The following is a 492,091-nucleotide window of genomic DNA, read 5'->3' on the forward strand; positions in this document are numbered from 1 at the left end:
TTCCACAATTTCTCCGTTTGCAGCTAATCCTTCTTGCTGTGGTTCACTGGAGTCCCAAAACCTGAGAAATGCCCTGAAAACTTTTTCCAGACTTTTAGACACAGACTTTGCTTCTCATCTTCCATTAGATGGTGAATTATGTGTTGGCTTTTGAGATAATCTAGCCTGCTTCATGGCATCAGAGATTTTCTACTGAACTGATTTCTTGATTCTGTAGATCAGGCATAAATCAGGTCTGAGTGTGGCTAGGAAACTACAAGAGGTGGTTTATTACAGTAAATCCTTGATAAAAAAAAGAAAAAGTGACCCTTTAATTTTTAACCAGGATAGTTTGGAATTGTGGTTTTCCTTAAGAAACAGGAAGAACTTAATTTTGTATTTACATGGGTTATATTTGTCTTATACTAACATGTGTTTGATGACTTCAGTGGTTTCTGGTCATCAAATACTGACATAAGAAGCAGAAAGAGGAAAAATATGCGAGGAAGCAAATACTTTAGCTCTAAACAATGATAGAAGTTTCCCTACCGTTTGATCAGACCTATTAAAATGTTTCCAAATCAGGTTCGACCATTTCACACATGCTCTTGTTTGCCAGAGACGAAAACATGACATCCAGAAGGCTTTTGCTCCCAGATCTCTGGAAGACGTCACAGCTCTTTCTCTTAAAGGTTAACACAACTTTGAGCTGTGTGACAACCAGCTCAATCTCGCTCCTCTGCTGACTCACTGCTGGCCCTGTCAGGTGCGAATAAGACAACTGTGTGTCTCGACGCACGTACTCCCACAAGCGAGCGCACACACACACAAATGCAAATACAATTAAATGTGCAGACACATGCTCTGTCCAAATAGATGCTTGCAAAGAAATGGGTCTGCGCTTCCTCTGACCTGCGTACAGATGTGTGTGTGTGTTTGCGTGTGCGTGCGTGTGTATTGTGTTTACTCCTACATTTCCCACTTGACTTTGCAACCATGCCACACTATTGTCTTCCTCTCACTCGCTCTGCTGATTGACTTCCTTTTCCTCTGAGCTGTCGCTAATGTCACCTTCCCTGCAAGCGCCCACACACTCATGTTATCAACAGCTTCTCATCCATGTTACGAAAATACAGGAAATTCCCCAGGGGTCTCCTACATGGAAAAAAAATGTCCCATCCATCCCTGTCACACACTTGCATGCATTCTATGATACATGCAGAAGCGAAATGCGTGATGAAGGGTGCCAGGAACAAGCTCGGGGACAGATCACTCAGTTGTTCGAAGATAATACTGGTAGCCTCAGGAAATGGAGATAAGATCTGCTCCGGGATTGTTACACCGCCGTATTCAATGTTAGTGTGGGCCGGAGCTTGAGTGATGAGCTTAATCCAGAAAATATATGTGATCTCGCACACTTAGATCCATTACTGGATGTTTTATTCGTTCAACAAAACTTAGAAAGTCTATGCCGAAGATGGTTTGTTTATGCACAAAAAAAACCCCGAAAACACACACACACACACACACCCACACACGCACCCCCCCCCCCACACACACACACACCCACACACGCACGCACACACACACGCACGCACACACACACACACACACACACACACACACCTACACACACACCCACACACACACACACACACACACACACACCCTCCACACACACACACACACGCACACACACACACAAACACACGCACGTGTTCCTTTTTGACTCTAATTACTGAAAATTGAGTGAGAATGATTCAATTATTGTCTAATCGCAACCGTTCCACTTCCTCTCAGTCCGTATCCAGACTTGTCTTATTGAAGACCTTGGCTGCTCTATTGTCAGCAGACTCTCTGATACAGGATGGAGGCTCAATCAGGAGCGAGAGAAGGTCAGGTGCAGCTGTCCTGCAAAGGGACATCACCAACAGTGATGTTAGCTTACTAAAATACCAAAAAACTTTGGTTGTCTCAAATCATGTGTTTGATAGACTCAATTTTCCAGCATCTCCTTTACATTTGCTTACCTCTCCACTCGCCTGACTGACTTGGCCAGAAACTCTTCTTTTCATATTTTTTTGTGAATATGACTAGGTGTGGATGAATTGCGAAATGAATTTATAAATTTTCTGCCAGGCCTGTTAGTCTGAGAATTTTAGAAAGTGCTCATCAACTGGGAATTTCAAGTACAGCCATTGTTTCAGGTTTCACAGAACGTGATGTGGAAAAGAGAAATGGTCTGGTGAGCAGCAGTTCTGTGGAGAACACAGCTTTACTGATGTCAGGTGTCAGGGAAGAATAGATTATATGTTTCAAGATGACAGAAAGGAAACTGCAGCTCAAGTTACCGTTCGTTACAACCAGTGTATGTTGCAAAGAGCACACTGAGGTTTTGTCATGTAATAATACATTTCCTGCACAAAATTATAGAAATCAAACAAATTTGTTGATAAGAAACAACAAAAATGAAAAAAACAAAACAAAATAAACAAAAAACAAACGTGAGATGATGAAATTGCATCAATGTGCCTTTATTAAAATGATTTTTTGTAGAAAAATCTCTGTTCATCTATCAGTTTTCTGGGAGGCAATTGAGGGTATTTGGCTAAAACTGAAAGGCATTTCATATTGTTTTTATTTTCGTGCCCTTTGACAAAAACAAACCAAGAAAGAAAGCAAAAAAAAAAACAACAAAAAAACCCTTCTATTTGAAGAAATGTAAGTTCAGGCCATGATGCTGACACTTCTGTGTTGTTGGATTTGTTTTTTCAGTTACCTTTTGGAAATGTTGCCCAAAGTTCAGGTTTGGTTTTATCAGACCATAAGACATTGTGTCAAAAAAAAAAAAAAGAAAGCTATAAAATAATTTTAGCTAGGTCTGGATGTTTTCTGTGTTGCAGCTCTACTCCTGTCGTCTCGTGTAAAACACAAGCAGTGATTGGTAGAAATTCTTACAGCTCCCTCAGTGCTGCTTTCGGTGTCTGGAAAGCAAGTCTGACAAGCTTATAACTTGTGTGCATGTTTGAGTTTTTTCTGAACACAAACATGCAAAACATAATGTAAAGATTTTACATAGCAAAAAGTAAAAACAGAAGTTGCATTTATTTTCACAATCCTTTTTGCATTTTCCTTCATGCTTTTATGTGTCATCACCAACCATGTTGCAAACAAAATGGGGAGTGAAGTATTGGATTTTCATTTTGAAAAGTTTGTAATCCTAGATGTGACACCGTTTAACCCTCTGTCAGTGGGACTAAAGCCTAGAGTCCTTGGTATGTGTGACCTCTATGTACTAAAACGAACAATTGAAAACAACTGAATAGGCAGAGATTGCCTCTTTGTGTGCATTTAACTCATTCCGGGAATCAGAGCTCAAGTTGCAGTTACACCCAAATCGATGTTTTGCAATATAAACTTTACTGTTCGTTTAGCTGTTGCTGGGGTGAATCTTTGGCAGGCAAAATTTGAAGCTGTCTAGCATAAAATAAACATTATTATGTTGCTAATGTAAGGAAACAAAATAAAGTTGCTGTGTATAGTTACTATTTTGGGAATCAGCGATGAAAACTAGACCAATAAACTGTAAACGGGTTCTATAAATCAGTCATAAACAACACAATTTAGGCTATTTTCACCAACAAAAAAGAAAGTACTAATGAAATACATCAAGGTTTGTACTTGTAATGTAACAAAATGTGAAAAAGCTGAAAGAGTGTAAATAATTTAGCAAGAAATTGTTCACATATTTCATTTGCAGGTCAGAATACCTCTACAATGCGTTGTCTTGTGAATGGGTTTTATCCCCCTGCCACTTGTTACTTTGGACAACTTTGTTGAATATAATATTGTTACTTTAAGGTCTAATCTTTCTCTGTAATTTAACTTTTGGATATTAGTTATGACTATCCAGGCTTATTGGTTTGCATCTGCAAAGCTGAACTTGAGCAATGTCCTTGTATGAAAATAGTACTTTTTTGATACAAAGCATATCATGTAATACTTTGGAAAAGCAAAAAATACTGTCCTTTGAAATGTTATCTGCTTATTGCACTAAGATCCCATCAAAAACAACAGATACTCTGGCCGATTCGTTCTGCTGACGATATAGAAGCGGTCTTTTGGAGAGAAAAGATTTACACTGGTTGACAGTTCCAAACAAAACCACCTTCAGACTTTTTGTCCTTTTCTTCCTAAGCTCAGCCTTTCTCTGCCCACACAGAGCGAGCCTGAGCTCATTTTGCTCGTCTCTGTTCCCAAGGCATCATGTCCTGAAAGAAAAAAAAAAAGTATTCATAAAACAAACTAATACAATTTGTTCTGCCAAAAGCAAGTTCACCTGTGCCAGAAACAACCACATTTAAATTTAAGACCTTGTACTTTCTGCCATATAATTTGCGAAATTAGGGAAGCCAATATTGTTTGAAGGCTTAATGCAAAACATACAAGAAAGATGTCTGCCAAAGGTAATTTTTCAGTATAATTTTTATGGATTGGATAGATTTTTTTTAGACTTAATTTTCTTATTGCGAAAATTGGGAAACTCAAGCAATATCGCTTTCATGCATGAATTATGATCATTTCAGTCAATATTTATTTTCCAAGGGCTTTTTGATTTTCTTAAGATACAAAAATAAATTGTGGGGGAAAAAAAAAAAAAAAAATTGTTTATTCAAGAATTTTTCCATGTGTCCATTTAGGTGGACAGCAGACATGTAATATTTCTTACCAACGAAATACTAAATGTGAAATGTGAACATATTTGAACGTTGCATGAAACACAAAACTTTGCATACAACTCTCATCGTATTCTAACATTCATTACTCTCTCCTCCCTTTCTTCACTCCCTGACTCAGTTTGGTTGAATCTTTTTGTTCCTCTTCATCTACATATTATTGTGGAAACATTTCATTTTGCAAAACTAGCAACACTGAAAATGACGCTTCATTTGGGACCAGTGTTCAATGCTGATCTCACCCGGTGCCTCTGACACTCGACTGCGTTTCAACAGTTGTGGGATGGCACCGCTGTGCCTGTGGTTCTGACTCTTGTTGGTGCTCATGTGCCAAGCAGGAGTTCAGATTACCCGCCCTATTTGGAGTCCTTGAAGAAGCTGCTGGAGAGAGCTCCTCCTGGGGACTCCCTCGTTCTGCTGGAGGACTTCAGCGCTCACAAGGTCCAAATAAAAAATAACATTAGTCACCTTCGATTCATGTCTGAACAAGGAGGTAATTACTTTTGCATATAGCAAATAGCATATAGCATATAAAGCAGAAAGGTTGGAAATGAGGGACAGAAACAAACTGGCAAACAGGGTGAAACATAAACAGACAAACAGAGGAAGACAGTGAGACACTGTCAGGTAGACAACATTAGGGTGTGGCAAAGGCTAATTACAGGCGGGAAACTCAGGATGTGAAGCTGTCTGAAACAGTACAAGAGATTATCTCACAAAATAAAAGAAAAAGTTTAAAAATTGCATCTTTGCTTGATACTAGGATTAACTTAATGATCTGAAGCATCAAGAAAAATCTCAAAAGCGGAAGAAATCTGTGAGCGGCAAACTCTTTTTTTTCACAGCTCTGTATCTGTAAATTGGACAAAAAAAAATCCACCTTATATCCTCGTTGAATAAATCCAGCTCCAAACACTATTTCCCCCTAATCGTCTGTTTTTAAGAGAGAAAATCAATTCATGCGCAGAGAAACGTTTATCCCTTGGCAAAAATTAATTTGTCAAGAGAAATTAAACATAAAAATCAGTAGCAGAACACTGTGTTCCTAAAGTAGCAGAACACAACATTATGAGAGGCAGATGTTCTATTATTGAACTGATTACCTTTGTGATGGATGGAGGGGTGCCCGCGCTTTATTTCCACTAAAGAGCATCAACATTAAGGCAGTGTGCTGATTTTAGTCAGGGGCTTACGGCTCGGTACATGATGGACCAGCACAACCGAATTGGTCATTTTAATCTGCCTGATTAAGACTGACGTAGAAAAAGTGAAGGTTTAATAACGGAACTGTGTTGTTTCAAAAGACAAATAACCTGCGTTTTCACTCACAAGTTTCTCAGAATTATCATGCAGCTCCAGAGAAATCACTTAAGCAAAGGAAAAAAATAAATAAATGAAACGTTTATGTTTCTTGATGAGAAGGAAGTGAAACATGTACTGTGTTTTTATAGCTGTGTGTGTGTGTGTGTGTGTGAGGAGTTCTGGGAGCTGACCAAAAAGTTGCACAGAGAGAAACACTCTTGCTGTGTAATGAAAATGTGGTTGTGGAGTCCTCGCCTTCTGGCCCGGCCCCAAGTAGACCCAGAGGAAATTTTCACTTATCAGCTTTAATAAAATGATCTTATCCTTAGAAGATTGTTTCATAAACGCAGACGCCAATCGTGCTTCGCTGTGCCAGAGGGTTGAATGATAACTCGGTTTACATCATGAATCACAGGAGGTTTAATAGTAGATCAGGACTTTGGGCCCAGGTGTCTCAAACCCCACACGTCAGCCGCCAACCACTAGTTAGTAAGCTGTTAAATACAGGAGGACTATATGCGCCGGACACTCTGGAGGAAGAAAAGCAGTTTTGTTCGTCCAAACATACCCAGGTCGTTTTGATGTCTCAGTTACAAAAAGCAGCTGAAGCGGCTATAAATAAAAGTATTAAACTGAACTTTTATTTCATTTACAGATTATCTAGAGTGCAGCCCGGAGGTCACACGTGGTCACAGTTGAAGATGATGCAAATTTGACCCGTCAGCACAGATGACTGAGGCGCATAAACCTTTTTGATGCTAAACGTTTCAAAATAACATCCTGTCAAAATCTTCTTAAAATGAAATATGTTTGGTACAACACAAAACTGTGCATGTTATGGACCGTGTAGTCTTGGCTTCATTTTAATTTCATTGCAAGCAGGACCATGAACATCCTGTGACTTATTTAAAAGCAGACATGGGTGCATTAAACTTGACCACATAAAGCAAGTGTTTTTGAAGAAAGGCTGATCACAATTCCTGTCCTGTTATTGAGAATGTGAGGGCAACAAAAGTCCCAGATCAAGAAAAATCACTTTTTGAAATGGGGAATTTCTTTTTTAATAACTTTGGTTGTTTCATTAAAATTTTGCCTGTTTAGTTTAATACTGAGCAGATAAAAATGTAGAAGAAATTATGATGAAATAATTTTCAAAAAACTTTGAGCACCACTGGTCTGGACAGATTCCAAGGTTTTTAGTTGTGGTATTTATTTGCTTCCTCAAGCTGACATTATTTGCCACTTCTTCTTGACTTTGAACTTTTGTGTCCACGTCAGTAGCAAATCTGTACAAATCAGTAACAAAATCTATACGGCCTAGTTAAAACACAACGGAGCCTGAGTGAAAAGTGGGCATCCCCCTGTTTGGTTCTCATATTATGGGTAATGTTCACCAAACTGTTTCTTCCGTCTGCTGTGAGCCGTGTGAACGTCAGACCGAAACACTGTCTGAGATAAAAACCCAGACCAGAAGGAGCCGGTCCAGGTAAGCGCAGCTCAAACAAGTGCCAGCATGAGCAACCGAAGGAAGTCTGGGTGGTGAGAAAGCTCCTGATGTGATGATCATCGTGCGTTCAGTAACTTCATGTGAAATTGCTTCCTGTCAGCTACGATCCTTCACGGAAATATATTTGCGTCTGCAAAAAGTGAGATGTCAGAGATAATTGGCCTAACAGGAAAAAAAGACGGACCTCTAGTTTTTCACTACCATACTCAGTGTGTGTGTGACAAGGTTATCGTGCTCATGCCTGAAGAGTACGTTCTTGCAATTCTCCGAATATACTTTACCGTATTATTAAAAAAACAAAATGACTCACTGACTCTCAAAGCTAACATCAAAAGTAAGATAGAAGGCCATTAGATCTCTCAAGGGAAAATAATGCAAATAAAGAGTCTGCAACACCGAGAGAGAGCTGATAGCATTTTTTTTCCTGTGGATAGGAAAATGGAGCAGGCTCTGTCCTACACCGCTGGTGGGAACGTCTGTCAGCACGCCGCAGCCGGGTCACATTAACAACCAGTTTTCCCACAATCTGGCCTTTATTAGAACAGCTAATAGCAAGTCTAGAGTCAGGTAGATCTAAACTGCCCCACAGAGAGAATGCTGAACACTGCCTAATTCATACAGCACGGGCTAAAAATATCCCTCACATGATGCCAAGGAAAGCAGTCGGTTCCTCGGCTATTACAAAGGATGTTGTTCATGTCGAGCGTGCTGCAAAACCAACAAACTAAGAGTTCGTTTTGGACATTTTATTAAAAAAGCTTGCTAAGTTCCCATGTCTTATTCTTTAAAACAATATTCCCAATTTCTACAAACGTCAAAAGGGAAACAAAGTCGCGAAGGTTTCAGGGATGCAGTCTGATCTCGGTCCAGTTTGGTTTAGAAAAGTATCTGTGACTCAGCAAGATTTCACTCCAAACCTCAGCACACATGGCCCAGAGGAAAGCCCCGTCCCATGCTGCCTTGCAGTGTTTTCACCTTATTCATGTTGAGTCACAGAGCAACAAGGAGAAGGATGTGTCCTACTATACAAATAACTCATTCAGATTTTCTTGATAACGAATCAGAGCGTTTCCATGTTTTCTTTGCAGCAAGTACAAGCCAGTGGGAACTTACCACTGCTTTAAAGCTTCACAATAAGAAACAGCTTTTTTCCTCCCCCCTTCACATTGAACATGTTAAAAAACGGCATTGCTGTGTGATGTAGCAGAAAATACAATGAATGGAGGAGCGAGGAAGATGTAAAGTAGCTGGAATGGTTATAATTATTGGATTTTTACAGTCAAATGACAATTCTAACTCTAATTCGAAATGTTCTTCAGCCAATAACATCTCTGCAGTTTCCTGCACAGTTTCCATTGTCGCCAGGAGGGCCGGCCCAAGTTAAGGCAAACTCTGCGGTTGCTTAAGCCTCCAGCTGGCCTCAGGCCCCTTGGGGAACTGGATGTCAAACACGACGCGCAGCTGTTGTACATACACAGATGAAAAACTTGACAGATTGAAAGCTTTGTTGATCAATTAAATATAATGTAATGATTCACTTTCTGAGGTTAATGTCTGAGCTGGGAATTGTAACTAAAACTATGTTTTCACCTTCAAAGAGTCTAGTTTGGTGTAGCTTCTTTAACCGAAAAGCTCAACAAATGCAACTTGCACCATTGATACGTACAATGAAAGACCAAATCGAGTGAAATTGTAACAATATTTGATCATGTCTAGCAAATCTACAGTTTCCAAACATTTTATTAGGTGCAGCTTGGTTCGTACCAAGTTGAACCCTCGTTTGCTTTCACGATTGCCTTAATTTGTCGAGGCATCGATTTAGCAACAGGCTGCAGCATTCCCTGTTTAGATTACACACAAAATATTTTTGGAAATATAGTGTAGCTCCAAACAGCTCTCTCCTCTTTACCATAAGTTTTTTCATCTCTCAGTGATCTTTCTGTAATAACATAACAAAAAAATAGCCTGGGACGGCTAAGTTTCATCACCTGCTCATGTTTGTCTATTTTTTTCCCTCCATCTTTGAGAGCATCCTATGCCCTTTACTCTGTCTGTGACTCTGAGCCACTAGGGACACCGACTGCTCCATATACAATGGCTCACTTTTCAGCAGTGGGTAAACAGGGGATGTAGCTAATATTATCTGCACAAAGATAGACTTTCCAGGCAGTGGAGCAGAGAGAAGCAGCTGTACATCCTGGGGAGGCCGGGGAGAGTCTCTGTGATGCCGATGAGCCTCGGTATGAGCAAGTGAGGATTGAACTGCAGTCCAGACACATGGGAACCAGAGCGAGTCTGAAAGTGAAGGAGGAAGGCCAAGCCTTTTGAAGTGTTTATGATGGAAAGCCTCTATCCTGGAAAGCCGCCTCGGATGCTTGTATGCATCTACGTGTGAACAAAATGCGTAGCGGAAGAAACACAGGACAAACAGTACAATAACAGCAACGGGAGGAAATGAAGTCAAGTGAACAGGAAGCCGCCGGGCTTCCCGTTCAAGATGTAGATAATTGGTGTTAATGATTGTGAGTGAGAGGGCAGTTGTTCACAGCTCCTTGGTATTTGAAGACATTTATCAAAAACGCTTGCCAATACAACAATGTGATACTTTATCATAGAAGTGACATGAGAAAGTTTGCACTTTTCTCAAAACAAAAATACTCTGTCGTGTACTGCAATATCCCTTCTTCTGTCAATAAGCTTTAGGGATAATCTATATGCAGTGAAATGTGACACAGTAATCTTGAGAGGATGCAAAACAGTATGATTGGGCTGATGGGACTTACAGCCAGCTTCCTGTTTAAGAATGCACTAAACACTTTCACAGTGATGGAAGACAGAAATCCAAAAAACTACTTAAACTTTCTCGTAGGAAGAAATGCTGATACAATGGTAAATAATGCCTTAGAGTATTTATTTTTTGCAAGAGCAAATGCCTCATGCAAATGAACAAGTACTTAACCAATCTGAAATAACTGCTGGATAAAATCAGCTCCCCACCTATCCGTGTGGTACACCTGCAAGATGTTTCAATTAGGTCCAATGTCTGACTCACAAAGAAGAAAGAACAAGTGATACACCAGAGCAAACATGCCCATCATATTCAGGAAGTGTGATCAGTTTGCTCTCCGTTTGCATTGCAGCCCAGTGGATTTCACTTTACCATTGAAAAGACCTTTGATCAATAACAGAGGCAGCAGACGGGCTGACCAAAATAAAAACATTTCTGCCAAGAAGAGATGTGGTTGTTATGGAGATGGAAAATGATGGAGTAATTCATCCATTTAGCTAAAATACTCAATGTCAAAAAGCATTAAACATTGCATTTATGGATATTACATTCCCTTTGCTGCACAAATTCGTGGTATTCTTTAAGAAAGAGAAATATGACTGAACTATCCCTGGGAAGCTTTATGCGAGCAATTTGAGCTGCAAACCTTTGATTTCCATTGGCTGATAATCATAAAATGTAAAAAAAAAAAAAAAAAAAATGTGTTCAAAGGCTGGAAGCCCAGGGCAATCCTTCAGGAAATAAGGCCTGCCTTTGTTTTCTACCTGAATCAACTTTTGACGACTTTATATTTCAGATTAAATGCTGAAAACGCAAACGGACGACAGGTCATGTGAAGATGAAAGAAGATTTAAGTACACCCACAGCATCAGTCAGAAAAAAAAAGCATTATCACCTCCCAGAGATCAAGACACACAGTAAATGCAGATCCGAAGCAGAATGATGTGATTCAGCCCACTCGCCGGCACAATGGTTGCTTTATGACTGCTCATAGGTGGCCATTTAACGCTTACAAAGCTTCTCTATGAAGCTGCTAGGTAATTTCAAATTGACTCATGTGCACCAGCACATGACTCTATGTGCACCTGCGGACCCCTATGCAGGCCGATCACTTCTGCTGGGGCAGGAAAAAAAAAAAAAAGAAGAAGAAGAAGAAGAAAGGAAAAGAAGGAAAAACTGTGAGTGTTGGTGAAAACAAAATGAGTGGTTACGATCACAGATGACCTGAGCTGTTTACAAGCTCAGGAATTTCTTCATGGAAAATATTTCCTCCAACACCAGTCAACACCAGTCTCGGTGGATGTGTTACTGGGTGCATGTCTCCCATTTTCCACATAAAACCGTTGACCATAAACCATGAATTCTTTGGTTAAAGTTCCTGAGCATCATAATGTGCTACTTAAAATCACTGCGTGTGGGCAACTAGATGAAAGAGAAATCGGTGATGTAAAACAAAAATAAAATCACGAATTAAAGACCTTTTTCTTTTTTTTTTTTCATTAAGAAGCACTGGAACAGGTCTACTTGAAGAGCTTTACTTCTTACCACTTGTGTTACACACAATCATAAACTAAACGGTAGTTCATTTAGATATCTTTCTGGATTGAATTTGCACCCAATGAAGAGCTGGCACTGCACCATAAGAGGCTGTATGGTGTTAAAAAAATAAATGAAAATAGTTACTGCATTCACAACCAACATAAAAACACAAATATATTTAGCTTGCAAATTTTGCTTCACATAAACTTACTTTCTAAAAATATAAAATTTATTGCCAAGTAGTGAGGTCACGACAAACAAATAACCTGTCAGATCAAAAGTACCTTTTTAAAGTAATGATCTTGAAGCAGATATTGAACATACTTTTCAGCTGCGTACTTTTAAGTCTGTCATTATGTATTAAAAAGGTTTTTATTGGTCTGATGTATTCTACTCTTAAAGCAGAAAATTACCATAATTAATAAGAAACAGTAGCTTGGAACGTGTGTGTTTAATCAATCAATATAATGTGTTTGACCTGAGTCAATAAGTTAAATGAGATTTTCAATAATATTTTAAGACTTTGAATGTGACTGTGTGCCACATTAAAGCTGGAAAAAGTCTGGAAATGATTTTTCATCCATCCATCCATTTCTTTACACCCTTGTCCCTTAGTGGGGTCGGGAGGGTTGCTGGTGCCCATCTCCAGCTAACGTTCCGGGCGAGAGGCGGGGTCACCTGGACACTTCGCCAGGGCGAAATGATTTTTCATGGCCTCAAATTTTTTTAAACTCTTAAAGATCTGAAATTGTAACAGGGGATGTGTTCACTTTTAGATACACTCTGGAAGGTTCATTTAGTGGATTCTCAATATTCTTGGCTGCCATTTCAGCATGAAGACAAAAGAACGCTCCCAGTAAATCAGAGGAAAGCTTACTGAAAAGTAAAGGTCAGGGGATGGATACAATAAATCTCAGAGGCGGTGAACGTCCCTCGGAGTTTGGTTAAATCCATTATCAAAAAAAAGAAAGAAAAAAAGCAAGGAAGGAAGGAATACGATATGCATGTAAATGACGTTTTGTATCCTTCTCCAAGAGAACTCTGGCTTCAAGGAACGTTTATTTCCCAGCAAGACAACAACCCGAAGCATCAAGCCGAACCTACAGAGAAATGGTTTGAAAACAACAAGATTCCCGTCCTGGAGTCAAAGCCCAGACCTCGATCCCACGGAGAATTTATGGGTGGACTTGAAAAGCCACTCAACCTGTCAGAGCTTGAACAGCATCGAGAGGAAGTATGAAGTAACATCGCTCCAGATGTGCAAGTCTGATTGGGGCCTGTCCACACAAACTTTATGCAACAACACAGCCAAACGTGCATCTAATAAATACTGACTGGAAGGGCTGGATATATGTGCAATTACTTATTTTGAATTAAATACTTTTATCTAATTGTCATTTTGTAGAAATTAGCTTTCATTGTGACATAAATGGGGTGTTTGTTTTTATTTTTTTAGTGAGAAAAATTGTTCATCTCGAATGCTGCAAAAGTTCTCTATTTGTAGCATCAATTCAGATGTGTCTGTCTGCTGCAAGCTACGTAAGGTTCTATTAACTATACTACTTGTTAAATCTTGTTCATCCTTCAGAAATTTGTGTTAGACGATTGCATAAAACTAGAACTTCAGCACAGCAAAGGAAAAAATACTTGCTGCCCATCAGATGTTACTGTGATTCACGGCTCACTGTGCTGCCAGCTGTGTGTGTAAACCGTGACATCTTGAAGCTGCAGGGGCTCTGAAGACCTCACTGAGGTCCAGGGAGGACATTTGCAGACACTGCAGTTTACAAAATCCCCACTGTGCACACGGCCAGCCTTCAATTTTGTTTTCTACGCAGGCGAACATTAGATTTGACTAATAAAATAATCACTCTAAAATTTCTAAATGCACAACTCTTATGACTCCATTTTATGAAGATTTAAAAATAAATTATCAGATTAAAAAAACTGCAAAGTATGAACATGAATATTTGCATCAAATATGAAATCAAATTCTTTTTTTTAAATTTTATTTTGCAACTTTGGTTTAGTGTGGTTCATAAACCCTACAAGTGCAGAAGAAAAGTAGCCATGAAACAACTCTAACTTACTTACTTCTCATTGACTCACATCCTAGCAGTGCAGGAAAATATCTCCAACAAAATTTTTTTATGTCTCCTTTCATCTTCATCTAACGATTGCGGACAATAAGAAGTAAACTTGTCTGAAAGTTTCCAAAACAGGTCACTGAAAAGACACAAGATGTTGGGCATGTGTTGCAAGGCTATTGGGTTCAGGGTTCACCCACGCCACTGCTCCAACTATTGTATATTCAAGTGGAAAAATCTCTAAACAATGGACAAAACTGCTTGTGCTTTACACTTTTTTTCCACAGCCTTGCGGAAAAAGTAACTCCAAAAATATACAGATCAAAAAACTTTTACAGAAGTAGAAAAAAGCCATTGTGTGCCAACGTATCCAATCTCCCTTACTCAAATATTCCTAAGTCAAGTGCAACCAACTCCCTTCAAAATCCAATTAACATACGATTGCGTGTAATCGGACACATGCTGGACACAGCCAGAGAGAGCTACGATGGAGAGATTTTGATCAAAAACACAAGTGTTTGAATGGACCAGTCAAAGTCCAGACATGCCTCATATCGAGCATGTCTGGAAGCAGATTGTGAAAAAAATAAAAATAAAAAAAACTAAAAAAACTGTCTGTTTCTAAATGTTAAAAGTTGAGAGATAAACCACCCAACAACTCGCAGCTTTAATTGAAGTGAAATACAGTTAAAACAATTAGAAATGTGGCTCATAAGTTTCAGATTTTCACTGGTAAGCCATTCGAAAACGCTAAATAATTTTCCTCTCATTTCACAACCCTGCACCACTTTGTGTTGGTCTGTCACATCAAATCCAACTAAAGCATAATGAGACCTGAGGTAATAAAAAATAAGCACTTTTGTAAAAACATCTCCATATACAACTGCTATTATTTTTGTTTAGAGCCGTGGACTTAAAATGACTATGACTAAACTCCAAGGGTGAACATGTAATTAAATCAAATTCACCATGAAAGCATTATCATTACGAGCATGTTAGCATATCAGTTGTGCATAATTGCAGCCCCATAAAACCACGGCTGTAAACCATCTACGTAATGGGAAAAAAATCATTTGTAATGACAAATCCAAGAACATATAATTAGGACCCACCACTGCAGTTTGCTTTATGGTAATACCACAACTTTACCATGTTTTGCTCCCTTGCTAATCTTAGCTATTGCAGACAGCTGTGTGTGTATGCATGTGTGTGCGTGTGTCTTTTAGATTTAGAGGTATATTCTATTTGTGTGTTAATATCCGTCCTGCTGGAAACACAAAGAGAAGAGCCTGGGACACAGTCCTTGCCTTGTTTGCACTTCTCTGTCTGTCAGAGATTCATTCAGTTCCTGACGGACTGATGGAAAATGCATGGCAGCTTAACCATTTTTAGCCCTTTGCACATAGAGGTGAGCTGATATATTTGGAAACTGTAAAAGGCCTTTCTGTCAGTAGAGTTTTCACCGAACAGACTGAAAGAGAAAAATGTGTCATGATGTCCACAGCCAGCACAATTTAGGGGCTGATTTGGCTTCTCCAGAGCGAAGTAGTGAGAAGTGCCACCTGACTGTAATGGGAGGTTTGAAACGACACTCGACTGTTGCAGAGATTCAACCAGAGCCTTTTAACAACTACAATTATATCACCAAAAGTATTCGGTCGCCCTCCATTGGACACATAAACCTGAGTTACATCCCAGCCTTAAACCCTAAGGTTACTCTATATATAGCTATAACTTGCAAGCTAAAGCTTTCCAAAACATTTTGCAATGGGTTGAAGAGTCTGTGCAGATCATGCAACGTCTTCCACAACAAATATACTTGTTAATATAATTATAGACCTTGGTTTCTTCACAAGTGCACAGCGACGATGGAACAGGAAAGAGCCACTTGCAAACTGTTCCAGTAAAGTCAGAAGCATAAAATTGACCAAAAATATCTTGGTCTGGTGACCTTTCACTGGAACCTAGGGGCAAACCCCAGCTACTGAAAGGCAGTCCCCACTTTGGCTTGACACAGTGCTGTCAGGCGAGAGCTGATCACCTGGCAACTACCGAATTCAGATTCATCTATTGGATTATCAGACAGAGGCATATTTCATCATTTCAGGGATTTCCATGACAGTGTGCTTTATATCATTCCCCCATATGCTTGTTTTGCATCTGGTGATTTAAAGGCTAAATGCAGCTGCTCAGCCTTGGAAGTCCATGACATTATTTATTGTTGTACTGATAAGTCTGTATAAACTTTTCCTTTGTTTGTCGGTATGACAATGTTAGCAATAAGACCAGCAATTCAATTTCTAACATGTTTTGTAATATGTGGTATCTGCTGGAGAGTGTTTTGGCAAACACTTTTCTGTTTGCAGAAAGTGTGCCGCTCTCTTTCTGACCCATTCGTAAAAGCAAACAAGAGGATGGAAGGGAGGGAGTGTGAACCTCCGCAGGTAGGAGTGTGACTTACACTGAAGCGGGAGTGATGTGCCCGGGTGGCCTGCGTTGTTTAAGAAAGATGTGTGCAAACAAGAACATCTTGAAAGCATGTGACCGTGAAGTATGTGGGAGCCTGAAGATGTTTCTTAAGAAGCAATTTGGCTTGCTCATGTGAGCAGCTGTAGCTTTTATTCAAATTTGAAGGTATCTGGAGAAAACACTTCTTTCTGGAGCCCTCTCAGTCCAGAGTCCTTCAGTTTATAGTAAGCCCGAGTTTTAGTGGTTCTTGCTTGTTTCAACAGGAGACTCAGATGCTCCGATTTTCTCAAAATGCTCAGGTTCCATTAACCCTGAGTATCTTAACCTTGACTTAGGCTGGTTCACCAAAGCAACTGTGGGGGGAAAAAAAGGTCTTACAGGAAGTAATTTTAAAGAATGTGCATCTTTATATCGTATAAAGGGACAGAATAGCAGAGAGAGAGAGAGAGAGAGAGAGAGAGAGAGACTGTTTAGAAGTAAGCAACATTCTGACTGAATCCAAAACTTTTGCATGTCTGCATTACACAGTGTGTGTATGGTTTAGTCAGTAAAATAATTTCTCCGGCTTGCCTTCCATCCAGGATATCTGTAGGGAGGATATGATGGTCACTGATTTGTATGGCAGGATGCTGTTTTTTTTTTTGTTGTTGTTTTGTTTTTTTGCTCCGCAGCAGAATTTTTAAGGAGAACAACACACACGTCACAATGATACTGCATACCTTCTGTGTGGTGACCGAGCTTCTGCTGGTGCTTCCACTAAAACTGGAACAGAGATCTGAGCCTGAACTCCGTTCAGAATCAGGAAAAGACATCTGTAGAGAGAGGTATTATGTTTTGTGAGTACATCTCACTTTGTTGAGCAGGAAAATCTTCTATAAATCTTCTCAACCTATTCTCATTAGTTATGATGTGCCCATGTACTGCCATTGATGAGTTTATAAGCATGAGGAATATCTCTCTATGCTTTCCTTACATCCTATTGTATCTGAAAGTTGTGAGGTGAGCAGCTATTGTTTAATCTCGTTGTGAAGCTGCAACTGAAAATAACTTTACATTTCTATTTGCAAAAATTGAGAAGATGATGCTGAGAAAGCAGCGCGGTATAATAAGAACTCACACTGTGCCACTTTAGGGACTGCTGATGGGCCTTGCCTGTTAAAGATTTGCTTTTTATACAAACATTGATTAGACCGTTTATTAAACTACTAATAAACATTAAATTGATCCAGCTAATCTGCCTTCAGTATAACTCGCATTGCAACCAGCATTGCCAAAAACCGTTTAACTCTGTTGCTTCTCTTTGATCACACATGTGGTTAGCCGCTGCTAAAACAGGAAGGTTTAACTTTCCCTGTGTTAAATCAAGAGTGCCCTACATAGCTCATGACTAAATTATTCAGAACACCTTTTTTTAAAAAAAGAACCGTATTAGCGTCAATACTGGCAACAACAATATAATAACATCGAGTTTGTTTACACAAACAATTATTATTATTATCAGATGAAGCTGAGATGCTACTTTAATACAATGCAGCCTCACTAATGCATTGTCTGGGACGCTGGGGAATCCAGTCAGATTTATCGTGAATTGCTGTGTCTCAGGAGTATAGTCTCTTTGTCCCCCAGAGCCTATGCAGATTAGACGATGGCTGTGAGTGAACACAGATGGGAGAGATGCTCAGCAGTGGAAAACAGGGAGTGAACCAGTTTAATGAAAGCATCATGGCACAGTGAAAAGCCAGTCTAAACCATTGCAGTATTTCCTGGGGGTAGGAAGATGGGATGGTATGCATGCTGGGAGCTGGAGGCCTGCCTAGTTTCAGGAGTTCTGTCGGCCCCCTGTGGGCTTGCGGTGGCCCACTCCCTCATCACACAGGCCCTCCAGGGAACAGCCAGAACATTTTTTACTGGTTCCATCTCTGAATAGCACAGTGGATATATTGGGTTGAAACTGACACTTCTTTTTTTTCTAAACTCAATGTGTATTAATGCTATCCATCCCTCCAATGCATTGATTCATCAATTCATACATTCGACCAACTCAATCCTTGAAGGGTCTTCGGAGTTGTATGCATATTTTTGGACAATGTCAGTATCTGGACAAATATGGCAGCATATATACAATTATCAGCCAATCATCTCCTGGACCCATTTTTGTCTTTTTGGCTATGTTAATTTCTTGCATGGCTTCAACATGGAAACATTCCTTAGACATCTTTTAGTGTGATGAATTTATTTACAACGCAATGCACTGAAGACTACAGAAAAACAACAACAACAAAAAAACATTTCTTATCAATAACAATCTGTAAACAAAACAACCATATTGACTTTTAAGGTTTGTGTTAATCTTTCTACCTTTAGACTTCATTTAAACTTTTTAGGTAAACCTCGAACTCATAAATGAGCAGCACTTTATAACCAGTCACTTAGTGCAATTTTTTTTTTTTCGTTTTGTAAAATGTTGAGCTAAAAGACTGCAAGTCTGTAAAGTTTGGAAAACTTAGCATTAATTTAGGTTTAAGAATCTTGACACCAATGTCTAAGATGAAAAGCTCAATCAAACATAGGTCTTCTAAAGTCAGTAGTTTTTCTGACAGATTACTTTCGCAAGAGACTTTTGTGGTCACTTTCTGATTGGGGGCAGAGAAATTGAATCTTCAGATCCAGGATTAGATATGACTTTTAGTCAAGAGACAAATTTGGAGGGTACAAAGGTGAAATTTCACTGTCACACCTACTGACCTCAACTTTTGCTGTGTTTGACCCCTTTTATTTGGATGTATGGCATTACCACTAACACTAGGTGATAAATGCTTGTTACCTTCATGCAAATGATCCCAAATTGTTTAATAGATTGCACCGAGGGCTGCACAGTGGCGCAGTTGGTAGAGCTGTTGCCTTGCAGCAAGAAGGTTCTGGGTTCGATTCCCAGCCCAGCGTCTTTCTGCATGTTCTCCCTGTGCATGTTGGGTTTTCTCTGGGTACTCCGGTTTCCTCCCACAGTCCAAAAACATGACTGTCAGGTTAATTGGCCTCTCCAAATTGCCCCTAGGTGTGAGTGTGTGTGCATGGTTGTTTGTCCTGTGTGTCTCTGTGTTGCCCTGCGACAGACTGGCGACCTGTCCAGGGTGACCCAGCCTCTCGCCCGGAACGTTAGCTGGAGATAGGCACCAGCACCCCTCCCGACCCCACAAGGGTGTCAAGAAAATGGATGGATGGAGATTGCACCGAACTTCATAAAGGAAATTCAGCAATGATTCTGTATTATACTCTTCATGTACACACAAGCACACAAATGCAGCACAATGGAAATCTGTTTATTAACCATCCACAGACAGACTGTAGTTGAGAGAAGTATTAGTGTTGGAGTATAAAAATATGTCTCAATATACAGGTGATATGGAAGAGCTCTGACACTAAAATCCTGAAGTATTTTGACTAATCTATGCCGCTGACATTTTGTTTAGAACCTCAGGAAATGTTCCAACTTTTTGAGTTGGCAACTCACATGCTTTAGAAAACGCAGAGACGAAATCCGAATGAGACCTTGTGACCTTGAAGACCGAACAGAATTCCATGCAGCAAGATGGGGGAAAAAAAGCAGTCAGTTGCATATTATTGGAGGCATATTTCATTCGGTGACACAATGCACATGCTACATATAATTACACAACGGATCCCAATGTGTTTGACCATAAAGATGTGTCGGGCACAGAAAAATGTGGCAGCTGTGGAAGACAGTGATTGTGTACTCATCTCCCCACAAAGCAATAGCGACATAAACATTGTGGCATCTCGCTGATGTCCCCAACATGAGCTATCGTCATATTCAATTACCAAGTCAACATTCTCTCAGCTGTGTTGAGGAGCTCTTGATGGAGTGCTATGTACATAACCCTGATAGGGAATTATGCATGGTTGTAATGAATACCGCAAGACCATGGAGAAATACTCAGCATCATTAATCAAACCCGTAACCACCCTCCAAATTTGAAGCCTTGTGCCGCTGTCTAAAATGTGTTCAGCAACATGGTGAAAATCAGGAATATTTATGAGTATTTTAGCACTTTGAGGCTTTTTATTTGATTGAAGACCTTATAAATTTGAAAGAAATACCCCAGAAACACAAGATGACAGGAGGAGCTCCACAAAGTCTTTATGACTTTAAAAGTTACGCTTTGATTGTGAATTTCTTGTGTACTGCAACATTTTTGCATATAACAGAAGAAGTTCTCGGTGTAACCAGGGGAGACGTAAATCAGCTAAATTTTGAGACACAATTTCTAATAAGTACCTTGATTTGTATTCACTCACATAGCAACTAGAACTTGAAATTGAACTGAATGAAAAAGATTTTTTAGCTGATGCAGTTCAAGAGAAAAAATTTCTGGCCAGTATCTGAGTCTAAAGTTTATACTTTTTAAAGTGTGAATAAGCTCGGCTGTTTGGGCCTGCAGATGGCAGCGACAGATATAGAAACCCCCTGATGACGAATGCAGTTTGGTTTGTGTTATCAGAGTATAATTGAAAGCTAAAGACTTTTATTCATGACGAAAAAAATGTAATGTTTTATTATTCAGTTCAGCTTAGTTTAGCTACATTTGTTCAAATCTGAAAAAAAAACAACTTTTATGACTAACACATACTGGAACTATTTGAATTAAATGTAGACTTGAACTTTTGTTTGCTCTTTTTCTTTTACTTGATTTCAGTATGTGTTTTCCTTGCCTTAGTTTAAAATATTTTCTCTGCACTTTCTTCCATATTTATCTTTATTTTTGCTTTTTAGTTCCTTCTCTTTTGTGTTTTCTTGCTTCATTGCCTTATCCGAAGAAAAGCACTGTGTGTTCTCCTGCTGTATACAAAAAGTGATTTTGTAAGCAAACTGCTATGAGAAACTCCAAAATAATTTGGAGTTTCTCAAACAATGAAAATCTAAAAAGTGACTCAATGCCTTATAGACCCAGCTGTGGTTTTTTGATGGAAGGAGAACCTCCAAGCCACTCTCAAATCTTTAGCAGCCTCTAACAGGCATGTTTTTTCATTAGACTCCATCTCTTAACTCTGACCAGCATCTCTCAGTCTGCTGATGGAAATCATCCACCGGCATGATGCTGCCACCACCATTGAGCTGTAGGGGAATCGATTTCTTTCTTCATATAAAGCATTTTGCTTGTCCGCTAAAAAGTGTAATTTTGGCGACACCGCTTCACAATGATGCACTTATTTTTTAGACCTATTAAGTAAAATACAAATAAAATCCTGTGTCCTGTGTCTTGTGTCCTGTGTTGCCCTGTGACAGACTGGCGACCTGACCAGGGTGTACCCCGCCTCTCGCCCGGCACGCCAGCTGGAGATAGGCACCAGCAACCCTTCCGACCCCACTGAGGGACAAGGGTGAAAGAAAATGGATGGATGGATGGATGGATGGATGGATGGATGGATGGATGGATGGATGGATGGATGGATGGATGGATGGATGGATGGATGGACAAATAACATCTATTGAGTTTTTTTTGTTCTTGTTATATGACAAAATGTGCAAACATTCGAGATGTATTAATTCTCACAAACATTGTGGCATGTTTAAGAATGCTGAATATGAATTCTATATATTTTTATTCAACTCCAGCATGTTTCACATTCAAATGACAAAGGGGGGCTGTGGAGATATTAATGCATCAAACACCATAAGGATAAAAATGCAGCGTTGACATGGCGCAGTAAAACCTGAGGGCAAACAGCCATCTGTACATATTGAACAATATGGTTGCTGACTGCACAAACATCCTTCCTAACAGGAACTAGTGTGTGTGGCCTCTTCCTGCCCCCAAGATGGGAACATAGAGCAGTCGGACCGCATCTAAAGCCACCAGGCTCAAGTATTGAATGCTCCTTATTCTTATTAATTAAACAACAAATAAAAATCAAGAACTTACTAAGTATTCATGTTTAAAATATTTTTGTTCTAAATTTGTAAAACATTTTTTCCATAAATGTGAGTGAAGCGACCTGCCTGATGGGGACCTTAAAGGGTACGGATGGTAACCCGGGGTTACCATGCAAACAAAAAAATGGTCTAGTATTTTGTGTGAACTCACTGCCGCCGCTTAATTGGACAGCATATATTCCATATTTTGGAATACATTACAGCTTACAATAAAGATATTTAAAATACTGTGGCTATACAAGCCTTGGAGCAAGGTAAGGTAACATAAATGCTTTTTTTATTTTACTAGTGATTATAAATGCAGCTGCTTGGATCACACAGGCAATTCTCTTCAAATGTTGATTTTGCTTCTTGGTTTTTCAGCAAGTTGAATAGAAGAATCTTTATTTTGCTTCTAATTAGCATTTATGCAGGACAAAAAGAGGAGTAAAATTGCTGCGTCACTTATTTGAGAAATTAAAAACTGATTCTTTGGCAATAACCAGGGGCATTAAATCAAGAAGGCCAAATACTTCCAAACTTTAAAATGTTCTCCTAATAGTTTGAAGCAGTTTGAAACATATGAAGCTAATTTATTATTTTGCTTTGGCAGTGAGGGGATCCTTCATGTCGGTTTTAACTTAAAATGATCTCTCTGCTTGGATCTCTGCTCTGTGCTTCAGCGCACAGAGCAGAGCCTTGTCAAACTCCAGGACGGGAGTCATCAAGATCCAACTCAAAAAAGAAAAAAACCCTCCTACGTTTATTTATTAAAGCAAGTTACTTTGATTCATCTAATTCCAAATGTGATGTTTGTCACCATCACCGGCCTAAACTCTGCTCATTCTTTGGTTTTAGAGACATTTAAAAATCACTTAATTGAAAACACTTGTCTGTGTGAACGGATGTGGGCACCACTCCAAAATGTATTCTTGAGATGCCTGTGCTGGAGTCAATTCCAGATGGATCTGAACTGAAACCAGATGGCCGGTTGCAGGGAACGTAGTCTAGGTACCACTGCACGCTGCACAGAGACATGTCCCTTTTGAGGGGACAGGCACTGTGGTTTTGGTCATTAAAGTTAATAATTAAATGTTTGTATGGGTGTCAGAACACATAAAAAGGGATAAACACAAAAAATATTTTCCATCACAAAGAGGCAAGATGTTATATGGTTCACAACGATGTGCATTGTAATCTATAATGGTGTGAATTAGCATTTATCCCCTTTGCATGCTTGCCACATTTCAGTATTTCAGAACAGCAAAGCAATTGAAATATTAGTCAAAGACACACAAGTAAACACACAATGCAGTTTTGAATTAAGGCGTATGTCATTAAGGGGAACAAAACTCCGTTATAGCCTTGTATGAAAAAGTGATTGCCTTTCAAACCCAGGTTGGGTCATGCAATCAAGCTGCTGCGACAACTTGATATGAGTCTTTTACAGCACAGTGGAGGAATTTCCAATCAACTTTTAAAAATTGCTGTAATTCAGTCACATTCAAGGGTTTTCAGGCATGATCAAGCTTTTTAAAGTAATGTGCCTCATCGGGATTCAAGTCAGAACTTTGACTAGACCACTCGAAAAGTTTTTAATTTTGTTTCGGTGGTGTGCTTTGGACCGTTGTCAGCTTGAGGTCACAAACAGATGACGTTCTCCGTCAGTTTTTGCTGGTAGACGGTAGGACTACTCACGATTCCAGCGTGAAGCTTTAAAAGTGTATTTGTAACCATGTCCAGGTTGACAGATGTCAATAATTTTGTTGATGTGTTGGGTTTTTTTTGCCAACTCAATGTTGTTAGACTGGGTTTATTTAAGTGAAAACTTGATTTTACTGGGCTGGCAGCAGTTAGGCCTGGTTTTGGCATATGAAATTAAACACAGCTTTCCAAATAACATGGGTAATCACAGGTAATTTCTGATTTTACAATGGGGAAAATTACTTTTAACACAGAGTTGTTTTAGAGAGCTTTTCCCAATAAGTTATCTTTGTCTTATTTAAAAAAGGAGTGCGTTCCAGCTACATGGGATCACACTCCTACGCTTCCCTGGTTTTGGAAAGGACAGACTGATGGATAAATAAACCTTGGATTCAGGATGAGCAGGGTGGATTTTGTCCTGGCTGTGGAACACAGGACCAGCTCTACATCTGCAGCAGCGTCATGTTCGCCCAATCAGTTGACATGTGTTTGTGGATTTGTAGAAGGCGTTCGAACGCATTCCTCTGAGAATCCTGCGGGGGGCACTGCAGGAGTATGGGGTGCCAAGCCTTTTGGTTCGGCCGTTAGGGTGTCAGAACTTGGCCTGCAGTATTGCTCGTTTCTGTTAAGAGTTAGACTCTACCAAGGTTTCCCTTTGTCACCAATTTTGTTCATAACTTTGATGAACAGAATTTTTTGGTTCAGTCAAGGAGTTGAGGAGATCCAGTTTGGTGGCCTGAGGGTTGAGTGTCTGCTTTTTGCAGATGATATGGACATATTGGCTTCATCAGATCATAATCACCGGTTTTTGCTGGAGCAGTTTGCAGCAGAATGAGAAGCGGACAGGTTCAGGATCGGTGCCTCCAAATCCAAGGCCACAGACTTGACACAGAAAAAAGTAGAGTGGTTTCTTGATCGGGGAGGAGGTCATGTCCAGGTGGACGAGTTTAAGTATCTCAGGGTCTTGTTCACGACTGTGGAAAAATTGGAGTGGGAGATCGATAGGGGGATTGGTACGAAGTCTGGAGTGAAACAGGTGCTGATAAATCAGTCAAAAGATGACGTTCTCAATTTAAAGGTTGATCAACATTCCTACCTTCTCCTACGCTCACAAACTTTGGGTCACGACCAGAAGAACAACATCGGAGACACAAGTGACTGATTTTTATTTTTTTTTCACAAGGTGTCCACAGGTTCTCTTATAGAGATAGAGTAAGATGCTTGGTCTTCCAAGAGCATCTAGTAGTAGAGCTACTACTTCTCTGCTTCGAGAGGAGCCAGTTGTGCCTCCAGGATGTGTCCCTGGTGAGCCGTTCTGGGCACGTGGCTCTAGGAGGAGATCCAGGACCCAAGGGCCTATGTTTCTCATTTGGATGGATGGATGGATCTTTTGTTGAGATTTATTGACCAAAAAAAATGTCTGAGTGACAAAATGCAAACAGATGAAATATGGGAGATGGAAATACTTTCTTAGTACTGTATGTCCTCCTCAGGACAGACATGGGCGCAATACTTAGAACCTAATATTTCTTGTTACTCAACAACTGTGTTTTTATTTAACCAGATGCATTGTTGTAAAGCTTGTACTGGATGTACTTTCAGGAATGTAGAACCTCTGAGTTTTTCCATCAAGTCAAATTTGCATCAGCCTCAGGGAAAACAGACGGCTGTCTGAAAGTAAAAAGGAATATACATCTTTCATAAAACAAGTCAAACGTTCCTTTCTGCTGATGCAATAATGAGATGTTTTAGGTTTAAAAATTGTAAGTTTTCTAATTATTGGGCTTCTTGCAATCAAACCTTAAACTGAGATTTGTTTAAAGTAGATGCTTTTTGAGACATGAATAACACAAATGAGCTTTTCTTTCTGTGTTAGCAGAAACTTTGTTTCAATGTTTTACTTGGACATGTTTGACCTAAAACACAAAGAGTAAAGGTTGTGATGGAAGCAATATTGGTCAGAATAATCTGACTCACACAAGCAGTTTACAATTTTTTTAAAACATTTTCATAATCTTGTTCACTTATTTGTATTAGGAGAGAATGACAAAATAGTAAGATGATTAAATGTGATACATTTCCTGCTTTTAGGGTTGCTAAAGTGATGGATACTGTAGCTAGCTGAAGGATTATTTATACATTCATTCTGCCCAAAGCCCACCTCTCACTAAAATATTTCCCTCAAAATTAAGTGTTCTTCTTATGTGAACACCGCAAGCATCTGCAGTTGGAGAGAAAAACACATTATCCCCCTGGCCAAACTTCACACATCAAAACACAGGCGCACACTCACAATTGCAAAGGCAGGGCCAATAAACTGAGCTGAGTAGGTTTACAATGTTTGTATCTGTAATCCTGCAGGTGGACTTTCCTTTCCTTTAATAATCATAAAGTCTACTTTTCAACTCTACCACATACTAGAGCATTTGAATATGTTGCACTGTGGGAGTTGACTTATAGTCAGTAAAACCTGATCACACTCCCTCTAGTGGACACAAGTTGACAGCGTCCTTGACATTTAAAGTATTTAGCTGAAAAAAAGGAAATAATTTGTTTTTGATTTAGAAACTTTTTTTAATTGATATTGATTGATAGAAAAATAAAAATGAAATTATTCTGCTACTTCAGTGTTAAATCTAAAAATACCTAAAATATGCAGTCTCATTGTAAAATAGTTATAAGTGAAGCAGTATTTTTAATGCAAACAGCAATGAGCTTAGGGCAAAATTCAACTAAGATGCAAAGTGGCTTCCAATCAGTGAATCAGTTCATGTACCTCAATGGAAATGAATGCAAAACCCTCGGCTGTTTCAGCGGCCTCAATGTTTATCCTCTAACAGATTTGTCCTCTCCCTGAACTCTGCCCTCAATCTCCTGTGCCATGCCACCGTTCCCTGTCATATCTCTGAAAACAAAGTATAACACCTTCTCCTACCTGACAAAGGAATTCATTATGCTTTTCCCCTGAGGAAACCACAAAGGGCCGTCTCAAATGTACTTGTGGTATGGCAGAGCTCCAGGAGGTAAGAGAGCACACTGAAGTGCTCACAAGAAGAAGACGTTGGTCTTCTGAACCTGTGAATACGGCCAACCAAACCTCTCCTGCAAAAGAGGCAAACCGGAAAACTAACACATACGACGACATGCTTACAATCGTACAGCACACAAATCTGAGTGCTGCAATAACCAGTGAACTGGAAGGCTGGTCAGAATTTAAAGTCGGGAAAAGTCTAGTTGCATTTATAGTGTGAGAAGCAGAAAAGTTAGAGGGGAAGAGGGTTTTGTTGGGACAAGAAAGATGAATTAATTTAATTTGAACAAAGTGTGAAATTGCTTACCTGATAAATTGCAATAACGTCAGGGAGTTAAAATCATCAAGAAGAACATCATCGAGGAGTTATTATTTCAGCATCATCAGGTTGAAAACCGGGAAAAGACAATGAGGAACCCTCCATATGCTACTACTGGCTGGGTGCCATCGAGGTAAAATCCTCATTAAGTTCTTGTCTTACTTTTGTAAAAACAAGTGAATCTATTCATCCAAATTGTAAGCTACTACTGTTTGTGTTTAGATTATTGAGAAAGATTTAGTGAGACAGTTGGTAGCGGCTTATTCATTAGACTGACTAAAGTATCTTATTTTTTCATTAAAAGGGCACTGGTGCAGCTGGCAAGGGCCCATTGTTGGCTTTCTCGCCAGGCATCAGGTTCCAACAGTTTGACAAGATGCTAAACTCCTTCTATTAATAAGACGGCGCAATGATTTTGAATTACTAACTGTTTCTGACTCGGGAGGGATAAGAAGAAAATAAATCAAGGTTATTTAGCATTTGGAGTTCATGTCTGCTTGGCTCAGAGACACTAGCTGATCCCCAACATGTGTGATAAGAGAAATAGCATTGCTACATGACTGTCAGGGGACCTGTAGCAGTAAATCTCCATCTGAATCTTTCCCTCCTTTGATTATCGGAATATTTCAGCCTCCATCCTGTCTGAAACGGCTGAGCATTGCACGATGTGAGGAGGCGTGAGGCCTCCATGATAAATGATAGCTTACAGTCCCACACATAATCCTCTGTATGTCGGGCACGTGCAGCTGGACTCCAAGCCAGCACTTTTTCGCAGTTCCAGAGAGGGCGACGATTATCCGCAGTTTGTGTGAGTAGCTCATTTCCATGTCAAGTTGATTTCCTAAAGCCAAAGAAACAATGGCGTCATCACGGAGCACGGTTCAGGAAAATGTCAGAGCGATAAAGGAAATATGTCATTTGAATGTTTTGGGTTGACATTCAGCTAGGGCTGTTGACGTCTGGTGAAGTACCTGCTAAATTTGACTACAACACTAGTTGATTAAAAATGTTATTAATGTGTTAAAGAGCTGGGGAGGTTGTGTAACTTGGCCAGTTACGCAAAATCTGAGCTGTTCAGAAGAGACATGGACGTTACACAGATGTTTGTTGAAAGCAAGCTTAGTGATGAGTTTTGTTTTGTTGTGACATATAACATATGACAACAGGGTGCCACTGTACTATAATATTCTTAAACAGCTCTGGCAGAAGTAATTTAAAGTTTTCAGCATGAACAATCCATGGATGCACCCACAATGAAGAAAAGTTTTTATTATAGATGGACCTCAAGTACAAAATGTCATTATATTTTACAAATTGATACATGAAAAACAGAACATGTACTCACAAAAGTCATTTTTATCCAAAATGAGATTGCGTTTGTGATTTGACAGAATAGTTCAGATGTTTTAAAGTGAGATTCTGTGAAGTCATTAATGATAGCAGTTCCCTTACCATTATAGTACAAGGCTCTCCAATTGAGGCAGCCATTACTGATAATAACTTCACATAACCTCGCTTTAAAAACTCTAACCTTGCTCTTTAGTTCTTTCAAGTTTTATAGTTTCAAGCTAAGTCTGCAGTCCACATTTTCTGGGAAATGTAATGGTCCTGTTTTCGTAACGAGAAATTCAACAAATGGTAAATGGATTGAACTTCTATAGTGCTTTTTTTGTCATGCTGAGCACTTGGACCCGCTTTACACTTCTGTCATATTCACCAGCCGAACTCATAAATGCACACATTTATACATCAATAGGCAGGTTGGTAGGCAACTTCAGGGGCACACCGGCATGTGGCAGCAGTGGAAGCTGCAGTCAAAGCCATCACTTTTAGATTGCAGGGAACATGCTCTTTGATAAAGGATCCAAATGCATATCTGACTCAAGTAAAAATGACTATTGTGTAAGGAAGAGTAATATGGAGAACTTACAGGAGAAAACTGCAGCAAATGCAGGTCCAGAAACATTGTCCAGAAAAATTCAGCAGGAAACAGAAAGGCTTAGATACTGGTTGTGTGAGTGATTGTTAACAAGATACAAGTGGTTAATTACAAAATAGATGCACCTGTGAGTGAAGGCCAGCAGGTACACTGATGGAGATGGAAACACAGGAGATGAAAACCTACTCGACGAAAAAGGGACATCGTTTTGAATCTACAGAACAGAACACAAAAACGAACTAAGAAAGTAAACAGAAAGACGCGAACTGATATGACGTTAATGAACACAGGGAACTGAAAAGAATATGGCTGAAAATTAAACAGATATGAACACTAGAGAAATTATCCAAATAACCCGAGGATCATGATACTCTTCTCAATCAGTCACAATCATCTGAGCAAAATTTAGCTAAAAACAAATATATTATATATAAATAGATTATTTATATATAATCTATTATATAATAATAGATTATATATATATATATATATATATATATATATATATATATATATATATATATATATATATATATATATATATATATATATATATATATATATATAGTCAGCCCCGTCACTAACATCATGTTCATGAGAAGAACTGCAATCTTCTGTTATTAAGGTTAAGTAAAACGTAACTCAAGTTGAAAATTCTTATTCTTTTTAATGCTAAAACAAGACTTTTCGGGCGCTCCCTCTTCTTTAAAAGTCATCATTAGAATCAGAACAGAAAAGAAAACATGTTGCATCGTACAGTAAATCAGGCGCTAAAGCCCAGATGTCAATCTGTATGACCCGGTAGCGTTGACCGCTGTTAGATTATTCCATCAATTGATGATAGCAGGGAGAGCAGCGCCACGCTGCTGCTGGATTGTGATTGGTCCGAGCGCTGAACTCGTAACATAAAGCGCTCCCATATAAACCCGTGCAGACCTGACATCGGTGCAATCTGTCATTCAAGTCAAAAGGATAGAGAGGAGTGCACAGTAGGAGGAAATTACTTGTTCCAGCCTAGATTTGCTCAGCCGAGGCTCCAGGAGCGTTCATTCTTATGAACTGCACACAAAGCAGGAAGCGTCTCTGTGCATTTAGTTGTGCGATCTCTTGCGCTGAGAGGACAATGCCTTTGAGGACCGGACTTTTTCTCCTGATGGTGCTGAATGCATCTGCATATGAACTGGAGCAAAACGAGTCCTATTCACCCAGGAGAGTACGCTTTTCTGTCAACAGCCCTTGTAAGTAGCAAGATGCCTCCATCTGCATACATTTCAGAGAGCACTGCTTTATCATTATATATATAAATATATATATATATTTTTTACACATCATTTACACAAATGCACTGGCTTACCTACGAGGAGATTATAATTTTTTCTTCTCATTTTTTTTCTTTCTTTCTTTTTTTTTTTTTTTTGGCCTATGCAGGCTTTTTCTGCGCGATCGAGCGAGTAGCTTCACGGGTGCGGGATTAACGCTGTGGTTTTTGCCGGTGTCCTGCCGGCAACAGATGAGCATGGAGCTTGGTGCTGACACCTGAGCGCACAGGCTGTGTCATGCTGTTAGTCTCTGTCTCCGCTGCATATATGAGCATAGTGGAAGACTTTTAATGTAGCGTTTTAATGTCAGCTTTGAAGTTAGACATAGAAGTAGGTTACATTGGTGTAAATTTTTTTTTTCCAGCTTGCCTCAGAAAAAAAAAAAAAAAAAGAAAAAAAAACCCTGCCTGCCACTGGGGGGTGGGGAGGTTAGATGCAATCATTTAACCCTATTAGTTGGAATTTCTTATCTGTTAGTGGTGAATCAAAATCCTGATTCTGCAGGAAAACGCACTGCAAAACGTAAATCTCGTATTGTTTTGTTTTTTTGTTGTTATTGTTTTTTAGCTCAGCGATACAAAGCAAATGGGAACAGGAATGCTCATTCACTCCTGCAGAAACTGCTTCATCATCATAAGATTTTTTGAAATTCTCTGAATTTTCAGAGTAATTTCTGGGCCCCTTATTCCAGGCACACTTTATCTGACTCGGGTCAAACACTGAGGGTCCCTGATTCAGATGACTGCAAAGAGAGCGGAGGCTCTTCAGTTGTGTAGAATTTGAGTCCCTCTTCCTCCATGGATTCTTGAATCAAAAATTAAGAAGAAAACATTGTGATCTTCAGCAATGTGCCATATTGCTTTGTTCTGATGTGTAAGTAATGTGACATATATGCTGTGGACCAAGCTCAGGTTTTTTTCGAAGGGGTGGGGGGGGTTGGCACAAATATCTAATGAGTGAACATTGCTGAGGGTCTTGCCATTTCAGAGAATGTGAAGATTGGGGTTATTGTTTGCCTCATCAGCCTAATAACTATTCTAGTCATGCAACATTCCTGCAATGAGTAATGCAAAAATATTTTTTTAAATATATGTAATCGTTTCTACATGTATAAAATCCATTCCACCTATCAAAGCAGAGCTAATTGTTGATGACAGGTTCTGAAGGGCTCAGTTTTGCTTGACATTTAAAACAAATTTTCAAACATTCAGGATATGTCTTCATTTGCTATACAGAGATATATCTACAGTCTTGCTACTCCTTGTCCTCGTCATTTAAATGCTACTTAAAAGAGCCGAACGGTAGTCCCTGCAAAGAGACAGAGCCTGAGATTCTTGGAGCTTTAAGGTGTCCAAACCCCAGTCAAGGCACTTTCAGCCTTGAGTGACTGTACGTCTTTTGTGAACCACCAAAGTATGAAACATTCCCCTTTGTTGGCTGCATTCTTTTAGCCAAATCCTTGGCAACTCTTGTGTAATGAGCTCAGTGATTCCCAGTGAACCCGCTGTCGGTTCCCATGCTGACAGATCATTCTCTGTGCACACAGCAGATGTGGCACGCTGCCTCAACAGTGCCCTCCAAGTTGGCTGCGGAGCGTTCGCTTGCCTGGAAAACTCGACGTGCGACACAGATGGCTTACATGACATCTGCAAGTCCTTCCTGTACAGTGCTGCTAAATTTGACACTCAGGTACACACTTTAAGTCTCTCTTTCTCTCCTGCTTTCTCTCTCTGATTGCTGCTCGCCGGGTCAGATTACATGGGTGTAACTGTGCAGGACATGAGAACGTGTGAAGCCCTGCTCTTTTCTTTCCAGGGTAAAGCGTTTGTAAAGGAGAGCCTTAAGTGCATCGCCAACGGCATCATCTCCAAGGCATTCCCCACCATCCGCCGCTGCTCCACCTTCCAAAGAATGATAACCGAAGTCCAGGAGGAGTGCTACAGCAGGCTGGGCATCTGCAATGTTGCCCGAGTCAACCCAGATGCTATTGGTGAAGTTGCACAGCTGCCAAGTCATTTCCCCAATAGGTGAGCTTTTCCCTTCGCCTTTTCCCCCTTGGTCTAACAAGCTTAACACTAAATTTATTATTTATTTCTAAACCTTCCTGTGATTTTTTTTTGGTGTTTTGTTTTCTTTAAGTAATTTTCCATACCGTACGACAGAATCAAACAAGACTATCAAGTTTGGATGTTTTCGTTCCTTTTGTTGCTGTAATACATGCTGGATTGCAGTTTAGGAGTGGACACAAAAGAATCAGAGGGTGGAGTGCGAGACTCAGTCAGGGCTAGAACTGCAGTTTTGTTACTCCCATACGCATGACAACAGATAACACAGCATGAACATGAATATTTGCTTGCAAAATTAGAAATCGATAATATTTCATGTCAGTTTTATGTGATAGATCAACCGAAAGTTGAAAATATGTGGAATCTGTAAGCAACTGATGCTTTTTTTTTTTTTTTTTTACATTTTAGATAAATTTAATTTCCCTGGGTCAAAACTTTGTAGAGCCAGCATTTCCTGCATTTACAGGAGTAAGAAAAGAACAATTTGGAATATGCTTCTACCAGCTTTTTATATCTAGGAAGTAGAGGTCTTCTTTGCAAAATATCTCAAGATCCATGCTGAAGACTTGTGACGTTTTAATTGTCTGTGAACAGAGGTCTTACCCCATTCAAGAGTTACCACACATTCTTAATTGGACTTCAGAATTTTTTTAGGCCATTTGTTATATCTGAATACACATTGATCCAAACTGTGGATGAGATTATTGCTTCCATATCCCTGCTAGAGATAAGTATTTCCATCGTATGATGATGCGACCTGCTGCCTCACCTTCAGGATGCTGGTCCAAGTTTTTGCTTCCAAGATACCAGAAAGTCCAACTTTGGTCAAATTTGGCCAGAACACATTCCTTTGGGTGTTTACTGTCCTCTGTATGTTCTGTGGAAAATTGCAAAATACACTTTATGTGGCTTTTTTTTAACAGTAACTTTCTTGTTGCCAGATTTCCATGAAGGGCCAAATTTGTAGAGTTCTCAACTAGCTAGGCCTGTCGCAGTAAACAACAAATCTATTAATTATAGACTAAAATAAACTCAATAATTTCCAGTTGTATGATATATAGTGCTTAAAAATGGTCTCAAAACAACAATATTATCGTTTATCGCAATAACTTCTGGGACAACTTATCGTCCAGCAGAATTTGTTATCATGACACGCCTACAAGGAGTGGTGGTCCACCTGCACTGTTGATCTCTGCAGCTCCCCCAGAGGTTAGACCTCATGCTGTTTGAGAGATTTGTCAGTTCAGGGAGGGACGTGTCTTGGTCAAGGTGCAGCTGTCCTTCACTCTTTCCCTTTTTTGTTTTTAGATTGAACAATCCTCTGTCAGATGTTTAATTTTATTGATCTTCATGATTCAGTTTTTCCCACTTCTGTGCTCTAACTTTCTTTGACTGTAGATGCATTACTTTTCATAGAAAAGATAATAATGAGATTTTGATTTACTATGTAAGTGACTTCCAAAGTCAATTGGTTGCATTCAATTGTATTTAAAGGTGTCCAATTAAAGGAGCTGATTAGAACTGTAATTTACCATTATGCACTACGTTGTGCTGATCTAATAAAATCCCACTAAAATACATCAATTTTAGAGGTTTAACGTGACAAAAAAAATACAAATGTTTAATTAGCTTGATTGTGTTAGCTAGGCATAACATCCGTACACACAAAAGTGCTCTGTATTTTTTCTCCAATCATGTTGCAAATCTCTGAAGAAAAATCCTCTGTTTCTTTGTTGTCCTAGGTTTTATGGTAAGCTTCTACAGAGCCTGATGGACTGTGATGAGGACACGGTTGACCGTATCAGGACCAGCATGGTGCCACGGCTGGGCCCGGAGATGACCATGCTCATTCAACTGCTGCAGAACAAGCCCTGCCCGTCCACCGCCGGGGCAGCGGCCTCAGTCGTCCCGACTGGCGCGGAGACCCGCTGGCGCTGGTCCATGGGTCCCAACATGTACAAGATCCAGCCTAATCTGCGAAACAGAGACTCTGCTAGTCATTTAGGCAAAAAGCGCCCTGGCAGCGACGGGTCCTAACTTCGGCTCAGATTAAGAAATAGCCACCCAGTAAGTTCGGTCATTCCCCAGCGGTGATGAAATCTGTGTCTCTGCTAGTTTGGAAGTTGTTGAAACATGCACCTCTTAGGAATACCGGACCACCCATACAGTTGATATCAGTTTGATTGTTGTTATATTGTATATCCTACATGTTAGGCTTGAGTGAACCCGTCTTTCATTGACTGATTTCAAATACGTCTGCTCACAGTCTGTGTTGAACATGTGGCCGACAAAAACAAGGTGTCGTTATTCAAAATTCGCTCATGAATATAAGTCAGTGGTTTGACTATCATTGGTTGAAATTTTTTGGTAGATGTATGTTATGAGCATGAGATATGAGTGTCATAGCACTTAACATAACACTTAAATGTACTGTATACTAACTTATATGAGACAGCCATAATCTGCCCTCTAAAAGAGCGCTCATATGGACTAGGTCTGTAGAGGTTTCTGGAGAACCTTCGAGAGGTTACCTTAAAGTGACCAAAAAACACATAAAAACTGCCCTGAATGCTATCCACAAAAAAATGCCAAAATTACGTTTAGCTATATATCACATAGAGTTTAGGATTTATTTTCTGATGGCAGGAAAAAAAAAAAAAAAAGATTGTCCAGGTCGCGGCCAAGTCTATCGAATATCTTATATCCAGACACTTGCAATGCATAAGACTGTTGAGCTACATGCGGGACCAGTTTAGTTCTTAACTGAGCGCGGAGCAGCAATGTTTCGCGCAGTAGCTGAATGACATGTTCACTGATGAGAGTGAGAACAGCCATCTCTTTGGACTGCGGTGATCATCGTTCTCGGAAGTGAATCATGTAACACTGACTTCCTGTATCAAGATAGAGACTGATTATTTAAAAAAAAACAAACAAACAAACAAAAAAAAGCCTTGATGATATTTATTTTCCTACTATATTATTTAATGTTTTTATTATGTTATGCATTATTGTAGTTTTACATAGTTTACAGGTTACTAGCAGTTTAGACATGACTCCTATTTGAACATGAGCTCTATGCCAAAAAAAAAAAAAGAGAGCAAAAGGTGAGATGACACTCTGGTGACTGGGACCCATGTCATGACTCTGTGCTGGCCATAGGGGAACAAGGTTGGTCATTCAGGTCAGGTGATTTAATTTATGGGTGTTTCAAGAGACTGCTTTGGTTTTAAAACAAAAGTTGCTGTTGTCGTTTGCTGGAAGTCCACTTTTAGAGAACATTGTGCATTTTAGGGATGAATAACCAAGTCAGTAAAACAAACACCAGTGTAAAGTACTCTTTTTTAATGAAGTGTTCCCTAATATATCTACACTACATCTATAATCTGGTTTTCATAGAAAGTGATGCGCTGCTATGTCTGGCTACTCTGCACATAGTGACGTAGCATTAGTTTTGAACAAGTCAGCAAGTAAATCAGAATATTCATATAAATGTCTTTATTCTGAATAGCGCGGTTAAACAGCAGAGCATAAAGAGAAATAACACACTTAAAACATACTTTCCACTTTTCCTTGTTTGTGTGTAAGTTAAACTTACCACTGCAGGACAGCTAACTCGAACAGGAAGTTAGAAAAGTTGCAGTTTAGCGTCCGTTGCCTTTAAAGTTGTGGGATTTAGATCTGGTGGCCATGTTTGTTAGCTTTTAGACACTGCTGCTGTAGCCATTAGTTAAACGTTTCTGTTTAATATACATTAAAAGTCCCTCTGGCAATCAGCCACAGCTGCTAATATTCCTTGGGTTGTGAGAAAAATCAAAATCTGCAGTGGCCTTCACAAAGCCTAAGGAGCATTTGTTAGTGTGTTTTACTTGCTCTATATTTGTCTGCATCCCCCTTTGGAGCAATTGTTTGTGCATGTGCTTTTTTGGAATCATAAAAGTATATATATATTTTTTAAAGGTATGAATCATTTCAGGGATATTCTGCACTATTCGTTATTCTGTCACTGATTTTGACGAATGGTCCTTGGACTGCAAACACCAATTTTAGCAGATTCTGGTAGTTTCTCTTAAAACCTATAAAGTAAGAAGACATCCAAAAAAAATTTATAATAATTTCTAACTGTCTTGTTGGGGGAAGACATTTGTTCTTTACGTTAAGAAGAAATCAAGCTGCTCTAAGACATATACGTACATTAGCATACTTGGCTAGCATAACCAATGCATCGTTTTCGCTGCATTCAATTGATCAAACTTCACATATTTATCTGAACTCATTTCAAAGGTAGTTTGTTTTGTAACAACGTCGTTAGCTTCTTCTGATATTATTATGACGCATCTCTCATTTTCACCACAACATGAAATCTTCTAGTCAATCTTAACAAGTAACTGTATTTTAAACTCAGCTCATTTACAGCAACACAATAATTCAGATTGAATAGGTTTAACCTTGAGCCACTCAGAAGGGTCTTCATGCTGGTGTTTGTTTTAAATTGAACCCGGTTGATGGATTATGGTTTGGCACTGTGGACTCCTAGTAGATGGCTTCTGTTGGCTTAGAGTGGAGTAAGTTCAGCTCAATTAAACCAACTTATTAAAAAACGTGCACCTCAAAGAAGGCAGTATAGAAGCGAACTTCTACCTAAATTTAAGTTTGATTTAGAATATCAATTATTTCAAATATTAAACACCACAAATTGTTTTGATTACTATAGTTTTTATTTTTAAAAGTGATTCTTTTATTATTATTTTTTCTTTTTTTTTTACTTTGGCTTCATTAAAGGAACTGATGGCTGTCTCTTTTCAATGAGAACAATTTTGTCTTGGATTGTTTAGAGTGAAGCACAGATCTTGGAAAGAAAAAGTTTTATTTTTCAGTCTCACTTTATGAGCTACGCTAAGAATTCCAAACTATGCAATAATCACTCGCAAAGGATTCACTGCAACACGGAAATTGATCTTTAGCTCATGCATGGCCAGCTGACGCTGCGTGAGTAAAGCTGCACCATGCGTGTGCTCTCGTGCTGCACTCACGGTGTGAAGGCATCGCACCTCTATGATGCTTTCTTTTTCCGTGCTTTGTCTAGACCAGTTCTTCTTTTGTTCTGTGAACAGGAACGCTTCTTTCATGTCATGCTGTGCAAAATGGGAAAGGGGGCGGGGAGGGGGGAGACGTTCCGAAAGAAATACTGGGTAGTTAAGAACTATAGTGACACTGTAGTATATACTAGCTTGTATTTTATTTTGAATTTGCACTTTGCATCTTAACCACTATAAAGGGCATTGAAAACATTCAGCATGTGTGCAACTGAGGCATATTTTACTTACCCAGTGAATGGAGATGAGTTTGAATACCGCGTATCCTGAGGGGGTCAGGGCTTCTTCATGTCCTCTTGATCCATTTGTGTGTATCTTTGTTGACCATGGGTAAATCCAAAACCCAACAGCTGCTGCTAAAACTACCCTGTATGATGCTGGAACCTGTCAGCACACAACGAGCTCGGCATCAGTCATTTCAGACGTCTCACTGTTGATCCGTGTCTTCATATTTATTTTTTTTTTTCTGTCATGTCGGACTCATTTGGCAAGGGCAAATCGACTGTTTCCTCACCAAGTAAAAATGTAACAGTAATTTTAGAGAATGTACCTGAATACTGAATGTCTCCAGACAAGGACAGGCCTAAGTCGGCCGATGAAAGCCTTCGAGAAAGCTCAAAGTCGCAGAAGTTTTGTCTTGGTTTTATTTGAATTCCTTCTTTTCTCCATTTTAATCCAGGTATTGGGAGTTTAAGATGAAACTGGAGCACTGTTAAATTGTCCCGTGGTGAGCTTTGTCAGACTGTTCCTGTTACTATTCAAAATTAAAACCCTCTTCTCACTTCTGGAGCTTCATGGTACTCGTTCCCCTCGAAAACTTGAACTAAGATTTTTGTGCTTTAATTTGAAAAGCTTCAGTGATTAGTAAAAGTCTGTTTTCATTTCCATACAACAGTGACGCTTACTTTTACAGATTCAAATATATCAGATCCAAAAGCGTGTCTCTATTATGGATCACTGAAGTTCCTCAAAACAGATTCTATGTAACGCATGATAAACCCTTGTGAATCACTTGCACTTTAAAATATACCCATACACATATATGCCCACACTGTGTATATGTTTGGGTTTTTCCTCTGTACTGAAAAGTCATAAAAGATACAATTGCATCAACTGTGTGTCTTTTGCTGATAAGAAATAAAATATTTCTCAAATCTAGCACGCTGTGTGGAATGTGTGGTTCTGCTCGTGTTAAACTCATATGAACTCATCTTAAGGCACCTTTTGCACAAAACATCTACTATTTCAAAGTCCTTCAGGCCTTAATTCTTCCCTTTGAGCTGCTCTCACGCTCTCTCAAACATCTATAATTTGACTTTTTGTATATCTATCAAACTGCTGGGTAGGAAAGGGTATATTTTCCCATGTATCATTGGAAAACCACAAACAATCCTGAAGAAGCAAAGCGATTTAACCCTCAGTGTTTCACTGACTTAGTGGGTGGGATCTTTGTATACGGCTCATTTCAGAGGTATTTATTTATCCTGACCTTTTCAGATTTGTTTTTATGTTACATCTGCAAACTTTATTGCATTTTATAATACACTTTATGGAAAAAAGGCCTTTTGCTTTGGCCCTCTTTACTGTAACACTCCTAAATAAAATCTAGGACAAACAATTGCTTAACGGTGTCAAGAGAAGCAGTCGAGTCTCTCTGGAGGAGCTGCAGAGATTCACAATTAAGAGAGGAGAAGCTGTTCACTGTTAGTGGAGCACAAAGAAAGACAATGTTGGGAAAACTCTGGTTTGCGGTTTTTCCACATGTTGCGAAGGAGACACCTTCAAAATATGTGGGGAGGAAAAGTTACAATCAGACGTGGAAAATGCGAACTTTTTGAGCTGCATGCCAAACACCTTTTGTGTGATAAAACTAGCACACCTCTGGACACACCACCACCTCTCAAGTGAAACATGGTGGTTTCAGCATCATCCAGGGGGGATGCTTTAGCTGGTAATATAGTCAGAGTTTAAGGGAAGATGGATGGGACTAAATACAGGGCAACTCTGAAAGACAATCTGCCAATTGGGGATAACATTTCTTATAAGACATAATTATTTGTTGGCAAGCACAGTTAATCCACTTCATTTACTTTTGCTGCTTCTCTTTAAATCTCTGTCTTTTCGTAAGATCGGAAATCTGGGCTGAGGGAGACATCGGAGTCAGACACATGTTCTTTTCCCAATATAATGAAAGGAAGAGATGGTTTGAGCCTTCTCCTCTTTCTCTGCTTCCGTCCTGCTCTACATCGACGAAGCTTAGTTTTCAACTCCTCTGAGGTTTGGGGACATAGTCCGGGTTGGAGCAAACAATACCTTGTTGCTAATTTTATGCATCATAACAATTCTGCCGAGGTAAAAGGAAAATCCCTTCCATCTGCGAAGCAGCAAAACCAGAAAATGGCTTTTCACAATGGTTCTCCATCTAAAATGGACTGGGCTTGAGCCATTTTGCAAATAATGGGCAGAAATTTCAGTCCATCGATGTGTAAAGTCAGTGAAGACATATCTCAAAAGATTTAGAGCCATAATTGGATTGAAATGTGGTTTTACACATTTCTGACTGAGGTGGTGCTGGATATAAATTTGCAAATTCAGTTTTTTGTTATTAACTTTGCCATTCTTTGTGTTGGTCACAGAAAATTTCAATTACCACTTGAATGAAGTCTGAGGTCATAACATAACAAATATGGAAACATGGGGGGCAGGGGGGAGACACAGATACCATAGAGTTCATTTTGTCCGTATTTTACCGATATTAACAACTCTTTGTCGTCTATTGCAACAAATGATTGATTCTGCAGTAAATGTGTCAGGCATTAAACAGCAATAAAATTTAGAATTATTATAAACCCACACTTTCCTTAGCAGCAGGAAGAAAGAAAATACACCGTTCCAGCTTCCTGAATTGACTCCATATCCAGTTCAGCTACAAATCTACCATTCGTAAATATCTAATATAAGGTTGGAAAGTGAGTTCAAATTACTCTAAAAAATCAAAACTAAAAGTTTCAGTCACTCACTGCATCATCATCATCACCATCATCATCATCATCATCATCATCATCATCATCATCATCATCATCATCATCATCATCACCATCGTCATCTAACTTTAGCCTTATGTAATCGCTGACCTGTTAAAACTCTAACACAAAGACAGACTCAACAAAGCAGAAAAGGATTATGGAAGCATGATAAATTTCCTCTTTGAGAATGTGGAAACATTAAGGGGAAACTGGAGAGAAGGCAAGACTGGAAACAATACGCGAGATGCAAAATGAACAACGACAGCAGCAGAAAAAAGCAAATGACAGAAGCACAACCTCCAGAAGAAAAATGAAGCACACCAGTAACAGACTGATGATCGAAACAGTTTCCTCACATCCTCATGGATTTTTTTGTGAGCATGATGTGTGTGAGTTAATGTAAATTCTGCAGTTTTTGTCCTGGATCAGTCAGTCAGTCAGTTCTTTCATTCCAGGATTGATTCACTTCTCTTTACTGGAAAGAGGATAAGAGAGTAAATAACTCAAGGAGTGTGTATGTGTGACTACATCAGTCATCTTTCTGTCTTTACTTCTTTTTTGGCATCATTAAGCATGTTCTCACATTGCTGAAATAATATATGAGGTGTATCGTACGCTAGGAAAATGTTCATACCTGGTGAACTTTCTCGCATTTCACTGTTTAACATCTACAAACATTAATGAAATGAAAGAAAAGGAATTCACAGTTTTCCTTTTTTCCTTTCCTCAATTTTTTTTCTTTTACAAAAAAGAATAAGAAAGGTCTGCGAGGAACCTTTGCACCAACGAGTCTTTTGAGGCACATCTACTAGCTTTTCACTGGTTGGTTGAACGTTTTGGGTCACTGTCTTGCTGGAAAATGAAACACTTCTTCATTGGCTTCGTACTCTTTCCGCCTCTTTGTCTCATTCCTGTTCTAAAAACATTTAACTTCGAACTGATGTGAATATAATTGCCCTTCCTCTATGTAGTTTGAGCTCCTGTAGGCATTAGTCGCCAGGCTTAATTACCCTGCAGAGGGGCCCTCTGTTTCCACAACAAGTCAAGATCTCAAACAGATCACGGATATGTCGAGCCTGCCATGGAGGGTCCTTATCTCATAGCTCTCAGCTCAACACCAAATTTGGATAAGAAGGAAAACACAATAAAACTAACGTTTTTGCACGTTTGATTGCGATCCGCAACTTGCAGATACACTTTGTTGTATATCTTCATAATTCCCCCCCCCCAACCCCCTTCCCAAAGACTATTTGAAAAGCTTAACTTTGTGGCAGCGAGCTCCGTGCAGCATGCCCTGAAACTAACAAAGTCTTACATTCTTTGTGGTGAATGCTACAACAGCTACACAATCAAGCATCAATAATTAGAACAAAAATAAATCACTCTGGTTTACCGCAAGCCATGAGCATGTGTTATAAATCCTGCAATACTCCATGAAAGAAGCCGAGGGGACACAGACAGTGGCTCCAGCTGAAAATGAACTTAGTTAAACTTAGCACAAAAGCAGCTGAAACTGCAGAGCGACTGTTTGGTTTGAGAGCCTGAGGAAAAAAGAGGGGGCAGAACGCGAGAGGCTCCGTGAACACTAATCTCAGTCAGAGGGAGATATAATTTCATGCCTATTTAGAGAAGAGTCCTGAAGGGCTTTCTCATCAGCCGTTCTCCCGTCTCACGGATAGGTGATGCAGCAGCTCTCCGCGCTGATCCTATCATGTCCTTGTTTAAAGAGACATCCGCTTTCAATCCGCAGATAGACGGCTAACAAGAGGAACGGACACAACACAACATCTTCTCATTTCACCATGTGGTCTCTTTAAAAGTCTGTCTCTCTGTGATGTTTTTTTTTTCTATCTTTCTCTCTCTCTTTGTTTTTTTTCTTTCTTTTCTTTTTGAGCCCAGTAACATAGCTGTAGTTGTGTAGTGGGCAACTTTTAAAAGCAATTACAGCTTTCATCGCAGAGAAACATCTCGTTGCCAGGAAACATTTGAGCAGAATTTTGACCCTGCCTATTCATTTCGCTGCTTGGACCACTGCCGAGTGTATCACCACGCTGACAATCACAAGCAGAGCAATAATGAATAATGACAAAATTACAATGTCATTATGCAGATGCAATTCATACCATCTGCTGGCGTGTGCACGTGCGATGAGTGCATGTGTGTATGTGTGTATATGGATGTATTTGTTTGATGTCACAGCTTTTCCAAATCAATGCCGGGCTATATTTGAGCCATCAAACACAATTTATAGGCCTCTTTGCTATGGAATGATAACCCTTCTGCAAGCATGCATGTGCCTGAAATCGATGTGCATGCAGAGCTTGCATTTAATGCGTTGCAGGTCACAAAGGCACGCTCGTTTTGTGCAGCGTTATGGGGGTGCAGCCTTCCCCTCTTTGGGCAAACACAGCAGTCCTGAAGTCAGCGATCTTAACCGATCGTAGTGCTTCTGCTTCTGCCATGCAGGGCGAGCAACAGAACCCGCATTGTTTGCAATTGTTTTAACCTCTTGATCAAATTCTGGGGGAGGAAAGAAATGTCCTCATAGTGCAAGCACAGTGTCAGCAATCTGATGGAGAAAATGAACAATGTGCTGTGGTTACTGCGGTGCAGCAATTGCTTCTTCCCTCTCCCAGTGTGTTTTATATTCATTATGTCCTTCTCTTTCCCATGAAACTTGTGGCATATTCATCAGCACTGTGACAAATTAGATGTGCAGTGAAATGGAGTATGACTGAGAGCAGTGGAAGATTAGATCCACTCCAATCCTACCCGGCAATCACTATCCCTTCATTTCTGTGGGGAAATACCCAAGGACGGGAAAGAAAATTAGATCAAATTTTACTGAAGAGAGCGCTGGAGTGGCAGGGGGAAAGAGATGAAACGGAGCACGTTCCATCTCTGCCAAAGCATCTGCGTCGAGAAAAAAAAAAAAAGCATTTGTCTTGGATTCAAATCTAATGCAGCTTTCGACTCGGAACCTGCCAAACATATAACTCAAAGGGATTCAGTCCTGCAGACAAATGAGGTGTCTGCAGAAAAGCATTCACAACGAGAGGAACTTTTCTAATTTATCGCATTGCTACCACCGATTTCAGCAAAGTTTATTTGGATTTTATGTCACAGAGGAGTATGAAGTGAATAAATGTGAAGAGGAAGGAAAATGATAAAGATAATGATAAAGATCTGAATAGGAAGTAATGTCAATGTAGAATCACCGCTTGCTGCAATCACAATTGCACGTCCAATGTACTTCTTTGCCAAGTCAGATTAGACAGAGTGTCAGTGAACATTCATTCCCGAGTATTTCCTCAGGTTCTTTAGGTCTGAACTTTGACTGGACCATTTGGACACAAGCGTTTATCTAAACCATTCAAGCTGTGGTTGTAACCTTAGAGTTGTCATCCAGCTGGCAGACTTTTTGGCATGGCTTGAGTTCCATACATATTCACATCAACTCTGCTGCTTTGATGTCCCCCCATATGCCCAAAGCATGATGCTACCACCGCCATGTTTCACAATACGCATGGTGTTTTCAGGGTCACATTCAGTGTTAGTGTTTTTATCACACATGTTGTGGCCAAAAATGAGTCCATTACAATTGTTTTTCAGATGTTTGATGTGTCCCAAATATAAGTTTTGACAACTTAAGACAAGAATTCAACTCTTTTTTTTTCTAACAATGGCTTTCTTTTTGATAGTCTTCTATAAAGGCTGAATTATTAATTGCCTTGTTGACAGATTCTCCTATTTACAGAGTTGTGGCTCTCTTGGCCGCCTCTACCTTGGCAACTACGTTTTAGACTCCTGTTCTTCCAATCCAGAAATGGGGTTAGACCAGAGGATACTTAGCAACTCTGAACAGGAGTACCTAGCTTTCAAACTTTAGATCAACATTAGATTACTTTTCTTCTTTTGCTCTTTCCTTGGGTTTGTTATTTTGTTTGTATTTCCTTTTAATTCCCGTAAAGCACTTTGTATTGCCTTGTTGCTGAGAATGTGCCATATAAATAAAATTACCTTTACCTTTACCTCTCTAGTAAATACTCTTGCCAACGATAATTTAAAAACAATAATAAAACTACGCATCCTTTTTCCTTTCAATCATGTGCTAAATTGAGTTGTTCTTTTACATAAAATCTCAATAAATATAGTAGAGTTTGTTGTTGCCGATGTGAGATAGTTCGAGGGGGGTGAATACCTTTGCAAAGTGCTTTAGGCTCCCCTGTTCTTTCATGATTCATTTTCACAAAGCTGTGCTGTGCCTGCAGTGAAACTCTGCCTTCACCACAGCGGCTGGTGGAACCAAATGAACAAGACCATGTGGCATGACGCGGTGCAGCAGCGACATCTAGTGGCCATAACGGGGTTTCGCAGATTCTGCTCAGGTCAAGTTCAGATCTTTCTGTAAAACATGTCAAATGAACCACAAATATGGAGGTATCAGCACTTACATGGTATGATTTACTACAGGTCCATGTAATTTTTTATATGAGAAAATTCAGTTTTATTCAGTAACTTTTTTTGATTTTTGTTTTTAAACAGAATTTATTTGTTGCAGTCTGTTGCCGTCTTATATGAGTAGACTGCATTGTTTGATAACTAAGATCAATTTGTGATTACAGTTCATATTTGGCATGGAATCTGTCTGAAGGATTTGATTGAAGTTTTCTGTAAAGTGTGTTGAGACATCATGTTTTGGGAATTGGCACAAAAGAATTAAAATGAAATAATTGGTAAGGATGACTAAGCTTTCATCCTTTCTCTTTAAAAAGAGCAAATCTCAAAATTATTCGTCATCTTATTTTTTTCTAGTTCACAACGTTAAAAATGGATCCACATACATCCAGATGTTTTAAGGGCTCTCTACTTCCTACACCTTAGGTAGCATCAAAGCATAGCATGACAATATTTTCTTATTTTGGAATTTAGGTTGTACCAATACATGGTAAACATGCCATCCATCAATCCATCCATTTTCTTTCACCCTTGTCTCTCAGTGGGGTTGGGAGGGTTGGTGCCTATCTCCAGCTAGTGTATGGTAAACATGCATTTTACAATATTTGAATTAAATTCTTAGTAGAATTCACAATAAATGCCATCTTGAGGTATTTTATTTAAAAAAAGTTATTTCAACTCAGTCACATCCATAGTTCACTAAGTTCAATTCATTATTCAAATGAGTTTAAAAGGTTTTCTATTTAAGGAAATCTAGCAGATTGCATGGAGACATTTCTGCTGTTGAATATCACAATAGAAAGTCAATTACAATTATTATTCTATAACATATTGCATCCAAGATGATGATGATTGCAATTTGATATGTTGTTCAGGGGGTATTGAAAATGAGCACTAAATCCTGAGTGTAGAGCACTGACCAATCGCCTTCCACTTCAGTGACTTTCCAAAATTAAAAATCACACTTTTGATGCTCACTCTGGTATTCCACGTGAGCATCATGCAGCTCATTTCTAGCCTCTGGCTCGCTCTGTCTAAAATAACATCTCTCATGTTTGCTACACATCTGTACAAACCAAAGGGTAGGTAGGAAGGTAAGAAATGTAAACCACAGAACTTGTCACACTACAGGTGAGACATTTACTACTATGCTGACACATTTTAGCAAGAACTTTTAGCCTGTAGGGAGTGTGGGTTCATTTACCCCCCCCCCCCCCCCTCCTGTAAGTTGACCCTATCAACTGTTTCAGCTGCCGTCAGTCTCCTATTTTGTGCATGATGAATTACTGGTATTGGTGGTAAACTGTACCTCTTATGTTACAGTGAGGGAAAAATCAACAGGAAAGGTTCTGATTATTTTAAGCAACAGTACTCACAAAGAGAGCACCGCTGCGAGGCTTCAGAGATCACTGTTGCAGCGATTAAGTAATTAACCCATCAAACCGGACACGCAGCAATGGCCTGGGTGTCAGGCAGAAAGTCTTCTTTTTCATCTGTGCTTTTGAAGTTCAGGTTTGTAGGTGTCTACAAAGAAAGTGGCTTTTAGAAGCTAGGGTGTTGTTTAAATTCTTAGATTCCTTATTAAAGAAACAAAACCCCATCCATTCTCATGACAATGAAGGCAGAATAATCAAATGCCATTTACCAAAGTGAACTAAAATAAGATAAACGCTGAACTGCATAAACTGGGCCCAGAAATTAAAATGAATAATAATTAAAGCAAACACTGGCAAAAAGTGTAAAATGCCTGCAGCAGCTATTAGCATTAAATTAAATGATGCTGCTGCATACCTAATTAACTGGTTGATCTCGCACATTAATTCATAAATCAACCGGTGTATTAATTTGATCTGAATCCATTTAGCTTCCCGGAGAACAACAACTCTCTGGAAAGATCATTTAGAAAGAACGGGAATTTGATCTGTTATCCATTGCTATGATTCGTTATCATAACAAGACATGAAGAGATATCCTCTGAATATTATTTAAAAAATGACAATGAACTTTAAATTAGTGTGTAAATCTATTTTTGATGTTGGAGACTTAGGGTTAAATACCTTGGCTAAGGGTACATTAACATGTGGAGGGTGTGTTGGAAGTAATGCTGAATCATTCACCTCAGTATTAAACTAGTAAAGCTCTGATGCTTACTCAGATTTCATCAGACTTTCATGAAACCTGGAAAAGTGTTGTACCGAGACAAAACTGACTGAGTCAGAGAAATAATCCAGCTGCAGCTAATTTAAAGCTCCAGTCAAGAATACACAAATTCGCAAAATCTAGAAAACATGTCATCAAATCCTGTGGTGATGAAAACATCATTTAATGTTCCAACAGCAAAGCAACTTGATTTATATATCATGTCATTGGATTTAGACAGTACAAATAGCTGGGCCACTCAGGGAATAATATTCCGCATTATCTCAGAATTCTGTGCTCGGCATAACTATTGTGGGTATGAAACTGTGAAATTACTGAAAAAATGCTAAATGATAGAAAATGCTTCTGAAGATCCTTCTGCACAGAGCTGCTGAAGAATATAAAGTAAGCTCTAAATTTAAAAACTATGTTGGTTTTAGTAATTTGTTAAATGAAACAAACACAGTTGTAATAGAAATTTTCATTTTAACTATTTCATTTTAATTTGATCTAAATAAGGGTTGATAGTGTTTTGTGTATATGAATGTTTTTCTTTTCTTTGTCACTGTGTAAGTGCAAGAGAGTCTGCAACTATGAGTGACTGATACAAATGAACTGGAAGTTTCTGTTTGAATCCTTGTCAGCTCTCAATCATGCAGGGTGTGGGTCACCAACAAAAAGTCTTAACTAAAAATCGTTCCCTCCAATGAGGTGAGGGGCAGTTGCATGACGGTGGATAAAGGTGTGGCTCTGTTGTCCACCTGGTTAATGGAGATGAGTTCAGACTTGGGGTGTTCTCTTTTTAGCTGTGACTTTATAATCATGTGATCTGTGTTGTTCGGGGCTCTTCTACTGCCTGTGTTCGGTGAGACGGGTCTTCGAACGTTTTTGCCTTCAAATAAAGATAAAGACAAAGATTAATCTTTGTCTTTAAAGATTCTCATTCTTTGATAAAAAAAATTTCCACAACACAGTCTAAGACAGAGGTTCCCAAACTATGGGGCGCGCCCCCTAGGGGGGCGCCGTGCCATTGCAGGGGGGCGTGGGAAGCTGTCTGGATGAAACAAAAAAACAACAAAAAAACATGAACGCTGTATGTGCTGGGTTTTTACCTTAGAATGGCCAACTCTTTGTTTTTCCTATGTCAATTTGATACAGTAGGGGCTTCTGCACTTCCCATATCTGTGTCCTCTGTCACTTTTATCAGCAGTTAAAACTGTTTAATCCGTTAACATGTCGTAACCTGTTTTTCCGAGCCGCCTTTAAACACAACATGAGCGCTGGGTTTACACCTGTGCGGCAGTGAAGGAGACCTGCTGCTGCTGTGCAGAGCTACGCAGGTGTGCGTTAGAATCATGGCAGCAAACTAGCAAAAACGCAAAGAAATTTTCTCCCAAACTAACCGACTGAGTTGAGTAATGGATGCAGGTAATGCTAGCTAAAAGATGACTAGCTAATATCAATACATCACCTTAAGCCTAACAAGTAGCCTGTAGGCTACTGATGTTGTTGTCTATGTTCATCTTCGTACATTCATTTTGTCCCCAAAAAAGTCAATCCTTCCCCTTCTTAGAGACACGGAGTCTCTAAGAATCCCCCCCCTCCTCACACGCCTCATTCAACCAGAGAGCCATTTGTAATCCATAGGGGGGCCCAGAAAATGTTTGGAAACCACGGGTGTTGGAGAAAAAGTTTGGGAACCACTGGTCTAAGAAAACCTGTTTTATTACAGAAAGACTTGTAATGTTGGTGTTAATTGTGGAAAAGCTAGATCAGGCTTTAAAAAACATAAACATATGAGCCATTGTAAAATCAATTGCAACATCTGAAATAAAAAAAAATACTGAGACACAAATGGAAATAATGACATACAAAATAAACTTAAACAGATCAATTCAAAGATGCATTAGACACAGAAAAGATGCTGCAGATCTGTATCCACTAAACATTTCATACATAACTACCCAGCAGAATATCCACCACTAATAACAAAGTTCTTTAGGTATTGATGTAATCATATTTTGGCCCTTACTTGTCTTGTCCACATCTCCGATTTTTGTAAACTATAAAATACAGGTTGCTCACTGACTGAGTGTATAAAAAGTCGCAACACAAGATGGAAACAATGTGTTCACCCACGCTGATTAGTATGAGTAGTCACAGTTCAAATCCACTTGTTTGATGAAAGTAAACAGTCAGGAAACATCTATTTATCATAAAGCAAAACCTTGATCTTCAGTACCGCAAGGTTACATTACAGCTGTGTCTAAGTGTTTGTTTCTCATCTGTGGCTGTCAAATCTCTGCACGGATTCCTCCAGCCCACACACACACACCCACACACACACACACACACACACACACGCGCACACACCCACACACACACACACACACACACACACACACACACACCCACAGATAAAAGCCGATAGTTTGCTGTGGAAGACCTTTGGGTCATTCACTTAAAAAACTGTTTCATAATTAATCTCAAAGCAGATGTTCCAAATGGACAGAAATATCCTGGATGTTTTTTTTTTCTCATACTATCAGTATGTGAGGGGATTTCAAGCAAATTTATTAGATATCTTTATAATAAATGGCTGCTTAAAATGAATTCTGGAGTTTTAATAACTCCATCTGAGACAACAAAATTGTACTTTAATAAATTCTCAGGTCCCACTGTGATCTTAAAAAACATATACCACTAATTACTTTTTTCCAACAGGCTGGAAGTTAAGCCTGCTTTCTTCGACGTTGCCCCTAAGTGAATTGAAACTTTTATCCTGAAGTCTTATTTGTGCTAATGCTAATATGTCGCCATACTACTTATGTCGCCATACTACTTATGGCGACATATTAGCATGGGGGGAAAAAGCACAAACACAAAGCAAGACATTTTCTTTCCAGGTTTAAACCAAAATGTGACAATAAAAAAAAATAGTCCCAGTAATACTTTAAGGGCTAAGAAAAGTATATCAAGTGATTTACTGTAAAGCAGCCAATCATCACCACAAACCCAGAATAAATTCCAACTGTTAGATCTACTGATACTTGATATGGAAGGGTTTTGTTTATCGTTATGATTAATGAGATGTCTTCTGTTTCTCACGCTTCCTCAATAAGTTCATGAGATGCACGTGTGTTTAGATTAGTTCTCAGGTGCATCAAATTTTTAAGGGTACTTTTTAAAATTACTTATGCCATGCTCTCTCTTACAAAGTCAGCTCTTTATGAAGTAATTAGCTACTCCAGACATCTCGTTTTAAGTTGCCTTTATTTGTAAAACACAATGCTTAAAGTACTTATTAGACCACACCAGTGGTGGGAAGTAACGAAGTACAAATACGTCATTACTGTACTTAAGTACATTTTTCGTGTATCTGTACTTTACTTAAGTAGATTTAATAATGAATACTTTCTACTTTTACTCCACTACATTTTACAGTAAGTGTCTCTACTTTCTACTTCACTACATTTCTATAAAACTGTCGTGTTACTCGTTACATCCAAGTCGCATTGCACTTTTTTCCGTTAAAATGTGAAAATGTGAAGTTCAGGGACTTAAGGTGGCGCCGTAAAATCCAAGTAAACACGTGACTTACGTGGTGGCAGACATTGCAGCAGGAGGGAGAATGAAAACAGTCACGTGCTCCTTCTGCTTGGTTATTTCTTGCTTATTGCGCATAGTTGCTTACCGTTAATTGTCATGTTTTATTGTGCAGTTTAATGGTGCAGATAGTTGTGGTTTCTGACATTGGCAATATGGGCAACCGCCCAGGGTGTTACTTCTTTTAAGGGATGGCACTAGACCTCTGCGATGTTTCCATCCCTGAAATTCTAATGCGTAGAATCACATATCTAAGTCTAAAGTTACAGAGAGTAAACACAATGCTTTATTTGTGGCATTGTTCATTAAAATGGCACATTTCTAATGTATTAAAATTAAATACGATCGGTACACGTAATGATATTAGCGATTAAGTAATGCATTCAGCAAGTACTTTTACTTTTAATACTTAAGTATTTTTAAAAGCCAGTACTATTTTACTTTTACTTAAGTAAAATGTTAATGTGGTACTTTGACTTGAGCACATTTTTGTCTGTGTTGCACTTTTACTTTTCTGAGTACTTTCTAAACCACTGGACCACACTGTTTTAAACACAGGCGTTCATTCTTAAACTTCTCCGTAGCAACTTTTGAAAACGTTGCGCCTTTGGTGTTGTTATTCATTTTCCTTCATCTGCTTGTCCCTTTGAAGAAAACATCCGCGCCTATGCAGGGGCTCTGCGGCTCTCCTGCAGCGGGACGGTGCCAGCCGTGTCTGTTGTCTCTGTGGACGCGCGTCTCTCAGCCTCAGTCAAGCATTGCTGGCTGGCGCCGCTGTCTCCCCACTTCCACAACATCAGGTGTAATGTTACTGTTTGTTGTGGCCTGAGAACGCTAATAACATGGCTGGAAAACAATGTCGGCGGTAAAGCTGTGCGACATCACCCGGGGATCACTCAACCCCCTTTGGACCTGCAGCGGTGGCTGAGTGGTCGAAGTAACGCACCGAGAAGCGACGTTTCAGACAGAATCAGCAATCACGTCGTGTGTTTAATTCTGTTTCATTTAATTTTGTTTTATTTTACATAACTTTCTTCTTTTTTGTCATTTTCTTACACTTGTATTTTCTTCTATTGTTAACTAGCTGGTTTTGTTGTTTGAAATTAATAATTAATAAAAAAAATGCCTTGTTAAGTAAATCAAAATCTGTTAATCTTTCTGAGAAATAAAGACAATTTTGATATAACCTTTATTCTTGTAGATGGCCACACATTACTTCAGCACCTCCTGCATCTTAATTGGGCTTCTTGATTACGCCACCGCATTGACAGAAGGGCGGATATGATGATAGGTGTTCCTGTAAGGTGAGAAGATGGGGGAGCCGCAGAAGTGTGCGCGCCGTCTCCCCGGGTGTTGGTCCCTGTGTCTGAGCCGAACTGATACCCATCTCACTTGTTCATTAGCAGGACCCTTGGACGGTTTAAATCCTCCGAGGCCCCTCACTTATCAGTTAGTGAAGAGTTACGCCCGGCAGCGCCTTGAGGAGAGGCTCCAGCACACCGTGCGTAAAAAATAATAATAATCTTTTTTTTTTAATTAATAAAGTTTCAAACACCCGCAGCAAATGATGAGGATGCATCACAGTTCATCGACCACCACCCCGTTCTCTGTTAAGGACATTTTGAAGTTGGACTACCACCAGAACGAGTATGAAAATGATCTTCAGATGATGGACCAAGTTGTTCCGATGCATCAACATCAGCTTATGCGCGCTGCCTCCAAAAGCGACGGGTTTTATGACGCTCAGACTGAGCGCTGCGTTTATGGGATGCAGGAGAAGATCGACGTTCACAGATCAGCAGCAGAGGAGGAGATGGTTGAAAAAGGTGAATTCATCGTGATTGTTACTCATAATATTGATTTTTTTTATGTGCTTCTGGTTTGTTTGCTTCCATATACCGGTATATCCACACTGTTTCATATTGTATTATATTATTTTATTTTAATACAAATACATTTTTAATTTTATCCAAAAGTCTAAAGTAGATTAGTTGCCTATCAGCCTTAACAACAAATTGTGACCAAAAACAGGAATAAACAGATCTGTTAATGTTTCTTTTTATACAAAAGTAACAATTTAGGAACTAATTTAACTTAAGCTTTAGTTTTGAACTGTCATTTGTTCATTTTTTCTCTTTTTGCTTGTACAAGTCCAGATTTAAACGTGTGAACTTATTTAACAAACTATGAAAATGTAATCACTGAATCTTAAAATGAAGTTTTCTGTTGTATTTGAGCAACCTGATCTGAGTATAAATGACAAAATTTTAACTTGATATTGACATTAGCCACAAAGAGCAATAAAAGTCCGCTTAAATTGCATAATCTAAACAAAACAGAAACAATCAAATAAAACAATACATGCAATCAACAGGTCATTACAAACGTGACGATGGCTGGATTTAAAATTTCTGAATCAAGGATCATTTTTCTTTCTGTTTTTAATACCAATCTCAGAATGATTAATGCAAAATACAGGTATTCATCAAGAATACAGTTTCACAACTGTATTCTTTAGTGGACACACAGTTTGTGGATGCAGAGGATCAACTTTGTGGGGTGGGCTCCATCTTATCACGACAGTCCACACCTTCAGGTTTTGTTTTATGAAATTATCTACCTTATTCTCCAATGTTAAAAAGGAAAAAAATGGTTTGTGGTTGAGGCAGTAAACTGTACTGCAATAATTCAAGCTATACCATATCAGGGTGGCTGGTAAAGCTGTTTCCATACAGCTAAAACATGCTACACACAGGGAACTAGCTGCAAGTTTAAAAAGCCCAGGTTGTTTAAAAGTATTTGAAATACCTCTTAAGGTATTGGTTTTGAGTCCTAGTCCTCAGGACCCACACTATTCTGCAAGTTTTATGTGATTAAAATTAGAAAAGATTCCTTAGATCTGGCACACTCGCCCAGATTCCACCAAATCTGTATTGAAAGTGATGATGATGATGATGATGATGATGATGATGATGATGATGATGATGATGATGATGATGATGATGATGATGATGATGATGATTCTAACAAGAAGATTCTGCTTGAGGTCCCATACAAACTTTGTCTGTTTTATGTCTAAGGCATAAAATGCAATTGAGACAATAATAAATTTAACACGATGGCCGGTAAATTTTGATTTCTGACAACTAAATAAATAGTGTGTAGTTCATCATCAACAACTGCCTCGAACATGAAACTTAGCATATAAATATATATACATGCAGAGCAGGAATTAAAGTTTGCGTCCAAAAGATAAAATTAATGATAGAATTAATGATGAAGTTAAACTAATGCTAAGTCTATTATACTATATATATATATATATATATATATATATATATATATATATATATATATATATATATATATATATATATATATATATATATATATATATATACACACATGTTTTCCTTAATAACCCAAGGAAACAATTATCCTTGTTTTCTTGGATTATTATAATTATGTACAAAGTGATTTAAATTTTGCTGCCTTTTTTCCTCTCTGCAGAAAAGTGCGGCCTCGGCTCTTCACCCGACTGTGACAGTGGCGCTAAGAGCAGAAGCAGGCTGCGCCGGAAGCCCCGGGTCCTCTTCTCTCAGCCCCAGGTGTCGGAGCTGGAGAGGCGCTTCAGGCAGCAGCGCTACCTGTCCGCCCCGGAGAGAGAGCACCTGGCCGAGACGCTCAAACTCACCTCCACCCAGGTCAAAATCTGGTTTCAGAACCGGCGGTACAAGTGCAAGCGTCAGACGCAGGACAGGTCCCTTGAGCTGGCCGGGTTCCCACCTGCACCGAGGCGGATAGCGGTGCCGGTGCTGGTGCGGGACGGGAAGCTGTGCGGTGCAGGTCCCTACCTTTCGGGGCCTTACAACGTAACTCTGGGACACTACAGCCCGGCGTTTGGCAGCGGAAACAGCGACCTGTACGGCTGCAGGTACCACAGCGTGTCCAGCTGCAGCAGCCAGCTGTCGGTTTCAGCTGACTCTGCTCCACCAGCTTCAGGCTTCTTTACAGGGTGTTAGAGGCTGGTGGTGACATACAGTACACATGCTCACTATTATCACTGTTTTCCTCAAGTTCATAATTATTTTATTTCTATTTTATTGTTTATTCTATCGTTTAAATGGCATTTTTAATAAATGGAAAAATAAAAATGGAATACGTTTGTTTATTTTGTTGTTCCCTCCACCTTTAGTCGTACTCCCGGGATGTGACCCTGCATGGATAAGTGGGTAAATAGTCCATGGATTTAATTTGCATTTAACTCATCACGCATGCGCCAAACAAACTTACCGCTTGGGGTATCAGAAGGCGTTTTTGACGAGCTTCACAGTTTTATCAAAGGCAACCATCGAGGAGCTAATGGACGAAGACGAAGTGACATCCGACCTGACAGAGCTGCTTTATCAAACCGAGCTCATTATTGTCCCATTCACAAACCCACAGAGTGCAGAGTCGCTGATAAGGCCAGAGAGCCTGTCTTGTCTCGCGGCTCTGCTTGGTAAACAATGCCTCAGACTGAGTGGCTCTTAAACTTGTTCAAACTTTCAAGAAGAGAGACTGAGAATCGGATCTGTCACTCAAATCATGAGCCGTCGATTCGTGGGGGAGATGCGCCACAGTAGTTGTAGCCTTCGTGTTTCTTTTCAGGTTATTTGAACGGGTGGAAATAGTTTAGGTTTCTCAGTAAAAAAAAAAAAGAAAAGAAAAGAAAAGAAAAGAAAAGAAAAGGGTGTTTTGATGTAACTTTGAATGGCTGAGATTTAAAGAAAGGTAGCACTTCCGCATAAGCTGAAGCTGCATCTCAGCTGCAGAGATAAGAATGAAGCTGTAGACAGAGAGGAGACGGACTGATCATCAGATAATAATGTCTGTGTGGGTGGGGTGTGTGGGTGCTGGCTGGATGGGTAGATTTGGGGTGTGTGATAGTTCTCGTTTTGCCAAATGAGAGATTTTTTTTTAATTATTTGAAACAGTTATTTTCTGTTAGGTCAGAATAAAAGACAGAACAAGGAAATGAACAACAAATAAAACACTCAACTGAATCGCATAAACAAAAGGGTTTTGTAGAATAAAATAGAATAGAATTAACTTTTATAGTCTTTCAGTGAGGAAATTCAGGCGTATCCGCAGCAAATTGACAGACATTTTTGCAGAATCATGCAAAAATAAAAAATGAACAAAAGTGATAATGTGTACAGAAAGAGCAAATTTTAGAAAACACTGTACAGTCATTAAAATAGCACTGGCTACTCTATGCAAGTTACATGTCAGAGCATTTGAGGTCAGCTATGGCAGTAACACCAGAGAACTTCTGAAGGTGGAAGCCTGGAGGGTTAATGGAGAAGGTAGCTTTTAAAAAGTATAGTCCTGTGTATTCACTTACTGTGAGCAACCAGGCAACCATCGAGGAGGACATGTGGTGGTCCACTGGTGACATTACCTGTGGACCCTCACCGTCTAGAGTGTCTCTAACACTCTAGACGGTGTTAGAGACACTGGAGGACTGAAAGAACAAGGTCATCCATTGATTTTCACTTTAATATAAAAGATTATCTTTAAAAAATATTAGCTTCGGCTGACATGTTTTATGTGAGTCTAAGGTAAGATTTTTTTTTATTTATTTCTCTATTTTTGGTCATTTGGGCACTGATCAAGTCTCACACAATACTTCTGCAGTCAACTGGACATGGTCACATAGCATTAGTGTGCAATGCGGTGGCAGGCATTAACAATGAATAACAAGCCCTGATTAAAGCAAGGCATCATTGAAGTTGTGTCTGTTTCATCAAGTGACATGCTGCATTTCAAAGGTTGACGTTTCAGTCAAGTAGAAGTTTCATGTCTTTAAATGCCGTTGTTATAACCCACATAAAAACAGATGGAATAATAATATAATAAAATCACTCAGTAAATAAATCAGCATGATTGAAAAGTCTAACACCAAGCTAATGTGCAATCATATGAGAACAACTGGGACCAGCTCCTCTTCTACTTTGAAAGTCTGACTGTAGCAGGTATTAAACATTTTTAGCAGCTGAGCAGTTTTTCTTTTGATACTTCATGTATTCCACATCATTACATTGTGAAAGGACCTGTGATTGTCCCTGTTGCTAAGGGCATATTTTGAATAACTTAATAGAAAAAAAAAATACAGTCACAAACTGATCAGATTACAATTTGTCACAGACGACGAACAGAACAGCTGTAACAGCCGGAAAACTTTCCAACTTTTCAACTTCCCAAAGTTGGTATCTGTGGAACAAAAAACAAAACAAAAAAGCGTTATCTTTTATTGTAGTTAGAAAGCTGGATATGTAAACACGCCCGAACGGCTTTTTAAGACAAAAATGGAAGGGGCTTGATTACATTGTGGAGATGAGGGTCCATTTAAGCGAGGGATGACGCGAGTTTGGACATCAGTGAAAGACCTATTGTGGTTTGGAGAACTAGAATTAAGTCATGCTGTTCCATCAGCTTCATGCTGTGTTGCTCTGTATTTATATCAGTATTCATGCTGGTCAGATAAGCTGTTGTCTATGATTGCATCTGAGAGGATTTACAAATCAAATAGCTGTGCTGCATCTAGATCATTTAACCAAAGAAATGCTAGATTTCTTACGAGCTGAATGAGAAGTAACACGCTGTTAATTGTCTCTAACGTCCATTTGAAAACGACATGTTGATATATTGTGGCGCTTTAGATTACTGCTGGAGATTTGAGGCTCCCTCTAGTGGGAGACCTTTCTTTCTTTAAATCTTCTCTTCCATCCCTTCATACTAGTGGGACTTTTAAGTCCATGCAGACTTCAGGGTGAAGCTGGCATTTGTTCATATCTGGTTTAATGTTAAACCTTCAAAGAAAAAAAAGAAAGAAAGAAATAAAGAAAGAAAGAAATTCCAAAAATTATTAAGATTGCGCTTGGGCTTGTGTCCAATTCCATCCCTAATTTATAACCCGAGGGTGTTAAATAGCGTGTAAATGTCATGGCGTTGTTCTTTTTCAACAAATGCAAATGTTTGTAGCTGTCAGAATTAAAGATTCTGTCAAACACCAGTACATTTAGCAAATTAAACATCTCGTCATCTCCAAATAGCTGAAGATGAGTAAAACATGAAATCTGTGAAGAAAGAATTGTCTGTAACATCTTGCTCAGAATGTATGATAGATTGAATAAATAGGCTTTCAAAATCAATTCACTTAAACGGAACAAAATAATGCATTTAAATAAAATGTTTAAAAAAAAATTTGAATCTTACCTACATAGGTAAAAAAAAAATCACATTTATGACCTGGGAGACTCTGAAGCAGAAACATAAACCGTTCACAACCTGTACCTCTTTAAAAGTTCTTGTGCTGAAGTACAGAGCTTTAAATGGTCAGGTCTGATTATCTTTGTCAGATTTTAACTTAACACTCTGCTGCCCTTCGTTCTCAAACACCGACTCACTTTGGTTATTCCACATACGTGACCAAAAACCCAAGGAGCATTTTATTCAGTGGCACCAAGGCTGTGGGACAGTTGGCAGCTCTTTTTTGCTGACTGTGGAGGTTTTTAAAATAGCAACTAAAAGCACTTTTATTTCCCCAGGCTTCCCCAGGCTTCCCCATGTCATGATTTTATTGTGTTTCTTGTGTTTGATTCATGCTTTGCATAGTTTAAGGTTACTTTTAATTGTACTGCGCTTTGTGATTTTATGTCTGTGAAAAGCACCCTATGAATAAACTCTACTTACTTATTACTTACTTACTTACTATTGACCATGTACCACATACTGGCCTTTCATAAATCTGATGACACATCTGCTATGTCACAAAACTCATTTAAAGAGACTGTACTAGTTTTGCATGAAGTTGCAAGACACATGACGAAAACTGTTGTCGAGCCGTCAACAGCGCAGGAGTCTGACAAATGTACTGTTAAGTCACAACAATCTCTGCCTGTCATCACAGACCGTGAAATAACAGGGGAAATGGCAGAAGACTGATGGCACAGCGACATGCAGCAGCTCAAAGAAAACATTGTCACCACAAAGCTTAAACTGTGGAAGACAAATGCCTTCCTGGGCTAAAAGGTCGGAAGCTCTGCGATGTCACGTCTGATGTGCAGCTACATCTACGAGGTGAATGCTTAAAACACAAAAGGTTGCTAGCTTAAAAAGACAGCAATCATGGGGATTGTTATAGAATCAGAGTAAGGATCATCTTCCTCCCGTATTGTCGCAGAATAAGGGCAGATGACTGCATCGGTGTGCTCTCTCAAAAGAGCTGCCCCAAATGTAATCCCCCTCCAGAATGACACGTGCGCTGCCTCTATGCTTGTGTCATCATGCAGAGTGCATGAGGTTTCCTCTTCAGACAAGCGAAGAAAGTTCAGAGAAAAACCAACCAAGTCTGGGATGTTGTCATGAAGTCACCTCGTGTTTATATACATTTAAGCAAAATTTACGCTTCTGAAAAAGTGAAAAAGTTTGGGTTTTTTTGGGGGTTTTTTTGTGTTTTTTTTTTTACAGAAAATACCACCCCGAAATAAACCCGAAGGATTGAAGAAAACAAAACAGATATGGTGTCTAGACAATAGGACAAAGGATCTCTTTACCGTTCAACATACCTGAGACAGCCGTAGACAAGGTCAGGGTAAAGAGTATCACACAGAGGATCTTAACACTGTGTTGACAAGACAATAGGTTAAAGAGGAAGCTGAGCAGATATGCTTTACCTGCGAATCCCAGCAGCATTTAAATATGGGTGACTGCCAGCAACATGTAAGCTACATGACTAACGATGACGTTTTCATTTTAGCGAAGCAGGGACATTCAGGGCCTCGTCAGTCAGACTACGGCTGACGGCGTGAACAGAGTCAGCAGGACCATGAGGTGGCAACGGGGTCATGTTTATCATACCCGAAATCACGGATCGACTAATGAAGCATTAAATCCCAGAGCAACACGGACACCTCCAGTAAACACCTCAGCCGCCGCAGAGAGGTCACTCTGCACCGCAGAGAACAACAAATAAACATCTAGGAACAATGAGCGCATCCATTCAGGAGCCGGCCTCAATGTGTCCAACTCATTAGTGCTCCGGGAGGCTTGACCACCCACTCTGACCCCGACCCTTCCCACTCTGCCCGTGTGCTGCAGACAGTGGTGTCTCCCTGAGGCCACTGGGCTCCTCGTGCTGAGCTGACGGGTTTGTGGGGATTAAGACGTAAATCCATTTAACTGCTGTGGCACCAAATACTTAAGCGAGCATGTGTGTCTGGAGCAGAATGTTTTATCTTTCATGGTTTCACCCCAGGAAAGCTACAAACCTGGAAAAGTTTGTCCAATTTTCTTTTAAGTATGTAGCTGTGCAACACCTCGCAAAAAATATTCATGCTCCTTGAGATTTTTCATTCATTCCCACAAAACAAGAAAAAAACATATCAATGTTTTATTGACAGACCCACACAAAAAAGCTCATGTTGTGTAGTTTCTTGTAATTTAATCTCAATGTAAATTCAACGGTGGAAGCCGTCAGAGGGTTGTTAGGGAACATCAGGGAAGAAACAGCATCATGAAGACTGACGAACCTCTGGTTATTATGAAAGAGATGCAGGAGGAAAACAGGCGTAGTGATGCTACATTGAGGGAAATGCTTTTCTTCAGCAGGAACAGGTTGAATGCAGAAAAGTCCCTTGATAAAAATTGTGTTGCAGAAGACTTGAGACTGGGGCAGAGGTTCAGCTTCCTACAGCACAAAAGCCTAAATGTGAGAATCAGGGGATCGGAAAACAATGTTCACAGACTCTTTCCATGCAAATTGACTGAGCGTGAGCTACATTGAAAAGGAGACTGGACTAAATTTGGGTTTCTAAAGCTGGTAGAGACAAGTTCTATACAGTTGGGTTAATTGGCCCGCCACACTTTTCAGATTTTTACTTGTAAAATATTTTTGACAGGAACAGATCTTTCTGCCTCCCAATTACACACAGCGTGGGTTAGTATATCACAGAAAATCTTAATAAAATACATTAAATTTTGTTGTTAATATCAAACAGTTTCAGTAGATACACTTAAACAGGACAACAATATTTTTGTTTGACCACAGATTACAAATAAAAGCAGGTTGAAACAGTTTTTTCAAATTATGACATAACTGTTAAATATGCACTTTGCCTCATCTTGTTAATAATGTTTCAGAAAACCAGGACCAAGAAATGGTCTTACGTGTTTTTCTTGCAAGTTCCTTATAAGAAAATCACAGAAAATCTTTACAAACAGTATTTTCAGTGTTTTGCTTTCTATTTATTTATTTTTATTTTATTTTTATTTTTAGATGTAGTTCAGAGTAAAAAACAGAAATATACTATTTTAAAAGTGCATGTCCATGTGTACATTCATGCATGTATCCAATATATCCAAGCTGAAAGTTTCTAAAAAGAAATATTTATTTGGTCTATCTGATTTTGTCTCTTTAAAAATGTAAAAACGCTGCAACAGCAAGAAATTTACTTGACAATATTTTTGTTAATACATTTTATCCCCAAAATCAAATGTGTGGTGTGTTTGTGTGTTGTGGGGGATCTGTTGCCTGATTGTTTTTTTTTTCTTCTATCTTTACAAAGTCATGCCAAGTAAACACTCCAAAAATTCCAACAAAATACGAAAAAAAGTTTCTACTTTCAGTGTTTCACACTAGAAATTAATGCTAAATCATCAAAACATTAGAACTAAACAATTGCAACACTGACTTTGAGGAATGATAATAGTTTTAATCTCTGAAATTCCAGCAAGGTTTGTCCACAGAAGTTGACAAAATAATCGTCAGCTTGACCCCACCCTTCTTTCACTTCAGTCTGGCTGAATCCGCCTCTTCCCTGCGTATAAATTTAAACCTCCTGAGAGTGTGAGGACACACACGCTGCTTTAGCAAAGCCTCTGTCTTCTGGTGCTGACAGGTCTCCCATTTCTGGAGATTACTGGATGGAAATGTCTGGTACGATCAAACCTGTGACGTCGTTCCTCATTGAGGACATCCTGTCCAGTAAGGACTACAAGAGAGTGGACGGCAAATGCAGCTCGCCAAGGAGGGAAAAATGTTCCGACTGGAGAGAGGAGTCTGAAAAGTTGTCAACACACCTTTATCCCGAGGAATCCGCCTTTGGAATGCACACAGGTGAGCACCGGCATGCTTGACATAACTGGAAGGTTAAGGATAGGGAATCTGTCAACGGTTTTGCACGGGATGTTGACGAGCTTATTCAACATCTTTTTTTTGGATTTAGGGGGATGGTAGCAATATTGAGTTAAAAAATAGATTGCTTCAATTTGTGCAGTCTGCGTAATTCATAGTGCTCACGAACCTAACAAACTTACTAGAAAACTAAACAGCAGACCTATTCATATGTCTGCTCTGTCCTCCGCAGAGTCTCCGGACACGTCCCATCCCAGCTCCTCAGAGTCGAGCTTCTCCTCCGCAGGAAAACAGAAGCGGTCCAGAGCGGCCTTCACGCACCTTCAAGTGCTTGAACTGGAGAAAAAATTCAGCCACCAGAAATACCTATCAGCCCCAGAGAGGGCCCACCTGGCCAGCACCTTAAGACTGACCGAGACCCAGGTCAAGATCTGGTTTCAGAACAGGCGGTACAAAACCAAGCGAAAGCAGCAGACTGCAGAGCTCTGCAAGGATGCATACAAAGCGGATGGACTGGGTTTCAGAGAGGATTTGGTCAGAGCATCACTATTAACCTCCTTCTGCAAAGCCTACCAGTACAGACCCTACCTGTGGGACTACAGTGGAGCCTGGGGGCCCATGTTGTGGTAGAAAAGTCACGACGGATGATAATTAGCCAATGCTAAGGGACTCAAAGTTTCTTCTCTTTTAAGTAATACACTTTGAACTGTCTGGATGTTTCTCTTTTCATATAATAATGTTGTCCAAAGAATCAAGCTGTGTGTTGCATGGACCTGAATCAAACTGTTTGGCATTGGTGATTATTTCATTATAATAAATTATTTTTTTTGCTGAAGCTCATTTTTCTTGAAAGCTCTTTGCAAAAAAAATGTTCTCAGCAAGAACCTTGTGTAATTCACAAACCTTATTGATAACATCATATTCTATTCTATTTTCTAAAACACTTGTATTAGATACTTAATAATAATTAAGCTGCAAATTGTGAATTTCTCTCAAAGGAACCAGTGAAAATACTACGGTTAGATAAAAAAAAAAAGAAATAGCTCTTGTGTGACAACTCTTGAGGAATTTTGCTGATTCGTTCAAATCATCTACGTGAAGTTAAACTTTGTGCAGTGTGAGATGTTATCTGTTGAAATTGAGGATTGAGAGCTGATTCTGGAAAACCCTGATCAGAGTACCATGTTTCCTGCAGATGACATTGTGCCAGTTGAGAAAAACCACTGGAAAAAAAAAAAGAAACGTACACAAGATCGCTGAGGCAGTCGGAAGAGACATCAACGCGACTTCTAGAAACAAAAACATGAACTGACAGAAAACATGCGGTGAGCTGAAGTATGAAGATTAGTCTCAGAAATTAAGGTTGTGTTCGGTTTAAACTGATGCCACACCCTGTTGTCACACACACCCAGCTGATAATGTCGTACTGTGGCAGCACGGTATGAAGCATGTCAGTCATTCTGTGTGTCAGTACTCTGATGGGCATGGTATTCTGCAAAAGATAGGAAAGTGCACAGATAAAATAATAACAGAACTTTTTTTTTTAATGATACCTTCTGTGTGCGATATAGAGAGTGAAAACAAGTTAATTGTTTGTGTTAAGAAAACTTAGGTTGCACATCTACTGTTTGGTTTTGGGAGGGGGAAATGCTCCTCATGGGAATATATATATATATATATATATATATATATATATATATATATATATATATATATATATATATATATATATATATATATATATATATATATATAGGGAACACTCAAACACTTAAGTGTTCCATTTATTTTTTTGAGTAGTATATTTACGGAGGACCAAAACTAGCATAATTAAAGATCTATATATCTATATATTTTTTGTTTTTTCTTATCCTTACACAAGCATTTTAAGGAAAAACAAGCAATATAGATTTCTGCTTTTATTTTAAATTATGCCAGTTTTGGTCCTCCATAGAGCTACACAGTGCACAGAGCTGTTGCCTTGCAGCAAGAAGGTCCTGGGTTTGATTCCCGGCCTGCGGTCTTTCTCCACGGACTTTGCATGTTCTCCCTCTGTCTCTCCCTCCCATGTGTCTCCCTCTCTAAAGTCTCCCAAGGTGTGAGTGTGTGTGTATATGTGTGTGGGGGGGTGCATGCGTGCGTGTGTGTGCGTGTGTGTGTGTGTGTGTGTGTGCATGGTTGTGTTGCCCTGTGACAGACTGGCAACCATTCCAGGGTGTACCCCGCCTCTTGCCTGAAACATTAGCTGGAGATAGGCACCATCAACCCTCCAGACCCGGCTAGGGACAAGGGTGTTAGAAAATGGATGGTCCTCCATATTTGTGCCACTCTTCCAGAATGATGGAGTTTGCACTGTATTTTCAGTCTGTTCATAGATCACCCCACCTATGAACTGGAATCTCTTGAACTCTTCCAGAGTTATCATGGGCCTCTGGATTTATATTAGGATAAAAATTCTCCTGATATCCTCCATCTGCATTTTGTTGAAATCTTTTAAACAACATATTATATATTTTTGAGGCACACAAAATCACAATAAGTTGTTACTTTAAATTACACACTTTGGTTACTAATTAGGTGACTGACCACTTTAATTTATAAAAAATAAATAAAACGCCTGTGTAAATCTATCTGAAAAATTAAATACTATGTACAGTTTTTTAACTTAAAATGTATGCAGTGTGTGCAGTAGATGCCTTATGTAAAATTACCAGTGAAATACAATGATTTCTGTTTGCAAAAGAAAATCAAGGGGCTCATATACTTTTACTAACGTAAAGTGTATGCCATGGTGGAGTGTTTTTCCGAAGATTTTTGCAGCATGTATGTAGCACGAAATGTGAAGAAAATGGGAAAAAGTTTATTGTAGTCTCAGTTAATAACACCATCAAAACAAGCCATTTGGAAAGAGTTTTTTTTTTTTTTAATGGAGTGACTGATGTTTCAGCCACTCTGAGAAGTTGTGTTATTGTTGTTTGAGTAAAATGCATTAAAGACAGACTGACGTTTTCTTGATTCAAAGCATCAAAAAATAAGGAGAAACATAGAAAAGAAAAGAAATAACCATCAAAACTGCGTGGCAGAGTGCAACAGATTGGATCCAAACCTTTCACCGCTTAACAAATATGCAAACACAGAATATCTCTAAAATCTTTAAGATCACAACAGCAGTTTTATCAAATGTGAGGAAGTGTTTCATTTTTATCTGTTACTGCTATTTGCATCCCATGAAGAAATCCACTTGTTTACTTAAAACACTGATGAATTATTTGTAAAAAAAAAAAAAACATAAAATAAAATAAAAATAAAGCTGAAAATCTGTAGGTTTTGAAAATGAATTTTTAGTGGGAAACAAATGACTTAGTTCTGCCGTTAAAAGATGGCATGCAAGATTGTTAAGCTTTAAATATTTAGGAAGGGCAAGTTGGCGATAACTATAGGGTGAGCATAGGGTAGATGGAGCTGATAAAGAGTGAGCCGTCATTGTCACAAATCTGACTATGGTGTCTAACTCAAAAGTATTTGCTTTAGAACTAAACGTAAGAGGCTCATATGTGATTTGGTTCAGTATGCAGGGTTAACATACAATAAAATAACATTTATGCAGAGAAAGTACATCCATGAAGTTATGAAACCTTCAGGACATTAAGAAAACTGAGACACCCTGCTAACATTAACATGACTTCTATTAATTTTCTCTAACTGAAGTGAGCTGGTATCAAGAGTGGCTGTGGATGAGCTCTTCCCTAAGCCCTCAGAGTAAACAGGTAATTTGACATGAAGAGGGCAGATTGCATCTGTTTTGACGACACTGAAAATCCGGCTGCATCTCAGCGTCTCTGGGGCTCTATAGGAGCTGGCTCATCTGATAAAGGAGCTCATGGAAGGTTGAAGTTGGCGGTGAGCAGCAAGGCTATTATTGCACTCACTGTTTTGTAATACCTGTATTTCCTCAAAAGGGAGACGGTACATTGAATCCCAAACAGAGCATACCTGCAAAAACAGCAGGTTGTCTTTATCGTTCATTTTCAATCTTCTGGGTGGGGGGGGGTGACTCTGAAGCTGTCTGTGGGCCGTCTGGATTTACAGGATTTGCTGAGCGAGCAAATGAGAGTAAGTGGGTAAATGTAGGTTAAAGTCAATCATATTGGAGTTTCGCAGATCAAATTTGGAAGGTATTTCCAAAAGAGAGTGTCAAAATTGACAATGACGATAAAAATTGATTGAAGGATACAAGAAGACATACATTAATTATTTGTAAAAAGTTAAAAATATATGTATATACAATTATTCGACCACAACTGTGCAACAAGTTTCCGGTGTTATTACCTTGAATGAGTCTTGACTCATTTAAAAAGCAGCTGAAGATATTCTCCAAACATGTAAGAGCTCTCTAACAGTATGTATAAAAAACTATGGTAAATATATGTTTCATATATACATGTTATTTAAAAAGTATTGCGTATATAATTTGAGTAGATTTTGGTTCGGGTACCAAAAGGTTCTAGTTGTTGTATGAGGTTTCAATAATTCATTAATAGAGCAAGGGGGTTGATTATGCAGGAACCAGAAAGTGAATGTCAGGGATGGTTTTGTGTTGATACACATAAAAAATGGGGTCAAAATAGTCTGGATGAAGTCAAGAAGGGAAATACTAGTACAAATAATCTCAAGTTACTGATTCAAAATCAGGAACTTGATTTTAAATCGGGAAAACTTTCTATCATTTTTAGAAAGTTTGAAGATCCTTCTAAAATGATATAGAAAGTTTTGAACAAGTTATTTTCAGAGACTTTGATGTCACTGGTGGTTGGAAGCAGCAGCAGCGACATTCTTTGAATTTGGCTCTACAGCAAAATTTAATTCCAGAATTTTAGCCGCTCAGATATTTCAGACAGTTGGGAGAAGTCGGGAATCTTGAAAAACCAGTAAAGTCAAATGTTGTCTGCAGAAATGTGACTGGAGATCTAATTAAATAAACAAACAAACAAACAAACAAACAATTAAATAAATAAATAAACAAACAAACAAACAAATGACATAATTTATTTGCATGAACCACAAAGTAAAGAACCCAAGCATACCTTTGGGGTTTCTCTCTGATTAGATCAGCAGAATATGAAACAGCAGTTCTGAAAATCCCCACCAAATTATAAAGCCTGTTCATGCAGATGTGAGTCACGTCTGCTGAACAGCCTAGCAGGACCAGAACTTCGTGATGTCACTGAACTCTTTAAGCAAAGCAGTTTTAGTTAAAAAAAGAAAAAAAAAAAGATACATACCTATCAAAAATGTAACAAACTTCTGCGGTACGAGAAAAGAAATCAGTAGCTGGAATGAATGTTCAATGTTTGTGGTTTGAAGGAATGATGTGATGTAACTTCTGGAAGTATTTCTGAAGAGGATCAATCTTCATCTTAAAAGTGAGTCATGCCTTGCTCACTGTTGCTATTTTGGTGGTCTGATGTGCTCTGGGCACACACTGCACTGAAGTTCACTTCAAGGTGGTCAATGATGCTTTAACAAACAAGCAGATCTCTCCTGCAGATGAGCAGAAAAGTAACCCTGACCACAAAGACAGTCTTTGTCTGTGCTCCAATATGCCGTGACTGTCTCGCAAATTTGTTGGGGACGATAAGGAGGTTTAACGCGGCCTCCATCTCCCCAAGGGAGCTCTCAACAAAACTTCCTCGGATATTGTAACTGGATCCCTCATGTTGCTCACCCAGCAGAGCAGCTGCCTTTCTTCTCCCATCAGCAGATACACCACGGCGCATCTAGCTCTCCTGATGGCTGATGCCGATTGCGCTGTTGCAGGCATTGAGAGAAACATGCTCTAAGACATGCAGGCCACGAGAGAAAAGTCATTTTTCTTCTTATCTTTCAGATAATGTTATAAAGTGGTAGGAAAGTTTACTGCAGATTAAAAAGATTAGAGAAAAGCATCGCAAGATGGAGGATGTGGATGAGAGGGGCATTTATTGTGCGCTTCAGATAAACAACCGACTCCTGGACGAGGGCGAAAGCTAAACACTTCAGGTTTATAGAATCGGCGTACGTGTCCATAGACATGTGGCTGTGGAATAAAGCTCCACACTGTCGTCATCTCTTTGAAAGTATAAAGTCTTAGCTTTTTCTTTTTTTATCATGACATAACACTTTGAAAAGAACACAATGTAATGAAATGGTAAAAAAAAAATGTTTTAAAAAAGTCATAAAGTCATAACCCTGGCAACAGGACTCATGTATCCTTTTTGAGGTTAATACGTTTTAGTCATTGAACGTCAAACAAAAATAACAGCGCGGGAAACTTGGTGGCCAACAAATGGCTGACAGTGACACTGAAGGAAATGCAGGTATTTCTGGTTAGTACTTATCGTTTCTATTTGACAGCTGCCTCCACATTCTGCAGGTCAAGGTTTAGAAGGGTTTTAAGATAAGATTGATTTCCTTATTAACAAAAAAACACAAGCATATCCTATGAGGCATCAGAGTTTGGGGACCAGTTCCCAACCAGCAATTTGAAAGGAGTCTATAGAAAGCCATAATTTAATTCCCTATATGGGTGGGATGACCACTTGTAAAAATAAATAAATAAATAAATAAATAAAATTCAGTTAAAATCCAGCTAGTACTGGGAATTGTAGTTTCTGATCTGATTCGTGTCAGTATACAACTCTGACCATCACTAAGGCCGGTGTCAGCATTCCCCTTTATCTATAACTAACATCTTTATCAGAACATTTCAGCCAGAAGTAAAGCAGTTCTGTAACAAACGGTGAACGGAAGCAGCTGAAAGTCTCATTTTCCTACACATAGTCAGTGATTTATACGTGAGAGCTTCAATGCACCGTGGTGATGTAGATGTTAAACATTATTGTGAGGACATGTGACTCGTGTTCTACGTCTGCTTTTCTCGTAACACGTTGTGTGGCCTCACAAAGTTCTTCCAAGCTAATCGTACACCTGTGGTGGATGGGAGAGAGAACTGCTGACTAAGATGTCATAGCAGCTACAGTTAAACGTACAGTGTATTTTTTTTATATTTGTTAAAACTGTCGCCATGTCGTGACAGTGTGTTATGAGATAGATAATCTGTGAAAAGATTGAAGTCCTACACATGCAGGCATGATTGGCAGCGCTAAAACCCTTTCAGATAGTGATAATGAAACTCGTGAAACTATGTTATGAAAATGTCATGACATAGTGGCTGTTTCAACAAATATGTAGAGAAATGGTTTTTTTTTATAAAAGTCACATACTGCAACTTTAAACTGGCTCATTCTCAAAAGCAGTCACTGGTAGAGCTGTGAGCAAAAGCAGTGCCGTGTCTGTTTTGCCACACGAGATTCTCTTTTTCTTCTAGAACCATCAGTATTCCTTACTTAATTCTCTCTGAGGAATTTTTTAGAATAACAACTAAGCAGCATTCTAAAGTGCGCTCAAATTCAAAAAATATTTAAATGAACTCTTTAGTCAGAAATGGCAATATGTAAGAAAATAAAAAATTATGTTATGATTAAAATGTTATGCGTCATAGTATTAAAGGGGAGTAAAACTGATTTTTTTGAGCGTTATGTAATGTTATGATGTTATTCCCTCATCCAAACCATTTGGAGTGTTGCTTTGGTTCTTTCATGCATGTTTGAGGAAACCTTGAATCTTCCATGACAGTAACTTAAGGGGTGCCTAAATGCTTGCTCTCCAAAAGCCCTGGCAATCCACCCCCAACCTTGAAGAAGATAATCCTAAAAGGGGCAGGGCACAGCAGGTCTGCATTTCTTGCCTTTTAAGTGTTGCACAGGAAGCTCCGCATGGCGCTATACTGCCCTCTACTGGAGCTGTGCTGTTATTGCTGGACAGTTAAGGGTAACTGAAATTTCCTTTCTTCTCCTAATATTACTTATGTTTAGCTATACAGCTATAATTGACAGTACAACAGGTGCTCCAAATAACAAGATCAATCACCATTTTAGTGTGAATTACATATCTACATGGCAAATGATTTACATGGAAGTGCAGAAAAGTAACAGAAACCCAATCAAGTCAAGTGACTCCAGGATTATTTATTATATATATATAAAATGAGCAAAAGGAGTTGGAAGCCAATTTGCCTTAAGGCAAATGGTGCAACAGACTGACAAAGGTATAAGCAATCCTCAAACACTGAATTGAAACCAGAGTGCAATGTAAAGCATAAAGCTACACTTGAATACATGTGCAAATGAAACCACTACTGACATCAAATACATGTTTCTGAAATTTAAGGCAGTAATTTATCAAAACAAGATTGGAATGAAAACACAGACAGCCAGCATTCCTCATCTCCGTGTTTATTTCAGCTCCAGTGTTACAAACTGTAGCAGCATTTTCACAATCATGTTTTGTTTGCATTGTCAAAACTCCAAGCCTTCCAGATCCGGAGATGGAACTCGGCAAAAGTCAGACCATCTCCCACTTTACTCAGCTCTACATAAATACTATACACATACTTACATCGTGAAACTCTTCCCTCCAAAGAATACAAACGTTTCCTCTTAATTTAGCAGTGATCATAGTCTCAAAGCCTTTCTTGTCACTCTGAACGATGAGTGCATGCATTTCAAATGCAAATGTATTTTGATATAAGAGAAGAAATGTTTCGTCGGTGATCTGAGATATGGTCTGATTTTACTACAATAAAACAAATATAATCAAAAACAAAGTTGCATTTATGCTGTAGGTAACAAAATCTATTGCGTTTCTGTGAAGTCATATTGCACTGAAAGCAACACAAGAAGGTTACATACTCTAGACCACCTCAACCAGGTTAAGACAAGTAGCTAAAAAACTTGGTTTGAAATCTGATCGTCTGAGGCAAACTAAAAACTAAGTAAAAACATTAAAAAACACTGAGAAAAGTGAAACTTGTAGAAAATCTCAATCTATAAAACAGAAGCTGTAAAAAAACAAAAATGTAAGTTTTCCTTACTAACTTAACACTAGAGATGGAATTAGTGTTCACAGCAGATTAAAAGCAGAATGCAAAGCGACACATCTTTGGTTTGGTTATGTCTGCCTGAACACACAAGCCAGAGCGATTCGTGGAGTTTGGGGGAACACTGTAATCTGACAAACGTCTTCAGAACAAAAAAAAAAAAAAAAAAAAAAAAAAAACCCTCTCGGTAATCATAAACAAATAAATCACAGCGCTCTGTGATTTACATCAATCTGGCTAAATATCCTAAAAGTTGAATCAAAAACTAGAAAATAGGCTGGGGAAAAAAAAGCATAGAGCACACAGGAAATGAGTAACTTCAACAGGATGGGAGAAAATAAAACGATTTGATCGGATCAGTTTTTTGTTGTTGTTTTTTACTGACCCCACGAGGATCAGCCAGTGCAGCAATATTGCTTAGTTTAAAAAACTTCATTTACAAGCTTACATTTTAATCACATAATCTGCATAAGGAGAACACAAGAAATATTTTTGGATGATTCAGAAAATCTAAAGCCTTTAAGGTTGCTACGACGAAACAAGTCTCACAAAAGCTGCTGTCTTCCAAGGCAACAGTCGGATCTGATCCACAGAGGTTTCTCAGGAATAGACAATTTCTCTATATAAATATATCCTCTGAATTCATACAAACAAGCTGCCGATGTTCTGCAACGGCTAAGATTCTGTTGTGCGTGACTCAGGAGTGTTGTGGCATTAAGCTTTTTACAGGGCAAATACATGTAGATATCAGCTAATTTGATCGTCAAATATGACTCTTTTCCTTTTGTTATTTTACACAAAGCAGTTTTAAAAAACCTAACTTGATTAATTTAAGTGATTTAGGCTTGTAGCTAAGGAAAACTCAACATTCAGCAAATCAGAAAGTTAGACTATTCCATAACAGTAAAAAAATCAAATGACTTTAATGCAAAACTGTTATAGTGTGACAAAGCTACAGCCCACAAAACCATGGAGAGACCGCTGAGTTCACAGTTGTCCTGAAACCGGCACAAGGAGGGGAATCCATAAAAAAATTGCCAAAGACATTGGCTACTCACAGAGCGCTTTATCCTAGCACGTTAACGGAAAGATAAGTAGAAGGAAAAAATGTGGGAGTGCCCAAGCACCAGAGATAGTGCAGTCTTAATAGGATTGTGAAGCAAAATCCATTCATACATGTTAAGAGGCGATTGACTAGTTGTGGACCTGGAGCCGATAAATCCAGCACATCTTGGCATCTGCCCACACCTGGCCTCACAGACCCAACAATGCAGATGAGCTGAAGGCAGGAATGTAACCCGGGCTACTTCAACACTTCAGCAGACCACCTTCATGCTACGTTGCACCGAAGCAGTAAGGAGCTCCTATCGAGCGCTGTCTGCATGCACTGTACACTACATGGATATACTTCTCTTAGACTGACATTGCTGTATTAGTAATGCTTTTTATTGGTCTTATGTAAAATTTGAATTTCCTGCAAAATTTTGTTTTGGGTTTTCCGTTAGCTGCATGCCGTAAAGCATCAAAATGAGCAAATTAAATCAGTCCGACATATCACTTTGCTTGTAAATAATCTATAAAACATGAGATTTAAATTTTGAACTGCATTCCTGCAATAAAATCCATTTCTGTTACAATATTCTGCTTTACTGAGATTCACCTGTAATCGGTTTGCTATGGCCCACATGCCTTGAAACAGAGGAAGACGTGTGCGTGTTTAAATGCATCTTGGGCCTAGAACAAATCAAGTATTCCTATATGTTAGTACAAGAAAAAAAATGGGTGGAGCAGTGTTTGATATTAGTTAGGCACTTGTATAACGTCGCTGTCTCTCCCGCAGAGTGCTGGGATTAAAGAATGTCGAAAAAAAAAAAGGTTTTCATGAACACATAACAAAACAAACAGCACTGCGCTTTCCTCCGCAGCTATAAACTACGAGCTAGAGGAAGCTAACCAAATAAATAAAAAGTTCCAATATTTCAGACAAATAAACTTAGTTTCAGACAACTTCATCATGTGCTCACCACATGGAGACGCCAGGGAACTGAGCTGCGACTGACTTGGTAGTGGAGCGAAACAGTGCAAGTTAAATATGACACTATTTGTCTATTTGAGATAAATGTTCTTTTTTGCATAGAGTGGTTGTGCAGCCATCGCTGTAGCTAAAAAAAAAACAAAAAAAAACACAAACCCAGGTAATGAGATGACAATGACGAGCGGAATCAAAATGCCACACTGCCACCTGGTGGCTTGGTGCCATTTTCCTCCTCGCCGACTCTCACGTCCTTTGGTCTTGGGAGTGTTTCATGAGTCACGGAGAGGCGGACATCACAGCTGCCCGGATGCCGCCTCTTGTTCTAGCTTCTGCTTCGTCAGGAAGTACTTGAAGAACTCGTACACCGACCAGGCGATGGCAGTAGAGGGCATCTGGTATATGACCCGAGCTTGGATGCCCTTGAAGAAGGCTGCCAGACCTCCCAGTCTGTACACCGTCCTGAAAGCGTTGGCCATTCCTGACAGGTGGCCGCTGATGTTCACCGAGCTCAGCGCCACGTTCTCCTGCGTGTTGAGCAGCGTTTTGCAAACGTCCAGCGGAGTGGTCACGGCGGCCGAAACCGCCCCCGCCGCCGCCCCCGACACTATGTGGCTGCTCGGGTTGTAATGCCTGTGAGGGTTCAGCTGCTCCTGCATCAGTTCGTAGGTGATGAAGTGAACCGCCTGGAAGGGGATGTTCATGGTCAGCTGGGTGCTGTAGCTGCGGTAGAAGGCTCCGACGCCTTCGGCGTGCGTCACTGTCCGAACACAGTCCCAAAGTCCTCGGTAGGGAGAGTTGTACATTTGCATCCTCTGCTTTACCACTGGTGGAAGGCAGCAAAGTTATGTTAGTGTTACAGTTTATGTTAGGCAGTAAAACGGGAGAGTAACCAATCGATGTAACCAATTTAACTGCAGGAGGAGTGAAAGCTGCAAGGAGCAAAAAAATAGAAACAATGCAATATACTGGGTTTCCTTAGGCATAAACTTTTTAATCTACTTTGAATAATTAATTTATTCAAAGACTGGGATCAATTGAAACGTATCTGTGATTGAACTGATTAATTTGAAACGTATCTGTGATTGAACTGATTAATTTTTTTTAAGTGCCTTGAGACTACATTTATCAAATTAATCAAATTGAATTTAAAGGAAATTCCTTCCTTCCTCTAAATATAGTTAAATTTCACACATTTTTGCCTATAATTGTTAAACTTTCCATACACAAGTCAAAAAGAAAAACGATACTGAAAAAAAGAAAAGAAAAAGAAAACTCCCAAGAGGTAATCCCATGTGTGCTTCCCACTAAAATGCTGGACAGATCTTTCTTCTAAAAGTGTATTCCTCATATTCATCATCATTATATTTTCAATGTTATTTTTTTACAAAGTAAAATTTTAGGGGGAAGTAAAAAGTAGAATTATAAATGGTCTATGCCTTCCTCTAGGCTGCTCTTTCATAAACTCCACATTTGTGGCGTGATTGACTAATATATCCTGTTAACAGATTTCCCCACCGGAGCTGTTTAGTGTTTGCAGCTCTTCCAGAGTCACCATGCCCCTTATGGCATGCATATAACTAATTAACTAATGCTCTGTGGTTGGAGCGTTATTGATCCTCCCCGTGCTTCACTGAGTTAAGCGTGTTCCTTCTTAACCCTTGTTTATCGCCATCTCCCTGTACTGTATGCGACATTGAAGCGTTGACGTTTCCTTACCTTCAGCTGGGTTCATGACGGCGTCGTGCAGAACAGTGGCCACACTCCCTGCCACGCCTGTTGAGACATCAGCAAACCTCGTTGACTCTGAAGCTGTGACTCTGCTCGAGTTATTTCAGTGACAAAAAAATGAATTCCTAAAAACACGAGGCAGAAATTTACACAACCTCCAGATAACATAACAGCCTGTTCCCCTCTGATCAACAAAACAGATTTCAAATGACAGATCCGCCACGGGATTTCTCACGGCTGAGTCGCACGTTTGACCCCGGCTATTGTAAACTGTGTATTGATGAGAAGAACTGCCCTCTTCCTGGATGGTTTGCTTTGTCTACGGCGTGCAGCAGCTGGTATGACGTTGGGGAAAAGAGAGAGTGTGTGTGTGGGGACACGGACGCTCGTACCGTTGGCTATGTGGCTGTTGCCTCCTCTCTGAATGATGTGGCTCAGAGAGTGCTTGACGCGCTCGTAGCAGGCAAAGTAGAGCGCATGCGCGGGCCCCGCTCCCATCATGGTGATGTTGAGGCCCCTCAGGGGTCTGAAGATCCCCTCCGTCTTGATGATCCGTTTCAGGGCTTCATACACGCTCTTGTATTGTGCGTTGGGGTCCGGCTGCAGGCTCTGCATCCGTGTCTGTGAAAATAAAATCATTTAATATAAATTCTTCTAGCATTATAACATTTTCACTTCCTTAGGTTAGATTTTGCTACAGTATTTAGTTGATTGCCTTGTTTTATTGCATGACTGAATGTATATGGTTTTTAAGATGTTAAAGAACCTGAATAATGATTTTTTTCATTTTTTTTTTTAAATCAAGTGTAGCGCACTCAAGTTGCTCTGACTGGACGCACTCTTGGCGTTAGCGAGGTTCTGGATCGGGAGGCTGTGGTAGCTCTTTGTTTAACTCAACCACGCCGAGTTATCAGGACAGCACAAAGCATGTTTTTATTTGCAGGGAGATTCGGGGCCGGCTCAGGAGATTGGCCAAGTTTGTCTTTGTCAGCATGTTCTACTGAGCTTCCTTCCTTTTGGGTCGACAATAAAATATCAATTACATTTCCTCCGAATGAAGACTTTTGGAAACTTGGCCACACATCACCTGGCAATCTGAGTCATTGGTTGAGGTTTTGGGACTTCAAATGAGGCATGTCCCTAACAAGGCACACGCTTGTCTGGACTCTCATCTCATAATGTGAGGAGAAATAAGGCCAGAGGGAGATAAGACTAGCTGAAATGTGTGTTTGATGTAGATATTCTGTTTAGCATTCATTAATGCCAGCCTTAAAGGCACCACAACAAAAGCACAACACTTAGAGACAAATTCCAAATGTTTTTTTTATATGGGTACAAATTTTAATGTGGAGAAACACCAAAACAACAGAATTGTACGCTTTTCAAGCTTAAGTTTTTATTATAGTCTGTGCATTTAAGAACCTTTTCTTTTCGATCTGGTGTTGTTTTTTGTTTTTTTTAATGTTCCAAAATTCACCAAACTGCACAGCTGGTCCCTATTCATCAGTAAAGGGATGTTTCACTATTTCTCTGTAGCATTGGACTCATCTCTAATTAGCTCTTTTAAAAACAACAACATTTGTTGTTGAACTTCATTATTCTGCATTAAATACACATAACTAAAGGCAAAGCTTTTGATCCGTCATATCTTTATTTTGTTAGCCACAAAATAATAAGTCAAACCCAGAACCGCAGCTTGACATCCTTATCCACTCACTTCAAACCCAAAATGTTTTATAAACTGGACAACAACTCAAGCTGTGAAATAGCATATATAGGAGTCTCATTGTGAAAAAAAATAATAATCATGTTGTTTTTATATTTTAAAAAAAAGAAGAAGAAAAAAGAAAAAACATGATCTTATTTCTTTTATTTAAACACAATTATTCCAAGCACAGCTACAAGAATGTAACATATTGATTGTTACAATGTTATGTATATGTTTTGTTAGTTTCGGTAAAGGTAAAACAGCCTTAGGCAGAAAAACAGAATAAAAAATCTGCCAAATATAGTAGTTGTTTCAGTGCTTACACCTTTCTGCTGCTGCATTTTTTCCAGAGTAAAGAGTAAGAATGTTGTAATTAGTTTGAACAGGTAGCCAGGGTGGGTCAGCTGACTGACAGAGATGTGGCTTGGAGCTTGCCAACTGTAGTTTTAAATTAGCTTCACCTTAACAATAGTGATGGGAGGAAATCCTTTGGTTTCCACAGCTCGACTCTCAATGTTTTGCACGACCGTAAATATTCTTAAGCCTAAAACTGGTCTTTTCTGCAAGTATGAGGAAAAACTTTCAGTCAGCTTGATGGCAGTGCGCAGCAGCCATTGTGTGTCTCTACGCTCTGCAGAGCTCCGTGTTTAAGGAACTCACAATTTCAACTGAAATTCAGATTTGATTTTTGATTATTATGTATAGAATAATAAAGTCGGAAACCCTGTAGCACAAGATCTGAATAAATCTTTGAGAATGCATCAGGAACTAGTTGAGAAAGGGCTGATTTAGGAATAAAACCTAATGGGGAGTAAACTTCTGGAGTAATTCTTAAAAAAAAAAAAAAAGATCACAGTGTACTTTTTAGCAAAAAGTACACTAAACAAAACAATTAGTTCTGTTTAATTAAAACAAAACTAATTACTAATTCAACTTTTAGCCGTTTTATTTTCAGGCGACATTCAACACTGCCTACATTATTTCGACATCTCTGTTACAATCAGTTGAAGCAACTAAACAAGAAGCACCAGTGTTGACATTTAACCATAAAAGGGAAACGGTCCCAACTAATCCGACTGATTGTGTGTTATCCTTTCAGCTTTGTCAGTTCTGGTAATATGGCTGTTTACTAATCAATAGCACAAAGAAGCAATTAGAGATACCCACCCTTTCCTGCATGAGGCTGATTCCTAACTTGCACGAGACTGATAAGATGCCCCTCCTAACATTAATACAAGCTACTCCCTGACTCCTCGAGCTGCTTGAGTTTGACTAGGAAACTCGTTAGGACTGAGAGGAACTAACAAATAAAAGCACCAGAGAGGCATCATGTTTAACCTATTGACATAAAGTCAATACTTCCTCTAAATGTAATTCTTTAAAAGAAAAAGTACTTCAATTTCTTAGAAGTAACTTACCAAGACAGGATGGAAATGACTCTTTTTGTCATGAGTTCAGATTAGATGAAACTTGGAAAAACTTGGGTAACTCCAAAAACCTTCCAGATTTAACTGAGTGAGCAGCTGCGTCTTTAAGGTGCTTGTGAAAACTTGGAAACCTCAAGAGGAAATGACACCAGAGCATTGGGCAACGAAGGCTTCTCATCGGACTACTTACACATATGCCAGTGGGATACAAGTTAAGTGGATGTGTTCTAGTTAAAGTAGACATAACCAAACTTTTCAGAAACAACGCCACATTGTTGGAAAACAAAGGCTCAGCAGAAGGAAAGTGGGGATTGCAGGAGCAAAGTTCACAGAAACAGTTTGCAATTTACCTTTCTTTAGCCAATTTTTAAACAAGCTTCAAACAACATAGTCATTTCATTCCACTTTTAAATGTGCGCCGAACTTGGCTTCATTCAGGCACTTAATAAATATTTGTACTACTGGTTATACATTTACCAGTTTGGATTTACACAACTAGTAAGTTATACAACTGTTTCATAAAAATGTAGAAAAAGTAATATTCCTCTACATGATTTAAATCATAAACTATTTGTTCATGAAATAAAAGGATATACTTTTTAATGCCATTTTGTGACATTTTATTGGTCTTATTACATTATTTAATAATTCTCTTACTATTAACTACAATGACTCGCGCTTTTAGCCCTCTTTCTTTTTTTATTTTATCTAAAATAAAATATCACTTCTAATATGGTTAGAGGAATAAAGAGTACTTGAATTTTTCTATAGCAAGTAAATGTTTAAAAAAGCCAGTAAACTCTATGAGAATATAGCTTTATCAAGGACAATTAAATGACGCACCGACCATCATTCCCCTGGCCTACGCTGGTTTTCAATTATTTTTTTTTAGGCCCAACATCTTTGATAAGAGTTGCAATTTTGAAGCCAACAGAGAATGAACAAAGCCATGCTAATTTATGCATGCAAGTTTTACTAAATACAAAAATATGAAATGCTGGTTTACTCCCTATTAGGTTTTATTCCTAAATCAGCCCTTTCTCAACAACTGATTTTGAATTTATTTAACCTGCTGATCACCAGTTTAGAGTCGATCAATGAAAAGCTGGCTGATTTCAGTCTGGGGCCGATTAATTGGTGCTTGGCTTTTTTGTCTTTTAAGCAATAAAAACAGAAGTATTGATGTATTCAAATGTCTTCTTGTGCTTGATTAACAACTTTTTTTTTTAAACGTCTAAAGACCTACATTTACGGAAGAGTTACATATGATTGACATGACTGTAGATAATTTATACATTTCTAAGAAATTAACATATTATGGAATGGATAAATAAATATACCAAGTTTTAGTAAAAAGAATATAAACGTACAGCACATTCTTGTTTAATGTCAACATCAAGTAATCCCTCATCACTGCTTACACTTATTCATTATTGTTCACAGATTTTCTCCAGCTTTGCTCATGTTTGGAGAGTGTTTTAATACTATGCTGAATCTGGTTTGTAGAGTTACTTACTGTGTCTGTGAGCTACGATAATAAGGATGAACCTAATTCTCTAAGTGAAGTGATCACAAGAAGATTTAGATGGTTTGGTCCTCTAATCCTGCACTCTTTAAGTAAAGCTCACAGCCTAATTGAGATAAGATTAAAGTTTGAATATCATTCGATGAATCTAGTGGCTACAAGCGTGCAATTTATTAAAGTGCACAGTCAAAGATGCAAGGTAATAAGGTACTAATTACGCTTTAATAATGGGAGTAACAGAGTTATATAGAGTCTTTCATTCAAAGGACAGTTTGACATCTATCCTAACCGAACAAAACCTTGACCTTCACCTAGCCTGAATAATGTCAAAGAAAAATATGGTTAACATTATTTATTTGAGTAGATTAACAATCATATGACTATTATTACATCTCATTTTAATACTATAGTTGAATTGCGAGATAGCTTAGATATAAACTTGGTGAATGTCCTCTTTTTAATGTTAAAGTGGGCTTTGAGTAAGCTTCTTTGGTTAGCAAAGTTATTAAGTAGCAAATCAAAAAAAAAAAAAAAAAGAGCAAAACTTCTTCAGTTTAAGGGAAACATTTTGTTTTTACTTTGATTTACTTTGCTGACTAGTTTAACTTGTTCGGTCAGTCTATTTGAAGCGACAAGGCTGCCGTAATTGGATGAGCTAACACCGAGGCTACCTAAGGATGGGCAGTCCGAAGACTTCACAGCTAACGCCTGTTAGCACATCCTCCCCGCACTTGGCGTCTCCTTTCCGGCTGGTTAGTGTTTGAGCAGCCGGGGAGAGAACAGAAGCAACCGAGCAGCCTCTGAGACGGCGTTACCTTGACAGAGTCCACGGGGTACATCACCGTGTGCTCCAGTATGCCTGCCACGGCTCCGGCTGTCATGTGGGTCGTCACGGAGACATGAGGCGGCAAGCTCTCGTAGTCCCGGTCGCTGTTTTCATTAAAAGGCTCCCCGTCTTCGTTCTGGATCTGCGACATCTCCAGCCTTGCCACCGCACGGTCCGAGCTTAACTCCATGCGTGGGGAGCTGTCGCAACAGGTGGCCTTCCGTACAAGAGAACGATCGGAGAATGTGTCGGCGGCATGGATAACCACAACATCACCACTACTTGCCGGAGTTCCAACTGCGCCCGTAGGACGTCGCTAGTGAGAGAGGCGTGGCTGACGGTAATGTGAACCAATCAAATCCCACATAGTGAGATAATAGGCGGGCTCTTTTTCTGAGCGACCAATGACAAGTTTCTGTGTTGAATTCCTGTTCCACTTCAAAGCTCAGCCGGTGAAACAATTTGTGCCTCCCAAGTTTTGAATGAGTTTGACAAAACCGCGAACATTGCTCAGTTCTGGTCCAGTAGATAAGCAGGTGTGGTCTCACTGCCGGATAACACTTGTTCAATAATATGGAGAATTTTTTTCTTCAAAATGCCCTATCTGAAAGGGGAGGTTACTTCTGACAAACCATGGCTAACTGAAATCTACAGATAGACTTTTTAGGACGCTGTGTAAAACTGACAACAAAACTAAAAAGTAAGAATAACAGTAACATTAAGACAAGATGTTTATAAGTCAAGATATATAGTACAGAACATGTATTATCTCCAAAACTAGAACGGTCTCATTACCTAAAAATCACTCTGGGAAAATTAAGGAGGCTTTGTGTTTGTATAGACTACAGAGAGTACTTTGAAAAAGTATTTGCCTCCTTTTAGATTTCTTTTTTTTTTTTGGCGGGCGGCTTTTTTCAGATTATGAAACATTTTTTGTATCACATAAAGATAATTAAATATAAAGTGATTTAAATTATAAAGAGACAAAAATGCTCTTCAAACCAACATAGACCCATATAAGTAGCAACCAAGTTTTTTTTTTTGGGACAACTCACAATGTATCATTCAAGGATATGATACATTCATAAATTTTTGTCTGTTTCTTTTTTTCTAGAAACAGACAAAAATGCAAAACAGTACAGAAGAAATCTGCAGAGCACAAATAGTTTCACACATGCAACAATCTGGAAAGTGAGGAAAATTAAGACTTTTTATGTTTGGGCTGCTAGGATGGTTTAAATGGGGACTTCATTATATTAAATTATATTATATTATATTATAAAATGCAAGCTTTTGGAAGGAAACAATAAAAATGAGTGAAACTTTTCCAAACCCCCTCACCTGAAAGCCTCCTCAGTCCAAACAAACAGATCTGCAAACATCACTCCTGTGGTAAATCATGTGTACAGTCACATGAAACAGCCTGAAGTGGAAAACAAAGTCTTATCAAAAAAGAAACGGCACATTTATCCTTTAGTTCCAGCTTTTGAATGAGAAGTATAACGCTTTTGTTAATATTTTATGTTTTACCTGCATATGTTGTCCTGGGAAATAAAGCCTTCCTGTTTGTTTTGAGAAGATTGAAGATCCACTGGGCATCAGCACACATGTGCTACTTCAAGTGTGTAAGTTGTCGATTGTCCAAAATACTTTGCTTTAGAATTGATTCGATCAGAAATTCAGAAATACTTTATTAATCCCCACGGAGAAATTCTCAACATCTCAAACCGGACATCTGAATAAAGGTTAGGGAATTAAAGGCAATAAGAAAAAGACAAAAAGAACCTTAGTGTAAGAAAGTTCTATCAAAGGTCACATTTATATAATTTACAGTGACGGATAGGAAAGATTTTTCAATTCTAATGAAGCAATTAAGAAGTTTTAAAAAAGCAATAGCTGAAGCTCTTACCACAAAACACGCTGAGTCACAAGGGGTGTTGTTGATAAAGCTTATTTGCATATGTTTATCTGCATGCCTGAAAGAGAAGCTTCAGTGTAGTTTCACATAGCGCATTTATTCTCACAAACTCTCAAATCACACATCTTATGCTGCTTGACACTCTTGAGTCTAGTAAGTTTAGTTTTTCAGTTTTTTTCTGTAGATGTAATTAGTCTCATATTTATTTATTTTTCAATGTCATCATTGAACCCCTCCTTCAAAACACAATGTCTGAAATTCTGAAGAAAATACTTACTTACCCTGTTGTTTTAGTCACTAGTCACGTGAGCAGTGATAGAGACTCAGTATGACCTTAATTTAAAAAATAAAAAAAATTAAAAACAAAATATAACTTTTAAACTAAAAATTAAAGTGTAATTATTTAAACTGCTGAAAAAATAACGTTAATTTCAGTTGTAATGTGAAGAGTCCAGGAGAAACAAGCAGTGAGCAGCAGTATGTGGGGGAGGGGCAGAGCAGTGCTTCTATACTTGAAACAGCCACTGGATACTTTAGCCATTCTTGGATTTTGCCTGGCATCTCAGTGAAAAAACTAAACTTTATGAACAGTATGAGGAAAAAAAGCTAACAAATTGTTGGATTTCTAATACTGTACCTGTTTAAAACCAAGATATATTCTAACACTAAGTGCATGTGTCACTACATAGTTTCAAAGGAAATATGTAGACTTCAGAATGTGAAGAAAGTTTTTTTTAATTCTCAAAAAGTTAATTATTCCTGTATTTAGCAAGGAAAAATAATTATGATACTGACCTGAAACCTTAAATGACAGCTTCAATGTCAGCCAGCGAGACATAAATGTTAGGAGTTAAAATACTGCATGCAAATGTCTGGTTTCCACTGTACAGATACACAAATCATTCCGTTTTCCCTTCTCATGAGATCAGCAGGCAGGTATCTCATAAAACTTTTATTATTCCTGTATTGCAATGTCACAACAGTTATTTCACATTCGCCTGTGAAAACGCTCAAGTAGACCATTTTTATTTAAATAACACACGCTCTGATTTACAGATTTCCTCACAGCAGTGATGTACCTGGCTTCTGAAAATGAAGCCCCGATTAAAGTAACAACACCCACCAAAGAGCCGAGCAACAGTTCCAGCAGGGGGACTGATTCTCTCGTTAGGCTGGCAGACGGGTTTGCAAAGCTTACCCCAGCAGTGACGAGACATGTATTGCACTATTACAGCTGTGAAAGGCTTCATATATTCTGACATAAATATGCAGAAAAGTTTAGGGACAAATACACCCAAAGAGTTGCTTCATCTAGGCCATGCAGATTCACTGCAGCGCAAAGTGCTTCCAATGCAATGGAGAAATCATATTGCATTTAAGGTTTCTGTAGAGAGTGCTTTTTCTATTTGACAACAATGAGAAATGGGGGGGTAAAAAGTAAGATAAAACAAAATGAAATTAAATAAAAGTACAAAAAAAAATGCACATGAAAAAGGCAAAAAACATTAAAAAAAACTTAAACGTCTAATATATTCATCTAGTGTGGTGAAAACCTGAAAGTACAGTCTATCCATTAGGGTGTGAATCAACTACAAAGCAAAGTACCATTTTGTGTTATTTACTTAAAAAATAAAAACACCTGAAGGCAGCTGCAGGTGAAATAATATTAAAAGCAATATAGTCCCTCTCATCCGAAGACATGTGAAAAATGTTCCTCATTTGTCCAAATTTCTAATTCCAGCTCAACAGCTTGGCAGATACGCGAGCAGATCAATGGAAAAAAATAATAATAAAAAAAAATCGGACAGTCCGACAGGAGTGGAGTACAACTTCGGAAAGTTCTAAACCTGTTCGTGCTGCCCAAGGTTCAGAGGTTGATTGGGAGAGAGGGCGAGCCGAGGCCCTCTTCCAACCACGGCACAGAGGAGGGAGTGCAGCGCTGCGCCACTCGGCGATGGATCCGGCGGAGCCTCAGCAAGTACAGTATAATGGAGAGCAGCACGATAAAGAAACAAGCCGGGAACAAGTAGTGGTTGTTGACGAAGGAGAAGCTGTGTCGCCAGTGAGAGTGTGCTCCTTTCAGACTCTCCTGTGGGATATCCCTGAAGGAAAAGAAAACAAGAGCGGCACTGCCAGGTGAGTTTGCAACGCGATAATAAAACAAGTCTTTACAGGCCGCTCATTCTGTCACATTAGCTCTTTAATTCGTCATTATTCAAGCAACATGTCGCACCTTTCTGAAAATCAAGTCTTATTTCCAAGCTTCGGACATTCATATTTCTCTTTATATCTTTTTAAATATATCCCAGTTAGCAGCCATTTCCAAAGAATAATGGTTCCTCTTCTCACATGTGTAAAGCAGGAATCGTTCTTGTGAGTCTAGATTGAGTGAAAAACTGGCTGAACCAGACTGAACTTCAGGAGATCAAATTACATCAGAGCGATAAGAATCCAAACTAAGAGAAGCACAATTGTGAAAGACATTCTATCTTACCTCAAAGGCAGAAACCGTGTTCTATAAAGAATAGCTCCAAGAGTCCACTGGACCTCCTTGTCGTAGACCAGCAGGGCTGTCTTCAGGTTTTTGTAATTGGTTGGGAAGGAGAAACCCGTGTGCAAAACTTCATACATCCACGCTGATTTAAAACACTGGTACCTGCAGACATTTGAATAAAAACAACAGTCATATGTTTTTATCACCAACAGGCTACCTCGACCTGATAAATCTGTGTGCGACTAACTTGAGCCGGTGAAAATCTGCATGTGACGCATAAAGACCAGAATCGAAGCGTTCCTTCAGTGTCTTCCACTGGGTGGCGCAGTAGCCCTGTGAATGGAAAACAAACAAAAAAAAAGCACAATAGAGGGAGAAGAGCATTGCAACACTATTTAAATACACAAATTATTGATTAGTTTAACTATAAACTATTCTATAAAAGACATGAAGACCTTCTCCGACATAAAATGTAATTTTAATCTTTCTTGACCCATTTCTGTTTCAGGATTAAAGCAATACAATTTATAAGCATGTGCAAAAAAAGATACAAGCTTTTAGAGACTACAGATAAGTTTTCCTACAGCGTTTACCTTGGCGGCTCGGGCATATTTAGAAGCATTATAATCTCCGCCCATACGCAGCACGTCCTCCATGCAGTAGTAGAACTCTGAAAAGCCATAAAACTGGCTGTTGCTGTAATCAATCGCTGGCTGATAGATGCCGCTCAGGGACGTTTGGGTGTCATTGGTTCTGTTGAGGAACGGCTGGAGAATCTGCCTGCACTCGTCGAAGTCTCCTGTCCCCCGAAGGTGGAGCCTCTGTGTAGTCGGTCCGATCTCATCCAGCAGGTTGGTGGGGAGGCAAGGGTCCAGCAGGGGCGACTCTGCTGTTTCGCCAACGTGCTCACCCAAGAGTCTGGAAAGGTCAATAAACCAAGGCGTTAACGCTCGTAGCTCTGGGCAACGAATACTCAAAAACAATTCAGGGAGGTTGACAGCAGAAACTGTGCGTCTCACTTGTTTCGAGCTGCAGCATTTCTGATTAGATATTCCTCGTATCTTTGGCGTGCGGCGTTTCCTCCAAAACCCAGAAAGGTGGACACGTAAACACGATAAACGTGATCGGTGACGTGAGCGTCACATCCCAGGTTGAATTCTGCAAGTAAGTTTTTGGCCACTTCCTCCTGTGGAAGACGAACAAGTGAGCATGAGATATAACGTCTCTTTAACTTTTCTATATTTTGGCGTCTTGCAACCAAGAATTTCAGGATTTTATGTGATAGATTAACACAGAGTTGTGCATAATTACAAAGCGAAAGCAAAATGATACATGATTTTCAAAATATCATCTGAAACGTGAGGTTGGCATTTGTATTCAACCCCCTCGACTCTGTTTCACCTAAATAAAATCCAAGGCAACCAAGTTGGCTTTAAAAGTCAATTACAAATGAATAAATATTCAACCTGTGTGAAAATGAATCTTCTTTAGAAAAAGTACAGATGAGGTTTGTAAGAACATCAACAATCAGTACACAACACCCAATAATAAAAAAACTAAAATCTTTAAAAACAACAAACCGACTAATGATTTTATACAAAGATGTATAAAAAAAAACTGCTCAAACCTTGTCGTTTTATATGTGCAATATTATAAAAATCATGCATCATTTTCCTTCCACTTCAGTAACAAAATATGAAAAAAAAATCGGAGTAAAATGAATACTTTAAAGATAAAGCCACTGTAAAGATAAAGTTCTATGCAGTTTTTAATCTAACACTTATAAATCAAATGTATCCAAACATAAGTTAATATTCTCAATATTGCAGCCACGTGGGGAGGGTCATGCAACAACCTTACAGTATGCTTTCAACAGTGATGGATGGAGAGCGGATCAGCTCCACAGGACAAAATGGTTCAGAGAGGTGTTAACCAAGGAGTAACAGAGATTGGAAAGGGAGCGGGGGAGAAAAACAAAGCATAAGCCACAAAACACCAAAGACGGAACGAGAACAGAATTGGTTGGAGATAATAACCTGTTGTGGAGAAGCAAAGCTTACAGTTTTGGGCACTTCGTATGCAATCTGTGTGGAGACACCACCCATGTCCAGGACACCCGCTGTCCTTTTCCTAATCAGCGCTTCCTGATGATCGGTGCCGGGAACATTTACCTCCACCACAGCTTCTCCGTCTGGGAAAATTGACAGGCAGAGAGAAGGGATGTCACACGCTAAAGGTGTGTCACGCAATTAAAAGGCTTAATCAAATTAGGTCACTCTGAAGTGGTACACCTGAGTAACTTCTCACCATTGTCCACGTGGTTAAACCTCCCAAGGACAAAGTTTATTCCAATCCATGCATAGACACCTGAAGCACAAATCATATTAAATATTAGGTTATTGTGTAAATGTTTGAGTAGATTTAAAGTCACAATGATGTTGAAATGAAATATGACTCTACAGTTTCTAAATTCACCTTCTTGTTTTCCAGAAATCACCTCCACGTGGGAATCAGAGAAGAGGAAGTTGAAGTGAACTGGGATATCTGTGCGTAGATCTTCCAGAATGGCTTCTTGTTGACTGAGGAAAAAAAACAAACGCACACACAAAAAAAAATGTAATGTAAAAAAAATATTTTTTTTTTCTATCACACTAACATTTCCAACAGTCCCATTTTTACCTCTCTGGTAGGATTCTCATTCCCGCTGTGCACAGGATGTACAGAGGAGTTTCCTGGTGCTTATGCTTGGGGATGTGTTGAGCTGCAAAGCTTAGAAGTGGATCTATGTAGTCACTGGCCTTCTCAGGTGTTTTAGCCAATTCAGCTATGCCTTCACGAAAAGTACATGAAGAAGAACATTTTTACTTTAGGCATACAAAAACATAATATTCACTTGTATTATGCAATAAAAACGTATTCTGTACAGTACTTTTACAATACATTAGTAAAGTAAGTTGCAAAATACGCTTGCATTTTCTTCTTTAAGTTGATCAATAAGCTTCTTACCAGGCTTGATCTTCATGACTACTGGCTTGCGGTGTTGATCTCGCATTTGCCGTATGTCCAGCAGTTCGCGGGGATTACCGTTGTGCCGGGGCCAGCAGTACACAAACACCCTGGAGCCACTGCTGCCACAGTCCACCACCAGGCCGTAGTTCAGGTTGGGATTGCTTGTATCCGTCGCATCCAAGTCAGTAACTCTCGCCAGGTGCCTTTTATGAGTGACAAATATCTAAGATTAACTTGATACCAGCTCTAGGAGACCCACACCAGAGTACCAGCTCCTAGTTTAGAGTACCGGTGGAAAGGGTTTTCTTCTCCGGTCCAGCTGGTGTGTGTATTCACAGCAACGAGCAGCAGGTAGAGCAGTCCTATGAGGCAGAGCACCAGGCCAATGAAGAGAAGTTGTCGGAAGGAAGGAGTCAGAAGCCGAGGAAGAACCTGGGATGACAGGCTGAAGTGCCATGACGCTGGGAAAAGGCACGAAAAGCCGATCCTGTTCACAGATAAAAATATCAGAGCCTCAATGCTGCATGTCTCGATATTGCAGAGACTGTATTGAAAATTGAATCGTGCTCATTTTCCCACTTGACAACCAAAATCCCAATCAAAATCGGATTGGGATTTTAAGTAGCTTATAGTAGAGATGCACAGGGAAAATGGGAACATGTTTTCAATATGTTTTACAAATAAAATCTGAAAAGCAAAGTCCATTTCTATTAAGGTCCTAGAAATCAATACTTTGTAGAACCACCGATTGCTGCAACTATACAGCTCAGTCTCTTTTGGGAACTCTGCATATCCAATCTCTGAATATTCATCCTCGCAATAGAACTGCTCACACAGATTGGACTATAATAAATGGATCTGTGACTCATTAAAAAATATATTTACGGCCCTTTAAGATTTACATTTGAGCACCTTTGATCTAATCATTTTCAATATAGCTTTGACTGTATATATATATATATTGATTAAAAAACCTCTGAAAGCAAGTGGTTGTACTGGATTTTAACTTGGGGTATCATAGTAACACATGTATTTAATGTAATTGTAACATGACAAAATGTGAGAAAAACCAAGGGATATGAATAGTATGTAGCTCTTTAGTTCCAGATAAACAGAGGCCAGTTATTCAATTACCTTCCCATGGTGCAGATAGTCGTTTGGATTGATTATTCATCAGTCTTCTCTGGGAAGCAGATTTGTCCGACTCCACTGCTCCATAATCTCTGGTTCATCCATCATTGTGGCCTTCAAGAAAGAGCAGAAGTAAAAACTTTAAAGCCTTCACCAACAAATGTACAGGACTTCCACTTGGTGAAGGGCCCATAAACACATGAAACTGATCAGCATTTTCTGAATTTAAAGGGATAAATAGGCGTAATTGTATAGTTTTCAGCTATTGGAGGAAAACTAAAAGTTCGTAATGGGAAGGAGAAGAAAAGAAACACATTTAAATCTCAAGTAAGTAGTTAATGTTAGACAACGCAGGCGTTTTTTATATACAGTCTCGTAGGTTACAGTATGACAGGGGGAAAGTACAAGGAGAAGCGCCGAAAATTAACAATTTAACTGACCGTACCGTTAATGGCAATGATGTTATATGTCAATGGATTGTATTAGAGCCATAGACACTCACAAAGACAACCCCATTTTCCAGGAAACATGATCCAGATGCTCCCCACTGGCTAACTTACATTAAACGAGCGGCACCTCTTTGCTAAGTGACGTGTAACGTGTAAAGGGTGTGCTTGGTTTTTATGTCCGCGTACACCGTCGTTCGGTTGAGGTCAGTTTAGATATAAGCTGTTTCGATTTTTAAAAAACAGCAAATAGGGAGATTTTAGCTTACCTCAAATGCTGTATATACTCTATTTCATTACTCTACAATCAGTATCTTTTCTTTTCTTTCACGGTCTCTAGTTGAGACGTGTTTTGCAAATTGAGGTCCGCTAAATTTGAGAAGAAAAACAAGCGCACATTTCCGGCTGTGAACTGCGCTTGTGTCGAACAAGAAATACGGAAACTTTGCAGGTACAAACTGTTCCGAGTTTTATAATCACATTTTCAGAACTTAATCATGTGAGAAAATTCCTACTATTGTTCAGTTGTATGTCTTTGGACACGTAAACCTGCGTTTTTTCAATATATTTCATAATTAAACGTATTTATTAAAATTATGGCAGATAAAGTTAAAAAGTACAAACTCTTTTGACTACCATGTTGGTTGTGCTGCATTGCATTTTTTAAAATTATTATTATTATTATTATTATTATTATTATTATACTATTTTGTGTAAAAGACACAGATTAGCATATCTAACATTACATTTTGATTCAAAATGGGCTGGCGGAATCATCTAACATACAAAGTTGGAAAGCCAAAACACTATTAAAAATAAAGTATAAAAAGGCAGTTATATAGAGAAGCACGTTGTGGCTAAATGTAAAACATTTAATAAGAACATACATGCATATTTACTATTCGATGTCAGAAAAGATGCTACAAACAATTGTGAACTTCCCATTCAGGAGAACAAATGTGCCTTAATTTCATCCTGGTGGTGGAATACCAGAACACGATGGAGGAACTCTATCCCTTCTTGCCTAGAAGTGGCTTTAGATCCCTCAGAGAAGAGCACTGGGAAGAGTATTTGCAGCCTGATCTCAGATACGCGGGTGACAGTGGGTGGATGGAGAGATATTCAGCCCTTGTCAGTTTTTGCCATGTGATCTGCTTTGCCTGTTTCATTCAGAGAGATGTGAATGTAAGGAAACTGCATAGAAATCAGTTGAAACACTAGTCATTACATTTCACGACGCTTAAAGTTAGCACTAAGTTTACAAATCAAGTATTTTACTTGCTCCACATCTCGTTTTCATTAAACCTGTAATTGGATTAGTGCAACAGAAATATAGAGCGCTGTACCTCATTAGGGTTTCATTTATGTCCATTTGAGCTTCTGGGTTTCTGCCTCTAAATAAGTCTTAGTGTCATAGTTGTTTGTTACTGCAATGTACTGCAACCGGTGATGCCTGGAATGTTGTTTTTATTGATAAAAACTAAAATACAACTAAAAATATACATGAAACACAAAAAAGGAATTATTGTTGCATTCACTTCAATGTGAATTTATTGTCATAGTTTCATAAAAAGACAAACATATGGTGATTTCCACATGATTTCTCAAACACTTTTCTCAAAAACATGTTTGTTTTTCAGTCGCGTCACAATTACATTCAGACCGTAAAGTTAATATAAAGTGGTTATTAAAATACAGCTTTCCATAATGGTGAATTAAAAAGATCAGTCTGTTACAAAAAAACAAACATACATTTTCCAAAGAGACTATGATAAATATACAATTTGACATAAAAATGGGTATTTTGATTTAAATTTAAAAAAAAAAAATACTGCACATCCCACCTTCAAGACGCGCCTTAGTGTTAGAATCCTCCACTCTTTTTATTACACCCAGACAACTTCGACCTGTCTGAACTTCTTGCAGTCTATCCACTCGCGCTGACTGATCCGCCAGCAGTAACTTACATCCACGTACTTGAGCCTCTTGCTCAGCTGCATCAAGCTCTTCACAGTGCTCATCTGCACATCTGTTCGCAGCAGGTCAATATGCTCGATCCTTCCAAGTGGCAGTGACGGCAAGCCAGAGGAATCTGCATCGGGATTCAAGTCCGGATTCACACTATGCAGGGTGTCCTGTATGATACAGTTCAAAGGGCACGGCAAGGAGATCAAAGAGAGATTCTCGAGTAAAGGAGAGCCAATCAGGAGACACCTGATCACTTCCTTTAGGGACATCCAGGATATCAGGGGCTTCATTTGGTTGTGCTCATAGGAGAAACTTCAGAGATTTGAGAGACAAGAGCAGCAGAAGAAAATAATTAGTATTACTGGTTGCCTTGGTAGTTCTAATCAATTTTTCAATCCGTTAGTATGAGCCTGAAATTGTACTGCTGCGTACAATCAAGATATCTGAACCAAAGTACTGCAATGACTTCATCAATATTTCCTCATGGGTGCTTTTGTCGTTGTACAATAGCCACAAGGAGTCCTGCTAGCTACTGTGTTGCAAAGATACACAAGGTACTCTTAAAAGATAAACTAGAAGCCACACAAAAAAGGTTTGCCTTCCATTAGGACACTGACCTTAAACATTCAGTCAGAACGAAAGCGTAATTTGTAGATGAAACCACAGTTAAAATGGCCCAGTCACACGCCAGACCCATATCCAAAATACAATTTGTTGAAACCCTTGAGAAACAACTATTTACAGACACTTTACTTTCAATCTGAGTTCCAAAGAAAAAAAAAACTTTGCTCTTTATATGTGCAAGGCTTTTAGCAAAAATGTTCTAAAACATTTGCAGCTTTAATAAAAGTGAAACATGTTCACTTTGTGGATTCAGGAGGTCTGAATAATGGCAACAACTTTCACATGTTCTCTTATTTAAAGCCTTGTTTATCTTTGTACTCACACAACTTTGTGTTAATCCATCACATAAAATCCCAATACAGTTGATGTTTATGGTTCTAACATGACAATAGATGAAAAATACAAGGGGTATAATTTGTTTTGCAAAATATACTGGGGGAGTTAATTATTACTTTAACTTCCTTGGTTGTGATGTCACATATCACAACCAAAATTTGCTAAATTTGCTCTAAGAAAAAAAAAATCAAGGATAAGACAATAACTGAAAACAAAATATTGCACTTCCTTTTAAGTTCCTGTTATTAATTTAAGCCACATCTAAATGCTTTTGTTTTTTTTTGTTTGTTTTGCTTGAACAATGTTTAAGAACAGCATTACACTTGGTGACCACTCCAAGAAAACAAAAAAATATATATAGCTAAGATATTTCTATCTTGCTATGTCTTCCATTATGTCATCAACACATAGTTTCTGTGTCTGGCTGCAAGGTGTATTGTAGCGTTGTCATGACTGTATTTGGTGTGGTTAGAAACAGGCACAAATTGAGAGCAGGGATTCAATGTTGGAATTACCTGAGCTTGAGAGAGCGGAGATTTGGCAGCTTTGGGAGATCTTGATCATCCAGATGATTGTCGTGGGTTTCGTACTGGGGTGCAGCAGGAGGCTCGGCAGAGACAAGGAGCTCTCTGAGTCTGGGACAGACTCTGATGAGCTCCAGTAGTGGGGTGTTGGCGCTGGTTTTCACCCCCTCCAACGTCAGCGAGATCAGTGAGCAACCTGCAACTTGCAAGGCAGGAAGAAGATCTGCCACTGGGCCGGAGTAGATAAATGAAAGACTCCGCAGTTGGCCTGACCACGTCTGGAAATCAGCAGTTAATAAGGGCCCCTGTTTGCCTATGTTCATGGATAAAGAGTTTAAAGCCGGACACAAATTTCCTAAACTCCGCAGAGACTCACAGGTTACGCCTTTAACGTCTTTGAGCTGCAGGATCAGGCCTGACTGGGACGAATTCTTCATCCTATCCTCTGTTTGGATTTGTAAGCAAAAAGGCCACAAGTCTTTGATTAAATCTTCTTCAGCGTCACACCCATCCTCCTCCAATAACGAGTTCTCCACCTCTCCATTATCAGTAGATTCTTCCCCTCTCATCGTCATCCAACGTTCCGAGCTCTGCCCGAGCATCCTTTCCCTCCACACCAGGTGCAGGCTGGAAACACCTTCCCTGTCAGCAAATTCATCTGCCTGTCTGAACTCCCTCTGCTCGATGAGACGGCAGGCCGGTCCGAGGCCCTCCAAGGCCACTCTTTTCAAGCAAGGCAGAGAGAGAAGGAGATAGGCTGCTGCCACGGTAGAGTCTCCTTCCTGTTCCCCAAACCCAATATCCAGAGCCAACAGGCTGCTGAGCGGGAGAGGAGACGAGGCTGAAGAAGAGGAGGATGAGGACGGACTGGAAACCACACCGCCGAGAGCAAGCAGAGCAGCCGGGGAGAGGAGGTGACAGCGGGACACGTCAAGGTGCTGCAGCAAACGGCAGTGGCGGGCAACTGTTTGGATCACACTCCTGTCACAAGGCATGCCGGCCAAGGACAGCGACCGCACAGCAGGCAGACTGGACATGGTCTCACAGAGGGCCTTTGGAGGGAGCTGCTGTGCTCCAGATAGGTCCAGGCTCCTGAGACACTGAGAGAAAATCAAAACCCATTTCTTTTAAAGGCATATTTAATATTATTATACTATTATAATATTATAATAGTATGCATTCATACAATCCCGTTTCCTTTTCAAATTAAGCCAGACAAAGGCCACGCAGAAGAATCTGACAGTTAAGAGTTTGATCAGAAAGTCATTATAGATGCTGATGACAGAATCTCCCGTGTTACAGTGTTGTTCTATGTCATATCTTAGTGAAGCTTAATTACCTTAAATTTAAACCTAATTAAAACTTAATTACCTTTTCAAACAACATATAGCTTATGAGTATGGAAAATATACTTGATGTTTATCATTGAAATAAACCAAGTCCACATCTTTAGGTGTAAAGATTAATATGTTATGTAAAAAGAAGAGGATAGAATTTGGATAAAATAAAATGATCGGATCTTACCTGGCAACGGGCAGCAATGTGGGCGCACAATGCCGGGTTCACCAAGCCAGGACACCTCTCTAGAGACAGACCCTGGAGGTGGGGGACCAGCAGAAGGTGGAGCGCTGCCCGAGACAGCTGCTTTCTACTGGACAGCAGCCACGTCAACTCCTCCACCAGCTCACCAGCTGTGATTACAGACATAATAGGTCCATGCTGTTATAGTAAATTACTTTCAATCAGAGACATAGAAAATATCTGCAGTACTTCTTTGGTGCCATTTCTCTGACCATTTGTTTACAATAGGAAAGACAAGAGAACATCCCAGTGATATGAGATATGTGTTTGTTGATAAGTCAAGAAAAAACCTACTAGCATAAACTAGCTTACATATAAGATTGTTAAGCTTATTAATGCAGTTGTGATAAGGCAAAGAATAATGTTTTTCTTGTTACCTTATGTAGTAAGGATGGAGGTAAAGGATGTTAAACTTTCTGCAGCACATTTTTCAGTTGGTTTGTGATTCTGCTTTGCTTTGAAAAATTAATATTGGTGATAAGGTAATGCACTGCATAGCATTCCACCTTACTGTGGTATGCTGTGCTAGAACAACAGAAGCATTACACATTTTTATTTTGCATTAATTGCTCTGTAACCAATTAACACTGACACACACACACACAAACTCACGTAGCAGGTTGAAAGGCCCCATGATGTATCTGAATGAGTAATGATCAAGATAGTTGTCAGCATAGTCTTTCACCCACAGGTCCTTCATGTTGTCAGCGAGGCTCAACAGGCAGAGGCGCGTCAGAGAAAGGACCGGATCGTCGTCACGCGTCCTCCAGCAGCTTCCAGTGCCCTTGGTGTTCCTCAGACCCCTCCGCCTGGGCCGAGCCTTTGCCTCTGCCTGCTCATCCAAAGCCCGAAACAGAGGCATGATGGGCTTTCAGCTAGCGTCCGAGCTGCAGGGGACGCTGAATGCTTCTGCACACGAACAAAGTTTTTTAGCATGAGAAAACACGATAAACATGGAATAGTGTTTAGTTTTTCTAAACAGATTTTTTTTTTATACAAATTGCTTCATTATTGTAACTAACTAGTTTTAAAGCCACCAGTTGGACTTCTCTCTAAACCAATCTGTTTCTTTGTAAAAAATATTGGGTCACCTACTAAATAAAATGTCATACACAGTTTTTCTATTTGATTTGTTGTTTTGCTGTAAGTAGTTATTCAATCAAGATAAAAATCTACATTTCCACTCACATCTAACATCACATAAGACAGCTGATGAGAGTTCTTTTGAGCATACTGATTTCCATTTTACCCATTTCGTCTTAAGTTTGCATGTTTCGAACCTCTGGAGATAATGACACAAAGAAGTATTTTTCATAAAATCAAGAAAATGATGGACAACTGTTGTGTCCATCCTCTTCATGACACTGACTTGGGAAAATAGAGTGACTTCAGCCAGAGGCTTCTTCAAATTCACTGTAATACAGACTGCTACAAGAGATCTTTCCCATCGCTATCTAGAATAACTTTTTGAGGGATTTGAATTAATGAGCTACAACAACATTTAATTTCCCTCATCGCTACCATACCTGTCAACAACAGAGGGAAGTAATATAAGTTCAGACTGTATGGAGAGCTACAGTGCTTGGAAATCATGTATTTGTGTTTCTTAATTCTGTTCCTCAGGAACCACTGTTTTAGGCGATTCTCTCCTGCCACACCCCTGACCTGAATAAGTGGGTTATGAACAGGCTTCTGCAGCACTTGATGGCACTGTAACAGGTCGTTGTCACAGCCACACTTGATTTAGAGTCTTAGACTTTAGAGTCAATTTTTGGGGTAAGTACCTACATAAGACTGAACCTTAATTCATCATTATCTGCCATTATAATTTCGAATCAGCAGCTGATCATTTTGATTCTTTTGCCTCTTGGGACGTCACTGACCCAAATGCACACAAATCGGAGCAGTTTCCATCTTCAGAGCGATTTTTAACAACTTTTGTGAAATCCTTATGCATAAAAACATACTTAATTTACAAATATTAGTTAGTATTTTCAGTGTGTTAAAAAAATAATTCATTTAAAAAACACACCACGGATAAAATGGAACCAAATCTAAAATATGCAAAAGTATTATTCTGCCTTAAACACTAAAGAAACAAAAAAAAGCAAATAAGGTTATCAAAACAAAACCATAACTAAATACAAACATAAACATTAATAATCAATGATCGCATTTAATAATGTTTTAGCCCGGGTTATGAGGGGCGGGGAGAAAAAGGTCAAAAGATGTGTCGAAGTTAAAGGACACATACCTTCCAGATCTAACAGTGCTTGAAATCTGGAAAAGTGAAGAATGGAGGCGAGAACGGAGATCATACAAGCATTTTTAAAGTCACTTCCTGATTACCGGTATGGCATTTGAGCAACATTTACCTGAGTTTAGTCTCGCGGGAACTCTCCCTCCAGGTGGATGCAAATAAAACAATGCAGTCTCTCAAACACTATTTATGGTGTTAGTTCTACATTCCACATAAACATTAAATCTGTTAAAACTTTCGCCGAGGATCAGTCTATGACTCACAGTAGCCTAATTCAAGCCTGTAAGACATTACGCCGGGTTTAAAGTCCCCACTGTAGTATCTGATACGTTCAAAGGTCGCAGGTATTTCCAACGACATTCAAAATAAGTCATTAAATTTATGGCACTTCGCCTTCTAAATTGTGAATAACATCGATTTAAGCATTGTAAACATGAGAGAAAGCACAAACAACAGAGGAAAAACATCACTGCTACTCGAGACCTGCTAATTATAGAAGAACTGCGACCACTGAATATACATAAAGCAGGCGTTTACTTCTTGTACCTCTTTTACTGAGTGAAATTAAAAATAGAGAAAAACACAAAAAGCTATAAATAAAGATTTATCATAATATCATGTATCTAAAGGAAAACATTGTAGTTGCTGGAAATGAACACACAAAATTAGAACAACTCACAAATTAAAACTTGCTAGCTCTGCTGTTCAGTGCATTGTGAAATAAAAAATTTTTATCCATCCACAGGGTGTTTGTTTGACTTGGTGGCTGCTAACTGATTTCACATCATTAATTATATCTTTCAGGCAGGGCGAGGAATAGGACTCATGGATATGAAAATTATTTTTCTAGTGGCCTTTGACAAGCTAGAAAAAGTCACACTTCCTGAAAAAGACCTCCTAAAACTTTCTGTTCCTCATTGACAACATAAAAGTATTGTGCAAACAAGACTGCTCTTTCTTGAAGACATAAACGACTAAATAAATAACAGTAATATATTTTTATGAGCGGCATTTGACTGTAACTGCTTACCTGTAACTGCAAAACACAGCTCCTTAAAGCAGCTAAAACTAGGTCTCAGTCTGTGTCTCATGATTAGCTATGTGTAAATGTCATTAAGTCATTGAGATGATGAAAAAAACTGATTGAAAAGAGAAACTGAGAGATGAGAATATGCAACATACGCAAAAAACAGACTATTTTTAGAAATAAGCCACAAAAGTCATTCATCCGCTTTGTATGATTTTTTTGGACAACGATATAAATAGAAACATAGGCCAATTTTATTTAGAAGACAGGAACAAGCGCCACAATAGGCTATTCACATGGGAACAATTATATATCGACGTGGAAGGGACACACCTTTAACTAGACGCCAGAATGATTTATTGCTCATTTAGGCAAATATTTAATTCAGCCTAACTAAATATTTATAGTTTTTTTCAAATGCACTATTCTCTCATGGATTAGCTGTCCCCACTGAGTCCAGGAAAATGAACTTCTTGTAAATTATTTTATTTTCTCAGAAAAAAATAATGAGGAAGTCCAATCTATCCATTTGAAGTTACAAAGGGAATGACTGAAGTATAAGTGCAACCTGCTCCAAACATTCTCATACTATTCAAGTGGGAAAGAAGATTACCATTAGCTACCAAAGCACTGGCTCACACCATCATGACATTTCTAAGTTTGACTGTGACTGAAAATTACTTAGTTTAGTAAAGCTAACCTTCCTCTAATAAGATAAATCTTCTGGGGTTTTTTTCTTTGATAAAACATCTGTCTTCTGCAAGTAAGGTAATGACTACAGCTACCTATCTCACAGGACACCAATTCAAACAATCTGAACTATAGGTTTAAACCACTGTGGGGCAGTATTGAACCGGACAACATTTGTTGCCCTCTTGTAGCTGGGCTTGTATTATATCTTTCCCCCCCTTTTTCTCTTTTTTTGCAATATTATTATTATTATTGAATACATTGTGGATTAGATTTTAATTATTAGTAAAACCAACGTCAGGTTCAGTCCTCTGGTTCCTTCATAATAGAGTCCTGTCCATGTGTATCAGACAGCACAGAACAGCAAATCAGAACAGCAAAGCTTCTGTTCTGATTGTAATCGACCACAACAGCCAGTCAACATAAAAGTACAACCAAAACAGCCTCTGTGACTTCCTTTATTTATATTTTATCTTGTGTAACAGATCAAAAAGTGTGACCTTCTCATGTAAAATGGTTCAGACTGTGTCTTGCGTGAAAATTCAATTAGCAACTTCTTCAGTAAAAAGCAAACTTGACTTAAATATTGTTAAAAAGAAAAGTGCACATAGTCTAATTCCCTAATAATTAAAAAAGTGCGTGTAAAAATATTACAAAATACAAAACAAAAAAAAGAATCCTTTATCAATACATTCCCTTGAATCAAACATCTGCACACCAAACATTGTTTTACATTTTTGATTAGATTTAGGATTAAAAAAAAAATCACAAACAGTTATGTGATAAGGCCATGAGGACGATTTGAATTCTTGAACATGTTAGAAAAGAGTGCTTGAAAACATTTCTATTTTCACTTTAACACTATGAAATCAAAAGAGAAGTATCAAGGACACATTAAAACACAATCCCTGCACCTCTGCAGCTTTAAATGCTTGAATGATTGAATTAGTTGGAGTGTCCATTAGAGCACAATTTAGCCTTCGCCTCACAAAGACTTTTTCTACAGGAAGTCCATGAAAATGGCATCATCAAACTACCGCAGTTCTTGCACCATAAAAAGCACCAAGTCTTATGTTATCACTTCCTCTGATATAGTATGGCAAAATAAATTAAGCTGTAAAGCAATAAGGTCGGCTTTTTTTTTTTCCCCCGGTGAGAGTTATTTACTACATGGCGAAGGTGCAAAAGTGCCAAACATAGAAAACACACTTGCAAATTATTAGCCAGTTATCTGTACAAACTTCCTGCTGGTTAATATATCCCTTGCTTCCCAATCAAAAGTCCAGCATGCAGGCTAAAGAATGATGAAGTAAATCACATACTCTGCCCTAAAATATATATATTAAAAATATCCCTTTACTCTCATTAATCTACTTTTGTGCAAAAACATAGCTGAAGCAGCCACAGTGTGTGTTTGTTTCTTTCACACCGATGTGAGGAAGGAAGAAGTCCTGTCTGTTCATGGCTCACTGAAAGGCACCACCTTCTTCCCAGCTACAAACACCTCCACAATGTTTCGATCATCACCTGCCAAAGGACATGTTAGGGAAGAGAGACGCATATGAGAACTGAGAGACTGAAATAAAGAGAAGTGACAAGATACATAAAGAACCGGAAGCTCACCCAAATTCAAGAACTTCTCCAAAAGAATCTGAAAGCCAACGATTACAGATTGTTGTTATACTTCAGACGGAGTTTTTGCTTTTGAGCACTTTATGTGTCAACATACGTGGACATCTCCCACATTACCTGTGGTTTCTCGCTTTGGATTAGGTCGATGGGTCCACCTGGGGCAGCCACGTTAACTCTCAAGGCATCGAAGTCCTTTCCCACCTTAAAGTTTCCTGTTCGCTCATCCAGGGACAACGCTGCAAACAGAAAAAAACAACAGTTTGATTGTCACCATACAAGTTTTGTAGGTCAATGTAGAGAGTCTATATATCTACAACTGTTGCCAAATATCTACGGTATTTGTATTTGGATCTCACCTTGACTCCCTCCCAGTGTGGCCAGTCTGAAGACCTCTTCAAAGCTGAGTGTTTTGTGTTCTGGGTCCTGGATGGTGAGGACTTTGGACGAGTCCAGGGCTCTTCGCACAGCATCGAGGATGGAAGGTGAATAGCCTCCTGCCACATCTGATGGAGGACAAACAGAGGAGGTTGAAAGACATTCACTGACATATATCTTGGACAAAGGCAACTTCATTTAACTGTTGATGGACATCAAAGAAACTCTAAAATGTTCCCTCTTTTAACACTAAGTTGACCTGCTATACCTGCTCAGACTTTATAATGTTGTCGAGCATTTTCACTCACCTGTGCCCAGCCCCAGCTTCACCTTGTGATTCAGGACGTTGCGCACGTTTAGCACTCCGCTGCACAAGCTGGTTAAACAGAGAGATCACCAACTGTAATAATGACTTATTTTTTGTGTGGACCGTCTCATTGGCCTTTTTACCACCGTCTGTCTATTTTCTGGAAAGCATTGGAATCAGTTTATTCAGCTTCAATGATTAAACAATAATATTGAATGTCTTACTGTCCTAATTTTAAGATAAAATCTGTACAAATGTCTGACCTTATCTCGGTTCTGAGTAAAAACTTACGAGATGTTTGAATTGGGACAGTGGGACAAAGCAGCTCCTGTTTTCCTGAACAGAACCAACTCTTCGTCACTGAGGTGGCAGCCATGGGCCATAATAGTCTGCAAGGCATCAGGAACAGTTTGTCTGATTTTATGCAAGCATTCACATTTTACCAGAGGTTTGGTAAAACGTAAACGGGACTGGGCTCTTACCTTGTCTGTGAGAAGGTTGCATTTGTGATAGATGTCTGTGTAAGACTCCGAATTGGGGAACAGCTCCTTCACCCACTCCACCTCCTTAAGATTTTCACTGATGTGACTCTTAAATAAATAAATAAATAAATAAATAAATAAATAAATAAATAAATAAATAAATAAATAAATAATCCCTTTAGGTTCTGCAGTAGAAATCGTCTGTGATCAGGTTGCCGCTGTTAACTCACTTGAATATGCAGCTTGTTATTCTTAGCCATTTCTCCCAGCTTAGCAAGCAAGGTCTCTGTGCAGGATGGTGCAAAACGTGGAGTGACCACTGGCTTCACCAGGGGGTACTGTTAGGACCAGCAGCCAACCCGAGCACAAAAACAGTAAAGTTAGACAACAGCGCTGACCGGTTTCTTTACGACTCTTTCACAGGATCCTACCTTTTTGTTCAGTAGCTCTTTGATGAACCTTTTGAGAGAAAAGGAAAAAAAAATCATGCATCATCAAATAAATAGGTGCAACACATCTTGTTTACAGTTCATTGTGTAGCTTACGTTGAGATAAGTGTGAGACAAACACTGTTTGGCTAACATAGTTGTTATGACAAATACAATCTGCCTCTGAATCAGAAGAGGATGCATTTCTTTGTAAAATAAAGTGTTATCGACATTAAACAGTAAAGAAAGGTGTAGAAGTTAATGCCCACTTCTGTAAGAAGTGCCTCATTGTTGTAAAGACAGTCTGGAGCATCAAGGCTTAAAATGTTCCACATTAGGAGAGGAGCAACTTATTAAAGACTATAAACTGCTTTGTTCAATTAATCTGCTATAACTAAAATGGCTCCCTCGGGGAATTTCTCCACTTTAGAGATCTTGATTCTGTCTGCTTCCATCGCAGGACAAAACAGAGACACAATACAAAAACAACTAAGCAAACACGCACAATCAGTACTGAATAAAAAACACATGCAGGTACATAGAAACTGTGAGCAGTGATTTGAGGCCAGCATGCCAACATGGATTCAGGAAAAAAGCTGATTTCCAATAAATAATAGTAATTTGGTGTTTTCGATAGAAAGTGTTGCTTCCTTCCTAAATAATTTCATGTTGTTTCAGACAGTATATATTAAGAGGTTCTTGTTTGGTTATGATGCAAATACGGTGGTGGTTCTTGAAAATCCACTGTATGAGCACCTCCTTCTGTTTCCCCCAAACCTCAGCCCTAATGCTGCCCTGGGCAACTGCCCACATGGCTCATATCAAAATCTGCCAGTGTTTCGATAAGTAACACAGATAAATTTTGGATACAGGTACTTGAGAGATAACAAATTAAAGCTTGACTCTGTGTCCCGATAGACACATTGACCTGGTGAAAGGCATTTTCAGGATAAAAATCCTAAACCAGTTTGTAAAGCTGGATGTTTAATGGTTTGGGGGTTTTTTTCCCTCTCAAACTATCCAGCTCTTTGTTTCTCAGTTGCGTCATGTATCGCATCAAAAAAAGTGGTAGCCTAAAGATAAAGCATTTCTCACTGAAACATATCTGTGGTGTGTTTGAAACTGTTTACCTGCACAAAATAAATCTAAACAAATTAAAATAAAGTTTGAAAAGTGTACATGGTGTTTCCCAGGTCCAGATCAGCACACTCACCGATAGGTCTCTTCTTGAGATTCTTCAGAGGTTTCTCTGTAATACTTCACACCGTCGTTTCTGTCCATACACACTTTCCCTACTAAGGCACGCTGGCCAAAGTCATCTGCAAATGCAATAGGAACAATACATTACATTGCAATAAACAGCAGTGATTGTAGTCCTTTGTGATCAAAATTTTTCATACTCCTCCAAAATTTAGATGGTAAGTTACTCTCATTCAACCAATATATTTATTTCTGATAGGAAAAGAGGTTAAAGATTATTTACATAAATAAATAAAAAACTTTTATGTCCTTGCAGCAGTTAAATTCTTTTAATATTCACTTTTATATTATATTTTGTATTTTGATGAGCTTCAAGTCTTTAAGATTAAAAGGCCTCCTGCCATAACCCTAATATTTAGATCCCTCCACAGGTTCTCTATGGGCCACACCAAGTAATATTACAACCAATATTATTAAAGTCAATGAATTAAAATACTGTTGAAAGTTCATGCATTTCAGCAACTCAGTTTACAAAGTGAAACATGTTACAGTATATGGATTACTTATACACAGACTGATGTACTAACGCTTGTATTTCTGTTGAGGATTTTTTTTATGTGCCTACAACTTATGAAAAAATATTATTATTATTATGCTGCAAGATTAAGCTTAAAGTGGATATTTCGAATGTCTATTTCTCCAATAATCAGAACTAGTTTATTCCCTGCTGGTCATTTTATTTATGAGATGTGGAGATGTACATGAGTAAGCTAACTGCAGAACAAGATGAACTGGGAAAGAGTCATTTTAAGTAATACCAGTGTTTACGTGTTAAAAGCAAGTATTACTTAAGCACTTAAGACTGTTTCTTGGCAACTGTGTTTCAAATAACAACAATCCTCTAATGGATTGATGATCCAACTGTCCAAACTTGTTCAACATGTTCATCCATACGTCATCGAGGAGGGATCACAACAAATTAATTATAATCAAAACAAGCCACACTCCTCAAGATACTACTTACTATTGTAGTATAGGCTACTACTATCACAACCTTGCAACTGGGTAAATAAAGTCTATCTATCTGTAGCTGGTTAGAAGTCACTGTTTTCTGGACTACAGAAAAAAAAATGTAAACAGAGGGAGGGCAATAATTTTTGACCTCGTACCAAGGGTGAAAACAAAATCCTGGATCTGGGACGCAGAGTGGAGCTTAATCGAGCCTGTCTATTACATCTGTTTGTCTCTTATTATGAAACGGTGGGATAGACACATGCAAAAATATGGAATGGTTTATGTTTAAACATCTATGAAAACTTAATCTGTAACCAGAAACTTAATATCTTACTAGAAACTTAATGTCTTACCAGAATAGAACAGACACATACAGACACATATATATTACGGTATACTTTCAAGATGGTGTCGTTTTAATTCAACACTGAGGCAATCTAATTAAACGGAAACTGAATTTAACTGATTGCCCAGCCACAGACACGTGCTGACGTCTGACAGTTTTTCACATACAGTTGGACCCGAAAAGTACAAAGTTGAAGGTTCAATGACTCCGCTTACATAAAACGACGGCTTAAGGCTGCCTGACCTGTGCTTGATTCCGTAAATTTGCAGAATTGCACGTGTGTTGCAGAATACGCCCACCGTTGTGCAATGCAGTGAGATGAGATGATAAGAACATGGCATAAAGGTGAAAGACTTTTCTGCTGTCGAAGACACCTCAGATGGAGAATAAATACGTAAAATGAAAGTAAAAATGCGATGTGACCTTTACAACCAAAGAGGCATGTGATGATCACGTTTCTTTCATTTCATGTCATTTTATTTTTTTATTTCATTCACTCAATAATAAATATGAATAGTGCACGTAGCAGAAAGAAGCATAAACTTGTAGTATTTTTTTTTTAAATTGCTCTGCATAAGACAATGACACAAGTTAGCTGAGACGTGTTACGTAGCGAGAGACGGATCTCTGAGACACATCAGATGTCTAATAAGACAGTTCAGAGGACAAATGATATTTTTGTGGCTTGCCCCTCCCTCAACATTTTAAGTAAAAATGTTATCAGACCTTAAAAAGCTTCAGGTTCACATTAAAACGAACGTCAAGTGTGTGCAGTTTAACAGCTATATTTTATTCTTGTTTTTCGTACTATCTGCTGCTCTTGTTCATGAGAGCAACATACCACCGGTTGGATAAAAAAAACACTAAAAAAGATGAGTTCTATTTAAAACATAGCTTTACATTAAAGTGTTTTGTGTGTGTGTGTGTGTGTGTGTGCGTGTGTGTGTGTGTGTGCGCGCGTGTGTGTGTGTGTGTGTGTGTGTGTGTGTGTGTGTGTGTGTGTGTGTGTGTGTGTGTGTGTGTGTGTGTGTGTGTGTGTGTGTGTGTGTGTTACACCTTACTTGCAATCTGACCAAGCAGAAGAGACGCATCAGTGTGTATGGTGGCGAAGTAACACGCAGTGGTTGTTCCGTTTCTTAAAGTCCTTTTCTAAGAAGAAAATCCAAGTATTATATAACAACATTATTACTGTGCAGTTTACATTTTTCTGTTATGAAAACTGCTAACCTGTCCTCACAAACAAAAACAAAAACAGTTTGCAACCTATGCAACTGACTCAGTGGTGGTTCTTGCATGGGTGAGCTCCTGTCTTGTTTTCATGCATAGAGTAAAGGTTTCGCATTTGTAAACAATGAATATGAATATGTCAAATTACATTTAGGAAACTTTTATGTATTAATTATTACATATAGTTTTAGCTAAGGAGCTTCAAGGACCAAAAATAATTAGAATTTTTTTGTACTTTTTTGTTTAGTCATAGGCAGAAGTGATTCTAATGTGCACCTCATCTCTGTACAGTATAGTATGATCCAGTTAATGTCGGTCCAGTCTAAACAGCTCAAATTTTGAACTAAATTCCACTCCAAATTTCTTTAAAACTCTCAATCAGCACTTTGACGAAAGTGCCGTATAAGAATCAACAAATCAGCTGTAGCACATGTTTAGGTGTGTAAGCCAGATATACTAACTGGTTTTTGCCACCATCCAGCAGAATGATGCCCTGGGTGGTGAGTCACATAACCCACCTCGTAAACCACCTCAAGTTTGGACATGTGAAATATGTTGTTAAATTGCCACAAATGTCATTGCTCGTCTTTTATTTACGAAGCAGGTTCTGGAAAAATGCCTAAATGTGCATGCCGACTCACCACTACTTGAGTGTAGACCTTCTTCGCAAACTCTATGTCCTGAAAGCGTGACTCCACAGGAAAGGTGTACGTGTTGAGCCACTGCAGGAGAGGCATATCCAGGGCTGTGCCTGCGTAGCTGTACTGGGGTGCATGGATGTGTGTGTCTATCATTCCAGGCATAAAGAACTCACTGCAAGATATGCAAAATATGAGCAAGCTGTAAAAATGTGTCCCTTATGCGGAAAAGAAACATCTGGTGCCTAGGCAAAATTAATAATTTCTCTTATTGCTACATTTATTTAAATTTTCATCTATGGAGCAACTGCCCTGAATAGTTCTGCATCATGAGTGAGTCACACTTTTACTCACTGTTGTCTCAGCTGTGTCACTGCAGATGAGCAAAATCCAAAGCTCTCAGACAGTTTCTGTAAGTCTTTACCTTCCCCAATGAACGCAATCTGATGGAAAAATATGAATCAGGCGAGAGTTAAGACAATGACACAATCTTTTTAAAGCAGTTTATGCAACTTCAGTAAAGTTAATGCAAATATATATATAAAAATATATTTCGAAGCCTTGAACATGTCCATCAAGGCAAACAAAAACCTGAAAGCTAATAGGCAGAGTTGTCCATTTAAAGAGATTTGTACACATACATGGACATACACAAACACTCAGCCACGAGAACTGGTTGTGACGGAATGTACTGATAAAACTACCCATTAACAAACTGTTAAAATATTAAGAAAAAGCTGTCCCTGCATTCAATGAGTACTTCTAAAAATTAAATAATATTGAACATCTTTTCATGTTGGTGTAATTTGTCAATATACAGATAAAAAACTGCTTTACTTTGGTTTTAATTAATAATCAAAATTACAGTGGAAGTAATCACTTCTGGCAGAACAGCAGCAGGCTGTCTGTATCAGGAGATCTCACTTACAGTTCAGTCGTCTCTCTTATTTTTACTTTCTGTTGTCAAACTTAAATCCCCGTCTGAATCTTCATGCTCCAACTTGTTTGTGCACTTTGCTTCTGGTACACCTAAATTCCATATTAGTCTATTCTATTCTATTCTATTCTATTCTATTCTATTTTTGCGTTAGTGGAAGATTTATTATAAAACTTTTCAACAATTAATAAATCCCTGTTTGGAGCAGATCTTGAAAATTAGCCAGTAACAAACCAGTAACAACACATATTATTTATATATTTTAGAGCTCTCTTTGTATCTGGTATATTGAGAGGACATGTCAGGAGTTCATTTTGGCGATTTTTACATGACAAGATTATTTCACCTGAAGAGCAAGGCTATTTTTCTTTAACGGTGAGTATTTTACATTTTTCTCAAGCTTTAAATCAAATACATTTTTAACAGTGAACATAACAAATATGATTCCAAGACGTATTAAAAGTTACAAAACCTTTCCCTTTGAGTCCACTCCAAGAAGCGCATCCTCCAGGATCTGCAGCGCCTCCTCAGCGGTCGAGTGGACAAATGTTCCCCTGCAAACGAACCGAATGTCGGTGTCAGACTTCTCAGAAGTTTGCATGTTTCCACCAGAGCAAAGTAAATGTGCAAACAGAGCGGCGACGAAGGCTACCTGCCGCAAAAAAAAATAAAAAAATCGAGTTTTATAGCCTGCCCCACAATCCAACCCTGAGGAGGTGCTCCTATTCACCTGACCGCAGAGACTTTCCGCAGCCAATCAGAAGCAGCGTGGAAGCCTGTGTGGGTGTGGGTGCGTGTGTGCGTGCGTGCGTGGGAGCATGAATTCGTTGTTCATCATAAGTTACAGTGATCAGCGAGTGTCATAAGTGTGGATGTGCCAATTTCCGTTTTTTGCAAGTTGGGGGGAAAAGTAACTTGCATAGTTCAGCACCAAATTATGACAGATTTAGGTGTAAAGTAATATTTTAGTTTGATCAACATGCAATGCCAAATATTCAGTGGATATGCTACACAGCACATACTTTTCAATACTCTCTACAAACAATCATTGTCTATTAGTATGTAATACTATTTTTCTGAGAAACAGAATATTTGGGTTTCATGTATATATGAACCATATTTATCAACAAATAACTAAACTAAATGCTTGAAATGTAACCATCTGTCAGGAATGAATCAATACAACAAATACATTTCATGCTTTAAACTAAAAAACAGAAATGGTGTAACTTTTCTGTGACATCCTTATTGACAGATATTCTGGTAAAGTTACCAACAGAAGTGGCAATCAGCAGTAATCTAAAAATGAAGCAACAGGAAGATAAACCGGATGACACATTACTTCATTTTAAAGAACAACTTGCTGTCGGTAGACAGTCAATGAAAAAAATAAATAAAAATAGCTTTATCAAAGTCTCAATTTAAAATCTTGATCTAGCATTAATTAAACATCATTAAATATTAATCATTGTACTACAAAATTAAAGTGCATTGTTAAATTTGTCTGGCATTTTTCACATTTTATGGGACTTCAGTGATATTACAAAAACTGCATGTTTTCTCCAAAATTAGAGAAAAGGCAACCTTAAAAACTGCTGAGGGAAATTTAAGTTTTGAAATGGCTTAAACCACAATCCAGACTCCAGAACCATATTCAACATAAAATCTACAGAGTCACCCGAAGATGGACGAGATCTTCACGGTCTGACTGATAACTTTCGCAATTCATAGAGATGGAAACCTTTTCTAGAAGACCGAATGCTGAAATTTAAACAAAGGCTGTGTTGACTTAATAGTGCGCACACTTACACAGGTAAGTGGGTGCTGCTTTTTTTTAATCAAACTTTTCCTTCAAACGTATTTGTTTTTTAGTTTATTTGTTGATGAACAATGTCAAATTACACGAAAGAGACTTGAAATTATTTATCATGTTATTTTTTACATCACAAATCAAGTGTGCACTTTTGATTTACATTATATGTTTAGCCTATCGCCAAAAGAGGACATTCCTTACTATAATTCTGCACTTGTAGATATTTTGTTGTATGTCACTAGTAGACTATATGTTCCTCTTTTTTATGCGGTGTTATTTAACCATATTTGGTGAAGTTTCATGACAAAGAAGCTTAAACTGTTAAGCTGCACTAGAGCACAATGTCTCTGAGAATGATATCTTAGCTTAAGTCATAGACTAAAAATGATCAGTACTGGATCTTGTTCTCTTAACTTAGGGCTTAAAGTTGGCGTAGTATTTGTCACATGGAAGTTCCCCAGTAAACTTTTCTTTTTCAGTCGTCTTCAGTAAGATCAAGATTTCAGTCACGAGTGTGTCAGAGGACCATGTGAGGACATCAGGCTGTAAGTAAAAGTGCGTCCCATGAGATCCATGACTAATGCTGATGTTCGTCTCAGTGATGTGCCCTGGTGAGGAAATAACTTTTTGATTTACCAAGCCCACATGATGAATGAGAACATGTGTTTATTTTTGGTAATGGAAGCATCCATGAAAGATGTCTAAGGGTACTGTGTGTCAAAATATGATAGAGTATAAGAACAATTACAATTAATGTTATTCCATGAATTCCAGTAAGTGTGTTCAGTCTGTTCCAAGTGTACTTTGTGTGCCTGGATGAGACACAAAAAACAAGAAGAAACAGAGATGGGATGTTGATAAAGAGCTCCATGACAACAGTTGGTGAATCATGCAACAAAAAAAGATATTTGAATTGGACTACCTCAACTGTTAACACAAACTACAGAGCCTTGCTATTCATATTAGTTTTTGTGTATTTTGTCACATTACAATCACAAACAGATTATGCTGTGGTTTCATCAGCATAATCCGATGAAACCACATGTGTCTCACTGGCGCAAAGTCGCACATAATTTGTGAGGTTCAAAAAAATTTGACACATCGCCAAAAGAGGACATTCATCACTATAATTCTGCACTTGTAGATATTTTGTTGCATGTCACTAGTAGACTATATGTTCCTCTTTTTTATGCAGTGTTCTTTAACTATATTTGGTGAAGTTTCATGACAAAGAAGCTTAAACTGTTAAGCTGCACTAGAGCACAATGTCTCATAAAAAAAGACGATTTTCCATTTGTAATCAGGCCTCCAGCGCAAATCCTTTCAATGCATCGCTGCAATTACAGATCCAGATCCGGCAGAGTATGTTTCCGTCAGAGCCCCACATCCAGACATTGACATTTTTGCCCATTTTTCTTTACAAAATAGCTCAAGCTCAGTCAGATTTAGAGCATCTCTGAACATCCTGTTTGACATTTCGCCACAGATTCTCAATTGAATTTGGATCTGTGCTTTGACTGGTCCCATTCTCACTCATGAATATGGATATGATCAAAACCGTTCCATTGTTAGGGTTTTTTGGAAAGTTAACCTTTTCCCAAATGTCAGGTCCTTTGCAGCCTACAACAGCTTTTCTTTCAGCCATTTAACTCTGACCAGCTGTCTTGTCCCTGATGAAACTGCTACGCAGACCATCATCAGGCAAGATGTACTTTTAAGAATTAATTTCATGACTGAACAAATGCAATGCTCCAACTCAGTCCAAAAATGTCAATAAAACAGAGAGATGCAAACTTTTTCTTGTACACCTTGCACTTCTGGGCTCCATGTAAGATTCCAGGTCTTAAACATGGTGGCATATATTTCTTGTAGTTTCTGATTTGTTTCGTATCAAAGCTTTGGGAGTCAATCCTTGTTTCTCAACACATTTCTTGTGACCCTGTTGTTTATTTGCAACAAAATAGTTGATAGTTCCGTGACCATACCTAAATATCGTGGTAATTTACTCCATTAAAAACAGCTGGTTGAACTTGATTTGATTTTGGGTGTCCTCATAAAGGGAAATGACAACACACCACACTTTTCATTTCAAAAAGATGCTGGAGACTATGTACCACATTCTTTAACTTCACCATTGTGCATTCATTTCTTTTGTCCTATAACATAAAATCACAGGAAAGTGATATGGCAGTAGACAGATTATATGGTATGATGGTACTGTTTGATAAATGTAGGAAAGATTTGCTGAAAAAAAAAAAAGTTTTAGCTTTGGATTATAAAGTTTGGAACATTATAATCCAAAAGGTTTTAGCTTTATAATTTTTTTTTTCATAGTTTTATAAAAAAGTTTTATAAAACTATAAATGAATGAAAACCAAAATATTGGTTTTCAATGAAAACATGAAAACCAATGTTTTTATTGAAACAATGAAAACCAATGTTTTCATTGAAAACACTGAAAACTGGTTGCTAAAAAAAATCCCGTGGCCAGAAAGTTGAAAAAGATATAATTATAAATTGGAAATTTTTTTTTTACATTTTCAAACTACAAAACAAAACAGGGTGTTTCAACGTATAGGATTTTGCCATTTCATTGGTATTTGAAAATTTAAGAAGAACTAAATAATGTTTTGATAAAAAAAAAGAAACGCCGAGAAGATGAATGTAGATTTCAGGCTGTTTTCCTGCAACAACCAGCTTCTTTCTTTCATGTGTTGCTCAGCTTGTTAGAGGCCATGACAAAAACCTCATTCAGTCTAAATTTTGAAGAAAAAAAAAAAAAAAAAAAAAAAAAAACAACAACAAAACAAAACAAAAAAACATTAATCTTTAACATTTAGCAGAGACACATTTGGAAAAATTTCTGATTTTTTTGGTGAACTTTTCTGTTTCGAGTCTCTGTCCAAATCATCTTGTTCTTCCTCAAGGTTGTCAAATTCATCATCGTCGTCATCAGAGTCAAAATCTTCCTCTTCTTCTTTCCCTCGCCTTTGTCCCTTCTTTTTCTCTCCGTCTTCTTCTTCCTTCTTGTCCAAGTGTGAGTTCACTCTAAACAGAGGCAGAAACACAATTAATCTCTTTGTTTTGCTCATTTGTAGCAGAAAATGAGGCCTGGGATTTTTTTGATTTTTTTTTAATCTGGAAAATACTGGAAAAAAAACAACGAAAAAAAAAAACAATTCCTAAATTTTAGAACAAAAAATATTTTTGTAGGAATTGAAATGAAGCTGAAGATATATACAATTATGAGCCACTTTGATTCAGTCATTTTCTCACAATTAGCATTAATGTGTCTTATTGTCCAGAAGATGGCAGCCTTACGGTGAAATTATTACACGTTACCATGCTTCTCTGCTGTGAGGGCAAAGGGTAAAATAAAAGGACTTTTCTGTCTTCAGACCAGACTGTTTTGTTTTTTTTTGTTGTTTTTTTTAAAGAGAATTTAGGTCAGATCAAAACACAGAAAGATTTTATCCACTCACGGAATAATGATGTCTTCTTTCTTCCCACACTTGCAGCAGACCTCAAGCTGAAGCGAACAGGGCTTACAGACAATGTGATACGCATCCCTTACTGTCCTTTGAGAGCACTTGACGCTGTAAAAGAAAAAAAAAAAAAAAAAAACACAGATTGTTATCAATTAATTTCAGAAAAGATTTTCTGCACATACATGACAATGAAACGTGCAAACGGTGTATTAAATGTGCCTGTTGGGTCCCTGAAGGCTTGTGTTGCTCTTTTTGTGACAGGCCAAATTTAGACAGCAACCTTTTGTTAACAACGTGGAATCAGCGCGCTTAAAAAAAGAAAAGTCCCACTTTAGAAATTGAATATATGAATAGAAAAGGCAAATGTTATTGATCATTGACATCCATGCTTATTGATCCTCCCAGCAGATAATGGGCTTCAACATTTTACTTCAGAAAAGGCAGATCAGCTCAACATTTCAACAGTCCGCACCGCTATCACATCTAAATTTTATGTGAAATAATAATTTTTTACCATATCTTTACTAACTGTGGGCGAGTCCAGATTTCTACTATTATAATTGTCAGACAAAACAATCCTTTCAATCATTTGAACCATTTTGAGAAATCAATGAGGGGCCTAAACATACATACTCACCACTTTTTGGGTTGCGTTAGTGGCTTGTATTTGTTGTACTTGACTTTCCACTCAAGGACACCCTTACAGTGTTGACAGAGTCCATCATGGATCTTTGAATTCGCCTTCTGTAGTTAAAAATCATTAAGTAGACAATGTGGGGATATTAGAATGAGACACAGTGATGCACAGTGCTAATCTAAATAGATGTATTCTAACAACTCCTTCTGTTTTGGGGTGAAATTACAGCACAATTACTGTGGTCCTTTGTTGGTTTCTGATAGTCTTGGTCTTCTGTGTTTCTGTATCCCTTCCAAAACTAGTAGTGCTCTGTGTTTATTTTCCTGTTGGAACACCAGACTGTGTGCAAGTACCATCTAATCCAAACTGACACACTTAGAGGAAATACAATTGGTTCAAATAATCAAGAACCACATGAGTCTATGCCTATCATAAACCAGAAGCCAATGAAGAACCAGTGTTTGTTGGAGTTATTAGATTTAAAAGATTGGACCAACTGCCAAGCATGGTGATGGTAGCAGAATGCTAAGGGTTAGGTTCTAGATAGAGGAGCTTACTTTACATTCAAATGGATCTTTACCAATAAGAGCCACTTTTCCCACTCTTTCTTCAATCAAATAAATAAGGTAACTGAATTGCAATTTCGGAAGTCATAATATGGTTTCTTTATTTTCAAGATATTAAGCAATCAAAGTAATCAAATGTTAAAAGAAGGCTACTGACGTACCTTCACTTGCGCAGTCGCTCCGTACTTGTCGTTTTTGAAGGCAGTGCTGTTTTTATGCTTCTGAGCTCGTGAGCGAGATACGTTTCCTTTCTGAGAGCTCATTTTATTTTCTCTTTAGCTAAACTATGTTGGTTTTGGTTGAAAAATCCAACAAGCATGCCAGCGAAGGAGAGGCTTAACCCGGAAGCAGTAAGGAGTACGTCACAAAACGTTTTTGGGGTCAAAACACTGACCATTTTAATTAAAGCTATTAAGATAAACAGTGTAGCCTATGGTTTTGCTGCACTAGTAAATAATGTCACCTTTATTTATGATTTAAACTTTGGTGTAATATGAAGCGTTTTCGATGACGTCACCTGTTAGGTTGCAACATAGTTGCATAGTGAACGCCCCGGTGGATGCAGATTGAGCTTTTTGTTTCAATAGTAATTTCTGATTGGCTGAACAAAACGTCAATAACATTGTCACGATGTCGCACATAGATGTAGAAGAGTAGACACGGGCACTGTGTCCCACAGCCTAGAGAAATAAAAATACGTCAGAGCGGGCGCCATGTTGTAAGTGGCAAGTTTTTTTTTTGGGATAGTTTTTTTTTTTATTTCGCTTGTTATGGTGACACATTTTTTCATACGCTAATTAATATTAGCGTATGAATATTAATTCATTCATACCAATAACTAATATGGTATTTATTGAAACAATGTGAAAAAAGAACAAACAAAAAATATATATATTAAGCAATATAAAACAGTGTACTTAATGTACTTAAGTTAACTAACTCACCACTAAAAACTTACATTAACTTAAAAAAAAAGAATCTGATATGTTATTTTCAATAACTATTAGTGGCTTCAAAGTGTAAATCATCTCTTGGTCGCCAGTTGTTTATAAGAACAGCTCAGTTGAAAGCACCTGGGTGCAATTAAAACTGAATAAAGATCAACATCAAATGTGCTTCTTAAATAAAATAAACAATTTCAAATTTTCCCTTTAGGATAGTTTACTTTCTGCTTACATATTTTTATGTTTGTATTAACCTACTTGCATCATCTTTTCCATCACTTCGCTGCTCTCTGAATTACCCCACTGGGGGATTATAAAGAACAACCGAACGTTGCAACAATCTACCACCTGAAATTAGGGGTGCACTAATAAATTGGACCCAATTTTATTCATTTAAGATTATTCATGAAGATCGGTGATCGGTCAATACTTAGACGTATTGAACATGACTGTTAACTGTACTAGACTGGCAACCTGTGCAGAGTGTACCCCGCCTCTCGCCCGGAACTTTAGCTGGAGATAGGCACCAGCTCCCCTCCCGACCCCACTAAGGGACAAGGGTGTATAGAAAATGGATGGATGGATGGATGGATGGATGGATGGATGGATGGATGGATGGATGGATGGATGGATGGATGGATGGATGGATGGATGGATGGATGTTAACTGTACTTCAGTGACATCACAGTCACCAGATCTCAATCCAATAGAGTGGCTTGGTCATATGAAGGGATTGAAGGGTTGCGACATGGATGCACATCAACTGCATTATGTTGTCATATCAATATGGAGCAACAATCTCTAACGAATGTTTCTGAAACCTCTTTGACATACATAGTTAAGGCGGTTCTGAAGGTTTAACCCACTTGGTGTGTGCCTAGTAAATTGGCCAATGCAATTCATCATTGGCCAGTTTGTACTGACATTTACCATTTTTTATTAGTCATACAAGTCTTGTTGGGTGTGTGTACTATTCGTAATGTTATGTATAACATGCCCTGTTTTCAGTTCTGAAAACAGACGCATTTGTTTTCAGAAAAACTGCAACAAAGCTGCTGCAGGTGTTTTGAAACACATAAAACACCTTCTCAAAAGTATCTCACCCCTACTGAAGAAGCATCTTTTGAGCAAAAGATGCTTTTTGAGAATCGTTTGCCGGTGCCACTCACAATATGGCGGCGGTGTTAAAGCTAGCCTTCGTCTACCTCCTCTCTGTCTATGTTGCCACTCTGCGGCGTCATGTAGGACCTGCCCAACATTTCCTCAAACAGTCCACAAATGGTGGCCTGGCTTTATCAAACTCCTCGCCATTGGTCCTCGCAGCTGTCGTCCCGACGCCTCGCCCTCCTCACAAGCGAAGTGATAACCAGAACGAAAGCAGAGATGTTTCGGAGCCAAGTGATACAGCTGTGAAACTGTGTCGCGAATCGTTTCCGATTTGTTTTCCGGATTTTCAGACCCTTTGTGTTTTGTTTTGTTGTTTTGTATTTTTTTTTTCCTTTTCTTTTTTTTTTACCAATGTCCTCGCTGAGGTTTGTCTACTTGGACAGCGTGAATGAAGCAACCTTGTTATAATTCTAGACCGTATGCTGAGAGAAAAGCGAGGTGGAAGAAAGAAAGAAACAACAGTAGAAAAAAGAAAAAGGCTGTTTGGACCCGGAGGACGAAGCGCCTTGCTTCCGGACCTGTGAGGGATATCTACACTCAACGTGACATTGATAACTGATAGGAGATAAAACCGAGGATAATCTGCGGCCGGGTATAGCCCCGACAATCTGCTGGCGTCGAAAAGAAGATAAATTAGTTTCCGTGGTGTGAATAAAACACTACACAGTGGCGACGCTGTCTCCTGGAAGGAAAAGGGAAGAAAAACAAAGAAAACACCACGGTTCAGGTAACGTTGGCACAATCTAGCCCTTCGTTTTAAAGAAAAAAACAAAACAAAAAACAATACTCCTACTGTGGTTTAGCAAACAACATATTCCTACAAATTTGACCAGATGCAACCCGGATGGAGAAAAGGTCTGTGGGAAGCGGACAGGCTTTTCCTGGGTTTGGGCTCCTTTGGGGAAACCACTTAAGCAAGATGCTGAAGAACCATCGTGCAGTTTTAATGGGGGACATTTATAATCACAAGTGGCTTCAAAGAGTCTAAATCATCTCTTGCGCTGCCAGTTGTTTATAAAACGGCTTCAGCAGACTAGCTATTAAGAGTTGAAAGCACATGGGTGCAATTAAAACTGAATTAGCTTCAACATCAGATGTGCTTTTCAAATCAGCAATGTTAACATTTAAACATTAAAACTGACACGTGGAGGAATGAAAGAATCATAAATTCTGATTCAAGCGCCACATACATACTAATGTCTACATCTGGGCAGAAAATCTAAGCATTTCCTGTTTTTTTTTTTTTTTTTTTGTTTAATGGTTTAGCTAAATGGATAACATCGCTGCCAGGCATTTTTAGAGTGCATTCATTCATTTATTTATTTATTTATTTATTTATTTTTACCAGAGTAAAAGTCACATGTCTTTCATTCTTTCCAGCAGGGCCACCAAAGCGTGTAAAATAAGGAGAAAGATCTGGGGAACATACTAGATTCACCTTACTGAAAATAAACTTATTATGTTGTGTGTCTGTGTTTGGCTGAAATTATATATATATATTTCCAACTTAGCGATGGTTCTTAACTTTATGGCACATCTTACTTTATTCCAACCAAGAATCTGCTGCAGCAGCAGCAAAAACTCGATTAGACTCACCTGTGGTCATGATGTTACTAAAAGTTAAGTTGGCAGTGCAAAATATCAGGGAAATATGTAACTGCAACGCTATTGCTAAATATATCAAATGTACTTATTGACATCGATAACCCAGTCAAGGTTTCCCCCAGAAAACTTGCTAAGTTGGGTGGCAGGGCAGTCATTCATCCAGAGGCCCGTCGTCTTTTTGAGTTAAAAATGTTTAAAGTGGACAGAAAATTTGAAAATATCACTTGATTATTATGCGTTATTAAAAGATTGGAAGATTAATAACTGAGCACCAACTACAATGTCTTAAAATTGCAAACATTTAAAAAAAACTTGCATAAATAAGCAATGCTTAGCCTGGTGGGGGCACAAGTAAAGCCTGGTAGCCCGCCAGGCTTGTAATACACTGGGGGGAAACCCTGCTAGTTTTTCTGGATCTCTATTTTTTATTTTTTTCATTATTGCAATTTCCTCATAACTTGTTTGTATTAGAGTCTTCTTAGCCACTAAAAATATACATCACATTGGTTCAGCACAGGTAGTTAAAGACAATGTGTTATTAGGATGCAGAATCTGAAAGCGTAGCAATTAAAATGTGATATTTTCAAAGACATTGCATCCATACCGTTTTTTGTAGTTGGGACCTTGTAGACACTGATAATGCAGTGATGATTGCGTCCCAATCTTGAGCTCCTACTATGTTTAGTCCATAGTCCATTGGCGTATAATGACAGGCACAGCAGTTGCTATTTCAACCATTCAGATTTGTCAACGTTCGTCCATTTCAGGACAATGACTACAAAATCTATCATATATTACTATTATTTCATGATTGAACTTTTGTACATGAAGGCTAAGTACTTCTACTTGCATTAAGCTTAAAACACCATTCAAACCTTAAATGCAACAAGACTTGCATTTAATTGTAATTTTTATTTAAATGCGACTTTTCTTGCTTAAAGATGATTAAATCACTCGCTCGACTGCTAAACTCAGATTCTATATAACAATTTTGGAAGCTGTTTCTTCCTTATGCCACTCCTTTAACAATAAATCAACCATTCAAGCATCCAAACTTGGAGAAGTTGGTCCTCTTTCAGATACAATGACTTTCAAATAACTGTTTTTGTTTTGTTGTTTTTTTTTAAAGCTCTTAAGCCACATTAATTGATAGCAAAAGAATGTAATCTGCTTTTAGCTTATTCCACATATGGTTAAAGTAGTTCATAGTCCTTGACTTTTTAACTGACAATTTAAAGATAACTATTTCTGCATGTGTGTGTGTGTGTTCCTGAAGTATGCAGTGAATGTAAACAGCTGAATCTGTTTTAGTCATTGTTTCTCTCGCTGTCCCGTTTTGAAGGATGAACCATCTAACCTTCAGTGAGCTATGTTGCCTGTTCTGCTGTCCACCGTGCCCCAGCAAGATCGCCTCCAAGCTGGCCTTCCTCCCTCCAGAGCCCACCTACAGCCTCATGTGCGACGAAAGCGGCGGCAGATGGACGCTGCACCTCTCGGAGCGGGCCGACTGGCAGTACTCGGCGCGAGAGAAGGACGCCATCGAGTGTTTCATGACGCGCACCTCCAGAGGGAACCGCATTGCCTGCATGTTTGTGCGCTGCTCACCCAACGCCCGCTACACTCTGTTGTTCTCCCACGGGAATGCGGTGGACCTGGGCCAAATGAGCAGTTTCTACATCGGTCTGGGCTCCAGGATCAACTGTAACGTCTTCTCCTACGACTACTCGGGCTACGGAGCCAGCTCTGGGAAACCTTCGGAGAAAAACCTGTATGCAGATGTGGATGCCGCATGGCATGCGCTGCGATCACGGTAAGGAGGAGAATGAGTGAATGAAAGAGGGGGAAGAAATCCTAAAACAAGATATATATATATATATATATATATATATTTTTTTATTTTTTTATTTTTTTTTTAAAGATATTAACATGCTGTTAATTTGTCGCTAAAGCAGAACACCGACAACATATCTCTAGTTTTATAAATGGATGTACATATTAAGTTGTAACTTTTTTTTTTAAGTAAATATGCATTGCAACTAAATTAACACTGTGAGTGGAAAGGGAAGTGTCAGATGCAGCTGAAACCAGATATTTGCCAACAGCGTAGAGACAGAGACTTTTTCTTGTTTTTTAAAATTCAACAATAATGAGGAACGGACTTCAGAGCCAGAGGTGTGTTCATGCATTATGTCTGTATTTGGTAAGAGTTATCCTGTATGTCTTTTGATCAAACATTTTGCGTATCCAAATTTCTCTCAATATTTTTCTGCAATTCTGGCCCATTCATACTTAAACCAGTTTGTACCCAATTTGACAGCAAGTTGTTTTTTTTTTGTTTTGTTTGGGGTTTTTTTTTTGTTCAATTGGAAGGTCCATTTTTGCATAAGCTGGAACTTTCTGGTTGATGTCTATGGATATTGCTTCAGTATTTCCACATATGGTTCTGTCCTCATGATGCCATTGATTTTTTTTTTTTTTTTTTTTAAATTCACCAGTCTCTTGCAAAACAAAACCAACAGATATCACAATGCAGTCAACCATGTTGGAATGGAATGATGTTCTCAGGCTTTGGAGCATCACTCCTTTTGTTCTTCTAAATGCAATCATGGCAAATACACTTCCATATTAGGCTCATCAGACTGCAGCACATGTCCCCCGAAAGGCCTTAACTCATAAGTGCATTTGCCATCTTAGAATCAGAATTTTATGTTGTTTTTGAGGAAATGGCTTCTTCCTTTCTGGGTGACCTTTCAGTCCATGTTGGTACAGAACTCGTTTCAATGTGGACAATGACCATTTTACCAGCTTTAGCACCCAAACACATTCATCTCTGCCACACAGAACCCGTCTCCTTCCTGAACAGAATGATGGCTGCACTTTTCCATGGCCTGTATTACTTGACTATATTTGTTTGAACGCATTAACAAAGGACTTTCAGGCTTCTGGAAATTGTACATAAGGATGAATCAGACGCTTGTACTGTTCCACAATTCTCTTCCTGATATCTTTGCTTATTATTATTTTATGTATACATGTAATAGGCATGATGCCACAAAATGAAGCAGTATATTTGAGCCGTATGAAAGCCTTTTGTCACTGACTAAGCTTTCAAGAATACATGCTATATAAACGGATATATTAATTGTAGCTGTTTGTCAATGTTGCCTTTGACAGGTTTGCATTGGAAGGATGCAAATACCGGGACGTTTTGGATGGAGTTAAAATGAAGTTATAAGGAGGGGGGAGCTAATGTGACACAAGCTAAGTAGGAAGTTGTAGGAGACATCTTCCCCTGAAAAATATGTCTTTAAAAAAACAAACGGAGGAGGAGCAGGATGTGTGCCGAAGGAGCTGAGTGGAGGAAGGATTACACAGACCGTGCTGACGAATCCTGTTGTGGAAACTACAACAAATGGTTTGGTAGTGATGGCAAGATGTGGGCGATTAATGAGGAGTGTGGTTTCTGTGATGTTGCGTTGCTCCGCTGCATGTGGGTGTTCTGCCGAGGCTTCGTCTCTGTAGGCTTGCGAGTTATTTTACCCCAAATGATTAAAAATGTCTTTGCTCATTGTGAGCTTCTTAGTGATGATGATGATGCATAGTTTATCATTTTTGTCATCTTTTTGTTGGTGTACAGTACTGAGACTTTGGTTCTCACCAGACCGCTTGTTTTTTCCTGATTCATAGTTCATACAACCGTAACCCTACATAACGTATTTTAGATGTATAGCACACTTCTTTACCTCCTCCTTCAGTATTTTTGGATATCCTTGCCGTTTTAGTTTGAATCTGACAGGAACCTAGCCCGTCTTGGATGAAAATGCCAGATTTTGAATGTTTCCAAAGCTTTGTGATAAACAGGAAGCCGGATGTATATAAACAGTGAGAAAGGTCACAGTCTGCTATACGGTGCTGTGGAAGTGTTCAAAACCGCCCCACGTTTTGTCACATCTACAAACTTCATTGTGTTAAATTATGTGATACTTATGCCAATACTTTGTAAAATTGCCTTTGCTGCTGGTGCAGCTTCAAAAGTGTTTTGAATTATGTTTGTAGCAGCTTCCACTGAACATTTTGCCTAAGTTTAATCCGTCAAATTTACTCATCTGTACTGAAGAACAGCATCCCCACAGAATGATGCGGGCGCCACCATGTATCATAGGGAGAGTTGTGTGCTCGGGGTGACGTGAAGCGCTCACTTGCTGCTGCACAGTGTTTTTTTTTTTGTTTTTTTTTTGAAGACACAAAAGATACTACTGACACTGCAAATGTCTGTTCGGGTTCAGTCAGCCTCAAGTGGTTTATCGCCAGTGAGGGCAGATCTGGCTGCATCACTCAGTTGCAGTTCCTTCTCTCAGATAAGGCTTTTCTTCACGTAAGCTTGTATTCATCTGTTTGTTTAACCTGAGGTCGCTCACTTCCTTCCATCCGTGTTTGAGGATGTCTGCTTTTTGTCTTAAATCCTCTCGTCATCTCCTGCTTTTGTGCTTTGTAAGAGCAATTGTGACCACGCTTTATGTTTAAGGGACCGATCCATGATGAGGGTCTTTGTATTACAGTAACACGGGTGTTATGAAGATGGGTTGGGCTCTGAAATCTAGTTGATCCTGGAAATCTGCTAATTTATTGTTCTGGTAGTAAGTAAATTAGAAGGTATAATGATGATTATTTTTGAACGGGTAAATATATTTGTGTTGATTCCTAAGATCTGTGATGGATACATTTTTTTGGTGTTGAGTTATGGAGGCAAGGGCAGAGACGCGTTTGCTAAATTGGAAGGTAAAACTTCTACTCACCTGACGGAACAGGATGCAGAGCAGAGGATTCTGGGTGAGAGAGTTGTGTGTGTGTGTGTTCTTGTTTTTGTAGTCCCAAAGGGGCCTTGTCTGATGTAATCATCAACCTTTTAAGTACTAGCAGTCCTTCTGGGGAGCCCAACCCAGTCCAGGGCATTATGGTTGGGGTAAGGCGGTGATTAATGTATGAGACGGATTATTGTTGGTCATCTAACTATATAATACCAGACTTAGTTTAGTCTGGAGGTCAGTGCAGCGGCACGAAAATATCAACTCTACAATTTTACATCAAAGTGTTTAAGCATCATTTGTTTCTCTGTAGAACTCCTGCTTATGTCGACTTCCTTTTGCAAGGTAAGAATAAGAGCTGATTCACTAAAACATCATCCACAGGTGTTTCTCCTGGAGTATGTAAAGATATTGACACTATAGAGATGCAAATGTCTCAACAGTAGTGTCTGAGCTTGGAGCAAAAAAAAACTGCCGCTTGTTTTTTCTGGCTGCTTGCCTTTTGCCTCAGGTTTCCCAAAGCGTTTTTTCTCAGGATCAGATGACTGTTCTTCGGCAAATAAAGAGCTGTGCATAAAGAAGCAAGCAAGTTAAACCTGAAACATGATCACAAATGGGCTGAAGAAGAACCAGCTTTTCTGGTGATCAAACCCTCTGTCTCCATGGATGTTGAGTCATTTGGATTCTCGTGCTTAAACGTCGACTCCCATTTGGGAGTTATGGGAGTTTTAAAGCTTTGTTGTTATGAACAACAAAGCTACTTGAAAGAGAAGTGAAAGTTAGGTTTGGTTCTGTGGCCCTTTCCCCCCCCTCAGCCCACCTTTTTGCTGACTCAAAAGATGGCCTTCTTCTCTCTTAAATGATTTTCACAAATGGGCCTTGGAAATCTGTCGGATCTGAGTAAATGCGGTCCAAACTTCCGTGATCCACACAAATGAATAAATCTATTACGCAAAAAAAAAACAATCTTATTGTGAACCGTTCAGTGCTTCAGTCAAGGTTGGATAATTAATTAATTAAAACTCGCCAGATCTGATTCTCTACATCTGCTTTGTTACTGTTATTACCATCATCAAGCAACACTTCCTTCCTTTAATCAATTGTTGCTTATTCCAGAGAGAAATATCTTTTAAGATCAGATAAGCCCCATGGAGCAGGGATATAGGCTGTTGGCGAAGAAGCTACAGCCGGAGTGTATTGTTCATGCCCCATTGTAGTCCCATGGTTGGTTTTTGCAGTGGAATGCAATGCCCTAGGCTTCTTGTGGTAAGGGTGACCTAAATAGGGTTACATGACAAGAGTGCATAGCTCTACTACAAGAGAAATAATTCACATTTTAGCGTTCAGGAGTTGCTTCTCATCTTTGTGCTGAGCTGATGCAGAACCTTTTCATCTGCATCACTCTTTCAAAGCAGCCTACTTTTTTTTCCCTCACTAGAACCACTTCATTTTTTGTGTTTTTCTCTTTGTCACACTATATTCAGCATTTACAGTTTTAGTGAAAAGGTTATCACGTTTCCAGTCTGACATTATGTAAATTATTTATACTTGGTCTGCTCATGTTCAGACCACTTCGCATTAACACTGCATCTTTTTTTTTTTTTTTTTTTTCCCCAAACGTAACCAAATGATGTCTATGTAAACTTTGTGGCCTCTGTCACTCAGCAACTATCTTTCTCTGTTTTACTGCTTTGTCTGGGTCATTATTTCTCTCTTTGGTTGTTAGCTGCTGTCTCTCTCTCTATATATATTGAAATTTATATGTCCCACAATTGTGCGTACTCTGTTATTTATTTAGGGATTTTCCATTGCGGTGCTTCCTTGACCTGGGCTGGTGGTCGCTGCCACCACTTCACGATAAACAGCTTGTCCAGTAAATTCATCCATCCCACCTTCCCTGTAAACGGATGTTTGTGAGAATTTCTCAATCCCAACTAGTTGATCTCTGGCCAGCAACGGCAGCGCTGGCAGAAATGGGTAAACAGCAGAAGCAAAAGATCAATATTGTTTAAGCTCTATTCGCTCATTTAAACCTTATAATGGGCCAGGTCTCAAAATAACTGGGTAGATCAAAAGCAATGCCAACTCAGGGATTTCAAGTGCTCACATTTTTCTTTTTCTATTTTTTTTTTTTTTTTGTCTTCTTGAGCCCATCGTTGGCTAGTGATGAAAGCATCGCCTCTTCTAGCCCCCCTGGCACTTGTGGCCGGGTATTGAAAACAGAACTATGTAAGCACCAGTTTGGCAATCGAACCGGTCTGGTGGAAACACCCGTTTGTGTTATAAGCATCAAAGAACAGCTGGTGTTCTCTCAGTTGTAGAGGAACTTTTGAGTCTTAAACGACTGAATCCTGATAAGTTTCATAGCAACTGGAAAACATGCGGTAATACGGATCTTTTTCTATTGTATTTTTGCTGTGTCAGCTTATTTTATTTATGTTTAATAAAGAAGTTCAGTGTTGCTGTACTTCATCACTCGGCCACGATGCACTGACACGTATGCATATGGTTACACTGGCTGGTTCCATGCCATGTTTCTGTTGGTTTTATGTTGTTCCTGTTTAGCAAATCAGCAGTAACCTCAGCTTTCAGTGCTGCGATCCAGCTCTGACATTAGTCTAGACAAAAAGGTATGAGGAGAAATCTTCACAAGAATTTTCACTGGCTGTTTGAAATGAACAATGATTCTTCAGTAACATATTTTTTTTCCTTGCTAATAACAGAATGGAAAGTATGTGAATAGCTATTTATGAACCTTTTGCACACAGTACTTCTGCTTTTGTAATGGGGTGGTGTTTCTATGTACTGCCCATCTTCTAACTTTAATAGAAGGTAAAGCAGACCTTATTTAATTAGTTATTTTTCTGTCTTGCTTTATTTGTTTGAAAAGGTTTCTAAAGTGATTTCCTCTGCAGTAGAAAAAGGATCCAAGCCATCCATTTAACTGCGAGTCAACAAGATTCAGGGCGCTTAAATACTCGTGAAGTCTGGACAAGTTTGGAATTTAAGTTTTCGTATTTTTCATGTCTGAAAAAAGTATGAAAAATGTGACTTGCCAAATGTGTTTCCTTCTTCCATTATTTGAAAGACATAAACCAAAATTTCTGGAATGTAAACATTACACAACGTTGACTTATTTTTAGTTGAGATCCTCCAAGTTAGGGACGTGACGGATAAAAAAAATAAATCAGAAACTGGATTTGTAGTTCTTAATCAGCTTAGACTTGGACACTAAAAAAAAGCGTGTACACTTGTTATTTCTTGGACCCTTTCCACCAAAATTAAGTCATCACAGATAACACAGAAAAAAGATAACTAATCTGTACATTTTGGTCCAGAAGCTGAGAATGCAGAGAAATGGTCCACATTGATAACTTCATTGTTGTCTTTTATCATGCCAAGTTGTGGAACGTATTTATAATAAAATTTGCAGAGGGAAATGTTTTTTACTGAGCTGACCAGAATGTCGCAAAAAAACCTTTTAGACTATGTCCATTCCATCAAAGCTCTTCCCGCCTGGCCGCACATCTTGCCTGTATCCCTCACGGATGTCGAGCGAAATGAAAGCAGCCTATTCAAGCATGTCAAAACTCTTGTCACATGACAGAAACAACCACCTGTCACTTTGATGACGCCTTCATCAGTTTAGCAGAGCCGGAGGCGACGCTACCCACTCCTGCTGTAGTTCCACCGCAGAGGATCAGGCACTCCCTTCACCTGAGCAGGAGATGTCCTCACTGTGTGAGTCAGCAGGTCGGCTTTGTCATACTGACAGGCCAAGGGGAAAAATGAGGTTGGCAAAACTTTGTTCTTACTTGCATTGTTCAACCCAGGGCTTGGTTTTAGTCTTTTTTTGAAGAGCATTTGGAAACTTCAGATGGCTTTCCCACTATTTTCGATTCTCTGAGCGTGTCCTTTCCAAACTCTAAATGGCTCTGTGTAACATTTTCTTCTCCCTCTGTGGAGGAGGCAGAGCAGCAGTCAGTCCTGCTTGTCTTGATATCGAGCAGTAGCCTGGCAACAGATTTGCAATGAGCTTTCAGACCGAGCCTTCCCTCTCTACCGAGGTTTGTGAAAGCAAACGAGGAAAACCGGCGTCCTGGTCAATAGGTCTATTGATCCTAATGGAAACACTATCCATCTTTTCAGCCCTTCCAAAAAACACTGTGGAGGAATTTTCAGGCCTTGCATTTTCAGGGTGGCAACCTAATATTTACAGGAGTGTTTCTGACCCGAAAGAATGCAGTCATGAGTGAGATGACGCCTGCACCAATTTCTTGGGTGGAGTTCAACGTCTCACCTGACCGGACGCAACACGGTGTAATAAAGCGCTATTGGCTCATCGTTTTGTACTTTGAGTCTTAACTTGTTGTTCACCTGATGGCCACTTAGAAGTATAAATGGCCACAAACAAGAAAAAAAACCAAGCCTCTCGTGTTGAAAGGTTTTTGGTTCATCAAGCATTTCCACGGAGAATCCCCCCGCTGCATCACAGATGGTGTTGTAACGTGTTAAAAAAAATGTGCTGCATATGTTCAAGACTCTTGCAGTGTGTGTTAGTCATGTAGTGCTGCTTGGGAATTAAAAGGAGCTTTGCTCTTGAGTGGCGCACGAGGTGGGCAGTCGAGAGGCAGCGCGATCTAGAGAGGAGAGTGGGATGAGGGGAGGACGGGATGCATAAAAGATTGGATTTGAGTCTGGAGACTGAATCGATGACGGATCAGGGAGGAGGCTTGTAACCAGGAAGCGTGACTGACTTCGGCCTGCGGAGATCTATTTCAGCTGAAGTGCAACAGAGTAAATTGCGGACTACGCACAAGCACGTCTGTTATTATGGTCCTCATGTGGAGCTCCCCGACCGTTTGAACACAAAACACAACGGCAGATTGCTTAAAAGGGAGGTTCAATATTCGGGGGTTTGTGTTGCTGTCGTCGAGTGAGACACTCTGACTTGCTCCAGATAATGACATCGGTCGTTTAAAGATGGTGTCAACAAAAAGCACCCGGGAACAGCCGTCCCTTGTCCTCTGTCCTCTTTTACACAATGACTGGCGGTTCCAATTGAGCCACTTTATTGATATTGCGTAAATGTCACATTGTTGTGAGATTTGTGTTGTACTGACTTGTTTATAGTTTTAATATGTGAAGATCTAGGCTGCCTTGTAAGGTTATACTTCAAACCTGCGCTAATAAAGAGGCCTACTGTCCATCTATAAAGAGGCATGAATGTTATTAATTTAGGGATTTTAATGATTCGTTTGCACTGCTCTCTTTCTACGGTGGATTGATCATTTAATAACAAGTTATTAACCGTAAAGAACAGCGTAATTTATATATAGTCTAATAAATATTTTATCAGCTATGAAACAACATTTAGAGTGACGTGAGCTAACCCAGCCTTCACTCCTCAGTCACTCTTCCCAATGCCGTGCCAGTATTCTCACCACTATTTATACCCCAATAAGCACCTGAGACGAACTGTAAACAGTTCATATATTCACGCTAATGATTGTCTGCTGTCCACACTGACTCTGTGCGTTGCCATACTTTTATCTTAATTGAGAGTCTGAACTTCAGCTGTTTACACTCGCCAGTGGCAGACAAAGGTTATTGCTGTTTGTTTCTTTTTAAGGCAAAGACGATAATCCGTTACAGTAGCTCAACATGTCGTCTGTCCTCGCCGTTCCATGTTATCCAACATTATGAATTACGGTCGCGTGTCCGGACAGGCTGTAGTGTGGAGCCTGTAATGTTAGAGGTCCGGTGTTTAATAACAGAGCGGAGCTGAGGTTTGTCCTGGCTGTGTTTAACTGTTTACTTTGCGTTATTCAGCCCCGCAGCAATAGAGACAGTGATGCAGTGTTCCCAAAGTAGGTTCCAGCCCGTCAGCTGACTGCTTGCTACAGTGGGTCACGTTAGCCATAATCAGCTGTGGAATGTCTTCTCTCTCTCTCCATTTTCCTTTTTTACATTTTTCCACCCTCCCAATTTATCCCTTGACCTCAAACTAGGATCAATGTCTTTCCTCTTTTCTATTTCTCTCTCTTTCTTTTTTTTATTCTTTGTGCTTAGTCACAAGACTGCAGGGTGGTGTAGAAGCAGCGCTGCATCACACAACTGTGTCTTGGTTTTAAAAGAATGTCCATTCAGATTTTTCTGAAATGCAAGCCAGTTGTAATGGGTCTTGACCAGAGTACTCCAAGGACCAAAAACATTAATAATAATAATAATAATAATAAAGCAATACATAAAAAAATAAACCTTTGGGGGGGGAGAATAAGATCAAATCAATTAAAACACTCATAAGGGATGAAAAACAATAAACAAAATTATCAGAAGAAAGTGGAGGCAATCAAGCGGAAAAAAATAATTAAAATGCGGTAAATCATGGCAGTGAAATACTGGCAGTCGCAAAAAGATTCCACACAAGTGTTTGTTTATCAGCTTTTTCTTTATTTTTTATAATTGACTAATGAACTCACCAGAGGCATACCAATGTCTTCAAATATTATCCGCTTATGTTGGTAAACTTGTACTGTACATATTCCCGTTGTGTTGAACACACAGGATGGTTTACATTCAGTTGTGTTGTGTTTAAAGGTACGGCGTCCGTCCCGAGAACGTGATCATCTACGGGCAGAGCATTGGCACGGTGCCCTCGGTGGACCTCGCCTCTCGCTACGAGAGTGCCGCAGTCATCCTCCACTCCCCGCTCACTTCTGGCATGAGAGTGGCTTTCCCTGACACCAAGAAGACCTACTGTTTTGACGCCTTTCCAAAGTGAGTGCAGTCCGACGACAGATGGCATGCGTGTGTGAACAAGGCTGATTGTGGCATTTTTATCGTTGACGCATGCCATCTGTCCTTTTAACGGATAAAAATGCCTATAAAGACAATGGACCGAAATAATTTTCATCTGATTAGCTCAAGAGTGGGTAGAAAATATTGCCAACTGCGCCATCTGCTGGGTAGTTGGTGAAGTGCAGAGGAAATGTATTCGTATCCCTTTTCGAATTGCAAACACAAACTTTAGGATTGCGTTACATAAAATCCCAATACAACTGTAGTGCTAACGTCGTTCCCTTTTTCTGTCTTAATGTGCAGCAGATGAATCAATTTTTAATCGTCATGTTCTGTAATTTGTTGACATTTGTTTCTCTTTGGGTTTTTGTCTCGCAGCATCGACAAGATTTCCAAGGTGACGTCGCCAGTCCTCTTGATCCACGGTACAGAGGACGAGGTCATCGACTTCTCCCACGGGCTGGCGCTGTACGAACGCTGCCAGCACCCAGTGGAGCCCCTCTGGGTGGAGGGCGCCGGACACAATGACATAGAGCTCTACGGACAGTACCTGGAGAGGCTCAAACAGTTTGTTGCACACGAGCTGGTCAACTTATAGAGCCGCTTGAAATAAGAGAAGCAGGAAAGAAACCTGCAGTTTTACAGACGGCCTGAGTTATCGTTTCTGAATTATTAAACGGGGAATCGGTGTCTGTCTGTCTTCAACTGACTTGGTGGCGACTCTCTTCACTTAGTCGAGACGCTCTCCCCCCCTCATTCCCCTCGTTTGGCTTTCCACAGGATTACCCTGATCCTTTTTTCCCCACTAGAAACCTCACCTCCACATAAATCCTTATTTTTTGCTTTTAGATCTGCTTATGTTGGACACTGCAGTTTGCGACTGTGATAGAAGGGCGAAGAAGACATGTGCAAGGACAATATTGGAGTTAATACAGTAATTACAAAGTAATTAAGTGTCATATTCTGTTCCTGCCTTATAAGAGAAGGTTTGTGGTTCTTAATGGACACTTGCATTCCAGGAAATGGCCTTTCTACAGACTAATTAGTCTAAATCGACTGAACTCCATATTATCCTACTCACTGCGTCTGATTATTGGTTCCATCTCCTCCGAGGACTCCCGTTTGTGTTTTATTTTTCTTTTTTTTTCTTTTTACAGAACATGTCAGTTTTGCACATATTGTCACTTAAGAGTTGAACTAGACAAACTTTAACACTTCACCCATCTGTGCCAGTTTTGCCAAATGTTTTAATACGTTTCAGAACCCTGTGTAAATAACAAAGAGTGCAACTTGCCGTCATCTCCGTGTCTCTGTAAAATGTAAATGGTACAGCTTGATTATAAATCCTTTAAGTTAAGACAGTGATCAGCAGTGAAAGGGTTTGGTTAAATGCTTGAGAGTTGGTTCTTTCCAGCCACTTGAAAGGTTGTAACTTTTTAGTTTGATTTGAAGTATTGTTGATTTAAGACACCCATCCTCACACTGCTGGACATAATAGTTGTCAGATCATGCTGGGCACATCTGTGGACAAAAATCTGACCTTTTGGTAATAATGATTCACCAGTATATAGAAAAAACAATTATGAATCCCAGTTTTGTGCAATTTCTGCCTCTGGGTTGTAATGTATCGAAAACAACAAATAATAATGATATGTCTACTTTATGTAACTGGGTTAGATTAGTGTATCTTTTTTTTCCTAATACACACAGAAACGAAACTACTGTGACAGCTGCTGTCAGTTCTAGTCGACCACTATTGCTGTTCAGGATGAATTAGGATCACTGCTAGTCTTTGTATGTTTTTCAGTTTCAGGAAGTGGCTAAAAATATTACAATGGGTTATTTGGGGTCGAAGTATTATCATCTTCCTCCAGCATATTTACACTGGACAATTTTTACTCCACGCATGGTTCTCGAGTCTCCACTGTACTGAAACAATGAGCTATTTCAAAGTGATTAGCTCTGCATCCAGGGACTCAGTCATGGCCAAAATGTTTGTGTCAATTTAATCTTTCTTCACCATAACGTTTTCTGAAATCATTGTTTTCCTTTTGCTCTTTTGCGAGAGCCAAAATAGAGCTCCCGTCTTGCCGTCAAACCCTTAAAATGAAAATGTCAAAGTGCTGCTGTGTGCCATGGACAGCGTTTACTTTTTTTTTTGTACTTTTTCGTTTTGTCTTTTTTGGCATGCAAGCATTCAATTGCAAAATACTTTTTTCCCCTTCTGGTTATTTTAAGTCTTTGGACACTTGAATTGTTTGTTTGTTTGTTTGTTTTTTTGTTGCAGTTAACAATAAGCCAATCGGTGCTACTGTAAAACCTTCAGGTCTGACCGGCTGCCTGCTAAAAGAGCAGAAGCAACTAGCCTTTTGTCAGATTGACCAAGATCCTTGCCAGGATTGGGGAACCTCCTCTTTTTACGCGCTCATGTGTTTTTTTTTTTTTATTGTATTTTTATTTTTGATCTATAAACAATTTTTTTGCTTATTTTTTTCACTGTAATATGCTCAGAGCGTATATTTACAGTTTTTCTTTTTTTTTTTTTTTTCCACAAAATTGTTTTACTGGATTTTGTCTTTCTTTTAAAACCCTTGATATGCCAAGGCCGTCACTCTGGCAGCCTTTTGTACTCGCCACTGATGGGTGTAATCTGATTTGATTTAGTTTGTATAGGATATTTCAATGCAAAGAAACTATGTATTAACATTAATATAGTAATTCTGATAATGGATAGAGCAAATAAAATCGTATGTGGAATAATGATCTTATTTGTCACTTATTATATCAGAATCAGTTGACTGTTTTTTCTTCCTTAATTATAAAGGGCCACAAATCAAACGCTGTTCATTTGGTATGAAGTGAGTTTGGTTTTGATCCAGTTCCTTTAGGAACAAAAATATTTCAAAATGTTAATTTGATGTGTGAAAGTTTTAAAAGTTACTCTACAGTTTCACTGTAGAGTACCTTTTGTCTGTCCTGAGAACCAGCAGGTGGCGATGTTGCACTAATCTCACTCACTGGACACAAATTCTTTAAATAACTCCTTGGAAACCCATGTTTTCTTTGGAAGTCAAGGAAGGGGAAATCAACATTCTTAAGGTAGGAAGCAGGAAAGAAATCTCTGCACAAGATAACATTATTAAAAGCTTTATTGTGTAAATATATATTTTTTGCTTTGGAACAAAGTAGGTTCCTGATCCCTCTGGCTAAAAATAGTGGTTTTGTTGACATCGACTCAAGTGAAGGGCATTCACTGTTTTGCATATCGCTAACTTATAACTGTAATGCAGAGCAAATCACAGCGAATATGTATTTTTGTGGTGATTTTATGTATGAAATAACAGGTAGTGCTTTGACTGTGAAGTAGAAGGAAAATGAAAGATGGTTTAGAAAATCATTTCCAGATAGAAATCAGAAAAGTATGCAGTTCATCTCTGTTCAGACCCTGAGGGAATACTTTGCTGGACTTCCTTTCACTCAGATTAAGGCTGTTAGTATTTTGGGAGGCGTTTCTATGAGGTTTGCACATCTAGGACTTAAAATTGTACCTGCTTATCCTTACAAAAATACTCCAGTTAGATTGGATAGAAAGCATCTGTACAGTCTCTGATTTTCTGTCCTTATCGACCCATTGACTTGCATGCAAGTATTTTTTGGGTAACAGTTTTAAACTGTAGATGACAGTACTGTAATATAATTATTTTATGGGAAATAATAGCTTTTCTATATTTTATGCACAATGCTGCCTTCAGTCGACTGCCTACAGAAGACAAGGTTCAGGTTTAAACTTGAGCTAGGCCATTTTGCATGTTCTCCCTCAGCATGTAACTCATGAGGGGACTTTGGTTTTTAAAACTATCGCCACTTTAGTTTTGTGAGCTCAGCAGTGCAGGCTTATCTCTGTGTGACTGTGTGAGCTGGTCCTGTGATGGAATGGGAAACCATCCAAACATCCACACTGACCTCTCATCCAGTGTCAGCCAGGGCATTCTCCAGTCTACCCGTTCATTAAGAACTGTAGGGTTAAAGCATATATATATATATAAAAATACAATGGACGGAAGAAAGAGACGTTTGAAAATATCTGACAGGAGTAACCTTAAAATTGGCGTTGTAGTACAGCATTTAAGTCCATAAACCACGTTCTTCCTATTGTGTGTAGTTTTTTCCGATAGCCCTTAAACGCACCACAACTTCCTTTCTCTCCAAGCCGCGCCTGCTCTCTCTTGGTGGTGGTGGAGGCTGACTGACGGACGAAAGACAGCCTATCAGCAGAAGAAGAAAAAAACATGTGGAAAATGCACATATATAGAGGGAAGTAAACCCAGTAAACTTCCTTGGCAGATAAGTTTTTCACTCTTCTTATCAGGACGGGGTGTTTTGCTTCTTATATCGGTTCGCCTGAGAGCGAATGGACAGAGCGGTGAAGGAGCAGGACAGCCTCACCACCAGCGGTAGACCTCCACCGTCCACACGGCCGTCTACATTGTGTCTGTGTCCGTCCGTCAACCATTGGGGGTGGAAGAGGATTCACCAGGTGAGCCTTTCAGTTCACGGTTGTTTTTGTTTATTATTTTTTCTCAGGGGAGTGGTACTTCATAACAGCCCTTAAACTCCACCAAGAGGTGACAACTAAACACCGTGTTGCTACGTGTCCCTCACTCGATGCTGCTAGTAATTTTTGGCAATAAAAAAAACCCCATTTGCCTCATACAACGTTTTTTTTGTGTGTGTTTTTTAAAACAGTTCCTCTTTTGTGATGCTTCAGTTAGCAAAACTCTCGGTTTTGCCACTATATAACCCAGCTGCCTATTTTATTGCGGGAAGTGTCACGTTAGCCAAAAACAATCATATAAGTTGTGAGACCTTCCCCATTTATAAAAGCATCTAACCCCATCAATAAAACACATCTTATGTCTCAACGTGGACCAGAGCCGCTCTGAAGATATTAAAGAGCGGTGACAGCGCAGACCCAGTTACAGTGAGGAAACACATGGTTCTAGGTATGTCACCAGTAGACATCCAGAGAGAGACTTTTACAGCTGAGGAATGCTTTTGTCCGTCCGTTTTTGATTCTCAGTGACCCCCACCCTCACATCTTCTTGATTTTCAGTAGCTTTTAAATCAGATAAATATTAGCGGTTAGCTGATTTCGCCCGGAGCTGTGCAAACCTCTGAATAGTGTATTTATGGTGAGATCACAAGAGGCAGCTGATCTGATATATTAAACAAGAATTCTAGGGTATTTTTAATGCTGATTTTCATTTTTATTCACATTATTATTATCTAGTGTTGTTGCTTGTCGTCTGGTTGGAGCAAAAACGAGGTGCATGTGAAAACTGTGCATAGATTTCAGAAATGTTTAACAATGAATGGCTGCTGTTCAGTTCACCCTGCTCCAATGCTTTGAAAACTGACAATTTAATGTTGTTTTTTTTTTTAAAGATGCACAGTTCGAATCAAGAACACCATACCCATAAGGTGGTGGCAGCATTATGCTATGGCAATGTTTTTCAGCAGCAGGGACTGAACTGGTCTGACAGGGAGGTTTGTGAGCAAAACCTGTTTCATTTGGTCAGTGCTTTGAAACTGGGACGAAGGTTCACCTTCCAACGGGACGATTATCCAAAGCATGCTGGGTGTGTTGTGTGCTTCACAAATGAAACGTTAAAAGTTGTAGGCATGTTCTGTTAATGAAATGATTCAACCCCTAAATTTAACGCATCTTAATTCCATGCTGTGAGGTAGCAAAACACAAAAAAATTCCAAAGGTGTGAATACTTTCACAAGGCACTGTCAATGCATGAAACTAGTTGACTACACACCTAACTAAAATGATTTGCAATAGTTAAAGTACATGGGTATTAAATGACTTGTTGGAAGTGGAAAAGGATTAAATGAAATCAAAATGTACGAACACCAATTACTGGTAGATTGGGAAAAATTCGAACAATAGTATTTGAAGCAATTAAAGTTTTAAAGACAATTGTAACTCTAGAAGTTGAACTCTGGGTTAAACACAATGCTTAAAACCTCAAAATCCCAAATGTTTCGCAATCTACGTAGAAATCTGCTGTACAAGATATCAAGTCATATAATGCCAAGGTGAGCAAATTTCACAACTGCAAATGACTGCATGGATGCAGTATCTGGTAGTATATTATCTTTCATCTGCTATGGCCTCCTGATTTTGTGCAGCCCTAGTTTTCACCAATGCCAGATGATCAAATTGACTTTTGTACCTCATCTGATGCCATCCTACCAAGTACATAAAAGGAAAGTTTGTATTTTGTATGTATTCATTTGTTTTTTACTTTAATTTTTACAAAGTGTTGCAGTGATTATCCATATTTCCTTACCCAGATGTGTTTTACAGTCCATGTAAATTCGTTAGTGGGAAGAAAATACACATTATAATGGGATCATCCAAAACAGTGCCATCATTGTACCTCTGCCTCTGACAGCTCCGCTGTACGTAAGATGGATGGTTCTTGATATGTACAATAAATGTTTTATACGTGTTGCAAGGGGAATGTTGACGTAGATAAGCCAGAGTGTTGCGCCTGGTTTATTTCGTGGCTTGCATCACAGGGCTATTGTCTTACTTGCCCTTTATTGTGAACTGCTTTGTTGAGGACTTGAAGAGGTTTGTTTGTTGCTCTTGAGCAAAACGATGAGTAATTTGCTCATCAAGACAATGGCTTTTTTTTTGTTGTTGTTGATTGTTTGTGTGTGCTAATCGGTCAGCATGATGCAGCCTTTCTGGATTTCATTGAGGCAGTTTTCGGTTGCCAGTAGAGAGAACTTTCCTGCTCTCTTTCAGGACTCTGATATTAGAAAATCTTGCAATGCCGGCTGTGTTGATAAATATTGTGATTATGATATCAGTTGTGATAGATGCCTATTTTCTTCTTTCCTCTCTCTCTCGTCTGTGCTTCTATCACTCTGTGACTTTTAGCATTTTGGACAAGATCATTGTTTTCTAGTGTGAGCGTCTGCGCCTGTGAATGTGTAATAAGTCAAATCGCCCTCATATATTCACATCTACATTCATCTTTGACTGTCCTACTCATCAAGTTGTAAGATACAAACTTCTTTACCATGGATTTGTATGTATCAGCTTTGATAAAGAGGTTGTCCAACAGGAAAAAACAATTTTTTTTGTCTTCTTTCAAAGGTAAACTGCAACTAGTCACCGAACATAGTTGATAACATTACTTCTGATTTTCCTTCACGAGAAAATTTTATCTGTTGTATACTTAACACATACTAATTAGAAGCTTCTTGACGCACAGACGACTTTGTTTATTCACAGTTAGGCTGGGCTTTAGATTGCTAGTCTTGGTGTAAGTGTATATAGGAAAAAGGGAAAGTGATTGTAGTGTTTAGTGAAAGAGTGCATATTTTTGCACTCCGAGTAGAGCGGAAAAGTAACATCTTACCAATATTAAACTGCTGTTTTTTTAATGTAAAAATAAAAGTGAGCTAAGAGCATAGATTCCAAAAGGAACTTGACAACTTTCATCCACTTTTCTTTAAAAAAAAAAATAATAATAATAAAACCACTTTAACTGTGATTTTGCCAGGGCATCTTCTTTGCACAGCCTTCTTCAGGTCACACCAATGATTTTTTTTCATTCTGATTCTGGTTTGGAGTCTGGTTTAAGTTTTTCTGACTGAAACCATAACCTTTTACTTGCAAAGCCGCTCTTTTGTTGATTTGGTGTTGGGCCTTTTAGTCATTGTGAAAGATGCATTTCAGCCTCAACTTTGAAGCAGAAGTCTGACGGTTCTGTTGCAACATCAACTGGGCATGCGTCTTGACTAAGTACCCTAGTTACCTCTGTATAAAAAGGTTTCCAAAGCATGAAGTTGATATGCTTTTTGTTTAGTTCTGCTTCTTAGACCACATATTACCTTTTGAAATATCCCAGAGATGTTCAGTTTGGTGTTTCTCATCGTAAGATGTGCATTTGGAAGACTTTATATGAAATTTTGTAACCCTTGTACATTATTCTTCATAATGGGATTTCTTTTCGCTACCTTACCCCAAGCAGACATTCCCAGAACAGGAGATTCTTATCACATGTAGTACAAGACCGTTACTTGCATACGTTCCTTGCAGTTCGGTTACTATAACTTGCAGGCCTCTTGGTGCACTCACTGACCAGTTTTTTGTCTGGACCTTTAATTAATCTTAGAGGGATGTCCAGTTCTTTGTAATGTCATGATTGCGCTAAGTTTTCTTTATTTGATTGTAAATCATTTTACTGTTTTCTATCTCATGCCTTTAAAATGCATTTGCATGTTTAAATCTTTTAGAATCTCTGAGGGATCATGATTTTTGACTAAGAAAATGTCAGGTTAAGCCCAGAAGAACAGCTAAAGTTTATTCAAGATTAATGAGACACTTTAAATGATAGCATATGTGTATTGATTGCTGCTTAACATGGGTTTGAATGTGATGATTATTTCTGAACACATCCACATCTCCTTGAGATGCACAGTTATGGGACCAGTATATTTTAGGCTTTTTGTTTCTTCTTTTTCCTCTTGAAAGATCTCAGATTGTTTTTCATTTGAGGTTTATAGATGACCTTAAAGGTGGAGAAAGTTCAGCAAAATATGTATCTTCTTTTTCCTTTCGAACCGCAAGATCTTGACATTTTAATTGGGGGTGTGTGTACATATTTTTATATCCAGTGTATATTAAGTGTTTGCTTCTGCCCATTTGACCTCTTTATGTATGCATGTCTCATAATCTGGCAAAAGTCCATTTGCACACTAATAAGGCTGTCCCGCCTCGTCTCTGGGAACGAATGGTGGGCTCTCCCATTCTTCAAAAAATATTTGCGCAAAGTTTTGGAATAGGAGTTAGACTATTTTCGAGGAAATACATTCCTTAGGACTTTATTTTAAGATGATGATGATAAAGATGTGTACCTATCCGTGGCCTCAGTTTCTTGGCGTTGCGTTCTCCATTTATGCTAAACAGTCGAGCTCCAGCTGAAGTGCTCTCCCTCTTCCCCGCAGTAATTGGTGCCATCTGTTTGGCTGTGTTTTGGTGTTTGGAATGCTCTGTTATGTTGTGATCCATTAATGCTGACAAGAGCAGCCAGTGTCATCCCGATCTAGACAAATCATCCAAGAAGAAGTTTGCAGCTGATGTGACAAATTACCTTGCGTTTTAAAAATCAAGTCCAAGGATATTAACCTTTAGCCCTCAAACTTAGTGGTTAGTGGGGGATTCTCTGATTTTCCTAGCCCTTAACTTACACCCCCCAGGGTCCTTTACCTCCTACTGTTTTCCTACTCATTTCTAATGTCTGTTCTTCCTGTGTCTACCTCTACTTTGACCTTTTCTTTTTGAACTCTGTTTATTCCTCCATTTTATTGTCTGATTTTTTTTAACATCCTTTTATCTCTAGCCTGTCTGAGTGTAAGAATTATGAATTGTCTATATGACTAACAACACTTGTTTTTTCAAAAATAATTCCTTTCAAAAGATCTCAGTTCACTTGATTGTTTATGCTTTTTCTATCAGTTTAAAGTTGAATGTCATAAGTAGACCTGAAATCAGGAAATACATTTTTCCTCACACTATTCATCTCTCTTGTTCTTTTTTGTTTCCGTCCTCAGATAAGCGGACAGGAATACCATGCCGACGAGTGATTGCCCAGGCCGCATCCCCACATTTGTGGCTCCATCTCACAGCAACCATCAGAGGTGTCCAGGTTACATTCCCGGTCGGGTGGCTCCAGTCCGCTCGCCTCCACCTGCCAAAGCTCCACCACCTCCGCCATTGAAGCCACATGGCCTGCGACTGGAGCAACGAACTACGCCCAGCCTGTCGGTGGAAAGTCAGCGCAGGGGTCCTTCTCTGAACGTATGGCAAAGGAAAAACACTCTTATCTTCTGTGGACTCTCGCTGGGGGCTTTCGTTTTTACACTTATACTTGCCCTCAGTCTCGCGAGTGGAGACAAATTAGATGGTTAGTATTGCATGTTTTCTTTTTCGGGGTTTTCTCAAAATTTGTCAAATTCCTACTGTTTGGGTTTCTAATGTTTGTGATCGATTGTACTCACAGAAAACTGTCCAGACCACCACTTATCCTTGAGCAAGTGGAATCCAGGTCACCAACCAAACAAGGATATTCTTATCCGTAGGGGGGATTTGTATAGACTGGAATCTTCCGTCACCTGTCGTTCACTTACCATCCAATCAGGAGGTGAGACTGTGATGTTTGCATAATGTTTTGCATTCTTCAGCAAGCAATTTTATTTATAAGACACATTTCATTTGATTTCTCACAGGTCGTGTAGTGTTTGCTGACAATGTAGATGGAACCAGAAACATAACATTGAGAACACATTACATCCTCATAGAAGATGGCGGTGCCCTTTATATCGGTTCACCCAAATGCCGCTACCAGTCCCGTGCCACCATCGCCCTCTTGGGTCGTTCGGACAACAAAGCTGTCCCCGAAGTCCCTGTCATGGGACGCAAGTTCATCGGTGTCATGGGCGGCGGAACTCTAGAGCTGCATGGCACAGAACGTGTTTCCTGGTCTCTGCTGACCCGAAGCATCCCCGCGTCCGGGCTTTCCACCGGAGGCTATGCCTTCCAGAAAAACTTCAGCCGAGGGATCAACTTCCGGGTGTTCGACCAGGACACATCTGCTTTGATCTACGCCGAGCGCTTTGACACCCACAACTCCCGGAACGACAGTCGGAAACTCACTCAGCTGCTCCGCTCCCTGCCGGCAGGTCGCATAGTCGCGCTGGCTGTTGGGGACTCTGCGGTCAAGGGGTTGCTGGAAGAAACCAAGAAAGCCTTTAAAGAGGTGCTTGGCAGCCAATTTGCCGACGATCTTAAATACAGGTAACAACACATTACCAGCACGGTTCTTGTCGGATTCCTCCTGTGGGAGCCATATTGGCTTTTAAGCTTTTTGAAATTATGTTTTGGCAAGTGTCTCACAAAGACCTCTGCTTCCCCAATGAGTGTGGAGTGGAAATGTCTTTAGGAGTGTCTTGTTTACTCTCAGTCTCCTGGGCCTGATAAAGAAAGTGATTGTTGTTTTTTTGACAGCCAAAGTAAACACTTCCACTTTTGAACCCTCTCTACATAGAGGACCAACATTTTGTTCCACGCATATCCTCAGTGGAAAAAATGATGCCCCCCTTTCATGTGCCATTGCATTTATAACATGTTCGCTTGAATCTTTCCCAGTTACTTGTCTTCCTGTTTCCTGTGCCTTCCCGCTGTATCGCACTGCGTCAGAAAAAGGAAGCGCACACAGGATAAGAGGGTTCAGGCCAGAGGTTAGAGCATTTGCACAAAATCTGGCAATTCAGGGGATTCTGTGTTCCATATGGTTATTATCTCAGAAGAACAGAAAGAGAAATGTGCATTGTCTGTAGTTCTGTCAGCAGGAGTTGATGGGTTTTAAATTAGCTTTCAGTGGCAGATATCTTGTTACTATCACTCAGGTCCAAGTATGTACAAGGTCACTGTTTCCCATAACTCTGTGATTTGCTTTTGGACGCGCTGAAGTCCTCGGATGCCTTCAGTGTCACATTTCCCATTTGGAGGTGAGTGCCAGAGCATTGCGGTTTCTGACCATATTCCCCTTAAACCCACTCCCACTTTAGAGTAGTTTACATGAGTCACATAATTCATGTTTATTCTTAGAGGTGCTTATTTACTAGCAGTAGTTTAGTTTTTCCATATAGAGCTCTGACAACGTATATACTCCCTAACACGTTTCTTCAGTTTTCTTTTTTTTTTTCTACATCTACATTTTTAAGATTATTAGAAACAAACATGTTCTATCAATAAATATAAAACGCTGTTTATGAAGTGGGAAAAAAAACTACCCACACCAACCCGGCCCTATGTGAAATAAGCGATTACTCCCTAAACCTAATCACTGGCTGAATCAACCATGGTAACAATGTTTTTGATAACTATTGTAATATTACCAAGTCTTTTTCATCATGGTGAAGGAATTTCAATCCTCTCTTCTCAGGGTTGATCGAAATGACTCCATTATGTTTTGGAGTTTCTCTACTTAGAGAGACTCCAAAATTGAATTAAAGACAATTCTGAAATTGTCTTTCATTCAGATACAATGGAGACATTTTGATGATTAGCAACCTATTTAAGGTTATGTCACAGCATCTCAATGAGATTCAATTCCAGACTTTGTTGGTTTTAAGGAGAATGTAACACAATTCACACATTCACTACATGTCTGTGTTATTTCTACTTGAGGATAAATTTTGTCAGACTTTCAATACTGACAGATCGAAGCAACTTTTTCTTTTTATTTCTTTGGCTCAACGGCATTATGAGATCTTTTAGCTTACTTCATGTTGACAGGTTCTATTAAAGAAATCTCTTGATTCTACAGATAAACAGTACACCTGTGTTTTTTCAGTTTGTTGTATGAAGTTTCTTGTTTTAATCTTAAACTGAGACGTGTGTGTGTGTGTGTGTTCCTTTTTTCAATTGCATATCAAAGGTTCAGTTTATGTGTTTGTTGGGAAAACTGCAGAGATTGTTGTTGGAAGAACCAAATGAGGTGAAGCTTTCTGTAAACCTTTAAACTCTTTAGTGCCACAGCATTTAATAGCTTGAACACCTTATCGCCTCATACATTTGTGTACACACAAACGCATTCATTTTGAAAGGGCAGGGTGTATCCAGACTCCTGACTTGGACATCATGTTCATGACGAAAGCATAACAAATAGTCGCCTTTCCCAAATCCATTAGAATTCTCCCTGGTTGTTTTAATGTGCGTCAGCTGGCCTTCCTATCTCAATTGACCTCTGTGTTCAGTCTTTGTCTTGGAGTAGCACACTCACACATGGATAGAGGTGTTTATGTTGGTCTGTTGTGAATTCACCTCTGCCTCTGCACATTATATGATCCATGCAAACAATGCAGTTGTTGACATCAAGCTAGTGTTGGGAATAAGGGTGTGATGATGAAAAAAAACACAGGGGATCCTATTTACTGTCTGGAAGTTCTTAATTTGGTAGTGAATCTCTCAATTTCTTACAAAAATGTAGATTCATTTAAAAATATATATTTTCCCTTTTAAAGAGGCTTTTTAATTTGACCTACAGTTTGTATCTGGTGAATCTGGGGTTCATCAGGTTGCATTTGGAGAATAAAATGTTGAGCCTACCGTAAAATGTAAGAATGTTCACTGCAACCAGTCTGCTGATATCACCTGTCTTTTTATCCTAATGAATGATTTGAAAGGTTTTATGACATAGACTTGGCAGGCAATGTTTACGTTGGGTTTGGTCAATGTGTGTTAATGATGATGAAGCTCTAAAGTGTTCAGGTCTTTAATCGGCAGCTGAACTTTGATTTAGATCATATGCTTTCAGAAGTACACCCAGTACTCGTTAATATTCACAGCCTAAGTCTCATCCACTCAAATGCTTTGAGTTTCATTTTCAACTTGTAAGATTCATTGTTGTGACCTAACTTGAGCAGAATCATCTAATTATCATTGATTTATATGTGAAGCGTGAAACTAATCTTTTTGAAGTATCAGGGGATTTTTATGTCTCAATGGAAGAAATTTACATCATTCTGTGACTCATCATCATTCAGATTCCTTTTTGCAATTGACATAGTCAGACACGTAATAATTTCTCTGAATTTGAGTCTGTCTTCTCATTCTGGTGCTTCTTAGTATTGCTTCAGCTGTTAATATTTTTTAATCGCATTTATATAATATACATAATTCACAAAATCTAGGGGTAGACTGTTGACTCCACAGCTCTCCAGCAGACAATCAATAACACATGATTGTCTGCTTGACAATAAGTCATGAGATCATTACTCATTCTTGCTCAAGAAGATTCATGTTTTGAGTGCTGTATCCAAACATATTAAAGAAAAACTGAGTGGAAAGAAAAATATGGTAGAACAATTCTCACAAGCAACAGAGATTGCCACAGGAAGCACACACAAAAGCATGATTTTATTTTGAAATCAATTCTGTTGGAGAAGTAAAGGGGTGTAGCATCCATGTTGCTCGAGGTTAAGTGTGAAATTTCCACAGGAGGTGATTTAGTGAGGCAGTCCGGCTGCTGGTTTTGCTCCTGTGTTTTGTATTCGCTGGGTTTGCTTATGCAGTAGCTTTTCAGTTTGGGGATTTAAACAAAGTGCCGCATCATCATTATTGTTTTTCAGTGGAAATATGAAACTCGTCATTCTCTGGTACGTGTTCTTTTTTCAGGCAGGCGTGGGCCTTGGTTTCTGTGGTCGGAGGTGGCAACGAGTCATGCTCAGAGGATGTGAAGGAACACGAAAACCTCAACACAGGTGGAAGAGCTCTTGCAACGCTCAATTTCACCACTGTAGAAGGAGTGGATTTCTCTGTGTCGGCCTACAGCGAGTGGAAGAATGGTGAGAGCCAACTTTTGCCAGTGCAAAAGTCACATCAACGTATTTGGTAAAAAATATAATAGGCCTATTTTCAAGTGTCTCTCTTTCTGCAGATGTATCCGATTGTGGAAACTATTTCTATATAGATTGCTCCACAATATCTCAGTGAATGCTGAATAATTCACATGCCAAGATTTGAGTAATGGTAATTTAACCACAGTTGTTATGGAAACTCTAGTCTCTGGAATGTGATTTTTTTTTTCCCCTCTGAGCTTATTTTCGCTTCCTTTTACTGTATCGTATGTCAGAGAAAAATTCCTAATACAGATGAGGGTATTTAGATTGTCCAGATCCTCTCAGCTTTGATTTTTAAACAAATTTTTTTAAACTATATGTTCTAAAGTCTTGTTGAGCTATGAAGGTAAAAAAACTTAAAAAGTAGTGAAAATGATTTGATGAGAACCTTGATTCATGTATTTTCCAGCATCCTCCCAGGGTTTCTGTCTGAGAAAACTGCTTTGTGAACTAATACTCTTTGAATCAAAGATCCTTTGGGCTCAACTGAAAAATACCTTTCGCAACATTAAAACTATCTCAGCTGTCTGTGTTAGATTTTGGATTATGTTTCCAAATATATTCCAGATATATTTGGAATATGTCTCAAGCTAGAGTTTTTGTGTGCCACATATTGAAAGTCAAGACAATAGTCTTACTAATCATTTTTCAGGAGAATTAGACTGTGAATGTGTAACATTACGAAAAAAATTTTTTTGCAACACTAGCACAACTTTCAAGAGACTAAAACATCTTAAAACTGTGGTTTGGTTTCTTTCTTAACGCTTTACTAACTGAACACAGAACAACTCCACTCAGCATCAAGGAACAAGTCTGATAGGAACACGTCTGATTGGTTCCAATTTTACAAATCGAATAGCCAATCAGTTCATGTCCTGTTTTCTGTTTTCTTTTTGACTTTTTTTTGGAATTAATTTTATAGTGGACATTTTTAAATTTATAGTATACTATTATAATCTTAATCACAGTTAAAACACATTGAATGTATCCTTTTTTTCAAGCTGTTAACCTTTTCTTTTTAGGCAAAATATCTTAAACTCAGTGAGATTGGATGGAAACCTCTTATCTGATCTCAAGTCTAAATAGACTTTTACATTTAAATTGTTTAAATAGTGTTTTCTCATGTGAAATGACTCCTATAGTCCACACAATGACTGTGTTTTTTTAATATATATTTAATCGCAGTGATATTTTTAAAACTTGTGATAACTTCCCCTCTGCTTCTTATTATGCGAGTTTTACCATCTAAAATCTACATAAGAAAATTTGTTTTTACAGGGCAATGCAAGACCAAACTAAATGCATTGATGGCATAAAAGTGTGAATAGTTGCCATTTTTTACACATTGATATGACTATTACAATTTTGCATATTTTTGCAGCTCTAATAATGACTCGTGTTTTCTGTCTCACACCCAACAGGCTACCCGATTATGGGGTTCCTGGTAGACTCTGCAGACCAGGTGGTCTTAAACCTCCAAGATGAAGTCCAGCCAACCTGGAAACCAGGCGACAACATAGTGGTTGCCAGTACAGACTACTCCATGCACCAAGCTGAAGAGTTCACCCTGTTACCCTGCCCTCAGTGTACCAGAAGGCAGGTCAGGATACAAGGTGAGATGACAGCCAGCACTATTTTCTGCAAACATAAGTGAAACTTTATTTGCAGTTTAGCGTTTTTTGCTAAACATGTATATTTTATGATAAAATAGTAGAAGAAAAGCTCAGATATAGCTTCTAAATATTGAAGATGCAATGAATAGTTTAGAGTCAAAATAGGTGCCATTGAGAAGCTTGTGCTCTTCAGTAAATTCTTTTAAATGAGATTATTACATGTCACTCTGGTAATCACCAGGTACAATAGGATCTAATTTCTTTTCCAGCTGTTGAGTTGATGTAAGGTTTTTAGAAGTTAAAAAGAGATTATCAGATTACGTTCTACTGGAAACCTTTATCTCATGATGACTGCAGGGATTCTGGAAATCTGGACACATTTCCTTTCAGTTCATGCATTCCTACATTCTCTGCTGTTCATCAGAGCTAAGCCCTCTATCAGCCATGCCCCCTTATGTCATTCCTCTCTGGTCAATAAACATCCACGCCATTTCTGGAGAGGAAGGGTGTATATTATATGTCTAGGGTTATATGGTTCCTTGGAGGACAGGCTGAGCAAGTGTTACACCTGCTAAGCATGATGATCTACAGCTGTTTTTTTAAGTTATATACACGTTCTGCTTTTTAAAAAGCTGTCGTTTCATGTTTATTTTATTACTTAGGAATTTTGGTTTGAGGGCACGTAGTAAGATTAGCAAATCAAACTTCCTGTCGCTGACGGAATGAGGCGTAGAAGCTGTTGCCTTTTTATTACCCTGTCATTTTTGGGGATTTTGACAAGCATTAGGTGCCAAATTGTGATTTGCGAATACAATTGTGACTTTTTTTTTAGGGAAGCCTCGGTTCAACCATGTGGGTGAGATCATCGATGGAGTTGACATGCGGGCTGAAGTGGCTCTGCTCTCTAGAAACATTCTCATCTATGGAGAAATGGAAAACTCTTGCTATGGGGACAACCTGTGCGAGTTCTTTAACCGTGACACCTTTGGTGGCCACATCAAGGTCTGTGTTTGTAATTTCATAGCAGAATCCTGTGTTTGTATTGTCGTAAACATTTATTGTTGTGACAGAACTTTGCCTCCTCTGAAAGAGTCTGTGTTTATGCCGAGACGTTAAATGGTGTTTAGATTCTGCCACTGTAAATCTTCAAAATGAATAGAGATGTTTACATCTTTGGTTTAGCTAGTACATATCGGATTCTTTGTTTTCATATTATTCTACATTTTATAATATATCTGATCTGCCATATGTCACCTTCTGAAAACTGAGTATTTAAAATCTAAACACTGCAGAAAGTACGGTAGTAACTTGCATATGACATCGGTGTAGTTTAGGTTAAGAAACCTTTCATGAACACATTGTGGCATTTCTCAGACTTTGTATTGAACTTTTTTTTTAACTTGAAAATGCCTCTCAACAATGAAGAAATTGTTCCTACATAACTAGGCCAAAATCGGTATGCAGTTAGTCCAAAAGTAAAAGTTCATCAGACTTGTAAATGGAGCATTACGTTTAGTAGACGTCTAAATATAGATGTGTTTTAGCCAAAATTGCTAAGTACAACAAAACCAGTGGGTTGGGATTGATTACAAGACCTCTCCATTACAACCATAGAATCACAATAAAATTAGCCAGTCAGCTTTAAAGGAACCAGGTTAAAAATGATGTACAAACCTCTGTTCCTCATTTGCTTCAAAGACATCCTGTCAGTGCTGCAGTTCTGAGTTAACTTCAAAGTCAGAGAGGTGGTGCTTCTGAATAGGAGGAGAACCAGTCTAGAAAATTCTATCTGATGCTAAACCTAGTTTCTTTTGTGAAAATGAATGCAGAACTGTCATGATAACCAGAAAGCATCTCCAAGCCTTCAGTTTGAATGGTCAATGGAATAAAATACAGCGTTTACAACAACAAAACAGCTGTTCCAACACAATCATTAGCACAAAAATCCCAGCTGAAAACAAAAGTAAAAATGGGTCAATCAAATTAAGCAAACAACAAAACTTAATAAGCTCTCAGGAAACTTGGTTGCGTAAACTGATGTGGCTTAATATGGCCATGTGTTGTAAGAGATGTTATCAGTCCTGCAGCACACATTATTATATTTAAGGAAGTCCAAACAAATGTAATGCCACATTTGTATTTAATTTCTTGAATTACAAAATGTATCTATGCGTTCCTAATAGATTCTTAAGAGATTTACATTCCCCATTGTTGCAACACCTAGATGCAAAGTTATTCTCTGTGGTATTCTTTATGGTCTGGTATGCTTGCCATGTCTGTGTATGTTGTATGTATTGGTCTTGCCCTGGCTTGAAATATCTGCTGAAGATGACTAAATAATCAATGCAAAATTTCACAATTATGTCTTTGTTGCTTGACCTTCTCTTCACCCTGTCTTGTGCTTTCCTTTTCCACCAACCCAGATCCTCCGTAACTTCTCATCAGTGCATCTGTCCCATGTGGAGTTAAAGAACATGGGCCAACAAGCAGTAATGGGTAGCTACCCGCTTCACTTTCACATGTGTGGGGACGTGGACCAAAGGGGGGGCTACAAGGAGCCAACATACGTGGATGGACTTTCCATCCACCACTCCTTCTCCCGCTGCCTCACCATCCATAGTACCAATGGGCTGCTGGTTAGTAAAATAATTGTTTAACGCAATACGTTTGTGGTTGTATGAATACATCAAAATGAGATGCAGAAATACAAGTAATTAGTTAATAAGTAAGGATACTCAACAAATACCATATTCATTTAAAGGTTTGTTGGTAACTGAAGAGATGCCCGTTGAAACTTTCTACATTACCCCCTTACAGCCACAAAGTCAATGCATTTTTGGGGGGGGGCTGTATGTGATGGACCAAAACAAAGTAGCCCATAATTGTGAAGCAGAAGGAAAATACTAAACAATTTAATTCATTTGTACCCATTTTACTCTGGTATTACCACATAGAATTCAGTGCAACCACCCAATAAGTCACTTCACAAGTAAATAGGGTTCGCTGGTGTGTAATTTAGTCTTGAGCATCCCGACTATGAAGCATGTTGATGGCAGTATCATGCTGTGGTGTTGCTTTTCTTCATGGGTGACAGGGAAGCTGGTCAAAGTTCATGAAAAAATGGTGGAATCTAAATTCAGGTCAAGCCTGGATGAAAATCTTTTTAAGGTGTTGCAGACTGGGGCTCATGATCTAGCAGAACATCAGACCTTGGCATATCAGCGGAACTATAAGTTAATAGTTTATGTCAAAGCTTATCCACATGTTTGAAGGGATCAAAGCCCAAACCTAAATGAGAATCTTTGGTAAGACTGAGCCTGAGCCATTTTTCACGGAAGAAAGAGCAAAAATATTGATTTCTAGATGTGAAAAGCTAGTAGCAACACAGCCAGAAGACTTGAATAAGAGTAAACAGTGACTCCAAAAGTGTCTGCATCAATGGGTGAATTAAAACGTATGCCATATATTTCAGCCTTTTGCTATTCTGAGAAAAACACGTAACATATAATCCCAGTTAAATACACTGATGTTTGTGGTTGTAATAAAATGTAAAAACGGGGTGTTAGGGTTGTTGCTCCAAAGGCCAACTCATGTTTAAACCAGCACATTTGTGCATTTTAAAATTGTTATTGTCTGCTGGCTTGTATTGTTTTCTGTATTTTTCTCCCTGATTAGTTTTCTTGAGGAGGCACAATTGAAGCATTCTGACTTAAAAGAAGAAATTAGTTTTGAATCTTGGATCGAATTTTGTGGATATTTTTTTTCCCCCCGTTTCCCTTCCATGAAAATCTTTAAATAGCTTTCTGTGTAGCAATTTTCTTTCCAATTTGCTTCAACTGCAGTAACAGTTTGTTCAGAAATTTGGGAAATGTATGCCCACAGGCACAGCTTAGCACTTGTCCACCTCTCTGTACTTTCTTATGGGGGTGCTAACAGCAGACGAACAGATGTTGCCCTTGCCTTTCTGTTTATCAAGCGTGGTTCCATGTTTTAGTGAAAAGCAGCTTTGTAATTGAGTCCTTGACCTTTATTTACGTCCTTCCTCTGATGAGCACTCTGCTGCAGTTGTTTTGTGATCTTTGGGCTACTAATTAATTTTGTTCTTGTTGTCTGGCCTAGGTGAAGGACACTGTAGGGTATGACACGCTGGGCCACTGTTTTTTCCTGGAGGATGGGATTGAACAGCGAAACACTTTATACCACAACCTTGGCCTCTTGACTCAGCCTGGGACTCTGCTGCCAACAGACCGCAACGACACTCTGTGCACCAGCATGAGGGACAGAGTTTACAAGGGCTACACTCCCTCACCAAGTACAGAGTGCAAGTAAGAGATTGTAATTTTGTGTGCTACTCTTTAAAGATGTAGACTGAAACATTGAGGTTCTGAACAAAGATTACTTTGTTGTTTCGTTGCATTTCATATCTTCCCTGATCTGTCAACGTATTTGACTAAAGTGTGGAAATTTAATCAACATTATTGCTCTGTAAATGTTAAAGATGATTTATAGAAGGGAAAGGGCTGTCATTTAGTGCAATAATGAGAATGAGTCCATTACTGCTGTGCCTTGCAACATATCCATACGTTTTGAACTTTGCCATATTTTGTGACATTACAACCAGGAACTTGGATGTATAAATTTTACATGATAGATCAACACAAAGCTAAAGCCTAAGAAGTTTATGTTAAAAAGAACAGAGAGTGTGAAACATCTTAGTCCAGTGGTTCCCAAAGTGTGGGGCGCCCCCTCTAGGGGTGTGCAGTGCCATTGCAGGGGGACCAGAAGAAAATCTTTGGGAACCATTGTTTTAGTCTGTGCCTTTGAGGCCAAGTTTTCAGTGGACCTACAGCTGCACATCTTTTGGGTTTCTTCCCTGTATTCCTTTTCCTGTTCCTTTTTGCAAGTGGGTTTAACCGTATTAAACTGGTTGGCTGTATGATTAGGGTTTTAAGGCTCTGTCTCATACTGGGAGTTAAATGTCTGCCACAGTCTCAAGGTGTTCCCATCCCAGTTTTGGTTTCTTCTGACCAATGCCTGGTTGTTGTCTCCCCTAATTGGCCAAGTTACAACTTTTAGTAGTGTTTATATTTTACTGCTTTTCCTTTTGCCAATTTGTTTCGTCCTGCCACTCTTCAGCCACAACAAATTGTTTTTCTGTCAAAAGATGGATATCTGCAGCACATGTCCTGTGCTGCAGATATCCACTTGTACTGTGGATATCTGCAGATCCTTCCAAAGTTACAAAGGGCCTTTTGACTGCCGCACATTGACTATATTCACAAATTGTGTAAATTCTGAACACAAATAGTCTGACTCTTATTGGAGTTAAAAACAAATTTATACTAACATTAAGATTTTTTCTTCTCCACTTCACAACAATTGACTATTTTGTGTTGGCTTACATAAGCTCCCTATAAAACATAGCAAAGTTTGTGGCAGCATAGTGAGACTTGAATACTTTTAAGAAGTATTTTTATTATAAATAGTTGTTTTAGTCAAGTCATGCTTGTTATTAAAACCAGGAACTATAATTTTAGGGAGGTGTAGTCCTTTTAGAGAGAAAGTAGAAAGGGCTATATTTAGTGCTAGCTGGGAAAGACGGATACTAGTAAGATGGTTTTATGAAAGCAACAATAACCTCCTGTCTTTGTGGGGAGTTTTATGTCGTAACGGGAACCTGAAAAGTCCTTCTGTGCGGAAATGGAAAAGCCTGCCTCCAAGAATCTGTGCCTGGGTGTTGTGAGTCTTGGCAGAGTCGGACTATTCATGGTTGATATTGGATTATTGAGAGAATTAGAGAAGACTGCAGGATTCTTTGTAACTCATAAGCTTACGTACAGAGATTAGAGTCTGTGCTGTCTTTTTAATATTGCCATGTGTGTATAACTGTGCTGCTGTGTGTGTGTGCATTGTTTGCTTTTCAGGGCAGTCTCAACATTCTGGATCGCCAACCCCAACAACAACCTCATCAGCAATGCAGCTGCTGGCTCTCAGGTAGCAACAAGAGATTTATCTTGAGAAGGAAGCTTTAAACGAATCTCAGAAATAATTAAAAAGCTCCGGGAAAAGGAGAACATGAGACACCAAAATGTGGACCCCTTTAAAGATCCATTAAATTATGTTCATTACAAGCCAGTCCATTGGCTTTGTTGTTCCTGAACTTTAATACGACGTAAAATGAAAGATTTTGTTGCTCATAACTGGGTTATCCGTCAATAAAACAGGACTTAAGCACTTATAGAGGAAAGAAATAACTTTGTAAGACATGTCATATGTGAAAGTATAAAAAGGGGATCATAAATTTTGTTTCAGCATTTGGTTGACGGTTTATTTGAAATGCAAACTTTAACCCTTTAATCACGGATACAAGCTGCCGAAATGGGTTTTCTCCGTGGGGTGGCTGGGCTCTCCCTTAGAGATAGGGTGAGAAGCTTAGTCATTCAGGAGGGACTCAAAGTAGAGCCGCTGCTCCTTCACGTTGAGAGGAGCCAGTTGAGGTGGCTCGGGCATCTGGTTCAGGACGCCTCCTGGACGCCTCCCTGTTGAGGTGTTCCTTGCACGTCCTACCAGGAGGAGGCCCCAGGGAAGACCCAGGACACGCTGGAAGGACTATGTTTCTCAGCTGACCTGGGAACGCCTCGGGATTCCCCCGGAGGAGCTGGAACAAGTGGCTGCTGAGAGGGAAGTCTGAGCCTCCCTTCTTAGGCTGCTGACCCTGCGACCCAACCCCGGATGAAGCGGAAGAAAATGGATGGATGGACTTCAACCCTTAAATGTAGCTTTTCTTGCTAGGGCTAACAAGAAACTAGGGTATCATGTCCTGTACTGCTCCAAGTATCTCATAGTCTGTATATTTTCCTATAGAACAATTTCTCTGTTGTAGTGTAAACGTGTTTATTGTCGCCTATTTCTCTGTTCTTCCTTCCTGTCCCAGGACGCTGGAATATGGTATGTGTTCCACAGCTCTTCCACCGGAGACTCTCATGGGCTGGTACCAGAGACCAAGGCAGAGCTTACTCCTCTTGGAATCTTTTACAACAACCGTGTGCACTCCAACTTTAAGGTATCCTTGCTATTCCTTATTCTACTAACTCTTAAGTCTCCAGATCCTTTCATTTCTGCTTCTGTGTTTCATAGAGAAAAGAAAAAAGAAATCCATCTTTATATTGAACAAACACAATTCCTTGCATGACTACTTGATTCTTGGCAAAATGTATGCATGGAAACACACATGGACACAGACAGGCATGTGAGGGGTGCTACAATGGTGCTCTGTTGTGTGATTAGAGAAGTCGGGCAGGTGAACTGTGAGCTCTTTATCCAGTCTGACCGCAGCAGCCTCCAACAGAGGAAGGAGCCCTGCGGTTAAAGACCAAACCTCACTTATTTCAGCTCACAGCACAAGTTTCCATATGCACAAGACACCCAGTGATACATTACATTTGCCATACATTACATATTTACCTTTTAAATCACATTTTAAACATGTAAACCTTTCTAAATGCTTTTCATGGAGATAATGAATTATTTTAATTAGAAATTTTTTCTTCATTTTCATTTTCTGTCAGATTCTGTTTGTCTAGTTCTTTTTTCTCCCCATTTTTCACCTCTTTTACTAATGCACTATATTCAGACTGTTCAAGGTAATTCTTCATATATAACCTTAGTTTTGGGGGGGAAAAATCATACTATGATCTTCTTAGGCAGGATTGTTCATTGATAAAGGAGTGAAGACTACCAACGCCAGCGCTGCTGATCCCCGGGAATACCTCTGTTTAGACAACAACGCAAGGTGCGTATGCGTTGGCGGCAAGCTGTGTAGTCTTTGCGTTTGCTATCTAGAATTCATTCATTGCGATGTTTTTTTTAAATGTACACAGATTAAGAATTAAGTGTGAGATTTTAGATCTCTGGTTTTGGTGAAGCTTTGACCTGCCAATACCAGTTGTATGCAATTCCAATAAGAGAATAAATAAATGATCAGCAATAGATTTTGCTTAAATCAAGAGCATAGATGATGTTGCGCTCTGTGTGTATTTAGATGTTGATGTTAAACAGAAAACATATATATTTCAGTCTGATGCTTAGCCCTGTTACTGTGGCCAGCATTACAAAGATAATGGTCTCATTGTGTATATCCCATGTGGAAAAGGTAGATCCATCCCTTAAACCTGAGATTTCTGAAAGGCTAACATCTCCGCATTCAGCATGACGCATGGGGAGTTCAGTGTTGTACCCTGTTCAGCCTTCCTGTTACTTGCTGAAAGTCTAACTCCAATTTGTGCCCTGAATAAATCTCAAATGTGTTGCAACATGTCGAAAATGCATTGCCCCCCTTTTTTTTTTTTTTTTTTTTGAAAGACTGCATGCCTGTTTCCTGTGATCTCATTTTTAAACACTGATGCTAAAATGGCATGAGTAACAACCACAGAAAGTGAAGCCTATTTTTGGTGATGCTGTTAGATGTTGCGCTCACTGATGAGAAAATTGTGGTAATTTTAAGTTTCTGACCGGCCTCTCACCAGTTGAGTCCGAAGTAACTAATTCAGATTCTGATCACCGAGAGAGTTTTCATTACATCTCTACTTTTCTTTTATATATATATATATATATATATATATATATATATATATATATATATACTTATTACTAATGGTACCAACATGGCAACATTGATTTTTTTTTATTTTTTAATTCTTGATTAATTAGTCAAATTTTCAAAGTATTCTATGTATAAACAAACTCGTAGCCGCACACTGTTGAATGGTGAGCGGTTTATCACATACATTGTGATATATAATAACACTGTGTAAACATGAAGGAATTTGAGGTTTACTAATATATTTGTTTTGCGCCACAGCTAATTAATGCTTATGAAAAAAGTTATTGATAGTTTCCCGGCGGAGATGTACTTGCAGACGGCCGTTGACTGAGAAAGATGGTGTTCGACTTTATAGTGTGTTGATGCATTTTAGTGGGATGCCTGTCAAGTTTGTGTTGACAGAGAAAACAAGGCTTTACAGACCGAGTTTCCACTCTGCTGCCTATCCAAATACGGCCCCCAGCTCGACAGGAGAAAAATCTTATGTGTCCACTGAGACTGCTGGCTGCTCCACACACACACACATACACAGCCGAAGTATGCAGAGGAGGGTTTAAAATGTTGAGATCAGTTTTCAACAAAAAACATGTTTTTTTGTTTTTTTTTATTGTTAAATAATGAAAATCTGTCAGGATTTGAAAAGGTAATTGGTAGGAAAAAAAAGAGGTGCAATAACAGTAGTTATTTATTTTTTCTTTTCTCTCTGTCAGATTCCGACCCCACCACAATGCTGACCCCAGTCAACCTCGTGTGGCAGCGATCATCGATACTCTCATTTCCTTCAAGAACAATGACTTGGGAGCGTGGATACGAGGCGGAGACATCATCATCCAGAACTCTGGGTGAGACAATCTGATTGTTTTAGCCAGACAAGCATGCACATCAGATAAACTAAGGGCCGGAGGTTTCCTACAAAGAGCAAAAGAATAGTGTTACATGTGGAATTATATTTGTCTATTTAGATTATTTAATTTGGTTATAATTTTTAAGACTATACATGTTCTTAACGTCGGATTTTGTGCAAATTTCTGTTAGAGACGCACAGGTCCACTTTTTTCCGGCTTCCTTTAAAATCTGACCCGCCGATGACACCAGCAGGTGCTAGCTCGTTTTTTGTAAACTTTATTTCAGTTCAACGATTAAAATACAAGAAAAAATAAACACGCGCCATAAAATGTAGAAATGTGCTGCTGGTTCCTTTTTTTTAAGTCCAGTGGAAAATGAAAGAATCAGTGTATGCATCAAAGCATTTGTCCCTAACTTTTATCTGATTTTCTCTAAACTCAAAACAAGCTGCATCAAAGAACATGCTGTTTGTTGAGCCTTTCAAAGTGGAAAAAGTGGTGATTTTTCCATTTGACCCGTTCTGTGAAGAGGAATAAAACTCAGATTTTTTACTGACTGAACTGCTGGGAGGTTTTTTGGGGATAACTGGCCTTTTTTTTTCCCTTGCAATGTTATTAATGAAAAATCAAGAGTTCTTCATATTGCTGTTTTCACTTATTTTACATTGTCACATCATCAAACTGCCTCAGGATTTTAAAATAACTATGATTTTTCAACATTGTGTCTTACAGCTTTGCAGACAACGGAGTGGGTCTGTCTTTTGCCAGGTGTGTTCTGTGCATCGTTCCTTGTTTTCTTAGCTATACACATCATTTCACTCATTTTACCCCTTTTCTCCTGGTGTTACATCAACTTTCCAAACACCACTTTTTTCTTGTTTAAGTTTTCTTGTGCTTAAAACATGAAGTATCAAGCGTTTTTAGATGCATCACATAATAATGCATAATCTCTGCAGTGATGGCAGCTACCCTAAGGACGAAGGCTCCAGCCAGGAGGTGACACAGTCTCTGTTTGTTGGAGAGAGCCGGAACAGAGGAACCAATGGAGGGCAGAATAAATACTGGGGGATAGGAGGGATTGACGGAGAGTCGCGGACACTGCCAAGAAACAAGTAAGGTCAAGAAAATGGTGATTAAATGAATTACGGAGGAGGAGAGAACTCATTCATAGCCAGCGGGCAGGCAGGAGCTGGTGAGATTGACTCAAGAGGGTTTCCACAGCCACGTTTCCCTGTGGATGAACCTGTGAAAGAAAGTTCTGTTTGACTCTTTTCCCTCATGGTATTTTTGGCAGTTTATGAAAAAATGTGGTGGTGACATTTAGATCTTAGGAACAGTAATACAGAATCTTTAAGGCATTATTTTGTTGGTGATCAGATCATATTCGGAGATGCTTTATAGATCAGTGGAGTTTATGCAACACGGTTTGTTTATAAGCACAGATTGTTTTGCATTGCAAAAACCTGCTGTTGCACACTTATTTGAAAACCCTTGAGCCTTATTTTGTCTTTTGAGAACATAATGTCATTGTTTTCTGTTTCTATTATTCGCAGTCTTTACAAAGAAGGAACATCATAAACAAGGTCTATGGAATTAAATCACTTTTTCTTTTTCTTTTTTCCAAAAACACTGTTAGTTTGTAATCAGCGGAAACAACTGGAGCAGTTTTCTAAGCATCCAGAATACCCTGGAAATCTTTTTCCGGTGTGCTCATTTGTGAGAGATGTCACTAAGAGAGAGAATAATAATTAATTATTGTCAGTGTATGCCATTTATTCTGCACTTCAATTTAAGTAAATTTCAGTAAGTAATTTTGACTTACTGAAACTTGCTGAAACCCTGTAAGACTACTTCTATTCTTCTCATTGGTTTGTGTTTTTTTTTTTTCCATCTCTATGTCAACTTTAGGACGTTCCCAATCCGAGGTTTCCAGATATACGACGGTCCAGTGCGTCTCACACAGAGCACGTTTCGGGCGTTCATCCCCACACCGGAGCGTTACACCAGTGCGGTGGGCTTCAACTTGAAGAACACGTGGCAACTGACCCCACGAAACAACCTGTCCCAGCTCAGCTTCCACCCCTCTGTGAGCAAATATCTTTTAAATTAGTTTTGTGTGAGACAACCTTTCAACTTGGTTTACAAGCGGAACGTGGTTCATGTTCTTTTATTATTATTTTCTGACATGAACTGCCAAAAGATGCGTTGCAAATATTCCTCTAAACATTTACAAATTTTGTCATGTGGCAACCACAGACCTGGAATTTTTATTGGGTTTTTGTGTGATAGATCCACACAAAGACGTTCGTAATTGTGAGGTTTACAAATTGGCGCATCTTTACATGCATTGCCCGTATGAAGACTGGAATTTGTGCTATACTGGAATTCATTTAGGGGTGTCAGAGTAGAGAGGCTTGAATACATGGTATACTTTTCACCCTTTTTATGGAAAACATTATAAAAATCATGCATCTATTTTTATTCAACTTAAAAAAATTTTAAATATTCAGGTCTGACTGCAAGTTGAAGGTAACTGGTATCATGCAGTCATGCTGCTATTCAGGACTTTAATTATGAGAGAATGGATTCTTGTGACTCTGCTGGAAGAACTCCTTTTGAGTTCTTCCTTGTATTATTATTGTTTTTTGTGTTTGTTTCTACATTTTGTTTTACCCAAAATGAAAATAACACGAAAGGAAGGAAGTTTTTAAGATAAATAGGTTTATTCTACTTCATAATAGATCAGAATGAGATTTTGTCCTTGTTGTTCTTGCCCGTCCCTTCATTCCCCTGAAGCATCCTAATTTGAAAACATTAGTGTTATTGTAGAAATGGATTGGGATCTACCTTGTCCATCTGTTCTCTTAATTTGTCTGAGGGGAAAACAAGTATTTGTAAAAGACTGATGCCCTCTTCTGGTTGCATTGTATAGTGCAGTAGTAAATCTTTGAGCATCCTTGTCGGATTTCACTTTATCTCTTGGAAAACTTTACCAATACACAAATTAGATATTATTTCGTCCTCAAAGACATTGGCATTCAGTTCTTGTTTTGCTGAAGTCTGTGAGATATTTTCCGTGTGATAAGAAATGGCATGAAATAGAGCAATTAAACCGAGATTTATATCTATTTAAAAATGATGTGAAATGAAATCGGGAATAAAACTCTGGGATGTTCTTTATAAGGATGGAGAGCTGATTTGAAGTGAAAATGTGTGCAGTAATTTAGTTATTTCATAGCATTTACATCACTCCTCACTAATTGTACCCTCAGGTAGCTCTTCGAGCCTTCTTTGGCCGTCCTGGACAGTGGTTTGAGGAAAACGACAACGATGGGGACAAAAACTCAATCTTTCATGACGTGGACGGGTCAGTCACGGGTTATAAAGACGCCTACGTCGGCCGAGCAGATAATTACCTAATCCAGCATCCCAACTGTGTGAAAATATCCCGTTGGAATGGAGTGATCTGCAGCGGACGCTACTCTCAGGTACTGCAGAGCAGAGTCTAGGTGGGTCTGTCCTTCCCTTTGTTTCTTCCTGGTTATAACCTTTTCTTCCTTTAGGTGTACATTCAAACATCGGGAGCCTCTAGCTTGAGTTTGTCCATCAACAGAGATGAATACCCTGACGCACCTCTGGTACTGAGGGGGATTAACAACCAGGGGGCGTCGTCTCAGCAGTATCAGCCAATCCTGATGATGGGCAAGAGCTACACTCTGCACTGGAACGGACCTGCGCCCAGAGAGGTTGTCCTCTCACTCATCAATTTTGATAAGTAAGTAGATGCAACTAGCTGATTTTGATAGTCGTTGCATATCTATAATGTCACATGCAAATACAGCAGATGGCAAAAGTGTTCACACGCTTGAACTTTTTCACATTTTGGCACATTGCAACCTAAAATGTCAATGTAGTTCTGGGTAGGATTTTTTTTTTTTGTGATAGAACAAAACCAAAAAGCACAGAACTAGGAAGTGGAGGGAAAATAATACATAGTGTTTTTTTTTTTTACTTTTGTAAAATAAAAATGACCAAAACGCCGTCCTGCATTTGTGGTAGCTTTACACCTGAACTACATGCACAAGACAAGCAGCAAAGAATCAACAGCACAATAATGGAGCCAAAAACTAGAGGAAAACCTGCTGGAGGCTGCAAAAGATTTGAGTGTTGGGTGACGCTTCACCTTCCGCGACAATACAGAAACTTGCAGCCAAGGAAATGTTTAGATCCAAGCATATTCATGTTATCCTGTGCTGCATCTCTATCACTGTCACATGACCAAACAAATGCCAAATGACCCATCTCCTCCACCCCACCTCTGGAATCAGATAAATTGGAAATAAATACTGGTTTTTAATATTGGCCAATATTGATGTTAGTGATGACATATTATGCATTTCTCCATTGTACAATTGGTAAAGTACAACAGTAAAATTAAATGATCTATTATCTCTGTTTTTTGTTTGGTTTTTTTTATTCAGAGAAGACCGGATTCTGGTTGGTCTCTGTTACCCATCAGACACCACGTTTCAGATCATGAGCGACATCAACGACAGACAAAAACTTACATTTGTAGACATGACTGATTACGGCCCCGTGTCTTCGCTGGCCCAGCTGGAGGCGAAGCCAACAGAAAGGAAGTACTTCTTTGACCAACCTGCTGGGTGAGGAACTCCAAATATGACATTTATGATATTGCAATATTATAAACTGATGAAGAGGTCAGGAGATTTGTTGACGTTGGGTTAATACTGACAGATGTTCACCTATAAAGGTCAACTTTCTGACAGTCCGCCACATCAGTTTTCATTGTACCCGTCTCTGAGGCTCCACGTTCCTAAAAGCTTATTGAACTGCTTCTTTCCTGCTGCGCTTGTGCAATCATTCCCAGCTTGCTGTGGCTCTACCTCCAAGCCCGACATGGACGGGACGGCCACAGCTACTGTTCAACAAAAGGCTGTGAAAGAGTAAAAGTCACAGCCACTACATCGTCCAAACAGACCTGCAACTGTACATCTAAGGCCTACCCCAAGTACTCAAAGGCGCCATCGGCGGTGGTGCCTCTGCCTGCTCCAAGCACGACGCCTTGCAAAGACTGCGGCGCAAAGGAGGTTTGTTGCATTTTATTTCAACATTAAGACATTAACATTAAGCTCAAGCAAAACTGTTGATCCTGAGCTGCGTTGTTGTTTCAGATTGTGTTTTCCAGTGAGCCATGGATGCCTTACCTTCACACACAAGTGAAGTCTTTAAGCGGCAAAGAAGAAAAAAAGGGAGATAACGCCACCTTTATCACTGTGAGCTTCCAGCGCTACTAAAGCATATTAAAACCTTTCTATTTATATATTACAAATTTAAAGTTTTGCCCATTCACCTTTTGCCCTTCAGGTGAATGAGGTCATCATACCTTTTACTCAGTCTGGATTTTTCCTGGTCTCGGTGGATGGCTGTTCTGGAAAAGTTACCAAGAAAGCCTCATTCATAAAGGTGGACAGCAAGATGAAACAGTATCTAAACACAGGAATCCCAAAGCGGTGAGTTTGTATAAAAAAATTTAAAAAGAGTTGACAATTTGCTCCTCTTTTTTTTATTTTTTAAAACTGCAGAATGTTGCCTAATACACATACCTGTTTGTCTCCAGATCAGTAGTACTGATGGCAACAAGAGGTCAGCCTGAAGGTCTGGTTGATCTGGCTCCACATTTGGTCTCTTTTGGCTTTGCCAAAGCTGCTGACCTGCATAGTAAAGGTAAAAATACAAGCAGTGCTTTCTAGAGACGTGTGATGTCTGGTTTTACTAAAGTTAAAGCCACGTAGTTGGTGTCTTAAATGATCCATGGCATCTTGTTTTAGCAATTAGCGATGTTAGCATAGTGAGCAATACAAAAGCAGCAGTCTCTATGGGTTTACCCTAAAGCCAACCAGGGTAAGGTGACCAGATTTGTGAACTAAATCTAGAACACTTCCAGCTCAGAGATAAAGTAAAATAAGATTGAGCAAAAGGAAATGAAGAAACTGGGACAGTTACAATTGTGACATATTTAAATATTTAAACAATAAAAATCAAGTGAGACAGCAGAATTTATCTCCACACCGTTTCCCAAGATTAAGAAAATGAAAATGGTTGTAGAGCACTAAGACTGGAGAGAAGGCAAAGGTGTATACTATGTAAATGAGCATGTACTTGATTAGTATCAGTGAGTGTTGATTTTAAACACACACTGATACAGTGTCTACTTCGAAGAATGTTATTTTTAGCATGACATTAAAGTTGAGATTTTGAGCTTACGACCGTCTGTTGAGGGAATACAGTCTGATTCTGGTCACCAGCTAATCTTTTATTGTTGCCTCTCACAACAGAAAGTTTAGCAATGTGGGGATTTCTGGGAGCTTCGTCGCCTCCTCCATGGATTTCACTACAAACTGGGCAGGACGGCAGCGTGTTGGGGCTTCTGGAGCGCTACTTACCCTTGGGTTTGGAGACTTATGGGTGTGTGCCGCCTGCAACTCAAAAACGCAAAGACCTGGAGCTTCTCAAAAAAGCTACAGGGCAGCAATAACCAATGTGAACTGTACAACTTACCAAGCCCAAAAGAAAAAAAACTAATTCTTGCACACAAACACACAGCCAGTTGCTGAATGTGAACTGCTGAACTCTTAATTTATTAACAGTGGCAAGTATGTTTACCTATATGGAGTGGGAATAAGGAGTGATAATATGAATGGGGTAAATATTTTTTTAGTGATGTATACTTGGATGTGTGTTTGTGTTGGCCTCCCTTAGGGCCTTTTTAAAAGTCAATGCACTTTTGCTTTATAAATCTATCAGTCAGAGCTTTAATTAAGTAACTCTCTTGGTTATCTTGTACCACAGTAAACATAGAAATGAGTCAATTGTTGCCAATAATTATATTGAAAGCGATATTGGCAGGAAGTAAATGAAAACGGAATACAAACAACATAGTGGATTAGGTACACAGGCCGAAAGCAAAATCTGAAAATAAATTGGGTTGTACCGGAAATTTGACTTTAATTAAAACTGGAAATGTCTGAGAGTTACAATGTTAGGCCAGGTTAGAACCTATAGTGTAGGAAATCAGAGTCAGTGGGTTAGTGATCCTAGCGTATAGAAAACCATGGAAAATAATGATACTATTCGCATTTGTTATTAGTTCAAAGCAACTCAATAATGTGCAGCAAGAATGAATCAGGCTGTGTTTCTACCTGAACCTTAACTGGAAAACCTCTTCTGATCGTTGTGCAGCTGGAAGACTTTAGATTTTGAGCACCTTTGTTTGGATTCCTACGTGGATTTACTGGAGCGTCTTTCATTTTTTATTTATCTTTTCTCAATTATGGTCTCTGAAGGACTTTGCCTTATTTGCAGCACAAAAAGAGATTACTTTTCTTCATTGTTTTCTGAACATAACTGAATGTGTTACCTGTTGTCTGCCTCATTCATTACCTTTTGTTGTGCATTATTACCAGGATGGTGACATTTCATTAAAATGTGTGCCATACTGAGCAGTTGTAGTGAGCAGAAAATGCATACAAATCTTGTACCTGCTGAGAGTTATATACAGTTGTACTTTTGGACGACGTATTCTTTATCGTGTGTATGGATGTGAGCAGGGCTCCCCCACTGAGCGTCGAGAAGTATTTGTTCATGACTGATTGTGAGACAGTCGTAGTACAACAATAACCTTGTTGCCTTTTAACCACTGTACTGTTAAAGAGCAGAAAAATGGGAGATATTTCTATTACTCAGCTTTTGTTCAGCTGATACTTTTAAGGTGCACAAACCAGATATTTTCATTCTTTCTAAGTAAAGAAACTGTAAATATGATTATGTACTTTTACTGTAGAATTTATAGTCAGTATTGTATTGGCTGTCCTTTTGCTTTTTTGTCTCTTGATGAGTTATTGTAAGTTTAAAAAAAATATTTTGACATAAAAAACATCTGCTTTTGTTATAAAATTCAGTCAGTTGAATAAACATTTGCAATTTTTAGTAATGTGTGTTTTGGTTACCATTATCTGCTAAGGGAGTTGCTGGTTACTTTCCTCTGCCATTCCACACTGTAATAGTTTTTGTATTTTTACAGTCGAAAGAAGTCATGCTCCTGCGTTTTGATGCCCTGCAAAACTTGAGTCATACCTGTTGAGCTCAATGCTTCATAACTCAAATATCAGAGCAACAATTTTAAAAAAACTCAACTGAATTTATATCCAAACTAAAAGAAGGAATCAGGCCCATGACTAGAGTTTTAATCACTTGAGGCTCAAACTGGACAGCCTTGATGCAGGAGAGTCTTCTCCAGACTTTACACTGGAAGATCCTTCGACTAGACAAGCCTCCATTAACAGGAGTTCAATCACCATGGCAAAATTACAAACAATCTAATCCAAATCTATTGCTGCAACTGTGATGTAATTAAATTGTTTGGATTGCCTTCTGCTATTTATTTAAAATGGTGTGGCAAACTTAACACCCCAAGGCAGCGGATTTCAAATGGAACATCCCGTAATCAGCCTGTCTTTATAAGGTTTTGAGGGACATTCAGCCTTGGAAAAAAACCTGATGGTAAAAACAAACAACACATAATACCTGGTAATCCTTCATATTAACATGAAGTAACTAACAAGCCATCAGAATCCTTGCACTCACAGAAGACAACGATGCAAATAGAGCTAACGTTTCTGTCAGCTAGTCAGATTTTACAAAATAAAATAATTGTGCAATCATTTGTTTTTGTCTGTATTGTGTGCAAGATACAAGACATATCTAGGGTTTAGCCAATGATGGTGCACCTCAATTTTGTACATCTGCAGGCTGAAATGTTTGTGAAATAGTTCAATGTCGGTCAGAGGAGAAGATGAAAGTAGTGCGAACAACTCCAATGTAAAAAAAATAAAAATTGGGGGCAAAAACTGAATGGGTGCCTGGTTCTGAAGAACTGCAGAAAATATAAGTCACCAGCACTCAAAAAAAAAAAAAAGTTAAAAAGTTGAGGTTTTAATGTGAGCGGGGAAAAAAAACACGTTTCAGCTACATGCTGTTGTCAAGCTACACAGAAATATCTGGGTAGGTTTGCAGCTGTGTCATAGATATCTTTATACAATTTAACTCTACTTTAGATTTCAAAATATGAGATTTTTCTAATTTTACAATCATCTATGTACATTATTCATCAAAATACTTGAATACAAAGAGAATCTTGTACTTTACATGGTTGCTAAATGATTTATTTACAGGGAAGAAAATTGGTGTTTTATATGTTTTTTTTCGCTTAGTTTCACAATGACATCAGAATCCATTTAGTTTCTCAGTCTATTTTCTATAACTGCTTCAACCTGTTTAGCATCTCCAGGAGTTTTTTTGTTTTTTTTTTCCAGAGTGGGAGGAAGACAGAGTGCCTGCTCAAAACCAACTCGTGCATAGAATCCCCAGTCCTCATAAAATCTTTTGCATCCCCTTTTTTCTAGTCTTATTGCTTTTTTTGTTTTTGATTTGCTTGGACAATTGCTTTTCCCCCCTGATGCTCAATGACAACATTTTTATTTAGGTCTTCAAATGCCAGGCACGTCTTAAAACCTTCACAAAGTGTTACTATTGCTGTCCTTTGATGCTCTTGTCTTCATGCCACATAGAGGGACGGAATATACTTGTTACAGCTCAGTTTTAATTATGCAATACTAGGAGTTTTGAACCATGCAAAATACACTTAGAGAAATGCCAAGGCTAAAAATATGACGCTGGGGACCTGTGTGGGTGGAAGCCTTTAGCGTTACACAGTATTAGTTATCATGCAAAGACTATATCTATGGCAACACGTTCTTCTTTGCAAAATAGTAGATTTTTTTTGTGTATTTTATCTTTTATCTTCACATAATTAGTCAATACTAGGGTTTCTGTTTCTCCTGTTTATGAAACAAGAAGAATCAACGATGTCTCAAAGTGTAACTTTCTTTAGCAGTCTGACAGGATAAATGTATCCATTCTAACTTTATATGAAATGTTATAAGAAAATTATTCATATATCTGTTTTCATCCAGTAGGTTTGAAGAAACCTTAGTACAATGGGAAAACCCTCACATGCACAAGAGGAGAACGCCAACCCCTCATGGAAAAACCCATTGTTAAGTTTCCAACTAAGAACCCTGGAACTGTTGAGTTGAGCAGCAGGGCCTCACTAAAATATATACCGCCTGAATTTTTCACATTTTTGTCACATTACAACCAGGAATGTAAATGGGTTTCATTTGGAGTCGATTTGGAGTTTTTAATCCTGCACCGTGAACACACCATTCCCACTGTGAAACATGGTGGTGCCAATAGCATGCCGTGTGGGTGCATTTCTTTTGTATTTTTACGGAAGCTCATGATGGGAAGATGGATGAAGCCAAATACAGAGAAATCCTACGATTGACCTATTTTGCCAAGAAGAATAATCTCATCTCCGTACAAGGACTTCGACAAATCATTGACTGTAGCTTGAGCAAAAAGTTGGTCACACCTATTGGCGTGCGCTAACAAGGTTAGCATAGCTTAAATTGTAGACACTGCAGTTGTCTTTCAGCCTTTTTAGTGGATGCAGTTGATGCCCCGCTGATGCTCAGTGACGGTGGTCCTGAATAATTAAGCAGGTCTGACAGCCGTGTAGGGGTTCGTCTCCATGACTACTGCTCTCCCTGTGTCCCTACAGCCCGGAGGAGTAATGTAAAACTTCAGTGTGCTCAATGTCAGTTTAACTCTGCCACGCACAGACATTTGTGTCAGAGTTAGTTGGAGCCTTTGATTTACATGGCCCTCCTTGGTCTCGTCTCTGCTCGGCGTCCTCACTCTCGCAAAGTGTTCTGGACAGCTCAGGTGTCAGATGAGATGTGAACAACAACAACAAAAAACACCTACAAGGTTTCTTGAGATGATCAGATGGAGACAGGAATGCTTGGGGAAGCCTCTTATGCTGTGCTGCTGCGGAGGGCTAAGGGAGTGGTGTAGGTCACCTTTTAATGATGTCCATAACTTCAGCCATAACTTCTGTGATTCTGAGATTGGTACTTCTTCCACTGCCCACAACAACTTGTAGTTACCACACACACACACACACACACACACATCCACCACACCACTTAGACTTAAGCAATTACCCTTTAACATCAAATGGATCATCAGTCCCCCGGCCCATTAGACAGTGAATTAACCTTATCTACCTGTAGATGAAGAGGTATGGCTATGGCACATAACAGCCTTGTCCCAGTCACCGCTATTACAGAAAATGTGCTCTGCACTTTCCACACAGCATGACACGGGCTAATCACACCCTGAGAGATTCAATAAAAAGAGGATTATGACACAGTTTCGTTTTACCAGAAATACTTACTCTGTGTCTTAATCGTGCACTAATTTAATATCCCGCAACATGTTGGGCATTCGATTTTGGGTCCGTTTGATTTTCAGTAGCTAGAGCTCAGCATGGAATGTCTAAAGCCGAACTTCATCTCAGTGGGTCTTACATGATTCGCGCTACATTCATGTATGCAGGAAAAGATTAAAAGGTGCTTTAATTAACTTTAGCTTTGTCACAAAGCACGTTTTGTAAGCTTTTACTAACGCTCAAATGTGGTGCTCTCGACATTGTTACTGTTTTGGATTACTTTGGAGGATCCTTTCAAAAGCTTTCCACTCTGCTGTCCATTGGCTAAATCTGTTGTCATGGGAGCGATGCAATGTTCATCTGAGCATAAAGCCATCAGTGTGTGAGGATCATCACAATGATCACTATGAAAATGATGATTATCATGGTTGCAATCATGTAAGCTTCAGTCTCCAACGAAGCTAATCCCTCCAGCGAAACAGAATGGCCTGTTAAAAGAAATCAAGCCGAGGCACACAGTGTGATTACAAAGTCAAGATAATCAGTGCTCTCCAGAAAGAGCACCTATAGAGTCTGGCCACTGGCTATCACTTCATAGCTGAAATAAATCAGGACAATGCTTTCCCCAGTCGCCAAGGCAGGTAAATGAATTAAAAATAAAATAACCCGAACCTAGGATAAGCAAAAGAAGCATCCATCTTTCCAAATATTAAGAACAGAAGCCATTTAAAGATTTTATATCTTCTTTGAAGCCAGAGAATATGCAGAGTTAACCTACCGATATTGTGTTAATCAACTCAAAATTTGAGTTGCAAATCGAGCTGATCAAACAGAGTCAGTGACGGTTTTCAGATAAGTATTTTAAAAAAAGTAATTTTGACTGCCATCAAATTATTCACATTATGTGGGTGGAAGCATAAAACAAGCAGTGACCATGATGGGGTCTTGCACAGTACCCATTTTCCGTTTTCAAAATATTCATTTTTTGGAGCTGAAACTTTATAACATTATCTAGAAACTATTACTTTAAATGGCCAAAAATATTCTCTCATTGCCAAATGTGATGCTGTTGCAATGATTCCTCAGTCTTTTGAGAAAACATTCTTTGTACTAAAGAGAAATAAGATGAACTTTTCAAAGGCATGTTTACCGTTACATTTGGCTTTAAAACTAACACGTTACATAAAGGGAATGTCAAAAAGACAACGAAACATGGCAAGAATATTTTATTTTACTTAAATGGAATCAGTCGAAAGTCGCTTTTTGTATCAGATCTTATTGTTCGATCTGAAACATTTAGATGTGACAATAAAGCTAAAACACACACGGTCTTTAGGGCAGAAAATATGAGCGCGTGCCAGGCTGCATGATGCCGTGGCGAAGAATCACCAGAACCAGATTTCACCTGATGTGACTGCCTACGATTGGATTCACACACTCACAGCGGCATCAATGTAGGCCAGACACAATGAAAGGTGAGACAAAGATTAAGAGAACAAAAGATGCAGGGGAATAGAAATGATTAAAAAAAAATGAAAGAAAAGTTGCAAGGAAAACTGAGAATATAAAAAGAAAAAAAATAAATTGCCGTATATTTATTCGGAATGGATACCAATGAGCTAAATGAGATGTAAAGTCATGCTTATGTTTCCAGGCAGCAAAGAAGCAACTCGGGGCCCTAAAGTAATCTGATGCTTAACAGGGCCCCTCTCAATGTTGTCTCACAAGACAATTCCTCCCCTCTGTTGCTTTGGCGTCAAAGTGATCTCTTAATTAATTCATAACGCTGCACAGATCTAAATTTGCTCTCGTTAGCCACCCGCTGTTTACTTTTCTTTATTTGCTATCATTAACCCCTCTTCCCTTCAAACTGTGCACTGTGAGTGTGCAAGCACGGGGGGAATTGGGGTGGGCGTCGTGACATCCTCACCTAGCAACCTGGTACAGTGAGATGCTCAAAGGCTCTGGATCACTGTGGCGGCACACCCACACGCACACACTAACACCCCGCCACACACACACACACGCGCGCACACTGAGTTTCCCACACTTCAGCCCCTCAGAGTAAATGTGACTCAGGTGCTTCTGCTGGTGACGCTCCATCAACCAGACGGCTCATCGGGACTGGATAGAAACTGGTTCTGCATCAACAGGTCTTTCCTGAGAAGATGACTGATAAATTAAGAGGAAAGATTAAAGGAGAAGTGCCTCATTATTGGAGAAAAAGGGATATGATTGCTTGAGCTTATTTTTTTTTATCTCTCAATAAACAGAAAAATATCTTTTTTTCATACAGGAGATAAACAAAAACTTGGACTTTGTTCTTTAATCATCTTTTTTCTAATAATTTTTTAGGCCTAGTTGTATATGTAACTTCACATAATTTATTTAAACAAGTGAAAAAAGTCAATTAGACAAAGCTATATGCTAATGTAGATATGAAAGAGTAACTAAATGGACAATCTCTATCCTCATCCAAGTTTTCCTCATGGACCTACAGATGCCTTGTAATAAAGACTGACAGTGTCTCACACACACACACATGCACACATCCATGGGCTGCGTCATGCCCTGTCCTCCAACACGCCTCCAGCAGCAGAGGGATGCCTTGCCCACCTGTGGCTTCTGACTCCTGGAGCCAACCATCCCATCACACCTGCCATTCCTCTCTCCATTCATTCATCTGGCTCTTCTGCTCATTCCGGTTGCATTCAGAAAAAGGAAGGAACTTTGGTCAGAAGATACTTTAGAGGTTTAGGACTCCAGTGAAGTAGGAGGAGGAGGACAGCATCCCCCCAAAAAGGATCTGGTGGCACTTTCAGAGTGGTAAGACATCAGCCATTTTGAATTTTAAACCTCTCGGAGACAGATTAGATAAGTATAAGGACGGGAGTAATGGCAATTTTAAGATAGACTGACACATGAAAGCAGTAGTATGTTATTAATGCTGAGAACTGTTTGACTTCTACTATGCTAAATAAATCATTATTCATCTTCCTTCTACTTTTTTTTTGCAATGCCAGTCCATCTGTTGGTCGTTGGACACAGAAGTAACCATATGCTCTTTATGTATAAATCATCCGCCACAGCTCGTTCCATTTCAGTTCTCTTTGGTAAAACATGAATTTAGCACATTTTTCCTCCAACAGCCCTCTAAGGTATTTCCTGTCCCCTAAAAAAATTAACCCCATAGTTTTTTCGTTTTTTTTTCCCCACTTTCATAAATCTAGTTATTGCTATCTTCAGTCCCTTTAATATTTTGATAGACCCCCAAACAAGTCTATTATAACTTGATTAGTTCTTGCTGGAGTTGGGATGGTCATTGCAGTCAGAGTAATTTTGAGCATTTATTTAGTGATTAGATCATTTGTTTCTTCGCTGATATGTCCTCTTACGCAGACGAACCGTCTCTCATTAGAGTGCCTTTTAGATGGGAAACCAGAGTGGGGAAAAAAAACGCACACATGCACGTACAAATGCTCGACAGTCGCAAATCAAATACACTAAGCATATTGACAGTGCCACGGGTTTTGCTGACTGTCATTTAAACTGTTATCAAACAGCCAGGGAGATGTGTGGGAGTTTCAGCTGTAATTTGACAGTTTTGGTGGCACTTCCTAACAGGAGAGCTGTGTCTGCTGTTGGCTCATCTGCTGCTACAGCCTGACAGCTTGTTGAGTTTCCAAGCAGGAAGCAGCAATAAAAAAAAAAGGCTAAAACATTGCAGATTATGTGCATTTGCTGCTCTGTTTGTAGACTCTTGTTACACCCGTATTACAGGATTGTCCTGCTTAATTTCCTCATGTGACAAATTGTGACCCAGCCCCGCTCCTCTTCCCTTCGCCAAATATCTGTGAACCTGGACCTGACAACGTGAAGCAAACATACTTTTAACAAACTGACAAAATCTGGCAAAGACTACCACACATATTGTCTGTGAATGCTGCATGTGAATAATTGATGGTATCAGCCTGCTTAAAAATGCATCGCCAACCTTTCTGTCGCACAGAGAGAGGAAACAGTAATTAGCGTTCACATATGAGAGGAGACCCTGGCTAATGATCAGTTGGGTAAACACAGCCAGCTGCTAAAGGCTTTTGAAATAAATGTGCTGTTTGTTTATGACTCAATTTGGATTACAAATATATGAAAACACCATACTGATAAGTTTAGCATCCAATTTTCTTCGCATGCTACATCTGGTTTGGTTTTCAAGGAGAAAAAGTACAAGGCTTGTGAGTTTGATATACGAATTTCCCATCTGGGTTTGTAGTTTTGTAAATGTATTTTTTTTTCTGGTAGAGGTGGCCTTTATTTAACAATAGCTGGGGATAAAGGTGACAAAAGTGAAAGAAAACAAGACAATGAGTGAAGTTGCAGCAAAGAGGCCTGAACTCTAACCTCAGTCTGCTGCTAAAAACCTCAACCTTTAATTCAAAAGGCCTCCTATCAACCAGCAGCTATAGCTTTTGCTTATTTAAGTTTAATGTCATTTAAGCAACTCAAGATTAGATAAGAGAAAACGTGACAATAAATAGGGTGAAGTATTACGCAGTCCATTTAAGTCTTAAAAGAAACCCTGCATAACATGTGAGATTAAGTGCTGCCTTGCCAAAAAATAGAAAATAAAAATTGACACATAAATTTCACTAATATTTGTGAGCTTCCTATTGGATAGTTCATGGAAGTTACTTAACCCCAGCTGATGCAATGAGCAGCTTCTCACTACTTTAACATCCATATGGACAACCTGTGGTCATTGGAAAGATGATCTGCTTAAGAAGAGTGAAATTATTAGCATACATGAAGCAGAGAAAATATTAGTGAAATCTGGAAGAATAGTAGGAAATAGAGCAGTGGTCTCAAACTGCATTCCTCAAGGCTGAGTGTCCGGCAACTGTTAGATGTCTCTTTGCTTCAGCACACCTGGCTCCATTAGCAGCTCATTAGCATAGCTCAGAGCTTCACTGCATGCTAGTGAGGCAGTTTCACCAATTAGTTAAAGTGTGAGGGACATCGGGCTCATCAAAAGGTTGCAAGACTCTGGACCTCGATCAATGCAGTTTGAGCCCAGTGCTTTAGAGGAAGAAACGTGGTCAGAAGAAGACCCTGAATGACCGTAAATGTTTGGCGACAAATGACTGCTGAACTCAAGGATGTGTTTAATAGTGAAAGTAAGAGCTGTGTAAGCATAAGAGACCACTAATCAAAACAGCTAACCGGGGAGAAAAAAAAAGTACATTTTGCAAAGGAGCATAAACACTAGCCTCTGGAGCAATAGAGTCCATCACATAAGGACATGTGATATTATGAGTCCAGATTTCCTCTGTTCCAGAGGGCTGGGTGCATTAGAGTAAGAAGGGAGATAGATGAAGCAATGTACAGATGATGACTAGTGTCTACTGCAGCAGTCTGTGGGGACAGCATGACCTGGGGTTGCTGCAATTGGTCGGGTTCATATGATGATGTCAGCTGACTGAATCACTAGGTTCTTCCATCAATAGATTGTTTCTTGACTATTGACATGGGGATATCCCCAGATGACAATGCAAACTTCGTTAGTTGAAATTGTGAATGAGTGGTTCAGGGAGTGTGACATTATTTTCACACATGGCTCGGCCACCAGAGTTCAGACCTTAACACCACTGAGAATATTTGCAATTTTCTGAGGAAAGAATTGAACATTGGTCAGACTTCTTCCATCAATACAAGATCTTGGTGAAAAATTGATCCCATATGGAAATAAATCGTGTGACATAGCAGAAGTTATGTGTGCTTAATCAAAGCAAATGTGTGCTTTAATCAAAGTTACAACTGACATATTTGTTAAAACTGTCACTATGTCTACTATGAGACAGATAATCACGAAAAAAGTCAAGTTACAGTTATTGTGTTTTTAACATTGTTTTTAGCAGTAAAAATTAAATGTTACCACTCCCAAACTAAAAAGCACAAATCCATATTTGCACTGAACTCCCCTCTGGATCTGCATGAAATGGTTCGTTCCTGCTTAGCGCACTTGACTGTGACGGTGAACAGCAGCAGTCAGTCGAAGACAAGAACGACTTTGGCTGTTACTATGCTGCCTAGAAAAATAATAAAGTTAGGTTTTCTAAAAAAATAGAGATAAAACAGAGAAAAAGACAAGAGTGTCAACTTGTAACAGTTTTTCTCTAAGAGAAATGGGTAGACTGTGTGAGATTATCAACCATTTAGCATTGTTAGCTTAGGTACAGACTTCTGTTTGCCTCCATTTCACTAGCATTTAATGAACGAAGGAAGAGGGACAGATTAACTTGTCCCTGTACCTTTTACCACACTTGACAACAGGTGAGTCAGTCAGCAGCAGCTCTAACCCTCGATACCAGCATAACCCTTCACCCCCGCCCCAGTGAAAAAGGTGAGCAACACTGTGTTCAATGACAAGCTAGTTAGCATCATTCCTGTGAGTCAATAGGGATTTATCTGTGTCTTTGCTCTTTTTACAATTACACAACATAAACAATATATTCATTATTGACAGAAATTCAAACAATCTTTATAAAATAATAAAGTAAAGGCTTCCTTCTGGACTGCAGCCAGTCCACACAGGTGTACCTTAGCTTGCGTTTAAATTACATATATCTGTTGCCACGTCCCTCCTGACCCGTCCTCTCCTAAGTGAAATTAAAGCTGCAGAATGTAACTTTTAGAGAAAAAAAAATATATATATATTTACATATTTGTTAATTTTGTTGTGAAAGTATGGCATGAGAGATAATGTGTGAAAAATTTATTTCCTCTGCCTTCTGCCATTGCTATCTAGAAACAACTAGAGGCAGGAGTTGGGTTTTTAGTTTTGTCAAAATCTTATGTGGCTGCTCATCTTCCCTGCCCCTCGCTCCGTGCTATGCTGCAAATGTTGTGAATGCTTAGATTAGTTAGCATAGCTACCAATGATAGCAAATAAACAGTTTTCTTGCTTGATAAGTTGTTTCTCCGCCATTAGCACATTTATCAGAGATTGATCAGCGATGAGATGGATTGACAGCATTAAGACCCTCCTGATTGGTTCTGATTGGTTGTTTTTGGTCGGAACGTAGCATTACTTTAGCTGGGAATAGTAGTTCAGAGCGGACGTGGAGGAGATTGATTTTTTTTTTTCACAGATTATCTGTTTCATAGCAAATTGTCACAACATGGTGACAACTAACAAATATGGAAAAAACATATATTTTTTTAAATTAAAGTTATATACTGCAGCTTCAATAAGATGCAACTAGATAGCATTTTATTGTCTGGTTTGCTTCATGTATATTTTGCACGTTGTCTGTGACTGTTGCAAGTGGGGAGAGACCTTTGAGTAATCTAAAACTAATAAAAAAATTTAAGCAACCTAATTGATGTATTGTATGCGGACTGTTGCATTTAAAATTCACTAGCAGAAAATATTGTACTAGTATCAGTATTGGACCAAAGAAAGCAAGGCAGTTGCATGCCTTTAAAATTGTGACGCTTTATATAGGTCAGTTAGACTCAAGAAATTGTAACAGTAGTTGTGAAGGGGGGGTCCAATAAAATTTTTTGTCATGGGGCCCAAGATTCCTGGCGGCTCCCTGATGGGAGTTGACCCTGAAGTCCTGAATTACTTAAGCCTTGGAGAGAGAAGGAGCTCCCCTGTGTCTCCCAACAAAGTCCTGAGGTTCAACTGGAAAGGTTAACACTGGCATGAATGCTCAGGCTGGTTAGCATGGCCACCAATGATGGCAGATAAACAATTTCCCTACAATGGTGAGTTTTTTCTCCATTAGCACATTTAGGAGCGTGTACACTATTCAACTGACAATGCTAAGACCTTCCTCCAGGCTCTGACTGGTTGTTTGGGACTAGGAGCTGTAGGATGGGAGGAGGTAGAGGAGCTTGAATTTTGAGTAACTGTCACATGTCTCTTTTCTGTGTCATTAAAAAAAAACATTAAAGATACTCAATGAGATAGTCTCTCAATACCATGACGTCCATCCATCCATCCATTTTCTCTACACCCTTGTCCCTTGGGAGGGTTGCTGGTGCCTATCTCCAGCTAACGTTCCGGGCGAGAGGCGGGGTACACCCTGGACAGGTCGCCAGTCTGTCGCATGATACCATGACGTATAAAACATATTTTAAAAAATATAAAAAAATATATACCCTACTAAGACTAAAGACTTCACATTAAACTGAATCACAAACAATGAAATTAAAGGTCAAAAAGACTAATCAAGAGTTAAATTCCCTCATTTATGCTTTTTTGTTATTTCTCCTCTGCAGTTGCACGTAGTATAGTTTTTCCACATTTAATCACATTCCAACCACAAATATCAAATTACTTTGTAGTGATTTGAGAAAACAAAATCCTGTTTCATGTTTACCGAATGCGGCACACAACGATCATCTGGAGGAATCTGCTTTGGTCAGATGAGATCAAAACTCTTTGGTCTCTTCTTGCAAAACAGTATGCGCCGTGGATGACTAAACTGCACATTGTCGTGAACACAGCATTCCCACTGTGAATCATGGTGGTGGCAGCATTGAGCTGCACTTTTAGCGAGAATATTCAGACTTCTAGCAGCAGTACGCAGGTAATGAGCACAACAGCCGTTTTAAATTAGTAACTAATTAATTCAGCAGGTTAGAAAAAAAGACATTTATCTTCAGTGTGCAGCTCTCTTGTGCTTTGATTTGAACATGGTACTCCGGCTTCCTCCCATAGTCCAAAAACATGACTGTCAGGTTAATTGGCTTCTCAAAATTGCCCCTAGGTGTGAGTGTGTGTGTGTGGTTGTTTGTCCTGTGTGTCTCTGTGTTGCCCTGTGACAGACTGGCGACCTGTCCAGGGTGTACCCCACCTCTCGCCCGGTACGCTAGCTGGAGATAGGCACCAGCAGCCCTCCTGACCCCACTAAGGGACAAGGGTGCAAGAAAATGGATGGATGGATGGCAACAATTATTCATAATTTTAAAGAAAGTAAATTAGTTATTCTTTGCTGCTGTCTTGAACTTCTTTGAACCTTGAATCTCACACATTGTTAGCGCTCTTGTTATGTTTCCCTTTAATTGGAATTATAAGTTTGGCATGTCTTAAAGCACTCTGAATTAGGCATTAGAGCACCAATGCTGAGAAATTCTTAACAGAACAGATCATTTTAGGAAGTCTTGACTTTAACTCTGAACATCTCATTTGTTAAGATACTACAACAAGTAGACGACTGAAGCAGTAGATAAAAAAAAAAAGATCAAACATATAAATAATTTTTTTAAACTGAATTTAATTTTATTTAGATTGAGGGATTCTGGAATGTATTGCATGTCTTGTTCATATTACAAGGGCAGTAAAGATTTTCATTTAGTTTTTGTCTTTCCCTCTAGAGTAAAATGACAAGAAAATCCCACACTAGAAGAGCCCTGACCCCGCTGTGCACAGAGATTAAGGTAGGTCACAGCACACCATCTGTCAAAGGAAGACATTTGTGGCATGTTGGATATATATTTTACCTGCGGATTTAAAGATGAAATTGACTTCAAATATTTTAAAATTTGTTACGATAAAAATATAAAAAATAATCTGATGGTAAGCCAAAACCTATGATTCAAGTTGAACTCCTCTGACTGCATCTTGGTTTTTAAAAGTTCTTCCCTTGAGTCTTGCCTAGTTTTTGTTTCCCGACTGCGTCTTCTGTGGGCCTTTAATTTTCCCTGATATCTTCCATCTGTTTGTTGTTAGGGCATTTAGTTTTTTGTTTCTCCCTCCACCTGTCAGTCAGTCTCTCAGTGTCCTTTGCTTAATACACCTGCTGTTACGTTTTAGCTCTCTGAATCCATGTTTACTCCCCTGCTAGCTCCTTTCTGTTGTGTAAGATATTTTGTTCCACTTTGCAACTTTTGTATCTTTTTATGCGTGGCTCTCTCTGTTCAGCAAACCAAAGACATTTGTTTCCATTCAAAATAGGAAATTTTCTATAAACCATTGCTGCCTCCGGTGTATTCCTGACGGCTTCTTTAGGAGCTAAAGCCTGAAGGTTTAAAAAGCATGGACCCGATAGATGTCAATCTTTTCTAATATTTTAGTCGAACAGCCACCACGGCCACTTGCCTCCAGCCATTAACCGGTTGACAGCTTGATCCAGCCATGGAGCTATCTTTCTGTAGGATCCCTCTGCCTCCTGTAATGCTTGACTTGAGGAAAGTCAGGCTTGCAGCAGTAATCCTGCTCAGTGTCTTCCAGCTCCCTGGCCTCATTTCTCACGGACCTGCTTCTATGCACAGCCAGCTAGTTGCCCATAACAAAATTATCCAGTTAGCTCTCAATCTGATCCTGCCGTGGAGCCATATGAAACACGCTTGCCACAGATGTCCAGCCTCAGAGCTGGCACGCATTGTGGACATTTTGCAGTCCGGCACTCTGGCACTGATTGTTGATAGGTCTGAATCCAGAGCCGGCCTGAGGCAAAAGCAAAGTAAGTCACTTCTTTGAGGCTTCAGGCCGACATAAAGCTTCCATGAGGCCTTAGTTTCCCATATTGTGTAAATCTCAAGCCTTTCAATATTATGTTGATAACTAAACATAATGATACAGTGATTTTTTTTCTTCTCCTGTTTAGATTTACATAAGAAAATACCTGACACAGATTGAATTTTTGGATCATGTCCTTACTGCTGAAGAGAGGAAATGATGGCGTGTAGCAACATTTTCATCATTGTCATATTGACGGTATTACTTGGATGTAGTGTCAGTCTGCTACTGCTGCGTGTTGAATTCTTGTTTTTCTGACAGTTTAGCATCAGAATAGTTTTAGGGAACATCGGACTACAAAGAATAATGCATCATTGATGTCCTGCTGCCGCTGGACTGGATTTGAGTCAATGTAATTTAAATAGGTTAAAATAAAAAAATAAGTTGAAGATAATAATAGGTCAGCTTACTAAGATGTGTTTTATAGGTCTGATTTCATATTCCAGAAAAAAGATGACCCCCTCAAATTGTCATGGTAGTGTCATCCAGCCCCTGCCAGTACCATATTTCTGTAGCTTTCTTCTAACCAAACAACCCAGCGGCTGGAAAATTAAAATTTCAAAATCCTAACAAACCCGAATGGACTCAATATGCAGGCCGACATATTGGCCTATTTTTTTCACCACCAATGAAAAAAATAGGGGAAATAAGTAACTGAATTATGTGAATACCATTAACTCTGTCAGTGAAGAGCATCCAAGCAGACATTCCTTATGTGTGATGTTATTCAAATGGATAAGCACAATATTTCTGTTTTTGCCCAATATTCAGTGGGGAAAAATGGAAGATTTCAACAACGCTGCTATCGTTGTTTCATACAATTATGAAGGGAAAAAGTATCAAAATAAAAAGTCACCCTGATAAGTTTGACCTCAGATCACTCATATCAAGTTCTCAGACCATAATTGGTCAGTGTAGTGCTTAGGCTTGTTCATTGTCATCATCAGGAAAGGTTGATTACTGCTTTTGGCCCTGTGTAAAATAATTTTTTACATTTTCTTGGGAGAGTGAATACTGGGTGTGCTGACAAATTTATTTGTGCAAACATTACACCATGTGGTAAAAAAAAAAAAAGCTGGCTTCTACAGTTATATTTTCTTTTAGAAAAAAAATCCCTGAAAAAAGATTTATGTATGAGGAATTGAAGTACCCAGATAAAGAAAAGAGCCTGAGGCGTGTGTGCATGAAAAATGCACTTAAAGCAGGGGAATAATTTCTTCACCATTTTGCCGTGTTTTTAAAGATGGCTGGAATAACAATAACACTACCTAGTCCATCTGGTGTGGCATTGTTTTTAAATCTTCTTTGATATTTTAGATGTGCAAATGTCTTTGTGTACATAACCTCTTTTGGTTTGAAAACTTCATCACAACAAAACAGTTCTTGGATATTGTTTGGGCAACAATTCAAATGGTAGATTTTATATGTTGTTGTTTCTTCAGGCTTAGCATTCTTTCACAGCTTCTATACTGTTTTTTCAACTGAATACATTTATGAAGTTGTCAAGTTATTGTTGCTTTAACATTTCCATTTTTCCTGGTCTATTAAAATCTACCACACATTACATTTAACAATAACTTTGCAGGTATTGTGGCAGATTGAAAGTAGTACAAAAAAAATGATTGCAAGTAATTTGGAGAGGAGTGTTTTTATAGCACATAAATTGTTAGAAATGTAATATGGGTGCATAAAATGCTTTGTACATTAAAGAGCTGTAATGAAGAGCGTGTAATGCAATATGTTAGTTTTCAGGTTAGTAACCACGGCAACCACATGACACTACATAGGTAGGACTTTGATTAAATAAGCGGATGAGCTGGTCTTTGCTTCAAATGCAGATCATGCACAGTCTGAACTTTAAATACAGTAAGATTTTCTCTGAGGCCTTCAGGTGGACATTTTTATTCTCTAGTTAATACACATAGACACATAGACCATCTTCATCAGTTCATTTTAAATCCTGCATCGTATTCAAAAACAATCAAATTATTATTAATAATAATGTCATCAAAAGCTGCCAATGCTGCTCATCTGATGGAGACATAAGAGAGAAGCTACTATTCTTTTAAAAACAGATATAAACATTTGTTTACCAGTTGGTTTAATAGTTAAAATACAAGAAAATTGAAAAACCAACAGACTCATAACCAGTTTACAGGAAAGCATAGAAATGGACTCATTTATCTCCTTCCCGGCTATCAGCAATGTGGGCTGCTGACGCTGTGCTGCTGTTGGTGTCGAGCTCTCAGTTACACAGAAAAAGCTGGAAGACATTACGTTCTGTCTATTGTTCACGTTTCCGCACCGTACAGAACAAATGAGTTCGAGTGGGTCGTTTACAACCCATCAAATATGGAGCGGCAGCACCATTTCTTTGGGATCAATCAATCAATCAAATTTTATTTGGATAGCACCTTTCAGCGGCAAGGCATTTCAAAGTGCTTTAGATAATTAAAATAAAAACAGGAATAAACAGTGAGAAAGAGAAAAAGATTTTGAAAAAGATTAAAACAAATAAAAAAAACGAATAAAAATAATAATAATAATCAAAAAAGATAAAAACATTAAACCCTCAGAGTTTTAGTTAGAACGCCATCTAACAAGGGTACTCACACCTTAAAACCTTCATTAAAACATAAACAGTGAGAATAAGGAAATAAAAAGTAAAGATAACAACATTAAAAACATCAAAGACATCAAAACCGGCACTCTAATCCTAATTTAGTCATAAGCAACTCTAAACAGGTGGGTTTTAAGTTGATTTTTAAAGGCACCCAGTGTTTCAGCTGTTTTACAGTTTTCTGGAAGTTTGTTCCAGATTTGTGGTGCATAGAAGCTGAATGCTGCTTCTCCTCGTTTGGTTCTGGGGATGCAGAGCAGACCCGAAACAGAAGATCTGAGCGGTCTAGATGGTTGGTACAGTAATAACAGATCTTTAAGGTATTGTGGTCCTAAACCGTTCAGTGATTTATAAACTAACATCAGTATTTTAAAGTCTATTCTTTGAGCTACAGGGAGCCAGTGGAGGGACTTTAAAACTGGTGTTATGTGCTCTATCTTCCTGGTTTTAGTGAGAACGCGAGCAGCAGCATTTTATATCAGCTGCATGATTGATTTATTAGTCAGACCTGTGAAGACGCTGCTGCAGTAATGAATGCGGCTAAAGATAAACGCATGGACGAGTTTCTCTAGATCGTGCTGAGACATAAGTCCTCTAATCCTGGAGATGTTCTTCAGGTGATAGAAGGCCGACTTTGTGACTTTTGTGTCCTTAGGACACAAGAATCCTTAGGACACAAGGACACCCTTGTGTCCTAAAGTCACAAGGGTCCTTAGGACACAAGGGTGTACACAAGGGTCTTAACACCCTTGTTCTGAAGGACAAGGGTGTTAAGAAAATGGATGGATGGATGGATGGATGGATAACCAAAATTCATTGATGGTTTTAAGTAGTTGAGGGATTGAGCACTTCAGATTAGACAACATTAAAATAATGTCATCTGCAAATAGTCCAATTTCAGATTAAATACTTTTTATTCTGACACCCTGCATGTTTTGATTGTTCCTTATGGCAAAAGCCAATGGTTCAATTGCCAGAATAAAGAGGAGAGGTGAGAGGGGACACCCTTGACGTGTTCCCCAAGCTAGATTAAATGAATCAGATATAATATTATTAGTTATAACTGAGGCTGTGGGTTTATTATAAATTATTTTAATCCAGGTTATGAAATAACTACCCAAGCCAAATTGAGAAAAAACATTGTATAGATAATTATGTTCCACTCTATCGAATGCTTTTTCTGCATCAAGTGAAAGTAAAGCTGTATCGGGATGTTCATATTTAGCTTGCCGCCCCTTTATGAATCCGTTCTGATCAGGTTCAGAAAGAGATGGTAAACATTTCTCAAGCCCAAGTGCTAGTAGTACCTTAGATATTATGTTGGCGTCAGAATTTATAAGAGAGATTGGTTGAAAAGATTCGCATCTGGTGGGAGGTTTTCCAGGTTTAGGTAGTACTGTTATGATTGCATTTTGTAGAGAAGGAGGTAATTCTTTAAGGGTATAACTTTCTGCAAGCATATTATAGAGGGACTGTAGTAGTCTGTTTTTAAATATTTTATAAAGGTCCAAAGGGATCCCATCCAGACCAGGTGTTTTCCCTGATTTAAATTTATCTATTGCATTTGAAAGTTCATCTGTAGATATCGGGATATTCAGCTCTGATTTAACCGTTTCAATAAGTGTGGGAATATTTATAGAGTTAAAAAATGAATCAAGTAATATTTGTGATATGTGTCCTTTAGATGTATATAATTTTGAGTAATAATCTAAATTTAAAGAGATCGTTAATTTTTAGAGACTCAGAAGTATTTTCATTTTCAGTTGTTATTTCATTTATTTCCCTTTCATTCTGCAGAGCTTTAATGCGCCAGGCTAGAAGCTTTCCTGCCTTTTCTCCTTGATTGTAATAGGATTGTTTCAGCTTGAATATCTCTGATGAAGCTTTGTTAGTAGATAGTTTGTTATATTTTGCCCTTAATATTAGGTTTTGTTGCTTTTCTTTAGAATCCTTTACATTTATCTCAAGGTCAGTCTCTTTAATTTGTTCTTCAAGTTTTACCATCTCCAGGAAGTTTCTATTTGTCTTATTTCGTGTGTAACTTATCATTTGACCTCATATAAAAGCCTTGAAGGCTTCCCATATAATAGATGCTGTAGTCTCAGATTTATTAAGGTTGAAATGATCATCAGTATTTTCCTCAATATATTTCAGAAAGTTGGGCATTTGCAGCCAATGGGGTTTCAATCGCCACATAGGATTACATTTAAAGGCAATTAGGGGTAAAAATTTAAGCAAGCATAGAGAGTGGTCGGAGATTAATATGCTTTCATAGGTACAACCTTTAATTCTGGCAACCAAAGGATTTGAGATTAGGAAGTAATCTATATGGCTATAGCTATTATAGGTAGTTGAGTGACAAGAATATGCTTTCTTTGTTGCCTTCTGAATTCTCCAAATATCTTTTAAATTTAGTTCAGACATAAAATGTTGTATAACCCGTCTACTTTTAGAGTGGGATAAATCTAATCCTGATGATCGGTCAAGATTAGGATCTAAAGTACAGTTAAAGTCTCCACCAAAGATGACATCACCATGGAACGCTGTAATGGAATGAAACAAATTATTGTAAAATTCAGGGTCGTCTATATTAGGACCGTACAGGTTATCCAAAATAAAGTTTTGGTTCATCAGTGAGGTATAGATTATTATGAATCTTCCAACAGGATCAGTATTAATTATTTTTATACAGATAGGCAAAGATTAATGAATCTAAATTGCCACCACAGCATGTGGAGAAAATGAGCTTGAAAATACTTGACCTGGCCATCTTTTTCTTAGTCTTGTAATTTCGTTTGTAAGCAGATGTGTTTCTTGAATAAAAACCACTTTTGGCTGGTATTGTTTAAGTCTATTCATTACTTTCATGAGTTTGATCAATTTTCTAAAACCTCTTACATTCCAGAAGATCACATCAATGATGGACTCGGTACTCATTCGCTCCATATCTTTAGTTTTTTGTCTCAGTTGTAGGAACTTGCATTTTGCACCTTGAGAACACTAAACATTTACAAACATAAAAAACTTTGAGATTCCCCACCAGTGGAAATCTCCGACTCCACTTCCCCTCTATTCTGTGACTTGGTTATGCTACTGATCCTAGAAAAATAAAAGGAGCAGAAAAAACGTCCACTTAGTCAACTCACACCACAATTTTAAACTATGAACCCCATCATGCTATTAAGAAATTACGCCCCACCGCTGTGATAGGGAAACTTAGTCGAGATGTTCATTATCCAGAAACCCAGATCAAATGTAATGTTAATTATTATCAAACCTTACTAACGCCATTTAGCGTGTTAGTGTGGTTACCCGTCAGTTTGTTGTCCTATTTTCCGTATAAATTCCTCCACCTCCATCGGAGTGTGAAAGAGGAAACGATTCCCACGGTGGGAGATCCTCATCTTTGCTGGGAATATAAGTCCAAAGTTTATATTCAGCTTACGGTTTCACTATTGTTTCCGTTGTTTTACCACCTCCGCGGACAGGTCAGGGAAGAACATCACATGGCAACCATTGTACATCGCCTTTCCTTTCAGACGAGCTGCTGTCATCATAGACATTAATGTCTGGCTGATTAATGTCTTCGCTCCTTCACCCTGAATAATGTGTAGTTGCGCCACTGGCGGGGTGCCTGGAGCGCTCTGCCCCTGCAGCCTGTGAGCCCGTGCGATAATGGGGGGAAATGGAAATGTGGAAATGCATCCCGCCCCAGATCCTCCATCAACCACTTCTGGAGAAAAGTTGCGATGTCCCCTTGCTCTGTTTTCTCGGGTAATCCCACAAGTCTTAGACTAGGTCTCCAGTAGTCATTTCGAGTACATCCACCTTCAAAATGAGCTCTTGGGTTTTCTTCTTTAAGGACGCTTCTTTGTTTGTTAGCGAGGCAATGCCATCCTCCAGGTCACCAATACGAGTTTCTGCAGAGGTAAGCCTCTCGAGGAACACTCCAATTGTGTCTTTAATTTCTTGGCTTGAATTTATAATCTCACATAGCTGCGTAGAGAAATGAGATTTTAAGGCTTGAATTGCTTCCATGAGGTTAGTTTCAGAAACCTGGGAGCTAGCGCTAGTCCCCATCATGTGCTCGGTTTCCACTTCGCTGCTAGGGTCATCTTCGGCTCCCTCTTTGGTGGCTGTTTTCACTTTTAACTTGTTTTTAATCGGCATCTTGGAATATTGAATTGAGTCTTTTATTCTTACAAAAAATAACTTGGCAGTGGTGTAAATATCCAAAGAAAGGATGTGTTGGTCGGAGCTCAGATCCCAGCAACCGCTCAGCAAGACGCCATAACTGGAAGTCGCTCCCCCTGATTTTTAGTAAACTTTTGCACAATACTCCATTTAAGATATCAAAAAAGTACATGAGTCATTCATTTGAGATGAAAGAAAATGTGTAAGATATTAACCTTGCGAGTGCATTGGTACTCAAGAAGACTAATAACGTGTGTAAGAACTTACAAGTATTGCTCAAGGCTAAGCTTTATATAATGAACTGTTGTGGATGTGATGTCTAGCTAACATGGAAAACAAATAACTGCTGTCTTCAAACCATTCATTAAATTAGGTGGTTTTTTCTATGCTGCTTTGTGGGATTAGTGGCCTTTATTCACAGTTTTTAGGCAGGAAAGCAGACAGAGAGAGCAAGATGGTGGAAGATCTGTAGCCAAGTATCCTGAAATTGTCGATCTCTGGACTCATAAAACATGAACCATTATTCAGCATGCTGGCCACCCTGGACAAACATTTGTTCACAGCTGTCTAGTAATTTCTGCATTCATCTTTTTATCCATCTAGATTAGTCTTCCAGACCAGAAAAGCTTACCGGTAAAACCAGATTACCCTAACGGTGTGTGACGACGACATTAATGGGGTGATCTGGCTTTCCTTCCAAAGGTTTGTGTTAAGATTGGAGACAGTTGGATCAGTGGTTGGATCAGTTTTGCTATGATTGAAAGACATCCAAGAGCCAAGTTGGAGACCAAGAAAATCTGTCACAGACTTCACTGTTGAAATGAAGTCAACAGGCTTTTGTACTTTGACCACTGTTTAAAATGGGGGTGGGGGGGAGTTATTTATTAACTGATTAAGTTATGTTTTGGATTGTTCTTGAAAAACTAATCAGTCACGGCTGATTAGTGGGTAAACTCATGGCTGCACAGTGAACCCAATGATTTTTTTTAACAGCAGACAGCCACTCCCCTCTCTTGCAGGTACTGCGTACTCCCACTAAATCTTTTAGGGATACGCAGTACCCTGCTGTACCCCCTACTTTTACCCCTGCTTTTGGAGGAATCACAGCTGCAAGTCACTCTGGATAGGTCTCTATATGATTATGTCACATCTTGCCAGGAGTATTTTTGCCCAATCCTCAAGACAAAACTGCTCCAGCTCCTTCAAATTAGATGGTTTCTACTGGTGAACAGAAATTTTGTATCTTCCTGTATTTAGCATCCATCTTCCCTTTGACTCAGACCAATTCCACGATCTCTGCCGCTGCTGGAAAAACATCCCCACAGCACGCTGCTGAAACCACCAAGTTTCATTGTCAGTATGATCTTCTTGGAGTGACGAGATGTGGCGATACATTTGAAGTTTTCCACATGGAGTTTAGGTGTTTTGATGGAAAGCCCTCTCTTGGCAGGTGTGTTGTGGTAACATCTTCTTTGCATTTGATTATATTAGATTATCAGAGATTTTTTATATTTTTTTATAACCCAACCCTGATTTCTACTTCTGAACAACTTTGTCCCTGACTTGTTAGAAGATCTCCTTGGTTTTCATGGTGGTGTTTGGTTAGTGGTGGTGGTGCAGCCTCCAGGGCTTTACTTCAATAACACATTTAAATACAGGTTCTAATATAACAAAACACAAAAAAAATGCCATGGGAAAGAAGATGGATTAATACTTTCACAAGACTCTGCACATATTTAAGATGAGTTTGTTGGATTTCTACATACCTGTGTCTGTAGGGATGGAGTATATGAAATAAAACTGCTGTCTAATTGTGTCAAATATCAAACACTCAACATCTAATGGCAAAAGTGAGTCACAACTTTGGATGATGGAATTACATTTTACTGACAGAAATTTTTTGTTTCTATTTTAAGACGCAAAAGTAAAACAAAGTAGATGTGTGCTTTATTTCTTGCACGAAAGAAAAGAAAAACAGCTAAATTTGTTCATGAATATATGATTAGATGCTATGAAGATAGAATTGTATGAGGTAGCTGTAGGACGTATAACATCATTTTCAAATGCAGATAAATAACATGAGGAAAAGTTGCTGAAGCAGGGAAATGCCTGAAACATGCAGGGTGGTGTGGATTGAGGACCAGGATTGAAAAACAATGTTCTGGAAGGTTGATACGACAATAACATAATCTATAACATATTTATAATGCATTTTGGTGCTAAGCCATTCAGTGATTTTATGAACTAAAAAAAGTATTTTAAAGTTCATTGTCTGGGCTACAGAGAGCTGGTGTAAGGACTTTAGCAATGGCTCCATTTTCCTAGTTTTAGTGAAAATACAAGCAGCTGGACCAACTCCAGCTGATGATCAGCACTAAGAGGAAAATTACAAGTTTAGGGACGGCACAAAACTGGTGAAGCAGACCAGTGAAGCTTCTGTTATGTGTTGCAAAGGAAAATGTTATTAATTCATTTTAAAAGATTAATGCTGTAAGTGGTTGCCAAAAGCTTTTTGCCACTGCTCATTTAGTAGCAAACGTCCATAACCTTTGGAGCTGCTAACGTGTTTCTTTGATTTTACTGTTTTGTGTTTATTTTTCCAATCTTCATTTGTTCAACTTTGCATCTTTTTGCTATGGCAAAGGCAAACCTTTTAGTATGCAGAAGAAAATCAAAGCGTCTTTTTTCTATCTCGTGAGCCAGTTGTTAGCAGCTATCATATCTATTTAATATGATGTGATATTATTGCTCCTTATAGATCTACCACAAGCCTTATGTTTCCTAGCTAAAATATTTACTGGCCTCAGGACTCTAACGTCTTCATTTTACCATAAAATCAACTGCTAAAATTAAACTCCAAATTCAGTTAGCTGCGTTTCTTATTTAGGGGCCCAGAGTTAAAGGCCAAGAAAGGCACATAATTAAACAATTACAAGTTAAATAATTTTTTGTTAGTCAGAAAATATTTAATTGGTTGTGTCAATTCTCTTTTGGTTTTTACATTTTAGTTAAGTTGTAAGGCTGAATTATTAGATCAAAGAGTTGTTGAGCTGAATGTCAGCCTGACTTCTGACGGTGCAGCATTCTGAATATGAAAACTCCACGTTTAATGTTAGAGCAGGTAGCATTGGTAGGTGTTGAGCATTTCTAAAGATGTACAGTGACTTTTCACAGTTTAAAGTTTTGTCTTTGACAGTTTATGCATAGCTGTAAGTCACAACAATTGAAATACTACACGTTTAATGTTTGCTGTAAACTGATGAAGTAATTTTTACACAAATGGTCCCATATTTATTATCACATTTATTGAAACGCCACAAACTTTAGTGTTTTTGTTGAGATACCATGTGATAGATCAATTATGCCTAATGTATAATTGTAAAATTGTTGGGAAAGGATACATGTTTTTCAAAATTGTTACAGAAATGAAACATGTGATGCGCATTTGTATTTGTTCTTTATTCTTATTTCCCTACATAAAATGCAGCGCAGCCAGTTCCTTTCAGAACTCTGCTAATTAGTCCACCTGTGTGTCCTTTAATTTGACTATAAATGGAGCTGTTCTGTAAAACCCTGAGTCATTTGTTCGGAACAATAGTGAACAAACAGCATTGTGAAGCCAAGGGAACAGTCCAGATCCATCAGGGATCGAGTTTTGGATAACCTTAAAGCAAATGGCTAAATGCAGGTTAACATTTAAACTGCACAATTGTTACAGCAACATCAGTAAGAGGACTTTCCAGTGCTGAATTTGATCAAAGTCCTGAAGCCACACAATGGTAAAAAGGTCAGGAAAAATATACTGCAGACAGATGGAATAATAAGCAAGAATAGCTGCCACGAAGAACAGAGATTCAAGTTGACTTGTGTTATGCTGGATGAGCAACGTTGGACAGATTCTGTTGTGGATTCTGAAGTGTTTTTTATCAAGTCTGACTTTCTTTTCCCATCATCCAAATCCAGAGGTGATAGAAGGAGGTAAAAATAAGCAGTATTTACTTAACAAGATAAAAAAAATAAACCTAACTAGAATTTAGGAAAAAATCCAAAACAGGAACTTATGAAAACACTGGGGTGTCTTGCATCAATTGTTTGAATTCTAGACAGGTGAGTTGATGAGCATATGAATGAACAATGGAAACAAAACCGGAAAGTTGTTGGTTGATTGAAATCGTCAACGATTGTTTCAGAAGCAAACTTTAATTTATCTCAAAGTTGTTCTATTAGGTCAAGAGCCTTGCTTTGTGCACTGGAGTGCAGTCATGTGGAAACAGGAAGCAGACCATTACTAAATTATTTCAATGCAAAGCTGGAAACTATAAGTTGTGTAAAATATCTTGCCATGCTGAAGCATTAAGAGTTTCGTTTACTGAACCGAAGGTGTCGAGTCCAGCTCCTGAGCAACTGACCCACGTCATATTCTCCCTCTGCACCCAACTTCTCAGTTGACACAATGTATTCAGGCCTGTGCAGTTGTCCTGGCAACTGCCTGGAGAACTAAGCTCGCCAGACAAAGAAGCATTATCCGTCACTCCAAAGAACATGTCTTCAGTGCTTTGCACTTTACCTGGTTGATGTAAGGTTTGGATGCAGCTGCTCAGCCATGAAAATCCATTCCACAAAGCTCTCTGTAAGCAGTTCTTGAGCTAATCTGTAGGCCATCTGGAGGTTGGGGAGTCTGTACCTACTGACTGCTGAAATTTGGCAACCTCCAGGCTTGGTGAGTGAGTGAATTGTTTTGGTAATAAGTGTATATGTTATATAAGTTTGAGTTATAATTATTGTGTGGGCAGACTGTTTAAAACAAAGCTAGGCTAATGACGATAACCCAAGCTTTGAACATCCCACAGAGAATTGTTTAATCAAAGCTGAAAAATAACCAAGGGTGGGTGGAGGTTCATTTTAAGCCACTTTATGTCTAAATTATTTTCTATCAGATCTTTCTGATTCTATTTAGCCATGATTCTCAAATATCTCTGACATTTTCTTGGTGTTGTCTCTGAACCTTTCAAGATCAAATGTGTAATGGTGACTGAACTAATGATTACTTGACTTCTAGTTGTTCGAAACAATAGTCAATAACACCTGGAGCCTCTCTTTGCTTGATTAGATCGGCTGTTTTTGTGCTTCAGCTCCCGCTGGCTGTTTCTACGTGTCTCTCCTTCATCTGCTCTCCAACTGTCATTTGTTCCCTCGTCCCACTCTCCCAGCTCTCATTCTTCTGGGGATCTCTGTCTTGCTTTTTCACTGTCTCTCACATTCCCAGTCAAGCCAAACTCACAAACACAAATACACACAGTGCCGTGTACTCCCAGGTGGTGAGTGGTTGCTTTGAGCAACGGCAACAATGTCCCTAGTGTTCAGGCACTGTCACCTCTCCTTACGCCGTCTCCCATTCCATTATCTTACTTGTTGCCGCTATGTCCAGCTTTCATCGGATCTCTTTCATCTTGTCCTGATGTTTCTTCTATTTCCATCTTGTCTGTAGTTGCATTTCAGTGTCTTGTGGTATTATCCTGGCGGATTCGTGTGACGACATTACTGAAATTCTCACCCTTTCTCTGACAACTCCACAATCCCTCAGCATGACATAGTTTTTGACACATCTGAAGACTCTGAGTGAGAGGTAGAAGAGAAGAGGAGGAAGGAGAAGAGATCACAACTGTCATTTTATATTTGCGATCAGTCCCTGATCTGGTGGTGGGAGAGAAATTGAGGGTTTGGTGGGTTAGCTGATGAACTGTAACGCATGAAAAAGAGGAATCCTTGGTGGGAGAAGGAGGAGGGGGAAGAGAGTGACATGGTGAATGAAAGCTCAGAGAGCAGGAGAAGCAGGAGAGAGAGGAGATGGAGATTCAGAGGCAGTGGGTATTCAGAGCACAGTGTTCACACACAGAGAGTGACTTGCTGATTGAGGTGTTTCTGTATCTCGGTCATCTTAGACCATCTCTACATGAAATTCAACAGGAGCTCGGCATTCACTTTTGCACCTCTCTTTGTTCTCTTTTTTTATGCTCTCTGCACCTGCAGTCGGCTCTTTTTTTTTTTTTTACCTATGATTCGATTCCTCACCTTTTCTTTCTTGAAGCCCCTCTTCACCCGGATTTAAATATCGCACCCCTGCTCCTGTCTCTCTCCCTCCCTCTGTGCTTTGCCATGTTTCCCTATTTTTCTCTCTCTCCTTCTCTGCGAGGAGAGAAAACATCAACGGCTGAGCCACAGTAAGAGCACATGCAACAGGGAGCAGGGAGGACCTTCTGCTTTCCCACCTTGCGCTCTGACTCCTGTTCCCCTCGGAGGACGATTACAACGAGGAAGACAAGAAGATTGCAGGAATGGATTTGAGCTGGTGAAGATCTGTGGAAAAAAAACGGGATAAAGAAGGGACTAAGACTGGACTTTCACGTTGCTTTTTTTTAAGTGAAAACAAGGACTGAACAAAGGGGTGACACACAGAGTGCTGACAAGTACTTGAGACTTCAGTAGAGATGCCACCTGTGGCACCAGTGTGATTCAAGAACAGCCTGCTCTTCTTTCCACATACCTCGGCTGAATTTTAACAACGATGGCATCCAAGAAGAAGTGGTCCGAGCGCAGAGAGTTGAGGAGGGAGCGGGCATTCTCCACCCGGGATGATTTATCTGTTGCGTCAGGAGCATCTGGGCCGGGGCGTCCCACCGCCAGGGGGCGTTTCTCAGAGTCCTGGAAGAGGCTGAGCTCCAGAGGGGGCTCCACCAAGAGGGGGGCGCTCAACTCTCAGCAGCCACCGGTAAGATAGTTCAGATGCAGAGACCCCCTTGACTTGTTCCCAAAGATCAATCAATGACCCGGGGTGCTGGGAGGGAAATGGGACAGGAAACACTTCACCTCACGTAGGAGGGTGTAAAGGCTTTGGGAAGGATTAGGAGGTATGCTGAGTTGAAGAGTTTAAAATAATCATTTATGTCACTTTGTCAGTTTGTTTATAGGGTCTCTGATGTCCTCATTTGTATCAATTCATCCAACCTAATTAGCCATTTGACCTCTTTTTGACTTTTAAACAGGCTTTCTGGGTTGACTTCTTGATTTGTTATTTATTTTTATTTTCCCAACTTTTCTTCATTTTTAATCATCTGTTGCCTTGGAAGTTAATCAAAATCACCAGAGCCGGGTTTAAGTTTGGTGTTACTTTCCAAGAGAGGTTTGAAGTTTTGTAGGAATGATTGTGAACTGGTGAGACACCCCCCCCCCTGCTCTCAGAGCATCAAACCTGTTATTTGTCTAAGGCTGATGAAAATTATAGTTCCTGTTCTTGCTGTCATAACTAAAATGACCCCTGGATCTTTAATAGTATGGTAGAAAGGGTAGTATGTTACTGAGCAATCATACAATCCAAGACATTACTTGATTGATTTCTTAGCAGATTTTTAGTTGCAGTTGCTGATTTTATGGTTTTATTGTGCAGAATCTAATCATATTAGTTTTTCTCTGAAGTATTTGTGGTTATGTAAAACTGATAAAATTACTGACCCAGTGAAGTCATTCAGGCTTCTTAAATATGGATGTTGTTTATATAATTGTTAAATTCAGTGATCTACATGTTCATTGATATTCCTAGCAGTTTGACAATCCCTTCACATTACAGAATGAATATTGCTTTGGTTAAACACTAGAATTATCTGAACTTTGTGGACAGTTATAAAATTACACTTACAACTTGAAAAAATTGTTGTGAAATATGTTCTCATGCAGTTTTAGTTATTGACGGCATTGCCGTATTTTTAGCTCCTGATTGGGTTTCTTTTTCTTTCGTCTCTGCACCATGTGGAAAACAACTCTTCATGGTAGGTGGAGGAACAACCAAACTTCTCTGTAAATGTAAAATGTGATGGCTCCAGGATTCCATCGGCGCTATTTTTGAAATGTGGAACTTCACTGATGTTTATGGATCAAGGTCAGCATAACTGAAGCTGGTTAATATTTGGCAGCAACATCTGAGCTGCGAGATGAGTGGGTTGAGAGAGATGTGCTTGGATGGAGAGTTGAGATCCATTTCTGCTTTTTGGTTGGTGCTCCAGTAACTGGTACTATTTTGGACTGCTTGCATGTACTGATATTTTAGCGGCAATGACTATAGGGCATTACTGCAGTTTTTTGTTTCAGATGTGCATAAACAGATTTTTAAAAATGAAAGTCAGGTACCTTAAAAATAGTGCATGTTTTGTCTGTGTCTCCTGGATTTATGTACTGTATCTGTGTGATGGAGGATAGGCTGAGAGAGGTCTGCTGGGGTTTGTGTTGCTTAGATATGAAGCCAAGATACTGAAATACCAAGCTAGTCTCTAATCATTACTTTGAAATCATTACAATGTCTGTGTGCTTGAGTGTACTCGCTCACTTGTGTGGTTCTGTGCAATCTTGTGTGTGACTGAATCAATAAGGCAGAAGGTGGTGCAAAGAAATTGGAAAAACTGGAAAATTGCAGGCATTTTAAAAAATCCAATACTCAGAGATCACACTGGATGGGAAATAGAGTCAAATGCAGGTATGGAGAGTGGGATTCAAAAGCTCCAGGGAGAGAAACTCCCTTTGGGCTTCTACAAAATCTGACATTTAGGTGCAAATGTATGTTTCTTTTTTTCCACCTTTTAGATATTTGTACCAAAGAAACAGCAGCATACTAAAATTATTTTGACAATGATTGCAATGGTTAAGATTTTTCGTTTTGATTTAATTGTGAACTAAAAGATCTATATGAATCATGTAGCTTTATCTAAAATCAAGAATTTGATTTGGGTCTATTTTTATTTTTAGCCTGTCTTGGTTTTTTTCCATATTAGGAATAGTAGTGACTTATCATATATGAGCAGCTGCTGCAAAATCTTAAATCAAAATGATTACAGAATTGACATTTTAAACTACCTTTATCATTTTATGTTGCCACATAAAATGCAGAGCAGCTAGTCTAGCACAAGAGCTCTGTGTGTTTTCATATGACATTTTCTTTAGAATGACAATATTTCTAATTACAGCAAGTTCCTTGACAGACAGAGGTTGAAAGGTCAAAAGGCTAAGGCAGCAACTTTACAGGACTCTGTTCAGCCTTCCTGTTTTCTGCTAAAAGTCTTAGCTTCTCTCAGAGCCTAAAGGGTTCCACATGCTTCAACCGAAATGCAGAGATCGGCTCTCACTGACGTAGATCTGTTGCGAAAATTGCATCATTTTGTTTGCAGAGATGCATTCGCCTCCCCTTCTCGACACCGGGTCTGGGTCGTACTATTTCAGCAGAGCTTTGTGCGAAATGCTGTGGTCAGATGTTTGTCGCAGTGTTGTATACAGAAAACATTATTGACCTTTCACTTAAACTAGTTGGTTTTTGTATCTTCAGGAGACATGAATACTTTTAAGGAATCATGCATCAGCTATTAAACTTTGAATGAATTATATAGGAACCTTTGGTGAGTTGCAAACATGTCTCAACATATTGCAGAAAAAATAACTTTTATTCTTTTAAACAGCGTCTTACATCTTTGTTCCTCTTTTCATTTTAATCTAAGACACATTACCTGAAGTGACAATACTTAACTTTGAATCTTTTTCACTCAGTGGCGTTGAAGACTGTTAGTGACATGGTAGTGGTTATGTCATGTTTACTACTCATAAGAAATATAATTTTACTTGTCAGGACCAATCGAGGTGAAATTGTCTGATTCCAGTTACTCTAGTAGTGGGCTGCATGTTGCTCTCACCCTGTTGGCGGTTTTACTTTTACCAGGTTTTACACGATTTTTGTTGTAATCTAAATCTTTTTTTATACCGCCTGCAAGTAGGTGTTATCTCAATGTCTCTTCACTTCGTTGTTTATAAAAATCTGTAGAGATTAAATGCTCATCTTTGTTTGCCTCCTTCCATGTGAAAGCCCTGCAGTTCACCGAGCCATCTGTGCTTTACAGAGACCTTTAAAGAAACCCACCGTCGTTAAAATAAACAAGTAAAATGTTGTTTTGGTTTAAGTGTCTGTGCTTTGCCTAGTGTGTTCTGCATGGATTCTTGAGATGGTAATGTTAAAGGCTTTCACAGCTTCACAGTTCAGTTTTATAGTAATGAGCTTCATCAGTGGGACCTTTTAGGCCAGAAGACAGACAGCTTTTCCTCCCTTGTGTTCTCTCCCAGCATGAAAACAGGACAGCAAAGGCTCCCAAGGCTTGTTTGGTTCCTCTTGCTCATTGGTTGTTATCTGCTCTGATTAGACTCACTGCTGCTAATTATGTGTCTCTTTTAATTTCCTTCATGTTGGTAAAGTAAAATAATGAATTCAAAATTACTCCAGTATACATACGACCTTTAAATCGAGGCCCAACTGTGATCTCAACAGAAAAAAAAGTTTCCATTAGACACAAAAACTTACTGTAATTTTGTTTTGTCTCTGATTACAGTTCTCACCTCATCATTAAATGTTTATGAAGAAAAAACATCCACAATTACTGCATTAAATTTGATTAAATTCAAACACAACTTAAGCCAAAGTGAATCGAATTGAATTAATCTTAACTTTCTCATTTTTTGGAGTTTGTAAAAGGTCTGATGACTTTGAAAGGTCAAGTCTTATTAAATCTTTACTGTTTTTTTGTTTTAATTCTAGTAATTAAAATCCCAACTGAAAAGCATAGACTGCTTATGCATCTGGGAAAAACTACATGGTCATTTCCAAGCAATTTGATATCCACCATTCTACAGGAAGAAAGCTTATTGGGAAGTGAAAAATGTTTAAGACAACTATTACTGTCATTGTTGTGCGAGATACTTTTGTTTCCCCTTGAAAAATAGAGCTGTTGCTGGGTGGTTATTTTAGTTAGAATCTCATTATAATGAACAACAGAAAGTGATTTTACTTAATGAAACAGAAAGCACAAAAGATCAAAAAGTCGCATTGGTTACTCTGGAAACAAAGGACAGGCCTTTCTATCCTTTCTACTTTTCTTTTTTCTGCCAAATTGCTTTCACACATACAATTATTAAGTGTTCTAAAGTTTTACTAGAAAATTTACTTTTTTGGTGGCTCCTTAATAGCAAGAGCAGGCATGCTCAAAGTATTTAAATAATACTTTGATTCTCTAAAGCCTAATTGTAGAGATGTAAAATATGGGTTGTTTTCTGTTAAAATTATTAAACTGACATGCAGTTGGCATGTATGTAATACTGTACAACCTCCAGTGTTTGTCGTCATTGTTGAGTCTAATGAAGCTTGTAGGAAAACTTGACCTTTGTGTCTAAAGCCTGAAGTGACTCTTGCCTGGCAAGGCAATGATTCAAGGACAAGTGAAGACAGACGGCTTTCAACATGATCCAGGCAGCTGCAGCAAATACTGCTTTAACTAGTTTTCATTCTTATTCCTGGATTTTAAGAACCAGGATGTGTCTGTAAAGATGAGGGGTGGTCTGGCGTCATCCTTTTGGACAAACTTTTTTTTCCAAGACTCTCAGGTGGAGTTATAATGGGTGTTCATTTAGTTTTCATCACTGAAACCGCCCCATAAAGTTTTATTGATTTTTTTGAGGGATCTGTCTGTATATAATGGTGCATTATTTACCCCGATTTCTTAGAAGATCTGAAACTCAGCTATCTACAATATAGAGAAAATTCCCAAAGCAGTGCAATCTCTTTCATATTTTGCAGCTGTTTTGCTCTTACTGTGTGCATTTTTTTTCTAAAGTGATTCATAAAGCAGACTGCTTGCATAAGCCAGTGTACCCAGAAAGTCAAGTATTTGGAGGAGATTTGCACCTTATTTTGAATCAGGTTACACTGTTCCTCTTAATCCATAAACACAACAGACTCCAAAGTGATCAGAGATTAATTAAAAAATATCAACATTTGACTAAAACTTAAATTACAAAAACTCAATATTTAATAATCTCAACATTGTTATAATTAAATGCAATGATACATCCTTTATTGATTTGTTCAGAGACAATGAGCAAAAAGTCAAGATAAATGCATCAAGTTGTAAATATGCTACATTTGTAAATATGTAAATATGCTATATGCTTTTAATTAAGAAATGAAAAAGTGTCTGCTATTTTTTGAGTGACTGCTTACTCACCTAATCCTGCTTGTTTGTCTCCATTGCTCCCACACAAGCCCACCAACTATCAGTACCTTATCTCACCCTCAGCAAAACCGAAAACAGGGCCAGAGATTCTTTAGTGTGTCTTACCGAAGCTGCTATTTTGCATTTATTTTCTTTTAAATGATTTGTTATTTTTGCATTGTTCTTGCTAAACAATACATCCAAGCAATCTGCATAATGCATACAGCTCTGGAATGTGAAGCTATTTGCCCTGGTTTTAAGTTTCATAAATGTACGGTACGTAAATATTAGCAGACTCTTTCCTAAATGCACACAGTGCATGGTTTTAGCGTGTGCAAATGGCATCAGCACTCAAAGGTGCTGTTTTAGGATCAGATCTGCCTCTGTGTCTCGTCTTAGAATTAGAAGGACAAGCAAACTCAAGTTGACACTGATTCAGATCATGGGCACTGATTTATGTTCCTGCTGATGGGTGATCACCATGCTTGCAGGATTCGCGGTTGTGGTCATTAGCAAATCAATAAAGATGTAAGCTGCCTGGCACACGTGGGTTTCTGGGAATCTCTGTGGGTGCTCCAACCCCAAAGCACCCACAGAATCAGTACCTATGATTCACATCATGCAAATGGCTTCATCAGTTTGCCCGTATGTGTGAGAAACAAAGAATGTTGTGGTTTTAAATTGCATAAATATTCAAAACACTGAGCATAGATCCCTACAGAAACAGAAGGATTCAGCTGTCAAAAAACTAAGTGACAGCAATTGTGAAGTCTTAGCTAACTAGCTAATTCCGACCTGCGAAGTAATACATTACATCTGCTTGATCACAGCAGACTTTAGAAGTGAAGAAACGTCATGGAGACCAAGAACATAGGTCAGAGATAAAACTGAGCTAAAGATTGAAGCCTAGTTGAGTTGTAAAACAATATCCCAACTTTTGAACAGCTCACAGAGGACTGTTTATTCCTTCATCTGAAAGTGAAAAGAGCATGACACAAACTAAATGAAGAGGCCAGGCCAGTGGTTCTTAACCTTTTTTGAGGTACTGAACCCAACAGGTTTCATATGAGCATTCACTGAACCCTTCTGTAGTGATAAATAAAATATGATTTTTCTCCCCCCAAATTCAAGACATAGGTGTGACCCAACTAGAGTCTAGTTGGGTCATCCCAAGATCACTAAATCTTCTTAAAAGGTAGAGTCTCTGAGAACAGTTCTTCAAAATATAGTCAGTGTTTTCAGCAAAGTTTAGCTGACTGTCCAGGAACGACCCAAGGTATTTAAAATTTGCCACAGTTTCAACAGGTTGGCCATCGAGAGAAACTGGAACCACTTTAAGGTCTTGTTTTAGATCATTTAATTAGCTCTACATTCTTAAGAGAATGAAAAATTAATAATAAATAACAAAGACTTTGCGGTATTTTGATTTAGTAATGTAATTATATTAGTTGTGTTACCACCCCCACGCCACTAGAGGCAGTAGCAACCCCGAAAAGATGCGACTAAGGAGCAGATTTAGAAGTACAACGAAAGCTACAGAATTTGGGAAAAATGGTGAGCTTTGCTGAAGTAATTAAGAACACAAGTTCAAATCCATACTGGGAGGAACTCCTTCAATCAGTGCTCCTCCGCAGCAATATAACGTGATCCTCTGCAGCAAGTGATGGCAAAGCGGGGCGTCATCACGACTTTACACAAGTGTGTCTTTACCTCCGCGGCAGATGCTCCGCCGAACCCCTGAGACCGACTCATCGAACACCTGGGGTTCGATCGAACCCAGGTTAAGAACCACTGGGTCAGGCAAAGAGCATCACTAGATACTCTGCCAAGAGGTCCATGGTAACTCTGGAAGAGCTGCAGAGATCCACACCTCAGGTGGGAGAATCTGTTGATTCTGTCTTGTTACTCTCTAGTGAAAGATTGGCAACAAACATGTAAAAGTGTGTTCTTACCCTAAACTGGCAGCTCCTCCATGGAACATGATGATTTTCCTTGAAAGGTACAAGGAATACAGCTAAACAGAGCGAAACCATCATCCTGTCAAAGTTCAGGCCTAAATATAATTGAATCAAAACTGTATAAAAAAAGACATGGCTCTTCACAGAATTTACCTATCCTCCTTAACTCTTTTACTAAGGAGTATGTGCAAACCTAATCAGTTTGTGCAAAGCAGACTTCGACTCACCTCAAATGATTTGTATCTGCAATTTCAGTGGGAAGTGGCTTAACATTGTATTGACTTAGGAAGGCTGAATAGAGAGGCATAACACACTTCAGATTTTACTTTATTGGGGGAAAAAATCTGATAATCATGTATGATTTTCCTTATGCTTTGTAGATATGCACTACTTTTTGTCAGTCTATCCCATAAAATTCCTATAAAACACATTAAAAGCAGTGGATATTATAGTTTGCGATGTGATAAAAATGCTCAGTTGGTGTGAATGCAAGGCACTAAGAGAATATGAAAACTGTTGAATTTTGTCTAGGATTTATTCTAATTATTCCTGTAAAAAAGAGTCAACAAGACTGAGCAACTGCTGGCTTGTAAATTATTGACGTATTGAGTAGAGCTCATTATGATTAAAGTAAATTAAGGAGCCGGTGCTAAAGGGAAATGTAAGAGCCATCTGGAGAAAGGCCAGTGGGTGGCAGATGGACAAAGACAGATGTGATCTCTGGGCACATCTTTCCCTTTGCTACGTTCAACCTCAGCACTAAAAAGCAAAACAGCAGCATAACACCTCCAGAAACAAATCATGATGGAATGCCGTAAGATTTTATTTCTCGTCATTTCCTTTGTGGCCGCTATGAATCTCATTTAAACACTATAATTGACGTCTCTTTGTAACCATCATGCGCGCACCTGAGACTTTCATTTCACTTTCACTTAGCACTCCAGAGAAGCGGAGTTATAACAAATCTGAGACCATAGGCTGGCGGCATGCCTGCACAGCTAAGTCCTCAACATTTTAATCGGCTTAATCCACCTTTTGGCGGCAGACCGGGGGTGAAAGTAAGCAGGTTATTTGATGGTGGTGATGGTTTGAGCATGTGCGTTGAAGTAGGAGTTGACTGACATATGTGGCAACAGTAGCTTTGGAAACAATTCGAAGTATCATGCAGGGTTTGTTTAAACGGGGAACACGGTGGGAGGTGTTGGGTAGCGGGAGAAATTGCTGAGGAGGCAAAGCCTCTTTCAGCACTTGTTTCTATGGGATTGTTTTTGTGTGTATGGGAGACGGAGGAGGAGATTGAGAACTGAGTAGCCATAAGTACTTTTGATATCTGAAGGTGTTGCAAATTAAAGTGTGTTGCCTATTTTTTCCTTACATAGAGAAGTAGGGCAATACCTCTGCTTTTATTGTAGCTTAGCTAAGAAGACCTTATCCAGCATTTGGAGAATTGATGTGAACGGTGAACTTTTCCAGCTGGCACATTGAAAGGCCACGTTGAACTCTGACCATTAAAAGTCAACAAAAGCAAGGCTGCATGCTTTACTTTTGTTGCCGTCTTCAATGCTCTGTGAACTCGCCTCACTGACAAATGACCGCCGATGACCTAAGAGCCATTATTTGCGGAAGCGGTATGAATATGTGGGATGGATGGGAAGGTGCTTTCTGACCTTAAAAAACACCCGTCAGTGCTGCTGCTGTTTGACTCCAGTTGACTTGTTTTGTTGCAGCTCGCCAACTTGTTCTGAATTGTTTGAGTTTGCCTGCTCTCGCTGCCGTTGTCTGGTTAAACAGCTAAAAATAGAATAAAAAGAAAGAAAAAAAAAAGAGGCTGGCAGATTTTTTGTTGTGTATAGATGAAATACCGCATCCTACACAACTTTATTTGTCTCATTTTGAAAATGCCAGACAATAATGCATACACTTGGATAGCTTTTTTTGTTCTTTTCCATTCCTCCTTCTTTCTCACAGATACAATTTTTCAGTGTGATTGTCTCCAGACACATTTATCTCTCTTTTTTTCTCTCCAGGTAATTTTATGAGAGGTTGAAGTAATATTGCATCCTTGTAATTGCCTGTTTCCCTTGAAGAGTTCTGGATCATTTGGTGAAATGGAAATGTAAAAGTACACAGTTTGTGCTAATGAGTAAGAAGTTAGTCTTTTTCATTATGTCAAAGCGATGGAACTGAGTTGTTGAGTTGAGGGAACTTTTTTGAGTTTACTGGAGAAGTTAAAAAAAAAAAAACAATAACAGACACTTTCATGTAATTTATTAGGCTTTCATAAAAAGAAAATGATACATGGATTTCATTTTTTTCCAATAAAAGTATGCAAAGAGGGGGGATGTTTTGCATTGCTAAGCTTTAGCGCAGGGTGGAGCAATTCACACACATGACATGGTGACATGACGAAGCCAAATATAGCCTCTCACAAACAGACATTATTTCAGTTGCTCCCCTTATGGATCTGTCAGATTACCGGCATGGGTTCCTGATCAAAGCTCCTCTAAAACCTTTTTCTAAGCGGCCTTGCTCTGAATTTCCTCTGCTAATTCATCCCAGAGAGGAATAGAGGTGGAGAGACGGCGCAGACAAAAATGCACTGAGCGATGCTCAGTCATGCCTCACTCCAAAACAGCCTCCACCAGACAGCCCACATTAAATTACTGTTATTTTTGTGTGTGCTCCATCAAATAAGTTTTTTGTTTTACTTTTATCTATGTTGGATTCCTTGAAAACCACATTGTCATTCTGTACAGACCGCAGAGCTTTTGCCTTTTAGTCTCAAACATCAGAAATGAGGCATTGTCTTGCTGAGTGGTGAATTTAACATTAAGCATACAAGGGATACATTTCGGAATAAAGACAAAAAATCAGGTGTTCAACCTAAACTTCAATTCAGTGTAGATACTATGAGGTAAAATACCTCCTTATGGTTAGCAAGCGAGCTTCAGGGTAATTTATCCAGGTTTTAAACTCAGCAGAAAACAACCCCTTTCAACCCCTCCACACACTCACACACACACGCATGCACACACACGCATGCGCACCCCCCCACACACACACACACACACACACACACACACCCGCACTCACGCATTCACCAACCCTGAAAGTGTTCCCTGGATTAATGACTACCTTCTAACTCAGTTAATCTGTCACCATCCCCTGCTGAGCTCACCGTCTCATCCTGTAATCAAAGTAGAAACCAGCAAAACATAATTGGCTTTTGCTCAGTGATTGAGTTTAGTTCAAGCTCAAATTATGCTTCATAGAAATGTAATTTTTTTCTGACAGCAGCAGAGCTGGCATATCTCCCCATTGGTTTTGTGCAGGATCCACTAAGATTGTCCTTTTTTACAGAGATCGTATTAAGTACAAACTGAACATTCAGCTGTCATTAAATATAGAATGATCTTTTTTATGTAAAAGTAAATATTTTCTGTCCGTGTAAATGTGTTTGAATGGAGAGCTGATCTAAAAATCTGTGCAGCATGCTACCTTTGAACCGTGGCTTTGAAGCGCCGCTGTCTGATGCCACGAGCCCGGGGCTTTGAGGATGAGCAGATCCTGATATGTGTTACCCGGTGTAGACTGTTAGGCTGTAATGATCGCCATTAAATTTATGCCCAGGGCTGTGGAGCTAGGTTTGCTACGCTGACCCACAGTATGGTAACTTGGATAGTTTAGGACTTGAATGTTTGAATTTCTCTGATTTCAACTGTTTTGAAAGTGGCTGGACCATCTTGAAGAAAGCCAGCAAATTTGAATTAAAATTTTGGCAAGAACAGTATTCAGAGATCCTTCTAGAATTATCTCACTGAAAAAAAATCAAATGCGGTTATATGCTGCTTTAAACCTGAAAAGAAGTTTACAATATTTCTGTAAATCCTAAATGAGTATGTCAGATAGTAAGCAGACAGTTGGTGCTGCGGCGTCTTTGAAAGAAAAATGACAAAATGACATAAGTTAGGCCAAATGTTTAGTTCAAGTAGAGATCGTTGTCTAATACAATTTCCGTCATAGATGATTTAAGATTTTTAATAGCTCTAGTCAGATTTCTTGTGTTAAAATTATTTAATGAAGCCTCATGTTTTTGTGATTTTACTAGAAACAGAATATAATTTTGTTACAATTTTCAACATCTATCTAAAACACTTTCTGTTTGAAGTTTTTACTTCAGGTTTCTATGCTTGATCTCTTAGAGTCACACAGAGAGCTGAAGAAAGAGGGATTTTGCTTTGAAAAAAAGGCAAGTCAGAAGTCTAGGCTGTTGCACCAGGTTGAAATGAGTGACTGTTCATTATGTTGGTTTCTGACACTGAGCCATGTCTGCATTGCTCTGTTGACTCAGAAGATTAGATCGGCAAGCACTAAAGCTAATCTGGAATTTATAGATTTCTGTGTGCTTGGTGTGTGTGTGCGTGTGTGTGCGCGTGCTTGTGTGTGCGTGTGTGCGTGCGTACGTGTGTGTGTGGGTGTGTGTGCGTGTTTGTGTGTGTACACTTCTTTGAGCTCTGGGCTGACATGGACTTGTGGGTCGGCAGTATTACCAGGTGGGTCTTGCACTAATCTGCCAGTCTACAGAGAGAAAAAGTGTCAATCGAAAGAAAAAGGCCCAATCACGTCACTTTTCTCAGGAGGCGACTTCACTGATGGATTCCTCTTATCACTGACATGCAAGATATTGTTGCAAACAGATGACCTTCCACTTTTTTCTGCGGTTCCCAATATAAAACGCAGGCTGAATACGGTCAGATTAAACGGATGTTCATTCAAGGGAGCATAAGCAACTCAAATGTGTAAAAAAAAAAAAAAAGTGGCACAATGACAGCTAAAATATTCAGGATATAATTTTTTACATAGAAATGAAACTGAAGAAGTAGCTCCTTATTCCCTGCCTCCTCATGCCATCACTCTACATAATATGTTCCTGAAAGTCTTGAGGATCTTCTGTTTTTTTTTTGTTTGGGTTTTTGCAGCTGTGATTTGGTCTTACATAATAACACACTCATGAACACTGAGCTTACCTGAAGAAAGTGAGGCCTGCAGGTCTTTTGATGCTCCTTTGACTTCTTTTAGTTGATTAGTGGTTGGACTGGTTTTGGTAGGTCAGCCACAAATGTTAGTGTTTTTCTCATCTTCCTTCAAATCAAGGCATGTCTTTTAGTCTATTTGTTGTTGATAGACCTGATCTGTCAAAATACTGTTTTTATTCTGCATGTGTAGTAATCAGGCTTCCTGTTGATGGTATCCACTATTTAACAATAGGATAATTCAATTTCCACGAAGTACAATCATTGAACGAAACAATCTTTTAAAAACTCCCTTTTGAATTTACTGTTATCTTTGTTTGATGCTAAGCTGTTAAAATAAAATAAACGTCAAATGTTTTTTGTTTGTTTGTTTTACAGTGCTGTATATAAGGAAAACTATTACATGTGTTTTCCGGACAGTTTCAAAGAACAGACAGAATTGGATCCAGAACAAAAGATTTCATAAAATGCAATTTTGAAAACGTAAAAAGCCAGCGATTATGTGTTCTCATCTTAAGTGACTTGAAGCACCGTTTAAGTGATTCCCACCTTTAAGAGCCTGTTTCCCTACAGAGCAAATTGTTATTCAGAGGTGGTCCAGCAGGGGTTGGCATATTTGACTCAGCTTTACAGGGGTTGTCTTTCATCTTGGTGACAATTTCTTCTCCACGCACACAGCTGCTCTGCCACAGCCCAGATAACCTCTACAGTGCAGCATGCTGCAGCATTTAAGGCAGCCTTAAACCCAACCCGAGGCACGTCACACTCTGATACCGCACAGTCCTCTGTGAATGTGGTACATAGCACTTCCCTTCATTCTCAAACCCATACATTAGTACAGATTTTACCAGAGATATTGTAGAACCTTAAAAAAAGCAAACTTGGGTTGATTCTTGCAAGGCATTAATGATGCAGTATTGTTGGTGCTCTGATTTATACTTAATTATGTCATAAAATACTTTAACAGTTAATGTCAGACAGAAAACAATAAACACATGCCTTTTTATTGAGGTGTTTAGAAGGTTAGCCATTTTAAAATATGCAATATTGTGATATATTACAAGATCAAATGCAATCTTGTAATTACATTTGATTTGTCTCAGCTGTTTACCTTTTATAGTGTCCATGTTAGTGACTATGCTTCTCTTCGTTGCAGAAACCTTTTCTCTTTTTCTTATTGGCTATTCTTGTTCTCACTCTTTCCTCTTTTACCTCACACAATTCTCTCTAATCCTTTCCTCAGTCGATAGTAGACGAGTGTGTCTCACAGGGACAGTAGAGATTTTCTTAGTCACACTTATCTCCTTTCATGAACAAAGAATTGAAACACAGGAACCCCCTTTTCCTCCACCACCTTACACACACTTTAGCACATGTTTTATTTTTAAAGAAGCTTGACATTTAAGCTTGTTGTGGATCAGTCATCCTTCAACTGGAAGAAAAGTGAGTTGATTTTTAACGTCTAAGTGTTGTCGGGCTTATCACTGATCCACAGGATATACTCATTTATTGTTTGTCTGTTAAACATGACATGGCATTAATATTAAATGCTAATTTGAAACTCAAAACATCGTATTAGTATGCTTGTTTTGCTTTGTAAAGCATTCTATTAAGCTAAATGAGGGTGAAAAGCTTTTCACTTTTTTATATCTGCATTAGTATATGAGACATAAGTACAAAAGTGCTACAATTCAATAAGTAATTTATTAAATGATGACCTACAATGTAATTGGTTATTAGAAAAAAAAATTACAAGTATAAATATTTATATTTTTTCTACAAAAAGTCATTTGTAATTGTATCATAGTTATAAAAAACTTGCATTAGATACTCTGCCTATAAACTTGTCTTAATGTTATATGCATTGCGAAGAAAACCCATAAAATAGGCGTTCCCCAAAGTGCCGTCAGTCAGAATCACAAACTGTATAATTCAAGCTAATGTATTATAATCAAATGATTTATTTGGATCTATGTGGGGTTGGGGGCACTTGGTACTAGAAAATGATTGTCTTTTCAAAGACCACCAGTGGCTCTTGTACATTATTCATCTACAATAACAAAGAGAGAGAGTGCCCATAATTGTGCCACACCGAGTGTTGCAACTGCTGGTGCATGAATGCCCTTTTGTAATTTCCATACACCTACACACGAACAGAGCGTGCTGCAGGCTTTACTGTAACTGACTACTCTTGTGATCTCTCTTTTAACCTTAAGGCATTTGAAATAGTTAAAATATTACAATAATTCTTTATAGTTGGCTTCTAAATGTAGTGTGATGTGCTTTTAAGTACTCTGCACGACTTCATGTTGAATGAGATCAAATTTTACTCACCACTGCATTATCAGGTCTAGAAAGGTATAGAAAAGAGCAGCCCATTATGCAGCTCCAGGTCCCATATTTAAAACCGGACCACTTTTTAAAATGAGCCATGCATTTGTAGTAGAGCTTTCCATTTATTCTTTAAAAATAGGATAAAATGAATCAGTCTTTGGAAGCTAAATTTGAAATTCACAGGAATGTTGAGGCAGATTCTTCAGTCTAAATGACAAGCCATACACGAATAGCTGTAGAGATATAAAATGGTTAGTACAATAACTTCTTCAATTTTACAGTAAACATATGAGAGTCATTGTCATAGTTTCCTCCATCCTTTGGCTCTAAAGGGGCGGTGAGGTATTGCGTGAAATATTTTTATTTATTTCCTCACCAAAAGCTAATCTAGCGTGTTGCTTTGCTTCTTCCATGCATGTTTGAGAAATTTTTTATTCTTCTGTGGCAACCATTCACTGGTGCTTTAACGCTTGGTCTCTCAGTGCCTCAGCTTCAGTAATAGCATTATTACTAAACACCTGGAAGAACTTTGCATCACACAAACTACTCTGTGCGACCCTGGTAGGAACGTTGTTAAACCAGGTTTAACAACGTTCCTACTGTTGTTAAACCAGGTTTAACAACGGTAAACTCCTGCAGGAGCTTCTTAAAGAGACTCGGATGTGGATCCCTCCAGCTCCTGCACGGTTTACGTGGACCTCTTGGCTGCTTCTATGATTGATGTTCTCCTTTTTCAGCAAGTTTGGGTCACTTCAAGTGAACTATCATTTTCTCTGAAAGTTGGTTTTTGTTCAGTTCAATTTTCATTTTTAAATGAAGTGTTAAACAGTGCTTGATTAGATGATCTAAGCATGGGATATTAACCTGTGATTACTTTAAGCCCTCTTCACAACGTTAGCACTGATATTGCCGAGATGCTTTGTCATGCTACTGCATCAAAATACTGTTGTAACTGAATCTTACAACCAAGGCATTATGGTAGTCAGTACAAATGAACAGCTCAGGTGTTTGGGATGTAAATGTTGCCCGTAGGTCATTATTTTTAATTAGCACCATCTTCTGACTCTGTTTCTTCTGACTCATCTGATAATGCATGGTGCTTGTCATCAGTCATCGGCATGCTGGGAACATTGCACAGAGCTGCTTGAGGCCGAGTATCAAAGATGAAAAATGAACAACTGATTTCAGGTATGCGAGTTCATTTTTCAGCTCTGTTTGGAATCGCAAAGATCTGTTGCAAACAGATTGTGAAAGTGTTGCCCCTTATCAGAGAAAACAAGTGTCTTTGTGATGCTGCTGCTCTGTGTTGGTATTTCTCGCAGAACAATCGGAGGCAGTTCACCAGCGTGTGGGCGTGTGCTTACACACAGTGTGCTAGGAATCAGATAGGTGATAACTGTGTTGTTGTTTAGAGCGATGTGCAACATACACTGTTCCCCACTTCACACATGCATGCCAATTAGATTCTGTACCTCAAGCGCAAACTCAGACTCTTATCAGCTTTGCATTAACTTTCTGCCTCTTTCAACTATAACTTTATTGTTAAACAATGTTTTATTGGGCCTAGCTTGATTTAAGATGGGTAAGAAATGGCTTTGCAACCATATTAACACGGCTGTTACTGTAGTATACAGGAAAATAGTGACTGATAGGGAGTTGTAAGAACTGCTGGAGTAAAAACACACTTTGAAAGGAGCTGTGTGCAAGCCTGAGCATGTGTACCTGCAGTTCCATCCCACAGCCTGATAATAATTACTTCTCTCCAGATGGAGGAGTGTACCCTACACAGCAGAAGTCTTCCTGCCTCTTCGGGGCAAAGGAAGCAGGGGGTCCGTGGGTGTGTGTGTGCATAGATGTGTTTGAGTGCATATGAAGGGAGGTATTGAACTGTCACTTACTGAGCATCCTCCAGGGAGGAGAGGCGGAGGAAGCCAAAGAAGATAAAGGCTTTTGAGGGATCGTGAATCCAGCACACACGGCTTTGTTAACAACCACCTTTTTGCCAAAGAGCTGACAGTGTCATTTTGTATGTGTCCACTTGATGGATGTAGCACATTATAGAAAATTACAGCCCTGTACCACGACTGCTTTTAGTGACACAATTTTTTCCTTTGCTGCACAAATGTGAGTTTCTCTCCCAGCAAAACTTCATGCAAGTGGGAAAAGATGTGTAATCTTGACATGGAGATTAATTTGGATCCTGTAAATTTTATTTAGTAAATTTGGTGACAACATTCAGAGTTAGATGGGTGGAGAGGATGCTAATCTTTTCTTCTGCAGGGACCACAAGGCTGGTCAGATTTTGCAGGGATATGGATGGAGCTAAAGATAGGGCAATCCTTCAGCAGAAAGCTGTGCTGGTTCCAAGTAGCTAATGAAACAGGGAGACCTTGATGGGTTGGCACCAAATTGACTAGTGGCTGTCTAGACTGACAGCCTCTAGTCAATCTAGGCTAGGTGCTACTCTAGATTGCTTCTCGTCTAGCTTGATTAGACTAGGGTGTACTGTGGTATACTAGATTGAAGTGGGTGATAGCTGACCAATGATGGTCCCTTGCATCATCAAGAGTAACCCATAATGTCCTTGCTAACACCAAGCAGTTTGGACTTAGCACTCGTTTCCACAGAGACATACTCCAAAATACTGTACCTCCATAGAAATGCAAGTACAGTACCCTGGGGTACTCTGGTATACCTCGGTATAAATTGTTTTCCTTTTATTTCACCATTTTTATTGCCTTTTTGGTATGTAAACCTTCTCAAGGCAGTGTATAGGTAAAAACAAAACACTTGTTTCCAGTTTTAAATAATTTTGTTCTTTTTCACAACCTAAACTAGCAGCCTGTTTCATAATCGCAACTTCAGACAAAACTCTCATTAAATATCTATAAAATACCATCCTAGGTGTGTCCCCAATAGTATGGTGTATAAAAAGAAATAATAGATGTAATTCTACCACACTCTGATTTTGACACTGCATGTTTAACGCGAGGCAAGCCAAGGGATTCACATGTTCAATGAGCGACCAGCTTCACAACAAATTCTTTCTCGATTGACAGGTGGAAATGGGCTTCCTTCACACTTCTGTCATGGTACAGATGGGTGGTGTCACACGGTTTATCTGCAAAGATGTCTAAGAGAGTAAATGAGCTGCAGAACACCCACATGCTGTTGGTGGATAGAAAATATGCTCCCACTCTGCCAGTAACAACTACAGCAGATTATGACTAGTCATGTGTCGTGAGTAAATTATTCTGGCATCCACTGACGAACACACATCTACAATTTCTTTTCCTTCACAATAAGCCACATAAATCTGCTCTTACGGTCCCAAATTACCGCGATTTTAGTTGCCACATTAATCAGACTGTGTGTAAAGGTTATCCGTTTTGATGAGCTCTGCAGTATAGGGTGAAAGTAAAAAGTCATCTCTTATTTTACTTATATTTTCCTTTTAAAAAAGACTGTATGATATCCAAAGATCTGTCATTGTTTTTCAGTTCAGTGCTTTTACATTGCCATTGTTACAAAGGTATTTTCTATTAAAGCACCTAGTTTTGGCCTGCAAGCCATTCAACCATGTAAAGTTACCTAATTAAGGGAATCATACACGCCTGCAAAGGATAGCTTAGGAAACCATCAGACCTAAATTGGACCTTTAGATGCCCTGCAGAAGCAGCAGCCTCTCACTTAGACACATTATTCCCATCTGTTTTCCCACTTCTAGTAAATTGCCATATGCTTTCCAGTTTGACTGACGTAAAATATTTCTGCACCAAGGTGATTCTCTATAAACCATTAGGTAAAAACTTGACATATCTTGTCACGAAGTGCAGTGTATTTCAGATTTATTCAGGCAAAACTGCACATGAGGAGGAGAAAAGGAAGTGTTTTTGAAAAGTAAGTGGCTTAAAAAAACTGACAGGCGACAGGCAGTCTCTGAAACTGATGCCTTTAAGAAACAGGGGAAAACAAATCCACAGAAGAGCTACCACAAAGCTGAGAGACTCATCGTCTCTCAGTTGAACATTCGTATGCCAGGCTTTCAGGTAATAGTTTCTCAGGAATTGCATTGTTGGTGCTTAAGTACAACTTTGTTTATTCGTTAAACATAATAAAGATGTTGAAATTAGTGGAACAGTGCTGGTCAAATGCTCACAATTAAATATCTAATAAGGTCGTGGGGCTAGAAAAAATAAAAACAGATTGTGAAGGATTAGAGTATGGTGACGATGTGGCACAAAGGAAATCTATCTGGGAGTATCGTTCTCTCCATTATCAATGCTCTTCCTGCGGCACATCAGTTTTGATTACCTCATTCTTCTGTAGTTTTAGAGACCAGCTTTTATGTAATGCTGATAAAACCATCACTAGTTTCAATTATCATAACAAATCTGTTCTTAATATTTAGTTTAACTGGGGAATATTTAAAGCACCAAAAAAACCAACAAAATGTGCTTTTACCCAGGCTGTATTTGGCTTGTTTTTTTTTTCCACAGTTCATATTCCAAACAATAGGTGTCACTATTAAGCAAATAATGCCAGTCTACAGAGCGACAACAGAAGAAAGGTCTTCTCTTATCAGTTACTTTTCAGACAAACAAAACATTGAACCTTAACATAATCAGATTGTACTTGTACCATTTTCCTTCTGTCTTTCTATCCGAGTCCTTTTCTTCCATCCCTCCTCATGTGTCAATAGAAAGCTATTTGTTGCTAGAAGCAGATGATAGTTTGTGTTCTTTGCATTTACGGGCAAAAGCATCTTTAAAAGCTTTCCATGCGCCATTGTAAAGTGCAACGCAGGCAAACATGGTAAATACAGGTTGCTGTTTAAGCTAGTAGTTGCAACAAGATTTGTTGTGTACAAAAATGTAAACTAGTTCTTTTGTTATTGGACTTAATATTTTTTAAGAAGAAAGAGACACTCAAGAACTACTTTTTTGAAGAAAAGAACAATACTTTTGTTCAAATATTAGGTAAAACATAATGTGTTATGTCTTTAGAATTATACACTGAAAGTGTGCAAAAAACACATCAAGTCTATTTTTATATAAAAAAGCTCATGTTGACTATGTGAAAACAAACTTTATAACTTTTTTTTAAATCTACTCTTTCAATGTTCAGACTACTTTTTTCCGTTGAGATATATTCTTCCAGTGAAAGGCTGATGATTTTATTAAATCACAGTTTGGCGGCTTAATGGTCTTTTTCTAAGGTTTCTTTGTTTTTTCCAAGTATTTTAATTCTTTAGATTACTGCATTCCTCTCATAACACTGTGGCTTTCATGAGCTGATTCAACTCGTCTTATTAATTTGTGTCCTCAGCAGTCTGACATAACCAACCTCTGCTTCTTTTCTTCCATTCATTGTAACAAGAAAAAGGTATCCATCCTCATGTCTCTGCTTTTCTTTTCATCTTTCTCTGTTCTTTTGTCTTTTGTTTAGTTTACAATCTTTACACACAGTGAAAAGGCCCCAAACTGTCTCAGATAGACGCTGAACCTGACGTAAGGCAAAACCTTTTCATGTCAGAGAACTTCTCCCACGCTATTCCTACCGAGTCGGCCCAGGGTCGGCTAGTGGAGATGCTCCAGATACAGCCAGGTCTCTTACCTTGTCACGCTTTGCCCTGCCAACACGGAAATGTTGATTTATTGAATTTGTCATGGATATAGAACTCTGGGTCACATCAATGAAAGACTTCAGTTTTGTTAAAAAAAAAAAAAAAACTCCCATCAGAAATAAGGAATACATATCAAGAAGTGTCACCAATGACACCATGCCCCCTATGTTTTTTTTTATTTTTATAAAATCAATCTTTCTTTATTTAAAACCTTCTGACTTACATTTCAACTGTAGCCTTTTTTGAGAGGCTAATATCAATAATAATAATCTCCATGGATCAAACCATACATGCAAGTCAATCAAGAAAAAGTGCAGAAAGAAATTCTTTGTCACTCTGATTTACTCTGATGCACACTGATCCAAGCCTTAATTTGAGCATTCTTATCCTACTGATGTGACTAATATTACACAGAGTCACAAATAATATCACCAGTGAGGGCGGTTTGTGAAGCTGCTTGCACCATTGTAGGTTTTATAGTATTAGCTTTGCCTCTGCTGCCTGGCAGACCAGTTCTAGTTCACATTGGAATTTTCTTGTGAGCCCAAATTTTCCTGTTGTGCTTTCAGTGGACTGAGATTTGAAATCTTTTCCAAATCACCGGGTCAAGTTCAGTAGGACATGTAGAACAGATGAATCATGTGTGGTTAAATACTTCTACACATCTGCAGCTTGTTTTTGGAAAAACGGTCCATTTCTGTCTCAGCTGGTTTCATCATGAGCATTTTTTTTAGACCTGCTCAATCCCCTTTGGTTGTGATAACAAACCGTTTTTAGTTTATTGTAAAGTTTAGAATTTTATACGTTACACATGCTCTGTCCGACAGCTCTACAGTAAAATGACTGTAAATCAATTTCTTCATCTTCCACTTTGCAGTACCCAGTGGGAGACATGAATGTGTGAAAATCAAACCTCATCTTGTCAATTCTTGTTCTGTGCCAAGACACGAGTAGCTTTTAACATTGTGATAATTGGTGCAGCCATGAAAAGCAAGAGGAGAGAAGAAATGAGAAACCATCTGTGTTGTGTGCTTGTGTTAAACAGATGCCCTCTTTTGTTGATGACTTATACTGAGCTTTTTATCAGAGAGATGACGCTGACCCGACTTACTGTGTTAAATATTTTCATATCTTTGAAAAAAAAAAAAAAAGGCAGAATCCTCCGGTTCATTTTGATCAAGAACAGTTTCTAGTTCATTAGTGTTTCAGTTTTGTTCATGCTTTTTTTTTTTCTGTTGAATTCTGTTGCTGGGAAATGGATGAGAATAATGTGCATTTGAAGGCTGCCATCTAGGGTCAAAATGTGGGCAGTGCAGGGTGATTCACTGAGATGCGTTTGCGCAACCACTTAATATAGTAAAATGGGCGGGTGTGAGTTGGAGTGTTAGGGGCAGGGAAATTGGACTGGCATTACTGTTTTTTCTTCTTCTTCATGTCCACAAATTCACTCCATGTCTGCTCTGACGGACAGCTGAGAGAGACTTGGGATGACTGCCTGGTCGGTGATGTGGATGCTGTTAATGTCAGTGATTAACTGTTGGTTCAAAACAACGATTAAACACAGGATGGTGACTCAAAGGAGGAATTGGAGCATACACTAATAGATTGGGATGTTGTTCACCTTAAAAATCGTGAAAAGAAAAGGCCTTCATTAAAATTCTCAATACCCTGAAGTACATATAGTATCGCATATGCATACTTTAGAAGAAAAAATCCTACGTATTTTGAATCCAGTTATACTGCGATACTGCTCAAGAGAGAAGTAATGAATAAGTTTAATTTTGCAGACAATTTCCAGTAACAGTGCTAACATTTGTCCTTACAGATTTCATGTCTTGATTGAGTTTTGGTGTGTGTTACAGCAGTTTAAGATGCTATTGTCATCAACCCACTGTGAAATTTCAGAGCTTTTATAATTCACTGGTTTAACAAGACAGTAGTTAATGCTTTCTCAGATGCTCAAAACATGTCAAATATGTCACGAAGATCACACTTCTCTTGAAACGAGTCTGGATAACTCAAACAAGAAATGCAGCTGAGATAAAATAGCTTGTCTATTTTCTTTGTTTGCAGTCAAAAATTGCATTGCAGTCAAATATTAACATCCTCAGATTTGATTCACTTAGCAAAGGAGGCCATGTCTGACAGAATGATAGCATGGTTAAATGCTCAAAAATGTCAAAGTGAAAACTGTGAATTTTCTGCCAAATAATTAAGGAGTAAACACATTTTATTATCAGTGTCATGAAGCTGAATGTTGTATCACAAATCACTTGGTACAAATACAGACACTTTCTATAACAGCCTTCTTAAAAAAAAAAACAAAAAAAAAAACAAACAAAATCAGTTGAATTAATTCAAATGTTGTTGTTTAAGACAAATCAGTCTTTGGTTTTGATCACTGAGTTAGTTAAATCTTCACATAATTAAATGAAAATAAAATAATAAAATTTTTCTGTGGCTGCCCCTTTTGGGAACAATAACTGCTAGCAAGTAATTTCTGTACTTGTTAGCAGTACAGAACACTATTTCTGAGCAAACTGCCTGTCATTTTAAAGGCGGCATCTCTACTGTAATTTTCAGATCTTTTCACAGATGTCCAATATGATTGGGATCTGGACTCGCAGAGAGCATGTGAATTGCCAGGTTTTATTCTCAGTTCATTCTTGAGTGGTTTCAGTTTATTTTCCTCTTCTACCCGTGACCTGCAGCACAGGCTGAGCTCTGTGACAGTGAGTAGTGTGTTTCTCTCCAGGATGCCCTGGTGGCTTTGAAACTTCACTGTTCTCTGCAATTTCGAGGTTTTCTGTACCAGATGCAGCAAAGCAGCCCCAAGACAAACCCAATCCCACTCAGCCCACAGTAGGTGTCATGGTCTTTTAATTGAAAACTTCATTTTTCCTTCCGTAAACATAAAGCTTATGTCAAAGGTCTCAAAGTGAAATGTCCAGTTTTGTCTCACTTGTCCAATTTTAATAACATGGCTGATTGCCCACTCTCCTCTTAGCAAATTACAGTCCTACTTTTTTGTGTTTTCTGTCAACTGTGAAACCCTAAAAGATGTTCTTAAGTAGAGCCTCTTGAGGTTCAAAATGAAACGGATCTTGTAATCAGAAAATGATGCATCTTGACCTTGGAGACCATCTTGAATAGTTTATTTAGCTCGTTTTCTACCGCTTGTCTATCTGATCAACTTGAGTTTGCATTTTCTCTCACGTTGTTCACCTTGAAGGTTGTTAACAAACCTTATTCTTTTATTTACAATTAGCAACTTTCATCACAGGAAAGTGGTCTTGTAATAGAGATGCAATGAGTAGGATATTGTGGCTGATTTCTGTTATCTTATTTTTGTAAAGCTTAGATCTGCTGATATAGACCTGGGCCTTTCTAATATCTTTCATAATACCTTGGAAGTTGCAGTATGTGACGTTGATAAACAATACGTTTGCTACATACATATTTGTTGAAACCGTCACTATGTAGTAAAAAAAAGTCCAGGTCCTCTGTCTTCTCTCCATGGTCCTACAGCCATCTACAGAAATACATCGCTGACGTCTAATCAGAGCCAGCAGGAGGGTCTTGGCGCTATCAATCACTCTCGTGTACACGCTGCTCTCTCCCTTCCCCTTGCTAGCTGCTTGGCTACAGCTGGTTCTCCGTCCCAGAGCCTGCAGTAAATGTGCAGGCTAGTTAGATTGGCCACCGATGATGGCGAATAAACAGTTTTCGTACACTGCATTTCTGCAGATGGCAGTAGAACCACAAGGAGGAGGCAGAGGAGCTCATTTTTATGTTACAGATACAATGTCTTATGTTATACTATCATGACATGGTGACAGTTTTAACAAATATGTAAAAACATATATTTATAAAATTACAAACTGGAGTTTGAAAAGGGTTCAAGAAAAGCATTCACAATGTTTTTTTTCAAGCCATTAGTTTTTTTATATTATCAGAGATGTCATGAAGCCACATTTGTGAAAGATTAGTTGCTGTAAAAATGTGCTTTACAGGTTTAAAAAAAAATTTTTTTAAAAAGATGACATGTCTATGGAGTTGCCATAGGCATAAAGCTCAAAGTGAGAAGCCGTGCTCTATTCAGCCTTTCTGTGATCTGCAGGAAAATCTCAGTCTCTCTCTCTGTTTCTCACCTTGAATCGTCTTGACATGTCGTAGAAAACACAGTCTCCTTTCAAAGAGCTACTCGCGTTTCTGTTTTTTTCATCTTATTCCGTTTAAACACAAGATTTCTAGGAGCATCTTTACCTTGTAGCCTTTACCTTCAACGTGGATATGCCTAGACATCTCTCCCTGAAGTCTCTTTGGTCTCTTATCAGTGTGTTGCATTGAACAGAACCAATCTTCCTTGCAATACTTCCTGTATATTCCCTTTAAATAAGTTGAATGGCGGATGAAAAGGTTGAAGATACTGATCACTTGGTTTGAAACATAACGGTAGCTTTTTTCTTTTCATTTAACCAAGGATTCCCACAAATGCGACTGTACTATTTTAGTGTGTCTTTGTAAGATAAACAAATGATTTTTGTTTTTTCTACAAGTTTTTCTTTTTTACACATAAAATAGAAATAAATATGCATCTGGCTGTTTGATAGAAGTAGTAGTTTTGAATACAACCAAAAAATGTAGGAGTTTTAAAAACTAACCCCAATTATGCACCAAATCATATTTCCTTCAACTTCATGTGGTACTTCCAAACTTGGTAGACGTGTTTACTGAGTGAAAATGGTTGGACCTCTTAGTTTAATGCATCATGATTTGATTTCCTGATTTCCAGCAGATGAAATGAAAAACAGCTGCAACTGATTGCTGCATGTCACGTCCTTATAGACACAGACAATTAGGGAAAGTAAAAGGCCATACAATGGCAGGAGATGCCTGGAATAGTTACCATTACCATCATTTTTTTAATTTATTTTTTTATTTGTCTTTTACAGTAGATGAGATCAGCTTAAGCTATTTCTTAAAGACAAATTTTGCTGGAGAAATTGTTTTTTCTTTTGGTTATTTCATCTGAAAAAAAAAGTCTGCTATTTTTCACCCCACTTTTGTCAAAAGAGACTGAAAAACAAGTGTCAACTGGTGCACAGAAACAAAAGCACGAGTCAGTTGGTGCAATAAATTTCAGCAAATGAGCGAAGGCGAAAGAGAGATGCTTGAGGGCAACGAAGAAGATTTTATCCACAGTGACAGTCGCAGCATCAGTCCCGTCAGAGGTTTCTAAACCACTTTGGAGAATTTTCTGCATAATTATGATGTCTCACGTGTGGATTTCTAAGTAGGTCGCACTCCTCTCTGTTGCTGCCGCACCAACTTGTTTCATTTGCTTCCATCTTCAGCCTCCATCTGAAGGCACTCTTTAAGACAGAGCTTCGGCTCTGCTGCAACCCATTTCCACATGGTGCCTCATCACATCTCTTCCTTCTCTTCCCATTCTCTCCATCTGCCCTCCTACCACTGTATCTCTCCATCACTCCTCCTTTTTCCATGTGCAGAAACAGTCGTTCTCTCCTCTCTCCATATTTTCAGCTGGTTCATCAGTATTGCTTGATATCATTATTCCATCTCTTTTTTTCTTCCTTCTCTCTCTCTTCCATTCTCTCTGTTTTCATCTTGGAGACAGGAGTGTGCATGCAGTCTCAAATTTAAGTCTCCTCTCTGCTTATGCGCTCTGCGCTACGATCCTTCTTCCTCTCCCCTCCGTGCTTTACCGCACTGCTCACATCTCCTCTCTCCACATCTCCTTCTCTTCCTCACTTCCTCCTTCTCTACCTGCATCTCTGTCACACCACAGGCTTGCATCTCTGCTGGGCATTGCTGCGCTCTGCTTTGCCGTTTGGAGAAAGGCTGTACGCTCTGGGGATCTTTTCGCGCCAGGGTTGAGCACATTCCAGCTTCTTGCAGAGGAGGATTTAGCTGCTCTTGGTGCACCAGGTTTGACTTGCCTTGGATTCCTTGGATCTGTGGGAGCTGGAGAACAGGGGAGGACAGGAAGAGGAGGAGGAGAAGGGTGAGAGGTTTACTGGCTTGGAGGAGTCGAGGCTTCAAGGTGGTGGAAGTGGCGGCTGATGGTTGCCTGTCGAGGGTCATGCCCTGGGACTTGCACGTTATTCGGCAGTTGGAGTTGGAGACCGTCTCCCATTTTTGCCCCCCTCGTGGGGCAGAACTAATCCTGGTGCCGGGGAAAGCTGCCGGGCACCAGTGGCTACAGCGTGAAGAGTGGACACCATGAACCAGCTGGACGCACCAAGACCACTTAACTGGACCATCAGGAAACTGTGCCATGCAGCCTTCCTGCCATCTGTGCGCCTGCTAAAGGTAAAAAAAAAAAAAGACATAAAAATCACAAGAGAGCCGGAGAGAGTGGAAATGAGCTAAAAAATAGATGCCCAGGGAGATGTGAAAAAATATGTCAGGCAGCTCTCCTGCTTTTCTGCTCCTCTCCTAAGGAAGACAGCTGTTAACATTCTTTAGTGTGAACACTGAAGAATTTTCTTACAGAAGAAAATTATTTATTGTGCTTTTAATCGGTGAATGCATGGCTTTCATTAAAGGACGGACAGTGGGTATTTTTCAGTTGAAAATAAGAAAAAGTGGGGCAAAGCTGCCAGCGTAACGCTCTCAGAGGGGAGCTTAAAGGGCTGGAGGAGTGGGGATGTGCAAAGAGTGGCGGATAAAAATGGAGACAGGGAAAAGCGGGAGCACAATGTTAGAGAGGTTCAGAGAGAATGGGACAAATATGAGAGAGAAGGGTGAGGAAAGTGTGTTAAGGAAGAAAAAAATGACACAAAGGGAGTGGGGGGGGGTGCAAGGACATCACAGGGTCAATTTTAAAAGTTTTATTTACAAAACTAACAAAAGTGCAGACTGTGAACTGCTGGTTTGTGATTAGAGTAATTGAAGACATGGTAGCTTAAAAAGAGGAATTTGCAGGAATGTTTTGGAAGAAAATGCTCCAGAGGAGAACGGAAAGACGTGGACGTTTTGCACCCAATTCCAGCAGAGATCTGATATGATGAATTACTCATCACATAATAATGCTAATAGGATAATGACAGCTTTGTCTGCTTATTTTGAGTTGCAAAGGTTTAGTCGGGCGACTGTTTTTACATCACCTGAGTAGACATGCATCATGGGAACTAGAGCATCTTGTGATATTTGAATATGTTTTGTCACTTCTATGAATCCACAGTCCTTTTATACAGCTCACTTACAGACGTTTGTATCCTAAAACCTCATCTTTGTGCGCTCTTGTGATTTTATAAGCCAGTTACAGGCGCTCTGTTCAGGGGGCTATTGTTGGGGGTTCTGAATACCTCTTCTTCACTCTCCTTTGATCTGGCTCCATCAAAGTACCTCACAGAGCAGTTTTGCTGTGATGTTGAACCACACAACCAGAGTGCCTCGACTCATGTGTCGTGCATTTGCATTTGTATGCCGTGGTTAAATGAATGTCGCTGTAAAACCTTGATTGAATCTGCACAGTCTGTGAGGAGGGGGGAGTGTGGATGGCAACACATGCTGCAGAGCTTAACATGAGGTTCATGTTCTTAACACATTTGACTTCATCGTCATCTAATTTTGGTCAATTTACACTGAGAAGAGTGATGTCTACTATAGCCATAGAGAAAAAGTGATACTAGAGGAAAAATTTATCAATTTATTTTATTTCTTTTCTCATCATATAATTGTTTTTTTCTCTGTCTTTGACATTAATTCAAACTAAACATTTTCTGTTTTACCTCATTTACGATTACCAAAGCATTTTCCATTATTACTTCCTTGAGAGCTTTAAATACACTAACGATGCTGTGCCTTCAGGAAAGCCCAGATGATTATGTCATAGTTTTGGAGGCATTTGATGGCTTAAATATCAACAATTTGTTTCCATTTGACTTCTGCAAACCTGTGGATGTATTTTAATGCAACTCATTAAACACAGTGCTTCCCTGTGTGACATCACTGAAAAACAAACAAAAAAAAATATTGATCAAGATATTGAGGGGAGAATTGTAGACCTCCATAAGTCTGTCTGACTCTTGAGTGCAATTTTCAGATCCCGGAAGCTGCCATGTTCACCTGGTTAATCAGTATACACTCGAGTATAAACACAGAGGGAATTCCCAGCCATCACATTATTAGAGAAGGAAGCTTATTCTAGGTCTCAGACATGACGGTGAAAGCAAAACTCTTTGTGAGGATTCTGGCAGAAGCTGGTAAGAGAGGACCAATGCTCTTGAGTGGCTAAAATGAAGAAGCAGTCACTTCAAGAGCAACATAAAAAGTCAGTTTGCAAATTTGCACAAGTCAAATACATTAATTTGTTTGGGAACATCTCCTGTGATCTGCTGAAACTAAACGTGAAGTTTGTGGAAGTTTGTGGCTAAAGGGAGAAAGCTAGAGAAACTGATCTGCCTGGGAAGTACAGGGATGGTAGTATCAATGTTGTGGAGCATTTTGTTCCAGGAGGGACTGGTGTACTTCAAAAAGTAGATAAGAAAAAACAGAACATTATGTACAAAACATTGAGGCAACAGATGAGGAAGTTAACGCCGGGGCACAGTGGGTTAAGAAAGAAAAGAAAATGGGTTGATATTAATTTTCTAACAAAATTCATTTTTGTTATCTTTTTACTGCTTTCATGCATCTTGTCTTTCTCATTGCTGTTTGGTTTTGGTGATCACCTAGTTGCTACTAAGTGCAATGATTTTGCTGGTCTTGGAGTTCTATAGATATTGCAGTGGAATGTTGTTTGTACATTTTGAGATTTTTTTTAGCTCTATGATATTGCTTATAAGACGGGTTATTAGGAGATTTCTTCCTAAACTGTTCCATGAACTAGTTCTAAAATATTTGACAACATGCATGCATTTATAATTATAGAATATTGCTGATATAGTTAAGGTTTGCCTGAGTTTGTCTGTTGAATAAGAAGGAATGTTGGTCTTCACTCTGTACGATGTTGGGATTTTCCCAGAGATGTATTAGACTGTCAGACAGAAATTAACCTAAGACCGTGCCGTTATTGTTGGAAATTTCTGCCTGGCACATATTTTTTCCCCCATACTCCTCTGACCTCTTACCTCCCACCTGCTGCCAAATGCAGACTTAGACTAGTGTGTGGCTCTGTGTTTCTTTTTTTTTTTTTTCCTGTCATCTCCACACAGGAAAAAATGTCTTGCACATTGTCTATGCTTGCATCAGTGCACATGCCTGACAATGAGTGTGTGCGTCTGTGATGTGGTCCTGCAGAGCCAGTTGACATGACAGCTCATGGTGGTTTTGTGTACAGTATGATTGGCCCCTGTGGTCTACTCACTGTTGTACAAATATTGTAACCTCAAATGTAAGCGGGGTCCAAATTGCCTCTGTGGATTAGGGGGAGGGCAATGTTAAAACATTGGCTAAATACAGTAACCACTGTAATGCATAGCTTTAAGTGTTCCATTGTATTACAAATAAAATACATTTAATATCCCAGCTATCTGTTAATAAGCAAAGATATAGAAAAAATAAATATTATACAACTATACAAGCCAAACCCATTGTTTGGCCTTAATGACCATTATTACATTTGGGTGAGAAATCTCCCAAGATTAAAAACACAATCCCAAGTGTGAGGTTGCAGTGTGGCAATATCATGTTGTACACGAGTCCTAGCAATGCAGAATAGCTTAATGCAGACTGCCTAATTAGTCGCAAATTTCTTGAGGTACGACAAAGTCAGTGTTTTAGAGTGGCCGTAACAAAGTCGTGATCTCAGCCTTATGGAAAATTTGTGGGCAGAGCTGAAAAGGTGTGTGGGAGAAAGGCGGCCTACAAACCCGACTCCGTTACATCAGTACTTTCACAAGGAAAGGGGGAAAATCCCATCAAGCTACTGTGAGAAGCTTGGAAAAAGGTGAACAATTCTTAAAAGAGGAAAAGTATCTTTCTGATACTGTCAGGGTCTGTGTTTTTTCCCCTTTTGTGTCCTGGTTTATTTCCTTTAGTTGTTGTTGTTTTTTTTTTTTTTTTTTTTTTACCACTGGTCTCTGAGCCGCTATCCCTCGGACATCCACGAGATGTCACCCATGTGCCACCCCTGGAAAGCGGCGGGGTTCTACCTGTGCGCACACCGGCAGCTTGTTTACAGGGAATGAGCCCTGGATATAAGCAGCAGCGTCACTCCTTCTCACCGCCTGAGTGTTTGCTCACCTCGGTACTGAACGCTCCAGAGATAGGCCCTCTGTGATTCCTCGCTGTTCGCTAACTCTTTGTTGTCTTCCTCGTCAGATATCCAGTTGTCTCCCCGTCGTTCCCAGAGACCAGTTTCCCCGGGTTGTGTGAGTCTGTCTCCCCGCTGTGGATCACCTACCTCCTGTGTCTCTCCCCGACGCTACCGGTGTTACCGGTTAGACGCCACCCCTCGTGTGTTCATCTTTCCCTCTTCGTGGATCCTTCTCCGGTGGAATCCCCTTCGGAGCGTTCCGGGTCAGGAGACCCACGTCCGAACCTCACCGGAGAAAAGAAAGTACAGGAACCAGAAACCTACGCCGCCATCACTGTCCGCTCTCCAACGAGCTCTAAACTAACACTGACCAGCCGATAACCCATCTTCCTCAAGTAAGCCCTCTCTCTGTTGAATTCCGGACACCATCTTCCACGCAGTGCCTAACGTTGTGTCTCTCATCGGCAGTAGAAGACCTGGTCCTTCATCCCAGTATTCTCCACCCTTCCCCTGACTTCAATAAATAATTATTGTTTTATTTTCGTCTCTTCTGGTCGTGTTCTTGCATGTGGGTTCGTAAGATCAACTCCAATATGACAGAACACTCAGGCCAGTTCACGACCTCCGCAGACGCGATCAGAAGAGCGATCTCAGATCAACATGCCCTCATTCAATCCCACGACGCAGCTCTGAGGGAGCTGAGTACCCGCCAAGCGGAAACAAACCTTCGATTAACTGAATTGTCCAATTTCTTACAGAACTCTGCTCCACAAGGCGCTAACCACTCTTCCGCTTCCCCGTCTGCTCCGTCAGTGGCTCCGGATCCACCGGTCCGTCCCGGGATTTTCGAAATCCGCCCGGCAACTCCAGATAAGTTTGCTGGCGACATCATGAAAGTAAAGGGTTTCATACTCCAATGCACCATAGTTTTCAACCACTCACCACAGAGTTTTCCCCATGATAACAGTAAGATCTCCTATGTGTTATCCCTATTGACGGGTCGAGCCCTAGAGTGGGCCGAATCCCGGTTTGTTACGGCTTCAGAATATGGATGTTCATACCCTGAGTTCCTAGATGAACTAAAACAGGTTTTTTGCCAAGAAGCTGAAGGAACATCATCCTCTAGAGACTTGCATGGGTTAAAACAGGGCCAGAAAAGCGTTTCTGATTTCGCTATTGAGTTCAGAATTAAGGCGGCCGCCTCGGGCTGGAACGCTGTGGCTCTCAAAAGCGCGTTTTTTCACGGCTTGAATGAACACCTCAAGGACGAACTAGCCACGTTAGACGAACCCGAATCATTAAGTGAATTTATCAACCTTACCATAAAACTGGATAACCGGATCCGGGCTCGGGCTAGGGAACGTAACCACCGAGTCACCTCACCACGTACCTCTCTGACCAATAACCAGTCGTCCGCTCAGCCATATTCCCCCTCTTCTCGGACTCCGGATTCTGAACCCATGCAGCTGGGAAACGCGAGGCTCACGCCCGAGGAACGCCAACGAAGGCTCCGATCTCGGCTTTGCATTTACTGCGGGGAGCCGAATCACGTGATCGCAAAATGTCCGTCCCGTTTAAACCCGTTGGTCCGGCAGTAGAAACGGGGACACTGCCGGCACCTTCCACCACCAGACCCCGTCTCACCATGCCTGTCACCCTGTTTACCCAAGACGACTCTCTGTCCCTGTCAGTTCTCATAGACTCCGGTTGCGAACAGAACCTCATCAGCTCCGACCTAGTTTCTCAGCTCTCCGTGCCCACTGAACTCCTACCTGTTCCCCTCCGTGTCGCCGCCTTAGATGGCAAAGGACTTCCGCAGATCACCCACTGGACTAAACCTCTGCGTCTGTTAATTTCTGGCAATCACACTGAAGAGATTAACTTCTTTGTTTTTCCCACAGCCAGCTCACCCATAGTTTTAGGGTTTAACTGGTTGTTCTCTCACAACCCTCAAATAGATTGGGTCGAGGGAAGGATCAATTCATGGTCTCCCAGATGTCATTCCGCATGTCTCCGTTCCGCAGCTCCTCTGCTGTCCAGGTCGTCCAACATGGCGGAGGCTGAATTGCCTGACGTCAAGTCCGTTCCGAGTGAGTACCATGATCTCATCGGTGTATTCAGTAAGGACAAGGCCCTCTCTCTCCCACCTCATAGGCCGTATGACTGCGCCATCGACCTCTTGCCTGGGGCTCCTCTACCTGGTAGCAGGCTGTACAACATCTCCAGGGCCGAACGCCAGTCCATGGAAGAATACATAAATAAATCACTCTCTGCAGGAATCATCCGAACCTCTTCTTCCCCTTTGGGTGCTGGGTTTTTCTTCGTTGGAAAGAAGGATGGTTCGCTGAGGCCCTGCATTGACTATAGAGGCCTTAACCAGATCACCATAAAGAATAAGTATCCGCTACCTCTACTCTCCTCAGCCTTCGAGCCCGTTCAGGGGGCAACCATCTTTTCTAAACTGGACCTAAGAAACGCATACCATTTACTCCGCATTAGGGAGGGAGACGAATGGAAGACTGCCTTCAAGACCCCTCTGGGGCACTATGAGTACCTGGTCATGCCTTTCGGTTTGTCTAACGCCCCCTCTTTCTTCCAGGCTCTCGTGAATGATGTCCTCCGAGATTTTATTAATGTGTTTGTTTTCGTCTATCTAGACGACATCCTCATCTACTCCAAATCCCTCGTCGAACACCAAAAGCACGTCCGTCTCGTTCTCCAAAGACTGTTGGAGAACAAGCTCTATGTGAAGGCCGAAAAATGTGAGTTCCATCGTCAGTCAGTAACTTTCCTGGGATATGTCTTAGAGAGCGGACAGGTGAGAGCGGCTGATGACAAGATCAAGGCAGTTCTGGATTGGCCCCGGCCCGAGACACGCAAGCAACTTCAACGGTTCCTAGGCTTCGCCAATTTCTATCGGCGGTTCATCCGGAACTATAGCCAGACCGCATCTCCCCTCACAGCTCTTACCTCCATAAAGAAAGCATTCACCTGGACTCCACAAGCCGAAGCAGCCTTCACCGAACTTAAGTCCCGGTTCTCCAAGGCCCCCGTCCTCGTACAACCCGACCCAAGCAAACAATTCGTGGTGGAGGTTGATGCCTCGGATACAGGGGTCGGGGCTGTATTGTCCCAGATCACTGAACCTGACCTGAAATTACATCCATGTGCCTTTTTTTCCCGCAGGCTCTCGCCGGCTGAGAGAAATTATAACGTAGGAGACAGAGAACTGCTGGCCATAAAACTGGCCTTGGAGGAGTGGCGTCACTGGCTGGAGGGGGCGGAACACCCCGTCCTAGTATGGACGGATCACAAGAACTTGTCGTACCTTCAGTCAGCGAAAAGATCCAACCCTCGCCAGTCACGTTGGTCACTGTTTTTCGCACGTTTTAACCTGTCCATCTCCTATCGTCCAGGTTCCAAGAACGTAAAGCCTGACGCTCTCTCCAGGATCTACTCCCCAGATGATTCAGAGGAGAATCTGGCCCCCATCCTTCCACCAAGCTGCACTGTCGGAGGATTGACCTGGGAGATGGAAGACATCATCCGCCAAGCCCAAGTAGCCGAACCCCCCCCTGAATCTTGTCCCCCAGGTAAAATTTACGTTCCCTCAGCAGTCCGTGCCCGTTTCCTGCATTGGATTCATGCCTCAAAGTTCTCCGCTCACCCTGGAGTCAGCCGTACCATAGGGATGGTGAACCGCAGGTTTTGGTGGGGGTCGGTACATAAGGATGTTAAGGAGTATGTCTCCGCCTGCACCGTCTGTGCACGCAACAAGTCGTCCAACCGACCCCCTGCGGGCCTCTTGCAGCCTCTACCCATCCCCAAACGACCATGGTCCCACATCGCTGTCGACTTTGTTACCGGACTCCCAGTGTCAAAAGGTATGACCACCATCCTCACCACCATTGACCGCTTTTCTAAGGCCTGTCATCTCATTCCCTTGCGCAAACTACCCACCGCTGCTCAGACAGCGATGTTACTAATAAAACATGTCTTCAAGTTACATGGAATCCCCCAGGAGATCCTCTCCGACCGTGGACCCCAGTTCATCTCGCAGGTCTGGCGCCAGTTCTGCTCCGCCTTGGGTGCCAAGGTGGCTCTCAGCTCCGGGTACCACCCCCAAACCAACGGGCAAACGGAGCGTATGAACCAGGAGCTGGAGGCCACACTGCGATGCCTCACTTCCACCAACCCCGATGACTGGGCCCAACAACTACCATGGGTAGAGTACGCACACAACAGTCACATTTCAGCTGCAACAGGTCTTTCCCCTTTTGAGGTTGTCCTGGGCTATCAACCTCCGCTCCTCCCGTCAGACGAGGATAACATTTCGGTCACGTCGGTGCAGCACCATATCCGTAGGTGCCACCGGATCTGGAGTGACACCATCTCTGCCCTGAGTAACTCGTCTGCTACCAACAAGAGGCTGGCCGACCGACGAAGAGTCCCGGCGCCTATTTACTCCGTCGGACAGAAGGTATGGCTGTCCACACGGGACGTTCCCCTAAAGTCCATGTCCAAGAAGTTGTCCCCTAGGTTCATCGGGCCGTTCGAGATACTGGCACTCGCTGGCCCCGCAGCAGTGCGTCTACGACTCCCTCCGTCCTTACGCATCCACCCTACCTTCCACGTGTCCCAGATAAAACCTGTACACTCCAGTGAACTCTGCCCTCCGGCCGAACCCCCTCCACCCTCCCTGGACAGAGATGGCCAACCCATCTTTGCCGTCCGCCGACTCATTGCCTCCCGTCGACGGGGTCGGGGCTACCAGTACCTCGTCGACTGGGAGGGCTACGGCCCCGAGGAACGGTCCTGGGTCCCTGGGTCGTTTATTGTGGATAACACCCTCATTAGGGATTATTGGGACTCTCAACCCTCATCCTCTGCTCGGCCGCCAGGTGGCGTCCGTTGAGGGGGGGGTACTGTCAGGGTCTGTGTTTTTTCCCCTTTTGTGTCCTGGTTTATTTCCTTTAGTTGTTGTTGTTTTTTTTTTTTTTTTTTTTACCACTGGTCTCTGAGCCGCTATCCCTCGGACATCCACGAGATGTCACCCATGTGCCACCCCTGGAAAGCGGCGGGGTTCTACCTGTGCGCACACCGGCAGCTTGTTTACAGGGAATGAGCCCTGGATATAAGCAGCAGCGTCACTCCTTCTCACCGCCTGAGTGTTTGCTCACCTCGGTACTGAACGCTCCAGAGATAGGCCCTCTGTGATTCCTCGCTGTTCGCTAACTCTTTGTTGTCTTCCTCGTCAGATATCCAGTTGTCTCCCCGTCGTTCCCAGAGACCAGTTTCCCCGGGTTGTGTGAGTCTGTCTCCCCGCTGTGGATCACCTACCTCCTGTGTCTCTCCCCGACGCTACCGGTGTTACCGGTTAGACGCCACCCCTCGTGTGTTCATCTTTCCCTCTTCGTGGATCCTTCTCCGGTGGAATCCCCTTCGGAGCGTTCCGGGTCAGGAGACCCACGTCCGAACCTCACCGGAGAAAAGAAAGTACAGGAACCAGAAACCTACGCCGCCATCACTGTCCGCTCTCCAACGAGCTCTAAACTAACACTGACCAGCCGATAACCCATCTTCCTCAAGTAAGCCCTCTCTCTGTTGAATTCCGGACACCATCTTCCACGCAGTGCCTAACGTTGTGTCTCTCATCGGCAGTAGAAGACCTGGTCCTTCATCCCAGTATTCTCCACCCTTCCCCTGACTTCAATAAATAATTATTGTTTTATTTTCGTCTCTTCTGGTCGTGTTCTTGCATGTGGGTTCGTAAGATCAACTCCAATATGACAGATACATTGCCAGACTGAGAAAAAATTTACATTTTCACCCAGTGTACATTTTTGGTTTCTGATGTATTTGAAAATTTAATATACTTTAGTATGCTGACAGCCAGAGTAATGAAACCTAGAATAGAAATTAGCTCAAATAATGCTAGACCCATCAATGTAGCGTATGTTCCTTTTTATTCAGATATTAATAACTAACTTAACAATGTTGAACAACTTTAGTCTCTATGCATTTGGCTTCTTCCTGAAATTTGTGCTGGTCTAAACCCAGCACAAAGTTAAGCTTTGAATTTTGTGTAAACCAACTTTAGACTGAGAAATAAGCCTGGAAAATCTAGTTTCATCCTCCCACCTAAAACCCTCCTTTGCTTCACCTCGGTCAAGTTTTTGTAGTTTCAGAATAACATCATCTGAATTTATTGTGCTTTTTTTGTTTTTTGTTCAAAGGTTCAATCAGTGCCTTTCTACCCTGCAATTCTAGAGACACAAAAAATGAAGCTTAGAATTGAAATATCTGCTTTTGTTCTCTTTGTAAACTATTTTAAGCTCTTTTTTTCCCTCTCTTGCATCTTTGCTTTGTGATGTCTGTCTCATTGTGTCTTTCATCATCCTTCTGGCATCTTACTTATTTTAGTACCTTGTATCTCTTTGCCTGCTGTCTATTAACATAACGCATAAATAACTTTCTGTCATGTTCAAGACACACAGGGGGTGGAATCTGTTGAATATATTTTCATCACTGCTAAAAATAATTTCATCATCATCATCATGTTTTGTTTTATTTATTTTTATCTACTTTTACTTGTTACATTTTATTTGTTTCTGTCACAGTTTTTTTTTACTATTGTACGGTGTCCTTGAGTGCCAGAAAGGCGCCTTTGAAATAAAATGTATTATTATTATTATTATCATATTAAAAGGTTCTCCGTTGCAGATCTTTGCTTTATTTTGTGCAGTTTAACTTTCATGAGAACACTTAAACTCCTCATATAAAATAGATTATCTTTACAGTATATCCAAAATTAAATACGTTAAGAAGGAACATACATGTTTTCGCCCATAGATGGCACTAAACATGTTTGTATTTACAGTAGCAGTACAGTAAGGCACCTAGATACAGCAACATGCAGGTCATTCGTTTAGCCCTTTCACATGCATTCTCTTACAGCAGTAAGTGCAACGGCACAGAGTGACACTAACACATTTTAAAAATCACTTATTTCCTTTGGGCGTCCATCTCAAACAGCTTCCAGAGTGCCAGCATGGCATCAAAACTGTTGCTTTCTCTAAGGTGTCTTGTCCCCAATAAAATCATCATTTGTGATTTAATGGAGTGGTTTAGATGGATGTCAGGCTGTTTTTCGAGACTCTGAATTAGATTTTGTTTGATTAAAAAAAAAAAAGAAAGAAAAAAAGTCAACTCATGCAAATTAGGACAGCTGGGATTCTTCTAATTTCCAAGCTTTGATTAACTGATTGCATTTTCTGCTGGTGCTCAAAAGGAGAAAAAAAAAAGCCCTTTCTTACATCTTGTGTGTTTAATCAGGTGCATTTCAGTAGACTGCAGCACTATGTGGAAAGTTGACTTCTTTCAGAAATTCATTTTAAAAAGTGAAAGAGTCATATATTGCAAGTATTTGTGTATGTTAATTTCAATTATATCATAAGTTTATATTCCCGAAAGGAAATTAATGTTGCTGGAACTCAAATCATCCATGAGTTTTACTTGGTACCGGATAAATGCAGCCTGTTTTCTACATAGTTGGAATCCTTTTCCATGTCTGGCTAAAGTTGAAGCGCTCCGGCAGAATTCCAAATAGCTGGTCCGTACTGCTCTCCGGGATGCCGTGTAGCTTTTTCCTGTTGAATCTCTCTTGCGGCCCGGCTTCTTCTTCTCCTGACTTCTAAAATCGCACGGAAGAGGGGGAGATGAAGTTAGCACTAGCATCCTTGATGTGGTTCAAGAGCAAGATGAAGAAAGTGACTGAGGTGCAAGATAAAATATTTTAGGTTTGACAGAAAAGATGTGGGTCAAGCGAGAATTAGAGGTTTGATTGGTTCATGGGCTGTAGAGCAGGAATCGAACTTGTTGCTGAGTTCAACCAATTTAAAAATGTGTTCGATTATTTGGTTCTGTCCAGACTCCCAGTGATCTGATGCATCTATTTTATTGTTTTGTTGGAGATTGCTCTTCGGTTTTATTTTGACTTGCTTTTGCATAGAGCTCAATACAAAAAAGTTTTCCTCGTTGGAGGCTTTTTTCTTTTGTTAAGCTGTTTGTCTAGCTCATTATTGCTTAAGGTTTTTATTGCGGAAGAATATTACTGTTCTGATGGGGACGGTGTTGTTCATGGATACATTTGTGTAGCTGGTCTGAAACTCCATGGTGCATCCCTGTGTGTATTCTAAAATTATGCTTTCTCACCATCCTTTGATTAACTTCTGTCAGTTTTCTTTTTCATTACAAGTTGCCTCTAAACAAAAGGTTAGTACATCATGCAGAGAATGACAAGGTAATGACCTCATTTGCCCTGCGCTTTCTGCTCATGGTACCCATATGTGCTTTCATGACCTTCGTGTCAGTGTGCAAACAAGTCTGACAAAAACACCATAGGGAAATTATGAAATTTTGTTAATAGGAAGACAAGAGAAACCAGACCACACAATGGAGATGAGCTGAAGGCCACAAATAAACCAATATGACTTTTCTCGTCTCCTCAATATACAATAATGTAGTAATTTTGCAAAAGGAAACAATCAACTACCAAGTGCATGTACAGTCATATTAAATAAGTTAGAAGTTCTGAAAATGACCTTTAAACAGGTACTAAACATACCGTACTTGCATTGAGTCCACATTTCTGAATTTAAAACTTAATACTTACCTTAAAACTAAAATGTATGTTAAAAAAATCTATACAAAATAGGTCTCACTTTCTAAATTGAGTGAAATAAATTCGTTTTAGAAATCAGTCCTCCTTATATGTTGTCTAATAACAATTTATTACTTACAAAATCTTTAGATAGAAACTGTTCACAAAACATTGATTAAATATTCACTATCTAGCTCTGTTCTGCCACACATACTTTATGTTTAAGTGAGCGATCTCCCCTTCCTCTTTTTCTCTCCACAGGAAACGTCCTCATTATTCCAGGCTATGTCTGAGTGTATTGTGTATGTCTAAATTATAAAGCAAATGCGCCATTTGTGCGATTTCAATTAAAACATTATCTCTCTAATGAGCCAAAACGAGAACATAAGCTGCCAATTAAAATGTAATTTCTTTATTCATGCTCACAATGACTGTATTTCCTGTTTTGCACAGTTCAACATAACATCAGAAGTGCATCAAGCTGTTTTATGACTGTGTTTTGTGCGGATGTCTTTCAAAAGATTTTTAGATTTTCTTTAGCTGGAAACAAAAGGTCAGCATGTCTTTATGTATATTTTGTACTAGTATATTTGTTCTTAATTGAAGAAACTGACTGCTCTGCATCAGTTGTTAATGAAAACTGATGCTAAAAGACACAACAGGTTTAAGCGATTTTGCTGTCAAGATTTCTAAAATCTATATAGGTGGACAAATGTTGCATAAGCACACACCACATCCATCTGCAAACAACTCCCACTTGCAGGTGGGCTTTCCTCACAGCAGTGAAGTTATCAACTCTGAACACTGACCTTTGGCTTATTAGTTGTGATGAGAAGAAAACATATTGCAAGTGATTGGAAATTGTTTAATTATGTATGCGCACCATATGCCATGAATCCTCCTGAAATGCTTCAAGTTCTGCTCAGAAAAGGAGTGCAGATGATGTTCAGATAACTTCTACTGTAAATTTATGCGTGCACGTGCCACCGGGAGGCAACCAGGGGAAGACCCAGGAAAATCTGCAGGGGCCATGTTTCATGCTGACCTGGGTAGCTTTGGGATTTCCCCCAGAGAAGCTAGACCAATTGGCTGGGGAGAAGGAAGGCTGGCCTCTCTGCTGCCTCTGCGACTCGATCTGTGATTAAGCTGAAAATGGATGAATGGATGATTCGGTTGGATGTGCATGAAAATAGCTGCGCTTGCAGTTTGTCTCCTTTTGAGCATTTGTGCCGCTTTTTGCCACTTCATGTTTCTCTCAGGCTCGGACGCAACAAGAGAGAGAAACTAACCTTTGAAGTAATTCACCACCAACATTTCACATAATTTATTCACAACACTGTAAACACAGCAGTATTTCTACTGGCAACAATTTGCATTTATTCCTTCTAGTGTGAACATTAAAGTGCAAATATATGGAAAAGAAAAATGCTCTACCATTTTTTTTCCTATAGAGTCAGATGAAAGGACTGGTACTAAACTCAGCTGTGTTCAAAATATATACATAAAAAAAATACCACTATTATATTTACTGCTATTTAAGATGGCCAGTTACAAAAGTAATGTATTTTTTATTATTTTGTTTAGTGATAACACATTTAGATTTATCTCTACCAGTTATGATGCAGTGGTCATTCACTTCATAAAGATCTTTTAGGTGTCCTCACACTCTCCATATTTCTCCGGGGTGCTTTTGGTGCACCAGAAATTGTTTTTACTTTAACAGGTGCAATATCATCGAAATATTTTGCTCTGGAGAAATTATATCCATTTACCAGGAATTCACATGGGGATGAAAAATGATTTGGAAACAAAAGAAGAAACAAACTAGGGTAAACCAAGAGTTAGAATATCTTGCTGTGAATCAGACCCTTGACACAAAACAAAATGTAAACATAAGTAACCTGACAAAGAGGGAGATGCTCCTTTAAAAAAAAACACATCACAAACTGCTTTGTTTGCAATAAAGGCATGGTCTAATGTTCTCCACTATTTCGTTCAGAACATCATTATCCTTTTGTGTTGACACTAAGAACATCAAATTTATTTAATTATGTAATTAAAGGGCTAATCGTTTTCAATCAGATACAGTGTTTCCACTTTTTTCAAGAAGCATATACTTTTGTTTAAGCAATACCTAACATTTTTCTGTAAACATATGCACAAAGATGCCTTATAATGTACTTTTTTCTTTCCTTTTTTGTTTTGCACATTTTAAGAGTGTTGTCACTGCAATATTATTTGCTCAAACAATTCAACAAAAAGCAGGAGATAATGGCAGACATTTCTATGATACTTTAAAGTTGAAATAATGGTAATAAAAAAATATTTGGCTGTGTGGGCAAGGAGCGGATTCAAACTACAAACAATAATGGACTTCATATGGAGTGAAAACATATATTTTAATAAAAGTCAAACAGATCTGTCAGGAGCTATAGAGTATATGTTAACTTTAGCTTCTGACAACAACAATAAAACCAACCTGGTAACATTATTAAGCTTAATCACAATTTAAGGAACATGTTAGAAATGATAGGTTAACATTTTTTTTATTATTATTAAATGTTTTTTTGGGCTGAGTCAAATAAAAATTCAGCAATGGAAGGGTTTTCCTACCGTACCAAAAAAAATCTTATTTTAAATATATAAAATGTAGGGGTGGAACTATGGGGTAGAAATAATAAAGGTGAAAAAGGAATTCCCCTTTAAAGTCGAGGCTTAGTTTCATATGCCCATATTTCATATTCTCAATGTCTGTTTTCTTCCTATTTCATTTCCTTTTTAACATATACTTTTATTACACCTGATCCTCATTTCAATCTGGAGAAACTCACGGAGAAAAAACATCAGTTACATGGATTTATTAGACTGCATTCTTTTTTTCGGCGCTCGGACCCGGCTGAAGACGTTTGTGCTCAGCATCATCAAGCGATTTGATGATCGGCTCAGGTCGGGGCTCAGGGTAGTCTTCTCCCCCGGGCCCGGACACTGGTGGTGGAGAAAAGCCTAGGAAGGAGGGAACACAGACGTGCTCGTCTGGATGAAGGTGGAGATGGGGAGGAGGTGGGTCGAAGCGCGGCTGAAAGCTGAAGAGCCCGGCTTTGTTGGTGCTTTTGAAGGAACTCTTGCGAGGTGATTGGCTGGAGTGGCTGCGCGCCGGTGCTTGTTGGAAGAGGCTGGCAAGTTGATTTTAGTCTTCCCAGCTTGAATTTATGCTTTTAAGCTTCCATTTCTCATGATTTTGCTTAAAAAAATTGTGATGTTCAAGAAAGTTGTCTTTTTTCTTTTTCTTTTTCTTTTTTGACATGAAAACATTGTTACTGTTCAGTAGTCCACTGACAGTGTCTTATTGTGAGATTCATCAGTGTCAAAGTGCATGCTTCTGTTGCGTTAATCTCGGATGTAGAATCTGTATTACATGGATTTTCATACAAGTACTGGATTCCCGTGGAGGTAATTAGCAGTGATTAGAAAGCTTATAAATAGATTAATAATAATACAAAAAAGCTATGTAGACCCATTAGCTCATCATTACAAGTCATTGTTGAAGCTGTTAAGATAACGAAAAGAAAAGTAGAGGTGTAAGAGAGGGATGTGGGAATAATTGAAATCTTGAGCACAATAGACTAAAATTAGAGGTTCTCCAATCTTTTCAAGCAGTGGTCACATTGTTACTCATAATTCACACCCACAAAGCCACAACATTTGGACCAGCGACACTGGAGGAAATTGCAGCCAAATTAGCCCATGTTAAAAAAATCAGTACCATGGAGAGCGGTAGAATCAAAAGTTACGGAAGCCTGCTTGTCAAATTATATTTTGTTTCTAATTTTTACACCCAAAGATAGTCTCACATCTTTAGGTGTGAGACAAATTATTATGTTTTACAACCGATTTTTCTTTTTTGCTAAAATATAGCATATATAAATGAACCCGCTCCTCGTTCCCCTGAGCAGGCTTCGTCTCAAGCTCGGGTCCTCTGCCAGAGGCCAGACGTGGGATGGTAATTATAAATTTACTATAAATTAGAAAGAAAACTTGTGTTGATGTGGAAAATTCCTTTGGGGATAAAGAAAAAATAAAAATGTGTGTTTTGGTTGAATTGAAAACCTGCTTCATATGACAGCCTGAGTGAGTTTATTATGTACAGTAAATGGTGAACATTTAAAAATTAATACTGTTTCGCCTCTCAAACTTTATTTCAGAGAAAAAAAATATCCATTCTTGTCTAAAAGTTGGCAGGTTTCTTCTGTGTTTCAGAGACATGAAACTACAAACTGTTCTCAAGTTGTGCACCTATCGTTCCCCAATACTTCTACTCAAAACTCAGGCAAACTTGTTGGCTTGGAGGGGGCAAACATAGCAGCATCTGAATGACTGAGCATGCGGTTATCTGTGAATAATTGATGCGGTCTTGGTTATTGTGGTGTGGATCTCTTTCAATGTTTATGAAGGCTGAGTGATGACCTCTTGTGATTTCAGCCATTTTAAATGCAGTGCCAGTTGCGGATTTAATGCGGAGCCATTAACACAAACCTCTTCATCCAGTTTTACTCAACAGAATAATCCTTCCCACTCACTCTGCCTGACGGAGATGCCATTTATCAAGTAGAGGGAAAACAAACCGAAAGAATTGACCATTGTTTCTACTCTGTGCTGTTTGTTGTTTTCTTCTTAGTGCTGGGTGATCTAAAATGCTTGGAGCTGCTTGATATGCTGCATAATCAGCTGCAGTAGTTTGGCCTTTTGTAAAATGGAAAGCATTCAATAAACTCAAAACAGACTTTTCATATTTGTATTTTATTGCAACCTGCACGTGGGGTTAGATTCTTTTAGAGTCAATGCATGTTAGTTTTGAGATTTGTGAAAAAAAAAACAAAAAAAAAACAATTGATCAAAACATAAAGTTAATGAAGATGCAACCTGTTTTTAATGAAATGATATTGACTCTGTCCTCCTGTCTGTCATGTCGAATCCTTGTAACAGCTCTGGGACAGCCAAATGAAGAAGGAATAAAGGGGGGTTTTAGTGTAGGAAGAGTGTTGAAAGAGAATGTAATACTTTTTGACATGGGGAGGCTTTCATCATTGCTCTTTGATCAGAGATAGCAGTGGGACATGGTTTTTCTTTCTCACTGTCTGTCTTGAGTTCATTCTGGGGTATCACTTTCTTGATCTGTCTGTGTTTCCTCCTTATTTCTCCATCCAACACCATAAGTGTCATGCAGGAGACAGGCTCTGGCTGAGGCTGCAGCGAGGTGCTGGGCCACCTAACCTTATGTCTTGTCACTATTTTCTCAGGTACCTTATAAAAAGCTTGGTAGGCCCTCTGTAGCATTGTTGAAATGCTGAGGGTTGATAATAACAAAATAAGCCTCTTTAAAAAAATATGGATATTTCTTAAACTTTTTAGCACCTTTTTTCATAATACAACTCCAGAGTTCATTTGGTTATATCTGGATTTTAAGTGATGGGCCACAGCCGAATAGTTTATAATTAAGTGGAATAATGAATAGAAATATGAAAATTGTGACTCTAATTTTTTCTTTATATTGGAATTTTATGTTTTTTTTATGTCACTTTATTTTGTGCTCCCTTTCTATGTTTTAATGCAATTAAAATAATAATGCTTCAGTTAAATTTATAGCATTGCAGTGTTTGATTTAATAAAGTTAGCTGAGCAGACTCAATTATTTAGCATCATTCTGTATAGGATTAGTTAGAACGCTTAGATACATACTTTTTTTTATCAATTTTTGTTCATACTGAGAACCGAATCTGAATCATGACATTGATTTTATGTATAAAGGTTCAAAACTAAAAGACAAATGTAGCCTTTGGATATATATATATATATATATATATATATATATATATATATATATATATATATATATATATATATATATATATATATAAAGGTTTCTATCTCAACTTCACAGTGGCTACAAGACTCCAGGATGTCTGTGCTTCTAGCTTCTTGCCAAAAAATTATTCTGGTTGGTGAATTAATGTAAAACATTCTTACATTTTATGTTCACGGTAAGCGAATGTATGGAATAAGGTGTTTCCTGCTGCTTCCAGCCTGTAGGCTAAGATAAGCTAATCCGACTGCTGGCATGTGAGCATTGTTCTGGTTCTTCCACATGATTCAAAATATTCAACTATTTCTTTCACATATGTCTAGTTCCACATATTCAGCAGAAACAGTGTGTGATCTCACTCAAAGCGTCAGCAGTGAGTCGTAGGTTTTTAAATCACATGGAGGCGGCTTTAGTTTCCTTTGAACGGCTTCTCCAGCGTGTTTCCTTGTGCTGTCATTTGTGGATCAGCTCAGTACGCATTGGAAACCTGAAGCAAAAAAATGTATGTGCTGCCACACACATACACACCAATTCAAGTGCATTCAGAGCGGATTTTATGGCGCATGTACATGACCGGTTTGCTGGTTTGGCAATGAAACCTTTAACAGAAGTCTGCAAATTTACCTGCAGCAAGAAATAATTACCTCCACAAAGAACGACTGAGATGTTAAACTACTTCCTTTGCAAAAACACACTTGCAGACACATTTATGTGTGACTGTGAATCCCTACAGTCATGTAGGGTCTTAATACTTCTGTAAGACTAGAGTGGGGTTTACCAAGTAATACAATTTCCTTTTTATTCTCCCTGCACTGTATTCACAAAATAAATGGAACTAAGTCCGGTTGATGGTAGTAATATGTACCTTTTAATGCGTCAAGTTTCAGCGGTCTACTTATTAGCCACAAAGATGAAATGAAGGGATTTTTTAGTATTTTTTACCTCAGAAGTGAGCTCTAAGACTGACTTGGATGAGTTGTACTGAAACGAATTTTGCTGTGCTTCTGCACAATAACAGTAAAAAGCAACCTGATTCTGACTAAATGAATCCCTTCAGAATGGCAGAATGGCATTTCTACACTAAGTTATGTTATTTTAATTAAAAAAAAAGAAACTTATGTGGTGTTTACAGTGCCTCGTTTTTTCTTCTCCAAGTTGAACAGAGATTAGCCAATGCACCGCAAACATGCAATGAAGCCTAGGCAAAAATTCAGCCTGGAAGACTATTATATTCATCCCACCTGCCTAACCAAGACGTCGTCATGTGCCTCGATTCCAACCTATCGGTGACGGCCTCCTCCTCCAATCATCAAGCGTTGCTCCTTTGATAAGGTCCAGCTGTTCATCGGCATCCGCTCGTTGGCTGAGCTTCAACCTTCCTCCACCATCAGCCCAAGTCTTCTTTAATGTCCATTCAGTCTCCACCTCCACCACCAGTGTCTGGGCCCAGGGGGGGAAGACGTCTCTAATTTTCATACACACAGCGGCTCATTCTCTCTGACAGCGGTTTTCAACGTGACGTCTTCCTCCTGGGTCTGAGTGCCAAAGACTTTCATTTGTCAATTAAACTTTCTAATACTACTCTCTCTTTCTCTCTTTCTCTCTGTGCGTGAGTCTCTCCAGGTTGAAATACACGAGCCTTCTCGACAGAGCTAATTCATTTGCATTAGATTGATTAATATTTGCATGTGAAACATCTTTTGAAAAGTTCTACAATCATAAGTTTTGTATTTTGTATTTAAAAAGAGGAAATAATTTAAAAATAATTTAAGTAACAGAAATTATTTGCAAAAAGGATGATTTCCCTGACCAGTTTTTGTTTTAAATCCAGAATCATCAATTCACTTTTTTTCTGCTTTCGGCAGACGTACCTGTACAACCACATAGAACCTTTTTCTTCAAGATTGACAAGCAATTTTCTCTGGCTGTGATATGCATAGTGAATGTCAAGTGAAGGAAAATGGTCTTTGTTTCATTCAGATAGCAATGCTTAGTATCTTGCCCCTCCCACCTTTTGCTTCCTTGCTTTCCGCCTTTATTTCTGTGTTTTTCTCTTTTTCTCCCCATGCCTCCCCCCAACCTTTAACCATTTATCACTTTAACTTTTATCCCCTTTAAATGGGAAGAGCATCTCTAAATCTCATAGTGTAGCTATTGGACATCTCCCAGTGGAGATCTAGCTGCTGCAGTTTGTGAACGTGTGTTTCTGTGTGCACACTTATAAAATGCAGTGTACCATATAATCAAAGAGTACCTCTGTGCTAGTATGGAATTGTTCCCAAAGCAAAGGCTTGGAAGGTCCTACCATCTGTTGGAAAACACACAGGAAGTGAAGGGATCTGAGAGGGAGGATGATTGTGGAGGTGTTGAGAAAAACACATCAGTTTTAGTATAAAATAAAAGAGATGATGTGTGCATGTCCATGTGCAAATTGGATGCAAGTGGTAACGTGAGAGTAAATAATTTCAGACAAATTTGTGTGTGTGACAGGGAAGGAAATTAGTGAAATGTGTGAATATGTGTGTGTGTGACTGTAAATTGGAAAGAAACCTGGACAATGAAAGTGAACAGCATGGCCACAGGGGCTATTTTTGTCCTGCCATACACCCATCCGTCCGTCCGTCTCTGTCTGCCTCAAGCCGACTCGGTTCTGAATTCCTCTAACCCCCTCCGTTGCTCCGTTCACTCCTGCCTCCTTTGCTCTTGCTGTCAATTCTGTTCTCTCTCGTCCTGTCTGATTTCCTGACGTACAGTTGACCACATCACCCCCGTCAAACCAGTTCACACTCTGTGTCCCACATTTTGAAGACCAGTCACACTTCCATCTTGAGCTGCTGCTGCCCTAAAGGGACGACTGTCACTTGACATCTTAAAAGCTGTTATATAAATAATGGACTTTCACTGTTTTTGCAAAATGAAGTCTAAAATTATCTCAGAGATCTTCAGAAGTGTTTTTTTTTTATTACTTGCAAAATCAAGCATCCGTGAAAGGATTTTCTTAGATCTTAAGAGTTTCATATAGTTCTGTTTTTCAGTACTATCTAGAAGAACTGATTTATCTACACTTTCTTTTGTCATAAGACCAGATAAGAATATTGTCAGGAGGTGATTTGTGTGAACAATATATCTTCGTGGCTTGTTTACTGAATATTTTCAGCGGGTCTTGTCTGGTTCACACATAGCTTAACTTCAAAAAAGAAAACATGAACTGTAGTTTCTGGAGGCATTTTTTTGCAGCTGCACTGAAGGGTGCTCCAAGAATGTTTCCCTGTAGAAAGAATACAGTCTATCTTATTACTATATAAGGTAAAAAGTGAACATTTGTCTTAAAGTTTAAGAAGAAATTGTGATTATGGATCAGACCTATTGTCATGTTGCAGTTTGTTAAAAGAAGGAACAGAAGTGAACTAGGCTGCATAACTGATGCAGGTATGCAGCCTAGTCTAGGCTGTATAGACATTTGTAAACAAGCACCAATCTGAACATGTAGCATACCGAGATGATCGGAGAAAACTTGAGCTATAAAAAATGAGCTATAATTCAAACTCCAAGCAGTTTCGTGATGGACGTATACCTGCTAACTTCACCACTTTAATCAAGTCATGGAAACAAGGCGTCCTCAGAAAGCTGAGGCGCTTAATGTGGCATATTTAGTGGTTCTGTTCTGATATAGACATCTGCAAAGCTGCTCAACCTCATTTTTTTTAACATCTAAAGTAAAACTAATCAGTTATTACTCAACTAATTCTTAAAGGAATACTGTTAGAATCCTATAATTGAAAAACTTTCACTTTGACTAAAGTTTTTTTTTTAAATGACATAAAATGTTTCCTTCTATGTAGTAGTCCTAGCTTTCTTTAGAGGCCAAGAAGATATATACTGTACAGCATTTATAGCTCTAGATGTACATATACAGCAGTTGGCGTTCTTCTTTACAGAAAGCAGAAACAGAGATAGCCTGGTTTGATGAACCACAACTTTGTATTATAACCCAAGGATGGCTGGGTACTTGTGTATTACAATAAAAATATGGGAGTAAAGACATTTTGATGCTTCGGACAATGTTGTTCTATGAAACCTATGAAACCGTACATGTAGATCCGACATTAATATTTAGCACCAATTTAAGCATTGTTGCAGGCCATATAGACTCTTATTCAAAAGATATTGCTGGATGGCTCCTTTCAGCAGTTATGAAACAAGAAATATTCTGGAACCAATCGTACCTTTTATTCAGGAAATGGGGGATGTGCTGGACAACCAGTTCTGATCCACATCTCACAACCCAAAAGGATCTGTTGCTAATGTAGGTGACAGGGAACATTGTGTGCCTTCAGCGGTCTTGTGGAGTGCGTTCCTTAACGATTTGGGGTGGCAAGGAGGGGTGTTGGCAGTGAAAGGGCGGACCAACACACTATTATCATAATTCTATGATAATAGAATATTATATTTACATAAGACCGTTCAAAAATAATGATGGAAAAGAAGGTAAATAGCAATGTGAAGAACACAGACTGACCACGCAGAGAAAGTGGGGAGAGCAGGCTGTGTAATGATGTGTGCGCCGCATGTTGTTTTCGATTGTCAGCAGGTGGTGTACCACAGAGCATGAGCCTCCGTCTCACCGCCATATGCAACCTGATGCACTGAAGCTTCAAACTGGCTTCTCCACAACAGTGAGAAGCACACTGGCAGAGGGCCATCAAGACATATTGAGAGGCAGATCACTGAAGGGCAAACATGAATGGGAATTACTTGCTCTGCTTCTCCTTTTTGGCTCCTAGTAGATTACATCTCTAACAGAGACTCTCTCAGTTGTGTTAGGATGGGTTCACTTTAGAGGAATGCATTCAAATGTGAATAGTTGCACATGGATTGACTATAATTGTAATCTGTACTGATTGCGAAACAATTAATATGCTAATTGATGTCAGGTGAGTGGCTGCAGATATTTAATGTATTCTAGTTTCAGCTGCTGTTTTTTTTTGTTGGTACAATTCAATTGTAGTTGGAGAATTGATACAAAGGGTAAACTGTTCAAGTCAAACATTAATGCTGCAGTATGTAGCTTATTAAAAAAAAAGTTTTTTACATATTGGTTAGAACTATCACTATGCCGTAGCACTTTGGTATAAGATGGATAATCTGGTAAAGTTGAACTCCTCTAGCTCTTCCCTTTGGCCCTATGTCATCTGCAGAAATATGCGGCTTCATCAGAAACAACCAATCAAAGACAGGAGGAGAGGTTTGTTGTCAATCATGCCTGTGCATGCGCTCCTCACAAACTTTTTTTATTATTATCTCAACTTAATAAAAAATGAAAAAAGTCTATGCTCCAATTGGGGAACTTTTTTCCCCAATAGGAGCATAATATTTTTTTGACCAGTTGTGCTTTTCCATTAAGTCTGACTATAAAGAACATTTGGATTTCATTTCTACAGCAAACAACCAGCAAAACCTTTTTTTTTTTTTATTCGTTCTTTTATTCTGGTATTTCCCAAACTGTTTGCATCTTTTATTTTTCTTGAGGGTACATCTGTAGTGTTTGTTCTCAACAAACTTCTTACTTGAGCTTTAATCCAAAATCTTGTTTGCCTGTAATTCAGAACTATCCTTCTTTTCTAAAATGAGAATGGATTACAGATGTATGCAGGTGTGTGAGAGACAGCATGCTCAAGTGTCAGGTGATTCACTGTAGTGGCTACCAAGACAGCCAGACAAAGAAAGCCTCAATCACAGAGAGGCTATAAATGGGAATAGCTCTTTGGAAAAAAAAAAACAAGAAAAACCTCACACTCCATAAATTTTGGAGCAGAGACCCAGAGAGAAATACATGTGGATCATTTCACGGTCTGGTATCGGATCATAAGTGCTAAAAGGGATGTAGAAAAATCATCAGCTGAGATTTTTTCTTGGGAAAAAAAGTAAATGTGTTAAGCTAAAAATGTGTGCAAGCATCTACAAGCTCAGATGTTCTCCCGGTATTTCAAATTCAATCTGACATTTGCATGTTTGTATGGAGGCATTTCCCTCCTGAATAGATTGATGGAATGGGGCAGGATAGTGAGGTGGGAATTGAGGAAAGAAAAGCAATTAAAGAGGTAGTCAAATGGTGGCGGTGCAACCAGCATGTCATGCAACAAGTCCCTGGTTTAATTACGTTTAGCTCTGAATGTGCCATTATGACATAGCAAATGAATCTGGAACATGTGGAGATGTTTCTGTGGGATAAAATGGGTAGATACAGCAGGCACCTTTTAGATAAAAAAAAAAAAATAGAATATTTAGCTGAAATGTTTCATTTTAACATTGATCTTTACATAACCAGAGCAGTTAATGCTGTTTCTAAAGCTGAGTTCATGTGGATTCAATCAGGTAATACAAAAAATAGCATTTTAGCTCTTTGTCACACTTCCTGTAGTGCAAACATGGCTTCCCTTGCGGAAAACCAGAATACAAGATGGCTTTTAACATTTTATATCCAATTGAAATTGTACTTCATGTCCATGTAATCAAGTCCAACATTTGACCAAGTAGGTGGTCCAAGTTATTTAAACTTCTCCTTAAATCTTTTGCTTTTGGATGCACAGTGATTTAGTCTTAAATTATACCTTGAAACTGCTTAACTCATTTTTTATTCTGCCATAACGTATTGGGATAAGAAGTACAAAAAAAATCAGTGTTAGGGACACTTTGTAAGCATAGAGTAAGTGATGCATCCCTCTATTTAAGCTGAATAGATTCACTTTTCTGGTCAACATTCAAAGACTTTATTGACATTTTTTTGTTTTGTTTTTGCCATTTTCTGCTGTGTGCTGATGCCTGCGTAGAAACGTTTCTACTTAAATGTAACTTCTGGAATGCGGTCTTCTCTCTACAGCTGGGTATTCCAACTCAACGATAATCTCAAAAACAGATCAAAATGGTTTTGTAATGAATTTGAAAAGAAAGTTAGTAATCTGTTCTTAAAGGTCGAGTTCAGGCCATGAAGCCAAGCAAGTTAAATGAACACTTTTAATGAGAACAGTGATCAAATATTGAGGTAGTTATGCAAGGAGCTTGCTGGTCGCAACAGAATCTTTGTAGTTTATTGTCAATATACTAGGTGAAATTTATTTAACTATAAGTGAGGGTGTATGTATATTTTTGTCTCTGTCTCTGAACTTGTCATTAAAGTTTAATGGCGTGTTCAAAATGATGACGTTCTTGCCAGTATAATAGCCCCTGTTTGACCTCTTTGTTTTGTTACACAGCTGCAGTCCTCTTCCCTTCTTTTATATCCCAGCATTTGTCTTCGAGCTACTTGCCTGCTGCCCGACAGCAATAGTAAAGAAAGCAAAGAGAAGGAAAACCAAAAACAGAAAGGGATGCCTGCAGAAAGAGCAAATGGGTTGCTGCAGCAAATGAAAAAGAATGGGGGAATCGTATTATCTGAGTTACTGAGAAACAGACATGGAAAGCTCCAGGTTGTAATGAGCAACTTGAAAAATGAGATAAGTCAAGTAAGTTAGCAGTTCCAGAGTAAAGAAGAGAAAATCAGAATGTGAACAAAAACAACGTGATTTGTATCAGAACATAAAAGCATGGTAAGTAAAAGACCTGAAAATATGGTAAGGAATGAGCGTGAAAGAGACAGGCTGCTAAAAGAGAGAGAGGGAGAGAGAGGGAGACAGTTTCTCTCACCCTGGTCTTTAGCCAGTTTTTTTTTCCTTATCGGTCCGGTCCAGACGTGGTAAAAAAAAACAACAAAAAAAAACCATGCATGCTATGTGCCTAGAAAGAGCCTCTAACCCTGTCCTATGTGTTCAGAGGTCGACTCACGGTGCCAATGGTTCCTCATCTCTGAAACCAGGAAGATTTGTTCACAAAGCTCTCACAGATGGATGCCTTAGGCTCAGCCGTCGTAATTTAAAAGTTCAGTTCTGTTCACATTAATTTTGCGCATCAAAGTTTGCAGATGAAACGTGACATTTACAAATCTAAAAATATGCAGTTTTAGAGTTTGATCTCTGATGCAGGGGGACGTTTCTATGTATTCCGACATGAACTGAAGTGGAGAAACTGAATATTTGTTCTCATTCTAACACAAATTATCAAGCCTAAAAAAAAAAACGAGTATGTTTATATGCACCAGTCTGTCCTGACACAGAACCCATCTGCACTAACTTACAGCCCCTGGTAATATTAAAGGGAAGCTGTTGAGTGTGCTGTCTAAATGCACACATCACTTAGTGCCACTACATTTATCACAGAGCTTGTTTAGTGACATGTAATCTGCAGTGAAATAACCCAGCCTACCTTATGTGCATTTATAGACATGTCAGATGTGTTTTTTTGATATAGATCACTTCTGAGAGCTACTCAATGTGTGTGTGTGTGTGTAGGGGTCTGTGTGTGTGTGCATGTGCGTGCGCGCGCGTGTGTGTGTGCGCGTGTGTGTGTGTAGGTGTGCGTGTGTGTGTGTAGGGGTGTGTTTGTGTGTGTCAGAGCATTTTCTCTCAAACGCGCAGCACCTTTTTGAAGAACATGAAGGACTTTCTCAAAGTGTGCCTTTCACTGATGGCTGATAATCTAGTTGATTAGTTTTCTGAAGCCATTTGCTTAGAAACAAGCGTGAAATTGAGCCTAAAGGCTTTTCAAAACCATTATCTATGAAAAATTTAATACTGTGTGAGGTAAAAGAAGGCACAGTAGCACTTATGCAGCTACATGCCTTGGATTTGCGCGTGCAGTATCTTTGAACTCTCAAGGGAAATTAAGTTGACATTAGACTGAGATTAAATTCTCTATTTTGCAACTTGCAAAAGAATGAAATTCCAAAGTGATAACTCTCACATGAGCAAGCATCAGCATTTTTATTGTCCATCAATTAAAATATAGTTTGTTTTAGCCATTATGAAAATGGAAGTAGTTGTAGATATCACTGTGCAGCATTGGAGCCATTTTTAAACCTGACATTGTGTTGGTTTAGCCCCGTTGTTGTAGCTCGACCTGCCTGTGTTATTTGTTTTCCAGCCATCCCACTGCTTCTTCTCAACAAGCTGAATGAAGAATGCTTCCTTTCAAAGCAGGAAGGTTAATTTAGAATTATCGTCTTTGAAAAAAAATGCTTCATGTCCAAGTGTGTGAGAAGTTTTTATTGTAAATGCTCACACACATAAATCAGAATAATCTGCGTGCGATCATTGTTTTGAAATTGTGACGGTCAAGTCAAGTAAAACTCCACACAGAGGATAATATGTGCAACTTTAACTTAATCCAAAATATCGCAAGAAGTCAAGCAAACACTAGTTATTTCTGCAGAAGACAACAATATGCATCAAAAAACTTAATAGATGCTACTTATTTACAACAGTTCTTTCAAGATGATCAAAATTATGAAATTCTTAATGTAAATTAGCATTTTTTTCACTGCATTGGGGGATTTGTAGAAACTAGGGTAGTTTTCTGGGATATTTTTCTCCTCTTTGCGTCTTCACTGAGATAACCAGGGCCAAATAAGACAAAAATGGATGGAAGTCCATCCTGTTTACGCTTGTTTCTAGTTTCTAATTCCTGTTAACTTGAAATTACTGGAGATTACCTGGAGGTCTTTGTTTTTCCAGCAAAGAATGGGTGCTGGTCTCCCCCATGGTGTAGAGCTAAAGCTGGATAGCAGGAATGGAAATGTGTCACATGCTTCATCTTTTGAAGCAGAAAATAGAAGAATCTCTGGCTTTTTTTCTAAGGAGTTTCAAGCCTGTGAAGAAAATGGCTCCAAAAATACACATTAAAAAGTCATATTTACCTCTAGCAGATGATAGGTTCATGAGGAGACCTTTGCTTTGAATTGTTAGATGCATGCACTTTTGTTACGAAAATATATTTTATTCCCGTTTAGCTAAATTCGCAAAGTTTTCATTGTATAATCTAAATAAGTTTTGTTCTGACTGTTCCAGGAAAAACTGTTCCTTGATTTTTGTAGTCTGATTTTTCAAATTACACCGACAAAAATAGAAACCACTGATAATTATCATTAGAATGCAAGTAGCCTCTTTAGCTCAGATACTTTCTCAATATATTCTTCTCTTAACAGCAGTCTGCTTTACCTTCCCATAAAAACTTTCAGTTTTCTGCAAAATCTTGCTTTTATTGTTACAAGTAGAATACTGACCGCTCCTATCTATTCCACATAGCACACTTAAAAACATCCATACAATACAACATGAGGTTAAATCTTTAATAGGACTTTGACGGAACAAGCGATCCTTAACTATCTTAACTTCCACCGAGTGAATTAGTCAAATATGACTTGCTTAATTCTAGTTAACTTGGAAGTGTTCTTGGTAAGAGCAAAGAATAGATGGGAAAAGGGATTGAAACAAGCAGAGGAAATGTTGCCAGGCCAAGACAATCTGAAAAAGCCGCTGACCAGAGGCTGTTGCTGTAAGATAGTTTCATGACTGTCGTGACATGAAAACAGCTCAATTTACAGACAGCAGAGATGACACTCCACAGCCACAGCCGCTGGTAAACACCGTCAGTCCACCTCACCTGCCCCTGCTGCTCCTCTTTAAGGAAGCTGGGCAAACAGAACTCGAACCCAGGGACTCTATTCCTACCCGTGATGGTTCCTGGAAGAGACGGTTTGAACTTCCTCCAGCTCCCTTTGGTTATGCTCTGCGTCCATGAAGTCTCTGCTTCAAATTACTCTAAGGTTTTGAGTTCAGGTACTATTTGAGCTGAGATGCTAATCAGATGTTTCTAGTTGTAAAAAACAGTGCCTTCACTCCACAGTCACACATCATAACATCTCTCTGAAACCAAAAAAGTAAGAGTAACAATCCTGTACAGCATCCAAAACCAGAAGTAACCATTGTCCTGACATGCAATGCCTCGACCCCAAAAATGTTGAATAGAAGTCTACAAAATTAACAAATAAGATCTAATAAAACAGAGCTACTCAAAAAATGCTTCCACCTTGAGCGGCGCAATTCTAAGACTTTCTTCTAAACTTTTAAATTCAACCTGTCAATCTGCATATTTAGTCATTTAAGTTCAAGTTTAAGTTATTGCTGCCTATTACTGAGACAAAGCAGATCAACAGTTGCTATTATTCTACCATTACTCACAAAGAAACTTATGTAAACATGTAACATCACTTTTGTCCACTAAAGTTCTAAACATCAAATGAATACAGTTAATAAATATATTTAATATGCATTTAGGAAATTCCTTAGTTATTGGCTAAGCTTTTACTTGATCCTTCTTATTTTTATCTCTGGATTTCATTCCTTTTATGTCCAAATTGCAACTCGATACTGCCTGCACCCTTCTGTGGATCTCGCAAATAAATCCATAACGCATCCTTTTTAATTCCCTGGGACAATGCTGCTGCAAATATTTTTAATCGACATTTCTTTCACTAGATAACACAAACATTTATATGAGTTAAGTAGATAATGTTAATCCTAAACAAGACGTTGAATATCAGTCCCACAAATAATCAAGCTAGAAATATTTCCATGATCCCCGGTGAAAACAAGTGTGAATCCCCGTTTCTTCCTTTCTGGGTCTCGATTAGGCAAGAATTGACATGCATTTAAACTTATCTCCTTACCTCATGCTATTTTTCTGCCTCGCTAATTATTAAGCATCTGTGAGTTTTCACTACAGGGTATTTTTCTATCTGGTGTAAGGATTTATTAACGGTGACCATTTGCTGTATCACCTAGTTCGTCTGCGTCCATTTAGTATATGAACAGGGACAAATGACACACCGACTTTTAATTATCCTGAAAAACAAAAAGAGTCAAAATTAACATTATTCTTATTCCTGTTGAAACATGATGTACACACGTAAACTTCAACAAACGGAGTTATGTTTAGTGTTTATTCACATTTATTTTTTCTCTTACGCTCTCCCTCATCATCATCCTGAACTTTACCATAAGTCTATTATTGCCCACCATGTGACCTTGATGGTTATAGCAACGTAAATGTTTTTGTTTTTATTTCCACACTATTTTACCTCTGCTTCCCTCATCTCACTCTTTCACCAACTATTGAGGCTCAAAGCTTCTCGGAAACAAAGTACATTAAGAACATGTGCTGACAAGATTTAAGTCATTTTAAAATATTCTCAGGATGTTGTAAATACTAATTATACCACATTTCTCAGATGTTTGGCTTTCGGTTTTTGTTTGCATGTGATCATTCTCCTTGTGGGTAATTTATGTTCCACCTCTCATTCTTCCTGTTTACATTATTGTGTAGAAGGCTTTGCCATATTACTTTATTTCTTTATGTTTAGTTTCTTAGCTTAGCTTGGTCAGTTAACCAAGAAACATTGCACGTTTATGAAGCTAGTGTTTGTCGTCATTGCTCAGAGACGAGTATCTCAATTAAATTCTGAAATGCTTGTCTGACTCTCCTCCAGTACAACTGCGTTGACCTGCATTATTCTTCTTATTAATAAGAAAGCATCACTGCCAATCTTTGCAAAAACCTATGTCCCTATTGTAACTCAAAAACAGAGATAGTGCTTACGTGAAGAACACATGAGACGTTTATGCTCTTATGTGGTCCAGTTGCCAACCAGTGGCCAGTTAGTAAACCAGTTTGGAAATCTGATGTACAAGGTCGCAGAGCTCCTGAAAGTGGAATTTGATGAAGGTCAGTAATTATTGGCATGTATAAGACTGGATTTTCACTGGTGGGAATGAGGCATCAGCAAACACTATACAACACCTTAGACCAGGGGTGTCAAACTCCAGTCCTCGAGGGCCGGTGTCCTGCAACTTTTAGATGTGCCTCTGCTGCACCACACCTGAATAGAATAATTAGGTCATTAGCAAGGTTCTGGAGAACGTATCTCCACACAGAGGATGTAATTAAGTCATTTCATTCAAGTGTTTTGTACCTGTGGCACATCTAAACACTACAGGACAGCGGCCCTTGAGGACTGGAGTTTGACACCCCTGCCTTAGACATCTTTACTGTAGCCATTTTAACTTGGACAGTCACAGCCTTTATTTGACCCATAAGAAATGTTGAAGATGTGACTTTTGTAAACCATCTGTCTTGTCCAAGTGTAGCCTGAACAAATTAGTTAAAAATCAGACTTTGTAAACCCATTTGATCAACTGCAACCACTTTTCAACCACCTTTAGACATCAGTGGATGTTTTCAACCAAGATTTTTTACATTTATTTAGCAAATACTGACTCATGGCGTAATGCTCGTTTTGTAGTAAGAAGACTAAAGGGAAAGGAGAATAACTGTTAACAACACATTCAGGCAAGTGCATGTCAGGTATTGTAGACAAAGCTGTTATTTGGTGAGGCTTTTTTGTCTTCATTATGCCCTCATGTCTGTGGTTAAACCAAACATTGCCCCTGCTTGTCCAATTAGACTTTGAGCCCACAGCACATCACCAGTGACACAGGAACAGACAGTCCATTAACAGTGATAGAGATGGATAGCAAGAGATAAGAGTCAAGAGAAGAAATGTACATTTCTGCAGTTTGTCTCTTCAGAAATCTGCTTTTTCAGGCATCATTAGCAGACACAGAGTTGCTCGGGCCACAAATCCTCAGAGAGATATGCATATTGCCACGAGAACTTGTCCCTGCTTACAATTTGCATAATGTCGGGCGTCTCACTTCATTAGTTTAATGCTTGCTTAAGGTAACTAGCCTAAACAAGATAAACAAAGAAGGGGAGAATAATAATTCATAGCACTACTAATGACTTCTATTAGCAGTGCAGACACAGCTGATCCATGTGTGTACATGTGACTTACAATGTACTTGACATGGTTTCATGGATCAGCTAGGAGAACTCCTAGATGGGATGCTCACTTGATGATTTTTAAACACTTTACTTGTTAAAATGTGTTCAGTTAAAATGATGCAAACCCATTATATTGAGTGTACCTGCAGTCATGAATAATTGCAGATGAATAATTTTATTCAATAGGTGAATCTGAGGAGTTCTTTTTTTATTTGTTTTTTTTTTTTCTTACAGAAAAGTTGGAGTCATTTGCAGGACCGTTTAAAGCAGGTTTTCTGTAAAATCAAGGTTATGTGTGAATGAGACAATCTGCTGGTTTCAGAGTAAACAATTCGCAGTGCAGTATCACAGACTTTGTGCTTTATGTGCTTTGAGCAAACATTTACTACAGCACCAGCAGGAAAGGCTTGCTCGATTATAAAAAAAATCTTTCCACTATTTGCTATGGATGATTAAATATTAGAAAATGCTGTCAGCCTGTTAGAAGTTTCAGTGTGGGATTCCTTATCCATGAAATACACAGGCAGCCATTACAGAGAGATCCTAATGGTACTTATTGTTAATAGAAGTTTAATTCAAAAACATGCAGACAAAAAATGTTCTCTTCTTGACATGTGAAAATGAAAATGTATTTTGGTTTCAATCCTAAAACATATTTTGAATTAGTCAAACTTTTGTCTCAACTCAGGTACAAACCCATTACATCTTATCGTCCCTAATTTATTTATTTATTTTTTTCTCTTTCTTGTGTAGGTGGGGTAAATCATTTTAATGAGTCTTGCTGCTCTCCTGCCTCCTATGGAGTGTCTTTATGGCCAAAGTTCATCTTGACTTATCCGACAGTCATCATATAAATCAGCACATTTTTCTGAAAATACGTGAAAAGGTCCTTCGACATCTAGAGAGTGATGGTTCACAGAGAAAAGACTTTACCTAGACAAAAGCGAGCGTACTGCATTCAACTTTAGGCACCTGCTCGCCTTGAATAGCCTTTCATCAAATGTTCAGTGGTGCTTGAAAGTTTGTGACTGAATCCGAATATTTTACCTAACTTTAAAGAGCACTGTGAGAGCCACAGTAACTTTTGCTGGTCTGAACTGGTGACCTTTTTAACTCGATTAAAAGAACAATCTGCGTACATATATTTCTGACACTTTTATCTAATTTGTCTGAACAGTTTTGTACTTAAGTCGTCACAGAGAATAAGAAACCTGAATGCTTTTCTTCAGGTCGGAGGCCTTTGGTACAGATTTATTGATTGTTCGCCAAGCAGTTTTGTTTACCTCCTCAAACTGCTCAGATAACAGCCTGAAGTTGAGTAAAAGATGTTATCTGGGAGATGATAAAAAGGTTTTTGTGCTGTCAGCAGTGAAAGACCTGAATCAGTTCTCTCAGAGCTTAGCTGCTGATCTTCTGCAGTAAATACTGACCTTCCTCAAAGAAATTTCAATCGCTCTTCTGGAAGTGGCAATTGTTTCAAAGTGTTTACCGTCACCTGCAGATTTAACGAACACATAGCTGAAGAAGAATAATTATTTTCACCTTTTTCCTGCATGACAGCGAGGAGAACAGATCCTTCAATTCAGACAATTTAGCATTAGTTTCTCAGGCACATCCTTCCTATCTCAGTCACCTCTTTGAACTCAGGTACGACCTCCGTCAATCAAAGCCGCGGCTCGGCCGCTCAGTTAGGCTTTTAGTCTCCCAGCTTCTCCCTCATTAAACACAGCAGTGGTGACAGAGGGGAGAGTTTAGACTAAAATTGGCCAGCTCAAAAAGCCTCTTCCTGCATCCTGTGACGGTGTTATTCAGAGGCAAGGTTACGCAAGATTATAAAAGTAACGGTGAGGTCGGAACAACAGGCGATTTCAGCCAGCAGTTAAAAGTGTTGAGAGAGTGGAGTCAAACTCAGTGTCCCTGTCAGACTGTTTGATTTTCTTGATCTCACTAAGTCTCCCCAACGTTTCCGAGCCTAAAGCAGCGATTCTCAAGCTCTGCAGTCTGATGTGGATCAGAACTGAGTGGCAAGTAACCCCAGGCTCAGCCCACGCCTTATGTTTCAGGCAATATCATTTCCACGTTTTGGGAATAAAAAACCCACAAAAAAACCCCGATAGAATAGCAAAATTTTACATATAGAACTTTATGTATCATTAAACTTTGAATATCATCAAATTTTGTGGTTAATGGATTTAATCCTAATAATTTGTGCGAGTCAGTGTTCACTTGGCTAAGTTTTTTTGTACTTTTAGTCAGTTTAGAAAAAGAACTTTCTGCCTTATAACAATAAATTCAATCAAGATGAAGTAAGGATTGTTTTAAATTATGTATGGATTTAGATTTAGTGTAAGAAACATAGCAAAGACTAGGGTCACAAATAAACATTTGTAGCTATAAAGTATAATTTCCTTTTACTAAAATCATATGTAGCTCTAAAGCAATGAACTTGCTCTAAAGTTCATTGTGACAAACATCAGTTTTACTGGGTTACTTTTTATGGTAGATATGCTTGCAGAAAAAGTGCCTGTGACCTCAAAACCTGAAGAGTTTCTTCAAACTTTTTAGGATCATTGCAGCTGTAAGCCATGCATCACAATTTGCTCTAAATATCTCACCCTGGCACTCTTTTATACTGTACGTGTGCAGTGGAGCCTTCACAATAGATCATTGTCTTATTTCTGAGCCTTGTACCTAAAAGGACAACATATTCTGACATTTACATAAATCTCTTTCTCCTTTGTTTGTCTTTTTTCTGTCTCAGCTATAACTCTGCTGTGGCTTTGCTTTTACTATGTCAGTCACATTTTTATTTGTCATTTTCTATATTTAACTTAGTCTACCAACAGTCATCATGTGATCTTGTTTTAGCTGAGCCAGTCTCTTTCCATGTCTTTTTGCACGATGTATATTTTGTAAATCTGCATTGAAGTGACTGTTTGTCAAGGTTTTTTCGTTCAGAGAAGATTACATCCAAAGATTTCTTCACAATATAGACTGTTCATGCTTGTGTAAATTTCACTTTCTTTACTCTGCTCAGGTTTGACTACTTGAGGGCATGTAGATAAACAGAAGGGCAGATCTTCTTTAAAGAAGACTTATCAAATCTCTTTCCTTTTTCTTACACATTTTTGTAGTTCCATATGGGCCTTTACTGCTTCTAGAAGCCAGTCCAAGTGTTTTAAAAATACATCCAGTAATTTTTTTTGGCAAATAAGTGAAGTTAGTGTCTCAAATACGAGTCGTTTCAAAAACTTTACAATTATTAAGTCACAATTTATGGGCACTTTCCCGTTACCTAGCAACCCCAGCTGAGTCCAGTCCCTCGCCAGCCCAGTTTGCTCACTTCATTATTAGGATACGAGCTTGTTAGGTCAGCTGGTTTTACCACTGCATGCGCTGCACAGTGGCTACTGGAAAAGCAACATGCTTTGTTGCTAAAAAGAACAACATGTGTCCATGCACATTTTCCCAGTCTCTGGGTGACAGAGCTGCGTGCCTTCATTTTATTTTTAAAACATGTTATCATTAATGTTTTTATGCACATAATAAATTATTGCATTGGAAAAGACTGAGTGGAGGAGTTTAAGTAACTGGGGATCTTGTTCACGAATGAGGGAAGAATGGAGTGGGAGATCGACAGGCGGATTGGCGCAGCGTCTGCCATGAAGCGGGCGCTGTACCGGTCCGTCGTGGTGAAGAGAGAGCTGAGTCAAAAAGTGAAGCTCTCGATTTACCGGTCGATCTACGTTCCCACCCTCATCTATGGTCATGAGCTTTGGGTCATGACCAAAAGAACGAGATCCCGGATACAAGCGGCCGAAATGGGTTTCCTCTGCAGGGTGGCTGGGCTCTCCCTTAGAGATAGGGTGAGAAGCTCGGCCATCCGGGAGGGACTCAGAGTAGAGAAGCTGCTCCTCCACATTAAGAGGAGCCAGTTGAGGTGGCTCGAGCATCTGGTCAGGATGCCTCCTGGAGTTGAAAATAACAATTAATTTTGCAAAAAAAAAGAAAAAAAGAAAAGAACAAGCTCACTTGAGGGATTTTTTATTTTTTTGAAAAAGTGCTTAAGGGAAGATAGAAACACGTTTGCCGATAAAGTTCTGATGTATGGATTGCCCCCATCAACTCGTGGGTTTGTGCCTTACTAAAGGCTCAAAACTTGGAAAATTTCAAAGTCAAAACATGTAGCACAGACTGGAGGACTTTCAGCTAGGAGTGGCCGGCAGGTTATACTCCCGGCTGGAATGGGAGTGGTGGAATGGACCTTGACAGAAGGAAAGTTCTGTTCCTTTGGTTCGCTGAAATGCTGCAAAGTAAACATGACTTACCATTCAGAAACCAATGCTGCCTGCATCCTTGACGGTTGTGCAGGATGCTCCACATATTGTGCTTCTGTGTCTGACACTGGGTCAAAGATGTACTGTTGTACAACTGTGCGTGTGTTTTCAGCCATTTCCACATTTATGAATGTTGAGTGTGTCGGGAGGCCAGCAGAAGCTTATTTGCATAATACTGACGGAGCCAAGAAACAGCTCATTTTGAAAGAAGCAGAACTGACCAGGTGAAATCTCATTATCGGAGAATGATTTTGTGCATAAAATGTTATGAACATGTTTTGTGACAGCCCATAGACCTACCCTAACTTGTTCAGGGGAGCATATTAGATCCCCTTGTAAGTGAGTCTTATGGGACTAACCCCGCCTCTCAAGAAGGAATGACCTTGTTGACAAAACTAGACTTTCCCACATTTACTATTCATTTGGAAAAGAACAACAATAACGGTTCTCTTAACCTGTCTACTGCCCAAACATCAAAACATCCTCCTCCGCACTACACAAACAAAACCTCTGCAGAGACCACATCTGTTGTCACCATGACTAAGAGGTTATTCTGACCCATCAGGTCACAAGCACAACAAACTGAGACACACATAAACACAAAAAGTCATCTATTTTTTGCAGGTTTTTGTGAAGAAGGCGACCAATTTTAGAACCACAGCTTTCATAACTACATTTTTCTGTTATTTTCTGATTGTCTACATGGGTCTAGACAACTATCCATCCATTATTCAGCATGCTTAACCCAAGTGTGGTCAGCAGGGGTGCTGGTGCCTCTCTCCAGCGGTCAATGGGCGAAAGGCAGGGCATCTGGACAACTACTTTATCCCAGTTTTTGTTCTGCAGCAAAGCCCCTTTTCATTCTGAATTGATTTTATTACAGTACATTATGTTACTCCCTCTCATTGTTAACCTTTCAAACTTTAATGCTCTGGCCTCTGTTTGTGCCCCTCTGCACAAACAAATGTTATGTTAGCCAAAGGGTAATGTACACTCAGAGAGACAGACGTGGATGAAGAGAGAGACAGTTGGACAAAGACTCGGGTTTTTGTTAAGAGGTTTGTACTGCTTTGGGTTTGCATTATAGAGTATGTGTGGAAACACAAAGTAAATCTGATTCAATCAGATGACTTTCTATCTGCAGCCCCTCTGCAGGGAAATAAGATATTTTAGTGTCACTCGTAAGCAACTCAAATAGCAGATATTACAGTACAGTAGTCACACTAAATCACATTACAACAGTAATCTTTACTTGATAAATAACATAATGCTCAGAGAGAAGTTCAAAGTGTGGGACCTAATTTTATTCCCCAGCTTAAAGCTTCTTCACAACTTTATTCCTGACTTGTCCATATTGTTCCTTGATTTTCATGATGCTGTTTTTTTAAATTAATATTCTCTAATAAAGTTATGAAGCACTGACAGAATCAGGTATTTATACTGAGATTAAAGTTTGCAAAGGAGTTACTTTTGAAAGCAAATCATTGCCCTAGATTTTATTTAGGGGTATCACAGTAAAGTTGCTGGCTTTTGTTTAAAAGTAATTAAACCATGAATATTTTTTCTTCTATTTAGTTATGTGCTACTTTATATTACTCTAAGAAACAAAACGACCCATTGAAACTACAATGTGTCATTTCACACATTCATACCCTCCATTCATGCGAGTGGAGGGTGTGAAAACGTCAGCAAGATGGGGGGGGGGAAAAAACCCAATATAAACTATTTTGAATGTTAATCAATTTCTGTTGCTTATACATTTCAAAATTCTATAAAAAAAAAAATTAACATATTTTTAATATTCTGTCAAAAATACTGTAAAATGAGGAAAAAGGCTTAGTTGTGGCAGGCAGTCTGTACATCACTGACACAGAGATGCTTACTCAGATCAGCCAGACAGCTCCATTACAGCTCTGACAGCTCAATCCTCTAGATAACAAATCACCTACCTAGGCGTCTTCCATGGAAAAGAGCATGTGTCAGAAATGTCAACATGCAATAATTTGTTAAACTGTGCAATCTATATATGTGCATATGTAGCTTCTTAAGGTCAAGTGCAGCTCAGGATTTCCGTATAAAACTTTCTATAGAATGAAGCAAACAAAGCTACAAGAAAATCCACTTTTTTTCTACATTACATTTTTACAGTGCCTTGCACCACAAACCTCAATATATTTTGTTGGTGTTCTGGTGCGTAACTGTGAAATGGAAGGACAAGCGTACATGTTTTTCCAATTTTCTTTTTGCAAATATGCCTGGATAGTGTGGCCTGGTTTTATGTATTGCTCACTGTACCCGTGTGCTAAATACAATCTACCTGCATGCTAATGTAAAGAGGGAAACATAATTTCCCATTCACACAGAAAAGCATGGTGGCTGCAGGGATACTTGTAGCTGAGGTTCATGGGAGGTGGTTTGGGGTGAGGGCTTGTTTTATAAATGCAAGCAATATTTTTTAAATTTTTGCCTGGATTTGTGTTGATCTACCACATTAAGTCTTCTTAACTGTGGTTTTAATATGAACACAGGTGAAAAAGTTCAAGTGGTATGACCACTTTCGCACCTGGGGAGTCAGTATTTGTGTTCTTCTTAAATGATGCGTGTGCGTGTGTGTGTGTGTGCTGTTGTATGAATGCGCCAATACACACCAGCATCCTTCAGAGATCACTATTCCTGTTCCCAACTATGCCTGAAGGGGAGCGGGGAGAGAGGTGTGTGTGTGGGTGGGGGGGGGTGGGGGGTCACAGGAAGACAGGATGGGGTGGAGGTGTGGGGGGATAGGTCCGCCCCGGTTCTAGTATCCATGGTAACCCTGTCCTACCCTTCCAGGATTCATGTAAGAGGTGAGGGAGATGATGGGATGTGGAGAGGTGGCAAAGGGACTGTACGGAGGAAGGGAGACAAAACAAATACAAACGTTTGAGAAATTTCTGTCAATCCCAGGAACATAAAGTAGATTAGAGAGGCTAAAACAACATATTAAAATAAGAAACGAAAGGCAATACGAGAAAAACACAAAAAGTGTGTGCTTAGCAGATAAATGGGGAAATAAACACAAACAGGAATTGCTGACGGTATTCACTCTTTGTCCTACAAGTAAATAAAAATCGTGGAAGTCAATGGAAACATAATGAGATTACTCGACACTTTATAATATTCAGTGTTTGCGTAGAATTAGATCTGTTGTTGTTGTTGTTAAAGGCTTTACTTTGAGTTCTTTTTTTTTTTGAGGAATACTTATTCTGTGCCAGAAGAGGAAACTCATCAGCTGTTCCCGCTGAGCTGAAAGCAACAGGAAGACAGACAGAGAAAGCAAAAAAGTGCAAAACAGATATTATGTGTTTGTGTGTCTTCAGAATATTAATGTGAACTCATTGTGTTTGCGACTGTGAAAAATGACTAGCTGCTGTTTCCCGCTTCAGCTCAGCAACCATAAAAAAAAGCAAATGTACTATCATGAATAATGACATTACATCATTATGTATAGTAAGGATGAGAAATGAGATGTTAAGTAGGGGAAATAGTGTTTGTTTTTTTGCATATTTGCATTGTTCATATATTTCTTTTTTTTTTCTTACTCATCTTAACCGTTAAACAAATCCGCTGGTAAAATTCCTAAAACATAAACAATTAGAAAACAAAATACTGCACATCTACCAGTTTTTTATTTATTTATTTATTTTGTAGAAAGATTTTTTTCAAACATTCAACTGCTTCCTAATGAACGCCAGGATTCCTCAGTCAGTGTGACTCTCTCTAATGAAAGCTCATCTAAATCACAGTGTGACAGTAGGGCCGGTTTGGGATATTAAAAATTAATCACAGGCTGTGTAAACGTGATTGGAAGGATACATCCATCACATATTGAAGCAAGAGACAAAAGGGATTGAGAGGGAAGAGTGAGATTTGACGGAGGAGAAAAAGAGACAAGGTCAAGGCCGATCAATATGGGCTGTAACGGCACAGGTGAGATGATTGGTTTATTTCAGAGTCTGTCGTGTGACCCCTTTGCTTCCTCTCAGCCTCCTTTTGTCCCATGTGCGCACATGTATCGTCATCCTCACTGTGGGTCAGAATATAGTGGTTACTGAGAGGCAATTTCACAGCTGTTGGTCTGACCACCTCCGGACCAGGAACTTCATTACAGCACTCTGGCACAGCCCGCAGTGCACAGACAGACAGGCACATGACACGGTGCGGTGCAGACGGAAGCTCGTGTCGAGCCGTCAATGTGCCACTTTATCATAATGGTGTTGACATGTAGAAAGGCCAATTCCTATTGTAAGTGGCCTGGTGAAGGACAAGTCATATTATGCATCATCGACAGGAGAATTAGGATTAGAAAAAGAGGTTCATTTGGAATCAAAGAAAACTGCAGAGAAATTACTGAACCAGTACAACTGCTGGCTAAACATATTTGCTTACAGGATTTAAAATTTATGAGGAATCCAACTTCATTATGCTGCTCCAAAATTACCCCTCATGTCCCTGGTGTTTGTGTTTTTGTCCTTTGGATACAAGATGGAGTATAATCTGAGTCTTTCAGACTCAGCGCTTTTGCACCACATCAGATCGATGCATCGACATGCATCACCACAGATTCTGTCACAATCAACCTATCAGTCTCCCACTACTTGTTACCTCCACTTGCCAACAAGATTACAAGACACTGGAAGTCTTTCACACGATGAAGAAAGATGTTTTCCTTACCCCCTCAAGCTCATCGCTCTACCCTGTGGTAAGGTTAAATGGCTAGAAGAGCAAAAGCTGCAGGGGCTGAACTCACTGACAGAGTGAGTTGCCTGCTTTTCTCAGGAGAAAACAGGCACAAGAAGCAGAGATTTCAAGACAAGTGGATAATGACTGTGTTTTATGTGTAAGGTTGCAATGCTATCAGCCATGATGCATTTGGATCAAACCAGCAATAGAACTAAATTTGCTACTGAGGAAGTGTGGAAGTGAAACAGCAAACAAGAGAAAATAGTCAAACCTTTTTACATTGGTCCACTACTTTCTGCATGATTTGGAGCAGTTTGATACACATCATGTGTCTCAAAGGGCATGCACTGGGCACCAGTTCCATTTTCAGCATAAAGGCAGCTTTACTAGAATTAAGACTTATAACCAGTAATGCAAACTGGCTCTTACAGCAGTAAAAGGAGCTGCCTGATACTGTACAGCTGTTTCCCTATTGCACTCCAACACTGGTCTCTTCTGTATTGTTTAACCTGGAATGCAAAATGTATTTCCTATTTGGAATATATGAGTCCAAAATGTTGGATTGGGGCCAGCTTCAAGTTTAAAACTGCGTGACATTTTTGTAAGGTCAAAATACTAACTTTTGTATGTGCAATAAATCCTTGAGTAAGTTGTATTTTATTCTGTGTTGTACTGTGATAAGATGGTAACCTGTCCAAGTTTTAACTCAAGTTAAAGTGTTTGGTTAGGGTTAGAGGTTCTGACTGTTGTCAGCTGGGATAAACTTCAGACCTTGTGGGCGTCCACAGAGTGAAGCAGGTGTAGTTCATGGATGAATAAATCTGCAACACCACAACAAACCCACATGGCTCAGGATAAAAAAATATATATAAAAAACACTGTTGCAAAGCAACAAATCCCACTTTCATACAGGATGACAACCCAATTACATGACAATGCTGCTCCAAAATTGCCCCTCATGTCTTACTGCCAACCCTCGTTACAACGCCTACCCTAACGAGATAAACACAAACTCTCTTTGTTGTCGCCTGTAAATTATTTCAAGTTGCCTCACACATGTCAGTCAAGGTGTGCTTAAAAAGAAACAGAGGTGATGATTACAGTGGCTATAGTTACCTGGTCTTGTCACTACCTGTGGGTTGCTGCCTCTCACGCTGTCTTTTATCACTTTTCCTTTCTCCTCTTTCTCACTTTCTGACCTGCTTTTGCCACAAACAAAATACACACAGTAAAAATCATAACTTATTGTCAGGTCAGTCAGTTTATTGTTCCCCCTGTCCTCCCTCCAGTTCGCGCTGTACCTCACATGATGCACCTCAAAGGAGGTGATTTTTATTCTTATGCCAAACCCATCCTCTTTACTACTCTCTCTGGTTCTATCCTATTTGTAGTTTCCCTTTACACTTCAGTGTCACATAACTCAAACTCTCTCCTCACTCCTAATTTTTCCCACCATCTACCTTTGTTTCTGTCTTTATCCCGTTTTACCTCACCTCTCCAATACTTCTTGCCTGCTCCCATATGCGCCCCCTCTGCCCCTTCAAGCTTTTCCGGACTGTGAACCTGTCCCCCCTCTGTCACAGACAGAATGACCATGCCAGTGTTGATTAGTGCCTGCATGACCAGATGCTCTGCTAGGCTTAGCTGAAGCCTGTGGGAAAGAGAGCTGCTTATTTTAGCCTCAGGAGATGGATTGAAAATGATGGGGGGTAAAACAAGCACAGATTCTCTTGCGCTCAAGGAAGTCGGTGACATACTAAACAGCCCATTTTAACATTAAAATTGATGAATGAACAAGCTCATTGTATAGATGCAAAGGTTCTTTTTTTACTCAATTTATCTTGATCGCGTGGTTTGAATGAACACTGATATAGTTAGCCTTTTTCAGATGGCAATATTGCAAAGCTCTTGGCATGTTACTTGACCTTGTGAAGTAAGTACACCCTTTTATTATGAACTCTGGATATGAGGCTGAGCGGTTTATATTTCCATTTACATTCACCAGTCACTGAATTATGTACACTAGTTTGTGCTTAACACAAATAACGAATCAGCCAATCCAGTGCTGTTAATTTATTAAATTCAGGTATCTATACATAGTGAAGACTTCTCCTGAAGGCAGGATTGTTGGTGTATGTTGGGATTTTCTGCACAAACTATTTCTAGATTATCAAAAGAAAAGAAAATCTCCAGTGAGGAACAATAATGTGAACAAAAGTGCCTGTTTATGAGTTGATAGAAAGGCAAAATTACCGTCAGCTTTGAACAGAAAACTGAGGCTGCATTTAACACTGGCTTCTCAAGACGTTAAATTGTGGAACATTTTGGGTTTTATCTGTAAAAACAATAATGTGAAACACCCCACAATTCTGTTCCAAAAAAAAAAACAAATATCTGCAATTATTTTATCCTACCTCCATCTCACACAAAGGAATACCTATACTGATTATGTAAAATACCAACTGAAACCAAGAAGCAAATGTGCATTTTTAACTGTTTACCTTCAGAGACTTTTTAAAATGAAACGTGGCACTTGAGGCAAAACTTATTGGCTAAAAGTTTGAAACTTAACAAAAATAAACTGAACCTGGCTGAGGCTGGTTTCGTCTTATCTAAGGAGGATTGAGTCATAAAATAATTGCAACTATTCCCTAGCTTTTTTTTATTATTCTGCTCAAATATGAGAGTCAAAGTGAAGAGAAATATGCCTTTTCCCAATTGTCATACAGTGAGAAGCCCGGCTCAGTCCGAACAGATCAAAACTGCTGGTTAAACAACAAATTACACACAGCTGTAAAAATAACTGCACTTGATAAAATAGGAAACTATTTTTGACGTGTTCCATTTTCAGCAGATGCGTGACAAAAAGCCAGGCTTATTATTGTGTGTAATTAACAGACGTCCCCCACTGGTACATGACAAATTACTGGATTTAAATAATTGTTCAGTGTTTGCCTTTGGTGCTCACAAATGTTTGGGATTTTATTAATATTTTCTTTGTTTTGTTTTTTTTTTCTTTTCATTGTACTAATTGGAGAACAACAAGCATGATGAAACTGCAAGCAATTGCCTCATGAGGCACAACTCAATTTCACAAGGTCTGTTATTCTCTTTGTCATCAATACACGAGGAAAAGTTCAAAAGTTGAATATTTTATTTAAAGGTACAGGTGCAAGAAGGAAAAAAAAGAAAAAAAGAAGATTTGCACTGGATTTTCTCATATGTTGACCAGAAAGAAAAGTCTTAAGAAGTGCTGGAGGAGGCAGCATTGGATTAAGGCTTTATCTTGATTGAACAAGAGTATCCACTGGAGAAAAGAATTGAAGGATCAGAGGTGTGAACTGTGGGTGTGTGCACTGAGGTTCTACTTTTGGTGTTTTACGGTACACGGGCATAAAGACATGGTGTGGACATTTGTGTGCAGACATAAATCCGTCCGTTCATGTTGACCGAGTTAAACACACACACATACACACGGATCATATGTTCTGCTGTGCTCTTGTTTTTTTTTTTTTATTTGTTTCTAAATGTATACTCTGTACAAAGCTGAAACAGATGGACAACTTATTCTGTGTGTGTGTTTTCAGAGAAAGAGCATGCATGTGTGTTTTTGGCCCATTTACTGGCTACTTTTCAGGAAACTTAACCTTGTGTAAATAAGTGAGCGCAGGTCAGAAGGTGTTACCATTTCAGCTGCATAAATGATTCCTCCCCCGCCCCACACTACGCTTACTCTCAGTGACGGTGTTTCAAACAGTTCGCAGCTGGCACCAATGAGTTTGCAGTCTATTCCAGTGCTCAGTTGCAGTTCATTGCTGCCTCCTAATGTATTTGATCTTCTCAAGCCTATTAAATACAACTATATCAGCGTGGTTTCAGATCGTGTGCCTACTGTCCTTTGTACGCTTGAAGTGGCTGCCGTAAGTGAGCTTCAGTCATCAATACTGAAGTGCTTAAAACAAGTCATTTTATGCCTTTCCAATTTTTTTTTTCTTTTTAAGTAAATAAATCACGCATTTTCAATACCTTTTAGCATGCTCTGTGGTCAGAAGACAGAGAGGAAATTACTTCCTCTGTTTTAACAATTTAGCAAATGAGAAATCTTAAGCCAATGTGCCCAAGTCCATTAGAACAGTGATGTTCAATGGCGGTCCTTCAGGAGCAGCGTCCTGCCTGGTTAAAACATGTCTCTCCTTCAACACAGCTGGTGTCGACGGCTGAATTACCTCCGTGGCATTCCAATAAGTTTTGCACGTGGTTGATAATGAGCGATTCATTTCTTTTAGGTGTGCTGAGCCGGATATGCATCAGAACATGCAGGACGTCGTCCCCCGACGACTGGAATCGAACAGCTGCAGACACCATGTCTGATGTCCAGTTTTAGACCTGACCTCACCAAACCGATACGACATAATTTATAACAGCTCCTTGACAGATCATTGGTCAATAGCCGATTTCATCTAGTTTTTATGTTCAGTTTTACAAACTATTATTTTTGGTGCCATTTGCCTGACGTTATTCACATCCCTGACAGATTTCGGTTCAACTTAATCTTCTAATCTTACCGTCATGTTTCTTGTGATTGGGAGAATTATAAATTACGTGAGTCCAAACTTTAACCTGACAGAAGATCTGTTGACTTAAATCAACCCGGCCCCATACATAGAAGGTCAAAATACCAGTGTTTTACCAGGGTTTTACTGATTTAATGCTAATTAAAATGTCTATGTTGATTATTTTGAGGGATATGATAATATGTATTTTGAATAAAAAAATATTTTAGCATTGTTTCATCAATGCTAAAATAGCATTGTTTCATCAATGCTATTTGATGAAATAGCATTTCATCAAGATGAAACAATGGTCCCAAAGGGACCAACATATATCTTTATTCAGGGAGTTTGTTTCCAAACTCCCTGAATAAAATTAATTTAAAATTGACAAATGTCTTCCGATGGATGAATAATTTGCAGCTTTACTGCACAACCTGTCAGCATTTTCCCATCAACAGGCTATATATTGCTTAATTTTGTTTTGTCTTTGCTCTGGAGTGACACAGAAAGTGAATGAAGCAGAAATATATCTCTTGCTTTTCTCATTTGCTTGCAGAACACTACATTGGGTTGTTTATGTGCATTCTCTGAAAGATGTGAATAGGGAGCAAAATGTAATTTGGTGTCTCTTCCAATGTGCAAAGAAAGAAGTAACGTTTTTTATTTTAAGCCATTTGACCTTTAAACAAATCTGCAGTGGTAGCATTAGAATAAACAGCTTTGGTTTATCTATGTGTGACAATTGTTTTTTAGCACTTTTATTTGAAAACAACTTTTTTTACCTTGTTTCTTTGTCTTAGGCATCAAAGGTTCTTTGGGATTGCGCAAAAAGGGGGGTGTTTAGATTTGGTGTGAGTTTGGGTTTATTTTCACATTTGTGCATATTATGGCATTTGCAGAGACAAGGTGTTATTTCCATGTCCTCAAGCACTGCATTTTGCTTGACTTAATTTGGCTCAGGTTACAGTCTTCCTGTTCGGCTTCTTTGTAATTAAAACTGGTCAGATCTGTTAAACAGCTTGCAAATCACACTTTTAAGCAATAAAACTGCCAGTACAGGAATAACTCTCGTGAAGTAAGGTGTGGGTTTTGTATGTGCGTGTGTGAAAGTGATTCAGGGCAAAATAAGGGCAGTGAGCAGGCTAGACAAATGTCATGTTGCTCCTCCTAATGGGCTCTCTTGCCATTCAGAATCCCTCTTCTGGCGGTGATCTCTGACAGAAATGCGGTAAATCGAGATGATTCTCTCTCTGACCAGTTTTAATTTGAAGCCTAAACAGGTGAGGCGCTGAAGAGAAACGAAGGGAACTCCTAATTCCCTTCACATACGGTTTCTGGAAATAGCCGCAGACTATTTAGCAGGGCTAGTTAACTACATGTGGTTAAATATGCAGATGTGGAAGGCATTTCGGTTACTTAATTGCAAACAGAACATCTTAGGAAAATATAATTTTTAACATGAGAACATTTATTCAACTATGTTTTGAGTGTAAATTAAGCTTCTTTAAAGGTGTACTTCACCTTCCTAGGGTTCTAGAGACATTTTGACAATAACCCGTGAGTTTGAGTTTCTTTTAAGCCACTACACCGAATATGATCACACCAAATTAAAGTCTCAGCAAAAGCCAATAGTTCTCTCTAGATGTCAATTGTTTGTTTGGCAGTGATGCCAAAAGAAAAAAAGAAAACATTTACCGTTTCATTACAAATTTGAGTTTGCTTAACTCTTAACTATTGTGTGCTATTCAGATGGGACTAACGTAAAGCCATCCATCTATGAACATAATTAATTTGGGATAAAATAAAGAAATGTGTAAAATGACTTTTTGCAAGTTTCTCCAAAATGTGAGTACTGCAGTGAAAGATTTGAGGGGTTTTTTTGTTACTGTTTTTTTATTTTTGTGTATTTTTACACATTTTTCCCAAAGGGACCAACATATATCTTTGTTTGAATATAATGAGCAAGCTGAAATACAGCAGAAAAAAATGTTTATCGAAAAACCTAACATTACTTTTGTGAATTAGATTTTCCTTTTAATTCTTTCAACTGTTTGTGCATTAAAGTAAAAAATAAAGGAGAACGGGCAGAGATAGTTATACACTCAATGCACAGATAGAACACAATGAAGACATGAGACCGCACACACACACCCACCCACGCACGCACACACACACACACACACACACACACACCCACACACGCACACACACACGCACACACACACCCACACACACACACACACACACACACACACCACACACACACGCACACACACAAATGCATATCCATTTTTTTCTAACAGAGCTTACACCCGCAGTAGATTAGTTGCCTATAGACAGAGAGGTGTTGTGATCCAGTTTCCTCTGATAAAGTTTTCTCTTGTGTGTTGCTCACAGAATCTTTCAGTTTATACTTTAGTCGACAATGGATGTACAAAGAAAATTGCAGCAGTGCAGTCCTTAATTAGACAGAGGTGAGTCAAGATAATTAACCACACAAGTTTCATACTCTTGCTGTATTTTCTTGTGGTACATTTCACTATCTTTGTTTTATTTCCTAAACCTTATTTTGTATTTCATGTTTTCTTCAGCTTTAACTGAATTAAATATATATTAAATGTATAATACTTGTTTTTTCAGCTTTAAAGTCACTGTCTAATGTGTGATTCTTCATATAGCATAGTAGTAAGATGGTATTAAAACACTACCTTTTTGAATTATGCAGACGGCTCTTTCAGTAATGTGTTAGATCATAAAGGTTAATGGATTTAAATTTTGTTCTAGAAAAAAAAATGACAGATGAAAATGTAAATCTTTTGCTAGCCAGCTGTGCTTTATGACTGTGTCAGATATTTAATTAAAGGAAGTTCAACGCTGCTTCGAGCGACTGTGAATTCCTAACAGATTTTATTTAAAAACAGCTTGGGTGTCAGATTGGGTGTCTCTTTTGATATTTGTAAAATCAAACATCAAAATGCACAGGAAAAATAAAACGGGAAACAATGTTTCCTCATTCCCTGATTTTACTTATCATTTTTGTATTTTGTCGGGAATCGGGTAAGAAAGTTTATATGTTTTATGATGTGCCTTTATACAAGCCTGGTAATTCCAGGACCACATCACACCCAATCCATTCAAACAGAAATTTTATTTATTTATTTTTTAAAAAGGGAGAAGACGCCAAAGGAGAGAGTGAAGACATTAGGATGTTGATTGGATTTTGTTCTCAATTCAGCTCCCTGCCAGTGCCAATAACAAAGAGAGGATACAATACGAGGGGAGGGTGTGGAGAGCGAGCATGGAGGGTGGAGGTGGCGGATCTCGACTGTAATGGAGTCGAGACCCCTAACAGGCTGTCAGATGCTGGTTATTTGCTGCCGCAGTCACGCCTCACACTCAAGCACCCTGCACACATTTCCAAGAGTCAATCCAACGTTTGGCCCGACAGCTGGCGTGTTTGTGTGTGTCTGAGTGTGACCCAGTAATAAATATTAATTACACAATTGAGTGCAGGCCATGTGCCATTTCGCCGTTCTTTATCAAAGCTCATGAACAACATTGAGGAGTGTAAGAGAAGGAGTCATAAAATAACACAGCTGACGGTATTCCACCTCTAAAATTGACTTTGGTTGTTTATTGTTTTAGGGGTTTTCCATGGAAACAGGAGTTTATCCTACACCAGTTTTTTTTGTTTTGTTTGTTTTTTGTTTTCGCTGTTGGCTCTACCGTCAGGCTAATCAGCGCTGATTATTTCAGAAACGTTGTTGAGAGGATCTATTTCATGCCAGGAGATGCTGGCGGATGAATACGCCGTTATGGCATAGCAGAGAAAGAATTGGGCTTGGGGGGTGGGGGGGTTGTAACAGTGGCCTGCTGAGTCATCTGTGCCAGGCTAATCTGTAAAAGCAACCCCCTCGGCCCCACAGAGTAATGGTTAATCGTTGGAAGTCTGGTGTTAGGGTAAGTGTGTAGGCCTGGCGTGGTTGTGGACAGTTGCGGTAGGTTTTGGGGTGCCTTAGCGTGACAGGTCAGTCAGGCGGATGAGGCGGGTGTTGTTGTAGTTGTGACAGTGAAGAAAGCCCAGAAAAAGCAGCTCCCAGCTTTGCTGACTGGGAGAAGAGCTGGGGCTGCTCTCCCACAGCAAACAGCAGAGAAACGACTTGTTAGTTTTTTAATCTTTGCTGTGTTTGGGTTTGTTCTACTTGCCATCTGTTTGTTCGCTTGACAACCTGGCTAAATATTAAATTGTTACATTTGATTTCTTTTTTTTCTGCACCCCCAACTCTTATTTTTTAGATCATTTCTAGCCAGAAGACATTTATTTTCTCTCCAGAGTGGCCAACTTGAATCAATTACAGCTAATGAAGGGTCAAACACCCAAATGAAATCAGGTCCAGTGTATTCTACGGGCGTCTGTCGTACATAAAATCATATCTGTTAAATACAGTCAGAGAAGATCCTGCTTTGTTCCACTTGGTTGGCAACCTATTTGTTGATGGTTGACTCCTTTTTGAGAAATACTGTTTTAGCAGTTTTGTTGGAAGACATCTTCTGGCTTTTTCCCCCTTCCTTTGCAGCTACAACAAGTTTGTAACATAGTCAGTATGTTTGGTCAAGACACAATAGCATTCTCTTGACTTGTCGAAGATAAACACCTCTGAACTCACTCTGATATATTTTGTCAGTTTCTAGTAAAAAAAAAAGAAAAACTTTTTATGTGTGTGTGTTTTTCTTTTTTGCGTCTTTCCTAAACATTTCATTTGAGGGTTAGTTTTGTTCATGCCCCAACAATGTTTAAAATTTAAAGGCAGATTGTGTTGACGAATGGATCAAAATCACCCCTAAGTGAATAGCTCCTGCATTCTGGAGAAGTCTTCAAGTTGTCATTATAAAAATAGTTTCTACATAGCACTTTTAGTAGGTGTTTAATAGTTTTTCCACTTTATGAAATATAGCATAATTTGTAGATTCTGTTGCACTTAAAAGTATGTTAGAATATCTGGTGTGAACTTATTGTCAATAGTATCATTAGAAATGTATTTACTGAGAAAAATGACATGCGTAGTACGTATTTTCTCAGCTGCATGGGTAAAATATAGATTTTTTAAATTATTTTGGTTTAATGTTAATTGCATTTAAGGACATACTGTAACTGCCCAGTTGAGGCCTAGTGTATGGCTAGTGTATGTTGGTAATGTGTGCTTTTTTCTCCCTAAGGACTGTGCAGTGAACACTTGTATCACTACAGTTTCAACACACTGAAATCACAGGATAAACATTGTAGTATATGAAGAAACTGATGTCAAAGGGCTCATGTTCTGAGAACAGTGGGGTTTGTTACATATAAAATGGTTCGACAAATTTTTTATTTGGATCTTCTTTAATTGATGGAATTACTAATGCATGCACTGCATCCATTTCAACAACACAGTTATACGTTGGAGTTTTACTGTGTGCAGCTCTGGCTCTTCAGTGTCGTTCCAATCATGTTGGCAACAGGATAATTGGTTTCTCACCTGCCTGCACTAGAAGCAGCTGCTGGGTATCACAGTTTCACAAATGAACAATTTGTCTGTCTGAAACTACAGTTTCTACATCTACCTGTTATTTATGAAGAAGTTGTGCAGACATGCAGGACGCGCTGCAACGTGCTCGGCTGGCATGCAGGTTTCTAAGGAAGGAGAACTCTGACGCTGAATGCCTTATTTCCCTCAGATTTTTGAAGCACTACATCTTTCCCAGTCTGAGCTATCTGAGTAGCTGTGAAAAAATTCTGAGACTTCATTTTCAATTCGGTGTAAGACTGTGATTCTCTTGTACGGTAAAATGCCGACTACAAAATTCTTTGATGTCCGCACATTCTTTTTTCTTGCCTCATTTCGTCATATAATATTCTAGAAACAACTTTATTTCCCATTGCTCAGATCTGGAGTGATGCTAACATAAGGTGTAGCAGTTTCAGCTGTCTTTTCTCCGTGCACAGGAAGCAGTTCTGCTTTTTTAACCGACTCAATGTTTTGTCTTTCCTCATGCAGGCACAGAAATCGTGGATAGAAAGGGCATTCAGCAAGAGAGAATGTGTTCATATCATAGTGAGCGCCAAAGACCCCCATAGGTGAGTGGACATGTTTTAAAGATTAAAAAAGTGTCCAATGTGATTTTTCTTCAGTTGTTAAGTACGCTGTAATTATCAATAACTCCTAACTTATTTGCTAAACTCAAACAACAAAAACTCAGTTTGGTTAAATCTTTGTTGAAGATTAAAATTGTGATCAATATTAATCACTGTTCTTGAAGAATAGCTCAGCGTTATGCAGCTTTAGCACTTCAGAGCATTTTTTTTATCGCGAAGGATGTTGTTTAAAATTCAGCTTTACTTGTAATGTAGACGTTTTACATTTTGCTTGGTCCAACAAATGTCTAAGATAAAAACAAAAACAACTTTTGAATTCACTTTGCATGATTGTGAGACTGCAGAAAGCAACACGGTTAAGTCAGCACTTCATGAGGATGTATCTTTATTTTTGCAAAAACAAACTCTGAAGGTTTAGCTGATTTCATTTAAGCACCATACAAACTCAAACATATGCAAGAAAAAAACTCCCGGCTTCTTGATAAAACAACATTAGCATAGCTATACAAAATTGAGTGGATGCCGAGATCAGGAGGAAGCTGGAGAAGCTGGGAAAAGATGTTTCTCATTACAAAATCAACTTTTTTTTTTTTTGTCAAAAGCATTTATAGTTCATTTACACTTTTGACAGAGGGCGGAAAAGAAGCTTTAGTAAGAGATGATGTTAGAAATGAATTGAAAATCAAAACCTCCTGACTCTTCCTCCGAGGACTCTCTTTCTACCTTAATCACAATATCTTGAAGGCTGCATTTAGCAGCTTCTGAATAAGTATTTGCTCATTTAGGAGTAGCACAATTCATGACTGTCATTCTGCCACGTCTCTAGTTCCTGAAATGGAGAAGGAGACCAGAGAGACAGGAAAGCAGACGGGTGTTTTAAGAACAGGAAACAAAAAACAAAAAGGGACGGAGTCGGTGAGATGCTGCACAGGCCTGCAAATCCTTCATCGCTACTCCATAAGAAGATGAAAGCGAGACGACAAGCTGCCACTTCAGCCTTGCCCACCTCTTACACACGCTTATGGAGGCATTTCACACTCTTCTTCTCCATCACTTTCTCCCACAGTCTCCCTTCTCATTCTTACAGTTAGAGCCACTTTGCTTAGGGCTCACGAGTCGCAACGTTTCAATTATGTCAGGAAAAGGCCCCGTGTAAGACAGCTGTCTCGACTTGGCTCTGACCTTTTCCTCCCCGTCCAGGTGCTGCTGCGGTCGTCTCATCGGTCAGCATGTGGGTTTGCCGCCAGGTATCTCATCCAGTCAAAATGACAAGGCAGAGCGTTTGGCCAAGAATGACAGCCTGTCAGAGAAGTGGTCAATCAGCAAGCACACACAGCTCAGCCCCACCGATGCCTTCGGCACCATCGAGTTCCAGGGAGGAGGACACTCCAACAAAGCCATGGTGAGTCGCGTCAGTGTTGACAGTTGTGTTTTGTTGGTGTGGCTGGATGACGTGTAACAAAACCTCCAGTATTAAAATCTCATTATATAGTCTTTCTCAAGCAGCGTGATTTTAACTGGCTAAATAAGCTATGGAAAGCACGGTTTTCTGCTCAGGGCAACACACTGCATGGGGGCTACACAGAAATAATTGAATACATAAATAAAACATTTGCCTATTGGTTTAAAATGGCTTATTTGTATGTCCAGTCAATGAGAATGGGTCACCCCGCGTTGTGTACACTGCAAACGCCGTAAGTAAATATTGCTATCGCTGGATTCTGTTCAAACTTAAAGAACTACTTTGGTGTCTTGGAGAAACCACAACTACACTGCACTGTCTCTTGTTTAAAATCATTCATTTACATATGCAACTGGATTATTCTCCACTGAACAGTAATAAATAAGTAAACTACAGGAAGCCATTCCTGTAGTTTAACCTGATTACGAGCTATGCTAGGCTGAGTGCTGGAAACAGACAATAGTCTTTAAAAGTGCCAGCTGTTCTGTATTGTTAGTTGAGGCGGTGATGGAATAAACGGAATATAAAAAGAAAAGAATCTATTTCTATTCTGTATAAAAACAGAATATAAATAGACGCTCAGTTGGCAGCACAGGCAAAGAGAAGAAAATGTTAGAAGTGTGGGTATGTGAAATAAATTTTCTTGGAAAGGAGTCACATAAAGGCTTAGATAAATATAGAAAAACATTGTTCAGATTGCTTTGCCAATTAATTGTTTTTTTTCTCCGTATTGGTTAAAATGCAAAACAAAACAAATTGTCAGAACACAAAAGGAGTTCTCACATATAAATTCCTCTGAAACGTTGTGGGAATTAGGCACACTGCGTTTTCATAAACGTTTAGATTATCCCCCCCACATGTTAAATGTTTCAATGTTTAAGTTGCACTTCTGACAATACATTTTATGGATGAACAGATTCCCCTCGACTCACGTGCAGATACTTTCCTGCAGACACAGAAAGTATCTGTTCAAATGTTTTGGAGCTTGAAAGCTTGAATCCGTTTCCTGGACCGTTCTGAAACCTTCAAGAAATGTTTTAACGTCATGACTTCATCTTTATCTTTGCAATGTCTTTTATATATCATCTCTATAACAATGACGTGTTTTCTGAGTAAAAGCATCTGCACCTCTTGAAACTTGTCAAAATTTGTCATGTTGCAGCTGCAAGCCTTAACGTTGTGCCCAAACAGCCCAAACTCATACAGACTGATTTAGAGAAATCTATGAAGAGCAATTTGTAGGTCCTGCCACAGCTTCTCAGTTACATTTAGGTCCAAAACTTTGACTAGGTCATTATAACACATGAATATGGTTTGGTATTAAGAATTTCAAGCCACCGTTGGCTTTAATGTTCAGTATAATATAACCGTGCTGGACGGTGAACCTCCACCTAGTATCTTGTCTTTTCCAGACTCTACAGGTTGTATTTAGCTCCAGCTACTCTAAACACTTTCTCTCACCCTAAGGAATAATTGCTTGCCCACATCACGATACTACCACCACCGTGTTTCAGAGTGGGGACACTTTGTCTAGGAGGTTGATGTGTGATGTAAATTTTCCATTTTGATCCGTTGAACAGAACGCCTTTTTCAACACGCTTTCCTCAATGTCAGCTGGGGTGTCGATACTCACACAAAGCACTTTGTCTGCTTACACCATGTTCTTCTTGCTGTGTTTGCAGTATGTGCGAGTGTCTTATGACACTAAGCCTGACCTGCTGCTCCACCTGATGACCAAGGAGTGGCAGCTGGAGCTTCCTAAGCTGCTCATCTCAGTCCATGGAGGCCTACAGAACTTCGAGTTACAGCCTAAGCTCAAGCAGGTCTTTGGCAAAGGGCTCATCAAGGCAGCCATGACGACAGGGGCCTGGATATTTACAGGAGGAGTTAACACAGGTAAAAAAATAAACAAAAAACAAAGGAGGGAAATAGAAATATAAATATTGAACATTTTTACGGTCAAGTGAAATTCCTTTTTGTGTTCACGACACATCTAGAGTTTAACTCGATAAATTAAATAATGAACTCTTCATATTGAATTTCGCTTGCTCTGTGCAGCCAAATTCTCATTTTACAAATGAAGTGGGCACTTCCAGCAGGAGTATGATGAGTGTATGGAACTGTTTCACATGAATGATTAGCTATTAAAGAGCTCTTTGTCAAGCCCGCATGGGCTCTCAGGATGATGAACCACTGGATCCCTGTCACAGCGCTCGGTGGGTGGCTGGCAGATTGTGCTCACTCAACTTAAATTACGCACACTTAAAGTAGCACCAGACATATGAAGTAAGGCCAATGACTTATTAGAGGACACTGAATTAAATTAACATCAGGCAACCTGAAAGGCCTCATTTTTAGGCATTAAACTCATAAATCCATGTGTCATGGAAAACAAACAGCGTGCCATGTGGTTTCAGGGAAAATGCCCAGTGTACAGCAAGGATAAGTTGCTGAATTCCTCTGGAGAACAAAAACATGTTTCTGTCCTTTCAATTATGTTGGTATCTTAGTTTCTAACCAGAAGTTGTATTTCATGTAACTAATAAATTAGATTGCAGCTGAAAATGTTTGTCCATTTATGTTTCAAAGAAAATCACCTTTTTTACAATTGAACTTTTGAAATTTGAGGTAGTATTGTCATTGTATTTGAGAAATGTTTCGATTCACCCTTACCTCATTTAGTCTCCGACTTAACCCCGGCTTCTGTTCTTTTTTGTGCTTTTAAAGCAGAAGAATGTTTATTTTTAGTACATAAAGATTTATTTTAGTGGAGTCAAAGGAAGAAAAAAAACAGCAGGGGTTCTAATCTTTAATAGCGCAGATGAAAACAGGCAAACAGAAAATAGAACAATATCGAGTGATGGAGGATGCCCACACTTGAATACAAAAAGGAAAAGAAAGTGAGATTTAGTGACAGAATGGGTACAGAAGCAAGAGAGAGGCTTGAATAATGGATGGATGGCTGGATTGGATGGACAGTGGGTGGAGGTAGAGAAAGAATGAATGTCAGCTGGAGAAATGTGATAAGATGGCCTCCAGGTCTGAAAGCTTCTCCCCTGAGGACAACACCTACATGCTTGAAGAAGTGTGTGTGTGCGTGCGTGTGTGCGTGCGTGTGGCCCCGCGTGGTTGTCTATTCGCATGTTTCCTTGACTCCTAATAGACGCTGTCGAAATATCACAACAGAGTGCATGACTGTGGAATTGAGCCGTTAATTGATTGTGACAAAACATGTCTTTTTTTTTGTCTCTCTTGAATCTTTCAAACGCAGGGGTGATCCGCCATGTGGGGGATGCACTGAAAGACCACGCCTCCAAATCAAGGGGCAAAATCTGCACCATTGGAATAGCTCCATGGGGCATCGTAGAAAATCAGGAGGACCTTGTTGGCAAAGATGTGAGTCTCAGCCTGACTTAACATTCAGTAGTAAGGTGCATTTTCTTTGCATTTGTGTAGCCAGATACATGTAACAAAACCCTTTTTTAAATTTTTTTTTGTGATTAGCTCCTATTAGATGCTGTGCCTATCAGACCTTTGCCCCAGAGTTCAGCTCATTAACCAAGCTGCAGAGTCAGGCAGTCTGGTCTCCATTAAACGCTCCTTCACGGGGAGCCGCAGAGCTGGCAGATCCTAATAAGACAGTGGAGCTCATGCTGACTTGTTGAAATTTTCTGGGATTCGTGGTTTGGGGTTTGGCTAAGATTTCATCAGAATGTGCCACACTGTCCTGCCGAACAAGTCGAGCAGAGCCAATTAATGTCAGTGGCTGAAATGGGATGATCGAATGCCGAGGGACTTATTTTCTCACTTGATTAGTCTTAACTGGGCGCCTAATGATGAGATGAGATTACCTCATATTGTTAGGCACGCTCCAGTTCTCAGTTCTCCAGCTTCTGAGAAACTCTGGTCATTTATAAATATCACGCCAGTTTTCTGCGCTGTTCGTTCTTGTTTTGGTTGCATTCAATAAATACGTGGTGTAAAATAATTGATAGTCTGAACGCATCAGGCTCTGCTTTGGATTTTTAGTCTCACACGTGTAAAAAGGAGTCGGGTTTTAGGAGATAATATGAAAAGCTAGCAGAAGATTGAAAGGAGTCACTTGAAGTGGTTCAGGTATCTTGATCAGGTTACTTCCTGGTTTCTTCCTTTAGGAGATTTTACAAACACATCTGGGGCAGACCCAGAGCTCAGTGGAGGGACTCTGGAATGAGTTGTCGAGAGTTCAAAGGAGAGGGATGTTATAGCTCTGCAATCTGATCAGGAAAAATAGGCAACGGGTGGATCTATCCAGCTATCCAGCCACCCGGCTGGCTAGCTTCAGAAATATCTGTCATGAGTTCACAGTAAACATTTGTATTTAGTATGTAGTTTTTAAAACTGGAATTTTGAATCAAACTAAAGTACTCAATTTTGGCATTAAAAATATGTAGGAACCCTGACGAATGTCTGTAAGGCTTTGGAGTGCAGAGCTCAAACAATGCTACTGAATGTTAAAGTAAAACTATTTTAGAGAAAAAAATTTTTTGGGAGATTATTGCTGTTTTCACTCATATTTATATTGGTAAATCTCAGTGAGACATGAAGTCTGTTTAGATGTCATATAGGAAGTCAAAAACACTGATTAATAAATAATAGCAAAGCAATGTAACACTCTGTGTAGATAATAAATGCCAGTTAACCAAAGAGTTAAATGTGCAACAGTGATCTGCAAGAGTTCTTAAGCTCAGGAGGATGAGGAAGAACAGGGTTTGGATGGGGCAGCACAGGGAAAAAAAAAAAGCAAACAGGTCCAGTTGGTATTTATCAAGAAAGAGCAAAAGGAGAGTGTTTGAAGTGTGGATCTTTCTATGCATCTAAGCCCCAACATGGAGGTTGATGGCCACATCATGTTCTTCTTCTCTGCTGCCACTTGCAATACTAATAACATAAAAAAAGAGTGGACCCATTTGCAGTGCATCTTTCATCAAAATCCTTCAAAATAACTCCTTTGGATGTGTTGAAAGCGTGTCTCGTTAAACCTTACATGTCGTGCCTCATTACCCATGCCCCGTGGGACATTTTGTCTCGCGAGATTTGTTTGATCGTGAATCCACCTTTCTCTCCTCTTAGCTTTAAGTTGGTAACACGGCAAGGATGTTTAGGTGCAATCAAAAAGCAGATACTTAAAGTTTAAAAACACTTGCAAAACACTTGAAGTGATTGCTTGTGTAGATGTCAGAAAGATTCATACAGGATAAGTCGAGCAAAATTAAAGTGTTCCTTAAAACAAGACTAGCGTACAATGCGATTTCTTCAACATTAAATCGTCTTTCGTTTCTTTTTTAAATTTCGGCTATAGTGTTAACTGGAATCGGTTACTTCATCTTATTTTGTTGACAATAATAAAAAAAAAAGTGCATCACCATTCCCAGTTCCTCTTGCTGCAAATGTTTTAACGGCAACTTGCTCGATTTTTCCACATAAACAGACCTCTTTGCCAGGTTAACACTTTTCATTTTGCTTGTTTATTCTTCTCTCTCGCTCTCACCGCCTTCCCTCTGTGGCAAGGTGGTGCGTCCGTACCAAACTATGTCCAACCCCATGAGCAAGCTGACAGTTCTCAACAGTCTCCACTCCCACTTCATCCTGGCAGACAATGGCACAACAGGAAAGTACGGAGCTGAAGTCAAACTGCGACGCCAGCTGGAGAAACACATCTCCCTGCAGAAGATCAACACACGTGAGTGGCCTTTAACGTGCCTGAAAGGGCTTCCACAGACTATGTGTACGCTCAACTACGGGGGCCATGTTTTCAAAATGACTACATCATAATGAAGCTTTAATTCTTAGGTTATGATTAATAATACTTGTCATATAACTGGGTTGTCTTTTTTTATAGCAACAGTCTAAAATTACCCTCACCCATTTTCTCCAGAACTCCTGCTGTCAGTTTATATTTAAACACCAGAAAAGAGAAAAAAACACTTTATTAACCTTTGAAACCTTAAGCTCTCCCTGCCATCTGGGGGATTTTTTTTAATTTTATTTTTTACTTTCTGGAAGATCAGATGGATTTAATCTTTAAATAAATACACGCTATAACTATTATAAGTGCCTGCAAGGAAGATGTGAAGGCAAAAACAGCAAACACAGATCCTGCTCATGCCCATGCAAATATACAAAATGAAGGCAAAACGTACATAATATTAAGCACACATAAATATGAACATTTTAAATCTATAATTGGAACTTGAATGTACATATCACTTAGGGCGGAAATAGTTTAAACGGTTTGATTTGATTGAATTGTATTTTATTTTATTCAATTCAGTTTTGTTTTCAGCTGAAACAAATTAAACATATAATATGTAAAAGACATGCAGCCTTTTTCACATGAAGAGCTGCTGCATGTCCATTCAGCAGCTCTTGCTGCAAAATTGCCTGATTTTTTATTTTTATTTTTTATCAGATAAAGCTCCAGTTTTAGGTTCGACAGGCATACCAAATTAGCAGTTGTGCATTTGCTAAATATAAGAATAGCGAGCAAGATATTTCTCTTCGAATTTAAAAGTTTACATTCTTTAGTATGTGGTACTGTCATCTTTAAACCGTGTGATTTGGGTCAAGCATGTTGGGTGCCTAAAACCTCCTGACAGAACTGGTGTAACTGATTCAGGTTTATGGGCCATCTTGCTCACACTCACCCACTTTTTCAGTTTTGCTAACAAATTTTCTAAGGGACTGAGATGCAGAGTTTGTGATGGCCATCCCAAAACATTGACTTTGTTGTCCTGAAGCCACTTTCTAACTGTTTTGGTGGTATTGTTGGTGTCATCGTCCATTCGAAAGACCCTTTTGTGCCTAACTTTAAGTGTCACATCAACATTTCCACTTAATCTTCTTTTCTGCTGATGCCTTTTATGTTGTGAAGTACATCAGATGTTCCATCAGTGAAAAAGAACCCACAGTGAAGCAGCAACTAAGCAGGATTCTTGGCGTGAACCAAACGATAACTAAATAAACACCTTCACAGTCATGTTTTATTTGTTATAGTAGCTTTTCTCTGAACGCTGGCAGCTCATGCCAGTTCCCTTTGGGTGTGGTGAAGAAACGAAAGGCACTTTCACTTGACGTCACTGCTTATTTAAGAGCTGCTGAGAGCTCCCAGAATGTCAAGATGCAAGTTCAAGTGAAATGCCATTATCAAAATTGTCAGAACCATTTTTTGTTCACTGTCAGAATATTTGCTGATGTTTGGTGATACTGACATTGTAAGGCTATGCTGAATCAAGCTGCACTTAAGCTCTCAGGACTCAGTAAAGCGGTCTGGTTTGGTCTGCATATGTACTTTTTGTTTTTGCTTTTTTTTTCTGCCTATCATGTGGCCTGTGGACTTCCCTTTGTCATCCTATGCCTGGAGTCATGTCAATGGGGCTGGGAAGGCAAAGGGATGCCCAGATGTCATGGAAGCATCAGAGTTTTGCCTCCTGTTTTATCTTCAGCCTTGCCTTAAAACTAGTGTAAATAATGGTGGAATTCTACAAAGAAGTAGGACAATAAATCTTGCTGTTTCTTCGTATGTACATGTCACAGAGGAATCCCTCTCAACCTTCAAGAGTAACTAAACAGTGTGAAAATATAATGCATGATCAATTTAGGTGATTTTCTTCTCTTCAGTTGGAGTGTTAACAGTTGATATAGGTCCAGCACTATATTTTAAGTACTCTTATTTTCTGATTGTTACTTTTGGAAAAGTAAAAATCTCTTGTTTACTACTTACTGCTTAACAAGAATTGTGCAATTGGTGAATTTTTCAGAAAAGTGACAATGTGTTGGTTCTTTTTTTGTCATTGGTGGTGAATGTATTATAAAACACACATTCAACACAAAAGTAAAAATCTGATTTATACTTTGTGGCAGTTCGTTACCAGAAGAAAAAAAAAACGCTCATCTCTTAATACCAAATTAATTATTGTTTAGAAAATATAAATGCTTTTAAAATACTGCTTATCTGCTTAGACACAAGGAATTTACAGTTGGTAATTTTTGCAAAAGTGAAAATCAGATGTTTACTTTGTGGCACTTGGTTACCAGTAAACACACTCATCTCTTAGCAACAGATTATTGTTATAGCAATATAGAATATTGTTATTGTTCAAAAAACATAAGATTTATTCTGCTCTTTTGAAATACTACATATTTTACACTACTAACTACTTAACAAGAATTGTTCAGTTGGAGAATTTTCAGAAAAGTGAAAATATTTTTTTGTCACTGGTGAAAAATATATTACAAAACACACATTCAACACAAAAGTAAAAATCTGATTTATACTTTGTGGCAGTTCGTTACCAGAAAAACAAACAAACAAACAAACAAACAAAAAAACGCTCATCTCTTAGCACCAAATGAATAACAAGTAATATTGTTTATACATCATAAGCTCTTTTGAAATCCTGCTCATCTACTTAGACACAAGAAATTTACATCTAATAAATTTTGCAAAAGTAAAAATCAGGTGTTTACTTTTAGCAACTGGTTACCAGAAAGTGCTATCATCTCTTAGCAACAGATTAACAACAAATATTGTTATTTTTCAAAAAACATGAGATTTTTTCTGTTCCTTTGAAATACTACTTTTTTTACACTACTTACTATTTAACAAGTATTGTGCAATTGGTGAATTTTTCAGAAAAGTGAAAATGTTTTTTATTTTTTGTCATTGGTGGTGACAAAAAATAAAAACAGACATTCAGCACAAAAGTAAAAATCTGATTTATACTTCGTGGCAGTTCTTACATCTTACATTGTGCAGTTGGTGAATTTTCCAGAAAAGTGAAATTATTATTATTTTCTTTTTTGTCATTGGTGGTAAATGCTGTATATTAAAAGATACAAAATAATTAGTTTTAATTTGGCTCATTTTTTAACTAATTACGTCGCCACGGTTACTCAAAATGCCAACAGAAGTAATAGCTGCATGTTTTGATATATATATTGTAGGGGTGCACGCAGCGGTACAGTGCCTTGCTTTGCAAATGCAATGTTCTCCTATGCTTTGCTATGGCCGATCCAATGAGAGTAAATGGCACACCATTGTAAATGACACACCTGGATAAAATGTGGTTTTCTCAGACGTTTGCACTAATATCAGTGATTGGGTGACTTCTAAAGGCAGTTTGATACAGATTATTTTATTTTAGGTACTATAGTGAAAGGGAGATTAATAAATTCACAAACACTTTTTAGGTTTTATTAGTAAAATAAGTAAAATAAAAATCAGGTGTAATCTTAATTCTTTTTCAAAATTAACATTATACCTACCGGTAATCTTATCAAAATTATGTGGAATTTTGTTTTGGACAAATAAAATCCCACTAAAATAAACTGAGGTTTGTGTTTGAAGTAATCAGGACAACTATTAAGGATTTGCAATGCAATGTGTAGAAGATATTAAGATATGAAAATGCAATTTTGAATTACTTTACATGTTTAAAAAAACAAAACAAAAAAACACATACCAATTCAGTATTTCTTCAAGCTTTGGGGACTAAATTTCAGAAAAATTGAGTTTCTGATTATGTGTCATACTACAAATTACTGTGTGCATGTTATTTTCTCCTGACTGCTGCGCCTTGTGCAGACAAGGGTCATTTCTTGATTTGATTACCTGTGCATGGCTAGCTGTTGACTGCATGAATTTTCCTCACACCGATTCCTCCTGCCGGATCCAAGTTTTGGCCTGAGGTGCTGTCACAAAAAGAGGCACAAAGAAAAGTGAGGAGGGTTAAAGGTGCCTCAGTTAGTCGAGCATGGATTTTTGCAGATCACATGAACTACAAGCTCTTTTTTTCTGATCTTAACCGGCACACAGACATGAGATGAAATGAGCGAGGTGCGCTTTATCTTTTCCTGCGGTGTTTTGTTTCTTGCCAGTCCTGCTTCTAATCCTTCTGCAGCTGTGTGTGATTTTCCATGAAATAGCCATCAACATAAATGGGGCTCTCAGCACAACAACCTTTAAATACAGTATAAAAATCAGCCATCTGGAACAAACATGAGTGTTTTTGTCTGTTGATTAGCAGAAATTAAAAAAACAACTGCAAATGTTACTTCAGTTACTTCAGGTCATGATCATTTTATTGACTTGGACACTTAGTCTTTATGGGATATTTTAAAAGATAATGAACGTTGCTCAATTCCCAGTAAAGGTTTAAAAGCGTAGGTGGCACATGTCCAATCTCACTGGAGCCCAGCTTTGAAGCTCCTGAACATTTCAGTACCACATTTGGAAACTGAGTTTGTTTTTGTTTCTGCACACTTTCCATACATATACCTTTCAAACCGGAAAGTGTAAATAAATAGGCGTCTTACGACAGAAAATTTTGACGGATTGGTGAATGGAACCAGTAAATGAGTTATGTAGCTTGATAAAACTTGTATAGACAAGTGAGCCTACATGCAGCTTTGTTGCTTTTATGAGTGTTGTGTAAACAGTAGACACTACTTTGGACATTTATCAAGTCATACAAATATTTGCTCAAAATGCAAATAGTCAAGTTCAGTTGCCAGAATGATCAGTAGACAGACAGACAGATTTATTACAGACTCAAAGTCCAAATTACATTAAAAAAAAAAGACAAAATCAGAATCAACAGATCAGTGTTTTTGGTTTGGTATAAATTATACTGTCTGAGACAGACTGGCGACCTGTCCAGGGTGACCCCGCCTCTCGCCCAAAACGGGTGACAAGGGTGTATAGAAAATGGATGGAAATGGATGGATAAATTATACTAATACATTGGCAAATATTTATCAGTAGCTATTCTAGAAGTGGAAAAGCAACAGACCAGTCGGTCATGTGATGCATTCAGCTGACTCTGTGTAATTGAGTCATTAATTTAAAGGGGTGTGTTCCAAATAATAGCAGTGTGGACTTTTATCACTGAGGTCATTCATTCTGAGAAACATGCAGTGTTAAATTGTCGACCTTAAGTTAGGGACCAAGGCAGCAAATGTTCTACATTCTGCTTATGGTGCATCGGAGTAAAACAGTTTTGAAGAAGTGTTTTTAGAGTAAACAGCTGATTAGAGGGGACAAATTATGAAGAATTGAAAAACATGTTGGCTAAATTGATTTCAGATGTCTTAGAAAGGAGACCAAAAACATAAAGAAGAGGAAAAAAAAAAAAGAAAAACTAAGGTCAGTTATGGAAGAATGGTTATATTGCATATACAATAATCAGCTTACATGTGAAGGCTGTAACAAGGATGTGAAGCCAAACTATTGTCATAAAGTTGGTAAGTTAGTGAAAGTTTGTGACTTGTTCTCACAGACGGATGTCACAAACTATTGAACAAAAAGGGCAACTCGACAAAATCCGCAACAATGTACGTTACAAAACATAATGATTTCATTTTATAAAATCTCAAGTGTAACTCTAAACCTCTTGGAAGCTGCTCGTTAATGGTATCCACGGAGTCCAAACTCTGTCGGGCGATAGGTGATGTAGAGATGGAATGAGATGAAGAGGTTGCAATTAGCCAAACAAGACTTTGACAGGCCTTAACAGACATTGAGCAACATTTTGTAAACTAACTGATAAAAGTTTGTTCTGTTTGGGTGTGTGGGCTTCAGGCAGCCTGTCAGACAACCTCCAAACACTAAAACAAGCTCAGTGATTCAGTGCTACAAAAGCTGGAAATATATGAAGCAAGCAGACTTTTTGAATACTTGTTTTTTCTTTGTGCAGATTGATCACAAATTGAAACATTTTTATTGATATTTTGATTTGTAATGGAATGCTTCATGTGAAAATGTTCATTTTTAAAAGCATTTGAGTGCTTTATCCACTGTTTTTAAGCACAAAAGTATTATTTAGAACAGAACTGTATCATCTGTTTTGTCAGATTATGCAAAAATTATGAGGTACTTCATGTACGAAACGTAGGAAAGCATAAAATCCCTTCTATCTTCAGTTCTCTCAACAGCACAGATTTTATGATAAGTTATGGCCACTGCAGTCTAATCAAATACATGTTCCACAGAAACAAGGGGGAAAAAACAGTTAGAAGCTGTCCAAGAAGATTTATAAAGTAAGGGCTGAGAATTTAATGTCCAAAGTAATAGCAGAAGACAGTCGGTGAAATAATTTATTACCTTGGGATGTTGCTACTTAAAATATAAAAAATAAAAATGAGAAGGAGCAGAGATGCAATAAAACAAATTTCATGCATGAATGGTTTCTTATTATTGCTGTTAGGTGAACAAAAAATATTTAATTTTTCTTTTATTTTGTGTTATTGTTTTTACATGCTTTCACAAGCTAAAACTTCTTGATTTGTAGCCGTTACACAAAGGCCTTTGAGAAACAACAGTTCACTGCGAGGAAATCATCTCCATGCAATTTTACCAAAATTATGCTAAATAGTGAAACCATGGCACATTAATGTCTGATTGTGTGCATACCTGCGGGCATTTGCATGCGTGAACAGCAGTGTAACCTTCCCTGCTCCTCCTTCCTGTAGCTGGACTTTCATTAATCACAGGGTAGGTAAAAAGAAGTAAATAAAGTAATTGAATCTAGAAGCCATAAGGCCTTGTGTTGTAGATTAGCCATGATATGTTGACCTTCGCTCCAGGACAGCTTTTGTACAAGGTAAGCTTTTCTACATGGGAAGTCAACATGGTTGTAACACTCTTACGTTCAAGCACAATACATGCCTGGATAAAATGTGGTTTTCTCAGACGTTTGCACTAATATCTGCTCTTTGTTGTGAGGTATGTCCCTTCAATGTTCAGATTAGGCCAGAATTTTGAAATGGAAAAGGAAGGATGTGGTTTTTAAAATATTACAAACTAAGAAGTGCAGCTTGTATTTGTATTCAGGCCAAATTAATTAATATTTTGAAGGACCACATTTCACTGCTACTCCAGCTGCAGAGGTTTTGGAAGATTTTTCTTCCAGCTTCAAACATGTAAGGGAATGAAAATTGCACAATACCTCAAGCTCAGAAAGGTTGGATGATGAGTGTCTAAAAAACTCATTTCAAAAAATCTTCCCGCACTCAATTGAAAAAAGGTCTGAATTTTAACTGGGACATTTTTACAAGTGAATGTTTTTTTCTCAGGAAAAAAAAATTGCAACATTAAAAATATTAGTTAATTAGTTAAGATTGACTCACATTTTCCTGACACTTTCCTTTCTTTACCACGTCCCCATTTGTCTCCGGAAGTTATAATATTTCAGCCACGACACGATGAACCTTCCTAGCTGTGTCTTTGATTGATGGTTTCTTTGCCTGGCTCTAGTGTGTGGTTTGACAGTCGTGTCTTGGTATCTGCACAGAAAATCTGTAATGTTTACTTGTTAGAAAACTTTGGAAGGTGGCTGGAATGGATTTTATTTGAGTTTTAGAGTAAAGATCAACATTATAATGAATGAAATCAATTAAACACATTTTTTTCTTCCAGTTATGCACCACTGTGTGCCTTTTTACAAGGTTATCATTCAAATGTTTAAACGTTAACTAAAATTTAGCTCAGGTTTTTTTTTTTTTTTTGTGATATTTTATATCACAGTAACAGTGCAGCGCCCTTTAAGTGTGTTATTTATCTGACTGCTTGGTGCAGATCAGCATATAAAACATTAGAAAATTTTTGAGTGCAACTACTGAGGTAGGAGAGGCGGGGGGTAAGATATGTTCGTGCAGGGGAAAAAAAACAACAAAAAAACCCCCGTCAAAATGATTAACCTGAACGGCCTGAGTGTTCAACCCTGTGGCAGAGAGATAACGGAGTCAGGAGTTGGTTGAATGCAAGACTTGCTCCAGGTATGGTTCCAGGTTGAGGATGTGCATCAGTGACAACATTTCATGAAGCGTGGAGAGAATTTCAGTTCAAGGCCAGTGGTGTTGAAAGTGGTTTCAAAAAATTAACCTTTTTTTCTTTGATTAAAGATGCTTAGCATGTACTGAACTTCTTTTATATCGTAAAGACCAGTTTTATTTGCACCTCTATTATTTACACCTCTGTTGTGTAGGAAGACAGTAGACAAAAAAAAAAAGTAAAATTATGAAATTGATGCTTATAAAAATAGTAGTGCTTTTAGACCTTAATTTTGATTTTTAATATTACAACCACATGTTTGTTAGGATCATATGTGAAGAAGGTTGTGCATATTTGTGAACTGGAAGGAAATTTACTCATAGTGTTTTCATATGATTTACAAAGCAATTGTGCCAGAGAGTTTTATTGAATCTTCTTTGATCTGATACACCTAATTAAAATCTCGATTCAATTTATTTTATTGAATTTTGCATGTAGTTTTTAAGTAACTCTGGAAAAGCTGCACAGATCCACAGCTCAGGAAGGAGAGTGTATATACATAAAAACGTTTTGTAGAGCAGTTTAAATCTTGAGTAACAAAAAAGTCACTGTTGAGAAGTAGCCGTTAAAAGTCTCATTTGCACTTGTAGTCAACTCGTCAAACATTTAATATAATTTTACCCAGTTTACACAGACAGCTTGGGAGAGAACATCACTACAAATATCCATGCGACGTCGTCACAGTGAGCAGAATTTGCAAGAAGGTTCTTCCAGAAGCAGCTGACCCAAACACAACTGAAATGGATCAAACCTGACAGCATGTTCATGTCTCAAGAACACTAATGCATTTTACACCTTCTCTGTTTTTTCCTTTTTGTGGGTAAATATTCATTCATAAAGGTCAGGGAGCGTTTGCGCTTTGGCTGGTGCATTTGCACCCACATTAAGTTCTTTTCATGTGTGAAAACTATCGGATTGATCCAAAATGCGTAAAGTGAATGAGGGCAAACATCTTGATTCACTAGAAGCTTTTTACTGGTTTTGGAGCCCTTTACCTTCTGTGAACTGTGTGTGAGTGTGGGTTTTTCTAACCACACTTTAAATACACACGTATGGCTAAGAGGTTGAGTTGAAATGGATCGTAGGTGGAAATCCAAGCAGTCACTGTTAGGTGCTTTTATCTTATTGTCCAGAACACTGCACAACATAAACCAAGTTAAGAGATTAAATAGGTTATTCATTACCTACATTAGATGGAAAGAACTTGTCAGAAATTTATAATATGTAGAATGGACATTGTGTTCTCCAGAATTATGAAAACAGAATAAACTCAAACATCAAAAATCAAGTTAATAAAACATTCTATTGCAGTGACTACGCAAGTTTATTATATTAGCAGATTTAAAAATATGTTGTACTCCTGTGTGAACATGAAATAATTAACTGTGTGTGTGTGCGTGCGTGTGTGTGTGTGTGTGTTGCCTTTGCTGTGGTCTTGTTTTCTATAATGTGAGCATGCTGAGATGAAGGGTGTAAAACTGACAGTGTCCTCCACCATCAAGAGGGAGCATGTTTACTTTTCCGTCATGCCACCATCTTGTTTCATTTCTTTCTGCTCTCAAAGATTCTCTGGCCATCTGGGGATGAAACTATAAAGTGCTTTAAAAAATATATGAGCACCCTAAGTGGGGCGGCTGTGGGAAGAGTAGTCATCTTGCGATCAGAAAGTTTATGGCTCGGTTCCAGAGGTTTTTGGGTTTTGGTGATTCCAGAGGTTTAGGTACCACCTCTGTACCTACATGTGGTAAAATATGGAGTCTCTGAAATGTGATGTTCATTCCGGAGAGTTTTTTTTTTTTGACAAATAACTGACAAAAAGTGGTAGCCTGGCTCAGTCCAAAATAAAATTACACGTTTTGAACTATCTCATGTGGAAGAAGGTAATGTTGTGGAAGCCTTTCTTCCTATGTTATTTGTAACAGAGGGAAATTTGCAGTATGATGACTGGATGTTGGATTATGGTGCCACTCTGTTGATAGTGGAAAACAACTATTTGGTTTAAATAACAGGCCAGGTTGGAGAATAATTTGAATATTAGAAAAAAAAGTGAGAAAAGGTTTTAGAGAAGATATGCACTTATGTAATAATTTTATTAATGTTATTTTATTTTTTCAGCACTTTCTCATTTGTTGTTGAGTTATAAAGCACCTTCATTATCCAGTACTCCTCCTCCAAACACTGATACTAATTTCCCATGTACAAGGGCAAACCCCCACACAACTAAAACATGGTTCTACACTCAAACAGGGAAGATGAGTCATTGCTGGTGTCTTTAATTGGGACCATTTAAGCACGTTATGTGTGTCTCGTGTTCTGCCTACTTTTTGTTTCTACAAAATTTCCTGCTGTTTCTCATTACTTTCTCATCTGCAAGGATGGATAAATTAAGACATTTATAAGCTTGAACTACTTTGAACCTTTTCTTAAGTGCATCCACCTTTTTACACATTTAGCATATAAAGAAATCTTAATACATGGTGTGGAGTAGAATAAGTTACATATTGCTGTTACAATTCTCAACAGCGAGAATTAAAGAAATTATATTTGCTGGGGGGTTTTTTTCTATGAGAAATGGAAAGTAAGAGATTAAGAAATGTAGTTTATCATGAGTCTCAGCAGTTTTAGGTTTGGAATAAACAAAATTCACACTTTTGCTCATTTTAGAGACTCAAAAGATCCAGAAAATGTTTCTGTACAGAGTTGAGCATCATAAAATTAATTACTGTTTCCTGGACATCATATTCTGGAAGAATATATACATCACTTACAGTTGGAACTAGGTATTTATTTAAAAACACCACCGTTTATCTCATTGTCGGACAATAAACCTGTAAAAAGCTTTTTTCTTTTATATTGCTTAGGATTACTAAACTTATTTCTTTTTGTTAAATAAATAGAGTACAGTGTATTTTGCTTTCTTCAGATTTGGAAATTTGCAAACATCTCTTTAGTATTTGGTAGAACTACCATTTTGAAAGACAGATTTACACCCAAACTTTAATTTCCTGGCTGATGTCTTGAGTTACTGCATCAAAGAACTTTTTTTTAATTGAATAATCTTTATGATATAATTCACATTAAATCAATACAAATGTTGACCATTTGAGTCTCTGTCAAAACATTTTTCCACTGTTGAACAATAACGTTTATCTCAATCCAAAATTACAGATCATTAAATACAAAGTAGCTGCATGTGTGTCCATTTTTCACAATCGACTCACTTTTGGTTATATGCAGGACATTTCTTACAGAACAAGAAACTCTCCCTGAGTGTATTATTTCATGAATTTCTTTAGACAATTTTAGACTCAGCTTTCTGGGCTGAGTGGAAAAGAAAAGGGGACAGCTGGAACATCTCTGGTCAGACATTGGCCAAGAGGCAGTTTTCTTTCTGGACAGATCCAGTCCATCACAGGGAGAGTGAGTATTCATGGAAACACTTTCACTTAAGGGGAATTCAGAGCTAGAAAATCTCCTCATGGAAACTAGCCAGAGTACCTGCAGAAAACCCGTGGATCCATGTGGAGAGCGTGGCAACTCCACACAGAAAGCCTCCAGCCAAGGCCTAAAAAACCAGGACTTCTTGACCTCAATATTATGAGACGACAGCGCTAACCCCTGCTCTGCCATGCTGCTCAGAAATTACGAACACAACCAAAACAGTCTATTTCCAACAAACAAAAAAACCCCAAAAGCTACAACAATGTCTTCAAACTGCATCCAGGATTGTTTTTACATAATCATTTTTTACACAAAACAAGGTACTGTTAGACAAAATGTGCACTTGGGAAAAAGATATATATAGTTTTTTAGGTTACACACACACTTCATCAGGCATTCAAATGGCGAAAACATCTCGACTCACGCCAATATCTCTGTTTTGTCAGATTTCTTTGGTAAAAATCCTCATCGGCATCACAGCGTACAGTCTGTTAGGCTGTTAATACATTTGGGAAATAATATTTCTGAATGCTAAATTTATTGTTGGCAGTCGTGGACTGCTGTGTTTAGGCAATCTGTATTCATTGCCACCATGGGAGATGCTAATCATCCACAGCAGCACTTGGCCATAAATTCTCAACACTTTACACAGAAGCCTTATATGTCTGGGGATTGCTTTTGAGAGAGACATAAAGAAAGATGAGGGGGCCTTCTGTTAGCAGATGTAGAACAATAACACCTTGAACAATAATGAGTCAACACGACAAAAAGCTCTCGGTAGCTTCGTACCGTAACTGGATTAGTTGTTTAACAATTTCTTTCTCCGTTCTAATTACGCACTAGAGGAAATAGGGACTAATATAAGTCTAGATGGTGGCTATCTGAAATGTTTTATCTGCCTTTAGGCCATTCATTTGCTGCTTATCTTCTGCTTGAAAACGCACTGGGATTTAGTTTCAGGGAGATCTCAGGCCAACAAAACAAATAAAAGACCCCAAAGTAAACTCAATTTTTTTTTTATCTTGACAAGCCTAACAAAATAAATGAAAAAAAAAAACACATCTCAACCCTCTTAATAATCACCTAAACAAGAAATATTGTTGAAATAAACAAATTGGCAGCTCTTCCCTACAAACCAATGTGACCAAATATTCAGTTCACAATAACTTTACAATAGATGCCCATCCCTTTACAACAAACAATTGTTGCTATGGGGCCAAATGGTTCAGCAGTGCACTCCTTTGTCTCTGCTGCTGATTGATGATTGGCTTGAATATCTTTGTGTCTCAACCAATTACTAAGTAGGAGGATCCTAGTGCAGAACACCACATATGTTACTTCACTCAAAAACATCCTTATCCGGGAAGTAACACTTCATTATTGTATATTTAATAGTCTGTAAATGTGGGAGAGTTACTGTCAAAAGCAAATAATTAATTCAGTGTGAAAGGGTTTTTCTCACAAGGAAAATTTGAATCTTGGGAGGGACCAAGGTAGAATATCAAACCAAATCTTTTCTACAAAGCAAATCTGACAACTGGTATCAGTTTCTCACTGTTGTGAGTGAAATCCAACAGATAAGTGAAGATTTATGGGCAGGGAAGATCAGTGCATGATCTAGCTAACAGTAACTTGTATCTGCCCATGTAAGGCAAGAATTGAACTCGAAGGAAATTTAGTTTCACAATCCATGACCCTTTCAGAAATCAGTCATTTACAAGCGAACCAGAAGAAAAAGTCTCACTGGACTCTTTGTGCTTTCCACATCTGAGAACAAGTGTAATTGGTTTGTTTTTCTTTGAATCAATCAAACTTGCTTTTGACTGTAATACCCACTGGACTCTAGAGTGTCTTTGAAAATATTACTAAGCACAAACAGTTTTGAGCAGGCTAGACTTTGAACAAGATTTAATTCGTAACCAGTTTGTTTTTCTGTGTGAATTAAGGCTTTCCTGAGGATGTTAAGTTATGAAGCAGATGAGATTTGGAAAGCACTTTCATGCTTTTTTTTAGAGCAGAACAATGCTTGAGAGATGAGCAGCTGGCACGCAGTGAATCAGGTTCAGTCAAGTTTGAGAAGTGTGGCAATATGGCTCACAAAAAAACAATCATTCGCTTTTCTGTGTTTTTCTGATATCATTTAATGAAAATGTCTAATGTTCTACAAAGATAATTAAATTATGAAGCTAGTGGTTATTAATTATAAGGTGGCTTCAACTGAAAGTATTGTAGAAGCTTAAAATTTAGTGTTTTTCCGTATTTGTATGACTGTAAATTTGTTCATCTCTGCATGTGTGTGTGTGTGTGCGCGTGTGTGCGTGTGTGTGTGTGTGTGTGTGTGTGTGTGTGTGTGTGTGTGTGTGTGTGTGTGTGTGTGTGTGTGTGTGTGTGTGTGTGTGTGTGTGTGCGTGTGCGTGTGTGCGCGTGTGTGTGTGCGTGCGTGTGTGTGTGTGCGTGCGCGTGCGTGTGGGTGTGTTTGCGTGCACACAGGCAGAGTTTCCTTTTCCCAATTAGCCATGACACAGCTGTGCTTTCTCCTCCTCATCTGCTCCTCAGTGGGTTTCAGTTGAACAAAAATCCACTTTAGCTACTACAACATTGCCTCCAAAGCTCCAAAGTCATCAATATCAATATCAATGTTTGATCTCGCGCAGCTGCAACCTCACATGCAAACACGTATGCAGGAAAGAACAGGAAAAGCCGGCATCCAAAGGAAATGGGAAATTGATTTTTTGGAAAACGCAAGTCACCACTTTGCCGCTTTTTTGCATTCTGCCCCGCTGATGTACGGCTGTGTGATGTGGCATGGCACAGTGACGCGGTATCTCTTTGAAGTAGGAAAGACCCCTAAAATATTCTCCTTATGTAACTGTCCCTGTTGCAAGGCCACACAAGGCTGCGCGAGACGCTGCACATTCGTGGGTGCAATCCCGAAAAGGAGCGCTCGCATGCCCCAGTGTGTGCATACAGTAGGCATGGATTTGTGCACTGGTGCTGCCTCTCTTCTGTGAATTATGCAGACAAGGACGAGAGTGCATGAGGGGAAGATGAGGCAGTTACATGGCTTTTGAATTAGAAGAGACAAACCAGCAGCATAAAACACAAGCACCATGTGAAGCAGAAAGGGGTAGGAGTGGAGTCAAACGTGGATGGATGTGGAGGGAAAAATTGATCAGAAAATGGAAGGAGCAAGACGTCGAGGATATGGCTTAAAGAAGTGAACCCACTGAGTCCCTTGAAGGGAGTGACAGAAATAAACATAATTGTTTGACTTTCACTGGGGTAATGACAATTCAACTACAGACAGGAAGTTAAAGTTAGGAACAGCTTTCGGCAAAACCCTTCATATCAAAATTTTACATGTTTTTAAGGCACTAAGTTTTAATTTAACTCATGAATTATTATTTTCTTGAAAACATTATTTTCAGCTATGTAATTCTTTGACATGTATGTATGGATTCAAGCCAGTTTTGATTTCTCTTAAAAAGGTATTATTTGAGGTGTTCTAACAAAACATTTCTAGCCTTCTGTCCTTGAGCGGATATTATATCTTACATTCAGAGGTGGTTAAACAGAGATCAGCAAAGTTATGATTTGCTTTATACAGTATATGCGTGTTTGGGGAGGTATTTGCTTCAAAACACCTGATGAGTTTTAATGTTGTAGTTTAGGTATTCAGATAATAAGAGGAAAGTGAAGGAGAATAAATAATGAGTGAGCTCACACAGCTCAGGGAGTTCTCACACACGCACACACACACACACACACACACACACACACACGCACACATACGCACGCACGCACACGCACGCACGCACACGCACACACACACACACCTTGTGAAGATTAAAACACACAGCATAGAAAGATCCTACTGCTGCCTGGACCTGTCAGCTTTCAGCACACCTTTATGACACCGCACCACCTCATTAAGTAAGTAAGCATGTAAACCACGTTACAGCTCATGTTCTGGTTATGTGCTGGAAATTACAAAAAAAACAAAAAAAAACAAGGTTTATAGAATGCTTTTAGCTGGGAGACATTCAGGTAACAACTCTGCTGCTTGAGGGCAGTCGTGTTATTTCAGTGGATGGCCCTTCACTGTCTCAGGGTGGAATGTGTTCAGACTGCTAAACTAATGCAGAAGAAAAAAAAAATGATTCCAAAGGGGATCCGAGTTCCCTCAGTTCACGGCTGTGTTTAGTGCCATCCCAACATGATCCGACTGCTCTTGGACATTAGTGTCTGTGAGTATTTTCTATTAAAAATATTGCTAATACAACAAAAATGTGTATTATTGTTGTTACACATATGTCTCCTTATGGACGAGTACAACAAAGTGTTTCTGAAAAACGTTCTACTGTAATGAGAAAGTGTTTTGATAGAATAAATGAGTGTTTGTTTTTAATCGTGTTGCTCATGAATTATTAGGTTTTTCTAAAAACTGGTTCAGTCTGGCAGAAGTAGTGACGCCTTTCTATTTTCTTCTTCGTATTCCCCCCCTATGCGTTTCTGTCTGTTCTTCCTTTTCTAAAAATTACTCCTCACCTCTCGCCTCTCCTGTGCAGGGATCGGCCAGGGCGTACCAGTCGTGGCTCTTATCGTGGAGGGAGGCCCTAATGTGATCTCCATTGTGCTGGAGTACCTCAGGGACACTCCCCCGGTCCCTGTGGTGGTGTGTGATGGCAGCGGGAGAGCCTCAGACATCTTGGCCTTTGGACACAAATACTCAGAGGAGGGAGGGTATGCACTCACATCTGCACGTGTTACAGTAATATAGTTATAAATTCACCTACCACAGCTACAACAGCGTCCTATATTTAGTTTGTTTAACATATCGCCTTGAACTCGAGAGTCCCAGTCAACCTTGGTTTTGTTTAGCAATAATTAGATTTAATATTCTTGTTTTCCTCAAGCTATCGATCTGACTTTGTTCTTTCACGTTTTCCCTTCTTCTCCCGCTCCTTCCTCTCTTTACAGCATAATTAATGAGTCTCTTAGAGACCAGCTGCTGGTGACCATCCAGAAGACCTTCACATACAGCCGCACACAGGCCCAACATCTGTTCATCATCCTCATGGAGTGCATGAAGAAGAAGGAACTGGTTAGTCATTTTTCCTTTCCACTTGGGCTCTTTATATGTGGCTACATGCAAAACCCAGCTCATCACAGACACAATTACAGCACCTCAGCTCATACATATTCATGCCTGCAGATGCAGTAAAAACCAGTTAAATGGGCTGTGCTTAGATGGAACAATAAAACACAAAGTCTGACACACATCAGGCCGTCGCGCACATCATTAACCTGCAAACGGCATTGTCCCTAAACACTTTAGTGTTTAGGGATAAATGTAGCAACATGTAGCAAAGTAAGCTGCACAAATGAAGCTTTCTTATCGTAAAACTTGGATTATAACAGATATTATTACTTTGTCCTTTATGTATGTTAAGCAGATGCAAATGTATTCAGATGACATTTGAGACAAGCTGCCCTGTACCTTGTATCCCTTTGGCAGTGTTTACCTCAAAACACCGGTCATGTTACACGCCGACTGTGATCATGTCGCTCATCTACTTAGGATATGTATTATACCAGGTGCGGGCAACTCAGATCCGAACAGGGCTGGTGTCTGGCATGATTTAGATTGTACTGTGGTCAACTTTTGATTTAATTCAAAGAGAAAAAGAAAAAAACACAACAAAACCTCATCAACTTTAAATGAATACTTCTAAAAATCTTATACTTAGAAGCTGCAAACTTTTAAGTTTGTAAAATAAATCGACATTTATGTTGTTGATTCATAAGATATTTGATGTGATTTACTTTTGTTGTTGGGGTTCCATTATGTGGATCACAAGAAATCGTAAGAAGAAGCATGTTTGGCCTTCCTGTGATATGGATGAAGTTCTTCATTTCTTCCACTGCTCACTTGAACAACCTTCCACCAAAAAAAAAAGAAAAAAAAAAGAGCAGAATCAACGTTATCTCCTGTAAAGCACCTGAAACATGATTGTGTTTTGTGTTTGGGTGCTACTGCTGAACCAGCACACTGCGGTACTGTATATTTTTCTAACACACCCACATGCACCATTGTTCTTGCACAGATAATAACGTGATGTTTTTTTTATGGTACATAAAATGCCTGCAGCATTTACTGCGTCTTCACTCTGCAGCAATATTAGCGTATTTGCTGCTTTTTTTCTTTTTTTTTTTGCTTTCGCACAAGCTTGATTTAAGCCAAGTGTTTGGAAATAGAGGAAATATCTGCCAGATCGGGGACTTCCCGACTGATTTTGTCATTTACCTGTTAATAAACTGCAAATACACATATCGCAGCATTTTCTTAAAATCTAACGTTTTGCAAAATTGCAAAGGAGGAGTCCTGCAGAGCCACTAAAACCACAAGACACGCATTTAAAGAGGCATAATAGCCTTCACTGTTATTCATTTTAAGTCATCACTTCCCTTTTGTGCTTCTGCTTTTATAATAGCACTATCCTACAAGGTCAGAAACAAAGCATACGAAATAGGCACACATGCATTTTCACAGACAGTCTTTTCTGTGTTGCCCTGAATTGGTCATAGCTGTGCAGCATGTAAATGGACTGATTTCACCCTCTGTGGGATTCCAACAAGTGACTGATGCTCACACTGACAGAGCCTCTGAACGACAAGAGCAGCGGAACAGCAGAGCGTGAATCATTCGCCAGTCGCAGCTATGAAGTTCAGATGATCCGATACTGCCTGTCTCTGAACTAACAAGAGTGTTACCACTGTCATATCGAAAATGAGCACTAAATGCCAGATATCGACAAAAATAGCCACAGTGCAAACTGATATTGTAAAAGAAAATGCACGTGTGTGTGTTTTATTGGGGTGCGAGAAGTCAGCAGACGGTATTGAAAGGAGTTGGATACTTTATCTTGTGAAAACCACTTATCTGAGGTTGGGTCATGGAGACAAAGGGTCAAGCTAACCCTAGACATCCCTCTCTCCAGCAACAGCTTCCAGTTCGGTTGGAGGATCCCAAGGTGCTCCGAGGGAAGATGGGGTGTATTTTCCTCTCCAGCGAATTTGCTTCAAATTGCTCTTTGCAGCTCCAGATATTCATTATTACCTGCGCAACCAATAAGGTTTTCATTTGGCAGACTTCCAGTAGCAAATAAATACATTTTTGCATTGTTTAAGAAGTGACATGGGAAAATAACTATACATCCTCTCAGTGGTGAGAAAAACCACCACAGGAAATGTAATTGTGAAGCACTTGCCTTTTTTGTGCTATTTTGCTGATTGTTAAGGAAAAATTATTGTTTCTGCACAGGCACATTTCATTTCCATCCTCATTGCATAAGGTAGCACAAACAGGACTGCAAGACTGGGCTCCCTTTGGCATTACCAGTCAACTGCTGCTGCCAAAAATGTAGGAAGCCAATTTTTTTTTGTCCAATTATTGGACTATTGACGCCTCTCTTCACCCGCTCCCCTGCCTTATGAGTGGTGGGGGGTGGAGAGCACAAGATGGCCATGTTGGCATCTCAGAGTGCGCTATAAATAATTTAACATAGAATCATCCTTATATGTTTAATTTGGATTAAATATTGAAGAGAACTCTCCAGCCCACGGTGTTCCTCAACCTTCTTGACAAGAGAAACTAGGAAGGAGTTCGAGGAACATTAAGGAAAGTAGGAGTGACTTAAATGGACTGCAAGCTGGAGGAGGGAGGAAAAGTGGAAAAAAAAAAAAAAACGAGCTACAGGGCAGAGATAAAGACACAAACAGAGATGCAAGGAGAGAACAAGTTCATTATTGGCAGGGGAGCATCCCTCTGTTTACTGTGCAGTAGAAAAAAATCTCGACGATTTAGCATTTTCCCCATGACAAATAGACAAGTAGTTTTTAATGTTTTACACTTATGTTCTCAACATGAATGCAGTGCCAGAGATTTGTGGGAGTTGACCTTCTTCAAGTATTGTCCACGAAAGGATTTGGAGAGCTCAGTGTACTGGAAAAGTGTTTTTGCTCGTGTAGCGTTGGCCATTAGTTGTCTATGAATGTGTGGCAAGATCAGTAGGCTCTTTGACTATCAAATTAAGATAAATGTTTTCTAACGAGCTCGACCCACTGAAGTGTGAAGTTCAATCTGTGCTGCATGTTTAAAGTTTGTACATTACCAACGCTGAAGATGCAGAAATTTTCCCAACAAAGCTGCGCCATAATGAGAAGGACTGCACCGTTTTTTCCAGTCCAAAGTCAAAGCTTCATCCTTCTTTTATCTATTCTGCTTCCAACAAACCTCCTCTTTTCTCCTTCTCACTTCATTGTCCACATCTTATTGATAATTTACCGTATCTTTATCTCTCCACGTTTGTTTTTAACTGAAATTATAGCGTGGACATGAAAAGCATGCGAGTTCAACACAGAAGCAACCTTTTCTTGTCCACCACATTTGTAAATTTGCTCGTTTTGCAATAACTGCTACCCAACACCCGTGTCTCGGACGAAACGGAGAACAACAAAAAGAAAACCTGTCTGTTTACATTTTGCTCGCCTTCATTGGCGAGTCTCTGGGGGACTGTCGAGATTAAAGCAGCTCAATTGCAATGTCACAGAGGATATGCTGCACATCCCCTGTGATAACAGGTAGACCGTACCCGAAGGGTCACCTTCAGGGTGTAATTGGATAAACTGAACAGTGACGACGAAGACAGAAAAAAGCCAAAGGACTGGACGGTCCAATAGTAAGGTTGCGTGGGAGGAGCTGTGAGATGAGTGTCTGCAACAGATGGTCGGAGGAATAAAAGGGAATAGAGGTGTCTGTTTAGAGGCATATATGGGAGCTGAAAATAGACCCAAATGTGAACATCTTCTGTAATTATTGTTCTTCTGCTGCACAATATTCCCTCCTGGTCCTGAAGGCAACCAATAATACCCTGCCAGTGTGTGTGTGCGTGTGGGGGGGTGTGCGTGTGTGTGTGTGTTTTAGAAAACTTGTGTAGGGAAACTCCCTGATATGCTAACATAAAAACAACAGGGAACAACGGGCAAATAGCCGGAACAGAAATCTTTATTAATGAAAACTTATTGAAGAACAAAAATCCCCTTAAAAATTAAGCATAAGCTAGCAACCATGTCCCTCTGAAACTGTCTTCATTTTTTGTTCCCTTGATCTCAGAAGAATATTACAAAGATATATGCACATGGTTTAACCTTTAAAAGTCGCTATGTGTCAGGATAGATAAAACAGACGCAAAGTGGCATTCTAATGAGGATTTTATGCTCATCCTTGTTGACCTCACGACGTCAAACACCAAAAACAAGGATGCCGCCTCTGTCGGGGGGTTTGAGGTGTTCTGTTATTTCAGCCTGTTGTGCAAATCCTAGGTTTTAAAACATCCAATTTATATTGAGTTTTTTTTTTAACTCTGAAAGAAAGTCTGGTGACAAAACCACAATACAGACGGCCGGCCGATAGAGAGTGGGTGGACTCTGTCACTTTGCTTGATCCTGCACATCCCTATTTTTAAAATTTTTTGCATTCAGTTAAAGTGATGTAATGAAGCAGAAGGGTTTAGTCACAGAGGCTATTTCTTTTGCAGTGGTGACTCTACATCAGTACACCTGAATATTCCCTAAAAGCACCATTCACTGCAAAATGTTAACCATACACTTCAAAGAAACGCCTAACAGTAACACCTATGACTGGTGTCTGTCCTACATGTTTTAGTTCTCTCCCTAGAGGTAGTAACAACCTCCTCAGCATTTCAGTGTTTTTGCTAACGAGCCATCATTTGATACAGATGGGTTGACCCACGGAGAGAAGTAAAACACGCAGGACACTGACTTTTCAAACCCCTGACCTATGAGTTCAACACGTGTTGTTACAGTTGTATATTTTTTTCTGAAGTGGCATCTACTGTTTCAAATGAGAACTGCACTGAGCGTGGTGCATCTGAATCATCCCACAGGGGGCAAATACTTTTTCACCCCCTGCATATGTGCTGCAAAAGTTACATAAACATTCCTAAAAAAAATACTTAGGCTTATTGCCTACAGGTCAAACCACACATGCTTCCTCTGTACTCTTCTCACTTGTTCATAGCAGGAAGATTTCTTTTTCTGTATCAGTGTCTACAGTGTAAAAAGAGAACTGCAGTGTGCTGTGAAACTAAAGCATCAGCGTAGAAGGCAACACCATTCACATGAACACTGAAACTGACTGGGAAGACCTACGCTTACATATATCCACTGTAATCGGACTAATCTCTGTTGAATTTCAAGCAAAGAGATGCTGTATGTGTGTGTGTGTAGACACACACACACACATACACACACACTTATGAAAACTCACTCATATTCTACCTCCTGGGTTTTATGGTGCCAAAGTGTCACTATTCCTTCAGAAAACAAAGCGACGTCCCATCAGCATACAAACTGCGTACAAATGATGAATGAGACGACCGACAGACTTAACCCACAACACTGCAGCATCTCCCAAAGGGAAGCTACCATCGCAGACGCAGAGCCTGCAGATTCCTGAAGCTCCACAAAATGAAGCTATTCAGGAAAGGGGGCGGGGCCAGGGGGCTGCAGGCATGGAGGTGGGAGGAGATGGATGGATGTAGGGATTAGAGGAATAGCTCATTAGGTATTCAGAACACACATATTCTTCCATACAAAGCTCCCCCAAGGTGCCTTTCACACATTCATACATAAGATCATGTGCCCACACATGCATGCATGCGTGCGTGCGTGTGTCTGTGCCCCTGCATCCGTGTTGCAGCTCAGCATGTAACAAACAAATGTGACTTCAAAAGCCCTGAGAAACTGGGGTATTCCTCAGCTTCCCCCCTCAGGTGACTTCACGGCATCAGTGGATCATCCAGTTAAATGTAGCTGTGGAGTACATGATGAGGATTTTTTTTTTTTTTCCAGAAATCGCTCAAACAGCACACACACACACACACGCACACACACGCACACACACACACGCACACACACGCACACACACACACACACACACACACACACACACACACACACACACACACACACCAAATAAGAAACAATGGTTTATGGTGCCGGATAGAAGCAGGAGTTCCCATTCATTTGATCCCCCAATTTTTTTCACGCTTTTCTTTCAGCTTCTCAGATTCCTTCCTCTCAAATCCCCTCATGCCCTCCTCTCATTGAATCGACTGGGTTTCAGCTTTGTGATGTCTTTTTGCCGTGGAGACTGGCGACAGTGCAAGAGTCCGGTGTTTTGTGCAGTACACCCAATCAATTCTCCTCTTCTCTCCATCAGAAGCAGTGTTTTTAGTGAAAGAGTTTAATACAGCAAAGGAAGGCACTCCACTGGCTTCCTTATTGTGATTGAATTTTCTTTGTGCTGTAAGCCTTCATGCACTTGCCGAAGCGACAAAAGGACGGTTCAAGAGGAAAGACACTTATTGGCACTTCTGAAAACAGACACTTACTCGTGTTTATTCCTGCCTCTTTCTCGTTTTCTCTCAGATAACGGTTTTCCGGATGGGCTCTGAGGGTCACCAGGACATTGACCTTGCCATCCTCACTGCATTGCTCAAAGGTAGGTCGGGTCATATAAGTGTGTGTGCTGGAGCTTGAGTGGCTTCAATTACATTATGTCCCCCCAATCACTGTAGAAATTGAGAGGTTTTTGAGCAATAAAGATTTTTTTCTTTTTCTTTTTCAGAAGCGTTCTAATTGAACTCCAGATTTATGAAGAGGCATTTGCTCAAAAGCCTTTTATTCCCAAGGTGGAGTTTATTTGGAAAGAAAGCTGCTGTCCTTCTCAGCATGTAGCTAAAGTCAACAATTCATTTGATATAAAAGCTTAAACACCCCTGGTAAAATGCCAAGATTTTGAGATGTCAAAATGAAACCAACATGAACTGCGGAACAAGCAAATTTGTTATTGGAAGAGATATCAAAACATTTAAAAATGCATCTTTTTAGTGCAGGTAATGGGATTTGTGTTGATAATGATGTCATGCAACCCAAGGTGGTGTGACCACATGGCATGCTGTTTACTTTTGTGGAATTGGATATACTAAAACTGTAAATTTAAAGTACAAAAAAACACTTTCTGACATACTATCAGGATATGACTTCCTGTAACTGTGACCTGTTTCAGGCTAAGATAAAAAAAAACTGTTTCGAAAAAAAGGACTGTAATTGGAAATTGGTTGTGGTATATTTGTAAAAATAACTAAAAAACTTTTGAACAAGAATCAAACCTACAGCTAACGAGAAGCAATCACAAAATTGGACGAAAGAGAGGGTGAGGTTAAAAAACTGAAAATATCCAGAGAGAGCGATAAAATAGAGACCAGATGTGATCACTGACTAAAAATAAGTCCTGGTTTAAGGTGGAAAACAAAGGACAATATAAAAAAAACATAACTCACTGACTGAAACACCTCAGGTGCTTGGAATAAAAGTACACGTCTTATGATGTATCTACTGATGGGCATCTTCTTCAGCTTTAGGAGTCTCTCAGCAATCAGGATGGAGGGAAGCTTGTAGTGAATTAAACTTTCTACGGTTTTGGTGTGAGCTTAAAAAACAAATGAACTCCTGTAAAATCATCAGTTATTGTTATATCAGCTGGTCATTGAGATAAATGGTTATGGGAAGACGTGGCCGCAAGTAACTTTGGAAAAGTCTCTTCTGAAGAATGCACTCGTTTTCTGTTTTGGTTTGAAAATTACATTTTTATGAGGTCTGGAGGTACTTTGGAAAAGATCCAAAAAGGATCACCTGAGAGCAAGATCACTATAACTGATGGGCTCACCGTTTACACCATTACTTTACACCATTATCTTCTGCAGCAGGACACACGCATAATGCCCCCGTCTCCGTATGCCACAGTTGGGATAGTGTTCTTGAAGCTCCACTGTTTCCTCCAAGTGCAATGATGAGCAAACACTTTAATTTTAGTTGAGTCAGACCACAGCGTGTGCAACAAAGACTTTTCTGTTATCTAGCTTTTTATGTTTTCTTTCAAGGCATCTGGGAATTGTATGTAAGAGTTAACCAGACTTGTGAAGGTCCACATTTCTCTTCTTGACTGATCTTTTTATTTTCCCACAATGCCACTCAGGAAAGCATATTTTGCTTTAAAATGTATTTGCATGTTTGCCTTTAGTTATCTTCACTTTTGTAAATTAATCTATCAGAAGTCTTTATAGAAGCCATGATGTTTTCATTTGAGCTTTTTTTTTTTTACTTGTTGAGAGACACAGTAATATATCTCTATTGGAAGGAAACAATGAAAATATCTCTGAAATTATTCTGACATTTTGAAAACAAAAACACTGTTGGTAATCCTAATTTACCACAAACAGGAATAATCAGAATGACTCTTCAAGTCCACTCACAGTAGATAATAATCTTGAACTGGTTGCATAGAAATGTTTGAGAAAAAACAACAACTAATTTCTACTGAACAGGATCTAGCCAAGATCGTCTTCTCCAGTCATTTTACTCAAACAAGGCAGAACGCATATTCCAGTTTGAGCACTCGGCCTTTTCTTCTGCGTCCAGAGATGTTCAGGGGGATAAAACTTTGACTGGCAGTCTAAATAAATTCTATACACTTTAACAAATTGTTTACTTGCTAGTTAGAGAAACTGCTGGAGATAAAGTTGATCAAAGTGTGCACAGTTCAGCTAAACCTGTATTGCTCTGTGTTCTCACACATCTCCCAGGGATACACACACACACACGCACACACACACACACCACTGAGGAATCCATATTTCTGATTGTTGTTCAGTAGCTCGTATTGACCATGGTTTCTCTGGTTTCCTCGGGGACAGCGGCTCATTCCTTTTCACGCTCACATTTGTGCACATAAATACAGACCGAACCGACGTATGCATGGGTACGAAGGAGCAGCAGGTCCTGTGAGGCTGCTTAGCAATTCAGAGCAAATGATTGATTATCTCAGGAACTGCGTTTCATGAAAGCACTTCAGCCCGCAGAGGAGGAAAAGACACAAACTACAGTTTGTAGAGGAAAAGTGTGAAAGAGGAATGCGTTTTAAATAATTTATGTGCAGCATTGATGGCGCGTGATTTCTCAGCCCGTTTTTCGCTCCCCGTTTTTGAGCTTATCCCAGATTTGTCCACTCTTGTTCCTTTAGTTTGCACATGCTTTAATTCCACTCACATTCTTTTCATATTATCTGTTGATCTAGCCATGATTTTTGTTCTCCTTCTCATCCCTTTTTTATTTTCTCTCGCGCGAATTGTGACAGGAATGGACTTCAGACGAACAAGCAAAGGAGGATCAAAGACGGAGAAAAGAGGAAAATTATATGAAATAAATTGGGAAACTTAAAGATAAGAGAAGAGCCTAAAAAAACACACACACTTAATGGTCAACACTGTGACAGACGGCAAATTAACATGCAAGCCTTGTTCTGCTGCACTGGAGTCAATTGGAGGTGTAAAATAAAATCCCTCACATCTTGCATGAGCGCTTTCTAAAACACTGGATTAGGTCTGTTTGCTGGGGAAGTAAGCTGCTGCCTGCAGCTCAGCTAAACAGAACAGAGTCAGACACATGACTTGAGGAGAGAACAGACCAAAAAGTACGATAAGTTATTTGAGTGAGTGAGCATGTGTGTGAGAGATTGAGTGACTAAGGGAAGTGGGAAAAGAGAAGAGTTGGAAGGACTCTCTGTGTAACTTAAAGGTGTGATTGATGGCTGACTGTTTGGCTCGCATCCCGAGGACCGAGTACGTAAAGTTAATTCACTGAGGCTCAGAACCCTGAGGGAGACACAATGAGAGCGGTGGCCTCCGATAAAGCAGCACAGTCACACTGGTTTTTAACATAGACATATCTCCGCTAAAGCGCTTATTAGTAGGTGTTGCGTCTTATTAGCGGGACTCTGTCTGAACTCGTACCGGTAAGCTCCAGTAATTCTGCTCAGACGTTTAAGCCACAGGGAAGGCGTTGTGTGAAGCGATAATGTTGGCGTGCTCATTAAAAATCACCCATTGTTGCATTACAGTGGCTTTCTTAGATTTCCTTGCAGTGAGGTCGTAAGTTTTAACAAGGACACCAAATTTTGGTTTTGCTTAATGAGAACTTAAGTGAGCCAGAAACGCGGTGAAGCAGCGACGTTTTCAACCGTGGTATTCTGAGCCCTTGTTCCCCCAAAACCTTGCAAAAGCATTCCCATGGTTTTGTTTTGTTTTTTTCAACTTCTATGTATTTATTTACATATTTTTTATTTCAATTTACAATTGTGAGATGCCAGGAAAATATTACAAGATTTTGATGTAAAAAAAAAAAAAAAAGATTTATGAATGAACATATGAAAAGTTAAGAGTGTACTGTTATTCAGCCTCCTTTACTCTCAATCCAGTGCAGCCATCTGTCTTTAGAAGTCATCTAATTAATACACTGTATCCATTTGTATGTTATCTGACCTCAGCAAAGATGCCTCTGAAATCTGCTAGCGAACAAACATCGTATTCACAAGAGACGTCAATAGGTGATGAGGTTTAGGAGAAGTTTAAAGTAGGATTATAATACAAAGCAATGTCCTAAGCTTTTAAAAGTTTTTTAAAAACTTAGCAAGCCATCATTTGAAAATATAGAGCATGACTGCAAGCCATTTAAACAGACAGGCCAGATGAGAAGACATTGATCAAAGAAGCTGCCAAATAGATTCATAGTATCTCTGGATGAGATGCTATGTCAAAAACAGACATTAGTGACCTTTGACATCTACCTAAATCAGACGATTTTCCACCCGGTTTATTGTTAATATGGGAAAAATTTGGATATGACTACAGACGTACAGTATATCAATATAACCTACAAAATATGCTTCTTTCCTCAATCTGTTTCCTTATCAGGAGAAATGCTTATGACCATGCTGTTGTTTCCTACACCAGGTGCCAACGCTTCAGCCCCAGACCAGCTGAGTTTGGCTCTTGCGTGGAACAGAGTGGACATTGCACGAAGTCAGATCTTCATTTACGGACAGCAGTGGCCTGTAAGAAGCAATAAATGCATGAAAATCTTCAGCTACGCCAAGTGCTTCCAGATAATCCATATTGACTTTAAAGTTTTTAAGTCAGTGTTCATTATTATTTAATTGAAAACTTTTCTCCGCTTTTATTTTTTTTAATTCTTTACCTGAATCACAAAACAAAAACAAAAAAAGATCACTATGACTCACTTGAAGGATAAAAAACAAGCCACTTTATGCAGTTATCATGTCATACCAGATGAGGTTTTTTTTTTTTGAATTTTTTTTTGTGTTTGTTTTTGTTCTCCTCTCTCTGTGTAGGTGGGTTCCCTGGAACAGGCGATGCTGGATGCCCTGGTTTTGGACAGAGTGGACTTTGTCAAGCTGCTAATTGAAAATGGTGTCAGCATGCACCGCTTCCTCACGCTTTCCAGACTGGAGGAGCTGTATAATACGGTATAATAATAGGAATAAATGAAATAGTGTCACTACAGTTGTTGTTGTTGTTGTTTTTGTTTTTTTTTTTACAAATTCTTGCCACGTCATCTATTTCCTCTGTTTTCTAACAGCGACACGGACCATCAAACACCCTTTACCACCTTGTCAGAGATGTCAAAAAGGTACGCCTGTCACTGCCGTTTCAGTAGCTCTGTAGCTGCTCAGGCTCACTGGATGCTAATATTGTTCACTGGACATGTTTGACGACAGAGGTTCAGCTGCTTTTTTGTGGTGTGTGTGTATATATGTGGTATACGTCTATGTTTGTGTGTGAATACATTTGGTAGATCTAGTTGCTGTTACCATCAAATAGAGGCCAGCTTTTCTCTCTCAGCTGGTTTTGTGCACTGCCTTGGCTGCGTAGAGCTTTGCACGTTTTCCAACCCTCATGACTCAGAATGTTTGCTGTTTTTCAAGGCACAAGCCACTGCGGTAAATAAACGGCACAAGCATCACATATTGCTAAATCCACAGGAGCCAAGGTGGACGTAGAGGGAAGATACGCTTTACACACACTCTGCATACAAAAGACACATCTTTATTTTATCACTGATATTACTTCAGACTCAATATTTTCTATTATAGGTCAGTCGGATTTGTGTTAAATATATGCTAAATGCTGGGATGAGACAGATTTTTTTTTTTTCATTTATTTCTTCAAAGTTTGAAGATTACATACTTTAAAAGTGTGTCTTCAAACTATTTGGTATGCAGAGGCGTTTCATTCAAAAATAATGAAATGAACAAAAGAATAAAAAAATTACAATTAATCATTAGTAAGTAAATAAATAGTGATATTAATAAATCAGTTATCAATACTCTATCAAATGAATAAATGTCCTCATGAGATAAAACAAAACAAATATATATATTTTTTTCTCCCAACATTTCAGTTGTATTTATTTATTTGTTTATTTCAGTATGGTGTATTATTTATACTTTAAAATAATTGTATATATTAAATGAAATTATTTTAAAAAAGAAGCTACTTTACATGATTTCAGGCCGTAAAAAAAATAATAACTAGCTGCAAAAAAAATTGAAAATGTAATTGAAAAAGGAAATGCTTGCTATTTTGTTCGTTAACATTTTCACAAGATTTCAGATTTTTATGAATATATTGAAATGATTTAAAATGTCTGATAACAAAAGCATCCAAGACTATTTGGGAGAAATCTGTAACAATAAGCTTCCTGTCAAAGTAATCATTGTCTGAATATCTCTTCTTTTTTGATTTCATGAGTGCATATATTAATTTGATCAAATATTTTTTTTATTTTAGAGTATTTAATTTATTTATTTTTGAATGAAACAGCTCTCTATAATTTGGGAAGGTCCTGATGATTATTTAATAGCTCTGTGGACTTAAGACCAACTAATTGTAGGCACATCTGGACAGTCTGAACTGAACAGCATGTCTATGTTCAGCCATGATGCCGCTCAGAGAAGTCTGTCTCACACCAAAACAAGAACAACTGCAAAAAGAGGCTTTCAAATGCATTTTAATACTTAAAAGATTTTACCAGCATGAGCTGAAAGGCCTCAGTAAGAAACAAGCCATTAATCCTAATGTAACATAGAAAAGCCAGATTTTGGTTTGTAAATGCTCTCAGAGAGAAAGACTCACATTTTTGGAGAAATACCCTGTGGACTGATGGTACAAAAATTTTGGTGTTTAGTCATAATGGCCACAGTTACCTTTGGGGAAAATGGGAAGCTTCGAAGTCTGAAAACACTATTCCAACTGTGATGTTTGATGTGGCAGCATCATGATGGTTAACTGTTTTACTGCTGGAGGGTCTGGCAGCCTTTACATGATACATAAAGAAATATCATGTGGAAATATTGAAGCAACATCTCAAAATGGCTATTTTAAGATGTTGTAAAAAGCTTGTGGAAAGACACCTAAAACATACGACCTGAGAAAAGTATGAAAAAACAACTTCAGTAAGGGAATGAACGCAAACATCTACGTTTGAATGGAGTTTAGCAAACAAAAGTAATCTTTCAGACCTGAAACAGGGAATTTGCAGCCTAATTTAATTTCAGACAGTGAGAAAAAAAATTGTTATGATCCGAGTGCTGATCAAGAGTAACTCAGTAGATGCTGTTTATGTTTTATTGGAAGCAGATGAATCAGTATAGGAAAATGGTTAAATGTGTTTTCCTTAATTTTTTTTGCAATGACACAAAAGAGAGAGGCTTTATTTCTCATTTAGGAAAATCTCCCTGGATAAAATTGTCTGTTTTAACTTTGCTGTACATTCAGGAGACAGCAGCACCACCTTTATTATTTAGACATTTTCAGCAATGAACATGTTTTGGGCTTATTTTGAACATGCTTTGAGATAAACAAAGTCTGAAGCAGAGCTCTGAGCTGATGTTTCTGAGTAAAAAAAAAAAGAGAGACCACATTACTAATACAATTATGTTTTATTCTCATCATGCAGCCCTCTAGTGCAGGGCATAGTTTTCCTGCAAATGTGTGTGTATTTTCAGCAGTGTAGCTGGGTGTTTGTGTGTCACTGTGCTTTAAGTATGTTCCTAATTAGATTTAACTACTTCCCTCAGGTGAGGTCTCTGTGTCATTGCTGTTCTCTTTTATTCCTCATTATTCTCAGAGGATTGCGTCGCTGTACTAACAGAAGATGTATATTTTTCAAAGTGTGAGTTTCATGTTAAAACTGAGCAAAAAGCTGTGAGGCATTAGGCATGCAGGTTTCTGGAGTGGATGTGGGCTTATTTTCATGAAGGAAATCTCAGCAGTAGAAAGAGTAACAGGAAGTCACGGCCGATATGAGGCTCGATAACCGCTGACAAAGAAAGGCAAGTTAAACCAACACAATCAGGGGACAGACAAATTGTTCATGAGAACTAAAAAGCAAAAAGATTCAGCTGTTCGTTTTAAAATAGTCTGAGTCAAGATTAAGGATAATTAAGGAGAGTGGCTTCAGTCAGGCTGCCAAATAAAATTAGCTTCCAACATACACAAAAGTTTGGTCCCAAAACTGAGGCTCACATGCAGTACTGTGCAAAAATCTCTTTCACTCTCTCCTTGGACCATCTCAATACCTTCAAACACTGGACACATCTTTTTTTTCTTTTTTGTAGTTGTTTACTATTGTATATGCTCCTAATCTTTATTTAGCTTATATGCTCTTTTCCTTCATGTGTCCCATCTGGATTTAGCGTATTCAATGAGAACATGTAAGGCATGGTTCACTCAGATAAGCGTCAGTCATGTTTAAGTCACATATAGAGAGAGATGTATCCATGGAAACGATGCCAATGCACTATCCTCTTTTTTTTGTCTATTAAACTCAATTTTGCTCACTGGGTACTCTATTTTAATTTAAAAAAAATCTTTATTAAAGAAGACACTCAAAGTATATTTTTAAACTTCTGCTGCTTTTTCACTGAGTTGCTATCCATGACAACAACCCATATCATGCAATGGGAGAACTGGAAGTAGACTTGATACATCATGTGCTTGATAAAAAAAAAAAAAAGTCAGAAAATGGACATTATTTTTATGTGTTTAAGATACTTTAGGGGGAAACAGAAAAAAATATCACACATTTATCATCTTCATGCTGATAAATATATACTGCCAAATATGATTTCAACTAAACACTCTGAAGGAGTCATTTTGTCTATGCTTAAAAAAACTAAAAGTTTCCTTGATAATCTGGTCAATTTAAACAGGTTAAGTGTAAAATCCAGAAATGCGTTGCTTAGCTTTCTCTTTTGCTTAGAGGTTCAGGTAACTTTCTCATTAGTGATTATTACCTAACCACATAAGTTAATTATCTTCTGAATACATACAATCACAGTAAATGTGCATTTTCTAAAGTTTTTAAAGTTTTTTCAATGTCAGATTAGACTTCTGAGACTTAAATTAAATGTAATACATTAAAAACACATTAGTCACATGCAAGTAAAAAAGCGGTGGAGGTCACTAGCAGTCATGACGCTTAAAACAATATATCAGAGTTTCTTCTCTTGGTCAAATAGATGCTCACTGAGTGATTCTGTACTGAAGATGATTTGAGGGTAATTGACTCAAACAGCTGACAAAATGTTATTGTTTAGGCTCCTTATTTGCTGTTATTCCATGAAAGTCTGCAAAAGACAACACTTGAATTAGTGTTTTTACTCCACATATTTAAGGACATTAGAAATGAAAGAGTTGAAGTGAGAAGACTTGTTGGATCTCTCAGCCCTGTTGCAGAAGCAGAGGGGCAGCGGGGCAGCGGTGGCGTCACAGTTGATTTTAAACATGTCAGACAAGCGGTGTGTCTCCAAGGAGCAGTGGGGGCCAGCGTAACAACCGCAGGGTCTCAGGTTGAGGTTGATGGCATGATGAGGAGCAAAGAGTATTGGCATAATTCACATGAATGGACTCCTGTTTCAACATTAACTCTCCCCTCAAGCTTTAATAGCCGCATATAGCTCCATGCTCCTACTGCAACTCTCTTCCAGGCTAATGAGTCGCAGTGCCCTTTCCTTTCCTACAACACAATATTTAACCTCATACAAGATCTCATTACTCTTCTGAATAAAATTACGAGAACTAAATCGGGTCTATTTTTATTGGGACTGCCCTCAGATATTGCACTATAAGTCAAATAGCTCCAAACTTTTTCCACATCTTGTGTGCCGTGAGAGTCGCATTCTGAAAAGCTTCAGGCTGAAATTGGCATTCACACCAAATCGGACCTTCAAAATGGTGGCCAAATGGAGGCAAAGTCTTGTTGAGAGAGACTCAGACGTTTCCTAAAGACTGGAAGAGAGGTCCTGCCTGAGTTTCTGTGTCCCTTATCTCCGCTGCTCTTGCTTATCGTGCGGTTTACTCACTGACATTGTGTGTTCTTTCCAAGCGAGAATATCCAGGGTTCAGTTGGATCTACTTCAAGGTGAATCCGATGATCACGTTTTCCTTTGTAGCCACAAACAATTTGACATGGATTTTGTGTTTGTGAGTGTATATGACAGTGGCTCATTTCTGCCCACTGGTTCCCCTGCCTTTGTTAATCATTTGGTGTTGGTTGTTAACACGCTCTGGTTTATAGGGAAACCTGCCGCCGGACTACCGCATCAGCCTCATCGACATCGGACTGGTCATTGAATACCTCATGGGTGGGGCGTATCGATGCAACTACACCAGGAAGAGATTCAGAACGCTATACCATAACCTCTTTGGGCCCAAAAGGGTACGTAATTGATTCTTAGCCTCATTAGCATCCGACCGGTTCATCGGCTGCAGCACGAGTGTCATTAATGGAAGTGGACCATATCAGTTTGATTAGCCTCAAGATCAGATTCTCAAGTTCAACATGCATGAAATTATATTTTATTAATTAACTTCAAAACACAGAGGGTACTCAGAAGAGAACATTTTAATTTGCTGATGCAAGTAGTTTATTAGCATGAGTGGGTACATTAAAAATATTTGAACATGAGAATGGATAGGAAAAACATGACTTATGGGTAGAGTCATGATAAAAAAAACGTTGCAGCAAAATAAATGAAAAAGTAACATTTAAACTCCACAAAATAAAATTTTTAAAATTTTTTTAGATTATTTGTCCCACTTAAAGAAAAATTTAAATACATTTAACCGCTGAATAAGAGATACTATGAATTAGAAATGTTTATATTAAATTATATTTTATTTTAAATAGCAACATGTTATGTACTATTATCCTATTATACACTAATAGGATAACCTACAATGATACTTACTTAAAAGAAAGAGAAAAAATGATTGAAATGTTTTCTTCCTTTTAGTAAAACCAACAGTGCAGCAAGTTCATTTCTTAATTTTTTTAAGTTAAGCAGTCAAGCAGTACTGAGAAATTGTATGTTTCTTATTCTTCTACTAATTTACAGGAGTACGGAGGAATATGGGCACCTGTACTTTAAATCTGTGCATGCCGGCTCATTGTAAACGTAGGCACTCTAAATGATAAGATATTTGCTCGACAGGAGAATTTGAGATGCATATCTCCCTTTGGTGAATTAGATGGGTGAAAAAAGCCCTCTGTGATTTTGAGAGTGGAAAAATCACACAGGGTGCTTTTGTAAACCAGAGCCACAGTCCACAAAAGAAAAATAAATGGTTATTATACACTTGAAGCCATAAATCAGCCATTCATAGCAATGTCTCTTTATCAAGTACTATCATAAATCGGAGAAAATAAGCACTTTATCGCGGCTCTCACAGAAACATAATCTCTACAGCCAAGTGGAGGAAGGGATCATTAAAATCACACTCACGTTTAGGGCTTGCCTGTTTTACGTCACACACGCACACACACGCACACACACACACACACCCCCACACACACACACACACGCATACACGCTGCCTGTTACATGGTGTTCTGTTTCTCATTCTGCCTCAACAGTTTCATTATTGCCTCAGGTGTAGTTCAAACAGGACTATGCTCAGGTGTGTCTCAAACTGTTTATTTATTGTTTAACGGTGGACTCAAATGAGTATGTATTTTTGAGCGTATTCAGTTCAGTTTATATTGAGTGCTGGAGAAAACTGAGCAAATGCGGGCAATTCTTTAAGACAGCAAATGAAAAGATGAAGGTAACTTTGAAAGAACAGAAAAATGTACAGCTGCTTTTATACAACAAAACGACATTTACATTATGCACATATCACAGCATATGGGATGACCTCTTGGTTTATGCCTTATTGAAAAACAAGTCATTTCTGTATAAATGGGAAAAGTGAGACGCAACTGGAGAAGCTGTCCATTGACAGATGCTTGACATTGCAATAGATTTGTTAGACACAAACTGCCTTTTACATACATGGCTGCACACTTGAAGGTTCAGCATTGCAAACAGCATATGCACTTCTCCACAGAGACAGGAGTGATTCACCATCAGACAGCTGAGTGAGCAGATGTACATTAAGAAAACTGTACATGCCTGAACCCGTGACCTCCACAGTGAGTGGGATACAGTTGTTCTGTCACTCCTTCTGCCCACATGGTCTGAGTCTGCCTCTCCCTGTAGCAGGGAAACATCAGTGTGAATAAATAATGTACACAGTTGATATGAGTGATTAGCCTTGCTGTACAGTGAACACTTCTCTTCCAGGGGGACAGAAACGCTCCACTAAGTGAATTTCCTAAAGAGGTTCGACATAATGTGAATATTTCTTGCTGTGCCCCTCAGCCACTTCGATGGCAGAGAACAACAGTGAGCCCAGCTGGGTCATTTTGACACTACAGTCCTTTTCAGGAAATAAAAAACAAAAAACACATTCAAATCACAAAATTCTGTAAAATTTATATGGATTTTACGTGATAGGTTCAACCGAAAGAAATGCGTAATTGTTAAAAAATATGAAAAGTTTTGTATAATTTTCAAAATTCTCTACTACGTGAATAGTGTGACTTACATTTGTATTTAACACACGTGAGTCAGTTGTTTGGAGGAGGACATTGGAACGAATTACATACAAGTAGACACTGAAATAGTTTCCTTTAAAAAAAAAAACTTAAACTCTTTCTCACTCTGGACGGAGAGCAAGAAAGAAGATTAAGCTCTAAACATTATCTGGGGAAATTCTAACATTCCCATAGTTTTAGTTTTAGTAAAGTCTCCAGGGTGATGTGCACTGATAGGATTCAAATTACCATTTTCTAGCCTTTTATTAATAATGTATTTCTTCTTAACGCTCTCCTGTAACAGTCAGATTTGAGGACTGCATCTGTTGAAATCCAGAGCCTTAATACCTATTTTGTCATGCCATTTTGTAATCCCACCATTTGCTGACCCAAAACATGAATGGAGTACTTTAGATGTTTTTTTTTTCTTTGTCACTGTACTGTAAGTTTCAGAGGCTTGGTTTCTACCACGTCATGCTACAAGATGGAAATAGTAAGGTGGTTACAGAGACGCAGATACCATGGGAGCAAAGAAGCAGGACAAGAACTAAAGATAATAGAGAGAGTCAGTTCTAGTTTCACTGCGGTTTGCTGGATGAACTGAATGTGCCACCACACAAGTACATGTAAAGTAACAACAAAGCTTCCAAATAGATATTGCAATTCCCAAATGAAACATGAGCTATTTTTACCGACGAGATGGTAGCTCATGAATGCATAATTCATACATGTCCTGCTTTTTGACAGATACTCTGTACTGTAAAGGCACTTTGCTGTAAAGCATGTAAAACAGGACGGTATTTCCTCAAATATATAATAGTATGAACCCAAAATGCAATCTCTTGGTATGGGTTTAGACAATTCTTAAGCTGAAGCCCATTTAAATTTGTAAGTTGTGTCTTATTGAATTGCACTGAAAATACAATCAGCAGGATTTAATCTGAATGTGCTTTTGTCACTATTGCAGCCCAAGGCACTGAAGCTGCTGGGGATGGAGGTGAGTACTGATCTTTGAAGGTTGTAATCCACTCATTTTCCTTTACTGTTTTTCTCACGCCACCCTCAAATGCTACTTGTAAAATGTGCCAAATGCTATTTCGCAAAATAGTTAAATAGCTCAATGTGAGTTTTGTGCTCCACAAGCTTTTAAAGGAAAAACTTAGCTTACTGTGAAAATTATTCAATGGAAATCTGTATAGGAACATCTGGGAGAGCTGTAATATTTTGGCCAAAAAAATCTACTAGATTTTTTTTAGTTTACAGTCTTCTAAAAACCTTAATGAAAAAAAAACACTCAGCCACTTTAGACTTAATGTAAGAGAAAGTATAAAATAATACTCTTGACTTCTTTCTATTAGGATGACATGCCAATCCGGAGAGGCCGGCAGAAGACGACACGTAAGCGAGAGGAAGAGGTGGACATCGATTTGGATGACCCCGAGATAAACCACTTCCCCTTCCCCTTCCACGAGCTCATGGTGTGGGCTGTGCTCATGAAGCGCCAGAAGATGGCGCTGTTCTTTTGGCAGCATGGCGAGGAAGCTATGGCCAAGGCCCTGGTTGCATGTAAGCTGTGCAAGGCTATGGCACACGAAGCGTCTGAGAACGACATGGTGGACGACATCTCCCAAGAACTCAACCACAACTCCAGGTGGGTGACATGAATTTGAAAGAACTTGCAGGGATTGAGTTGGGGATTTGGTAGAGAATTCACACACTGACACAGATGGATGGACGCAGGGCCGTGCAGAGACCACTATAGGGGCAGGTGCTCAACAAGAAAAAGGGCACATCTAACCACGTTCTAGGACAGAATATTAACAAAGCCTATCAGCTTTCAGAGTTTAATAAACAATGATAAATTACAAAATTGTGAGATATACAATCAAAGCTAAGGAAAATCTCTATATAGAGCTAACAGCTATGCCTATTTAAGATATTTTATTAGTAATTTCTTTCTGCAGGTCTATTTTGTTGTAGGAAAGTATTGCAATATTCAAACCCACAATTTAGCAAGATATGTAAATCAGAGCTAGACCAGCAGACATATTTTGTCTTTACAGAAATACAGTAATAAAAATATAAACAAGGGCACAATGCAACCTTTTAGTGGACTGTAATCTATAAACAAAGAGCTGCCTGTTTGCTACACTTGCAGTGGAGATGAAGATGGTCCATTCAGGAAAGCAGAGCTGCATCAAACTTTAATGTGGAACTGCAGGAAAAAAAAACAAAAGCAAAAATGTAATTGTTAATGCATGTCACCATGAGAAAAGCCTTCTGAGTTTTGCTTAAAAAACCTGTTTTAACATTAAAATGACACATTTTTGTCTCATGAAGTGAAAAAATTATTTGCAAAACAAACTTATTTGCGCTTGTCATGAATCTTTTCTTGATATTCTAAGTTTTTGTTTGTGACTCAAAGTTTTGCTTGTGATCCTCACATGACGTCGTGGGCAGGGCCCAAAATCACAACAAAATATTTCTGATGTGTGCAAAAAAAAGTTTATATTTGGCAAATAACTTTTTAAGTTATTTGTAAAAAAAAAAAGTTAATTTTTTTTTAAAAAAGTAAAAAAAAAAAAAAAAACGTTTTGTATTTAAAAAAGAAATCATTACAATTCCAAAAGTTTTGATTACAATTTTATTTTACTTAACTGAGGCAAATTTTATTTTTTTTCATTGAATAATTGGGAAACATTTTTAACTGCATACTCTGCAAACCAGACCCTAAACTTACTTAAAGTCTGGATTGAGTTTTTTCCCCTTCATTAATGACAAACTTTTATTGCATACATTATATCTATCATGGTAATTCAGGGTGAGTTATTTTTAATTCTAAATGAATATCTTTGTTGGACTTTTATTTAAGTGTTATTCTCCTTCAAGATACATTTACCTAAGGCTGGAATAAATGCAATGTACATTGTGCAACAAAGGAAATTAGAAGATCAGACATATATCCATTATGCTGTTGATCGGTTTTTGACGGGCGATGTGCCCTTATTGCATAAGCGATACTGAAGAATGACTGATATCATTAACGATACAGGGAAGAAGCTTTTTGCTATCTAGCTTTGCAAGCAAAGTCGTTAGCTAGCATTTAGCTAACAGCACAACAACAGCCTAATGTCTGTATGATAAAAATACTGAATCGATAGATAAGAACAGTTTTTCCTCACCTGGTTGTCTCCTCCTGCTCAGTAGTTCTTCAGAGAAAGGCAGACGCAGAGGCCTGTCTGTTGTATTTCATTACCTCTCTGCTTAAACCACGACTCCGAGCTGAAGCAGAAACGATACTTCAACGTTTCCGTCATCTAACAAGTAGCAAGTCTACTCAACTTTATTCACCAAAAACGTTTTTTTTATAATTCACCAAAAACTGTTCTGTAATCTGGAACGTTCGCTACGTTGAGCTCCAGTTAGCGGCCTTATCTCACTGCGCGAGAGGCAACTGCGTCATTTCTCACGGGCAAAAGGTCAAAGGTAACAAGGTGACTGGTGGGCTTATTATGTTGTACAAAAATAAATAAATAAATAAATTATTTTAGTACATGTTATTATGTGTCAGAAGAGGGCTTAGAAAATAATAATACCAAAACTAAAAACTAAAAAATTGTCCAAAAGGGCACTTGGGGACAAGGAGCAAAAGGGGCAGGTGCTCAAGCATCCCCAGCCCCCCCCCTGTCCACGTGCCTGGATGGACGCATACTGAAATGAACCTTCTCTACTGAACCGCACCCATTTTAGATCCCTATTGGATGTGACATGTACACGCATTTTGCTATTGAAAGAAATACACTCAAAGTAAAGTAATGTAAGTGATGATAAGAACTATGGATATATCATAAATCAAGGAAAATGTTTAAGTTGCTAACACAGCCCAGCCTCACATTAGCTAACTCCACTGACTGCACTTACTGTTTGGTTTGGAAGCTTATCATTTTAATCTCCCATGTGTTATTCACATATTTCGGAGTGTTTTTGAAGGCCTTTGTGTGTGTGTGAGTTTGCACAGACTCAGGGGATGATCTTTTTTTACAGTGCATTTGAAAACGTGCCTTTTTTTCTTTTTTCTGCACCGCTTCCTCGCTTCTCAAGATGTTCCACACAACCTGTTTAAAGAATGCTGCGGTATTCACCTGTTACTTACGATCACATCATGTGAGTTGTTTGGAAAGTATATTCAAAGAAGGAAATCCCTCGTCTGTTTATGCAACATAGCTGAACTGTGTTACATGTGCGTCTGTGACATTGGGAGTAATAGTTTGGCAAAGCCTTAAATTGGCAGCAATGTGAGTGTTTTAGAACGTGAACATCTTTGTGCTCGTGTAAATAAACAGAAGTATTAAGGCACGTTTTTCTTTTTTAATAATATTTGCTTTTGTTTATGTATTGTGCAGAATAGCAAGCTTTAAAGTTGCCATATCATTTATTGCTAAGCACATAATAGAAAATACAGTGAAATAAAGCGGGAGGGAGCTGAGGGAGAGCAGTTAAACTTGATTTGAAAGTCAAGGAGAATCGCTCACTTTTTGGAGTGGAGGGGTTCGGACAGGCTGTTCCAGAGCCTCAGGGCTGCCCCTCTACAGACTTCATTGCCTCTGTTTTTGTAAACCAGTTTTTGGGATTTCTACATGTAGCTGACTTGTCAATCTGAGAGTCCTGACCGGATTAGCCCATCAGTGCAATATTACGAGGGACCAGAGAGATTTTAAAACAAGCAACGCTTTAATATCACTCCTGTTGGGCACCAAAAGCCATAGAAGACGTACGGGTGATGTTTGGTCATGTATCCGCTTACCGATAAGAAGATGGTTTTCTATTTAAAGTAATGTGTACTGTACAGTAGAAACTAGAAGTTTACATACAACGAAAAAGACTCGCACCTTTGATAACTACTAACCGCTTGTGTGTTTCGGGTTATTGTCCATTTGCCCAACAGCTTTAACTTCCCGGCGGCTGATGACCTCAGATATTGCTTCAGTCTACAGGACATGACTCAAATAATGAAGATCTTTGTCCCTGTGTCCATTTGAAAACTGTTATCTGTTTTTTACGTTTCTTTTGTAAAAATTGCTTCCTCCTCACTGACGGGGCTTTCTGCCCATGTTGATTCAAGACACATTTCACAGTTAATAATGACCTTGTCTTACCACCTTCAGCCAGCATCTTCACAAGGTCTTTGGCTTTTCATGTCTAATGTAATGTCTGTGATGTCAGCGTGTTACTTAACGGGTTTAATTTTGATATTCCAACAAAGTAAATCTTTTTGTCTTTTTACGTTTTCCACGACGTTCCACAGAGAGTTTGGCCAGCTCGCTGTGGAGCTCCTAGACCAGTCCTATAAACAGGACGAGCAGATGGCAATGAAGCTCCTGACATATGAGCTGAAAAACTGGAGCAACGCCACCTGCCTGCAGCTGGCGGTAGCAGCTAAACATCGAGATTTCATCGCCCATACCTGCAGTCAGATGCTGCTGACCGACATGTGGATGGGGCGTCTCCGCATGCGCAAGAATTCAGGCCTGAAGGTAGGATGACGGGTGCAGATATTTAGATTACCCTGATGCATCACTTGTGACCTTCACAGCATTTAATAATTGGCATAGGCTGCAAATGTGGAGCATCTACAGTTTGTACATTTCTCTCGGAGAAAGATTAGACGTTTACCTAAACAATATTAGTTTAAATTAATGACAAGTGTAACATATTACATAAAAATTCAATTCAATTCCACAATTATGATGTGGTGATTATGCAGTATACTATGCAAAAAAGAAGGGGTGACAGCTACTAGGAAAAAAAAAAGAATCATCTGGTTTTGCTTCCAAGTACAGAAAATGAAGCAAACATTTCTCCTTTTACAAATGCTTCACGTTTCTTCATCCTGCAGTTTACTTTTGACTGGTGTTTTTTGTTCTCAGACACTCTTGTGGTTTAATATATATCACGAGTGACTATAGGAATGTTTAAATTGCATGTTATTAATTTGGTAGAACAGATTTAAATTTGTGGACAGGCTCAGGCAAAAGAAAGATGCTAATCACTTGATAACAGTTAAACAGAGATATTGGGGTTGTGACCAGTCTGAGTACTCTTGTCATTTCTTAATTTGCGTAAGTCTCTTAAGTCAGAGGGTATGAATGACTTGACCTTAATTAAAAAAAAAAAAAAAGTTCAATACAACTTGCATGGATTCTGATATGCTGAATTAAGAGCAAATTTTTCGTCAAACAGCGTCGGCTGAATTTTGAGTGATCTTTGCTTGTCTGGGTTCTCCAGATGTTTGATGTTAGAGCAACTGCTCAGACCAGAAAGGCCACATCTATTTATAATGAAGGCTTGCCTCAGGATTTTCTGAAGTGTGGCTTTACGCTCCTTTACATGGTAAATGAAGTGTGGGACAATGGAACGGACTGGTGTGCTGGCCTTTTTTTTTTGTTGGAGAGCAGGACAGATTTGCAGTTCAGTAAATATTTGTTGCCGTTTGCTGGAGGAAGTGAGAGAGTGCACTGCCGAGACAAACTCACCCTAGCAGAAAGACAAAGGGGGACACCACAAGTGCAACAAACAAGATTTTATGGCCCTGGGAGTTTACGATAAAATAACAACGTCAAAACAATAAGTCCGCATATGGTTTAGCTGTATTAGATGCAGGGGCAGCCGTCCTCAACACTCTTGTTCTCAAATTACTCCCCAAAACAACTGCGACTTGCAACAAGTAGTGCAAATCTTTATTTACGCTTGAATAAGTTGGACAGGTTTGGTCTTCACCTTTGACCCTTTGATGGGACAACAGAAAAAAAGAATCCCTTTTTGTGAAGAGTTCCTGATAAATGTTTCACTGGTACCAGCCCATATTCCTTTAACTAATGCTACATTGTTGATCTATTGCGTTGACACCGCAGTCATTGAATTTCCGATTGTGACAAACTATGGGAAATTATCATAAATGTTTGCAGGTGTATGCAGCTGCTAACAGCTAAGAGCACACTTGATTATGGTGTTATCCATCTTGCTCTCCTTCCCACAGTGACCGACTGTAAGCCCTTCTTTCCAAGACTCTGCTGCTCTGATTTTGAGAGCAGCACATTTGTACCACTTCTATCTGATGCAGGTGTTGCTCTCATTGACCCGTATAACAGTAGCCATGCTTTCTCTATGAAATAAGGGTTTTGTAATCGTCACATTGAATTCCAATAGACTGCAATAAAATAAGGTGACATAGCACTTGACAAAATACTGGTACACACCATACATTCAGCATGTTGCTGTTGTCAAATCCAGCACTTTATCATCTCATTTCCTTTCATTTTGCCTGTCAATCAGGTGATCTTAGGCCTGCTTCTCCCGCCGTCCATCCTGAGTCTAGAGTTCAAAAACAAGGATGAGATGTCCTACATGCCGCAGGATCAGGACACGTACCTGCAGGAGAAGGAAGAGGAGGAGCCAGAGAAACCGGTCAAGGAAAAAGAGGAGGAGGACATGGAGTTCACAGTAAGATCTTACTGTGAGACGCAGTACAACTCTGTGGTGAGAGAACCCACCTCAGCCCCGCATCTCAGAAATTATACACAAAATCAAACAAGACAACACACACACACACACACACTTTATTTGGGTCCAGAACCGATCACGGTCCGTATTCTGTGTGCCTTTTATAAATATCTCTTGTGGATGCAGGTTTTAGTTTTGTTCCGATTGTCCACAATGAGAAATGAGCAAACATGTGCACACAGCGCTTCCCACACACTTACTCGTTTCTCTATTCTGGCCAGCTGGACAGTTCCAGTCAAAACTGGCCTTTCCTGTTTCTCGTTGTCTTAGCAAAGACTTGGTGTGGAGTTGTAGCGTCTCAGTCTGTCGCCGACTGTGGGTTCCCTCGTGTGTGTTCCTCGCTCTCTCTCCTCCTTTTCCTCTCTTTCTTTCTTGTTCTCTTCCAAACTCCTCCTTTGCTTTTCTATTTTTTTCTCACTGTTATCCTGTAAATCCTCCTTGTCTCTCTTGCTCTTTCTCTCTTTACCCTCTCTTTTCCCTCCAAACGTAGGTCTGATTGAGGTACAGTACTGAATGCCAGCCGATTGCTGCCCCCCACTCTCTCCCATCAGTGATGGTTTGCTGCAGCGCACCTCTCAGCATGTCAGCTGCTGAGCATGGGAGGCCCAGGCTTTTGCATTATATAACTGTATCTGCTGGATGCTGCAGGGCTTTAATCATGCAGAGTCTGAGTGCATTCTCCCAGCTCACAGTGGAAGAGTTGGTCCATCTGCATAGACATGGATGTACAGCAGGAATAGGATCCGTTCTGTTTCAGTTCGTCTGGTGATGATTCCCTGATCCAGTTTGTTTTCTTCCAAGCGAAGACTTGGGATTAGAAAAGTCGTTTCAATCCCCCAAACTGGATCAAGTCATTATCTCAAGAAGTGACTCAACTGAAATCGTACGTCTTCGGCGCCACTGTACATACTTTCCATCTGCATACAGCTTAAGCCAGCCAGCAAGCCAGCGCAAACGCTTACAAAACTGGGCTTGTAACACTTACTTGAAGGCCCCGAGGCACTCTGGTATAAAACAAAACAAATAACAAAAAAAACAAAAAATAAAACATGTTTCTAATGCCAGAGAATGCATTGTTATGATCCATTTGTTGTTGCCCTGGCTTCTGACTGCTCAAACACACCGTCAGATTCTTATGAATCGCAGACAGATTCATACACCAACTGCTTCACCACAGAGGGAGATTGTATTGCTGTATCCTCAGATGTTTTAGATGAGCTACTCTGTAATGAGTTTCAGTGCTTGCGTGACATCTTGAATGAGTACAGAGCATGTTGATTGCAGTAAAGGCATGGTGTAACTTTCACACGGGCACCTATATCTGTTCCTGCCAAAATTTCAGCGAGTGTGTGCCTGGGATAAAACGACATTTCACACATTTGGAAGATGAACACGTCCCCGTGTGCTTACATGTAGACACATTTTCTTTGATGTCAGGCTGATTTAAAAAATAAAATAAATGTTTAGCACTAGCTTACCATGTTAAAACCTGGGTCAGCCCTCAAACATACAGTGTTAGTCAGAAGTTTTCATACACTCAAAATTGTCATGGACGTCATAGTAAGTTTTGAGTCACATTTTAACCATTTTCTCTCCAGGACATAAAGATTATTTAGCAAAACATACAATACACAGCTGTACATAAATGTAAATAAATATAGGCTGCTTTATTAACTCAGAAGCTTTTGTCCAGGTTTTAACCATCTGATGACAGGAAATAATCTCAGATGTTCAGGAAACCTCAGGAGCGGTTTCCTGTTGACGGCTAAATGACAATTGTTTCTCTGCAACCACTGAATGGACTCTTAAGCAAATATTAAAATATTAAGGGTGTGTCTGTTTACATTTTAGTATATTTTTACCCTTTGTGGATTAATAAAAAAAATCTGCATTGACCACAAACTTGTTGAGTTACCATCCAAAAGCATATTAATAAATTAGAAGGAGGTTTAAATGATCATGACATTCGTGTCCTTAAGACGTGCATGTAAACGTCTGACTGACCCTGTATATTTTAGTTCCTTTTAAACGTACAATACAATTCTGTGGATAAGCTCCCTCGGAGAAATGGTGTTGCTTTTACATTAAGACCATGACCCATTAAAAAAAAAACAATGGGCTCCGAACCCTCTCTCATGGATTTAAAAACTGTGTCACAGATTGATTTGAGATATCTATGTCTTATCTTTTTCCTCCTCTCACTCTGTCCTCTTCCTGTCTCTATCTCGTTGTCTGTCTCCTGCCTCGTAATTGTTGTCTGAGACACAATCCATGAGTGTCTGTGTCCTCGTCATACCGTGTTACAGTATCAGCCTTCACTCGAACTCCACCTCACACAGACATTTCACATTTTTGGAATGACGGCATTGCCTGCGCTTGCTTCTTTGATTACATTATTTAAAAAAAAAAAAAAAAGCTGCTGTTGCTCATGATATAACCCTCTTCTCCACTTTTTTTTTCTTTTACCTTACCCTTCCCTTTTCCCACCTCCTCCCCTTCCAATACTCGTCGTCCTCTCTTCTCCTCATTCTGCATCTCCTCTGCGTTTCCATCCGCCACACTCCCTTCCTTCCCACACTCTTCTTTCCTGAAATCCTCACACCTTTCCCTCCCCCGCCCCTCACTCGCTCCGTGTGGGCTTCACGCTCACCCAGGCGATGCTGGGTAAGGTAACCACAGAGACATCCAGAAAGAAGGATGTTGAGGAGGTTCAGAGCCGCCACCGCCTTATCCCCATGGGACGCAAGATATACGAGTTCTACAACGCTCCAATTGTCAAGTTCTGGTTTCATACGGTCAGTGTCGGCTTCAGCAACGCCTCCCACATTCGGCTGCGGAAATTGTTTCTGCTGACTATGCAGCCGCAGTTTTTTTTTGGCCATTAATGTCTACTTTCACGCACAGCCTCTGTTATCATTAGGCTCCGGCTCCACAGTGTCGTTACTGAGGTGCTAAAGTTAAGTGAGAAGTGGGAGACTCCTGAAAGCGGCAGGCTGAGAACAGAAAAAGAGAAGGAGGGAGGAAAATGAGATTACTTACTGTGAAACTGCTAATTCAACAGCAGAAATACATGTTTAAACCTAATGTAATGTTCTGACGTAATGCTTCCGGTAACTCGTGCATAAAGTCGACATTTTATTTATCTTTAGATAGTAACGGCAACAACATGAGCAGCATCCATCAAGATTTTTCTCCTTTTGTTGCCTTTGAATTTGGTGTGCAACGTCTGTTTGGTGTCGTTTCTGCCTGCGAGGAAGCGAATAATAGTTCATACGAGCTGGTCGTTGGTTTCCCCACACTTGAATGCCTTCAATTTGCTCCTTCAATTGAAACATCTCATTAGGGCCAGCAGAGGTTTTTACTATTTATTCGTGCGAACAAAATATTTCAACTCTACTTTTTTTCTTATTTTTTTCCTTCACTCTTGCCCTTCACCAACCTCCCCTTTCTATAATTGATGTTAAATCTGCAGTATGTAACTTGATTCTTAGTCTAGTTAGCGTGGCCTCTGATAGGAGCGGATAAACGTTTTCCTGTCATTGTAAGTCGTTTCTCCGCCTTCAGCACAGTTGCAGCAAACTGGAAATCTTTAGCTTGTGCACGCTGTGTGGGGAAGGATATGAGCAGTGCATACACGAGCATGATTGCCAGTGCGGAGACACTCCTCCTGACTCTGATTCAGAGCTTCTGACTGGGAGCTGCGTGTTTCTTTAGATGGACCACAGGGAGGAGGCAGGGGAGCTTGATTTTTGTATCATTTGAGATTTTCTGACTTAACGTTATACTGTCAGGACATGGTGACAGTTTTAATAAGTATGTAAAATCAAAACACGTCTTTATAAAAGTTATCTACTGCAACTTCAAAGAGAAACATTGCACAGTATGTCTGATGTATTGTGCTTATGGAGCAGATTGTTGGTTGGTTCTCAGAATTTGATCCTCAACTTATTATGCAATTTATATTCTTACTTGTCACCAGCTGTGGAGCGCTGCCATGGTTTTATAAATCGGGCTCAACGTTTTTCATGCATGTGGGATTTAATGAGAAAAGTCTCTGACACCCAATATTACAATCTCTTCACTGACTTGCACCATTGCTATGCTTGACTTGCAGCTAATGAATGAGCTGCTCCTATTTCCATTATTATTATTGCTTTAATTTGCTTTCTAAATATGTGAAAGGTTTTGCTGTTCATTGGAACTTAAACACTGCTGAATGTGTTTTGATATAGAAAAGTGTAAGACGCTGATTAAAAATAAATACAGCCTTCAACACACAAATAAAAATGCGCACAAATATTATACAGATATATTTTGTGTCGTTATTTCTGAGAAGTATCACCTTGACAGCTAAAGGTCAATGACAGTTTTTCAGCCTATTTAACTTTTTATCTTATAAACCAATTTAGGAAGTCTTTATTGCTAATAACGCATTTAGGAAAATTCAGGAAATTCACATTGCTACAGTAACAACACCTTTTGTATTAGCCCAACTTTACATTTAGAGGAAAATGAGCTGATTTACTGCTATGTCTAGAATTGCTTAATCATGTTCTGTAGCGATACAAAATCATTAGAATTCTGTTGAGATTGATAATTATATTAGGACTCTAAAGGTCAGCAGAATTTTACTCTTATTTTAAAGCAAATGCAGTATGATTAGGGAGTTCACATTTTAAGCGGTCTTGAACAATTAATAGTAGCAACTAGCACTATTAATATACATAGCACTACATCAGTCATGTACATGTGCATTTCCTATGACAGACAGAATTTAGTATAAAAACAGAACAACCATGTTCTGAAATAAATTCATTTTGCTGTGACATTTATTTCCAAACTGTGGCCATTTGTATAAACAGGCAACACATCACTGTAGAAAAATAGCTTCCTTTGTAGAAAACTTTTACTTGTTTTAGGGTTCCTCTAACACCCCACTGAACCTGGAAATTGCCTACTTGGTCTTTTTCGCACAGTGACGACTTCCATTCAGAGGAGTCTTGTTGTCAACATGAACAGTTATGACTTATGTATGTTTGTTCCCTGACTGGAAAAAGAAAAGTTCTGATGTTTATCTTTCAATCTGAAGGAGATATTTAATCTTAAAACTGGACAGTCTCAGTGCATCTCTAGTTTTGTCTCCCTCAGAATAGCCATTAGGTCAGCCTCTGTGATCACTTTATCAGGGAGTTATTCCTTTTAAGTAGCATATTAATTGTTTTTAACCCTGAACTATCCCTTTTAAAGTAACAGTGCTGCCCCTTCTTCTTATCTTTTTCAATAAATGCAATGCGGTTGTATTTTGGATTTCATGTGTTCTGCTTACATCTAGATGAAAAGCCCCAAAAACAGGCATGTCACCAAAATGTGACGCCGCTCATTATTTTTCTTCTTCATGTGTTTTTTATGCAGATGGCATATGTGGGGTACCTGATGTTGTTTAACTACATTGTCCTGGTCAAGATGGATCTGTGGCCTTCTCCTCAGGAGTGGATTGTCATTGCTTACATTTTCACCAATGGCATTGAAAAGATGAGAGAGGTAATAGATCATGATTGTGACACAATACATTGAGATATACAGGATAAGCAACGTGCAACTCACAAAGCACTTACACTTTTAATTAGCTTCAACAGTGGCAGAAAGGAGGTTCAAGGGTTATGTCTGTTTCATGAAATAGTTCATAACACATAAGAAAATCAGTGATGGATCTGTAAAAGGGAGACTAAAAAAAAGCACATCAAAGCAAAGCAAAAGGGGAGCAGGATGATGATGAAGATGAAAGCAAGAACCAGAAATGACACAAAACACGAGTAAACAGAAAAAAACACATTGTGGCCATATAATAAGTTCTGCCCCACTCTGTGCCTTTTTTTTTTTAAAGTAAGTGTATGAAATGTATAAATCATTGTGTCACATCATTTTCAGCTACACTGTATGTGCTTCCTCAGATGTCAAATTCTCTGATTGGTGAGCCCATACTGCCCTCTTATGGTGATCATGATGGAATGCATTTCTACTCTCCTATTTCTGTCACTTTTTCAGGTCATTTATTTTCACCATTCTGCTTCTCAGCTTCAGTGTTTATGAATCCGACTCATTACCGGTGCTAAGCGACCGTATGTCCGTGCCGTTTTCTAGATCCTGATGTCAGAGCCGGGGAAGTTGCTGCAGAAGGTAAAGGTGTGGCTGCAAGAGTACTGGAACATCACTGACCTCATGGCCATCCTCATCTTCTCCGTCGGTATGGTCCTGCGCCTCCAGGAGCCACCGCTCATGAGCTATGGGCGGGTCATCTACTGCGTCAACATCATCTACTGGTACATCCGGCTGCTCGACATCTTTGGAGTCAACAAGTACCTGGGGCCCTACGTGATGATGATTGGCAAGATGGTGAGAGGAGACGGGGGGGCGGAGTTTACTTCCTTTGCCTCCTGTCTTTATCGTTATTTTCTCCTCGTAATAAATTCTTCCTTGACATCTGTTTAGTCATGATCGCAAGTATATAATCTCTGAACCAGTTCAAAGAGAACCCCCGAGACTCTTAACTTGTTTGTTTGATCTCAACAAGTTCAAGATCAGAGCCTCAGATTTACGCACACGGATCTAAATCAGTAACTATCTGACGCTAGACTGCTTCTGACGCAAGCTGTGTACCGGTGAACTTAAAGTCTTTGATATGATAATTAGCTGGTAGGTAGAAAAGGAGATTTGGATTTGCATTAAATGATCCTGTCAAGGCATTGGTTAATGGGCTCCTTCAGCTTCATAAGCTGGTTTCCTGTCAGAGTAAGTGAGGAGATTAAATTATACTTACAGCAAAAGGTTAAAAAAATGTGTTTCTCTAAAGAAAACCAGTATTATATTTTTGTTTTTAAAAATGTTTTACATAACGATGTTCATTTCATACACAGAGAAAAAAAATCATTTCTTTTTAAGCGGTTCAAGTGTGAAATTGTTAAATAACTGTCATCTAATTGATTTTACAAATATGATCAGGTATATACATGAGACATCTTAAATCAAACTTTTACTGAAGCTCATATTCTGCTTTAAATGTGTGAAATACATATTTTTATAAAACCCAACCTTTAATTTGGACATATTTACATATTTAGAGGGGGAAAAAATGCTTTTTCACATCAGACAGTTCAATTTAAATAAAACAGCTGGAAATGTGGTTGACAAGGTTGCATGGAGATCCAAAGGAAATCCAATTTGATCTTGTTCAAATTGTGAGTAAAAAGTGGTGCGAAGTAGAAATATTTCCACTCCTCACCGGTAGAGAAATGCAACAAAGACTGGCATCTTACTGTCTTCGAGGCTCCATAGCTCTCACCTACAAACAGTAACAACATAAACATGGGGACTTTTCTAAATACTGCTGGGACTGTAATCGTAAGTGCTTTGCACTAAGATTAGGCTTTCTGTCAACATGCAGTCAAGGTGAGTCAGGGACTTAAAAAATGTGTATATGGGCCTGTTTTTTCTTCCATAGGCACTGGACTCCTGGAAATACTCAAACATATCTTCCTCAGCTCATTGTCCCTTAAGAGGAAATATGTTTGCAGGAATAAGTCTCATGCTGCCAAAAATAGTTGTGCAAAATGGACAAAATGATGACAGGGTACCCAGAAGGTGTTGCACTTGTAATTTTGCTAAAAACATTAATTCTCAATGTGGGATTTTAAATAAATGCACACAGAAGAAAAGATATGCTTCTTAAGATGAGAATTCAATGAAGATATAATATTTGTATTAAGACATTTTTATCCTTTACATTGTTTTACCAATATGAAAATAGCTCAGAATCTGTGTGTTTTCAATACATTAGATATGTTAATATTAATTGACATGATTTAAGCATGAAGAAGTAGAAAATCCAGCCATGTCTTGACCGTTCCCCTTCCTCTCTCCCTCCCTCTGTCAGATGATCGACATGATGTATTTTGTCATCATCATGTTGGTAGTGCTCATGAGTTTTGGGGTGGCACGTCAGGCCATCCTCAATCCTAACGAAGACCCGTCCTGGATGTTGGCCAGAAACATCTTCTTCATGCCTTACTGGATGATCTATGGGGAGGTCTTTGCCGACCAGATTGACCGTAAGTTTTGGGCGTCAGCTAGTGGAAAAAAATTCCTTTTGAATTTGGAGAAAGATAATTCCTGACTTCCTGAGCAAAGAAGATAAACCTTGACTAAATCTGACATACTGTATAGCTCAAGGATTGTGCTTTTAAATATATAAATATATACATATGAGACAAAGTAGTGTATTACAAACATTTTCCATCTTCTTGAACTTTTTCACATTTTATCAAGACAAAGCCACAAACTTGAAACGTGAAGGAGAAATGTTGCGTGAATCACATTTTTCATACAGTATAGGAAGGTTAAAGTCTAATTGTGTGTAATTTAATGTAAAATGCCTGTGAAAGTATCAGAGGTTTGTTAGAGAACATCAGAAAAGCAACATGAGACCAAAGAACATAGCAGAGATGTAAGAGTGAAGAAATTTGAAGCAGTTAGGTAATAAAATATTACCTCAAGTCTTAAACACACTTTTCAGTCCATACCTGAAGATAGAAATAGTAACAATTTCCATCTTCGATTTACCTGTAAGCCATTGTCGTCAAAAAGTTTTGCTCTCTGCGTAGTAAATCCATTTAATTCAGGTTTTCTTTATGAAACAAGCACTTAAAATAAAATCTAATATAAATATTTAATTGTTTCACATGCACCTATATGGATTGACCTATAACTTGCCAATAAAAAATACTGAAGTTTGCTGCTATAATGTTACAAAATGTGGAAAAAGTTCAAGGGAAGTGCTAATATTTGCAAGGTGCAGTAAATAGGACAAATCCCATCATTATTGTAGGAGTAATTCTAGACAAGTTGATTTCACAGTTTATCAGAACTTTTTTTTGGTCTCTGAATTCTTTTGTAACATTCTGACTTAAGGGTCATTTTGGAAGCGTATTTCAGGAAGAGTGTCTGTGTGCTGTTCTGTTGTCTATTTGTATAGTACTGTATATAAAGGTGTGTACGGAATGTGAGGAGTGGCCCAAAGAGAAGAGATCTGAAATAATGTTTCCATTCTTTGTTTCAGATATGCATAGTAAGAAGGTACAGCAAAGGCTGAATGAAAAACTCTGGCTGGTCGAAAATTACTTACGAACGCACGGAACCTGGCGTAGTAATGGTCCATCCCACATTGCCCAGACCACTCAAAATTCCAGTAAATCTATACATATAGACCTCAGTTTAACCACATTTACCTATCCCACCTTTCCTTCGTCATCCTCGCGTTACCACCATGTCATGCAAAGTCCCACCACTAGAGGGCACTTGAGAAAAAAAAAGTATGCATGTGTTTTCTTGCTGTAAGGCTAAAGTTGCCACTGTGACGGTATCTCAGGTCAGCTACTAAACTACTACTTTGACCAACCAGTCCAGGAAAAACTGATTCTGATTCAAATATTTGAAGAGAAGAGCTAGTAGCTTGACCTAAGGCTATACCCTGTAAGCAACTTTACTCCCACTAGTTTTGGCAATGGTCGCTCAGAGGGCAGCAGAACGTTCCAGATGTTTTTACCTGTCTCAGGTCTTTGCTTTTGGTCAGCTGCCGCATCAAGAGAAACCATCAAATACTTGATATTTCCTTGATGCCTCTTTCCTCGATTTTTGTTGGTTATTTCTAAATTTCTTTAAATTTGGAGAACTGACCATGATTATACCACATTCCACACTGATCATATTACTTCAACAACAGCTCAGCTTCTCAACGGAGCAGTAGCGCCACTGCTGAAATATTTCACCGACTAAACCCAACATTTTGTGTGACTGACCTCCAAACCTTACTAAAAGCATTACATTACATTTGAATGAAGCGCACATCCATGTCAGGACATAGTTATTATTCACCCTTCATCATCTGTAATCTGTTTTTTCACGTGGTTCAGTTGTCAGAGTTTTTGTGTCCAAAATTTGTTGACGCTAAAAAAAAAAAAAAAAGGAAAAAAAAAGAAAGAAATTACTTCAGTTCTCTGTCTTTGGGCTACATTGTGTGAAGAAATTGAGCACCGAGAAATGACGAGCATGACCACACTGAATCTCCAAGGCAAACAAACCAAGGACAAATGCTGAATGTTCCCTAGATCAGCCACAGCAACTGAACCATCATGGATGGAAAAACATACATTGTTTCCAAAATACATGTCAGATAGATCTCAGAGCAATCAACCATTGTGGAATGAAGTTATGGCTCTCACATGTGGCAATATATTTTAAACGTACGTTTAAATATATTGAAAACAAAAACGGGGACAACACATGATAAATGTGTTGTTCTGTGGATTTTTTATTTTTTTATTTTGTCTATTTCCATTTCCGTACATGAGCCCTTGCCATTATGATATTTGCTCTTTCCAATTCCTTTCTCAATAAAAGAAGCATGAAAATAAAGTATGCTTCTTGTTTGTTTGCAGAGTATCTGTATGTACTTTGTTTGATACTTTAGACCTGCTTGTCTTAAATTTTGCTGTTTCCACTCATTAGAGTGTAATATATGCTAGGGCATTATTTTCTTTAATATGCATCTTAACGTTTGATTTCATTTTTATTTTTGGTTTAATTTATGCGTCTGCATGTATTTTTATTTATTTATTTTATCAAACATGCATCCAAGATATCCATGAAAAGATGGATCAATAAAAGTCTATATATATATATGTTTTTTATTTATTTGCCTTGTATCAAAATGTGTGTTTGTTCATTTTGTGACACTGTGCAGCTCCCTGCGGCCAGAACATAACCACAGAGGACGGGGTGGTGGTGACCCTGCCGCCATGTAAGACTGGTGCTTGGATTGTACCTGCGATCATGGCTTGCTACCTGCTGGTGGCCAACATACTGCTTGTCAACCTACTCATAGCAGTGTTTAAGTATGTAAACCTTTGATTTTTACTACTGTACCATGTAAAAGTATTTAAATCCGTATAAGCTGTTTGCACACAATGAGAAAAAGTATAATTGGAGAAGTCATTTTTGAGTTTTTTTTTAAACCAGGGAGACTTTATTGTACTGGTGCACTGTACAACCTAAATACAATTATGAAAGTAGGAGCTCAAACATCTTTAACTTAATCTAAAATCAAAAACAATTGGGTTTTCAGCAGAACTATGTCTGATTCTGTAATAATCTTGCTAATGCCTCAACTTAGAACATGAAATGTTGTGGGTGGTGCTGGAAAACTCACTGTAGAGGTGAGGAAACCTTAAATATCTTCCAAGAACTACGTCTAAAACGTGTTGTAGACTTCTAGCAATTATGCTCTGCATATATTTTGACCTTTAAAATCTTAAATCAAGTCACAGATAAGTAAAGACATGTCAATTCTTGAATCAAAATATTGTATGTGTGTTTTATAGGCATTCCATCCTTAAAAAAAATAAAGCCCAGACTGTTATGTCACCCAAACTGTAAATGGTCAAGTTTATGCTGGTTTATGTGCTGGTCAACATTAAATGCAGCATCTTTGATGACTGGATTCACTTTATTGTCACATCTGTAAACCAGTCGCAGCTAATCTTATGTTTGTGTTTCATTATTCGCAGCAACACATTTTTTGAGGTAAAGTCCATCTCAAACCAGGTGTGGAAGTTCCAACGCTACCAGCTAATCATGACATTCCACGAGCGGCCGGTCCTTCCTCCACCCCTCATCATCTTCAGCCACATAACAATGGTCCTAAAGCATCTATGCTGCCGCTGGCGCAAGCATGACGATGACGAGAGGGACTATGGATTGAGTGAGTGGAAGATGATGAACTTGTTTTTTCATCATTTATACGACTATATTTATAGTTTTACCAAGGCAGAATAAGTGCCTGTTGGTGTTTTGGTACTAGTATGAAATTTACATTGTTCCCTTTTTTTGTTGTTGTTTGTTTTTATTTCACAGAGCTATTCATCACTGAGGATGAGCTGAAGAAAGTTCATGACTTTGAGGAACAATGCATAGAAGAGTACTTCAGAGAGAAAGACGACAGATTCCACTCATCAAATGACGAACGGATCAGAGTCACGTCTGAAAGGTCAGGCAAGAACGCACAGAAATAATCTACTGTGCTTCGCAGAAATATTTGCTACTATTGAACTTTCTTACAACGTGTTACATTGCAGCCACAAAATGTAATGTGTTTACTTTGGATTTTATCTGATAGACCGTCAGACATTAACTTCTTTAATTTGAAGTTGAAGAAAAACAAGATGCCTGATTTCAAAAGCTGTTCAAAAAATAATCTGAAAACAGTGGAATACATTCTTAAATTTCCCTGCAGGTTTAGCTGGAAGTCATTTGGGGGTTTGGTTTTGCCTGCTTTCCACGTCTACAGACTGATTTTTTTTGCCCTACAATGTTTACATAAAGGCACTGGTTCAGTTGTATTGAATAGAGAGCCTCCATGGAAAGAAATTATGTACTTATACAATGAGCCCTCAAGTAGATTTAGGTCTGGACTTTGACTAGACTACTAACTATTCTAATGGATCTCTGTGCTTTTAGTCATTTTTCTGCTGGAAGGTGAATCTCTACCCGAGTCTCAAGACTATTGCAACCTCTAACAGATTTTCTTCCATTAGTGGACTGTCTTTAAGCTCCATCCATCTTCCCATAAACTCTGACCAGAAATGCCAAACATTGCGCTTTACATGTTGATTTAAAGTGGTAATTTTATTTTAGTTTCACCACAGTAACTTTTCTCAACATGTTTAATTCTAACAATGGCTTTCTTTTTATCACTCCTCCATAGCTGTCAGAGGCGTCCTCTTGGCTCATTTCGTTATCAATACTCTCCATTATCAATACTCTTCAATCCTGGCTTGTCAGTTTGAACTGTGTGTTGGTCAGTTTTCAGCTGTGCCACATTAAAGCTATATGCAGCTTTTTCAGAACAGCTGTCATTAAACTGTAGCTTCCACATGACAGGCATATTGAATTTGCTATCATTTGGTTGTTCTGGGTTTTTTTTTTAAATAAATGAGCTCAAAACATTACTAGACGTTACTAGAAAGAATAAATGAATCCCCCCAATTAAGAGAAACGGGAGTAAATACAAAATCGTACAAACCAGTGCAAATATTAAACTGCTGTTTATTAAAGTTTTTATATTTCAATGAACTGCATACCTATCATGCCACGCAGTCGTTGAATTTTTATCCTCTTCATCAGGGTGGAGAACATGGCCATGCGTTTGGAAGAGGTCAATGAGAGGGAACACTTCATGAAAGCATCGCTGCAGACTGTGGATATTCGGCTGGCCCAGATGGAGGACCTAATTGGGCGGATTGCTGTGGCTCTGGAGCGCGTGACGGGCGTTGAGCGCGTGGAGGTCAACAAAGCACGCTCCCGGACCTCGTCCGACTGCACAGACTCGGCGTACATACTCCGCCAAGCTGAGTGCCCAGACTCTGCGTACATCCTACGCCAAAGCAGCTTTAACAGCACAGAGGGGAATGCCTACCGCCTTCAGGAGGCATTGGAGGGAGCAGCTGAGGGCTCCATGTCCCCTCCCTCTCCCACTGGCATCACTTCTCGGGCAAGGAGTCACTCTTTTTACGTTGGGGGTGGACGTGCTATCGAACGTGCAAGTGGGGCTGAGCGCGCTGAAAGCTTCTTCAAGGAGCGCTCGCTCAGCCTCCACAGAGCTAATAGCTCGCAATCTGTGTCTTCAGCCGCCGCCACCAAGGAGTCTAAGCCCCTCCCACTGGCGACGCTGTCGGTTTCCCAGCAGCACCGTCCATCATCGTGCATTGATATCTACGTCTCGACATCTGAGGAGGTGGGGCCAGCCGAGGTCTTTCTTGATCCCCTCCGCGTGGTCCCACCCCTCCAGAGAGACTCCTCGCTGCAGTCAGATATCATAGAGACGGTGCTGCCAGGAGGCCGTGACTTCAGCAGCACGGCTACTAGCGGCTTGGGCGACAGGCACTCGGAGGGCGGCGCAGGCAGCAGCGGAACGACTGGAGCCATGTATGACGACAGCGCGGCCGTTGATTTGTCGTTGTGCTCAGCAAGCCTCTTACCAGACACCACCCTACCTCTTTGGGATACGGAGCCGTCTCCACCTCCCTCAGCAGGGCTGCTCGAGCGCTCCAAGAGCAGTCGCTACCTCTCCACGGCAGGCACGGCGTTCCTCGACGAGCCTCCTCTGGTCAAGTCCCACAGCCTCATGTTCACGCCGAGAGGCTGTTACGGTGGACTAGGGGCAGGAGTCCAGGTGAAGGCCGCAGAATACACCAGCATCACTGACTGCATCGACACCCGCTGCGTATCATCTCCATACACTCCTGCAGAATGCTCACACTCGCCAGGAGGATCCACCTCATTCACCTTTGATAAGCCGTCAGACATTAGTTCCTCTCACCCGGAGAGAGAGGCGGAGCTAAGTCACACAGAGTCCGACCCCGAGGACCCCGAAGACCTGATTCCAGCCTCCGATGCTCCTCGCATTACGGGCGTAGGCGGGCCCAGCGGAGCTCCTCTCTGCTCCACCCTCTCCAGGCTGGAGCGAGCGAACAGCTGCTCCTCAGATGACTCCCATCCTTCACTCACTCTGGCTCCTCCGCATCGGAAGAGCCTGTCAGTGAGCGAGAGGATGGAGAGGGGACCGGGTTTGGGAGCAGACAGGGGACCTGGGCCTGGGGGACGGGGTCTTGCGGGACACAGATACCCTTTCCTCAGGAGCAAGTCCGGAGCGAGACCCGACGCAGCCAAAACTGACAGTCTGTCTATAAGGAAGCTGGCAGCTCCATCAGCCTTCCGCAGCTTCGATAGACAAAACTACACGTGACAAGGGCCCACTGGCGCCCTCACACATTGTTAGGGCCTGGGTGAGAACTGAAAAGGGTCAAGTAACAGCAGGATGAAATTGCACATAGATGCTGATTTGGACATATCTATACTTTATTCGCTTACATTTTAGGTTTGGAAAAGTTTAGGTGTGATCAGCATTGAACGACAGTTTTATCCTGAGCGAAGAATGGAGAAGGGCAGAAGACTCAAAAGGTCTATGTACATCACTTAAAAGAAAGAGCTATGAATTTAGACTAGCTGATACCTTTTGTAGCAATGTAACTTACAATTGGGTGCCATGAAAATGGAAGTTATATTTGTCTTGTAGGTCTTCCACCAATCTAATTTACATCAAGTAGACATTGGTCACTGTTTTGCAACACATATCAACCACCCTAGAAAGAAAACGTCTACTGTTAATCCTACCTGTAGTGTGTGGTAGGCACTGTTACATCCGAGAAACAAAGACAAGGGACAAGGAAAGAGATAGTCAACTCATTTTGCAGTTTTTCATCAGCACAATTGCTGCAAAGGTTCCACTTTAAAGCCTTTCTTACTCATCGTGGAATCCTAACTCACAGCAGAGTGACACTCAAACACTAGCAGGTTTAAAAGCTGACAAGCTACAGCAGAGAAAATGAGAACTGAACATGTCGATACTTCTATTGCTCTCAACAACCCAAGTAATCCATGAATTTTGAACAAAGTACACCCATAAATTAAATTGTGTGGTAAAGTGGAAAGGCAGAAGAATTGAGTACTGAAAGCACTTACTAAAGTTAACAACGCCTCAGCAGCAAATCTTTGTTGCTAAATGACGCTTCAAGAGGCAGTCCTTCTGGAGAAACTAGCTTCATGCATTGTTGAAGTTTGATCAGTTTCTGCGTCAGCTACTGTCTAGAGATCCGAAAGGTTTTTTGGGGTCCTCTTTTATGAACTCAGATCTTTTTCCATCGGTTTGCTTTATTTTATTGTGAACGTACCTCACTGAAAAAATCAACCCTTGAATGATCATCAGATTCTTGTCAATAACGTTTTGGTAGATTTCTCCAACCATCTTTGAAGGGGCTGTATTGTGTATTTTTCAGGCACAAAGTGTCAGTTTATAGAACAATCAAGTAACTATGTTTCCTTCAGTTCTAAAAAATGATATATACAAACAAGACTTAAATGAAATTTTACTTCACCTTTTAGCACCTTGAAATTGGGCCTCTGTCTCTTTAAAAGCTCCTGTTCTTTCGGACACGCCGCCTCAGCACCTCATCTCAACAATGTTTCTTCATTAGGCCTTTAACAAGGTTCTTAGGAGCTTTGCACTGAAAAGTAGTTTGTATGATGAGCTCAGCAGATGCGCAGTTCCGTCAGGTGTACGCTAATTTCTGCTGGCGCTAGTCTGAAGGAACTTAGTGGGGGGTGGATGCTCATCTTGGGGACTGCAACTCCAAGATGAACTGCATGGAAAGGGCACCACGGAGTGTTTAGGCGCCCCCTAATGGCTGCCATGGGAGATTAATGCATGAAAGAATCAAAGCAACACTTCAGGTATGTCTGAAATGTTCCTGAAAGACAGTAACAAAAGTTACTGTCTTTGATGAGGCAATAACATTATAACGTGATGAGCTCAAAAAAGTCAATTACTTAAAGCTTAACTGTGTTTTGCAACAATAATTTTTTAAGGTCTCAAGAAAGTTATTTGCATTTTACCCATTGTGGTGATTATGCAGCATGTCAATAATGAGAAATATTTTGAATGGCCATATATTAGAGCTAAACCTGCTGATATCATTTGCGCTGATGAGGAACATGATGAGTTTCTATACTAGAAGCCAGCTGGCTTCATAGTAAAATACACCACATTTTGTTTCAGTGATGATACTCTGTTCTAGTCCACTTTATTACACATAATTAAATTTATGGACTCATTTGATTATGTGGGTTAGCCCAGATATTTAAAGTACATTTCACATCATTGGCCCCTTTAGAAATACATTTACTAAGAAAAATGTTGACAAACTTACTTTCCCTGCTGTAATTTATCAGTAGCCAATGTTTACACATGCAACCATTAAAGTAGTCAAAATATGATTCAGTCTTAAAATTATTATTGAATTCAAAATGATCCTCAAGATAAATGGACAAATCATCATTTCTGAATTGAAACAATCCCTTATCTGTAGGGTACAATGAAGTGGCTTGTAACAGATTTACAAAAACTTCCTGATGCCTCTAAGCTTGTGCTTCGATCATTGGTTATACATCAAAGTGTGCATAGTGAGTCTACATAGACGCACAACTTTTTGTCTGAAACCTTTTCAACCCTGTCCCCCAGAGCTCTAACAAGTGCAATTGCAAAAGATGAGGATAAGGGGGCGCTATAAACCTACGATCCAGCCTTGGCTTGAAACGAACCTGGTTTGAACTTTTCTTCTTTTGCCTGTAACTTACACCAAAAAAAAAATCTCCTCACTTAGATAATCATAGATCTGTTGTTTTCAGCCATCCTTCAGATTTTGGCAGTGGTATTATTTTTCTATCCAGCTTCACCTAATAGATCCGTCCTTCATCTTTTCCAATATTCCCATTTGTTGTATTCTTTTTTTTTTTTCAGTGAAAGTCAAAGCAAACCACCTAAAAGAGACTAAAAAGGAAGCAGCTGATGAACGACGCGCCTAAATATAAACTATGTACAGGTCACAATAATTGCTCTTTTTAAAAAAAAATTAAAATAAAAAAAAAAAGCACTAATTTATTAATTTACTTCTTAAAAAAGCTTGAAAATAAGCTATTGAGTATATGCACTTTTGGTGAGATTTAACAAAGGTGTGCATCTTAGATCACATGAAGGAAGCGGATCATCAGACGATGACGGCCAGATTCATTTCTAATTTTTATTCTGGTGGGGAAAAAGTAGGTGGGGAGAAAGACGTCTATCTCCAACAGATTTGCGACGATAATAAAGGTGAGATTATTCAAATCTATCTTGAGCTTGACGTTTATAAACACTCTCTCACCATTTCAATTCAGTTGAATCATGTTGTGTTTATTTTAAGATGACGATTCTATTTATAACTATTTTTCTTGCTCATTAGCGACGATTACAGTCAATGCCTGTTTGAATTACAAAATGATATTTATATGTTTTCAGTGATATTTTTGTCAAATTTTAAGTATTTTCTAATTAAGCTTTTAAATATGATAAAGGATGACCACCTACATGCACTAAATGATGATGTAAAATATTTATTAAATATAGATTAGTCTCAAATACTGTACATTTCAATTATATTTAAAGTATTTAAAGTAGTTTTTATCGTGTGTTTTATCAACTGACTTATGAGATTTTTCTAACGTTGATATGGCAATACACAGTTGCCAGTATACCAAACTTAGGGTGCCTTTCGGGCATGGATGGAGTATGTTGGGATTCACGTGATTCAAGACTCTGTGAAGTGTCTCTTTTTTTGTCTTTTTTCTCTCTCTCTCTTTCTCTCTCTCTCTCTCTCATATAGGGGTCAACTATCAGTAATGATTTATTCATAGACTTTTGTTGTTCCCTTTTCCCATCTACTGTACATAGTGGAGGAATTGTTGTTGTTGCGAGATTACATCATTGCTTGTATGGTTTTATAATTTATTTAAATACACCAAAAATCATGTGAGATGTCTTTAGCACAATGGCTTTGTGGATTAAGAGAGTAAATGAATCTGTTTGCATGTGACAGTGAGACGTGATCATGAGGACTGAGCTGCTCCACTCGGCTGCTGTTGCTGGAGCTCATCTGTCTAGCTTTAGTTGACTGACCTGATTTGCCTGCATCACTCACCCCATCTTTCAATCAAAAATCTTCTAGACTGTTAAACATTTCCAGTTGTCGATGATGTTTAAAAGACATTAAGCAGCCGCAGTGCTTTTCATCTGCAAAACCAGACGTCGCCAAACATTTATTTAAGGGAAATCTCAACAAAATGTCCCGTCAACCTCCAGGTGCATCTGCATGTGTGTATAGCATTAAAAACATGCCAGTAATTTAATTCAGATTGTAAAACTGATTTATTCTATAGTTTCATTGCGCACAGAGAAATATTTCAAGTGCTTATTGTGGTTAAATTTGATGATTGTAGCTTATAGCTAACAAAATACCAAAAATTATAACAAATGTTATATTACGACCATACTATGGTATACAAGCTTCTATTTGTTACTCGACAGTTGTCTAATGTTATCTGTAAGCAAGTGAAAGCCAACAAGGGTCAGTGCTGAAGAAGCTGATTGTTTGCAAAGGACTGAGTCCAAGCATATTAGCGACATGCTACACTGAAGGAAAAGGTGTGGTAGACGTAGAAACTTCTACTGATGGCTCATGAAGTAGAGGCTTCATGAACCATCACACACCAGGACTTTCCGACTCCTGAATGAGAAGAACGCATCAGAAACGTCTCACACGGACTAAGATTCTAGACAGGAGTCAAACGGGACCAGTGCTGCTGTAAAACTGGCCTGGCCCTTTCTTATTATTATTATTGTCACAGTTTTACATTAAAAATGAATTGAAAATGTAATTGTTGCACTTAGCTTCAGTCACATTAAGATAATTTAATTTTCATCTGGTAGACCAGAGGTGTGTAACCTGCAGAAATATAGCCCCAACTGGCTCTTTTCTCACTTAACATGTTAAACAATGAAATATTTCCCTTTTTTAATTTCTTTTTACGTTTGATTTTATCAAGGAACACTGGTCGTATCCTGGTGAATTTGTTCCGTTTCTAGCTAAAAGTCATATTTGCATTTCATTTCTAAATCAAGGTACAAAAAGAAATAAAAATCTGGATGAAGCGTGTAGAGGCACAGCATCCAAAGTCACAGTGGCTCTGTGACGTTTACACAGTCGACAGTGATTTGAAGAGCCGAGTTGCTCTACATGTTGCTCCACTGTCCAACTCCAGTTGCAAAGTCACCACAGCTACTTACCAGGAAGTTTTAGAGCATTTCCCTCGGCTGGTGACATTTATGGAGATATTGATTTTGTTTTCCAGTACAAAAGTATTCCAGTATTTGGCGCCTCCCCACACGTCCAAAAGTACCAGTGCCTGCTTTATTGGCTCTAACGTCACTGTGCTGGATTCCCCACTCCCTGACCTAAACACCATAGAGAGTCTATGGACCATTGTCAAGAAGATGAAGGAGTTCATAATCCTCACACTGCTGTGGTTATCCCTAAAGTTTGTACGCCTTTTTTAACAATTGTTTTTCTTCCACTCATCATCATTAATATGTTTGGACGCAGCCCTTGGAGAGTAGCCAGCTCCTTTCACGGCTCAACCTCTTTTTAGAACGGCCAATAACTGTCTCCTGGACAACTGCCAAGTCAGTAGTCTTTCCCATGAGCTGTGACAGGCTATGACATAAGATCTCTAAATTTCATTTTTTTTTTTTTTATTGCAGCCATGTAACATTTTGATTTTTCTTGAGAAAGTGGCCGTTAGCTTCTTATTTGCTGGGTGCAGCAAATCAAAGTTTCTATGACCTTCTATAGCATTTTAAGTTAAATTAATAAAAAAAATAACTTCTTCAAAATCACTTTCTAATAAGCTGAGGTGCATCTGTATTGTTCGTAATATAAACTTAAGGTTTGCAGTGCCGTTGCAAGGTCAGTATCAACCATAGAAATCGAAAAGAAATAGAGTCGTACTCTGTTTGACACAAGCTCAGACTTACAGCTTCTTCGACAGATGTGTGGGTTGCATTGTGGATATGAAAGGATGACTTTAGGTTAGTGCTCAGGGACAATATTACCCCAGTGATGCAAGTTATATAAAGTGTTTCACTGTGACACAGTGGAATAACGGAAAGAAAAGAAAGACACAGATCAGTTTGTTTAGAGCTGAAGGCATCCAATTTAATCACTGTGCTTTATGAGTCTAACCCAGAATTTGGGGGATTTTAGAGTATATATATATATATATATATATATATATATATATATATATATATATATATATATATATATATATATATATATATATATATATATATATATATTAGTGTTTTGTCTTAAAAGATAGCAATAGCATATGAATGAATGTCTTCATACTGGCTCATCTTGCTCACCTCCGGAAGTGTAAATTGCTGATAGTAAAAGCAAAAGGGCGGGACTTTTTTGTCTCTCTTTTATTTTGTCTCTGTTTTTTTCCCTACAGTGCTGACATTGAGTAGGCTTTGGTCATGCACGGTTGCTGCTTCCATTTTGAACCAAACCAAACTGTCAAGCCAAATGGAGACAGACTAAGTTGCGTTCTGTTGACCTATTGTCTACTGAGATGTGACAGGCGGGGGATTAAAGGCTCTAAGGTTGAACAGTTTAGCTCAACTGAAAAAGTATGAAAACAAATGACTGTGTTTGACCTATGCCCTTCCCTTTTGGCCTGCTGCAATATATATATTTATTTATTTTTTTGTGATCTGTTTATCCCCACTGCAAAGACTATCAGATGACAGATTTGTTCTGGGCTTGTAGAAACAACTGGTGTGATTTATACATCTACATGGCTGTTGTGGAAGGAGTTGTTACAACAGGAGATATGAATGTGACTTCCTCACCACCAACAGGGAGGCATGCCAGGACGATACAACCCTCCATATAGTCTAAGTGTACAGTATTTTAAAAATATTTTCTAATGCTATAATATCACACGGTGTAGGGGAAAGATGAGCATTTATTGATAATCAACAGATTGTTCCTTTCTTTTCCTCCTTTTTATAAAATCTGTTGACAAGTGAGCTGAGGGAGAGTTTTTACACGCACAAACTTCTGCAATAATGGCTGATGTTAAACTAAAAGGGACGTAGTGTACCCCACCTATCGGTCACACTTAAGTTTATGTCCTTTGAATGCATGCAGTTCTTCCACTCAGCTTGTACACAGATGACTTGTAACGTCGACCGAGAGAAAGACGGAAAGAAACTACCATATGAAATAAAAGTAGTGCGTATTTGGATGCAAATACAAATCTGTACTCTTCAATGTGACTAGGATCCTGTCTGGCATGCATTGTTAAATAAACAGTTATAGATTGGTATCTGAGTAGTGCGTGTCTGTTTTAATTCTTGAAACTGTGTTCAGCCAGAAATTGACAATAATTACAAGCATTTTAATATTATGTCCATTTGTCCCCAGATGTGTCAAAGCCTGTACTCATTGGCTGTCACCCAGATGAGTGGATGCTGTCAAATTTCAAACTTGAGCTGCTGCATTACAAATAGTAATAGGGGAAAAAACATAATCTGTATTATTTCAATGATTTCTTTTTTCACAGTAAAGTTGCACAACTTAATTGTCTTTTGCATTTATTTTCTTTTTAACCGAATGAAATTGAACCAAATGACAATACGAGTAAAAAGTAGACGCATTAAATCACCTAAATCAGCTATATGCCAATATCTGACATGCAGCAGATAAAGACTTTGGTATTTCTATTTGGTATAAATACAGATTAGTCTGAAATTAACAATTAGACAAAAACACAGGAGACGTTCACTGTCTTGGTACAACTTCAAGACATAGCAGCACTAGTTGCTATTTTGTGAAGTTTTAAACTGTAGTCACATTTGCATTGGGAAGTTATTTCTTCTTGTGAATCTCAACTGGGAACATTTTAGGATGCTGCGGAGCCCTAAGTTTGGTATCCAACACAGCTTCTGCATATACAACATGTATCAAAGTGCAAGTATAAACAATTTCATTAGCAGTTCTGACAGTTTGTATCTTCTTCAACCAGTGATACACACTGCATAATAACTATTAGAGAAGATGTTGCTTCTTTGTTTGAATGCAGAAAACACAGGGAAATTCACTCTTGTTTTTTTGTGTGTGTGCGTTTCTAATTGTAGATCGCAACAAATAGAAAGCTGCACTGGTTCTTCAACTTGCAACTAACTAGAACGTGCTCTACCGGCTTGACGTCATCCTCAGATTTGAGCTTCAACTTCCGAGATAAATCCAATGCAGCATAAATTGCCTGCTTATGAGTGCATAAACACGCATTGCAAAGGTGAAAAATTTTTAAGGGCTCATAAAAAAAGTATTAGTATAAGCCTCAGACTATTTTGTAATTAGTTTTATGGTTCAAATCAATTTTTTTCATGGTCTCTTTCAGACAACTATCTCTAAAGTTGAGTGATAAACTCAATTTGAGTTAAGTTTATCACTCAAGTTGAGTGATAAACTTAACTCAAGTTGAGTTTATCACTCAAGTTGAGTTTATCATTGAGTGACAAAATCACTCAAGTTGAGTGATAAACTTAACTTGAGCTGTTAAGTTTATCACTCAAGACTAATTAATTTGGGCTTATGCTGAATAAAGATGTCAAGAGAGCTAATCAGTATTTATATATTGTTGTATTAACATTGTTATAATCTGATGCTACAAGTAATCTTTTGTTCTGTTGCCCATGTACAGAACACGGGCAACATGTTCTGTACATGTTCTGTTGTGTTCCGCTGTCACCGGTAGCCATGCTAACCAGCCTGAGCAACTATGACAGGCTCTACTGTCTGGAAGAAGCTGTAGGATAACAGAAAGCAAGGGGGCGGGTGTGAGCAGGGCATACACAAGAATGATTGACAGTACAAGACCCTCCTCCCGGCTCTGATTGATTGCCACTGACCAAGCCTGTATTTCTGCAGATAGCACTGGGAAAAGGCAGGAGAGTTTGATTGTTTTTTTTCCCACAGATCATCTGTCTCATACTATAATGTCACAACATAGTGACATTTTTAACAATTTACTAAATAAAAGCATTTAAATTTTTTTTTTTTTACAAAAGTTACATACTGCGGCTTTAAGGTCCCATAAGATCTTTGGTCAGCCCTGCATAACCTTCCAACAGAACCTCACTGCAAAAAATCCTGCAGTATCACTTTAGGGTAGCAATAAAGTAAGTAACTCTAGACTACATTGTATGTTTTTTTTTTAATGTGTTTCATGCAATTTGATTAACGTGTCAAGAGTGAGAGTTCTTAACTGTACAGTGTATTTTGATTGCTGTGGACATATGCAGTCTGTCTTGATGGATGGACTGGGAATTCCAGTCTTCCGCCTATGGGTGTGCTGGTGTGGTCACGTGTGCATGTGTAAGCCCTAAGTGTGTGTGTGTCGGTGGTAAAGGAGTCTGTTCACTCAAGGAAGCGGGGCCCGCAGTGCTGAGCTGGCTCACACTGCCACACGTGGACATGGGAACATTTTGTACCGACGTTCGTTCTGCACGTGTCCTCTCATCCTCTCCCTGTTAGAGCGCGCGCGCGCGCCCCTGCACACTCAAAAACAACCTTATCTCTGCCACGACCGTGTCAACATGACGATATGACCCAGAAGTACGGCGCAATCCTGAACTCTTGCACTTTGTAGAGAACAGGGGGGGAGTAAGTGGAGTAGAAAAGACTGCGGCAGCCGCAGGAGCGCCTCCTCTTTCACTGAAATGTTTACAGCCCCGCTGTAGGAAGAGCAGGGGGAGCCAGAGTTCAACGAGACTTTTTTTTTTTTTCTTGGAAATTTAGGGGTCCTGCACCTGAATCCAGAAAAAGGAGGATGTGAGTGGGGACAGTGGCAATGAGGAGGGTATGTCGGTGATGTTGGGTCAGCACAAGTTGTAGAAACACAAACAGGAACTTTGTTTCTATGGATAGTCATCTTAAAGTCACTTGTACATTTTGTTCCTGTAGTGTAGATAGGTATTATCCAAAGAGAAAGACTGGTATTTCAAATACTAAAACAAACAAAAAAATTACAGCCAGTAAAGAAAGATGTTCTGAAAGAAAGAATATTTTACCAGAAAAAAATATTAACCTCCAATGTTCTTTTAATTTTTTATTTCTTTTTGCACTGCAAAGGCGAAGAATTGCTCAATCTCTGCACCCTGTAAACATAATTTCGAAGAACTTAAACCACAGGAACCACCCACTGCACTCAAAGTACCCCCCTTTTTTAAAAGCGAGGGATTGGGAAAGAGAGATTGGTTTCATTACAGTTTCAACTGGACTCCCAGCATATTTGTTGCTGTAATTTCTTAATGGCTCAGAGAAATGTGGAACCATAAAGACATATCCTGAAAACAGAAAAAAAATATCTTCAAAGATCAAGAAATAAACTTTTATGACTGCTCCTGAACTACAAGCTAAGCAGTGTTGTAAAGGTTGCAGGGAATAGAAACTAACTGCATTTGTTACTGGAGTTAAAACTTTTTCTAAATATGGTTTCTCTCTGTGTGTTTGAGTTAGTTTTTAATTTCTTGTAAAACATTTAATGTGTTTGTATCTCTTTAAGAGTTCAAGTGCAGCTCTAGGGACAGTAGGAATGGGCTAACTGGGGTGTGTCACATTAAACAAGACAGTTTCAATAACACAAAACAGACCACAGCAGCTAGTTTCAGTTAACACCTAATAAACATGACACATATCTCTGTCAAGAACCTTAATTTGTAACTTTCTTTAAATAGTGGACTGATAGTTCTTCTCACCACAAGTCTGTTAATGGAAATAAATGGTCCAACCTCCAGTTTTAATGAAAGCAGGGTTGGCTGGTTTTGTACGTGCTTTGACAATTGGTTACATATAAACTAACTTTCTAATTTCAAATCATAGTCTATTTCTATGATTTTTAAACTGGTACAACTACCACTGGGGACACCTATGGCAGTATCAACTTAATAGGGTAAATACAAAGCAATGTATAAAGCTAGTAAGCACAAGTAGGCAAAAAGGTGAATTCTTCAAGCACATGGAACTTTGCTTCAGCCAAACTCTACTCTTCATTCGTAAGGCTATCTACTGTTGGCAATAAAATACAGTAATAATGCATTTCAGTGATTCTTGAGAATAGGAACAAAATGGGTTTTAATTTTCCCCAATTTTTTCTTATTATTTCTCAACCTTATGTATGCAAATATGACAAATAATGTTTTGGAAATGTAAAGATGCTAAGGTGCAGGCCCCCAGTTGCAATTTTTTTTTTATTACATTTTTAATCGACCTGACCCAGAACTTTGTCATCAACATCTGACAAAAATAAATAAAAAAATATTTTTAAAATACCCTGTCAGTGATATTTTTACTCATGTTTACAGACAAATGCTTCTCAAGAAACAAAAAAAAATATTATTTTAAACAAAAAACAACAAAAAGTCCATCTGATGGAGTTCACAGTGCATGGAGTTGACACAGAGCTGAAGGTGGTGACAAACTAGTGAGGAAAAAGAAATACTTGATACATGTGAAGTAATGCAATTTATGTAAAATACATTAAAATGAATTAATTGCACATTTAAGTGAGATTTGTCAACAATTTCACTGAAAGAGTCTCACAAACTGATGGAGTTGACAAAATACCAAACGTAGGAAGCAATTTAGGAATAAAAAGAAGAAAAAACTAAAGAATAACATAGCCCTCTTAGCAAAGGAAGAGAAAGGAAGAGGTCATGGGGTCCTCAGAAGTTCTGGTGCCCCCCAATAATGCCTGATTTTTTAACATTCTTTTTATGTCTGACGGTGTTGATAAAAACTAGGGACAAATTTCAATGGAGTTGGAAAATATATAAAAAGGATTTTAAAGTCAATTTATTGACACTTTTATAATTATTTATATGACTACTTATACTTAATTGTCATAATATATAATTTCAGTATTTCTTCAATTGTTTTAAACTATTATAATGTATTGAGTTCTGCTCCTGGACAAGGGATTTTACAGGCATCATCCACCGACCACAATATGCATCAAACACCAGGAAAATATACATTGTTCTGCTCACATGACCCAGGTTAGTTTAGTCAGACATTTGAAAAAATTATATTTTGTGTATATTTCATTCAAATTTTGAGCTTTATCCATAGGACCTGTTTTGTCCCTATTCTCAAGAATCACTGATTTATGTATATTTTATGCCTTTAAATATTGGAGCAATACTTTCACTAACCGAAGTATAAGAAACTTAATGAGATACAAAACACAAATAAACAGTATTACTGCAGCAATCTCTAAGCTTAGATGCATAGTGGCCATATTGAATTTCCAGATTCATGTTTATGAAAACTGTGCCACTCGTGTTTTCTGTAGTTTGTTGCTGTTGGAACTTGAGAAATCTGATAATGAGTACAAATTAAGCACATTTACACATGGCCTTTCATCCAAACGTACTACAAGTACAGATTTTTTTTTGATGATGATGATTTGACGTTATTTGTTGATAAAAGTTGTTTCAGAGTGACCAAACAATTTTTTCAATTTATGCATTTCATAATTTTGTTATCGTTGTTGTTGTATACAAGCAGCCGTAGTTGCTCTAGTTGAATTATTTTATCTTTCAACTAAAGTGCCTAAGTTTATATTCACATAAAGTGCCAATCTAAAACTTTAAAAGTCAATTTTACACTTCGTAATCCATATTTCCCAGCCATATTCGCTACTCAAATGCAACGTCACAAAATCCGGCCTGTGATTGGTCCAACTCTCCGTCGCTCACTCCGGAGAAACGACAGCTTTAAGAGGCGAGTCACAGCTGCCATCAGCCAATCACGGCGCAGCTCTATTATGACACAGCGGTATTCCGCGAAATTGTTTCTTGGAGTTGAGAGAACTGTCTGTTGCTCACTGTAAAATAGGACAAGTGGACGCCGGAGTGCAAGCACAGAGAACGGAGGAACATACGTCTCAAAAGCACAATAGCTTAAAGGAGGAAAAACAGAGCACGACGAAAGAAGAAGAAAAGGAAAGGAGCACAACTGTTATCTCTCTTGAGGCGGCGTTCATTTGTCCGCCCAGCATCCTACAGAAGGAAACGTTCCGTCTTTTCGGGACAGGGACTGTGAGGTCGGCACGTGTGGATCATTAGCCACGTTTCCAAGGAGGACTGCGGTCTAACTACGGTTCTTCTCTCCCTTTTCGGATTGTTTTTCAGACTCTATAGAAACTCTGCACAGACTGTCTCCACTCCACCTAGATCTGCAGCAGCGATGTCGGAGGTTGAGGTCTCTGTGGACTGCGTCCCCACTTGTCCTCTGGAGAGGACAGAGGACGTATTTAAAGACAGCCAAGAAAACGGCACTTTACTGATGGTGGCGATGATTTTATTGGACTTAAAGAAATGCGGTCCAGACACTATTGGCGCAGGGGACAGCAGATGTCTCGGCGGGGCCATCGAAGCGGGAAGGCAGGAGAAAGAGAAGGAGGAGCGGGGGAGCAGCCGGGTGTCTCCGGTTCTCAACGCGCCCCGGAACAAGGCACCGGGGAGAACGGAGACCCCGGAGAAGAAGCACGGCTGCCCCTTTGCCGGCTGTGGGAAAATGTACGGGAAGTCGTCCCACCTCAAAGCCCACCTCAGGGTCCACACCGGTGAGTGCGGGCTCAGCCGGTTGACACGCCTACAAAAAGTCACCGGCTCGGTTCTGTCGACGGCAGCAAACCCGCGCTGCGTCACTTGTAGCCAACTATAATTAGCCACTGCCTACATTATTTTTTCAGGCGAATTACGGTAGTGCTACTCATTCCAAAGTCACAGTTTATATATATATTTGTTATTATTATATGCTGGACAAACAGTCGTATCTTTGTTTGACTTGTGAAGTGTACGCGCAGAGCACATGTTCCCGTTAGAGAGAACACGTTAAGGGACAGGTGGTCCAGTGGGTTCGGCTGCTACGGGAGTGACTGGCCAGGTCATATCATGTCTGCCACTGACTGAGCAGGCAGAAAAGATGCGTGGGTTAGATACAAATGTGTCTTAATGCGTTGTTGACACGCAGCGGCAGGACGCCGGTTCCCGTGGGAACATCGCGTTCTTCCCGTGCGTGACATGTTGTTGGGGCGTAATAAATCATAATGAGCGCTAATTAACTGTAGTTACGATTTATTTGGAGAAGAATTTAATCCGCAGCTATTACTTCGGTCAACATATTGTCTTATGACCCGCCACAAACGTATGGGTCAATCCGTCCCCGTTGTCACTGTATGTTCTTGTACGGAGGTAACCCACCCTGCGCCACCGCTTCCTCATACGTCACCCACCTCCACACCCCTCCGTCCAGTTGTAAACAAGAGCGGACATGTGGTTTCAGTGGCGCACGTGGAGGAGGTGGGGTGTGGCCATGTTTTTTTAATTTTTTTTTATTCTCATCTTCACATACACACTCTAAATCGAGCGAAAATCATTTGGTTACATATTCCAAAGGGGAAAAAAGCACAACTATTTTTATGGAGTCAGTTCGTTTTAAGCACTCTTGTCCCTAAATTACCTTTGTGACGTAGCTCCTCTGAGATGACTTGTAAATTGTTGTTTTTCCCCCTCGAAACATCTGTCCGATGTCTCCCAGGGTCGCATTGGGACCTAGCTTCAGCGTTCAATGGGCGAAAGGCAGGGTACATTATGTTCAGATTGTTAATCTTTTCCAGGGAAACAGAGACACTTAAAAGAATTGACAATAAATGCACACAGTTACTCGTAGGGAAAAAATGAGACCAACCAACCGACTTAACAGCCATGTTTTTGGACTGTGTCACAGTACAAGGAGAAAATCCAAAGGAGCACCGAAAGAACAAGCTCAATGCAGGACTTTCTTGCTGCAAGGCAGTGCTACACTCTGTTCTGCTGCCTGTGTCTTAAGTAACAGATGTCAGTGGAATGACAGAGCGTACAAGAAGAAACCAATCATTAAAACATTCTAAATCAGCATAGATTAAATGGAAACACTGTGAAATGCCAGGCAGCTCAGCAGACCAGCCACTATCTTAAACTTGAAGAACTGTAAATACCGTCATCTTTTATTGGTGATATATATACTGTGATTGGCTGACATTTTTAGGTCAGCCAATCATTAACAAAAAAAACGTCTTAATTTGTATGATGAACAATTAACAATAAAAATAAGTGATTATGTGTGTGTGTGTGTGCATGTGTGTGTGTTTCCAGGGGAACGTCCCTTCAAATGCACCTGGCCAGACTGCAGTAAGAAGTTCTCCAGATCGGACGAGCTTACACGCCACTACCGCACGCACACGGGCGAGAAGCGCTTCAACTGTCCGCTGTGTGAAAAGTGTTTCATGAGGAGTGACCACCTGACCAAACACGCCCGGCGACATGCGGGCTTCCATCCCAGCATGCTGCAGGGCTCCAGCATCGCCAAGAGACGGCGCTGCTCCACCTCCATGTCCTCCTCCGACTCTGGGGACCAAAGCCCTGCAGGAATCTGAAACACCTACTGTCCACGATTGGTTTATATATATATATATATATCCACATATATATATATATAGAGAGAGAGAACGAGAATGGTGTTTATTAGAAGGTAACATACCCTGCTGTACCTCCACGTGAATCTCAGTCAGCCAGACAAATATTCAGGGACTTTCCTTTCACACGTGCAACAGCAAGCTGATTATCATTTAACTAGAGTTCGCTGACTCATTCCCTGAGGTAATTTATATTTATTAAGGGTTGTTCAGGGTCTGACAGAGATGACTAGTTATTCTTTTCTTCTTTTTGCCTAGGTTCATTTATGGCTTTTCTGGAAGAATGTCAAATCAAAGTAAAGTTCATTTGCATAAGCAGTGTTGCTCTTAGAAACTCGTGCTCCATTTAAAGATGCAGCCAAACATCGGCCACGGCATCTTACGGTGGATCGAATCCGAGTTCTGAAGTTTTAGAAATATTCCTATCGTTCAGTGTGAAGAATGACACACAATTTCTTTTACAGTTACTTTTCCGTCGAACACAATGTGAATGCACTATACTACAGTATTACCATGTAAATAAATTAAACAGACAGGACATAGATTCAGATTAGTGTAGTTTATGAGAGTGTAATAAGAAAAGTTATAATATACAGACGCAGAGCTTAGCTATTTAATTTCATATACGTTTGGCTACAGACCTCAGCTGTGCTTCGAGCTGCTAAAACTGAAATGTTTTTTATGCAACAATGAAGTTGCGAATACATGCACGGAAAAAAAAAAAATCTAAATACAGTTACAATACTTCACCAATCTTATGCGGTGGAAGGGGGATCCGACTTCAACATTTGTGTTTCATTCAGACTTGAATCTTGTTAGAGGTGCAGAAGAACATAACAGAGTAAAACCTTTTGTTAGCTGAAGTCATTGTAAAATAAAAGAAAAATGTTGCTCGTTTTCATTTTCCAGGTTTGTATTCAGTGGAAGTGTGTGCCTTTGTAGCAGAGGAGAATGCCGACGTTATAATCTCTGGGAAGGTTGGAGGGGGGGATGACCCCTTGAATGGACTCGTTTCATATTCTTCATGTTGCATTTTCTCAGAAACACTTTACCGATCAACAGATCAGTGACTGTCTCCAATACCAACTGTGCCAGTGGCTGTACATTGAAAACTTTACATTTTGTGTGTAAGCTGTGTTTTGTAAGCGAATCATGTCATGTTTTGGTCTTGTCTGAATATCATACCCTCCTCCTGCCCCCGTGTGGTGACATGGAAGCACAACATTTTCCAAAATCCTCAAAAATACCAGGTTTTTTTGTTATCGTTATTGTTTGTCGTAGCACTTTGAGGACTGCCTTCATTACTACTTTGTTGAGAGCGATTGTATTCCATCATGTAGCATGTGTTTCTTTTTGCTTGTTTGGTTATCTTTTATAATATTACTACTAACAAAGTGAGAGGTCTTATTAAATCACTACTTTCCTTAGCTTAATTTTTATATTTGTTCCCACACATTACATATATTTGCCGAGTGAATTTCTGTTTTTCTTTTGTCTGTGACTGTGATTAGATGCTGGTGCCTTTCTGGTGGAAAACCCTTTTTTCTGATGCTACTGTAATCAGGAACTGTCCGTCCAAACCTCATGCTGTTGCAATACACACCACTGTGTAATAATTAATCCTCAACTTTATCATTAAAATAGCTTTTTATTTCCTTTTAAATATTTACCTGTCACTCATTTTTTTTCCTTATCGCACACACATTTACAGGCACTAGTTCAGAGAGCCGGTCAAACTGCAACTCCGAGCAGACGGTTTTCCATTTGCTTTTTGTTTATTAATCACCTTCATACACTGCACATGACAATAACATTGGTAAATACTGTAATGGAACTGTTTACAATACATAAAAGTCATTTAAAAAAGAGGAAACTCAAAGAAAAGATCTACATGTAAAAAAAATCTTCCTTCCTCAAATAAACCAAAGATAATGGCAATAAATATACGCACAGCTTTTTAAACTTCTCTGTCCTTAAGGCATAATCTAATTGCATTAAACAACTGAATCAGAGGAGGGAGTAGGTTGTACATGGTGGGATTCCCCAAGTCAGTGACGTCCTTGACGATGGGGTAACCAAATGGTTTCTAAACTACAGGTTAAAGGAAGGTTTGAAGTTGTTTCACCTAATATTCTGGGATTGTAGGTATGGATGCATGCATGTGTGAGAGAACAGGGAGCGTCCTTTTAAACCGGACTTGTGTTTTCCTTAAGGATTAGCAGCGTCTAGCATTTGTCACACTCTGTGACATGGGTGATAAATGAGAAGCTCCAACGCAACAAACCGAGAACGGAAAAAATCTATCTGGACTTTTGCTCCTTTGGCCTTCGCAGCGTACCTTGCAAAAGTATTTATGCTCCAATTTTACTTTTTCTTTTTTAAGTCAACTTATAACCACAAACATCAACATTTATTACTTGATTTTAATGTGGTAGATGAACACAAAGTATTATATTTTTTGTGAAATGGAAGGAAAATAAGACGTGTTTCTTAAAATAGCGCTGTGCATTTGAATAAAAACTGGTGCAAATAGTATATGGTTTCCACCTGTGTGCATCGTACCGCTCTGTAAAAACTTCAATGGTTTGCTGAAATAACATTAGTGTCATTAGTATCTTGAAAATTAAGGAATGTACCGGGAACGGTTAGGGATCAATTTGAGGGGAAGTTTACAGCAGGATTTGGTGAGAAAATAATTTTTTTGCCATTTACCATCTGTAGACCTAAGCTGACAGACTGGACAACGACAGTTTTATTTAAAGGGACAGGCATAAAGTCCCTTGGTACATCAAGAGGAGCTGCAAGGATCCACGACTCAAATTTCAGAATCAGTTGATAGGACAGCTGCGAGATTTGCAGCTAAACTGTAAAAATATTACTGCATGCATAACACATTCTTCACATTATTATTTGTTAGAAATTATGAAAACCATGTGTCCTTTTCCGTCTCCTTCACAATTATGATCTACTTTGTGTTGGTGCTTTACATTAAATTCCAATAAAGCACAGTTACGTCTGACAGCAAAATGTGCTCAAGTCCAAGAGGTGTAAATAATCTTGCAAGGCACAGTAGAAATCAGAGCAATAATCGAAAACGGATCGTTTCAGGTACGTCACGTTCACTTGTGGTGCAGGAGAGAGTGATATGTCCCCATAAAATCTCAAATAAAAAGTGCAAAATGAAAGAAATTCAAAAATCAAGCTTGTGCCACAACAGCAGCAGGTGACTGCACAACAGAAAATTAAATAGGCAAAAGCTACGCGTTTTTATATATTCCTCAATACTTTGCACTCTGGTGGCCTTCATGCAGTTTGTACTACAGCCATTCATGTTTACACATTCATCCATCAACTCTGTGGTTTAACATTTCATTCCAGCGTCGCAGAGAAAGCAGAAATGTCGCAGTGTTTAAAGTGTTCAAAGATCTGACCTGTGCTACATAGCAACCTTGTACAGTAAATGGATACAGTACTAGGGGAATTCAAAAAGACCACATCCCATATTTCTCGTTACCAGGTACAGGCTAGTTGATCTCATAGTTAATACATTAAAACAAAAGGAGAAAAAAATATATTAAAACAAGGCAGAGCAGAAGAGTTGAGTCAGCAGTTATGATCATGTTTGTTACCAGTCAGGGAAATGGAAACCACTTCACAGCAGCAGCTGACCTTTTCGTGTCTGTAAACTAATATCAGGGTTGCGTTACGTCCGCCAGGGGGAGGCAGCTCTTAAACAGAAGTGTGTCTCCTGCCATAGGAGGAGTCCACCACTTTACTGCTTTTACCATTACATATACTTTCCTCTATGTTCAAGGTTTTGTACCAAAGTTTTTATTTGTTAGTGTGATTATTTACCTAATCATCATAGCACTTTACTGTCATGACAATATTCTATAAATGCCTCACATTTTGCCACTCTGGTGGCGAAGTAAACTCACAGCGGATGAAGACAGCGGGTTTAAGTTTGTGAGGGATAAGGGGGCCAGCGGTTTTGATGAGGTTGGGGGGGAGGGGGTTGGTTACTGGATTTGGCAGGTCGTGGAGGAGGTCGCCTGGCAGCACATGCAGGTGGGGTTGACTGATTTGGGCGGGATCAGATCCAGGTCCTCGTCGTCTGGGATCTCGTCGAGGCGGTAGCCATCTTTCAGCAGCTGGATGTTCAGATCCTGATTGATTTGCTGAGAAAAAAGAGGAGCAGATGAGTCAGGAGAGAACTGGACCCGTTCAGAGACAAAGAGGAGTGTTGTTGTTTTTATCGTACACAAAAATGTTCCTAAAAAGCAAAATTACACCAGTTAAGCTATATGCACTGCAAATATATATATATTATATATTATAACCTTTTTGTTGTTAGAATCTGAGATTGTGTCTAGATGTTGTTTTAGATCCTTTACAAACAGGTCATAAACAAAACATTTTCAAAATAAAATGTGGGGAATCAAGTTTTATGTTAATTGAGATCAGAGCAGGTACAGGTACAGAAAAAATCATCACATGTCTCTGGATAATGTTTGCAAAAAGAACAGGAGATTTTGATGTCAGGTTTATATTTTTGAAAAAAAAAATGTTTGGTTGAATACATAATAAAAAAAATCAATTTGACTTCATTAATGAAAAAAATTTCTGGAGAAAACTTGGGCATATTTTTTCTTTTACCCAATTTGGATTATGTACAAATGTGTTCCGATATACATAGGATGTAGATGAAACCAAATTTTTTTGATATACAGATCAAAAATAGCTAATATAATGGAGATCTGGTTAAGGTACAAATGTGTATTTCCTCATTTTTAAAACCATTTTTTGCTGGGTGACTGAACAACTTTAAGATTGATATTGTATCATTAAAGAACGGCTTCTGAAAGCTTCATACAATGGGTGACAGCAAGGGAGCTAATGATTAGTAATAATCTGTAAAACAAAAAGTCTTTTAAACCTTTTCACCACAACAAACATTAAAATATGCAACTAATTGCTATGTTTCATCAGAGAGATGGTTAAGCTCTTTCTACTTTGGCTCATTTCACTTTTTAGACATTAGGAAAACAAAAAAATCCAAGCATGTCTTTGAATCTGAGTCTTCCCAAATTTTCCAAAATGTAAGCTGATCAGAGTGAGGACAATGTTAGACCGGTTGCAAAATCTGATTGTCATGCTGATCATAATTACAGTTAATCCAAGAATAAATATACATTTCAGCAGAATCTAATCTGGATCTCATTTCTACACATACTTAGTCAAACTTTCAGCACAACATTCAATATCTTGGTGGGAAAACAGATTTGCTAACATGCGGTTGTTTGAAAGACGACTTTAAACCCCCGCAGCACGTCCACTGTGAAAAACAACAAATTCTGTAAAACCCTTTATGAAGAAGAGAAACACTCTCACTGATCTGTTGACTACTGAAGCTAGAACAATGTTGAAAAGATGTTCTTATGAATTAGTCTAGTAAAATGTAAAAGTGGTAACCATGGCGCTCTCACAGATGGCTGCAGGCATCTCTGCTTGGATCTTTGTCTTGATCACGACAACTAATGCCCTGGTGTGATTCTTCGTGTTCATATGGTCTCGTTTCCATGAAAGCTGGAAGCAAAATGTTTTGTAAAGAAACATCTGTGTGCTTCAGTAAAGTGATTTTATTAAAAACAAACACATGCAGGTGTATGTGCATATACCTGATTAAGATTTGGTCAAACTAGTTCAACCTGAACCTCTAAGGTGTTCATTTTGGCATGGCTATTCCGTATGCTTAATATTTGCATGTTTTATCTATTCCATAGCTGCTTTTGGAAAACCCAGTCCTTTCCAAGTTTCAACCATCTGACCCTAATGACGTCCATCAGATGAAATAAAACTAGTTAAAAGCAGCTCAGGAACCACCGAGGCTCAAGCAAACCGTGAACTGGTAATTGCTGGTCTCATCGTGAAATGAGACCAATTTTACATTAGTATGAACTAAAAAGGTGTTGGTAAAAAAAAAAACTCCTGCTCAAACATCAACATCTGCAATCTTAGCTGAAGTTTGTCCTGCTACATAGAAAGTCAATAACTTTCTGGGAAAAAAAAAAAAAAAAGATTATGAGATGAAACAAAAGTTTGGCCACTGGGACAAGCATGCACATTAAAGGCACAAAATTGATTTGACTTTGATCAGTGGATGTAAGTTTCTCCCAGATCTTTATGATCACTCATGCTCTGATTATCACTCATACTCTGAGAGTTACAATAGAAGCTGTGTATCAACAAATGAACTGGGTTACAATGTTTGTACTCCTCCTCATCTTTTATTCACACATCGACGAGTCAGTGCAAATATATCAGTACCCAGATGGAAAACTGCTGTAAAGGGATCGCATTTAGGATTCATCTGAGAAATGAACATGTTCTCCCTGTAATGCGAGCTGCACGTTCCTTTAAAAGCAAAATGTGCAGAAACTGAGGAAAAAAAGCATTTTTATTGCATTTACATCTTGCTTTATGCTTCAAACACTTTTTTTTTTTGTGCAGGCGCACCTGCGGTTTAATCATGCGCTTGCAGTGCGAGAGGACGCCTACATAATTAGCATGGATTTGCAGGATGGGCTTAAATAAGCTTGCCTGAAGACTGGCTTATAAAGGCATCATGCTTCCCTTCCTGGCAACCGTGAAGAATCGAGGCAACGAACGAGGGATGGAAGGGAATTAAATAGTAAATAGGAGGAAAGGAAGTGGAGTCAGAAAGGAAGTCGTCTCACCTCTGCAGAAGAATATCCAGACGACGAGTATCTAGACATGTCGAAATCATCGTCACTGCAGCACAGAGATACGTGTTAGCGGTTCTTTTTCTGGATCCTCAGAAGTGTGCATACAAAAACAAGGCATGTTTACGTCACCTTACCTGTCGGTATCTAAGGCTACCAGGGGCTTTTCGTCTGGGCTCTGGTCTAAAGATGAATAACCTTTATTGGGTACTACCAACCTGCAGTGGAGTGAAAAAAAGGGGGCAGTAAGAACATGACAAGCAGAGTTGATGAGAGAGTCTTAAAGACTGGCCCAGAGGATCAGCTCCAGCTGTACTACAGGAAGAAGTCTGCTTACTGACTCCAACATTACAAACCCCAAAACAATATAGCTATTTTTGAAGACATATGGACTGAGAGAAGTAAAGCGAGCCTTGAATACTCAGACATGGCTGGAATGATCTAGACAAGAGTGTTTTTACTGATTTCTTCCACGAACCTTCAACCACAGCGCTAATATCTTACCGTGTTCTGGCCATGACGTTGTTCTTCTTGGGCTGCTGGTTAACCGGACTACCCACAGTGTTGTTGTTCTTTAACGAGCCCTTCCTGGCCAGGTCTCTTTGTTTCTCTGCACACGAGATAGGACCAGATTAATAAGAAAACAACATTACGGCTGACCGTCCCTCCATCCAGTTCTTGTTCGGCTCTAAAGGCAGGAAGGAGGAGGGCCGCTAAAATGTTTATTACACTTTATTACAACACATCTATTACACAAAAAAGTTGACTGTTTGGAAATCATCAGCAGTCAGGATGTGCAAATTGAAGAAACAAAACAACTTGCAGTTCTTTGTTAATCAAGTGATGTCATATTAATGACATGTTGAACACCTAACTCTTGGCTGCCAATGGAAGCAGAAAGTTCAGCTAATTAACCAATTAGTCAGCAGCTTGTTAGAGTTCAAGTGTTTAAACTGACATAAGTTACAGCGCTACCAAGTACAGTCTGCACCTGTATTGGTTTTTCTGTTGTTCTGGGAATGTAAGCAAAAATTCGCTGTAGCCCACTATAAATCATGTTTTACTTTGAGATCATCACTCCTCTTGCTCCAATTTAATAAACCAAAAATGAATACAATGTACAATAAGCAGGTTTTCTTCAAAAGCAAACCGAGAGGCGTTTCTTAGTTTTTGCTCAAGTCTTTTGAACCAAATTATTTAATATTTAACAAAATTGTGCTAAACAGCATAGTTATATGTGCATTAATCAGAATATTAAATAAGCTGATACTCTTATGCTACTTTTATACATTAAATAGCTTTGGGAATGTAGTGATACAATGAGATGGTGGTATATATCTTATTTAAATGCTAATCTAATTACAAGAAATATTTACCATTTGAAACCAAAGTTTGACACCAGATATCCTTCTCATTGTCTAGGCCAGCAGCAAAATAACATACACAAGATTTAGTAATCATGTGTTTCTTTCAGATAAATGAGATCTTTTTTTTTATTTTTATTTTTTACAGTTGGTCTTAAGTTTCTTAGTGACTGAGAAAATTTACCCTTTAGCTTCAAGCGCAACAAGGTCAGTTTATGGTGCATTCATATTATGACTAACTCACCTGTATGTCAAAGTTTTGCAGAGGTTTTGCTAAAGAACCGCCATTTGATTCAGGTGTGTTGAACCAGGGAGAGAACTAAAACATGTTCTTTGTACCACCAATTGTACTCCCTAATTTATTTCCCTCCCAGGTTCTCTCAGGCGTCGTCAGATGCTTCTGATTGTTGATACCTGCGATTTTTGCTCTCGTGTCTTTGTTCACTGTTCAGATTTCACTTTGGTTTTTGTTGCTGTTGGTCTTCCATCACTATGTTTTACTTGCTTACAAGCTTTTAAAAAACATTCAGCCCACCATTCTCCTGGATCTAATCACTTGACAGATAATGACACTGCTGCTGTTCACCACTGGACTCTGTCCAGGGTGCTGAAACTATGTTAATTATTTTTGTCATTTTTTTTATTTTGGTAAATCAGCTGAGGATCTGCTTGGATGAAGGGAACTCACAGCCAACATTTTGTAATGTTTTAAAAACCAAATGATTACACAAATACTTGACATAATAATCCATACTGGTAACGTTCAGTCACTTCAGTCCTACATGATTAACAATTAAATTAAAAACTTCAAATCTTTTAATCATATTTATTGTGCATTTTTCACACATTTGCTGACTCCAACATATTTCTTACCTATTTTCATCTGGAGTGGTGAGGGCTTATAGTTGATAGTAACAGCTTCTCCTTCTCTGGTGTCGGACTCTGCCTCTGAGGCAGTGGAAGAAGCCGGGTCCTGGATTGAAAAGAAAAAACCCCCACCAGAAACAGAAAGATGAGCACAAATACTAACATTAATTATTCATATCTTTTTGTCCGCTATGAAAACAATATTCTAGGATACAGGGTGATTTTAAGTACTTTTTGATTATGTAAATTATAAAAGGAAACACAATAGACTTAAAAAAAAGAAAAAAAAAAAGAATGGTGCTATAATTTCTTAAATAGGTGCTGGTGTCTCTATGTCATGCATGGGGTTTCATACTTTCAGTAAAACAAAGGTGGCAGTTGTAATAAAAACAAGCTGCTGAAACCAACCAGGAACATTATGAACAAGTACAAATACAATACAATCTACATAGAGTGTATTCAGAGGGCCAATTCATATTCTATTTGCCATTTAACAAACACAATTACTGACCAGCATGTTATGAAACTTCACCAGGGACAACGCGGCCTTGCAGCTGGGCAGCGGAGGCCGTCCTGCAGGCTGCAGGTTAATATTGTTGCTGTATCTTAACAAACTGATTGAACAGAGAAACCTTCACCTATCATTAAACTCTGTACTATAGATGGTGATGATAATAATAACTGATCATCTTAATATCAGATTTATTAATGTAAAAACACAAGACATAGGATAAAATAAGCAAAAGAAACATTGCCATTGAATATTACAAAAGACGAAAATAAAAAAAACAAAAGTACCTTTCCTTTGACCACTTGACAAAACTACAACAGTTTACAAAATTACAAGAAGCCCTCTTCATGCCCCAGATATAAGAAATATTTTATTATTATTATTATTATTATTATTATTATTATTATTATTATTATTATTATTATTATTATTATTCAGTTCGAATTAAACATGTATTGTAGTGTAGGGAGAGAACAACCAGTGTTCACATGGACCCCGGGTATTAATGGAAGTCCGTGGACGCCTACAGAGAACAGATCAGATCGCCCAGAGTCTCGTCTGGTCGGAGCTGGGCAGCGGAGGCCGCCCTGCAGGCTGCAGTATCCCGGGGCTCCGCTACAGGCCACAGAGCGCTCCGCTGTAGCGAGCTACCCCGAATTACATCAAAAGGCGTGGGTTTTAATTTGATGCAGGCAACAAACAAAAGATCCCAATTTAATCTAGTCAAAGTGCAGCGAGGGGCGTCGAAGGGAGAGCAACCTGCTGCTGATGCTGGTGAAGTAGCAGAGACTCAGGACGGGATGCTTGTTTACGCCAGACATGACGGATGCTGCGCAGGAGACCGGATGGTGCCTGCGTGACACAGAGGAACAAGGATTCCTCTTTCTGAACACGTCAGTGTTCACAACTACCTTTATTACATATCCATGGACCATAGTGCCTGTTAAAAACTTGCAGAGGCTCAAACTACATCAGCGTTAACTCCCGGTGTGTGATGGATTGGGAACAGGCCTCGTTCGATACACATCCTCTAATCTCATTGTATGTTATTTCAAAACACGAACGTGGCAGACAGCAGAGACATCATCTCCAGGCAACGTGAAGCAGACCCCATGGACTCACCAGCGGCTGCATCTCGGACTGCATCTCTGCCTCCTGCACCGCGCTCGGTACCTGGAATCTGTCTATTTCCTCCATCATGTTGGCGATGTTCAGGTTTTCCTTCCCTTCTCCTTTAAACAATCCGATCGCTTCACCGCGTGGTCACCAGGACGGCGTTCGGCCTCAGAACCGGATCAATCCCTGTGGTTCTCCGGTGCCGAGCTTCATCCCAGCAGACTCTGTGTCGACGGTGGTCTGACTGGTGTGGTGACGGCGACTCCACCACCCACTTCCGGGGAGGGGTATCCCAAGCTGCGGTCTGTGGACTCAAATCAGGTCTTATTTAGAAAATGGCATGGTCTTCCGGAAAGAAAAAAAAAAAAAAAGACTGGCTCAATTAAAAAAACAACAACTGCTGTATAATGTCCATAATCCACAGACCCAAAACAACACAAAAATATAAATATTTGATTTTGCACTGATTAGGATGAACAAAAAGAAATAAATTCCAGTTAGTAGAACGTGTAATAACATTTTAATAGAAAGGCAACATGACTGGATTTTCCTTTCTACTTTTAAATTTACACAAACAATAAAGAGTCTAAGTTAATAACACTAAAGTGTAGTTTATGTTAAAATGAATGTTTATGTACATTGTTCATATGTATATAAACAATGATTATATATAGATGCTGGCAGGGAAAACGTACATGGAACGACATAACCAAGTGGTGGGCATAGTGTACAGGAACATCTGTGCAGAATATGGACTGGAAGCCCCGAGATCAAAGTGGGGAACACTCCCAAAAGTGGTGGAGAATGACCGAGCTAAGATCCTGTGGGACTTCCAGATCCAGACAGACAAGATGGTAATGGCGAACCAACCGGACATTGTGGTGGTGGATAAAGAACAGAGGAAAGCCGTTGTGGTGGATGTAGCAATACCAAGTGACTACAACATCAGGAAAAAGGAGCATGAGAAATTGGAGAAATACCAGGGCCTCAGGGAGGAACTGGAAAAGACCTGGAAGGTGAAGACCACAGTGGTGCCTGTGGTCATTGGGGCACTCGGGGCAGTCACCCCCAAACTGGAGCAGTGGCTCAAACAGATCCCAGGAACAACATCAGACATCTCAGTCCAGAAATGTGCAGCTCTAGGCACAGCCAAGATACTGCGCAGAACCCTCAAGCTCCCAGGCCTCTGGTAGAGGACCCGAGCTATATATATATATAATGCTTCCTAAATGAATCATGGCCAAAGTGTTGCAGGTTCTCTCCCAGATGTTAACCCAAAACAAACAAACAAGCAGATGAAATCGGATGTTTAGCACAACAATCTGTTTTGGTTCTTATTGTTGAATCCCTAACACTGACCATTAACTGAGGTAAATGATGCCTGCAGTGCTTTTCCTCACTAATGAGCCCACCTGGTACTCACCTTGATGGAGACACACAGGAAAACACTTCAGTTGCCAAAAGTAGGACTTCGATGAACCCAAGCAGGTACTTTGCTTTTTCGTAGCTTGAACACTTAAGCTTGTCAAATTTTGCTTTACTAAATGGTTAGCATATAAACTTTTTTTTTTTTTTTTTACATTGAAATTTGCGGTTTTAACATAGCAGTGCAAAAGGGTTCAAGTCAAGAGGTACGATTTTCACTAGCAAGACGCCATAATTGTCATATATCACAACAAAAGTAAACACTGTTCATTTCACATTTTATTTTTATTTTATTGCCACCATCATTTACCACCACTGCTGCATAATTCAAATGGACAATCTGAATACTTCACCTGTGAAATGTGTCGGTTGAACGAAAAACGTATCCTAAGCCGCTGTCGCTCTGGGTCAATTTCCCCCCACTGACTCTTCTGATTTCATATCTTCCCAACCCAGAAACACCAGCAGAGAGCAGCAACAGCATGCTCCACAGCACAGGGATCCTGGCGCTGCTGCAGTCAACGCCTGCATTCTCAACTTGAACCAACAGGTGGCAGTATTACCCTTTGGAAGACAGGGCTGGCAGGTGGCGTAAAAGTTGAATTTCAAATAAATGTACGGCAGGGTCGAGCAGGTCTCTGCATTTCAGCCTGCTAAATCCAATCAACTCGAAGCCTAAGTCCCAGCAACACCCCGTTGCATTAGATCTGACTGGCTTATATGCTTTTATGTCAAGTTTTGTATGTTTGACAAATGTGAAACTCGGGCAAATCATGTGGAATTTAGTGAAATAATGGAAATGTGAATTTGCAAACCAAACAGGGTGTATTTTTTCGCATTCTCCTGCTCGTCTGTCACATTCACACACTCATCATGTCCCCATGATTTCACCATGTTTTGCATGCTGATGCTTTTCCCATCACCCCTTTACTCAAGCTTATTATGTGCTATAATTAGACCTCTGCAGACAAAATGGTCATTCATAGTAAATTACAGTTATTTCAATGTTAAAACAGAATTGCTGTCAAAACACATTTATTGGATGGGTGCTTGGGTTTGCGCCATTTTTATTTTTTTTCATAGAAGAGATTAGAGCATTCCGATTCAATTTTCACACGCTTAAGAAAGAAACGTAGATACCCACATGAGAAATGCAAATGTGTTCATGCCCCCTGAATCGGTCCACATATTGTGACCTTGCTATCATAGCTTTCGGTGTATTTCACTGGGTTTTTGAGCCATATAACAACATATGTATGCAGACACATGGAGATGCAAAGAGGAAGGAATTCAGGATTTTCACTATTTTAGGGAAACATAATGTGTAAAGCGAATATTTGTACACCTGTGTGTCATTTATTTTCAATATCAATCATGAGGGCCTCAGAGGTTTGTTAGAGAACATCAGATAACAAACAGCATCATGAAGACGTAGGAGGTTACAGGAGGAGTTTAAAGCGGTGTTAGGTTATAAAATAGCACCCCAGGCTTTGGATATATCACAGACCACCATTCAATCTGTGATCCATAAGTGGAAAGAGAATGATAAAACTGAAAACTTTATAACATAGACATTCACATAAACAGGTCAGGCAAAACAAGGATTTATCAAAAAACAGCAATTATTAGTCCAAACCTGGTCATCACGAAACTCTGGGAAAAAGAAAACCATAAATTCTGTTTGCAGTCTCCTACGTCCTACGTAAGGGAGCCATCGGACATGTGAATAAAGGTGCTGCGTTCACACAGGACCTGCACTGAACCTCATGACATGTGCATACAGGCAAGAAACATGAACAGCACTAAATGCAGAATGATCCTGAAAGAAAATTTCACAAATCCCGCAAGATACTTTCATTAGCCTGGACTGGAGGTCCACTTTCCAGCAGGCAAAACACCTTGAACATGCAGTCAAAGCAACAATGAAATTGTTTATATTAAAGCCAGTCTTTGTTTAAGAATGTTCCAGAGTTCAAACTTCTATCCTCTGAGAAACTGTGGCAAGACATGAAAATTGCAGTTCAAAAATCAATCAAACGTCAATCACTCATTGTGCAAAACTGCAGAAATACCTTGAAAGACTTTCTGCTGTGATGCACCAAAAGATGGTTCTGGCAAGTTTTGACTCAAAGAGGCTAAATATAAAGTTGCATCACTTTTGTTTTTTCAGAGTATTATTTGTACAATTGTTTACGCCACATTGGATTTTCTTCCCAGCTAGTAAAAAGCCACTGCTTTGTTATGGTCGATAATTAAATCCAAATAACACACACACCAAAAATTTGTGTATCTAACACAACAAAACATTTAAAAGTTAAATGGGTACGAATAGCTTTTCAAGGCAGTCTATTCAAGCCAAACGCACCTGAGATGTGTCATTTGGAGCCACTAAATAACAATTGTATATTAATCGTATATTATGTAAGACATAACATTTTTTTTTTTAAAAAGCAAACAATCAGTTCCCTTTTTGGGGCTCAGAAAACAAATGTTAACATCTGATCCTCTGCTGATCACATTAAAACGAACATACACGCAACAAAACACACCGCCACAGTCACACAGAGGCAGAGACTAACAGTGCTGATGACTGATGTTGAGCCTGATGTGCATTATGCAACCAGCAGCAGTGAGGATTGAGTTTCAGATTACCGTCTCCTCGTACATCTATTAGTAATCTCTTTGTAATGTCCCTTTCATTATATAACACCGTGCCGAATGTAGGGAGATGCTTCCATTTCAAATACCACAGGGATGCCGGGAGAATTTGCAGCTCACAACTGAATGCAATTCAGTTCATTAATCTAGCAACAGTTCCCAACAACGATCAGAGCACGCGTGACGGATTGCAAAAGCCATATCTTATTTCTTGCAAATGATCACAGAACATTTAGACGGGTGGATCCATGGAAAGATAGAAGTTAGGAGGGCAGATATCATACTGGTTTACATAATAACTGTTTTCATTGTTTATAGGAGATTTGATTTGAATATCAGGAGAATGATGCAGCAGCTCGTACACTGGGACGCGCTTGACCTTCACGTCTCCCTTACGGCCGATAACATCTCTGAATCGGCGGTGGCCAGTTTCCATGAATCTGGCTCTGCTGGGCGGTAGCTGGGAACAGAGAAAGGCTGCCAAAGAGACCGAGATCAAGAGAGTGACTGTCAAGAAGATAAATAAAAGACAAGCAGACAGTCAGCTGTGCAGCTGCCTTTCTGATGAGCAGTTTCCAATCAACAACCCGGGAAAAGCCCACACCATCTGCTTTCACCCGCTCTGAGCTACAAACCCTGTTTATCACACACGTAAAACAGTGTGATGATACAGTATAGTATCACATTCTTTGTTTTCTCAAACGCAGGCTCGCCGGATGCACAGCTAATGCAATGTGACTGCTGTGAACAAACATGACGCAGGTCTTTACTTTAAATCAGTGCCGCTGCCATGGGTGTGACATCCGCAATGTTTTTATCACAGCTGTGGAAGTTTATTAAATATGTTAAAGATGTACGTATAGGTGGTTTCTGCACATCCACCATTAGTTTTCGCCTTACTGTGGTTGAGGATACACATGAAGATGCAGATCAGATCATGTTGTTGTAACAACAGTTTGTTAGCATATCTTGATGCGTACAGTCAGGAGGAATCATGCACCCAAAATCCAAAATGTCTGGATTTTTATTTTTTACATATTGCTCTGAGCTGCACACAGTAAGTCTCTGAAGCCAGAAAAGGGTCTTACGTGAGTTATTTTAATAGCAAAATATAAACCCGATGAACCCAGGCTTATACTTTGTTCTTCCTCCTCCTCTTCCGCTTATTGCTGAGTACAGTGCCAGGGTTCTTTTTGACATTGTGACAAAAACATGTTGCATTGGAAATGTAACACAAAACACTCACAACTCCACTTGGCTAACCAGCAACCTGCATATGCAAATTGGAGGTGTGTGTAATTCTCACCATCTGGTAGACCTACCAGAACAAAACATCCAGCATGTGTTGGATGGCAGGGAGTTTTTACCCCAACATTCTCCCCAGATAAACTCTGGTCATTTTTAATCTCCTGATACAACCTAGGAGAAATCTACAGTAAATAATAAAGATTAGCTTTGATTAGCATATTTCAGAAGAGCAAGCTGACGTAGAACAAATCACATTTCTAAAATGCCCACAGATGTCAAAAAACATAAAAATTTTAAAATATGCTTTTTATCCGATTTTTCAACATGTAGCTCCACCTTGTGGAACGTAAGAGCAATACTTACGATTGGATGGATCGTCCGTATTTTGTGGAAAAATTGTCAGAGGATAAAGATGAGCGATGTTATGAATACAACCACAGAGACTTACATCTTTAACGAGGGGAAACAAAGCACAAGGTTTCTTCACACATCACACACACAAGCCTTGTGTGAGAAAGAAAAATGTTCGATTTTTCTCTTTTCTTCTTATATTAAGTGCATTTATTATCAGGTTATACACATTTTATTCAATGAACTGAAGGTCATGAGGCCTGCTTGTCTAATTAGCAATACCTTTTGAAAATAATAACTTTTAAGCAGGTTTTAAACATATATTTTTGTTATTAAGCCCACATTTCTGTAATAATGTTTTTTATTGATCTGACATCTTATTCTGGTCATAAATGTTGCACTTTCATTAACCGTAAATAATAAAAAATGATCAGATTTAAAGGTTTGAAAACATTAGTCTTTATATAATTAAACGATGTAATGCCTTTTACATAGTGAATTGAGTTTCTGAAATAAATGAACTTTTCTGCAACATTCTAATTTATTAAATATGCCATTTTCTTCTGAAGTTTTTGTCTCAATTGAGTCAAACTAGAAGATTAACATAGTAATTTAACAAAAATAAAAAATAAATAAGAAGTCCCATCCCAACCTGTTTTACATAAGATGGCATTCCACTCAGCGCACTTATTTTATACTACTTTTTTTTTTTTTTAAAGTACACTACTGACATTAACAGTAAGAAAACATGTTACACCAGTTGCACGCTGAAACTATAACAAATGTGCTCTTGTTGTGTGAACTTTTCAAGACACACTCAGATCCCCAGCTGACAGATTTCCCTTCACTCTGACGGAAGGTTTTTTCTTACATTGTTGCCGCTTTATGAGCCCTGGAAAAATAAAACTTTGGCTTATTTACTGGGAAGAATGAACTGATAACGGAGGTTTCAGAGGAGATATTTTTCTCCTCCTTTCCACCGAAACTCCCTTTGAATCGGGTTTGATTTAGGGACAGAGGTACAAATGAACCAGAGACGGGAGAAACCGAGAGAAACTCCATGCAGGACGGAGCTGGGTGGACGGCACTGTGTACGTGACTGAAAAAATATAAAAGGAGAGTTGTATGTGTTAAGTTTCACTTTCCCTTCTCTCACACACTGAGACTGAATAATTTTGTAACTTGTTGAACTCTTAACTCGAATATACTTGCAAGTCTGTATGATTAGACTTATTTGACTATAGCAACATCTCTGTATATAAACTGGGTGCTTTTGTGCAAATCAGCACATTAAAAAAAATCTCTCTTGACTAAGCAAACCTAAAGCAGAAGAGCAAATTATGATATGAAATTCAAAGTGCCTACAACAATCAACTATTACTGCTGGACGCCCATGGGCACAGATATTTTCTGAATTTCCTGTTATTATATTTGGACACGTACTGAATTAAATTATTGCACCATCTGTAGGATGATGTTAATTGTCAGTAAGGAGATATAAGCCGTTTATATTCGCAAAACCATTAGAACGACTCTGGGTTGTGGTTACAAGATAAGGATTATGCGCTTCTGCTTGATTAACAACAGGAAGTGGGTCACGGTTCCAAGCAGTGTGCTGAACATTGATTATCTCAGCGCAGGAGGCAGCATGAGGTCAGCTTTTATTTTAGTTCAGACTCTGTTGTTCATCCAAAGGGCAAAGACTTTAAAGGCAACATATAGAACAGTGAATAAAGTGTCTGCCAATTCCAGGAGTTTAATTTTTTTTGTCACATTTGAATTCTTTAGATCATCAAACATTTTTTTATGTTGGACAAAGTTAATATAAGAGACTACAAAATTCAGTTTTTTTTTAAAGAAAATAAATCTAAATCAAACTGAGCCTATGTGAAAAAGTATCCATCCCCTTGTGAGATTATGAATTAATTGTGATTAATTATATGAATCTCTTCAGAAACATGGAACAGTGGAGAATCCTACCAGGACAAGCTGCTCTACCAAAATGAGTTTTGAAATCTACAAGGTCAAAAAATAATTCAGAACAAAATCCAGGTGGCACATTTAAGCTCAGAGATCATTATTGTTCCAGAAAAAGAATCAGAACTGACAAAAATGTTCAGTGAACAAACCTCTGGTCGTCAGTTAGAGGACAAAAGTCCTCATGGAAAACATCTTAATCTCTGTGACTTTTGGGAAGACATTGTAGGGATTTTCAGACTGCTGTAATTAATGGAGCCATGCACTCAAGAAAACAAACAAACAAGAAAAAGATACAATATCAGACCATCAGTTGATGAATGTATGTGGAGCCACACCTGTTGTTATGTCGCAAGACAAAGTTCCAACACACGTCTGTGTAATACCTCCAAAAATACACAAAAATGAAAGTTGGTAGAAACTTTGTCAAATGTCTACATTAAGTCCAACAAATTCCACAGGATGAAATTCTGAAATTTGCCGTGGCGCGATTTTCAACAGGCCGTGCACATCTTTTAATGTGGCTGAAATTTTAGAAAATGAAAGTTTAGTCAAAACAAACGTGGCTTGGTGGCTGGTGTTCCCAGACAATGCAGCCACACTGTTATTTTAGTTTGTTGCCTAAGAAATGAAATCATCAACTGAACAGCGCATTTTGAATTTTTATTAATCTGATATTTAAATTTGCTTGACGATCTGACATGTAAGAATGTCAGCAAGGGCGTCAACGACTTTCTATAACTCTGAAAAATGAAACTGTGACACCAGATGTGGACGTTGTCAGTAACTTAAAAGCAAAAATACTTTACAATCAATAAAGACAAATACAAATATACATGTTTTATTTTACCTTTAATTCACATAAAACTAAAAACTAAAAAAATATATATACACAGCATTGTAAGCTGACAACTAGTATGGCTTTGAACTTTTTGATTCATCAGCAGATTAAAAAAGTCATTAATGTCCTTGAAAAAGATCAGAAGCTTTCATACAAAGAAAAAGATACAAGATGAACAGTGAGTTCCAAATGTTACCAAAATGGTTTCAGTATTAATAATTTGAGCAAATCTTGCTACTAATCATCCCATACAAGTTCCACATTTACTTCCCCGTCCATGAAAGTTTATGTGAGGTTTCGTTTCGCATATCTGGACTGAGCCCTTTGATGTATCAAAACAACACCTGTTTTACAAGATAAACAATTTCTCTACTGTAAATGCTGGATGTTTTTCCAGGAGGCTTGTTACAACAGAAATGATATTTTCGTGTAAAAATTAGTTCTTATTTTTTTTGTTTTTCTTTTTCCCCTGTCAACACTGATGATGCCTGTCTTTAAGAATATTCCTCCGCCTTCGTCGGAGCTGGGGAGAAAAAAAAAAAGAGGAAGGCACGGCAGAACAAAAGAAACGGTGTTGTAAGTTGCACTTCTGCAGAGGATTTTAATCCAGTGGGGGTTGGATCAGGGAGAGACTGTCAAACAGGGCCCTCGAGCTCCTTTTTCCGTCAACAAAACATCAAAGTGTCCTATTTTCAATTCTTCCCCTGAATTTTATCTCCTTTCCTCCAAAATATAAACCAAACTTTATCTCCATCTGTCGTGGATCAGAGACGACCTGCAGCAACGTCTCTGCGCTCCCTGTCTTCTGCTTTAAGCCGTGGGTCTCGACCTGCTGTGCGTTTGCTGCTCTGTTGCTTCCATCATTAGCGGTGCAGCTAAACTAAACAGCAAAACTGATTGGGGACGAATCACATTTTTAACATTCGCTCTCAAAAGCATTTCACTGCTTTCAACCAGCCAGACTTATCAACCCCAGCTCCTCTATTCCACTCCATTGCACTTTCGCTGTTTCGCCTCCACATCCTCGCCGCCGTCCTGCGTGACGAGATGAAAAAGACTGGCGTAGAGGAGGAGGAGGAGATGGCGATCTGCTTGTGTGGAGCGAGCCAAACTGACTGACAGATGGACAGTCCCAGCGACGCACAGCAGAGATAAGAGGATTTGGGCCTTGCTTGTTGTTGTTGCTTTTGGTCTTGCCTCAAATCTTAACTCTGTTAGCTTACTCTGAGCTCCCCCGAATGGCACAGGCGAGATGGGAATGATGGCGCATTGTTACACGGTTTTTGTAGCACAAATGGAGAGAGAGGGGAGACAGAAAAGCTTGGGAAGACTCCTCCACCTCTACCATCATGACTTGACGTTTGTCCTTGCATCGGGTTCACATTTTCAGGACCTCGATCAGGCTGCAGTCAGCATGTACTTCTCCTCTGCCCTTGTCTGATCCAGTCTGACAGCAAAAACTGGCATTTTGTCTTGATGTGAAGGCACCTTGCAGGCTTTGTAGAGGACCACGAAGAGGATGAGGATGAGCAGGCCCACTACGGAGTTGCAAACAATGGCCAGGATAGCCCAAAGAGACAGACCCGCACTCAGCTCATGCTCCATGCTCGACCCGGGCAGCGGCCACATCAGGCTTCAGAAGAGTCTGAAGTGCCCAACCATTATGTAGTAATGCTCATCTTCCTTGGAAGTAATGTCTAAAGTGGAAAAAAAGAAGAAATTCTCATAAATAACCATAAATTAAAAAATAAAAACTCAAACAGTACCATGCAGAAACACTCATACTTGATGATTTTTTTTTCCAGATATTGCAACTTTATAGCTACAAACTTCAAAATATAATACTGGGATTTTCTGTAAAGTAAAGTAAACCATAGTTTTTGTGTACATTCAGGTTCAGAAGCCCTGAATTGATGCTATCACCATTCACTGCAGTTACAGCTCCAAGTCTCCAGCAGCCTTGCAAACCAAAACAAAGGTTTTCCCCACGCTTGTTGAAAACAGTCAGGTTGGATGGATCCGAGAGCATTAATCTGGTCTCAGTTGGAATTAGATCCAAGCCGTTGTAATGTTCAGTTTTACATCGCATTGTTCATTGTAGCTCTGGCTGCATGGTAACAGTAGTCACTCTTTCTGAGTAGTACTGCAGAAAGGGAATGACTTTTGGAATATTACAACAACCAAAAAAAAGAGAAAACTTTCACTGGAGACCAAGACGTCTAAGCATCTTTAAATTCTTGCAAGCAAGACTAATCTGCAGGAGGAAGCAACGTAATTAACAATTACTTTAACAATGATGCTGAAAGTTGTGCTGAGTTCTACAATCTTCATAAGTGCAGTGCTTTTCTTACTGCTGGCTCCATCCTTGCCAGGTCCAGTTTTTCTTGTTTCCTGGGGTCTATTCAATGCATCTATGTTAAGAAAGTCTAAAATTAGTAACTTTCCAAACTAAGAACCTCCAGCATTGGAAACTTTTCAAATAAGTAATAGTGATATATCTACCAGACTGGTCAGAAAAGTTCATCAGAGCAAACAAGACCATGATCAGTTCAAAGAAAACAAATGAAATGCAAGTTTTCTAACAGTCTCCACCCCAGTTTCACGTACTTTGCAGCTTTTAACCGGTTGTCTTCCAGTGTTGTCAGGCATTTATAGCTCTGCCGAAGAAAAGCATCCCTGCAGCATGATGTTGTTTTTATATTTCATTGTGTGAATAACGTGTTCAGGTAGATGTGCAGTATTGTAATATTGCAGCTCCTGCTGTTCAGGAGTGATTTCAAAGTTATTCTTCCCCTTTATGGACTTTTCAAGTTGGCTAATGAGGCTTAATTTTGGTCTCATCTGACCAGAAAACATTTTTTCACACGATTACTAAGCCTCTCATCTCGCTGGGCGAACTGCGAAAGGGATTTCTTATGGAGGTTTTTTATATTAGCTGTCTTCTAGCCACTACACCGGTTTTGTGAAGTGAATAATAAATAGTTGTGGACACTCAAACTGTGCATCTCTGCATCCTCTCTGGTTGTTACCTTGGCCCGTCTTGACTAATGCTCTCCTTTTGTGGGTTTATGTGGAAGGTCATGTGTTAGCATGTCTGAAACCTGCTATTTTCTAATGATGGATTTAACATTGAAATTTATATTAATAAAATGCCTGAAAAGCATGAATTATTTCATTATCTTACATTGGTTGATCTGAAAATCCAAAGAAAACACTTTAAACTTTACGGTTGGCAAGCAATGGAAAAGTTGAAGAAGTGTGAAGACTTTTAAAGGCACTGGGTGAAAGTGACACGCTTGGCAACAGTAAACCTGCCTGTCACATGTTCACGCTAAGTCCTCGGGTAAAGATTACTTTCCCTTTAATGGGTTAGTCATGAAGTGCAGGGGCTTTATTCTGAACAGGTACTTTTATATGGAGCAACCTACATTTTGTTTCACGGCTGTAAAAGTAGGTTATATTATCAAGGCTTATTTTTAGAGGGAAAGGTAGTCTTTCAGTGTCAAATACAAACCCCCAAAGAAACTTATAAAATGTAACATAATATATGGATGTATAAGAGTCTTTCAGTTTTATATGAGAGTAAGGAAGACACATGAAGAAGTTTTTCTTCACGAGTTGTTCTGAATGACAATTTTCAGGAAAAAACACATCGGAATACATTCGTTTTGTGGCTGATATTAAATCGTCAAGTGAGTTGTAATGGTGAGAAAAAAACAATGCAACGACCGAGGGAAAAAGGGATGGTTGTCAACCAGATTAAAAGTGTGAATATTTCCCTACTTAGGAGTTCAACAGATAAGAAAAAAGAAACCCTGCTCATCTCCTCGTCCTCAGCCTTTTCTCCCTGCTCTCCTAATGCATTTCTAATGAGATCTCAGATTTCCTCTTTTTCTCCCCAACTGGTGGCAATATTGCAACAGTCCAAGTCGTCTCCTGCTGTTGAGGAGTCATTTCAAAGTTATCCTTCCCTTTATAGGCATTTTATGACCAGGCCAAATAAAGATGGATCACTAAGCTGTAGAAGGTGGCAGTGATGCATTTGATCTGCTTGCCAGCTCCCAAACTTGCTCTGTGTTTGGAGCAGATGGGTCCCCTCTCAGGATGCTGGTGGCACTATTGTGGAGGGGAAATTGCCCTCATAATCACTAAGTGACATGACTCTCAGTAAAACTGCCCTCAGTTTTGCAACCTGTTTTTAAAAACATTGTGTAAAAAGACATCGTGTTTTGACAGAATTGAGAAAACATTAAATATGGAGGGGTTTGTTAATTAGAGCCGGTTTGAGGAATGTGACTGATGTTAGACAGAGGAAGGTGAAGAGGAACAGTGTTCATGTTAGCGTTCAGGTGAGAGAAATCAAAAGAGTCTGAGAAATATGTTAGAACAGAGGGCTGTTTGCACGCTCATTTTAATTTCAAGCAGTCACTGGGCCACGACAAGGCGAGTCCCACAGTTATTTGTGATCTGAAATTATAGCACCATTGCCAGACGCACACTTCCCAAAGTGATCGTGGCTCGTGTTTGAGTCATTGAAAGGCTCATTAGCTTTCACTTGCGAGAAAAATAACGCTCTATTATGAAGCATTGCAAAAGTATTCACACCCCGTGAACATTTCTTACATTTTGTTACGTTACAAAACGTCAGTGCTAACATGTATTCTATACCGACACAAATTAGTGCAGTTTGATACAATGTGTGGAGAGCATCTTTATTTAACCACCTTTACTCTGATACCCCTGAATCAAATCTAGTTCAACCTGTTGCCCTCAGACTTCACTTAGTAAACAAAAGTTAGGCAAAGGATACTGATTTCCACTTTTTTTGTTTAGAAATAAAAATCCTATTGCATGTGTTTGTATTCAGACTTCTTTTCTGTCATGGTTAGCAAAAAGAGCCCACGTGTGTAATTTAGTCTCAATATGAATCTAGCCGTACAATAAAAGCCTGAGAGGTTTGTCTGCTAACAAGCCAGACTGATCAGGAATACAGATGTGGAGACGTTTACCAGGTTTAGGTGTTGCAAAAATTTATATTTTAACAATCTGAATTTCACATTAAGGCTGCACAGTGGCGCAGTTGGTAGAGCTGTTGCCTTGCAGCAAGAAGGTTCTGGGTTCAATTCCCGGCCTGGGGTCTTTCTGCATGGAGTTTGCATGTTCTCCCTGTGCATGCGTGGGTTTTCTCCGGGTACTCCGGTTTCCTCCCACAATCCAAAAACATGACTGTTAGGTTAATTTTTCTGTCTAAATTGCCCCTAGGTGTGAGTGTGTGTGTGCATGGTTGTGTGTCCTGTGTGTCTCTGTGTTGCCCTGCGACAGACTGGCGACCTGTCCAGGGTGACCCCGCCTCTTACCCGGAACGTTAGCTGGAGATGGGCACCAGCAACCCTCCCGACCCCACTTAGGGACAAGGGTGAAAGAAAATGGATGGATGAATGGAATTTCACATTATCCAAACCTAGACAGAATACCCACACATATGAAGACAAGGCCTCACACCAAAACTGACGGGACAATCTTAATCTAAGCAGCCAAGAGCTAACATAATGCAATCCTGGAAGAAACCCTGTTAGTGCCTGCAAAGGACAGTGAGGTTGACTCTGTAGGTTCATGTTCTAGCAGGACAAAGATGCTAAAAATTACAGCCAAAGCAGAAGGAAGGTCTGGACCTAAATCCATTGAGAACTGATGTACACTAATGCTCTCCCTCCAACCAGACTGATCTTGAGTATTTTTGCAAAGCAGAATAGAACAGATTAAATTTTTTTGTCTTGCATTTGTGATGTTTATGGAAAGTTCTTTGGAGTTCTTTGCACATTTGGAGTTAGCAGATCTTGACAAGTTAAAGATTTGCTAAAATTTAACTTAGCAAGATTAGCTAAGCATCTTGTTGCTGTTGTTAGCAGCAGCTAACAATGCTTAGCAGCATTGATGGTTGCTGAAGCATCTCTTCATTCCTAAAATGATGTGCCAGTCTCTTAGTTAAGTGGAAGAGACGTGGAAGTGTTTACAACGTTAATGGGGTTGATTTAAAGGTTCAAGGATCACAGGATTTAACTGAACCACCTCCAACACTTGCAAACACTCTCCCTAAGGCCACAGTCAATACAAAGATAGAATCCAGTGTTATGCAATCACTGTGCTCTGCTGCAGCGAACGTCTGAAACTGGGAATAGAAAACATTGTAATCTAACAAGAGCTTGAGATTTAGCCTCAGCGTATGAATAGTGTCACTGTCTGACATAGAGCCCTGTTGTGTTCACATGCAAAAAAAAAAAATCAAATGCAAATGCAGCCTATGTGATGCACCAATGTGCTTGTTTGCAGAACAATGCACAGTGGGCTCTGCATGCAAAGACAAACCATGTTCACAGTGACCACATGGAAAGCAGGTTAGTATTTGTGCATATCAATGTGTCACCTGCAGTGAACTATGTGACTTAGGGTTGATATGTGAAGATGATAATTGAGGTGGTTGTTTTTAAAAGACAAAATTGAACACATTTTCAAAGGAAGGTTTGGTTTTAATATGATTGTTAAATAGCATCAGAGACTCTGGTCAAAGACTTTTCACATGTGGGTGAAGAGCAGGTGGGTGACCTTGCATCATAGCTACAATTTCAGAGAAAAACTATTTAATAAAGCTGCTAAAGATGAACTCTGACAACTTTACTAAATATTGTAAAATATCATAATGTTTTAAGGGTCAAGCTTAGGTGACTTTGTGGTTTCTCTGAGATGTGGAAATTTAGTAACCAGCAGAAGGAACTGGTACCTTTGGTCAAGCAGCTTTTCATGTCCGTTAAAATGAGGAATTATTTACTGAGGGCTTGAAGCTGATTCCAGCCTGGGAGGTTTTTAGATTCTTTAAGAAGACCAGGCTTCTTATCATTGTTAGCAGCCAGACCACGATGGCTCCATGATGCTTCTTGTCTCATTGTGGTCTCTTTCAAGCTACGTTGTTTTATTGTCTTTTAAACTGTTTTATGTTGTTTACGGCCCATTTGTGGACATGCACAGCAAATTAGCTAAGGCTATAAATGTTCCGGACCTCAATGCAATTCAACGTATGCCGATTCCAGCTGAATTTTATTGAAACCGTAAGCAATAAGATTAAGTATAACTTGTGCTTTGGCTTTATCTAAAAAACAGCAGTCCCATAGTTTATAGTTTGCAGTTCAAACTATAACCTGATTAAAAGAAAAAGAGTATTATCTCGTTGGGTCTGAAAAAAAGGGGAATACATAAAAGCAATAAACCTTTTAGCTGTTACAAGTCATATTTATATCACTTTAATATTTGGTATTTGACATATAGTGTTGAGCAGAAATACGTGACATTCTGAAAGTGCCACAGTTGAATGGTGCATGAAATGTATTATAAATGATCAAAAATTAGGAAATGCATTTAAAATCAGTAAAATCAATATTTATCTAATTATCATATTAAAAGACTTGATTAAAAAACCTATTCAACTATTTCACTATTTTGCTAGTTATTTCTTGTTTGTGTGTGATAGTGATCTGTGGTGACATCTGATACTGATGCACAAGTTACAAGAAGTATTTAATGTACTAATTAGACATGAAAATGAAATATAACGACATTTTTATTGAATTGAATTTCACACTAAAATATTTCATACAGTCTTGACAAATATTTATGTGGTTATGTTTAACTATGACTGGTACAAATAATTTCTCAATGACTTATTTTTTAACTTAGTGACACTTTTGGCACTCCATATCGTCTATTTAGTGGATTTCTTCAAATCGGTCGCTGTGTGTTTGTCCCTCCGACATGAGCGGCCGCATTCAGACCGAAAACAAACATTTCACAGCTCACCCGCTGGTCCTCTCTGATGTCTTTCCCCCACGGATTTGGCTGCTACACCTCCAGGCTCAGATCATATTCCCGAAGCAAAAAAGAAACAAAAACAAAACAAAAACCCTAACAAACCAACAAGCGCTGGACTTCTCCTTCTCCACAACGATGCAAAAACTTCTGTCTTAAAAGAAGTTCCCGCGCTGACACGCAGCGCCCGTTTCGCAGGACTTCAGCAGATCAATGACGCCGGTCTCTCACTGTCCCACTCGGATCAAATTGACGCGGCGTCCTCGGTTAATTCCTGACTGCTGACAGACGCAAAAGAGGCGGCAGAAGTAGACGCTGCTGTCACTGTGGCTCATCATCATCATCATCATCAGTATCCCCCGCCTCTCCTCCTCTGTCCGTCCCTCAGTCTCTTGCTGCTGTCTTTCTATTTACAGACGCTCTAAGGACATCCGATCAGGGGCTTTCCTTTCACCTCTGTGACTCGCCAGAGGTCATTGTGACAGTTTAACCTATCAACATTAATAATAGAAGGAAAACAGATAGATTAGAGAACGCAGTTTTAGAAAGTTATATATAAACTTTTGTCCAAGTCGTTTTGAGAAAGTGCTTCAGCTTTTTTACATGCTTGGTTTGACATCATGCTAAGTAAATGTCACAATTTGTGCAGCGTGCTTCCATATGAAGATGTCACTGGAGAATTTGTATCATGTGAAGACTTTTTTTTTATATGTCTTGTGAATTATTTGGGACAAGGACATAATTAGTTTTGGTCTACAAACTGGCATATAAATTATTTCTGTTTCTTCATTATTATGCACTGCTCCTTTTGTAAATAAATACATCTGATTATGAGAACAATATTTACTTTAGAAGAAGTGGCTTTCGAGCAATTGATAGATAACCGTTTTTCCTTTGCCTTGTTTCACCCTAAAGTCCATATTTGTCGTCAAACTTTTTACATAACTAAAACTTAAACATCTTGCAAGGAGATTACAATCTTTTCAGATGGGAATATAATTTTATTTTGTCATAAATCAATTCATTTTGTCTGAGCGGCATAAATGTTACTGGAATAAGCAACACAGATCACAGAAGTGAAGAAGTAAAAAAAAAAAAAAAAAAAAGAAAAGGAAAAAGTTTACCAAGGATTTTTTCTAAAATGAAAACATTGTTATTCTGAGACTGTCTTACAAGAACAGACTGTCTTCAGTCAGAGGCTTCTTCAGATTTGCTGTAATACTGAAAGCCGCAGGAGATCCCACCTAATCACAACCATCATTTTCCACCAATACTCTTTTAGGAATCTTGGACATTATGAGAGACAAGAACATTTAACTTACCTTTGGGATTAATAAAGCATTTCAGAATTTTAATTTAATTTAATTTACAGACATGAGCGGAGCAAAATGAACTAACATTTTTTGTAAATGTTGAACAGAGAATAGGAAATTAGATTTTTTAGTGAGTGTGTGTTTACTGAGATTGTGCCCAAATAAGAGCAAATAAATTATTTTATTTTTAACCTAAACAGCTTAACGTAACCAAACAGAGTTGCTTTACTTTCCATCCTGTGCTCTGCTTTGTATCATCCAAAACAAGGCCCCTAAAGCTGAATAGCTGCTGTTGGAATTTCACACTTGTTGCCTCCCATTTTCCTCATTAGTATTCAGGACAGCAGTAGGGTGTCCCTGGGGAATTCAGCTCTGTCCCGCGCTCCTTTGTATGTGTGTGTAGTCGTACATCCATCTTTGTAGGGATTCGTTTTAGTTTCAGACACTGAGAGGTACTGGATGTTTTCATAAAATAAGGAGATTTTGTACGATTTATTTATGTTAACTTTGGTTAAATGGTTTCATGGCTGACTTTGGAGAAAGGGTTAAATTAGATTAGGAGTTTAATTTGGACCAAATGGCTGCAAGCTCCAATTGTCCTCACAGAGGCTGAAAAAGGGTTGTGTGTGTGTGTGTGTGTGTGTGTGTGTGTGTGTGTGTGCGTGTGTGCGTGTGTGTGTGTGTGTGCGTGTGTGTGTGTGAGTGGAAAAGGAGAGGGGAGTACCATGACCCTGAGTTCAGGCAGAGACAAAGCTTCCTTTAAGGCCTCATCATCATTCCCAGCGCTCACACCAGAAAGAAGCTTCACTGGGGCACAGGTCCTGCACATTCATCAAGGAGGCTCATATACCCCACATGTTCATAATGTTTTAAAAGCTGAATGGCTTCAATTAAAGATGAATACAGTGGGCTATCATTCTAACAGCTGCCTGATGACGAGTAAGCCTGATAAATGTAATGAAATGCAGTACGAAATTATAAACATCTAATTAAATTCAAGAAATTAGAGTGTTATGTGTTACTGCAATAAATTGTATTCAAAGTTTAATGAGCATAGATAATTTTAGGGCTGTTATGCTTAGTGCCTTATGCCTATTGTCATAGGTTATTAAATTATTTGTCACTATAATTACGCTATAAGGCGGTAAATTACATGTTTCACTGCTTAACTGCAATTAATAGCACTAGTAATCCAACAAATTTATGACGTTTAAAGGATTTACTGTTATTACATTTTCAAAACGATGGGTATTTCATAAGTACCAAAATAAAAACTCCACGTTTTGTCACATTGCAACCACAAACTTATGTGTTTGAATGTTTTTTTCAAGACCAACACAACGTAGCACAAGAGTGTGAAGCAGAAGAAATATGACATGTTTTTCTTTATTTTTTATTTACAAAAATAATGATTAAAGGATACATGAAGGTTGTGGTGTGTATTTGTACCAAAGCCTCTGGAGTCAATATTTGTCAGACCACTTTTTGCTGCATTTGTTGTTACGTTTATCCCACTTTTGCACAGTTAGAGACCAAAACCTTTTGCAGATTCATATTTGCGAAGGAACTCAGCATCGTCTGTTTTCTTGTCACAAAGTCTTTTTTGGATTTGGACTCTGATGGGCCCATTCAAAAGCATAGATAGGCTTTGATTATAACCATTTCCCTGTAGCTCTAGCAGATGTTTTCTGTCATTGTCCTGCTTGAAGGCAGATCTCGCCTGCAAAAGACTCTTAAAGTCTTTTGCAGCCTTTAAGAGTTTATTCCCTCCCAAAACTTTCCTGTTTCCAGCTTTGGTTCATTTTCTCATCAACCACCACCTTTGTGTGTGAACCACTTTTCCTGTCCCTGCCAAAGAAAAGCATCCCCACAGTCTTACACCTACAGGTCACCTGTAGGTAATTATTTTGGTCTTCATAATGCTCTTCACATGTTCTCTGACAAATCTCCCAGGTCTTAGCTGAACAGCTGGATTTAAATTGAGATTAAGCTACATACAAGTCTTTTACAACTTGTCCCCTTTGGGTTTATGTAGGGTTATCACAATAAAAGCAGCAGAATACAAATTCAGGCCACACTTTTTAGATCATTTTCTGTAAAATATGTGAGAAACCATGTATCATTTTCTCTCTGCTTTGTATATGTGTGCTACTTTGTGTTATGTCACAAAATGTAAAAATAAACCAAATGGTAAACACTGCGCTCCGTTTTGTGAAATAAATAAAACTATATAAGTCAGACATGTCATGAGGAGATGGAATATGCATCACATGGTCAAAGGCTGACACTCCACTGAATCCTCCTTCTGTCAAGTGATAAATTGACCTAAACTATGTGGGTTCATGCACTAGATGGGGGATATACTATCATGGACATGCAGAGAGGCTGCATGCCCTCATGCATCTTCTTGAGGCTGCTCCTAATATACTGCACTGTAAAGACACATGCATGGGACCGCACACACAGCGCCATTATTACTCACTCAAATAGGATGTGTCATGTGTGATCACTACATCTCATGTCAGCGAAGATGTTTCCACGCTTCCAGTACATTTAAAGTGTTCCTGTGTGCATTTTCACAGAATATATCACAGCGAGAGTGAGCGAGAGACAGAGAGAGAGAGCGAGAGAGCGAAAAGAAAGCAGAGAGGCAGTTTTATTTCTTTTCCAGTCTTCACCCCACTTACTCTTTCCTCCACATCTCATTATAGCATTGATATGGGAAGAGATAAAAAGTAAGAAAAGATAGAAATGTTAATCACAACCTTGTCATATCTGGCTTCTGCATTTTTAGATTGCAGACGTCATGAGGAAATATTCTCCTCGGCAGTAGAATATTATGGTTTTCATAAACCTTGCACCCTGGCTGTGGGGATGGGAGAGGGTACGGAGGCAAAGCAGGTCAGTTTCACGCATGATTATTAGATGTGTATCTCCTACTCCTTTTTTGATGCTCACAGTCTTATTCAACTCAGCATTACTTGGCATCTCATCTGACAGTTTAATTTGAATCTCGGGTTTCATTTTTTTAATACTGTTAAAAAATTTAAAAATAATAATAATTATGGGAGTCACATTTGTTTCCTGGTTCTGTTTTTCCATGCAGAAACATTGGTTATTATGCACAAAATTCAGATTGGAGACGCTGTCAGAAGCAATCATGAGTTTGTGAGGACACCTGCTGGGCAGTTCTTGATACTGTTTCAGCTTCTAAGAAGCCAGAACATGTTGCTGCTCATTTAATTTAATATGAATGCATATAATAAGTCTAAGGAATAAATGCCTGAATATGCATTAGGCCTTATTGGATATGCATTTGCAATTACTAAATGTACTTTACACCAAACAACACACTTAAGACAGCTGCATATTTGGGGGACTTTTATTGATATATCGTCTTTAATTATTCAGCATCACCTGCAAAAACACAGACAAAAACATAGAACATTACAAGGGTTGTTCAGATCCTGTTCAAGTGAGATTCTGCTAAAAAATTAAAAGAAGTTAAAATCCTGGTAAATAAAATATTTGTCTAAATTTTCCCTCGACCCCCAATCAAATATCCAGTGAGGATTAAGCTCCAGTGAGGTTATGTTTCAACCTTATTCCAAACTGTATTAAATTAAGCTATCCCATCAAAATTCTACACATAAGTGCCTCATTACAACAAAGTGGGAAAAGGTTTTTGAGTATTTTGCAAATTTATTAAAAATAGAAAACCAAGAAATCCCATTTACCTAAGTATTTCCATACTTCATTGATCCACATTTGGCAACGATCACAGCCGTTGCCAAATCTTTTTAAATATGGTGCAGCAAAGTGGAAATACTCTTCAGTGCAGGTAAGATATTAACTGTGTTTAACATAAAAAAAAACAACAACTTTCTTTCCAAAATCCCAAAACATTCCTTTACGCTTCCTTGTGCTTCTCTAATGCAACTTGAGATTCGCAATTATGGTATAAGATACTGTTACAGAAGGAAAAAAAAAAAAAGATTGGTAATTTATTGTATAATATAATATTTGATACAATGCAACAATTATGTTTTTTTATTACAATTTAATGGAACTGTTGTACTGAAGAAGACAACTGATGATTGGTAAGTTTGATTTTGGGGCTCAGACTGAATGCAGAGGAAAACATACCTCTTTTTAAAAAATACATTTTATCAACGCTTTTTACAGTTTTCCAAGAAATACCAGCATAAATTCTAATGTAGTTTTATGCCTACATCAGCCATCTTTTATACCTGGTCAATCCAGCTGTTGAAAGCAGAGACTCTGGTGAAGACGGTGGGTTTCTTCACGTAGTTGCAGCCGAGGCCAGACACAAAGCTGGCAATGCCATGGATCTCCCAAACACCTTCGGCGTTCTTACAATTCAGAGGGCCACCAGAGTCACCCTGAGCAAGGAGATTCAGAAAGAGGGTCTATGTTTTATTCAACTGAAGGAACTACCAGAAGATCGACCAGAAATAAAGAAAAAAGAAAGAAAGAAAGAAAGAGAGAAAGAAAGAAGGAAGGAAAGAAAGAAAGAAAAAGAAAACAGGGAAAATCACTATCAAAATCATTGATTCATGAAGAATGCTGCAGGACACGTGGACACAAGAACAGCATTTGTTGATTCTTGGCGTCACGCCACAAAAAATTACTTTGAGGCGAAAATTATTCTGATTCATTTCAGTGGGATCACTTTGTAGGTTTATTATTATCTTTTTTTTTGCATGGCTTCAAAAACAGCTTGTCTAATCACCGATCAGGCTTTTTGAAGGAATAAACAAAGCAACTCAAAACACATAAGTGCTAAAATAATCATCTTCCTCCTCATGTGCATTCTCAAACAGTGCAGCAGACTTACGTTGCATCCAGCAACAATTCCATCCCCACCGGCGCACACCATGCTGGTCCGAACAGCGATGCCCCACCAGTCAGACTGGGAGCAGGTGGCGTGGTCAGCCACAGGCATCAAAGCCTGCTGCAGCTTATCAGCAATGGGGCCTCCGGCTAAAACACACAGGCAGTCTATTACCGTCATACACATAAACTCGCTGGCTGTCAAAGCTGCTTTACAGGAGCTCCCCGAGAGCCAAACTCACAGTCTGACCCAAATTTTCAATTTAGAAGTAATCCCCCTGCTGAAAAGTTTCAGCTCAAATCTTATGCAGGTAATTTTCTTCCCAACTTCCCAAATAGCTCCGGCTAACCCTAACCGTTTATGAATACTGCCACTGTGGCTAAACACTGGCCAAACGTGCTAATGGAAATGATACGAGGAGGAATGCAGCCGAAACGTAAACAGAGGGAGAACTTACTGTACACTCTGCCCCAGCCGGTGATGTAGCAGGGGTAGAGGTTGGTCAGCAGAGTGCCAGGAGCGGGGATGCACCCTAGCTGCACCTGATCACTCAGAGTCACTGGCTCGGACAGCTTAATCAGGGCAATGTCATTACTGCAAGGAAGACAGACAGAGAGACGAAGGCTTAGGGAGGATTGACTTCCCCAACCTAAGATACTGAAAAACAAGGCGAGGAAGTCAGTGCATCCATGAATTACTTTCCAAGTGCTAATCAAACCTTTTGATTTAAATCTTACTGAAGATGTTGGTTCTCTCGAGTGTGGTCCATAAAGGTAGTGTGTGATGTTCAGCAGAGAACATCAAGGCTAACATGTTAATATTAAATGTTTTATCAATTAATCAATGGAGCAACTTTTCAAAACATAAGAAGTTTTCGTTTGTATCCAGATTTAATTACTTTACCAGAAGCACCGATGTTGATGTTGAACCCTGTTCTAATCTTAGGCACTTGCTGAGAAATGGTTTGTTTCATACCACTTTAAAAGTTTATTAGAATTTGACTAGCATGTTATGCTAACCAGCTTATAATGCCAAGCTTGCTAGCAAGCTTAGTTTTTGAATTGTAAGGTAGTCAAAGCCAATAAACAACACATCTTATCCATAGTTGTCAATGAAAATATTTGTGTGTTTACATTCTTATGAAATCAATTAACTTTTGGAATCTAGTTTCTTGTAAACACATTAACTAACTGACCGGTTAGTTTATTTGGTCCTCTCATCTCCAGCTAAATCTAAATTTTCAGCAATATGCTCGAGCTACGTCACCAACTGGAATGAAGAAAATAGATAAAGAAAGGTATTCTGAGTATGTTTGCTTTATGTTATCAATGGAATACTCGAAACTCCATCCCAGAACAGCAAATAAAAAGCTGCTGCTTTTGTAAAGACAGCAAACAGCAGCTCTAGATTTGCTTAAAGTGGGATAACCTCAAGAGCTTTGGAAATTATATCAGGTAAGTGTCTTTTAGTTGTTAAACAAAAGCACTACTCAAAGCTTCATACATGTATGAGAGATTCAGTAGCTCAGACACCATAGTTACAAGAAGACATTGCAATATGTGAATATACCTAATTGATGTTTATGTAGAGAGAATCTTATTTGCTGTCTCCGTTTTTCTTACCCAAAGGCTACAAAGATGGGGTTCCACTTCTCGTGGACGATGATCTTCTCGGGCAGGATGGCCTTGGAGCCAGGATCTTCTTCGACCAGGTTGTGTTTGCCCACAAACACCCTGTAGGAGAACTCAGTACTGCGAGAGAAAACAGACTGTTGAGGCCCAAGGCAAACCAGACAGAGGGTTTATTAAACAGTTGAATGATTTGATTAATTTGGTCTGATTGTGCTTTTGTGTGGAGGATAAGATAAATAAACTTTGATGATGAGTTGAGTTTGCCATTACAACTTCCAAAATATTTCTCCTTTCTTTTTTTTTTTCTTGGTTGGAAAATTAAGCCTTTGGCAATGCAAATAAGCAAGCAGCACTGCATAGAATAAAATAAATACAGAATTTGCCATGAAATGATGGTTGTGTTCCTGAGTTCATGTCTTTTATGTGCCTCAGCTTCTCATACTTGATGCAATGTGCAGCAGTCATGACCCAGTTGGCAGCAATCAGAGATCCTCCACAAGTGTGCCTCCACTCACCGTCCCTTTCGTACTGCAGAGAGATCTAAAAAAGGGACAGGAGGAAAAACAATAAACACAGAAGTGGGCTGTCCTTCTTCAGACGGATGGTGTGGTTTCCTGATTTAACACTTAAAAAAAAAAAAAGCGCTGCTTAATTGCAGGATTTTCAACGGCCACTTGGTTTGTCATCCGATAGCCAGATGCTGAACCCGGAGGGTCATCAAAGTGAACATAAAAACACAGACAGATGTGTGCACATCAGCATACCTGCCAGGGCCAGCTGTGGGGCTTGGCATCCACTCCATTTACCACACGGGAAGTCAGGGGCTCAATGGGAGGGGTGCCGCACCCAAGGGCTGAAAGGAAAAGGAGCAGGTATAAAACCCACAAACACGCACACACACACGCACCCCCCACCCCCACACACACACACACCCACACACCCCCACCCACGCACACACACACATATATATTTAAATATATTCTGAAGCAGAGTGCAACATTTCTCTCCTCACCAAAGAATCACAAAGGACCGGCTCACTATGTGCTAACGAGCAAATGCAACACAGAGAAACAATTAACCACAGAAATAGAATATTCCAGATGTTCTTACCGCCAGCAATGAGCACTGAGGCCAGCACAATGGGGATCATGTTGATTGATGCTTCAGCTGAGGGACGGCGAGACGCACACACTCTCTTTTAAACTTTCCACCTCAGGCAGCTCTCTCTCCGAACACAGCAGCACACTCTCCAATTGGTCTGCGGCGGCCTGCTGAGGCCGTAGATGGACCAATGGCAGCGAGCCAGGAGTTTATTTCACACAGGTGTATTTTCTGGGACATTTCCCATGACCTTCCTGCGGCATTCACTCTAAATCACTAACCCTCACATAAGTAACATTGTTTTTGGGAATTTGGACATGAATATATTCATATTATGAGTGTGTTTGAAATGCAGCTGGCTCTTTATATGAGTTTCAGTATTCAGCTGACTTCTACACCTACAAAACACCTGGAATTAAATGCTTACGTAACAGCATAGGAAGTCAGCATCTGGATTCTTGGTACTGAAGTGTATTTAGTTTTTTTTGTTTTTGTTTTTAGAATTGCACTATGAAAAAGGGTTCCTAAAAAATTACATGGTAACAATCAACAACAGATGTTTTGTTGATGCAGAAAATGTGTTGATATTTTAACACATGCAGTGGTGCGGCTAATTCTGCTGCGTCAGGACGCCATATGTGTGACAAAACCTTGCACTCATCACATTTCACATTCATCTGTCATTTTCTCTGCAGCACACATTTGGATCTCCTACAAAATATTCCGACCTAAACTTTCAGGTGGTTGTTTTATTGAGGTAGATGACAGGACCTGAAGAAAAGAAAAGGCACAAATTAAAAGTGGTGTAACAAGCCTGAGGGGTGTCAGCATGCAGACTTAATAAATCTGTCAGGGGTTACGTGAAAATATGCTCCACCCAATAGTGGCAAAGGACTTTGATGGAGAAAAAGAAAAATCTAACGTTGGTGAGAATGTTTAAAAAAAAACAAAAAAAACTGTAAATGCCTGCAAATATTGCTTCATAATCTTCACAATTCTGCTATCATTTGTGAAGCAGCTTGTTTTATTGATCAAAGTAAATGTTGTATTCAAAGCAATTAGTCGGGAAATTTGTCAGATCACTTCACACTGCAGAGTCGACTCTCAGATTGTTCATGAGTCATTTATTTTCCCAATTCACCACTAGATGGGACAGTTCATCTGCTTTGATACCACACTCATTTATGTCCATTTACAGGAGAGGAACAGAGATTATTCTGTGTACACATATATATGTTGTATTTACTTTTATTTGTTCTGACAAAGAAAAGAAGAAGAAAAAAAATCAAGAAATCACTTTTACTTTTAAATTAAAGTACAAAATGACCCTTGGAAGTGATCGTAAAAGGTCCCTGTGGTTCTGCTAAAAGAAAAATTCAAAACGGCTAATTCTGCTTTCAACGTTTCCTTTAAAAGTTTTTTTTTTTTTGTGTTTTTTTTACCAAGGGGCATTTACTCTTTTCGTAGTGAAGCCAATTCTCAGAGGAAAGAAAAACACTTTACAGAGGCACAAAGAAACCCAAACAACCAGAACAACGTGGGCACATGTGTACTCTGCTTTCTTGCATGCATGGCATCATGCAGTGCAAAATGCTTTGTGTTGCGTCGCTGTACATCATCCATCATACACCATCCCCATGGTGAAACAAGACGATGGCAGTGTGAGGTTTCTTTTTTTAACAAATACACGGAAAACGGTCAGGGTTGGTAGGAAGACGGAGGCATCTAAATACAAAACAGTCCTGGAAGAAAACCTGTTAGAGACTGACCAGACCTAAAACAGGTCTGCTCACAGATTCTCTGCATCGAATCTGATTCAGTTTGAGATGTGCTGCTAAACAGAATGCGCACAAATGCTATTCCCTCTATGTGCAAATCTATCTTTTCGATATCATCTTTTCAACTCGCTCTACCTAAATAATGCATTCCCAGGCTGCATAAGCCACAAAACACTTGCAGTCACATTTCTGCCTCCAGGTGTAATATGCAATTCACTAAAATCTAATTAAAACTTCTCTTAAGATCACCAAAACATTGTCAAACCTCTTGCAGGGCATTGTCCGGCACACCACCGTTTCCTGACTAAAGCTCTTGTGTTCATTAATTTGATACTGAGACGAGATAATGAAGCGAGATTTGAACTTTGTGCGGTTTTGCTGTAAAAGATGTAAGCCTGAACTGTCATAGCTCCCAAATCCTTTTTATTGAGGTCAAAAACCCCTGATCTCATAAATCTGCTGCTTATCAGTGAACTATGTTGTATCAGAGGCAGTCTGTCATGTTCTCCTGACTGAGCAGGCAGAAAAGCCCAGTGACTGAAGCCCTCCGGGGAAGTTGTAGCAGGTACACTCCAGACTGTTTTCCCTAACAGAACAGCAGCTGAACTCTGAATGACACCACTGTTTATGGTTGGTTATATCATGTTGTGGCAATAAACCCAGCACTGGTCATTGCCATTTTCTACATACAGCAAAAAGAGAAAGATTTTGCAATACGTGTAAATATTATTGTGGCATGCCAGCGTTATTGGCTGCTTCCAGCTGTGAGTGTGTGTGTGGGTTTTTTACCTCATTTCCCCCTGCATGTCACAGTCACTGGTGTCCCGCCACACAGTCTAATATAGGGCCCTTTCTGAGCCATCTAACATCCATGCTGTTTAAATTCCTACACCACAGCTGCATTTTACAGCAGCTGGCTTATTCACCACAGCCTGCATGTTTAACGCCAGGGAGCTAAAGTAAATCCATCACTGGTCTACTAAAGCTAATCTTGACTGAATGCTTTTCTGCTGTCTCTTTGTGATTGTCAGTGCACATATTCATTTCATTTTGCTCTCTAATTCTGTGCTCCCCCTGTCTTAGAACTGTCAGGCTGGGAACAACTAATTTAATTACATTTTATAAGCACAAATTATGATTCAAGCGTTTCCAGATCTTGTGCGTACTTGTCAGGTTTTCTGTTTCTTTCATACTAAGAGAGAGAATGTACCAGAGGAGTAAATATAATGACTGGGTGTGGTCACCACCTATACATAATGTTTATTTTTTTTTCTGCTTAGATTTGCTTCTAGAAAAAAACATGTTTATGGTAGTTTTGTCCAGGCACCAGCATAGATTATTTACAACAACCTCTGCAGAGACCTGCAGCTATTTTTAATGAGTATGTTTGTTATCGAGTATAAACTAGTCCTCGTGCTGGAACACGACATACGCACAAATCAGAACTATGCACATGAATGCTGTTCTGCTCTGCATCCCCAGAACCAGAACCAAACATGGAGAAGCAGCATCCAGCTTCTGTAACAAACTTCCAGAAAACTGCAAAACAACTGAAAAAAACAACAAAAAAAAAACGAAGTTTCTTTAAAACAAGAGTAAAACCCCACCTGTTTAGAATTGCTTTCGACCCGCAATCCCTGGAATATTGAGCAACGTATTTGTTGTCCATGATTTTGATGATGGCACGAGAAATTGGTGACTGTAAGATGTTTTTATAACTTTTTATGTTTGTGTTTATATGATGTAAAGAACTTTGAACTGCCTTATTGCTGAAATGTGCTTCACGAATAAATTTGACTCGACTGTCTTGTGAAGTTACTAGTGATCCGTCAACTTGTTCACATTTTGTCACATCACAATCACAAACCTCAGTGTATTTCACTGGGATATTAAAGTAAAACATGTTCATGAAGTGCTTAAAAAAGGATGTATGGTAATCAAAATGTTTTACTTTAAAATGCCTAGAAAACATAAATGTATTCAGTTGTCTTTACTTTCATAGAGCCCAAGAAATACAGTGCAACAAATCGCTTTTAGAACCCACTTACCTGCTAAATAGTCCATATAGTTAATGTCTCAATGTCTCTAATTTCATCTCAGAATAATCAATTTCTTTTCTGGAAAGCCCTCAGGAATTTGTTGGAGAACATTGGCGAACAAACGACATCATTCGGGCCGAGGAACACAACAGAAAGATCAGGGAGAAAGATATGGAGAGGTTCAAAACAGGGTAAGTGAAGGGGTCATGAGTTCTTCTGAGGTTCCCAAATATGCATTAATTATCATTTATATGTGATGGTCTGTTGTATGAAGTCTCAATTAGGCAAAGTTTGTTGTAATGCAACAAAAACATGCAAAAAGGTTTATTGGGCATGAATATAGCCTGTTGTTTCTTGCTGACCTACTTTGATTTACCTAAATAACAGATTTCCAGGCTGCAGACACAGAATATTCTGATAGTAGATAAAATATGTAAGTCTGTGCAGACCCAACCTAGTTGAACAAACATGGACAAACATATAAAAGTCACATGCAGTGAAACACAACTTTAGATCTTTTCTTGTGAGACGTGTGTGTGTGTGCGCGCGTGTGCGTGTATGTGTGTGTGTGTAAACTGTGTTTGTGCCGTTTAGTACCCTGGATCACTTCCTGGATTGGAAATGAGGGTTCAAAGGTTTCCAAAGCTTGTATATTTCCTGTGTCCTTCTCGGGTAGAATCCAGAGAGCTAGCAGTCATGTCAACGAACACAGAGTCCCAGACACACAGCTGTGAGTACATATTCATTTCTAAAATTTACCAAGACAATGTGCATGTACTCATGTACTCACGCAGATTCAGCTGTTCCTAATTAGTATTGCTTTCTTGGCTAGTTTCTGACTTTTAAAATGGGAAATATTATATTTTGCATTACTTCTAAACAGTAAATTTTTTCTTGAATTCACTTGAGTTTTCTTTTTATGTGTTTTGATCTTGAGTAGTCCGTGGGGCTGAGTGGCTCTTGCTCCATCAGAACCACAACATATTGAAAAATACACAAGAGAGAATCATACCATGGATTTATCTGTAGTTATCAAGCTGCCTAAGACTGTTAGGCATCATAACATGTAACAATCCTTTGTGTTCATCACAAAACACACTAACCAGATGATACTGAGACTTTAGCACATTGCAATTCTATTTTATTGCATTTGAAAATTGAAAAAAAAAAAAGGGCTGCAGTCATGATAAGACATGTTGGCACTTCTCTTGTCTTCCTGCTCTCCAGCTGAATCAGAGCTGGTAAAGGAATTTGCACAATGTCTCATTAAGACCTTTTTGACATTCTCAGTTGTTCTCTGAAAATGAATCACAGACGGGTCTATGACGAGTGAAAATGAAAAGACCAGAGAGAAAATGGCATGCCAGATAGAAAGTCGTGCAGAATCAGGGTTGGCGTTGAAGGAAAAACAAATGAAGAAGAAAGAACGATTAAAATAAATCAATGTTTCAGCCGTGAGAACCGAAGGAAAAAACCAAAACTGCAAATAAAAACAACTTCAACGCTCAAGACTTTTTCTAAGTTCCAAGGTTGTCAGCATTCCTCACTTTGCTCACAATACGCTCGTTTCTGAGCGCTGGAAACTGCAGGAATAGCTCCCTAAAAATGGCACCGCGCATTCAGATATCATTTGCAATGCGGCAGTAATCACACTCCAAATTCACGTCCACATAATAAGATGTTCAAGCCTATTATCTCTGTGCTGCACACCCTCATTGTTATTGTCTGCTTTACTCATAGCACGGGAATGAACAAAACTCCCTGATTGGTTGCAATAACATTTACATTGTCAGAGAAACATTCTCACCGATGCTCAGCATGGGGCTTCGGTTTGTCCTCAGTGGTTTGCATTTGCTAATCATGTAATATACTTGCACATCTTTTATTGTTCCAGTGTTTTGGAGAGTATGAAGCAATGAAGTGTTAGGAACAGGCAAGGCAACAACAAAGAAAGTAATTCCTTTGTGCTTCTCAGGTCATCACCTCAGGGAGAAGTGAGTTAACACAAGTAGCGGCTTTTACAAAAACTGCTGCCTGTTACTGAGCAAAGAATGATTTGCTAAGACTCTCTCTAGTTTTTAGAATCAAAATGTTTCATATCATAAGATGGGAAAAAAAAAAAAAAAAACTAACACTTGACCGCAGTGCAAATTTTAAAACATATTTATTGTCACTGTTTTATGATTACTCATACAAACAAACAAATGTAATAGTCCATGGATTTATTTACAGATGACACACTTCTGCACTATTTTATCCAGTTCTCACACAGATTTTTTGCATAATCCCACTTCACTATGCAGTGGACTCTTCAAAATGTAAAAAAAATCCAAAGAGATACAACCTTCACAGCACTTTGCATCATTTAATGCTGCAGCTGCACAACAGTTGAGAAAACTTTGTTGGAAGGGGGAGCCATTCTTTACTGCATGATTTCCTGATTTCTTCAGTTCTCTGTCTCATATTTTCTGAAGTAGATTTTCTTTTTCTTTACTCTGCTAGTACCCAGCAGGGAACGATGTCCACAGGCCAGTGGGCTGGAGAGTGTGGCACCTTTGTTGCATTCAGGGGAAGAGACCCCTGACCCCATCCCCACCACCACCATGGGAATTATTCCAGCCTGGATTAATGGCAGCTTTTTGAGAAACGGTCCAGGGAAATTTGAGTTTGGAGAAGACAGGTGTTTACCCGACACTTTGAATCTGTCACACAATGCACTCATACATTGTATTTCTTCACTATACAAATGTAATAAAATATAGTACATGTTTGCTGATTTGTTGATAATATTCAGCTTTACTTACCTGAAAAGGCTCAGGAAACAAATCAGCTTATTTTAAACCATTATGTGCTTAATTTTCTGTACATTTTTGAATCCTAACCCAGGCAAAGCTGAAATGCCTAAACTCACCAGCCACTCTGTTAGGTAAACATTACCTAATCCAGGTTAGACATCCTTTTGTCTTGAAAACGTCCTTGTGGTCTACATAGATATGCAGTTGCTGCAGATTTCAGCCACACACATATTTGAGCACTCTATTTCACAAACTGAATTGAGATCTGGTGACTGTGGAGGCTTTAGGAGAACAGAGAACCCGTCATGTTTAGGAGTCCAGCCTGAGATGTTTTGGACTTTGTGATAAAATATTTTATCCTGGTGGAAATACCCATTAGAGGATGGAAAAAATCTGGTCATAAAGGGACGGGCATGGTCAGCAGCAGCATTCAGTAAGTAGTAATGTCTAATGCTTAGGTGGTAATAAAGAGCCTAAAGTGTCAAAAGAAAAATATTTTCTACACAGATTGAAATGTTAAGACAAAATGGATTATTTCTTGTAACTTGGTTACAGCAGATTGTGACTCCACCAGCAGAATGTTACAGGCAAATAGAGAATTGTCAGATCAAGCAACATTTTTGAATCTGTTACCGTTCACCTCTGGTGTGACAAGCCTCGGTTTGTCTTTTGGTGACGGGAGTGGCATCTGCTGTGGTGTTCTGCCGGTGTAGTCAATTTGCGTCAACTGTTTATATGTTCTGGCTTTAGATATGGTCTTCTGCACACCTTAGTATTTATCTGAGCCGTAGTTACTTTTCAATTATTCTAAATAAATCTGCCTCCTCTGATCATTTTTCTTATAACTGCTGCTCACTGACATTTTTTTAATCTTTCTTTGATAAAAGAAAAGATAAAAAAAGACATTGCAGAAACATTGTTTGTTTCTGCAATGTCTGGCTTGCAGAAACAAACAATGTCTGGTTTGCATTGTCTTGCTAAAATATACTTTTAAGCATCATTTGATAATTTAGCTTTTACGTATGTATTTTGTCTCTCTTCCATTAGTCGGTTTTGTCACCAATTTTATTATTGATTCTAAGGTTTTATTTGTTATTGCCTTGAAAAGCATTTATTTTCAAAGCTCAGTCGAGTTGATTTCCCAGTAAAGAATCCATTTCCCATGTAGCACCCTCTAGTTTATCTCACCTAAATAACTTCAGTGAAATGAAATAGCTTTTTATCTCTTTCAGATACAATCACTGGTTTGATGGCATGGCCTTGATGCACCGGTTTCACATCTGTGAGGGCAGCGTAACTTACAGCAGCCGGTTCCTACGCAGTGATTCATACAACCTCAACTCAGAGAGGAACCGCATTGTGGTCTCAGAGTTTGGGACTGTCGCCATGCCTGACCCTTGCAAAAATTTCTTTGCACGTTTCCTTTCCCGTTTTCAGATTCCACGTATGTATTGCTTCTTTATTTATTGCATAATTCTGCTTGAAACATGCAGCACTAACAGTGATCGTTTCAGTATTATACCAACACCTTGGAGTCTTATGCATTATTGATCATCTGGGTTGTGACACCGCTGATGTTGTAAAGTTTTTTTTTCCCCCATCTCTGTTTTAAGTAAACCATGAAGGAAAAAAAAACATTTGTCGTCACGCTGAAGAGGGCAGACACCATGAGAATACACCTGAAATCTCAGTGGTCAAGTTTTTGCTGCAGAACTGAGCAAGAATAAAAATGCAGTTTGCCTTAGTTTGTGAAGTCCGCAAATGCAGCATCCTTTGCATTGCAATAGAATTACATTAACCAATTTAGGACATTTGTTGAATTAACAGCGGCTAATGAATTCTTGGTAATTTAATGTGGCAGTCGTGTCCAGAACGCAGCTTTTCAGCATAGAAAAAGAGGTCAGTTTAATTGGTTATGCTTACAAGCATATGCAGAAATCATTTCTTTCTCATTGACTCATTTGCAGTTACATTGTGCTTGAAATGTGACTTCAACACAGAGATGGTCTGGTAACGAATGATAATTTGTCAACACGAAATTATGACTGTTAAAAAAGCTGTCAAAATGACTATTCTCTTCTGTTTCATTAGGACAAGTACATTTGTCAGTTATTCAAAAATACAAATAAATATGTTAAAATGTACTTTATTGATCCCAGAATTGGGAAAATTATTGACAAGAAGAAGTCGTCCTGTGACAGTGATGATAAACTCCAAATAATGTTTGTAAATCCCAAAACCTGGTCTGTGATTGAGAGTTTTTCTGCTGGAAGTATTTCTACACTATTAAGTAGTTACCTTGTTTACATTTCTAGATACTATTAAATACGATTATTGTGTACTATTTAGCAGCATAGTTCCACATGGTGAGGCATCATATCTGATAATGGGTAAGTTTTATTTTTAGATGACAGTTTGTGTTTGTCGGCTGTATGTAGAGATAGACTTAAAGCCAAAGAGACTATATAAGTTTTTTTTATGGATAACCTGTGGGGATTTTTGACATCATAGAAACAGAAAACACAAAACATCACAAAAAAAGAGAAAAAAACCCATTTAGACAATATCATATATGGTGACTCAACGTTCAGATTCAGACTTGCAGTTAAGCACTAAATTATTCATAACCTCGATAGATTTGAATGTAAAATAATTTTTATTCATCCAAGAAGCTTATTTCTGATAGGAAATGAAAATTTGTTCTCTCAAAAAATTATTTAAAAATGTTCAATTTTGCTGCTTTAATTAACGGTTCATTAAAAACTGGGATTTTGAACATTATCCATGTCTCAGTAGTCTCCTGAAAAATCTTTATTGACATTACATGAGTCCAGATCTCTTTATTCTTGCTGACCTGTTTTCTGCTTGTTTCAACTGACAGTTTATCTTACATTTGTCCTATATTATATTTTATACTTGATGAAGGGCTCCAGATCAATGCAACTGGAAACTGATTTAGGTCACTCCAAAGCATGAAGACAAAAAAACAAGAGAACGTGAAATAAAATAAAACTAGTAACGTCTGGCTCAACCTGTTGCTGCTTTCAAATTAAGTTTACTAAAACTCCTTTTGAACAGCTGCATTATCCGTTTATCAAATAATTTTACTGAGTACATGAAAATCAATTTTTACCCAGCAAATAACAAGCAAGCAGTTATTAATTATACGTCTATTAGCTGCAAGCTACGTCGTCTTGCATCCTAATTTCTTCTGTTCGTCCTGTTTGCTCCGTATTTTGGCTGGTTTTTCTCTCAGTTTCTCTGCCAACTTCTTTCACTCTCTTAGCTCTCTCTGATGATAGAGCTATAAAGAGTGTTTTTCATGAAACTTTTAACTTTTAAAGCTTTCTTCAGGAAAAAAAAAGAAATTAAAAAAAAGGAAGCAAAAAATAATTTGAAAGTATGAGTTGTTGACATGTGATGTGGTGCCAGGAAGCGGAGTGGAATGGTGTAAGAGATTGGTGGGCTGCCCTCAGGTGCTCAGGGGGAATGTGTTCAGGCCCAGGAATGTGCAGGATGAATGGCATCAAAACAAGTCATGAGCACGTAGTTCTGAGGTCCACACATTCTTTGTTAATGTTTTAAAGCTTTCATTTACATGTTGCTAACGAGGCAGCCGGGACAAACCCCGGAAGGAGTGGCAGAAATCAAACAATCAAAGAAAATAAGAGCATGCATTTATATTTTACTGCTCTTGTCCTTGATTGCGCAAGAGGTGCAATGAATGTCTGTGACATACTAATGAAAGCCTGTGTGTGTGTGTGTGTGTGTGTGTGCGTGTGTGTATCCATTATTATTATTATTATTATTATTATTATTATTATTATTATTATTATTATTATTATTATTATTATTATTATTATTATCATTTCCGTCTCTCTATCTTGCAAGCATATGTACGTGAGAACGACGGAAATGTTTTGAAACACTATATGTTCCTGTCGTCCACATGTGTGAACAGAGCCTACAGATAATGCAAATGTGAACTTTGTCAAGTACAAGGGAGACTACTATGTCAGCACAGAAACCAACTTTATGAGGAGAGTGAATCCGCAAACCTTGGAGACAAAAGAGAAGGTGGGTAGTTAAAAATTCAACAAAGTCTCTTTATGAGACAGAGAGCTGATAAGAAGTCAGAGACTGAAGAGAAATGTGACAAGCACGAAGGTTGAAATGTAGGGGTTTTTTTTAATTGTCATTTCATGGTTAGGTGGACTGGAGTCAGTACGTTGCTGTAAACTCAGCCACAGCGCACCCACACTACGACCGTGAAGGAGCAACATACAACATGGGCAATTCGTACGGCAGAGATGGTGACCTAGTTTTCTGTTTGCATAACCTCCCATGTAAACCTGTCAATCTCAACATTAAAGTGAAGCAAGTGCTACTTTTTGAAAGATGCTTCTTTTCCTGCGCCACTACATCTCGTCTCGCAGAAGTATTGATTAACCTTTTCACATCACGTGACGATTAAATTAAAAGTTCATCTACTTCTATTAGAATCTTATGCTATTGACCAACAGAGAATAATGTGTAATTGTAAATCGGAAGGAAGGTTATTTGTGAATTAACAAAATGCTTCGCAAGGAAAAATCTGACAATGTCAATATTGTAGCTGTCCTGTTTTTGGGGGAAATCTTTATAAGGTTCGCACATTCATTTTTTGAATAGCTCAATCTCAGTCAGACTAGATGGGCAGCTTCTGTAAACATGAGATTTTAAATCTTGCCACAGTTTTTTGTGTGAATTCAAGTCTGCCCTTGGCAAAGGGCAGACTTTACACTAAACAATTCCAGATAAAGTGTTGCTGAAAAATGTTAGTTTTGGTCAGAGAACACATTTTTTCCCACTTGTTTTATATGTTCCCTACATAGAATGTGACAAAATAATATATAATTTCTCCAGGTTTTTTCTACACCATCATCCGCATCCCTCCTGCTGAGGAAGCGGCAGCAAAGGAGGACTCGGCAGACCTCAGCGGAGCCGAGGTGATTTGCTCCATCCCTGCAGCTGAATCCAGAAAACCTTCTTATTATCACAGCTTTGGTAAGACGCACACTTCGGCATGATAAGTAGTCCCCTCTCTTTACCTAATCTGCAGCTTAGATATGTAAAGAACTAAAATCAGTGACTACTGTTAAAGACAGTCAGTGACTATCAGTGACCCGTTCTGCTAAAATGAAACTTTTGTATGGCTTTAATTACTCCTACAGTGGTAGGTACAATGGTCCTACATAGGTTTGACTGAAAGGGTTTAATACAAAGAGTCTAACAGAGACTAGAGACTAACAAAAAAAAACCTATCTTGCAAGCATATGAACAGCAGAAAAAAACTGGGATAAAACGAAAGGCATGTCAGATCAAAAAGTCACATAGAAGAGTGAAAATGGCATTTAGGCCTGCAGAAACAAATCAGAGTGTATGACAGCCAAATGGCCAAAAGGCCCAGAAGCTTCAAAGTCACAGATCTGAAGAGGACTGCTAATTGATGATTTGTGTGAAACCTGAGAGGCAGCACCCAATTACAAAGAAGGAGCGGGCTGAAACAAAACATGACATTACATCTCTTAAAAACAAACATCTATTGTGATGTGGCGCAAATGCAAAATGTGCATCTCAAAGTTTGAAAGTGCAAATTCTTCCCACTTTCAAATTACACACTACTTTGTGTTGGTCTATTACATGAAGCCGTAATAAGCAGAAGTTAGTGTGACAAAATGTAAAATACGCTGAGGGAATTTTACATTTATAGCATTCGTTTTATGAAGCCTTTTTTGCTTGACACTAATGCCTAAAAGAACTCGAAAAGGGACAATTTTTTTTTACTATATTCCAAACACGTTTTCTTTACAAAACGCTCACGGTAATGTTTAGTTTATCTTGTTGTAGTTTGTGTTTACTCGTCTGCGTTCGCTTACCTTTCTATCCACAGATCAAGACTTACAAGCACTTTGCAGTTATATTTAGTGACTGCGCTCTTTGTTGGGAGTCCTCAACAAAAGAAAACAAAATTCAAGCAGCAAGAAGATTTGGGCTGGGAGAATTAAACCCTCCAACAAACAAACGCATGAACACAGATCTCAGTAAACTCAACAGCGTCAGAAGCTCAGAGCACAGCATGGAGTCTCAGGCAGTGCGGAAAGCCGCTGCCGCATTTTAAAGACCGTCGGCGGAGTAAAATGTGGAGGAGTCTGTTTTTTAATGGTTGGGCAGGGTATGATTGGACATTACAGGTCAGCTGATACCCACAGGGGCAACAAAGTAGCCATTAAAAATCAAGCTCTGGGCCAATGCCAGTCATCTAAAGCAAATAAGACTCCATTACTTGGCTGATTTAACACAGAGTTGCTCCATTTGTTCCCTGATCACATCTCGGTCTATATTTCTGGCGGACCACCCTGTCCCACCAGACTTCTGGGCACCGAGAAATCCCACATGTCAGGAAAACATTGTGCAGTTGTACAACAAAACCTGATATTACATTTGTCAGAGGAGTTCCAGGTCGTGTTCCAGCTCTCTTTTTTTTTTTTTGAAACGCTTTTGCCTGAACTTTTACCTATGAAGTGAAAGATGGAAAATGTCATTGCTGGGACCAGAAATATTACATTTGCAAGCTGATTTTGATGCATGTGGCTTCCTCCAGTCAGAGAAGAAATAAGTTAACAGCGTTAGATGGCTGAAGGGACCGAACAAAGTGCAGCTGCTTGTCGGTGTGTGTGCAGGTACGGAAGTCGTCGCAAAGATTGTTTTGATGGATCACAAGGCCTTGCTGTAATTGAGACCTGTTTTATTACATCTGGGTGTCACTTTATCAGGATTAGTTACTCTTTTCAATTACTTTTCTTTTAAATCTATACAGTACCAGTCAGAGGTTTACCTACACTCATCATCAGCGTGAATGTACAGTTAAGTTGATCCTATTTGAGCAATTCTTTCTTGCACACAGGATTAGTAATGTAACATAAATGTTTAATAATAATAATAAAAAAAGAAACATTAAAATTCGTTTTTAAATAAAGTGTTCTTAAGTCTCTGCAGTTGTCCATATCTCAACCAATAGATCAACTGTGCTGAAAATTCAGTTCTAAGCAAGGAAAAAAACAACAATCTAAAACAGTTCTGCCAATTCTGATACAAAAAAATATTTTTCTCAGCACCTTGTAAAAATACTTTTGACCAAATTTTAGTGGCGGTGTATGCATACAGTGTGACATTGAGTAGAGTTATTGGTTTAAAAAACACTGAAGATGTAAGCTGTGTTAAGAATCTACCCCGAATTAACAGCTCAACATTTGCAGGTAATGACTGTGTAATCCAGTCATTACCTGAATTTTATATCCCTTGTTGCCTTTGATAAAAAGCTTGGAAAGCTTTAATGAGCAATGTAAGAAACGAGCAGTTCTTCTTCTTGTTCTTTCTCATGCATACATTTCCTCCTGTGTTTTCCCATTTCTCTCCAGTCATGTCTGAGAACTACATCGTGTTCGTGGAGCAGCCGATAAAGCTAAATGTGCTCAAGTTCATGCTCTACAAGATCATGGGAGAAAGTTTTCAAAAGATCCTGAGCTGGGAGCCTCAGTACGGCACCGTTTTCCACCTGGTCGACAGGCACACAGGCCAGGTGCGTGACAACAGCTTCTGAGCTGCTGGAAACGGCTTAAATAATCAAAAGGTCTAATAATCGCCAGAGGGCAAACAGTTCAAGAAACTTTCAAGAAACGTTCTTCTTAAACTCTGAGCAAGGTGTGCGTGACATCTTTTTGTTTCGTTTTTGTTAGCCGGTATTTGTGCAATTTTAGACTTTAGAAAAGTTTTTTTTTTTCAAAGTTCAGCTCAACGGTTCTTGAAGAAACAGCAGTTTTATACTCATCAAAAAGGAAGCAGTTCCTCAAGTGATCTTTTTTTTTCCTTTACAGTTAAAAGATTTTTCATCTTAAATCCCCAAAATTGAAATAAACGAGAATTTTTCTTCAAAACTATGAAGAGATTTTAGAAATGACACGACCCCCCCTCCCCCAACCTGTTGTTTAAGCAGTTTGGAAAGCCTAAACTTCTGTGTGTGATCGAATTCAACGAGTACAATGAAGTGCAATGAAACTCGCAGTCGCACGTAGCTGCTGAAAAAGCAATAACAAAAATTTGAAAGCTGTGCATAGATCTGTGCATGCACGATTACATTTTTTTCTTATTTGTTCTGATGAGGACACACTCGGATGCTGGAGCCTTTCCTCAAACATTGTTACTATCATTTTCTTCGTCTCATTACACAGAGCACCCAATAAACTCACAGAAAAAAAAAATAAAAGAAATTCTGAAAAAGTTAAGGAGCAGGAGAACATCAGCAGATGGAACTCATCTCCAAATATTTACCAGAATCAGCTCACTTCCCGCCAACTTGTTTGTTTGATGGATTTTTACGTTGCTAGCGTTTCGTACTGTTCAGTGGTTCTAACTGGTCCAACAGGAGAGCAAAGTGAAATACCGAACGGCACCAATGTTCACACTGCATCAGATCAACGCCTATGAGGACAATGGCTTCCTGGTGATGGACATGTGCTGCGGGGATGATGGCGCCGTTATTGGAGATTTCACTCTGGAGAATCTACGGCAGGAATCGGGAGACGATTTAGACAAGGTGGACTAATGTCTTCCGTTGAAAATCTGAGCTCAGAGTTATGTGTTGTCCTTTTTTTTTTTTTTTTTTTTTTTTCATTTTGTCACATAACAAACTTGAATATATTTTCTCAAGATTTTACACAATAGATAAGCAGAAAATAACCTTCAAAGTCTTTTGTGACCTATGAAAGGTTTCCTGTGGCTCATAGTTCTCACTGGGTAACACTTTATTTGAAGGGGGATGAATAAGATTGACATGACACTGTCATAAACATGACATAACACATGTCATAAACATGAATCAGCCTTCATGAATATTTATGACTGTTGTCATAAAGTTTCATTCGGTAAATTATGACACTTTTAATACAAAGTTGACATTATTCAAAATGACTTTGTTATGACAACTTGACATTAACCAAGAAATCATTAATGTTTAAACTTTACCTTTAGTAACATAAAGTTACCTAATTTTTAAAGTGCAATCAGTAATACTTTTAGAACAAATTTATACCAGTAATGATTTATCACAACTAACCATGATAAATAGTTTATATCTGTAGTTTGAAGAAATGTGAAAAAAAAAAATCAAGAGGTGTGAATATGTTTGCAAGGCATTTGTAATTAGCAACATAATTAAGTTTTGTTTTTTCGGGTTGTGTTTGATAAAAAAAAAAAAAAAACATTAAATATACTTGTGTTTTTTTTTTTTTTTTTTAGAAAAAAGGTTTCTGGTACTTTGAGCTTCTAAAGTGTCGTTTCAAAAGTGTGGGAGAGATTTGTTTTAATCAACAAAAACTTTCATCAAACCATCAAAGTCTGTTTCTTTTTCCAGTCGTTCTGAGTCTTGTCATTTAAATAGCATCATTGTCCAAGTAGCCCCACGTTTTGTAGCTTTTCATCTGTGATGTCTGACAAATGTTCTGTTTTTTTATTTTTTTATTTTTTTTTATTTTGCAGTTTTACAATTCCTTGTGCAGAAACCTCCCGAGGAGATACGTGCTTCCTCTGAATGTGGACGAACAAACTCCTCTGGACCAAAACCTTGTCATGCTGCCAAACTGTAAAGCCACAGCAAAGAGGACAAATTCTGGGGAGGTAGGATCCAATAGTATTCACTTCTCTGTACGGTCACTGCACTTCCAAAGTAATATGTTTAAGTGTAAAGAATCAGACCTATAATCATGATAAATACAGGCAATTCTCTCCCACACATTCCAAGCAATTACCCAGCATAATGAGATAAGCTACTTTCTGCAAGACAGTAATTTCATGACTTATCACGGGCGAAAATGATGTCCACCATGCAGTGAACAATTGCCATTTAATAGCTTCTCTGAACTCCCCACACACACACACTCTCTCTCTTTTTGCTCCGTTTTCTTATGGCACAATAAAGAAAGAAATGGTGATGTCCAAGTTGTCATGGCTACCTGAGCAATAGTTTTCTCAGTATTGGTTCTTAGACACCTTGTGTTATATTCACCTTAAAAAAAATGGGAATGTGTTGCTGATTTCCACTGAGAACAAATGAATATTGCATATTGCAGTTAATTGGAACCGAGTTTGTGCGGAAATGTGTATGTTTTTATTTGAGGGATGATTTACTGCAGGGATCCATTCGTCTTTAGCAGGCAAGAATTGAATTTTCAACATCCCTAGGGAGCAGTGTGATGTAAATTAGATCTTTTAGGGGGCTGGGTGGGGGGAATAAACCCTCCTCTGCATTAATTTCTGACCCAACAGGTTTACATGACCCACGAGGAGCTTCACAATGAGGAGCTGCTGCAGTACGGTGGCCTGGAGTTCCCTCAGATCAATTACGACACGTACAACGGCAGACCTTACCGCTACTTCTACGCATGTGGCTTTGGGCACGTCTTTGCTGACTCGCTGCTCAAGATGGACGTCCACACCAAGGAGCTTAAGGTGCTCTATTATCCAGAGACAACTTAGATAGAGCTCACGGCTAAATGCAGCAGTTTTACAAAAGAACTCTGTAAGCTGGATTTACAACCTAAAACTGGCTCTGATAAAAGGTCTGCAATCCCCCCCCCCTGTTTAGGTGTGGCGCTATCCGGGCTTGTTCCCGTCTGAGCCTGTCTTCGTTGCCTCGCCCGACGCTGCGGAGGAAGATGATGGAGTGGTTCTGTCAGTCATTATCACTCCTAGAAAGGTAATTTAACAAAAAACACCACTGACACAAACCACCAGCACTTATTGTCAACTTAAAGTGCCTCTCAAAAGCATTCATAAACCTTTCACATTTTCTTTACGACCACAAAGTGCGATGTATTTTCATAAGACTTTATATGATAGATTAAAATCACACATAGGGTATACAGCAATTTTTCAACTTCTCACTATTCAATCTATTTACCTGAACTCAGAAAGCAGTATTTACCAACTGTACACAACGGTGCTCTGGTCAAATTAGACCAAAACCGGTCTTTATGGCTTATATACAAAATGTTATACTAACATTGCACATGACCCTGAGCACACCATCCACACAGTGCAACAAAGATCTGCAGCTGTAGAGCAGCAAAATGTGTTTCTACAAAATATTGACTACGTATTTACACCACATTTAAAAAATCTTTTAACATTTATCCTTTGCCTCCTTCTTCTGCCTTCTGTTGGTCTTTCATACAAGATCCACTGAAGTTTGTTGCTGTAATATTAACCAAGGTTCAAGGGGTATGAATACATTTCCAAGGCAGTGTAAGTAGGTTTTATTCAAGTGATAATAAAATCTACATTGTGAGGTGTTGTTAGCGAGTCTTTAAACTTTCTTTTTCCACTTATGCACCCTTAATGTCGTTGAAGGGAAAGATGAATGCACTACTACTTTTAGTGAGACTCTGCTCCTTTTGTAACCCCTTTTTTTATTTATTTATTTATTTTACGCATCGCATTTTATCTCCTCCTGTATCTGTTTCCAGGAGAAAAGTACTTTCTTACTCGTTCTGGATGCCAAGACCTTCACCGAGCTGGGGAGAGCCGAGGTCCCTGTCAATATCCCATGTGGGACCCATGGAGTGTTTAACGAGACGGGCTAGACGTGCTACTGTTTGAAGCTCTACGGCAAACCGCTGAAAGCAAACCAGCAAGAAATCCACTTTATCCACAGGATGGAATATTTCTCTTGATATCGCTGCCTATAAACATTCCTGTAATGAAAAAAAGGAGAAGACGTAAGACCAGGGGAAAACTGCACACTCATAGTATTTGTTTGTTCTTCTCTGAATGAGACTGATGCACTTTCTTGCTGCGTCCTGGTGTACCAGTTGGATGGTGATCTTAAAGGCAGTTTTTTTTTTCTTTTTTTTGCTAGTTACTTTCTCAAAAAATGTGTAATGTCCCTTTCAGAAAAAGGACTGAGCACCTTGCACTTGAAAGGACTAGAAAACAATAAATTAAAATCAATATACACTTAAAAAAAATTTAAAAATCCTTTTTTTTTCTTTTAAAGTGTTTTTGCATCACCACACCATCAGGAACACTATACTCCCATAGAGAAGAAAACAGCACTTAGGAAACAAAAATGCATCAGAGAAAATTCAATTTCTGTCGAAGTAATGTGATAAAAATGAACAACGTTTGAAACGGCTGCAAAACAAATGGATCTAACAGGTCAATAGCTTTCTGAGAGTCTAGTGGAGGTTGCATTATTCTGTGTTGTCTTACTGAAAACTACCCAAAACAAAGCTGCCGGACACATACGCATTGACATTTAGGGCCACATATGAGACCAACGGCAGCTTGTGTTGAACTGTGAGCTGAGCAAAAACACATGTTGTACCCATAATGACAAGTTAAAGGTGTTGCCCTTCAAATCCTGTCCCGGATTGACTTTACTGACCTTTTTTTAAATTCCTGCAGTGATTTGAATTAACTGATTTGAAGCGACACTTTGTTCTTTCCAGGCACTTTGTGAAAAAGCCAAGAGGTTTCAAAAATGTCAAGTCTCATAAATATGGATATATTATGGCTTATGCATTTACAGTGTTTTGACAGTGACTATAAACCAAGGGGTTTTGGTAAGTTTTAAATATGTCTCAACTTTAGATGACTCAAAATGAAAGAGGTTGTTCAGAGGTTTCATGTTTAGCCTGTCCCCATCACTCCTCACTAATTGAAATGGGATGGAAAAGGCCCATAATGCAATATTTAGATTAATTTACCAATTACATAGCAGCTCTATATTATCCTAGGGAATTAACAAAACTTCTGTTTTTTGTCATTATTCGCTTCTCCAGCTTCGTGTCCTGATAAATTTACTTTATGGGTCTCCCATGATACAAATTAATTAGCTCACATTTCTTGATCTAATCAATCATGCTTACCTTCTGTGAGTGTTTGACTGTTTGTGTGTAAGGGATGGTTTTCTGTGTATTCATCCCTAGTCTGTTGCTATTCTGAGGTTGGGTCATATTGGTTAATGGTACCAGGAGGAAAACCCAGAAATCAAGATTATTTTGGCGTGTTTCTGGATACAGTGTCATGTCAATATCTGCTCCATTGCAGATTTGTTCTGCGTTTCCTGTTTTGTCACACTTAAATGTTTCAGATCATCAGATGAATTTTTACATAACAAAAATAACATGCAGTTTTCAAATACTATTTATTTTTTAAAGGAAAGAAAGCCATCCAAAACAAGCAATCTCTGTGTGAAAATAAATAAATAAATGCGTTTGCCAAGCCCTGTAAGTAGTTGTGCCATCAAGCGTTTGTGCAAAGTGGCAATAAGTCATTCAGAACCTTGTGAACACTTTTGTGATCATTTCTCGCTGAATTCTTTCTATTCGACTACGTCGTTTAAAAAACATGAACAGCTGATCTGCGTCCAGACTTTGATTAGACCTTTACAAAATGTTTAAGTCCCTTGGAAATTGACTTTGTTTAATCAGAATCGGAATTCCTCTTAATGCCACTGTGCACAAAAGAAAGCGCAACATAATAATAATAATAATAATAATAATAATAATAATAATAATAATAATAATAATAATAATAATAATAATAATAATAATAATAATAATAATAATAATAATAGCAATCCTTTATATCAATGTCCTGCTACATAATCCAAATATGATTTGGTGGGCTGTCCACTCCTGGGAAGGTTCATGACGTCCTAATTTTTAGACGATGGCTTTTGTTGTTCACTAGAGTTAGATAATAACCATCAAATCATTTGGGGACAATCAGTCGAATAAAAAACAAAACAAAAAAAACATACACAACCACCATTTAAAGCAGTATATAAGAAAAGGACACAGATAGAGATAACAGGAGTCGACGTTCCTTAAAATGAGCCTAATTTCCTCATGCATGTCTAGATATGAAAGGGCATGACTGCAGCTAACAGTTAACCTGAATTATACTACGGAGCAGGCTAATTTCAGTGGCTCAGCCACGTATGACATGGCTGAGCTGTCTCACATTTTATTCTGTTTGCACAGCAGAAACAAAGCAGACTTTTCAGTCGTTGAGTTATCTTTCTATCATTGGTGTGAAACCATTCCAAGTCCCTGTAAATGTCTTTAATTAGAGCCAATCTAAAGTCAAAAATAAACGTTGGCCTTTTTTTAATCTTGACCACAGTATGAGACTCACTTTAAAAGTGTTTCTGAGGACATTTTAAACCACACAATTGTCAGTCATGCTTTCAAGGTGACAGTTTCAGACTGACTAAGCTTTTATTTGACCCCTGAGAGCAAGCCTGAGCTCCATGGCAGCTCTCCTGCTGATATTGCTTTTAGCATTAACTTTGACAACTATTTGAATTATTATTTCATTATTATACTGTGAATTTTTAATGATACCATGTAAATTCAGCATAATAGCCACACTTCTCTGAAGCTGACTGTGATTACTCTCAATAGTGAGAACAATGAGTTCCATATCTGGCTTTGTAATCCCCGACTGTCACAGCTTTGTGCCATCTTATTTTGACACAGTTATCTCGCATATGTTTGTGGTGCAACCGTCTCTCTCCACTGCACATAAGTATGCCTATTATTTGAAGAGTATGCAAGTAGGGGAGTCATGTAAATGTGTGAGTGTGTGTGTTTCCCTCGGGGCTTTTTCTAATTGCTCAAGTAGAAAAAAAAAAAAACCTGCAAATGTATAATGTAGTCAGAATGGGGTGTTTAAATATCCTCAGAGATCATGAATCGTGCAAGTCAACAGAAATGAAGTCTGACCTTGGACCTGACAGGGAGAAAAATGAGTTGAGAAAAGTATTCATTATAGCACTATTTTGGAAATAGAGGAAAAAAGGGTTTGATTCAGGAGTTTCAGCTGTTAAATAATAATAAAAAAAAAGAAAACGGAACTAGATACTTAGCATGCATATCCCTAAACTCTTCTACCCTACAGAGTTAAAATTAGAGCAATGCATCAATTTATAGACATCTCATGTAGTCTGTATGAATACCATACACTATAGTCGTGAAATATTCATTCCCCTTGAACTTCTTCACAATTTGTTATGCTAAAGCCACAAACTTCAATGTGTTGTACTGGAATCTTGTGTGATAGACAAACTCTGACATAATGTTCTAATTCCAATTATTTTTACAATTGGAAATAGAATAAAAATCATACTTGATTGATATACATATATATTTTTTTTCCTAACAAATAAAATACCTTTATTTTAATTTCCCAACTGCCTTCAGAAGTCATCTAAACAGTAAAGTTAATCACAATCTGTGCGTGATTTAATATCAATATGAATGCAGCTCTTCTGTGAAGGCCTCAGAGGTTCGTCGGAGAACGTAAGTGAAAGTGAAAACATAACCTTGTTAAGACCAGGAAACATAATAAAATGTCAAGGATTCCATTGTGGAGAAGTGCAAAGCAGGGTTAGTTTATAAAACTACATCTCTTGCCTTGGTTATCTCACGGAATTCTGTTCAATTCATCATGGGAGGAAAATTAATGCTCTAGATTATCGTCCCCAAGGCGAAACTTGGTGCTGACAGCACCACACTATGGATCTGGTCCGCTTCAGGGAAGCTGGTCGTTCTTGATGCCAGGATGGATCTGAACGCAGCACAGCTTGGAAGAAAATCTGCTGAAGCCGTAAAAAGACTTGAGTGGCGTGGCAGTTCATCCATTCTAGAAAAACATAAAAAAGATCACAGCTTTTCTTTCTCTTCCTTGTTATGCACAAGATTATGTGATTGTAATTCGCATAAAACATATGGAAAAGATATACACAATAACATGTGGAAAATATTCCAGGGGGTATAAAGACTTTGTTCTTGAATTTCAAATGTATGACTTTCAGAGATAAGCACCTCTGCTTCTGCACAGCGCAGGAATAGACCGTACCCGTCAAAGCAGCCCTACTCCACGACATTTAGAGGATATTCATGATGGTGGGACGACGCTTTACACAGTGCTCATAATGCAGCGACTTCAAACTCAGGGGACAACTACAAGCCAGGGCCAATATAGGCAGAATGAGGCTGATGCTGGCATTATAATGGTGAGCTCTTTTCCCTGCTGGACGAGAGCCCAGGCTGACAGTCAAACGTCATTATGAGCTGGTGGCCGTGCAGTTTGTCACTGTCATCACATCCAAATGGAGACTTTGTTTTCAAGATTTGTAAAGATTTATGACATTCTGGGCAGGATTTAAGCAGCGATGTGCGACAAAGTCATTTTGTCTGATGCAAAGCCACGCTGAAAAATGGCAGATTCAGCTGGTTGCGGGCTTTCCTATTTCCTCCGAGCCAATATGCGCTCTATGAAATGAGACATTGTGTTAGTTTTTTTTTTTTTTTTCTTTTCATCATTTTACTGATGTGTGGGAGCACAGATGAGATATGAAGTGCTTGGTTATTATCAAAATGAATTGTGACATTCTCATCTTTACTGCTGTCTCCACCTTTGAACTATAGGCCTAAAATAATTTGCAGATGCAGGTGTGGGGGAAAAATCCTGATGTTTGCCTGAAATATCAATGCACCAAATGCCCTTGCCAAATTCCTTCAAATTAAATGGTTACTACTTTAAAGGACGTTGAATGGTTTTGGGTTAAGTCTCCACAGAGTAACCTGTAAAGGTATTAGAACTCTATTTGGACTTTTTCACATTTTCTGACAATGCTTGCAGCCATTGACGTTAATGAATTTTAAAGGGATTTTGAAATAACACTAATAAAGTAGAGCACATTTTTATTGAAATGGAAGAAAAATAACACAATCTTATTTCTTTAAGTTCAAATTCTGAAGTGTTGCATGCATTTGTATTTATGTTTATTGCTGGGTCCATACTATGGAGAACCGCCTTTCGTCCTGTCTACAGGCTGACGTCTTTGCCCATGCTTCTTTGCAAACCAGATGAAGCTCAATCAGATGAAGACATGGGGCATCTGTGAATAACAATTCTCAAGCCTCGTCCCAGTGTTTTCATTGGACTTTGCTTTAGCCTTTAGTTGCCTGATTCCATCACATGAATCTGATTTGATCAAATCCATCCATTGTATCTACACTACATGCTTAGTGTTTGTGCTCTGTGAACCTCCATCAAGGTTTTAAGTCTTTCGCAGCATCTAACAGCCTCTTAATTGTCTCATAAACTTTGACCAGCTTCCCTGTTCATGCTAAAGAAAAACCTCTACAAAATGATACAAATATGTTTCATTGAGAGAATGGTGTGGACCATTGGGTGACGAGCAGTGTATTAGACAAACAGTCTCATTATTCGAATTCCACATGTTTGCTATATATGGCTAGCAGCAAGCTATAAACAGACCTCTATATCTTTCTTTCAGCCTTATTCTTGCCTCTCTTCCATAAAAGCCAGGCTTGTAATATTTGTCAGGCAAAGGGGCTTCTGTCACCTAATCTATGAATCTCTGTAGCTCCTCCAGAGTTACCATGGGCCTCTTGGCTGCTTCTCTCACTAATCCCTTCCTTACCCAGCACGTCTGTTTAGATGACAGTGTGTGCAGTTCTGGTAAACGCTTAGATGATGGAAAGAACAGAGCTCTGCTAGATGCTGAAACCGTGGGATATTTTTTAATAACCTAACTCTGTTTTAAGCTCCATAACAATTTGAACATTAACAGAATGTTTTGTTTTTTCCCTTAAACTTCCAAATGCAGTGTCACATGTAATCAAAGATAAACATCAGGGGCCATTTGAGGTCACTTTTTCACATGGCACCGTCGCACCCCCTCACATCCATCTCTCTCTCTCTCTCTCTCAGCAGGAAAATTACACCATTCTGTAGGGCAACATTTATTATTGGGCTTCTGTGGGAACCGTGTGCGCCGCGGCTTTCCAATGAGAGCGCCTTCTCGCAGCGCCCTCTGCTGGATCAACGATTCCTCTCCCCCCCTCCCCCCTCCTTCCTTTATAAAGTGCTGTGGATGCCTCGACACGCGTGCAGTCAGTGAAAAAGACGCGTTCGCTCCTTCCACAGGAGCGCACAGCTTTGAGAGGAATCCAGTGGAGGGAGAGAAGGGAAGAAAACAAGTCATCGGGTTGTGGCACTTTCAGACGAGTTCTTTCTACCTCCTTTAATATGCTGGCATAGATAACAGATTTTTTTTGTAAGGCACTTTGGGAACTGTTAGTGGGACAAACTGCCTGCAAAGGGGGGCAAAGAAAGGCGGCCAGACTGAGCCCATAATGCGGACACATCACGTCTCAGTAGTTTGTCGGCATGAACGCAGCGCTGCAGCGGAGCCCGAGAAGCAGCTTTCATGGATTCACTAGCTGACTGCATTTAATTTCTTTTTCATTTTTTTCGAATCTAAAGGAATTTGTTCTGACTTGTTCAGTAAAAGCAAAAGCAAAGGATTGTGGATTTTTCATCTTTTTGGGCGTCGAGGATATTTTTTTTCCTTTTCTATTGGGGGATGTGTATTACTTTTGGAATAAATTAGGATATTTATTCTTGTGTTTTCCTCAGTTAGACTTTGTCAAGAATCTGGAGAAAGGAATAAACCTTTGAAGAGCTGGAGATATTAGTCTAATTGGAGTCTTAACAGTTTCAACATGAAGTCTGGCACACTGTGGATGTGCTTCTGCGTTTTTCTTGTGCTCTTAGGTAAGAAGTATAACATTAAATGTTATTGGTCGTTTTCTATTTTGAATTTCCTTAGTAAATCACAAAAGGGCTATAGTTGTAAGAGATTACCGTCACTTTGATCAACTAGAAGTATCTGTCTGTCCAAAGTTAATGTGCTTGTTGTGAGCCACGGAATTCTAATGGCAAAAGCTGATCGACTCAGTTATATAATGACTGATGTCAATTACAGCAACACATTACAAATACACGCAATTTTAAGCAGGTAAATGCTGAAGCAGCTCAACTTGAACTTTTAATCCCCCAGAGATTCTGCGACGGACATAAGGAGGTTAATATTATTCTTATTTTAACAACGAACTGTTTCGTATAAATTCAAAGCAAAATATGCAAGACTGTTTAATGCAACACGTTTTTATCTCGCTGTTTACCACCTCTAATATATTTATAATAAACACAATAATTATGTTCGCGTATTAAAATCCTGTAACTGACGAATTACATTTTTTCTACTGAACTTTTATGTAACATTGGCTTTGCACCCAGGATCGATAAGCACACCCTTTGCTCTCGGTTGCTCAATTCACAATGTCACCACAAGGGGTCTCTCTTGTCATTTCACCAAAACTGTCTGCACTTGGTTTGCCTGTAAAGGTGGGTTCGCATCCTGAGTCTTGTAAAAGTCAGACAGTCTCTGCTCCCTGTGGATCACTGTGTTGGAAATGACAACAATTATTGAATTGTTGTCAGTTCAATAAATAACAGCAACAAAGTTTTACATGAGATATTAATTTCAGAAATGAAATTAATAGATTTTTTCATTTTTTTACTCTTCTGAGTTACGTTGTGAGATTCAAAAGCCTTGGAGAAGTTTAAATGTTCCTAATGTTTACATGAGGTGGGCATGGAAGTGCCTACCAGCACCGAGGTATATCGAATAAATTTTTCACTGCTAAGGGTTCAAAAGTGCTGAATTAATCGTGCTCTCTTGGAACTACTTGCAAATTTATCACTGTCTACATTTTTAAGGGTGTGTGCTGAGCTGTGTGTGTATATAGATGAGAGTGGCTATGATAGTGCCCTGATTGTGACTGATTATCAGCCACAATCAAAATAACTCCCACATTGTTCACCTTTCTGCTTCAAATAAACCTTCTCCTCCACGTCTAGGTTCTTTGGAAGGCTCTTCAGCTCTTTTAGTGCCCATGGTGACCAATGAATCCCAAGGATCTCCAGGCACCAGGTCTACACGTGAGGCTCAGTCACAGTGGGTAGACTGCATCCAGGCCAGTGAAATGTGCAGCCAGGATTCTCGCTGCAGCCCTCGGTACAGGGTGATGCGCCAGTGCCTCGTGGGCAAGGAGAAGGATGCCATGCTGGATAACAACCGGGACTGCAAGGCTGCCCTGGAAGTTCTGCACAATAGCTCTCTGTATGACTGCCGCTGCAAGAGGGCCATGAAGAATGAGCTGCAGTGCCTACAGAACTACTGGACCATTCATATGGGCCTCAATGAAGGTAGGGAGCACATAGAGCAGATAGGATTAGTCACTTTAGAAAAATAACCGTATGCCTATTTTGGCATCATGAAAAAACTAGCTGTTGTTTCTGTAAGGCTTTAACCTCCATCAACTAATTTCAAACAGTTTCGGTCTTTAGTGTCTCTCAGCTCGCCTCCTTCTATGCTCCCTCTGTGACTGGCTGTGAATTCAGCGAACCTCATCAGTCATCTTATAACTAAGGATGCGCTGAAGGACTCTTCACGAGCCTGATGGTGAAATACTAAATAACATGCCCGCGACAACACACGTGTTTGCTGGTGCAGTAAATTATCTGGGAGCATACACGTGTAATGCACTGTCATTAATAATATGCACATTTTTGCTTTATAGCATCCCAGAGCTCTCCTGCATCATTGTGTGTTCTGAGGAAAGTAAAGCATAATGTACTCTCTCACGTCCTCTTATTGTGCTACTCTGAACCCCCCAATGAAAACCACATGTTTTGCAACTTTCCTCTGGTTCAAATATAATGGAGGTGTAATGGGATTACATTAGGTGGACCTGTTATTGGTTTTTACCTAAAGTGTTCCATTTTACCTTGTAATTAGGTTACGGTTGTAGAGCACAGGCGTCCCTATGTGTCCACTTAACCAGTACAGAGGATTGCACTCTGGAAACATTGTAACCTACTGTTTTTTATCCTGCTTCTCATTTAAGAGCAGATGGCAGCTTGAACCTCTGCCACTGTACGTACACCGTCACCTTTTTAGGCACACCTTGCTAACACCAGGATTAATGCCCTTTTGCCCACATAACTTCCTTATTTTACACAGTTTTTGGAGATTTGTCAACTGCACATCCTTGATGAGAATTTCCTCTTCCCCTGCATCCCAAGGGCATGCTACTCCATGGAGGTTTGAGATGGCTTGAGCTTTGTGAGGGAGCCATCAGAGGGCGGCTGTCATAAAGAGATGGAGACTGTCTGCACCATTACTCTGGCTGTGGCGTTTACTTGTGGTGTGTGTTGATGCTCAATAACTACTAAAACAATCCAAAGTCTGCCAAAAAATATCCCCAACACTATTTGACCTACAACTTGAACCTTTGATACAAGGAAGGACGGGTCCACATGTCCATGTTTTTCATGCCAAATTGTGATCTACAATCCCAGTGTTGGCGCTGAAACTGGGACCCATCAAACGAGGCAAGATCTTTTGATCTGTTTGTCCAATTTTGCTAAGACAGGGGGACTTTGTGTCCTATGCCTTTCTGACAAGAGTTACACCTTAGTGTGGTCTTCTGCTGCTGTAGCCCCTGTAGTGCATTCAGAGATGTTGTTTTGTACACCTTGGTTGTAAAGAGTGGCTGCTTGTTCTGGTTGCTTTTCTGTCATCTTAAATTAGTCTACTCGGTCTCCTCTGACCTCTGAGACATTTTTATCCAGACAGAGCTGACCACTTGATATTTTCTCCTTTCTGGACCATCCTCTGCCATCGAGCAAGAATGTCTGAAAGCCGAGCCTGTCTGGCACCAAGAACCATGCCATGCCCAGAGCATCTTCACCACAGGAGAAGATGCTCTGGGCATCCTTAAAACCTGGATGCATTTAGTTTCTGCCAAGTGATTATGTGATTGAGATATTTGTATTAAGATGGAATCAAACTGGTGTATCTAATAAAGTGTCCAGTAAGAATATATTTAGACACAGAGACTAAATATATGCAGAAGTTCCCGCAAGGAAATCTGACAAATGTAGCTCTGTTGGAGAGGTTGAGGAGTACAGCCTACAAGGCTGGTAACCCTGACTCAAGACTAGCATTTTTGTGATGCTTGCATGTGTGTGGCCTGAGTGTCTGCGAATGGTATCAAGTGACACTGTCAATTTGGATGACATAATGCACTCAGCTGTTTTGACATAAGGGGTAATGGTGGAAATGTTGCAGAGCCCCTGAGTGTTCTGGACTCATGTTTGGTGATCCGTGAAATGATTCACCACGCTGATTGCTCATAGCACCAGTTACACTTCGATAGACAGAAGACAGCAGCGGCTTCCTTGATGTAAGCGCAAAGCAAAGACAGTGACATGGATGCTCCCCAGGCTTTATGTCTTTCATATCTTTCGCCTCGTTTTTTTTTTTTTTTACTCTGAGTAATGATCAGCAAGTCATTTCTCCAAACACTCTCCTTCGTTCCTCTAACATGTACGACGGTAGTCAGGGCGCTTGTGCATGACTGTGTTGTGCAAGTCGTCCGGGCTGTCAAGCATCTTTATGTGCCGCACGATTTTTTCTGCGGAAAACTCCTCTGCACTGGCCCATTTTGGTCGTGTCAGTCCTCAGAGATAAAACCCTCTTAAACGCATATGAAAAGCTGTTACAGTGCAGCTTAATCTAATCACAATCCATTGTGCAAACAAGCAGACTTGGTTTAGTGTACAACATCTATCTAAAGCCAACAGCAAAGAATGAATATCTGCAGACCATTGTAAAATGATATTTCCACCACTTCTGTGGAAACAGACATGCCCAGATTTAATATGGATTCAAGATATATACAGATATTGTAATGTGAGTTTGGTATTTATTACTATTAGAAAATGACAAGTGTGCAAGATGGAAAAGTAGAAGTAGTGAAGCTTGAAAAAAAAAGAACAAAAATAGACTAAAAACAGGCAAAAACAAGAAGAAAACCCTTTGTAATTTCTACTTCTGCTTTAGGATTTGTGCAAAAGACTTTCAGTCGCAACCTGTGGGTGCTTTGTGATGACTTGTGTCCACGTTTGGACTCATTAACAAAGTGGAACTGATAAAACATGCAGCACTAAAAGTATAAATGCAGAAAGCAAGATGAACCAATAATATTAAGTCCTGCTCTCACACCTAATGTTTGATATCTCACCACACCAGCCTTTTGAACATGCTTGAAGTTGGCACTTAAAATGGGACATCAATTACTTAAACTACGGACTAAAAAGCACGTAAGCATTTGTAAGGTTGCAATAAACTTTCACTGCATCACTGATCGGTCAGTTTCTGTGGAAGATGCAGATCCAAAATGGTTTGATTATGGGAGCATCTCAATAAATCAGAATATTAGTAAAAAGTTAATTTATTTTAGTAATTCAATTTAAAAATAGGAACATTTTGTTATTTCTGTTCATTTGGATGATTATGACTTTGAGCTAATAAAAATCCGAAATTTAGATCAGAAAAGTAGAATGACATTAACTAAAAATTTTAATAACCCGATGAAATGGCAAAGTTATGGTTTATGAAGTCACATTGACTTGACAGCAGTCCAGCTGCAGGATCAACTTAAACCAGAGACGCAGACTTTAAATGAACTAGTTGTTAGTTTCCCAAAGTCTTATGATCAGATCATTTCTTTTGAAAAAGAAAAGCAAAGACTTTTACTGTCCAGTGTGAAGCTAACAACTCAATGCGCCTGAAATATAATGAGTAACAATGTGACTGTGCATATATCCGTCACATAATGACAGCAACTGGAAATATATTCAGGAAATAGACTTCAGCTTAGCAAGAGATAGTGGAGTTTTAATTTTGTATGGTCTTATGTTTCCTCAGTATTCACTGCTGACATGTTGCAGATCAGCTCACTGAAGTGCATGTTAGATTAGACAAAATGCGCTTTTGTTTGATAGACCAATTTTACCCCTTAAACTATGAAAGAAGCAGTTATCCTGTAACAAATTATTTATCGTGAAAGTTACAAAATGTGGAAATATGATTGATTTTTTTTTTATTTCGAGAATATTGTAAGCATTCCTTTGTAATCCTGGGAACTGAGACTGTCATAGTGAGGCAAAGCATTTTTCATGTCTCAATGAAAAATAATTTCCTAAATATCATTCAAAGTCTTTAAGAAATTCAAAAGCACGACTTGCTCAGATTTGCTTTAATCCAGCTTACTTACGCTGTTGATTTTTAAGCACATTCTCATACAGAGAAAATAATGATGTGTGAAGAGCAGAGTTCTTGTCTCTCCTAGATTTAATTTGACAACAAAAGAAAACATGGGACGGGGCAAAGCTTATCCATTAAACCGTTTTGTTAAATAAACTGCATGACATATAATTCTCACTGCTCTCAGTCTGATAACTGAAAATGTCACACAAATTTAAAAGTAATTTGTAGTCTGCTTAGAGCCTTAAAAGTCAAGTATAGCCACATTTAGTGGAAGTTGCTCTGGTGGAAAGGATCTAGAGCTTCAAATGACATTCATACTTTAATAGCAAACAAGATATTTCAAGTCCAACATGCAGAGTTTCAAATATTTTCATTAGCAAATTTGACACAAGGAACATCCAGATTCAGGTTTTTCATTCTTGATATATATTTGGATCATTCGAGAATAGCCATTTGCTAATACTAAGTCCTTCATTAAATCAATCACGTTTGCATAAAATAAACACTCTGCATTAAATCAGCATTACACGATCTACATTTTTATTTTGATTGTGTGGCACTTATCTCACTTCAGGACCCATCAGTATCATTTGCCAGTAATATTCATTTTGTTGCAACCATAATTTTTGCAGGTCATCTTTATATGAGACCTCTGCCTGGAAACTGCATATGCTGATTGGGATAAACGTTCCACGTTTAGATGGCACTGCCAGCACACCTTGAGTCAGCTGTAGCTTTCATGCCAGGCCACTCGATGGCCCTGTGATTTTAGCACGTCATCAAACGTGCATTCGTTTCGACCCTTTGCTTACACCTCACTTAAAGGTGGACTTCTGGGCAATTTGGCGCTTAGACAACATTATCTAGGACAGTGGTTCCCACTGTCCTAGATACTTTTTGGGGGGCAAAATGAATGTACGTAGCTGAACATAGACAACATCAGTAGCCTACAGGCTACTTGTTAAGCTTAAGGTGATGTATTGATATTAGCTAGTCATCTTTTAGCTAGCATTACCTGCATCCAACAGCATTACTCAACAGTCTGTTAGTTTGGGAGGAAAACTGTGAAAAGTTTTTTGCGTTTTGCTGGTTTTGCTGCAGACCAGCAAAACGCATAGCTCTGCACAGCAGCAGCAGGTCTCCTTCACGGCGCACAGGTCTAAACCCAGCTAGCGCTCATGTTGCGTTTAAAGGCGGCTCGGAAAAACAGGTTACGATATGTTAACAACGGATTAAACAGTTTTAACTGCTGATAAAAGTGACAGAGAACACAGATATGGGATGTGTGGAAGCCTCTAATGTATCAAATTGACATAGGAATAACAGAGAGTTGGCCATTCTAAGGTAAAAACCCAGCGCATACAGCTTACAGGTTTTTTTTTTTTTTTCATCCAGACGGCTTCCCGCGCCCCCCCTGCAATGGCAGAGCACCCTCTCCCCCCAAGGGGGCGCGCCCCACAGTTTGGGAACCTCTGATCTAGGAGATCAGCTGGATTGCCCAGCAGAGAGTGTTCTTCTTATGGAACAACTGCAACAATTGTGTCTTATTCGGTTCCAGAAATGATTTATGCTTGATCATGTCAGTAAAAAGAATGATCAGTGTTCCAGTGTTCTTGATCACTATTGTTTCCACGGAGGCAGCTGTCCATTTGCTTTAAAATATTCACTAAAGAGGCCGTTACTGCCAGTCCTTAAATCATTACTGTTGATGACCTGCTAATTGTGTTTTCTAACACAAAGTGTCGGCTGAATTCAACGTGGCGCCGCATCCACTCTTGATTGATAACGGGTGATTTCTGCTGTGAAGTGGCTGGTGTGAGGCAGTGGGGTCTATATAGCAGCTCCAAGCCAAGAAGTAATTAATAAGTGAGAAATATTGGCTTTTTGAGGGATATTATATTGGTGGCTGTATTTCATTTTCAATTGTGCCTCGGGTCTCATGTGAATATGGTCTTGTAGGTTTGCAATGGAATTGGCCGTTTAAACGATAAGCTCCCCACGTCCAACATGTGTAATTTTATAGCTGCTGCTCAGAAATAAGAACCTGGGTCTCCAAACAGGAATTGGATATCTTGCATGCAGGATCTTTCAGAGCAGCTTAATTAATTGGGCAAACTTTGACTATTGAAATAAAAAGGAAAAAATCATTTTGTGCTTGTATAAATGTCTTAGAATAAAGTAGAATTGATTTGAGTGAGTCTTTTTTTTGCTGACATCAGCACAGTCAAGATGTTGCTGGCCCGCTATGCGGAAGCAAGTTACATAAAATGGATAAAATGTTTTGAACATTATTAGGAAGGGAAAATTTGTAAATGAGACAGTGAAGAAAAGCAACAAGACAGTGAAAGATGGGGGTTGTTAAAAAAAAGATAGAAACGAAAGAGAGATGCAAATAAAAGTAAAGAACATAAGAATGAAAAGAGTTTAAGAAATCTTTGGTGAAAATTACAGAAAAAAAAAGGTGAGATGGGGTTGCAAAAAGTGTGTCGTATTCCAGTGTGAAACCATCATTACTATGAGCAATGGTAGCAGTCACTGGTCATTACCTCAGCCATCCACTGTCATAAGCAGAACATTTTCCAGCCTGCCCTGCATGTTAGGGCACACAAGCTCAGCAGGGGGAACAGGCTCCTGCATGCTGAATATGTCCTCCGTGTTTTCCCCCCGTCCCTGCATCCCATCTGGATGCAGTGTACCCATCTGGTACACACAAGGTGAATATATCATCATATGGAGGAGGGACATGCCGATAGCCTCTGGATGTGATCAATAGGATCATTCAGACGGTTCCCCTCCATGTCCTTTTCATACCTGATGCTTCGCCTTTCATTCTTCATCCCCAAAATGTGAGACGGATCGGCGAAATATTATGACAAAACCCCGTGCCGTTTGCCCACTTAAATATGTCTAATGATTTCCTATAATGTAAGGTGAACAGCTCAGGAAGGCACCCATTCAACACGCAGCTGGTGCAGCGTGTGACAGTGCAGCTGAAATGAGGGCAGACTAGTGGGGGTTTTAGATTAGCCTTTTAGAGTAGAGTGAGTTCTCAGGCACTCTATCAGAGGTGAGAAGAAGTGACGGGCTATTCTGCTCGCTGAATACCGTCATGATCTGGGCATTAAAGCTCATTCCTGGCAGAAAAGTGCATAGGGGGACTGAATGAATGCGGAATGACAACTACTGGGCCTGGTGATCTTTCTGTCTTTCTTGCTCCCTGCAACTCTCTCAGTACTGTGTAAAAGTTTCTGTATGGAGTAATTTCAAATGCAAATGGGAGAGAATCCATTTGTCCTGTATAGTAAATAGTTAATCTGCTGAAACATCTCAACAAATTAGAAAGTCCCAGGGAAGATACTTATTTCAATAATAATTTTAAAGTAAAAAAAAACAAAAACAGATTAATTGTACGCAGTAATATATCTTTCTGTTAATTTTGATCTTTATGTGTTACAGTGAATGAAAATTTGAAACTGATGGCTTTGTCCTTCACTTTTTTCTTTCATTGAACTTTTTGTAAATGTGCTTGGAGATAGTTGATACTTGAATCTTATGGAGGAAATCTGCTGGACATTTGTCAAGTCAATAGTTTTTACAATCCTTAGGCCACAATGTGAGGATGACATAACATTTTTGTATTAAAACTTTTTTTGACTGATCCTATATAATCTGACAAACTGAAATTGTATTCATCTGTAAGCCATAAACATCAAAGTTGAATGAAATCTATTTTGAAATATATTATTTTATTATTTTATATTACATTTGTGTGATGTAATTGAAGTGAGTTACTAAAATAAATAATGGCGTTCTTATTTATTGAGATGTACCTGTGTTCGCATTTCTAATCATTCCTACAGTAAACATAAAGCAGTTATTTACAAACTACTGGTGAAATAGTTGTTAGTTTGTATTCTCTGTCAGCTCTGTCCCTGTAAAGGGAAATCTACAGCCAGTGGCATTACACATCAACTGGACATTTTTACATTACACCAAATATGCACCTAACTTAGTTAAAGCAAATGTGTGAATCCTAGTATTTACATACAGCCAAAGGTAAAGGCTGGAAATTTCAAAACTCATTTCTTGCTGTGTTTGCCCATCATGCCATGGAGGAGTGGAGTTGTGACTTGAAATACTATTTTGAGCTAATCCAATATTCTATTTGTAAGGTTTGAAATTGAGTTTAAAATGTCAATAACACTTCAGAAGCTGAGCCGTTACCTGGATTTATGCCTCGTCTGTGTTCGGTTGTGTCCAATTTGAAAAAAAAAAAAACACAGAAAAGAAAAAGAATACATTTGTGGTGTCACACATCCTCATCTTTGTTTTGTTAAAAAGAACACACATAGAAAAAAGTGGAGATGCATCAGTACAAAGGATGTAATCATACTGAGCCATCACAACACAGATGCGACATTAGCCACAAGTTGTTGGCATACGAGAAAGGATGTGCACATGTACTTTTACTGCGCTGTGCTACGAACCAAGACAGACATTAAAGCCGTCTACATTCCTTTTAAAAGCAACGGCAGAATAAATAAATTTACGTCAAAACAGGAGACTGAAACACTGGTGTATGCTTTGGTTTTCAGTACGTTTCATTACAGTAATGTCATCTTTACTGGTGATTTTGCAGATCATGCAAAATCTCTTTGTCACAATCCTGACCAACACAAGGCAAATCAATCACATCACACTAGAGTTTAGATTTTCTTTATAACCCAACTGGACACAAAACTGCAGTCATACCAGACCAAAATCATATGCTTGATGGTCGGCTACAAACAGGCTACAATACATACAGCACAGACTTAAAACTGTGTTAATTTACGTATTGTTGTTTAAATAGAGGAGTGGGAAATTTATCCTGCTGAGAAAGTAAAGTTCAGAGGTTAATTAGACTGTAACAAGCGCTGCACACTGCACAACTAATGCCACTAGTCCCACCCTGCTCCGCTCCTATCAATCACACATCCCATAAGGTTTGCACTTGACTCACCCTGCGATTACATGTGATACAATTAAGCTGAAAGTTGTTAAACAAAAACTTAAAATGGGAGAAGTTACACTAATGACTCCAGCAGAGTGTAAAGTCAGAGGTCTGGAACTACTTGAAACTGGTCGCAGTTTAAAATAATATGTCAGGTTTACTTCAGGCTCAGGCCTCTAATTAGAGTGAATAGTTGGGTTGGATCGGGCTCAGACACAGTGTCTATGGGCTAAGGCCGGCCATGTCGGATGGATTTTTTAGGCCCGATCTAATCTCTAAGACACCAGCTCTTAAATTATTCACTTGGTTACAAGTTTCTCACAGGATACATTTGACTTTTTTTGTCTGTAAAGCAATTCAACCCAAAGAAAAACCCATATTTCTTTTTTAAAAAAGCACCACTTCAAGCAATGAACAAAAGTCTTCAAAACATCCACTCAGGTCTAATGAGAGTTACTCTAACATGATGCCACAGCATGATTCTGGAGAGATAAATATGTAAACTGCTATACAAGGAAAAATTGGACACTGGACTTGTTATGGCAGTGTGAAGGGTATATATTCTGCTTCATCCCTTCCTCCTATGGAGTCGTCTGACCACATTATGGTGGGTCTACAGCTCACAAAGCAGAGGCTTTTTAAAAGAAAAAAACACACAGATCCATACTGCTAAGACCTGGAAGGAGGTCAGACAGCATTATGGCACTGCAGGGATGCTTCGACTGGACCATATGAGGGAAGTTTTTAAATGCTTGGACATAAACAAACAAACTGAAAAGATATTGGACCATATCAAGTTCTGTGAGGACTTAATTCTGTTCGCCCAGACATTTGAGAATTGTCCTGAAAACAAACAATGGGTATAAAAAACCCAAACTGAAATTCCTTTTAAATGAAAAGGAACAATGCCTTATAAAGTTAGTAAAACCAATATCCAACACCGGCATGATTAGGAGAATGATCTACAACTCAAAGTCACATCCTGTTTGGCAGAGCGGGTTGCTTGAAGACCACACAGATGAATAGTTTTTTTTTTTTCCCCAGCAGTCTCCTAAACAAAGAATTTGGTGTGGGAGAGAATAAAATAACCAGTCAGAATGCTATGGTAAAGTTTAAATATGCTCTGCTGCTTCTTAACCTAAACAAACCCCTCTTCTTTGTTTACTCGAGACTAAATAAGGAAACAATATGACAACCTGCCCAAAGAAATCTACAACAAAAACTGGCTTCTGAAATGTGGCTAGATATTGCTTGCATAATTTCTTCAATTTGATGTGCCGAGACACCATCAGAGAGCACCGCGCTGAAGTAAAAGATTATTTTGTCTTGCGCACATGGTGCAGGACGGCACTGCATTGCTTTGCTTGGCCCGGGTCCGCTCTGCCGTCACGCAGCACGCAATTAGAAAAAGGCTTCAAAGTGGTGTGCTGTGAATGCCACTTCTAACATCAAAACCTGTCACTGAGCAAAGTGCAGAAACTGCCACCTGGTGAGGTCTTACCAAATCAGCGGCGTTGCTTAGAGACAAATGATTCAGTTTCATCTCATCTTATAGAGGTTACTTCTAAATTAACTAAGACTTAATGACTTAATGTCACAGCAATACGCATTGATGGAGTATGTCACCAGAAGATATGCTTCTCACTTTCAATAAAAGTACCTAAACCTGCTAAATATATTTGTCGGTCTACACTCCAAGGTGTGACACCCCGCTGTCATCATACAAGTTTCTGATGAAGTTGACTAAAGTTCAGTAAACTGCTCTGGCTTTACCTGCTGTGTGAGACTGGAGGGGCGAAAGTTAACTCAAGTGACTAAGGAGAGAGGAATCTGGACCTCTTTGCTGCTTCTGTCTCTGCGACCCGACCCTGGATAAACAGAAGTCATGGTGGATGGGTGGATATTGCAGAGAAGGGTTGTCTAAAACGCTGGAATAAAAAGGCATTTTCTCTATGTTCATTTTTTTTTTATTTTAAACTCATGTCATAATCAAATTCCACCTGCTTGATTCAAGTGGGTGAATGTTTGAATTTTACATCAAAAATAATGATAGCTGAGTTACAATCAGACAGCGAGAGCAAGAAAGGGAAATCAGACTACACAAAAAGTGTAGGCTGATATATGATCTACTGTTGCTGCATTAGAATCAGATTTAATATCCTTTAGAACTATTTCGTTTTGAAAATGATTTTATCTAACAGCCTAATTCAGGGCAATTACGCTAAAACATTTCAAATGGCATGAAAAAGCTACCCAGTCTGTATTAGATCTAAAGATATCGAGTAGCGTAGTATTACAGTTAGACGAGGATACAATGCAAAACATAATTCATGCCTTTCCTGGTGTGACTTACAAATAATTAATTGCACAGCAAGGATGTATATTTAACCTTTCTGTACCACCTTATTGCTGCAATAGATCAGTATTAGCAAAGCTTAACATTGTGAACCACATGGACTGAGTGAAAAACCTCTCTGTTGAAAGTCAATTAGCAAAGAAATAATTGAAATTCAAACACCTTACCTGTGACTGCGCATATGTAAGGACTCATCAGTGCAAATTATAAAAAGTCTGGCAGATTTTTAGACATTCTATCAGTATTGATACATAACTAAGACAATATTTATTTTCCTTGTGTTGAAGAAAATGTGTTTGAAAGATATTGCTCAAGCATGAATAGAATCCCAGAAAAATTCCCTATATGACAAGTCTAATGAGTGTTAAGATCAACTCACATTAACCAACTGGACACACTGCTCCCAAGTGTGTTTTTCTGCATTATCATTGTGTGGACACATTTTTAAGTTAAGAGAGGAAAGAAGTGATGTGAAGCCAACTCTGTCACAGGCTCTCTTTGGTCAGAATCTTTCCATTTGTGTGATCTGAAAACTGAGACTAAACAGCAACTTGTCTGTTCTGCTGCAAATCAAAACTTTACATTTTCCTTTCAGTCAGATTTGCGATTAAATCTGTTTTTAGATATGGTCTAAAAAGTAAGCGGCTCCACAGAGCTCCAGCTTGATCAACTGATTTTGTCAACTGTGGAGTCTTTGCATCAAGCCACAGAACTTGCAGAGGATCTAGAGCTAAGCTTGGACTGATGCAAAGTTTTCACTGCTCATATAATAGAAGTGGTGTATATACAGGGTGGGCCATAAGTTTCCATACATAGAAAAAATAAACATTTCATATTGGACAACAGTTTCTATTTTTGTGTAATTGTTGCACATCTTGGACCACTTCATGGTTGATTTGCAACATTTTAAGTTTTCTGAAACTGGCAAATAAGTTTTGCCACAGTGTTGTGTGTGTGATGCTCATTTCAGGTTTTCTATTAAAGTTTCGTTCAACCATGCAATCCAGATCCAGACATCAGTATAATTTCAGTTCTTTGCTCTTTTCTCAAATGCATCTTCTTAGGCATCGGAAATATAAAAGAAATATACATTTTAAATTCTCATATGTATGGAAACTTATGGCCCACTCTGGACAGTGTATTTTTATCATGTGAACGGGGCCTATAATGTAATATGCATGAGCAGTTTCAAGAGTTTTTTTTTTTCTTTCTTCAAACTGCTGGGCGGAAGAAAGTAAAAAGGATAGAATCAATGTGAAACTCAAGGACAACCAGGAGGTCACATTTAAAAATAAAAAGTTGAATGACAGTCTGCGAAAGTAATTTTGGCTTTCATTCAGAAACAATCTACCAACAATGTCACAAAAACTTAGGAGTGGATTTTCCACAGCTCAAAAGTTTATCCTTCCCGATAACGCGAAGGAAGCGTAATAATTTTCAAAAACCGTGCATGCATTTACACTGCCGAAGCCGATGAAGTCAAATGGAGGCTTAATTACAACGATAAGTTGTTGCCCTGCAGCTTAAAACATCTTATCACTGAACAGCTGGAAAGAATTTTCCATGACGTGATGAATCCATAATTGGGTCCAGGGTGACTGTCAGACAACAAGCCTCCTTGTGGTGTCGTTTTTCATGTCCTCCGGGCATGAGCGATTGAAAGTGGGTTTTGTAGTTCTGGTGATTCAGCACGACCTATGGCACAGTTGCGTGTAAGCCTTTAAAACAAATCCTTAACCACAGCTGCTCTTAAAGGTTCACATTGTTACCGTTACATCAAATTGCACACTCTAAAGTTCAACATAACGCATTTTATGACTCTCACCACTCAAATCTCCGAGTTTGCCACATTGCCACATTGCCACAGAGTGGGAAACTGCCTATGAAAAACGCTAAGTACCATCACAACAAGACAGCAGGCTTTTTAGAAAAATATAGGAATCCTTCCTTCCATGTTGCTCTGCAAAGAGAAAACTGTTCTCTCGGAAAAAAAAAATATTTGTTTCTTTTTTTTTAATCATTTGCTTGTTTTCTGAAGTAGGAAGCCTTGATGGGCCCTGCAGAAAATGGTCATGGAACAAAGTTTGAGGGGGTTATTTGCTGAATAAGTGGTAGTCTTGAGCTGAAAGGTTTTCAAGGCAATTGGTGCAATTAGACATACTGAGCGACCAAAGTCCTGCAGCTGCTCTTGTGATAGAAATACGAAGACCAGCATGTCGATTTGTATGGGGCACGACGGAAAAAGCAAAGGCACGGAAGCATACAGAGCTTTCAAATGAATTATTCTGCAGGCGTCAACATGTTTACTGACAGAAAGAAAGAAACAAAGGCAAAAAGAAAGAAAGGGAAAAAAGAAACAAAGGAAGGATAAAGAAAGAAATGAGGAAAATATAAAGACAGAATAAACGAAAGAAAAGTTTAAACTAAGTTGAAAAATCTAAAATAAGTGCATGTCAAGTAAATTGAAACATCATAATTTATTTCAGTAATTTCATTGAAAAAAATTTAAATCACATCCAGTATGCGACAGCCAGTGACAGTTTTAGGTATGCCTGTTCAATTGCTTGGTAAAAGAAGACAGCAAGTTAATCAACAAATTTGCAAAAACGCAACCTTTCAAGACAACTAGATGTTGTGTAGAATAATTGCTAAATTACAAACTGGGCATCTGAGCAGAAAACAAATATAAGTGACTTTAAACGGTTCTTGGTTGCAGTTTTATTGCATTTACAGCTGATCAGCAGTTTCTGAAAAACTGAGATAAACCAAAAAAGAAGAAAATATCTTTTAGATGGCAGTTTGTGGACAGAGCTGCATTTCTGATGTCAGAGGATGCTTTATTTTATGGTACAAGATTAAAGAAAGACAACAGTACTTCTGATAACTGTTTGATACAGTAATTTTAACCATCAGTAAGGCACTGATGTGTGTTATTGCCTCCTAAAACTTTTAAGAAGCAAATTTCAACCTGGATCCAAAATAAAATGACTATGACACCAACATATTGCTGATTGATTTATCAATGTGCTGCAGAGGGAAAATAATTCAAAACCAGAACTAAACAGAATTGTTTGCAAACATGCAAACTAATTTATATTTGGTGAAAAACAAAGCAAAGAGTTATATTTTTAGTTCTAATTGAATTTTTCATCTCGTGGTCGATCCCAAGATTACCTTACAAAACAGACATTTATACATCATAACAGTTTTATTTATGCTGCTGTATTATTAGAGAAAATATATCTATATATTTCTATATATACACTGCTCAAAAAAATAAAGGGAACACTTAAACAACACTATATAACTCCAAGTAAATCAAACTTCTGTGAAATCAAACTGTCCACTTAGGAAGCAACACTGATTGACAACGGGGACCCTCGTCGGGTCAATCAGTGTTGCTTCCTAAGTGGACAATTTGATTTCACAGAAGTTTGATTTACTTGGAGTTATATTGTGTTGTTTAAGTGTTCCCTTTATTTTTTTGAGATGTATATATAGAAAATATGATATTCTATCATTTTGATTAAATGATAGAAGAAATGTTGACCTTGTCACAGTATTGTTCCAGTAGAGCATGGAGATTTACCCTCACATAACTTATTAAAACTCTTATCAAAGAATGAATTATTGTCTGAATGAATTCAAAGCACTGCCTGGTTTACATGTTCCAGTATTTTGACTTAACTTGAAAAATTCACAACATAAACAGACAGGCAGCTAAAAAAATTATCGCAAAATCACGGATGTTTTTAACTCGGACTGTGCCATCCCAGCACTGGAACATGCTTTGATCCATTGTAGATATGGCTGTGATATTAGGGTTCTGCTGCAAAGTGAACATCACCCCCAGCATCAAGTATTTTGTAGCCTCTGTGAAGTTTTCTTCCAGGGTTGCCCTGTATTTACATCCACCCATCATCCCTTCATCCGACCTGAGGATGATGCTACTATTGCCACTTGTAAGCATAAATTTCAAGCTTCATCTGACTTGAACACATCCTTCAGTATTTGCAGTGTCCCTTTGTGGCATACCGCAAACTGGCTTGTCTTTCAACGATGACTTTCTTCTTGACAGTTTTCCACGAAGGCCAAATTTGACAGCCTTCACTCTGTCGACAGATTCTGCATCTGAAGCTGTGGATCTCTGCAGCTCCTCCAGAGCTACAGTGGATCTTTTTTAATGTTACTCTTATTAATACTCTCCTTGTCAAACCTCAAATTATTAACGCAATAAAAGGGAACTTTTCAGTTTTACTTTTCTCCAGTGTCCTTTTGGTGGCCCGCTGTCTGCTCACTGCTCACATGACTTTTTGTGGTGCCTCCATCCCGACCCTTTGGCCGGCAACCAGATTCCTGCTGGCATCACGTTGCTGGCGGTTCATGTTTTCCTGTGACCGCTAAGCCAGGAGACAGAACCTTTGGGCTCATAGCTGCTTTTGGAGTTGAGCCAGTGCGGCTTTAGCTTTTGAGGTCTCCTCCACCTGTGAGAGTCAGTTTTTCTGATGCTCTTATCCTGTCCTTTTTTTGACTCATGTCTCCTGCTTTATTTCTAAAGCTGCAAAGCTTTACATAAAGAGCTGCCTTGATTCTGTTTTTTAAGAGATAAAAATTTACTGAAGATTTTTTTTTTTCATGTTTCTTGTGATAATATTTAACTCCCTTTCCAGTTGTTAACAGGAATGACCCCCATGTGGCATGCGTGCAGGGAAAAAAAAGCACATTAATTATCACACATCTTGCAATAAGAAAAGAAAAAACATATCTTCAACAGGAAAATACAAGCAAAGACTAGGATTTTTTCATCAGCTTTTATCTTCACTACGAACATTTCTGGGCATTATTTTGATAAATTGTACCTTATGCTCTGATTACATCTTCTGATTTGTTGCTTGGGAAGTGTAGCCTCCTACCAGGAGATTTCAAATTTTCTCATCTCTAGCAGGGGGCCTCAGAGCCACCCTCACAACACCTGCACTGTGTTCCTGTTAGGATCAGAATGCAAAGCTATTACACACTGGAGGGTTTGTCTCAATCACACAGAATGGCTATGAATTTTAAATGTGGGATTAGAGCCCACGGAGGAGCGGGCGCATGGGAGACACACAGTCAGTTGAGTGCTAATTTGATTTTTTTTTTTTTTTTTTACAAACTGCTCCGACAACACATTGTTAGCAGGGAAGATCCATTGCTTGTGCTTTAGTTTGCCAATCGTTTTCTTGATTCAGACCACAACAGGAACAGGCTGATTCACCAGAAGGAAATCATTCGATCAGGATGTAAGACCTTCACTGAACTCAGTAGAACAGCTTATTAACACCTAATGTCTTCTTCAAATCCAGTGCACATAGATTTGTTTGGCTCATCTGTGCAAGACTATGAATGTTGTTTGTTGCGAATGCGACAGCATCTGTTTTCTGTCTTTAGTTTCCTTGAGCCACGTTGCTTTCTATTGGTGTTAGAGTGATTTGGGTTTCTTCAGCGGTAATAAATATTATTCCTTTGTTGTTTCAGGTGGAGATATGGAAGACTCATCTCCGTATGAACCTGTAGCCCTCAACCGGCAGCCCGACGTGTTTGGCTTGGCTTCCATCTCTTCAGGTATCCCTCCTTTGATCTAAACTGAGATCAGCACTGAGCTCATCTTGCCCTTCTGCACTTTCTAAAGAGGGTGTAAAAGAGCTTATTACAAGGAACAAAATGTAGCGACTTTCTTCTAAACCTGCTATCTAGTTAATTTAAAAGCAGTTTTCCGCTTTTCACAGTTTTGATTATATTTTCTGAAATGACGTGTGGTTTTCTGCTTAAATATTGTTCTCAACTTGTTTTTACTAATATAAATTGTTGCATTCGTTTAGTTAAGCCCCCATGAATTCAGTATCGTTAAGTAAGATAATGTGCCACTGTGTGTCACTTAATCTTGATAATCCTTCAGATGTTTTGTGAATGCTTCAGATGTTTGTTAGGATACATTAGTGAACAAACAGAAGACCATAAAGACCAAGGTCAGGGATACATTTATTGACAAGTTAAAAGTCATTGGTAACACTTTATTTGAAGGGGGGTGAATAAGACTGTCATGACACTTTCATAAACATGACATAACACATGTCATGAACATGAATAAACCTTCATGAATATTTATGACTGTTGTCATAAAGTGTCATTCGGTAAATTATGACACTTTTAATACAAAGTTGACATTATTTAAAATGTCTTTGTTATGACAACTTGACATTAACCAAGAAATCATTACTGATTATACTTTATCTTTAATAACATAAAGATACCTAATTTTTAAAGTGCAATCAGTAATACTTTTATAACAAATGTATATCAGTAATGATTTCTTGGTTAATGTCAAGTTGTCATAACAAAGACATTTTGAATAATGTCAACTTTGTATTAAAAGTGTCATAATTTACCAAATGACGCTTAATGACAACAGTCATAAATATTCATGAAGGCTTATTCAAGTTCATGACATGTGTTATGACATGTTTATGACAGAGTCATGACAGTCTTATTCACCCCCCCCCCCCTTCAAATAAAGTGTTACCAAGTCATTTCTCAAGCATTGATTATTTAATTGAGCACTGTTCATGTGTCACTGGAAAATGAAACAACTGCAGACCTTTGAAGAAATGTATTTTATAAATTTCATTTATGAGAAACTGAGACAATCAGAGAAGCAACTAAAGTGGAGCCGTGGTGACTGTGGAGAGCTCTCAGAGATCCACAACTCGGGTGATAAGTATCTGTTGACAAAACAACTCTATATGGAAAAAATGCAAGAAGAAAGCCGACCTTATAGGAAAGCAATACAAATTCCCGCTTACCGTTTGCCACAAGACACACACAGTACCTAGCAAGCATTGGGAATAAGGTGCCAAGATCACATCAGATAGTAAGTCCATTTTTTGGCCCAGATGCAAAATGCAATGTGTGGAGGAAAACTAATAGTGCAGGTCATTCTGAACACCCATCTCCACAGTTAAACATGATGGTGGCACAGTCACGTTAGAAGGGAAAGTGGGCTGTATATAGTTTTAATTCAAGTTGGCTTTCAGATTTCTAATTGCAAAAAAAACGTGGAAAACAATGTGTCCTTCTACTTTCTATCCATACTTTGAGTTGGCCTGTCATCCCAATAAGATGCATTGTAGTTGCAACCTGACAAAGCGTTCGAAAGTTCAAGAGAGCTTTGCACTGTCGTCAAAAACCGCTGCTCTTTGTTTTGCAAAGGGCTTATTGCTTCATCTGTCCTTTGATACACTCTGGTTGTTGGATATTTATACCGCACAGTCAGTTTTGTGTTCACCGCACTGCATTTTTCCCAACCATTGATTTTGCTTCTACTGTGATTTCTTCTTTGCTTTACTAATTAAACAGCTCAGAGTTATAGCCAGCTATTTAATCTGTTCGTTACCATTGCCAGGGTATAACAAATCAATGAAGCTACCCACATTTTTAAACCACAGCTACAATAGGTAGTGCACTACAGGGCCATATAATGGATGTGACTGGAGAATGAAACATTTAAATCTTGAGTTCAACTGCGCAAGATTATTTGCCTTCATCATGTTCTCACAGAAATTTCCACTGGGTGCTCCAGTTTCCAAATCAATCCACAAACGCCAACTACAGTGTGTTTCTTCTTCTCTACTGTCAAATGTAGCACTACTTCTTGCATATTTTCTGATATCTCAAAAAGAACCAAAATCTTTTTGGGAGAAAAAAAAATAGCATATTTTGAAAAATTGACTATAAAAATGTGAACAAATAAAGCAGATCATGTTTAGTGTCATTAGTTTTGGAAGAAGATGATGTAGCCCAACATTTTAAAAGCAGTTTGTTACATCCTTATTGAGATTTTCAAGCTAACAAGCACTCAAAATAAAAAAAGTCAAATGTGTTGTTAAGTGCAGTTTGTTATGATAAAGTTCGTAATGTAGAAGCAAAAATATGTGTGCCAGGGTGAAAAGAAGTAATGCAGTAGGATGTATCTAGACATAACAAGATACAACAGGGGACTCATTACTATATCCATTTTACTTCAGCTGTTTCTCCCGTTCTCTCGGAGGTGAAGTATTGAATTTGCTCTCCAAAAATCTTTTTAGCCTCAAGCTTTGCTCATTATTTACCATTTCTGAGGGCAGCATAATTGATTGTGGCACTGAGAGTAAACCACGGGCAAACAAAATAAGTAATTACACACTCATTTTATGCAGTTCTCACTACATTTGCCATGGCACTGGGAAACATTCATATTCATGTTTGCAGACGTCACTGTATGGAAAGCAGGGGGAATACGTGGTATCTGGTTGGTTGATGAGGCCAGTGGAACGTGCGCTTTCAGAGAGCAGGAGAAAATTGAAAAGTAATCTCTGCTCTCCAAGATTTTGTCTGAAAATGAAAATAGGGTTCGGAAGGTTGAGCAGAAAAGAAAAGAAATTATATAATGTAATGTGCACTCTCTCCAATTTGGAAACAAATGAAACATAAAGACGCATTGTTTCTCCTTTTAATACTATAAGGCAGCCAAAGCCACTTGGTTTTGTTTTTCTCGAAATGCAGTCGCGAGTTTCAAGTAGTCCATATTTAAAAGGAAGGAACATAGTGATCCTTGTGGGATCTGTCATACTGAATGAAGATAGTGTTTATAATCAGTTTTTTTTTCAATGATTCAAAACTTTCTGGTATTAACACATAGATAAAATTCTCTGTGGCTTCGTACTCCTCCATCAGCAGTGTTTCAGCTGGTCAATGCTCAGCTCATCTTTACATTCTGGATGGTCTTAGTACAAAATGTGAGCCTTTTTCTAATTATTCCTCGAATGAGATGACAATAGAGTGGGACCCCTTCATACCCCTTCATCAGAAACTGCCACTGGCTTGATGGATTTTACTTCTGAGTATCAACTATTTATCCATTCGGGGCCTGTGAGTCTGCCACATCAGCCCCTACCTCTGCTAAAAATGTTCGACAAGCAGATAGACTTTTGATGGGTCCGCTCAGCCCAAACATGACTGCACGTTCGATCCAAGACATGATAGTAATTACAGCATTGATACCAAGGCGAGTGTTAGGGGGAACCCACTTCAGCTCCACACAAGTCACAAAGCGAAGTCCTCCACTCTGTTTGTGTGCTTAGTGTTTAATGTAAATAGCAGTGGATTTGTATGTCAGGTGTCTGATGGCTGTGCTGGTTTGTCACATAATGGTGGCAGAAACTTCAAAAGGGAATATAAGTAGATTTGAGTTCTGAAAATAATCATGATTCTCCGCACTGCTTGTTACTTTTACCGTCCATCATGCACCATATTCTGGCTCAAATATATAAGACCGAACTACTTGCTGCAGGAACGATTTCTCCATCAGAGTTATAATGTTCAGAGAAAAAGTTTGTCTGACTTGGGGAAAAAAAAGCTTTAAAAATTCACTGAAGAATCTGCTTAAAGTGGTTGGTTTGGCCGAATGTTTACTAAAGCCAACAAATCAAGCTTAAACTCTGAACTTTGTGTAAGCCCTGTCTACAGTTCTTATTGACCCTTACTTTGTGTCCTTATGACACCTCTGGACATTAGGTGACCTGGATGTCCTCTACCTAGAAGCCTGTAGTTGTTGTTTTTAGCGGACTTTTCTAAAATGTTGTATTTTGGTAAAACTCCCAATGTTTACCACCTTGTCAGAATACACAAACTGAACTTGGAGTTATTAATATTAATAACAACAAAGACAACTTTGCCCCTGTTTTGTTTCTGTGCTTCTGGGCATAAACCACAATCTAGACCTGGAGCCAATCACAAAATGCTGCAAGAGTGAAAGAAAAATTCTGGCTTGGGACCTTTTGTTTAACAGTCGACTCACAGTGTGTTTTAAACTGATCCTTCCTGTAAACTATTTCATTTGCTTGGCTGCAGTCCTGATTGATACTTTATTATCATTGGTGTTACTATTAGAGGTTGCAGTAGTACTAGTGGTAGTAATAGTAGTATTACTTTCGAATGAACCATAAACACATGTGAACAAGCTATAAAAGGCTGTCAGAGCCAAGTGTCCCCCTCAATCTTTGACAATCACATGCAGACCTACGCTGAATAAAATGTAATTGTTTACTTTGTTTTTCTCAGCCCTACCCCGGCGTTTTTCTTTTTTTCATGCCTGGTGGTGAACAATGAAATTGTTTCTCTGATGAAGGAGGAGGGAAACGAGCTACGGCTTCCTGCATTTTAAAACTGATATATTTGTGTTAGGAGTTCATTTGCAACTATACCGATTGTCTCAATTAAAATACCTTTGCTTGCACAAAAACATTGTAATGGCAATTTAATGTGTTCTAATGAACCATGTTGTTAAGTAATCCTAACAGATATAAAACACAGCAAACAGAGCAACAGAGAGCAGAGCCGGTTTTTGATGTAGGGTCTTGATACTCCACACTCCTTCACTTGTGCCCATTTATTTTTTAATCACACTTGGTGGAGTAACAAAGAGGAAGGATATCTGTTCATCTGTGTGAAACAGTGAAAAAATAAAGGAAAGCAAAAAGAACAGCTTGAATCTGCAACTTGGTTCAAGACCTTTTGTTTGTAAAAACCACAACACAGTTACGATCCTTTCAACAAGGGCAGAAACAAGAAAGAAAAAGAGTTGCTTTATCTTACCTTAAAAATAACAGACTCAAAGAAAATGATGTTCCATCTAGCTGGAAGAATTTATATCTTTTCACGTTTGGAATTAAGCTGCTGATCTTTCTTCAGTAAATGTGTGTGGTATGAAGACGTATACTGACTAAGAGCGAAATGATAAACAAGCTTGGGCTTTCTGCAATAAAAGAGAGCTCTAATGCCAGTTGCACATTATTGGACTATTATCAACATTATAATCTTAAATATTCCAGCCCATACTAGATTTGTTAGGTTTTAACATTCACAAAAGTTTTATATTTTGTCTGTCTCTGTATTTTTGATAGTCACTCAAGAACTACTTCTTGCATACTTCAAAATCAGAGAATGAACAAAATGCAGAATATCAAGTCTAAAGCATACACCTTCATGTCTAAATTTCATGGTATTTCATGAGACAGACTTCACTTCATTTGGTGACATTTTGATTTCACAAGATCTTGTTACACCTCTTTACAGACATCTCTGTGTCTGATTATTGATGCAATGGTTTGCACTGCAGAGGCACATTGAAGCTGCATGTGCTTACAAGATAGAAACTGGTCACAGTTCATGATGAATCAGCTTATATGAATCAACTTATATGCTTCTTGAATTAAATGGCAGCAGATATCTTTTGGTGAGGGTTCTGCAACCTGTGGCTCAGGCCTTTTCCACAATGTCTCCTAATAAGTTTGGCTAAAATTTACAAAAAACTAACTGGATGTCTTAAAATGTAGATAGAATAACAAATGCAGATTTTTTTCCCTGCAGTTTTTTTCTGCAATATTTGCATTGCATTACAGAGAATGTAGAATATTCCTACAGAGAATGAGTCTGAAAGTATTAATCTTATGTTTCCTTTTGCATTAAGCTGGTGACTATATGAATATTCAACATCATTTACCATCCTACAGAAAAAAAAAATCCATCGTCTTTAGCTAAATTTTGTTTATCTTTATTTTAAATAATAAAAATAGAGAGTAGATATTGATCTAATTCTAATTTGAATTTATTTCATGAAGTACAGTGCATATTAATCAATATGAGTATTTTTAAACAACCATGTATATGTGCTAAATTTAGCCACAAGGGCTAATTTTCATCTGTAATCCCCTGGCAGATTGATGGTTAAAAAAACAATTGACACACACATGGATGAACACACATGGCAACATTGTTGTAAATGATATCTAAACTTATAAAAATTTTTAGTTACAAATACAGTTCTATGCAAGTTTTTTATTTGGCTAGACAGAGAGCAGAGGTGACTCTTTATGCTGTAAAGGTTGCAAACAGACAACTGTTTTAGGTGCCGGACTTTAGGGGGTGGAGATATAAGGATAGCAGTGGGAAGTGAGATCTCATAAGCTTATATTTGAAATAATAGCAAATCTAAAACCAAAAGCATATTTTTGTTCTGCTTTTCTTTTCTTTTTTTCTTTCCTTCTGTCCTTCAAGTAGATTTCACACTCACTAGTAATGCATGAGTTTACTGGAGCATGGAGTTCTGTGCATAAACAACCTGCAGTGACCAGGGTTTCAAGCCCCACTTAAATCAACAGAAATACTTCCAGAAATACTGCATGGTTGTCTAAATTTAAAAAAAATAAATCCTAAAAGAACCTGGCAAAATGTCTGAGTGTGACAGTGGACATCTCCAGATCGGTTATTTTGTTCAACGATATCAACAAAATCTTGGTTGGATTCAGAAAACAAGGAAATACAGTGAAAAGTGGGGATGAATCATTCTTCAGAAATTAACCTTTATCAAAGGTTAAACAACTGGCATTTTTCTACAAAAAAATGCGGAGATGTTATTTATAATAATTGCAACACGGTATTTTGCAGTGTGTTCTGTTTTCTTGATTCGGTACTGAGCTGATTAACTCATCGAGAGCAAAGGGCAGCAGAAAATCCTCCATTCAGGGTTTCCTCCTGGAATTAGGTTTAACATCCGTTAGTTAGACCCTCCACCTCTCCGCTCTAAGCCCCTCACCTCTCAGCAGTGTATGTCCGCCATCCAATTAAATCTAGAAAGCTGCTTGTAGCACAGCTGTGGAGATGGAACGGTGCACCAGCTCTGCTAAGTATGCTGCTGCAAATGTTTGACATTTTCACGCCATTGTCATAACAATTCTTGTTACTTAGGCGAACACTAGCAGGTTTTTTTTTTTGTATATGTATATTGAGGCTTCCAAGCGCTTTGGGGTGCAAGAGTAGCTTTGCATGGATTTGTGCAAGATTAGTTTTGTGTATGCCTGCAGCTGTCCCCATGTGTGTTCATATTGCTTTTGCTAATATGCTTCATTATCCTGTGTGCATTTCCTAATCAGTTCACTCTTAGTAAAGCCTTAGCTCGTCCCTCAGTGGATTTGTAATGAGACTTGCCTCTTCTCCCCTTGCAGTAGTCAGCATTTTACAGAGAAAGTCAGTGTCAGAGCGCAGAACGTGTTGTTTCAGTTGACTTGAATGCTGATAATGAACAGTAGAGCTGATCATTAAAGCAATATTGCACAGGCAAACCTTTGAATACGCATCTTGTTAAGCTGTTTCGCAGCTTTTTGTATTGTCATCAGTGTTGAGAGAGCTGAATAAAGAGTGCCAACGAGGAATGCCACACAGGCAAATTAGAAATTCTCATAAACATTTCAGAATATACACCCGTATTTATTGTGACTCACAGCTTCTATGGAAGCCCAGTGTTATCTGAGGAGTTCTCCATGTAAAAATATTTAGCTTTTGCACAATGTCCGTGACTTCTCGCAGCCTCTCGATCTCAAACTGCTTCGATTTGCTGCATTTATTTCATATTCAGTTGTAAAATGTAGCTGATCTCTGAGAAACCCAGCGTTTCTCTGAACTCCACTGCCCTGCCTTTTATGAAATCCACTCACATAACCCGCTCGGTAAAGCTTTAAGAGATGATTTTGTAGATTCAGTGCGGCTCCTTTTCCTCCCCTCTGGAAATCCCTACTGCGACAGAGCATAGCGCTAATGACTGATGAGGCCTTTGACACGGAAATGCTTGACACACTCCTCGGGGTCTGGACTAAAGACTTTCCTAACAAGCTCTCGCACGCTCACCCTGAGCTGTATTAAATTCAAACTTTGGCACCTTTCCTAATTACTGAGAACATACCAGGAGTCAACCTCATACTCCTAACCTAGCCTGAACCCCAAGACCCCCGAGCCCCATATACCTTCAAACTCCCCCTGCCTTTCTGCAGTGCAGTGTCCCTCGAGTACGGGATGATATATGAAATGCTGAATTCAAATTAGGCTGACAGAGAGCAATTACTTAAGAAAGAAGATCCCTTACTCTTTAGAAATTAAAGTATCCAAATCCTAATACAAAGTGCATGCCCCATTTCATCAGCTTTTTTCTGTTCTTACAAGCTCTATTTTTTTTACATTTTGCTCAGTTTTATTTTGACTATGCCCTTCTTTTTCACCAGAACACGGTCTGCTTCTCACCATCCGGCTCTCTGAGTATCCACTTTTTTCTCTCTCACCTCATTGTCTTGACCTCTCTCCCATTGTTTGCCAAAATCAGTATCACCACTAGAGAACTCTGATTTACGATCCACAAAGAGTTACTACATTTTTTATGGATAAAGTGTTCATGGGAGTTTCGAGTTCACCTCCTAAACATTTTGAAATATGTTGTCAGCTCCAACATGAACTGGTTCTCATTCGTCATGATTAATAAGAGGTCATATTTCACCATTAAGCCTTAACATTGGGGGAGAATGCTAGAAGAGACAGTAGAAGAAAACTAATCACTTTGATCGTGTTTTTTTTTTTGCATTTAAAGAACTTTGATTTCTAAGTCTTTAGCATATTTTGACAACCTTGGTAACCAGACTGTTCTAATATTTACATGACTTTTGGTATATATTGATTCCACATCCAATATTCACTTAGTACATCCTTCCAGTTTTCTAGCCTTTCCCTTTGTCAGCTTTCCTTACTTGTTCTGTGGAACTGCTATGTTTATAGATAGGTATATTGTTATGCTGAGAGCGGTTGATTGCACCGCTGATGAGTTGCGTTAATTATTTTGTGCACTGTGCAGTTTTTTTCATTTTTTCCTGAACTAGGCTCCATTAATTGAAAGCTCTCCTGCTTGTCTGTGTGAGTGGCCATTTAATCTGTTTGTATCCTCTCACTTCATCCTTCGATCATGATCAGCTACAGTAATCAACCGGCACAAGTCTTCGCTCTGCTCTTAAAGCTTTTTCCATTTTTAAACGTCTCATCTCGTCGGCTTATCAGCCCGCTTTCTCCGAACATTACTGCACAACGTGTTTTCTGAAAATCTGTGTTGTGATGCACTTGGAAAATCAATTATAACTCTGTAACACAATACTAAATGTTTCCCCTCTCGGCTCCACCTCTTTGCCTCCTTCCTCTTCGCCTCCTGCACTTGCATGCTTTCCTATTAGAGTGTAACAACATTAGAGCCATCAAGTGGGCTTTATGTCTTATGCCCGCCCTAGGACATCTTTTTGGTTCCAGCACCAGATTCCATCTTTGCTTCCCAATCAAAGGTAGTAAAAACCCATCCATTGCTGCAGCCTCCATTGCAGACTCTGCTCAGCCTGGTCAGATAAATCGTAGGAGCTCATCCTTCTCCTATTTTCTTTTCATCTCAGACCCCCCCAGTGGCCCACATTATAGCTGCAGATGGCCAGGGGAGATTTAGAAGCTGCAATCCATCAATGTAATGCAGCCTGAACTACTGGACAGTCGCCCTGTGAACGTTTCCACCAGCTGGACCGTTTTGCTCTCCTCTGGCCCTGCCTGAGCTCGGCCCACTTAACTAAAACTCGGGCCGTGCTTCGGCCTCATTGTAGACTGTGGTTAAATTTAATTTTATTTTTTCAGTTATTGGTGTAGGAACCAATTTGTTCCTGTCTGAAATGACTGATTAATTCTCATGCAAGGGTCCAACTTTATGAAACATGCATATGGGCAGAATAATTAGTGTAGGGTCGTCAGAGGAGCTTTTTGATTGACTGGTGGCATGGGGACACATCGAAACCCTCCTTAGCTGCTGTTTTTGTGCTACTACAGATAGAATACCTCAAGCTGAAAAAAATCACTTCAGACTTGATCTGTCAGTTGTTTCTAGATATTAAACTAGTGATGATCAAACGCGGTGAAAGTTACTTATTTAGCGCAATAGTCGTTAAATTTACGGCCAAATTGGAATCTGCAATTAAAACCTACATTTTAGCATTGTTAGTCACCATATTTTCTTACATAATGCAAAATACAGGCGCAATACTTTACCTGGACTGTAAGCAATAGAAAACTCTTTTGAGACACATTTGACAATTAACTTATTCACTTAACAACCCTTAATGTTCCCAAAAACCATGGCAGTGAGCCATATCTCCATTTTAAAACTATGACTTGGTATCCTTTCATTGCAAATCTGGGAATGTATGAGTTAAGTTGTGAATGTGCCATATGTTTTAAAACAAATCAATGCCAAATTTAGAGATTGTTTATATAAATTTATGTCAGCTTGAATCAGCAAATGTATAATTCAGTGCTGGGGAATTATAGGTCCATATTAGTGCAAAAACTACGTTTGATAGCCAACAACTTTAAACATTTTTATTGTAGGGCAAACTAATTCTTAAAATAATATTACTTTTATGAATCTGAGCTGATTAACTGCTGACCTGCTAAGCAGAACATAAAGTGTTACAAGATCTGGACCAGCATGTAAAACCATTTAAATAGCCAGTGTTGTTAATGTTTTCTTCATAATTACACTCAGGAAGATGAAGATTCTTCTGGATTCAGCATTTTTTTTTATGGAAAGCAATATCTGGCTTTTGATTTCAAAGACATCTAATTATGTAGTTATGTCAGAATGTAAAACTTCATCCTGCTTTGGGAAACCAGAGACCCCAAAGTCATAACAGGCCGCAGTGAATCACTGCTCTGGAGTACTGCAGGGGAGATTGGTCTGCCTTGGATCAGCTGGTGGAACATGGCCTAAAAACGGTAATACATTTTATGCCTGTGCAGTTCTGCACAATATTGCGTTGCATAGTCAGATTTCCTCTGGTGCCCTGAGACGTAATGACGGAATCCCCTTCAGCATTCCCCATATTTTCTGCAACATTTGTAGAAAATGTATTTGCGTGGAAAAACCTCAGTTTAGGTTTTGTGTTCTAAAATATTTGTGAGACTGTCGCCCTTTTTGCTCTTTCACTGCAGGATGTTGAATTCACATGAAGATTGATTGTTTTCAGACAGTAAACTTATCAAGTCTCCACATGTTGAGAATGGCCACGATTTCCACAGCTTCATAGATCACATGTGAATCTACTCCAGTTTTCATAAACAAAGTCCACTGTGTTGGAAATATGCTCAAATGTCACAAAAGTAAAAGGCACTTAAATAACACTCAGAATATGTTGAGTTTACACTGACTCACTGTCTGGTAGTGTTGGGACAGATGAGGATACTGTGATCTAAAAAGAGTCAAATAAAATGTAACATTTGAACAAAAAAGCTCACAACAAAACACTTAGCACCCGTCCATTTATCAGAGTTCTTACTAAATTAATCTTAAGACATCTTCATAATAGCAACGCTGAAAGGGAAGGTCATTTAAATGTGCTTCCTTCCCTCACGGATGATATTCTGGAATTTTGTTAGTCTTATGGGACTGTGAGTTTTGTTTCCCCGAAACCACAAAATCATTAATTTTGCTTATTTATTTTTGTCCCCCCTTTTGGGGTTTTATGTGCTCTCTCCCCCAATTTCAAGGATTGATAACGTGCAACGTAACATTTGGAAACAATCCTGTGCATCTTTCAAAGACCCTTTAAAAAAAAAAAAAGACAGAAAAAAAAGATTGTCCTCTTCCTGCTCCAGGCTGTCTGATAGACATGGAGGGAGATTGGTTCTGTTGAATAAGAGATGAATCTCTCAGAGTGTCACCGTGCCGCCACGACCTCTGAAATATCATTATCTACAGGGGAAAGAAGGTTAACTTCTCTAATATAGCCAGAGGGTTGCCACCAGTGAACATAAAGCTGCTTTATTACAAGTATATTTCATGAGAAAAGTTTTTTCTCTTATTACCAAAATGGTACAGCATCTGAGAGCATTCAAACAAGTTTAATAACATGACTTTTTTTTTTCTCAGCTATGATATACAGCTGGATGGGTAATTTTAGGGGTTTTGGTAACACTTTATTTGAAGGGGGGGTGAATAAGACTGTCATGACACTTTCATAAACATGTCATAACACCTGTCATAAACATGAATAAGCCTTCATGAATATTTATGACTGTTGTCATAAAGCGTCATTCGGTAAATTGACACTTTTACTACAAAGTTGACATTATTCAAAATGTCTTTGTTATGACAACTTGACATTAACCAAGAAATCATTTCTGTTTAAACTTTACCTTTAATAACATAAAGATACCTAATTTTTAAAGTGCAATCAGTAAAACTTTTAGAACAAATTTATACCAGTAATGATTTCTTGGTTAATGTCAAGTTGTCATAACAAAGACATTTTGAATAATGTCAACTTTGTATTAAAAGTGTCATAATTTACCGAATGACGCTTTATGACAACAGTCATAAATATTCATGAATAAAGTGTTACCGGGTTTTTTTTGTCACTCAAAAATAAAAAAAAATGTGCAACTGGATGGCACTGATGAACAAAACTCTGTTCTTCTCCATGACCTCAGCGGTCAGATGTAACAGGATTTTGCGACGCAGTTTCTCTTTTTCCACCAACACACCCAAGGCCTTCTGTCTTCACATTACCTCCGGAAAACGAATGAATAATGAGACAACGTTTCTCGTTTGCTCCATTAAGTCAAAACATTGAAAGATAAATTTAAATAATATTTGTAACAATATGACAACTTAATAATCACCTGGTATTATGGTAATCACGTCAGCTGTCAACGGGTTAATGAATAATTCATCAACATGTAATCTGAAATCATATCTTATTAATTTATTTATATCTGACTCAAGGTCTGTAACAGCCTGGATCGATTTAGGTGGAGTGGATGGGCCTGGCTGGAGGCGTCCCTCTGCTGGCTCACAGCTGTTTGAAAAATCAGAGGTAAAGATGATATTGAAGTCTCTCTACCAGGGATTCATCAAACGATGCGAAGTCAGTGTTGATAAGTCAGAACATGAACAGCAAGGCAGGGAACAGGCTGCGCTTGCTTAAATATTGCAGCATGAACCAAAAGAATCACGCTTGATCACTATAATTAATCATAACATGTTTGACTAAAAATGTGTGAACCATGTTAATAGATATAGGAGCTACATAACAAATTTGCTTCAGAAGAAAGAAAAATCTCCAGCATGAGTGATTTAAATTGTTTAGATGTTGAAGAAAAAGATTTGCATTCCATTATAAATATTACTCTGAATAGATGAAATGCTTGAAAATTTGAAATATTACAGCAAAAAAGACATGTGAGATGAGCCCATGTTCAGTGTGCTACACCTGTCCTGCTTCAAGAATGACTTGAACAGCGGTACAATCTGTTAATCTAAAATAATTATTGAACTGAATGTGGAAAAAGTTCTGCAGGGTTTGCAAATTTGGGGGTTTTATCAATAGGCTCCTCCTAATTAATCTTCTTCAGGGTGGGTAAGGTATCCCACCCTGAAGAAGATGAACCATCCACCTAAAAAAATTACACAAGTAAGAATAAAAAAGTTTTTATTTGTTCCTTTGTTCTGTTTAATTAAATAAATTAGTACTGAAGTATTGAGTAAGTTATCAAAACATCTGTTTTAATATTTAAAAATTATGTCATCAGACGGACAACAATACAATATGTTCAAACTGCAGTATTTTAAAGACTAAAATGGAAAGAAAAAAGGTATAGAAACTAGTAATGTCGTTCAAAAATAACAGATCGATTCAGGAGAATCACTTTTCCAAATCTGTTTTTTTCTTTCATTTAGACAAACAAAACAAAACAAAAAAACCTGAGACTAAGATTTATTGTCGGCAATATAAATATAATGCAGTTTAGAACATGGTGAATTACTTCCAGTGCTAAATTGCACAGCAGGTGGAAAATTGCCCTGAAGTAGCAAAGCGTGTGCGTAATAAATAAGTCTTACTTTAACTTGGTGTGTCTGTATTTCACGCCTTTTCTTTTTTACTTCCAGTCGAGTAGAGTACTGTGTAATAAAACTACTCCTAAAACTAAATCAAATCCTATTCTAACTAAATTTATATTTTCAATAATATAAATTTTGTTGTCCTTGTTTGTAGGATTTAAAGGATGAGTCCTCGTTTTGTCTGTTCTTACGGCACCCAAATGGCAAACAACAGATATTTCTGCAACTTTTTGTTAGCTACGGGGAACTGAGGCTACAGTTCACACAAACTCAAGAGAATTTGACAACGACAAGTTGGAGGAACATTGACTGGTCTGTTTGTCCCAGACTCAGCTGAAAAATGTATGTGGTCAAGGATCAGAAGTTGTATCAGAGGTTCAAGCTAGAACTGGTGGTATAATAGTGTCTCGTCACACTCATCACACACAGTGATATGTTTTAAGTGTTTACTTCTGTTAACTTTTATTTTCTTCTGCGCTAATTTTGTTCTCACTTGCCCTATTTTTTCCATGTCTTTACGTTTAGGAATGCACACACTGACCCCCAAGCCCTTCCAGTGTCCTGAAGCAGAGAAGGATTGCAACCCTTGCCTTAACGCAACTAAAGCTTGCAACCTAAACTCCCTCTGCAAGAGGCACCGCAGCAGCTACATCACCACCTGCAGCCGGAGTGACACCAACAAAGGAGAGAGCTGCAACAGGAAGCGCTGCCACAAGACTCTGAGGGCCTTCATGGACCGCGTGCCTCCAGAGTTAAGCCAGCGGCTGATCTTCTGTCCCTGCCAGTCTGAAGGCTGCGCCGAGAGACGCAGGCAGACGATCGTTCCTGATTGCTCTTACACAGATAAGGAGAAGCCGAACTGTCTGGAGCTGCGGCGGGTTTGTCGCGCGGATGCGCTCTGCAGGTGAAGTAAAAAAGAAAAAAACATGCAGGACTTTTTTTTTTTTTTTGTTCGTTTGTGACTGCATTTGAGTTTGTGTTCTTAGTCTAAACCGCAAATTCTGGAGTGAAAAAAAATGTAATTCATTATCATTCAAGTCAATTTTAGCTTTAAAATTTTACTGTAGCAACACATTTGCACTTTTTGATTGTCTTCTACGCCATCATAAAGTTTGCTCATTTTTCCAGTGTAACTTCAGGTAATTAGACATTTAGAGAGCAGCTGCTATTAGATGCGAGATGAAGACGTGAGGCTGAGTTGAAGGGACAATGCTCAATTAAGCTGAACAAAACATTAGTGGCTCACTTTGGCTGCATGGGCCCTCTATTGGACTCCAGCAGCCAGATTTAATTCACACCTACCCAGCCGTGACATGTTTCCTTGTGTTAGTTCTGCTCGGAGGAGGTGAAACACAGTGCCTGGGGCCAAACCAGCTGTCAAGATCTTTTACTGGAGACTCATGTCCCTGTACTGACCATCAGGGGGCTTCGCGCTCCTTCTGATACTCTGTAATTTCTTGTGTTAAAATGAGCAATGTTTTAATAATCGTAGGTGCTTTTAAGATGATTTATGACACTAATGAAGATTAACCACCTGTCAGATCGGAGGAACAAAGGAGCTGTCTGCCCCTTTCTGCTTTCGCACTTTATCACATTATAAATACAAACTCCTGCCGCACTACTATTAATCACAAATCTGTCCTTCATGCTAAATACTGTAGAAAGGAAAACTTAACGCTGCACATCACCCTGAGCACACCCACTCCTCCGAGTAACACGGCGATGGCAGCATCATGCTATGGTGATGATTTTCTTCACCGTAGATAGGGAAATAGACAGAGTTGATTCAAAAATGTATGAAGCTAAATGCAAGGCCATCCTGGTAGAAGAGCTGTTAAAGGCTGGGAAAGACTCTGACAGAGATTTGCAGTTTAGCAGAACAATGACCCTACAGCCAGGGCTATAAGGCAGAAAGTTTTCAGGTCTTTTTGTTTGTTAAAACAAAAACAAACAAACAAACAAAAAAGAAAACACTAGAAAACGTGCAATTACTGTATGTACAATGTATCAATTATGTGCCACTATGTTGTGCACATACTCTGGCATTTGAACTCTTTTGAATTGTGAGAAAAAGTTAAAATGTGCGAATACTTTTGCCACAGACTCTATTACTATTATTATTACTCTTTTACCATCAACAACCGCCTCATAATTACAAATGCTTCTCCTCCAAAGGACATCGTCTGTCTCCAGTCTGTGCAGAAATACTGTTTCGCATGCCAACATAGTAGCTATTGCAGGAAATTAATGTTATACATACACTGGACGACCAGGTTTGATAATAATCATAATAAATTTTCTGCAACCGAAAAGTCAAAGTGCCACTTCAGTATCAACAGAAGTCGTACCTTTGTTCGAATGGTTTACATACTGTACATAAACATTCTGCGTAGTCTCTTTAGGCACACGCAGTAATTTGTTCAGACAGGCCCTTCTCTAACTCCACTTATATACTTTCTATGGAGAGTAGCACACTCATAGTGTTAATGGTTCCTCTTCTCCAACACTAAATTCACCCTCCACTCAGCTAAGGTAATGGAACTCTATCAGGCCTCCTCCAATTTATGATTGTCTCAATAATTACCTGCTTGCCTGCATTGTGTTATCTCTTTTCAGAGCGAGCGGCTTTCTTTGACCTTTAGGCCCTCTGGTGTCTGCAGTGCTCCTCCTTTTTGAGAAAGATGAAATAGAACGTTAAAGCTCATTATCTGCGGCCACGTAAAGCCCCTCTGAGGTCAACAGCTCGATGAGTGTGTGCACGCTGCCGCTGCGTGGACACGGGCTTGCTCGTTCACCAACAGAGCAGCAATCACTCAGGAGCCGCTCTAGTTCCAATATTTTATTTATTTATTTTTTTTGCTTGTTCTTCAGAAGTAAACGAGGGCCGTCATGTAAGAGAATTTCACCACAATTCAGACACAATGAGCTGTTGAGCTTTATTGAGGCTTACAATTTTATCTTTCCATGAAGAGTTCAGTCAACACTTTTAAAGTACTCAAACTATCCTTCTTTTTGCATAACTTTACCTGATTTTAAATAGAACAGTAATAATGCCTTTCAAAAGTTGTATTACTCCTTGAACCTTTCCACACTTTGACATGTAACAACCTCTAAATTAAATGGATTTCATTGGGAATATAAAGCTGTTTCTTGTTAATGTCTGGCCTGCACTGGCATTCAGAAAACTGAAGTTGGTACTTTGTAGAACTGCCTTTTGCTGCTGCACGAGCTGAAAGTCTTTGGTGGTTGCTTTTGACATTTTAAGATTTTAATTTATCTCTTATCTTCTTTGCCAAGAAGCTCCAGTCCAGTCAGATAAGATGCAGAGCAAGTGTGAAAATAGCGTAATTTGTGGAGTTCACAACTAATCATTGCCCCATGTGAATCTCCCACCTATGCAGTGGATGCAGCTCCTCCAGAGTCACCATCTTGACTGCTTCTGAGGAAAGTTGAGTTTGTAGAGATAAAGCAGAAAAATGGGGTTAAAAATATTTGCACACTTTTTCAATTTATTGTTCTATACACTCCTATTTAAATACACATAAATGTGTGGATAATGTTTGAGTTTTAAGGGCATTACCACATTTACAAGGCACTGTAGCAAACCCAGCATGTTGTATATCTATGTTTCAAAAAATTACAGCACTGTAAAATGCTTTGAGCAATCAGAATCATGAATTTCATTTAAAAAAAAAAACACTAACATTTAAACCTCAGCAAAGTTCAAGACTTGAGTAAACTTTCTGGAGCCTCTTTTTTCTTCTCTGTTGGTAACCAAAGGAAGGATCGTTCAGTGACAGGCCTCAACTTTTCCCTAAATACACCTGTCTGACTAAAAAGAGAAGATACACAGCTTGCCAGAGCCATTTTATTTGAGAACAATAGATTACTAAAGAGAGGAAAGGGAATAGAAAGAGGAAAAGATAATATATAATGAGACAGAGAGGCAGAGGGTGGCAAGGGGAGGTACTCAGAATCAATGTGGGCTACTGCAGTCAGTGGGAGATCAGTGGTTTGATCAAACAGCTATAGGATTTTTGCAATAGTTGCTACAGGCTATTTTATACAGCACAGTCTGTGCAAAACATGCATGTACTGATGGGATTGCAGCAAAAAGCATCCTCAGTGGAAACTGATTTTAGAAGACATTGAAGATATCAAACTTTTCTTAGCCGATACAATTTCTGTCCAAGGCATTCACTTTTTTTGTTCTTTCATCTTTTTTTCCCAACACAGAAAGAAATGCTGCAGGATTTTTTTTTTTTGATAAAGATAAGTGACGTGAATCCAAAATCTTTTTTTTTTAAAGAGTTACAAGATCACCCCTGCTTATGCCTTAAAAATGTATCTGATTTTTATTCACTTTTGAAAAATGCATCAAATTACATGCTGTCGAATGATGTGTTTAGCGACTGAAAATAGTGGGACCTCTTTGGTGCATATATTGAACAGAAATGAAAATACATTTGTTTTTTTTGTTGTTTTTTTTTGCTTTTTAACACCAATTATTGATCAGAGCAGGATTAAGAGGAAACTGCCTATTTTCCATCTCTTGAAGAATGATTGGTGCATTCATTCCACCTTTATTTCACATCAGCATTACACTTGGAAACAGCTGCTATTTAATCATCTTAGCTGAAGTAAAGGCCTTTAGAAAGTATACCTTGAGAGTACTGGCTGCCAAATTGGCTGTGATTTCGCCTTTGGAGAAGAAGTAGATTGTTCCAGATGGAGCAAACATTTGAAAAGATTTCAATTGTATCGTTTTGGCGAGGGCCTGGGTGGCATATTGCACTGGAAGATTTCATTCTCTCCTTGGTCTCTGTGGGGGTGATTGTTGGCTTACTAGGTGGACGGAGAACAAGTATTAAATGGAACAGCGGCTTTTTTCTAACACCTGGTTGCACCTCTGCTTCAGTTATTACAGAGCTGCCTCCCATAATCCTGCACGAACTAACAGAAAGCATTTCTCTGTTTGCTACTGTTCAATCCACATTTGTCTTTTCGTTTCTTTTTTTTTCTGTCAGAAATGGCTGTGTATGTTTGCGAATGAAGGCTTGGGCATGAATGCGCAGACACTTCCCATCCTCTCCCGTGTCGGTTTGTGAAAGAAATGCCTGATAAAAACAAACCCAAAGAGCATTGAACGGTATTCGTACTTGTACTGTATTGATTCTCTGGAAGATCAATGCAACACTTCTATCTTTGATTCATTTCCCTCCCCTCGACACGATCACTGAGCGCTCTTTGATTGAGTCATTTGGCCTCTGGTTTTCAAAGTGGGCAGGTGAGAAACGGTCAATGAGCATACAGGTGAGCTGACCCAGTTTGGGAGATATACAGGATCAGGTTGCTGTTGCTGGCTGAAAATTCATTGGGAGCACTCTCTTGTTCACACACAGACACACACACGCACACACTGTCCTAACTCAACAGTCTGTTCTCTTGTATCTGACAACTTAAGTCCCCACTGAGGGGAACCATGTGGGGAGAGAGACTGGCCCAGATGACATTACTCTGTATAGCTTCTGAGATAAAGCTAAAAGAAATCTGGAGGCTGCGGCACTTTTATCATCCGTTTCTCATCACTTTTTCTCTCTCTCTCTCACACACTTGCACTCAGACACGTTTGTGCTTTTTCACTTGTGAGAAGGCTTGCAGTATTCCCAGGCTGCTAGTTCTGCCCCAACCTCAGGGTCTCACACACGGCATGGTTGAGTCTCTAAAGAGCAGAGTGCTTTTGATAATCAACCGAAACTTGGCTGTGTGGATTTCAATAGAAATTATCCTCTGCTTTAGTGAGAGACAAAAGCAACTATCATCTAAATTGTAGTTGCTGCTGTTTTGGTTTTTATTGTCTGCATTTGGTGACTTACCAGCTCAGTTGCTCAACTGATCACAAGTCTCCTCCATTGTTTTTTGTGGTTTTAGTAGCAGAAACATTCAGAAACACGGCTCTGCCATAAATGCTTTAACAAGCAAGTAGTAGTATGAATTGTGTAGCCTTTTACTCTGCTGCACAAAACTCTGCTTATCTGCTTTTAAACAATAGTTGCTGTGTTGGTACCTACACTTTCAAAGAATTCTCAGTTTTTATACCATCTTTTCATTAACAACACATATTGTAAGATGTCAGAAAGATGTTTTCTTTTGCACAACACGTACAATTTAAAAAAGTTACAACCTTGTAGATGATTGTACTATATAATCATACCATCAGGCATGTGGGACAACTGGAAATGAGTTGTTTTAGTTCAGCCACACTGGAAGGTTTTCTAGCATGAACAACCTAATTAAGTTCACGTCACACCGTCTTTTTGCATTTTTTTTGTTTTACACACATCTTATGCTCAGCTTACAGAAACCTGGAAAGGTTTTGGGGATCATAACGATGTTGTTTGAAAGGGCCTTTGTGTTCATTACTTCTGGTCGTCTTTGGTATGATTTTTCTTGCAGGTCTGCAGTGCTTTAGATGATGTTAAAGGTCCTTTTGTGACCTCCAAGTGTCCTTGGAGAAATGTAGGTATTTCTAGGAAGGTTAATTTTTGTTCCAACTTTTGGAAAATTTCTCTCACCGTGATTCACTGGTGACCTAAATCCCTGGAAATGATTGTGTAACCCTTTCCATATTTAATTACCTTTCTACATATAGCCAGCTTGGCTATTTTTCTTTTCGTAAATGAAATCATTTACATTTCATTTACATTTATTAAGTAGTAAATTATCATAGCATAATTTACTACTTGATAATATTAAAATTTTCTTAATGAACTAGAATATATCAACAGTGCATATTTCTACAACTCTAGAATGTTTTCAGCTCCTCTAGAAATATTGATCAGTCTTTTACTAAATTCCTGAATTGCTACACTCATGCCTACAACTTGTTGGTAAATGGCCATTTTCCTGACTACCAGCTAACTACTATTTAGCTGTGTTTTCATGCAGTAGTTCAATCAAGGTGAATTCAGTTGTCAGAATGAAAATAAAATGACTCTTCGCAGTGTGTTCATCTCCTGCCTTGGGACATACACATGCTTTCAGAGGTCAGCTGTATCGGTCACGTAACACATGACTAACTAAAAGGTGAAGTGGCTTCTAATGAGACCTTAGGGAAGAAGGAACAAAGTGTAGTCACTACAAAACGCAGTATAAACGGCAGCAGGTCTTTTGATATTTAAGTAGGTACATAGAACAGGTACTGCGACAGACTGGCGACCTGTCCAGGGTGACCCCGCCTCTCGCCCGGAACGTTAGCTGGAGATAGGGACCAGCACCCCTCCCGACCCCACTAAGGGACAAGGGTGTTAGAAAATGGATGGATGGGACAGGTAAACTTCCATTCATCCATTTTCTTACACCCTTGTCCCTCAGTGGGGTCGAGGGGGCTGCTGGTGCCTATCTCCAGCTAACGTTCCGGGCGAGAGGCGGGGTACACCCTGGACAGGTCGCCAGTCTGTCGCAGGGCAACACAGAGACACACAGGACAAACAACCATGCACACACACTCACACTCACACCTAGGGGCAATTTGGAGTGGCCAGTTAACCTGACAGTCATGTTTTTGGACTGTGGGAGGAAACCGGAGTACCCGGAGAAAACCCACGCATGCACAGGGAGAACATGCAAACTCCATGCAGAAAGACCGGGGCCGGGAATCGAACCCAGAACCTTCTTGCTGCAAGGCAACAGCTCTACCAACTGTGTCACTGGTAAACTTTCATCCAGTTAACATTCGAGCCACGAGAGTCAAATAACAAAGAAAAAATAACAGCTCTCTCTCGAAATGAGCCCTTGTGTCTCAGTGATATTCACCTGCTTAAATAAATATTATGAATGAATAATACCCTCTGAATGTTTTCACACTGTGAAACTGTCTAAAACTGCTTCTCATACTTTACGATGGCTGTGTACTTGGTTTCCTATAACCGTTCAAACTTTGCATAAAAAGATCCTGACAGAGACAGAACTTCTAGCAGTGAACTTTGATGTTGATGTGAGTTCAAATCAAACACTGACAAACATACCCAGGCTTAAGTTTGTGATGGTCTCAGGATTCAATAGAAAACTTTAAAACGTAACAAATTTTAATGTTAAAAAGCTCCGAATTAAACTGAGATATGTATCACAAAGTCAATGGTTCTATGGCTGAGTAATATATCTATTGATTATTGCTAGTTTAAACCTAAATTCATCACCCATAGTAGAAACCTAAAAACTCCACCAATAACCTCCTAAGCAAACTAGGACGGGTCAACCTGTCCTGAAAATTAGCATCAAAGTCTATTTTTTGCCATTGTTCCCACCCCAAACGCCTCAAGACTAAATATGAAAATAACCCAAAAAAGCAGACAGGGGAATAAAATCACTCATACAAACAGGATATTTTTCTTTCTCACCTTTAAAGGACTGTGCTCAAGGCAGTGCCAGAACCATTTCTCCCCCCGCTGGTTACATTACAAGTTATCAAAGTGTTTCTTTTCTGATAGTGCTAAGCTCTGTTTTTTGCAAGCAAAGCATATGTCAAATGGTGACCTTTTTTTCCTCATACATAGTTCTGCTTTCTGCAGTGTGTAGCGTTTAATCAGACATCGCCTTCAGTGGAGACATGCTTAGCTTGCTGGCTACAAATGAGGGGAGTATAAAGGGATGGAGTGGGGAAAAAAGAATGATAGTGGAATTGAAGTAGTAAGAAGAACGAGGCTGGAAAAAGACTTGTGCCTTTCATTTCAATACAGAGATTAGTAAATACCTATTTACTTTCCTAACTGTAATCTCAAAGAGAACATGGCCTCGCGGAAAATCTTTACCGACCAGGCGTTGTCCTTTCCTTTACTGTCTTTTCTTTCAGTGCTTCCGTATGTATTATTAATGAAACATTATCGATAGACTGTCTTCCTTATCCACAGAATGGCCAATTTGTGGCTGTGAATGTGTGGAATGGGGCCTCAGCTTTCTTTTTTTTTTAACATTCACTGAATTGTGTCATATTTACAGGCTTTAAAATGTTCAGATTTTTTTTTTTTTCTGTGTAACTAAGAGTTATTTAATTGCCTGTAGAAACCTAACCAATGGTTTTAGTAGTTGTTTTTTTAGAACGCCTCACTACAGATTTAACCTAGATTTAATCTTGTTGCATGACTATGCAACAAGAATTTCTATATTCTTGTTGCATAGTCAGATGTAATGTTAAAACTTACAGTTTTTGTGAAATCATTCAGTCACAGCACAAACTTTGTTCTTTGGAACTTATGGCATGGATGCTTTTATTTTGAGAAAATGCTTGTTTGATAAAATATCTCTGTTACACTGATATCACACTATTTAGCAATTGCCTTGCATTTCACTGACATAAGAAGATATGATGCATGAAAGCATCTACTTCATATGATTTTAACACTAGCATAGACAACCTGATCTCCAGTTATGCCCGGCAGCCACAGATGTTTTGGAGATGTCAAAGACACTCATCAGCTGATCATCAGCTATTGGGAAAAAGACAACAACTAAACTAAACAAACTACGAAATGATGACATAATACCAAAGGTTGTGCATCTCGCTACTTTTGCAGTTGAACTCTACAGATGGACACTTTGCAGCCTTGATCCCAGTAAACCATTCAAACCAGAAGTGGAACAGGAATGACACACATACGTTGTGCATGATGGGACTTGATTTTCCATAAAATTCACCTACTTTTCTTCACCTAATCTAACTTAACATTTTTTTTCTTTCAAATGTTTTTCAGCATGCTAATTAGCCTCAGCCCCTTGCCAAGTCTGTAAGAAACTCTTAATGCTTTTACATACAAAAACATTTTCAATAATCTCATGCGTTTTACTTTGTGTGGACATTTTGAGGATGGATTGTTCCTGTTTTAAGTTGGCCGTCGTCCTTAACACAAAGCATGGTCCATGAAAACAAGAATGAGTGAGGCTGGTGTGGAATGATGCAGGGTTCTGACCTTCACCCTCCAGAACATCTCTAACCTGGGTAACCTGGAGGTGAGACTGTGAAGCCTTCTGAACCTACGTCAGCACCAAACCTCACAAATGCATTTTATGGAGGATTGTACAAAAATATGCATAAACTCTCCTAAACTTGTGGAAAGTCCTCCCAGAAAAGCCAAAGCTAATGCAGACACTCTGACTACTTAACATTTTTGTAAAAATGCATAAATTTTATTTCAATTTCACTTTCAGATTCACTCTTAATTTGTATTTTTACATTAGTCACAGTAAAGTTAGCCTACTTTTGTTGCTGTTTGGTTCTGGCTGAGTAAGTCAAGAAAGTGTTCTGATACACATTAAGCTGTCTTGTTTTTTGACTGAATGTCATCTGTGTGCAATGCCCTTTAAGAGTATTGACCAGGGAATCCCAGTGAGAAAGATGGCAGATTTTTTATTTTTTTTAATCCAGAAACATTCAGGTGAAAATAGCTTTTGGATCAAACAGACAATCACCTTTAACCAAAGTCCCAAGGTCATCAGTAGCGACACAGGTTTGGAAAATACAGGAAAAGACACTGAGGGCTGGCAAAAGATTCAAAATGGTCCTCTCACAAGGTCAGAGCTATGTTGCAGAGATAGATGTATTTTTATTTTTTATGACTTTTTAAGGCGTGATGCAGAATCTAGGAAAAACACTGTCGAAAAAGTGTAACAATCAAATCTCTGCTTATTTTTATTTTTTTTTAAACCCATTGTTTGTTTTTCCATTTGACGTTAAATGACAAAAGGACACAGAGGGCCACTGGGTCATGTTGTCTGAACTGGGGTCAAATTCACACGAGCATCTGAAGCGAAAGTGACAACAAGAGAGGAGAGTGGAGAGGAGGCGAAGATAGATAAGGTCAGAGGTGCACAAGTGAAAAGAAAGAAAGGAAAGTGGAAGAGGAAGAAGTCAGAGAAGAAACGCACATGTTTTGCTCTTTCCCGTTTGCTTCTCGTAACAGCTATCACGCCGGCCGTTATTGTTTGAGGCATATTGTACTGCCCGATGTAGATGAGATACGGTTTGTAAAGCCTCTTTAGATTGAAGACTGAGAAAAGCGATAAGACTCAGCAGCTGGAACTTAACATTCAAGCGATATCATCATCTGCAGAGAAGCTCATATTTCTGGGAAGAGGACTGAAGAAAGGACTCCAAACGAGATAGGACTCCCAATAAACTGTTTTAAATGAAGTCTGATAACACTTTTTCTTCTTGCCTCTCCTCCATCTTGAGGAAATGGTTTCCAGGACTGACACTCATCTGATTTAAGTCGCATTGTTTGTCATGGCCATCAAGTGATAGGAATAAGAATCCATAGAAAAAGCCATTAGTTTTCTATTACTGCCAAGCAGGATGGACAGGCACTCAGCATTCACCCGGATGACTGTGTTTAAAGTGTCAGGTTGCTTGAAAGAAGTCTACCTCTGTGGGGGCTCCCCCTGCCACTTCCCTGGGGGCTGAGTGGCTGAAATGACCATAAAACTCCGTTGAGCTAGACAGCCTGTAATTTCAGCAGCGAGAGGCGCTTTGCCGAGATATAATGGAAAGTCCGTGGAAGCCATGAAATGCACCGAATCCTGGTGTTGGAACGCCATTGTCTGAACACTCAGGACACCTCTCTAAACTTTAAATTACTGTTTTTAAGCCATCATTGTCGGAAAGAGCTCTGTAGCTAGAAAGAAACTTGCGCTCGTTTGGCTTCTTTAATCCTTTGTGGTCTGCTCTGTGCGTGCAGAAATCTGACATTTACATTCTGTGTTCGCACAAAAGTTAAAGACCTTTTATTTCCCCCCTTTATAATAAGAAAAATGGAAAAGAGGGGCTTTTAAAGGTTGCTTTGTTTAGGCACAGCAAAAATGTTCCCTTTTCTTCTGCCTGCTCTACATTTTTTTTTTATCATTGTTGCATTACTGTGGGCACAAGTGGCTTTTTTACTCTGAATGCAGATGAGCGAGAAAAGGGGTTCTGAGAAAGGAGGGCGTGTGTTAAGAGAGACACTTTTATGATTTTTATATTATATAATTTATTATGTGTGCTGTTTTTGTATGTCCATATGCCTGGTTTTGAGTGCATGTACATCTGTACATCTTTCAGCCTTTGCAGCAGAATAGAAGAACCAAGCATATATCAAGTTTTCACTGCATCTTATCTCAAGAGGCTACCTGAGTTTATCTGTAAAGAATGGACGGAGTTGAAGTAATCACATCAATCTGAGTGGCATTTTTGGCTGGTTTGTCCAACTGCATTTTGGAAAAAAACCTCCGTCATATTCATGCTCAAGATGCAGTAAAATAGTCTTTTGGTCTCTAATAAATCTATGTGATACAGTTAGTTAATTTATTTTTATTTTACTTAGTAATATAACATAAAATATTTAATATAATAATTAAAACTGTTATGTTATGGCTGACATAATTAGTATGATAAATAATGATTTGACAGTTGTTCAGCAGACATGGATGGTAAGCTGCGAAAGGTCATTGTTCAGGAAGCCAGCTGTAAATAAATACAACATTTTTTTTTTCACAATGACAGCCCCTGTACATTTTCTTATTATCTTTTGGAAAGCACCTGTGTCATTGCCAGGTAGAATACATCTCTGTTTAATGAGAAAGGTAAATTGTAACATTGCAAAGCACTTGTATGACACTTTATCTAGACCAGAGGAGCCCAGAGAGCCATACGCTGTTCTGTCATTCACCCATTTATGCACATATGATGATGGCAAACTACATTGTAGCCACAGCCAACCTGGGGGAAGCTGAGAGACGTGAGGCTGCCATGTAATCATCGTCATTGGATTCTTTCTGGGTACTCCAGTTTTGTCCCACAGTCCAAAAACATGACTGTCAAGTTGATTGGTCTGTCTAAATTCTCCTTAGTGAGAGTGTGTGTCCATGTTTGTTTGTCCTGTTTGTCTCTGTGCTACCCTGTGATGGACTGGCGACCTCTCCAGGGTGACCCCACCTCTCGCCTCTTGACCCCTCGCAATCCTGATAGAGATAAATGTGTTAGAAAAGGGACGGATGGATGGATAATAGCAGGGCAGTAGAGCGAGGTATATGTCCAGTTTTGATAGTAGCTTTTTATGTCATCTTACTATCTGGGTTGGTTGTGACTTGGCCATCTGCAGCAGTGGCATAGAAAATAAAAAAAAACATCAACAGATGGATACATGACAACTGTATTTTTATTATCCTTTAGCCAAATGCTGGTCTACAAGCACAGAATGCCTCATGGTGGCATGCTAGTCTCCAACAGATTATATAATGAGTGCACATGGTGTTTCTCTAACTTTTCTAAATAACAATGTACCTCCTGCTGAACCAAAAGATTACATGTTAGCTGATAAGCATGCAGGGACAGTCTCGTCATTACGATGCATTCTCCATCTCATCCAATTACTACAGAAACTTGTGGAAATGGTGGAAAAAACGATGAATAAGTGATTAAGCTGTGCCACCGTGATACAATGCATATTTAAAGACAAGGCTTCATGCAAATGTCTTTGACATTAATATTCTGTCTTCTTACAGAATTATGATAGCCTGTTGTTTGCAACATCGGCACTTTATTGTTTCTTTTTGATTAAGAATGTTTTAAACAGAATGTGGTAAAGACATCAGCCAGTGTTTTGCACTAACTGTGGCATGGCAGTATCAGACTTGGACTAACTTTTCTAATACCATAAGGACAAGACTTTATGTTTTTTCTCAGAATTGTCAAGTAAAATCTCTTGTACACTTTTTGCATAATGAACCAGCATAACAGACAAAGGCATCATTCTACATTTTTAACGATCTCGCGGCATGGCAAAAGAGGAGCAACAGAAGGCAATAGGGACTGTAAATAAAGCCAGAATTGTTATGGGGCTTAAATGGATATGATTTGATTTTTCACTTGTAAATACTGTAGCCATCCATGTCTGCAATGGCTACAAGTGAAAAGAAGCAAATCTGCTTTGCCAGGTTGGCTAGAGAAAAAAAACCCTGCCTCTAGTGAAACGGACAAGCTCTCAGTATTTGCCACAATCATCTAGAAGTTCTTTATTTAAATAAATTCTCCCTTGTTTCTGCAAAGTAAAACAAAACCCTTTTTTTAATGTTTGGATTGAGGGTCCAGTTTTTGAAACAACACCAGAATGATTGTGATTAACATAATTCAAATAAGGCCATCACTAAAACCTTTTCTTGTTTCCGTAAAGTTGTCTGGGAGCCCCTGTTAACTGAGGGTGAAACAACCCGGGGGGCTTTGAAGTGCCTTTGAACTGCGGGCTGAATAAAAGCGGTCACACCAGGCCAGGGTGAATGACTCATGGCACATGGAAGAAAAAGAGACAAATGTGCATTAATTGTGAATAGCTGTGATGTAACCAGCACAGGCAGGGCAACTTTGCATACATTTTTACCCCTACACCTAGCTAAGTGGATTAGCAATGCCACCCTGGGGGCCCACACAGGCTTAACACTCTTATCACAAACACATTGAAGCACAACTTATTTCTTCACCGTTCCTTCGCCTGGTGGTGAGAGTGAATTTTGAGAGACAGTCGAGAGTCGGTGTGGTCGGCGGTTTGTTGAGCCTCCACTGTGTCTATCGCCCCTGTTCATGAAGTACACACATGGGGCAGCTGGCTCTGTTTTGTGCAATGACTCCCACTGTTGTGCAGGTGGAGTTTTAATCTCTTGCTCCAGACAGAGGTTTCTTCTCCCAAAGTGCAGAACATGAAAACAGATGAAGTAAATATCACAGTGATGTGATATTTAAAATGATCATTTTAACCAGTAAATGTACTTTTAATAATTATCTTGTATGAACTAATGATGTTTCGCATATTTTTTTCTATCACATGACTATTACTATTGTATCTCTTTTCACTATGTTTCATTGTTTTACAATTGAGCTCTGAAGCTCTATGTACTCTCTTTCTGCAGCGCAAATTTACCTACCGGTCTTAGGAAAGTTACCTGAAACTGAATACACTGCCACTGAGGTTGCAACATAAAGACATGGAGATAGCTGGTAGTTTGCTGGAAGTCACGCATCGGTGGGAAGTGGTTGCTATTCAGAGAACCTGTTGACCAGAAAACAGATGTTGCTTATCATTTTACGAGCCATAACTGGCAGCTGCTCTTTAGTGAAAAAGGTGCCAAAAATTCAATTTAGTGTTGCATGTTTGTGTGTGTTTCTCTCTCAGGCACTCAAGCTCCTGCCACTGTTTCTCTCTCTGTAGGTCTAGACTAGCTGACTACATAGCAAACTGCTGGATGACTCCAAACACCGTGGGAACCTGCCCCAACCAAGACAATCACCAAGCCTGTTTGAACTCTCTTGCAAGGCTCATCGGTGAGTGAGTATGGCTGCGAGAGACGTGGTGGTTTCAGAATGTGTGAGTGCAGGTAAAGGTCTGATTGAAGATGTGATAAAAGCCTCAAAAAGTATTCATAGCCTTTGAACTTTTTCACATTTTCATCTATTTTAATTAAAGTTTATTTAAGCAGTACATTATTGTAACATGGAAGGAAAATAATACATCGTTTTGTATGTGTTTTACAAATACATTCTAAAACATATATCGAGGTCAGTTTATCTGGAAATTGACACTGATCGGTCACTTTGCTGCTTTACAAATGTCAGATGTCAAGTAGAATTGTGTCCAGCTTCCCAAGTAGCGTTTTCAAATCGTTTTAAAAAAAACTGCAAATAGGCAAATAATTTGGTGTCAAATTCCCCTGAAAAATACCTAAACATTTAAATCCACACAAAAACATCACTGAACTGCAAATAGAGGGTGATGGAGATAAAATATGCAAAAGCTAAGTTGAAATAACTACTCCAAATTCTTAGAAACAAACAAACCCAAGCTTTGAACATATCACAGAGAACTGCTCCATTCATCATCTGGCTGCTCGGAAAAAGAGAATATTAATCAGATCTGCCTCCAAGAGTCTTTTAGTAGTCCTGGAGGAGCTGCTCAGATCCACAGCTCATGTGGTAGCAACTGTTGACAGGACATCTTTTACTCGTGGACTCCATAAATCTAGCCCTGTGTAAGAGAGAGTGACAAGAAGAAAGCCCTTCTTAAGAGAAAGTTAACAGAAGTCCATTGTGCCATGAGTGATGTGGGGATGATTTCCTTCTGCAGAGACAGTGGTCTGCTTAGAGTTCATGTGAAGAGCAGTCTTAAAAGAAAACCTCAAAGACTGCTACAGTCTGGACAATGGTAAAGAGAAAATCAGAATATGTTATACGTTTATATCTGTCACATGAAATCCCAAAAGCTATACTTAAGTTGGTAGTAGAAACTTTACAAAGGTAAAAAGAAAAAAAAGTTTGAGGTTATGAATGTTTTGCAAGGTGGTGTTTACGATTAAGCAAAGCATCATTATAAGACCCTGGAAAAAAACAACATGGTATGGTTATTTTCCTTTGTCACATCAAACAGCCAGTGGGGCTAGATACCACATTTTTCCCCTCCTGGTTTGATATCTCCACCGGCACTCTGGACATTAGTTGAGTACCAGAAGTAAATTAGAAAGCAGAGGCAGGCAGAAAGCGTTTACTTAATTAAAACACTCCACGACCATCTGTTTGAGGATAATAAATGTTGTGCAAATAATGCACGGCATTGTGTACAGTTCGCAGAAAGGATGCTGAGAAAAATATGGAGAATAAACAGGTGACTCGTGACAGAATATTCTCTCATTCTAATCAACAACATCTATAGGTGATATTTCAGGGGCTACAAAGATTTTTAAATGCAAATTATATAAAAAAGGTAGATTTTTCCACTGCTTAATGGTTGCTGAAGTGGCCATAATTCAGTACACAGCTGTGCCTAACCACAACATGTCATAAATCATGAAGGTCGAAGTGATGTTATGCCACAATGCTTCCTGTGTTTTCCTGTAAAATATTGCACAAAGTGCATCTAATGCTTATGACTCCTGCTGAAAGCACTGACTCAAAGAGAGACATTTGAAAAGTAAAATGTTTGTAGCAGGAGTGCTGGATTCTAACAGGGCATACACTTCCTAGAGCAACTGCTTTGCAAAACATTTATACCATAATGGCCTCTTTACATCTAAATAAAGCACTGCAGAACGTTTCCTATAAACTAAAACAATGCAAATCCCTTCCCCTGACCAGTATTTTGTGTGCCATTTTACATATTACTTGGAATAAATGTAGTCCATTATTGTCCATTAGTGACCCGCTACTATTCTCATGTGGGCACGTGTTGTTGCCCCGATGCAGGGACGGAAATGACCCCCAACTACGTTGACAACAGCTTCACCAACTGGACCATCTCTCCGTGGTGTAACTGCATAGGAAGCGGAAACCAAGAAGAGGAGTGTATGAACTTCCTGCGGTATTTCACTGACAACACATGCCTAAGTAAGCCACCCTGACACATGCACACTCTGCATATCTCCGAGATGTAATTCGCTACTGATCGGGTTCACCGTATTCATGTAAAATTGATGAGAGCAAAAGTGTGTGAAGCAGTAGTTACTCTTGCAAACATGTCGGAGCTGCAGGAGCTCTGAGCTTCAATCTAATGCAACTTTAATGGTTTCATGTCAACTTCCGCTGTTTCCTTTTGCCGAGCTCCTCTGCAAGATGCAGCATTTGTGAATATTGTAAATAGAGGAGTCATGGAACATCACAGGTGTCAGGGGCGAGACAGTCTAACATAAGGGTTTTTACAACTCATGTAGAAGTTTTGAGTGCAAGCATTACAAGATTTGAGCAGAAAGACATGAAGTCTTGCTCTCAAACTAAAAATGTAACCAAAAGTATTAAAAGTTTTGAGAACAAAGGCACAAAATCCTGCTTTCAGTCTGAAAATGTGTTCTCTTGGATTATGGCTGAAAAATTCTCCCATAAAAATGCTAATAACGCTTCACCTGAAATAAAAATAACTGAATAAGTCTTTAGCATTTGTGAGTCAGGCTGCTGAGAATCTTTGCACAGTTTGCTGAAGTGCTAGGCTAACATTAGCTTGCTTTTTCTCCGTTTCTACATGACTCAGCTATGCGTTATATGACACCTGTTTTCTTTGCAGTTCTTTAGCAGATGCAAATCAGAGTTTGGAGTTTGAGGGTTGTGATGTTAATTACAACTAAAACTTTAAAGAAAAACCAGACTCCAAAACCAAGTCTTTTTTTTTTTTTTTTTTTAGATTTAAAACAACTGTCATTATTTTATTGGACAATTGACGAAATCAAGCCAGTAGGATGAGAATATATAAATAAAGATGTCTGGTTGAATCCATTTGTGAATTTTTGCACTCAGTCCTAATAAAAACATATCTGCAGCACAGTTTGATTCAACTTTTCCATGAACACCATTTATCCAATGAATAAGTTAGACTAAAACACTCCTGGTTTTATTAGAAGCAACAATTTATTTCTCACTTCTCGACCTCCTGTGGGCAAAATTGACCCGGGCTTTGATAGAAAAGAAGCCATTTGCATGTCATTTTCACATTTTAATCTAAAAGAGCTCATCCTTGTTGCAAGAATGTCGTCATAAAAAAGGGAATGAAAAGAAATAGCAGTAGTAAAACACAAATCATTTGTACATCTAATCCAAAACACACGGGGAAGCAGAACGGAGGGGTTATTTTCAAATATCCCCGTGCCTTTTTCACACCTTCCTTGTTATGGCACAGTGAGCTGTGTCATCAGCCCTATCAGGACACCATTGCCTTTAACATGTTCTATTGTGTGGATAATGCTTTCAGACCATTTCAATAGATTGCTGGGTTACCGTTTTAGCTGAGTGTGCAGGCTGAGGGATGAGAGCTGGGAGCTGAGGAGGCGTCTTGAAAAATAACACCAAATGCAGGATCTCGTCTCTGCAATCGAGGGGAACACAACTTAAATTTTCACAAAGAATGTATTCTTACTAAAAGACACAAACCGACTACAAAACGTATCAAGCTTTTATCAACCTGCAAGCCATAACAATCAATCTTAATGCGAAAAAAAAAAAAAAAAAGTTTTACCCTTACCTTCAGATTCTGTCCACAGGCAAAAATAATTTCTTCTGGGTTTTTGTGAGGTTACGATATCAATTGATATAAATAAACAGAAAAGTCAAACTAAGTCAAGCTAATATACTGCCTGAAGCTGTTTTTGTGTGCCAACAGTAGTTACACATTCCTATAGATTTAGCTGACTTGAACATGCAGCCAAGCAATGGCTGGATTGTTTTTTTCTTTTCAGTTTTGTCAAAGTAAGCACTTGTATCTATTTGAAGTGGTCGTTTTTTTTTCTCAAAACAGCTAATTGCAGGTATTCTTTAGATTTCAAACTCAAGTCTTCAGTCCTTTTAATGGATGTGCTTCAGGGTGTCATGGATTCAGAACTCCAGAGAAGTTCTGCTACTCCGACCCACTAATCCACGGCATTGTTTCTGATTCACTGTAAGATGCCAATTTTAATGGGTGGAAATCAAAGTTGTCACTAATAACACTTCACATGCGTTTTTGCCTATATAAGTGATGACTTAAACACTGTGACATGCAGCAGAACACTGTGAATTTCACACCCTTGGTACTGATATACACACACTGTTCAGAAAAGAAACCCACTAAAAGCAGGATGGAGACTTTAAAGATGCGACAAGTCTTCATTTCTTTAAAACCTTCTTCATTTGCTTACATTTTTACACACATAACCTTTGACAGACACTAAACGTAGCAGGACAGAAACACTTTAACGCAGCTCCAGTTTTTGAGATGCTGTGACCCAATTGCCCAGCCATCACCATTTGGTCTTCCTCAAAACTATAAAATCCTTTTGCTTGCCCATTTTCCCTGCCTCTGACTTTAAGACTAGTAGTTTTGCTTGGTGCCTAATGTACCCCACCTACCAAGAGGTGCCATTATAAAGAGAAGCTACGGGGACAGGGGGCTCTCGTATTTCCAGATGATGCCATAATGGTATGCATTAAAGATGAAGACAGCTTGCCTGTTCATGGTGACTTTATTTTTCATGTCTTGCCATTCCCATTCTCCCTAACATCTTGGACTTGTTTAACCTTTCTTTATCTACAAAAGAGGTTACACTCGCTGAAGGTCACATCATAGAATTGATGCTCTTATCTTGTTTGGCTCTAAAGTTTCTTAATTTACTCGAAATAATGGCTGTTTTGATAAAGCTGTTATTTTTAAGTGCCTTTTTAACTGTCTCTTTCTATTTCCTTCACAAAGAGATACACTTGCATATTCAGTGTGGGCTCTCTGCAGGTAATTTCTACCATGCTGTTAATTTAACATCCTTAAATCTCATTAAACCACGCTCAGACCAGAGGCGTTATTACATTTATCTAATGATCACCGTCTTTTTATCCTTGACCACGCCAGAAGAGAGAGAGAGAAAAAAAATCAAATTACTTCCTTGGGCTCAATCAGCACTAAAAAGAATTATAGAAAGTATGAACTTTAGAGGAAGGAAACAAGTATGAAACAACTTAAATAATGCTGAAGAGAATCAATTGAAGATGCTGCTCTTGGTTTTGCGGGTTTGTAGAAGGAGATAATCCTAATGCAGAAAGTAGTTTTGTTTTAGCAAGTAGCATTTTCATAGATCACAGCTTACTTTTATGAAACCCTCTTCAGTACAGAATTATATATGTCTAGTTTCAGATAGTCTGATTGAATATTTAATATGAAATATTAATATGATATTAAAGTAGAAAAAAAAGGCAAGTTACTTGAAATAGCCCTTTCCTTCAGCTGTCAATTACATGCCAATACCAAAGTGAAATAGCTTTTCTATTGTTCATTTTTGGTGTTTAGACACAGTCATGAATTGTGTTTTAATCTCAGTTTGAACAGTATAAGTATTTAAAAGTTTGAATTATGAACGGGTCACTATAAAAATCAGATACTGACTTCAGAAGACTACAAGACATTCTTAAGCTGTGGTCGCACAGTTTCCTTACTTACCATGCATACTATGAGCAAATGTGGAAAAACAAATAAATTTTTTTACTGAAATAAAGTCATGTTATTTTTTTTTAACTTAGTTTAAGATAATTTAAATCTGAATGTAAAGTAAGAGTCCTCCTAAGCTCTATGGCAGATCTCTGTAACCATAAGACAAAACCTTTTCATAGATTTCTTAGTGAGCTGCTCACTCTGTTAAACTAACTCTCTCTTTGGCCAATATTGTGGAGACTGGATATTTTTAATATGTTTTTTCAGTCTTTCCTATGTCCAACATGTGTTAATTGGTGCTTGTTACTTGTCACTGCAGCAGTAATGACCTGGCAGTTATTGAGAGTGTATCTTTCTTCTGGCCTGATGACAGCTGGGATCGGCTCCAGCTCCTCCTCATGCGGCCCTGAACAGATCAATTAATCTTCTGGAGCCGGAAGATTTTGTAGCGATCGTCCTGATAGTCTTCTTTTTTTAATCAAATAAAGCCAAACACAACTGTTCCAGGTATAATATTTACATTTTGTGGTTTAATTTTATAATAGATTAGCAAAAAAGTTTGGAGTTGTTAAAACATGCCTGCGTTACAAAACGATTTTGTTATTCGTCAAGATTTTGTTCTATGTTTTTATGTATACAGGGCCACCGGTTTCCACTAATTACTAAGTTTGAAATAATCATAAAATGTTTCACCTTTCCGCTTTTTTTGTCTGAGCCAGAGACAGGAAGAAAAAAAAAATCAGTGTGGAGACCAAATACTGATTCACTCTGTCTTTAATTCTTCTTTTTCTTGTTCTCCAATCTCTTATCTCTTTGCTTCGATGTCTGCAGACAGGACAATGACCAGCATGAAAGGAAATCTTGTCCAGAATCATTAAGGAATTGAACTGCAATCGCAACAAGCTTCACAGCTTAGGGTCCAAAAAGTATGTGGAGGATGGGAGATCCAGCCACTTTGATTTATGACTTCATCCTTCTTAAAGAATCTGTGGGGACAGAGTTAGCTTTAATGCATCCTGGCAAACACATGAGTAACACCACACCTTTCAGCTCTCACCACAACTCTTTACTGTTTGCTTTGAGCATATTTGGCTTTCTTGATTCTCTTCTTGTCAAGCTTTGTTTTTTCCAGTGGCTTTTATGAGTGTGTTGCTTTTTTTTGTATGTTTTGTTGTTCCTTGTAAAAATTATACCGTTTTAAAGATTCCACATTTTCTTACGTAGTGACCACAAACTGCAAATAAACTGGGATAAACTAAAACAAAGTAGTTCACATTTTGAAGAAATAAAAAACATGTTTTTAAATGGTAAATCCCAAACATATGCATTTAGCGCTTTGATTTAATAAATTGCAGAACTTTCTTTTGCTACAATGACCACTGCAGGTCTCGAGGTATGTCTCTGACAACTTTGCACATCTACAGACTTTGAAGGCAATTTTGAAGGCAATTTGTGATTTTAGCATTAATGTATGTATAAAAAAAGTGGGTTGGATACACATGCATGCCAAACTTTTCAGATTTGTCTTTGTAAAAACCTGTTAGTCCCAATAAAATGTGTGAGCATATCTAATTATTTATGTGACGAACGTGACAGTGGTGTGAATATTGTAACTGTGACATATTTTAGAAGATACTGTAAGTGTTGGTAGGCAGGCATTTGTCTCATACAAGCCTATGAGATCAGGAGTTTTAGGCATATGTGGCCATTTGATTGTTAACATGCATTACCCTGCTATCTTGGAACAAATGCCATTTCTCCTTGTTTGGAGATGTTTTGAATTTGATCGGCGACACAAGTCTATTCAAAATCATTTTTGCACAATGGCCTTATAAAGAAGGTGGTTGCCAAGCAATTTCATGCTTTGCCTTCTCTCTGGCTGAGAAAAAAGCAAAAGGCTTTGTATTTTAAACGGATGAACAATGGAAAGGTACTCTGCCCCGTGGTGCTGCATCTAGCCGGAGTAGCTGACTGTACGAGGATGTATCGCAATTTTGCAGACTTCCTCATATACTTGCACAATTACACAGATGCTCAGTAAGTCTTTCAGCTTAGATACTCAAATGTTTGTTTCACTACGCCATCCTCTGCGTGAAACCAACTGATTTGCAACTTTCTGTGAATTCACTTTCCACAAAAACAGTTTGTCATCTTAAGTGTGGAGATCCTTTCTTTTCTTGCACTGTTGCGGTGAGCAGAGCAGCTGTTACATAAAAGCAGTTTTGTAATGATCAGAAACCAGGAGCCATAGTTGTCTACGTTCGATAAAAGTGTCAATTTGTTTCCACAGGATGCTCTAATAGAAGGATAATTACTTGCTAAATAAACCAGACAAACATTCAAGGCTGTGGAAATAATATCTTAACATTATCATCCATCAGCTCATATTTGTATTTTGTGAAGCCAGTATAATTTTGAACGATCTTCCACATAAAAGTTTTTAAAAGCTCTTCTCTGATGTCAACAGTTTGACACACACCTGACAAGGACAAAAATAGTAATCTGAAACTTTTTTCTCCTCGTTTTGTACTCTTTCCTTTCCTTACCGTTCTTCTGCCCGTCCTCATTCCCTGGGATGAAAGCGACTGGGCAGGGGACCAAGAAGATGACTTAAAACTGTCCGTCTGCTAGTGGGCTTCTTGCTGGGATGGAAGTCCGAAACAAATTACTTTATTCTCTGTCCCTGCAGGAAGTGCTATTCAGGCGTATGGGATGGACGACACGGCGATCAAAAATATGACTGTCTCCGAGCCCTCAGTCACATCAAAAGCAATCAACGAATGGATGGACAGCATCCCAGAAAACCCCAACCCAAACCCTTCCTCTTCCCCTGCAGTGAGTATTTTACAATGATTGCTTTTAAAAAGTATTTGTCCACATGCATATGCTTTTTCTTGACACTAATTTTAAAGGTTTCAATTCAACGACAATTTTTTTAGTACCAAAGATTGTCTGAATAAAGCCAATTTCAAATTCTGATTAAATTTATTAAAGGCAAAAATTAAATAAAACATATTCTTTGGAATGATGTGACATGGATATAACTTTTTCCACTGCTGTGAAAGTACCACAGCTTTTCAGAAGAACATCAGACATGTCAAACATTGTCTTTGCACTGTCGTGGTCTTATGATGCTTTGCTGATTCACCAACAATTTATCAATCCATTGATTTAGGCCTGTTTGTCTCATATTAAAATTAGCTAGATGAAATACAAGATTTAAATGTGAAGATTGGAAAAAAGGTATATGACACACATTTGTTATGCACGTTTTAAGATTTAAGATTTTTTTCTTAAAGGCATTGTAAGTGTTAGCAAGAAGGCAAGATTTGATATCCAAATAAATGTGTACTTTAAACATTTATTACTTCTCTTCAAATCCTTTTCTTGAGAAATACAGAACTATAAAGATGTTTAAAAAGGGTTTTAAACAAATGAATCCTTTATACTGACTGGACATATAAAAAAAAATAGAATTTTTTCAATACTAAGGTCTATTTCTCTCTTAAAATAGGCAAGACTAAAACTCATTGCATTTAATTAAAGTAGACGTGTGTTGATCTTCATTTAAAAAAGGAGAGGTTGTAATAAAGTCGCCACTGGTCTGCTTTGACCACTAGAGTTAGAGCACTTATCAAAGGCCGTGTCACTGTAAACCTGCTTTGATATTTTGTGCATAGCAAGCTAAACAATTCGTGTCCTGGTTTTAGGGAAAAAATGTTAAACATTTGAGAAAGAAACTCAAGTAGCTAAAAATTGACCAAAGGTTTCTACTTGGGGGCAGCATAGAGAGCTTGACTGTCCATATGGCAGCTAAACTGCTTTCTGCTAAAAAAGTAAGTAATGAGGCAAACAACAGCCAGGATACTTCAAGGATTTATTTCAGAGACACACCAGGATATTAACGAGGAGGAATATAATGTTGTTGTCAGGACACACGAGGGTGTGCATGAGCAACAAAACTGGGAAGATTGAGAAGCTGACTGAGCAGCTGACACCTGGAGACTCATATTAATATGTGACCCAGACCAATATGTGTAGTGATTTCTCATATGTTTATATTTGGAAAATTCATTATGATTTTTATTCATCACTTTGGTTAGGCATGCTAATGTGAGCAAACAACATAACTGTTCTTGCTTAATTTTTTCTATTTTTCTACCTAATATAGGTATGTATACTCCAGATCAGAAAACATGGCAGCAAAAGTTTTATGCAGTTTCCCATACAGTACCTGTGTTTGTACTTGTAGTTATCATGTGTGTTTTCTGTCCTCTCCCCAATCGCCACATATGGTTGCAAGGAACTCAGAAAACACCCTTTGTTTGTTTGTTTTTTTTTATTTTTGGTGCATAGATACCATGAGGTTATAGTCAGTTATCTATGCATTGGAAAAACAAACTGCGTTTTCTGAGTTTCCTGAATCTATGGGGAGCGACTGGGGACAGCAGAGAAATGAAACGCAACACGATAACAGACTACAACCTCATGTATGTGAATATCTGGAACTGAGTCGACCGTAAAAGCAGAGAGCGAGGGGCATGAGTGAATCTCTTTTTAAAGTACTTATATTTCTCTCTTCTTTTTTTTTTTTTTTTTGAAGGGGTGGTCAGAGTGTCAGGAAGATTGCACACATAGGTTTGGTTTCTTGTGGATTTGAGCTATTAGTCTTAGTAAATAAATATGTGCCAATATGGAGCCATCAGGCTGATCACTTCAGATTAACTTCAAATTCACTTGTCTTTATTGTTGCTGTCTTTTGTTTGCTTTTAAATACCCTAACAATGTTGGGCCCTTTTGCAGACTCTGATCTCATTCCTACTATGTCAGCATAGCAGATGCAAACTCAGAGATGAATTGACTTGTTGAATTTAAATCTCCATTAAAAACACACTTTTACTCTCACTGCTTCTAAAGAATCTGAGAAAATGCCAGTGACCAATATTTATATTATCTTTTGTTCTTTTGGTTTTACTTGCTTCATATTCTTCTCATTACCTTTTGTAGATATTCTGTGTTTGCTCTCTTTATGTTCTCTTGGAGGTGTCTTTTATGTTAAGCCTCACAACACTTTGGGCAGCTTTGATGTTTCTTTAAAGTGCTATATAAAAAATGTGTATGGTGTGCTGCTGTGTTGCAAGGAATCCCTAACAGGGTCTTCTGCATGATTATACAACTCAAGAACTCAACATAAGGCGCCCTTCACATTACAATCCTGACATCTATTGAAGCAATCAGCATTTTTAAAAGGCAATTCATAATAAGATCATTTGGCTTTACCCGGGATGATGACATCCAATTGAAATATCATATTTTATCCCAAAGAATAGAAAGTTAAAAAAGAACTGAACGATGCAGGATTTAATCTGGATTATAGGCTCTAAAATAGTGGCCCAGGGCCTGCAGTCAGTTTAATTCCATCTACTTTGAAGACTTCCATCAACTCCACTTAAACTGGCTTCTCTGGTCTATCTGAACAAAGAGAAGAAAAAAAACATGTTGCAGTACTGCAGAAATGAATAAATGTTTGTCTTTTAATAGAACCGTTCTTCATCTCCCTCTTCAAATGAACGTGAAGATGACAGCAGCACATTGTCCGTGGCAGACTGTCTTTTTCCCTCACTTTGTTTCTTCTGAATGGGAAATAAATATTTCACCCTGCACTCTCAAGCCAAGAGGAGCCGGCTGTCAGATTTGATTATTTCTCACAATGAATTATAGTTGCATTTCGCAGATGTGTTTTAGATGTGCAACGCAGGTGACTAATGACCCAGCTCACCTTTGCAGGAGACCCTCTTGCCCAATTTGGCAGAATTAGAAGGCGTATCATAAAACAATGCTTTGTAAAGCATTCCGCTGCTGTTGTTATTGTCCGTGTCGTTCGTTTTATTTTTTCAGTGACTGCTGCAGATTTAAATCCAAGCAGTGCGAAGTGTTTATGAATGCAAATTTGTTTGTTGAATGACTGACTCCCATTAAGACATATCACATCGTAGTCATTAAATGGTCACACTTCACCTGAGGCACTTATTGTTGTGCTTAATACGCAAACCCTCATCGTCGGAACAACAGCAAATTAAAACCTTAAAAACGTCGCAAAGAGGAGAATTAATGAACAAGCACCTCCGATAACAACAGCATGTTTGGGGGATATGTACTGGAGACAAGGTGGAAGAGTGAGAATGGATGGCGCTTTCTGGGAAGGTTGGTGTGTGTCAGTATTGATGCACTGCTCAGTGCCTGTCTCACTGCAGCATGGTGTTTAATTTATTGTAAAAACGGTAATTAGGAAACAATAAGACGTGTGATTACTCAAGCAGGAAGTTTATAATTAGAGAGGGAGCTGTTAGGGACATTTTGGGCGGCCTTGTATTCTTAGACAACTGTGGCTGGCAATTAAAACCTGACAAACTTCCATGGCAGATAAATTGGGGGAGTGTTGTTATGGTATGAGTTCTCTTGGCAAAAGAAAGCCTGTCCAAAGCTGTAAATCTCATACCGACCAGCAAGCACAATGTAGTAGCACAAGGCATCTGTATGTCTACACATAACAACAAATGATATGGGTAAAAGTGCGCGCCAGATGTTTGATGGATGGATAGACTTTATCATTTTTTTACAGAGTATATGCTAATCTGCAGCCTGGGGCTGTCCATGTCACTCATTTGGCTCCTTTATATGCTTTACAATATCTTCAGCCAATATAGTTGCATAATTATTCAAATGTCAGTGTCAGTTGTTGTTGGCTTTAGCATTTAGAAAGTAAACATGTGGGCGAAAGCGCAGTCCTTTGAGTATTTTAAGGGTGCTTCCAAATGAGCTTCGATTGATTTTCAGCATGCATGACTAAGCCTCTTTTCCCGACTGGACAGAGTTCACTTTAAGGTTTTTAAATGTCATAATTTCTTCATTCATACAAACAAAACAATGATTCTGCCTAGAAGTTTAAAGTTCTAGAAGCAGACTGTACCGTAGAGCCTAATGTTTCTTGTTTCAGTGTTTTATTGAAGGGTTTTAACTTTTCTTTTCTTTTTTTTTTATGTGTATAACAGACACTTGACACCCATAGAAATTTTGACGCAATATGTTTTTGTTGAACAGAAAAGCTTTAAGCACTTCAGAGGACTATTGACTTTGCTTAGCACTATGAAATATATCATAAGTGAAACGCTTAAACTCCTGATTTGTTCCCGGCCTATTAGCAAACTTTAACGTTGTTAAACTATGTTGGAGAATTGACAGAAAGGGATTCGTCCAATAACTGGTGGGTCCAGTAATGTGTGTTTGAATGGGTGAATGACTGATTATACCATAAAGCGCTTTGGAGTACTCAGACTTGATCAAGCGTTATACAAATGCAGCGCATTTATCATTTAACTACGACTGTACAATCCCATTCAGATGCTTAACAAGAAATATTCTTTATTTCTGAGGAAATTTTGTTCAGCTTCATGGAATGTGTTTATGCCATAGAAACTGTGGCTTCTCTTTCGTAAGGTCTGAGTAGGACCTTAGTTTTCTTTGTCTTCTTTTAACTGTAAGATGGGTTAGCAAAAGGATATTGCCAAGGTCAGACAACCAACATAAAAGCTTGGAGTTTGGTTTGGTATAAAGTAAGTAAAAAGAAGAAGGAAAATAAAGACAGCATCAAACAAAGCTTTGTGGAATGTTTCATGTTCTACAAGAAGATATGAATGGCTGATATGTTGTTTGCATGCGTTTGAAGAAAGATGAGATAGTTGGGGGGAAAAATGGAGACACCATTACTGTCTGCAGTCAGGAACAGTAGGCTTGGTGCTGCTTTCTTTTGTCAAATGATTTGCATACGTGGGTAATGCCAAGAGGAAGAAGGCTATGTCTGCTTTTGTACATGTGTAAAACATTGTTCCTTTTCTGTCAGTTATGCTATGTAATTCAGATATACTAAAGAGAAGACATTCTACCACATGATTGCTCAGAATGAGGGATTGCTGCAAAGTTGGCTCCATACCAGGCGCTCAAAACTACAAATTCTGTACTGGCTACAAAAAAAAAGAAATTTGTTCACTGAAAAATCTGCAGTAATCTACTCTTGAATATATAAAGAACTACATCGTTAAGGAAACTGAATAACATGCTATGCTAAACACCTGCACTGTAGATCCTTGTGAATTTATTCATTTATCTCAAATGCCTTTATATTTTCCTGAATTCCACCTTTTACAGTCTATACAGGCTGCCATCTTTCATGGAAAATGTTTCTACAATTAGTTAATTGATGAATAACGTTTAACAATTTAATGGAAAAAAATAATAATTTCAATGGGATTTATTTATTAATTTAACATTTTCATACAGGTACTTCTGTAACTTAAAAAAAAAGAAGCTCATGCCTTCGTTGTGAACCTTAACAATTAAAAGAGTGTACGTATTTTATCGGTATTATTAAGCACTGATAATAACGACAAGAATGATTTTTATTGATTGATATCTACCTTCAACGACTGCAAATGTGCAAACCTGTATCATTTTCTTCCAAAATGACAACAAACAACTGTCTCTGCTGAGGAACTTTGTACAGGCAGGAGTTTGCAGGAATGCCAAAACAAATGACATTGTGTTTTTGTTGTGTTATGCTAGCGTGCTGCGCTGTGTTCAGATCCGTAGCTCTCATCTGAATTCAATTGAGTGCAGCGGACCTGAACACAATCCTGATCCCTGCCTGCGCAGCAGATTATATCAGGCAGGAGGAGACTCAGGCTCACTGTTGCCCCCTACAGCTCAGTTGTAAATTGAACTCTGTTCAGTTTAAATTGAAAACTTGCCTCTGTGGCTTCTGAGTTGATCAAATTTTGCTGCCACTTCATAAACATACATCGGCTCATAGCGAGTGCTAATTTCCAGCTCTGGATATAACTTAGATTGAATTGTAATCTATTCCCAAAGCAGACTGCATGATTGTGTTGCATGAGAATGAACTGAGTGCCATGAATTGAATACAAAGAGTTAATTTTACATAATAAGACATAGCCTTTGTTTATTTTTGTAGAGCACCAAAAGTTAACGTTGTCATAAACTGGTGCTATTTAAACAAACTGCACTCAAACAAAATTGAATCCAGGTCTGACAGTGGAAATCGATAGCAGCTGTGTACCTTTAGGAATCACATTGTGCTCAGTAAGATCAAATTTAAGACAAAAAGACTATCTTTTTTTTATTTTTTATTTTTTTAGGAATTCTTGTGTCTTTAAAAATGGGATGAAATGAGAAGTTTTTACAGCCCTTATACTTGCAGATCCTCTGGGGAAGCTGCAGCTGTCTGCTCTCCCTCGTAACCTTTGTTTATTTTAAGCTCTGCTGAACGGAACGGAGCGTGGACAGCAGCTACGTAACTCAATTACCCAATAACTTGCCTTGGGAAATGAAGCCCTGTTTACTGTAAACTTGAAAATGAACTGATTGACAATAAAAACTGATCTCGGCAGGAGGAGCTGGTTCGATGAAAAATCACATATAACCCTATAATCACATATTTGTTTGTGCACCTTTTAAATGTTTGAAACCCTTTTTTTTTTCCTGCGGTTGACGAAATATGAGCGAACGAGTGCATGAAGCTGGCTTTGTTCTGTCACAGTGTTTGCGTGCATCTCCTGCTCGTGTTCAGTCACCCGTTAATATGTGTGTGTGTGTGTGTGTGTGTGTGTGTGTGTGTGTGTGTGTGTGTGTGTGTGTGTGTGTGTGTGTGTGTTACTCTTCTCCCAGGCCTCTGTATGGATGTGTGGATATTGGCTGCAGACAGCGATCTGGACTCATGTCAACAGGCTGCTGCCACACATCACTGCCCCTGCTAATTAATTGGCTTTTAGTTGAGGATGTGTTTGGTGCATTGTCAAGTTACCCACTGCTGTCCCCGCATACATTTCTCTGTGGTAGCATTTTATAATACTATTTAGCTATAAGTGATTTAGAACTATTAATGAGGATTTATAGTGGATGAAGGAGTGGCCAACCATAATTAAATATTTGTTTTTCTTTTCATGTGCTAAATTTCTAAAATGGACAAAAGCGCATTTTCAATACATTGCAGCATAACAGAACAGTAATCTTATTTCAGTCGGGCAACTCATGCAGAAAGTTTGTCCATTGTGGAACAATGAAGGATATTTCTATTCTATTTTTTTTTATTCTCACAAATTACTTGCATGCAGAGAGACGGATGGTATTAATTTAGATTATTATGGTTTACAGCTAATGAAAACCCAAAATTCAGGCTCCTCAGAAATGTTTGCATGTTATGTTTTTTTTTGTTTTTCCCAATAAATTATCTTTAATGACAATGTTCTGTTATGGCCATGTCATAACCTACATAGTGACAGGGATGTTGTTAAGCAAACTTATTGCCACCATTGACAAGAAGGATGAGCTGAAAGTGTTCATTGCTAAAGAAGCTGGCTGATAAAAATGTAAATGGAAGTGTGATGGGGAGAAAATGCACAAGCAACAGGGATATACCTGCAGGCCAAAGAGGGTTGTAAAGAAAATACTTTTGAAGATTATCTTAGAGATTCACAAGTTGAATGTTGCAGCTAGAATTTAAAAAGTTGGCACACAGATTTAACCAAATTCCTAGTTTTAAATCATACCTGCACCAGTCGATGACAGAACTGTTCCTCAGTGGTCCAAAGTCCTTTTCAAGTCAAAGTCAACTTTGCATTTTTTTGGAAAATCAAGTTATCACATCTCTGAGGAAAAGTGTAGCAGAAGCACAGCATCAGATCTGCTGGGAAGTTTCCCATTGCAGAAACGATTAGATGAACCATTGCAACAGAAGGCGTTGGTCCACTCTGCTCTATCAAGTCCAAACTTATTCACATCAGCTCACACTGCAAACAGTACCGTCACCTGGTTTACTAATAATGGTATCACAGTGTTCGGTGGCCAGCAAACGGCCATAAAACCCAATGAGAAATCTATGGATTATGTTCAAGAGGAAGAAAAAATACACCAGAGCCAAAAATGCAGACCAGCTGACTCAAGCTGGGCAGTGCAAAAATAATTCACGCAAAAGCAACATAGTGTACAGCACATAGACATACAGTCGGTTGATATTTCCGAAAGATAGTAAAATGGTAACATTTTCTTAAAAACTAGATTTTTTGTTGTAATTAATTAACATTAACTGAAATAAATAATAGACCATACTATCTGTGTAATGAATAGATAAGTTTTTCAGTTAATTTATTTTCTGAAATAAATTAACTGAGCATTTTATTCGCTACACCTTTACATAGAACTCAGCTACCATCATAGGACTGACTACTCTTTTCTTTTTTTTTACTTAATATACTGTATTTCACCACTCTCTCATTTCTGAGATATGTTGTTGTGATGTAAGATGGGTGGAAACATCTGGGTAGAAGCTTTGTGTATGTGGAGAAATGGACCAGCGTAATCTTTGCAAGGGATGCTTTGGTGAAAATGAGGGGAGCAGAAATGGTTTCACGTTCCTTATGAAGTGTTGCTGCAACGCTCTGCTGGACTGAAAATGGTGCCTCAACAAATTGACCAGGACTTCTTTAACTTGAGGACAAATGGTAATGTTTGATATTACAAGTATCCCTGGAAATGGGAGCAAAATTATTACAAATGCTAACAGCTTCATGGAGCAACACATAATGGAGCCGACTGCAGAGTGGGTAACAGGGAAACTCTGGAGGCCAGGAAATTTAATATCTGAACTCATTCTAACCTTTCTCTGCTTTAACGATTGCAGTGTTATGAATTACCTTTTCTAGTTTCTACCCTGAACAACAACAAAAAAAAAATCTCCTATGCATAAAAAGAAAGTGCTTTGATTTCAGATAATACCTTGTTGAGAGTATTTTTCTTTTTTTTTCTTTTTTTTGGTCGTGTAAAGTAGACCTTATGAAATATTGAAATTTCTGAGCTGCTGCTGGCTCCTGTAATGTAAGTTTGGCTTCGTAGCATGTTTTGCTTGTAAATAAAGTTGGTGATGAAAGCTTTAAACGCTGTTTGGAGACTTCCTGGCACAAGCTAAAAGGACTGAAAAACGAAAATGCAGACAAGCCGCTTTCCTTTGTTGCCAATTTGTTTAAAAGAGAAAGGATCACACTAAGCTGCAGAAGCCTGAGAGATTCTATGCTGTAAAAAAGTTTTGTCGCCTTACAGATTTCTTTCAGATTTTTTTCTTTTTTGTCAAACTTAAAAGAAATGTTATCAGACAAAGATAACCTGAGAAAAGTTCATTCATCAAGGAAAATAGTTAGAAAAGCTAACCTTTTTGTTTGTGAAAAAAGTATTTGTCCCTAAATCTAATAACTGGTTGTCCCATCTTTTTGTGAAAACTGGACATTTTGCTGTGTTTACCTCTATTGCTCTGCTGCACAACCCAAGTGAGTCTGAACTTCATGTTACAAACTGGCAGTCGGTCAATTTCTTTAAGAATATTCAGGTAGAGCGCAGAGTTCCTGGTTCCGTCAATGGCAGCAAGTTGTTCAGGTCCTGAGGCAGCAGAACAGTTCAATAAATTATAGCACCACCAGGTTTGTCTACAAATCGTAGGGCACTTTTTGTCTGAAATGTGGTGATAGGTAAAAGCCAAATACAAATGTATGTAAATATGTCTTCCAAAAAGATCCACATTTGTGTTTTCAGTAAACAGAATACTTTACAAAAGATCATGCAGATTTTGTCAGACGGTATTTTTTTGGTCAACAGTGATACTGAGCTCAAAACTCACTTAATTTCTTTCTTATTGTCAAATCCTGAACTCTGACTTTAACTGAGACAAGTGAGGCCTGCAGTGTTTCACTTTTTTTTTCCTTCTTTCTAACCAGAAAATTTTATACTTCACAAGATCTCAAGAGCCGAACCCATAGGAAGTCTCACTGCTCCCTCCTACTGCAGCTTTTGTATATAATAGTTGTCCAACACCACACAAAGAAGTTCTATGTTGAAAACAAAATACAAGAACTTATTTTTGCAGGATGAATAATATTTTCAATATTCTTTTGGAGTAATTTTGATAGATTGGCCCCCCGAGAGGAAGGTCGCAGTTCCGTGTTTCCTCCAGAATAAGTCTGCATGAGGGCAAATACTTGTACATAAGACTTTACTTCATGCAACAAATTTAAATATGTTTGATCAAATTGATGTTCGTGGCAAGTACAATCTTCCATTAATAAATATAACTTCTCAGTCGGAGTCTCTTCTCTTTTCCACCTCTATCCTACATCCTTAATACCCGTATCAATTGTGAAAACAGGAAAAAAAAAAAAACAGAACAAGTGTCTGAGTCATGTCTAACCTTTTCAAATCTCTCCTCCTCTCTGTGTCTTCCTATCTGCACAGATTAGTAAAGAAAGGAACGGTGGCCTGGCCCTGGGAGAGGATCGCTCTTCCTGTCTGCATGCCAACGTCTTGGCTCTGCTTCCCAGCCCGGCTTTGGCTCTGATTTTGGCTCAGCTTGTCTTGTAGAACCGCCAGGAGGAGGAAAAAAAGAGGTCATGCAACCACAAGCTGATCCCAAAAGCAGAAGGTGTCATTTCTGAGACTCTTAATAGGAAGGCCAAATCGCTGGTGACAGTTGACGCTGAATGAAATTTGTAAAAGCGGACGCGATAGGAGGAAATTAATAACATTTCAAAACTGAGAGTTTGAGGTATGTGTGACGCATTTTCTGCGCAAAAGGCTTTCTAAAGGACCTTTGTAGAGAACGCCAGTAAGACCACTCATTGACTGTCTCATAAAAACCCTGAAACTGAAGTTGTTGATAAGACTTCTTCACTTAAAAAAGAAAAAAAAACAAAAACAAAACAAAACAAAAAAAAACAAGTGAACATCAACGCAAGAACAAGAAACTGAAAATGAATTGTTGTGGAGAAAAACCGGGAGCATGAAGTATATATAGCAAGGGCAACAAAGAAAGAGACTTTTTTGTTGTTGTTTTTTGCCATGAATTGGCAAAAATCTTTACGTGAAAGACCGGAGCACAAATTTAACGGTGTGGATGTAGAATGATTACATTCTGTCTTTTCAGCGCTAGTGTAAACCTTACAGACTGTAAAGCCTTCTCAGTGTTCTGTGTGTTGGTATAATCTGTGACCATAATCAATCTGCCGTACGGAGCTTTCATTTGGTGCCGCAGTATAATCCTCAAGCTGATGGCGTAAAAGAACTAAAGCTAAAAGTTAATGGTTCTGTGCTCATTTAAGGTACTGTTGTTGACCATGGGTGTTCACCATGCGTCCACCTGCAAATGTGTGTATAATCCAGTCTCTATGTATATAAATAGCATTTTCTTTCATGTAACTTAATGATATCTAGTATTTTGAAAAGGACATTATTGTATGCTAAGACTGCTCATTATGGGTGCTGATGGAAGGCCTTCATTATCTGCATTTATATTTGTCTATTAAAGTTTAATCACAAATGTATAAAGCGATGAGATTAAATGAACTCAGTCTTTAAAAGCCATAACTCTTTGTGTCCTTATCATATTTTCTGAGTGCAAAGCATTTAAACATTCATGTTGTACAAAGAGCTCTTTAATGCATTTAAAATGTTGTGTTTTTCATGTTTTGCATCAAAAAAAAAAAAAAAGCTGGAATAGCAAAACAAACAGGGTTTTGCTAGCCAAGTTCTGGGTCAAATATGGACTGAGAAAATTCTGTGTTAATTCATGAATAATTGTCATATATATATATATATATATATAGAGAGAGAGAGAGAGAGAGAGAGAGAGAGAGAAGTATTGAGTTGAATCCTCTCTAAAAAATTGAGAGGAAAAATACAAACAAAGCAACAGCAGAAGTTACAACAAAAGAAAAATTTGAAAGTTGCTAATTAGATCCAACGCAATCCATTACCATTTAAAGATTACATAAAACAATTGCACATTTCTCCCAGGGCAGATTTAAGAAAACTTTGAAGATAGTACAGGATTTTAAAGACTGAAAATCAAAGACATTGTGCAAAAAATATTAAAAAAATTTCACCCAGGGGTCTGTATTCTTCAGATTGACATGTCAAATAAATACTAACATAAAAACAGTGTAAAATAATGCTCTATACTCTATATACTGACACAAATGCCTGCATACTTTAGGTCAAAACATTCTTGTAGGCAGCCAACATTTTAATTCCAGTGCACCATGACAGACAGAGGTTTTAAAGTCAGATGGATAAATGAGCCACAGACGTCTCTACATGTTGAAGAAAACCTCTGGTTTTACTTTTTGGGGCTTGTATGAACTTGAATATATCTCGTAGTTTCTATACTGCATACATATAGAATAATTTCATAACAAATGTATTTATTTGTTTATTGTTCAAATAAGTCTAGTCAATATTACAATAGTTAGTTAACGTGTATCGGCGCAAAGTCTGATAAGATTGCTGCTGTACTTTTTAAATGACAACCTCTGAAGGATGCTGAGGTTCTTTCATAGACTTTGACCCAACATTTGGTTATGATTTTGTACATTATTTCCAAATTATACACAACACGGAACAGGGTTAAATAAATTACACAATTATTTTTTTTTGTGTGTGATCAAATAAGTAGTTTCATTTATTCTGTATTGTATAGCATATCCACATTTATAAAACGAAAGCTCATCTGCCATCTGTAGACGGAGTTTGAGAGTTTCAGCAACAATTGTACTCAAGGCCATAAATCTGTAACTCACTGTATAAAGTAAAATTATATAGGGTGTATAAACATAAAAATACTGCAGCTATTCCACTTGTGGAATCCCACAACGGTCCCTATTAGGAGCGACTTGTCAAGCTGTCAACCTATCCCTTAAATGGGTTCCCTTGCTGACTAAACGATGTTCCACGTGGGAAGGCTTGTTTCATCTGTTCACTGGCTCAAACAAAAAGAGCTGTTGTTTTCAACGACGACAGAAAGGATGTCAAAGCCGAACTAAAACGCCTTCATTTGTAAGAGAAATTAAAAAAAAAAAACAACTGAGAGGCAGTGTGGATCCAGTTTCGACATTCATTTAGAAACCACTGGCATGATAAACAAGGAGTAATATTTTACACAATTTCACGTTCTTTCCAAGGCAACAGTCATACACTTTCATAGGGGCTTGTCGATGACAGATGTATTTTTAAATGTTTACTCCTACACTCGTTTTTTTTGTTCCCCCTCAGAGTGAATGAATGTTTAAATTTGTTTCTCACAGATATTTTTTATTTTTTTTTTGTAGAAATATTTACATCTTCAGGCAAGAGATTAGCATAGCGCTGAGTCATGTAAATGTATACCATGAAACCGAGCGGTCTCAAATTAACAGCTGATTAAGAAAAAAATGTTTACAGTCTGTCGTGAATGAGGAGTGCTAAATTAAACCCTGCCGAATGTGTTATTGCACAATGTGGTTGATCCGCGGGATGGTGGGCTCTGGAAGAAATTACAGTCATTTCTGGATGAGCTGACTGGTCTGGGCTTTAGAGAATATACAGTAAAACTCGAAACGCTTGAGAATGTAATTAAAGATTTCCTCATAAGCTTGGAACAGTAACATCCTGTTTGATGTTTTGGCACATTTCCTTTGTATTTCATTATTTATCATTTTTATTTAATTGGAATAACACCAAGAAAAAAAAGTGCAACTTGTTCCTATTTAGGGCATGTCCACCCATTTTAACTTAAGTTTATATCTCCGACTACCTCCATCTGAAAAAAAATAAAACATAAAAAAAAAAAACACGTCAAAGAATACATCAGCGCTTTGTTCCAGTTGTCACTGCACTGACAGTATTTACATGAAAGTAAGTCCACATCCCACACACCTATCAAGCGGCTCTCCTTTTATCTGTTCCTGGCAATGCTGCAGTCCTTTTTAAATTATATTATACCCCTTAAAGTTTACAGCACATGCTGTTCTATTTCATTTCCCAAGACAGGGAATACAGATACAGCATTTGGCTAAGTGAAAACAGAAAGTGGGTCTGACCATGAAAAAAGAGAAGAATTCAATACTATTTTAGTTTCAACAAATATCCAAACATCAACACCGAATGTCAGGCTCACTGCCTGAGATTCTAAACTCTAAATAAATGAGTATACCAAGAGTTTCTTATATTAATAACATTTCATGGGTAAAAATCTATCAAAGGCCAAGCTAAGCTACCACTTATCCAGCAGGAACAGCCTTGGTAGTCCGTAATGCAATAATATAGTCTAGACCCCAGGAAAGACAACCCCAATATTTTTCTTTCTAGTTTTTTTTTTTTTAAATATATATTATTATTTTTTTATCCAAGAGGCACAGCAACGTTTCACAGCAAGTGAACCTGATAGGTTTCATTTGCATTTTCTTTTGAAATTACAAAATATGCTTTAACTCACTCCAGGAGAATGTCTCGGTTTGGCTTGACTCCACGGCTCCTTTTTTATACCTTCAGTCACTTACATCTCTATATATTTTAGATTGGACATGAATAATTTAGTGCTTAGCAGAGTGCACAGCAGGATCATTACAGGAAGCCAAGTTGTAAACAAACTCCAGTATTTGTACTGGGGTGATAATGAGAGTCTGATGGTGTTTCTGTGTAACAGTGCTTCACAAGATTATTCATCTCTTCATATTTTGCCATGTGACATGCACAAAGTTCTGTGTTTTCATTTGAATTTGATCCGATGTACCAACACAAAGAAGAAATTAATTGTAAGGGAGGGAGATAGTTTTCACTTAAAAAAAAATAAAAAATACAATCACAAGAGTGACTTGCAAATATATTCAGCTCCGTCTGTCAATATTTTATAATGAGACCTATCACTGTTATTACAGCTGCAAGTCTTTTTGTGTTTTGTCTCTTCATTGGGCATGTAAATTGATTTTTCTCTACAATGCTTTGGCAAAACTAAACTTATGTAGAGTATTGTTGAACATTTTTTTAAGTCTTGCCACAGATACTCATTTGGATTTAGGTCAGACTTTGTCTCGACCATTTGAAGATAATTCGAAAGCACTTTGACTTCGTGACTTTGACTTGGGTTGATGTCCAGTTACAAAACAAATCTCCATCCCAATCTCAAGTCTGTCACAGCCTCAATCATATTTTTTACAGGGTTATCCCATATCTCACTTGAACTCTGAATCAATATCTTTGTCACTGTTATAGTATGATACTCCAACTCCCATGCTTCACTTGTGAAAAATTGTTAAAGTCGATTTTTATGGCTTTCTTTGGAAAATGGCTTCCTTGTTGTGGTTCTTTATCGGACCATATTGACGACGGTGGCGAAGATGGTCGGCGGTGTCCCCTGGTTTGATTCCCGCTCTGTTGTTGTGTCCTTTGCAGAGACACTTCACTGGACACTGCTGGAGGTCAGAGGCACCAACAGGCAGCCGCGCCTCTGTCAGTGTGTCCCAGGGCAGCTGTGGCCAATATCAAGTGGCTTCCTACTATCAGAGTGTGAACATGTGTGTGAATAACTGAAAGTAGTCTAGAGCTTTATGAGATCCTATAGATTTGATAAAGTACAAGCCATTTACCATCAAATGCCAGATTTTTGTAGTGCATAACAGGCAGATTCACACACACAACTACCCCAGTTATTCGTTTTACTCGTTATGTGACTTTATTTATGGGAATCACAGTTTAGCAGTATATGCACACCTCACCAAAGACTATTTCTGAAAACATGTGATATAAGACATCATTCCTTCCATTTTGTGCAGCTTTTGCTGCAAAATACTTCCTGCCGATGAATCAAGTTTTGATTCTGTTAGTTTGTTGCTCACTTTTTGGTTAAAAAAATAAAAAAAATATCTTGCAGAGTGACTGATTATACAGTCGGCTTCCACAAAGGCATTCAGAATTGGCAGATGAAGTAAAGGTTCTGACATGTAGAATAGGCAAATAAACTCATCAAAATTCAAACTCCCTTTCTTCATACCCCCACCTCCTCAGTTCCACGTGAAAAAAAAAGGAAAACACACACACACACACACAGGATATCAGCAGTTCTCTCAGGGAATGTAAAATGTTGAAAGGATGTGTATGCAGGACACATCCACTTCATGCTGCATAATTTAAAAATATATCTGGGATTTTACTGGTGATAGGGCTAATGCAGGGGAACAGCAGTGGACAAACTCAGAGAAAATGAAAAAAATAACCACTAAAGCCTTTTTTGTAGGAGGGTAAAAAAAAAAAGAACTCTGACAGCATGCTGTCGATATTTGATGTTAATGCTAAATTATATGGTTGTCTTTCTATGCCGGTGCAATTTAGGTTTTTCAGACACAAACCCATCAGATGTGTGTATGTGTGGAGCGAAGTACTTAGCTTTACATCTTCAGAGCGCAAAGCACAATCAAAGTAGCTGGCAATCCTTTTTTGTCCCGTGCTTTTGCTTATGGTTGTCTCTTTCTCAGCATGTAAATAAACAAGGCTGTGTGCTTGAGGAAATGATTGGGAAGGCGTAAACAGTCTTGAACAGGAAATCTTGCTGGAGGAGCAGTTTTTTTTTTCTCTCTCTCTCTCCCCTTTAGTGAATCCTTATGGTTTCCAGTTTGTTTCCTCTCTTTACATACATCTAAGAGAGGAAAAGCAGAGGAGGCAGGTAGTGGAGCGGTTTTGGGGCCATGGGAATAAGAAGGCGGCAGGTAGCTGTAAATTTCACAGTTGATTAATGAGTCAGTGGGATGATGTCTCTTATCAACACTCTGCACATGGCTGAGAAAGAAGAAAGGTTTACCGAGGATAGCAATGCTCCAATCACAGATGGCTCCCATTGCTGTCCCATCACCTCTTTCTTTGCTCACCCACCTGTTTTTGTAAATGCTCTTCTTCTCTTCTCCGATGTGTTGCAGCTGATGAAACGCGTCACATCGCGTGAGATAGGGTTTTGTTTTGTTTTTTTGTTTTTTGCTTGGGAAAGTCGTGATACATCTGTTGTGGAGTTCTCAGAGTGTGTTTGCTGGAAGATCAACACAGGAACTGATGCAAAGTCTTGTAATGAGCTGGTAATATGACTTATGTCATCATGTAGAAGTAAAGAGTAGTCTATCAGAACCTAGCTTGGAGAAAAAAATATGTTTGAATATATTTAACTCTGATGTTTTGCATGAATCTGTGTTTAAAACAGTTTCTTGCAGGTCTCCTTGAACATTTCCACATTCTGTCCTTTGCAGCAACACATTTCAGTGAATTCAACTGGTGTTTTGTCTTGTAGATCAGTACATTAAAGAAGTCAACTTCTTGGTTCAGTCAAAATTTGTGATTTAATTTCTGCAGAAATAGATGTTCTGTTTAGGCCTCAAAGGTTCGGTAAAGGACATTAGTGATGAAACAACTAAATATAGAACAAAGTTAAGTAAAACATAGCGCTTTCATCTCAAAATTGTTACATTTAACATCCGAAAATGAAAAAAACAACCCGGAAAGACATGGTCTATGTTAAGTGACAGATTGGGTGTGTCGAGGTTTAATGAGAGAAGCAGCAAATTGGCCAACATGAACTCTAGAGGAGCTCCACAGCTCAGGTGGGAATTGCCCACATGGAAGTGATGCAAGAAGAAATTCGTGTTTTGAAATTAAACAATATATGATGTCAAAATATCTTTATATGATGCGTTATACACCTGTCACACATATGCCACAGGACTTTGCCACGTGTACTGGTCTTCGTTTTGTTGTTTTTGTTATTAAAAGTAATCAGCTTTTTTGTGTGCTTTTAAGAAATACCATTTAAACTTTGCCCCTGACTTCCTTCTAAGATATTCTGCCAGTGCTACATAAACAAGAAGCAGCTCAGTCCCAGAGGTGCTGCCTGAGTGTAATGGTTGTTTTTTGGTTGGAAATTACAAATCATGTTGAACTAACTGACATTTCTATTTTATGAAAATGAACTCCACTTTTCTCATATTTTCAAAGTATTAGCTTGTAATCTAATAAACACCTTAGCTAAAAACATATTTGCTATGTAAGCATGCTGTCAAATTCATTTTTATTCTCAAATGTCTTTATTTTCCAAAACCCCACAAACTTCGTTTTACTACATTGATATTAATAATGGTTCATTACAGCTTGGAGCATTTCTAAATCATTTTAAACCGTATTTCAGTGTAGCTTATAGATTTTACATTTTGCTTGATTTACAAACTTTTTTTTCTTCGTCCTTTTGATAATGCACACAAACATCTATGTTTAAAAATATTTAGAGCAAACTGTTCTGTTTCGTCCAATAGAGAAATATCAGAACTTATAGATTCAACTTTAGCTTGTGTCTAAATTAAGTTTTTTTTGTGTCTGTTTATTTCTCAGTGGAAAGTGCACTTTGCAGTTTGTTGGTTGTGTTCTCAACACAGGAAATATTTAAAGAAAAAGAACGCCCTGGTCTGATCTGAGAAAATGTAAAGTTTTTGATGGAGATACTCATTACTCTGAATCTACCATCTGCACAGTATTTGCAACAACATGCTGTGGGCATGAAATTGTACAGCAAGGACAGGAAAGCTGTCCTTACTGTAAGAGGTGAACATGAGATGGTCAAATGTAAACTTGTAATTACAGATATCAGTTTTTTTTTTTTCTTTCTGCAAGACATAAACTAATATTTGTAATTACGGTGAAATTGAGTCTACCAACGCATATTTTTGTGCCAGAAGAGCAGCTTTTACATCCAAACCTAAATACAATTTTAAGCTTAAACTATTTCACAAAAATAAATGTGCAAGAAGGTCAAGGTCAATATCTATGGCAAAGATGATCAACCACAGAAAAAAATTGGTTCTACAATGTATTGACTAAAAGTTTGAGACACATAAGCACTTTTAGTTTTTTTTTGTTTTGTTTTTTTAAGGTACAATGCAGAAATACAGAGCAGCAGAACAGGATCTGTGAAACAACAAAGTATTTATACTAACTACTAATTCACATTTCCAGCCTCTGGTTCTTTGTAATTATTTGTAGAATATTTTTGAATTCATAATTTTCCTTCCACTTTAAAATGATGTAGTTTATGAAAGTGACATGAGAAAATGTGAAAAGCGTCTGCAATGCTCACGTGTGTTAGCTTTTGTTACCTATTGATGGCATGCACTTATGGCTTTTAAAACCAAAGCCATACAAGCTCAGAACTGCACTTCTTTTGACACCAGGGTTCATAAATCTGTGCATAAACATAATAATATAGAGAAAGAAAAAAAAACATATTCCAGCAGACAAACAAATTTAATGTAATGGAGTTCCCCCACTGATACGTATAGCTCATGAGATTAGATATCTCTTTAATGTCAGAAAAAAGGGGGGGAAAAAAGAAATAACAGTTTGTTTTTTGTCTGAAGCAGTAAGCCACATTATTTTCTCTGTGGTTCATTTGTTCCAGAAAAGGTGTTAGTATTTTGTTTATAATGTGATAAACTCTCACTGGTTGACAGAACTGCACAATATTAGTGGCAGCTGTAGGAAGCAGAAGTGATTAGAAACAGACAAACGACGTAACGGAGGAGCATACCGCAAAGCACAAAGTATTAGTCTCCTGGGGTAAAATATTTGCTGTCTAAAAACAACTGTCAGTCTTGCTTTAAAAAAAAAAAAAAGAACCTGAACTGAGGCGGTTTTTTTCCTGCTGTGGCACAGAGCTTGAAAGCTTTTCTGTTTGTGTCCTTGATCCATAGGACATACCGATAAAACATTAGACCATGATGCTGCGTTGATGCTCCAGAGCGGGTCTGTCGAACTCATTTTCATTTCCAGCCACATCAAGATCATGAATGTCCTCAAAGGACTGGCTGTGGCAGAATGTATTGGAAAAAAATCACGTATTAACAGCTTGTTAGAATATTGTGCCTTTCTTTGGATTCAGTGAGATTTATTCTACCTTTATTTAACCAGGATAAAACTCTTTGAGATCAAAGATCTCTTTTACAGGGCTGTCCTGATAATGACAATATTTATAATATGTAACATCTTTTCACATTGGTGTAATTTGCCACTATATCATAGATAATGCTACCCAAAAGAAAAGCTGCTTCATTGTAAAATAATAATAAAAAAACATTTGTCTGTTAGCTTTTCACTGTGGTGTTTTGGGAAACATTTTAATCGGTTTTAGTTGGAGGTCGGTCATGATGTAACAGCATTTATTAATGAACTGAATAGGACCACTTTTCTTTGTGAAGTGTTTCATGGTCAAATGACTTTGATAACTGCGTTAGGTGATAAGAACACCTGGGAATTCCTTCACACAAAATGTTTTCAAGAAACAAAGTGTTCTGTCAAATCCTTCAAAAATGTTTGAATTAAATCCTTGAGGATTGTGAAGAATTGAAATGGCAAAATTGTATTAAATTTTTGTAAAACCGTAGCTGTCTTCCATAGAGAAAGTTATAGAAATGTAAAGTTAAATGACATCTCTGCCACAGAAGGACGCAACTTCTCAAATTGATTGTTCTTTGAAATTACGGTTTCTTTGTAACTACCCGAAACATGAACACAGTTCTCTCCCCCCAAGGTTAATACAAAATCCATCAATTCATTAATATCATTAAATTTCAAATTTGCATCAATGAATGTCTGAAAAATAGTGAATGGAATAATCTTTAACATAAATTGTAAAGACTATCAGAGCCGCTGTCACAAAGACATCTGTGGTTTCTGTGGAGACAATCTGAATCAAACTTCTAGAGACGATTCAGATCGGCTCCTGTGATGGCTTCACAGACAAAACGGTGCATCTACACAGTTTGTCCACATACGGCTTAATTCACGCATGTAGGGGGAAAACCTGAATATTTTAACATATTTTTGTAAGTGATAGGCAGAACACTAATATCTGCCTTCTTATCTACCAGGCTGGTTGAGTTGGAGAATCTGCTGCTGACAGCCATGGTTAATTTTGGTGCAGGAAAAGGAAAAAAAAGGACCAAAGCAATCTGCTGCAGTTCTGGCTTCATAAAAAACAAGTCGTACACGTTTACACATGTATGACACACACGGTCATATGTGTTCACTCACTAACCCGCAGCACTTCTTTTCTTTCGCCTTAATTTACAGTTGACATGCATCTTCTACTGTGATAAAATCAAATTAAAAAAGAAGATAGTTCCAGGGTCTTACAAACAGCAGCATCACTTACTGATTTAGACATCCCTATTTGATGTGATTCCCCCAATCAGATGTTGGTAAAGTTTTAAGTATATACGGTCATGCATGACCTAAAGTTCACTGTTAATTAAATTAGCAAAAAATATATTTATTTATTTTTGTCTGTTTGATGCCTTTTGCATCTCTTGCGTTTGTGATTGATGAGAGGATAACAGCGCCCCGTCACTGAAATAGATCCAAATTGCTCTCGTCTTCTGGAGCTGATTGATGTATTTAGTGCAATCTGCTTCATGAATCCAGAACGGAAATAAAGCAAATAGCACAGATTGCATGTGTTGTTATGGAAGAGATTGAACTGCTTTCCTTAGAGTGTGAAGTTATATTGATACCAAGAAACAAGAGGATAAATTTTTTCTTTAAATCAGTTGTCTGTGTCTTAGAAGTAACAATACAAACGTGTTTCATTTAAAAGAAGAAAATCCCAGAGATAAAAGAAGGTTGTGGTGAAAGTAAAAACAGAGCCCAAATACTCTTCGGGGGCTTCTTTGTATTGCGAGAAGAGTGGACAGCAGGAATGAACCAGACCACTTGAGATGTAATTCTTTGCTCCATTGAAGAAAGACTGGACATGTCTATCATCAGGACCCAAAGTGAAGATTAAAAAAAAAAGACAAGAGGTATTGAAAGAAAGGCATCAGCCAGAAAGAAAAAGTGCCGAAGAGAACAATGTACCGAGGGAGAGGAGTTGAGCTAGTGGAACGATATAGATTCTGCCGTGGCTGTACAACTTTGACTGGGTAATGCTCAACCCTCTGCATCTCGCATGTGGGACGGTTATTGATGGAGCCGTCATATTCGAGCAGAACATCTGTTATGAAATTCTTCTGTTCTTATTGGATTTGGTGATGGGATCTCTGGCTCTCTCCCTCACAGCTGTAGACTTGCTCCCTTATTGCGCCGCCACAGCCATCCAGGGGAATCCAGATACAGTATGTACCCAATACATGGTGCCATATGGAGCTTGGCACATGCATGCATTATTTCCCCTCACAACATTAAAGCCGCTGTTTACACATCCAGGTCTGGCCTGTAGTGGGAGTCTTTTATTGCTTTTCCTTCCCAGAAGAACTCTAGTTGCTAAACGTAAATATCACTCTTCCAAAACCCGAGTGCAAACACAACAGAAAAACACAGGAGTGGAAGCAAAAAGCATAGGTGGCATCATCAGTGGCTGCTGGTGAAATCCAACAGCAGATGGCTGGTGGAAAGGGTTTATGAGGGGTTAGATCAGGAAACTGGTTCAATCAAACAGAAGAACTTACGATAAAATTAAGTATAATAAATTATATAACATGGGGGAAATGATCAGGATTAAACTATACAAGTTGTCCAAATCTTACAGTGGCTTCTGGTCCCATGAATTGGGGTTTTTCGTCAACTGGAGGAGCTTTTGAAAGAGGGAGAAATGAAAGATGAGAGAGCGAGAAGGAGGGACAGCACAAGCAAAGTGAGGAGACAGAGTATAAAATTCACATGACAGGTCTGGTTATCTTGAATGCAAATGCTGGCTATGTGTTTGCTGGAGTGACACATTGGTTCTTTTATTGATAAATTGAGGGCCGCTATGCTATATTGCTACCAATACAGTGCTGGAGCCTGGGTAGAGAACTCTCACTAAAAGCATAGATGATGACAGACTGTTTAGAGCGCTCCTCATTATTCTTGCGCCTTCTGGCCCAGCACGTTTATATGTTTATGACGTCCAGGCAGTGAAAGATTCATTATTCCCGGTGTCCTTGGTAAATTAAAATGGTATGGGTGGATTTCTTTTGTTGTTGTTGGGGTTTTCTTGGGTTTACAGAGCTCCTAGAAATATGCTTTGGCTTTTTCCACTTCTGAATATGAATTTAAGGAGATGGCATTTTAAGATATTCTGCCAACTACACTACAAAACACGTGACCAGATATAAATCAGTTCATGTTAGATTGCCTGTCTTTCTTCAGGACTCTAAGTAGATGACTACATGATTTCCCATTATGAGGTCTAAGTATGGGAACGTTGCACAATAATGATTTTCAAAGTGTTTTTTTTTTTTCATGTTGATTAAAAATGTTGTAATAGTCCCTCTCATGAAACAGCCTCCAACTCTGATGGATTATTTCCTCACACTTGGATTTGTCTAAAAAGTGTAAAGTCTGTAGTCGCTGTGTAAAATTCTCTGCTACATCCATTTTTGTTGAAATGGCCACACTGTATCTCTGTGGTCTCCCTATGGATATAGGGACACAATGAACTGATATAGTCACACAATGTTGTCCATCAACAGAAATTGTTGTTTGATATACATTGCCTTGTGAAAGGATTTATATCCCTCAAAACAAATTCACACATGTATCTCAATGACAAATTTCTTAATGTAATTTACCCACTTTATTCTGATAACTCATGATTGAAATCTATTTCCAACTTCCAAATCAGCATTCTTACATGAGATCATAAGCTTTTTTTTTATTTTCTTCCCCAACACAAATAGATAAAAAAAAGAACATTAACCCTTTAAAAGGATGACACAATAATAGCTGCATTCATCTTCATCAGACTGGGAGGAAGCCATACAAAAAGGGCTCCTGATTAAGTACGCTACAATTTGTAGAACATTACACTCAGATGTGTATCAGTGTGTACAATGTTATAAGGTTGGTCTCTTTTTTGTTGAATACACTCATAAACAACTACAAAAGCCCTGACAAGCAAATTACTTCTTTTTTTTTTTACAAACTCATTTTCTAAGTGTGACCAAATTATCCTTTTTCTCACAATGTCAAAACTTATCTGCAAGTAAAAAAAACAATTCTAGATAAAAATGTTTCTAAGTTTTGTGTTTTATTAGGGACAGCATTTCTGGAAAGGTGTGTGGAGGGGGAATAATAAGTTTGTTGTGATCTACACAATCCGACCAACGGTGCTTCTCCATCAAGTCTTTCTGACAATGAAAAACATGCATATTTGTTAAATTGCTGAAGCCACTTTCTTTTTCTCTCCTAAAAGCCAAAAAAAGGGGGAAAAATGCTTCTACAAACCATTGCGAAATAATTAGTTGCTGTCACAAGTTTAATGAATTCTAACATGGCAGGAAGCCACTTGTGCAATAAGTCCATCCAACTATTTGTGCAAAAGTACCAAACTGGAAGAGACTTTTAAAAAAGCAACAACTGAGTAAAGTTGTTGGTTGTTTAAAACGAACTTAAAACCAGAGTGGGGGCAAAGCATGCCAAGGATCACAGTGTGCTAAAGTTAAAACCTCTTAGCAGAGGTGCTACATTAACTTCAGACCTTCAAACTTCATGCTCAGATGAGCTCAAGAATAGTGCATAGAGAGTTCATGGAATCAGTTTCCTTGGCCCAGAAAATGCATCCAAGTCTTACACCGCCAAATGCAAAGCAAAGCATCTGTTGTAGCAGTATATACCATGCCTTACTGGACTACAGAGCAGTGAAGACAAGTTCTCTGGGGTGACAAATCACAATTATTGCAAACTGCCAGATCTTGATTAAATGCAAAGTGCCAAGTGTAAAATTTGGTGGAGGGGATAGTAAATCTGGACATATAACTTTTATTTAAAAAAAAATGTGTTTGCATATTTATTAAACCTGTCATTATGTCCTGACATCATAATGTGAGACGGAACAAACACGCTCCTCCAACTCTGTTTATCCAGGACAGAACACAGCACACCTAATTCTCTTAAAAGAAGTAAAAAAATAGAAGTAGTTGATGAGTAATATTAACATCAACAAAAGTGAACATTTTAACTAACCAATATAGAAACAGGAGACAAAACTACAAGCGGCGGTTGACATTATAAAGATCAATATAACTGGTTTGTTTTCAATCAATGCTTGAGTTTCTTTAAGCTTTAGACAAAACTAAAACCCTCTGTCTGTATTCGGTTGTTTTTGACTAACCTGTGTATTCCTCTAGTTAGTACTGAGAGCACTGGGAGAAGGCAGAGTAACTTGTTTTTTGTTTTGTTTTTTTCCCCCACAGATTATCCATTTCATATCGTACTGTCAAAACATATTGATAATTTTTCAAAAAATACATAAAAAACATACTTTTTTATGAGGTATGTACCTTTTTGATTTTTACAAAAATTACATATCTCTACTTATATATATGGCATGTGAGGTTATTGCTCAGGCTGTTTTCTTCTTCCTTTAGTTTCAGTCTGGAAAAGAGTACCAATATATTTTGGACAATTCCACGCTGCTATTTTAATCAAAACAGTGTCTGGCGATGCCCCCTTCCAGTTACACTAAGCCTGCTTACAAATGCTGACAGCAGGGACCATAAGAACATTGATGAGGAAATTTGGCACGAAGAAACTTGGCCTACCCAAAGTCCTGACCTCAACCAGACAGACCACATTTGAGATGAGCCAGAGTGGAGACTGCGAGTTTGATCAGTGCCTCTCTGGTTTATGGTCAGATATTCCCAAAAAACAGATTCCTAAACATCGTGGACTGCTTT

General features: G+C 38.9%; 16 protein-coding genes and 3 long non-coding RNA genes across 40 annotated transcripts; 10 read left to right on the forward strand and 9 right to left on the reverse strand.

The window, feature by feature from the left end:
- Window positions 1-29,916: 29,916 nt before the first annotated feature.
- On the forward strand, window positions 29,917-38,968 carry stc1 (stanniocalcin 1). Of its 2 annotated transcripts, none has more exons than XM_008418991.3 (4): window positions 29,917-30,570; window positions 32,201-32,340; window positions 32,467-32,678; window positions 34,460-38,968. In XM_008418991.3, the coding sequence occupies exons 1-4, from the start codon at window positions 30,387-30,389 to the stop codon at window positions 34,752-34,754; spliced, it is 831 nt and encodes a 276-aa protein (XP_008417213.1). In that variant the 5' UTR covers window positions 29,917-30,386; the 3' UTR covers window positions 34,755-38,968. The 2 variants fall into 2 exon arrangements, with proteins under 2 accessions (XP_008417213.1, XP_008417212.1); XM_008418990.3 differs by having other exon boundaries at window positions 29,919-30,570; window positions 32,198-32,340.
- Window positions 38,969-51,646: 12,678 nt separating this feature from the next.
- On the forward strand, window positions 51,647-55,111 carry nkx2.7 (NK2 transcription factor related 7). Its single transcript, XM_081611137.1, has 2 exons — window positions 51,647-52,865; window positions 54,535-55,111. Exons 1-2 carry the CDS (start codon window positions 52,604-52,606, stop codon window positions 55,059-55,061), a joined length of 789 nt encoding a protein of 262 aa, XP_081467263.1. The 5' UTR covers window positions 51,647-52,603; the 3' UTR covers window positions 55,062-55,111.
- A 3,528-nt stretch (window positions 55,112-58,639) lies between these two features.
- On the forward strand, window positions 58,640-60,084 carry LOC103470501 (uncharacterized). The gene is made up of 2 exons (XR_014089104.1): window positions 58,640-59,163; window positions 59,554-60,084. It is a non-coding gene; the product is annotated as an uncharacterized LOC103470501 (long non-coding RNA).
- A 1,229-nt stretch (window positions 60,085-61,313) lies between these two features.
- nkx3-1 (NK3 homeobox 1) lies at window positions 61,314-63,866 on the forward strand. Its single transcript, XM_008418988.2, has 2 exons — window positions 61,314-62,200; window positions 62,451-63,866. The coding sequence occupies exons 1-2, from the start codon at window positions 62,008-62,010 to the stop codon at window positions 62,846-62,848; spliced, it is 591 nt and encodes a 196-aa protein (XP_008417210.1). The 5' UTR covers window positions 61,314-62,007; the 3' UTR covers window positions 62,849-63,866.
- Window positions 63,867-70,535: 6,669 nt separating this feature from the next.
- Window positions 70,536-80,748, reverse strand: slc25a37 (solute carrier family 25 member 37). 2 transcript variants are annotated; one of them, XM_008418987.3, is made up of 4 exons: window positions 80,434-80,748; window positions 75,351-75,579; window positions 74,947-75,003; window positions 70,536-74,053 (listed from the first exon to the last, which is right to left on the reverse strand). In XM_008418987.3, exons 1-4 carry the CDS (start codon window positions 80,632-80,634, stop codon window positions 73,524-73,526), a joined length of 1,017 nt encoding a protein of 338 aa, XP_008417209.1. In that variant the 5' UTR covers window positions 80,635-80,748; the 3' UTR covers window positions 70,536-73,523. The 2 variants fall into 2 exon arrangements, with proteins under 2 accessions (XP_008417209.1, XP_017162385.1); XM_017306896.2 differs by lacking the exon at window positions 80,434-80,748 and adding an exon at window positions 78,085-78,788.
- Window positions 80,749-83,301: 2,553 nt separating this feature from the next.
- entpd4 (ectonucleoside triphosphate diphosphohydrolase 4) lies at window positions 83,302-89,855 on the reverse strand. 5 transcript variants are annotated; one of them, XM_008418983.3, is made up of 13 exons: window positions 89,712-89,855; window positions 89,000-89,110; window positions 88,155-88,352; window positions 87,863-88,068; window positions 87,536-87,686; window positions 87,332-87,435; window positions 87,164-87,223; window positions 86,893-87,047; window positions 85,876-86,042; window positions 85,450-85,774; window positions 85,104-85,189; window positions 84,857-85,018; window positions 83,302-84,464 (listed from the first exon to the last, which is right to left on the reverse strand). In XM_008418983.3, the coding sequence occupies exons 2-13, from the start codon at window positions 89,005-89,007 to the stop codon at window positions 84,230-84,232; spliced, it is 1,857 nt and encodes a 618-aa protein (XP_008417205.1). In that variant the 5' UTR covers window positions 89,008-89,110; window positions 89,712-89,855; the 3' UTR covers window positions 83,302-84,229. The 5 variants fall into 5 exon arrangements, with proteins under 5 accessions (XP_008417205.1, XP_081466694.1, XP_008417204.1 ...); XM_081610568.1 differs by lacking the exon at window positions 89,712-89,855 and adding an exon at window positions 89,557-89,647; XM_008418982.3 differs by lacking the exon at window positions 89,712-89,855 and adding an exon at window positions 89,499-89,635.
- Window positions 89,856-90,953: 1,098 nt separating this feature from the next.
- On the reverse strand, window positions 90,954-95,337 carry LOC103470496 (uncharacterized). The gene is made up of 4 exons (XM_008418979.3): window positions 95,088-95,337; window positions 94,419-94,585; window positions 92,886-93,994; window positions 90,954-91,722 (listed from the first exon to the last, which is right to left on the reverse strand). Exons 1-4 carry the CDS (start codon window positions 95,335-95,337, stop codon window positions 91,329-91,331), a joined length of 1,920 nt encoding a protein of 639 aa, XP_008417201.2. The 3' UTR covers window positions 90,954-91,328.
- A 3,559-nt stretch (window positions 95,338-98,896) lies between these two features.
- gda (guanine deaminase) lies at window positions 98,897-107,714 on the reverse strand. The gene is made up of 14 exons (XM_008418977.2): window positions 107,511-107,714; window positions 106,456-106,544; window positions 106,105-106,276; window positions 105,298-105,385; window positions 102,890-102,995; window positions 101,680-101,707; window positions 101,479-101,586; window positions 101,249-101,356; window positions 101,058-101,155; window positions 100,768-100,835; window positions 100,441-100,587; window positions 100,202-100,320; window positions 100,076-100,103; window positions 98,897-99,979 (listed from the first exon to the last, which is right to left on the reverse strand). The coding sequence occupies exons 1-14, from the start codon at window positions 107,637-107,639 to the stop codon at window positions 99,912-99,914; spliced, it is 1,356 nt and encodes a 451-aa protein (XP_008417199.1). The 5' UTR covers window positions 107,640-107,714; the 3' UTR covers window positions 98,897-99,911.
- Window positions 107,715-109,497: 1,783 nt separating this feature from the next.
- c9h9orf85 (chromosome 9 C9orf85 homolog) lies at window positions 109,498-114,098 on the reverse strand. The gene is made up of 4 exons (XM_008418976.3): window positions 113,704-114,098; window positions 112,977-113,083; window positions 112,334-112,447; window positions 109,498-111,899 (listed from the first exon to the last, which is right to left on the reverse strand). Exons 1-4 carry the CDS (start codon window positions 113,803-113,805, stop codon window positions 111,674-111,676), a joined length of 549 nt encoding a protein of 182 aa, XP_008417198.2. The 5' UTR covers window positions 113,806-114,098; the 3' UTR covers window positions 109,498-111,673.
- A 1,541-nt stretch (window positions 114,099-115,639) lies between these two features.
- On the forward strand, window positions 115,640-131,627 carry abhd17b (abhydrolase domain containing 17B, depalmitoylase). Its single transcript, XM_081610569.1, has 4 exons — window positions 115,640-116,380; window positions 118,601-119,068; window positions 128,664-128,843; window positions 129,243-131,627. The coding sequence occupies exons 2-4, from the start codon at window positions 118,602-118,604 to the stop codon at window positions 129,460-129,462; spliced, it is 867 nt and encodes a 288-aa protein (XP_081466695.1). The 5' UTR covers window positions 115,640-116,380; window position 118,601; the 3' UTR covers window positions 129,463-131,627.
- A 1,106-nt stretch (window positions 131,628-132,733) lies between these two features.
- Window positions 132,734-162,424, forward strand: cemip2 (cell migration inducing hyaluronidase 2). The gene is made up of 24 exons (XM_008418975.3): window positions 132,734-133,401; window positions 138,504-138,856; window positions 138,953-139,093; window positions 139,179-139,746; window positions 143,131-143,300; window positions 144,776-144,967; window positions 145,800-145,969; window positions 147,391-147,603; window positions 149,087-149,292; window positions 150,892-150,961; window positions 151,902-152,030; window positions 152,671-152,759; window positions 154,280-154,411; window positions 155,147-155,182; window positions 155,371-155,526; window positions 156,323-156,500; window positions 157,687-157,902; window positions 157,978-158,189; window positions 158,896-159,078; window positions 159,306-159,525; window positions 159,610-159,711; window positions 159,803-159,948; window positions 160,056-160,162; window positions 160,774-162,424. Exons 2-24 carry the CDS (start codon window positions 138,523-138,525, stop codon window positions 160,971-160,973), a joined length of 4,170 nt encoding a protein of 1,389 aa, XP_008417197.1. The 5' UTR covers window positions 132,734-133,401; window positions 138,504-138,522; the 3' UTR covers window positions 160,974-162,424.
- Window positions 162,425-168,497: 6,073 nt separating this feature from the next.
- trpm3 (transient receptor potential cation channel, subfamily M, member 3) lies at window positions 168,498-340,608 on the forward strand. Of its 16 annotated transcripts, XM_017306744.2 has the most exons (28): window positions 168,498-168,617; window positions 175,176-175,238; window positions 268,323-268,402; window positions 269,621-269,822; window positions 271,565-271,778; window positions 273,154-273,278; window positions 275,433-275,604; window positions 291,762-291,936; window positions 292,174-292,297; window positions 298,708-298,780; window positions 303,129-303,229; window positions 303,527-303,661; window positions 303,775-303,825; window positions 308,584-308,619; window positions 308,776-308,916; window positions 312,083-312,112; window positions 312,474-312,766; window positions 316,421-316,649; window positions 318,448-318,651; window positions 321,330-321,470; window positions 324,088-324,216; window positions 324,817-325,068; window positions 326,606-326,780; window positions 327,788-327,916; window positions 329,471-329,621; window positions 330,294-330,487; window positions 330,640-330,772; window positions 331,909-340,608. In XM_017306744.2, the coding sequence occupies exons 2-28, from the start codon at window positions 175,182-175,184 to the stop codon at window positions 333,527-333,529; spliced, it is 5,367 nt and encodes a 1,788-aa protein (XP_017162233.2). In that variant the 5' UTR covers window positions 168,498-168,617; window positions 175,176-175,181; the 3' UTR covers window positions 333,530-340,608. The 16 variants fall into 16 exon arrangements, with proteins under 16 accessions (XP_017162233.2, XP_017162237.1, XP_017162228.2 ...); XM_017306739.2 differs by lacking the exons at window positions 168,498-168,617; window positions 175,176-175,238 and adding an exon at window positions 188,855-189,902; XM_017306741.2 differs by lacking the exons at window positions 168,498-168,617; window positions 175,176-175,238 and adding an exon at window positions 188,855-189,902 and having other exon boundaries at window positions 318,448-318,615.
- A 5,483-nt stretch (window positions 340,609-346,091) lies between these two features.
- Window positions 346,092-350,470, forward strand: klf9 (Kruppel like factor 9). Its single transcript, XM_008418962.3, has 3 exons — window positions 346,092-346,392; window positions 346,481-346,914; window positions 348,488-350,470. The coding sequence occupies exons 2-3, from the start codon at window positions 346,536-346,538 to the stop codon at window positions 348,766-348,768; spliced, it is 660 nt and encodes a 219-aa protein (XP_008417184.1). The 5' UTR covers window positions 346,092-346,392; window positions 346,481-346,535; the 3' UTR covers window positions 348,769-350,470.
- A 93-nt stretch (window positions 350,471-350,563) lies between these two features.
- fam219ab (family with sequence similarity 219 member Ab) lies at window positions 350,564-359,743 on the reverse strand. The gene is made up of 6 exons (XM_008418960.3): window positions 359,415-359,743; window positions 357,788-357,887; window positions 356,055-356,160; window positions 355,688-355,768; window positions 355,545-355,599; window positions 350,564-352,985 (listed from the first exon to the last, which is right to left on the reverse strand). Exons 1-6 carry the CDS (start codon window positions 359,490-359,492, stop codon window positions 352,827-352,829), a joined length of 579 nt encoding a protein of 192 aa, XP_008417182.1. The 5' UTR covers window positions 359,493-359,743; the 3' UTR covers window positions 350,564-352,826.
- Window positions 359,744-369,397: 9,654 nt separating this feature from the next.
- LOC108166547 (uncharacterized) lies at window positions 369,398-377,995 on the reverse strand. Its single transcript, XR_001776897.2, has 2 exons — window positions 375,757-377,995; window positions 369,398-369,605 (listed from the first exon to the last, which is right to left on the reverse strand). It is a non-coding gene; the product is annotated as an uncharacterized LOC108166547 (long non-coding RNA).
- A 2,447-nt stretch (window positions 377,996-380,442) lies between these two features.
- On the reverse strand, window positions 380,443-384,923 carry ela3l (elastase 3 like). Its single transcript, XM_008418959.2, has 8 exons — window positions 384,675-384,923; window positions 384,329-384,417; window positions 384,007-384,104; window positions 383,556-383,684; window positions 382,391-382,527; window positions 381,937-382,082; window positions 381,329-381,481; window positions 380,443-380,495 (listed from the first exon to the last, which is right to left on the reverse strand). The coding sequence occupies exons 1-8, from the start codon at window positions 384,712-384,714 to the stop codon at window positions 380,478-380,480; spliced, it is 810 nt and encodes a 269-aa protein (XP_008417181.1). The 5' UTR covers window positions 384,715-384,923; the 3' UTR covers window positions 380,443-380,477.
- Window positions 384,924-389,082: 4,159 nt separating this feature from the next.
- On the forward strand, window positions 389,083-404,762 carry bco2l (beta-carotene 15, 15-dioxygenase 2, like). The gene is made up of 12 exons (XM_008418957.3): window positions 389,083-389,212; window positions 390,985-391,162; window positions 392,510-392,721; window positions 395,239-395,354; window positions 395,488-395,590; window positions 396,183-396,323; window positions 398,738-398,898; window positions 399,742-399,912; window positions 400,854-400,991; window positions 401,640-401,822; window positions 401,959-402,069; window positions 402,839-404,762. The coding sequence occupies exons 1-12, from the start codon at window positions 389,104-389,106 to the stop codon at window positions 402,953-402,955; spliced, it is 1,740 nt and encodes a 579-aa protein (XP_008417179.2). The 5' UTR covers window positions 389,083-389,103; the 3' UTR covers window positions 402,956-404,762.
- A 4,523-nt stretch (window positions 404,763-409,285) lies between these two features.
- Window positions 409,286-477,965, forward strand: LOC103470484 (GDNF family receptor alpha-2). Its single transcript, XM_008418951.3, has 8 exons — window positions 409,286-409,970; window positions 411,120-411,467; window positions 428,241-428,327; window positions 443,068-443,446; window positions 457,770-457,882; window positions 459,794-459,934; window positions 466,177-466,322; window positions 476,838-477,965. The coding sequence occupies exons 1-8, from the start codon at window positions 409,919-409,921 to the stop codon at window positions 476,961-476,963; spliced, it is 1,392 nt and encodes a 463-aa protein (XP_008417173.2). The 5' UTR covers window positions 409,286-409,918; the 3' UTR covers window positions 476,964-477,965.
- LOC103470483 (uncharacterized) lies at window positions 468,834-476,884 on the reverse strand. Its single transcript, XR_534497.2, has 3 exons — window positions 476,794-476,884; window positions 475,854-475,988; window positions 468,834-468,959 (listed from the first exon to the last, which is right to left on the reverse strand). It is a non-coding gene; the product is annotated as an uncharacterized LOC103470483 (long non-coding RNA).
- Window positions 477,966-492,091: the final 14,126 nt, after the last annotated feature.

This window comes from Poecilia reticulata, chromosome 9 (assembly GCF_904066995.2).
Source record: "Poecilia reticulata chromosome 9, P_reticulata-male-v2, whole genome shotgun sequence".
NCBI lineage: Eukaryota > Metazoa > Chordata > Actinopteri > Cyprinodontiformes > Poeciliidae > Poecilia > Poecilia reticulata.

Bases quoted from the DNA above. Each gene is read 5' to 3' on its own strand.
- stc1 (XM_008418990.3), top strand. From the start codon at position 30,387: ATGAACTGCACACAAAGCAGGAAGCGTCTCTGTGCATTTAGTTGTGCG. The intron at 30,571-32,197 runs GTAAGTAGCAAG...CTGTGCACACAG, and splicing joins CTTTTCTGTCAACAGCCCTT to CAGATGTGGCACGCTGCCTC. The intron at 32,679-34,459 runs GTGAGCTTTTCC...TTGTTGTCCTAG, and splicing joins CCAAGTCATTTCCCCAATAG to GTTTTATGGTAAGCTTCTAC.
- nkx2.7 (XM_081611137.1), top strand. From the start codon at position 52,604: ATGATGAGGATGCATCACAGTTCATCGACCACCACCCCGTTCTCTGTT. The intron at 52,866-54,534 runs GTGAATTCATCG...TTTTGCTGCCTT, and splicing joins GGAGGAGATGGTTGAAAAAG to TTTTCCTCTCTGCAGAAAAG.
- nkx3-1 (XM_008418988.2), top strand. From the start codon at position 62,008: ATGGAAATGTCTGGTACGATCAAACCTGTGACGTCGTTCCTCATTGAG. The intron at 62,201-62,450 runs GTGAGCACCGGC...TGTCCTCCGCAG, and splicing joins CGCCTTTGGAATGCACACAG to AGTCTCCGGACACGTCCCAT.
- slc25a37 (XM_008418987.3), bottom strand. From the start codon at position 80,634: ATGGAGTTAAGCTCGGACCGTGCGGTGGCAAGGCTGGAGATGTCGCAG. The intron at 75,580-80,433 runs GTAACGCCGTCT...TTATTTTCACAG, and splicing joins ACCCCGTGGACTCTGTCAAG to ACACGGATGCAGAGCCTGCA. The intron at 74,054-74,946 runs GTAAGGAAACGT...GCCTTCCACCAG, and splicing joins CGTCATGAACCCAGCTGAAG to TGGTAAAGCAGAGGATGCAA.
- entpd4 (XM_008418983.3), bottom strand. The intron at 85,019-85,103 runs GTTAGTCGCACA...AAATGTCTGCAG, and splicing joins GCAGATTTTCACCGGCTCAA to GTACCAGTGTTTTAAATCAG. The intron at 84,465-84,856 runs GTAAGATAGAAT...CTTTTCCTTCAG, and splicing joins ACACGGTTTCTGCCTTTGAG to GGATATCCCACAGGAGAGTC.
- LOC103470496 (XM_008418979.3), bottom strand. From the start codon at position 95,337: ATGCCTCTGTTTCGGGCTTTGGATGAGCAGGCAGAGGCAAAGGCTCGG. The intron at 94,586-95,087 runs GTGAGTTTGTGT...CTGTAATCACAG, and splicing joins GGGGCCTTTCAACCTGCTAC to CTGGTGAGCTGGTGGAGGAG. The intron at 91,723-92,885 runs GTAATTCCAACA...AAATCTCTGAAG, and splicing joins CTCCGCTCTCTCAAGCTCAG to TTTCTCCTATGAGCACAACC.
- gda (XM_008418977.2), bottom strand. From the start codon at position 107,639: ATGCAAACTTCTGAGAAGTCTGACACCGACATTCGGTTCGTTTGCAGG. The intron at 106,277-106,455 runs GTGAGTAAAAGT...CATATCTTGCAG, and splicing joins GTGACACAGCTGAGACAACA to TGAGTTCTTTATGCCTGGAA. The intron at 100,588-100,767 runs GTGAGTGAAAAT...GTCCTCCATCAG, and splicing joins GAAGCTGGGGCTGGGCACAG to ATGTGGCAGGAGGCTATTCA.
- c9h9orf85 (XM_008418976.3), bottom strand. From the start codon at position 113,805: ATGAGCTCTCAGAAAGGAAACGTATCTCGCTCACGAGCTCAGAAGCAT. The intron at 113,084-113,703 runs GTACGTCAGTAG...TTTTAACTACAG, and splicing joins GAGCGACTGCGCAAGTGAAG to AAGGCGAATTCAAAGATCCA. The intron at 112,448-112,976 runs GTGAGTATGTAT...TTTCTTTTACAG, and splicing joins CTAACGCAACCCAAAAAGTG to CGTCAAGTGCTCTCAAAGGA.
- abhd17b (XM_081610569.1), top strand. From the start codon at position 118,602: ATGAACCATCTAACCTTCAGTGAGCTATGTTGCCTGTTCTGCTGTCCA. The intron at 119,069-128,663 runs GTAAGGAGGAGA...TTGTGTTTAAAG, and splicing joins TGGCATGCGCTGCGATCACG to GTACGGCGTCCGTCCCGAGA. The intron at 128,844-129,242 runs GTGAGTGCAGTC...TTTGTCTCGCAG, and splicing joins TGTTTTGACGCCTTTCCAAA to CATCGACAAGATTTCCAAGG.
- cemip2 (XM_008418975.3), top strand. From the start codon at position 138,523: ATGCCGACGAGTGATTGCCCAGGCCGCATCCCCACATTTGTGGCTCCA. The intron at 150,962-151,901 runs GTAGCAACAAGA...TTCCTGTCCCAG, and splicing joins ATGCAGCTGCTGGCTCTCAG to GACGCTGGAATATGGTATGT. The intron at 152,031-152,670 runs GTATCCTTGCTA...TGATCTTCTTAG, and splicing joins GTGTGCACTCCAACTTTAAG to GCAGGATTGTTCATTGATAA.
- trpm3 (XM_017306739.2), top strand. From the start codon at position 189,699: ATGGCATCCAAGAAGAAGTGGTCCGAGCGCAGAGAGTTGAGGAGGGAG. The intron at 326,781-327,787 runs GTAAGTTTTGGG...TCTTTGTTTCAG, and splicing joins CTTTGCCGACCAGATTGACC to ATATGCATAGTAAGAAGGTA. The intron at 330,773-331,908 runs GTCAGGCAAGAA...CCTCTTCATCAG, and splicing joins ATCAGAGTCACGTCTGAAAG to GGTGGAGAACATGGCCATGC.
- klf9 (XM_008418962.3), top strand. From the start codon at position 346,536: ATGTCGGAGGTTGAGGTCTCTGTGGACTGCGTCCCCACTTGTCCTCTG. The intron at 346,915-348,487 runs GTGAGTGCGGGC...GTGTGTTTCCAG, and splicing joins CCACCTCAGGGTCCACACCG to GGGAACGTCCCTTCAAATGC.
- fam219ab (XM_008418960.3), bottom strand. From the start codon at position 359,492: ATGATGGAGGAAATAGACAGATTCCAGGTACCGAGCGCGGTGCAGGAG. The intron at 356,161-357,787 runs GTAAGAAATATG...TCTCGTGTGCAG, and splicing joins ACCACTCCAGATGAAAATAG to AGAAACAAAGAGACCTGGCC. The intron at 355,769-356,054 runs GTAAGATATTAG...ACTCCACTGCAG, and splicing joins AACGTCATGGCCAGAACACG to GTTGGTAGTACCCAATAAAG.
- ela3l (XM_008418959.2), bottom strand. From the start codon at position 384,714: ATGATCCCCATTGTGCTGGCCTCAGTGCTCATTGCTGGCG. The intron at 384,105-384,328 runs GTATGCTGATGT...TCCCTTTTTTAG, and splicing joins CCCACAGCTGGCCCTGGCAG to ATCTCTCTGCAGTACGAAAG. The intron at 381,482-381,936 runs GTAAGTCTGCTG...CTCCTTGCTCAG, and splicing joins GAATTGTTGCTGGATGCAAC to GGTGACTCTGGTGGCCCTCT.
- bco2l (XM_008418957.3), top strand. From the start codon at position 389,104: ATGAGGGTTCAAAGGTTTCCAAAGCTTGTATATTTCCTGTGTCCTTCT. The intron at 391,163-392,509 runs GTGTTTACCCGA...TATCTCTTTCAG, and splicing joins TTTGAGTTTGGAGAAGACAG to ATACAATCACTGGTTTGATG. The intron at 395,355-395,487 runs GTGGGTAGTTAA...TTTCATGGTTAG, and splicing joins CCTTGGAGACAAAAGAGAAG to GTGGACTGGAGTCAGTACGT.
- LOC103470484 (XM_008418951.3), top strand. From the start codon at position 409,919: ATGAAGTCTGGCACACTGTGGATGTGCTTCTGCGTTTTTCTTGTGCTC. The intron at 409,971-411,119 runs GTAAGAAGTATA...CTCCACGTCTAG, and splicing joins CGTTTTTCTTGTGCTCTTAG to GTTCTTTGGAAGGCTCTTCA. The intron at 457,883-459,793 runs GTGAGTGAGTAT...GCCCCGATGCAG, and splicing joins CTCTCTTGCAAGGCTCATCG to GGACGGAAATGACCCCCAAC.